General features: G+C 41.9%; 3 protein-coding genes and 1 long non-coding RNA gene across 9 annotated transcripts; 1 reads left to right on the top strand and 3 right to left on the bottom strand.

Annotated features, from left to right (window-relative positions):
- Positions 1-52,290: 52,290 nt before the first annotated feature.
- HNMT (histamine N-methyltransferase) lies at positions 52,291-68,321 on the bottom strand. 4 transcript variants are annotated; one of them, XM_056349902.1, is made up of 8 exons: positions 68,179-68,311; positions 66,536-66,618; positions 64,759-64,956; positions 63,792-63,844; positions 60,253-60,360; positions 56,754-56,884; positions 56,076-56,169; positions 52,291-53,046 (listed from the first exon to the last, which is right to left on the bottom strand). In XM_056349902.1, the coding sequence occupies exons 2-8, from the start codon at positions 66,595-66,597 to the stop codon at positions 52,691-52,693; spliced, it is 1,002 nt and encodes a 333-aa protein (XP_056205877.1). In that variant the 5' UTR covers positions 66,598-66,618; positions 68,179-68,311; the 3' UTR covers positions 52,291-52,690. The 4 variants fall into 4 exon arrangements, with proteins under 4 accessions (XP_056205877.1, XP_056205881.1, XP_056205879.1 ...); XM_056349906.1 differs by lacking the exon at positions 66,536-66,618 and having other exon boundaries at positions 64,759-64,954; positions 68,179-68,321; XM_056349904.1 differs by lacking the exon at positions 68,179-68,311 and having other exon boundaries at positions 64,759-64,954; positions 66,416-66,552.
- LOC130154125 (uncharacterized) lies at positions 66,224-71,629 on the top strand. Its single transcript, XR_008823609.1, has 4 exons — positions 66,224-66,341; positions 68,754-68,859; positions 69,231-69,599; positions 70,725-71,629. It is a non-coding gene; the product is annotated as an uncharacterized LOC130154125 (long non-coding RNA).
- Positions 71,630-97,155: 25,526 nt separating this feature from the next.
- Positions 97,156-111,568, bottom strand: LOC130153346 (carnosine N-methyltransferase 2). Of its 3 annotated transcripts, XM_056347929.1 has the most exons (9): positions 111,471-111,568; positions 109,735-110,054; positions 107,307-107,368; positions 105,736-105,874; positions 104,025-104,077; positions 100,753-100,860; positions 100,515-100,645; positions 99,411-99,504; positions 97,158-98,356 (listed from the first exon to the last, which is right to left on the bottom strand). In XM_056347929.1, exons 2-9 carry the CDS (start codon positions 109,758-109,760, stop codon positions 97,971-97,973), a joined length of 999 nt encoding a protein of 332 aa, XP_056203904.1. In that variant the 5' UTR covers positions 109,761-110,054; positions 111,471-111,568; the 3' UTR covers positions 97,158-97,970. The 3 variants fall into 3 exon arrangements, with proteins under 3 accessions (XP_056203906.1, XP_056203904.1, XP_056203905.1); XM_056347931.1 differs by lacking the exon at positions 100,753-100,860 and having other exon boundaries at positions 97,156-98,356; XM_056347930.1 differs by lacking the exons at positions 107,307-107,368; positions 111,471-111,568 and having other exon boundaries at positions 109,735-109,843.
- A 22,691-nt stretch (positions 111,569-134,259) lies between these two features.
- Positions 134,260-403,636, bottom strand: THSD7B (thrombospondin type 1 domain containing 7B). Its single transcript, XM_056350383.1, has 28 exons — positions 403,536-403,636; positions 401,360-401,533; positions 347,122-347,914; positions 336,652-336,903; positions 329,123-329,292; positions 317,295-317,450; positions 315,356-315,556; positions 282,953-283,144; positions 279,222-279,456; positions 276,500-276,615; positions 269,289-269,421; positions 268,147-268,250; positions 236,892-237,086; positions 232,421-232,684; positions 214,688-214,866; positions 168,918-169,051; positions 168,034-168,187; positions 157,424-157,565; positions 155,894-156,009; positions 155,258-155,375; positions 148,700-148,845; positions 143,703-143,862; positions 143,192-143,365; positions 143,007-143,102; positions 141,830-141,912; positions 140,070-140,262; positions 136,415-136,502; positions 134,260-134,671 (listed from the first exon to the last, which is right to left on the bottom strand). Exons 2-28 carry the CDS (start codon positions 401,496-401,498, stop codon positions 134,590-134,592), a joined length of 4,815 nt encoding a protein of 1,604 aa, XP_056206358.1. The 5' UTR covers positions 401,499-401,533; positions 403,536-403,636; the 3' UTR covers positions 134,260-134,589.
- Between the last annotated feature and the right edge of the window lie 173,080 nt (positions 403,637-576,716).

Genomic DNA, 576,716 nt, shown 5'->3' with positions numbered 1-576,716 from the left:
TGAAACCTGGCTAGATTAACAAGTAATTGGATTGATTCCTAGTGTTCTGCAAAGGTCAAAATTGCCCACGTTTTATTACAGAGTAACGTACTGATTGATTAGTGGCTAATTTGGTGGATAAAGTGATTTGATTTTCTCTCTACAAATATCTGTGGCTATCATACAGTTTCTTTACCCTGTCCTTTAGACCTGGCTTACCTAGGGATGAAACTAAATTGTGTTTCTTATTATATTTTTTGGTGAGCAGTAGCATGCAGAGGTTCTGCAGAACAAAGTTTGAGACCCTCAGCTGTATGCTCTGGTTTATTGGACCAGCTTTAGGACCCTAACTCCAGTTTTTATCAAAACAAGCATTTCCCCTGATGTACAGGCTCACTCTTTCCTGGGCTAGGTGCTGAGCTCTTTGCACATCTGGACATCATCTGGGAAAGTCTGCTTCCCTCTGAGCAACTCGTACCTAGATAATCCTGTACCTGGATGCTGGAGATTACCCCTTTCTCAGTTTGAAGCAGAGAGAAGAGGTTGTTTCCTGTCTTTTTACGTTTTTATGTTAGCACAAGATATAATTGTAAACAGAAACAAGAATACATTAGCACAAGAAGGAGATCCATATGAAAGTGCAAGGCACGTCCTTGAAATGGTATGTATTAAGCGTTGCAGAGTTTTAAAAAATATGACAGAGCAAAGATCTTGAAGTATTTTACTTTCAAGAGTTTTAGTCAGTTTTAAAATAGTCTCTTAAAATACATGTAAGTCACAGGTGATATTTTATATTTGTCCCTTGTAATGTAGTGAAGGGGCAAGGAGAGGATGAACACAAAGGTAAGGAAGGCTGCTTTTTCTTAAGATCACTAAGGAGAGCAATGCGTGTCTGCACAGATTTGCAGGAATCGCTCCAGCAGACAGCATGCAGATAAATCATTTTTAATACCACAAGACACAACAAAAAATAGTTCTGGTATTTTTGTTCCTGCTTTATCTTCCTCAGTTTATATAGGAAAAATGAACATATAAGAAAAAATATGGTTTATTTTTTATTTTTTTAAACATCGATACTGTGCCAGAATAATTTTTAAACCAACTTTAGAATCCATCACTGTCAATAGATATAAGAATGGCTTCAAATATTTTTTTTCTTTCCAACAACTTACATTTTGACATGTAAAGAAGAATCATTTTGTAAAATTCTGAACTTTTACAAAGGTAAGAAATGGCAAAATAATAACAACATTTGTCTTCTGTCAAGAAATATTGACATGGTATTACCACAGCAAAATTGGTTTGTGTTGTGAAGTGTGTCTCACAGATAAATCAGATTTGAGACTTCTTAAAGCTAACTAAATTGTACTTTAGTACTGATATATAAGAATATCAAGACACATGATACTGAATTTCTGTTTTGTTTTGTTTTTTTCAGAAGTGGGATAAGGGCACTTCAGTTTGAAAAAAAAATGCTATTTATCTGCCTTCACTTTTTTTTAACACTTCACTCTACTGTGTGATTAGAGATGTCAATAGGCAGTGTGTGTCTCAGCCTCATATATAAATAAGTAGAGGTGAGGTAATTTATATACAGATTTATGGAAAGATGCCTTTTCCTTGTCAGACTAAATAGATATCATTCCTACATTCTAGGATAAGTACGTTTCTATTTCCACATAATTCAAACATGTGTGAGACGCAGGTAGCCAAAATGGCTTTGTAAAATCTTTATAGGTCTACGGTGTTTATCAGACTGTGCTGAATACTTCTGCATTAGTTGTACAGCTCGCTGGAGGACTTGCAGAAGATTTAGAAAGTGCTGCTCCTCCTGGTCATGCATTACTGAGCACTGTTAAGCTGACATCTGGCTGAGCATCTTCCTGCTTCAGGGCATCCTCCATGCCATCATAGGAGGTGCTGGGCCACTTTGCCAAATGCGTGGCTTGAACTGGTTTCTTCATGCCTTGCTCCGCAGAACACCAATGGCTTTCCCCCATGAACTTGAGAGGAACAGCAGCAAACAATTAGCAGTTCTTCAATACTAGAAAATATCCATCTGCTCTTGGCACAACTGTTTGTCAACATATAAATAGCAACACTGCCAGCAAATGGAGCAATTTTCTGCATCTGGCTCATGCTTCCTTTCTTCCCTATGCAAGTGGCATTTGACGTTTAGTAAAAGGAATTATTATACTCACAAAAATGTCAGTTCTTGCCGCCTTATTTTAAAAAGAATGATTTCAGCAAATAAATGGAAACGTGGAGATTCCTCAAAATCCTTATGCCTTGGTTTTTGGCACTGGTGTACACTTTCATACTGAAAGAGGGGTAAAGAACATATCTGATACGCTGTGTTTAATTTTGCATTGTGTAATTAGTTACCTGCTGGAGTTTCTCACAGCTTTTCCATTTGCTCGTATAAGGGCTAATCCTAACTAGGAAAGAAACGAGTCATTCTGTGACCAGTGGAACTTACGAAGCTTCATTTCCTGCAGCTCCCTCCCATGTGGTTTCTCTAGTGTCTAATAGCTTGGCTGAGTTCACCCTGCAGGTTCTCCCACAGTAAGATACCCAGATTAGTTTCCCTTTCATTTGACTTTCAATTTTCACAGAACAAGTAGACATTTACTTTAGATTTAACATCATGTGAAAATACGTTCTATTTCTTTTTTAAAAAATCAAATAAAAACATGGATGCCTTAGAGCAGCCACAAAACTGCATTTTAATTTTTCCTGATTAGCTGATGATCGTAAATGCTATCAGCTGTGTAATGGACACAGTGGTAGTGCTTACGTATCTGTAGTTGCCCTTGATCCCACTATTGGGCTTTCTGAAATACTGCAGTAATTTTTAGCATTTAGAAGAGGCAAATAATTCATAGCTTCCTCGGATCTCAGCAGATGTTAAGTGGGAAAACTACTGCTTTTTCTAGAACAGCTTTTGCTGTTCAGAAGGCAGAAGATTTTGTATTTTCAATGTTTGTTATAAAGGATGCTTGGAATTCCAAGTCTTGAGATTTGGAAGCCATCACATCTGTGACAGGTAAGGCGCAGGCATCAAACCTAGATCTTCTGTGGTGGAAAGTTTGGGTTGGCCCAAGGTCTGCCAGTGAAGGTGTGGGCCGACTGATGTGTTTTCATCTGGCATCTCCCCTTCCTTCCATAATTCTGTTTAATTGCATGAACGCGCAAGTGACAACTACTCTGGGTGTCCGTTGAATGCTGAATTGATGAACCCTGAGGCTTATAATCTAGTCAACAGACAACATAATAAATGAATGGTAAGTCTGGTTTAATAAGCCTAGCGTTTGTTTTGGAGCCCTGGAAAGTTTAATTTGTGGGGTTTGATCCTCTGCAGCAGTTGTGAGTCTGGCCTCAGTTAGCTTTGTTTAAATCCAAAGAAACTTCATGGCTTCCAGTTTTCCTGTGATCAAGATGCATTTGTGGGAATAGGCAAAACATGTAGCTTTGTTTAGATTTATCTTTTAATGTACTTATTAAATATATCCATACTAGTGATTTATTAACAGAAAACTTTTACAGAAATAAGTGACAAGCATCCAAGGGGTTCTTAGACTCCAGTCCAGGTTGAACTGGAATTATTTCTTCAACAGTCAGGTGTTATTGCACAAATGTTGACAGATCCCAGCTGGACAAGCTCTGACCTCATACCATTGTCATTCACTGTCAAACCCACCAGCTTCTGTGGTTTCTCAATTTTTAATTGTCATTGCTTAGAAATTCTCATTCTAAGAATTAAATGTTCACATAAAGAGGTTTGGGTACTGAATGTTTTGCAAGTTGCTTCCACAGGTGATGGTGGCAGAGATGTTTAGGATTCTGAGGAAAATGCTGATATTGGACAGGAAAGACACAGGCATAGTCTCTTACAGATGGACTGCCTTGTCATTACGAGATCTTTGCAGATGTTTAGGTTTATTATTAAACTCTTTCCTAATATGGGAAAGTAAATGTGATCTCTATGTGCTGGATGCTTTCTCCTATAAATTGCAATCAGGATAGCTTCCTATCATTTGCAGCACAGTGTGTTGCCAACCTAGTCTCTTTTAAAATCAGTATTCCCTTTTGAGGACATAAGAAGCAGAGAGAGGAAAAATAACCTGTTGCATGCTCATGCTGAGCTTGTCCTTCCAGACTGACTGGCCAAACACCAGCTGTGGGTGTCAGTCACCCAAAATCCACAGGCTAGGACATAGAAGGATTGAGGATCATTTAAATAAAATTATTCTACTACTACCATTAAGAAGTGAAAACTATGACGTGATCTTTGCAGCAGCCTGTCTGCACAAAAGTCTTGCTGCAAATCCACTCCCAGGCCTGCTTGTTAATCTTTAAATTTGTTGTTGTAGGGATGTGGTGCCTTTTATTTTTTTCTCTCCAAGCTGAAGCTGATCAGCCACTGTGCCATCAACCATGGTGCTGGTGAGCGGGATTTCAGCTGCTTGCAGATGTCCTGCTGTGGTGGTGTTTCTGCACCTCTGGTGGAGAGGCTACTGCCTTCATAAATTGTGAGCTAACGTTAAATTTGGGTATGCATCCACAAGTGGCAAGACTGAGACTTCCAAATAAACTTTTATATAGGTTGAGACCGAAAATCTCCATAGATAAAAGCCCAGGACTGCTAAGCTTCAGCTCTCAAGGTGGTAGTAACCTGTTGCCTGCAGGAATTTGTCTGAATTTGGGACCCCTTAGACTAGGGGGAGCACTTTGATCCAGTTTGGCTTATTATTGTCAAGAGGCATTAAACATTTTGGATCCAGTTTGCATAACAGAGTTTGAATATATTGTTTTTCTTCTAATCACAAATTTGTCACATGCCACACAGGTTATTTCTGAGATTTATGCAAACCTCCCTGAAAGGATAGCTGGTGCTTGTCACATCATTGGGATAACTGTGGTTTGGGAGCTTTTTAGCTGCTTAAATAGTATATTGAAGAAATACTTGTCTGTATTTCCCTGCTAGACTAGATATTAATTGAGAAGATTTTGCTAGAAAATCTTGATTCTGGTCTAATAACATTGATGATAATCAATGGCATTAGTGTTAACATCTAACTTATATGTATTTACATAAACTGTCATATAGTAGTTAATTGCCAGACGTTGTTTCCTTCCTTTTAGCAGTTGCTGCTGTGTCTTGGGCAAGACCAGCTGAAGCCAAATCACCTTATTTCCACTTCTAGGAAAGCAAGTGATCGTATTCATGTTGCTGGGTGTGTGCTCCTCCTCCCTACAGTGCCATTTCATGGTGTTTGGGGAACTGGGAGCTGTTTCACCTGCCCAGAGTTTGAACCTAGTGACCATTTCTCTGAGACTGATTCAAAAGGAAAAATTTGTCTTATGTGCAGTGGAGGAAAGATTTGATTGAGTAAATGTGATGTTAGAGTGTAATACCAGGATGACAGTCTGCCTGGGTTCCTTGGGAAAAGCAAGGTGATTTTCAGTATATTTCCCTGAAAGAAGTGTAGTTCTTCCATTAAGGCTTTTCCTTAATAAAAGTCAAGCACAGCCTCCCAGGACATGTGAGGACAGTGTCTGGGTTAAGAAACATACATTTGAGATATCCACATGTAAAAACAAAAAAGGAGAACGCAGAGAGGAATTTCAAGCTACATACTCAGAGAGTTTCTTCCCATCCTTGCAGCCCTTCCTATTACTTTGTGAATGCTTCAGCGGCTGTAGGAGACAGACACAGTTCCAGCTTCATCTTGGTCCCCTCAGATTCAAGACTTATGCTGAGGCTTCAGATTTAAGTAAGATTACTAGATCCTGGTCTATGGAGCCCAGGACCAATGCATTGCCACTACCATAGTAAAGGAAGCAATACAAAAAAATTATAATAAAAACAAACAGAAAAAGAAATAGTTAGTGAGTGATAATGAGATTTTGCATTAGTTGCCAAGGCTTAGTGCCTTGAAATATTGTGCTCAGGCTTTGCTTCTAGAAGAAACACATGTAAATAGCACAGCAAATCATGGTAGCACTAATGTGTGTTCAGAGTTGTCATAAGATTTCTCAGGCATTTTTATTAGTTTCTTTTCAGAGGGGTTATAAGTAGCATGGATGAAATGTTTTTTTTTAACAGTTGCTACTTTTTAATTTTCCATACAACAAGTCCCTTTTAATTTCTCATTGGAGCCAGCAGAGCCCAGTGCAAGGTTACTGTGCATATGCCGTGAACAAGCTCTACATGCAATTCTGTCTGTACAAACCAGAGTGGAAAGAGAACGCTGCTTCGCAGCCAAAGTCATTGGCAAACAATGGCATACAAAAAATTATGTTATTTTAAAAGCTAGATAGTGTGGGTTTTTAAGGGATTTTAGTTTACTGAACTTTTACTTTTGGTGAACTTCCCTTAGGGATATTTAGGATTTCCAGGAAACAAATTATAATACTATGTGGATTTTAAAACAAAAATCTCTTGCGCTCTGCTAAGAGAATAGACCTAGTTTGGTATGTGTACGCTTCCAGAATAAATGAAACCCCCATGGAGTTTCGTTGCAGACTAGGTATAAATTTGGGCTTAATGGAAAGTTCAGGAGTTATGAAATGCTCAGAACCAGGCAGATTCAAACCAGCCGCAGCCCTGACAGCTGGTGATCAAAGCAAGATGCTCCCAGCCCATCCGAGGGGCTGGGAAGCCCCTGCTCGTCCAGCCCCAGCACAGCCCCTCTCTGTTGGGGGCTGATGTGACAATGTTGTGGCACTCGTGCCAGGAGCTTGCAGTTCCAGCATCTGGACAGAGCAACAGCGTGGATCGTTTTTTACTAAAATCCTGCACTAGAATAAACCTAGAGTAATTCAGCCATTGTTAACCTAAATATGCCATCTCATGTTTCATTCAGTCTTACTTCAGCGTGGTTGTTTCTCACTGATTGCAGCTGAAACGAAGACAAATCAGGCTTATTATGTTTAAGGGTTGTGAATATTTTTATTTTTGGTTTTTCAGTGGGCCTGATTCTAAAGTGGTAGCCATTTCCACCAGAGTAAATTGGGAGCAATCACCTTGCTCTTCGTCGTCATTCACCCTGCAGTTAAACTAGACTCCCATTCATCGGAGTGAAAGGTGCCTGAGCCTTGAATAATCAGTCTATCACGGTGGAGTATTTAGCGGAGCAGAGACTGAAACACAAGTCCATCATTCCTGTAAGTGCTCTAACAGGAACCTGCAGAAAGCGGCTGCTGTCACTTCTTGTTTCTTTTTTCTCCTGTTTATATAAAAACTGAAGCAGGGGGAGAGTTTCACTTTACCCAGGAGAGAATCTCGGCATCAGGTCAACATGCTGGGAGATTTGGGGTTTAATCCCACTGGAGAGATCAGGCATTGAATCAGATATGTGGGGATGAATGCGTTAAGCTGCTGGAAAGGCTTTCCTTTACAAAGGAGGCAAGCTGGGACTCTAGCTTGGAAAAAGCATGATGGGGGATATGACAAAAATGTATAAAATCACCGATGGCAGTGAGAGGGTGAGCAGGGACTTTCCAGTCCCTCTTCCAAAATGAAAGCAGATTTAAAACAAAAAAGGAGATCACTTTTTTTTTTCCCCCACCCAACCTGTGATTTAACTTTGGAGCTCCTTGCCCGAAAAGGCTGTGGATGTTGAAGGTTAAGGGAGTTTGGGGAAGACCAGGCAAAACCACAGAAGAGATATCTTCTAAAGATTAGGAAATATGGAGAAATTGCTCTTTGCAAAGGAAGTGCAGGAACTGCAGGTTGTTGGAGGCTGCAGTCATGTTCAAGGGGAGGGTATGGACTCCTGCCAGTGTAGCGGGCTGCACAGAGAGCTCTGCTCCTGCCGTTCCTGGGCTGCTGCCAGAGACAGAGCAGTGAGCTACATCACCCTTGGCCTGAGCACTATGGCTGGTTTTGCATGGGTAAGGAACTGGGGAGGGTGTTATCTCCTGCTTTCCCCCACCTGTGAATCCTGAGCTTGGGCTAAGTCCTCCTGCGAGACTGGGTCCCGGTGGGAAATGTTGAGCCAGAGAATCCTCTGGGATACACTCAGGAGAGATCTGCGGTGTGCCAGGGGACGGGTGAAGTCTCATGTGCTTCTCTGCTGTTCACAAGGAGAACTTCACACATTTGCACATCCCACGTCACCTGCAGAAGTGCTTGCAGGCCTAGGATACCTTCACCGATAGGCAAGAAGTTTAGACTTGACTATCTAAATCCTTTCATAGATTCATCCCTAGAAAACACTTCAAGGTCACCCAAAGACACCATAGTAAAAGGTGATGGCTGAAATCTGTCTTATCCACCGGGACCATTCTCGTCTTACGATTATTTGTAAAAATGTTCTAATTTTTACACTGATTCAGCAGCATTTAGAAGAAGTAGGTTTATCTTTGGTAATGCTTGCTTTTTATTTATGAAATTCCTAGCATAAATGAAGTCTGGTTACTGTAAACCTGCAGAACACAAGGCTTTAAAGACATTGTTGTCAGATCATGGTAAGAACAACCTTGATGTGGTTTGCCAAGCTTTGAATTATAATGTATGTCATCAGTAATGTAGGTTGTTATAATTTACTTCTGACATTAAGATCTTGCTTTTGGGCATATAGTTGCAAATGTATCCTATTCACTTTCTTACTTTCTAAATGCCCTTCATGTTTCAGTAAGACAATCCAATCAAAACTAAAGACCAAATGCACTGTAAAACAAATCAAGCATACAAACAATTCTTAAGCGTTCCTCTTATATGTTAGCTTGCTTGCCCAAGGCTTCTAAACTTCTTAAGCTATGTAATCGTGAAGCGTACAAAAGTTTTCAAAGGAAACATTTATACTATATATTTTATATGTTGCTCAGGCTGGAATCTGTAAAAAGAGAATCACACAGATAAGAAATTATCATAAATCTAACCATACTGGTCTGAGACTTACTGCTACTGAACATCCTCATTCAAAATGGTGTGTGTGTGTGTCTGATTTTCTTAAGTTACAATTTAGAAGAATACGGTTTATGATGACAGCACTTTGGAAGTGACTAATTGTGCTAAGAGATATGCGACCCCTGATGAAACAAAAGTTCCCCGCAAGGAAAGATGCTTTAATTTAATGATAGTCATAAAGCCAATTTTTAAAGCTATAAAAGTCACTTATTCCCTGTCTTTAGCCTTAGGCTGAATACCGTATCCTGCACATGCTTTCCATCAAAACCATTTCGTGTTCTGCTCATAAAGGCAGAATATGTGTGTTTCTACCTTTTCCCACCCTTTAGTACAAAGCATACAATTTTTTTTCCAGCAAGGATCCATGCAAAACACTTAGAAATCTGTGGCTGGAGCTTGGTCTGTAATAGAACTTGGTATTAACTGGGGCCACAGCCCCTTTGCACTGGCATGGCAGTGTGAATGCATGGTCCCTGGCTTGGCAGCGGCTGCCTGAGTTTGCAGAGGATCCAAATTGCTCCATTCGTTTCCTCTGGCAACTGGAACAACCACTGGGGACGTTTGCAATCCCAACATTAATGACATTGTTGCCAACTGAAGCATGGTAAGGAGCAGCAGCTTAGAGATTTCCAGGGCAGGGTCTGCATTCAGGGAGACTGTGGACACGTGCTTGCAAAAGCCCTTTAAATCTCTGGAAGAAATCACACACCCCCTAAAAAGCCACCAAAAGGAATAGGTGATGTACTGACAGATGAGTTACCAGGGGGTGGGATTGAGGAATCCTAACTGACTCCCCCGTTTGGGTTTTAAGCTGATAAAGAGGAAGATTAGATTTTCCCTGTGTGATAACCATCTCCCTGCCCTCCTCAGCTGCAAATAATTAAATGAGTTTCAGTAAGTGTGACATAAGATCAGATCCCAAGAGCTTCTGCCAAAGAGCACTTATAAGGCATGAATTAAACACAGGCTGAAGCACTTTTAACCAACCAGCTTGTTTCTCACAGAGAGCCAGGAACTTCTTCATTTAGGAGCCTGACATTTTGCTTGAGTTCTGCTGAGCAGAACAGATCACACTAGTTAACACAGTAATGAAGAAGTGATGGTGGTATTTGCACTTGACTCGAACATCAGCGTAAATTCTGTTCCTCGTCCAGATCGGTATGACTTCCCTGAAATAAAGCATATTTCAGCCTCATTAACCAATTCGAGATCTAAAATGAAATGAGATAAATTTAACTTAAATTCACCATAACCTGGCTGGCTTTAAGAACTAATATCTCTGGGTCTGTAAGGATGCTTCCAGTAACTGTTCCTGCAAGGTAATCTATTCTGAGCTTTTTAATGGGCCCAGCAACCCACAAAATTTTAATTGTAAATACTCAGATCAGATATATGGACTTCTGCTTTCTTAATGTTACTGTCACTCATGAAAACTTGTAGTATTCCTGCATTAGTGTTTCAGGCAATAGAAGAATTTTAATGTCTTAAAATGGTACATTTATCATTTAGCTGCCAACACAGCATTAGAACAACGAACAATTTAAAAAATAATTACTGCACTTTAGAATAGCCTTTATTTCAAACTCTAGATTTCAGTTGTGTTCATACTGCACACTTAAAAGCGATGTTTAAATATTTTCACTTTTCAACAAGATGGCTACCCAAAGTGGACATCTGAGAAATAAAAATTGCAATTAAACCCTTGAAAGGAGGTTACGTTTGCGAAGTTACCTGTTGTGAGAACTGCGTCGTGGTTCTCGAGGCTCAGCCTGTTGGGATTAGCCAAGTAGGTGTAGTTTCTTCATAAATTAATTAATTTTTTCAGCAGTAGTATAGCCAAATGTAATACTCAAAATAACCTGTTTCTAAGGGGTCACCTTGATGTGACACCCCTGTATTGGTGTCATCAAAATTAATAGGAAAACTTGCCTTAAGCTTAATTGGTATTTCAATGCCTACGTTTTCAAATTACTTGAACAGTTTCTTAATTAAACTGGAACATTAAAAAAGAAACTGCTCTTTATTTTTTGCTGTTTTCTTAATATTAAAATATTTCAAAGATAATTGCAATCCATATGGAAGAGTGCTTTTTGTAAAAAAAAATATTTAAATCCTGTACTTGATACTACATGTTAATTATAAGAAAGAAACAACTGGGGGAAAAAAGGTAATGGGTAGTCCAAAGGCCAGCAATGATTTCACCTGAATGATTGAACATAGCAATTGTTTCCCAGCTGTTTAGATTGCAATCTCATTGTGGATTTGTATTGCTTTCACTGACTATATCTTTAATATCTACATGGACAGATGCTGTTGCAGTTGTTAAGATATTTTAGGAAACTCGCATCTTCCATCACCATTGTCACAAGTTAAAGGTCCAGAGACCTTAAGCTAATGGTTCAAACTCATCTTGCCAAAGCATCAGAGTGAAAACAATTATAACTGTTTTTCTTACTGATCATTTAAAAGAAAATTAAGTGAATGAGAAGATTTTTTCAATGTCAGTAAAGTCATTCTTTCCCTCAGCTTGTGATGTTTCTGGAGCTTTATTTAATGGATAACTTCTGACATTTTTCTTATCTGTGGATCATTTATTGTGTAGATGTGTTTTAACATCTACCCTGTTCTTGCATCCTCACTCACCATCCTGAAATTAACCATATTCAGCAAATAAACCATATACTTGTGTTCATCAAGCGGTGTTACAGTTAGGGATGGAAATGCATTACTAAGCTTAAATTAATGTACCAATTCATTAAACATTTTCAAGCTGTGTGCCATTATTAGAGACAAAATGCTAGCTGATTGCACTAAAAAGCCTTTTACGCTCCAATATATACAACCTAAGTTACCTCAGCTTCCAGCTCACGCAAACCCGACCCACACTGAGCTCTGGTTGCTGGAAATTAGATAACTTTCTACCAATTGTTTTAATCTGCTTGTGTTTTCTTTCAGGTTCACCAGTGGCAGTTCAGCACTCTGAACCTTGGCCTGTGTTTTTTCCTGGTTTATATCAGCATAAGCCAGACCAGAATCAGACCCTGGCTTCTCTCCGATATGTTGAACCAGTTTTGGCATCGTGCAGCTCTTCATACAAAGAGCTAGCGGCTTACAGCAGAGTACCAGGCTGCAGGAGGTTTGCCCATCTTTTCTTCTGAATCTATTTAAGTTTGATGTTTGTTTAAAGAAAAATACATTGCTAGTGTCAATTAGATAACTGGATCGTTCTTCTTCTTCCATCAGAAATTTCTTTTTCTTTTATTTTTGCTTCTAAGGGCCTGGCTTCTAAAGCATAATAGTGCATATCTAATTAAATGGGCTGTTTGTGAGATTGAGCTCTGAAATTATAAATACTCTCCGAGTTTGTAACAAGTAATATTCTTCAGAGAAATTTGTACTCATCCATTATTAAAATGGGGACAAAATGGAATTTCCATCATCTGTCAAGCTCAGAGCTATTGCTGTCTTTTCTAAACCTGCTTGCTAGTCCAGCCTCCCTCATGAGCCTCGTACCAGGAGAAGCAGCGAAAAAGGCAGAATTGAAGGAGAGATGGAGCAAAGGTGATTGTTTGACACTTGCCTGTGTCTTGTCTTCTAAGTAGAGCTGTTGTTTTCCCCCACAAGAAACTAAAGCTGTTAATTGCACACTCTGCAGCCCATGTCACCCACTGTAGCTGCAGCCGTGTGCCATCACCCTGCCCACTGCAGCCCCATGCCTGTTTGTGCATCCCAGCCAGCGATGCAACATGTGCCACACCGGTCAACACAGGGGAAAACCTCTGGGACAGCCTGGCTCACCCCACACACCCCGGAGCAGGGCTGCGGGCCTCTCCCCAAGTAGGGAACATAAGCCAGAACCTCTTGCTCCTCTTACATCCACAGAAATGGGAGATATTCTGCTGCCTTCATTTCTTCGGCAGAGGCAGCAACGTTTGGCTTGCTGGTTCTTGCTGCTGTTTTTTTCCCCCCTGTTCTTTACCCAGAAAATAACTTGGACAGCTGGAGTGCTCAGAAAAGGCCTCTTTTTTCCTCCCGATTAATTACGCAGCTGAGTCCATGGTCTTTGATGTTGTTGCTGTGAACACTGATAAAACTTGAGGAGCTTTAGAGCATGAAAGTTGCTGCAACCAGTCTTTCTGGCTGTTGGTGTGTCAATACCCTATCGAGTCAGCAATTATCTTAAACCTTTATTGCAAGTCTATGCAAAATAGAGGAAAAATTTCTCTGTAATCATTTTTTATAAGACCCTTCTGCAAGATCCTTCTCCACATGCAAATTCACATGTGCTTACTGGTTTTAATACCATTCCTGAAATCACTGCTTAAAATGTTTTAATGTTATTTCAGGTGCTGGTGAGATGATCTGATAAAGTTTGTGTTTAGCAGGGAAGGGCACGTCCACTCAGAGTCACTTCTGACCAGGCAGTGCCTAGCATCGCTGGCGGAATTTACCCATCTGCACAATATTGCCTCTTTTTGCATTTGTAATAATATGGCTCTTTAACACACTGGAAAAAAGGTTCTGCATTTAAAAATGCCACAGAAGTGAAGATTAAGAAAGCAAGCGCAGACACCCAGCTGTTGAAAGGAAAAGCGGTATGAAATAGGGGGTGGGGAACAGAATTAGCATTCTCCTCACACGCTCACCGCCTGCTCTAATCACAATGCAGGCATTATCAGCAAGCGTTGAATCTTTGTATTATTTCCAAGTTTCCCCTATTGTCAGTCATTGTGACAAAGTGCAGGACAAACTGACACAATGATGAATCACTCCAGACATTGAGTTTTCACATGGCTGTCAGATGATCTCAGTAGGCTGTGTCACCTGAAAATGCCACAAGACTAAAACCCTGTTGTACTTCAGAACAAAAACAGAGTTTGGTATAAACTCCACTGATTCAGGACATAAACATGGGAGTCTGGAGGGCTGCCTCAGATTTCTCTTCCCCAGGAAATCTCTGCATTTTCATCCAGTGTGAATGAAATCAGAATCAGTTCTCAGGATTTATTAACATGTCTTGCTTGCAAACCAGGAAGATATGTTGTTTGGGTTTTTAAATTAAATTCCTGCATGGAAGGACTCGTACTATGCTCATTTGTAAAAAATACTTCAGTCAAGATGTAATGCCTATCAAAGTACGGGGTATTTTATCCTAATAGTTTCGGTTGCACATATAAAAATGAATTTCTTGCAGTTTCTTTTTCCTGCATGGCCAAGTTAGGTTATCTAGCAGGCTTTTTACTTTCTCTGTGGGTCAGGTAAGATGTAGCTGTACTGATAACTGATTGATATATAGTCGCATGCAAATATGCTTATTTAAGTACATGCCTTGACTTCATGTGTATCTTCTTGTCGGTGCTATTGTGAGTCCAGCCCAGAAGAACATTGCTCTTTCCCACATTATTATTCACAAAGGCAGCTTTCTGAGTTATTTCTGTTCCTGCACAATATTCATGATAGCGATTTGATACCTTAGCAGTTTCAAGGTTATCAAGTGATTGAAAATCCTACTGCTTACTTCAAGGTGTAACATATAAACTGTACTGCCATCCATTCAAGTAATATAATAGTTTTTCTTAATGCATTTCATGAACTCCTGATTTAAAGTGTAAGCTAACTTCAGAAAGGGCTTATCAGCCCCAGACTTTGTCAGTGCTGCTTGGCTGTTGAATATAGTCCCCTGAGTCTGTATCACTGCATGTAGCACTTAAGCAGGCAATATTTAATCTCTTTCAGAGATATTGATACATCAGCTCCCGAATGAGGACATTGAACCACAGTCATAATGAGAAACAAAGAAGTGGTTATTTATCTCACGTGTCGAAGTGCTAGCGCTCCTTTGATATGAATCTCACGAGCAAGAATTGCAGATTGTAGATCATGGGGATTAACTCCATACCAATGAGCAGCTACAGAGCCATATGATACAGTAGCGTTCGTTAACAATGAACAAATAAATGCCACTGAATGCTTAATGAGGACATTGAAGAAAAGCCCATCATTTCTCAACCTGTTTTGGAGGCTCCCAGCCACCCACTGAAATTTGGCTGCAGATGCAGTTTGGGTGGTTTCTGATTGGTGGAGAGTGTTGCTTGATGGAGTTTACATGGTGGCATCTGCTTAAGTAACAGATGTCTGTGCCACTAAGGTGCTATGTTCTCACTTTTTATATAGAGAGAAATTGCTTCTCAAAGAGTTTTTATTGTCTTTATGCAAATTAAAATACAAAATTCCTCTCCTTAAAGGATCCTCATTATAACAAGAACCTTAAATAATCATAAATACATATGCAGCCTCATAAAATCTTTTGCTCTTTGGATATCAAGGAAGTTCCTTCTGTGTTGCCAATTGTGCATGAAATTAGTTCTTATTTCAGCTACCAGTATGAAGATACCAGCTTTTATTCAGTGAAGCCCCACTGGATTTCTAAACAAATAGTGCAGAGTAGTTGTTTGTGCCAAAGTATTTCAAGGCGGAAATTTTGCATTCTGTTTCTTGTGCAGTGTTGAAGAGTAAGATAGAGCTCTGTGCGTATTCCCTAGAAGCCTGGTGACAGAAATATATATTTTTTTATCTTTCCTTTGCCAATTTTCTTTAGTAGGCAAATGCATGACGTCTTTACGGATTTTTTTTTTTTTCCACCAAGGATTGAAATCTGTGAAGGAATCACGCCTAGAAAAATGCCCACAGATGCCATCTTACTTTGGGCTGAGTGTTGATAGCCAAGTCGTTATGTTTCTGATTTATCTCACATCATAACTTTGTGTCAGGTATGACTTAGTGCCTTGCATGACACTAAATTCCCCATCTGTTTTGTTTATTTCCAGCGACAGGGATGAAGGACCTTTACCCTTTGCATTACCTATGTATGGACCAAGCAAGATGGCAGGTGCTCCATTGCACAGCACCTTCAGGGAAGATGAAAAGCAGGACTGCTAAGGGAGGCCACAGCCCCAACCCAATTTGCTCAGGAGTAAAAGCAGATGCTGAGGTAGGCAAGACTGTACCGTAACAGGGAGTGTTGGGAGTTTCTCCTATGGGCTACACAGTTCAGGGCAACAGCTCCTGGGCTGGGCAAAGTGACTAGGGGTAATGGTTTTAAACTAAAAGAAGGGTGAATTTAGATTAGATATGAAGAAGAAGTTCTTTACTGTGAGGGCGGCGAGGCGGTGGGCCAGGCTGCCCAGAGCAGCTGTGGGTGCCCCACCCCTGGCACTGCTCCAGGCCAGGCTGGATGGGGCTGGGAGCAGCCTGGGCTGGGGGGGGGCGTCCCTGCCCGGGGCAGGGGGGTGGAACTGGATGGATCTTTAAGGTCCCTTCCAACCCAGACCATTCTATGATTCTATGATCCTTGATGAGGAAAGCAGGATGAATGTGCCAATACCAGATGAGAGTATCTACCAGCTGCTTCCAGCCCCTTTGCAAAAAAAATGTATGGAGTTCAGTCGGCATGTGAAAGCACCTGCCTGTCACTTCATCACCCTTAGGCAGAACAAATTGCCCCATGAGGACTTCTAAGATCGGCCTTGGCTGCCAACCCCAGAGATTATCTGGCTGCCCCCACCCCTCCCTGTCACCCACACAACGGAGGCAAGCTGGGCACAAGGTTGCTGTCCAGGCAAATGTGTATCTATGCACCTTCTATTCCTTCATGTGGGCTCAACAATCGCCAAACCTATAGTAAACTTGAGAGAAATGGCTAAATTCTTGCAAAGAGGGGAGCCTGGATCATATCTGGTCTCATCATGCAGTTTGTGCTTGGTTTTTGTCTTTTTAGAATATGTTGCATTGAGGCAAAATAGATTGAAAAAGAAAGTAAAGGGAACAGAAATGTGATTCTTGTTTTTTTCCAACCTGTGGGATGTGATGCTGTAGGAGTCAGACGCCAAAGTCTGTTCACTGTTTCAATGGGTAAACTGTCTTTTAGATAAATATTTCTGATATGACCTTTTCCCGACCATATTTTTTTCACATATCTATCTAGGAGGTGGTGGATGTGCGGTGTATTATTAACCTGGTGGCAACAACATTAGTAACGTAGAAGGGTGCTTTATTCTTCTGCTAGCGCTCGCATCTGTTTCACAAACATTACCAAGATAATCACATTCTTTCTGCATCTGCTTTGCTTTAGCTCACACAGATAATTCAAGGGTAATGCACCTTGTCTAAGCTAATTCTAAATACATGCCTCAAACATAACAAAAAGTGCTTGGTGGGTATTTTGACCCAGTGCACTACATCAAAGTAACCAAGTAAGCTGTAAATGCTTTGAATAAAATTGGACAAAAATTGGCATTTTTCCAGCCATGTTTCTGACTGGCAGTTGTTTGAGTTTTAAATTTTCACTTTATGTGAATATATATCAAATTACAGTGCAAACTGTAAGTTATTCAGGTGCTCCAGTGAGACCTGTGCTGGGAGATAAAATATACAACGAACAGTGTGCTCTCAGGTCTAAGATGAGACCTGACCTTTTCAGATAACCTGCAAATTATCAAAATTGGCTATGTGGGATGACACCTTTGAGACATTGCACCTAATGTGGAGGAACTCAGAGCCCTCTGGGTCCAAATCTCTGGGACTTTGCCCAGTGGATTCAGCCATTAACTCATGAAAAATGGAATCATGCAGGTGATCCTTGAAAGTGTGGTTAAATGAAATTAAACAAAACGGATAAACATAGTAAATGTGGTACTTAATAAAAACAGAATGTTGTTCATTGAAAAATGACAAGAGGTCACACCTCTGGAGGAAGCCTTACATCCTCACTGAAGCTGCACTTCTTGCACACTACACATATCAAATCCTGGTTTGTACGGTTAAGAAATATCAGTGACCATTAGTATCAGCAGCTTCTGTTAGGTCCTGTGATCAAGTAATAATCTAAGGTGTCAGAAGCTTGAAATGACTCCATTAGAGCCAGGAAAGAAGAGAATTTATGAAGGCATCATTAGTATTTACTTTTCAAACTTCATGCAAATTTCTTGGAGGAACATATGCTTAGAGTCTTCTGTTAGCACTTGGAGCCAAGAGGACTCTCCTTCTCAGCTCTGGCTACCACCTGTCATCTTCTGAAAAGTATGCCATATGGTTTCAGATAGCTAATACTACACTGGACATCATTCTATGCATAAGCTTGATTTCTTCTTCATAACCTATTTTTACATATTATATTTCCAATAATCAGTATGATAAATCAATTTAAAAATAAATTATTAGCACTATTCATATTTGCAAATACATTCACCTGACAGACTTTATTGATAAAGTTCAACTTGTTTTTGGCTGATGTTACATTAAAGTACCCATCAACATAAAAGAGCAAACAAAATGAGGATTTTTCAACCAACTCCTGAGGTTGTACAGACAGCAGAGACAACTCTGAATCCCTTCTAAAACAAAACCATCTTCTGTGCAGCAGATCAACGTTTGGAGATACAAGATGGCAAAGAGGGGTCTGAAACAGGTCTTTATTCTTCATCTTTCAATGCTAAAATGCAGAATTGGAGATCTGAGAGCAAAGGCAACAGAAAACAAACTGAGAAAACAAGTTAGTTTGTCTCCAACAGAAAAATTATTTAGTGCTATGTAAAGTGATCTATCAGTTATCTTCTTATTGCAGTAATAAGTAGCCACAAAACTGTAGGATGTATTTGACTTGAAGAGAAGCCTTGCTTTATCTTGAAGAACTGCATCAAATGGCAGGGTGTTTGTCCCAAGGTTAAGAACTGCTTCAACAGTAAAAAGACATCCTGGATTTGATCATTCATCTCACCAACATTTTAAATTTGAGTTTTGGGGACTATTTTCCAATTTAGCCCAGTATAAGTGGGAGTTCATTTATGCCTATTTTATTTTTCTCTGCTCTCACTTGTTCACACCACTGAAATTTTGCTTTCCTTCCTTCTGCTTCTGTTGTCCTTACTGTTTTGCTGTGTATTTTTTAACTCAAGATTTTTATAACATTATAATTACTGTAATTCTTCACAATAATATTGGCTTTTTACATAATTAATCAGTAATTAGTGATTTAAATTAAAAGCAATATGTGATAGATAAACATAGGAGAACCTTGAGCATGCTTAGTGGCATTCAGATGTTGGGCAAATGTAATCTTGCCTGCAACTGGTGGTGCTGTACCTGAGAATTCCTCACGGCCAACACAAACAAGGAGCAAAACAGGACGAAAGGCTAGATCCTTCTGCAGGTTGTAGGAAACAGATTTTAAAATGTCCTGTTGAAACATAGGCACAAAACACTGCCCTGTCATTGGGAATAATAGGCAACAAATTGATACAGTCATTAGGGAACTGAAAATGAGAAGTATAGGAAACAGCAATTAAGCAATTTCAAGCCTAAATCATAACAGCACAAGAGAAACTCCCCAGATGCCTTCGCAGCCTTTCAAATAATTGCTGGATAAGTCTTGCCAGGAAAAAGAAAAAAAAAAAAAAAAAGGAGAAAAAAAAAGAAAAAAAGAAATCAAAATCAATGCATATACTCAGGAAAACACAGAACTACAAAATGAAATTAATGAGAGGAAATTCCCGATGGACGAAAGAGGAAAGGACATGAGAGGACTGCACCATCCCCTGGGGCAACAGCACAGGACATGGCTTTGCAGGGAGGAGCCATGCAGGAGCCATGTGGCCACCAGCCCCATCCCCAAGCCCAGCTGCTGCCCCACATGCCATGCCCTCCCAGGACCCTCCTTATTTTTGACATGGGATTTCTGTAACTGTGTCCACGATGGAGGAGATTCACCTTCAATGGGTGATTTGGGGGACTGGAGGGATCCCTTCTGGGAAGCTCCCCACAGAGCCTACTGTCCTCCTGGTTCCTGCAGCTTCTCCCCAGGCTTATGCCCCATCAGTCTGATCCCCTTACCTCAGAACACCTCCGGGTAGACAGAGCATCCTGAAATACTCACACCTGTACAGTCTGAACTGGCTGATCTGGGCAGCCTGGCAGTCGAGGAAATGTCCTAAGCAGAAATTCAACAGCTCTGCTGTCCCTTGTTTGACTCTGCTTGTGAGTTCATGTTTCAGTCATCATAAGCAATATTCTCCAGTCCTCTAAATCTATGCAATTACTCAGATTTATCCTTCTAAGCAATTGTGCAAGGGGAATCATTTGTTTGTCCTTGAGAATTCTTTAGGATAGTTAAATATGGAAGCCCTGCATCTCTTTGCCTGATGATGAAAAAAAATACTGGTGTTTAACAGGGTTGATATTGCTTATGGTTTTTCTGATGGTGACCTGAGTTGAAGTCCTAACACTGCCATGTGTGTAAGCTTTCCTGAGCCCAGCCTCATTTTATGCCAAGCAACACTGATGACATGTATATCGAGGATCTGGGAGTTTTGTCCCCAAATCTTAAACGTGTTTTCAAACTAACTCCATGACTAAGAAGTAGTGACGGGGGGTGGGGGTTAGGCACTGCAACTGCCTCCTATCTGTTGGTGCAGTGTCCTGCATAGCCAGAAAATGATGTTCACCCCTTCTGAACCACAAAGTTCCTTTGTATATTCCCAGAAAACACCGTATTTCAGGTAAAAGCTGGGTTTGCAGACATGTGGTGACCACCTGGACAGCATGCGTGCAAGAGGGTGCACGCCTTCTGAAGGAACAGGACCCATCACACACAGACATGGTTCTTTGTAGCTGATTTGAAGTTTGTCTTGCCAGGAATGTCCCTTTCCAGGACCAGTAAGAAGATGATGCAGTGGAGGTCCTGACCATCTGGTTATGTGTAAAGGCACAAGCAGAAAGTTATGGAAATGATTAAGAAAAAAATAAAAGAACCAAATAAGAGATAGCTAACTATATGAAGTCCCAAATCTTAGCTCCAGGTAGTGCAATCATCTATTTCTTCCATTTGCATGATTAATTGACATCTTGTTAACTGCTCATTAGGGACACTGCAGATCAGTGTGGAACAACATAAACACTTTGCAACAGAGAAGAGGGTCTCTAATTGTGAATTACACTGGAAACAAAATTGGGTTTTAAAAATTCATTTAAGGAGTCAGCCTGTGTTACTTGCAAGGTAAAATCTGGAGACTGAAAACTTTCCGATCTGCTGCTGGAGAGTGTATGTGGCAGGCTGCGCTGAACTCTCGGTGCTGCTCTGATTTTGATGAGTTCCAGATTGTGTATTGTCTCTGGCCAGTGATCTGAATAGCCAGAAGTAGTCACAAAACATGTTTTTTTTTTTAAAAGCTTTCAATCTCATTGACATATCAGTGCAGTGGAGTGTATTTCTTGGTTAATTTATACATATCTCTGAATGCTCAGTTTTACACGTGAATAAGATTTCAAGTCAAGAAATACCTTGTTCTAATGATGAAGGCTCTGCTGCAGAGTTGTTGTCTGTAAATATAGATGCTGCATATAGAGCAGGAATATCTAATTACAAATGACCTGCTCTACGGTGCACTTCAGAGGTAGTGGTGCTGAGGGCAGAGCAGCAGTGGTCTGGCATGCAGAAACCCAGTGCTTAAACCCCTTCTGCAAAGTGCCAGGTCCCTTCTCTCCATGTCTGCAGGCAGATGTCCGTCACTTCAATAGAACCACGTGCATGTGAGTGACAGTGCCTGAACAAGTGCTTTCGCTGACCATGGTTACCCCACAAGCCATTACACTGATATTGGAGATCTGGAAACCAATTAGTACATGCAAACCAGCTTGAGATACTCAGATGGAAGGAACTGGCAACGGACCAAGATTACTTCTTTCTGCTACTGTGGCTCCTGTGTGCTTCGGTAGTAAATAATAAATAACAAGTCAGAAAAGGTTGTAGCTACCAACTTTTGTTTGTACAATAGGGCTAAAATTGTATCCCCTATATGGTCAGAGTAAGAACATTGGAAGTGTTAGTATAAGCCCCACACAATGCTTTGAACCTGTAGTGGTGGCATTGTGAGGATGACTCCTTAATCAGGAGTCAGTGACTGAGGTTCTTCTTAACTGGGGGAACCTCCTAGCTCCCCGGGGGTGGAGGTTCCACCATGGTACTGTGGCTCCCTGTACCCCTTGCAAACTGGGAGGCTGTTGTGCCTTCCCGTGCACAGTGCTTGGCCAGGAGAGGTAGCAACCACTTCATACTCTTGCACATCACAGCAGTGGTATTATGAGATTTTTCTCCCCGTTGCAGCCTGGAAGTTCCAGCGGGAATTCTGGGCTAAATGACATTTTTTCTTTTTTTATCCATGCACCAGAGAGTAATTTAATTTGTTTTCTTTCTTGCTTGTTTTGTATTGCTGCAGCAGAAAGGACAAGGACTGATAAAGGGAGAAAGCAACAGAGCTGTGGCAGTGATTTCCCATTTTATTTATGGTGACACTGTGTAGCAAAATGTAAAAACAGACCTCAGTGCTGACAGTTTTGTTGCTGCTTGATCTCAGGCTGGCATTTCGGAGCCCCCCCTCCACCACCTAGGAGGAGCTGTGCCCGAGCAGAGGGCTCAGGCAAAGACCTGCATCCGATGCATGGGGCAGCTCTCAAGAAAGCAAAACAGAGAGCAATTTAGAGTTAATTTTTCATGGAGGAGCCACCTCGGGCTAAATCTTGCTCTCCTGAAACTGGAGTCAAAGAGATGTGTCCTGTGAATGATGAGAGAAAAGACTGGGGACCAGAAACATAGCAAAATCCTCCCAAAGGAGAATGTGAGAAATATCATTGCAGCTGAAAACAGAAATATCTGGCTTCTGTTACAGCCTTTTCCAAACAGTACCCTATTTGCATGACAAGTGAGCAGTGAATCACGCTGTGTGAGGCTTTTTGATATAAAAAAACCCCACTTTGCTGAAGGAGACAATGAACATTTTAAAATCAATGGGCTGAACGACCAGCAAGGTACCAGTGGTGATGACTGCCCACTTGAAAAAAGCAAAAAAGCCTGATGGGCTGCAGCCCAAGCAAGTACAGAATCAATGATATCGTTAGCTTTTCATTTGAAAGCCACTTTTACAGGAATGCGCCTCTCATTCACTGTACTGCCTGGCCACGCATCTTACTTGATTAAAAGAAAAAAAAAAAATATCTGAAAAGCATGTAAGCAAATACTGAACGAGAACAGTCAAATGACAAAAGAGACAGAGAATGGCCATGACTTCTTTTTAACTCAAGGAAGGTATTCACAAACCACAGAAAGAAAAAAACTTATCTTTTCAAATAGGGACAATAGTATTTAACAGCATGAATATGTCAGTTTTGATTTTTTTATTTTTTAAAAAAATTATATTGCACACCGCTGGCAGAAGCAGCTGCAACACCTGTTTTCATTAATGCTGCAGGTGCGGTGTGAGTATTGCCACACTCGGCTAAACTTTTGATGTCCTCAAGGGACTGCACAGGGGGATGACTTTGATGGATCGCAGTTGCACTTGAAACCGAGCTAGGAAAGATTAGCGTGTCTCAGGCAGAGAGATTCCACTCGCTTGATTTTTTTTTTTTGTTCTGATGAGATAATTTTTCTAATTAACCTTGATAACATTTCCAGACACGCAGGCCTACCCAAACATAGATGGAAATACATTTTCAAATGGACATTTTGCTTCTACCCATGTTTTCTAGTGGTGAATGCAGAATTTTAACACCTTGGTTGCCAACAGATTTTTTGGGGAAACTAAAGCTGAGCCTCTTCAACAGAAGCAGAAGTTGCCCACAAGAGCCTTTGGCAGAAATCCATGCTTCCCTAGGCACCGATGTGTTTTAGATACACTGATTGAATAAGGAAAGCAGGATGAACCTAAAAGCAACCTTAGAGTGTCAGGTGCCAGTTTGTCTTTATTCCTCTTTTGATGCTCATCAAGGAAGCCAGCGATGCTGTCCTATTCTGAGCAGGGTCTGAACAGCTGTAAAAAATGTTTCAAAAGCCAAGGCGTGCTGGGACCTGGTCCAATGGAAACCTTTAGTGTCTGACCTTTGCCTCCCACACCATTCCACTTAGGAACAGGAAAGACCATTTCGTAATCCCACTGAATCCACATGAAAATCATCCTGGAAGCAAAACTAACCATTTGCCCTGCTCTCCACCTACTTTGTGCACTTTTCAAGTTACTCAAGTGCCCAGCCAACATTGCTTCCAGAAGTTTTACAAAGCTCTCCTGGGTCCCCTCGTTCTCGTCTGGCTTTACACCAGCACTGATTTTCTACTACATGGAGCTGGAAAAGCAGTTCTCTGCTTCCCAAAAGGATGCATGACACCTGTGAGATAGAACCAGTGACTCCCTGGGCATCCTTTCACTATGGCTCCGAAAGGCTTTCCCAGGGCACTTGCTGGAGGCAGTGGTTTTCTCTGATACCTGAAAGGCACTAAAGCTTGCTGGGAACGCAATATAAGAAATAATCTCACACATTATCTAGGCTCAAATATGATAAATGTGAATTTATTCCTAACCATTGATCATATTTCTGAGTGTCTGCCTATGTTGTAACAAATAAAGCAGTGTTTAACAGGAGCTGCAACATCATTTCATAAACTTTCATACAGGCAGAGGAACTGAGAAACCGTAATATAGGTAAAAACCTGTATTTTCCCCAGAAGCTGGGAATTTGGATTTAGGGACAAGTTTGAGCAGGATATTTGGCACCAGCTAAACAGAATTTAAGAGACGGCTAACGCATATGTGAGTTTTAAGAAGACAGCAATTTTAGAGACATCACAGTTCTTTCTTATCTCTTCAGAGGTTAGGCTGGTACTTCATCGCCAATCTGCTTTTCACCTTCTCGAAGAGACCCTACTCCAGTTTTTGCTGCAGCTGGGTTTATACAAAGCCAATAGTTAGCTGTCCACTTTGAAGTGACTTTATAGGTCTTTTAACACCTCTGGTAAAAGATGGTGATTGCTCTGGGTGAGCATTACTTTGTTGGGCAGAAGTGATTGCTCTGTGGGATTGGTTTTCTTTACCCATAGCAAGTTTTTTGTGTTATTCTTCTCAAAGGAGTCAACAACACTGTCCATTTCTAAGACAGTTTTACAGAGACTGTAAAATAGAAGTGTTTTGAAAACTAAAGCATGCCAATACTCAGGAATTACTTATTTTAAAATCCAGTTGTGCTGTTAGCCTGAACGTGCTGGTGATTAGGTGCCGTTCACCCAAGCTCCAAAGGCATTCTTCATGATGGTTCACAAAATAATTTGCAAAAATTTCAGACTTGATACTATGTATGTATTATTTTACTCAAAGGGTAACACAGTTTTGAGAATGTGTTATGTTCTTCCAGACATACTTTTGTGAGTGGTTTTGTTTCACATTGCTCGTTTCTGAGTCACACAGTCTTTCTACTTCACCAACCTTTGCCATAACTTCTAAAGGACACAGGCAGAGAAGAACAGATGGAAATAATGATAATTACTTGCTTTGAACATTGCAAGAAATACACAATGCCTATAAGGTCTCATCCAAAGTTAATGGAAAGACTGTCAATCTACTGTACTTATATTGCCTCCATTACTGTAGGATCTGAGCACCTCAGCAGCTTTCAGGAGTTTATCCTCAGGACCATGTGAGATGGGGAAGCATATTTTTCCCCATTTCATAGAGGAAGAGAAAGACTTTTTGTGCTTGCCAAGTTCATACACACTGATGGAGCAGGAGTTTGAAGCTGGCTGTTTCAAGTCCTTCAGCTGCCTTGATGGTAACCAGATCCCATGTGACCTGCTGAATGGGTGGGTGCTGGATCCATCTCACCCTGACAGGCATCCTTCATCTTTAATGCCACACACTTTAAGCCACGTGTGGAGTACAGTACCAAGTGTGATGACCAAACGGACCATAACAGCTATTTAACCATCTCGCAAGCCTCAGGATGTCAAAAGTTGGTTCTAGTGATGTGAATCTCAAGAAATTACAAAGCCAGGACGAGTCATACCCAAATCCATGTGATTTTTCAATAGCTCCCTAAAAAAAGTCTTGTCCCGCTCAGATGAAATGCATATTAATTAGTGAACAGGGCATGAACAGAAAATCACTGACAAAGGACATTTACTACCCATAAATAACATGGCCTCTGCAATAATCCAGAGCAAAAACCTGTGAGGACATCTCACTGATGTTTCTTGCCCACGTTTCACTGCCCCAAGCACCCTCTCCTACCACATCTGTCACATCCTTTGATCCACCTGCCACACTGCTGTTCTGGCTCACTCTTGCTTTCTCACAGGACATTCCCAGGGACAGGGTTTCCCATTCAGTATCTTTTGGCACGTGTAAACTCTTCTGCCCTGACCTCCTGGTACTTTTGTCCCACCAGTCCCATCCACGATGCTTTGCCACAGGGGGTCACCATGCTTGCAGCCTGCCCTCCCAGGTGCATGCACCACAGCATCCCTGCAGCACCCAGCAGCCACAAAATGCCTCCACTGTCCCCCAGCCCACACAGTGCTCTCCAACAGCATGGTATTATTTATAAAGTTCCCTAGTAAAGGGGATTGTGCACAACCAGTTAGGATATGGAAGCCTGGGTTGTGATGAAGACCCTCCTTATTTAAACAATGTGTTTGGGCTAATCACAGCTGAAGATTTTACTTTACTAGAGGAATCAATACATCATTCATGCACTAAGTGCTAGACCTCACCTCTTAAGTTTTACTTCTGGATGAAAACAGTGTATACTTCCAGTGGCAAGCAAGCCTGCAGCAAACAGTGTCACCAGCATCCACAAAAGGGATTGTTTCTGAAACAGCAGGCAAGAACATTTGGTCTGCAAAAGAAATGCAATATTTTAAACAGCATAGAGGGCATAAAATGAGATTTTGGGGTTAAAGGTTTGGGTGATTGTTTTGTTTTTGAAGAAATAAACCAGGAATAATATACAAACATTCATCAAACATCTGTCTACACATCCACTACATGTGCAGTACATGAAAAGTGCAATTCTGGGGCACTGTGTGTGATACATGTGCAACAATAACATAGATATTAATTTGAAGTAAATGTGTACTACATACAGTGCTCATGTAATTTTCAGGAACTACGTAAAGGTAGCATGAAGGGCTTAGCTATGAGGATTTAAATAGTAGGGAGAATTCAGAAACCATAGTTAAAGAACTTAAAAAGAACATCTGAAAAGATGAACCTTTTGATAGGATTTATACTGCCTATGGGATTGCAGAGCTTTAATCAACAAAAGCAGCTTATTCCATCAATGTCGTGAGCAACAGCAGAAAAGGCATCATCAGTGAAGAACACTGTAGAAAATTTCTTTGGTTTAAAAAACTATTTAGAGAAATCTGAGACTCCTCCCTTTGTCTGGTGACCATCTGGATGGATTTTGCCTTGGAAAACCTGTCTTGGACTTAAAGCAAACAAACATTTGTTCACATGGTGTGAAAGAAAAGATTGAAGCAATGTGCCAGAACTGGAAAAGCTGTCCATGCATATCAGTATATTTACCTAAAGCAAGAAAAATGTGCTCTTTGTTTCTGGTACATTATCTTTGGTCCCCTTGTGAAGGTCTCTTTGACCATCGCGCATAATGTCAAGTCAGGGAAAGGATACTTACTTTTTCCCATATATGACATCTAGCTCTGTAACATACATTTGCATTGAAGATCCGTTGCCAGAAGACTCTTGCACCATGTTAGAGGCTGCAAGGTTAATTTTTGTGTTCTTTAATGAGGTTTTAGTCCTCCCAAAAGCAATTCCCTGGGGGAGGAGGTGCCCCCTGGCCTGGCAGCACTGCTGGCAGCCCAGACCTGGAGCACGCTGCAGGGTTTCTGGCGAGTTTTTCAGGACCAGTACCCAGCAAGGCGGCGGTGCCAGATGGTCCCCCCTCTGCTGGGTTGGGCTGCCAGAGCCAGACCCCAGCCATTCTGGGCAGCTGGCTGTCGTGCTGATGGACCCAAAGCCATCAGCTGGCACTGGGGCCACTGTCCAAGGCCTGTAAAGTGGGATAGGTGGTAAACTCCATAATGGGGAGGAATAATGCAAAGAGGCAGAAATGTTTATTTTCCTTTTCCTTTATGGTTAGCCATTATGAATTTGGGTGGCACTGTTTTGGATGGACCCTGGACAACTCTGTCTCTGTTCTGCAATATATTCACTCAAACGCTCATTTAAATGAGCTGGCAGTTCAGGTGGTGGTTGTTTCCCATTTCAAGCTATTTAGCATCCCTGGCTGTTTCTTTGCTAACTGAAATATCTGATATCCTTCAACAAAATACCAGTGACTGCTAACAATATACATATCAAACCCAGACACCAACTAAACTTTTATACTTTTTAACATTCCTGATTGTCAATATTTACTGGACCACTGAACCTGCCTCGCCCAATGCACAGAGGAAGGAGGAACACTGTGGTTTGTATTTCTTCTTTTCACAGCTTTGAGTACAGTGTAAGTAACCTTTCCTATAAAGTCAGCAAATACGATCCTTCATCTCAGACGATGTATGATTTACAAATGTAATAATGATGGGTCGTCACATTTATATGAATCCACATATAGGGTGAAAAGTTAGAATACTTTGGAAGGAGCTGATACATAATCCACAAAGGACACGGATAAATCATGCATTGGCTCTTGCTTATTTGTGTACCATCATTGCTCTGGCAGAAAGACGCTCATGTTGCCTGACTAACATCAAGTATTTCAAGACTACTTTGCTAGTGTACATTTTGACAGTCTAATGTGCATTTTTGCAGGTGTAAATATAGATATACCTAAAAGATATACCTGGAAGATTTTAAGTTCAAGATGAAACACCTTTTGCTTAAAGACCTTTTCCTTTTAATTGTAAAACTACCTTGAAGTGAGCTACAAATTACTTGGCGTTAAAATGAACAGCAAAGATTTAGAAGAAAGTATGGGTGTTAAAATGCTTTAAATTTCAGTAAAATCTTTATGAAATTTTTAGAGCAAATTGAGGGCACCTATGCAGGCACAATTACCTTCCCGCCAACACTGCAGAGTCTGAAAGCTAAATTATTAGGAAAGCTCTTTTGCTGGATTTCAGACAAATCATTTTAATGTGCCAAAATTGATTTGGCATGAAATCATCAATAGACCCTCCAGAATACTAAAAGCATTAAAGGCAGAGGCCAGGACTGTCAAACTTGTTTGGCTAAAGTTAGGCTCGTAAATTAATAGTTAGGCATCCAGATTAAAGTTTTCTGCTTCCAGATGTGCTGTGGGTCTGTTGGTCCAGGTGAAGAGATTTCAGCAAGTGACACACGGGTGTACTGGGAATACTGGAGGCAAGGGGAAGAGTTTATTTAATGGCTTTGCTTCTCAGCTCAAATCTTCATCTACAAGCCTCAGGTGCTGTAGGTAACCACCCCAGGTAGTTGCTAAACCACTGTAGTTTTGTGCATTCCCCCCCACCCCCAGCCACAAATCCACAGATTTTGACTCTGAACCACACATCTTTCTTTTCATCCATCAAAAACACCTGTGTAGCTCAGTACTCTGAGCAGAGAGCTGAAAGGTAGAGATCACTAACCTCTTCTCCCAGCTCCACTTTCGACTCCCCTCACAGCCCTGGGTGAAACTTCCCCCAGCCTCGGCTTCCTTGTCTGTAAGACAGTGATGGCAGTGCTTATTTTCTATGTGTCCTGTGAGCTTCTCTCATTATATTCAGCTGCTTTCCCTGAAGCACAAACTTACTGTAGGATCTTTGGTATGAAAACATAGAGCCATCTTCTTCCCCCAGCTAGTTGTATTCATGGAGTTTAAGAGTGTGCAACAGCGTTTGGACCAGGTCTTTAGGCTTTAAGATACATACATGCTATCTCTGTAACATTTAGGGACAGCAGGAGCCTTGGGTGACATAAATCTGCTTTCTTTAGCTTTAGTGGATTTGAAAGAATTTCTTTTGGTGGAGGTATTGATTCCCTTCAGCTGAGATCCAGGCCTCTGCCTTTTCAGTAGCAACGTTTCCTACAATGATGGAGAAAAGTACAGTAGAGGAGGAGAGCTGCAGCCAAGCAACAACTCAAGGGAACTAAAACTGTTGTAGCTGATTAACAGAAATGAAAGCTGCTCAGAAACAAATCTGAGTATGAATTTGGCACACAAGAATTAATTGAGAAGGGGATTCTCTTTGTACTTCTTTTAGTAGGTCAGACAGTTTATCCACTAAGTTGCCTTTGAAGCTGCCTACAAAAAAGCCATCGCTGGAAAGATGAAACAAGCCAGTGAGTGAAGTCATCTGTTTGTCCTAAACCCTGCTATTCTGAGCGAATTAGTTGCACGGTGAATAACAGAAGCTTAAGCCAAAGTTGCTCCATTAGCCTTTCCAAAGGGAGGGTAAGAAAGGAACAGCAGTGGCAAGGTGGCATGCAGCCTTAGTGCAACAACAGGGGCATAATGCTGGGAGGTTGGATTTCACGCAGCTGTGCAATACTTCTGCTTTCGCTGCAGAAAATGGCAAAGGACCGAACACAAATTCTTAGCAATGTGCTCTCTTCCTGATGGCATTCGTGTAATGGTGGTGCGGGGCAGGTGAAAGTTATGGTGACACCATGGAGACTTCACGTAGCTATGAATTCAGTGTGAGTTTTTACATTGATTTTAATGGAATGTGCCTCACAGGAGAGAAAAGCAGATACAGGTGCATAAACTGATCAGTAGCACACAGGACAAAGGCTGCGGCTCCTGCTGAAGTCAATGGGAGGAAGGGTTCTCACTAATAACATACAGAAAGGTATTTGAGAAAAAGAAATGTACATTTAGAACAAAGCAAATGTTTGTTTTTTCTAGCCCTTGGCTGCTTCAAGATACTGACAGTAGAAAATTTCACTTTTTAAAGCTGCCTCCTTTTTAAATACAGAAAGACAATGTGGGATGTTTGTCCTAAAGAGAGCAGGAATAACAGAGATATTAAGATCTTGCAGTCCTGCTCTTCCTCACCGGAGAGGAGTCGTGGCAGACCATGCCATTCTCTGCTGCCAGCATCCAAACTTGTAGCTAAGGAATCACTCATCCTTCGCTGATGATCGGTTAGGTATAAGAAATGGAGGAAAAGAGGATGCAGTCACAGAATATGGCACATTTTAGAAAGTAAATTGTGAAAACAATACTTGCTCTGCCCATATTTTTCCGTACCTATAGCTCCAAAACCAATAAAAGAGGCTTTTTGTCATGATGCTGTATTATGTTGTATTTGTTGTTTTTTTCCAGCCTAAAGTGCTTTGTGTGTGAGATTAAAAAGCTGCAAGTCTCAGGCCATCTGGCCAACCAAATGGGTTTAGTGTACAGGATCACTGCCAGATGTATGCCAGTTGTAAGTTTAATTTTTGAACATATAAAGTGCCTAGGGCTTTGTGTCTGTTATTCAGAGGAAACCATGTTCCCGTTTTCCAAAAGAATCTAGATACAGTTTGAACCTAGGTGTATAGTCTTTTCTTCTTCACATGGTTTAAGGGCGTGTTCTTTGCTTCTCATAAAGAAAAAGATGGCAAGAGAATGTTACGTGTACCTTACGCGTTACGTATGTTTGATCACAACTGTCTGACCTTGTGGAACAGTAGGAAACACAGCAGTAAGTTTTCTCAAGGAGCTTCATTGAAACTGTTTAATTGAAAGATACAATTTCACAGAGTACTTTAATTTGCAGTTATATTTATTTATGATCAACTTGGAGAATAAATATGTTTTCAAGTACATAATAGTTTATAATAGCTTAGAAGTGATATTTAATTGATTTGATTTATTTTGAATGAGGAACTAGGGGAAGATGAGATCTATTTTTAGCTTTACAGACTGTAAGAAGGATAAAGTGCGTTTAATTTTTTTATTTTGCAAGTATTCTCACATAACAAGGTCTACAGCGCATCTGAGATGGATATTGTGAACATGAGGAAAGGTGTGAGCTTAGTAACTCTGAGCTTTGCAAAGAGGTCTTAGAGGATTTTGTTCAAAAGACACCAGTCGAAATCCAGACTGGAGCGGGTTTTGGTGATGGGAAACAGTGATTTGCAGGTCTGGCTCTCCTGCCTAATGTGCTGCTGCCCACATCAGTGTATTTCTTTGCAGCTGAAATACTGAGGTTGAATTATGTTCTCCTAAACAGACCTGAAGGCCCAATGAATCAGAGATAAATGTTTGGAAAGGAAAGAAAGACTCGTTTGTCAGGGCAGAGTTATTCTCCCCTGTCTGACGGAGTGGTGAGGGAGGAGCTGGTGGAAGCCAGACACCCACAGCAGTCAGTGGTGTCCACAGTGGACCCCAGTGCCTTCAAAACCCACTGCACTGGCTGGATTCATCAGTTTCCATCACAGTCAAGTTAAATTACATGTAGGCAAAAGTAAGTTTAAAAGTTTGGAAAAGGAGAGTGGTAGCAATGTTGTTAGACACTGCCAAGAAGCAGAGCCTCTGGTAGGATTTTCTTTGCAAATGTCTCTAACACTAAAAACAAATCTCAGTCTTCCAAAAAAAAGGGCTGCGTTAGCCTTGAAATCAGCAGGACTAATAGCATTCTTGTTCCTGGACATAGAAAAGTTTTGGTTAGCAGCTCAGGTGATTGGTACGTTAGCAGCTCAGGTGATTACCGAGCGAAAAGGGCTCCATGTGGGTTTTGGTGCAACTTTCTGATGAAAAGCCATAAAAGAAAAGCTGGCACTGTGATTTACAGTTTATTTTATTCTTGAAAGTAATTTTCCCTATGATATTAGCCTTCCTTTTTTTTTCCTCCTGCAAACTCATTCAGGGGCTGGGAATCAGGAAAACCAAACAAATAGTAGGTTTCACATAGTAAGGAACAGCAAATTGAGCAAAAGGAGGATTATGAAGACTAAATCTTTTGTTCAAAGAGTGATTAAAAAGCATTAAGTTGGATGAAGTCAATCTAGAGCTTAACTGCATGAACCTTCTGCTCTGTTTTTCTTCTGTTTGGTTTTACATGTATTAAGAAATTAAAGGAGTGGGAGAGACCTCTCGAGGACTGCTGAGGCTGGGGCTGCTTAAAATAACAGTTGAGCAAAATCAGTTGGACACAAGCTCTGTTTCCTGGTTTCCAGACAATGTAAATTGTCCTGGCCAGCTGTGTCCAAGAGCAGCAAGAATAAGTTGAGTGCTTTTTTCCAGAGGAGGACTCAAGCAATTCACACCCAAATGTATGTGCCATGGGAATTCCTCCAGGCAATGAAATTCTGGGATTTGTAGCCTCCTCTCCCCACAGCTTAAGTGAAAAGTTCCCCTGCCCAACAGCAAATACAGCTGCAATTCATTGCTGAAATAAAGAATTGTCAGGGTAATTGCTATTTGCTTTGCATTCAAAATACTCTTTCTTTTGCTGTGGTTTTAGATTAAATCTGCACAAGAACATCCCAGCTCTCACAGTGATGTTTGCTTTAAAGAAAACTGTATGTTTAGAGGAGCACAGCTCCTTTGCGGGAAAGAGCAGTAGCATGAAGTAGGAGTTATCGGTGGATGCTATACTGTAGCCATGGACATATAGCAAAAGAGAATAAAACCAACAAATAATCAGGTTTCTGCACTCTGCTTGTGTATGGCACTTGGAAAGCTCTGAGCCTTTTTTCCGCACTGTTTTTATACAGAAAGATCAAGGGGGGGTGGGGGGGGGTGGTGACACACAGAGTGCAGTGTAAACATAAATGAAGTTGGTATTTTTTTTTCCACAGCTTTTCTGTATTTACTGACTTAATTGTCTTCTGTTTAGACTATGATTTTAAATGGCTTGCTAGTTTGATTTAAAACTATTTGTTAGTTTCAAAATCATCTGTCTCCAGCCATTTCCCATCATGGGCTCTTTGTACTGTACATGTTTATATCCTCCCAGTTTGGCCTGATGGCATATCCTTTATCTGAAATATTTTTATTTCTAGTCTTTGATGTCCTTATGAATGGGTAATTTCAATCTTTACTTCTGGAGAATATGGCCTTTGGACAGCAGCTGTGCCCCATAGCTCTGCCACGTGGAGCAAGGGCTCATAACGGAGCAATGCAAAGCTCTCCCAGTGCCAGCAACGTTAAACTGAGTTGTACCAAGCAAAAAAAAATTCCCCTGAAGCCTTTTGCTCTCCTTAGATCTTATTTTCCCCCTTGATTCACACCTTTCTTTTTAATGAAGACCAGAAAGAGGAGCTTGCCACCCCACTCTCCCAGAGGCACTTGAGCAGAGCTTGGAGGAAAGCAGTTTTCCTTCCAACGGTTGTTTTTGATATTTCATCATCTTTCTCATTCTGTGATTGGGTGAAAACAGGGATTTGAGTAAACAACAAGTTCTTTCTCCCTCAGAGAGAGCTAACAAGCAGCCTAGTGGCTAGGGCACTTGTCCAGGGCAGAAGACACCGGGTACCTCCTCAGTCTGGTCCTTGCCAGAGAATGAGCTTAGTCCTTGCACAATGCAGGGCCCAGGGTGCCTCTTTATCTTCATTTTCCCTCTTCTTTCCCTCTGACTATTCTCACTTCTCTCCCAAGATCAATTTTATTCCTGTGAAAATTTGCTTAATCAGCCATCTAGCAAACCCCTCTATATTTCTAGCCAAGAAAGTTGAAAAATTGAAACAGGACTTGAGTTGGAGAAGTTTGGTTAGCTCCAACCAGAAGGGATGTGCATATTTATATTGGCTTTTTTTCTCCTCTTTCAAGTACAGTGGATTACTGTAGAATCATAATGTCCTCTCAGAATTGCTTTTCCAAGGGGTTATGCTGTATAAATCATGAAAACTAGACATGGAAAATGTCGAGCAGGTCTTCTGGCCCAACCATCTGCCAGGAGAAGATTGTTCCCTGCAGAATTTTCCCCATTGCTCTGCTGTAGCAAAGGAGCAAAGTGATGCTTTATCTGCAAAACAGCTCCGTACCTATTTATAGTCCTGCAGAACTCATTATCTGTAGTTACGGAGAAATGACCTTACATCCCTGTTACAGAATAAAGTTCCTCTGTCCACAGTGTCACAGCTGAGTTTGCCCACGTGCATGTCCGCAAAGCCACAAGTGTGAAAGCTGATATGCATTTGCAGCTCAATAATTACATCAGCAACATATCCAGTGCAATCCCGTACCCTGCCCTTCCGTAAGACACTGATGACCAACTGGCCATCACTTGATTACTCCCCTGTGAATAAGAGGCAGCACAACAAAATGCTCCAGTGTGTTTAAAGCAGCGAAGGAGCATTTCATTACCAGATCCTCTCCCTCTTTGCCAGAAGCTACCAAACAATAAAATGGAAAGAAGAGATATAGATTGTGGCATCTGTCAGTGCAAGTAGCCTTTGGTTCAACCTGGGCTGTTATAAATATTATATTCAAAGTATTAGCAAGAGCAGATTGGATTGCAGCAGGTCCAGAATGAGGCAGCCCGAAGGCTGGCGATAAAGCTGGAAGAAATTAAATGGTTTGGCATAGGTTATCTTCTGTTTTGCATTGAGCAAGGAATGAGGAGGAAAGAGGGAAGTCTTTCTGCCTCAGTCCAGCTCATCCAGAGCACCTATTTAGAAGAGCCGCTTTAGCCACCTTGGCAAAGATGGATTGCACCTGCATGGGCACACACACCATGACACATGACGCCGTCCTTGCCAAGTCTATTTAATCACCCTCATCGCTCTTTTGTGCTTTTCTGGATGTGTTTCCCTGTGTTTAACCAAGTTTGCATCACAGTCGGATGTGGGCTCAGCCCGCACTTCGGGCCAGAGCTGGGAGCGCAGGCTGAACTTGCACAGGCTTCATGGGTGGACTTGGGCTCATTGGCAAGGGACAGAGTTTGAAGAAATTCAGGTGCTGAAAGATGAAAAAATAGTTACTAACTCCTCTTGGTTTCACACAATGAGAGCCCCTGAAACTGTCATTTAGTTTTTACTCTCAGCTTTAGACACCACAGCGATTTTTGAAATCTGGTTCAAGTCTCTGCATCTTGGTCACCCACCTGTATTATGGAGAGACAATTATTTCTCTAGCATGAAATTTTGTGAGAAGCTAAGAAACTTCTGGCAGAGGCCATATGAGTGCCTCAGCTAAACAGGAAAATTCATTACATACATTGCGATTCTGACAACTTCAAGGGAACAAAGAAAATTAAGGGATTGTGAATATATCTCATATTCCTTCCTGCTAGTGCAATTTTAGGTGGTACTTGTAAATAAAAATTGTTCAGCAGACAGTTTAAATTTTTAGGTTCATAGTGTTACTTAAAAAAGAAAAAGGAAAAAACAGAAACCCAAAAAGTCTTTAACATTTTTTCTCCAGCAATGAGCGAACAAAGCAGGCAAAAAATCATTGAAGAGGTGGACATTTCCACATCACTAAACAAACCTTCTGCCTTGGTGTACACAGGGGATTAGGAAAGTGAGATGCCAGAAATTGCCCTATACTGTATTTCCCTGGAGGCACAGAGAGATATTGAGGGAAATCACAATCATTTTGTAACATGTGATTAAGAAATCAGGGTTATGGTTTTTTTGGTCATTTTAAGAATGCAGCAGACTGGACAGGAAGCACCTGAGAAAGATGACAGCAAGAAGAGTGGGGAGAAGTCATTCCCAGAAGCATGGGCTGGCATCGTTTGCTCTACAGCATTTGTATCATAGCAGAGATACTCCTATAAAGGAGAACAGCCTTGATCATCTCAGGTGGGAGGCTATTATATAAACAAGGGTATGTCTAATTGCCCTCTTTTTTTTCTCTGGAAGGATTTTCCTCTGGTTTCAAGTTGGAGATAGGTGTAAACTTAAGAGCACTTGGCACAAAAAGGCACTTGAAGTTTCTGTTTAGGGATGTGCTGTTGCACGGCCTCTTTGAGCAACTTTAGATAGGCGCCGTGAACAGCAAGTCAAGAAGCTGCATTATCACTGGCTTCCACCTGAGGGTAAAAAAGAAATACACTGTCTGGCCTTAGATGGATCAGAAACACTGGCTGTCAAGCAAACAGCAGTAAAATATCCCCAGCTTTCCTGCTGCTGTTAACCACTTCTGGTATCCGTCTGCCTTCACAAAATGCACCAGGGTCAAGCTCCCCTTACAGGACTGCAGCCTCCGCAGGATGGGACGAGGCAGCTGCAGTGATTGATGCCCATCCAAGGACTGGAATTGGTAATTCATCGCCACCCCTGACCCTCCCGGACTGCCATTTTGCTAGCTGGAAACATCCAGATACAGCTGTCTTCATCCATGAACCATCTTGCGGCCAGAAAATGACCCCTCGCAGATGTGTCTTGCACATCTGTAAGAGGGGGGTGGTGCTCCCATCTTAAGAGGTAACACAAATTTATGGTGTGAGGTGCTCCCGCCCTGCCTGCCGCTGTACCTCACCGAGCTGGTGCCGACCAGGCAGGGCCATGAACAACCTGCCAGGCACTCAAGCTCCATGCTGCTGGGATGATGTCCAGTTCAAGCCAACAGGTCTGACCACCCAGCCTCTTGCTGTGCCTGTGCTGCAGGCAGCTGCCATTTGGGGCTGTATTTGTGTCTCCCATGCAGCATAGGATACATACAGTCATTTCCCTTCTCTGACTTCTCCTTTCACACTCGACACTGCAATTTGTGCTTTGGCTTTCTTCCTAATGACTGTATTATTAGCTCTATTTTCATCTGCTCTCAGCTGTTGATTTTGCATAGAGTTATTTTGGCTGCTCTACATATCACAAATTGAGTAGCTGAACCAAGTCCACAAACGCTAGCAGAGGAAGCACGTCGAGTGAGGCTCTGTCTTATCAGCATCGTTTTCACCCTCACATGTGTTGCTGCTCCCTGCCCACGCTGGCATCCCGACTGCCATCCTGCTGCATTTCCGAATGTACAGTGGCACAGCAAGGAACAAAGTGACCATATGGCCTGAGGCAGCTGGGCCATGTGAGTCTCCATTTGCAACACCTAGTTTGCGCTTCCTAAGATGCAGAAGGTGTTTAATATGTTATGTGTCACTTTATGGGCTATTCTGGCCTTAATTACGGAGTCTGAAATGGTGCACAAAAACTGTCCTCTTGAATGTGCTCCCTGCAGGAACAGGAGGCTTTGTCTCTCAGTCAGAATGTTTTTCCATTTGTATCCAGGACATCTGAGCAAAGCAGCTGACACCCTTCAGCATTCAGGGTGGCTGGGCTTGCCATTTGTCACTGAGCCGTTATCCCCTCAGCAGCCCATCAGTGCTCTAGCCTTTCGGGACAGCTAACGGAATGGGACTCATGAAGGGGTGGGAGAAGGCTACAGGACCCTTGATGGGTTTATGGAGGGGAAATGGTCTGTGTGACTCTGGTTTTCTCCTGGTGTCCTGACAGCTTCAGACTACAGAGATCTGTTAATTAGGTATGACAGGGATGAAGTCATCCTGGATTCACTTCTCACAGTGAGAACCCTACCTGGGTTTTCAGAAAGGCCTCATTTACATATCCATATTCCCAAAATCTGTCTCTGGAGAGCCCTCACTGAGATCAGCATCAGGTATGAGCCCTGCAGCCTGCAGCTGCATAGGAGCTCACTGCTTCCCCACTGCCCATCAACAGCTAAAATGGGAATTTCCATCTGCACTGTGCAAATTGGCTCCAGATTGTTCGCATGGAGGGAATGGACTGAGAAACAGGGAGGGAGCCCTCACGTTCTGCTTTCCTGGGAGTAAAGACTTCTCAAAGGTGCTATTTTCTTCTGGCTCACTGGAAATCTTTGAGGGAATGAGGGGAGGAAAGTTATTAGGGTATTCCCTAAGAATAAACAAATTGGAAGCACCTCATTGCCTAGGGAAAAGCGGAGGGAGATCGAGTGGATAGAAGCAGAAATGAATGATCTCCATCCAGTTCTTCTCTTCCCACTAAATAAAGCTGAAAGCTGAAAAATTAAATAAAGCTGCCTATTTGCCAGGTTTTGGAAGAGGAAGGAGCACGGGATATGCGTGTGTCTTGTTACAAGAAAGTCTCAGCTAGAAAAGAGTTTTCTAACAATTTTATCCGCCTCCCAGCCAAGCCGTGGTTTTTGCAGCAACCCAGGATCTCTGGTGGGTGATAGCCCACTTCCCAGAAGAGAAAACTCTATGGAAGCTGCGCACAGTTTTTAATGTTTAATGACACAAAATCAATTTGAAGTGGTTGCTGGCTTCCACGATCAATTTTAGGAGATCTCTCAGAGAACAGGAGAAAGTGGGAGAGTTTCCATTAGCCCTGGTAATCTCATCAACGACAGGAAAATGGTTATAAACAACCCTGCACTCCAATAAGCATATTAATAACCTTCTCCTCGCTCATTTCTCGTGTCTCTGTAAGAGGATACTGTTTTGTCACCAGTAAGGTCATATCTTGGTCTCAATTCCACCCTTTCTTTGCAAATATCCGTATGGTTGGGCGCCTTAACTGAGCGAGCTCTGACCCATGGCTCAGGGTAGCTGCCCCATGAGCTGTCCCTGGCCTGGGAATATCCGAGGGGCAGGAATCACCGAGGGGTAATACCCTTGCCTGCGGGATCTGCCCCATAGCCAAAGGCACTTTAGCCAAAATACAGGGTAAGAAGCCATCCTGCCCTAGAGCTGTGTGGGAAGGGACTCCCTGGTGGAACATGGGGCTCCTCGTCCGGAGCGCACACAGGGGCTAGTGTAGCCAAATTCAGCCGGACACTCGTGGCTGGCCACGCTGCGGGGCTGTTCGGTCAGTCGGAAGGTGCCTGCTGATTTTGATGGGCTTTATGCCATTTGCCAAGCAGAGTGCTGTATGGCATGAAGTGCCCTTTTTCTGCCCTTGTTTTTCTCAGACTAGGGGAGTGTGATGCTTTCTGCTAGCTGGAAACTGGGGAAAAAAAAAAAAAGATTATTTTTTGTGTGTATTAAAATCCCAGGACTAAGCAAAGTTAGGAGCAGCCCTGACTGCAGCTCAATACAAATCAAGAGGCTGTTTTCAAATTTTGCAGGTTCGCTCCAGGATTCCAGCTGAGTGGAGTCAAGGCAGGGTTTGTAATGCACAATTTAATCAGTGAATTTGTAGATCTCAAAAGGCGTACTTAATTTAATATTGTTTCTAATGGCTATTGTCTTCATGCTTGCCTGTTTCCCTGGTGTTTTTCCCTTTTGTAATTACTTGAATGGGCATTTCCAGGTGCACTGCATATATTAGCAAGCACTTTCATTTTAGTAATGAGTGAGACGCTTTCAGTGTTTATTTCTTTATTGCCCTAATACTTACTTTATTAAAGGTCCTGATTCTTCTAAAGGAGAAAAAGGAATATTTACCACTTGTTTCTACCTCATTTTCTTCTTCTACCTTATGATGCCCTTGAAAGCAGAAGTGTTAAATTACTTACTGGCCAGAGTTAGACCAGATTTAAGTGATCAGAGAAAAGTAAAACTAAACAGGGATGCCTGGTCAATCCCTGGCGGGGTGCAGGAGACCGACCTTGCCTGGCCACCCTGGGCTGCCTGTTAACACTGTGGTGGGATTTCAGCATCAGCTGACAGCCTTCATCCTGCTGCTGAGTGGCATTTATTATACATGCACAACATCCCTTTGCCACATGCTAATTTTCAGATTAGCTGTTTATTAGCATTATTACAAACATGGCTCTTCATCTTCTATTAAATGGTACTGCAGCCGCTGTGCTCCTGCATGAAGCCTGCAAGGAAGCACTTGGTTCACTAAATTACCCTGCAAATGTCAGACTTGCTCTGTATTATTAGCTGTACATCTTACATCCTCTTTTATTAGGATTCTGTGTCTTGAGGGTGTCCTGTGGCGTATAGATTTTTTAAAATACAAACCGGTGTCATTTCGCTGTTTAAAAGAACATTTAATTAAACTGGATTCATTGCTTGTATGGGGCAAGTTAAATGAAAATCAAATACAAGGCATATGATTACATGTTATTAAGAAGAGCGACTGCTCCAGAGACCGAACTCTTTTAACACAACATTAAACTGAACTCATTTCATATGCACAGGTTAGCTCTGGCCTGTGAGGAGAACATATTTTGAGAAGATCAGCAGAATGGTTATGGGCGCTAAACAGCTTTTAACAAAATGCGCATTTCTTTTCCCTGTGAAAGGGAAGAAACCTTTCCTGAGCTAGATTTAAATATGTTAATGACAGAAATCAAAGCTTCCCACTGATCCTAGTAACCTTTTAAAAATTACTGCTTTTATCGTGTTAAATGTTATGATAAGATTGGCTTTGTTTATTATTTCACTAGCTATAAATTAACAAAGCGCCGCAATGAGTATAAAAGTAAAATTACAAGTGTTTTGCAGGCTTGAGTCATTGGTCGCATCATGACTTTTTAAACGTTTTTTAGGAAAGTAAAAGGAATCGTAATCAAAAACTCCATTACACAATCTCCTATTCCCTGCTTCGTCAGCCCGGTTGGTACAGTCAGATTTTTTTTAAGAAGAACCCTCACCCCTTTCATTTCAAGGCATCCTAAGCTGCTTTTTGCAGGTCTGCGCACCCATGTCCTTCTTGAACCCCGTCCCTAAAACGCACCGTGGCTGTGAGCCTACACAGCCTCCAGCAGTGGTGTGGCACCGGGGGGCTGGCACCGGGGGGCTGGGGCTGGCACCAGCGGGGCAGAAGCTGCTGTGTTTGACATGGGTTGCAGCCATCCCGTTGCACTCTCACAGCTCCCGGCTGCACTGGGGTAGTGTTGTTTTCGGTGCTGGTGCTGCCCACAGAGGAGGGCAAGGCTTTGGGTGGGCAGCGGTCCATGGCACTGGCTGGGTGCCAGAACCATCTGCCCCCTTCCTCCCCACGCACCCTCCTTGCCTGTTGGGTTACCTGTTATTAAGGTTAAAACCATGACAGCAACAAGCTCCAGCTCAAGCCTCTTCAAATCCTCACAGGACACCACTTCTATTTTCTCTGCTTGCAAGTCACAGCTAGAGCTCCAGAGAGGCAGTTCTCAGCATGAGATTCATGACTGAAAAGCATTAGATGATTGAAATCTTGCATCTAAAACTGGAATTACCTGTTCCTTCCAATAAATTAACTTAAAATCAAGCTGTGTGGCGTAATAGCTACTGGTGGGACCAGCGCTGTGTTTCCCCGGTATGTGCCCCCGAGTACCCCTGCGTTTCGTACAAATAATCCATGTCAGCAGTGAGGACATCACTGTGGGAGGATTTGGCTCACAAACCTCCTCCAAATCAACCAGAGCACAAGGAAGCGGTTTCTCACGTGTGAAGGGGATGCACACAGAGGTGAGGATGGACCACGTCCCTCCAGCTCGGCTCCCCTGCCCTCTCTGGAAGGGAAGCTGGATCGCCCTGCTCTGCCTGGCTCTCTCAGTTCCAGCAGAAGCTTTATAAATCCCCTGGGCATGAAGACGCCTAATGACCAGAATAAATACCTATGTCCTAAAAATGGTGGGGCTTAACTCCTCTGCTCAGCATCCCACTGAGCAGGTGTGAGCGGCTCTGCTGGCTGCCCTCGGCACTCCTGGCACGGCCCCAGGGCACTGCGCTGGTTTCCTCCAAGGGTCTGGGCTACTGAGTGCTGCCACAATACCTGTCCCCAGCTAATAAACAGAATAACTTTTGCCTGTGCATTAGGCCACTATCTAGGTCAACGAGAGCCTTGAAAGTGCAGAAGTGTGCTCTGAAAAAAAAAGAGGAGGAGATGAAGAGACCTTCCTATTTTAAAGTTGTTTTAATTGCTTTTTGTGCTTTTCATAACATGAGACAGAACTTTTCCTTGGGAGTGCCACTTCCCCCTCTCACCCCTTTTCTGGGAAGACCTGGAGATTTTAGCCTCTCCTGCACTGCAGCCCAGCACAGCACCGGCTCTGCTCCTCTTGGGGTCTCCCTTCAGCTGAACTCTCTTGCCTTCTCAGCACACCTACTTTTTATCTTTCATTTTTTGACTGCAAAAGAAATGGAGCCCTTCTGTGCATCGCTAATGCAAGCATGCAGCCACATGTATGTGAGAAACTGAATTATAGCAAACAAACTGAAACAAATAAGGCAGTCTTGGAGCAATTCTGTCCTCCAAATGGAAGTGTGGTTGTCCAGAGGTCAAGCTTAGAACTTCTGGGATTTGAAACAGGCTCTTGAATGGAGACCCTGCACCTTTTTTTGTTCGTTAACACAATCCACCCCTGGGGCACATCGGTACAGCTGTGGCTTTGAGGTGAGTTGTAGCCAACATAGTAATGTGCAGGAGCATAATTAGCAACATTGGAAGGGCTGCTGTGGGAGTGTGGGAGCCGAAAAGGCTGCGCTTGTTGTGAGACAGGACTTTTATATATATTGGCCTGGGAGTCTAAGGCAATGTGTGATGAGCGACCTTACACATCGATAAGCCATTTGAAGAGTAAACCATGGCATCTGTGTCCCTTGCATGGTTACAGGGCAGTTGTACCCTCTCTATAAATCATGCCAGCATGAGGTTTCTCTTCGTAACCTGGGTTAACCTTTCCTGCCGTGTGGGTTAGCTACCCAAGGGCTTAACACAACTGTTCAGCCAGGAGGCTTGAGTTTCACCTGCAATGGAAGGACCCCCAGGTTTCTCTGGCCACGGTCCTTTGCCTTCCACCAAACCCCTGCTTCTGCCTTAGAGCAAGTGCTGTCTTCAGGCACAGCCTCAAAGCAAGGTGAGAGGAAGAGTAGCCAGGACCAGACCTTTAGGAACCAGAAATTCTACAAACTTTGTGCTGCAAATCCACTGCCTTTAACAGAGCACAAGCTTTGTTTCATTTTTTTTTTAATTACATCTTTTATCCCCCCATACTATTACCTGCTGCTAGGCATGCAGCATTAGATCAGAACTCAGGTACTTGTGTCTGCTTCATATTTTGCTTTCTGCCCTGACAGTATATCCATCTGAGCAGCAGTTCACCTGACTTATTTCAGGAAAGATCCCCATCCCAGTAATAGCTTCTGATGGAAATATTCTATGACTGCTGAGTCGCAAGCTTTCTTGGGTTTTATTTTCCAGAAAGCTGTAACTTGAGGCAGTCATAGCATCCGCTCTCGCATTTCAAAACCCGAGAGAACCTGTTTTATATACAAGTACAGCAAAAAGCCTTTTACTCAGAATTTGCTTAGAAGTATTACACTAACGCACCACTGCCTGTGTCTTCCCCGGGATTAAATGCAGGATGTCAGGGTTCATGCTCTCGTGGACTGTGCAAGCACTGCTTTCAACAGCCTAATGCTTGCCCTGGGCTTAGGTGTCAGTCATTGTTAGGAAAAAAGAATGAAATTCAGGGAGAAGAGATTTAGTGTGTAAAATGGGTAACAGTACTTCTGTGCCACGACATCTTGTAAAGCATCTCCATTGATGGCCCTCTCAGCCTGGGCTACAACAAGCTCTAAATGATTGGACTACCATGATCGTTTATTTAGTGTTTCTCCAGCTGTGGTTACAGGTGGGCATCTAGGGAAGAGCATCTTATATGTCTTATATATACAAGGCAAGCATGTATGGTAGTTTTCCTGAATATTTTTTCACCTATTTCAGCCCAGGGACCTTGTGCACTAGACACTGCATGTTTCTCCTCAAAACACTTCTTGTTCACTACGTCATTGTCTTCTCTTGAACCCATGTAAATGTTTAACATCTGCTCCTCTTTCAGGAGGAGTCCCAGAGGTCACCCAGCTGCCATGGGAAGAGCCAATTCCTTCTTTGGGGTTTATAGATTTAAGCAACAGCAACCATGGGGGAGGCAGTTACTGTCAACAAACATCCACAATCACCTATCCAAATTTGGACCAAATTTTTACAGTCCTCTTCCATAAATGACAATTTGTCCTTCATAAAAAAAATAATAAAAAATATATCATTTGTTGGAGCAAGTCCAGAGGAGGCCACGAAGATGATCAGGGGGCTGGAGCAGCTCTCCTGGGAAGACAGGCTGAGAGAGTTGGGGCTGTTCAGCCTGGAGAAGAGCAGGCTCCGGGGAGACCTTACAGCGGCTTCCAGTGCCTACAGGGGCCGCCGAGAAAGCTGGAGAGGGGCTTCTTACAAGGGCGTGTAGTGATGGGACGAGGGGGAATGGCTTTAAGCTGGAAGAGGGTAGATTTAGATTAGATATAAGGAAGAAATTATTTACTGTGAGGATGGTGAGATGCTGGACCAGTTTGCCCAGAGTAGCTGTGGATGCCCCATCCCTGGAAATGCTCAAGGCCAGTTTGGATGGAGCTTGGAGGAACCTGGTCTGGTGAAAGGTGTTCCTGCCCATGGCAGGGGGGTGGAACTAGATGGTCTTTAAGGTCCCTCCCAACCCAGACCATTCTGTGATTCTATGATTTATGCAGTAGAAGCACATAAAACACACCAACCAAAATGAAGACTCAATTGTATCAGACACTATAAAACCAAGCAGTAATCTCCCAAAGAGCTTTTAAAGTAAGGGATTGATAGTTTAGTTCTCCTAGGAAGACTAGTCACAGTGAATCTGTAAAATATATTTCTATGCAGAGCAGAGAAAGTTGTTAGGCTTTCATTCCTTTTGGTTCTTGATAGCTCACATAAAGCACCAAACACAAAAGCTAAGTGTGACTTTGCAACTCAGACCGCAGACAGAGTATGTGTGCAAACCCTGCCAGACACTTCCATTGACTGCTAAGCAGAAATTCCTTCCTGAATCAGGAAAATGATGAGCCGATCATTGCTCCTCCCTTGAAATATCAGCCCCACAGCAGCGTATGTGCCTGTGACAGGCTTTGCAGAGAGAGGCAATCCCAAACCCTTACCGTAAAAGCGTATTACTGACCTCCTGCTGTCGCACTGTCTTCATGGATGTGCCCAAAACAATCATTTTTAGAGTGGTTCGACTCCTGAGCTTGCCTCAGTGCTCTTTGAAGCAGTTTGTTCTAAGCAAGTCATGTTCACTATCCTAATCTGACATGAAGCCTGATGGAAAAATCCATGATCGATTATAGCAGCAGGACAAAGAGATATGAGAGGAGAGCAATGCAAAAGAACAGATATCAATCACTGGTTCATAACGAGCCTAAAGAAGGTAGCTGGTGATATTACTGAATTTGAAGGCAGTGTAGCACATCTTTTTGCTGTTGTAGGTAAACACTCCAAGCTGCAGACTGTTTGTCTTACAGACAGACCAGTTTGGTATGAAAAGTGGGGTTTGAAGTATAGATTTTCTTGGAAGGGGACAAAATAAACTATTGGGTTCTTACCTTGAAAACAATGTAGCATGTACCCGTTTGCAGTGATTTCACAGCTGCTTATTACCGCTATTTTTAAGCTTCTAAGTGCTTTTTATATTTACAGTTTTTCATGGATTGAATATGAAATATATGATGGAACACATTTGTATTGAATAAGAAATAGCAGACACCATCAACAAACTTTAATGTTGAGTTAGCATTTTTCTCATCACTGGAGATCATACTTCAAAGCAAATTAAAAATGTGAAGCCAAATTCTGATTGCAATGCAGGCAACAGAAATCTTCTTGTCAGCTTCAATAAAAGAAGGTGTATGTTTTCCGTATTAGTCCAGTCCATCCAATTCACATGTCTTTCTGTCTTTATCTAATCTAATACATGGTCGTGAAATAAATTACAGAAGTGTATGATAAATTGCATTGCTATTCATTTTTGGCAAGATCACCTATACCCTGGCCACTAATTCATCTCCGCCAGGATCCACTGTAACATACCAGATCCTTGAAACAGCCTCCAAATACTGTCATTTCATTTTCTTTAAGAAAACAAAGAGATTGTATTTGCTGGCAAGTGTCCTGCTTACCCTTGCCAAAAAAAATAATACCTCATTGCCACCTCCACAAAATCATGGTTATAAAAATACCAAAATGTATTTATAGCATTAAGAGTCTCAAAGCTATTAGGTCCTTATATTCTATTTAAGTAGGAAAGTATGACGTTATTTAGGCTGAAGGATTTCAGAGTCACTAATTTGGTTGTTTCCATGTTCATTGGTCTTTGGTCTTTTGGCTGGAGACTTGATAATACAGTTAGAATATACAAAACTGAGTGAGAAATCTGCAATATGCTGTAGTGATTTTTTTTTCCAATGCTTATTTCACCACTCAGTCAAAAGGACCATGCTCAATCACACCAGTACCACCCTGGACCCACACATTCATGCATCTCTGTTAGGTACTATTCACATCCACTTGGGAGTGGAACAAGGAATATTACATTAAAGCAAAAAGGCTAGATAACTTTTTTCCCCTTACACTCACCAGATCCATCCCTGCCTTCTACATGAACTCTGCTGGGGAGCGAAGGCTGGCAGTGAAGTGCCTCTTGATGTGCAAGGAAATTGTGAAGATCTGAACGTGAGGTACAAGCTAATGAAGGCTGACTTTGTGAGCTGTAGGAGAGCTCGCCATTGCCACTGGTGTGAAGGAGCACCAGGACACCACACGCAGGTAAGACTGCAACACAAAAGCTTGTGTCAAACCCATTGATGGTAGGCACCATTGGTCCCACCACCAGCATGAGCTGTTGGATGTGCCAGGTTGGTGGTGGGCACTAGGCTTCATCCTGAGGCAGCCCCATGTCCCAGCCCAATGTCCCACCACTCTGCTGCCAAGCAAGAGGGAAAGCAGTAAGCTGATGGCAATTTTGGCTGGAGGAGACACGTTAGTACCTGTGTCCCTGCTCTGTGCCAGCACAAGTAATTGCTTTCTGCTCCATGGCATTGCCACTTCGGCTGCTGACAGCCACCTCCACCTCCTCCTTGTTCTGCCATAAATCGTTGTGAAACGGTGCCGTGAACCATCCAACAACTGCTGAATGTCACCGGGAGATTGCTACACCTCAGCGGTAAGTGAAGTGGTTTTGCATATCAAGATTTTAAAGTAATTTGGGGCATTTTGAGATGGAAGACATTGATGTGAAAAGACAAATATTATTATATTTACTGCAAAATCCATTATACACCCCATAAAAGCAGGAGCACTTCTTCAAGACAGAGCATGTATTGCAGGATGATGTGAAAACCTGGCCTTGCTGGTGGGAGGGAAAGTTTTCCCAGAGGTGAAGTGAAGGTGAAGGGAGGTGAAGGCTTCATCCTACATTATTTAGGAGTTGGTGACGCGTAATGGTTACGTCCAGCTAATTGGATGCATTGCTATAGGTGCTTGAGAAATATGATGGACAGATGCATTCAGCTAGATAGATATCCCCTGGTGTAGTGAGCTGAAGTCAATTACAGAGTTAAATTGTGAAAGGTTTGGCCTGATGTCATTTATATCTCGAGTCATAATTAACACTTAAAGTTCAACTCTATGGCAATTTTCTTTTAATAACACTTAAAACCTATATAGAGCTCAAAGAATTACACAGACATGATGAAGGATGACTTGAATGGATGCCAGAATTTCAGTGTTAGTAATTAATCCTCAAAGCACCTTTGCAAGGCATATGGGTAGCATCATTTCTTTTCAATTTTTCCTTTGAAGAGAAGTGGGGTTTGCCCAATGCTTCCCCAAAGTCTGTGGAACTTGGAGATAAGGACTGAGGCTTTTTCAGTTTCTAGACCAGCAAACACTCAGCTCAGCCCAGCTCCCATCCTTTTGTTTTGATATATTCTTTAATTTTACCACAGTCTCTAGAAATATTATGGACAAATTGCTTGTCAAATGGCCTGGTTTTTCCAATTAGAAGCTATGCAAATGCAGAAGGCAAGATCTGCCATAAACACAGCTTCTGCTTCTAGGATTTTTGTGTGGATGAAATATGAATCTCACTGGGGAAGAAATGCGCTCTCGGACTGAGACCTTGTAAGCTGAGATTCAGCTCACTGCAGATTTTTATGGTCAAGTTATAACTGCCTGTAAAGCAGAGGTTTAAAATGGAAATGCTGACAAAACTTTTAAACTACAACAGTGGAAATGGCGCTGCAATAATTTATAATCTACAGGCAGCTTTGGATTTATTATCACAATGACAAATGCACTGTCATTGTTAATAGGATATTTCCCAGCAAGGACTTCTTGTTATGCAAGCCAGGTTCACTATGTCATGCAGCATGATAGCAATAAAGTCTACAAGAATTTGTAATGAACTTCAATTACTAATAGATTATGGTTAATGGGAAATATGTGCAGTAAAGATATGGGTTTTTATATGCGCCTTCTGGTACTCTACAAGGCAATGATTTATGCTACAATTTATGTTAACATTCTCCAGTATGAAAAAAAGCGCCTAAATTGGTGGAAAGCCACTCCATCTATAACAAATATTTAAGATAATTTTGCACATCATGTAAATGAAGATGTAAAATTAGATATTAATCCATTTAATTTTAGCATTTGTATTTTTATTAAAAATGAAGACTTTGCCCTTATGCGTAACGGCATTAAAAAATCCTGTCATTGGCTGCAAGCATGAATTACACCGATGGTGAAATGGCCACAGCAACCGAGCTCTAAGTGCATTTGTTCAATTTGCTGTTGTGATTAACAAAGCAGTGAGGATATTTTTCTGTGTATGACTATGTAAGTAACAGCCCTGAAGCTGCTCAGGCAGATGGGTTTGATGCAGAGGCGATACAGACGTGGAGACTGGGCTCCTTTGGAGGACGTCCGCTTTTTTCTCCCCCTGCTTTTGCTTTCCACAAGCCTTCCCGTGTGGCATCGCTCCAACCATGCCTCATCCACGGACATGGGGCTATTCCCTTCCCTGCACAGCAAACCCCAGTGGGAATTACTTTGGGACAGAATCACCTGACGCAGTGTCAAAGCCACGAGCTCCCGCTTACTTATCAGGGGGACACAGACCCGGGTGTCTGCCTGCTGCCTCCTCCCTCCCTCCCTCCAGCTTTTTTCTCCTGTCCCTGTAATATAATCAGTATATTCCAGGTTTATGTGGCCGTGAAATGAAAAGAGAAAAAAAGATGTCTCCCAATTTAAAAATGAACACTGTTCTGAGACATCTCTGATGGACGTATAGATGCAACGTCAAGGACTGCATTCACCCAGAGTCACATTTCTGCAAAATGTTTACACATCATCTCTGATACATATATTTGGCCAGAAAGGGGCATGCATGCATGAAGAACTTGCAGGACCCTTTCTAGTATATTTTTAAGACAGGTAGCCTGATGCCTGGCTTGTTTCAGTCAGTGTTGTGCTGGTATAAGACCGTTGCTCTTGGCACAAAGCCTATACATTCACTTTCTAGGGGTGCAAGCGAGGAAGGGCCACCCCGCTGGCTCACACATCCACCTGGGGGTTTGCAAAGACCAGGGCTGGTCTGAAGGTGTGCTCTCAGAAGAAATTTCTGCTGGTTGAGATAAGGCAGGCTCTCTGAGAGGAAAACAATTCATTTGGTGCAGAAAGCACACAGGTAAGCTCAAAATTGCTGCATAAATGCCAGCCCATGGAAAGGCTGGACTGCCCAAACATGCTCTGGAATAGCAGTATCGTGCTGTACAATTAAGGGCAATTCTTGCATGAAAATGTGGTTCTGCAGTCTATTAGGAGGCTGTTTGAGAGATTTACAAAAATTCCTTCAGTTTTTATGGTCAAATGAGCATAAAATTGTGCTTCCCCACACTCATTTCCTACTAAATAATAGTTACAGTACTTCTTGGAAATGTGTGTGTTACAAATTTAAAATTAAAAATAATTTATCCCTTAAGGGTGCTCTTCTGATTCAGTTTTCCCCCAGTCCCTTAACAGAAGCAGCTGCATATACAGAATGGAGCTTGCTGTATCTTTTTTTCCCCCCAGTTTTTTAATGAAATTCTCCTCAGAAGCAAAACTAGTGGCAGAGGACTGCTCTGGCGTGTCTGCTTTTAGATAAGGAGTTTTCTTCTCCAGCCTGGGGTAAAAGTGCCTTTTCCCTCAGTGAATTTAGCTTTTAAATGAGACCCCGTGCAATGCCACGCACCCAGCAGGCACTCCCTCTCCCCAGCCTCTCCCTTTCCAATTAAAGAGGGGAAGGGGCTCATACATGCATCCACCGTGAATGTCCTGTTTGTGTGTGTATGGTCATTTCTTCCTATTCTTCTCTCCAGACCATCTCTGCTGTTCCTTGTCTTTCCTGCTGTCTTGCACAGTTTCAGAACAAACCTTGCCTAAAAACTCTAAAAAGCTTTTTTCTTTTTCTTTTTTCTTTTTTTTTTTTTTTTTTTTACCTTTGCTAAACCCAAAAGGAACAGGACCTGCACGTGCATCTTGTTGCTGGGTTTTGTTGTTGGGTTTTGGGGTATTTTTTGTTCTAGCATTTCTGTGGCTCCCAAAGGTACGTCATCCCTGACAGGGTTGATGTGGCAATATTCAGCGGTCAACCCCTTCGCAAGCACCATTTATAAGAGGCCACTGACAGCACAAAAGAGCTGCAAAAATAATTGTAACTTTAATTTGTTTCCCATTAGAAATGCATGGAGCAATCTGTCCTAATGAGAGTTTTTCTTTCTTTCCTGCTTGTCACTGTAGCTGCTTACAGATACACTGGGGTCTTCTAATGCAGGAATCTGTACATAGCACTGTGTAAAAGCAGCAATAGATTTTGTCCCATTCAACACTGAGAAATACCATAGAAACATTCTAAAATACACTGGAATCAATATTTGATCACCAAGACAAGTCTGTGTTTCAAATAATTCACCCTAAAATGAACATAAACCAGCTATTAACACCCCATATAGTTTCTTGTAAATCACTTAAAATTATTAATAATATATATTGTATCAGAAATATATATGCAAAAATAAAATACAATTGCTCACAGCTGAAGTATTACCTAAAGTAAGCCCTTTCAACACTGAGTCAGATTATTTCAATGGCATAAACCTCACCTGTCTCATGGGATAAACTGAGCATTCAGACTATTAAATTCATTCAAGCAACCCTATTGTATCCCACTATGCATTGTGCCTTGCAGAGAGCGCAACACTTCTTAAAGCTGTAAAATCATTTCGCAAAACAAATGCATCAACTACAAGAGCAGAGACAACTCCGCATGGAGAAGGGACCGAGGAGGTAAAGAATCTTCCTGCTGAACATCGTATACTATATATTGAACAGTTTTACCTGACATGACTCTATTGAAAATGAAACAAATCCCACTGAAACCTGTGAGTTTGGCATCAGAATTTCTTTTCGCTTCTTCATTGTTACACAGCTCACAAGCTATGCATGGCCCTTGCTGCCAGGCTAGAGAAAGGCTGTGGCCAGCAGGTTTGTGTGGCTAAATGAAAATAGCAAAAAGGCCAAAGCGACAGCAGTAGCTGGTTCCGAGCAAAGGCTTTGGGTCAGGGCTCGCTGGTGAAATCTACCTCTCCGGGATGGTCATTACCACTGCTGCACCTCAACCATTCTCAGCTGCTTCCCTCTTGCAGTGCCAGCGTGGACCTGGTACAGAAATCACTCTGCAGATGCAACCTCATAAAAACAAAGTAAAAATACAGGAAAAGGGAATCAGTTCCATTAGATGGAGCTGGCTGCAGAGGCAGGAGCAAGCAACCATCGCACGTGCTGAAGGTGTGAGGCCACTTTCACAGTAACTGGAGGTGTGAGATCTTGAAGTCACAAGCTCAAGAAATCCCACCCAGTCAGTCATTCTGAGCCTCTACTCTTGCCAGCTGCACTGAGAAGTTGTAATTTTTTTTATTTGGTCCATAGAAAGTTTTTAAATGAAGACACTGAAACCATGTACAGTTCATGATTATTTCTTAGGAAACGGTCAGGTTTCTGCAGGGCCTGAGCGGCTGGTGCAAGTTACATCTGTTATACAACATCCATATGATAAAGCAAAATTAACTGCTTAGTGAGTTACACATTCATAATTAGTGCAGAATTAATTGGATATTAAAGTTTACTTGTAACAAAAGACATTAACATTGATTTCTTAACAGGTTCCAAAAATTATATGTCAGTACTGAAGTTAACTGAGCCACGTACAAAATATTGGAAAATGTATTTCAGCTTTTAACAGTTCGTATCTGGCTATTTGCTTTGGATCAAGAGGCAAGGAGAGGTTAACTCATGGCTCAATCACTATGACACTCAGGTTGTTATTAAAAAGCACCTTCCCATCTCTTTCTTCGCTGCATTCAGGCTTTCTTAACTCCTCCATTACTTGACGCTTTAGTTCAGGAGGAGCAGTTTTTGAAAACTCACAAGTTTCCGTCAGGAAATCCAGCAACAGCTCCCCATCCTTGTTCCCTTCAACAAAGCAGCTCGTTATGTCCATGGAGGATGGGAGCTCATGGACCTGGTACTTCAGCCCAGCTGAATCCAGTATCCTTTTGATGTCAGCAGAAGAAACGTAAGAGCAGAGATCATCTAAAGGCAAGGAAGACCCATACTTCTTCCACAGATTTTCCCAGCCACTGGTTTCTGAGAGATAAACCACAAGAAAAATGCTCAGGAATAAGGAAAAACACTCTTTGAAGAAATTTTTGATCATCCGTTTTTTCAGTAGTTGTCCTCATTGTGAGTGGGATCTCTCCAGAGCTGGGACATGTGGTGGAGACATCTGCCTCCCTGCTTCTGTGCCTTGGGATTGGGGCTGCAGGAGGAGATGGACATACCTACCCTGGAGCTCCAGCACCTCCCACCAAGCCCCCAGCTGAGGCCAGAGCAGCTCAGTGCACCCAATCCTCCCTTCTTCCACTCCCAACACGCTGCACCCCTCTGCCTCGTGCACATAGGCAGTATCTCACAGGGACATCTTTCCTGTGTCCACATGCTGAGCACTAGCTATTCGGTGCCATCTTCTTGATTTAAACTATTCCCTAGATTTCAGCTGCCTGTTGGGAAGACCAAGTCCTCTACTATTCCTTCACGTAGTTACCCTGTGGTTGAGCTACACACGAGCTTCATTGAATTACTTAGTACCAGTAAACAATCTCTCTGCTACGTGAAATACGTAGGGTACAAAACTCTCATCACATTGTCTATGCAGCTGGATGTGTGATGGAGAAAAGGGCGAGATGGACAGAGCTCAGGATGAAGCTGCACCATCCTCCCAGCCTTTAGCCTTGGCTCCCATCACATGCTGTTGGGCATGGACACCGAGAGGGCTGCCCCTCACCCCAAGCAGACTGCCGCAGCCGTGCCAGAAGGACGTTTTGGCTGCATACTGTGTGGGTGTGCAAAGGTGAAGCATGAGGAAGGAAAAGGCTCCTGTAGCACCGCAATCACCGCCAGAACTGAGCCCGTGCCAAGCCCACACTTGCTCATGCACCTCTTCTCAAGGGACCCTTTACAAAGAAAACCAGCTGGGTAAGGTGAACCCTCCCCCCAGTATGTCTTCACATCTTTATTTTCTCTCAGCCTGGATCTCTGATTCAGCATTTCTGCTATAAATCACTTTAAAAGGGTCACCCAGAATGACTGGATGGGATGAAAATAACTCTGAGCCTAATGAGCAGCTCTTGAGAGTTATGACTATAAATCTCCATAACTACTAAAACCAGTTGCTCGTCGGTTTTGCAAATGCTTTATCTGCAAACAGTTATTTATAGTCAAATAAACAGTTTGGAGTTTAGAAGAGGGGCTACAATATTTTCTTTCACCTGGTGGAAATTGAATGCAGAGCACTAATTGCAGAAAATTTGCTGGTGTCAGTGTTGTGTGACTCAGTGCCATCTCTGAGCCGAGCAATTATACACTACCTGAACGCAGCATTATTATAATAGCTCTCAATAGGCTCAGCATATGGCACTACTTTTGTTTTCAAGGCGATGTAAACAGATTTTTTAAATATGTTAAAAATAACACCGCATAGCTCTTGCAACTTGCCTGCTCTCCCGGCGGGGCCGGGGCAGGAGGGACTGCAGCCTTCGCCAGCTGACCAAGCCCTCTCCCACCAATCCTACTCCCAGACTGGTTTTTAATTAACACATCCTAATGTGTTTGTGTTGGAGATGACATTACCTTTGTTTTTTGAAATTACCTTTGTTCTGCTTATATTTCAGTACCTCTTTTTGCTTCAGTGCTCATTTTCAGAGCAATTCCCCTTCCCCTCTCTTGATACTCTTCTTTCCCCCAAGGTTTTCCTCATCTTTTCCTCTCTGCTGTTCTGAGCCCTGCTCCTCTCTCCTATTTTCTTGCTGGCCCCAACAATTTCTGCTCCTTTTTGCTCCCTCAGAAAACACAGCCTCACCTGGCCCAGAGAGGATTTCAAATACTTTTGATGAATTCAAGTTTTTAATCACATTTATTTTGAATAGACACATGTTCCTCCCTGTATTCATATTTCACGAATATCCAAAGGGACAGGCTGAGCAACTGGAAAAGTGTTTCAATTAACTATACGCAGGTAATCAGCAATAGTCTGGTATTATGATCTATTCTGGTTCAGCCAAAGAACAGGAACAGTTCTTCTAAATCATCTACAATCAGATCATTTAAAATACAGATTTCTTGCAGTGAACTGCTTGAAAACACTTTAAACCAAAAACTCTTTGGAGAAAAATAGTTTGAATAAATTCAGGTCAGAGAAGTGTCACTTCACGGTGGACGCTTCATGAACACAAAAAAGGAACTTCATCAAACACATTACAGTTCGCAGACATATCCAAATCCAATAAAAAATTAAGCTTAAACCTCTGAACAAGTAACAACATCCTTGACAAAACTATGAGATGCAACTGTTTGCACAACTAAAATTTCCGTGGCTTATGTGGCAAGGTAAAGGCTTTCTAGAGTCAAACTAGACCTCACCATGGCACTACCTCTAGCATATCTTGCCCACAGTGTTAAAAGGCTGTTGTTTACTCCGCTCCCACATTTTCCCACTGGTTTGGCCACAGAGCCTAAGAACAGACTAAGAACGCTCTTTTCCACCCAAAACGATGATATTAAGGAAATGGGCAGTTTGAGAAGAAAATGAACCATATGTGCTCTAACACCTGCTGTATGGCACAGCCGAGTCCTGTTGTAGCTGTTTGCTTAATGCCATTAGTCTCTGGGAGTGAGATAATGAGGTGCCCAGCCTGAAAAGCCTTTCACAGAAAATAGCAGAGGCTGAAGGAGCTCTTGCAAGCGAGAGCTGTGGGATGGAGCCTCTCGCCTGCTGGAGGGCTCTCTGCTGCCATCCATCACTGGCCAGGCTATAGGATGGGGAAGGGCAAAAGGTGAGAAAAGACATTTTGTGCCCATGGCACGGGTTTGCTGGCCCACAGAGCCTTCGGCTTTACAGTCTGAAGCACAGAGCTGCACAGATATAGGTGGTGTGCAGAGTTCAGTGGGCGTAGATCAGCGGGCACCATTTGTTACTCAGTGCACCTCTGTCGGTGATAAAGGGTGTTGTAAATTAAAACGTGCATTGGTTTCTAGCTGGCCTGTGTTGAACTCACAGGAATCCCAAAGGTCCTCATGGCTCTTGCCATGTGGTGTAATGGTGGTGGGGCAGCTCTCACCTGACACCAGGATAATGAGGAGCTTCGCCTGTGCTTCCAGGAGGCTGTGGAAGTACCGGATAGTCGCTGGGACATCTTTCACGTAATACAGCATCTGGAAAGAGCGGAGATGCTTACGGAGACACAATACTGTCCAAGTGGATATTATAACTGGTACCACTAGGTAAAAGAAATGCAATGGGGGCAACTTTGGACAGAAAAGCAGCAGGACCACGAGACACGTTAGCGCAGCAGCGGGCAGCAGGCTCACACTGCACGCTGGGGGCTGTCACTGCCTTGCCTGCTCCTGGCTGTCCTGGGACCAAGCTCATGTTCATTCACTCATCTGGGATGAAGAGATTTGCCTTTCTTAGCAGTGAAGGTGGCTTGTAATGGCTTTCATAAACTTGGAAATAAAAAGGCAATTTCATGGAGAGGACAAGGAGCTTTGAAAACACTAGTTGAAATGTATTTTTAGTTGACTGCCACCCACAGCCTGGTTAATAGGACTACTGTGCTCAAAGTTGCTTTGCTGTAACCCATCTTTCATTTTTGCAGTTCATTTACCCTTAAGTACTTTAAATTACAGGGAAATAAACTCACCTTTCTTCCCCCTAGAGTGGATAATGAGGTCACATACTTCATGCATACTTTTAACAGCCAAGTCTTTGACAACATTTACTTTGCAGAGACTTTTACCTGGACCATGTGAATGAAGTCCCATTTTTTAGACTTCTTCTCTGCATTCATTCGACTTTCATATTCATAAGCTGTCTCCACATGCCAAGTAAACTTTACGTTCTCAAGGTTTGATGTCTCAGCCACACGCTCTGAAACACAGAAGGCAGGACAGTGATATCTCAATTGGAAATACAGGACCAATTTCCATTCTGAGCTTTGATACATCCAAAACTCATATTTAGGTAGAGAGTTTTGGTGCCAGTAGAACACAGCAGTGGAATATTTAAAACCTTGAGCCCGTATGTGAGAAAGGTCTTTGTAGGATGAAGTCTTAAGAGGGTCTGATGCTTTTGCCTTTGCACCCTCATTTGGGCTCTTCTAGTCTTTACCTCATTAAAAAAAAAAGAAAGAAACTCTTCCTCATGACTGGCTCAAGCTGAATTAAAAGGTGTTGGCTGGGATAACCAGTTAGGAGACCACAAGGGGCACATTTGATGGCAAATGCAAGAAGAGCTGATGGACCCTTCATTTAGGTACCGTGCAAGACCCACGTAGCTGAGCAGAAGCCAGGCCATGGCAAAGGATACCCCAGAGACTGAATAAGTAAATACAGGGCTCGAGGATGGATCAAAGGGGGTTTTATTTTAGAGAGAAGCACAATTAAAAGCTCGAGAAAGAGAAAGCAAATGGCTCACTCTGGAAATGTGTCACAGGGATGGTGGGAAAGGGAAGGAGCTTTGCTCCCTGGGCAAGGAGCCATTTCTGGACATTTGGCTTCTGAAGTGTTCAAATAATTTTTCAAAATCCCACCCTTTCAGCCAACTGCTTCAGGTGAAAGGGATAATGGTGTTTTAAAGCAAAGACTAGTATAAAGAGTGACACATGGTGTGCTTTCAGACCTTGATACAATGCACACCCAGCAACTGAGCAAAGCAGAAAGCTGGAGAAGTGGATTCAAGGAATAAGTTATACCAAGGGCCTGGCTCATCACTGCATTTCTTTGCCTTTTATAGCAGCAAAACCGAGAGATAATTTCATAATTTAGGGGATGCTGGAATACTAATGTCCATCTGCTGGCATATGGAGCTCATATCACTGCACTCCTGCCTGGCGCTCGGGATTGCCCCAGGACAAAGCTAACCCTGATGCGATTCCTGTGCTTCGCTGGAGTTAACATAAATTTAAAACTTCAATGGCCCAAAGGCAGACTGAGCCTTAGCTACAGAACACATGTTCAAAACAACATGATTTGCTAAGACCAGCGCCTTTACACCACTAATCAAAATGTTTCTCCTTTTGGGCTCTGATTAGGACATATCCCCATCAGACAGATGAGAAATGCTCCATCAGCGCTTATCTCCTCTCTGTTATGGCTGCAAATGGGCCACCCCTTTCGGATGCTGTTGCTGTTATTCTGTTCGCTTCCAGTTATCAGTCACTGGCCCCAGCGCTTGTGGTTCAGATTTAATTTGCCGTTTTAAACTCAGGCTTCATCCAGCAGCAGTTCATATCACCATCACAAATAATCTGGTGCAATCTGGTTCAATTCAATTGCTAGAGAGTCGGTGAGGAGGCATTAGAAAGAAAAGTGAATTGCTTCCCAGGGTGAGCTTTTAAAGTCAAAATTTCAGAAAGGGCAAACTCATCCTGATTGTGGGAAGTTTCTGCCCAAAGGTTCATCTGAAGCCAAAATGTACCACACTAACCATTTTGAAAAGTTTTCCTGAACTTTCTCCTGGGTTCAACCCAGCTTGTGGGGTCACCAGCACCCCAGCCACGGTCACCAAGGAACTTCACCTGGACACGGACCAGAAAAGAGGGAAAGGCACAGCCTGGCCACAGGGCTTTGAGGAGTTCCTCTGTTGTGTGATGCAACCTAAGAGAAACCTCAGCTTGTCATCACTGCACATCCCAGTATGAAGTTTCTCTTGTGAGCTTGGCTTCTCCTTCCCAAGGAGAAAGTATCTGGTTAGGCAGAAAGCATAACTACTGAATCCTTGGAGGCGCAGATAATGTTTCCAATTCTCCCTGGAAATTCTTAGGGCTGAGAAACCTAATTAATGATACCTACTGGGGACATGATTAATTACCAAATAAGAAAGTTTAAAGAAAGAAATTCAGATTAATATTTCATTTCTGGTTTAGCATAAAACTTAAAATAAGGACAACGTCTCGTATTTTCTTTGACTTTCTTCTGGAAAGAAACTCACGGAAGTAGGCTAGGACTGCCAGTGGTGGTAGGTGGTAGGACCACTAGGAAAATTCAGCGCAAATCCAGCCCCACACACCTGTGGTCCACTGCCCAGACAGCACAGAAATGCTATGGGCAAGTGCCAGAACTGTCTTATCAACAGAGCAGATGCTCTGTTGCCCATCCTTTAGTATCTCAGTCTGGAGCGATGTAAAAGTTCCTGGGATTTTGCACAAGCCATCTTTTCAAAGATCAGTTCCATGTGATACAGAGGCAGATAGAAAAAAAATGATGCGTTTCGTGGAAGCCTTTGGTACCTCCAGAGACATCAAACTCCCCCACTACAGGGAGAAAGGGATTGTTACCATATTGGGTTTTTTCCCCTTTGACTTCCACCAGTTGTTCCATACTGGGAATGCTTCTTTAAGGACTTAAGCAAGAGCGAGAGTTGGAAATTTACAGTGTAGTTTTACAGCCTGGTATTTACTAGTTGGGAGCATTTCCAGCAGCACAGGCTGCTGAGGAGGTTCATTCATTACTGCCACGTCCATCCATCCAGCAGCTGCTTTCTGGCAAGGTACTGCTCACCGCCTGCGGCGCTGTAGCTGGTGTCATCTCCCTACAAGACCATAATGACCTGCTAAGGTAAAGCCTGGTAGGTGTTAATCCAGTGATAATCAAACTGTGGATTGATATTTAATGCTCGATTTGTAGGGCAATTTGCCTGAAGCACTCCTGCCTAACATTCAATCCTCCCTGGAAAATGCTTGGCTTTCCTTCATCGGTGGTGCTCAGACCTTTGGGCTGGTGGAAGGAAACAAGCTCTAACGACATCTTTTCTATCCATCTTGTTTTCCTTTCCATGTTTTCTAATTCAAAGGATGGTAACTAATTTAGTGCAACACCATGAGGTTTAGCAATTTGTTATTTGGAAACGATTTTTAAGATATGCGAGAATTACCACGAGGGAGAATTTTCCCTTTGATGTTGAGGAAGATCCTGATTCAGTGCAAGTTGAAGGAGGAAGAACTTTCTGAAATGTGGGGATTTTACTCTATTCCCATAAAATCATTCATCAGTTCCCACCTTGCTTAGCTTTTAAAGTCTGTCCAGCCCAAGTGTTTGCCACACAGAGTTCTTTGCAATGAGACTGAAGATTGTTGAAGAGCAGTGATGGCAAAAAAAGCATAAAACAGTGAGTTTTTTTAACTTTTAAGAGCCAGTTCTGACAAAAAAGCATTTGAATGTGGGGTCATGCAGTGTTCAACTCTTTTTAATGCATTTAGCATACTGAATGTAAATTCAATTTATTTAAAGTAAAAATACCTTTGTACTTGCAGATTTGGTCAGCACTCGGCTCTATCACGTCATTGTTGATGGGGACCCCTGGATATCTGGCTTGTACTTTTGAGAGGACCAGCAGGTCGATCTCACCTAGGGAAGCGGGAGACAGGAAACACAAGGTGAAAGCAAAGCTCAGGCAAGTGTTACCTCCACCACCATCACATCCCCAGTCTTGAAGACCTATGCCTGCCATTCAGGTATGGAAAACAAACCACACAGGCACATGTAGCTGCTTTGTATTCTTAGCAGATTGTCCCTGAAGATTTAGCTCTAGGGTTTCAGAAAAATATAAATACCAGTCCCAGCTATCCTCATTCCTCCTCTCTGACTACCACCATCAGTGCCAAGGGAAAACCAGACACAGTCATGCATGGCCTGAGCTCATGTTTTGTGGACATGGGCTAACCTGCTGGGGAGGATCCTCAGTGGCTCTGACAGCACCAGTTCTGACGGTCCCGTCACCAGTGGACCTGACAGGATTTCTTAGGATCAGTAATAGCATTGTTAGCCAAGCACCTCACTGGTTACCAGGGCATGTGGGTGAGGGAGAAAAGAGTATGTGTTTACACTGGAATCAGAAACAACCTTTATATCTGTTTGTCTTTAAGTGTCCTGTGACTTGTTCCATAAGTATGACGAATACTACACATACCATTTGTATTTATCTAACCCCTGTTTACAGAACACCCCAGAGCTGACTGTACTTTTTTTGGGGAGGAGTAGTTCTCTCTGGACATTGTTCAGGCCAGATACAATTATTTTACTGTGGGAAGTACCAATAGATCCAACATTTCAAAATTTAAAATGAGCTGCCATTGCTCTTGGTCACCTTTCCCCATCCACAATAGAGGAAGCTCAAGGAGCTGATGCTCCTGCTGAGACACGTGTCCAGGGACAGCATCACGCTGGCTTGCTTAGCTTTCTTAAGGCTCATGTCTGCCTGTTGTGCTTGAATAAATTTTAGGTGGAAAAAAAATAACAGAAGAATAAATTATGGTAGAAAGAGTGAGACAGAGGGTATTGGTGGCAAATAATATAGAGCCAGGGGTCATGTTACCAACAAATATTGAACTTTTATAATACCATATCATAAAAATCCCTGCAAATTAACAAAAAAATCTGTACTGAATGGAAGATCATCCAGCAAACCCTGACAGCCAGACAGGCCCTTGCTGAGGGACCGTGCAGGGATGGCCCCCATGGTATTTGCACAGCCTCTGCCCACCCTCATGATTTTCAGTGCCCCTGGGCTCCTGCCACTTTAGTGTTAGCTCACTTACACAGAAGATGTGAGGTACAAAAGGAAAATATTGGGGATTAAATAGCCATAATGTGTTCCCCAGAGCTCAACCCAGCACACCAGGTCCTCCCCCAGGAAGGTCCCTTTGACTACAAGGAGATCTCTGCCTGCTCCTGGCTCCACCACACATCACCTCGGGTCAAAATCAGGCACCCCAGCCCAGGTCTCACTGGCTCATTTAAGCCCTGAGAATTTAACATAAAAAGTGAGGAAGAGTTCAATTTTTTCAGACTTACGTGTCTTTCTTAAATCAACTGATAACACCAAAATTTACATGGCATCTGTGCAAGCATGTTCCTTGAGGGAGGGAAATTGAATTTCTGAAGTAAGATAAATAGATGCAGCTTTGCTGTCACTGCAAACCCTGTATTCTGCTGAAAAATCAGAGCAAAGCCAGTCATCCACAGGCTGCCGTGGTAAAATTTGGGAACACAGGTTTTGTAATGAGCTACTGCAATATTTTGATTTTTGGTTGCTTTACCAACTTCCTGTAAAATGGATTAGCCCTTGGAAAAGGTGTGCAGGTCCTAATAAAAAAATAATTTTAATTTTGCATTTCCATATGCAGATAGGTTAATATATTCCTTTCCACTCTTCTGTGGCCAAACCACCCTTGTATTGCTTTTAACCAGAAAAAACACCCCTTTTGATTCATAATTTAATCCACAGCCTTAATTGACTTCAGTTAGCTCTTTTATATGCAAACAAGTGTCCTGAGGCATTTTACAGTCAAATCTGTGGCAGCTTGCATTATCAACAATTTGGCAATTAGGCTATCCGAATTATTTAAACTCTCCAACACAATTACCTTTTAAAGGCTACCACTATGTTCACCATTAAGTTTCTAATTAAACGTTTTACGTAACGGGATAGTTTATAGCACAGTTGCTACTTTATAGCAGTGTTGATGACTTTTATGGTTTTTAAAGGTACAGAGTGCTGCGCGCTGGAGTGTGAACTTAATAAGGCAGAGGCTGTAGGCGAAGAAAGGCACTGTATATGGGCGTGTGTAATGGGATATGATGCTACATTAAATGGTTTGCTTGTCTCTCGAGGTGGGAAAGTGGAAAAGAAACACCTCCCTTCCGTGCTCTCTCCCTGCGAAGCGCAGGGGCAGGTGAGGCCAGGGCAGCAGCTCCATCACTGCCCTCCGACACCAGCCAGGGTTAGCTGGGGATTTGGGAAGCTGCTCCCTCCTGACCACCCGAGGACCCACGACCTGAACAAGGCAGAAAGCAGCAAGGGTCTGGTAATTTGGGGGGTTTTGCATCACAAAATGAGCTTTGCCTGCATGCTATTGAATGTCCATCATGCTAAGCTGGAGCATCCCTGGTTAGGGAGTTGTACCTCACCTGCCTAAAGCGTTCCTGTCAAAACCAACATTTTTGGGAGCAGAAGAATGGTTTTCTTTGTTTGGAAAGCGATGTTCCTGCTCTGTCACACTGCCTGTTTTATAAATAATACCCACCATTTACATACAATTATTTTTACTTATTAGGAGAGATTGACAAGGCTGAGATTAGTCTTTGGAGATAGTATGACTAAAGCATTCAAACTGAATTAACTGTTCATAGAGAATTTAAGTTTGATGACTTAATGGGCAGAGCAGAATTAGAAAATTCATAGACTTTAATTATGGGGGAACTTAAGGAAGAACTTAATGAAAAGCATCCACTCGATGTTATTGGTATTGTTTTTCCACCCAGTGAACTTCAGATAAGACACTCTTTCTGATCTCTTTGGATTTCTTCTGGAGCTTACATTCAGCTCCAGTGCTGTGGGGGAGGGTAGATCCCGGAGGGTACAGGCAAAACAGAAGTCAGCCAAGGCAGGAGGCAGCGATGGTGAGGAGTTATCACCTCAGTAAATAGTTACAGGGGAAAATAATTTCAATGCCAGTAAAAATTTAATAATCTGAGGAATCTAAGAGATTATGGCACTTTTTTTTGGCATAGAAACACTATGGGGCAGGTCAAGCCTTTCCCTATCCTTGAGGAGCAATGGTGCAGAAGAAGGTTTCTCGTGGAGGACATGCAAGTATCAGGGTGAGGAGGCACAAGCTGTTTTTAGGCAATGTGGCCACACACCAGCTAACACCATCTGTCCCCCGGAGCTTTTCAAGAGAAGACTTGTTTCCCACTTGGCTCCTTTCTGCAAATTTTAATCCTCTATTCTTGAAAAAAAAGGTAAAAGCACATTGATATTGAAGTCCATAGCATACCTGCTCCACCACCAACGCTCAGAATATTGATTGTAGACTTCCCGTTTCCAATACTGAAAAACATTATTTCTGTGTTTTAGGAGAGCTTCCCGGTAGAGAGGGTTACATGCATTGCGCGAAGCACTGGAGATCCCATGAAGACTACAATCTGCAGAACAAAATCAAATGCAACCTGCACATGTACAGGTGTGCCGGTGAGCTGGCAGGAGGGACCAGGTTCAGAACTCTGCTCTTTGGAGATTCCCAATTTCCCGTTAATATGGCAATTTGCAGGGGAGTTCTGCTTTCATTACATGTGCATACAAGCAGAAGCAGGTACATGTCTTCTCTGTGTCTGTGCTTCGAGGACCACAGCAGCTGAGCAATTATTTGTAGAAGTTTTACATTTTGCAAAACGGGAAGGAAGAGGGAAGAGTGTAACATGCTTAAAATCCCTTAGCAAGGTCTTGGCAGAGCCATAAACCTCCAAGCCCAGAGAAGGGCCTCCCCGCAGGCAGGATTTGATGCCAGCTGCCTGCTGCCCGAGCCAGCCCGCAAAGCGAGGGCTCCATCAAAACCCACGCACCAGCAAAGCAGGAGCATTATTTAGACATAGCAGAGAGGGCCTAAATATTACCTGAAAAAAACTACTTTTGAAAAGATGTTTTCAGCCAAATCTAATGTTAGAATATAATATCTGTTGCTCTATTTTAGGGTTGATTCAGGGTAAGCTGTATTTGCATGCAAGGAAAGAATCCAGCCTTATCTCCCCGCTGCTAGGCAGGCTCCAGCCCAAAGAGCAGCCGCTCAGCTGCGTGTACAAACAAAACTCCAGCCAAGCCCTATCAGAGCCCCACAGATGGGACGGCCGGCGGGGAGCAGCAATCTGTCTTTTGCAGGCAGCCCCCCCAGCTCAGCCGAGCCCGTCACCGCCGTGGGCCCATGCCCAGGGTTGTCCTTCAGCCCCATGTGGCCACCTCCATGTTACCTTGCTATCACGGCGGGCAGCTGCCTCTGTATGAAGCCATGCATGCACTGGTGCTCGGTTGAATTCGTGAGGAAGAGACGGAAAGACTGGAGGTATCTGGCAGGGTCGGTGCACAGGCTCCTCATGGGTGATGCCATGCTGGGGGGCAGAAGGGTGCTGGAGGGGAAGGTGGCTCCCTGCAGCTTTTCTTTCAGACCTAGAGAAGGAATAGCAAATGCTGCAGAGGTACAAACCAGCATGCGCCCAGACTTTGCTCTGTGTCCTCGCCCCTGCCACTGCGCCTTAGAGCACTTAAAAAAGTATTATGCAATTTTGCAATAGAAGCTGTAAATCAGGTTTGAGCAGCAAAGGGTGATATGTCATCTTTAATCTGCGCAGAGGAAATGCCAACACTTTTTAACTGTGCTGACACAGGGCTTTGTTAAAACCCAGTAAAAGGGTCTTTAGACAGTTCTTAAATAAAAGAAAAATTCCCCTATTTCTTGAAGGCATGGAGAGGCTCCAAAGACTTGGTCTGGATTAGAAGAAAGTGCAGCACACATCTCCAGAGATGCTGGCAGATGTCTCTATCTGCTTTTTTAATCTTTTGATGTTCTTAAAGGGAATGTTGACGGTAGGGTGAAAACAATAAAAACCTTATAATGCACTCTTTATTTTTCTAGTTTCTCTGAAGATAATGGTGTGATTCCCACGGGCTAAGTACTTAATTCAGGAAAGTCATGTGAGCTACAGGAATGGATGTTGTGCTAAACCCAGCTTATACAGTCGGGAGCCGGGGGAGGCAGGGTGTGCTATCGGGAAATGTTGGGCTGTACCCTGGAAAGTGCACAAAGATGTGCTCATCCCCTCTTAAACCACAGCTTAAGTCCACCATGTCTTGTCATAACTGGCAAGGAGAAAGAGGAACCCTTCTCCTCCTCACAAGTCCTGTGCTTAAGTACTGCACCATATCTCCCCAGCGTCTCTTAACCCATCTCCTCTGGCTTTCCAGCAGAGGTTATAGCCCAGCCACCTCTTGTTATTTTTATCGCTGCCTTTGGACTGTCTCCAGCCAAGCCCTGTTGTTGTTGAAGCACAGCAGCCAAGGGTGAAAGCCTCCCACGCACAGACATCCCCTGGCTCCCAGCGCAGCCTGGACAGCTTTCCTCACCCCACCGGGACCCCCCTGCCCCTTGCCTTCACTTACCAGCCTGACCACTGAAATAGAAACCATGGACTTTTTCCAGACTAGTGTTGTCCCTTTGGACTGTAATTCTGCCCTCTGTTGTGCTCAAGTCCCTCTGAGCTGCAGATCAAATAGCAACTGTCCTGTCTCTCCTCCAAATCACGAACAGAGACACAGAAGAGCAGTGGGCTCCGGTTCCTACTCGCCATTACCTCCCTTTCTGGCACTGAACTGCTGATCATTTTCCTGACTAACTGTGCAACCATTTTCCCACCCACCCAATAGCTGTCTCATCAAGGCCACGTCTTCCTCCCTTGTTTATGAGAATGTCACAGAAGATGGTGCAGCCCTAAAGCCCCTGTACAGGAACACCTCCTTCTCCCCTGTACAGCTGGGCTGCTACACCGCCGGCAGAAAGGTGGGTTTGGCACAGTTTCTCCCTGACATCTCCACATTGCCTGGCCATTGTCTTATTCTCTTCCTGGCTCTCACTCCTTCTTGAAGGATGATTTCTAGGGACAGCCTTCATGCTGAGCAGCTGCAGTTCCTCAGCTCCTCCTCCTGCCCCCTCTTCGACCGTAGCATAAAATGCTTAGCTTTGCCAGCTTTCCTTTGCTGCTCATGCCAACGTCCAGGTTGTGACATGCTTCGGGTTTGCAGCCCATGAGCCACATCTCCACATGTCCCAAAGGCTCCTGCAGGAAGATGAACAGTGAAGGTTGGAAGCAGTGCACCTTCTCCAGTGCATGCTGCTACAAGAGCCATTAGATCAATTAGCAATGCCTGCTCATTGCTGTACTTGGGGAAGTCCTGAAGAGCAGTGGTGACCTCTGAAGCAGGAGCCACGGTATGATATTCCACCCATACCACCACCGAGGCATACCTGGCTTTTGGCATGCTCCCCGTTCCCCACCCTCTCAGACAGCAAAGTGCTTTCAAGGGAAAAAACAGCAAAAATGAGTATGTTAAAAAGCAATGATGAAAAAGGCCTGGTAACAAACAGATGGCAGAGCTTTAAAAACTTTGCTGGATCTCAGATGCCCACGAGACCGGTCAGAGTGGCACAGGAAGGTGACAACCTCCCCAGCCGCAAAGCTTTCCCCCCCACCGCCTGCTTCAGCAAGCCTGGTGCGTTAGATAAGACAGGTGACCTGGCCCGTGCATCAGACAGACCAACAAACCACAGCTGGATTGACTCTGTCAGGTGGGGGGCGATGGCCCAGGCATCACCCACCACTCGCCCACAGGCAGCACGCTGCCCACGCCACCCACCGGCTCCGCTGCTGCGCCTCAGCCTCCGACCCATGGCCCCCTCTTTGCCCATACGGCAAAATCCCAATTAACCTCGGGAAAGCAAGGATGTATTTTGCCAGAGAGCATAAGGAAGCAAACACCTGGATGTATGTCAGGTGAGAATTCCTCGCTGCTAACCCACCCTGAAGATAAAGCGGTCGGTATATGCCCTGTTTACCCATTCCTCTGCTCTGCCCAGCTCCTCGCTTTTTACTTTAAGTGCATAGAGGCTTTGCTACTTGCCACTAACAAATTTTACCGTCTTCAATCTTGAAAAAATATTTTGCAGTTAATAAGAGGAGATTTAGATAATCAACCTTTTTTCTATGCCTCCCTCTGCTTCCCATGATTTAATTTGCCCACGTCCCCTGCTCAGCAGTCTCTAATGAGCAGCTGAGATTCATTTTCATGTTAGGTGCAGTTCACGGAATTTGTCTCATTTATTTCATTACGATTTTGCCTGTTTGAATGTGCTCTATTTATTTCCTGATGGTTTTTGCTGTTTGAACGGCAGCCAGTTAACTTTAAAAATGAGTAAAGAAAAGGAAGAAAAGGATTTTTTTCTGGATCAGGCTGATAGAAACTTTTGGATAATAATGTTCTCTTGCACATCTTCCCTTCAGCCATAATCCAGATTTATATGTAGCTCCCTAAAAAGATTGAGGAGTTGCAAAACCAGACTCAGTGTTTACACTGCGGTTACTTGTTCCAACCCTGGTTTACACCAGCGCCAGCAGAATTAAACCTGCTTTATGCTCCCTGCAAAACCCTTTAAACCTTCCCCAGGAAGCCAGAGAACAAAGTGACCCTGCCCTCAGCCGTCAAGTATTTGCAGCCGGAGCTTGGGCTGATTAGCAGAGGATTACGCCTTGTTGCTGAACACCAGCAAAACACGGATCCCTCTCGCAGGAGTTGAATGCGATCTGTGAAGCTTGTGCTCGCCTCGCCGCAGCCATACTTACACGCGCGCAGGCTGTGTCTCTCGGGGTCGTGGGCTCCCACGGCGCGATGCCACTGCGGTGCTTGGGACACGCTCCCGGCCGGCCACCTTCCCGGCAGCTGCTGCTGTCCCACCCCCGGGGCTGCGACGTGGCAGCATGGAGGAGGTTTTGCTGCCTGAAAAAGGAGCGAGCACCATCCTAGCCTCGTGCGGTGGCGGCTGCCTGCAGAGGCAGAGCGGGCAGTTCAAACCCTGCCTGCCACATCCACCCGGTGCCTTCCGCATGGTGCCCACCAGCCATCCCCCAGCCATCCCCCGGGACACACCTGGCACGGCCACCAGTGCCCCGGGAGCGTTTAAACACAGAGCTCTATCGATGTGTTAATTAAGACTCCGGATGAAAAATAAAGCCCTGCCACTGGTATAGAAGAAATGCAGCTCTTGACAAATTGGAAATAGTTGTCTCAGTGTGTGGCACGTGGTGACGTGCGGGATCATTTACAGTTTGCCCATAGAAGCCTACCATTACAGATTACCTTGCTTTTTAGCTGGTTTTCTTGCCAGCAGCTGAGATTTTGCTTATCCCTTACTTTCCAGGGCTGAAGCAGTGGGAAGCATTTTCTGAGCTGCGTGCACCCTCCACAGCCCTGTTTGGAGAAGTTTTATCCCAGGGAACACAAGAGCGAAAAAAACATTGACCCAGGTCTGCTATCACACTGTGTTTTGGTGTTCGGAGCGTTAATAAAATATTTGCTCTGTGTGTGCCTCAAATTATTCATTGTTCCTTCATGTTTAGTGAGAAGGAATTTTTTTGAGTTAAATGAAGACGTTTTCCTTCTGGACATAGATGGAGAAATTAACTGTTCACATTACAAAAGTCATGTAAAAGAATACCAGTAATGTTAATAATAAAGCTTTCAAAGCACAGTTACAGGAAGAATGGCTGTAGTTGGAAGTTTAGTTGAAAGTTTATGGAAAGAAAGATTTCATATCAACATTTAAACTTGTTCAGCTAGAACAATGAGGGTGTGGGAAGGCAATAACCGCTGCATTTTCTTCTCTCTCCATACACAGCACCATTTCCAAACGACTTTGAAGGAAGGATATCCAAAGACAAAGACCCTTGGCAAACAGCAATGCCAAAGCCATGCAGGAGGGATGAGCAGACCCACAACTGTTTTTCCATTTGAAATTGACAATCACGACTTCAAGAGGCATTTTAAGGAAAATGAAACCCCAGCTACTCTGTCAGACAGCTATGAATTGAGCCAGCTCCTCTTGGCTTGCAGTGTCCCAGCAAATGCTGGTTCTGCAGCAATGGCTCTCACATGGGCTGTGGGTGCAAGCCCTGCTGCAGCGGTGGCCGTGCAATGCTGTGCAAAGCCCTGTCCTGGCTCCATACCAGCGATAAGCACTCCTGTTCAAACATAGCTGAATAGCAAGGTCAGTGGTGGTTTCTGTTTTCCTGGTTTTCTCTGCAGTTCTGGAAATCCAGATTAATTGGCATCACCAGAGCTGTGCAAGTTGGTCAAAAGAAAATAAACTCAGTGCATCTGGTCCATGCTTTTCTCCCTGTGCCACCCACTAAATATGAATTTTCCAAGCGCCAGTTGCCATTTAAAATGAAAGCCTAAGTTTAGAGAGCCAAAAATACAGATTATATGCATCTGGTGCTTTTAAGTGCTTTATGAAAATAAAAGATGCTGCTGTTAATTTGCTTCTTTAATTTCCCCTGGAGACATATTCTGTGAGCTTTAAGCCAAATCCCAGTCGTTTCACTCTGACGTGGGCTCAGTGCTACCATGGTGCAGGGTAAATTGGGAGAGGGGATGCTGCACCACCACCTGGACCTCACTTCCCTTGCCCCCAGCCCCGTCCCTTCCCAACGGTGTCTGTATGATGCCCTGCAGATGCACCTGTGCCCAGGGCAGGGCTGCACTGAGCCAGAGGCTACGAGCCAGCAGGGAAGAGCAGGAGCCAGGCCAAGGGCTGGCATCATTCTGCAAAATGAAATCCTGCAGAGAAGCTTGTACATTGCCCCCAGGCAGATCTATGGTCTTTCTTCATTAATGTGGTTTTACACTGTTTAATATCAATGCTTAGAAAAGAAAAATCACCTCCTGTGCCATTTTACCATACGTCCTCTTATATACAGCACTGTCCTAGATGGCAGGAGGCTGAGTTATTGAAAGGAGATCCCACAAGCCTTGAGGGCATCAATATTTGGGAAATAATAGCTATTGTGCATTAAACATCTCTCTGTCATGACAGCTCAGGGGACAATTCACAGCTCTGTAGATACTTGGCCAACAGTGTTGTGGGATAATATTAAAACACAAAGCTGTGAGTAAGACGAGTCCACCCAGAAACCTGGCAAGGACCCAAGTAGTTGTCACTGGCCCCTTAGGTGAGGCAAGAGCTGGGAAAAGTCAGCATCTGCAGATTATTTCCTTCTCTGGAGTAAATCTGCAAGGGTTTTGGCTGGAGATTTATACTCTGGGAAGGAGGAGAAAGGAATTAAATGTTACAGTCTTGGGCCAAATGAATCACTACCATTTTTTCTCTCAGGGATGCTGCAAGCGCTGCAGGGAGACAGCCCTTGCTGAAGGAGGAAAGGCGCAGGGGAACATGCCCTGGCACATGCTCCCCGGGGTGGCCACCAGCCATGTCCAGCAGTAACGTGGGGTTTCCTGTACGTTGTGCTGATCCATAAGCTCCAACAGCCTCGTCAGTCCCATGGTAGAAGTGGGAATAGCAGCATAAATTTCTCCACTGAAGATATAGAAGAGCTGTGATAACTGCTTAATCAATTGATGCCTTCAGGGATGAAAGTGCAATCTAAGTTGACAAAAAAGCTGGGTGCAAGCAGGATATTGGGACTGGCTGCTGGTTACACATGATGACAGCTGTGTGATGCTGATTTTATCTTGGAAGGGATGGGAGTGCCGGAATAGACCATCCATCACGTGCACAGCTGTAGCAGCCCCCACTGGGGTGAAGATCCATCCCTTTGGAGCAGGGATTCAAGCGTGGAGTCACAGCTGAGCAACATGAGCTTGGGAACAGGCAGGGGATGGATCCCCCTGCCTTAATAAAACCTGAGAGCCCAAAGTACAATGGGTCAGATGTAGGAAACTGGATTTTCAAGAGGCAGCAAGAGTGGGAAAGGCTGGGCAGGGAAGACCTAATTTCTATCCTGTCACCAGACTTCAGAGCATCTGTGGGTGGACCAAATATCTGAGCCCAGAGATCCAGGAGTTTATTGGGCTTACCTCTGGATTTGATTTAATCACACTCAGCCAGCCTGATAAAAGCAGAAGCTAGATGTTGCTTAATGTCTAAAGAATTAGTTCTGCTGTCTTCTAATAAAGCACGCTGATGTAAGCTGGAGTTGATAACAAGATTGCTGTGCTGGGGTAACAAAATCTCATTTTGCAGGACAACCTAACTGTCAGTGCCAAAGAGCAGACAGGTTATTGCTCACGCTCCTCCAAGGTTGCCTTTATTAAAATGGAAATTTCCAAAGCTTTGCATGCACACACACGTGGCCACAGGTGCTGACATCCTCCTGGGGGGGAAAGGGGCTAGCTGCAAGGCCACAGCCACCTCCTTGCTCCTGCTGCTCATGAGCTGAAGCCCTTGCAAAGCGGGGTGCCCTGGGGGACCTCTCTGCCGCAGGTGAAGGGGTCCATGTCTTCGCAGCCCCCACCCTCACCATGCCTTTGAGGTAGCCTTGGCAGGTACAGCAGCCTCGGGTGGGTGGGATGCGCTCCCCCACGGCTGCACCCTGTGAATTGCCCATGTGATGTGGGTGAGGGTTTGCTCTCCCTCCTCAAGCCATCACCTTAAAATTGGGCCTTTCACATTTTGGGCTGCCACAGCTCTTCATGCAAGAGGGGTGCAGCACCCCAACCCCTCTCCGGCATGGCCAGACTCAAACCACTGCAGCTGGTTCATCCCTGCAGGCTTTGTCCAAATGCCTCTTAAACATTGATGATAGCAAAACCAATACAGAAATATATATATATATATATATATATATGTCAAAAAAAAAAAAAAAAAAAGAGCAAAAATTAATGCCTGGCTGCATTTTCACTTTTTGTTGTCATAATACACTGAGCAACAGGCCAAACCTGAACTTGGCTACTGAGAACAATTTATTCAACAAATGTATCCTTCTATCTTCCCAAGTACATCTGAGGAACACATTTAATTTTTACAGACGTGTGCCTTAGTTACAACAATTTTGTATTTTCCCCCCTCCCTGAAGTTAATTGAAACAAAGATTGTTTGTGAAATATCTCATTACGGAGCATTCCAAACTTGTGGCTTGCAATTAGTGAAACAAATCAGCGCTCTATTCCCAGACTGAAAAAAATAATTTTTAGAGTATTTCAATTAGTAATTTGAAACTGAAATTCTTAATGAAATCAATCTCAGAAAGAAATTCAAATTTACAAAAATATTACTAAAGGATTTCATTATTCTATCCAGGTTTGGAGGTGATAAATGATGGTACGCACCTTCACTGACTGGTACTCTGTACCAGAAAGAGCTGGTAGAAAGTGATGCTGCTAGAAATCACCCAGAGTCTACAGCTTTCATCCCGCAAAGCCACGCGGCAGTGATGGACCAGACACGAGACCCCCAGGATCTCATTGCCCCTGGGTGGTATGCAGCTCATTTTTCCCTTGGGACTTCAATCTCTGCCAAGAAACTAGTTTCTGCGCTGGAGTAGCATGAAGGACTTGGCAAAGACCTCGCTCAGGTTATTGATGTTATGGGAAAGTAGAATTATGCCAGGGAAGAGGAGCTGGGTTTTCTTTGACATTTTTGATGGTGATTTAGGTTTGCTATGCATTTTAGCAGGCAGCAATCATTCATTATAAAAAAACAATTTTAGGGCATTTTACCCATATATGGGAATAATTATTTTCTCTTTTCAAGATGCAGTGAAATGAGGAGAGAACTGACAGAAATACCCAACTACCTATAAATGAAAAATACCATCTCAGACTATTTTTTTTCAGAGACTGTTGCATGGGGTGGCCCCTGGTACCACGCTAACTTAGTGGAGCTTCAGACCCACTGATGATAAAAGCGATACAGAAGTAATGCAGCTCTTAATACCTCCTCATGTTTTAAATAATGTTCACTCGTAACAGCAATAGTCTGTTATTTGTACTGAAACAAGTATTCCTGGCTCAGAAGGTCACTGTCTTCCCAATACCGACTCAATACCTGCTTGTGATGGGCACCTTCCACATTACTGATTTCCCCTTGCCCCCTCCTCTAGCTGCTCCCTAATGAGCTCAGGCGATGAAGAGGATCTGAAAGAGCGACATTTGAAAAGCAATCAGCTGAAATTAGAAGGGCTTTCTTCTAACCCGTCTTTGGGAAGCCATCACCCCCCCAAGCACATGGCGCCGACGTCGGCTGTCACTCCGGTCCTGACATGTCAATGCAGCGAGTGCAGTGCCTGCTGTTGCAGCATTATTTTGACAACTGAATATTCCACTTGCAGCTCCTCAGTGTGGTTCACATGCCTCCTAAATCTCTCTGCTTGAAGTGTAATATTTTCATGCCATTCATATCTCTTCCTATGGGAACTTATGATAAGCTTTGGAAATGGCTTAGACACACTCACTCCCCTCTGATGGCAGTAGCTGCGTACGACTCATACTCAAAATCTTTGCATTAAGATGACTGTAAAACCATCTATTAGGAATACTTCAGATGTTTGTAAGCCATCCTTCGTGCCAAACCCCAGCATTTAAATTACCCTGACCTAGTAAAGAGTATCCTTCTGATGAAATCTGTTGGTTTGGGGGGTGGTGACAGGTTTGCACCCAGCCCCACCATACCATCACTTGCCTTTCCCTTTCAGACTTTGCCTTTTTCCTTCCAACTCCCAAGTATTCGTCCCATCTGCCAACTTCATTACAATAATGTAATGTTCTCACAGGTTACTGGTGGAAAACTGTTTGATAACAGAGGGCCGGCGAGCATCTGGACTGCCTGCGTGGGAAGGCAGCTCAGCATCGCCAGAATTTCCCAGGGGAACTGCGTGGCCCCAGACCTCCCTTCAGCTTTGGGCACAGATGGGAGGAGAAGCTCAGCCCTGCTGTTGCTGTTTCTCCCAGGCCTAACAATGGGTCAAAGGTGGAGGAATAAGGAAAATAAAGATCAAATACTCCTGCAAGCAGCTTGGATGGACACGGAGAGCTGCTTGCTGCGTGACCTCTGCCTCTCCAGCCCTCGAGTTTCAGCAAACACACCCAGCAGAGTAAGTTTTAATGGCACCATGTAATTTATAACCACAAAACAAACTGCATCTAGGACCACAGAAACATACTGAAATTTTTGCAAAACTGACATTAGCAACGTTCTCACTTCTTTTGGAAATGCCAGATGTTATGACCAACTACTGCCACATGCAATTAGACCCATGGACACTGCTATTCAGGGTGGAAAGTGCAATGGTTTGTGACCTGCCAGGGCCTCATATTGCCATGCTGCAGCTTGGCTTTAAGTGTAGCCATGCTTTAATTGATACTACGTTTTTTACTACAGTTCAAATTATTGTATTAGTTTCAGAGCTGAGCATACCACCTACTGCCAAAAAGAGCTGCAGATGTGGAATTTCACAATGAAATATCAGTAGGAAACCACCGCTTCCTTGCTAGCACTTACCAGTGCTAGGCACGCGGATCATGCAAAAGCCTTTGACGTAGGGTTATAACATCACTCAAGTGAAAATGTACAAGAGCTTTTCATGGATAGTGCTGTCATTTTACTGTTTTTAATTACAACTTAATCTGGAGCCAACAGGAGTTGACTGGAAAGCTCTTGCCTGCAGAGTACATTCATGAGTTAACAAGGGATGCTGAAAAGGTCGCCTTAAAACTTCCCTAGAAGTAAAAGTACTGAGGATTTTCCCCCCTCTGTGAAAAGTCATTCCCAAAGAAATGACTGTTGTTTCCTCAAGCCTTAAACTGAAGATGTACTTATCGGCACTGAAGCCAGACATGAAGAATTTTGTCTGAAAAGGAACTTTTCAGTGGGTTATGTGTGGGAACAGGGGGTGTGAGGGATCCTGCAGCTAGCCTGACTGTCAGCTCGCAGTGGGGTGGACCTGGGAGGAGGCAGCCTGGTGCTGCCCGCAGCCACTCGTGGTCCCCGTACACATCCTTGGAGGTCCTTCCCCCATCACAGCCCAAGTAATTGCCATTCCCGGCATGGTGTCCCTTGCCTTTTCACTCACCCTCCTTATCTATTGCAATGCTTCCTGCTCTCCCTTCCCTTTCTGCCCTGCAGGCCTACAACTGTTGCTTGTAATAATTTTTTTTTTAATACTGTTTCTATCTCTCACCTCAATCCAGCTGGTGCCACTGTAGGCAGTTTCCATGTGTCACTGCTTCTTTCAAGCATCATATTCTCCCGCAAGATACCGACACATTCGACTCAGCCTGCCCACTCTCTCCTTTGTGCAGGCTTTATATTGCAAGTTATTTAAACTGCCAGCTATTTTCCTGATTAAATAAACCCAGGACCAGTTACTTTAAAGGTATCAGGGTTTTATTAGAAAGCTGTATTGCCATCTTGTTATTTTGATCCCTATTCACTTCTCATCTTCCCACAGACAAAAGCCTCTGAGTTTCTTTATACATACAGGTATCCATGCTTTTATTGAGCAGGAATCCTCTGCAATCTCTGCTCTGAGATGAACCTGCTCTGCAGATCATAGTCAGTGTTTTACTTGGGTTTGATTTCGTCTCTGCTCTGACAAACCCCTAGTGAAGTTAATGGCGACAAAAGAAAAACTTCAGGATCTGCTGCTGATTTTGGTGATAGTAGTCCACCTCCTTGTCACGTTACAGATGCTTGTCTCCCTGTTGCAGCCACATCCAGATTCTAGGGGGACCAGGAAGAGCGAGGGAGGGCGGTGGGGGATATCTTTCAGGTTAGGATACACAAGGATGGGTTACAGTACATGAAAATGCAAAGCAAACTGGAATTCATTAAAGTGTAGCAGTTATGTCCAAGATAGGTAGTTGGAGAAACACGCCATCTTGCTTTAGTTACTGGATTTTACTCACCGTGCAGTTCAGAGCCTGGAGGAGGGAGAGCTGGGCCGTGGCTGTACCCCTCGGCTGTGGGCTGCTGCCTGGTGAGGGGGGGATAAAGCTTCAGCCTCCAGCCTCCAGGCAGGAAAATGTAAATACAATCTGGCTTTGGATTTCCAGAGGCAAACATCTGCACAGCCACAGGTGAATAAAAACGTGGAAACAGGCAAAAACCATCAGGGTGTCTGGGGATTATTTTTTAATTTATTTCCCCCCAATATTTTAGCTTGTGAACGCCACACCCTGATCTGACATCCTCTTCCATCCCCTTTCTGTTGCACATGCTGTCTCACAGAGCTCCATCAGCACCTCAGTAAGAGCTCCACAAAAGACAGACTGTTTTGGGGGTGCCCACAAGTCCAACCCCGTCTGTCAAGTAACAAATTTAAGCAGAGCATGAACCCAAAGACTCATCCCAGCACGCTCAGAAAACCTGGCATTTTTACCACCGCAGTGCAGCTTTGTCCCCAAGGCCTGTCCCACCCTTGGGAACATGACATAGGGGCAGCTCTCATGGGTCCCTTCACTCCTGACTGGATGTGGGGGCAGCAGCTTTCACAAGAACCCCCTTGTCCAGCTGGGGCCAGACTTTGTCCCTCCACTACCTACACTTCCCTGGGCTGAGCTGGGGAAGAGCCAGAACTAGCCATGCCTGGGGCAAGAAGAGGGCACTGCAGCTGCCGTGACCAGGCGAGGACGGGGTCTTGCTGTCACGGCTGTTTAATTCGTTGCTGCACCGCAGGCCCCAGCGCACCCCATGCATCTGGGTTTCCCACTGGGAATCGTGACCAAGACATTTGTAGCATCTTTCTTCGCTGCAGCCAAACCCCACAGCACCTCCCAGCTGGCACCCCAAGGACTGTTCTCCTAGGAAGGTGTCCTGGTTTCAGCTGGGATGGAGTTAATTTTCTTCTTAGTAGTTAGTACAATGCTGTGTTTTGACGCTGATGTGAGAGCAATGTTGATAGCACACTGACGTTTTCAGTTGTTGCTGATGTTTATAACTAAATCAAGGACTTTTCAGTTCCTTGGGCCCTGCCAGCCAGAGGGCTGGGGGGGCACGGGAAATTGGAAGGGGACACAGCCAGGACAGGTGACCCAAGCTAGCCAAAGGGATATTCCATACCATGGGACGTCATGCTGAGTATATAAACTGGGGGAAGAAGGAGGAAGGGTGGGGACAACTGGCATTATGGTGTTTGTCTTCCTGAGTAACTGTTACATGTGACAGAGCCCTGCATCCCTAGGGATGGCCGAACACCTGCCTGCCCATGGAAAGTGGTGGATGAATTCCTCACTTTGCTTTGCTTGCGCACGTGGCTTTTGCTTTACCTATTAAATTGTTCTTATCTCAATCCTTGAGTTTTACATTGCTTTCCGATTCTCTTCCCCAACCCTTTTGGAGAGGGGGAGTGAGCACGCAGCTGCATGGTGCTGGGTTGCCGGCCGGGGTTAAACCTCTTGCCCAGGCTGGAGGCAGTTCCCCATCCCAGTTCAGGGCTGGCAGAGGAGTCTGAGGGCTGCTGGGGTCACTGACACTGGGGATGGCAGGGGAGGAATGAGTGGGGCAGGCACCCTGCTGCCAGCCAAGCATCCCAGGGAAGAGCCGGGGTAAAGGGGCAGAAAGGGCAGCTGCGGCTGCTGGGGGCCAAGCAAAGGCTCTCCCACCCCTGCTCTGAGCTTGGCCTCCTTTGTGCACCAGCACCCAGTGCTCCCACAGCCCCCCAGCTGCTGCTGCTTCTGAGGTCACGCTCAGGATTTTGGGAGGACTCGGCAGGCCGTGGAGAGCCAACCTGGAGTAAGCTTGGATGCTCAGACCCACACCCGTCAAGAACTTCCCCAGCGCTCTTAAAAGCTGCATCTACCATACACAGTGGCTTCAAAATGAGCTTAATATAAAACTTTGGAGCCACCTTTTTTCAGACAGAGTTTTACAGCATGGGAACAAGGCAGAACAGTTGATAATAATAATAATAATAACAACAACAACAACAACAACAATAATATCATCATGATCATAATTGTCATCATCATCACTGTTCCAATTATGATTATGATTATGATTACGATTACTATTACTATAAAATTAATTCTTAATTATTTGTTTGTGTGTTTTTCCTCAGTGTTTATTGCCATTTGCCTCAAGGATTTTCTCAGTCTGGAGCAAGGGAGTGGGATCTTTGGCTATCACTCAAAGCTGGGAGCACACCTCTCTCTCAGCCCCTCTCAGCTCGGGTCAGTTCCACAAAGACGAGGAGCCCCTTCCGCAGCCGGGGAGACGCAACTGTGCCATACAGAACACATACTGAGATGCTGGGTGTTGTAGCAACATGCTAACGCCATAAAAAGCCTTGATAAAAATATGCCTTATTCTTCTATTGATCCTCTCTGTTTAAGCTGGATGTGCCAAGTTTACTGAGTAACCTGTCAGACGCCCCAATAGTGGCTGTTTAATTTTTCTAAAGTTAATGGAGATAGCGCCCATAATTACATGTGGCCTTCTCTAACTTTTCAGCTTTGGTGATGAAGTAGGAGACAGCACTATGGCGCTTACAGCTATTGATTATTTAAAACTAATGGACTGAGACTGATTGAATCTATTGCCACAGCCCAGGGATTCTGCGTGGCATTTCTTTTATGAACTCAGTGGAAACTGCAGGGTGGAGAGGTGGGGGGACCAGTGAGGACCCAGGTCGAGCTGTCCCAACCACAGCATTGGGGTGCAAGAAGTGGGTTCTTCACCTCAATGTGGCACTGCAACCCAATGTCTGGAGACCAAAGTTGCTGTGTTTATCCCTGTCCCACTGGTATACTTCTCATTTGTGGTCTAATGTAGGTTGTTCAGGGGTCTGTCTGGCTAAATTGCATTGAAGTGCAAGAGATGGAAAATTTCAGAGAACTCAGAAATGTATGAGATAGAGTAAATGTCTGAGGGGTGCTGAGGGAATGGCAATAAGAGTTTGTTCATTTAGCAGCCTTCCGTGCTAGGCTCCCTAGATAGCTTGCCCAGACCAGTCCAACGAAGTCTGTCATATCACACGCGTTTCTGAGGTAATTTCATGTTGAGCTTCAGCTGGGTAGCTAGTGCTGGAGGCCAAGTTCACCAGGCTTACCACTACGCCTAAATTTCCTTGTCGTTACTAAGGTACACCAAACCCAACCTTCAAATTATTTCTTTCTGTCAGGTATTCAGCCCAAATTTAGTTCCTTTTGTACCTCCTGGAGGGCAAGGGGAAAGATACAGAGCTGTTGAGTTCTGCCATTTCCCTCAAACTGGGCCAAAGGCTGGCCAGCACCTTGGCCATCCATGCACTGCCCAGACACCTGGAGCCAGGAAAGCCACTTTGCTTTGCACAGGTGACAATACAGTCCCTACGGGCCATTCAGGCTCCTGGGAAGAGCTTTGTGCTGTGCCACTTCCCTGCTTCAAAAGGAGATGCACAACGAGCACGAGTGCATGTCTGATGGAAACTACTTCTGTCAAGAACCTGTGGGGCTAATTATGAGATTAGGATTTTGGCTGATGAATGTAACAACACTGAGGTGACTGATTTGACTTCTACAGCCACTGGCTTGGTGATGTGTAATATTTTGACTATGCACCAAGAGCGATATACCATAAGCATGGTGCAGAACATATGGATTGAAAACTTCCTGGCTGAATCACTCAAAATGTAGCTGAAGAAACAAAGACTTCAAAATAAAAACTTCTAATTAGAAAGATGAATTTCCTAGCTCAGGAAAAAAATAAATTAGGGACATAGGACAGCAATTGGATGGACATCTACCTGATGGATGGGCTGCCTGGTGCCAGGCTGATGGCTCTGAAAATTGGTGTTACATGTTTAATAATAACTTCTGTAGTGCTACATTTATAAGGGAGAAATCTGCCACGGGCAAAAGCAGGCAGCAGGAAAGGGATAGCTGAACAACCTGGTGTTCATGTACACAGAGCACTGTCCCTGTGCTAAAGGCACAGGCCGCTGAGGAAAATGGTTCAGAACTTTTGAAGATATAATTTAGTCGGGATAAAAAAGGAAAATCGGCTAAAGTTTCAGTAAGCAGTCACCAGCTGTGGTCTATATTGGTACCTTGCAAATGTTACGGGTCTTTGTGTATTCTTGACCAGATACAACTTTAATGACCGCCAAGCTTAAACACGGTATTTCTGTGTTACAAGCCCCAAGTGGCTCGTGTGTTTCAAAGCTCTTAGAAATCAGACATTCAAACAGCACAGGTTCCCACCACTTACTGCCCAGTGTTGGCTCGACACACAGAGATTTTTTAGCATTGGAAGCGTGAATTAATCATGTGGCACGAGTGACATGCGTGCACCACACGACGTGTTTAGGCCCATGAAGATTTGCTGCCCCCTCTGCCCCCTGCTTCAGACCAAGGCTCGTCTACCAGCCAGCTCAGCCCCAAACCGGGAGGCTCGTGCCCTTCTCCCCAGGCCAGGCCAGCACCCTCCATGGCTGACTCCCCCTGTGGGCACCGCTTTGGAGGGTTTCAAGGCCTTGAATTGCTCCCCTGAATATCTGCTCACATCTCTATTTCCTTTCCTGGTCCACTTTATGTCAACAGTACATTTATAAAGAACGAGCAATTATTTAATGGACTAACTAGACTCCAAGAAGTTGTTTGAAATGTTATAATTATCTATATACAGTGGCAGTTGGGTAAGTCACATGCTTGTAGTATCACTTTGCCATTTAACAAGGTGTAAATCAGGCAAAATACAGTCCTGGTACGAATAGGACTGGGGAAACATCCCCGGCATGGCCAAGACCCCCAGGCTCCATTGCCTGCCCACGACTGGGGATGTTTGCCATGCTGGGGGTACCAGCCTCTCTGCTGCTCCTACTTTAGATGGACATAGGTGTCCCGCAGGTCTCATGGCAGCAGCCTGAGGACATCTCAGCTGTTTCTCAGCATCTTGAATATCCCCAACACATGCGAGGCCAGCTCACAGCCCACCTTGCCACCTCCTTTGCATGCACAGCAGGCAGCTTGGTCACTTGGCCCTTAAGGAGCTGCTGTAGCTCAAAGACACAATTCTGCCCATTTCATCACCATAAAAGAACAAGGAATAATAAAAAAATCATCTTTGTGATGTTTTGCTGTTCTCTGCAGGTAGAAGTTTGGTTGCCCATCAGCAGGGCAATGCTGACCTCTGCTGCCAGAAACCAAAATTATGAAAAACTACCTGCAGCAGCAGCATCTTGGCCAGATGGCTTTGATGGAGTGACCACAACACCACCCAGGTGTAATGACTTCCACATCACCTAAGCTGAGTGAGCACAGGTTTGTAACTTCAGACCCAAGGCCAGCCCTGGAGGCAGAGGATATAAAAGCCAACTAGGTTACAAGTGGGGGGTCAGACCTTTTCCTGATGGTGATGCTGAGGGCTTGGTTGTGTCCCATGGCAGGGAGAGCTGGGGTCGATGTGCCCACCCCATCTAGCACGGTGAGTTTACAGAAGCCACAGTGAGTAGGCACACAGCCAGCTTCTGGCTTGGCCACCTCCACCAATTTCTTCAGTGGCTTGCTCTGTTGGCTGGGAAACTGAGGGAGAGGGTACCATGGGGTCAGAAGTGGTATTTTGGCTGCTCAGTCAGGAATGTGCATTTTCATATTTATTCATGTTTAGAAAATATTAGCTTGTCAAAAAATAATTATAACAATACAGGCTATCCCTCTTAAGTATGCTTGGGCTCCAGCAATGAATGATGCTGACAGGGGCACCAGACCCAGAGGCATTTTCTGGGTTCTTTCTCAAGGGTCAGTCATGCTGCTTAATATTGCCATTAATGATCTTGGCAGAAAATGAAGTGTGTGATGATAAAAGTGTGCTGATGCCACAAACCCGGGGGACACTGTCAGTATAGAGGAGGATTTGGAAATCATGCTGAGAGGAACAGATACCTTAGAAAGCTGGAAATACAATCTGGGGTGGCACAAGATGGCAAACAAGGGACTGCTCTGCTGCAGAGTGAGATGGATCTGTGGTGCCTCAGGAATACAGCCAGGTGAAAAAGAAAAGTGAAATTCTAACGTATTGGTAGATGTACTTTCCATGGAGACACAGAAGCAAAGTAGTAATTCTGGAGTTATTTGAAGGCTGCTGTTTAATCAGCCTGGGTTACAGAGGCACTTTGCTGCAGATGCTGAGGCACCAGCATGACCCCCCAGACTGGCCGTGTTTGCTGCCCCAGGCACTGTGTGATGTGTAGGGCCACGTGTCACCCCCAGAAACCATTCCCAAAGCAGATTCAGGTCTCCTCATTCTAGTTGTCCCTCCTGCACTCCTGCAGGTCTCCCCTGAGCTTATTATGATGAATGCAGTGTAGAGGCTTGAGTCCATAATGTCTGTGCTGCAAGCTCTTTTGTAAGGGCTCAGAGGCAGAAAGGCAATGGAAGCAGTTCACTCCTGCTGCCTTTCCAGGGAAAATCAAGAGCAGCTCTGCAGCCTCCCAGGCACTTGCCTTCCCTGGGGACCTGGAGATCCATCCTGCATCCCTCAGCTATAGGCACTCTTTCTGGTTAAAGAATAAGGGAGTAACATGGAGTAGATGTTTCTGGCTTCAGATCCACCAAATCTGGCAACTCTTGGAGAAGGAAGAGAGAAGCAAAAGGTTTGGGGGAAGTAAAGCTTGAACAATTGCATTACAGACTGATGGCAAACCTGCTGAGCTCTCTTTGGCATCCGCCACACACTGATTACAGCTGCAATGAGAACCACTGAAGGCTTTTTGCTGGAAAAGCTCTTTGTATTCATGTACACCACAGAAACCTTTCAGCTTGTTTTTTTCACCTGGTGTACAGGTGATACAGAAGAGGAGCAAGGCATGTGTTGTTCCTGGGCAGGCAGCAAGTAAAGGGAAAGCTGATGTGTTAATGCAACACTCTTGGGGAAGTTTTGCCAGCAGTTTTGTCTTCTGATATCTGCATAAGGTGCTTTAGTACTGCTGCTAACCTGCAGCTGGGCAAACAGACACAGAGGAGTTGAGTGACAGTCATGCAGGGAAAAGGAAGAGTCAGGGGCTCGGCAAATGCTTGCCAAGTCCTTGGCACAGGGACAAACCCAACAGCACTCCACCCTGAGAGCTCTGGCTGAAGGATGTGCCACGGAACTATCTGCCCCTCCTAATCAGAGGGAGAATTATGTGTGTTTGTGGTCAAGGTGGTCTATCCTAAGATGTGTACTTCTTAGTCATTGTCACAAGGGCTAATTTATCTTTGGTAATTAGTTTCTGTGCCTTGAGGCAGTCAAGTGCAAATAAGCATTTAACATTGATCTATTGCAGCACTTCCCTGGGTAAATAGATGGCTCTGGTGTTGGCTGATGCATCAGTGTCTTTTATGATCAGAGGAATCACTCAAGCATCAGCTCAGCCACAAGCCAAAAAACATGTCTAAGCTTTTAAAACCAAACCCAAGGAACAAATCTTCTCTGACCTGCTTCTTCTCTGGAAGACAACAGCCTTTCCCTCCTCCTGCCCCAAGGCACAAGCCCGAAGTGTTCCTAGAGGGAGGATCATATCAAAGAGAAACACAGACGCTTGAAGATGAGGGCCAGCAGCAATGTCCTTTGCTTTTTTGAACCTCATCATTGCTTAGGTTCAGGTTTTACAGCTACTACACTACTTGCATGGCCAGCTCAGGGCCATAGTCTGCCCTAATTAGCCTGTTGCCAGCTTTCAAGCAATTACGTGTGGTTATATGTGTTTTCTTTTTAGATGCAAGAATGTAATGTCACAAGTCTAGGGGAAAGGGTCTGTAACAAATCTGTCAAGTCAGGAGTACGGTGATGGGGCTGCAGCCTGAAAAATCTGATGCAGGAGCCCAGACAGCCTGGCCTCAGTGGTGGGGCTGGCTTTGGTACAAAGGCTGGAAGAAACTAAATGAAGAGGTTAAAATAGGGTGTAATGCACACACAGCTCCTCAGACATGGCACAGGTAATGCTGGGTGAGCTCTTCTTTGGGAAGATTATTTACTGATTTGCTTAGACTGAAAAAGTGCCATGGTTCTGATCTTTCCTGTCTTTAGATAAGATTGGATAAAGTGACACGTGGGGTGTAATTAGTTCAACAGGAGAGCCATCTGGAAGTGATGAAGTGGGTGAGGAAATGGCTAAAAGGGAGGCACTAGATGGTGTTTTGAAAATGCAACTGTCAGACCAAAGAAAATTTACTGTGGAATGTCTATGGACTAATCACAGATAGTAATTTCATTAAAAATCTTTGCAGAAATGACAGAAATGTGAAATTTTTTTGATGAAAAGCTGGAGGCTATCACCAGTACCAACAGGAATAGGGATGCTGGGGGGGGGGGGGGGGAGGGATGACACACCAACCCAAACAGCTGACTTTGAAGACTTTGGTAACAGAATCCACCTGCCATTCATTGCAGCAGTGGTGATGGCCCCCAAGAGGAGCACCCACTCTAACTTGAGCATGTCATGGGACCACCAGAGAAAGAAAGGAGCCTATATGCTGGTTTGGACCCAGCATATAAAACAGATGCAGATGTACAATGTCTGGCAAAAATGAGCAAAGGAAACAGATTTTCATTAGAAGGAAACTTTACTAAGACATTCATTGGAAAGAATGGATGTAATAGTTTCTAAACTATATGGAACAGAAGCAGAAATAATAATCAAAAAAGCATTATATACTAAGTAGGGTGTACTATAAAATACCCATTAATCTAGAAATTATAGACACTAAAATCTTACAGCTAGTATAGTTTTTCACTTAATTAAATGTGGTGTTATTGTGATTTTGTAGGGAAGCGTTTTATTCTGTGATACCTAATTATTTCTTTGAAAAGGTTGCATGTTTATCTTTATAGCTGTGAAATTAAAAACCAGCCATAAAGTCTCACTTTGATTGAAAGACTCTTCCAGAATATGGAAAGAAAAATTAATTCGGTGCCCATCACCTGGATATACTAGCCTGGATACACTGGCTCTTCCACAACCATATTTAACAAAGTGCAATTTAAAAACTGTTCCTTCTTGCCACAGGGGCTGAGATGTATAAGCCACTTGCAGTGCCCAAAAATGGTCCCAGTTCTTCATCTGAGGTGTGAAACTGGGCTGCACAAATTCAAAGTGGCTAATTTAATCACAGCCCCCCCCCCCCCCCCCCCCCCAAAATGTGTAGCAGTTGGAAAATAATTTCTTCCCAGCTATTAGCTTCATTGTCTCCATTAAATATCTTTCATTTTGCTGGTTGGACTGGAGATGGAGCAAACTTACAGTTCCTGTCCATGATCACACTACTGAATCGTTCTACAGCAGAGGACAAGTTGCAGTGGCCAACATTTAAAATTGTGCCCTAATCTTCAGGCACATTTTCTTTTTTCAAGGCTGCAAAAATATTCACTGGTATCTGTGACTATCAGCTCACTGGTATGAGTTCCTAAAATAGAAGTAGGAACTAGGTAGCTAATTTCAGGTGCCCTCATTTGGAGGTAACCTCATGCTTTTGACTACCTAAAACCAGTTCTAATTGTAGTTTGATAGGAGCTCCTGTTTTTTGTAAAAAAAGACATCATAAATATATGATTAAAAAATAATCTTACCAATTTTTCTGACTTTTTTCTTCCCCCTGCATTTGTTTTAGTCTGACACCCTCTGCTTTGTTTGAACTTTCACACTTCCCCCGCCCCAATTCTCTAGCACTTTCTCGAGATCTCCAAAGCACAGGGAAAAGCAGCAAAAAACCATCACAGTTGGACTTCCAAGCCTATGTGCTATAAAGAGAGTCACAATTAGACAAAACCAATTGAGGGTCTGGTGAACTGATGAATAAAACATGCTTTGATAAAAGAATCTGCCTAAGTGCAAAGTATCATTATAAAGTACCTTGGGTGGAAAAAAAGCTTCTTTCCCCAGTTGAAATTTCTCAGAGCCAGAAGAGCATTGTCAGACTACTATTACTGAAATAACCATCAAGGTGTTCAACAAAGTAGTTATCCACCTCAAAAATACAGGTTATCAAATAAAACTCTATTTCCAAGTATTTTAAACATGGGATTTTCTCAGCTGCAAATTCAAAGGGAAGTGGCTGCCTAGGAGCCTTATTATCATTTGAGGAGTTATTAAAGAATAGAAATCATCAAGAGAGCACGACAGCAGATCAGGTTGAAAAGTACAAACCACTTTTCTTCCTGACAAGTCAAATATCAAAATAAATTCACTTCAGGCACATTCACATCAGTTTTCATCAGCTTTCTCACAAGACTTTTATTGGCACAAATGATCACAGGAAGCAAACTTCACGCTGAAAGTGCTCTACCCACCTCCGAAGGGTAAGTTCATTAGGAAGGATTAATTGGGTGAAGGCATTATCTCCTTTGAGAGGTCTTTTTCATGTCAGCACTTAATAATGTTCGCTCCATTCAAGCTAACTCGGGAGTGCAACTTTCCACTGTCGTTCTGAATAGGCAAAACACCACTCTCTTGTGTCAACTATTTTTATTTCCATTGTAATGAAACAATCGCCCTTCACTCAATGATCAAAGGAAGACAGATGCCACAGTAGAGGACAGAAAATGAGGTACCGGAGGTTCAAAGGACACATTCTATCTGCCGATGCGACCTGCTTTTGCTTAGTGAACTTATCTACGAGCATCTTGGCTCAGCTGCACAGGGTAGGCTACAGCCCTGTGTGATGCTTTGTGCCAGAGCCCTGCAGCAGCTGAGACCAACTTCTGCCTTTAACAAAGAGCTTTAGTCGCTTTTTGGGCGTTGTGAAGGCCCTCTGCACATCCATCACTGAATAACAGCCTGCAGGAGAGATGCACGGAAGCACATTTTTTTATAAGCATCTAAAAGCATTGCCTCCTCTTGAAGTCATCTGACACCATCTCTACTTAGAACTGAGAAGATTTAGAGCATTTGCATTTGTTGTGAAAGGAAAAAGAAAATAAAGTTTCTAACTCCTTAGAAAAGGAAGGGTCTGATGCCATTTCTCTGCTTGTCGTACAACTGGTCCTATGAAATTCAGAATTTGCTGAGGATTGGGTCTTACCACTTTTAATATGAATGACATTGGGAAGTGATTGGTTTGTATTTGTCTAAGCATTCAAGCAGGATGGTTCTCCTGTAGCATGATGGCAGCATGAGCTAAGGTTTTCTAGGTGTTGTAATTTCCTTCTTTTTTGAATAAGATTTAACTGATGTGAGAAATATTTTAGGAAGAAAATATAATAGTTTTAAAGAACTCAGGATTTTCTATTGCTATTTAGCAGGATGTATGTTGTACATCTTATACAATTATAACAAGAGAAGCTTGCCACCTTTAAAGTTTTCTTGTTGTTCCTATTCTAAATCTCAGTTTTCTGTGTTTAAGAACTTCCCCCAGATTCTCATTCCTCAAGGCAAAATTTTTCAAGCTCGGTTTCATCCTGACAGTACATGTCCCTGGAATGCAGGAAAACAAAGAGCATAATGAGAATGGCTTTACACTTAATCTTTTACCAGCAAAAATACCCTGCACAAATACTTCCAGAACTTTCAATTACCTGGCAAAAATAACGAGAAGTGATGGTTGTCACTGAGGGAATGGGTTTTTCCTTGTTCTGTGAGAGGATGATGTTGAGTGATGGAGTTATAGAAACCTTTGCAGATAAAGCAAAGCCAAATTTGTGTTTTTCATCCCAGTTGAGGAAGACAGTCCCTTTGCAAGGTGTCACCAGAAGAGTACCCTTTGCTTGAAGAGCTGAAAGAAGCCTGAGGTCTGGCAAGTGGCTCTGCTGCTCTGCCTGGTGGGGAAGGATGGTGCAGGAGCCCTTGGGAGAAGTAATGGTAAGCTGGCACATGGGACATTTGGGGAAAAGTTGTGTTCTTTGCACCAAAAGGAGGATGTGTGTCTTGCTCCTGCAGGGTTTGCTTTTGTAGATCTTTCTATGCAGCATTTAAATATGATTTGTTTATCCTTGGGTACCTGTTAGCTAAAGGGCAGGTTTCCACCTTTAGGGGCTGCAAGAGGCCGAGGAGCCATGTGCTTACAGGGGTGACACTTGCAGCGCATAGAGGTGGCGGCTGAGGGCAGATTAAAGGTGCTTTGAGGTGGCACCAGGGCTGTGATGCTGAAGTCCTGGGCTGCTGTTATGGGCAGGTATTTCAGAAGGACCCCCGGGGGAATTGATGTGGAAAGCCTCCTTTGCCTGCGTACCCTGGCAGGATGCTCTCGGGAAGCCTTTCACTTCACTGAGCCATACCCACTAGTGAAACGGGGCTGAAACAAATGTTGCTGGGAAATAGGAAGTGACTCTGAAAACACACAGATGGAAAAACTTACAGGATCAAGCAAGACCTCCCCTGCCTCTCGGAGGGGTTTCCCTCCACCTTTGCACCTCGGCAGGGTCATCTGTACACAATGAGAGTGATGGGGACTTGCACAGGTAGGGGGGTTCTTGGCGGTTTCATTTTCCTGAAATGTCTCACCGAGGACATTTCAGCTGGAAAAAAAAAAAAAAAAAGGCATTTCTTTCCAATATGAGCAAGAGAAAAACCTTCAGTCTGTTCTGCATTCAGTCCCAGTCCACACACACTGCAAGCGCTCGAAATGTAATTAATAATGTCAGACCTTTTTACACTTTTAGAGAAGTTATTTATTATTACTATTGTATTGGCATGACACCTATCACCTCAGTAATAAAGCCTCTCACTTACAGTAATGGATACAGCCTCATGACCTGCCTGCAAGGGAAGGAAGATTTTAAAGGTGGGAAAGTGGGGCCTGGGAAGATGAAGTGATTCTGGCCAGACTGGGGAAGCCCACGGCAGTGCCCTGTGCAGAAGGCAGCTCTCCTGGGAACAGGGACGGCCCTTAATTACAAAAATGATCTTCCACTTGCATGCTTGGGTTTAAATGTGTCTGTTAAATAGACAAATGAGATGTTTTTAACAGCAGGGTACTCCCTGATGCGATTTCTAGCCTGATTTTGGAAGCAGAAGAAGGACCATGTTGCAGTTGGGGTGTACATGGCAGATCGAGGAGTGGAGAAGCACGACAGGAGTCACAACCAGCCTGGACAAACCTGGCATACGGGCTTTCGAAGGAGGCTGGGATCCCCTAGGACAGAGGCAGCATCCTGCCCACACCCAGCCCACCAAAACACAGCATCCTGCACCACAGGGCTGGTGCTCTGCCTTCAGATCACTGCCGCCTGGCAAGAAATGATGATACCTGCTGGGAAAGATGTTGTGAGCAGCCACTGACACCCAGAGACAATCCAACAGTTCTGCTTTGCCAGCTGTTAACTGGCAGCTGGGAACATGCTCAGCATTACCAGGATGAGCTCGTGTTTCTCCCCAGAGAACTGAAATGTGTGATGGAAAAACTTTTCCTCCATTTCTTCCCCTTGTTGGGGAGCATCTCCTGGCTGGCCCCAGGTGCCCACCTCACCGCCAGACTGTCAGCACTGGGGTAGGTAAGGGTTGTTTCTCCTCTTTGCTGGTTTCCTTCTTCACCCTGCTCTTCCTCCCTCGTGACACTATGGGGGTGGTGACTCCATGGTGAAGCAGGTGCCACCCAGCCCATAGCAGCCCTGAAACAAAGACCAGAGCTGAGCTCTCCTGTTTGTGGAGGTTGGGTGGTCCTCACGTTAGAGGAGATTTTTTTAGTAAGAGATGTCTTTCACAGAGATAAAAAGTGACTGTGGAGAGGCACTTAAAATGGGTTTGTTGCCCATCTTTGCAAAACATGTGGAAAGAGATTAGGTAAATTAATGAGGAAAGGCAAGGAGGAGGTATGATCACCTGGGTGCAGCCTTCAGTGCAGGAGGTCCCTGACTGACAGGTTGCAAAGGCAGGGGAGGATGGGGGAAGAAAAAGAAAGATGTCATAGAAGAATGATTATTTTCTATATTCCCTACTTGCCATCCCTCCCTAGGCAGGGCAGAATTCTGGTCCAGGTGGAGTTTTTATCTGAGCCTGAGTGAAATTTTATATATTTTTATATTTTCCAGGGACTGTTTGGGTGCATAAATAAACAAGACTCCAGTACCAGTATAAATGCTAATTATGTTCAGAAGCAATTTGTTGCTGAATGATGAAATTGGAAGATTTATTTAAATTCCCACCAGAATAAGAATTATTTTGGGGTCTGTATTTGCTGGGGTGGGGGTCCCCTACATGTACGGGGACCCGAAACACAGCTCGCCAACACAGAAGAGAAAGCAAGAAGTTTACTCTCCCGTTAATACCTTTACCTGGCTTTGTACATATGGTTTATAGATAAAAAATAATAATATGGGTTATATTAATGTCCTTAGTTTAAAATTTCTGAAGCATCTGAAATATTAATAAACATTAAGCAGCGGCTCAGGAATAATTTATGCAAAGGGCAATGAAGGTAGGCTCTGGCAGCGCATGTTGTTTTAAGGCATTTGTAATCGGGTGACACACTCCTAGTAAAACACCCACATGAGCGTGTGTCATTTGTTTTGTGTCACCTTAGGCTCTGAAGCAAAAAAACTGCATTAATTTTTGGCAGGAATTGCAAGTGAGTGGCGGTGGAGGTTGGCTGTGACCCTGGGTCACCTGCGCACAGGAGGAAAGTTTTCCTTTGGCTGCCTTGAGGTAAGGCCATGGAGAGGGGGGTGCAGCCAGAAGAACTGAATAAGCTCAGGAAGGACGTCTAGGCTGAAATTTGTATTTTTGTCGTGGTTATTTTTAAGCATGGATAAAAAAAAGTCCCAGCATGAGGGGGTATGTTCGGGTGAATAATTTTTAGACTGAAGGTTATTCACAGTTGAGTTGTTTGATTCTCCAGCATTAATTAGTTCTACTTTGCGGTGGATCGTATGAGTCACAGGGATTTCTCTGCAACCCAAAGTGGATAAGCAATATGTAATATTATATTATATCATATAATATGTATATAATATTATATGAATAATCTGTAGATGATAGTAAATAATGGAGAAGGTCTGTGAGTTAAATGTATTAAATCTGGAAAACTTCTATCTGAATTTCCTCCAATATCATCCCCTATTCCCAAATAACAAACGAGATGATCTGCACCAGCACAACAGACCAAAGTCAACATTTATCTGTGTGAAAACATCTGCAAATCAAGATCTTGTGGAGTGTTTGTTCAGCACTAGAAGTATTTTAGCCCTTCTTCCAGGAATAATAGAACCAAAATGTTTACCTTCTGGACGATCATTTAGGTACCTTATAAACTAAAACCACTCTGGGTCTGGAAAGCATTACAGAGTGTCCATAAAAGCAAAGGGCTCAGTCTTGTCATCGTGAAGTCAATGGCAAAGTGCCCGTAGAGTTAAATCCTAAAGAAAACAGCCACTGGAGCAATGAGCTGTAATCTTCCTTAATCCATAATATCAGCTGTTGACAGATACATACAGAGTGATTAATAGGATGCTAAAAAATGTTAACAAAGCAGTAGGGACTTAGAGACTGCTCTGAAAATTTCTTTATCGCATTTCTAAATTCACCAGAGGTACCGTCATTACAATGCACAACAAAACATGTTTTTCTGTGAACTTACTGGCAGGTCTAACCAAAGTGTCATCAGACTATCAGGAAGTGACGAGTGGGAATGAAATTCTTGTTCTGCTTTTCCCTTTTCCTTCTCAGAGATGAGAAGAAAAGCCCCGCTGAGATCTGACCATCTCACGTGTTCTGCAAACCCTCTTCAGATCCGAGATCTTTCCAGCTGTAGCTTGTGTGCCAAACATTTACCTTGGAAGGATTTTTTTATTATTTTTTATTTTTAACAAGAAATTAATAGGGGAATGGGGGACAAACAACAGGTTACCTGCATTTTGTAGCAGCTGCTGGTTTAGCTAAAACCAGTGGCCTTAAATAACATGGTGCAGGAAGGCTGGTCCACAAACTCCTCCAGGTGTGCAGGCTGCAGCCCCAGCTCCCATACCAGGCTATTCACATGAACCTATTTGTGTTGGAGGGAGAAGCTGCCAGTTTATTCCTTTTTGTGTTTTAGGACTGATTGTGAGGAACATTTGCATTGATAAGGGTGTTCTTAGAGGCAAAGGGACTTAATACCGGTGGCAGAAGGAGATCTTGGTTTGCTTTGTGATTTTTAAGGGGGGGTGCATCTGGATGTCGGCACTTCCCAGTGGAACTGGGCTGGTTGACAAATGGAGCAGAAGCGAGGGACACCGGTGTTACCAGGGGTGTCTGTCCAGAGCCTGAGCACTCACCCCCAGCCAGGAGTTGGGGTGAAGCCCCTGGGTGAGAAGGAGCCAGGAGTCTCCTCGAGGTGGCTGTCTCTCCCCAGCCAGCCTGCTTGGACAGGACAAGTGCACCCATGCTGCTGCCAGCATGTTTGGTAGTGCCATCACCCCACTGTGTCCGTACCAAAACAAGGGGATTCCATCCCAGGCTTTTGCTGTCTGGTGTCCTGGCAGCTTGGTATGCAGCAGGGTGACCGTGCACTGGTCCATAGGTGTCTTGAGAGACCTAACCAGGACTCTCGCCATCGAGCAAGATTTAAGTTTCCATTGATATTTAAGTACTGGAGTTCAGTGACTCCAAAGAGCAATGGTTAAAAACAAAGATATATTAGAGTTCGTTTCGGTATCTGTTCTCAGTCTGGAGGATATGACCTTCAAAAAACATTGTACTTTAAAAAGGAGGGCGATAAACACCTGCTTAGAGTTATGGCCTGAGCCCGAGGGTTATTATTCCTATGAAGGCCTTTGTAAGCTCCAGGAAGGTTAGTACGATCCTGCCACCAGTACTTGGAGGTGCAAAGGGCAGCTTCAGGGAGATTTATCTGGCCTTTTCTGCCTTCTCTGCCAGACATGGAGCATGTGGAGATGGTTCATGTTTTGGGTCATCAGGATGACGTCCCATCAAAAGACGAAAGAGCATGCTGAGCTTGCCGTTACTCCTGTGCTTCTCATCATAAAGCTCTTTGAAAACAGCCTGTCCCTCAGGAAACCTGGATTCTGTGCCTGATAAGGACTACCCCACAGCATTTCCAAGGAAGCATTTCTGAACCATGTGTGTTTTTGGAGCAGCTGGAAGACCATTTTCTGGGCATAAGCATGCCCTGAGTTTTCCTGGGATTTCCTAAGTACAGCCTTGTGGTGATCTCTCTGCCACGTCTACATCCTGCCTCAGATTTCTTCACCCAAGGGACCGCGAACTAGCATCCCAAATCTGAAGACTGCAGGACAAACCCTGGTGGATCAATGAAATCCATTAACACATATATTGTACAGCTCGTGACTATTGGAGATCTCACCTGACAGCCATGCGTTTATTTGATGTATTTATTTGTGAAGAATGCATGGGGGTACCCAAAGATTTTCTACATCCTCAGTATAAGCCTCAGCAGATATCTGTGGGCATATATTGAAAGGTGGGAAAGAAAAAGTTTAGCAACTGTATATTTATGTTTTACTCACTGATTGAGATTAGTTTTAATCTTTTCCATATATGTTCCAGTATTTTACTGAGCTTGTCTTTTAATGGGATTATTCAGAAAACAAGCTGTTAGATTTTCCAGTTCCTATGCTACCTTCCTATGCTACCTATTACCCTGGTAATGTTCATGGGTAGAGAAGCCTTAACATCCATTACAAAAGCAAATTATTCAGCCCTTAAGACTGAATACAGGGCCAGTAAAAAGCAAATTATCCTTCCTTGATATTATAAAGAGCTGCTTTCTGAAGCTCCTTTTCAGGAGGCTGTAACTCGGCAGTCAGAACATTGCCATGCCATTGAAGTGGGCATCTTATTGACTTGAAATAAGGGTAGAAGCTTTTTTTTAAATTGCTCAGTTTAAAAAAACATAATTAATTGCAGTTTGGGTTTTGTCGGCATTACTTCTACTCCAGAGTGAGTACACAGGGCAGCTTAGTACACAGTTACCCATAAAGGCATCTGCTCTGGGCTGGAACAAGCTGTGGCACTGCCCGAGCAGCACAGCTCCCTCGGGGGGCACGGACCTGCTCCTCTCTAACTGGGAGCTGCCGTGAACCCCTTGTGGAGTGGGGCTCCTCCTGGGCTGAGGGCAGCAACGTTAATTCAGCTCAAAGCTAAACCAGAAGCAAGCTTCTAGTCCTGACATCCCCTTCCTTGTGTTTTCCTCCTGCTGTTTAGCCGCAGCGCTGCAGTTCGCTGTCTGCAGACCTGTGCTTGAGAGGCAGCCAAGCTGCAGCACTTCAGCCATTGGTGGGAAAAAAAATCCCCAGTCCTAGAGCAAATTTTGTGCAGCCCTCGTTGGCACCCGTGCTGTGCCATCATGACTTTTCTATAAGTCGGAGCCTGGCATCAAGAACATGACTGCAGTAGAAAAAAGCACGGTGCCCAACAGCTGGACTCAGGATGCAATGACCCAGCAAAGAAAGCTGAGCTGCAGCAGCACTCCATTCCCCTACCTGATTCCTTGGCTCTGCTCCTTCAGCTCAGCATCCCAAGCATTTTGGGAGGCAGATTGAATCCGCTGGCTGCTGCAGCCCTCTCGCGGTCACACGGGCCCAACCGTGCCCCAGCTGCTGGGGCAGCACAGACCGAAACCCCATCGGGAGGAGAACATCATTTAAAAAGCACAACAAATAGTTATTAAATAGCATATTCACCCAAGAATAAATATTTAAATAAAAGGAACAGACACTTAAGGTAGTATTTTTTCCAGGTGTACAAGCAGAGTCGTCGTTAAATTACTTGCTTGTCAAGAACCAAAAGAAAAATTACAGATAAAGCATTAAGCACTCAAGTTTTTGATGGGGTGCCCCCTGTTTCATCTCCCCAGGCTGTCACTAAGCAGTTTGCTTTGAAGTGCTCCTTTTCTTTTGAGCCTTAGCACATTGATTTACAATGGTGTGGGTACACTTTGTGCTCGCAGGTCTTGCTGAGTATCTGCTTATTGGAAACGTCTATCGTGCTAAGGAAACTTCAAGGAGGGGTGAAAACTTCTTGGGTTGGGGAAGATCTGGGAGAACTTGGACTGTTCCAAGTTTCTGCAAAGACTAACAGGTAGGTGGCTCTTTGGAGCTTGAAAAGCAAACCTGAGTTTTGGTATATTTTGTTTTCCCTTTTAGTCTACTGGAGAGACAGAGACATCACTAACACTTGGAAATAAACCATGGGAATTAATAGTGGGAGCAGTGCTGAGAGCCTGTCTGACAGCCCAGCCCTACACTCCCTGTTCAGAGCTGTGAACGAGTGCAAGCAAAAGAGGTACCTATAGAATAAAACCCAAAATGGATCAAAATTAAAATCTTGTGCACATGTATGGGGTACTCTGGGGGAGGCTGTCCAGTTTTGATTGATGTTTCTAGACTGGCAGCAACAGTACTTACAGATCAGAGCGCCACAGTCCTGCCAGAGAGATGATGTTAAGCTATTTTCCCATTGCTTTCCTCTTTTCTTTCCTTACAGTAGTTTCAGGAGAAAAGGCTGCATCTCAAAAAAAATCCCCCCAAAAGCAAAAACCAAACCAAAAAAACCAAACAAAAATGGACACACACACCACCCCCCCCCCCCCCAACAGACCAAAACCCCCAAAACAACCCCAAAGGACAAAGCTGAGCCACGCTGACCCTATGGCTGACATTACGTTTCCAAACGGGAGCTCTGCTGCCTCTGGGCAGAGAGATGGGTGTGGGCTGGGGGAAGTTTAGCAGGATCAGCAGGACTCTGGGTGACAATGACAGCTAATATTTTGCAAGCCAATGTGCCAACACATCTGTTTGTGATGCTAGAAAAAGCCTTTTGATAATACCAGTATGCTGGTTTTGGCCGGGATAGAGTTAATTTTCTTCCCAGTGGCTGGCACAGGCTGTGTTTGGGTTTGGGATGGGGATAACACCACGCTGGGTTGTAGCTGTTGCTGAGCGGTGCTCACCCTGAGTCAAGGACTTTCAGTGTCCCACCTCTGCCAGCCAGGAGGGGCACGAGAAGCCGGGAGGGAGCGTGGCCAGGACAGCTGCCCCGACCCAGCCAGAGGGATGTTCCATCCCACAGACCGTCATGGCCAGGGTATGAACTGGGGGGGTTGGCTGGGGGCTGCCAGCTCGGGGACTGGCTGGGCATCGGTCAGCGGGCGGTGAGCAACTGCACTGTGCATCACTCCTCTTCCTTAGGTTTTATTTCTCTCTTTTCGTTATTTCCTATTTATTATTATTATTACCTTTATCTCAGTTATTAAACAGTTCTTACCTCACCCCACAGGTTTCACTGTTTCCTGATTCTCCTCCCCACCCCACCAGGGAGCGGGGGGAGCAAGCAAGCAGCCGAGTGGTACTTACCTGCTGGCTGGGGTTAAACCGTAAACCGTGACAACCAGGCATCAGTAAGGCAGCGGTCCGGAGCCCCTTCAGGTGCACACAGGCATATGTTTTCTGGCTTAAGCACAGCAAAATCGGTCATAGAGGTGGACTCTGTGCCTGCAGGTATTTTCCATCTGAGCTGGTGCTTCCTGCCCTGAGAGCTGTTTGCGATGAGGCCGGAGGGACTGCAGGCATCTTTTCCCCCACATACCCAGTCCAAGGTGTGAGCAGCACCATGGTTGTAAATGCAGTGCCAAACCCCACTAGCACCCTGTGCGGCGTCTCAGAGCCAGTTGCCCTGGCAGCACCTCCTTCAGCCCTTTGACCAACTCAGGACCCTGTGGAAGTAGTCTTAACTTACCTATATTAACACCTTAATCACATACATTATATTTAAGTAACAGAGGTGCTGATTCTCTGCTTCTGCGATGCTTTGAGCGAGCCAGGCTGCCTCCCGTGGCTGAAGCGCAAGGACAAGCTGCAGCTCGCTCCCAGCTCTCCCATATCCTCAGGTTCATCTTTCTCACTTACCAGAAATCCTTAACGCTTCCATAAAATGGTGGTTTGCTTTTTTTGTTGTTGTTTTTAACTAAATAATCTTTTCGCTCATTTTCTGTAAGCCCACATGTGCAGAACAAGATGTCACTTTTTCTGTTTAAGATTGCTTTTATTTTATATGGAGAAAAACAGCGGTAAGAAAGTAACAAAATTAGTATCTTCCTGATAGAGCATAGGGCAAGTCAGATTCAGAGCAAGTATCATCCTGGGATCCAAAAATTTCTCCAAACAAAAAGGCTGATAGGTTTTTAAGGCATGTCTATATTGCGAGATGCTGAGCCTTTTTGGGCAGTAAATACTTCTGCTGATAAAACCATGTGAAATCGCCTAGTGCAGAGCAACTTACAGCTGCGGTCGGTGCAGCGAGGCTCATGACTTGAGTGCAGAGCAGAAGGGACTCCCTGCTGGTCTTGTCCTGGCACAGCTGGAAGCCAGGGGTCTGTATGTAGCCAGCACAGGGGCTGCAGCCTTCTCTCGCATGCAAAGCAGCACCTGGTCATATAGACAGGTCTTTAGGTATGTAAACATGCTAGCTGTATAGAAAAGTGGAAATGCCAGTGTCAAAAGCGCAGACAGGATGCATACTGTTAAAAAACAAGTCTATGTAGTTTTTTAGTGGGATGGAGCTCTTTACTTTCTGGAAAATGTTCTCCTAGGGCTGGACTAAATAGCCAGGGTGAAATCTTGGCCCTGTTGATCTCAGCGGGACAAACAGCTCATCCTGGTGGTGCAGGCAGCTCCCCAGACCCTGCCTGAAGCTAAGCCCCACTGTCTTGCCCTCTTGCCTGCAAGTTGCCTTCATTCTGTACTACGCTTTCCTGCGACTGCATCGCTCCCATAACCTCCCTAACTGGGCTTCTGCAGCTGGTCCCGACTCCAGGATTCAACCACAATCATACTCAAGTTGTTGCTAAAGATGATCCTCCCGTCCTTTTTGCTGCTGCACTCAGGCTGGCAGAGAGCCTCCTGCAGCTGCCGCCGCAGACCCAGTGGAGCTGTGCCCAAGAAATTTTTTGTCCCCGTCAGGAAATCCATCATGCAGCCTCCAGCAGGGTCCCCCTCGATAAAGCACTCTGTGATATCCCAGCCCGATGGGAATTCATAAACGTGGTATTCAACACCAAGTCTCTCCAAAACGTCCGTGATGCCGCTGGAGGTGATGTAGTGGCCGCTGTCCGTGGAAGGCAAGCAGTGTCTGTACTTCTTCCACAAGCTGGCCCATCCGCTACTGTCTGCCAGAGCAGGAGGGAAGGTTACTTTTGCAAATCCAAGGCAGTCAAACACCAGCTAATGCAACTGCTAAATGAGTTTGAAATGCTCCCTCGCTGCTGGCCCAGACCTTGCCAGGAGAAGAAGAGCTTTCCCCTTACTTGAGTCCACTTATCCATGCCTGGAGAGGAGTAAAACTGTGATCTTCCTCCTAAAACCCTCCTGTGTAAAGGAAACTCCTACGAGATGGTCTCCGACACTGGATTTGCCCAGAGGGAGGCATGCACACAGTGGTACCAATGCACTGAGCCTGCACATCCATGCTACCTGTTAAGTGCCCCTTTGCTAGAATAGTGCAGATGTTTTTATACATTGAACCTCAATTTTAAGTGCATGTCACAGAATACATACCTGGAAAAGCCAGTCCCAGCTCTAGCAAGGAAAACAGCCTACAGCAATGCGAGAGGGAGTTCTAATGGCAAACGTGGGGAAGTGTGCTTTATCCACAGCACCATGAGCCAGGGATTCATGAATGGCACACTGAGAAACAAACCGCTTCCTTTTTTTTTTTTTTTAGCCATGATGTTGTGATGCCTCTTTTTCCTATCCTGCCATAAAGCCTACAGCTCTTGGCAAAGCCTGTTGTCCTGCTGAGGTCTGGGCCATCGCTGTGTGCAGGGAAAAGCCCCAAAGATGGGTCCTCCCAGAGATTAGGTTGTGGTTTTGCAGTGCTGATTTCACCCTGAAGAAGGATTGACCCTTATTCACGAATAGCCACACTCCTCTCCAGCCAGTAATTTCACAGCAGGAGGTCTCTCTGAGGTACAGAGCAATTCATCTACTTCATAAGCAGGGAAGCAAGAGCACAAGGGCTATGCCTAAGTGGTTCCTTCAGGCACTGGGGTCCAAGAGGCTAAGCCTAAGGCTGCACGTGCCCTATGAAATACAGTGCTTGTTTTATTTAATTACTATAAAATAAGTGCTACTGAAATCCCAAGACAATTTTTTTGTGACTCTCAGGCTTCAGAGCTCTTCAAAACACCAGCAAGGAAGCAAAAAATAAAAGGTCCCTCTTACCTGATAAAATTATGATCAAGAGTTTACCATGATGGTCGAGGCAGCTGTGGTAAAACTTTATAGTATTGGGAATATCCTCCACACGGTACAGCATCTAGAAGTGACAGGGTTACAGGCAGCCGTTATTCCTCCTCCACAGTGCAACGGCCCTTCAAAGGCTCAAATCCTTTCTCTGTACAGTTGTTTTAAATTATTTCCCAGTTGCTTCCCAGCCTGTCCTGACGCAGCACTCACGTTTAGGGATGCCACACAGAACTGAGCATCACCAGCTCTCCCCTGGCACCAAGAGCCTGGGGTCAGACCCAGGGACCCTCTGCTCAGCCTCAGCCACCAGCCAGATGCTGACCTGCCCATCGCTGCCCTTCAAGCCCAGGGCAGTTTTGTGGTTGGAAAATATGTGCAAAGGGGGTCCCCTGGTTTCTGTGGATGGTTCTTATCACCAGGGGCATTTCTCAGCCATGCCTGGGCTGTGAGCAGGCTGGATCTCTTCCAGACACTGGGGAACTTGCATGAGGACAAGGCAGGGCTCATCTCAAACGCTGCCCTTGGGGCTAGTAGCTTAGTCCTTGACCCAGCCATCAAACCCCTGAAACACTTTCTGGTTGTGAAATCAGCCCTTACGAAACGAAAGCAAGATGAAATAAAAGGCACAAAAGCAAGAGAATGACAGATCTTTTTACAAAATACAATTGGCACATACAACATCAGTGTCATCAGTATCAGAGACACAGCAGCATAATTTCTGACCCAAAACCTGGCGCAGGTGTTCGTTCACTAACCTTTCCCTTCAGTGCCATCCAAACTATGCTGATAAGGCAAAAAATTCAAAGTTTTTGCAGCAGCAAAGCATAATTTTTGGTCTCTGTGTGACGGCCTGAGACTTGTCCTGTTTTATTACCTAACATACACAGCTGAACCAGTACAAACCAGAGATCAAACCCAGGGTGGATAGGGAATGAGGTTTGGTGCTGGTAGAGCTGCTGCAGAAGTAATTTCTCATGGGAGAACCATGCTCGGCTCTGGTTCCCCTAACTTCAGGCATACAGCAGAAATTAAGGGGGTAGTTAAAGCCAATACTGCTACACTACTGCAACACTCCATTACCTGGATCATATGGATGAAGTCAAATTTCTTCTGAATGCCTTCCTCTTTCACCTTTTGTTCGTACTCTGAGGAAGTGAGCTGGTGCCAAATAAAAGAGACGTTCTGCAGGTCTGGAGCTTGATTCACCAGTTCTGTTTTAAAAAGTAGAAGAAAATCAGGAATTTCACAAAACAGCAGAAAAACTCATAATTCAAATCAACAATCCTCAATATACCCCAGGCAGCAGGTATAGCCCTACCTTTGTAAGCTGCCACATGCTGTGGGTTGGGCTCTATGATCTCGTTATCAATAAGGACCCCTGGGTGCGCAGCCTGCAGTATCCTGATCATTTTCAAATCCTGCTCACCTATTCAATAAACACAACTTCATTACTTTAAATAGTATGTTAATGTGCTGAAAGGATGCTTGTGCACGTGCCACCTCTGTGGCCAGGAAATTCCCCAAGCAGAAAAGAGGCACTTTCTACTTTGGAGTTTGCTTGCATGGTGGCATCTAACCCAGTGACAGTTTTACCATGGTATCTTACTGTTGGAGGTGGCACGTAGTCATAGATAAAACTAAGAACAAGAAGGAGATAAGCAACAGCCCAGAAACCTGCTACTGGCAAAACTCTGGGTCACGGGACAAACAGGTCAAAATAATCAAAGATCAATGGTTAAAAAAAACCGCCAGGAAGCATCAGTGTTCAACAAAACCACAAAGTCTGAGTGGGTGTGAGGCAGCCAGCACACCTCTGTAACTTCAGCGTGGCACAGGGTGGTCCGTGCCCTTGGCCTTGCCACAGGGAGGTGGTGGCTGCTCTGCCACTGGTGTGACACATCGCTGAGACCTGGGTAACTGCACGGCAAGAGGAAAGGCCCATTGGCATGCGGTACCCTGGATCTTCCCTCTCTGGGGACCAGCCACATGGTCTCAGCTGTGGCCATTGACCAACTAGTTGTTCCCTTCAAGTTACAAGTAGAGACTCACATATCTGTGTGTAGGTGCCCTGCAAATTTCGCTATTGGTGCTCCTCTGTTGCTGCCTAAGCTCTGCAGGAGCAAGCAGCAGTCTGTTCTTCTGTCCTAGGAAATTTCCAGCCTCTTTTGAGGTGATGCAGGTCATTCTTATTTCCTCCCAGAAAGGCCACGATACACCAAGTGTGCAAAGTCCATCTGGTTCATCTGGGATGATGGAAATAAACAGCAGAGGTGACCACCTTGAGTGGACCTCTGCAAGAATCTTGCCTGTAGCTGATGGTAGAGCCTAAAAATAACCCTGTCCTTGCAAATGTCACACACAAAGGTCTTGATACGAGATATGGCACCTTCCCTAGCCTTTCAGCTGATGTACCTACCAGCTGTGAGAAAAGTTGTCATCTTTGGCAGGTGATGCAGTAAATGGAATTCAAGGAGGGCAATATCAGCCACGCCAGCACTACAGCGACATCCAAGGAAGGGCGAGACTTTTGAAATTGGAGAAAAAATGCCAAAGACCCCTGAGGAATGCAGTGGCAGTGGTGCAGGGCTGGCTGGAGGCACAAGGAAAGAGGTTGTGGCTGCATCTATTGAAAGTGGGTGCATGGACCAATATTGCTGACAGGAAGGGAGATGCCTATAGCAAGCAGCTGAATCATTTTAGACAGCCCAAAATGCCAGTTAGCATGTGCCTGGGGTGGGGAGCACCCGCATCACAGCTGCTGACGTGGACTCCCTGCAGGATCAGGGCAGGGGGCAGGCAGAGCATCACTGCCCCCTGCCCTGCAGCTATTGATGATGACAAATAGGTATATCAACTGCAAATAGGTATCTTAAAACCTATTTGGGTTTTGTTGGTTTTGGGTTTTGTTTGTTGCTTTTTTTTTTTTTTACTCCATCTCTGCAAAATGCCCTAATGCAGTCTTTGCAAGAGCAGGTAGTAACATCCTCAGCTAGGGCATCTTCAGAAACAAGCAGTAAAATACAAGTGCTTCAGAGCAGAAATTTCTCTGCTCCAGCTTGCCCTTCCAGCAACAATCCTTCAGCACTAGACACAGCAGGGCTGGTAGGGGGGTGAGCCCCCGGTGGCAGCAGCAGCCCCCGCTGGCACCGGCTGGGGGGTTCCAGCCAGGAGAGTTAACCCAGCCGTGGGAACACGTGGGGCAAATGACAAAATGTGATCTGGTCCGGACAACGGTCTTTTAGGATGAGGAATTGGTCACTAATCCCCATTGATATTTTCATCAACCAAACTAATTCTGGGGGCTCTGTGAAATCAGAGTCCAAGCCTGGAAAGGTCAGGGATCAGATGTAACCTTTCGCTCCGTGCCATCCTGGCTCGCTCCCTGGCCAGCCACAGAAGCTCAGCTCTTGCAGCCGTGGGCAAGCTGAGGGGGTGCCAGTCTGCACCCCTGCCCTGTCATCTGGGAGGGGCACTTACCCACGATACCCTGGAAATTTTAGGGTTTGTTACTTTTCCATTAAAACATCTCTTGCAGAGGAATTAAGGAAAAATGAGGATGGTGCAAAAAAAGTTATCTTTTTTTTTTTTTTTTTTCCCCTTGTGTTTTCTTGGAGTTAGAATTTTGGTTTTATATTACTTAATGAAAACAGAGTGTAACTGAGAACGGAATGATTTCTTCCTGCTTACTTTCTCATATGCTCCAACATATTCCCAACTGGGGAAAACAATTCAATGCTGGTTTTCTCTTATTTAGGAAAACAAGAAAAAAAAAAAAAAAGTGCTAACACCTAAAATTCAGCTGAAAATACTTTTAAAGCAAAAGCAAACTCTGACAAATCAAACTGCCAGTTATTTTCTCTACTTTGTATTTTCTGCCAGTTTCCCTAGAAGCAAAGTTGGATGTTTCACCAGTTGGTTTGGGTTTTTTTTTAAACACAAATGCATTTAGAATAGCTTTAAAGCTATTTCTCAAAAAAGTGGGTTTCTCTCTCAGGAGAGAGATCATTTGCAGTTAAACCCCACTTATCACTGGATAAAAGCACAGCAGTAACAAAGCAATGTGTCTTGAAAGAGCGGATGCAGCCCCGTGCTAGTGGCTGTGGCCGGCTGGTTTTGCAGCACCTGGAGCAGAGCGTTGCCCAGCCGTGGCCTCCACGATCCCTAAAAGCAAAGCAAAAAAAGCTATCCTTCCAGGTGCCGTGCTCTTAGACAAGACTTTGTGTGGAAGGAACCTCTTGGATGTCTCTCTCTCTGAGGAGGTCTGAAGATGCTCTCATACCTAATGTGGAGCAGGAGTCCTTGCTTTGAGACATATGAAGTCTGGTGAGAGTCATCAAGAGGCAGAGACTAAAATCATGACACTGCCCTCACTTCTCAGAAGGCTTTGAGCAGCAGCATTTCAGGAGGGAGATGGGAAAGGAAGGGAGGACGCATCGCTCTCCTCCAGGCTCCACACCCCATTGTGCCGTTCTGTGCTTCAATGAGAAGCACAGTTATTGGTACTCCATTGCTAAAATGTCAGTATCACTTTCTGCCCCCCCAGAGGGACCCCCTGTCCCCCAGCATCAGTGGTGCTGCTACGCTCCTTACCTGTGCCGCTGCCGACTCCCAGAACATTTACCGTTGATTTTCCATTGCCGAGACTGAAATTATAAGTACACGTTACTCAACTGTGCTGTGTCACACGACTTCAGGTTTTAATTCTAATATCTTGGGTGCCACACTGGCCCAGAAATGTTCATGTTTTGCCACATGACGTGGGATAGAAATCTGAGTATCCTTTTGGAGCCCAGCTATAATGAGCTGTGTGGCGGGAGCCAGCCCAATATTAGCAAGCTCCAATTTCAAAGTACAGTAGGTATTAGGAGATAGTGTTTCTCTTCCTTTGCCAGAGAGTTCTCTTCAAGCTGTGGCTGGCACCACACAGAAAGGCCTTGGGGAACCCCAGAGAGACTGGATCCCTTTGCGGGTAGCGGGGCTGTGCCTGGCTGGGATGGGCACCGCTGCGGATGCAGGGACAGGGTGATCCGGGGTGAAACCCCTGCACCCTCAGCAGACAAGTTGGGTTTTCCAATATGGGCTATAAATACCCAGAAAAAGTATAAAGTTAGGCTAGCTAGGTGGCTGGAAATCCTCTCTTTTCAACATTAAACTTGGTTTGGAATTGGGAGGGAAGGTCAGAATCTTCAATGATTTTTATCTTAGAAAAATTACTTTTCAAAAGACCTTCCAAAAAAACCAATCATGTGGTTCCTGGCAGAATAATTAATAACAGCCTGGCTCAAGGGTGAGGAGCCTGGGCTTCAAGTGTCTCACTGCTCTGACTGGCTTTATGGCCGCCTTTTGCTCTTGGGCATGGACTGTGCAGGGGGTTGCTCCCATACACAGTTTCAGGACACATCACAGCAATGATGCAACAAGAGGGGAATGAGCAGTAAAACCTGGAGGGTGTGAGCTAGTCAAGAAGCCTTAGCCCTAATGAGGGTCAAGACCCTCATAGGAAGCCGCAATATTTAGCATCATTTAAAATTCACGCCAGTAAATTTTACAATTAAAATTTCCCAATACAAATTAATTTTTACTTACTATTTTATTGCTTTTTATATAGCTATAGATCTGTTCTGGAGAATAAAAGTTTGCCTGCTTAAGTTTTTTTCTTACTGCAGAAGACAGTTTCTATAACCTCCAAAAACTACCCAAACTTGAAAGGGCTTTCTTGTGGTTTGGATCTAAGCTGTTCCAAAACTATCTGCAGTCATCCAGTCTTAATATATTATATCAATACTTCGCAAAACTGATTATCATTTGGTACTTAAGCAATGCAAATCGACTTAGGATAGAAATAAGGAGGTCTTAGGGGATTGAGAAAATGAAGAATTAGTCACTAGAAGAGAATTAGAGATGTGTTTCTGTTTGGACTGATGTGTGATGAAGTCCCCAAAGCAGGGAGAGAGTACAAGAGAGTTTTCTTTTGAAAAAAGCAAACAACAACAACAAAAAAACCCCTTTAATCCTTGGGAAATCAGCTAATGAAAAGAGATGGACATGAAAATGAGGTCTAGATTCTTTCCTTAACATAAGCTGAGAGGCAGCACAGTGTATTAATTGAAATAGCCTGTATTCTGGAGTCATTAAACAGAATAATCTAAAGACTGCTATTAAGGAACTTAAAACTGAAATGCATTAAAAGTTCACAACTGACCCAGAAAATTCTTAACACGTTTGCTGACCCTTGTGTGCAGGTTGCCCTCCCAGGATAACAGCGAGCTTTCCCACCTCAGTGGTAGCGAACGCTCCTTACCCAGCCATGATGTTGGGCATTTCTTCCATGTTGAACTTGTCCATGCACTGGTGCTCTGTTGAATGTGCCAAAAATGAATTAAAGGCCTCTACATACTCCTCAGCCGTGAGACTTCTCATGGAAGGGATCATATATAGCTCTTGAGAAACAAAAACAAGTTGTGTGTTAGTGGTTTCAAGGCAAGTGAAGGATCAAAGCACTTACCTCATCAAAGGAACCCAACACAACCCAACAGAAGCCAGAGATTTGGGAAGACGGTATGGAGGATGCATGGCCCAGGAGCCATCCGTGCCAGTGGGCTCATGCAAATGCTTTCCAACCTGTTGACACTCAGGGTCTGAAAATTAATCTTAGGAGCCCTTTGACATCAGCATATCATTAAGTGCCTCATTACTACCTGTCAGCCGGAGGAAAATGTCTCTAAAATGCTCAGCCATATATGGGGCACTCGGTTTGCAGAAAGGGAGGTAACTGGAGTGGGTTTCTGGAGGACTCGAGGCAAGAAGGTGAAAGGCATTGCACAGCAGCTCCAAACCTGGAGGGGCTGCTGCTCGTACAGGTGCTGGACAGTGTAACTGAAATCACCAGCTGTTGGCACACTTGGGGTGGTGCAGCACAAAACCCACCACCAGCAGCTGAAGCAAAAATAGTGAACCCTGTGCACCTTATTTCCAACTCATGACAGCACGGGACTATAATGCGCTGCCAGAGGTGAATTCTCTACTGGGAACTGCAGCTCATGGCCAGGAGGGCAACTGGCAGCAAAACCATTTCACATGAGCAGGCTCATGCTCAGATGTGGGTGGCTGAGACCAAGATTTCCCGCTCTGTATCAACACCCAGGGGTACTCAAGGGGTTGCAAGCAATTATTGCAAAAATTCACTTTCCTGCTATCTCACCCTAATGCCAGCACTGCTGCCAGGACACAAGACCAAGGTTTGAGGCTCAGGAGAAGATGCCACACAGCTCAGTACTGCCTCTGCGGTCTGTCATCTCAGAGGGGGCTGCAGTAGAAGGCAGCCAGTGCCAGCCTCAGCGTGCGAGATCAGCGTTGGAAAGGTGGCGTTCACCAGGAAAAATACCAGCTTTTCCTCCTGAATGAAATGAGGGTGAAGGACAGGACTCAGCGGAACACCTTCATCCTCATTTTTGCCTTTTGAGAAGCTGCTTATTTATCATCTGATTTTAGTTGCCACTAGTAAGAAAACTACGTCTAATACAGGACTGTGCAATCTTAAATTGAATGCCTGTGCTGCCTCCAAAGCCACATGTCATTGGCAGCTGTGTGTCTGGTAGGTATGCATGGGGACCCTGTGTCCAGCCCTATTGGAGGTAAAGATATCAACATCTATCCTCAACACTTTGAACTATACCCCAACACAAACCTGAAACCCCCTGAACTGCAGCCAGTTTAGAATCCTGCGCTTTTTTTTCTTTTTTTTTTTTTTTGAAACAATCTCTAACTCCAAAAGAATTAAAACATGTTTGTAGTGACAGCAAGCTGAGTGGGCATTTTACTTTAATCTCCGTTTTTTTTTTTTCCTTTTTTTTTTTTTTCTCTCCCAAATACCTGAATTATCGTGTGGAGCTGTCAGAATCTCTGCTTCAAAGTTCATGCTGGGGAACCTAGTCCTGTAAGGAAAGTATAGCACTTCAGTTATATGAAGAACCTGTATGCTTTTTTTGAAGCTGCATTGAAAATGCAGAACAGAAGGAAGATGCTCCAGGACAAATTTTCCTTGCCTGATAATCAATGCTTTTTTGTTCTCTTTTACTAGACTAAAGAAAGTCAAACCCTCTCGGTTAGCTGATCACCCGTGAGTATCAGTGACAGACTGGCCACCTGCACCAGTGCTGGTCTGGAAGTGTGCTGGGGAAGCTTTTCCTGCCTCTGGAGAATCGATATCCAGTCAATATGGTGGAAGGCATCAGACGAACTGATACTGCACACTCCGTAACACCTCTAGTCATGAATGGGGTAGAAGAGATAGCAATGAACCTATAGGAAAAGGCTACAGTGAGCTTCAGCATCTGAAGTGCTAAAAGATCTGCTTGGCCCAAAGTTTAAGGGGACCTTTTTGGTTTGCTTTTTTTCCCCTTAACTTTAGATTTTCCTGGCTGCAAAAATTACGTTGGGGAACTTGTAAAAGGTACAGGACTCAAAGGGCAAAAGTCAAAGAGGTCATTTGGCCATAAATGTTTTAATTCAGTCCCATTTTCATTCCCGGTTGATGTTTTTTTGGTGAAGATTTCCAGCAATGCAGTCACATCTTCATTTTCCTTTGACAAAGCGCCTCACCTATAAAACAGGGGAGGGGTGCCACTAGCAAAAGAAAGGGATGAAATTCAACTGGATTGAGGACCTCACTTCTGCAAAGACAGTGTTGGGGTGAGGCTGTTTATACAAGGGGAATCGTCATCTAGGTAACTGCATTTCAGTACCGAGATGCGCAGCCAGTCTTCGGGGTGATCTTGCTGTACCTGGGTTTAGACACGTAAACCTGGGTTTAGACATGTTGCTGCTCCCAAAGTTTTGTTATTAGAGAACGCTTCACCACAAGCATTATCAGTAATATCTGTAACATCAGTAAGCAGCCCCAAGCCCCCTCTGCCGGGGAAAAAACTCCCACACAAATAAGAAACAAGCCAGGAGGTGGAAAAAGAAAGAAGTCAGCCTTGCAGTGGGGCTTTGAGATAAAGATATGTAGTGACCGTGCTAGCAGGTGGCAAGAAAGAGGCCACATGTGCAAATAACGCACTGCTTTGGTTGATGAAGGCAAGAAAAGACGAAGGTGTCCCAGAAGTCTCGGAGCCTCTGGGGTGCTGCCTAAGCAAGACCAGTTGACTTCATATGAGTTCACCACCAAAGTCACACACCCGGCTCCCACAGGTTATGTCAAAGGTCTCCGCTCCACCACCCTGACCTCACCTCTCCCCAGAAAAGAGCTCACGGAAGTTCAGTGGTCACAAGCCTGAGCTCAGTCCACCCTCCATAAGCTCCAGTTTGGCTACAGGCCAGTTCCCTCCAGTTCTTACCCTACCCTCTGACCTCTTCCACCTCTGCCTGTCGCAGCAGAGCACTATTTTGTCCTCTCAACTGGCTGAACCAAGCAAGATGGTTTTCAGAATAAGCCTCCCACTAAAATGCCGAGGGGTATCATGGCTTCCCCTGCGCAGAGAGGAACAACTCGTGGGGTCCCGGGACACGTACTCCATTTCTGACCGGTCAAACGTTTCCAGCCACCCCAGGAGACCTGCCAGGTGACCCGGACAGACTGCAACACAAGCATTCACCGTGACAGATGATGCCAAGATAGCTCTTCCACTCAGACTTTTGCCATTTCTCTCCAGGCAGGGTTCCTAAGATTGGTAAAGGCTTGTTGCTGGGAAGGTGAAACAGGCTTAATTATTGCTGGGAACAACGGAATCCCTCTAAAATCTGGTTGAAAATCTAGCCCAGATCTGAAACCAGAGTGCAATGCTTTGGGCTGGTGCTGCCCATCCCAGGAGCCCAATACCCAGCACAGGACCGGAGCGGTGGCTGCCAGGGAGCGGGATGCTCGTGGGCAGCTGCTCCTGCCCCAGCTCCTGGCTAAGCCAGGGCTCGCCGCTAGCCAGGGTAAACCCCCTCCCCTCCCTGAGCTGAGCAGGTGGCATCACCGGCTGCAGGTGCAGTGATGTTCACAGTGTCACTTTAAGTGATGCAGCACCTTTAATCTAAAAAAGTCAGGAAATTCAGGATGTTTCTTGCAACACAAATTGCAGGAACATCTTGCTAACTCATAATCTCATTACACCTAAACTTAGGCTGGTAAGGGGCTAAGGGTCTCCTCACAGAGGGTGGCTTAGCCCCCATCCCTCCCAGGACAGAGGCACTTCTGCTGTTACTCCCAGCTCACACACATCTGTCGGTGACACGGGGACAGTGGGGGTGGCTCTGCCACCCAGCTGGACGGTGGGGAAAGGCGCACCCTCACTCCCTTCCAAAATCCACGTACCTCTTCATCTCCGGGGCTGGGTCCATGGTGGGGGCAGGTGCCCTGCTGGGACACGGCGGCTGGGCACAGGGCTGGGGGTTAGCCAGGCACCTGGCCCCTACGTGAGCATGTCCACCTGCCGCCCCGCTGCGCACCGGCCACTCAGCCCACTGCTGCCAGCCGTGACCCGGCGAGTGGCCGCGCTCCGCCAGCGCCCGCCAGGACTGGAGTCACTGGAGCCAGACGGGGAAACCCGAGCCCCACTGGGCAGGAGCCAGGGGCCGGGGCGCGCGAGGCGCAAGGCCTGACGTCTGCGCCACCGACATGGCGTGGGAGCCACGCTGCTTGCAAGGCGAGAAACAAACACAAAACAGAACAAAAGAGACAGGTTGAGACTTTCAGATCTTGAAAACCTGAGTGGGATTGGCTGAGGGGTGGCAGCCGGCTCTGGGCAGAGCCAGAGCCATTTCCATCCACTTTTTACATCGCTTTGGACCCTGCCTCTCCTTCATGCTCGCTGCCCTGGGCAGGAAGAGATGATTTCCTGCATCCTTGCTGCACTGCTGCCTGATGGACAGACATATTGAGGATATACTGAGAGACTCCGGCTTTCTCCAGAGAGAAGAGGGGCTTGCTGGCTGCCCAGAGACCTCAGCAGGTCATTTTCCCATCTCTGATTCAGGGAAAATTGAGGCATAATAGCAGGACCTGCCAGCAGGTTCTGCAGCCCCTGGGCAGCCTGGCACCCCTGTCCCTGCCCCATGAAGGGGACGGCAGGGATGGGCAGGAGGGGTAAGCCCAGCCTGCTCCCACCCTGCTTGCTAAATCATAGGGATTAGAAAGCAAGGAAAGACTCTGTGGGGAGAGCTGTCCTAGCCAGAGCTGGCTGGAGGTCACCCAGGATGGGGTGGCACAGCGGGAGCTGCAGTGCTCACTATTACAAATACAGAAAATCCTGGGTACTCCCTGCACAGGGATTCAGCCTTTTCTCCTGCCAGCATCCACCAGACTGATGCTCCTCTTGACTAAAATCTAATAACACAAATGAAAAAAAAAAAAAAAGAGGAAGGATTTAGAGACTTTATGCTTCCAAGTGAGGTCCAGTAGTGGAAAGCACAGCATTAGGATCATCTCCGCTCCCTTTCCCCAAAGGCAACGGGCATAACACATTTAGCAGGTGACAAATAAAACCTCCTCCCTCACTGAGATCCCTCTCCCAAAACACCTCCTGCCCCACATAGCTCACTGAGGCCAGGAATCACGTTCTCAGTTGGAGATCCTTCACCATCAGGAGATTTGTTTTGGTTTACACTAGATTTAGCTTCCAAATGGATTTGAATTATCTCCACCCCAAGGCAGGTCCACAGCAGCATGTTAAGCTAGAAACAGCCACATCGCTGCTCTTAACCAAAATCGCCAAATCAAAGCTGAGGAAAGACCCAAACCTCTTTGCTAGCTCTAAAATGCAGATTTGGCTCCTGGTGCTGTTTGACCACCCAGGCAGTGATTGCACCTCAGCCATTTCAATCCCTAATTATTTCCACCAGAGACACCAGGCTCCGGACAGCACCCGTGCAGCAGTGGATAGCACCTGGCGTTTCTCAGCCGAGCCCCACACACTGCAGCCACAGCCACTTCGTGTCCCGCTGCCGCCTCCACCTTGTCCCAGCTAAGCCCCACCACCCACTCAGGCCCTGGCACCCCTCCATGCCACCGCCAGGGATGGACAACCCGCCGCTCCCAGCAGAAAGCCATACCTCCCTGGAGTAACAGGAGCTGGAGAGAAACCTCCAGCATCCAGGAGCTGCACGGCCCTTGGAAGCCTCTACATCCACCGGGGGCTGATACCCCTCCCTGCCCCCCCCGTGCGTCCCCCCCTAGCTCCAAAAGCCCACGTAGGCGCATGCCACAACTGAGCCGGCATTAGCCTACAACAACAGCCTTTGTTCCCCTGGTGCTGGAAACAACAGCACTTTGTGGGCAGCTGCCCGCGCCGGCAGGGTGGCTTTGGAGGATGTACCCTAAGCACGCTGTGCTTTCGGCTGTTCTGGCAAGCTCGTGACTAAATCTGTTCCAAAGTGTGTTTTTCATGTGAATTGAAAAGGCTAGGGGTTTTTTTGGTTGGGTTTTTTTTGGGTTTTTTTTGTTTTTCTCATTGAGATGATGGCTAAAGTCAGAGCCGGGCTGCAGTTTGAGAAAAACAAAGCGACAGTGTTTTTCCCCACAGGCTGCGGCTGGGGAGGTCAGTTTTGGGCTGATCCTGCAGAAATAGGTCATCCCCTTTCCCCAGGGGTGAGCCTGCCAAGGGTGCCAAGCCCCCTCGGTGCTCCATCTCCATCAGCCCACCACGGCAAGCCTTGGACCTGCGCCTCCAGGCAGGAAACTCTGGGTATTGGGAAATCAAATTTCAATGAATTTATCTTCTAAGTCGTGATCCACTCTTAGGCGGATGAATGTCAGGAAGGTCCTTGGCATTTTTACAGAGTTCCTCAGGGCATTCATAGTTTATTTTTTGACATCCTCCAAGCTCCACCTAGAACAACTGATGAAGGCCCATGTAATGTAACTTTGATTTTTCTTGTGAGCAGATCTCCCTTCTTCTGCAGCAGTGTTCCCTTTTCTAATGAAATTGTTTTCATCAGTTAGATCTTTTCAGTTTCCTAGACAGATCTTCTAAGGTATAGCCAGCAGATTCTGTACACTCCTAAGTGAAATATTTGGTGCAAAGATGTTATTCTGCATTTAGGCAAGTTCTGGTAGGGAGGAAGATAGCCAACAATTTTGTAGCACCTAGTTTCCTGATAGTTAAAGACAAGATTTCTCCTTAAAGAAAGAAATTTTGTTTTGCATTAATCCTCTAAGTATTTGACTACTCCTGGGCAGCATTAGATCTTGGAATTTGAGCAACATATTTGGTTTTGTATGTGTATACAGGTGGGTTTTTTTTTCCTATAGGAAAAATAATATGACTTCTGATAAATAGTGAAAAAGATGACTTTGGAGAAGGAGAACCCATCCCTTCCCAGGGGCAGCGACACTTACTGCTGGGGTCCCAGCCACTCTGGCCACATTTCAATTCAACCTCCCCAAAACCACCAAAGCATCTAGGTCTGAAAATCAATTATTTTTTTAACACAGCCCTTCCTGCCTTTTTATTAAAGCCTGGCTGTTGGTGCAGTTCTCCTAGATGTTTTAAAACCATCCTTTTCAAACTATTTGACTAGAGGTCATATCTCATGTAGCTGTAATCACAGAACTAAGGTGAGGGCAGAGGGAGAGTCCAACACGACCACCTTCAGAAAAGGCTTTTTGATTCGAGGTGAAGACCAGCTTTTGCTCTACAGACCATACGGTGTTAAAAAAAAATAATCTCTGAGAGCAGATGGGTATGGTAAAGTGTGCCTTTTACCACTCAAGAGCTCACAAGTCTTCAGCTGGGAAAATACGCTCACAATTTACATTTCCCTGGCTGTACCCATGCTGCTGGCGCGAGCTGGGAGCACAGCATCAGCAGGATTAAACACATCCAACAAGTAAGACAAACACATCCAAACCCAGGGCATCGGCATACCCCGCTGCACGGAAATGTGGAGAACTGCCGAGGAAAGACGTTTTGCCCCTGGTTCAAAGTCAGCGGTGCAAATACTAAGGCTGCGGAGACTGGTCCCTGGGAAGTTTTTCCTGGTTCAAGAGACCGGACTATGGGGGACGGGAGTTTTTGGTAGGAAACAAAGCTGCGCTAAGGGACCCTCACAGGGCTGGGGGTGCCGAGGAGGGGGTACATCCAGGGGAGCCCAACGCCATGGAGGCTTTGCTTATGTTAAGGTTTCTTAGGGGTGCTGGGGTGCTAAATTGATGTTCCTGTGCTTCAGTGGGGCTCAGCAACCAGCCTGTAACTGGGGGCACATAAGCCTGCAGGTGCAGGAGTTACCGCTGAGCAATTTGCATTAACCACAACGTGTCGCAAGGTGATGCAGCTGCCAGCAGACCTGGGCACCCATGGGTGCTGAGCGCCCATAAAGGAGATAACACAAGAGTAGCATTGAATTATTAATGTTACCGATTACATTTCAATCGCACCTGAAATGAAGGGTCACAACTGAAATCCCATTCACTTACCTCCTTTTAAAGCCAGGCTGAGCCCAGCCATCACAGCACGTGTGACACTGCACCACCTCCGAAGGGAAGAGGCCTGAACACACCAAAGAGGCAAAGTACCCCAGGAGAAGCCACTCTGTGGGGCAAAAAAATCAGTTATGAAACTGGAGTATTTCCTTTTATGTTGTCCATAGAAATAAGATGGCAGTCGCCCTTTTCTGGGTAGAGAGAGAGCAAATGGTGGGAGCGCGGGTATGAGTCCGATGGGGGATGCTCACCTCTCACAGAACCCTTGGCTGGCCTTCCTTGAATCTTTCTGGTTAGTCCTGCTCTTTAAAAGACTATCCTTAGCTAAACTAACATTTGTTTGAAGGTTGGGTTAATGTTTCCTTTCCGTGCGCGGTAAGCTCTGCCCTCTCTCAAACCCTGGGATTTATCCCAGGCATCACCGTTGGTCCCCCAGGACATGGCTCCGGGCCCTTTGGAGCCCAGCAGCAATCCATGGCCACAGCGGCTCTGGCCACAAAGTCAGCAGAGATGAACAGAACCGCTTTGAAAGCCTGAAAACTTACTGAAGAATATTTATAAAAAAAATTGAACCCAAAGGCAATACGTCAAATCGAGCAGCTTTGCCCCAGCCCAGCACTTCTGATGCAAGTTCAGCAATGGGCTTGCCTGTCCTTCAGCAGATTCCATTAACTAGGAGAGGAGAAAGTCTCCAAAGGTGCTACAGATCGATTTTACCAAAAGCCACTAGATGGGGATGCAAGGACACTTTTCTGCTTTTTCTCTCGCTCTTGCATCCCCATTTAGTTGTGCCCGAGCTGGCCATTCCTGCTAACAGGGGCTGTTGTTTGCTTTTTCTTTTTAGGAGCTGACAGAGGTCATTTGGAAACTTGTCACTCGCTGACTTTCCACCCTGAGCCAGCCCGGCCTTAGGCAGCGGTTACGATGTGATTACCGCTTGCCGAATGTTATTCTCCGCATCAAGACTCGGCAGAGGGAAGAGTGAAGGATTTGGCTTTCAGTTTGCAGATTAGCCTTCTTTTATAGGCTGTAGAAAGGAAAAGTACTTTATATTGAACACAGTGGGGGAAAAAAGGGTATTCAGCAAACTGGTAATCTCTGAAAATGGCCATACTTTGGAACGGTTACTGTGGAAAAAAAACAGGAGCTTTTCCTCAGGCTCAACAGTCAAATCTCCAGGCAATTTTTTTCCCTCCTCCTTTGAAATCCATATTTCTCCTATGAATAAGAGAGATAAAGCCAGAAAGATTGATTTGGCAGAGGTGTAGGCAGGATCAGCCCTGCTCTTTGGAGCAGAAGCGCTCCACAGATGTATACCATGGACATACAGGGGCTGCGGGAATCCTGCAATGCATAAGCACTGCTGCGGGGGGTGGGGAGTGAGGAGGGCTCCAGCTACACACTGCTCCTCAGCTCTGACCTCCATTCACCTGGGGCTTCTGCAGTGAGCACCCACTCTTACTATTTTAGCTGAAGTGTCAGGGTATTTGGTGCTTATCAATCCCTGGCTCCTGGAGTAAGGTGAATGTGAGAAAACTCTCCTAGCAAATCTTTAACAGTCAAGTTCCAGCTTCTGGGGTATGGTGGGGTACCCTAAATGCACTCCAGGGTTCAAAACACAGAAGATGCTTTGAAAGAAGTCCAAACATGGATTAATTTAAAGGTAATCTCATGAAAGCTTTCAGGGGTTGGCGGGGAGAGGGTTGAGGGTGTCAGGGTGTCTTTGGAAGTCTGAGAGCAAAGGCTTTGGTAAATACCCTGGAAGCAAAATAATCTTATAATGATAAATCCATAAAACTAGGAGGATCATTCAAATATTTAAGCGATGAAGTGTCTTTCCTACTCTGTATGCTTAAAGTATGGAGCTAATGCTCCAGTTCATAGCATTCCCTGCTTTAAGGATTGGGGGGCAGAGGCAGGGGGGGACTCTTTTGTGTTTTAAATTTGCATCACCATTAATTGCTAAACCCCGATTGTTATGTGTCGTTAAAAATGCACTGAAGTGCAATTGCTTTTCCTGGGCAAGAGGGTGGAAGGGTTGCAGGGGGAGGGCTGAAGGGGCACTGGGCTGGCAGTTGTGGCCATTCCGCTGTGCTCCCTGGCTGCTGGACACCACAGGCAGCTGCCTTGAGCCCATCCTCCAGGTGCTGCCCGTGGTTCCTGCCAAGGTGTTCCCAGCAGCTGGAACAGCTACTGCAGACCCTGTCTGGTTTTCTTCTCTGTTTTTTTTTCCCCTACTGCTTTGTAGTCTCCTCATGGTGACAACAAAATGTCTGTTTTCCAGGAAACCATTTGAGCTTTATGGATTAGCCATGGTAGGCACTTGCAGACCTCCATAAAGCACGTTGACACGCTCTCTGGTGTATTACTAACTCGACTGAAAAATTGATCAAAACTGATAGAGTTACAGGGCCCTGAGTCCCTTTACAATCTGCCGTTGTGCTGCTCAGCTCTTACAGCGGCAGCAGAGCCAAACCCAGTGAAAACTCTTGCCTGGAAAACACACCTTCATCCTGCCCTTGGCTTCTCACGGCGGCAAGAGCCGCACACCCAACACGGGTGATGTACAGGGCGCACCCCCTCAGCTGCTGCTGGTCCTCCTGGGGCCAAGCTCCCCCGGCATCTGCAGGTGTCCCCAGACCGCAGCAGGGAGTGCCTGCAGCGTCCTGCCCTGCCATGGGGCCGTGACACCCGCCATGACATGCTCAGGGCTGGCACGTCCTCGCCCCGCTGCAGACATGCCCTTGGGTGCCTCCTGCACCCTTGTTGCAGCTGGGCATCCCCTGTCCCATCTGCTCCAGCAGCAGCTTTTAGGAAAGCCTGCTTGAACTACAGAAATATTTAACAAGCTCATGAAATGTGGGCATAGTTTTACTGGAGAAGGTGGGATGCCATGCAGTAGGAGAGCCGCTGGTCTACTGCAAGACCTCAGCAAAGTCTTTTTCCTTTTCCTCCCTGCCTCCCAACAGCTCCTTTTGCTCACTGACATCGTCAGTCCCTTGGAGCTGAGTCTGTGCTTTGTGAGGTAGTTGTGCTTTATTTCATCCCAGTCTTTGGAAAGGCAGCTGGGTGTGGGGTGTCTAGACTCTCCCCAGGCATCCTCTAGTGTCCCAGTCCTACAGAAACACCTCCTGCTTCTGTTTATTACTTACAGTTTGATTTTTGCTGGAATCCCAGTTGAAGACTGAATAGCAAAGCAAATACCTGGTTCAAAGAGTTTCCAAATGAGCGTTCAGGTGAGATACAAAGGATATTAAGATAACAAGACATGGGATTAGAAGCAGATGAGGTAACAGAGGAGATAAGGCACTTGCTTCCCGTCCTACAAGTGGAACCAGAGCCAAAATGCTCTCCACCACACATTAAGCTGTGCCCATTCCTGTATGAGACAGCAACACTGTGCACACTGTCAAATTCAGTTCGATACAGCTGATCAATGAACACACACGGATGAACGCAACGACATGATGTGTGGGCAAGGGGAAGAAGCGCCGCGACGGAAAGGCATCACTCTCACCCCTCTCTCTGTGCTGCCTTCAAACCATACACCACTAACAGGAAAGGGACAGCGAGGGAGATGCATGGCTTTTCAGCCCTTTGGAGTCATGATACAGCTCATAGCCTCCAACAACGTTATTTAAACATGGCTTTGAAATTACATCAAAATATTAATCTTCTATGGGTTTATTAGACAAAAAAATGTAATTACTAGTTTCAGCATAGGGAGCAAAGAGAGTTAATTTTCAAATTTTATAGGTGCATGTGCATAGATATCCAGGATATTAAAGAAAAAATGGGATTATTTTACTGCAAACATCAAGTACAGACAACCTTCTATCACCTTGCAAAATGCTGGAAGTCTTCCAGTCCGTAAGCTGTGTGCTGTTGTAACACCTCAACGGTTTCATTTTTATATGAATATACACAGAAATAAAAGGATCTTCTGGGAGCTCTTTGCACCCCTGCCAATCGCTCCAGCTATGAGTGACTCCTGCTGGGGTCGTTGCTGAGTCCCGCACCCTGGCCACATCCAGCTGGGGTCGACACCCCATAGCCCAGCACAGAGTAGAGCCACCGCTGCCACCCCTGCACCACCCTCGTGGGGTGACCCTGGCCAATGCAGGGGTGCAGGATCAGCCCCAGCAGCCCTTGGAGGCAGCTCCAGCTACCTCCCTGGGTGAAAACGTGGAGCATGAATCCTGGGCAACATTAAGGTACTTCATATCTTTCCAGATGATGCCATTTCAGTCATCATTATGGTAACTGTAATTCTTACTGTACATAAGCCCTTCACGGCCACCGAGGTGATGACAGGCCTAGATGGACCTGGCTACCTCCTCCGGTCCTTGCTCTCCCATGTGGCCACAAAACCTCATTTCCTTCCCCCCCACCAGATTTTAACTACTTACCCCAGAAAGGGTCCGACTGCTGAGCAGGCAAGAAAAGCCAACGCAGCAGCTCCCGTGCAACCTGACCAGCTCCTCCCTGAACATCAGGGCGCTCCATGGCTCGTGCCATCGGGCTCGTCCTTCCACAGCCCCCGTCCACGCTGCGGGCCTTGTGTTCGCCCCCGTGTAGTGGCATCTGTTTTAACATGACATCCCCCATCACTGCCACTCACCTGCTGCCTAAGGAGGGCAGCTGAAACAGACGGCATTGCCACGGCTGCTGAGGGCACCTCCAGCAGCCTCATGCTCTTCGAAGAGCGTCGGAACAAAGTGGCTCGGTCAGCTCTGGCACCTTCCCATCTGCAGGATTTAACGTGATTCCTGAGCTGTTAGCAGACCTAAACCAGAGCTATGGTTTTAATCTGTTTTCCTTTCCCTCCTTAAATAATATATACATGACTGAGCTTTCCTAAAGCAGTAGAGATGCTTTAGATCTTGATTACTAGTATCAGCTATAGCGAGAAAATTAAAATTCAGGATTTGTTACCAACACTTTAATTATTCAGTGTTATCAAGTTGTCACCAGGCCTTTAATTATTTTTCATTTTATACCTAATTTCCCACACTACGATTGCTTTAGTAATATTAAGGTAGATCTGCAACTGTAATAGAAAATGTTCAACTCCTTTATGATGCCAGGGATTGGAAATGACAACGTTAATAAAATTCACACACCTCCCATGCCACAAGCCATCATCAATATAGTGTTCATCTCCAGTTGGCGTGCTATTTAATTATGCTATTTTGGTACCAATAAACACTTAATAATATATTCAAAATGAGCAAACAGGATATGACACTGGCTGTGACTGTGCACGTATTGAAAGGTTGGGCACAAGACCATAAAACCTCAGTGCCACAGCCCCCCGGCGGTGGACTTTGCATTTTAGGTGACATTGTGGCACTGGGAAAGCTGTTTGCGTTCAGGTGCAAGGCACGTGTAGCATTCCGGAGATACACAGAGGTTTCACAGGTGATTAACACCAGCCCTGCAGATCGTTACAGTTGTTTACAGAGATGGTTTGCTGTAACACACCAGGCCATTTTGACTCAGCAAAACATTATGCAAAGAAGGAAACCATGGTTACAACAACAGAGCTGGTGCAGAAACCCTCATGAACCTCCCCAGACCCAGCAAAACGGCAATTTGCCACATTTCTCATGCAGTCCAGGGCAGGAGATGGGCAGGATGATTACACCTGCTGTGGAGCCCTGCCACTGGAGAAGCCCCTGCGGAGCTCTTCCCATCACCACACACTCACTAGCCCTGGATCTCAGAGGGAAGGCACGAAACCACTGTTTTCTCCTCTTTTCCCCTACAAGGCCGTTACCACTCAGGGCACACTGTGGTGTGCCAGTGATGTCTGATGGGCCCTGGAGGCAGCCCACCTCCGACTGACGGCCAGACACCACTGGGCACCCACCCCTGGCTGCCCTTCACCCTGGCCAGCCCCAGGGCTCTCGGCCGATGCACGTCGGGGGGACCACGGGCATCCCTGGGCTGTGCGCACAGTCCCACTGATGGCATGCGAGTCAAACGCTCTGGAGACAAGCCAGGGGGAAAAAACTAGGGCAAAACTAGGGGGGGGGGAAAACTTTAGCGGAAGGCCTGCTCAAACTGCCCGCAGTGTCACCAGCTGGGAGGGAGCAGGGAGAGTCAGGATGGGATGGAGGCATCAAGGGTGAGAGGTGCTGGGAATGAAGACAGGCTGGAAAGGCAGAGAAAGGTTTTGGGGGGAGCTGCTGGTGCTGTGTGTAAGGAGGGCTCCCTGCAATCTGCCTCGGGAGAGGAGGGGGCTGCCCCTGCTCGCAGGGAGGGGGAACGGCCAGATGCAGCTGATCAAGGTGATGGGGTGGGAGAGCAAACAGGAACAGAAGAGGCACACAAAGCACACCCTGCTCTTATTCCAGGTATTGCCCAGCAGCAAAAGCAACCAGCAGCAGCTCGTCAGGACACTGGCATGGGGTCACCATCTTCTTTACATACAACCTTAAAGTTCTTCGGCATAGCTCATTACTTTCTGTCTTGGAACATCGCTTGGAATTACTTGGAAGACCCTTCAAATTCTGAAGCCCTTCCCAGGCTCTGCAGACCTCCAGGGCTCTCCCTTGCTGCTTCTGACTATTAGAACTTGGAAATGTCATCCCAGTCATTTATTTGCAACAGGAAAATGGGCAAAGCCTACTCACTAATGTTCATAAACCTGGTCCATAAACCTGATGAACAGCAAAGTAAGGAAAGAGTGTCTGACCCTGCTCCGTTTTACTCTGTGTTTGAGCACCCTGAAGCCAAAACACAGGGAGAAAAGCCTTGAGCAGGTTAGCATCTCCAGGCTGGGGTCTCCCAGTCACCACCATAATTTGCTTTTCCAGCTGGTGGATAGGTGCACGTAAGGCTTACAGGTGCCTGCCTGCTGCTCGAGTATGTTGTTTGGCATGAATTTCTTCCTTTAGTACCTAAGGACACTTCTTGCCCAGAATTAGTTAGCAGATGCACAAAACAACCTTTGTAACCAGCACCTCCATTTCTAGCCTGCAGCGCCTTCTGCAAACAAATTTTATGTTTGAGAATTAATTTCACATTAAACCATTAGTGCTGATCTTCCAGAGACGGGGAAGCAAGGATTGCTAACACACTACCCAAGTGCTCAAGATCATTGCATATTTTATACTGTTCCTCTCCCCTCTAATTGACTTAATGCAATGCCCAGCTGTGAGTGTATTTGCATCCCCGAAAGAACCGTGGCCCTCCAAAGATGTGCTTTTTCACATGCCAGTTGGACACCTTGGCTCACAACCGGCTCCCCCACAAAAAATACCTACGGATGTACAGATGCAGATGATTAGTGCCTGAACCAGAACTAAATTCTCAGAAAATTGTACTTATTGCAGGACAAATTGAGTCTGCTATGGCAGAAGCCAGAATAATTGCTTAGGGGAGCACAGGGCTTATCCAGCAGTTAATTCGTTATTTGTACCTGCTCAGAGCCAGGATAGAAACAGCAGGCAAGGTTGCAGCAAACAAGGTACAAACGCCAGTATCTCAGCATCAATTTGTTCGGATAAAGGCTTATTGCCATTATGGCAAGGTTGCAAAAGACCTCCACAAGCACTTACAGGTGAGAAAATAAGAGGAGGGAGCTGTTTTACTGCTTTCCTGTAGTCCCATGATAAGCTATACAGATCTGAATGCAATTAATGCTGTGGTTTGGGCTTTGCCATGCCTTCAGATGCACCCCGAAGTCAGAGTCTAGAGGGGAAATGCATCTCAGGCTGGGAGGGCAGATCCCATCTTCTCAACAGAGCCAGGATGCAGCAACAGGCACCTGCCAGCGGCAGCGGTACCTGGTCTTGCCATGTGTCAAGCCTGACACTTTAGAAAGAAATAGCAGCTTGAAAAAAGTGTTAACAACCAACAGCGCCAAAAAGTGATGCAGACGCTGAGCTCTGCCATCTTTCTCGTGACACTTACCATACCTGGGCTGCCTTCGCTGCACGCTCCTAAGGGTGGGTACCCCTTTTTGCTGCTCTAAAAACACCTCCTGAATGGACAGGGGCTTCTCCACAGCTGGCCAGGGTGACCCCACATCGGTGCCTGTCTCCACTGCCCACTCTGCGATCACAGCTCTGTGTGTGAGCCCTGGGAGCAGCTCTCGCCCACCCTCCCTGCAGCGATTGTCACTCTGAGAAGTGGTGTCCCATGGCCACACGATAAGACACATCATGGTGCCAGGACTCAACTTCTTCAAGGGCCTCCAGAAGATCTGGGAAGCCAACTTTTTTTTTTTTTTAAAAAATTAAGCCACTCACCAGGGCACACAAACAAGATCAAGCATTCAGGCACTGTCTGAAGTCCAGCCTAGCCTTGAGGCAAAGCAAAGCAGCTCCTGCCTGCAACATCGCCTTCTAATGGGGTGGACAAACTGGAACAGGACATATCTCTCTTGTTTTCCTGTAGGATGTCTCTCCCTGCTGGGGAAAGTCTGAGGGAGCTGGGTCCTTTGGCCTGGAGCAGAGGAGGCTGAGAGGGGATCTCATCGATGGCTGCAAACCCCTTAAGGGCGGCCGTCCAGGGGACGGGGCCAGGCTCTTTCCAGGGGTGCCCAGCGACAGGACAAGGGGCGACGGGCACAAACTGCAACACAGCAACTTCCCCCTGAACAGGAGGAAAAACGTCCTTACCTGGAGTGTGCCGGAGCCCTGGCACAGGCTGCCCAGGGAGCCTGCGGGGTCTCCTTCTCCGGAGACATTGCAGACCCGCCTGGACGTGACCCTGTGCAGCCTGCTCCAGGGAACCTGCTCCGGCCAGGGGAAGGGCTGGCTGACCTCCAGAGGCCCTGCCAACCCCACCTTCTCTGACTCTGTGCGTCTGTTGAATGTGAGTATTTCCCCACCGTTTTTTTGTTGTTTTTTGTTTGGTGGGGGTTTTGGGTTCTTTTTGGTAGTCCTGATCAACGTAGGGGATCACCATCGATCTTCATTTGCTTTGCTGCATTCACAGTGGGTTTATTGTAGTGCATTCCTTTAATACTAGATATACCCTATTTTGGCTAACATTCATCTAGATCTTAATACATTAGCTCTATCAGATCTATTATTGCTTATTATAGAGTTGGATTATTTATCAACACAGAACAGTAAGACTGCTGCCAATTCCTTCATTCCCATGAAAGGAAAAGCAGAACTGCTGGGCGAGCGAGGCGGTGGACAGTGAGGAGCCCAAGGTGGGCTCAGAGCAGCCCAAGACCATGCGGTTGGGGCGGTCACATTTGCTGCTGTGGGTGGCCAGGGAGCTTCCCTATACGACACAGGCACAGGACAGCTTTTGATCCCAATTGAGAAAATGTGTTAGCTAAAATAATCTCAGGCAGATTTATGCTATTTGTTCTGCATCGTTACACAGCCATGTTTGCTAAAGCAAGCGATAATTAATCTAGTTGGCCCCCCTTGTGTTTGTAGGCAGTAGAGATACAGTCGTTTTTTTATTCCTTAAAAATAAATACTTCCCACATGGAAGAGCAGTTATCCTAACGTGAGCAGGTTTGACTCGGTAAGGGCACTCACATCGCACCCGATTAGCACACCAATCTTTCCATCAGTTTCCAAACAGAACAGAACCAAGCGCAATAGGAATTTACGCAATACACTGACCAGGGCGATACCTAGCGAGAAAAGAGTAATAAATCCAGTCCGCACCACACTACACCAGCCACCCCACCGCCTTCATTACCAGCTGCAGCACAGAAAGGCCACTATCGACATCTGCTGCTCCCTCCAAACGACGCCAGCGTCTATAGTAATTCCATGACTCGTATCATCACTTGGACTAGACCCGCAGCTGGCTTTGGAAAAAGCACGACCTAGGGAAGGGAGCATAACTGGAGCAAGTTAGTATGTCTGGGAGGCGAGCGGCAAAATCCCTGAGGGAGCAAGCAGCTAAAAACCAAGTCGTGTTTCCCTTCTGACCCTTCAAACGCTTCAAAATATGCTCACAGTTACACATGTAAAAAATAGCCACACTGGAACCGTGGACTAGCAAAGAGGTGGAGGAAAAAAAGGAATTAAAGAAACCTGCCCGTGACGACCCGTACATGGTCTCAGGCTGTGCACAGCTGTGCAGGGCCGTGCTGGTGCAGCGGGTCACACACTGCCCGGGGCTGGTGGTGTGCCACTGGTGCTCCTACAAAAAGCATCAGGGCTTTAGCGCACAGGTCCTGGCTCGGGCCCTAGAGACCAGAGAGACACGGGCAGCTGCCAAATGGGTGGGAATAAGTAACGCCGATAGCTGCGCTGCACCGGCACCAGCAATTCTGCAGCACCGCTATGGCTTAGCGCCTTGCTTTCAGCCTGTGCCATGCTGCTGAGCATCCAGACAAATGCATTTTGCTCCACTTTAACCCTGAAGGCAAAACTGTTCTTTAAATGTTAAAAATGCCACATATTCAGGAGGGGAAAAAATGTAAGTTGTTGGGAGACCTTATGAATGCTGGCACTCCGCTCAGCACCGCTATGAAGTGCTGCTTTGTGTGCAAGGGGGGCTCCTCTGCTTCACCCCCAGCATGGAGAGCTGCTGAACTTATCCACTAGGAACAGTCCACCTTCCAGTGGCAGCTCTGGGCCAGACCAATGATTAAACACGTTACAGGTTAGGGAAGGTAATGCTTCCAGGACTGTCCTCTGAGTACAGGAATGAGGAAGGAGTTGATTCCACCTCCCTCTAATTCTTCTTCATAGTGAGAGAGTGCCAGCTTGCTGTCTCGGTAGTAGAGGAACAAACCCCAGCCAGCACCTTTGCTTTCTGGAAGGGGTGATTCATGGCAGGGGCCACGTGCAACGCCAAGCTGAGCTCTCCTGCAAAAGGCAGAGCCTGCGGGTGGATGGTTTCCAGTTCCACCTGCAGCCATCCCACCCCACTCGCCACCCACGGGCGTTCGCAGCCCACCCTTGCTCGGATGGCCACAGAAAGGGGCACGGCATGGCGAAGAACCTACCCGCTCCTCCTCTGCTCATCGGCACGTTCCCGGTAAGGGCCGGTGGGTGCCGGCATCACCGTGCCGTGGCCTCTGGATCTCCCCAGGGTATTTTGTCCTCCCAAGCTGTTCTCTCCACCGATGCTCAGACCTTGCCTCCCTCACGTGGAGAAGATGAGTGATGTGGGGAGCTGCTGGCACAGCAAGGGGCTGATCCCAGCTCCCTGGTCATATCAAAGCAGCAAACTATCAGTCTCACTAAGAGCAACCCGTCACCCTCACAATTAACCCAGGTTTTTCACCTTACACCTGCTGGGGGAGCCCCCCTGGGCCAGCACCCCCCCGCCCAGGTGGCGGCAGAGGAGCAGGACCCAGCTCTGTATTTTTGCAGCCAAGGTCTTCTTTCAGCTGGGCAGCAAATGAACTCCTTAGGAAAGCAGAACACACTCTCCGCAGCAGAGATTTCGCACCAGCATCTAGGTCCATTCGTGAAATTGGTCATTTGGTGAAGTAATTTGGGAGCGGGGCCCTGCATCCATGGCCGGACAACACTGACATTTCAGTTCTCTCCCGGCTGTGCTGCAATAAATGGAGCTGTCAGGTCAGAGCACGCCATTTCATTTTCATTCAAGCACCTATTTAATATTCATCATGTTATAGGGGGACATTTTTATGTTGGGAAAAACACAAGTGCTCTCCCGAAATGACTCAAGGGCAATAAAGAATAAATTGTCTTTAAAACTGTATAAGGGATGCTGAAGTCACAAACAAGGCATAAAATAATAAGGAGGTGGAAAGTGCTTTTTCCTTATTAGGTTTATCAAAGCAAAACTAGGCTGGCAAGCTTGTTCTATCAAGCAAATGGATGTGGTAAAAGAAGGAAATGAAAATTCTGATCCATATTCATTGCTTTAGTGTCAGCAAGGGAAAAAAAAGATCCACTTTTTTTTTTTTTTTTTTTTTTCCCTTTAGAAAGCTGATCTGAAGTTTTACGGAAAAGTAAGTGGAGCTGATAAGGAAGCAAAAGAAAATCAAAGATAATTAATAGAAACAAAGTAAGAAGCAGACAAGGCCAGACAAAATGTCTAATATTAAACAAAATGTGAAACGCAGAACGTGCTTGACTGCACCAGGCAGCAGCTCCAGGCACTGACAGCATCTTAATAGGGAGGTTCTTTCCCAAAGCTCCCAGCCCCTGGCTGGCACCCACCGGCCCCTGCATCGGCAGCAGGCTTTACCCCCAAACACACCCCAGATTCTTCTTCTCTGTTTAAATACAGACAAACCATTTCCCAGGTTAAAAAGAGGCTCATGCTTTGCACAGCAGAAGTTTAAGGGAGTGCTTGTGACTAAATAGGGGGGTCTTAATGCTGGCGTGGGTGCGTGTGTGTACTTTGTATTTCCACAGCCATGATGAACGAACATATTTTCTCTGTAGGACAATGGCAGGGCAAAGAAGTTTCAAATAAGTCCCGTGTCCTGTGGCTGAGACCAGGGAGGGAGCTGGCCCGCAGCCAGCACCGCACCCCCTGTGCTCTGGGCTGCAACACTCCCCATTTAATTCCAAATTTCACAGCATTTGGCTTTTCCCCCCCTAACATCCACTTCCCAGGTTTGCATGATTAGGTGAGACAGGCAGCTCTCTGGTTTTTAGCATTGTACTTTCATGGCTGTCATGGTGATGGAAATAAGGTGATGAAGAGTAAAAGCACTAGCATCTATGGAAAAATACTCAAAATTTTCATTATCTGGGAGAGCCATCCCTCATGATTTGTGAGCCAGGTTGCCAATTCAGGCAGTCGTGTGATTCCTGTAAAAGGGAAATCATAACTGTGTGCAGGGGGGATCCAGCAGACTCATCTCAGACTCATCTTCATTTCTAATTCATGTTCTGCCAGTACATCAAAAATACTGCACAATTTTGCAAATTGAAGAAGGGTTTTTGTTTGTTTGTTTGTTTTAGTGCTGGTTTGGGGGTTTTTTGGTCAAAGGTTATCCATGTTGCATGTATGGGAGTGACAAAGAAATGGGAGTTTGATCCCTTTGGCCCTTCTACAGCCCGCTGAATGCAACAAACAGATCTGTACTCCTTCCCCTTACATCTGCCTTCGGTCCCGTGGGCTCATCAGCGCAGATTTTCATGAACAAAGCTTGATGAGATTGGGAAATCAAACCAGCCCCTACTCCTGTAGACAACACAGAATTATTATAGAGCGGTTCATGTAAATATGCTCTCTTTTTCCTCAGAAGAGGACAGTGCTTTTAATGACAAATAGAGTGAAATCTCACTCGCCGTGAAGCAAATAAAATAGTAAATATTTGAATTACTGCTTTTCAGTAATAGAGACTGCATTTTAAAATAATCGCTGTGGGTCTGCCATATCGTACAAAGAAATAGAGTGACAACGCAACTGTGATGTGACACATCTGCATAACAGCTTTTCATCACAACTCAAGTCTTTAACAGGTTCCATCAGCTGATTGCATTCAGAACATGAAGCGATATTTTCTGCCAGCCTCCACTGGAGAAGGAGCAGCAATATTCTGATGCTTCCCAGCACTGAGAAACCTGCCTGAACGTCATCGCTGCCACCACAGCGTGCAGCTGTCAGTCACCAGGTAGAGCTTACACAGCTCTATGTCACTGATGCTCCTCTGCTGAGCCCATCATGCACAGCCCCTTGCAACAGAAACCTGAGCTAGGGCTGGCACTGAGATATAACCCCCCGTTTTCTCTGCTCCAGGACTGTCACACACTGCAAGATGAAGCATTTTTCCCAGTCAAAATAGTGGTATGGGGCCATTAGAGGAAACACCAGGTCATCGTAAGTTGCTCTGGTGCACCAAAAGGGTTGTCAGCACTGGAACAAGCTGCCCAGAGCCCAGGGAAGCCGTGGAGTCACCATCCCGGGAGGGATTTAAAAGACATGTAGATGTGGTGCTAAGGGAAATGGGTTAGTGGTGAGCTTGGCAGTGCTAGGTTAATGGTTGGACTCGCTGATCTTAAAGGTCTTTTCCAACCTAAATGATTCTACGATGCCATGACCTGCCTGCGCTGTGACTTTCCTTGGCCATCCCTCAGCATGTCTGTCACCGGGAGAGATGGCTCAGAGACAGTCTGGGTTTCAGCAGATGCCCTTCTTACACCTCTCAAAACAGTTGACTGGTGTTTCAGCTGGGCTACAACCTCTACGAGTTCTACAAAGCATAGGTTAAAAGTACAAAACCCTCTGTCATAGTGAAATCTCTCTTCCAATGTCCTGCTTTGGATTGCTTACCTGAGGACAAGACATTTGTTTCATCTGAGGAAAGGCTTAAAATATCCACCTCAAATAAGAAAACCACTGATGTCAGCTGTCCCTGTGAACCTCCCATGTTGTTCTTTCTCAAAGCATGGAAGATGATAGATTAAATCGCCATTTCATCCCATCATCGAAACAATCCTGGATTTCCATCCTTGGGTAAACCCCAACTACTCCACTTAAACAAATTTGGATACACTTGGTCTACCCAATGCACACCTGCCAAGAAGCTTAACACTCTGCCCTAGAAGAGCAGCCACAGACCACATTTCTCATGGTACACTTGCACCTTTTGCGGGTCTGACCCACCAATTGATGGGATGTTCCAATTGATGGGATGTTCTTCTCTATTCCAGTCACTGAACTAAATTGACTAGCAATGTAGAAGACAAAATGAAATTGTGTAATTAAATAACTTAATTTGCTACATGAGGTATTTCAGGACCGATGAACTAATATTTGCAAAGGGCACCAAAGGTGGAAAACTAAGGAAGCAACAGCTAACAGCCTACAAATGATCTGCTCGTCTCTGAGTGAAGTCCATAGGCATAATTTACTGATTTTGGAACAGATACATCCCTCCTTTTCCATCTCCAGATATGGTTTTGCCTGATGCTACAAGTGTCAGAGGGGTGACGCTAACTCTGCATCAATCCCTGCTAAACCCGAGGCTCAGTTACCAAAGGCCAGTTGCAATGGAGAGAGGAAATGTCACATCGTTCCTTGGCCTAATCCTGCTGCTCTGCAGTGCTGTGATTACTGGGCAATGGCAGCAGCCTGGAAATGACACTTCTGGACAGAATTCATCTGCTCAGACACTTCGGCAAGAAAAGCTACTGGAAGCCTGCTCACATGGGGTAGAAGCCAGATCACACCCCCCCAAAAAAAAAAAATTACAACTGCCACCTTCCTCATCTACGAAATTAATGCTTGGTGCTGCACTTCATCCACATACTGTGGAAAGATTCTTCACTGTTACTATGTTTGAAGAGGTTTTTTTTCCAAATGTCATATCGGCATGTAACAACCACAATATTCATAACATGCAGGTGAACTTTCATGAAGCAGAAGAGAAAATGAACATTCTTCTTTATCAGAGGAAACTGAATCTGATTTTTCATCCCATCAAAACATCTCCTCACAAACAGGATAAATCCTATCAATTGCTTTAACCCACGTCTCTGCCTAGAGTGCATTCTATATGCTATTGTAACAAAGCATGTAATCAAAGTAAACGAGCATGATTACCCACGAGTGCAAATACAGGGTTTCTGGATTCTTTTCTCAGGCATTTCATATGGGATCATTTTACCATATGTTTACATTGAAAAATAAGAATAAACTATATTAGATTGGAAGATAAAAGGGTACACATTAAAAATTCATGCAGAAAGCATCCCATAGCCATGATTACCATTATAACCATTAATTCAAATCTAGCCTTCTCTCCCCAAATGTAAATGTCACCAAATCATAAAGCATGGCCAAATAATAATCCATTTCCAGGGACACAGGGGTCCTGTGCCATCAGACTTTACAGCAAAATTTTCATTTCTCTCCACCAGGTAGGAACAAGAAATGACTGAACATGATTCCATTTATTTAATGGTAATTCAGGTGAATTCCTTGGGGTTTTTTACACTTGTGTTTCTAGTTCTAGTTACCCTGAGGGGCCAGACAAACTTCTTTAAGCCACCCTCACAGCTGCACACGTTTCCCGACCGGTTACCAAGCCCCTAACAGATCACATCCCCATCCACACAGCTGCACCAGGCAGGGACGACCGCCGTGATTGGGGGGGATGCCCCTTCCCCACAGATGCAGCAAGACCAGGGGGAATTACAGGAGACTCACTTTATCTTCCCCATCTGACAGAAGCAGGAGGCCTGACCCATTGTAACCATTACAAGTCAGGTCGTGTCACATCACAACAGCCTAACGGCATGGCTGGTGGCACGAGTCATGTCAGCAGTTAAATGACAGTAACTGAGTCACCCATCAGGTCGCAGCTCTGGGAATCAAGTAACATATGCATATTGATGGTGTGTAACGGTATGCGCACAGATACATCTTCATAAAGCTAATATAAATCAAGCTCCTGTCCAGGACAGGCGCATGTCACAGCTGTAAGATGTGGAAGTTAATTCATATAAATTACATTTTAAACCAGACAGAATGGTAATCTGGCCTGAGGCACGTTAATACATCAGGTATCCCGATCCATCTTTCAAAAGGTCCTGAGTTAGTTCGGGGTTTTTTCCACACTACTACCTCCCATTTGAAAACAAGCCCTGAAATTATATTTAAACTGCATTTCTCCTTCCATTCATAGGTATTTCTCCTTCCATTCACAGGTGTACATTAAGTTACATATTTAGAAAAAATAGGTCTCTCAAGAAACCAGCTATGCCATGCTAGCAGGAAATAATAACTTCACATTTACCAAGACTCATCCAAAACAGAAGTGCTCAACAGATTATTCTGCTCCACTCTCCCTCCCGCCCCCCCCCCCCCCCCCCCCAATAATATTCTTCATTTCCTGATGAAACTGGTCATGGATATATGTGCACTTCAGCAGAGAAAACTATGTAATTAGGCTCCTCTTCAACACATAGGAATACAAGCACAAGCTAATTTACAAGTCATTAGCTATGTTGTCTTGTAGGAATTTTTACACTACTCTGCTTCCAGAGAATAAAAAAAAAAAAACCAAACCAGTCTTTGCTAAGTTCAAGTGTCCAGTGACACTTCTGTCGCTGGAGGGGAGAGGGGTCCAGCTGGGATCCAGCCTCACTAACGTGGAAGCGCCCCAAGACTTCAGGATATTTCTGCACAAAAAATGTAGTTTGAATTTACATACCTCATACAAAAGCCCAGCTGTTCGCAGCGTTTACACACAGTGCTACACAGAGCCACAGTACCTGTGCATGCAAATATCCCATTTCTAAGCACAACTGAGGTGACTGCAGGAACAATGTAGGCATGCAACACTTCAATACTTCTTGGCAATTGGTCTTCTGTGGTGTCTTCTACTTCAGGCTGCTGCTCTTTTGTTTTACTGTTGTGTGTTAAAGAGTCTTTGAATGGAGGAGAAAAAATGCCACAGATGACAGATCTCACCAAAAAAAAAAAAAAATATTTTACAGCTGTAATACTCAAGTAGGAAACACCTAGTAGCGGACACTGAAATCAATAGTATTGAAACAAAAGATGACAAATTGCAGACTCTTTCATTATCTGGTTATTAACTACCAAGACAGATTGCCAGGGCATTTGGGGAATGCTTCACCCACAGGTGCTTTTACTCACAATCACATACATGTCTTCACGCGCTGCCCTAGCTGGGGGTACGGGAATTACCTTCCCAAACGGGACCAAAGCCTCTCCCCTCTCTTCAGCAGGAGTCAGCACCAGCTACTTCAGCGCATAGTTTTGAAACCCCAAATAGGCAAGAACAGGGATCAATCCCTCTTCCACATCATGACTGACTTTGGACTCCAAAAGGTTGGAATTGAATCCAGTGCTCCTACGGGAGGCTGGGCAGCCCTCCCAGCAGGATACCCAGGGCTCTTACCAACAGCGATCATGCCTAAACAGATTCTTCTCCCAGATAACAAGCGACAGAACAAGGGGCAACAGCCTCAAGTTGAGCCAAGGGAGGTTTAGATGGGATATTGGGAAAAAGCTCTTCACTGAAAGGGTGGCAAAACATTGGAACAGGCTGCCCAGGGACAGGGTGGAATCACCACCCCTGGAGGTGTTTAAAAAATGCATAGATGTGGTGCTAGGGACATGGTTTAGTGGTGGGCTTGGCAGTCCTGGGGTAACAGTTGGGTTTGACAATCTGAAAGGTCTTTTCCAACATAAATGATTCTACGATTCTATAAAGAACCAATTCTTTTTTTTTTGCATTATGCTGCACTCTCAGCCTCATGGACCCTGCAGGGCCACCAGCTCTTTGGTTCATTTCCATAGCTTAATTTAATCCTGAATTAGCAAATACATGCAATCCTGCCATGACATCTGAATATCTGCGCTGTCCAAGCCAGACACGAGCGGGCTCAGGACCCACGTGCACACCAGCAGACCCAGCACACGGCCAGCAGCGGCTCTGTCTAACAGCAGCCTCGTGAGCCTTCCCCTCTCTTGTATTTTATTTTATTTTATGAAGTCAGACAGGCGCACTCATCCCCTAAAGGGCACTACGGGACTGCTCGAGCTCTGCAGCAGATGCTGTCCCTTGGCCCCACCGGCAGCGCCCAGCCCGGGCGTGAGCCATGGCCAGTCCCTCCAGGGCTTTGGCCAGAAGGCGCTATGGCACCAGGGGGCACATGGGCTGCGTGTCTGTGTCCCCACTCCTAACCAGACCCACCTGCTCCATATGAAAACACTTTGCAGCACTGTGCCCGGAGCTCCTCACCTCCCTCAGGCAGTTCTCCATCCAGCCCACGTCTCCTGCACTGGACATCACGGTTTGGACTGTAATTTACCCTGATGTTGAGGGCAACGACCACATCTCACAGCTGTCATTTTCTGTTATTATTACACCAGCTTTCCCACTCCAACGTCTTTTTGAGCAGCATGCTTAACTGTATTTATTCCTTCATTATTCAGAGAGCACCATTCTCCCCACATGGTATCCCACAGACAAAATATATTAAGATCTGGCAGTATTTTTCCTAATAGCACTAGATCATTATTCCCCTCAGAACTCTTACTCTATACAAGTTACTCAAAGGTTCAGTAAAGGGCACTTAAAAAAAACACTTAGGCCCCCAAAGTTACAGGAGAACACCAGATCCTGCTTTTTATACCATAAACAGTTAAAGCCTGAAAGGAGAAAGTAGGGCCAGCACATCTTCAGGGCTAGAAACAAGTGCGACAATTTCCCCTCACAATTCCATCAGCCTTTTCTTTCAGTGCAGGGAGAGGAAAGCTCATTCCTGACCTTGCTATGATGACACAGTATCACCTCAATTCGACGCTGCAGGAGACCGGCTGGCTGGGTGGGATCCTGACCTACGGAAGGAAACCGATCTACAACTCCATCATTTTTTCAATGAAACCGTAACATCCAAATCACTTTACAAAGCTGTGAATAGCAACGTAACAAGACCAGCATTGCCTTCTGCCCTAGTTATACCTTTCTTTCTCTTCCAATGATCTGCTCTGACGTAACCGTGGATTGAGAAGGACCGTATAGGTGCCAGGCTGGTAACAATCCTTCTCTTCCCTCTCGTTATTGGAATAAGCAGCAGCATTGTGCTAAAAATAAAACCAAACATTCTCCAGATCTGCAATTATTCTCTCGCCCAGTACTTGTCTACAATATTTCTTCCACTAATCGCTACAGCACAAAATATGCCAGAATTGTTTGAAATCCAAGTCCAACCTCAGACACAGTAGAAGGCTAATAACGAATGCTGTTTACACACATTTAATTCAACATACCAGAAGCAATTTTCTCACTCTCTTTAGCATTTTATTTGCTTATAAATACAAGTCAATACCACAAGATGGCACTTTCTTACTTGTTACACACACTATTATAAACACTTACCCTCTTCAAATGTTCCCAGATGTTTACGACATGTAACTTCTCAGTGGTTTCCAAACATTTATAAAAGCAAGACCTTCTACAAACTGCCTTTGTGTTTGATGTATATTAAATGAGGTCAGGTAATTAAATTCAAAAAAAGAATTTATAAATATTTCAGATAAGAAAATTTAAATACAAAAGTGGAGTTTGTATTAATTAAACTGAATAACAATTTAAACTGGCCATAATGTATCTACATGGTTTAATTTAATTTAAAATACTTTTTAAACAATCAAATCCTATAGCCATTCACCAAAACATCTATCTACTCAACTCTTTAAAAAATATTCTTGGTTAAGAAACCACCTATGCTTTTTCATAACAATCCTTATTCTGTCCTGTAGGTGGAAATGAAGCAAAATCATATTCCAGACTAGAAAACAGGATAAGAAGGAAGAAACTTTAAAAAACCTAGTAACTTCAGACACTTCAGCTCATTCTTCCTTGCGTTTCTCAAAATACATGATCCGGTTTTAAAGTCTTTGAACGAAATGTAAACGCTAGAAAACTCATTGTTGAAATATGTGAAGAATAAAGAACGCTGCACTAATATAGTGCATAATGATGCTGTGTCAAACTTGTCATTTACAGTAAATGTCACATTTTCCTCAGGATTGTCATGCCTTTTTTTTTTTTTTTTACTAATTCCTTTTGATGTTTGTAGATTCTCTTAGGTGTTTTTTTGATTCCCATTGCTCAACAGGAAGAGATGCATTTTGTGGTCTCTTCAGAAAAGTTTCACAAGATACAAGTCTTTGACTCCATTTTTTTTAATAGAGAGGTGGCAAAATTTTAAGCTTGCAATACTTCTGTTCTGTTCTGCCCGGTATATTACACATCAGGAGATTCCTCAAAAAACTGAGAAGTCTGAGAGTTCCAAAAAAGAAAGCAGTTAAGGCAGTCGATGTCTACATTTGGATTCCTTTTTTATGTTACATATCAATGTCTCCGTCATAGGCTAAGGTTAGAGGCTTCTGCTGCGGAGGAGTGCTTTGATGCTGCTTTGTTTTTTTGCTGCAAGAAAAATATTTCAAGAGACAAAATTATAAGCTGTTATAAGCTCAGAAACCTCACCAAAACTCAAATATCAACGAAAAATCAACTTCCCACCCCAGCTCTTTCATTTTGCAACTAGGTGACACTGCAGTACAAGTGACTGCGTCCCAGAAAAACCACACCGACCTGCTTGTGTATGGTGATGTGGTGCAGACATACAGCCTGCCGAAAACTGGCAGCCAGCTGTGCTCTTCTTCTGGAGAGGAAATAAAGTGTATTTGTCTCCCCTGTCTTCTCACAGCTGACAAAACAAGGAACACCTCGCAGAAAAATTGAAATGTGAACTGTCTATGAGTGGGATATTCTCATTTTTTTCTTTGGCATGGTATTGAAGTAACAATAATTATTATTGAGAAATACATTTCCTCACCAGCCTTCGAGTGATGGAAAACTATGTAATGTTATTCAAAAAGTCCTCTGTATGCTCCACGGTGAAGCCACAGAGAAACGGTAGCTGCATGGCTGGGAAAATAACTGCATTGCCTAAGCAGCGTCCAAATGGTGTTTTTTAAGCTTCTAACTGAAGTGAGAGACTGAGGGGAAGACTAAGAGAGTGAGAGAGAATAAACTGATTTGAGATGAAAAGGGCATCGATGCTGTCAGGCCACAGTTGTGATGCTCTGGTTGCCTGCCCTGATCTGACAGGGGCTGGGGCAACTTGCACGGTTAACGTTTGTAAAGCCCAAGCCAGCTCCATGGTCCTCAGGGATAGCTCTGGGCCTTGCAGGACACATGGACATTGGCCACTGCTCCCTTTGCATCCACCGAGATGCATCGATGGCAGAACCTTTCCAAATTTTCAAAGCAGAGAGCACATCACTAGCCTGGGGCAGCGGTTGCTTTGGAGGGCAGACGTCTCCCTGACCAGTAAAGCCCACACTGGTGTAGACCAGGGCTTCGGTACACCCAGTACTCTACCAGCGGCTGGTAACAGCAGCCTTACCCACGGGACATATCTCCACCTGACACGTTCATCGCAAAAACCTATTTAGGGAATTCCTGAGCTGGAGCGTACATCCAGAACACCACAACTAACACCAGGAGACCCAATCTCCCGTGAACTGTTATGCCATCTTCAAATCCATTTATCTTCCTGGCACACACAGTCCCTGGCACCGTGTGAAAAATAAAATCTTTTGTTTATTTTAAACGATCATTTCATCAGATGCCTTCCACTTCTTATACTATGGGAAACAAAAATTCCCTAGCACCCTTTTCTACTCCATTCATGATTTCATAGATCGCTTTTGTATTCCCATGTCAAAAATCATTTTCCAAATGAATGCCCCTATTCTATTTAGTCCTTCCTTGAGCAGAAGCCAGCTCCTCGATCCAATCAGCCTCCTCACCTTTTTTTTTCAGTTTTGCTTTATTTTTTTTTTTAAGAATACAATAAAAAGCCCTTTCTAATCCCAGCAGAAGTCTGCATAAATATAAGGGCCTATTGCTAACCAAAAAGAATCCTTTCCCTGCATGGTCACCATACCTCTTCACAACTACATCCGTTAGTATTTACAATTTGGAGCTTAAAACTACTCTGAGGCCAAATGAAGGCAGTTAGGTAATCCAAGCTCCATCCTTTCCTAAAGCCTTGAGGATTAAATCTCTGTAACACAGAACACTGTGATACATTTCGGATTGTTTAAATAAAAGCAAACTAGCTTTTATTTTATTGAAGGACAAAATACAGGTCATACTCACCACATCAGGTAGGATGTAAAAATCAGGAAAACTATGATGAGGAACCCGCCAGCTGATACTCCGTATACCCACATCTTCAGTTTACCATCTGTTGGAAGATGTGGAAAAAGGACAGGGGGAGAAAAGGGGAGAATAAAAAACCTTTATTCTAAAATACACAAATTCTTCAAAGATTAAGTAAAGAGAAAGCACACGAGCAAAATTAGTGGCGTCATTGCTGGGAAACACAGCAAGGTCAGGCTGGGAATAACCCATAAACCCCACATTTTTGACAGAAAAAAAAATTCCTGCAAAAATCAATCATTTTAAAGACAAAAATCATAACTTTGATAAGGAGTGTAGATTTTTCTCAACGATAACTGAAAATGAACTCCTCGTCTCAGCTTTCCAAAGCAGCATTATTTCATAACCTCTCCTCTGGCTGAGCTCCTGCAGTTCGTTACAGGCAGCCCGGGCTTACGGTGCAGCACAAGAAATACAACCTGGCCAGGCTCCTGCCTGTGGAAAGGAGCAGGGCACAAGATAATTGCAGTGCATTTGCCCCGGAGCGCCCGTGGCTGCTCTGGCAAAGGCAGCTCAATGTTGAGCTGACCCAGATAGAAGCGCAGGTAACACCCGATACGTTCAGCCTTATGAAAAGCGGACTGAGAAGGGATGGGATTGTTCTCTGTAAATACCTGGGGTCAACTGGGGTAAACACCAGTGAGCAAGCTACTTAGGGCTGAAAAACACTTGGGCAACAAACAGACATAAGTTCGGCTTAGAATAAAAACAAGAATACGCTTTGTAATAGTAAGAGGGATAAAGTTGTGCAAGAGCTTTCTAGTTGGGCCACAGGAGCCCAAAACACAGCGGGCTTTAAGACAAAGTAAGGCTCTTGACAGGACCGTTGGGGTTTCAAGGACAGAGGACCCCTGCAGGAACCCCTCCACGTACATGTGAGCTTGAGTGTGTTGAAACATATCCTTCTGACACAACATCCCAAAACACGTTATTTCGACAGGTCCTTAATTACAAGCTTTGCAATAGTAACAATAATAATTCTAAAAAGAGCAGCATTTCCATTTCTCACTCCGTTCTGGCTGTACAGCTTGCTCGGTGGGGAGAAGCAATAGCATTTTTCCCCATGCAGCAGTCGCCTGAGCTGATTCACATCAATAGAGCTGTTAATACATAGCGGAGGCAGGAATAGGAACCTGCCCGTGCTCACAGCCATGGTTTGACATAGGCCATTTCAAACTCAGTCATGCGAGCGGGGAGTTACTTCACGGACAATCACCGAGCCTGTTTTACATTTTACGTTTGAATGATGAATTTTTTCAAAGGGAAACATACTTAATCAGATCCCATTCTTTCTCTGTTTTTCTTCCAGGCTTTGTGGAAAGGCTGAGTACCTCTCAGATTTTCTCTTCTCCTTGAAACACTTACAGCCTATCTCTCATGTGAGACAAACTTCATTTGTCAGGTCTGGGTTGGTTTGTTTTGGTTTTGGTTTTTTTTGTTTTTTGCTGAAGTCAGGGTATGAAATTTGTCACCCTCTCAACTGGAGATGCCCATGAAACATTCAGCAGTCCTGCAAAGGGACTGTCGCAGCCACAAAAAGGCATCCCACAGTGTCTTCTGTGAAGGCAGCCGGGCTCTCCACCCCCAACACAAAGGCATTGGACCATGTCATCCTACAATTTAAACACTGCTATTTAAATTGCTCTCAACTTGAAAAAAGTTCCTGTACCTGAACTCTGACCTCCCAGAGTGTTGTAAAGAAAGGAAAAACACAGCCTGATTCAAAATCAGCTCTGTGCACTCCTGCAGAGCATTTAGAAGAACAAAAACATCAGCCTCATTAAATCCTAATAAAATTTGTGTTCCAAACTGTAAACAGGAAGGGAAATAACAAATTAATTGGAGAAAGGCACGTATACTTTTACTGACAGATGTAAGTCCTTAGACGTACACAAATGTCAAGGACTATGGTACTGAAGGGCAGTAAATGCCATCCATACAGGGAGCATTCACCACAGACCTGCTATCAAGAGCCTAACTGGTAGGTAACAGCAGTTTACTGGCTCAGCTAGCAGTAATTACTGCAAACCCCCAGACTAATAAGCCTGACAGCCTGTTTAAGGGGAGTAATTACATATTTTGTCAAGAAGTTAGACAAAGGGCAGTGATTTCAAGAGCACCAGCCTTGAGCTGGGGTCTGAGGGGCACATACAGACCTAAGAGTTACCTGCAGGATGCCACGGGGTCGGTGATACACTTAGCACTCGTAGAACACATTTATACCTTTCCCATCTATTGTTTCTATAACACGTCTGCCCTAAAATTAAATAACACCATGTTCAGTAAAAGCTCCTTAGTCCCTATTTCTGTCTTGCAGTCCCTGGGGGAGAACTGGCTCACAGATGCTGCGCTGAGGTCAAGCCCACCAAAAGCTTTCAGGGCTGCAGCCTTGAATGCTGATTTAAAAAGAGGATTGCAGCATCCACCTGCACCTCTCTCCCTTTTTCTAACCCCGTAAAGGTACCAGCTGAAAAGATGACACCTAAGTAAGACAGCCTACAGAGGGGCATGGATGCTGACAAAAAGGCAATTAACCCCAAACCTGTGACTCAAACTGCTGCTGAACTGTGTGGGCTTCTGGATGACGGGTTTGATCAAAAAACAGCCAACTTTAAAAGGCTTTGGACCAAACCCTATGAGCTCAGAGACTATGAATGCAAAGGTTAACTACTGTATGCAAATCAAATATGTAAATGTAACATTCAAAGTGTGATCACATATATCAGACAGAATTATGGCTCCCTGAATCCCGTAACAGAACCTTTTGTTACATGTTTTCTGAAGTCTTGTGTTCATTACAAACTCATAGGAAACAAATGCAATGTCAGGTAATAGAAGAGGGGCAAGACTGCATTGCCAGTATTTTAGAACACGCCTTCACCTCACATTCTGAAGTCCTATTTGCATTTTAGAAATTTACTTTGAATAAATTAATCCTGCAAATAACAGCCAAAACGGTAATCAGCTATTACAGCTACAGCACCAGTCCTGTGAACCGGTCCGGCCATATCCAGTACATGGTTCCAACTGGGAAGCATTTTATAAGTGTGGAAGTCAAAGGTCCGCTTGGGATGCACTGATTTGGCACAGCAGCTTGCCTGCTTTTTGCCAGGTATTTTTTAATGTCTTAACTTCAACACTTTAAACGCTACATTTTCTACCCCCCCCTTTTTTTTTTAATATACTTTTGAAATATGGCAAGAAACAACCAATGTTTTCTTTAATGGAATCTTAAGTACTTTCTGCTCTGAATCTTCTGAAGCACTAGTGATCAATATCTTTCCTGGTCCAAACATATTAGTTCTAGAAACATTATCAGATAACAGTTCTAAGCATCCCCCCAATTCACACATGAGTATACTTTTGCAAAATATTATTGCTTCACTCTGTCTTTGCTATCTCTCAACATAAGAGATTGTGATTACTCTGTATAGGCACAAAGGAATGAAAGATGGCATGTGAGTTAGAAACTGGGAGGCTGCTCTGCAGCTCCCAGACACAATCTCTGATGTTACAATCTACAAAGCTTGTACCTTTCTTCTACAGAAATGCTGTAAAGACAATTTATTCCATTCATATTTAAGTTTTTCACCTGGATTAAAAGGTTGAATAGACCATCCTTTGAAAATGTCATGCATTTTTGAGTTGACAGGTTTATTTTTTCCAGCAATGGTCTTAACATCAGCTTTCTTATCTTCTACACCTGGTACCTTCATGCAGTAATCCAGGAAACCATTTGATCTCATTATTTCTGTATATCCTCGCTCGCAACCGCAGACTCCGCTCTAGGCGATAAAAGGGAATTCAGTATTAAACCAAACAGCATCTTCTCGCAGACCAGTGCAAATCATAGGCAAATTATGAACAAACTGCAAGGTACACCCTGCACGTTCGACTTCACCACCACCAAACCAACTAAACCAGAAACCAGTGCCTGCAAACCCATTTCAGTACAAAAAGCCAAAATATATTTGGGGAATTGGCTGAATAAAAAGTCAGTAATTACAGAAAAGCCCAACATATAAACATTTTCATTTCACAGGCATATGTGGCTTGATCCAAATTCCTCTTGTCAGTAACAATTTTCTCATTGACCTGCTGGGCATTAGAAGAAATGACAAGAAAGAATCCCACTTCAGACCCAAACTTTCCCCCACATACTTCCACTCTGGTATTTCAAAGGGCGACCTCAAAGCAAGCTTGCTTTCTTACAGCCAAATAGCCACTGGATCAGTCTAAGCATTTTCTTCAAGAGGTTTCTTAGAAGTCTGTGGTTTGCTAAAAAATATACTCCATTTTCTGAATTTCTACTTTAAAAGCATCTTTTTTAGATTGTTTTTCTTTGCTAATTATCTTATAATTACAATGACTGAGGGTCTGATACCCTGGGTTACCCTACAAACAGGCAACTGATTTACAATCTCTGTGATAAGAACTCCTGACATCAGTTTTGTTGCCACAACATCCCCCACTCATTGACAGACAGGATCTTGAGCTTTTTTGGACAAAAGGTGAAGTCTCAAGAGTTTTTATAGCTAATAAATTCATGCTTACCCATCATTTTTATATTCCTGTAGGCTCTGAGCACTCTCTTGACCACCCCCTCAGCAGCCCTGAATTGCACAAGAGCTAGTTTCCAATGGTAATTCCGCAGCTGAAGCTGAAAGCCCTGGAGGCTGTTTTCAAAATATAAATAGCTAAACCCCAGCTGCCCCTGGCTACTTTAAGGGTTCTGGGTTTTATGCTTCGTCACAGTACGGTAAGGCATTTTGGGAAGCTGTCAGTCTGGAGCTCGGAATGGCAGGAAGGGACATCTGTAACCTCTGGGTTCATGTTTGCTCAGAGGCAAGGAACTGGAAGGGGCTCCCCGATTCAGCAAGTGTTGCAGATGCTCAACATACAAGCAAAAAAGGTCACTTCCAGGTTTTTCTTTAGAAAGGAGTATGGAGACAGTGGGATCACACTGCTACAGTTTCCCTACCTCACAGGGGCTTTCTGTGTCCGTGGAAGAGCGGGAGACAGCATACTCTTTTATCTCCTCTCTTACCCAAGTTTTAAACAGCTCATTTTCTACAGGACAGTAAAATAGCATTCAATGAAAATTAAACCAAGAAGTTCAAAACCCCCTCTACAGAACACAAGCAAACTCGTAACACCACATAAACACAGCATCACTCATCTGTGCGGGTTTACGGTTTCCTTTCAGACTGAGATTCCCACATCTTCCTCGAGGTGGTACCAGGGACTCACTAAACTATTTTCTAGCTCCTGGAATGCGTTTAAGATACAGAAGCTAATTGAATAGATTTTGCAGCGTTAATTTCTCAAACATATTCTGCAGCAAGCCATTACCTGTGTGCAGTAGGAGAAGGGTTTTCTGCACGCTGGGCTGCAGTGCCGAACTTCTGCAGGTTTCGTCTGAAGAGCACACCCTCCTGTAAAAGAAAATAAATCCTGAGTGCCTTCAAGGGCATGTTTTAAAATGTTTTTGACTTGGATCACCACGGTGTACGAAGTGCTTGCTTGCTTATTCTTATATAGTTAAATACTAGTGTATTGAGTGCATTAGCATCCTATCTGTAGGCACTGCATTAATTAATTTGCCTTAACAAGGCAGGGAATTATTATCATACCCATCTTGTTAATGGAGAACACAGAGATACAGATTTAAGCAATTTGCCACAGGCCACATAGGAAGTTGGGGACAGAATCAGGAATTATGCAGATGATCTGTGTCCTCATTAATGTCCTATCTACACAAGACTATGTAATCCACGTAACACCTTTGCCCATCCTCACTTGGGGAAGTCTGTGTTTCTATAGGAATAAAAACATGTTAATGAGTTCTTACCTATTCAGCAACTTTTGCCACATTAAAATTTTGTTATTATCTTAACTACTCATTATAAATAGAACTAGATGAGAAGATCTGCATTTTCATTTCCACTCTTTCCTCATTCACCCTGAGCATATTGAGAGCGACCCGACTGATATGCAAGCCCTACCGCCTTTGCCAATCTCTTGCGGAGCTTCAAAGCGCTGACCATGAATTTCCCTTTTCATCCCACGCAGGCAGAATTTGTAGGTCACGGCAACAGCAGGAATCTCACAGTTTGAGTGATTTGAGATTCCTGCGTGTTGAATAGAAGAAGAGGAGGTACAGAAGCTGGGCTCTCTACCACGCATGTGATGTTCTCTTCTGTTCTCCACAGTTACAGGAAGGTTGCACTAACAGCTGTGCAAGCCAGCCCAGGCAGCCCTTTTAGTATACGTACACTCATTTCTTCCCGTGACCAGCCCAACAGTAGGGGTAACTCGCCCAAATGCTCTTATGTCATACATGTATGATGTTGACCCAACAGCAAGGCTGGTGAGCTCCCGTCTGTCTTTCCTACACACTGATCTGAACTGAAATTCTGGCGGTGTTAGGAAGGATGCCCGACTTCTCTCTGAGCAAGTGATGCAGAAGAAGAAAAACCTGGATGGAAACTTTTCATTCGTAATCATGCATGGCAATTTGTGGACATACCTGTGACATTTATTCCATCTGAGCGCTGACACCACACCGTGCGTCTGTTGTCCTGCCAAAGGCTGGTTTTCCACAGGTAATCGTAACACTTCCCTCCTGCAATATCAGTACCAGTTAGCCTTCATCGTGCAACAAAACCAGAATAAACTCTTGAATGGGAAGAAGCAGCACTGCAGCCATGCTACCTGAGCAAGGCCGTGTTTCCATCGCTTGTCCAGAGCAGCTCTCCTGGTTCTCCGGGGACTGGACAATAAACGCCCTGGATCGAGACTGGCGCCCTGTTGTCTCGAAGCTCCTACCATTGATGCAGGTGAGCTCACAGGAGCTCCACTCTGACCACTCTGTCAGGTGGCAGTCACCTGTGTATTGAAAGAATAAATTACGGGTTTTGCAAAGGAATCAGCCTTAAAGGGATAAGGACAACCTAAGCACACAACAGCTTTAATAGTGAAGTACCCCAGTGTATCGCCCAGTGGTATGCAATACTCTGATTTTCTGCTTTGTGGGGATCTCATTTTTTTCAAAAAACAAAAGAAGCCTTTTTCAGGGTATCCAGAAACAGCAGGCTGAGCATTTACCTGATCTGCTGAGGTACAAATTTTTACGATGGCTGACAGGACCCAGAGCTATGGAAGCATGTCCATCTCAGAGAGTTATCACAGGCAGAAATGCACTATGGCTTTCCAAAGACTTTACCTGGGCAAGGCACAGAGCACGGTAACTGCAGCACACTCTCTTTCAAAGGCAGCTCACCACATAACGCATTTTCTACGGGTTTGGATGCAGCAGAAACAGATGCATCGTGCACTACACATGTGAGGTTGCGGACTTGCAGTCCATCTCCACACTGTCCACCCTACAAAATGACAGAAGGGAGCAGAGACACACATCACTGACGTTAGCAGATGACAGAAGAAACGCAGTTGATTCCACGTAAAAAGACTCCAAGGATACAAATTTGGTCTTTGGACTGCAATAGTATTGCCAGTTATAGGAAGACAGATGGAGTCCTCCTCTGCACATCTCTACAGATGACCAGAGGCAGGGGCAGAGCCACACAGAATATGTCATAACCAAAGCAAGAGAAGAGGTGGGTACCATAAAAAATGAATACCATCTTCAAGCCTTTCACTAGAGCTAGTGAATTTACTGATGCTTAATTAGTGCCCAGTTACATCAGCACAGACATTTTTGGCTTCTCTAAAGAGGCTAAGAGCAGAGCCTCCTGTCCATAATGATGGAATGGCCATTTCCACTCACCTTTGACAGTACAGCCCAATAGGAGCACTTAGGTGGAGGAGGCTCCAACTGACTCGTCAGCCCAGTTCTGAAACACTTAGTCATACACCAAGCTACCTGCTGAAGAAGACTTCTTTTATCAGAAAAAGCAATATTGTTTGGCTAAAGCGACGATCAAGGGCTCAGGGTGCTGTAAGAGCTGAAGCACTGAGAGTATTTCTAGAGGCTGAAATTGTTTCATTCACATCTGAAAAACAGAGCTGCAATGATGCTTGAGGTGTACATCTTAACCCTGCGTGATGCTTTATGAACATGCACCCGAAGCCTTGCCGAAACGGCACTTTACATAATTCAGCAAATGAATCTCAAGAAGGAGGATGAAACATTGTTTTTATATAACCAAGGGAAGTGCTCCTTTGGATCACTTGGCAGTGGATTCTTTTAAAATAATGGACTTCATCTGCAGAACAGAATGGCTCCTACTGAGTCCATCCATTCAGCAGTGGGCTTCCTAGCAGGAATCTCAGGATTGGCTCTCCTGCACACATCTGGTAGCTTTTTCATACGCTCCATCCCTTCTATTGCAGACCCACAATGAAATGGAAATAAGAGCATAAGTAGCTGGATTTAGAGCAGTTGCTAATCAAAAGCATCTTAGAGAAGTATTAGTGTAGATTTACTATATGCAGCCAGATTCCAAGTTTTTAACACCATGTTTCACATTAGTCAGTGTGTTACTTACTGTTCCAAATTACTCCTTCACCGCTGAAACCTCTATTGCGGTCTGAGATTAATGGTGTGTGAATAACTCATGCAGCTGTCAATTGTGTTAGAGCTCTTAGAAATGGCTGGTGGAAACAGAAGACAATGTGGAGAAAATTCTCAGGGGAAATGGGCACTAACCAAAGTGCAGTATATTCCCAGCAAAAAGTGGCTCAAGGAATGACTAAATGACTGGACAGGACAAAATAAGTTTTTCAAAAGCTGCTTATTCTTCTACAAAAAATTTGTTAGTAATTCTTTAGGTATCAACATATAAATAATTATATGAATATCATGATTTCAATAGGTGAAAACAATACATATTTCATTCTACTATCATGCAATATCAGAAAAACATTTATATGTTTCAGTGTTTAGAATAAAAAATAAATAGGAAAAAATTTAGAAAATAAACAACTCTCAAACAAACCCAAAGATAAAGGTTCGCTTTTCAACAGTGGCTTCCATCTGCTTGCTTTCTTTCAAGACCAGTGATGTGTTTTTACAATCAACTGAACACAAAAGATAAAATGTCATCCTGTCATTTACAGGAGGAGATGTTTTTTCGTATATCTGGTAAGGTCATAAGCAATGCAGGAGCACCGCAATAACTTCCTTATCACCTTCAAAATTATTCATGTCCCCAAAATTATACATTTGAAGATCTAATTAAAAGGTGTGGGAATCAGTGGAAGTTTGCTGCAGTGATGGCACACTGAGAATGCAGGGAATAGCTGCTAATCAGAGGAGAACTGCCAAGGAAACGATCACATATTCAAGACTCAGAGGATCAAATCCATATTATAAATGCCTCTTCCTTGGAAGATATGATCGTCCGAGGCTTGCCTAGAACCAGGATTTGCCTCTTCAGTTATGAGCTCCTCGTAGGAAATATGTAGGTATTTGGCTTCCAGAGGGGATTCCCTCCATTTGGCTGCAAACATTTCTGCGCTGACCCTCCGGAGGATGCAGAACACACCCTGGGTTCCCTAAACACAGCCTGGAGGTATGGGCCCCTCCACAAGCACCCACATGGAGCCTCCACCTCTCAATCCCCTTGCCCTGACCAACCACTGGTAAAGTAAGGAGCAGGTTTACACCAAGACTGCATTTTGACAGCCAGGTATTTTTTGAATTTAGCAACAGGCTAACCTAAGGCAACACCTGCACAAACCTCTCACATACAACACAGATAAAACAGGAGATACCAATCCTAATGAGATACTTTGCCCAGACATGTCTTTTAGAAAAGTTTTTTCTTTTCAGCTTTTGCTGGGGTTCATGCGTGTTCACAATTATTTTAGGTAAAGTGTTGACTGGGCAATGCTTTCACAGGTTGATGAGCATTTAATCAGGTAAAAGTCTTCTCTAATGAGGAAGCGCTGAGTGACCACATTTAAGGGAGTGCTTTTAAAACACATTAGAAAGGAAAGGTTCTTAGCCTTTGAGGCAGCTAGTTCCTGATAACATCTGGCTACTGATATTCACTTTGTGGAAAAATTCTGAACAGTGTCAGCCACTGCTATTTTTTTTTTTTTTTACACTAGTCAGAGTATATCAACTCCAGTAGGAAAATTATTAATGTAATGTAACCCTTTAAGGTTAGGTGTATTGACCATTTCCCAAATTCTGCACCCCACCGAACGCCCCAGAAATGCCCCATGCCCACCAGAGGTGTGCCTGTGACGTGTGTGGTTACCTGGATGGCAATGCACTGATTTCTGTACTGTGAAATTCAGCCACACAGAACACCTAGCAGGCTGTTCCTAAACATGCAGAAATCTCTCATTATTCACGTGAAGTTTATTTAGCATAAAATAGCCCTTCTGCAATTAAGAAATGCAGTCTCAGTTATCTCATAATACAAGGTAAAATGATTTAGCCTTATAATTAATTGTCCTGTTTATATTATTACAGGAAGACACTTTAATAGTATGCATTTTGGTCTTACCATAGGATGCATTTACCTTATCTCACAAAGCATCCTTGAAAACAGGACTTCTGAAAGCTTTCTTTAGAAGGTAAGCTTAAGCTTCTTTTCCAGTAAAGCACAGGAATAAATCACCCTGTATTTATGAACTACATTTAATTCCTAAGCACCTCATTAAAGAGAAGTGAACACGAATAAAAATGGCTCCTCTCCAAAACAAAGCAAAGGGTAGAGAAACTACATCATGGTAATTTAAGGAGAGAAGCAGGCTCTATCTCACTGAAAGTGTGGGATGATATCTGGGTTAGGGAAGGTGTGATTGCTTGCTTGGAGCTGGAATTTAGCTGGGTTCTGGATGCACACACTTTTAATCTGCATGATGTGCTATTTATCTGGAGTATACAAAAGCTTTAATTCAGCTTCCCTAATAATTATCAGCTATGTTAGCTCCTACGGTTGAAGGTCTCTTCCCTATTGTTTAACAGAATTTGCTTGCATTAGCTGGAGAAAGCATAAGCTGATGGTACCATTTTGTTGTATTTATGTTATACGTAAATAAATATGAGTGCAGTACATACAAGGACCATATTCACATCCCTAGCTGCAATGAGCTGTTGTTCAATATATAAAAGCATTTCTCTTTCTCTGAACTTGGACTACCCAAAACCGATCATGCTCCAGATTTCATTTGTGAAAACCTGGGAAAATTCTGGGTGTCTATTCTGCCGCCCACAGTGTTCACTACACAGTCACCTACCGCGTCTAGAAACCATGCAGGTACTCAAGGCATTCGCAGGGTGGTGGAGGGCAGAGCAGAAAACACAAGTCTTTATGTGCATTACTGGCTTCAGTCCCCTACAGGGTATAATGTGGGGAAGCAGCCACAGATCTGTGCACAGGTCCTGTCCCCTGGAACCAGACATCCCACCACCATCTCAGCAAAGCCAGCTTTAAGCAGCTCAAGTGGACTTCGCTCTGCCCCAGAAACATCACTGCGAAAGACTCAGCTCTGCTTAAAACTGTGTTACCCACTAATACGTTTTAATGCTGGAAATGCGATTTAACAGATAAGGAGAGAGGGAAAAGAACAGAGGGGGAAAAAAAGGCACTTCAAGCCTGATGCAAGTCACTGGCAATGAAAAAATGACGGCTCCAGTGTCGAGCAGAGGTACTGAGCGTAGGTACAGCACATCACAACTGCACCCAGCCATTTCCAGAACACTGAAAAGATAGCCAGGCTAAGGAGAAAGAGAAACCATCACTTCACACAACAATTCACACCGCCGTACCAGAGACCTTGCGGGGAAAGACCTGCTACACAGTACTTGAAAAAAAAAAAAACAACGGGGGGAAAAAAGGAAAGAAAAAAGCTAAAAAGGACTAAGCTCTCTTGAAATCTAGTGTATCTATTTTCTTGTAAAGAGTTATTTTATATAATTTAATTATAGGTCACCACGACTATGCCCACTCAAGCACGTTTACTCCATAAATCTCCTTTAATATATCTATAAGCTTGCAGTACTTGAACCCGTACTGCCATAAATCGCTGCTGATGGCTGGAAGACGAGGTACAGAGGTTTACCGCTGCTGAACTTCCCCTGCTTTCCTACGGATCTTACCAGCACCTTCAATAGCCACAAAGACAACTCCCACCCACCAACGGTGGCCTCCATCAATTCTGCCACGTAATGACGATTTTTGTTGTCGACCCTGGCCGCTCGGAAGGTGAGAAGCCCTCGGGGAGCGCTGGAGAAAGCCGTACCTGGACTCTGCAGGGAGACCACGGGCCCAGCAGCCAGCTGTAGCAGGGCTTCACTGGGCAGCTCCTGTGCTGGGTGAGCTGCTCTGGGCAGGGTCTGCCCTCGCCCGCTGCCCGCAGGACCACCGAGCGCCCACGCACCATCTGGCCTAGGCGAGGGGAGAAGACAGGACATGGTGAAGGAGACCAGAAGGAAGAAAGAAAGGCAGATTTTGTCATTTATCAGTATTCCTAGTTCATTTTCCAGCACTAAAATCTGTTTAAAAAGCAATTAATTGGGAAGACTATTTGGATAATATGGATGCAATTGCTAAGTCTAAGTGATGCAAGTCCCTGGTATTTTCAAACATTTTTTGAACACAGTTTTGTGTGTTTTCCAAATATCTTATTTGTTTATGCAACATATTTAAATACTTGACTAAATCCTGATTATTAAATATGACACAAAAATAATTCCTATGGCAGCATAATTTCGAACATTACACGTTCAATATGTTTCCAGAGATTTTTAACAAATGAAATTTTCTTTTTATGAGCAATTATGTGCATCTAATTTGAAAACTGCAAACACTGTAGTGGCTATTACCGTCCATAACCACTTCTGCCATTTCCATTAAAATCCTATTTATTATTGGTGCAAACTTCTTCAGCAACTGAATGGAAAAAGCAATTATGTTACTACTTTTGAAATAGTAAAAGTGAATATATTCATTAGTTACTGCAATTCCATTTCCGTCTCCTTTGCTGTCCATTTATGTCCAGGAATGTTTTCACTCAAAATGTTTCAATTAGAATCCCAGCTCCAATTAAAAAGAAAAGGGGGGGGGGGGGGGGAAGCCTTTATGCAACGGGACGCAGAAGATTGTGCCAGGGATACAGTTTCTGCCTTGACTTTCAATAGGCGTGGATTTGAGAGGCAAGTAAAAAAAAATAAAAGTTCTGGGTAATAAGGGCACAGACATGCAAAAAGACAAGGCAAGCAGTAATTGCCAACTCACTGAAAAGGAAAGAGATAACACGTTGTGGCGGAGCTCTCCCATTTGGATCGCAGTCAGCTAGCTGCAGTCGTGAGCAGAGGGTAGCCCAGGGGGGAGCGAACACCCCCACAAAGTGGGGAGGCTGCGATATCCAGCCAGATCCTTCTCCCAGCTATTTATACACATGCTTTTTAATTAACGATACTGCAGCTGGGTTTGAGGTACATCTCTAATAACAGTCATCGCAACTGTCTACGGAGCAGCGTTTCCAAAAACATTTTAGCAAATAAAAATTAAAAGCAGACACACCTGAAAAAGCTACTGACAGATACCTTAGCAAGCTCTCTTCCCTTTACAATGCTGTTCCCTTGCTCTGACCCATTGAATTCCATTTTTAAGCCCATTTAAACCAATTTTAAGACTTCTTTCTTTACCAATTCTAATAACCTGGACCCAGGGAGTTTGTAACAGAAATGATGATAAAAGCTCTTATCCACAGGGCTGTGCATTCAGCCATCATGGGATCAGATACATTAGGAGGTGGAAAAAAATCCTACCAGCTGAGAGGAAAGGTAAAAAACTCCTGCGGTTCACTGGGGGTCAGAGCAAGGGAAGCAAACCCCCGCAGCCTGCCGCTGGCAAACCTCACGCAGCACCCCCCTTCCCAATAGACCAAAATTCGCTGTTCCTGTCTCTCCAGCACTGGACCAGATTTGCCGGTTTCTTCTTAATTCTGAATGCTGAGGACTGGCAAGCAATGGAAAAGGCTCTTTGGGAAACCGCGGGAAGCCCGCGGCCGTGGGGTTTTCGGGATGCCCTGGGGCAGGCGGCTCACCCGCACCAGGGAGCTCTGCAGCCCCGCCAGACACGGGCTCCCAGCCCGGAAAAGGAGGTCTCCTAAGGTTAAAAAATCTGATTTCATTAGGAAGGACTTGCAAGCCTGAAGCATTCATCAAGCTATATTAATTAATGAAATAATTTCCTTTCATACACACAGTTTAACATCTTTCTAGCAAAATATAAATGGGAAGATCATTGAATAGAAAACACGATTATCCTTTTAAGAGGAATTAAAAACCGCTCTGTAATTATTTACATTTTATTTTCCTACAGCTGGCTATCCAATCCATTTAAACTCACTACGTTCACAATGGTCAGCTGGTGCTTGACTCATTTAGCCTTTCGCTTTCTTTGTATATTGTGAATAAGTCAAGAAAGAAAGAAATTCCACTGATATCTTTCTTTGCCCAAGCACTGTGGTGAGTTTTGGCAAGATCTGATTTCTTTTTCTCACTCCACAACATTATCTAGGTGCTCAGTTACCATCCAAGTAGCAGAAAAACTCCCTGTTTTTACTTTTTAAATACCTTATCCTTTGCTGCCTATAGAGAACAGAATCTCACCATGTCTGAAATTAATTTGCTTTCAATACAAACTCTGGAAGGGTCAAAGCAATCCTAGCTATTTCTTTAATTTCCCAGTGAATTTCCCAATGATTTGGCCACATCTCTGATTCCTTTGCTCTGCAGTGTTAAATGATACAAAGGTTAAGAGAGAACGTGTGATGAAAATTGAAAATAAGTATTTCTCCATAACCTCAAATTTGTCTTTAGTTTAGAAACGGGGGAAAAAAGAGGCTAGTCTTGTTAATGCTGGTCACTTAAAATTCTGTTTTGCATCACCAGCTAAAATTTCTTCTCATAAACATAGGAACATATTTTCAAATCAGAAGAATAAGATTTTTTACCCCAAAAAATCCATTGCCATTCCTTGCATTTTATCCCCACAAAGTGATGTGTTGCGGCTGAAACCAAGATGATTAAAATTCCTGCTAGAGTTCATCCCAGTCAAAATCACTGACACGTCGTTATCTGTTTGATGAGCATGAGCAGAGCGTAGAAAACAGCCCTATCAGGCAACCACAAGACGAGAGCATGGCTCAAGTTACTTAAATAAAGCTCTGAAGGTCAGCTTAGGTCAAGTCACAAGCAAACGGGACTGGTGATAAATGAGGCTTTTCCCCTCCTTCCCAGTGCCAGTCCCTTCAGCAGGCACTGGGGCATCCACAGCTCAGGGAGAGGTTCTGGTGGCCTCTCTTCCAGCAACGTCTCCAGCACCACGAGACTGGACCTTGCCAAGTTTGAGTAGCAAGCGAGAAAAAGTCACGAAAGTTTCTTCTTCAGAAGGCAAAACCAAAAATATTTTCCCAAATTGGCACTGAAGCAATGGAAAATGTAACCACCACATTTTTCAGTCGTGCACATCCCTGTCCCCATCCTTTCCATCCCACAGGTCAGTCTGGTGTTGGGGTGCACATCTCTGCAACCTGCTACAGTCACTCCCGGGCTCTGAGGACTGTGCAAGGCATGGCAGTGCATTCAGCCCTAGGTAATTCCGGTAAATCCCATAATTTATCAGATGAAGTCAGCTTTACAAGTGGAAAAGCATGGGTTTAGGTGGGTTTATACTATTTAGCATTCCTGTTAAGACAACCTGGGAGAAATCATATGGGATTGGAAAACGTTTACGCAGAAAAATTCAGCATCCTCATGTATTTATTTGCCTTAACAAAGGAAATACAATTTGCTGGGGATTATCCTTACCAAACACCTTCCCAGTAACTCTGATTCAGGCCGTGGGAGCACCATCCATTAACGCAGTACTATACATCTTTTCATAGCAGTACAGCAACTGATATGAGGAACCCTAATATATAACCCACCGTCAGCCTAAAGCCCTAACCAGCATCCTGAACAGATGCTGCCCAGAACTACAGCTGCAACAGGCAAATATCAGTTACACATCTCCGTAGGCTCAGTGCAGGCAGGAAAGAGAGATCTACTTTACTCATCATCATTTATAAAAATCAATATATCCGCCTTTGGCTGCTCTGTACCAGTACCGTATTAGCTGTCAGTGCCACATATACAGCAGTGCCGCTTCATGTTTAAATGCATTGTTCCATAAAATAAAAGCTGAGCAAGAGAAAGGTACCATCCATTAAAATATATCACAGCAAACCACTATTGGAAGAGTTGGACAGAATAAAAATGTTAGCAACAATGCTCAAGTTAAGAAACACATGAAAACATAAATCCGGCAATATTAAAATTTGATCGGAATGATATTTAAATAATGTTTGGAATCATTTATGGTACTTCAGCAGGCCCTTCTCACGCTCTCCTAGAAAAGTCAGAAAAGCAGAATATTATTGTGAGGGGAGCCAGTAACGGCGCGTACAACTGGTCTGCTGTGAATTATTTCTGAGAACTGTGCATTTAAGGCCCACGTTTTAGCTTTATCAAGCAGTGCACAATTACTTATTTGGCAAAGGGAAGCTGAATCAGTGTTTACTACAGCCAATTCCCACAGCTCGTTTATTGTCATCCTTTGGTTTTCCCTCTCTAATTGGACACTTCATCCTAGTCTCACAAACGCCTCTGAGAAACTCATGATGATTTCAAAGGTACTGCAGCCTATGAACCTTCAGGTAGGAAACCCTCACTCGATTCATCTGTGAAGTACCACCTGTAGATGAGTACATAATTAACGTCTTCTCTGTTAATACCATCATCAAGTAGTATTTATAATCAACTGGCACTGGGTGAAGATCCTGAAATGATGGTATTTCTGTTGTTGGAACCACACAAAGGCCACAGCCACAGGACAGGTGCCAAGGTCCCTCCATCACAGACGTTTGATATCAGAGTAGCTCCACACTTGACGGCTTCTGCAGCAAAACCCAGATCAGGACTGGTGCTGCAGCAAAATAAACCACGCACTTGGAATAACCTGGATGCAAAGTACTTCTGTTTCATTGATGTTCATGCTTTGGGATGAGATTCAGAAGAGTCTTGGGTTCCTGCAAAACTATTCAAACGATAGAGAAGGGCTGAGCAAAACTTGACTTCTTGATGATATAATTGTTAAGTCAGATTTCCCAGCTGCTTAGCTGCTGTAGGTTCACAAAACGGTATCTCCAACTTTTAGATTGTACACGACAACAGCCTGAACAGTATGAGCCAGCTCTCCAGCCAGCAGTATATCACAGTTATGGTCTCTAAGGACCAGAAGATGACCCATAGACTGAGCTGAGCTTCAGCTGGACCGTGTGGTTCAAGCAGCCTTAATGAGGTTTGGCACCTACAGCCAGGACACTCACGCGAAGGTCTGCTTCAGCAGTGCACAGATGTTTCCAGTTTTCCTCTGCAGAAGCCCGGCTTCGATTTAGGGCACTGAAGTAACTGTTTGCTCCTTACATGCACTGGCAACCATCAGCTCTTCAACCAGTCTTTAGGATTTGCACAAGCATGTCAGGATCAGGGGCAGAATACAAGGCATACCTTTATCCAGCACACCCCTTCGCAAACTAAGCAATGTAAGAGCTCAGGGTGGAAAAACCTTCAGGCATTATCTAAGGTGAGCTGCATCTTAAGCATGCTAAAAGGCATAAAGAAGTTACCACCTGTTTTTGCACCATAACTCTGTTTATTTTAGTAAGTAATTGAACTCCCCCCAAAATAATGTAAGTCTATTCAGCAACATGAGCATTAATGCTTCAAACTGGGTTTTGAAGAGAAAATAAAATTTGGAATTAATAGTATTCCTAGTGTGTTGTTAAAACACTGGCCATGAATTATTCATTTCTGTTAAGAAAGCACTACTTTACAAAAGGGCTAAAAGCTCGGCAAAGAAAGAACATCACTAATCCAAATATTAAGCTTTTTCTGTAACATTCTTTGATCTCTAAAATCCATCTGAAGAAATCACTTTATGGAAGTTAAGAGCTTTTTTCTTTTTGACCTTAAGTGAATTTGATTCAAATATACATTATGGCTCTTGAATCTTAAAGACCATTAGCTGTACATCTAATGCACGTCAGAAGCCTGGGAAGCTTATTTTGAATACAACCTTCAACACATTTCCTCATGTCAATACTCAAAGGGGGTTTTAATCATATAAAGTTAAAAAAAGGTCCTAATCCTTTCACTTTCTGCATGCTGGTGAGCACTACTGGCTATGGAAAAACTTGCTGGAGTTACTGGAGTGATACATTCAGAGACCTGCGGATACAAGATGGAGACAGAGGCACTTACTAAACGATGAAAAATAGTTTAGTGGTTTTTCTTCAACGGGATGTAATTATGTTACTAAAAGTAACTTCAGCAGAAGATTTGTATTTATGTACCTGTTCCTTAAGAATCCCGTCGCTCTCCCCCGCTCTTTGCTAGCTCTATGTACTCCCCCTGTCCCAGGGGTTAATGTTTCCTATGACTGAATTCTGAGAGTTTGAATTAATAAAATGATCCCCCAGGCATCTGTCTACTTGTTTCCTAAGTTGCATTTTCACTTCAGAATACTTTGAAAATAGCCTGCTTTGTTCAAAAAACCCAACAAAACAAAACAAAAAACCTCAGGACCTTGAGGGCATCCCAAATCACATCTGAAGGGTTCGGTGAGGCTGGGGAAGGTCCCCGCGCGCCGTACCCCTGCTCGAGGGTTGTGTGAGCCTGCCAGGGGCTGGGGGTCCTGCCTGTGCCACCTTGCTGAGGGGTGGGGGGGAAGGAGGCAAGGGGGCACTCACCACCAGCGCCGCACGTGTGGGAGCACTGCGACCAGGCTGACCACGCTGAGAGCTGGCAGTCCACCGCACACCCCACCACACACCGGCTGCTCATCTGCACGGGCTTCTCCAGGTGAAGCTGTGAGATGACAAGGAAACGGAGGTGTCAGTCTCCCCAGGCCCCCGGCCGCCTCCTGCCAAGCCAGGCAAACGATAAGTGGCAGCGGCTGCGGTGTGACACCGGCATCACTGCTCACGGGGAGTTCTGCCAAGGGTGCAATTGGTGAAAGCGGTTTCAGTGTTGAAGCATTTCACGTCAAGTCCCTCAGCGTTTGCGTCTTGCTCTGAAAGGACAATCCCAGTCTTCTAGCAGGGCAATCTCCCTGGGCACCAGCTTTGTTGGAGCCACCGGGATGGTGCGGGGCTGGCAGCTGTGCTCCACACATTTGAGTCGAGGAGTGACACCACCCACTAACCCCCCCGGGGATGCTTCATTCCCCAAAGCACTCAACTGCTGCACTCCCAGTGCCAAACACAACTTCTCCCCTATTTATGGACCATGTCCTGCTGTGGACCAGAAGGCACCAGCTTTCTGGAAACAAAACAAAGCACTCCGGGTGTTCCCCTGCCCCATGCACACGTGTGTACCGTTCTCACCCTCCGGCAGAGCTGCATGCTGACGGTGGCCCCGTCGCTGCGCTGGCAGCTCAGGAGGCGGCGACGCTCCCCATGCCCGCAGGTGGCATTGGCACCCAGCTGGCACCCGCTCCAGCCTGCGGACACAAAGCAAAAGATGCTGTGCTGCAGGTCAGCACCGTCATTCGGTTTTCACAGCTTTTTACTCAACGTGCAGGCTACCTTCGCCTAAGGCAGAGCTGCCCCGTGTCAGGGCATCCCACACACAAGAACACATACAAAATAAAGTTCTTAAACCTCAGTGAGCCTCTCAGAGGAGGAAGCACTCACTCTGCTCTCAGATATCCCCTCAACGCAACTGGTACATCAGAGTGCACAGAAAACTGTTAGACGCTGATAAAGTGTATCAGTTCAACCCAGTCGGCACAGTTACAAGACTGTATTGTCTGAAGTAAAATTTCACTTTGATAAAGTCGCTGGGGAAGTTTCTGAAGCGTAACTCTGGTTTCACCTATTCCTTGTCTCAAGGCAAAGCTTTCCATTATTTAAAACTAAGCCCTTATACTCATGAAATAAAAACAGTGCTTCTAGTAGAAGAAAATTCATATTACTTGTCTGAAATTATGATGGCCAGAATACAACTAAACCGAAATAAGCCTTAAAACACCATTTAAAACAAACAAAAAGCATAACACAACTACAATTTCCATATACCACCAACAAATAGGAAGCATACAAGAGGAAAACCTATTAACTTTGTGTCTTCCACCTCTGATAAACATCAACATGTAAATGTTCTGTATTTCTGAAATGTGATGATAAAAAAGGCATCATCTCGCTGCCTGTGTGTTTCTGTGGCTTTTATTTCAAACAGGCTGAGTTTATATTCAGATATTTTATCCTGCTGTGTTCTCCCTTTCCACCAACCCCCAAACTCCTCTTAGATCTCTCTCAGTTTTTCTCGTTTATGTGAGCTGGTCAAAACGAAAGGAATTTTCCCTCCCCCCCCCCCCCCCTTTTTTTTTTTTGTTAGTTTGTTTGCAGCAGATCTAATTGCTTCTAAGGTCCTAAATAATGCATTTTGCTCTGAATATCCTACACCCACCCACACAACCCATATTGCTTCAAACCCAACTTTTCTTCATATTATTTGCTTCACCAGAATCACGCGGATGACATTCTTTTAACTGGATTTTTGTAATTAATTCTCTTGATAACCCACCAAAAGGAGGAGATCCCACTTAACCTGTTTTGTTTCCAGTGTACCTGCAATGACAACTTAAATACAAAAATTGTGCATTTGTCCACTAACCTGTAAAAACTCAAGAATGTAATTAACTCTTGAAATCAGTGATGACTACATGTAACATCTTTTAATGTCAAGGCTTTAACCATCACCACAAGCAAACATAACTTAAAATACAACTGCAGAAAGCCTTTAAGGAGCTGAATCTTTTATACAGAGATACTTGGAAAAGCAGAACGTCAATTTAATGTGTATTGTAATTGCTGTCACTTGATTCTAAGAGTATACTGGAAAGTTATACTTACCTGTGAGATTGTACTGATAGTGGAAGCAATTTTGGTTAAGAATACATGGCTTCACTTGTGAATCTTCAGGGCAGGGCTTTGCATTGACAGAAGACCTTAGCACTTGTCGAGTTCGGGTTTGCATAACATTCGGATCACACACCTGTATAGAAGAGTGATGGACAGTACAAGAGACGCTTGTAAATCATACAGATACCAACCGCCTGCGGCTGTTACATGCACATCCATGGCCATAACAAGACACTATATAATCACACTGCCATTCTAAAGATACTTAAAAGCATGTGAAAGAAATACGGTTCAAAGGTAAGGATCAATGTTACTAAAAGTCATCTTTTGTCCACCCTGATTTGGCTATTTTAGGCACTCCTATACTATTTATTTCTGTATTTTTTTTTTTTAAGGATCCTCGGGGACAACAGCACAAAGACAGTGCCATTTTGCCATGTTCTACTTTCCACCTCTTTCCAAGCCTTCTAGTAAAATGCCATAACACTGAATAACAGGACAGGATTTCTGGCACAATTAATGCTTTTTTTTAAGCAATAACTGATGTTCCAGCAAAGCTTTCAGTTTAGGAGGGATATTTGTAATTGCTTATCAGTTTATGAAGCTGACAACAAGACAGGATGACTTTTCAAAGAATGTGATACAAATACTGATGTCCGAGTGGCCATAAACCAGGATTTGCTTGTTTACATTTGTATGTAAATATGAACCGAGGCAGTTTTTCATTTGTGTTTGTATATCACAGGCACAAAAATTGTTTTCAGCAGCCCCCCATCCTCGCTCTCTTAGCATTGTGGCATGGGGCTGTTTTGTTTTCCATTTTGCTGCAGACTTAGTGACCAAACGCTTTCAGCCTTCCAAGAGACATCCCCTTTGTGCAGAGGAAAGCATCTGCTCATCCCCACAAATCCCCCCCAGCTGCCCCCTGCTCACCCCTCCTCTGCAGCGCAAGAGAGCTCTTCTCTTTGGCTGTCACACAGAGGTGTCACCCAGCTCTGCCTACACACTTCTTAAGTTTTTCCCTTGGTTTATTTAACTCGAGGCTATAGCATAAGCACTAGCTGGGCCATGGGGAATGTGGTGCCACTGCCCCAACCCCAGCTGTTGCGCTTGTTTCTCGTGCCAAGGAGAATTTTTCCTGTTTCAGGAGGAAGGAGTTCCAGCACCAAAGATTAAACGTCTGTGACACCAGGCAAGGCTAAGGTGAAGAGCACTAAGGATTGCTGCTTTGTTTTGTTAAATGAAATCACAAAGTGTCAATAAGCTTATCCCGAAGCCAGGGTGATTTCTGTACCTGCAAGGCTGGAACAGAAAAGCAGCCCCAAGAGCAGGGGCTCTGACCCACCGAAACTCCGCAGAGCTTTCCCATAATCTGGTACAGTGGGAATGGCTGCATGGAAGTGGTCACAGCAAACCTAATGGAAAAAAATCCCTACTAAAGGTATTCACAGCCATTTCCCAAACAAGATGACCTATTTAACTCCTAACAGTCCCTCATTAGGACTAAAGATTGCTCAGGAACAGCAAAGAAAACAAAAAAACCCAATGCATGCACGAATACATTTTCATAAAAGCTTGGGAATTTAAACCATGATTTTTCTACAGAGTACTTTAATTACAAAAAATAACTAACAGTTTAAAACCACAGGCTTATTATCATGCAACAAACTGCCTGCACAGGTGAAAGTATGGATAATTCCTGTATTGTGAATATTAAAGAGAAACGTAATGGCATTGCAGCACAAACCCAGATCTCAGACTTCTGTAAACTGGATTAGTTGCACAGACAATAGCATAACTAAACAGAATACATATCAGGACAAACAGGAAAAAAACTCTGGTCTAGTCTTAAAATACATAGCCAGGGCCTATTTTCCCTTCAATTACACTATGTGAAAGAAATTCTATTATGTGCCTATTACTGACACACACCTTGTCAAATAATTTAAAATGGTAATCTTATTCGAATATCCATAGTCATCTAAAATACCCAATTTCTCTTAATTATCTGAAAATTAAACCTATGTTATACCAACAGTTTGCTGGCTTTTCCACAACTAATCTGATTGCTCAACCTCACAACTAACACTAATAACTTAAATGATTTGCCAATAAAACAAAACAAACAAAATAAAAAAAAAAAATCAAATAAGGTATCCCAGTAGTTACTCCTAATTAATGTTTCTCTGCATTATGTTACCAAAGGCAGAAAAAAAAAAATCAGTGAATGCTGGGACAGAAGTTAAGTCTGTGCCATCTCGGAAATACCTACTTTTGCTCCCTTCAAAATAAGAACCTGCAGACAGAAAATATGCATCATTTTCAGATAAGTAAATTCTTTTAATAAAAGTCTTCCCCCCCTGCCCCGGCCTAGCCTGCATCCCATTGTGCTCAAGTAGAGGGCACTGATGCAGCTCAGTGCTGCACACACTGTCGTACAGCCCCCCAGATTCCCGAGCTAGCAGGACCATTTTCCTTCTCAGATGTCCTCCCAGTGGGTAGCAGACCAGTCCAACAGGTCAAAATCTGGTGTCTGCCAGGATCCAAATAAACAACTGGTTTACTGCGGCTCCGAGACCAGCGTTCTCACAGCGCTGATGAGCCACGTTGTTCACAAGTCAGAGTCAATGCGATAAGCTCCCCACTTTCACCAGTTTTGAATAATAAAGAACCTCTGTAGGAAAAGTGTTCATTTAATCAAGCTGAGTACATGGGAAACGTAAAAATTCAAAGTCGGCAAACTGTAACTAATATCCTGTAATATTATTTGTCGAATTTCTCTTTACGTCAATTGAGAAGTCAATTTAGTTTTATAATTGATTTTCTGGCCTTACTCTTTCAAGTTAACTATGTAAAAAATTGAGCCAAATATGTATGGAACTGAATAAGCGGCAGGAGGGAATGACTTGCAAAGAAAAAGATGAAAGCTGGGAATTTCAAAGGAGCAAAAGGGAGCTGAGTATCCAGCTACCCTGGAATCTCAGTGGGCTCGGGTCCACAACTCCCACAGGACCCCTGCAAAATCCCAGGCTTGAAAAATTAAATATTTACAATGTGGCAAAGGCTGAGGAATGGCTTGGCAGACTCAAAGTCATTTAGAGGATGGGAATGGTCACAGTTACAGAGGAGAGATTGTTCCCAATGGCAACATGCTAAGGTTATTAACAAGCAATAATGAAGAGACGTGTGTAAGCTGCATAGCAGGAGGAAGATACTATGTCACCATTGTCACTACTGCCATCACTGCTAATGACATCTATCTAGTCCTGAATTTGGATCTTAAAAAATACTGAGAGAAAAACCAATCACCACCAACGGCAAATTATATTTTTAGGAGGTAGACCGGAAACAGCAGTTATTAATATTATAGATAAGGCAGCAAAACCAAGATATATTACTTGATTAATTAAAGTAAAAAATATCACATAATTAATTAAGATTTGGGCAAGATTATGGAACGGGTTGATTCCAAATATTCTCACAAATTAAGAAAATGACAAAAACCACGTGACTGTTCAAATACTCTTCCACACGAACTAGTGAAGGCACATTGATCAAGACTGGATCTGCTCTACCCAACTAGGCATCCAAGTGCCTTACCACAAGCCTACACGAATCTAGAATTTTGGGAGTTTTAAATAAGTAAAACTCTCTGTGATTCAGCAATCCTTTATGGATTATTTTCATTTACAGCTTCGCCCTTCCGATGAGTAGATGCTATACTTCCAAAGACATTGTTTTACTTCCTACCATTCTATTAATAACTACTAATTTCACTGACCATAGATTGAGCTTTTTTAAAAAATATTTTTACATTAAGACAGCCGTTACCTCCTGTGAAGTTGTCACAATGGGTTTGTGCCCAACATTTCTTCTACAGTGGAAGCACAAGGAAGGAGGAAAAGGGGCACCCAACAACACTGTTAACAGAAAGGCAGGTGCAACAGGAGCATTCTGTAGTGGGAGTTTAACTTCTGACTTGTATTTCTGAGATCATCTCTTTATGGTCACGCTGCTTATTTTTATGCCTGTGGTTACAAATCTTGTAACTAGCTTCCATAGTTGGAGAATCTGGTACATTACAAGGGGGCAGAATTGAGCGTAACAGCAAATCTTAGGCTGAAATTGAAAGCCAAGGCGATAGACTTAGATTGCAATGATTTATTAAGATATATTTAGGCAGTGTCAAAGCCAGGGCATGGCTGAACTGAGCACAATGCAGAACCCCATGCAGGTGCTGAAGCTCTCCACATGCACAGAGCTTGCTGATCCATGCTGGGGTCCACATCGAGCAACTCTTGCACAGACCTCATGTAGAAGAAAGAAAAAAAGAAGGTGGGGTGAAATTCAGCTTCTTGCTTGGGTCTCGGCTCCAGGGACATCTCCAGCAAACTACAGTAAGAGCAACTGTGGAGACTCGGCACCTTCCCCTGTTCCTTCCAGGAAAGTGAGGCTCTGCTCTGCCAGAGGGCTGGTGCTACCAGGATGGACAAGTAATTCATGCTGAAGCCTGGGGACCATCAGAGTTTAGTGCCCACTTTGCAAGTGGAAAACCTTTTTTTCAAATTCTGCCTCTGTTCTGGACGACTGAAACCCACTTCCAACACCATCCAGACTAGAAACAGATTAAAGATTTATGGATCGAAGAAGGACAATGAATATGGGTCCCAGTTGGCCATAAATACAAGAGAGGAAACAAGTCCTTATGAAATGGAGGTAGCTGTGATGACGGAGGTAGAACACCAGAGGCCTGGAGAACTCGATGTATCTTCGAGGTTAGGTGCCAACTCAGTTTGGCCATTAAGTTTTACAGACTATGTTGTTTCTTGGATTTAAGCCAGATTCCTACTTGATGACTGTGAGCAATGGGGTGTGTAATTCACGCATGTGCTTCCTTTGGAATCACTGATAGGAATGGAATTAATTTCTGGATAGAAGTAATAGCGGGGACCTAGCTCAGGTTGCACATCAATAGCTTATAGCAGTAGGAGGTCATACACAGACACAGTAAGTTTCTTTATGTGTATAACTATTCCGCCTCAGTCTACTGTATTAAATCTCATCCATTATCCTCTTCTATGAAGTGTGAAAAAATGGAGCTAAAGCCAGGGATCTATAGGCCAGATTATATAAACCACTTCAGAAACACAATATTTTAAAGCAAGAGAGGTACATAAAATGTTAAGGTAGACATGAATCAGAGTTTTTCCCAAAGGACCATTTAGAAATTATAAAAGCCATCATCTTGATTCTATGGAGGAATTCTTGGCACTAGTAACTACTACATTTTATAATAATTCTTTTAGCCAATCACATCTTCCCACCATGACCACTTGTCATCAGTTTAAGCTAACATAAAAAGCGAGGGACACAAACATACACAAAGGATGTACCCAGCCTTTCCTCCAGACAATAACCAAACAGACAAAGCACAGAAATTTTGTTCTGGAAGAGAAGGATATCAAATAAAATAAAACTGCGAGGTTATGTATGCTAAGGTCCAGAGTAAGAGCTGTTAACATATCACATGTTAATATACACTATTAGACATTCTTTGGGACGGATTTCAAAAGCTGTCCACTGATCTAAGCTTTCGTATGTGTTATAATCGTACAGCACAAAGGTTGTAACACATTAGAGAGCCCTTTAAGTTGTTTAATTTATCAAACAGCTTGTATCATGCACACTGGTCTATAAATAGCTGACCACATTATATTTAACTGGCTATTCATACGGAAACATACAGCCACAAACTAAGGCAAATGCATTGGTAGCAACAGGATTTGACTATTTTTAAGAATGCAATGAACCATTATATTGTTCATGCCAATGTGGACGTTTTGTAACAATTTAACAAGCCATTTACAATAACATGAGCAGTCGTTTAAAATGAAAATGCATTTGCATAGATTTTCTTTTTGAGATGTGCCTAGGTTCTGAAACCTTATCTGCCTCCATATAGAACCATTACTTTTTAAAAAAATCATTATGAATGAAGATGAATAAAAATAAAATTAATCTAAAAATGCAGCAGTTACCAACTTTTTGATAAAGCTATTAAAAACCAATATCAAATCATAGCTATGCATAAGGAGCTGTGCATGTTCTTCCAGAAAGCCTTAGACCAGCACAATTATTATGCTTGACCTACATAAATTATCTCTTGGGCTAGAAATACAACTCCGTGCAAACTCTATTCTTCAATCCAGCCTCCATACTGCAGGTCCTCTGGCAAACCTACTTATAAAGGTGCTAGTCATGATGAAGACTTTGGTAACACACGGAGGCTCAGAGTCTAAAGGACTCCACAGTTTCTCTTCCAGCTGGCATTTCCAAACTCTAATGACTCCCACTTGCATCTGCCATGAAAGTCAATGCAAAACCTGAGAGCTGGCTGTAGTGCCCGGTGCCACTTTTAATACGATCAGTTATTGCAATCCCCCGGCATTCAAGAGAATAACTCCTCAATTGTCACAAGTCCTGAGCATTGTACATCGCTATTGATCCATGAGGAAAATGTTCACTGAAACAGAGACAGCTGTTCTCGCTCACTAGACATGTAACCTCCTCTAATTAACTAATTTTGAACCTCTTGGAATTAGTTGCTAGAAATGCCAACAACTGAGGCAAACAAGGAGGCCACTCGGATCGGCTACGGGTGCTGTGACAGCTATCCACACGACACAGAGAGCTAACAAAATAAATTTGAGGTAATTATTTCAGGGACTTGTAGCACAACTCGCATATTAACTCTTTTTAAGAATGCTTTGATGAATTCAATTGCAGTCAATTAATTACATTTCCAAGTCAGATGAATACATAGTTGAGACACTGCAGGACGTACATGCTAGTGGATCACTGAATATGTAACAGAGATGACAGGATTTTGGTTTCCAGATTGTTTAGCTGGGTCTTTGAGCAATCAAGTGATGATGTCTGACTGAACACACTATTGTAGCTGAAATGAATGTGAAATCTCTGAAGCAAAATGCAAGTCAGCCTAATTTGCTTTTGATTTTTTTCCTCTAGCTTTTTCTAACAAGCTTCAAACTGTTATTTTGAATGGCTTTAAAGCCTTGATATTTAAGTTACATGGATGTTACTTAGCGATAAAGAACAAAACTTTATGAGCCAAAACTCAGTCCTCAATCTGAGGGAAAACCATTCCGAATTTACTTCTCACGATAGAGAATGTGAGAATAATAGGGAAGCTTGAAATCAGTAATTCTGAGATCTTTGAATCCAGTAAAGAGACAAAATGTCCAAAGTAACCTTGAGGTATTACATTTCAGACACCTGCACTTCTGGGTCATAGCTGTGCCATTAGAGGAAATCCTAAAATTTAGCTATGTGTAGCAGTGTTAAATAGCACTATAATCACGATGCAAAAAAATGCAGTTCAGTTGGAAAATATACGTAAAAGCATCGTGGGAGAGTCTGAAATTAGAAAAGTCCACCTTAGAAACACATATATTTAAAAGGGAAATGCAGCTAAAAAAGGTAGAACAAGTACAACATTTTAGTAGAAAGAAATATCGAAGAAAATATTTCCTATTGACAAAGCAGTCACCACCTTTATGACTCATTGATTTCAACATGATTCAGGCTCATTTACCATCCTGAAAGTGGAAAATTCACATGGGAAGAGTATTGCTACAAGATAAAACCGAGTAATACCCTAGAAAGTATCCGGAGTACAATGACATATTGACAAAAGGTACACTGGATAATCTAAAAGGCCTTTTTATATGCAGCTGATAAGAGTTAGTTACTCTGATAGCAGGATGAATTTATTATCAACACTATAAAATATGAGCTGAACACCAAAGCGACTGGAAAAGAATTCTCACCTGACCAAAACCTTAGGTAAATATCCCAAATCAAAGAGCTACTGCGGCAAAGATGAAACTGAAATTGTGATTGTTCATTTCTTACAAACTAGAATTTGTCAAGTTTCATAAATCCTCCTTATCTCCAGCAAGCCAAACATGACCAGAGATACAGGAAGATTTCCTGGAATGATCTTTGGCAGCTGCCTCACAAGAGTGCTACAACTAAGACTGCCAACTATTTTGATATGAAATGTAAATATACTTGAAAAAGAGCAGCCAGAATGTATGGTTTTGCTTTTTCATTGCAATATGATGTGATCCTTCAAATTTTTCGGATTACAATGGGGAAGAGAAAGGAGCCATACTTAAAAAAACAATTTTCAGTGAATATTCAGAAAGCATTTCATACATTCTTGGAAGACAGGCACTTACTTCCAGTTTGGCATGAATCAGAAACCACACATGAGCATGCCAGCTATTGAGCAAAATTCCCTCAAATACAATTAAACAGACAGCCCTAATGAGCAAGAGGTTCTACACACGCAAACTTACTGATGTGGGATGTGATTTTTCTGGGGCTCCATGGGAAAACATTTGACAGAAGGCTGGGGGCACAACAGGTCTGACCGCAAGATTTAACGTGAGATTTGGCTCTAGATGCAGACTCCTATATTTGGGTGTTTGTATATAGGGTCTCCACGCAAGGTCCAGACCCAAGCTCTCACCTGCAGCCAGTGGAGCTGTTCAACTGACCACACATAGCTCTTCCCTTACAGATAAAACAGGATCCTCCGTAGGCTCCGTTGCCTTTGTAACAACACTGACCATGTCCACCAGCTCGTGGCCGTTCTCAGTGACCCCCTTGCCTAGTGGCAACTCAGGAGACGGAGGGCCGCATTACTTACCCTGCTGCTGGCAACGCCTCACTCCTGGCCACCACGTTTCCCCCAGTCCCTGCCCCATCACACCAGTACCCCCACGTGCTGCAGATACACCCCTGGCATGGCACAGTCATTCTGCACTCACAGCAAGCCCAGCACTGGCCTTGAAGACGTTAAGCATGTGCAGCCTGGGAGGAAGTGTGCTGTGTGGTGGGTCCCCTTCTGAAACCAAACACAAATAGCCAAAGCAGCTATAAAAGGGAGACAGGGCTGCTGTAAACTCGTCAAAGGGAAGGTTTTATCCATCCATAAAACTTGAGGCTGTTTATTGCTCCGTATCTGGACAGAACTATTTAAACACATGCTCCATCAGCACACAGTCATCTCAGTTTCGCAACAAAGCATTGCAGAACAGCTTGTGAAAACATATTGTTCAGTTAATTGCATTGGCATACAGATGCCCTCACATTTATAAATTAACATCTACCATGGCACAAGGATGTACAAGGAGACACAGGGTCTGTGGCTCTCGGCCCTGCGACTGCCAAGAGCTGCGTTGCCTGAATGAGTGTAGCCCACGGGCTCGGGCATCCCTTTCCTGCTTCTGTGGGCTACAGCAGCTTCACGGTTGCCAAAAAGGAGCCTTCACGCAAGAACTCAGGGTATCTTAAGAATACCAGGGTGCTCAAAGCTTCACACAGTGCTTCGTAACCAAGTGACTGCCACCTGAAAAATACCCAATGGCCTTGACAATCTCTGCATTAGTTTACGGCACACTAAAATGAAGAAAATCTGTCTCTGGGGAAAAAAAAAAAGTCAATGGCAAAGAAACAGCCTAACCACAGTGGGACTTCGAAAGGTATCTAAGCATCTGTATCAGTTGCAAGAGTGTTATACTTCATCAAAGCTATGCTGCTCAGGAGGCGGTGAATGCAGGAAATGAAACACAAGATTTTATTTGACATGTTCTTACTGAGTATATTGATACGCTACACAAAATATTATGGAAGGAAATTACCTGTGTCAGCAGTAGTATAAATACCTGTCCAATAACCACTCAGACTTTTGATAATGGCCCTGTTAACACAGTGGCAATGAATATATGTTTGTCACTTAAATACATCAAGCAAGTCTATTAAAAAAACTCCTGAGATTAAACCTGGCACCTATTTCAACACCGATCAGAAAGAAACAATAAGTTTGAAATTCTGTGCTTTGAGGTCAGAGAGTTTTCACAAGACAGCATTTGCAGCTTCTTTCCACCTTGCACGCTTAGGAAAACACAGCACTTGGCAGTGGCTTGAATCCCTGCATAATTCACAAAGTTTCGAGTATTTTGTGACATGACAAATTGTTCGGGCATCTTGCTGCCATGCCCTTCTGTTGCTGTTGCCTCAAATCTTCCCTCAAGGTTTTGAGGAGGAGGAGATGCCAGACAGAAATAGTGTCTGTTGGGAAGGGAGAGCTGTCATTCCCTCAGGCCTAAGACCTGTTCAGAGGAGTGTGACCACCATGGTTTACCAACAGGTTGTTACGGCAGTTGTGCATCGCTCACAGAGCTCTGCACTGCAAGTGCTTCATAACACAGACAGCTCTTACTGCAGCTGGAACGCTCGTCCCTTCACCTGCTCTGCCTGGGGGGCCCCTCTCCCATAGACCAAGCAGAAAGATGTGTTGAATCAACTGTCACAGCAATAACTGTGTTTTACTAACTATAGCTGAGTCTCCGCAGAAATATAAGTATCTCCAGATTCAACCAAGCTGGCAGGATCCATCCCTCAGAAAATAATGAGCTTTCTTAGAAAATCGCTGTCATGAAACAGCTGAAGGACAGAGAAGACTGATGCGCGAGGAACACTGCCACAGAGACAGAAGCAGGAGAGCCTACCTGTGGGCACTCGCTCCACTGTCCCCAGTCAGACACTGCACACTCACTGGGACAGTACAGGCTACACTTCTGCATTACATCTGGGATTTCAGCCTGGTTACACAGTGCATTGGGCACTGTCTCCCCTCTGTGGTCCTCAGCAGTACTCACACACCTACACAGAAAACAGACATTTTCATTAGAGGATCATCAGCATACTACCAAAGTGCTGGATAACAACATGCTTGACTCCATGTAGTACCCCATACGTAAACCAATATAGCTATATGCAGCACGACTGGTCAAAAAGTATAATTAATCATATTAATGCCAATCAAAACCAGCTACACACACGACATGCTTTTGTTAGTCACAGATTTCAATAACCACTTTAAATAAACATTTCAAACTTCATACAGAGGGATTTTAACTTTGATCGGCTGACAGATGAACAAACAGAAAATGACAACCAGCAAGAACAAACCTTTGTGCTCCTGCTAGTAACATCCGAACATTTGGAAATAACTCAGCATTTTCCCCATGCCTGGGGACAAGTATTCCCTAATAACGAATGCCACTCCGGTGCCTGCAGTTCCATTACTTGGGGAAAATGTTAGCAAATCAAAATATGAAGGCTTTGCACCTCAGGGGGCTTTATGTATATATGGCATTTAGGTTGAAGAATCCTAATTTAAACATCATGCCTTCCTGAAAGATGTCTTGATGGTAACACAAGGCTGCATCTCTGAGATGCTTTTCCTGTAAACCATTGCACATAAACACGTTTCTTTTCATTTGAAAGACACTGGACTCAGCAATGTACTCGCTGTCAGATACTGCAGCTTTATGCAAGTATGTATCAGCTCTTTTTAATCTGGAGTACCTGTGCTTTTGTCTTCACGCACCTGACTTTCCTTGTTTGTATTCCTTCTCCACAGTGGAGGGAGTTTTGTTCACTGTTGATTTTGCACGGAGACCACGGTTCTACTACCCAAGCATACTGATTGCACTCGCTGTAGCATGGGACTGCGTCGTACACCTGCCAGGACAAAGAATCAAAACTGTTCATTTGAACTATCCAGGTTAGCATTTCTGCAGAAACGCCTCAGCCAAACCCAGGAAGGAGCACGCTGAAAAATATCCTGCCTTACGGTCCTTATGCTGAGGGTGTTGTAACAGCTTTAAGTTCATTTATTCATTGTTGACTTGCCACGGGATTTTTAAGTATATAATAAACAGTAGTATGCATGCAGCATCTTAGGAAACAGGATAAATAACAGCTATTTCCTGCAGCCAGAAGAGGAACTCCATTACAATTTCATTTGCTCTGACTGCTCTCGCTATAATCTATCACGCGTCATTCACCAGGACCATATACACCGAATCCTTTTGTATTTCAGGAGGTACAAACAAAATCAGCACTCATTTACCTTTGCTTCCAACATATTCTTGTAAGTCATTTAACCACAAAAGAATGAAATTCCATGCATCCTACAAATTTCATTTTTATACACAAAAAACGTAAACCCTTTTTTTCCCTGCAAGTGACTTATCTCTAACACATCTCCTAATCAAACACGACCGTGTATTCACCTGAACTATGGTATCTATGTAGAGAGAAAAATACAGCCAAAAGCTTGATAAACATTTTTAAAAGGTGCTGGATATTCAGGTTGTTAGAAGCAGCATACAGACACAGTACTTCAGCAGATTTTTAGGTTTAAACAAATGAATGCCTCAAGAGTTCTATTACAGTAATGAATAAAAGCTAATTATTTTGAATCCAGTTTGTCTGCAGAAGCTGATTTGAAGATACAGTGTTCTCTGTCGCTTGGTATGAAGCACAATGCACTGCCCTAGAAAAATATGGTGCACCGAAAATTTCTTCTTCCACACACCATAATCTCCTTGGCTTTGCTGCTGGGGAACCATTCAGTTCTCACCACTAAAATAACTGTAAATCAATATCCTTCCTCCCAACTATCCCCCCCAAAAATATTCAGCCACAGGTTTAATAATTTACAGTTGCATTTTAAAATAGCAATTATGACTATGCATGTTGTGGCCACAGCAATAAAGAAAACTTATTTGCAACATTTTGCAGGTGGGAGGATGAGATCGAGATACCAATCTGAACACAAAACTGGGGTCCCATCAGAAAATTACCTTCCTATCATATGAAAGGAAGATAACTTGCTGAAGAAAACTCATCAGAAACAGGAAATGTCAGAAACTAATTTTAGCTGTGGGTTTGCCTGTAGTTTTAGCAGGGAAGAAAGAGTAAGAGAAGCTGAAAAGTGCAAAATATGTGAAGGAGAAAGGACAGGGAAGAGGGAAATAGCAGTCGGGACTGGTGGGGGCAAGGACAGTATGAACTAGTAAGAGCACCACTTCCATGCAGAGGGAGGGGAAGGCAAGGGGAGCGAAGGGGGCAAAGGCACTAGTATGATTAGTACCAATTTTCCTACGTATTATTAAGCACAAATCCTTTTTCACAGTCTGTGCACAAGTAACGTGAGAACATGTGAAATGTTCTCACTGCTGTGTCAGGGGTGAAATCCGCAGAGGACATTTGGCACAACAGCCTTCTTGCACAAGTGAGCAGGGTCAGCCCGCAGCCTTTCGGGGGAGCGCGGGAGGTCTGTGACGTCTCCAGCTTCCCCTGAGCCTTCACAAAGGTCTCTGAAAGGTGACAATGCACCTCAAAAAGAAAAAACAAAACAACCCCAAAAAACCCAATACGGGCTGATGATTTCTGTACGCCGAGGTGGCAGTATTTGGCCTGACCATATGATATATAGGTATCTATGTATTGTACAAAGTGCGCAGAGAGGGTAAGTTTCCTGGACTGAGGAAGCGGCACCACAAGTGCCACTAATGACCTGCGCAGCCCAGGCTCTTTAACGTAACTGGTGTGCGCAGGGGCACAGAAAGTACCCACCGAGCAGGGCCCATGCTCAGCACCAGCACGCGTCGCGGGGAGCCCACAGGCACGGGGGCAGTGGCAGCACACCGAGCCCCGCGCAAAGCCACCGTCCTGCCCAGCCAGCCTGTCACCTCGGGAGAGTTACAGACTCCTGCAGCCATTTCCCTGCACACACTGGGGAGAATAACAATCCCTCTTTAGGCACTGCAAAGCCTTCACGTTCCCCAAAGACAGCCAGGAGATGGATGCTGAGACAAGGAGTATTTATTAGCTTCCCTACTCCATGGGGGGCCGGGAGGGAAGGAAAAACTACACTCTGCCTATGTTGTCTGACCAAATGTACTGCTGTCTGCAGGAGACGATTAAGAGGGAAATGTGTGCTTCAGGCGTGACCAGAGTTTCCCTCGTCGCAGAGGGGAGGCAAATCCAAGAGAGCAAAGCATCAGACTTTGCAAGAACCAGCTGCCGACAGGCAGGGAACCTGCAGCCCAGGAGGAGAGGTCTCACTGGGCAATGTTAAGGGAGGTAAAACTTACTTATTAATAAGTTTATTAACAGTTGGGTGGTGCCTGTTCTTGCTCTTTAGGCTTTTGGATAGACGAGGCTGGGAGAGGCCAGGAGGTGACGGTGACGGTGCTGCCCGTGCCCCTCCACAAGCACAGAGGGGCAGCTGGGGCAGGCACAGCAGGCAGCAGCTTTAGGGATTTAAGATTCTCTTCCTTGCTCTAATTAACACTTCCTCAGGGTTAGAGGATAACCCTGTGAATCCCGCAGGTCACAACACGAGCAGTGCCAGCCTTTCAGCACTGCAGCCTTTTCTCCTCACTTGGACGGGACCAAGAACTTGGCAATCCCAGCTTGTTGTCTCAGTGACCTCTCACCACTCTGCACCAAAATCTGCTAAACCCTCAGGCCTCTCCAAACCAGCAAAGCCCACCTGTGGATGGCAGTGGAGGTCTAACACCAGGAATTTTGCATTATGGTGACCAACCGCATTTTGGTGGTCAAAACTCCCTGCAGCATTTAGCTGGCGTGATTTCTGTGTAAGAAAACCAGCAGGGCTGGGGCAGGGATGGGATGCCACGTGAACTAAAATCTACCTGAGGAATCATGCGAGGACCAAACAGAGATCCCATACACAGCGACACAAATACATGAAATGTGAAGTGATACTTCAAATGCGCTGTATCAAGAGCAGGCAGGATCGCCATAATAATAAAGCCATTAATAGAGCACTTGTATTCTGCTAATCACATCAAGCCTGTACAATTACACGTGAAGCCCCATCAGCTCTCCTCCTCTGACAGACATCCCACCCTGTGCCAGAGGAGGGAGGGCACACAGCAACAGCTGTGTGGTCCCTGCGGTACATCAGTACCCCAGCAGCGTGTTGGTGACCCACTCAGTACTTCCAATTCAGTCAGGATTGCCAGGTTACACTTGCCACCAAAAATCTGAAATACAATTGTTACAAATAACCTGTTCTCCTAAGTTATTGCGCTGACACAACTGCATATCCCGGCTGTGAACAATCTCTCTGCCCTGTGCCAGCACTGAGCAATGCCATCTCCACTAGTACCCTGAGACACTGGGAAGGTGTAAATAACTACCACGCATCACTGGGAGGGATAGATTTCTTCCAAGCAAGTTACAACATGCATCAGTAGAGTCTGTTACACTTTTAAATGGGAGTCTCAGAGATGCACGATTTCCATGGGTGAAACTCTGTGGGTATGCTTTCAGAAGCTGTGAATATCATTTGTGACTCTTATCTTTGCATTTAAAAACCATGGTGATGTGGCATATGGTCGTTTCCTCCACAGGACAACATTTTCCTCCTGTTTCTCTTTCCTGGCTTGCCATCATTTGTTTTCAATCATTCCCAATTCCTCCTTTTTTTTTTTTTTTTTTTTTTTTTTTAGTATTTGAAAAAAATCAACCCCACAACACAACAAACCTTAAAGCCTTTCATTCCTATCTTTTTCTAATTGCTGTGGCACTTAAGGAGGTCAAACAGGTGATGTTCTTGATCTTGGTTTTTCAAAGGATTTTGGCTAAGCCTTGCTGTTCTTTGGGTCCCACCAACCAGGGGAACCTGGGATCACTTCTCACCTCCTGAGTCCATGGGAGCACCCTGTCCAAACCCTAAATGAAGCTGGGATGGGATGTGGTGCCCTTACTCCTCACCCAGCCCAGGGACCCAAAATGCCTAAGCCTGGAGGGGTTAGGGATATGCTCCCATAGATCCATGACTGCAAAACAGACTGCAGCCAAGCTTCAAATTAGACACAGCCCCAGCATTCTGGCTCTCATGACATTTGCCATCTGCTACCTCTGCTGCAGATACAGAATCCTCTTGTCCAGCTACGCCACTTCTCTTCCCAAGCACAAAGACAACAGTTCCTTTGAAAATGATCTGCTTAATGCTCGCCCTTGCCCAAACTTACCCAAACCCACTATGACAATGCATTTACAGAAGCCTTCAGACTGAGTCACCCAACACACCTACTGTACTACCACAATCCATCTCCAGAAGGACAGAAACTACATGAAGGCCATGTGGTGGGCACAGGGGCCCATTGCTCTGCACTTCTCAGGGTGGGAGACAGATGCAGGCACCTGACCTGTGTGGAGCTGCAGAGCTCAGCACGCAGGGGACCACGCCTGGCTCCATCCCTTAGCGCCTCGCCTCTAAACCTTTCAAGAAACAAACACAATCAAAACACTTCTAGCATTTTTGGAAATTAAATGTTTTCCTCGATTTTTATTCACAGTCATATGCTGGGGTTTGGGCTCAACGAACCAAGAGGTGAAATGATGCCTGACCGAAGTCAATGGGAGTTTTTCTGCCGACTTTCATAGGACACCTGTATCACTCTTTGTAGCCACAACTAACCTAGAGTACATTAACATCTTAATCCTAAAATCAAGTTGATGGGCACAGTTTTAAATAAATTAAAGAGAAGAAAGACAAAAGCTACTTTTTAAGAGACAATCTGCTCTAGGCTTGCCTAATAAAAGAAGCCAGCTCCCATTCACTCCAATGCAAACCCTGGGTCCTTGCTAAAGTATCTTGATATCAACAGTTACTTCAACAAGACATACAAACATTTATCTACTTTAATAGATGATACTTGCATTTTAATGAAAAGTCCAAATATCTAACCACCAGAGAACTCTAGTGTGACTTATAATGTTCTGCAACTTATGTAAATGTAGGTCAGGAATAATACTGACCTTGCAAAGGACGTATAGAAACGAAGGCACGTGCTCAACTGATGTGATTCATTAAGAGAAATTCATACCTACTTCAGGTGGCTTTTCTGATGAGCACCTGCAAAGTAAACTAGAACAAGGTTCAATGCTTCTGAAAATCATAGTGACTCCATATTTCAGTGAACATCAAGATTTATTGTCCCTCAGGGTAAATATTGACTCCAGTTTTCCCTCAGTCGATATTTTAGCTTTCAAGACAGTAAATCTTGGTGTTCACCTCAACTAAAGTCAATATCTGCTTATTATATTAGAACAACCAAACTGATCACTGTAGCAGTTGCCTGAGACCCTGAGGACAACCTCTGTGCTATTCATTTCTAATAAAAATGGACTAAATTCATTGCTAACATAAGTTCATTTCACATCGCTGCCCTTATACCAAGGTTACATTAGACCTAATACATTGAAACAGCCAGAACCGAAGAAATAAAAACCTATTTTTAAACTATGGAGACCACCATGAATAACACTAAAGCTAGAAAAGATCTCATATAGGAAAGAGAGTTGATTTTCTCTGGTTTGCTGAGACTGGCCAGCGATTTCCTCACTTTTAACACTTTCTGCATACCCACTTCGATGTTCCCTGTATATCCAGGCTGCAAGAACAGGCAGTAGCGGGATGTCACCCTGCAGAAGTGGCCCTCTCCTCCTACGATGGCTTATGGCCACCACTTCTTGCAGTCTGGACCACAGCCAGCACTTCTCTTGCAACCAGCATGATGCAAATGGATCTGGAGCACGACAGGAAATACAGCTCCAAAAACGTCCATCCATTGCAATCACCTGCAAATCTGACTTGTATGTTGACTCCATCCAGTTTATCCAAATCTCTTTTTCAGTTGAATGGTGCCCATACATTAACCAAATAATTTCTATAATGCTCTAATACTGCCCTTGCATCCCATTTAATCCAAAACAGATAATTCCTAATAATGAGTTGCTTTCATTTAATTCTTTAAAACTGAATTCAAAATGGAGTGCTTACTTTGTTAATTACTTAAGTGCATGTTTGATTTGGCAGATCTAAACGTGCATTTAAAAGCTTTACCGAATTAACTGTATATTCGAAGGAAAAGTACTTGCACATTAACAAACACTACATCACAGAAAAGACCTCATTAAATTGTCAACATTAAATAGTTCTCTTTAAAATAAAATTGATTTTATTTCATGCTAGTTTATGTATTGATCACAACTGTCAGAAATACGCTAACCGCTCACCAGTATTAAAACTGGTTGAGCAATTAATTTTCAAGCAATTTGGATTTTGCAAAGTGGCTGTTTCACTGATGAAAACTTGTCTTTAGGTATTTGGATGCTGCAAATAGCCACCAAAATTAAAAAAATATCGCTCAAGAATGACTTATAGCACAAAAGTTTTAATAGATTGGTTTGCGGTAAGTCTTCTGAAATTATTGGAATTCCTTGATTTCTTGTGCCTCTAGCAGATACCAGCACAAATATTCGTGAAGCAAATTCAGCACTTTTAGTTTTCATTTACACCCAAATCAAGGGAGTTAGTGTTTTTTACCTCCTTTTGTGGTACAGAGAAAAGAAAATCAATTAGAGCTCCGCTAAGGTTATGAAAAGCCTTCATTGGCGTTGAACCAAGTTTATAGAAAACTTAGACCTGCCTAAAACTTTATAGCTGGCAAAAGGATGGGATCGATTTTATTCCAAGTACAAAATATGAATTAAGAGTCAGGGCAATAATTACTATGGCATAGACAGAAAGATGTACCAATTCCCAGTCTCTGCCCTGCAGGCAGGATGGAAGCCCCTACAGAAACAGACCTTTCACCATTACTCTGAGGGACTAGCCATGGTGACAGCCCTCAAAGATATTGCCAAAAAATGATTCTCACTGAGTAGGAAGGGTAAAAACATTTAATCGGTCCTCTGAAGTTCCCCAGCTCTTGATTATCTATTTATAGCCTGACCCTCAAAACTGTTCAACTTTAATCCTAATTTACACATGAGAAAACGGAGGATGAAGAATTGACTGATTTATTAGAGGGCTGGTGAGGAAGCCCCCAGGGACTGGGGGACTGAGTTTGGAAATGCCCTATTTCTTGCACTAACTGGATGACATCTCAGCTTAAAATCAGATACTGGAAAGTTCAGATAAAGACATTTCAGGATGAAGCCATCAGAAAAAGCAGCACTGTAAAATTCTGGCTGTAAAATCAGGAAAAGAGGGGAAATTGGGAAAGCAGCAGAATATCCTTGCTATAAAGACATCCGGATGCTCCACTTTCCCACACCACAGCCTTCAGATGCTTTTACTGTACCCAGTCTTTTGCTCGACTTTACAAAATGCTCCTAGTAAATCCCTTCTTTTCTTCTAATGGATGATTAAATATGCAAAGACAGACATCACTGTATTTCAAATTCTAAAGTGCAATAAGTGGAAAATGCCTTGTTTAAAAAGTTAATTGAAGTGAGCTCTGTAGAACCCCAGTCATTACAGCTCACACTGACAGAACTAATGTGTTGCTCAGCAAGGTTTATTAATTTATATTTAGTAGTGGTAAGTGGTGCAGGCATTACAAACACCAAGTCGTAATGTGGTAAAGCACGAGCACTCCTTCCTGGAGATTCAAATAAGAAGTTGGCATCATTCAACGTGAGAAAACGAGGGAGAACGTGCAGCTCCTGGCCCCAAACCTGCCTCCCTGGTTTTACTCAAGGTTTTACTGTCACTACAGCCTTTGAGGAGCAGGACGCAGCACAGAGTATAACCTTGCAGATACAACACACATACTGGGAATTTATTTCTACCTGAAACACTCAGGCAAGACAATTTAGTCTCAGAGTTACACAAAATGTGGAGATGTTAAAGAGTGAACGGGGGACATGCAAATACAATCACAAATGGCCAGTTCCTGTGGCTCTGCTGTTTTATTTTTCACTTATGTTTCTTCACTATCAAGAAAATATCGAATCTAGATGAGATATTAACAAATGCCATTTTAGTATGTTGTCAAATATGGGGGTCTAAAACAAGGCAGAAACTTGTTAGTGAGAGTTTTGGTGCATTTTTGCTAATTCCAGAAGCTGTAGGTGCTGTAGCTTGTGCTGCCTCCCTGCCACAAAGCCAGGCAAGCATAGCAAATTTAAGGAGATAGAAATAAATCAATGTCCCTTCTTTTTGAAAGAGCACTCTGCTGCAGCTGAAGGATAGTTTCAGGGGTAACAAACAAATGCAGCACCTCTCTGGATGAATCTGTTACACAACAATAATGTTGGATCCAGTTTTAAAGAGAGGAAGGGAAAAAAAGTTCATTGATGAAGAACAACATTGAAGCCCCTTTTTACTAAATGAGAACAATAAGGTAAGATGAAGACAGATTGCAACACCAACCTGAGCCTTTGTAGATGTCCGTGTTAGCAGGGCATGACAAGCAGAAAGGAAAGAAAATTATATATTCATTAGTTCAGCTGCTGTATGATAATAATGCGAAGAAAAAAAAGAGCAGAAAATCTGCTTAAAATAAAATTGCCTTAATGTAAGATTGTATTCAATTCTTCAATTTTCCCATCTTTCAAAAAAAATAAAAACAAAAAAATCCCTCAAGCAGAAATTAGGCATTTATTTGTGAGTGAATGAAAAGCATGACTATGCTGAAGAATAAAGCAGAGTTCACTCAGCGTCATCCAGCAATCCTCTGAATTCCGTAAGTGTGCCTCACGATCAAAGCCTTAGGATAATAAAAATATTGTCCAAATCTATGAAGCTTAAACTGAAACCTGGTAAGAAACCCCACAAACAAGGAATATCGATCACGACAGATACGAAAGGCTTTCAGACATTTAAATCTTAATTGGGTGGCACTGCCTTCAGCGAAGCCTGCGGATGACACGCAGAAGGCATGCCAGACGGCACACAGCCAGCTGGCCTTTGTCAGGTGGGACTCCAGCTCTGTGAACACCATCAATAACGCAAAGTAGATTTCATCACGGAAAATATAATTAAATTATAAAAATTCAATACCATGGGCATACAGCGCATGCACATCCTACGGAGACGGAGGGCTCTGCAGGGAGGGCTCACGCTGAGATCGCCAGGGCTCCACCGGCAGCGTCGGAGCTGCACTATTTAAGCCCGTATCAAATCACCCTGCAGCCCCCAGGCAGCCTCACTATACAGGACGGACAACATAAACATCAGCTTTCGCTAACCCAGCCTGGGCAGCCTGGTGCCCCCACTCCTCTCACCCGACTGGCAGGCCAACCAAAGCCCACACGGCTGCGCCCCACGAGCCACCCCAGCCTGGGGGACACGGGGTGCCTGGGTGAGCCTGCGACCACCACGGCCCCCCCGCGCTCCCAACCCATCACTGCCTTGCAGTAGGTCAGAAGCTTGCCCCGGCGGGATATGAGCAAGCGATTACTAGATCCAGAAGCCAAGTTGTCTGTCACATGAAATGAAATAAATGCCAGCACTAAACACAAACAGTCCCAAAGAAGCACTTTCTTTGTAGGCATCTGTACAAAAGGCAATTTAAAGAGAAGACCATCAGAGCTTACTACTAAGTTTAAAATGATGCCTGGGAGACAAAGTTTCAGCCCAAGTCTTTCTTTAAGAGATTTTAAATCATTTCTGGGTCTAAAAACTTCAAATTGATATTCTATCAGTTTATTTTTGTGTCTTAAGCAAGAGTGAATTAGCATGGCAAAGTAGTCACACGTTTGTCCTTACATACTATGATCTTGGACTGACAGTTTTTCCACATGAAATTTAAAACTGGTTAGCTGACAAGAACAATTTGATTGATAGCAGTATCAACGAGAAATAGAAGAGACTGGGAAGTGTCAGGCAGTTGAAAGGTGTATTTTCTGGAACACATTTCCATGAGACTACACCAAAGGCTGGAAGCAGAGCAAACTGCAAGCTGCTCCTGGGGCTTCCCATAGTCCCAGCAAGACCAGTCCAGTTTCAGGTTCCTGCAAAAGCAGGAATAAAAATGCAAACAAGCTCACAACCTGATTGTTTTGTTAGGGTGTGACTGTCACTCTCCCCCAGGTCTGCTCAGCAGTGGGTCTGATTCCTCCTCAGCGGCATCCAGAGAGAAACGGATGCTTGTGGGGAGAGCAGGACAGACGCAGATGGATGAGTGATAGATCCCATAGCTTCACAGCTCAGAAAGATCACCCACAGCCTGATTAGGAGCTGGTGCTGGAAATTTTTTCTTAGAAGAGCAAGTTACTGAGAAGCCAGGATATTTGACAGCCTGTTGCATCGCATATTTGTGGTAGCTGTCTTACTGCCAAGACAAGCAGATGTTAGTACCGCGCTTAGACGCGGCATTAACTTGAGCAATTTTCTCTGTATAATTACAGGTAACGCAGACCTCCTAGCAGTGCTGCTGAGAGGCCAGCCTTGTGACAAGGCATCTGAATTCACAGATTTGAAGGCAGCTACAATCACACTGCTGCACCCTTAGAAATCCTGCAATTGTTATAATTTGACAGTTTTTATTGATATTTCTTATAGGCAGATCCAGACAGAAAAGATTTAGGCACAGAAGAGCTGAGTTTTCTTTCCCAAATGCATACGTTCAAGAAAAGTGATGTGCTGCAGAGAGAAACCATGCTTCCACCTGTGAGTGCTCCCCATCAACAACATCCATATTTAATAAACTAAAGGCTCCCTTGAGCCAAAAGTTAAATTCTACCCAATCTATTTCAAACATCAGACTGCACATACACTATCCCCTGAGCCAAAAGGTAAGAGGGAAGTGCTTGCGAGCCACTACCTCGAGGGGTAGCTGGTGTACCTGTAGTTCGGGGTATCTTTCTTCCGCATTTCCTACTTTTCTTTCGGAGAAGGGAACACATATTTTCAAAACCTACACTTCTATCATTGGCCTGTATTTTGAGGTTAAATGCTTTACATGGACGTACATGAATCAATGGAAAAAGGCTTTTACTGACTTCTACTGTTTGGGTCATGCTGTAGCAAGCAAGGAACATCTGAACATTTATAGATACATCACTAAAATATATTTTTTGAAAAAAAGTATGGAACATGGTGAATTTTTGCTGCACTACCCATTTATTTAAAATGTACAACAATAAACTATATATATTGCTGGTTAATGAGAAGCTATATAAAAAACAAATCAATTTTTTTGGAATAAATCTGACCAGGAACAACTGCATAACTCCACATACACACATACCCATGCTCTGCAACCATCAGCGTCTAGCACAGAGTTATGTTTTCTTTGTAGTTTGTTTTTAAGGAGTTTATGAGCGTCTGACTATTGGAACCCTACCAGAAAACAGAACTCCTTATTTGCTCTTGTACCAGTTGTCATGTACCCCGAAACATGACCAGTGCTCCAAGTCCTGCTCTGTACCACTACAGCATTCAGGAAGGGTATGTCAGGGCACGAGTGATTCAGCAGTTCTCACACCTCTGCCTTTCCCTAGAGCATCATCTTCACACATCCATGATTCTGGAAATAATGGAGTGAAAAAGGCTGTATCCCAAAACAGCAAGTAAAAGGAGAAAGTCAAAAGTAAATGCATAGAGACTGCGCAATACAGCTGTGCTTTGCAGTGTGTCGTACACACAAACCACTCTAGCCAAAACTTTTTAGAGAATTAAATAATGCAACAGAGCAAATAGCATGTGGTATAAATTAGAGGACATGGTAATTTAAAGATCATGCAAACACTCTAAAAGCAAGTAATCACTCAGACCACAGCAGATTAGAAAGACAGGAAAATTAAAAGGCAGAGACAAGAATCTGAAGTTGAATGGCAGATCTCAAGGGACTGAAAAGTCAAAGAACCAGAAAAGGAAAATACTGTTACCCATTGCAGGAAGCCCACAGAGAAAGCCCAACACTAAAAATAGTCAATTTACAGTAGAGAGAACAGTAGAAAATGAAAGATCACCAATGAGGTGAAAGGAAAAAAAGGTGAGAGAAACTTTTTGTGATGGGCACTGGCTCAAAGTTTGGCCAACAAGGAGGGCAAACTTGAAGACACTTGAAATAACTTCTGGGTCAATGGGGATATTTAGGAATGATGGAAACAAGACTGCCTGGCATCCTTCAGAAGATGCAACGTGAGAGAGCTGGAGGAGGAAAGAGGGGAAAACACTGTGAACTGCATAGCAGTCAGATAATCTTCTGTTCTTGGAAAAATATTTTCCTACAGACATTATCTATAAGCAGCAGAAAATAACAAGGAGATGAGTAGCAGGCAGCATGGGTTTGTCAAGAACACACTGTGTGAAATCATTCTGATGTTCTTCGGTAACAGGATAACAGATGCTGTGGATAGGGATGAAATGGCAGGTATTATGTTGACTTTATTAAGCCTTTCACACTACCTCTCAGGCTAAGGAAATATGGTCTGGATGAATCTAATACTTAGCAAGTACAATGTTGGAAAATGATACTCTTGAATAGTTAATAAGGTAAAACGGGCAAGAAACCTTATGCATGGCTCTGCAGAGCTTTATGTTCTGTATCCAGTCATATTCCTTGTTTTTATTAATTTGGGGGTGATGGATTAAAGATGATTCTTACCGACTCTGAATGCTGCCAAGGTGAGAGGGACAGTGAGGCAACTGAAGGACAGGAAGGGAATTCGAAACGGGCTTTATGAATTGGAGAAATGGACTGAGAAAATAGGTTGAAAGAGAAGTTGAGGACTACAGCGATGACAGATCAACCAGACAACATTGTGAACACAGCACGACAGACAGCTGGCCTCTTAGGGGTAACACGGCCCTGGCTCCACAAATGGTACAGAAACAAAGAGAATCTAGGTCAGTAATATTATAAAAAGACAAGACAAATGTAGCTTGTAAAAAAAATTAAAAAATACCACTTCAGCTATGGCATGGCTTCAGCTCAGGAAGCATGTCCAGATCTGTGCACCCAACTTTGAGAAATCTGAAGGATTTGAACCAGCTGAGAGCCTACGGATGACAGTAAGATTAGTAAGGCCAGAATCAAATTGGCAAGGCGAGCGGTGGCATTTCCACAGCTGCTTTACACGTAAATATTTAAAACAGCAGTATAATTAGTGACAATCTATACAATGGCAGGTCTGTCAATGAAGCATGGTATCACTGTCAGATAAAATAGCAATACTGCATCATAAAAAGAAATAACTCTGCTGTATCATACCAGATGCGGAGCAGCAGAAAGACACCTGAGAGAGCTCTAAAGAGATCTTCCAGCAGCTTGAAACCATCTATCTGCAGCATCACTGAGCTCCATGCTGCCTAATTCAGTGCTGCCTTGAATAAATCACAGACTGCCAGACTGTATTTTGGAAACCAGGGACTCTCTTAAACCTCATACAGGAACAGGGCAGTGGAACTACCATTATATAAAATATTAACAGCACTGTTATAACACCGCCTACATTTCTAGCTCCTCGTTGTAAAAGTAACATTGATAATAACAGAGTGGTTAAAGGAAAAAATATTTAGGGTCTGAAAAACTTGCCTAAAAGTAACAAAATAAAGAAACCTACCTCCTTGGTTCAGCTGAGAGGCAGAGAGGAGGAGACTTGATCTTTTCTGGCAATATATAGACAGGATTTCTCTTAGAAGAGCTCTTTTTAAGCTAGCAGGTATGTTCCCAAGGCTGAGCGCTGTGGTTAGACGAATTCATATTCAAGTTATGAAGAAGAGGGAACTTTTTGAGAATGAAGGAAATTAATTACTGGATCAGCTTATTCAGGGTAAATCCTCCTTCAGCTGAAGTGTGTGCCAAGGTGGGGTGCCTTTCTACAAACCTGCTCCATCTCCACAGGTAGGCAGGGATTTCACTGCAGTCATGTAGCTTATGCTGTACAAGAGGTCAAAGCAGACGACCATCATCACCATGGTCTACAATCTGGTCTTAGGATCTCTGAACGAGGAACTCCACAGAAGACTTCTAAATCACGTACTAATAATTTATTAACTCATACTACATACTTAAAATACAAATAGTATGTTAAAGTTGAAAGGATGACTGGGTGGGTTTTACATATATTTTGAGAAGTTGTAAAAAACATATCTACATTATAGATCAGAAGCGCACCGGAGTTCAGCCAGTCCATGTGTCATCTCATAAATGTTGATCCCACAACAACAACAATATTTTATTTACTGCAACAGCTTTAGCTACTGAATTGTAACCAACAGAGCAGCTGGAAGTGAGCACAGAGAATACACTTTTCAGCCAGGTCATGATGTTGCCAGTAGCATGCAGGACGGAAGAGGAAAACAAAAAAAAGTAATTATTTAAATAAAGCAAACACTCTCTTGGCTGCATCTGTTCATCAGCAACTTCTACCATTTCTCAACTGTAACTCTGGTGTGGTAAAATAGATGGCATACTTAGAAATGCGAGCTGGACAGAGGCTTCCAGGTCTTTGGGTTGCTTCTTAGCCAACTGCTCTTGCTGGGTCTTCTTACAAAGACCCCTTGCTTAGCAATGCATCCCTGTCCCTCCTGCAGGTCAGTGTGTGGTACCTGGCACACGGACAAGTATATGCATATATGCATGGACATCACTAAGAATAAATACAAGTTGATTGACAGGAAAGTGAAAAGAAAGAAAACAGAAAGAACAACCATAATTGCATGTGAGAAAAGAAGGGCAAATACTCACTGTACGGAAATGCATTTAAGTGAAAATAAGAAAAAGAGAGAAATGAGGTGACAAAGAATACTGGCAATGACACTGAAGGGGGTAAAGGCAAGGAAAAGACAAAGGAAAATACTAGAGGAAAGGGCTCTATACAAGCACTTGACGAAGTACAACACAAAGCAAAATATTTCTGAGGCAGGACAGAGGTGCGTGGAGAGGCAATGCCAAAGTTACTTTGCAACAGGGAATACACGGAGCCCTGCTGGGTTCTACTTCGGTTGTTTCTTTGTGGTTTGTTGAGTCCTGTAACAGCCTCTGATTACATGAGACACATGTAACACACCGGAATACTCGGAAAAGAAGCAATGTTTAAAAGGCTAATGCTTTTATAGCTATCAACTGACAGCTTAATACTGACATTAGTGCCATTGTTTGCTCTACATACGAACAACAGACAACACTCCTGCAGTTATTTTCAGTTTACTTTACAAAGACACTTCTGGAAATCTTTGCTTTCAGAGAGTAATGCAGGCGTTAGATTCAAGCTCCATCCCCTTTGTATCAAAGCTTCTCCCACAGTGCAGCTGCACACTAGCACGTAGGGTCCAGACATATACTTTTCTATGGTTGATTTTGACCTGCTGAGCCAACAGACTGTACACACACAAATCGTCCTTGCCCCTGTACGCTGAATTGGGAAACAATCCACATTTGATTACCTTTTCACTTAGACTGGTAAATAACTTAGAGATGAACACTAGACAGCAAGGAAAGTAATTGCTCACTCAAAGTTGCATTTAAAAATACTTAAGCACGACATTAAATTTCTCTCTGTGTTTATCATACAGACATCAGACAGTTTGCAAATAACATTTTTAATCACCAAACGTTGACAGCACTAGACTGTGCAGGACCGATATAGAGCACATTGTTTCAGATGGATATAGAGAAATACACCCTGGGTAGAGATCACTGAAAAATCCAATGCATTTGGTATAAATAACAGTTTGGGTTGCGGTTTGTTTTGTTTGGGTTTTTTTCAGAATGTATAATGGAATAATTCAGCTGTGTTCCATTACTTTCTATTATATCAACAAAAATTATCAGAGAGGAAAAGTGCCAAACAAATTCCCTCTTGTGCACCATGAAGATGAAAAAAACCCAATCGAGTAACACTGATATTTGTGCTTGTGTGTATTCAGATATGGAAACATTTTTCTTAGTAAAACAAAAACACATTACAATCTGGAGAAAAACAGAAGCTGAAGGTAATGTGTTACCCTTTTAGATACTGTGAACGATGCTTGTGAAGGACAATGCCTGACTTTCTAACTAGGCAAATGCTGGACACCAACAAAGCCAAACCAGGTTAATCACCATGATGGTCAGAAAAACTCAGAGTATTCAAAATAAACAATGCAAACCACAAAATTTATGCGCCTCTGTTGGACAGTGGACTCTGGAGCAGTCCTGGTAAACATGAGGAAAATGAGTGGGCAGCCGCAGTGCACTGCCAGCCAGCTGGCTCTCTGTGAGTATCTCCAAGTTGAGGTTTCCCACACAAAAGGAAAGGGGATTTCTCTTCCTCACCCAGAGAAAATTATTACGGTCGCACTTGAACACTGCAGAGCGAAAACAAAGCAACTAAGGAAAAAGCCTTACCGCACACTGAGCAGGAGCTGCATGGTTTTACACAACATGCAGAAGCCATCAAACATGTCCCTGCTGCTGACACTTGAGATTTCCACCCAAAAACAGGAACGTGTACTCAGAAACACCATCCTTCCACTGCAGAAAGCCATCAGAGCTGCCCAGCACTGTCACTGCAGCCCCCTAGATCGGCCACAAAAGCAGCAGCAACTCAAAGCAGTTGGCATGTGTAAAAGAGCATGAGGAACCACAGCATTCACACAGCCAACCCGAGAGAAAGGGGCCTCAATTCTCCACCTTCCTACTGGAACAGACGCTTCGATGCTTTCCAAAAATTACAGCCTTCAAGTTTTTTGCACTCCCAGCTTCAACAAGAAACATTATCAGTGGGGAGGAGCAGGGCAGAGAAAACACCGATAACTGACAGTATTTTAATGGCTGTGCTTTTAAGACCACCTGAGGATGAGCTTAGATGCCACAGTAGGTAAAATACTCCTTTCTTTAGGGATGAATTATGGGAGGCTTAAAGAAAATTCGGTTAAGTACTGAAGGAAGGAAGACCCTGGTGGCCACCAGCACAGGTGTCTGTAGAGGCAGCTCTGAAAGAACAAACCAGGATACAGTAAGATAAGATTATCTTTGCTGGGCACAGTAATACATGCAGTCAGACTTCCTTATAGCACAAAAATCTTAGATTTTTACCAGTTCTAATGATAAGAATGCATGCTTTTGTTGGGAATTAGCCCACTTGGACTGAATGCTTACAAAAGTCTATCCTTCTTGGTTTTCCCAAAGCAATGTAATACTAAGCATTCAGACTCTGCCATGTTGCCTCTTCTGGATTGTTTCCTTCATAAAATTCGCTTTAAACCTGCTCTGGGTGCAGCAGAACAAATGTGCCTCAGGATAAGTTACATGCAGTTAGACTGTACTTAGCACAGCTCAGCAAGTTAATGCGGCATAGCCTTAGCCACATGGCGCGGCACGGCACCTAACCACTGCCACCAAGCAGCAGAGGACTTCACCAATGTGACACATTTCATCTCTACTGATGACATCGCACTGCACTGCAAACGTGCCGACCTGTGCGGGCGTCTCTGCAGGACACCACACTGCAAAGCACAGGCATGGCAATTGCCGACAGGGAGGGTGAGCACGTCCCCGGTGAGGTCGTGCTCTCCATCAGGCTGGCACAGCAGCAGAGAGGCGAGCGCTCATTCAACACGATGGCAGCAATAACAGGGCCATTCCCACACACACTTTACAGCACACGCACGGTGATTCTTCTCCATAGCTCCACTCCATCAGCAGAATTACATGCAGCAGTAATCCACACCTGGGCCTCTGGTAGCACCTAACGAACTTGAAAAACTCTTGAAGGAAGAATTAGTTTGCTCTCGTTTCAATAGCTCTTTCCATCTGAAAAGGGCATTATTGTATAGGTTGATTGGCTAGGAAGGTTTTTCCTTATAGTCAGCCTCTATCTCCACTCTTTTAATTCCACCTCATTACCCTTGTTACACCCCTGAGCCCCACGCTGCATAACCACCATCTTTCTTTGATATTTATGCTCTTTATATGTTCAGGAACTGCTATAAACCACTGCAGACACTGCTCAATCCCAGATGCCTTTTCATGCCAGTATTTGGCTCTTTCCACTCCCCTAGCAGCTGGATGACACGGCTGCTGTTAAATACAGCACAAATTGCCACTCAGAAACAGCCTGGGCAGCACGGAGGGCTGTATGGCCCCACCCCACACACAAGCCTTTGAAGTTTTTAATGTAAGCACACACAGGTTTATTCAGACTTTGATGGAAAACAGGAACACACTGCTTAAAGATTGCTTGCCCTCCCCTGGCTCCTTGGCCCATTTACTGTGCTCTTCCCATGCATTAAAGTGGAAGGCAAGCTCTCCATCTATGTTTATTACACAATTCAGTTCTACATTAGCATATTTCACCTGTTTACGCTGAATTCTACTGCCTTAGCAAAGAACCTCTGAGCTGAGTCTTACGGGATTAAGTTCAGTATTTCCTCTTAATTGGGCCGCACCGGCTCCTAGGATGCTCTGTGTTGCTTTTATCTGCATTCTCCCACAAACTGGAATTGTGTATCTCAATATCACATAACTGTTTTTACTCTTCTCTGAGATAAACCTAAGAAGATTAGAGTGGTCAGCTTCCCTCAGGTTCCTGCAGATTATTACCCGCAACATAACTGCCCCTATGTACGTCTCGCTTATCTCCCTCCAACACTTCCCAGTTTTGAATGTTTCTGATTATATGATAGAGCCTGAAAAATAGCCAGGGTCTTCCTCTGTGTTCTGGTCTTTCTAAAAACGCACTCATTTTCTCATTTTTTCCTTCAACCCTTCCTTCTTCAATACACCATTTAGGACAATAATCTGAAAGCATTTCTTGCAATCAATGTTTGATATATTATGTGCTGGGGTTTCCAGAATCACTTGATCTGTCAGCCATGGAGATTCATCACAGCATTGAATTCCAGAAACCTGGAGGCAAGAAAATGCCCAAGGTTTCTTGGAAGTCAGAAGAAATCCAAAGACTAGCCCTCATTGCCTGACCTAGCTTTCCTTAGGCTGCAGTACGTTTTTCTGCAGGGATTATGATTATTTAATATGTACATTAAAAACACCGTGAGGCTAAAATGCAAGTGCCGCAAGGCACCTCGAAACTTTAATCATACTGTCAGATATGACCAAGCAGTGGGAATCGTGTCAACAGGACTTCATCCTGCAGACACCTTTCTGCCCAAAACACCATCGCTCTGCCTGGGCTCCCACATTCCCATCCACATCAGGAAGGTCAGCTGGCTGATGGGTATTTTATTCGTGTTAAATCTTTATTCAAAACATACAGCCTTGTATATGCAGGACATGGAAGTTCCTGCAGGAGAAGTAGGTCAATGAGTTGGCCTTCAGTTCAGCGGGAGGTAATTTCTGAGAGCAGACACCATAATGCGAGGCAGGGAAATTGTCTGTCTCAGGACAATGCAAGCCAATAAAGGAGACTGCCAGGATCAGCCAGGGGAGATTCCAGCCTCTGGCACAGCAGCAGCAGAGCTGTCAGGTAACAATTCACATCAGCAGGCAAGGACTGGGAGAGCTCAATCACCAATTCAGCCCAGGATCCCTGGGGATCAAGGGTCTTCCTGAATTATTTATTTGGTTCAACAGGTGATCTTGGGTCTTTATATTATCTGATCCCACTCAGACACCTCCATAATATATATTTTTTTTTCCTTTTTCATCTTTTGCCCCACTTTCCCAGTGAAACTTAATTTTCTCTCTTCTTTTTTTGTTCAGCCATGTGCTGAATCCCAGATGACTACCCCTTCTGAAAGGAATATATAAGTGTCCATTTTCCCACTAACAACATCTAATAAATGCACAGGTTAGAACCACAAATACTAGAGATAAAACATTCTTGAGTAATGTCAATACAACTTCCCAACTAGTTCAAAAGAGTCTTAGTTTCAGTATAACCAAGTCTTCTTTTCAAACAGTTATTTCTAGGGTTTTCATCAGGTTACCTGGGATATTATTTCACTGTTCACAGCTCTTTTTTCCTTAATATTCAGCCTAAACCACCTCTGAAATCAGATCAGAAAAACCTCTTGGTTAATCTGATGTTTTAAGTGTCAGTACAATTTCCAGAAAGTACAAGAACTACAGAGGTTGAAAGAAACACTCCAACTTACACCTCAGTGTTCATTCATAATGAGTTTTAAGATGTCCTTCAAGGACAAAATGTTTTAGCCCCAAGTTCAATAAATGTAGCTTTGAACTTGGACGGCCACTCGTGGTTACTTGAGCTCCTGTTTGAAAAGGATCTTAAGTGACCACCACCATGCTACTGGATGCTGCTTTCTCGGTGGCAGTGGTCTGCTCCTGGTCGTGGTGCTGCAGGTGGTTTACAAACCCACTCTCTTACTCCATGCTGTGCACAGTGTCAGCCACGCATCCTCCGGGAGAAGAGAGCTGACAGCTGAAGGATGGTGGGTCTCTTAACCCTCTCCAGATAGTCACATACAGCACGTCATTAATATGCTCCAAGTACTGTAACTTCAGTGGCAGAAGTAAAGGGAGCGATTCCAAACCCAGGGTGGGAGCTAAAAAGCACTTTCATCTCGATTTTCACTGTGGGAACACGGAGTTATGGACGAGCCAGTAATTACCAACTCACATGAGACATCATTTGTTTTGTAACTGCTAACTTATCATCTTGAGTGGACTTCTGCCTGTGCAGCCCTCCATGAGACACGTACCATAAGCTCTGCTAATTGGTCAGGCGCGAGAATTGCTGTCAAAAATGTGCTCGGTCGGCATTTTCTGATAAAATCTATCAGAATGTCAGCTAGAAGTTTAGCCCTCAGACTAAAAAAGAATGGGAAAGGCATTTATGAGTTTGACAGGATTTTACTGCAGAAGTTAAGGGAAGTGATGATGGTTTGAGAGAGACACACAAGAGGACAACTGATTGCTGCAGATCCAGTACAATTATATTGGGGTCAGCCACCGGTGAGGCACCTGGCCGAGGTTTAGCATTGCACTAGTGAAAGACACTGATTTCCCAGACATCACTCTGACATATTTTAACACAGAAGAAAATGGTCAAACTATATCTGGATGCCTCCGTGAGGATTTCCTATTTCCTACAGACTTTCTGTGAAAAATGAATTCAGACATAATCACTTACTACATTTGCAAAGTTTTGTAAGTTGCCAATAACTGAGCTGTGCTCCAGTGTGCTATTTTTTTCTGCCATGTGTATCTCCCTGTCAAAAACACAAGAGGTTCAATAATACAAAAATACAAGAAAATACAGCTGCTCTTATTAAAGTTAAGGCAGTTGGCCAGTAAAGACAGCACTGTACTTGTTCAAAAAAACCCATAGTTAAATAGCTCCAAGAACTTGTTTTAGACCACAGATGTGGCTGAACCTTTTAATCTAGTAATTCACTCTTGAAGACACATCTTTACAGAAGAGCTCACTGCATTGCAAACAAGTAATAAACATACATAAAAAGGTTCATGCATTAATGCAAGAAATTGCATTACAGAGATCAAGCCACCTCTGCAAGATAAGGAGCAAGTAGTCAAATTTATTTTCAAAATCAGTTTAATGCTGAGCTGCAATCTCATTTACCTAAAAATAACGGAACAGGAAGGGAAAAAACACCCAAAATTATGATTAAAATGAACAGAAAAGAACTTTTACCACGTGTTCAGCCTCTTCACCTACCCTTTATCATTCCTGACATCTGACACTTTCTTTCATTTTAAAAATGCATGAATTAAGATCATGAATCACAACAATAAAACAGGTAGTATTTAAACCCTCTAATTTAGGCTTCTAGTTAAGGTGTGTTATAGGTATTCACCTCCTTCCATTGACTATAGAAGGATGTCAGTCTCCCAACTTTAAAGGTTAATGGGAATATCTCCACAGTGCCTTTTTTTCCCCCAATTTTCTTTTAACCTCCAACTTATTCTATCCTAGAAGCTAAGCCATTCCCATTTCTTGTTCCCTTCCGTGCTAAGTGCTCTAGTCCCATACTTAGCTAGTCCTGTACATTACTGCTGTCAATATTGAGTTCAGTGAGGTTACTTCTATCAGCACTGGAAGATGCACATAGGAAATCACACGGGAAGCAAAATACTCAGGTTCATCCTGAAAAAAACACTGGGAAATGCCAGGCCAGGAAGCTGATGAGGGTCACCAATTATCCATATTTAGCTTTATGGTAAATGAAGGAGGAAGGGGAGCAAAAAGAGGAACTGGTAGCTGAAGTAAGTAGAACCTATGAACTGGAGGAAAGGACCCGCATTACCTGTGCTACATCAACACACAGGCAAGATAAGCTAAACCATCAGTAAAAACTACTATATAAGTAAGTAATTATGAATACTTTTGCAGAACTGGAAGAATGGCAAGATCACAACAGGCTTGCCAAGCAGGACACAGGCAGAGGCAAGGAGAGAACATACAGAAGAGAATGTAATGAAAAGAGCTTAGCAAAACCAGGAGCCTCATGAATTGTCAGACTAACATCTGCAGGGATATCATCTTAAAATGGTATTTGAGAGAAGGTAAGGTAATGCTTTAAAGAACTAGAGGGGGAAGTTTTGTCTACGCATGGGGACAATGGACAAGGTGTGTGTGGAAGAGGGAAGCAAGTGGGTGGCTGAGGCTATCATGGGAGGTGGCACAACCCCACAGCACATCCAGAGCCACAACTGGGGTTCACACTGGGAGGAGGTAGAGGCAAGGACACGTTCAATGGACTGATGCAGCCGAGGCGGGGCAGAGCTTGTGGGGCTGTGTGGGAGAGCTGAAATTCTTGCAAGAGGTGATCGTACATAAAAAATTCTCTTAGAAAACTCGCCAACCCCCTCACAGCACATTCTGTGATTCCAAACATAGAGATGCTTTTCTGCACTTTACGGCGGTCCAGCACAGGCGCTGGTGGGATTCTTCTTTTCAAGGGAAGGTTTGAGTCATGCTCCTTTGACTCTTAACACAATTTACAAAACCACAATGGAATACTTTTTTACCTGATAAGGAGAACAGAAAGCAACAGAACTACAAGCTGGGCGAGATAAAAAACACTGCATGCAAGATACCACCTCCGAGGCAGGAAAGGGGAAATATATGCAAACATTTCCCGATTCTGCCAAGGATCAGCCAAATTTGCAGAGCTGGAACCTGCTCTCATTTTTATTTGGTTTCTTTGTAATTCTATTAGAAAAACCACTCCTGACTTCCAATAGTGTGAGAGATTGCAGAATCAGAACTAAAATATGTTAATGTCATGAGAATAACGATTGCAAATCTTGAAAATACTTTGTATGCTGCACAGGTACATCTTGGATTACAAGCTTCCTGAATCTGAATTTTTTTTCTGATTTTGATGCTTTTACTTGTGCTTTCTGGTACACATTCCACTATACTTTTTACTGCAATTACTGCAGTAACTCCTTTAAGAATTTTTATTCTTTCAGCTTTGATTTATTTATGGAAGACTTCTTTTTAATTAAAGTTCTTAAAACTTGCTGCCAAGGACTTTGAAATTTAAGGATTTGATTTAAGCTACCAAAAAAAGACATTCAAAGACATTCATGATCACATTGGGATCCCGTTTTCTTTCTTTCAACACCAAAGCACAATTATATCTCTGTAATAGTTATGCTGAATATTAAAGGGAGCGATTATTACAGGGCATTTTAACTATATCAACATTAAAAACCTAAAAGCACTAATCATAATTCCTCTGCCATATTAAAACATCATGAGTAGAGCAAGAGCCGCACTAAAGCAATAGTCATTAATCAGTATTTAAAATAAGACTATTGCCAAATTATCTCTTAGGCTTAATTTCCTTGAGCAGTATCATCCCACAGAGAGAAGTCTGGAGCATAACCAGACATATTACTGTTCTTCAAGAGATTAGTCCACCACTGGCAATTGCTCACCTGTATTAGCTGGCCCCCGCAACACTGCTAGAACCTCTCCTCCGGCTTACAGAGGCGCAAATGTCAAATTGAATACCCATCTGCCTGTCGAGCCGGCCCAAGGCTGCTCAATAACGTAGGCAAAATTGAATGAGTTATTTTGCCCTAAATCTACAGGCTGCAAAATCGAATTTGGTGGCAGCAGCAGAGCTGGATCCAAGAGAGGGCACAAAGGACCGACAGCAGCCAGCAAGAGTTTCAGGAGGCAAGGGTGAAAGGAGGGGAACAACTGTATTTTAGAGGCCACTGATTTTGGGCAGCCGGACAAAGGGAGCATCTGGTCTTCCATGAACCAGGCAATGCCAATTCTGGCTCTTTGCGCAGCCTCTTCTGCCTGACCCTCATGCAACACTTGCAACACTGTCTCAGTCATTTGCACCCAAGCGGCTGGTCCCCACTCCCTCGGGCTCAGGGAAAGCCCCTGCGGACTGCCACCATCAGGAATGGCCCCCTCACCTGTCTGCAGCTTGCCCATCAGTCTCGTGCTTTCACTTCTCTCCACACTCCATACCAGTGAATAACCTGGCAAGAAAACACTTAAAAAATAAGTAATCTAACCATTCTAATAAGAAAAACTTCACTGAGACTGAGAGGGTGCAACGCTATAAGGGAGAGCATATGGTCACGACACAGGTCTGTGCCAGGTCAGGCCAAATTTTCTAAAGTTATGAGCTAAGTGCCAGTAGCAAAATTTCCCACCTGCTGGCAATGATGAACTTCTCCCCTCCTCCCTCCTTCTAGATGAAAACATTCCCTGCAGAGGTACTTCCATCTGCAAAGGCAGAAGCCATGCATCCCTGCCTGCCGGAGTGCGCTGCAGTGTGGGAACATCAGAAGCAGACACAAACTGCCATCCCAAACTGCTGTCCCAGGCCGGCCAGACAGGCAAGAGCACGTGTACTACTCACCCCCTAGATGTAGTGCTCCTGCCAGAGCGTGTCACTGGTGATTTGTGTTTGTATGGTGTTAAAAGCCTGAGGTTCAAACAAGGAACAAAAAAGCTGATTTCTAATCCAAAGATGCTACATACTATTTCATATACATTTTGCAACGAGGAATAGCTATATAGAACAGGAGTTAGCTGTCTCTTTGCTATGCCTTTCATAAGTTTGCTCCCTCCACTTATCCTCCTTTTTATAGGGCACAGGAGAGCTATCCCTCAGCTCGCCTGCTTTACTTTCTTCCTCTCTTGTCCACAGCTAATTTTATCTCCCCCATGGCTTCAACTTCGATTTTCAACTAGCACTTACACTGTCATATCTGAAGTGTTCCTCTCTGGCCAACACATTATTTTATCCCATCTTACTCCCACTTTAGCTGTCCCCAGTTCGCTCTGTCAATGACACCGGTGAGGAGCACTCAGGTTTGAACTTCTGTTATACCTTTCTTTATGCTGCCCCCCTGGAATACTTAACTGATATTAATATGAAATAGCATTCCATTTCCCACCTTTCATTACTTTCTCAAGATCCACTTCTGCTGTAAGCCTCACCTCTCCCTCCTAAAACCAGTCAGACACGACACCTCAGTTGCATGACTCTCGGTAATACTGGCTGCTATTTATTGTACCTGTTCTTTCAAAAAATAACACTGCAAAATATAGCAACACCATCCCATTATGTCTACTGTTAACCTGCATGACCAAACAGTCCCAGCACTACCACCCTTTTCATTGCTCTCTGATGTTTTCCCATTGTTTTGCGATGATTTTTTTGTGGTTCGGTACTGATAGGCAATCACTTCTGGGAAAGAAATCTGTCTTCTGTGTACATACCACAACTACATCTGTGAGGTCATTACCATAAAAGTGATAAGAAATAGCACTAAGAGCTAGTTCTCTTGCTTTAATCCATTTATCCTACTGTGCCTTCCAGTAGTCAAAATGAAGATATGTCCATGGGACACAGCAAAGAATCAAATTTACATACCACAATAAAACATGAAATAGTTACAACTGCAATTGCTTAAGGATAATTTAGCCTATTATCCCCTTCTGTGTTACACTGAAGTGTCTGGGCTATTGGTAAGAGTTGATGCATAGGAAAAAAAAGTGTGTTTTATGCAACAAACAGAATGCTTCACTAATTTAGAAGAGTCAAGAAGAATAAAAGGAATTGCATATTAAAAAGAGAATGCAGTTGTTCAGGGGATTCGGATACTTGTGATATTTGTACTGGGACCAAAACAATGCTTCTTTTAATAAAGCTGTCATCATCGCATATTGTATAAATGGCCACTTTTCAGCCCAAAGCACCATACAAACAATGAACCCGATCTGGTAGTCATTACTTAGTCCTCATGCTCATTAGCTTTTTATCTAAACCAGTCTGATCTCATCGGATTTTCTCATCTGTTGTTTAGGTAAGGATCTGAATGCATTTTAACAGGGTGTATGTATTAGCTTTGCAAAATAATGTAGTGTCTCTCTAATACTCAGTATAAGCAGCATTACAATACGTAAGTTGTCACTTGTAAATGGTGCACATATTCCTCAGAAAGTGGCTCTTACCTGCTGCTTAAAGAAGAAGTCAGTCCTATGAAAAGCCTTTAAGGGGAAGACTAAAACAGTGTAACTCTTAGGTAGCACCATCAATAGTTTAGAAAGCACCTTCATAATCATGGTCTCTCCCATTTCAAACTTGTCATCTGATCTGGAGCACTCACTTCAGGAATGTCACTGCCGTCTAGCAGTGAAGTCCTGTCTGGGTGCAGACAAGATTTATTGTACAAGTGTCCTTACTGAAACCCATCACCATACTGAATGACTGCGCTGTCTGTCTAATGAGAACCTGAGGTTGAAGACCAGAGGTGAAATGAATATGCTGACAGGGCCACCGTTCGTTCCAGCTGCAGAGGATCTGCTATTTAAGTGTATTTGGGACAGACAGATAGTGAGACAGAACAGAGAAAATTCCACTGATGTCACCCATTTTGTACTACTCTGTGGCCACATATTCCCAAACGAGTCCATCAAGCCTGACCTTTCAATGTTCAGCAGCCTGGGGGCTAAGTGGGGAAAAAAATAGGGTTTTTCTTCCTAGATTTGCACTATTTATAAATGAAGACCTTTTTAAAAACTGTTTGTGTGGGTCTTTGTCTTTATTATCATTCAAGTCACAGCTAGAATCCCCAAAGGTGAACATTTTCAGAGAACAAACAGGACAAACTAATGGCTGAAAGTCCTTCTTAAACTTATCTATGCTATCTGTTATAAATCTGTATACATTTATATTTGCTTGCTATAAACCGTATTCAGCAATAGCATTCAGGCCATTGTAAAGTTCATTTTGTCACAGTACCTCTAAGAAAATTCTTTTCTTAATTTTCTCAACAATCTCCTGGCCAGCACCATGCATTCTTACTTATTTTTCCTGTGAACAAACATTCATGGATTTTATTTATTTACAAGGTGAAAACCAACACTCATTAAACACCAATTGCTAACATCTCTTCATTTCCCAAGATTATACTTACAATTGAATTTTCAAACATGTTTAGTTTAAGGCTAAAGGGTGACAAGGTTAATAATTCAAATCCTTGGCCAAAGGGCAATACCAAACAGCCAGAGGAGGAAGGCATCTTCAGCTTCTATCAAACTGCCCATCCAGTGAAACCAAACTGAACTGCTCTATTGGTCTCTGTACATTTCAACAGGATTAACATTATCTCAGTATCTTCTATATGTGTTGCCTTCCAACTGACCACTGGAAGTTCTCACTGAATGTATGAAATTTTTAAATGAATACATTTAGGGCAATCAAAATAAGTACATAGCGTACTTTCAACCTAGCTCATCCTTTCATTTTTTCTCTGATACATTGTTTGTGTATATCCACTTACATCCTAATACACACACACATCTTAATTCAAAATTTATATCAAAATATTTCTTTAGTTGTTATACTGAAAACTCTAAACTCTTCCAAACAAATTACAGTTCATGCATCAGGAAATAAATACAAACATTTGCACTGCCTGCTGAAAAGCAGCACAGCACAGCTCTGCAAGGCTTTAAATAAAGATGACACTTTGCTAGCTTAAGTTTCTTCTTACAGACATATAAATCAGGAGGGACCTACTTCACATCATGGAGATTCACCAGAGAGAGAGGTAAACGAGACTTGGTGAATTAAATTATTGAAGAAGACAAAAAGTCAAGACCAGGCTGAAATTATCTGGGGACTAGAAAGTAACACTGTGATGGTTCCATTGTGATGATGCTGGCAGGCGACACGCCACAGACCTCCAAAGCTGGAATTTAATATAAGAGCACTGTTATTAGAGAGCTATTTTTTAACAAGACTTTTCATTTATTGGAGAACAAATGCTGCTAATAGTAATATTAGAACCAGATATTCCCAAAAGCAGTTACTGACAGGTCAATTCAGCCACTGAAACAAGATGTGATGCTATTCTACATTTCTTTTTAATATGTAAGAGGAATAAAACCGCTGGTTATAAAAAGAAATTTGGAGTACATGATTATATGCCAATTCTATATTAAAGTATTCACCGACGTTTGCAGAACCCTTAGAAAAGGCATTTTCAGTCACAGCTTTTGGCTTCAAAAGGGCAACTTCTGCACAGCGAGGGAACCAGCCGGGAAGTCACTAATCACAAGGCTGAAAGATCTGCCTGGGGAAGGAGACTGGAGCGTTTCAGTCAGAGATGCCAATACTTACAGATCCAGACCTCAGGTAAGAAGAAAAAACTCGAAGGCAGCGTGGCTGGTCCTCACTTGTCAAGGAGACCAACAGACAGAAAGAGTCCTGCAGGAATAACAGAGCTCACGTGGAGATGAAGAAAGCACCAAAGAGGGGCCCTACCTTACAGCTCAGGAGCGGCCCAGGGGCAGGGCAGAGGTGGCAGCAAGGGGCAGCTACCAAAGCCCAGCCAAGGGAGCTGCTTCAGAAGATACTAACACAAGCGATGAAAAGATTCATTGCCTACATGAAGGGAGAACTTGCAAAGAAGTGGAGCTGCTACACAGTGAGGCTGGAGTACAGATTAAAGACCGGAAGTAACTCCAGATTACATAAATACATGCTCTAATTCTCATTGAAGTCAATGATGCTAACCACACGGTTGAGATAAACACATATCTCAAGAAACAAAATGTCTGAAAATGAGGAAATAAGTAATTTCCATCCAGACTATTGAAAGAACCGACATATGAAATTTCATGCGGGGTAGCAAGTTTAAATAAATGAAGCAAGACACGAACAATATCACGCAATCAGAAATAATAAATGTCAAATCTATACTTAAAGAGGAAAAAAATTATCAGAGCAACTGAAAGCCCTTTCTTCTACACTCAGCGGCAGCAAAGCTTTAGAACAATTTTTAAGGAAAGAATAATCAAAGCTAGCAAAGCTAAGATAATTTTGGGGAAAATACCACACGGGTTTAATACAGGTAAGGCACACTAATCTGACATCTTTCTTAGAGAAGAAAACTCACTTTCCAGAGAAAGGAAATTAAATCGATCTCAGCTGTCTGATTTTGGTAAAGCTTTAATGTCATGTCACCTGGGAAGTTATTAGTTAAATTGAAGAAGATGGGGGATTAACACAGAAATTGTAAACTGGCCTGAAACTGCTAGAGGTAGGACAGTAACAGCAACATTACACGGAGAACAGCAGGACGGAAGGAAGTTATTAGTATCACTGCTAAGGGACTGGTCTTAGAGAGCCAGTTAATATTTCACCAAGCATACTGGCACACAAATAATGATGGTCCTGTTAAAATTGTACTGATGACAAGAAGCTAAATGACATCTTTATACAGAGAGAAGTAGGACAGTGCAAAAAAAACTAGGCAAAAAACAGATGGCACCTGTACTGGAGCACCAGAGACAGGTTGCAGTTCAGTAGTACAGAGTGCGTATCACGTATTTGGAGACAAACAAAAAATAGCCTTGGGAAACTACAGGGGTGCATCACAAAATGAAACACTGTGATGTGGCTGTAAAAAGAAAAAAAAAAAAAAAAAAGGAAGAAAATGCAGTCCAGGAAGGTAATATGTTAGAATTTCCCTACAAGATAGGATGCAATTACAAGAGTTTTGCAAAGCCCTGCCACGACCCTCTCTGATGTAGCGTGTATAAACCTGGACACTTAAGTTTCCCAAATTGAAACAGAAACAAATACAGAAAAGAAACATCAGGGTGATTGTGACAATGATGCTCCTGTCTTGCAAGAAGAAGCTAAAAGGGTTTGATATGTCTGGAAACAGAAAACTACAAAGTATGGCTCTCTTATCATTAGAGAATAGACATGTTTTCTCCCTATAAAGTCTGCAGGGCAAGAAAATACCAGGGTGCAGAGCTTTTAGTACTAATGGAAACTTCAGCAAAGACAAGACAGAAAAAAATACCCATCCACTCAGTCTGGGAATGACAAGGTTTTTAAAGAGGAGAAGATAGCCAGCCTTTTCACTGGAGCAATGCAGATCATCTGGCTAATGCCAATGCAGTTTAATAATGTTTTCAACAGGCCAATACAGTTGCCTGCAATTTATGTGACTACAACAGAGAAATAAGTCCTGTGTCCTGTGAAAAAAACTTATGCATTTCACGTGTGAACCTGGAATAAAGCAGTATGATACCTCCTGCACCTCCCCTCTCCCACGGGTGATCACACATTAATTTTCTTGCAAACCTTCAATTAGAGGAGTGAACCAACAGGCAATTATCTTAATGAAACCTCAAATTAAATGCAAATTAAATTCAAGACCACTGAAAAAGTGATCTTTGACTAGGAGTAGATAATGAATTGGGTTTTGTAATGTGCAGTTGTTAACCAGGTTTAGGTAGTTCTGGGATATCAAAGAAAAGATAAATTGGCTTCAGCAATGACTAATGTAAAGCTATTAAGGTAAACTCCAGGCTTTTAAAGCTTATTACAAAATATAATTAGCAAAAAAAGAAAAGAAAAAAACCACAACAAACCAAACAACAAACCTATTATTAGTAATTGCCTCCAGTTGAAAAATGCTTCTTTTTTTCCAGTTAGCGCTGTTTGCAACACTGGGTGCGAACACTTTCAGTTAGGAGCCAAGCGAGGCTGGCGTGGGAAGCCTGGTGGAAGCATCACAAAAGTGGACCATTTTGGTTTCCACACAAGCCATTAAGTATTTTAATCAGCTGAATTTAATGGAAAGAGGAAAAAGCCTGTTATTTAACAGAAGAATTTATCTCCTACCAAATTAGGAAAGATAGGTTACTTTTCATGATTTAAGTTACCCTTATACATACCCAATATAACAGTAAAAGACAGCAACTGTTTTACATGGTAAAATCGAAAAGCAGAGGTCTTCCCTAAGCAAAGTCTAACTATTTACACACTGCAAGTTATACAATGTATTTTTTTTTTTTTTTTTTTCCCAAAACCAAAAATGATGGAGGGACAGTTCTGTACCTGAAGCTGCAATTTAAACTGAGGAAATACAAAGCATGGAGCTCTGACAATACTTCCCACTTTAAAGAGAATTATGTCACCTCAGGTTATTCTGGCCTCTCCTGGTTCTGCTGTAATTCATTCCTGGGAAGCATACTCCTTTTCCTTAGATGCTTGCAGTACAATTCAGAGAGCATTATACATTCATGTGACTTAGAGAAATGCTCCAAACTTTTGTATTTTTCCCATTTGCAACACACAAAATCTTTTTTAAAAAAACAAATGTTCCTTATTTCACCATTTAAAAGATGCTCCAATACTGTTGCAAATGTTATTGGACACATTTCAGGGAAACATGTGGAGATTGATTGTTCCCTTAATTATTAACTCCGTTGATAAACACCGGTTCGAGCCAAAAAATTATCTTTTTGTTTATAGAGTCAAACTTCATCTGTTACCCAGCCTGCAAATTAGATCACAATCCAGCAAAAATATGCAGACTTCTGGTATATGAAAGGATTGACTGTTCTATAGGGAGGCCACTTTGCAGGGCTTCACATATGACTGGGATCAAAGGTCTCACGTTCACTGAATAGACAGAAAAAAGGGAAATATTGCGTAAATTAATACTGCTTTCTAAAAAAAGCAGAGCCAATTCCAGGCATCTTAAAAGTTAATTGGAATTTGCCTTTATTTAATTAAATCATGAGAGTTAGGCCAGAGACATTTGGTTAGAGTAACACAGCAGTCAGAAAAACACGAGGTGGAAGACAGGACATAAAACTGGTGTTTGCATCTGCTGTCACACAACACGCCACAGATTTCTGGGCACGTTCCAGAAGTGAAGAGCTGCCATAAACTCCACGTGGCGGGGCAGCACAGCCACCAGGCAGTGGCAAGCAGCTGGGCCGCATGGCCTGCCACTCACCCATCCCGATTACTGGTTGAGGCCGAGACGATTTACTGTGGATTAAGGTGGGGGAAAGAAGAAATAAGCCATGTAGAGCCTGAATCTGTATCCCAACTTCCCACAATTGAATTTCAAGTGCAGCCTTTTGACGTGGGGTGCTGCGAGATTTACTGACTGACGCCGTTCTGCACAGCTGGACGTGAAGATGAAGTAACTCCCTTAACATCATAAGGAACCAAAAGAAAGAGAGTCCCAACCTCAGTTTTAAATATAGTGCAATCTCAAAAATCAATACATGTCAGGCACTGATTATTCTTTTCATTTGATTACAAATTAATTTTCATTCAGGTGCACAGTAATCAGGTGTACATGATCAGCAGTGTGAGGACTCTGCAGTCTAACAGGTGGCATGACCTGTTAGAATTTTTTTTTTTTAAAAAAAAAAAGCTATAGCATACAAACTAAATGAAATCTAAAATTAACATTTTACTTCAAAACAAGTAAACATTTTAGTGTTATCTGAAGGACTTAAGAAATCACCTGTGTGCCTTCCCTTGCTAAACTCTCAGGTCCCATGGTATGCTATATTATTATGACAGGGTAAGAACAAGGAAATGAAGTTAAAAAATATTTATTCTTCCTCTAGCTGGGATTAATTTCTGAGATTAGCATGCAGATATGACCCAAAAACAACTTGCACTTAGAATTTCCTATGTGATAAATAACTACACTGAAAATGTTGCTGTTTGCATACAACTCCTGAGAGGATACTTCTTATGCAAAAATGGAGACATGAGAACGTTGATGAAAATCTGTAAGTCATTTACCAAACACTACCTGAAATTAATATTAAGAAAAACCTCCTTTATATGCAATTGTTTAATCCGATTGAGTTTAATCATTACTTTTCTTCCTCAGGACTGATGAGTTGTGTACGTACTGTGCACTGTAAGATGTAATCTTCCATATCTCATTCTCAAAAAAACCCAGTTTTGTCAATGGCTGCTCTGGGAACACGCAGAATTGAAAATTAATCTTATTATTTTACTCACCTGTGAGACTATCCATAAAGCCTATTTTGTCTGCCCACCTGCTGATCACTCAAGTAATATCTGGTTAACACGGACCAAGTAATTCCATTCTCTCAACAAGACAAACTCAAAGTATAATTGATTTCTCCGATGGATTTTCTAATGAATATCTATTGCTACTCCAGTTGCTAAAGTACTCACTGATGTTTGTGTTCCAACAAATATAAATCTGTTTATTTACTATCCAACATTACAACCAGCTACTACTGGGGAAAAGCAACATGAAAAAAAAACCATCAATGCCCATGCATTTAGAAATGTTATGCTACAAACTGGCAGCCCAGTGGGAGTGTTGACTCACAGATCCTCTCTGTGACTAGCCAGAGGAGCAAAATTCTCTGACCTGTAGCAAACGTTAACAAGATCTGAGCCCTATTAAAAAACCAGCATGATTACATTCTGTAAATCAGACTAATTAAACTACACGCTGAACCAAAAGCGTGAATTTTAAGCGCTGGTTTGTTGTACGGTGGTTTTATCAAAAATATGCATTTCATTAACAAAAATTAATATCCCTGGACCTGACACAGGATACAGCTTTACATCAAAACTTAGCTTTAAATTCAAGTTTTAAATCCAAGATTTAAATTCTCAAAGAGGACATCATGTACAAGATGGATAAAAATTTGGCATGCATGTTTTGATCCAGGTCTAGATCCCTAGTTACAAAGGAGTAATTCCTTAGTAACTGGATTAATAGCAGCAAAGTTAGTACCACCTAGCTGTCAGAACTTGGACTTAGTGACCAGTAACCATTCCCCACCAAAACCAACTGAGGTGCCTCAGGGAAATCTGGCCACTGCAGCTGCATTACCTGAAAGCATGGACTGAGGAGCACAGGCCTTCTTACACCCTGAAGACCGAGTGAAAAACTCCATGTATTAAATAGAACAGTGTAACGAGCATTAACTAATGTGTATTAATTTTTTTCACCAGTTAAATAAATAATAAGATATTATAACAGTAGCATATGAATAGGTCTTCAATACTTTTCAAAGGCTTGCTTAGAAGAGACTGCTAAACCTTACTGGTTTTCAGCATTCATCTTTTTACTCTAACTCTCAGAACAAGAATTAAAGTATCTTTATGGCTGGTAGTTAATTAGAAAGTTCACAAACCTTATAATGTCACTCAAAAAAAAAAGAAAAATTCTCATCTTTACTTGTTGCAGCACTCTCCAAACTATCAAGCTGCAACAAGGTCTTTTACCATCTCATACTAACACTCTTCGTGCCAGTCCCTCTGCTGCCTTCTCCTCATCTCCCCTCATCCAGGGTCCACTCTCTTCTCTTGCTGCTTCTTCCTCGGCTGCTCTCTCTTCCTTGGCTGCCCAACCCCTTACCAGAACCAGCCCCAGCTGCACCTGATCTACATCAGCCAACCCGCCGCCCCTGCAGCCAGCCCACAGCAGTGTATTATCAATGCGAATTAACCCAGCTTCATCCCTCTACATTTACTTAGTAAAGTAATAATTTAAAACTCAAAGTCATAATTGAAAACTAACTTATTAGAGCAGAAAGGACACCTAAACTTAACAGGTGTTGAAATAAATTGTTGAATGTAGACTGACCAGCAGAGCTGACAGATACTATTTGGTTTAGCATTTCTAATTGACAAAATTCATACTAATTAATAATAATTGTCCAGTTCTCAAACTCCTGCAGAACGGTCTGGATAAAATCTTTCTGACTATCTGAAAGACATCTACATTTTTATCTAGTGTGGCACAAGACATTTTCTATTTTATAGTAAACCATTTTCAACAAGTAAAAATTAATTTTATGATTTTTATTAATGAAACTAAAATATTATTATAAAGAAAAGGGTTTTTTAAAAATTCAGAAACAAATTTTTGTTTTAGAAACAAGACTGTTCACTGACAAAACTGTAACTACTTACAAAGTCATATAACAAATCCAAAATTTTAAGGTAAGGTTAAGAGAAGTTGAGCATTTCACAGTGGTTACAGCTTGTATCGAGCAGAGGTGGATTACTGGAAGGAACCCACTGATTTCAAACACAGGACCAGCAGGTAGCAATCCAGGGAACGCCCTTCCCATCCATCCCACCAGAAGTCACAAGAAACACAACTGAATCACAGCAAAGCTGACCTAACCAACAGAGGGCAGCGGACTCACAAAAAAATCTTTCCTGATGAAACCCATGGCGAAAATCCCTTGTCATCAATGAAATCCAAACAGATATCAAATCTTTTTACCTGAAACCTATAACGCCAGGATTGGACGAAGCTTTGCTAGTGGAACTAGCACATGTTTTCAAATAACAAAGATAATGCTAGAGAAAAAAGGAGATACAACTATCGAAGTTCAAATCAGATGAGTGGTCTGAAACATGCAACTCAAAACTGTTCAGTTAAAATTTTTCAAATTGTGCAGAAATTCTCAAGCCAGCCATCTCTGCTATCACTACAAAATTGAAGTTTGCATACTACATTTATTCTTCAGTCGTAACTCATGTGGAGAAAAACTTGTTTTTATAATGCACACTGGTTATAACCTTAAGGAAAAAACACAATGGTAACCTACCAACTAAAAAAAAATAAATAAATCACTCAACTACCAAATTAAAACAAAACAATAAAACTGGTTGTTCTATTGCTTGACATGTAGCATGTGGTTCAATAATACAGCCAAATTAATTCTTCGTTAAAACACAAATAACTATTTTAAGCCTGCTTTTTAAATTATTGAAGTGTAGCTAACATCTGTTTATTGTGAAACCACAAATGAGCCTCATGCCTTTTAAAATTAATCTGTGACTTTTACAAACGTATACACTATATTTGCCATTAAACTATAATCGATGCTGTGTAAACTTTATTAAGTGCACTAATATTTAATTATCTTTGGTTCTGAGTTGGAACTCCAGAGTCAATTTGGAACATCTGAGACCCCGCCATGCACCACATCTGGCAGTGAATCCGAGAGCTCACAAAATGTTCCCTTTGCAAAATGATACAAGTTTCCTGGTTCAGTTACAAAATGAGAAACAGCTGACTCAAAAATAATATAAATTATAGACGGATTAAAAGCCCTCATAACTTTTAATTAAGCAATAAATCACAACAGACTACACAGGGGCTGCTGATTTATGCACTTCTCAAGTGAGAAGCAGTAAATAAAATTAGACAGAACAGAATATACATCTTATTGGAGAAGAATAATCTATCCTTCAGCGTTTCATTCATACATAAAAATGCACTCATCTTTAGTTTTTCTACTGGTGGCTAATAGCCTAAAATACACTTATTTATAATACAAAGACATGTCACGATCTATAGGTAATGAGGAAGGAGATTAGCTGAATTTATGCAAACTCCTATTTACAACTCTGTTTTTAGTGTCCTTGCTAAAACAGGGACTTCAGGAGGCAGGGAAAGCCCCAGACAGCTGTACAGTGGAGATAGCTTTAATTTCTCCTTTCTTTCCCCAAACCCACCTGCACGTGACTGGAATGAATTTCAACTTTTGGAAAACTGCCCTTGCAAACAGCAGACCTCCCTGACACAGGGGTTGTATTTGACAACCACTCAGAAAGCTGTAATTGGGCCTTGAAAACTGAAATCTCAAAGTGTTTTATATTCCAGCTAGCAATCTGGTAATGCTGATGATACTGATGCTGTCACCTAAAAAAGATGCAAAATTCATGTATTCAACTTGCGGTTCAAGTGGATACATTTAGCTGATGCCAAGCCCGGCACAATCCTTCCAGTCACGTGAGGAAAGATCAAGAGGAATACAGAAGGTCATTTGCGCTTTTATTCTGATGACTTGGAGGAGGAAACCAATTAAACAACATAAAAAGAAAATAAAATCCATTCCTGAATCTATCAATCAGCTACAGTGCATAAAACAAAGCCAACCGAACAAATGATATGGGTATAATTTCTGGGAAACAGCCACAAGAAATGTCCGCACCAGAAAAAATATTAACACTTGTTAAGTATTCATCAATGATAACTGCAGCAGACGGAACAACACAGTGTTATTAAATACTTAAAAAAGGCAAGACCAGGGTTATTCTAAGGACCATAATGCAAGAGGTGCCTGAGTGTTCCTGGGCTTCTCTGTAGCTCTGACAGATTAATTCACATAGTTTACATCTTCATGTCCATTCTCCCTGTTCCAGCAGCAACTTCATTTCCAGTTATTCTCTCTTAGTCATAAAGGAGTGTCAGAAAGTAGGAATTTTCTGCTCTGAATGCTCAGGATATGTTCACAGCATGCAGGGGAGTCAGACCATGTTTAACAAACTCTTCCTCTTAGGATAAAGCCATCCACCCGAATGCGTTCAACTTTAAACTGAGGACACACAGAATCTGCTATATATTTGTAAGAAAATTCAGTCCTGTTGAAAGACATTGCTGTCCACTGGAAAAATGAAAAAAAGTGACCAAAATCTTAATTACTAACCAAGCTAGAGCTGCATACCTAGCAGAGCGAATGCAGAAGACCTCCACATAGAGGCCCGCATGAGACACATCCAGATTCGATATTTTGCTGACCAAAGGATGTGTGGGAGAGCCTGCCCTGTGGCGAGAAAACCCATTTCTTTACTGCAGTCTTCCCAACATCAGAGCTGGGGGCACACTGCCATGATATTCTTTCTTAAAGCTTCTTCCTAGGACAGTCTCCTGCTGGTTTCTGGCAGTAGTAGATGCTAAATCAGGCCAATGCCAGTTAGCTAATTTACCAACTCAACCTAACCCGCCCCAATCCAACTTTATTTCAGGTTGGATGTTCTGCACTGTGATTCAGATCGCACACATGAGCTCCCCAGATGGGACAGATCTGGGCTGCCTTCTGCTTAACACACTCATGTTCAACACCTTGCCAGTATCTTGTTGCATTCACACTTTTAAAAAAGTTTTGAAGTCATCATGTGGCAGGTTCTATAGAACTGTAAATTACCATCATTAATTTTATTACTTGACGTAGAATCTATTTCAAAAGAAATTTCCACATTTGCGTCTTGTATTATAGCAAACATTGTTTTGTAATCACCAAGATAATATTTTGGAAACTATTTTTGTACAGAAAGGAATTATACAAGAGAGTACAGAGAAAGAAAATGTGTCAAACATTTAACTTGCCAAAAGCAAGAAAAGGGATACTTCTGCGTAATTCACTCTTTCTGAAGACTAAGTCACATGTGATCAAGTGCATGACTTCAAATAGCTCTATTTCACATCTTCGACCATATGAAAAGGTGAAGATGTTCCAACATTTTTATTCTGAATATTCTCGGGTTTGTTCAGAAGCGAGGTCCTTACTTTAACTATTATGTAGCATTTCCCCTTCCTTAAGGATTGTGAACCTATAACTGAGAACAAATTACACTGCAAGACTGCAGAAAAGAAACAGAAAACTTTCTAAAAGGAGGAAGGAGGGGGAAAAAACCTCAAGATTAAATCTGCTGCTAAGGAATAACCAAGGCATCAATCCTTTGTGTTCTCCTGCTCCTAAGACAAAAGACAAGCAAGAGTAAGTTCAGTCTCAGTGTTAGACGCTGTCACACTGATTTATGACACACGGTGTATGCTGGTCCTCCAACATGACATATTGTCCATGAGAGATTCAGCACAAACAAAACTTCTTTCCTTAAAAAATATTGCCCAAACCAATTTAATTTCAGTTCCTTAGGTGAAATGCTAATACTTTCTCCACTGGGCCAACTGACCGTCTACGGCTGATTTTCTGTTTACTTCCATCTCCTCTGCAGAGAAATAAACAGGGAAAAGCACTTTTGGTGTGACTCCTGTCTTTCACTATATGCAGTATGCTATCGTATTAAACAATAAATATTTTTTTCAACAACAAACACAGGAACTGTGTTTGAAACAGAAATAATTACGGGTAAATTTTCAGTTCCAGAGATGCAAACATATCGCTTTCTTTTACAGCAATAAGTCCTGCTTTGATAGATAGTTGATGAAGAACTTGGTAGGGGCTGTAGCAGGCAGAACAATGTGGTTTAATCGGTCAGCACAAGGTTGCTCATTTTTGTGGATTCAGAGCAATTCTGGGGAGGAGACCAGCAGTGTAAGACACTTAATTTCACAAAGTGCATATGTACTCTTGCAATTACAGAAAACAGCATTACACCACATGTCAAGATTAACTATTATTAAAGAGAAGTTTAGAGGAGCTATGTAGAAAAAAAAAAGCCATATATATAAAAAATACTCTTGAGGAAGTTGTTAAACTGCTCCATTTTTGCAAGGCTAAAGCTTTTCATGAGTGGCAACTGTGAAAATATGTTTATACAACTCTTTATTCAACAGAAAACCTGCAGGAGAAATGAAAATCAAGTGTGGCTAGCTATTGAAGCTGAATACAAAATTAATGTATGCTGGAAGTTAGACATAGATGCTACAGGGTTATTATCCTGAAGGACAATGTGGAAAATGGCTGTATTTTCCTTAGGAAGTGAAGCAGTACCCACCCACATGACGGACACTCACCTCAGGAAGACGAGATAGTGCTCAGGCTACATGGATTTGGCTTGCTACTTTTGTTCATTTAATGAACTAAATTTTTGTTTAGTATCAAAACTTTCAGTCACAGCAAGAAAAACGTAAGGAACCAGGAGTTTCTCACTTTTTTTGACACTGAAAATTCTCCCACATTAGTGTAGCAGGCAAAAAAACTTGTCATTTTTATGATACTGTAAAACCACACTAGAACAAGAAAACAAATGTTTTCTATGCTGTAATTCTTTCTTTTTAAGGCAGGGTGGGAGGAAATCAGACCTTCTGAAGGTAAAACTGAGATTAAGGATAGGATTTTTGTTTCGAGAAGTTAAGTTGCACACGAGGCAAATGAGTGTTGATAGACAGAGCCAGAGGGAAATATAGGTCAGCCATGTCCTTGCAAGCCACGGCAAGGGATCTTACAGAGCCGATGTTATAGATACAGCAGCACAGGACTGGGCTCAGAAATAAACTACTGAAATCCATGAGAGGAAGACATTTTGAGTGCCTTAGAAAAGTTCGGACAATTAGAAATCTATATTATAAGAGAAGTGGTTTAAGCAGGGGCTTTTTAGAATGAATACATTATTAATTATATTCTTGAAGACCAATTTCTGAAGCTGAAAGTTAAAGGTTACACATGCAACTCGCCACCCAGGGACTAGATGCGAGCTAATTCAGTGATAGCAATGAAAGACGCTGTGTTCAAACTTAACGTCTAATGCAAGAGCCTAACACTTTTTAAAACACTTCATACAACACACATATACACACATATGTATGTACAAAAGATACATTTATGCAAAGGAAGTGTACAGTCAAGTGCTACACCAAAACAAAGCATGAAAATAAACTCTTTTACAGTCAGTCAAAATTAAAAGAACAAATACTATTTCGATAATTCACAGTCAGGGGACAAAGATAAATGAAAGAGGTTGCAAATGTTTTGTGTCAGCAAGGACTAGTACATAATTTGAAGGAAGGAAAACAGATGAAATTCAGCAGTAGTTTTATGCTGCTTATTCAGAAACATTATTGTATTAAAAATATTGCTCTGAGAACAGTTACCTACCTAAAAAAAGTGGATCTTGTTTCATTACAGTGCCCCATGATAAGCCACGTTGCTCTTCCTTAGGCAGAGCTCTCTGACACAGTCTAAAGGGATTTTTGGATCACGCAAACTTAGCTTGCCAAATCTGAGCCAAAAAATGCCTAGAGAAACAGCTACTGAATGCAAGTCAAACTTTTGTCTGCATAGTATTGTGTTGGTTTTCTTTGCAGTTTTTTGAGGAACTGAAGTGTGAAAAGCCCTGGAAACATCTTAACAAAAGCCTGTTCCCGGGGCAGACCTTTCCTAACATTATGGATTAGGAAAAGGGGAAAGATCTTTCATACGCACGCACACATGCACACACACCACCTCCACCTCTAGACTAAGCCCAGCTTTGCCTCACAAGAGATAGTGACTTCTATAGTTACGAGCAGTCTCCAAGCCCAGTCTTGTACATTCTAATGGTGAGGTTTTAAAGCTTATAATTTTTTGTAAGCTTTTCACTTTTGAAAAGAAATTTGACACATTTTTGCTGATCAAAAAGATGTGTTTTCTCTTCAGTGCAAGGACTAAACCAGTCATTTTCTATGAAAAGGTTACCAGAAGTTCATATATCTTCACACCTGCTTCTGAGAGATCTGATCTGTAAATGTACCACTGCCCTCCTTTTCCCTTCCGTTCAAGTTCTGCATGCAATTTCAGGAAAAGTACTTGCAATTGTAATGTGCAAGGTGTCTCTATTTCTCATATTCTAGACTGAACACCGGAAAATGTCATTAAGAATAAAATATTCATTTTACAGAAAGCAGTAAGTTTAAATTTCAAATACATTTTTTTTCCCTGCTGTGCCTGCAGTTACAAGTGCTCCCAATCCTTTAAAGATGTTTGCTTAAATATATACAGTATATATAAAGGGAATAAAATACTTGCTATGATATTTGTCCTTTAGCAGGACCGGGTAAGAGAAAGAGGGGGAGGAAGGAGAAGGAGGGAAAATCTTGACAAGAATATATATTAGAGCAATCGATGAAAAAATAATCCTTGGAATTCATGAGTCTTTAAAATAAGATGCATTTTCCTGTAGTAATCCTAAAAACCTATAAAAGAATATTCAAGCAATAAACCCCCCATAACTCATATTTAACCTTTCATCATGTAGAACTACATATTAAATAGCTTAGCAACTGCATGCTGTGTAAATGCATTCAAATAAGAGCAGAAATAGAAAAATGTAAATGCTACACCTCTTTTAACATGCATTGCACAGCCAAGAACATCTGCCAGCTGACCCCATAATCCAATCGGCTGTTCAGAAGCAATCATATCCTTAGATAAGAGCTGCACAGCTTCTACATGATTTGCCCATTTTCTTTAAGAGATGGAGGAAAATGTAGTTAGCCAACTCTTCAACAATTTTCAAACACTTAGAGGTAGAAGACGAAAGTAATTCAACATATTACATGGCTCTGCATTAAAGTACTGTCATCTCTTCTCCCAAAAACTGTAATTCATCCTTTTAATTTCACAGGGCAACAACACAGAGGAAGTTTAAGGCTTAAGTGACTATATCAGATCGAGTGATCATATCAGAATACCAAGTGTAAACAGTCCAGCAAACTGATTATCGCTTCTATTAGAAAATAACAAAACCTGGAATAAAATCTGGAAACGTTCAACCTAGTCCACCGACTGTAATGAGAAGAATAAATACATAAAAGCTGAAATAATTCTTCTGCAAAAGAAGTGGACTGCTTGAGAGGCTCTACAGGTGGGGGCAATTAAGACATCCAAAAGAATGGCTTCCAGATACTCCAGTAGAGCCAAAACCTCTGTGGAATTAGGAGCATAAACCCCATGGAATATCATGCAGTAATAAGGTGTGTCATTATCTCTGTACAAAACTAAACTTCTGCTAAAAAGTTCTGTCCTAAATACACAAGTGCATTACAGTGATGCAACTGACTCTAGGAGGGCAGTCTTTTATGAAATGGTTTATGGGACTCAATTACTTATATTCATTAGATAAATTGTTTTGATCATGCAAATTTCCCCTCTCTCCAAAGCAGTAGTTTTGCTGAAGTGTTGGCATGGCCCCAAACACGGTGGGAAGTGCTAAGAGAGAATTGTGGGAATAGTGTTTCAAGTAACTCTCTCTGTAGTTAAATTTATGTCAAATATCTGAAAGGCATTAAAAAAAAAAAAAAAAAAAAGAGAGAGAGACATACAGGGGTCTTCCAAGAAGCCTAGAAAACACCCTTCACAAGAAGAGGGTGAAAACATTATTTGGCTTAATGAGAAAAAGACACAAACTGACCGAGACTGGAAAATGGAGGGTTCTCCAAAGTAATTCATTAAGCAATAACAGGACCCAAGCTCAGAAGCAATAGTAAGGGAAATCTACTGGCATCTGGAGGAGTTTATTATTGCTTCTAAGTTTTCTAACATCTTTATCAACTGCATAAAACACAATATAACACAGTAGCCAGTGAAAGTCAGCACCAAGGTGATTTAGCCTTCTCATGTCTGATATCAAACGAAAGCAAGTATTCTACTGCAGGTATTTAACCCAGATTATATAATAATGATTAGGATGTCACATATTTATACATAAAGAAACTATAGAGTTTTGCTTTAGGATTTAAACACTGCCTAGACCATAGGAAACAGAAGACAAACCACCTTGCAGTGGATTAATGGTATGTGTCCACCTTAGCCAAACAGCAGCGCAATCAGCTAATTTAGTTTACCATCTGGGTGGGCTACTTGTGCATGCTGCAATACGCCTAAGGACCTTGGTGTAGCTAAATCGATGCTGGAAGTCAAACTCCAGTGGGTGCAGAGCAAAACTCCTTCCAAACTGCGCAAAGGACTGAGAAGCATTCGGGGAGGCAATGAACAGAATCATGCACATGATGTGTATACACGTGCATATCTAAGTGTACATATATATACATATGTATATACACACACTTTCCATATTTGCACCACAATTTATTCTTACCCTGAAAGCTCTGAAATATATAGAATCTGGTCCAATCCTATAAATCTAAATTGGAAAAAGTTAATCTATTTGTGCACTAAAGCAGCTAGAAATAGCTTCTTTTTCTACCCTAAAAATAGCCACAAACCCACAGGCTAAGAAACAAAAAACTTCAAAAACCCAACCAAACAGAAAACCATTCCGAAAACCAAAAAGTCACAAACCAAAAGAAACAGACCTTAACGCAATTCTAAGGTGTCACTAGTACAGCCCACAATAGAAAGCTCTCTAATGAATTCAAGAGGTTTTTGATCAAAATGTGTGCTCCCAGTAAAGAGGCAAAAAGCAGCAGCCACATTTATATTAATACCAGCCATGGCACTTCACAAGCACCGGGCACCGATAAACCATACAAAGACATAATTTCCAAGTTTAAATAATTTCTTTCCTTTAATATCTTCTGAAAGGCTTTTGAAATTAGCAAATCTAATGTGTGTGGGAATAGGCAACACTTTATAGCAGTAAGTTTACTTTTAATGGAAGTAGTCTGCTGTATCTATGGGTAACAAACCTCACTATCTTTTCATTACAAAGGAGCTTATTGTTACCTTACAATTTACTGTGGGATTTCATTTTTCCTTGCCTCTTTGGTGATCTGTCTGATCTATTAAGAAAAGCACTGAGGTATGGACAACATACACTTGATTGCAGTTTTATATTTTTGTAGTCCCCGCTGCTTCTGTTAGACTACTGCCTATGAATTTCAAATAGTAATAAGGAAAAGCAACAACAACAAAAAAAGTATTTACCATGCTTCTCACAGGAAAAAAAAAAACCTGTGAAGAAAATGAGGCAAGTTCAGAATCAGGTGTTAGAAGTGGTGCTGTATCCTGGGACATGACTGCTGCAGCAACGGTTGCACAGAAAAACAATGGGATCCACCAGCTCCAGCACCTACAAGCCACTACACAAACCAATGTTCATATGAATACTATTAAAATACTTCTACACACACCACGCATATATTTTATCTATCTATCTATATATTCATAACGTTTACACAAAGCCCCTTAGCATGACTGTTTCTGTCCTATTAACTAATTTTCATGGTTGAGTCTGAAATAAAGGACAGGCAAAACTAAACTACTTCATCAGTGTTAATTAGTGTTGAGAACTAATCAGCAAACGTAGGCAATCACTATTAGTTTTGCAGAAATGCATACAGCATTAAGTAGCATTTAAAGAAAAGCTGATCTTTTTTTAAGAGTAGCAATTTAGAGATTACTTTCCTCTGATGGGATGCTTCAATACTGAATATACGGAGATTAATGTTCAAGTGAACTTGTGTCAAAGGGAAATGTTGCTAAAAATAGCAATATATATTTAACAATTGTTTCTGCAGCAACCATAGTCTTGTAGAGAATTCAAAAGTTTTAAAATAACCATGACATCTGAGCTCTCTGATGCCTACACACTGTCCAGGTAGGATTATTTGTCCATGGCTTCCTGCACTCTGGGAGATAAAAATTTCTTTATATAAGGAATACGGTGTTTCAGGTCAAAACCTGCTGTTACATGAGCAGCTCCTCCTCAATTCTCAAGAAATCTGAGGATTGCCTACAAAATCTGACACAATGTGTGGTCCCAGAGAGAACTCATATTTTTGATTTCTTCACCAGCACAGTACCTTTTGATCACAATTAAAAGTACAGTAAGCACAGAGAGATTTCTGTTGGCTCGTTAACGCCGCTCACCTGATTCTTGAGATCCAGCTTTGGGCAGGGACGACCTCCATTGTAAGGCTTCTCCTTAAGCCACTTGGATCGGACTTTCACCCCCGGTCCACAAGAAGAGCTGCAAGGGGACCAACTGGACCAATCGCTTAATTTGCAATCAAACGGGCAAGGGACCGTGCAAGTTTCTTCAATGTAACCTAAACCAAAAATTTAAGAAAGGTTTTAACCACCACAACTAATAAACCCTGATCCTCTGATGTCTCACTGCAATGTGTAACCAACAGAAAATAAGAATTTCTTAAAGAGAAGACATTTGGCAGCCTTCCCAACATGAGATTATGGTCTTATTTGTAAAGAACAGCAGTGATGAAAACTAATTTCTACTTGGTTTAGTCCAATGAAGGCTGCAATAAAACTGACTGACGGGATGGACACACACTGGCAAAAGTAGCAGCGCTTAGTGACATGGTTTAGTGACAGACTTCACAGTTCTGGGTTAATGGTTGGACTTTATGATTGCAAAGGTCTTTTCCAACCTAAATGATTCTATAATTCTATATGATTCTATGATGCTGGTGGCCACCAACAGGTGGTGATTACCTTCCCTATGAGGTTGTGGCCATAATAAATTCTGGAGAACTGAGTGTACGGACCAATGTTGAACTCCTTCAGTATTATGCTAGCTAGCTCCAGTGCTGGCACAGGCTCTCGACCCAGCAGACAGAACCAGATGACAGTGGAGGCACCAGAGCTGTGCTCCTGGAAGCTCCCACAATATGTGAGGGACATGCCTGCAGCCTGCTAGCTGGAGCAGTGTCGGATTCATTCCTGAGGGAAGCAGACAAAACGTGCTTCCCACTTCTTTCTGGTAGCTCTCTTTATCCATCTCTCCAACTGTTTTGCTTGTTCTGGGTTTCATAAATGGCATTTTAAAGCTTTGCTTTCACCTTAACCTGGCTTGACATAAAAATCCTCCCAAGATCATCACCTCTGGAAATCAGAATACCAGACATCTACAGCACCAACACCTTGCTGAATTAAAATCTAACAGGGTTTCTCAGGCAAAAAACAAGGTTCCTCCATAGAGGCACAACCTCACAGCTGGTTTAGGAGCTGGCATATGGGAAGAAAGATTTTGCAGAGTTCAGCACTGGCTGTGGAGCTCCTGGTCTGAAGAGAGGCAGTGGAGGGTGGCCAAACCCTCGAGGTGGCCAAACCCTCGAGGTCTCCAGGGGATTACTGGCACCAATCTCAGGTCAGCAGTGTGGAATAGCTCCTGCACTTTCCTGCTTACCGTGGTGCATTCATTCTCCTCGAATTTCTATTATCTGCTTGTCATGTCTGTATGTACTATGTCAATTTAAACAAAAAAAGAGATTTCATGTTAGACCCTGGAAGTTAATGGCTGCTAAGACCAGACTTTATTACAGGTGGCTTCGACCTTCTGACAGCTCTGGCAATGACAGTCATGGAAATAACCGAATTTCACCCCTACCTTATTTCTGATGTTTCTCATTTTTATGCCCCTTCTGTTTGGTTTTCATCACACTAACACTCCCTTTATATTCCTTACCTACAGAATACCAAATTAGCTCATTCAATTACTCTTTTATGAAGGGTTTCCCCACTCTATCAAAGTGACAGTCACTGCAGCAAGCAGAAAATAAAAACAAACAACAAAATCCAGAAAAACCCAACCCAGAAGCAGCTGCCCTCTAATACCCCCGATAACAGCCCCAAACAACCAGGAAACACCGAGGATGAGGCACAGAGATTATTCTGGCCGGGAGCTGGATTTACCAGCTCTGCCAGGGCCAAACCCACTGCTGACTCCAAAGCAGGATTGCACTACATCCTGAGCACCGACCCTCAGCAGCAATGAACTGCCTCCCTCCTGCCTTCATGCCGAAGTCACTGTCAAGAAAGGTTTCAGACTTATTTAGGCATCCCCCACCAGAAAATATCCTCCTTCTAGACGCACAAGAAATATTGATGTTGTTTTTGTACACAGGACCTTAAAATATGCTAGAAACAACAGCAGTTCCCTCCTTCAGTTCAATGATTCTCTATTTTTTCTCTCTCCTTCGTGATGGCACTGTTCCCTCTTCCTTTATGGCGGCCACCCCGTAGTCTGACAGCTGCAATCATTTCCCCAGTAACTCATGCTGTAACTCTTCCCTAAAGCTGCAGACCTGTCCTCATACGGTACGCTCTGGTTTTCTTTGCCACCTCTTATCTCCGTGCAGTGCCATTTCACTTGCAGCTCCAAAGCCACTGGAATTTGGTATCTTAATTATTTCCAACCCAATCCATTACAGTGGTGTTCACATGTTTGAGGTATTTCAACTTTGCATATTTTGTATTCTCATCTAGCTGAGATTACACCCATGCACATACATATACAAATATTTCCAAAATAGACTAGCTTTTTTTCCCTAAATGAAGCTCCCAAATATATATCCCACTAATATTCTATTCCACCTGCTTAGGTTGCCACTCAAAGTAACTCATAATACATTATGATAAGTAAAAGAGATTTCCACATGATAGATTTATGAGAAGCATTTCTTAGGCAGTTCTCCAAAGAGTTCTGTTCCACCACCGTATGAAATATCATTTTTCCTTGGGCTGTGTGACAGCCTAGGTAATTAACTCTCAACAGAAACAAAGAAAGTTCCTTGTTTCAAAGTAGGATTAGACAGAGGGGTTATCAACTTATCAGTGAAGGCAAAATGGGCTAAGCCTTTTGGCAGTTCAAGACCTACCTCTATAATAAAAAGAAATAGAAGATAAAGAAAGAAATATAATAAATATAAAAAAAGAAATATAAGGAAGAGGAAGGAAAAGTTATAATAAACAAAACTAAAGAAACCTATTGTATTCAATCCCGAGGAAGTGCTGTGGGAATCCCTAGCGAATCACAGAATTCCTAAAGACATCCTGTTGCTAAGAGGGCAGCTCATTACTTTCTGGGTTTCCTCACCCATATTTCCGAATTACATTAAGCATAAACAAATAATGGCCAGCTAATAGAGCATTAAATTACCATACTCCCCAGAGGAAGCCAGTTCTCCATACTGAACAATGCTACAGAATCATAAGTTTCAAGCTCTTCTCACAGTCTGTCATTATTTCTTCTATCAATCACTTGAGGTTAATCTTATGCCAAGATACCCACAGATCAAAGACTTTATGCAACAAAAATTTTACTCCCAAAGTCTTTATGTGATGTGTCCTCTCAGCTCAGATGACAATGCCTTTATGGCTATCTTTTTATGAGAAACGAGTAAAAAATATTGTACTCAGCCCATCCACTGCCTATGAGAACAGGATATTTTTTTTTTCTCTGTAGAAGCCAAGCAATGGTTTGTCATTGTCAGGGAGCTGCAAAGACTTCAGTTTGGATACCCACAATAATCCTAATGTTGGCATTCCTAGAAAATTCCTAGAAAACAAAAACAAAAAGGGGAGATATGCTATTAAAACAACCTATTAATAAATAATTATATGTTCAGGCTCTTATCCAGAGAAACACTTCCATAAGGGAATACGAATAAAGGAAATGGCATAAACACATTCGTGAGTTATTGTTGCTCAGTTTGAGGAGACTAACTCAAGGCTGAGTTTATGAAGCTGGTTTTGTCAGTATCATCCTTAAACATCTTACTCATCCACTGCATTCCCCATTTTTCTCTCCTCTGCAGAACCTGATACCAAAAATTAGTTAAGTTTCCAAGACCTTCTATAGAAAAACATGTCCTTTTCTCCCCAGTCCTGCTCAACCTGCTTTCCATATGTTCTTATATTATTTCTTGAAGCTTCCTTCAACTTCTTTGTTTATTCCCCAGAATCTCAAAAACCATTAAAATAAAGATCATTTAATTTAGAAACAACAGATGACAACCTCTATTCTATCTGAGCCAACAGCAGGCTCCTGAACTCTGCTGAGCTGGAGCTGCACACACAGATGTCGCAGGAGGTAGTGACAGAAACACCAATGTACAGGATATTTAAGTAAGCACTTTGAAACACACTGCTGGGAATAGCCTGAACTGGCAGGAAAAATTGAACTGATGGATCAAATAAACCTTTTCTTTGTTTAAGTGCTATTGTTTTACTACTGAGACACTGTCAACATAATGAGGTGAACAAATGCATTTACGTAGGCTGCACAGCTCATTTTACTATTATTTATTCATTAAGAACAATGTGCTTGTTGCTCTACAAGCCACAAATGGAGGCTCTTCCCTAAAAAAAGCTCCCACAGATTACACAGGATGTAGCGGGAAGGCTTAAACACATGATCTCGCAACCATTACTTGTCTCATCTCTTCTATGCAGCCTAAGAGACAAAGCAATCGCAGGTGGATGAATAAAGCGAGGACGATGGTCTGGTGGGTGTCAGAGGTCAAGACTCAAATACATGGTGTAAAAACTGTTATTGTCTCATTTTTGCTGTACAACCCAAAAGAACCAAGGCAATAGGAGGCAGCTGGATGATGGGCTGGTGGGTGTCAGCAGTGCAGAAGCACAAAGAGGCTGCGGATTGCACTGCAGTGCCAGAGGGAGGTTTGCAGCAGCACAGTTTCTTTCCCACCTACAAGATGCCACAGATACCACACCAGCACAGCCAAGCAAGGGGTGGCAGTGTCCTTCCATGTCCCCCTCTATCTGCACAAATGGGTCGTGGTAGGAGAAGCAGATGATTAGTAGGTTTACAAGCTAACGTAAGACACTGGCATCCACCTGATTGTTGCACCTCCAAATGATAAATTTGCTGTGGGTGTAAGGTCTGCACACAGCGTTAAACAACACTGCCAACAGGATTCCAAGAGGCTGACTTAAAAGTGATTTGAAAATAAACATTTCTCCAGCAGCTTTGGAAACAGATGCACTTCTAATTGAATTGTCTTTAAACTCATTTGTATCCTCTCTAACATATTTCATCATTTCAATTAACAAACTTCTAGCAGTTCTACCCTTGTTAGTAAACCTTGAGGTGCTTCATAAAACTCAAGGTCATTACTATGAGAGGGACAATTCTGTGCATCAGTGCCACTGCCACTGGTAGTAACAGCACTAATTTCCCTCGGATTCTGTAGGATAAAAGTGATCACCCTTTAACAAACAAGGGAGCAGCAGACTGGACAGTAATACACAAGAAATATTTCTAATTACACAGACCAAAGGTAGAGGGAAAAAATTGATTCATTTTGCAATTAGTATTTACATTCATTTGGTTACTGAGTGTGAAATATGTAGAATAACACCAGTAAATCCATGTGGTGCTAAAAGTCTAACAGCTAAAGACTTCATGAAGGAGACCTGGTGGACCATGGCACTCAGTGGGCCACATTCTGCTCCCTGAAGCTTCATTATTCTCCTACAAAGCACACCTCATGTTTTAACTCGGGTCAAAACTCAGCATCGAACACAGACTGCAGCTAAGAGACTAACTCTAGCAACTGGTCATAGCTCTATGACTGCAGCTTTCCCAGAGAGCCACGGATAAGGCAGCCACCAGCCACGGGCCACACGGCATGACCAAAGGCTCCAGAAGATTGTGAGCTACAAGGGAGCACCTCATCCTAAGCAATCCAGGTCCAAACAATTAAATCCTCCTTCAAGGGAGAACATTAACTGAAAGAAACTAAGCAGAATAAGTCTGGGAGTCTTAAAGTTAATAACAACTTCAGCTGCATCTGAAAAGGATGCAATATTGCCATGGAACAAATGTTTAATATTTTTTATACATATATTTATATATACACAAGGATTTGAGAGATTTTATGCATTATTAGTTTGCTAGCTGGGAAATTTAAGAGATAATCTAATGAATACATTCACTAAATGCACAACCAAAAAACACAGCAAAAATAACACTCGTATCAAATGTTTTGCAAAGCTCAAATAACGGAACCTTAGCTAATTCATTCCCACTTGCTCTCCTCAACAAAGAGGCACATGCTCTCATTATCTCTTGGCAGACTGATTATAGATTCTAAACAGACCAGAGAGGACTTGTAAAAAATGTTGCTAAGTTTAACTCAACATTATTGTTATTGAAATTCATCCAAAGGTTGGTTTTATTGCTCAATTTCACAGTCTCTATAAATCCCGATGAAGCAGTTGGGTCAATGCTGACTTCGCATTATGATTCCTAATTTCTTTTGATTTTGCATTACAGTTTTCTTCCTTAAGAACCTGCAAGCTCACCTTATGAGTTACATATGAATCATAACTCTTGATACATTTAATCTTTTAACTAAATAAAGAAATCTCCATTAATTAGCACATTCCTTGTAACAGATTGCAGAACAAGCTCAGAACTCTTCTGTGGCCTTCTGAGGGCAAATACATAGGACTTCACAGGGCACATTCATCACACAGGAAACTTTCGATGAAGACGGGCAAAAATTCACTGCACAAATCTGTCTGGGCTCCAAAACCAGCTGTGGAAATAACTCCCTCTCCTCCTAGGGCTGCTCCCCCACAGTGAAGGGCTGGGCCGGCTGCTTGGGAGCCCTGACGTCTTATGGAAGTCCTTACTCAAATAAAAAATGATGCACTGAGATCAACAGCAAGTTAGGGTAGGGTAGCTCAGCTGTGGTTTTATATATACTTTGCTCATCACCCTGCCACTGGCAAAATCATCTGCTTTGTCCATACAAAATTGAGTAGCTTCTTTTTTTTTATCAGTGCTGTCATCCTCTCTATATCAGGAAAGAAAATTTTCCCACTGCACTTCGTTACGAATTCTTTAGCATATGTATTTTTAGGCTACTTGATAAAAAAAGCACATTTTAAAAATAAATCTGAGCTTGTGATTATTTTTTATTATTATTATGAGATCTATATAATAAAACAAGGCTTTTTTTTTTAAAGGCTGAACACACTTCCACAGTACATCACAAAGACAAAATTAAATTGTCCACAGATTGTCATATTCCCCTCTTTCTCCTACATCTGACTTCTCTCAGAGGCCCAATTGCACAGGAGCTCCAAAAATAGATGTGCATCACACGGTGCTCTGAAAATCAATATAGACTTGGGCAATTTGGACTAGGCGGGAAGCATCTTCCAGAGCCAAGGGTCCATCACTGGGAGAAAGCTGCCACCACATGTCACCAAAAATATCTGCCCCCATCAGTAGATCATATATGGCCTGAAGGTCAATGGTTTCAGGCTCTGCTGGAGCACAGTAAGAAACTCAATTTCTGAGTCTGGGGCCCTCCACAGAGAACATCTTTCTGCCAGTTTCTAAACATATGACGTTAGGCAATGTCAACACAATATGCCACCTCATTTCAGCTGCCAAGCTGTGACCCCAAGACACAAACCAGCCTCATTTACACAACTTCCCTCGGACAACAACAACAAAACTTCCATTTTACAGAATGGGAAACACTGATGTATTTCCTTGCATCCTAATAATTAGCATGTATCATGTATTATAATACTGCTCTTATTTCAGACAAAATAAACCACCAGATGACTCTGCAGAAGAAAGGAACACAAAACAATTAGATTCATGTATAATTAATATTACCAAGAAGACTCATAAGAACAGGAAAAAAATTTTTTCTTTTGTTTCTTTTCTTTAAATCTCCATTCCTGGTACTTTAATTTACCAAGTCGAGCAGCATTACCACGTGTAAGGGCCTCTGTTCAAGAGCAGGTCACACAGGCACTGAAAAGGCAGGGAGAAGCTTCAGAGCCCACAGTGACCTCAGCAGCCTCCCTCCCCACCATCACGGGAGAGCGAGTGACACAGTGACCTCTCAGATCAATACCCTTAAATCAATACACTGCCTCAATTCCTTCTCGTCTCATCGACACTAAATGAGATGCCTAACTACAGGCTTTAATTATACCGGCGCTGTTTCAAAGATGCCACTAACCATTATCAGCATTAGGAAGATCTGTGAGCACTTTCCCAAATGGCAGGTAGCTGCCACGAGGTCCAGCCTGCTCAGGTAAGGAGTTCTCTCCTGCTATTAGAGGTCACCTTGCTGCAGAAGCAGGGATGCAAAGGCATCTGACCTTCTTAAATAAAGCTGTACTATAAAAAAACATCTGATGGAAACAGGATGTTAAGGCAGGGAATAGTCCTGGTTTTCCACAGCTTAGGCACAGGGAGAGCAGCACAACTCATTTAGATGATAGAAAACTTTGAGATGGAAATAGGACATTTTTGTGACGTTAGCAGGCCCCAGAACAGTGTACCAATGTACTGAATTCCTGATAGACGTTTGTATCAATGTGGCAGCGTGACTTTGAGCACTCTGGTTGTGTAGTTCAATCTCCTCTGCTGAAGGACTCCAATGAACTCAGACAGAAGCAAAAATCAATGCAATCTTGTTAAATAACATGATTTTTAATGGTCAATCTTATCAAATACAAATGAGATCCAAGATTTCACAGAGGGAATCTCTGTCTATATTGTGGGATATTAGAAGTTTTGCAAATCAGGCTCTCAGTAATTTAATTTACACCATCCTTGTTTGGAAACCTTGGAGGACAGAGAGAATTCAAAGTATATCTCAGACCCAGGAACAGACCAAGCTGAGATGAATTCTCAGTTACTCACCATTATGATAATCCTCAGAGCAGACAGAGCTGGTTTAATTTTATCCGCGTTTCCTAATTCAGACTCATTTCCTCAAATTTTCTAAATTCTGCTGTTGCTATGTCTCTGAGTTGGTCTCCCGAACTCTTTGATCAAGCAGACTGCATCAAGCACGTAAACTATATTCACTACACGCCCATCTCCCCCTGTCACGCTAACTCTATCACTGTATGCAGTGCTCCAGCAAACCTACTGCTGCTCAGGCAAGTACAGCTCATTTTATTCAGACACTGGCCTATGTGCAAAACCTGGATTTTTTCTTTTTGTAGGACTCTTGTTCCATATAAGAAGAAACACATGATGTTGCTTCTGAAGATATTCAGAATATGTCAGATGTGAAACCCTTCAACTCTCACTAAAATCCACTAAAACAGCTACTATGTCCAGCTGCCACAGGGCTCCTCACCAGTGGTAAAGACATGAAACTATGACCTTCCACTTAAAAATTATTTGTCATCCATTTATTTGCCTGAAAGTCCTGCTAACCAGAGCCATATAAAAGGCAATCAGGTTAAAAAACAACGCAAAAAAACCCACATAAGACATGAGAGGAATCCTATGAACTACTGCCAGTACCTAGTGTGCCACTTCCCAGTACACCTGCACATCTCAAAGGGATCATGAAGTTCTCCATGAGCAGGAAAAGAGGTCTTAACACTGGAGTACATAATTCATGAAAAGGCTTAGGGTAAAACGGTATTTCTTCATACTTCCAACATAACATATTAAAAAGAATGACATAGGGAGAGAAAAATGTTAATTCTAAATCTATCTTTGTATGGTAACATTTTATTAGAGCCTTGCTTCGTAACAGGCTTTATCTGTGAAAAATGTGTTATTAAGGCCGAAGAGATGGGCTACATTTTAGAGATGCTCTCATTGTAGCCTACTGCAGGAATCGGGGCAGTAGATGGCCCAGTGCATTAACTTGCTATCAAAGCTCTCCTAAACCTCTGATAGACTACTTCTACACCGAGTTACTATTTCTACACTAAAAACATTCCCAGCTCCCATGGAAAAGCTTTAATCAACCTGTCAAAACCAGAGAAAAACTGACTGAGGCTAATAATAGAAACAAAAGGCATGGATGAGAGCAAGGGTGGGGAGAGGTGGTCCGGCAAGTGGAGGCTGACGGTAATCGTTAAACACAAAAAAAACTGTTTGAGGTTAGTAAAAAATCACTCCTTCGCATAGTCTGGTACTGCCACCTCTTCAAAAGGGTCATTTTATGTAATGCAGCAAAAAACATAAAAAAAATTTGGGCAAAAAGACATGCTATAAAAGATCGGTATTTAGAGCCAAGGAGTAAGAACAGACTACGACTAAATGCATCACCTACAGAGCATGCTGCTCAAATAGCTAATCCTCTAAATATTTCCTCATAAGATGCATGTTTGCTTTCTGTAAGAATATAAAGATCTAGAAGAATGTGCATTTCTACGTACTAATGTCTCAAAGGAAGCCTTACCTTGCTTTAAACAAACTTATAGACATTCAAAAGTAACTTTTTTGATGGCTGTTTACCTTTGATTATGTTGCCAGAAAACACAGAGAACAGCAATATCCGAACGGTTGTCTTGCGATCCAATTTAATTTGAGAGGACTTTTAAAATCCAGGAAGGGAACTGTGGCCAAATTGTCTTATGGCAAACAGATTTGGGAAAAAAAAGGAAAGGACAAGATAGGGAATAAATCAATGTTCTTTGAGCATTGTTATGAGACCAATATGTAAAAATCCTGTAGTCAAACAAGAAATGGAGGGCAGGTCATTTACAGGCTCTGTTTCTCGGCTTACAGCTCCCCTGGCACCTACAGCTGTAATTAAGAGCATCACCACACAGCCAAGGAGATGTATAGAAAAGTGGGAGAGAGGTCCAGAGGAGAACCCAGCCAGGATTTCAGGGCTAAATTTAGAAGCTATTTAGCTCTGAGACAGCAGAAAACTAGTCAAAGGTGACAGCGATGAGGCTTTGACGAGTTCTGAAGGGGGGACATGAGGGTAGGACAGCCGCGCCTGCAGCTGGCAACCAGCCACCCACAATCCAAACCCAACCTTAATTCCCTTGCCAAGGGATGGGAGAGGCAGAAAATAAGGTGAATTTTTAGTTGAACTTTTTTCGTCAAGCACTCCTTGAAAAGCTTTGCTCTGGTAAGTAATTCTAGGACATAATTTTTCTGTAATAAAAAGGCTACAGAGGGATATTATGCTGGTTTTAGCTGGAATAGAGTTAATTTTCTTCATAGCAGCTCGTACGGGGCTCTGTTTTGGATTTCTGCTGTTAAGTGCTGGTAATCCAGGGCTATTCCGTTGCTGCTGAGCAGCGCTCACCCAGAGCCCAGGGCTTTTCTGCCCCTCACCCACCCCACCAGCGAGGGGGCTGGGGCTGCACAGGGAGCGGGGAGGGGACACAGCCGGGACAGCTGACCCCAGCTGACCCAAGGGACATCCCATCCCAGACGGCATCGGGGTCAGCATATACAGCTGGGGGAAGGAGGAGGGGGATGTTCAGAGTGGTGGTGTTTGTCTTCCCCAGTAACGGAGCCCGGCTTTCCCAGGGATGGCTGGGAAGCGGTGAATGAATTCCTTGGTTTACTTTGCTTGCACATGCAGCTTTTGCTTTACTTATTAAACTGTTTTTATCTCAACACACAAGTTTTTTTCACTTTTACTCTTCTGATTCTCTCCCTCATCCCACTGAGGGGGAGTGAACAAGCAGCTGCCTGGGCTGAGTTGCTGGCTGGAGTTAAACCACAACAGATACACCAGAGATATGCAGGGGAAACCAAAGAAAAAAACAAGAGTATCACAATATTTAATTAAACCAAAATGCTAAAAGAAGGGTGGAAGAATCTGAACATAGGGTCTACATGTTATCATTAACTGCTGGTGCTAAGACCACCTACTACTCCCACACTTTTAGGGAGGAGGACGCATCCCGAGGCTGTCACGTGTGGGGTCTGGAGCTAGGAAGAGGACAGTCTAGGCAGGGTTGCCCATTTTTCTTGTAAAAGAAAAGAGCCTATCAAGAATGAGGCCTCCAAAAATGTGGCCTCATCCATATGAAGTTTGTAAGATGCTGTTTATGGAAGAAACCACTTAAAACTAAAACTAGTTGGATTCTGGAATTAATGGTTTGTGCTAAAAACTGAAATTTCAACACAAGATTTCACTTAGGCTAAGAATGAAATCAAATACTTGGGAATATTTTCAAAAACACAGGTGAAGCTTCTGTTCAGAAAAGTTTCTATTTCTGAAGATTTTTCAAGACAAAATCAGAGATTTCTGCAACAATTTTATTCTTCAAATAAAATCTGCCAGATATGGAAAAATGTATGCTAAAGTAGTTGCTAGAATATAAATACTTTCAAAAGTAAACAGGCATTTATTCAACGTAGCTTTTTGAACTTTTTAACCAAAATTGTTACCTTGTAGGAAAGGTAAGTTTGCTATAAATCCAGAATAGACTTGGCTCACATTTCTTTAGCCTACTAAGCTCTCCTTGTAATTTTTTTTGAGCTACACAAATATCATCTTGCAGAACAATTATTAAAATCTAGTGATTAAAAGCTACCTGAAAATAGCTCATTTTCTCCTAAAATGGCAGTACAGGGATTCACATGCCACAGGGTTTCAGCTCGTCATGGTGTTAACTCACAGGTAGGTCATGCAATGCCTATCAAGCTAGTGGCCAGGATTTTCGCAGAAGAGAGCACAAACCCCAGAGGAACAGCCCGGAAGAAATACTGCACTACTCTGGGCTGACCTTTCAGAAAAACTTCATGGGACTTGACACTACCTTATTTTCAGCTGTAAGAGTTGAAATTCCTGATCCATGACCTTTGCATACTGTCCTAAATTTCTCAACACTGGGGACAGGGCTGAGCAGGACAGAAGCAGCACTGTCACTGCTGGCACAGGCTGCTCTGATGTGCCTGGGAGCAGGGAAAATAGCCCCACCAACCACAAAACCAATGAGTTTTCACATCACCAAAATTTTTAACTCCTCCTGGTGCATCTGTTTGCTAATCCCACCTGTTCAGGATAAAAGCTGACATTTTCAAGGAGTGACCTTGCCGGCAGCATTCCCAGGAGCACTGTTATGTCAGCCTGATTGGGAGGAACAAAGTGACACCCTTACATCACCAGGTGCCAGGGAACCCTGTGAGCAAACCCAGTCTTCTTTGATTTGTCCACCCACAACTAAACCACGTACAACAGAACAGCCCACTGTTGAGAATAAGGATGTATATGAGCATCCCTGCTGTGCTCTTCATAAATTTAGAGATAATTAAAGCTTTTTAAGGTGACTGTAGGTCGAAGCTAACCACTCTGTGATTTAAAGCCAAGATCTATTTGTCTGTTGTGTCTTTCTTCCAGGTTCCTGTTGTTGTAAGCACAGTAGAATTTGAATAGTATAAGTTCTCTTCAAAAACTCCTGCTTTCCATAAATTGCCCATTGAATCAAAAGCAGAACCTCTGTGCAAGAAATCTCCAGCCTTTGATTTGGAACAGATGAGGCACCCTATGTTCCTCTAAGATTAAAAAAAAAACACCTCTTGGCATACCACACAAGAAAGAGGCACAAAAGAACTACATGAAATAATTGAAAACAAAGGAGGTGGAAATTAAAAATTAGTACAAGAAACTCAGCTGACAGATTGAGAAGTGGATGAACTGAAATTAAGAGGACAATTTGATGTCCAAAGAGGATGTTCCAAACACCAGCCAGAGAATGGAGACCCTCTGGACGAGCGGTGAGCTGAAAGCAATATAAGCCAGTCTTCTAATGGGAAGGCAAATTGAGGAAAACTATCAATTACATTTTTCTAACGTAATTAGTTACATCTATCCATAATTTCATACATGCATTTCCAAATTAAAGGAAGAAAAAGGAGAGTAAACCAAATCCAGGGAAATGGAATTAGCTCAATTGGGAAAATGCAGGTCACTCATTTCTTGAGCTAATTGAATGGGTCATCCAAGGAAAATGATACCACCACTACAATAAAGCAGTAGACTAATCACAAAAGTCAGTCATGGAAAGCACTGTCCTACAAAAGAAAAGTTGAGGAAACAATGGGAAGTCAGAAGAGCTGAAAGAAATAACAAGAAATCAGTTACCCTCATACCTCTAAAAGCAAGAGCAACGCCTAGATACCACAGTGGTTGGCATTCAGTATAGAATCATATCACCAATGAATCATTTAGGTTGGAAAAGATCTTTCAGTTCAAGTCCAACCATTAACCTAACACTGCTAAGGCCACCGCTAATCCGTGCCCCTGAACACCACATCTACGTGGTTTCTGAACACCTCCAGGGATGGGATTCCACCGCCTCCCCGGGCAGCCTGTCCCCGGGCTTGACCACCCTTTCGGGGAAGAAACTTTCCCCAGTCTCCAACCTCAGCCTCCCCTGGGGCAACCCGAGGCCGGTCCCCCCTGCCCTGTGGCTCGTTCCCTGGGAGAAGAGCCCGACCCCCCCTGCCCACAGCCCCTGCCGGGCAGTCGAGGGGGCGATAAGGTCTCCCCTCAGCCTCCCCCTCTCCGGGCCAACCCCCCCGGCTCCCCCAGCCGCTCCTCACAGCCTCGTGCCCCAGCCCCTTCCCCAGCCCCCTGCCCGGCTCTGGGCACGCTCCAGCCCCCCACGTCCCCCCCGCGCTGAGGGGCCCGCACCTGGCACAGGGGCCGAGGGGCGGCCGCGCCGGGGCCCAGCGCCGGGGCCATACTCCGCTGCACTCGGCGCCGCTCCTTGGGCTCAGCCGTCCGGCCGGTCTCGTACCCGACACAGAATGCACCCGCCCCAGCCACGGCAGCCGGTTCCTCCGGGAGATGCTGCGGGAGACCCTGGCAAAGGCTTTACGAAGGCCCAGGCACAGCCCCCAGCCCCTCCCGCGCCCGCTGAGGGACTCTCCCTGTCACAGGAGGAGATCGGGGTCCCCGGCAGGACCTGCCTTCCATAACCCCGCGCCGGCTGGGCCGGATCCCCCGGCTGTCCCGCACGTGCCGCGGGATGGCACTCGGGGGGCTCTGCCCCGGCACCTGCCCCGGCACCGAGGTCAGGCTGACAGGCCTGCAGCTCCCCGGATCCCCCCTCCCGCCGGTGGGGTCACCCTGGCTGACCCCCAGCCTGCCGGGACCCCCCGGTGAGCCAGGGCTGCTGGTAAGTGGCTGGCAGCGGCGGGGTGAGCGCTCACCCAGCTCCCTCAGCACCCTCGGGTGGGTCCCATCCGGCCCCACAGACCTGTGTGTGTCTGAGGGGTGCAGCCGGTCGCTGGCCATTTCCCCTGGGGTTACGGGGGCTTCATCCTGCTCCCCATCCCTGCCTTCCAGCGCAGGGGGCTGAGTGCCCTGAGGGTAACTGGTCTCGCTATAAAAAGACTGAGGAAAGAAAACACCGAGTGCCTCAGCCTTTTCCTCATCCTTTGTGGCAATATTCCCCACCACTTCCAACAGAGGATGCAGATTATCCTTGGTCCTTCTTGTTTCTAATTTATTTGTAAAACCACTTTTTGTTACTTTTTATGGCAGTGGCCAGCCTGAGCTCTAGCTGGGTTTTCATCTCTCTAATCTTAGCCCTGCATAACCTTGTAGTATCCTTATAGCCCTCCAGCGTTGCCTGCCCCTTCTTCCAAAGGACATAAACTCTCCTTTTGCCCCCAGTTCCAGCCAAAGCTCTGTTCAGCCAGGCCGGTCTTCTTCCCTGCTGGCTCATCTTCTGGCACATGGGGACACCCTGCTCTGATGCCTTCAAGATTTCCTTCCTGAAGAATATCCAGCCTTCCTGGACCCCTTGGCCCTTCAGAACTATCTCCCAAGGGACCCTGTCAAGCAAATATACAAGGCAATGGCTTAATTAGCCATAAATATGGTCAGCTAGCAAATGTCAAAAGGTCGCCTGATACCAATTGTGAACAAGACAAACTGAGCTGCTTAAAAAAACCTGTCATGAATAATTTCTCAGGGCTTAGCAATTCTGCATGCCTCTGTAATTTGCTCTTCTCTATTATGGTTGAATAACATTCTGCTAATTATTAATTGGATAATGATTTGTTTCTACCACTAATTCAATAATGTGTTCAGAAGTGCATTTTGAAAGCTCCCGGCTCTAGAGACCGTAAATAAAGGTTGCTCTAGTTGGAAGGCAGGTCCCAAGTGATGGAAGTGCAGCCTACGGAGCTTTCTTCCCACTTTTGAGCACTCTACAGCTGAAGTCCCCAAAATAGCCGTGTCCTCTGGAGACCAAGGCAATGCTGCTTTCCCACTTGCCTTACAGGAAACAGATGATGTTCAACACTGGGTAGTAATTAGGAGCTTATACACCCTGGGTATTAAACAGGGGTCTGGCTGGAGATTAATAGTTCACCCTTAGGGAAACTCTTATGGGGCATCCAGAAGGTAGAAACATCTTACCCCTCCTTTATATCCCACTTCCAAACCTGAAGGTCTTCAGAGGACTCTGTAAACACAGTGCAGGAGGAAGAGCATATGATAGTGCTCTCCTGTACAGTACTGACCACCCCTCTGGCCTCTGACAATGGGTCCTGTACCAACGCTGTGTTGCAATCATTTCTGCTCAGATAAAAAGCTGAAGACCAGAAAGCCAACAATAATCCCCCTTGAGCTACCACTCCCTACCACCTCCCTAAGATAAGCTGGACCATTAAAAATGCCACATAAATATCACATACAGAAGACAAGCTTCAAGGTTATTCAGAAAAGCCCCACGCATAGACAGCCTCCTCTTTTAATAGTGATAAAAACACTGAGTTTTTCAAAAGAGAAAGTCACAGTACAGGCAAACCCACCTTTCAAAACCCAATGGCTCCCTTTTTGTAGAAGAAAAGGTAATGTTGTGGGAGAAAGGTATAGCATTCCTCCTTCATGGGCCACAGAGGCATAATCAATTGCTACAAAAGCATATTGTTGAAACACAAACCACGAAAAGCTGCTTTATGAATCCATGCAGCCAGCTGGAACAGCCATCAACAGCTGCGAGAGGAATTCACTCCACGACTGAATCACTTCATTAGAGTGGTTTTCTTTCCTTTTATTACACACGACTCGGGCTGCTGATCCTCATCCTGAAGACCCTCCACAGAGCACCCCCAATTCTTTCTCTGTTCCCTTATATACCCAGGAACATTGATGGTTCCCTCTGTATTGCTTAATCTCCTCCTGAGACATCATTTCTCCCTCTCTCATCACATAGCTCACCAGCAGTCTTCCAACGTACTGCATCACATTGTGCACTGTCCTGTTTTTGAGTGCAAGTCGGAGGCAGTATAGAGGTATAGGATTTGCCCCTAAGATTAGGACTTCTGTGAACTGATTTAGCATAATGATTGTGATGAACTACAAATCACGAAACAGTGAGAAAATATCCAGATGGAATGACATTTCCTGCTTGCTCTACTTATTCTGCTTTTTTTTCTGTGTGATATAGGCTACTTGATTATATGTGAAATGTAAGTGGACAGAAGCACAGCCCAGAACCCCAGCAAGCAGTGACACTGGAATACACACTGTTTATCAATTTGAGCTTGAGACTGGCACAAAACGGCAAGGAGGCAGCCACTGGTTGCTTAAGTCATGTGTACTTGTTCTGAGTGACTGCAGGTGACATCACAGGGGGGTTGCAATTAATACAATTATCTCAAGAAGATTCCTTATCTCTTCATTGAAAACAACTGTACGAACCTCCAAATGTACTGAAAAGGAATAAAAAACTCAAAACAAGTAAAAGCTGAAGTAGGAGATATCATCAAACAAAATGGCAATTGGAAGATAACTTCTATGCTTATGTTTTTATGGGATTTTCAGACAAATAAAAAAAACCCCAACCTCTGGTATTTGACAGTGTAGGCAACTTTAGCCCTCTTCTGCTTCATTTCCATTGTAGAAATGCCAGCAGACCCTTATACCGAGGAAAACCTCAGTATTAAGAGCAATAAGAAGATATCTGAAGAACCGTGTTCAGCACTCACAGCAACCTTGTGAAAGCTATTCCAGCATTTAAACAGGTACAGACCTGTTATAGGCTCCAAACAGACCATTGAATGGGTAACTGTGCTCAGCATCAGGGTAATTGATACGTGTTGTGCACTTTTAAAAATATCCTTACCTGAACTGCTACAGCGAGATGGTTCCACAAGTCTGCCGGTCTTATCATAACAGGCAATAGCTTGCAGTCGTACACCCTCACCACACTCCTTGGTGTCTCCATGGGATCGTGTTCCCAATTGTGGCGCGGATGTACCTCCTCCAATAATACAGTCGGACCAATTTCCATGGGGCTGGGAGGTAAATACCTCACACGGGCACTGCTCTGTTTCAACTTGAGGATAAACTTCTGTATTCTGGCATTTGTCTCGCTTTCTGCTTCGCCCTGTTCCAACCACAGAAATCTGTTCGTTAGCTTAACATCTGCTACTTTTGATAACAACATGCCATATTATTTATACTTGCATGAATTCAACACATTAGAACCAAGACAATCTGAATGTTAATATCCAGGAACATTTCCGAAGCGTCTATTAGCTGCTGCCAGTGCTTTGGTGTGCAAGGACAACGTATTTATCTCCAGGGGCAACCAGAGAACTTGGAAATACTGTTTTGATGGGTACAGCAAGGAGCAAAATGCAAAGTCTTACACTAGGAACAGTCTGCCCAGAAAATGCTTTGTAATTTTATATAATATCATATTTCTCTAATTATCTGATGAACATAAATTGATTGTTTTGTCTCTATTTGCTCGTAATCAATGGTTGCCAGGACAACTTCCAGAAGACTCTACATTAGCCACAACTTCTTCTTTGAGGCTACTTTTCAAATTAGTTAAAGATGCACTCTGCACACAAACCGTGCTTTGAAGAAAACAGAAAAGATAATCCTCAGTAAATTAGTAGGGCTGGAAGGCATTTCAATGGTTATATTTGGTTTTATGTTTTTGTTTGCTCTGTTCCTTCAACAGGTTTTAAAAGGCTCTTTCAGTAGGCGAGTGAAGCAGCAGCATTCAAACAAACCTGTGGTACAGCTCTCCATGCCCTCTTCCTGGAGGACTTCAGACACGAGAAAAGGTCCCGGGTACAAGAAGAAATAATGTAAAGAAGAGAATTCATGCTCCCGGCATCGCCTACAACTGCTCAAGGGAACAAATGTCTGTATACAACTTCTAAAGATAAAATCAATGCTTTTCTTGGCATGGGTTAGCCAACATGACGTGGAACTACCTTTATATGTTGCCTGAGCTCAGGAATGTCTTTGCATTTCACATCTGCATATCCTCACTAACAAACTGCATCTGTATCCCATCCTCAAAATGCTCCTTGGGGATCTTGGCTGCACTAAAAATACTTCTGCAAAAAGCTTTGATCCCAAAAGAAATGTTTTCTTTTTGGTATTGCACACAAATAAGATACTAAAAGCAAAGAACAAGTTATATAACCTAACAACCCTCTTTCTACTCTGAAACCAAGAGTTATTTCGCCACACGTCAGTAAGAGCACAAGTTGGCTGTCATCAATACCTGTCTGCATATAAACATGTACCTCCCAGGGAAAGGGCACTGATTGCAGACCCTTAATATCACTGTCCTTCAAGCCCCAGCTCCTTCAAAATTGTATTTTCAGAGTTCTGGGTAATGGAAATTTTGCCAGCACAAAGGGATAATAAACACAAAGAAATCAAATAGTGCCAACATCTTTGTATTTGTGTGTGTGTGTGTGTGTATATATATATTTACATTTCTATATATGTGTTTATGAGCAAGTTCAGGTAAAGTATAAGAGGTACAACTCCACATACTTCAAGGAAGGTCTTTTAAAAGGCTTTAAATAGATTGGGAGCTCTCTAGTGGCATTTCCAGCATTTTATGTTTGACGAGCTGACAGAAGCCACAAGTACAGCTGCATGTTCTGCATGGTATTAGTAAGCATGGGAATTTGGGACTTGTCCATGTTTTGCCATAATTACATGAAGCACATCAAACACAGGTAAGGATGCTAATAATCTCACACTTATAAGACACTTATTTCCAACATGTTCTGCCATCTGTTTTGCAGGAATCCTCCCTCTAATGAAATTGCTAAGTAAGCCCTACTCTGAGGGCAAAAGTGACATTCATCCCATACTCTTCACAAAGAAGTAGTTTTAGAATTAATGATGGTGATATGTTTATCATCTTCAGAGACAGCTTTAAAAATTACTATTAAAAGCACCATCTCCAAAATTTTCAAGGACATAAATCCTTCAATTAAACAGAAATTTCTTTTTAAAATTATATTTCTAACCAATATTTTATACTAACAAACAAATATTATATGCATTAAGTATTATCAGGTAGTACATATTGTACATACAAATTATATGAAACATTAAAAATACACTTTTCTACAGAAAATGCATTGTATCCATAGCACAGTGAATTAACTCACTGCATTAATTAACTGGACTTACCTAAAAACCGTGTTTTCATTATAATGACTTTGAATTTTGATATGTTCTGTAATAAGCTTTTCGCTTCTTAAGTAATGACCAATTTCATATGTAGAGTCTATGGTTACTTACCAAGTAAAACTAATAATACTATTAAAAACTGAGTGGGAGCAAGCAAATACTTAGCAAACAGCTCGCGGATTCCCACTAAATGACATTGTTAATGAACTCCTATAATGAAGCTGAAGCATTCACTTGAGCATAGACAAACACAGTGACAAACAAGGAGGTTCAATTAATTCATGCATGCTTACAGAAAGGTGAAATACAAATGGTTAAAGGACTCTTTCAACATCATGAAGTACTTCCCAAAATAGCACTTTCCTTAAATCTTTGGACTGAGTTCCTGCGGGTTGAGAGTTCTTCCACACTTGTGCCTAGCTCCAATTTTCAGGAAGTTTTATGCAAATACAGGTCAGTACTAATCTCACTGACTTCCCCTTTTGAAAAGTGGACAAACCAAAGCCAAATGTCTGATTTGGTCCCTCCTCGCTGCTCTCTGTGGCGTTGTGCTGTCCCCACCCAAGCACGCCTCGGACACCGGCTGCACATTCACCACTTGCCTTTCAGGACACCTTTGCTGGGTGCAAGCTGAGACCACAAGCTCCTTCCTGGCAGGAGGAAGGGAACCCAGCAAGGTCATATGGGAGAGACCGGTGGTGTTTGGTCACAAATGCAGTGTGGCTGAGGAGATAAGCCATCAAAACCTGAACATCAGAAACCATTTCTGCTCCACTTAATTGAATGGATCTATGTCTGATGTAGAATGCAGTAAGAAAGAGGATAGTAGGTAGGACCATACTGTTTTGTAACTTGCACAGATACCTGCAAAGAAAATTGAGGTTTAAAACTACCTGGAAGTAAGTATTCACTTAATTCTTCCATATTTTCTTTAAGATCGGGCACCTATTATTCTGATAGGGATAGAGGATTTCTACTACTACAAGCACACAGGCATTGATACAGAGAACATTTTAGCATATACTTTTTGGCAGAAACAATAGAGCATTGTATAATAATGATTTTCATGTAAAAAAGAAATCTTTATTCTTTAATGAGTCATACTGATTAACAGCAGCTTGAAGCCATTATGTCTGTATACTGTAATTGTTAGTTACTAAAAACGTGGCTCATTCCAGCAGTAACAAACTGAATATAACAAGATAGCCATGCAGCCAGGTACCAGTGAGTCTAGAAGAAAGGAGCAGTGGTAGCCACCATACTTTACTGCCATTCAGTTCCCAGGCATTATCGCAGCAGATATTTCTACAGCAACATTAGTATTCTACTCCATAGTAGAAGTCTTTGAAGCTTCACCTCTATTAATGGAGCAACTCAAGCCAGCTACACCATAGCTCTCAAAAACAACACAGAAATATTAAAAGATGTGAGTGTTCAGGATAACAAGAACAGTAAGTTTCTTGTAAACCTTCTGAAAACAGTATGATTCATTTTTATTTGACTTAGCAATGCATGGGGGTGTGGGGAAAACAACTCTTAACAAAACAAGCAGTTCCATACTCTTAGTATTACAGAGTTTTAAAGCTTTTCGGTTTGGTCAGCATTCAAATAACATAATAACAAACCACAACGGCAAGTATGGGAGACTGCTCCATAAAATAGTTTGAACTAGAGTGTTCAATGAATATATACAAAAGATCAAATAAAAGTGTTTTAATGATACTGTTTTTTCTTTATTCATGGTATTAATTTGCCCTGTTGAACTATTGGATGCTGCTGAGCGCAAAATTCCCCATTTCAAACTTCATCCAGATTTCAACAGCATTAAACAAAAAATCACACTTTTTTATTCTTGTGTACATATTTGCTGCATGCTTCCCACATTAACAGGTCAGATAAACTTGTACAATGCATAGTCACTGTTCTATTTGGTTTATGTCTAAAAACAGCTTTCTGTCACCAAGTTTTTCTGCACTATTCTCGTATTAAAATGTGTGTACATAAAGCAGGCAATGATCAGTATCAGCTCAAAAATCAATTAAGGATGATCGCTGTTCTGTCTGGATTTTCCCAAAACACCAACATCAGTCCACAAGCCACAAGTATCACCATCAAACAAATATTATAAAGGATTATACCTGTGAGTGACCGTCTCCTACTTCTAGTTGATTCACAGTCAAACGAGCATGCTGTAAATTTAGACCAGTGGGTAAACGTGCAGTCATCTTTGCAGGGAATGAGACACTCCTGTACAAGAGATGGCATAGCTCCTGCCCACCGCATGCAGTCACCAACATCGGCAGAGTCATCGTGCTCTGACAGGCATGTAACGGCTGGAAAGTAAAGTTACAGAAATCTTTATATTCTTATATATATTGTATTATATTGTATTATACTCTATGCAGTCAGTACTTGTGTTCTATGCAAGATTCACTCTCCTGGGTTAACAGGATAAAGCTGATTTATTTTTAGGTCATTATTAATGCATCACTCAAAGATGTGCTAGAAGCTTCACAAAACAATAAAGACACATTCTTATTTGAGCAGTGTGCTGTCTAAATGATGATATAAATTCAATATTCTCAGAGGCAGTCATTTTACGGGTTGGGGCAACAGTTTAACCCAGGATACACTGTACAACCAAACAAGAAAAGATATAATACTGTGGTTACATGCCATAAAATGTATTTGGTCAAGGCCAGGATTCCCAAGCTGTAATGCAGATGCTACCCATGGAACTGAAACTGTTTCAAAGTGGAAAAAAAATAATATAAGCGACAGCCTCCTTCTCCAAAACTGCCATCTTTTCCATATTTCAGATGAAGGAAACAAATATCTGAACAGCTTTCCCATACAGAGCGGTGACCTCTGCTCTGTCTGAGCAGCAGATGCTACAGCTAGGTGCTTCTTGCAGCAAGGTATAAACACCAGGTCTGCCCCTCCATATCCCTAAATACTGGGCTACCCCTTGTGCTCTCCTGCTCTTTGGTTTCTGCACTTCACTAGAAGCCTGCTTTTACGGTGCATGATAGCTTGCTATAAGAGGACTGGTGAACAGATCCATTAACAGAAAAAACAAAAAAACAAGTGCTCTGCAACCTGAAGCACCTTCACACATGGGCAGAGGCAGAGCCACTGAGCACATACCGAGCTTTGCCTTCACACACAGCACTATGAAGGCTGCAGCCCATATTCAGATGCAATGCGTTTCTCTGGTCCCTTGGCCAAGAGCTTTACCAGGTCTCTAGGACTGGGCCATGGCAATACAGAACTGCAGGCACGGGGCTGGGGCTGAGGTCTGTGAATTTGGACATAGATGCCTTTGGGGCCAGGCAAGAGTCAAATGGCATTTGCAAGAGCACAGCCCTGGACTTAGATGCACTGATTTCCCCTCAGTTTTATTTTTGGTCAGTGCCCTTTTCCTTCAACAGTCCTGTCCTTTTTTGGAGACTAGTGGTTAATTTTTCAGGGTGGATAATGGCACTGTATAGCCATGATGGAGGACAAAAGTATTAATGTATAAGTCTGAGTCACAGGAGGCCTATAAAAAACTTGCTAAAGTTTCAGTGAATTAATAATAAGTAATTATAATAAATAAAAATAGCCTGCACATCATGGAGTCTTTCATTTCATTAATAATAATTATTTCTCAAAAAAATCTCCAAGACTATAGGCTATTTATATCTTATATTGTAGGTTAACCAAACCAAAGATAGGTCATGACTTCATTAAAGTAATAAAGTCAGAGACAGAGTTAGGAACTGAATTTGGCACCAAGAGTTTAGTCATGTCAGGCTCTGTGATTTCAGACAAGTCCACACATTGTATCATAAAGCTACAGAAAATGAAATTATTTAATGCAGATTTTATCTAACAACCTGTGATACTATTTTATGGAAATTCCTAAATAATTCAGGTTTCAGAGGCTGCATACATTTTTCCTTGTTGCTAGCGCTTAATGTAACTAGGAGTGCATGAAGAAAAAGGGAAAAATAACTCTGTTTTCTTACAGTTAAAGGATTTACTGGGGTGTAACTTTGTGATGAATACACATGATTCTTGGTTTTTAACTACAGTACTGTATGGGAGCAAGGGATGGGTTGGCAACCACCTGGAAATAAAAAGATACCTTATTAAAATGTAATTAGATTTCTAAGGAAAAAAATCAGCATTTTGAAGAGCATGCAAAAGGCAAGCAATTGTTAAAAGTCTCTTTAGACTCAAGTGACAGTAAATCAGCATATTAATAACTACCTCTACATTGCTGAAAGTTGCCTTTCACTTTCAATCCTCATGACGCTTCCTGGCAGACAGAAACTCGGAGACATTCCCCTTCTCAATTACGAGAGCATGAGGACAGAGGTCACCCCTCTGTACAGGACAGCGGGGTAATTGCCCTCTTCAGGAAGGTTAAATAAGGAACAGACTCTGATGCCCAAGGTCTGTGTAGCCTTGTTACCTTCAGCAAGGACACCAAAGATTTGGCAACACAAATGTGTCCACATGAAGTATGGCCAAGTGTACGCAAACCATCTTCTCGGCATCGCTACAACCACTAGCGCCCGCAGGGATGCGAACAATATCCTATGCCGCCAGCCCCATGAAGCAGTATTTGCAATTGCATAATAAACCATCACGTTGCAATGTTTACTACGATCTGACACAAGACCACAATTCATTCCTGACATTTACTAATGGCAACACAATTGATGGAACTTCTAAATATCGATGTTAAACCAGACACTCATGCTGCAATGAGTTATCATCTACTCGCTCCAACTTCTGCACGGAAGTCCTTAATTTTAAGCATACAAATAATTCACTGAGTTCGTTGAGCCTATTTAGATCCTAAAAGTGATGGACATGTAAGGACATATGAGGTCAGGGCAAATATTTGACAGAGATCATGGAGCTTAAAGAAATTAGTGGAAATAGTAAACATGGGTAGAGGAAAGTTAAATTAAAACAAGTAATACAGTGGTTTATACATGTACAAACAGGGGACAAGAAGGAATTGAAAAGAAGAAAATATAATGGATAGTCTAGTAAGAGACCTAAGCAGAGGAAAGGAGGAGGAGGCTCTCCTGTGAGGTGACTGAACTGTGCTCCCCAGTCCAAGAGAGACAGGGAACTGCTGGAGAGGGGCCAGCGCGGGCTACGAAGGTGAAGAGGGGACTGGAGCATCCCCCGGCTGGGGAAAGGCTGAGGGAGCTGGGTCCTTCGGCCCGGAGCAGAGGAGGCTGAGAGGGGATCTCATCGATGGCTGCAAACCCCTTAAGGGCGGCCGTCCAGGGGACGGGGCCAGGCTCTTTCCAGGGGTGCCCAGCGACAGGACAAGGGGCGACGGGCACAAACTGCAACACAGCAACTTCCCCCTGAACAGGAGGAAAAACGTCCTTACCTGGAGTGTGCCGGAGCCCTGGCACAGGCTGCCCAGGGAGCCTGCGGGGTCTCCTTCTCCGGAGACGTTGCAGACCCGCCTGGACGTGACCCTGTGCAGCCTGCTCCAGGGAACCTGCTCCGGCCGGGGGAAGGGCTGGCTGACCTCCAGAGGCCCTGCCAACCCCCACCTTCTGTGATTCTGTGATTAGGGACAGGGAGGTGACTGAAAACCCAGAATTGCTTCTCTGCTTTACTTCAGGAATTCTTTTAAGTGCAGATCCTGCTAACTCAATCTGTTCTTCCTGACAGAGCAACCAAGCCTCGGTGTCAGCAAGGAGACAAGGCAGCAGCCAAAGAGCAAGGAATCCAAAAAGCTTTTTTTGATGCCTAACATACTGCCTAAAGAACAAACATACTATTTGCTTCCCATTCTCCTGAACTTTTGTGTTTATCAATGCCAGCGATGCTATTACTAAGCTGGTGAGCCCAGGTGAGCACTTCCTTGGTGACCCAACTGGCAGCTGCGTCACTTTGCTGGGACAACAGGCAATTCTTGTTTTACATGCACAAAATAAAATGTCAGCCATGAACATCTGGCACCATTACACACCAAAACCCCACACCTCCTCAGACAGGCCTAAGCAGTTCACTGCATTTCAGTCATATTAGGAGGCAATTCACTTCCATTCAAGAGTCTGCAAACATCTTCAAAGATGATGCCCGTGCATGACTTCTTCAGTCTTAACTGAACTATCTTAAAAAGCCTGAGCTTAATGCGGCTGTTCTTTACAGCACCCCAGTCATAAGAAATGGCAGGATTTCTGCTACATGCTTACAACTATGCTTGAGGTGAGCAGCATGAACTGCTAAAATAAATTACATAATAAACCAAAAGCCCATTAGGGCATTTTAATGGATTGGGAAGGGCCAGACAGGAAGCAGCAGAGCTGGCAGATGCACTCCAGCGGTACATTCAGGAGCTTGTCACCTCATTTCTGCCTGCTGCAAACTTACTTCCCAGTTAAGTCAGCTTTAACTTTTAAGAGAAAAATACTTTTAAATACAGGCACTTCTGGAAACAGAACAAGACAAGTTTGTTTTCAGTGGGCCTTCAGGAAGTTAGTAAAATTACTTAGCCTCCATGGTTTCAAACTACTGACTGGTTTGGCTTTTGTGTGGTTTATGTTGCACAAAAAAATATTTCCCCATAATCCTCAGTTCTGTCACAACGGTTGTAAATAAACTCAGACCACAAAGCCATTTCTGCTATGTAAATATCTTTTTTTTTTTTTTTGAAGTGGGATACCACGAGAGGGCAAATGCAGTCCATTTGCAACCCTATGCACTGAGAAAAAAAAATCACATAGTAATGCTAAATTCCTCCTAGACATAAACTCTGATTTCTACCGTCTCTGCAACATTTAAAATGGACACAAACATATGAATACAAACAGCTAATAACAGAACACTGCCAGATAAAGGGATTAAATTATAATATTGATTCACACGAAGAGGGGAAATGCAGGATTTCCTTTTGAACTCCCACTATTCTTTCTTATTACCACCAGTCAATGCCACCAAACTGGAATTAAACACTTGGGGCCAAGCTGCGGGATGGCAATTTAATGCAGCTCTGTTGATATAAAACAACGGCTGGCACAAAAAAAAAAATAATCTTGTAACAATAAAAACAAGATCACGAACTAAACTGAAATCTAACCGGGTTTAAAATGCTAAAAGAAAATACCTTTTTTTTTCAGGGAAGGGCTGGAATTGCTTAACAGTGTGGATACACCTGTTAAAGTGCCAACAAAAGTTAGCAATTAATATGAGCAATGAAAATAGCTCCAGATGTAACTGCTTTGCTTCGAGGCATAAGTCAAGTGTTAAATGTACAGCTTGGGGAGGAAATTCTCCCTTCTGCTGGCACAGGGTCCTGTCAGGATACTGAACAAGGACTTCTAACAGGATATTCAGTACAACAGTCTCTGTCTTCTGGCTCTATATATTTACACTCACAAGTGTATGTTTGTATGCCATCAGCTTAGCATATGGCATGCAGAAGCATATGGAAGCTATATTCTTTAACTACATTTGTCTTAAATTAAAATAGCAGACACTTATTCTATAAACTTTTACATGGCGAAATCAAATGTTTGTATGCTGTCAAATCGCAGAAGTGCTGAACGCATCCTTCGATGATGTTACACCATCACCAAAGCAGCATGTCAGCATCAAACTGGAGTAACTCAAGTGCTCTCAGTAGGCACACGCCTGACGTAAGAGCAACACAGATGGTCCTAACAAAAGGAGTGTTTTGAGAAAGAATTATTATAGGCATAGCATTGCATCCAATAAGGAAAGATAACATAAATATAGTTCCTCTTAAGTAAAAATCCAATTACAGACAGTCTTGGTAATCATATTCATTTGCCAAAGTTATAATCAATTCTCCTTGAAAAATGCATTTCAACAGTTTCCAAAGGGTAAAAAGCTGAAGAGTGAGAATATCAACTACAAACCAGTAAAATTATATTGTACCATGGCACTTCAATTTGGGAAACCTAAATTAGTGGTTTCAAAACTCTGGAATTAAATGTCATTAGAACATATGAAAACAATGACTGATAATTCCAGGAAGGTACACTCAGGCCAAACACTGAAACTGAAGCTATGCAGTAGTGTAAATCAAATGGCTGGACTTAGTGCAGGAACAACAGTGTGACCTATAAGGCTAGACAAGAGGTCTCATGCCCAAGAGACGTATACACAATGATGTAATGATCTCTGGCTTCAAATTCTAAGCATGTATGAAACACCAAAGCCAGCATGTAAAGTCAAAGGAATTATTTTAATGTACCTGTTTACCTTCTTATTGTTCAGAAGAATTCTCATTTTGTGTTGCATAATTACTCTCCTTACCCCTCAATGTAACAAGACAACCTATTATTTCTCAGACATATCACTAACAATAAGTGAAAAAGAAGTTCAGGGCTCATACATTAGAGAAAAAAGAAAAAAATAACTTTAAGGATCCAGGCATGCTGACTATAAGTACAGTCTCATAAGTCAGGATGACTTCATTTATTTTCTATATTTATGCTCCTTTACACTTAAAAGTTTCTCCCAAATCCCAGGTGGAACATTTAAGTTGTGCTTGGTATCCTAACACAACCCCTAATTATAGAAGGCCAGAAGCAGACATAAGAACATAAGTGAGTCCAGAGGAGGCCACGAAGATGATCAGGGGGCTGGAGCAGCTCTCCTGGGAAGACAGGCTGAGAGAGTTGGGGCTGTTCAGCCTGGAGAAGAGCAGGCTCCGGGGAGACCTTACAGCGGCTTCCAGTGCCTACAGGGGCCGCCGAGAAAGCTGGAGAGGGGCTTCTTACAAGGGCGTGTAGTGATGGGACGAGGGGGAATGGCTTTAAGCTGGAAGAGGGTAGATTCAGATTAGATATCAGCAAGAAATTCTTTACTGTGAGGGCGGCGTGGCGGTGGGCCAGTTTGCCCAGAGCAGCTGTGGGTGCCCCATCCCTGGCAGTGCTCCAGGCCAGGCTGGATGGGGCTGGGAGCAGCCTGGGCTGAGCGGGTGGGGGGGTGTCCCTGCCCGGGACAGAGGGCTGGAACTAGATGATCTTTAAGGTCCCTTCTGACCCAAACCATTCCATGATTCTATGATTCTATAATAGAAGACATGACATAAGGCTCTCCTGACACTCATATTTAAGTCTAAGGTCCAGATTCTGTAAGAACATAAACATACACTTCATCACTGTTACAGCCCCCTTGGATGCAGCAGCTCTCCCTGCAATGAAGTGTGTCTGAAGTCTGAACTTACAGAACCAAACATGAAGATAACCATTAAAAATAAGTCTGATGAAAAGGATAAATGATGCCAGGAAGGACATCGCAGACACAAATCTTGTAAAAATAACTGAGGAAGAGCTGGAACAACTAGTTATGCAGCAAAGAAACCAGCTCTGAGATCACCAGATTCACATTTTGTAATTATTAATGATATTGACAGTAGTGCTAAAGGGCTAACAAATGCCACTGAGCAAACAGAGCACTGAATAAACACAGACCCCAACCAACAGTGCCCTACGAACAAACAAAAGGAGCCTGAGATGAGGTTGGGAAGCAATAAAGATGGTAAATATCAACTGAAAAGATAAAGGAAAGCAACTGAAATGATTTGCACGAAAAGGGTTCAGGGAAGAAAAAGTTGGATACAGAGCATTAGCATGGAGAAGTGACGAACAAGGGAAAGTGGAGAAGTTTGGGATAGAATTAGAAGAGAAGAAAGAAAAGCAAGCAAAACTGTAAAGACCCGTCTCAAGTTAAAGGTCCATGTTTTAGCTGCTCTTTGGGTTGGTTTCTTTCTGCAGCCTTCCCACAATAAGGCATGCACGTGGGGAAAAAAGACAGGTTAATCTAGGCACAGGAGCCTCAGAAGAAACGAAGTCCCAGCTGCAGCTTTCTGGGGGCCAGCATGGTGTGAGGCCACCTCCAGTGCAGTCAGCCGTTCCCATGTGCTGCAGAGCTCCCCTGTGGCTACACGTCCTGGGCATTCACCAGGCAGAAGGGGTAACAAGGTCTGCGCACAGGTCTGCACGCCAGAAGCACATGTCCCTCCCACACTGCTCGCTCTTCACGGCTCACAGCCTCTCAGCCAGCACCACCGAGCGAGCACCAGATGAGAGCAGGTTGTCTGAAAGGGATTACGTATGTCCAGGGCTGCATATTAAAACCCGTAAAATCAGTGCAGACTGACCTCTGTCACTTAATGCCTTAAACTGGCCTCACCGCCGTTCCATTTTAAAATAGCTCAGAGTACAATTATCCTGATATTTATAGATGAGGTTATCAGTTATTTGGTTTGGAATATGTGATTAGAAACACTGTAGGAATTGAGCTGTACATGTCAATTTTTCCAAGCTATGTGACTTGATGTTTTAATCCTTCCTCATCTGTGAATCAAGACTGCCCGCTGTTCAGGGAGAAGTAGCAGAGAAATTCATTGCTATGAAGCCCACTCCTCCCACCCACACACTGAATGCAGAAAACAGGATTGACACATTAATGTCTAGCACTATTTTAATTTTAATACAAGTATTTTCTTATTGCAAGTGGTTCACACTCTGCCTGGCTAGAAAGACAAAATAATATGATTTTTTAATGTTTCAAATTTACTTTGGCCAAAGAATAACTGCAACCTGAATGCTCCTACATTATGCAATCAGTCTAAGGAATCTTTCACAATTTCCCCCTTTTTTTCTAACATTATTATAGGTTTTGAATTGCTTTTAATTTCATTTTCTATTAAAAAGAAAATCAATGGAAGTACATTAGATGATTAATGATAGAAATTATGCTTCTGCTCCTTTCAGAGAACATAACAAAATACAAAAATATGCCTCCTTTTCTTCATCTTTCTCTGCTCCACAATTACTAAAATTACTCGAGTTCAATTTCTTTGTAGTACCTCTCATAAAGTTATATTTAAGATTAATTATTTATTGCTCAACTTGAAAATAAAACTAAGACATCCTGTTATATATACACACGTTGAGACCACAGTAAATAAAGAGAATCAAACATGCCAAATAACACGAGAGAGAAAATGGAAAACAAACACATTTACAGTATTTATAGTACCTCAAGTTGGAAGATCACTTAGCTGATTAAGAAAGCACTGACTTTCTTCTGAAAGCTCTGCCTCAGTTATACATTCACCTGCCAGTGTTTTTAGTGATAGCTGGATGAACTTCAAAACTCCTGCAGCCTGTTTTATTCCAGCCAGGTCCATTTTTTTGCTAGCACCCCATGGTAATCTTCCACAACAGCAGTGGAGAGCTCAACACTACGACCAACACACACAGGGAAGCCAACCTTAGGAAGGTCTCAGAAGACAGTCCTCTAAATTTGTCCAGCCAAATGTCCATTTCAGTCTGCATTTTTTTGGTATTGGATTTGATAAAATTATCCACTTGCATCATCTTTCAGACAACTGGGGATTTGAAAATATTGCATCATGTTGGTTTAGGAAAATACATTTGAAAATCTTGCTCTGGAAGGCAGGCACTCTGCCATTTCTCTCTATCTATCCCTTAACAGTGAAGCGCCAATGCTGAATCCAGAACTCGCACTACCACACCGACATATTTACAGCTCCCCAACTTTATATTTAAAACACTATGATCCAAGGTAACACCTAAAGATTTTAATTGACCCTTCCTCCTCACCTCCCCACTCCCCAGCTCTGGCTCTTCTCATTTTGGCATTCAAAACTCCTCACTGCTCTTGGCTGCTCAGGGAACAGCAGTTAAGCCAATGTGGACATATATGGGCCCTTAACTGCTTTTCAACTCATCTTGATGTCTCCTGCTCTCACCCGTCCATTCTTCTGCTGCCTGAGTTAATTCTGCCATTAATGCCCAAACCGTCCTGCCAGGCATGCTCCAAAGGCTCAGGTAAGAGCACAAATTAATCAGCCCTTGCATAGGTCTCCTCACTACAAAAAGGGGTTGTGTGGCAGCCTGTTGTCCATTGGGGTGGATTCATCGCATTTTCTCCAAAATTTGTATATGCTCACTGCTTGGCCACATATAAACAAGTTTGTCTGAAATTATCAACTCCTCCCTGAGAGTACTACCCACACAACGCTGTTTATACCACTGCACCTCAGTAAAGATATGCAGATTCAGACTGATGGAAAATAAGACCAGAATGTGGTCTCCTCTATTTACTTTTATTTCTAATTAACCATGCTTTTCCAGAATTCAGACCACCATGGCATTTGGACTAGTCACCTTTATCAAAGTAAAAAACTGCAATTCAAAAAGCAGGAACATGGAAATTTGGGAACCTCATCACTTTCTACATTTCACTCATAGAAACCACTGTTAAATTTTTCTAAAGTACCAACAGAATGTGTAGATACAGTCCTGCATAAAACTTTCCACTTCAGCTATCACTTTTCTACAGTAAAGAACAGATAAAGATACTAAATGCTTTGAGGTTGAAAGTCTGGCTACTCATCTCCAGCCTAAAACTGATAAAACAACTAAATCTACTTTGACTGAAGTTAACAAAAATGCATACTAAAATAATTCATGTTATCTAAATTAAGTATCTTTCAGCCATCATACAATATTGTCTACCTCATGATCCAAAATAAAGATACTGTACTTGAGACTGAAGGGTCAGCATAGTCGAAGTACAGTAAAGACACTGCAGTTACATTAAAGGTGAGAGAAGCAGAAAGAGCTTGTGAAAAATTTCCCACCCACAACCATGAGAAATGAAATGCTTGGGGCCTTCCAAGAGATTTGCCCAGTGGAAAACCTAAGTATGCAGATTTGAATCCCAGTAAGAGCAAAGTCATACTCTGATGTGTGGGAGTTCCATACGTGTATACATAATGTATAAATTACACACACAGAAAGGCTTTTTATACTTCTTACTAAACGTTTCTAGCGTGTGGGGGAAAAGTGTTTTACAGAAACCCTACCTCAGGGCATCCTTTCTGTAGCAGGAAAAAAAAACCCACAAAAAAACCCCCAAACAAAACAAAACCAACCAAAAACCCAAACCAAACCACAAATTCCCCAGAAGAGACTAACACAGTCTGAGATACTAAAGAGTATACTTCTATATAGTTCATATAAAATACCCTGATTCCCGTAAGTACAAGAATTGGTATTTCCCCTAGGTCATGTTAAATGAACTTTTTTATGTGAGCAAAGGAGTTCCAATAGGTTTGCCTCTTAAGAATAATAAAAATAATTACACTCATCTTTCCTGATGTTTGTTGTTCAGACAGACCATTCTCACTGCTTTTTACCCTTTGTTTGAAGCTAACAGATCTAAAAGGACTATTTCCTTTCCTCTTCTAGTCCCTTAAATACAAGGTAGAAGATCAGAGAAGATGCAAAGGGAGGTATCTTACAGTACGTTATGTTTGTCTTATGATGATCCTCTCTTCCTTTCTTACAGGCCGAAACCAAAGAAAAGAAACATTTCTTATTCAGCTGCTGCTACTCTTCTTAAATTTGCACTGAATTTTTATAATTGAGCGGGGATTATAGAGCAGATTGTATTCCTGCTGAAACAATGGGAAAACTCACATTTGTTTCAATAGGAAAAGAACTGTTCCTATTACACTTTCTTTTTAACATCTGTAAATGAAGCATTTGTTCGCCAGCGTTTGTTTCCAAAATAACTACACAATCCAAACACTGACTGATTACTATAGGATTGTTAATGTATAACTGATACAATTATTTGGACAAAAAATGTTCTCTTATTGTGATTTCTTTACGATTGGTTCAGATTGTATAATTTATGGTTTGTTTAACCAAAAAAACCCACCAATCAAATTAATGTAACAGAAAGCAAACTGTATCAGACCTAGAAATACTTTTCACCTTGCTGGAAGATTATTAGTATTTTTAGCTATTCTTCATATGCTTAATTCTAGCTAGCCCCAGGGTAGAGCTGGCTGGGACACTAGGCTACATTTTCTTGTATTACAGTCTTCCCAGTACAAACCTTTTAAATCTTGACTACAATAAATCAGCAGTTTGATTCTCATCATATACCCTTTTTTGACCTCTGAAGTTTGTTCATCTTTTCTGGAGCTCAGAGCAGTTTCTCCCACAAAATTTCTCTGTGTGTGAAGAGCAGACAAAATCATGCTTAAAGTGAGGAGCACTTATAGCAGGGGAAGGTCATCTTTGGAAAGGAACTTGAAATACAATTTTACAGAAGTGGCTTATGTTTATTCTTTTGGACTTCTTAAAAATTATTCTAAAAATGAAAAAGAAAAATTTAAAAAGGAAAAAATCAGGAAAACAAGAGCCCATGAAAACTTAGAGGACAGTAACCTGATGGCACCGCTGGGGTAGGTGGCTGTTCATGTTCTACTAGTGCCACAACAGTGGACCCACCACAGACTCATTTGAAAGTGGTTGAGCCACAAGTATGTGGCTCCTCCTTCTGTAAAAGCATAAATATCCCCCACACCTCTGAGAAGTCCTCAGTGTCCATGCAAAGCATCAGGACCTATGCTCATCTCTGGAGAGGCAGGTCCCTGGCAGCCATGGGGGGGGGCATCATTAAGGAGCACGTCAGTGACCTGAGGCTGCCCCGGTGACACACAGCCCAGAGGAACATCTGACCCTTTCTTCCCTGAAGAGGGAACAAAGAATGTGGCCAGTTAAGCCCAGCACTGCCGTTTCCCTTAAAACCAAGTAAACATAACCAGAGGGACTTCCAAAATTTCCCAAAGTGGCAACTACTACTTCCATATTAGAGTAAGTTATTTAGGAAATAAAATTCAATGCAAAACCAACTCAATGCTTTGAAAATCCATCAAGATTCACATCACATTTCCATTTCAGAAGAGAGAACTGATACTTGGAATGTCAAGTGTGTATTTCAAAGTAACAGTAAATAGCAATTTTTTAATTCATCAGAAAACCAAAGGAAAGGGAACATTCCATATAAATGTGCTGTACTTGGGTAATTCTTGCTGTTGCTATAACGAAAGTATAAATACAGCACACCATGAATTCATAGTAATTGGTTTCTATAAGCCAGTTTGACATGGCACAGCCAAATAGATTAAGATTGTATGGCCACACAGAACTGATTCTCTAAAATTTTCTATTTTGCCTTTTCTAGATCATTCATCGTGTCAGACCTTTGTCTCAATTTCTGTTTAAACCTTTGTCTTGTCCTATTTGAATACCCACGCTTCAGGGTTATATCTTATCAGTTAATTAACTTTTAGAATGGAAACATAGCAAAAATGACTATATAAAATTTTGCTCATATATCTCAAAGCCAATGTCAACTAATGTGGTTCCTGTGTACCTAATCCAGGAGACAAAATAAAATTTCAGCTTCCACTTACAGCCTGAGGCAAAAGTAGGTCTTGCAGAGAGATGTGTGAAGTGACAAGGTTTAGTAGGGCAATAACGTTGGTCAAGAGCTTAAATATTGGTCTAGCTACTAAACATTAGGCCATGAGGTTCTGACATTACATTATTAAATACCAAGATTTCATCCAAAGTTTTCACTTACTCAGAATAATGCAAAATTTATTTAAGCAAAAAAAAAAAATTGCTATTTAGGTTTGGGGTTTCCTTCCTCCCCCAACAAAGCATTGAAGGTGATGCTACTCTTCACTAGATAAAGGCAACACTAACAGGGAAGTAAGGGGGGGGGTGTGTGTGTGTGTAATGTATCAGTTCTTCACCATAAATTAATGAATGATTTAGCAATAAAATACTAGTAGCAATGAAAACCATCGCTTTCATTCTGGCTTTATCAGGTCACTGTCAACAAGGAATAAAGGAGAAATCAATTAAGCTGGAAAGCTTGAATCAACAAATAAGGAAGAGGAGGATCCTCGCAGGCAACTTTGATTTCTGTTTTACTGGCTCTTCAATCCAACATCAGCAGACCTCATTGATGTGTTCTTAAAAAAAAAAAAAATCAGGTAAGAGAGAATTGAACTAGAGTCAATGCTTGAAAATAATTTTGCCCACGGTTCAAAATCACAATGAAAGACCCAGCAGTGAAAAGGATGAAACACAGAAAAAGAACAAATAATTTGAACGAGAATTGGAGCCTGAGAGGATGTTGCGAGAGCTGGGAGAGCCCAGTAGCCCCTCGCTCAACTCCCAGCACACCTCTTCCCCCAGGTGAGGATCAGGCCCACGGGCTTCTAACTGGTTATTTCAGAAAACTTGTGTGATCCAGTGTAGAGATATACATATATATCTATCGTAATATACCACCATTCCTGATTTTATTTTATTTTATTTAAGTGCAGGGTTAAATCTATAAACGTTTATTAAGAATCTTTCTGAAGGAAGTTTCACTAAGAAAAGTTTTTAAAAGTCAGTAAAACTTTTTATCACTTAGTTTCAATAAAATGCAAGCAAACATACTGCAGATTTAGATTACCGTATCAGTACTTTTGATTTACTCATATTTTCAATGCGAAGACAGGCAATTCCCATACATAGCTTTATTCCAAAGCTGTGACCTTGACTTTTACCAAAAAGTTCATTTGCAAGGATATTGTTTTTGAGGCAAGATGAAGGAAGAAAGGAGTTCTCTCTGATAAGATAATGAACTGTCAAATGCAGCTTATGAAATACTACTATTTCAAATAGATGCTCTGATTTAATATGTGTTGACAGTCAATTCAAAAATTATGACTAGGTTGTTATGTAGTACACAGACTACAAAGCCTGTGTTACTTATTTGTTTATCTCATAAAGCATTAGGTGTGTGAAGCAAAGACATCCCCACAGCCTTCCACGTAGGGATCTGAAGTAATGTTTAGAATAATACTAAATTAAATACCACGTATTGAAGGTGTGTGATCGACAATGTACACAAAACTGGAATTTGTCAAAAGATAAAGAAAAAAGTATTGAAAAATACTATTGGTAAAGTTACCGATTACGTTAAAAAAAAAAAAAAAAGTTGTTCTCTAGTTGTTGAAAATAATAAAGGAATGCACAAAATGGCTACTTTAACTATTTACCCACTTGTTCTAAGTACAAAAAACCCACTCCAAACCACAATATTATCTCCTGGGTGTGATGAGAATTGTGTACCCATAAAAACTATAAACACAAAATAATCTTCTTTTTTCTACTCAATAAATGCAGCAAGGTGTGTTTTTTTTAAATAAAAACAAAAAAGATGACTTACCAATATTAATGTGTCTACTATCAGTAAGCAAGAAGTCTTGATGAGACTACAAGGTTTTCCAGTACAGTAAACACGCAAAAAAATCTGAGTCAAAGAGGCTTTGCACAGATTCTTGTTTTCTACATTGCCCAGTATAACAGAAGCCTATTTCACACTGCTATATAAAATTATTCTAGAAAAATTAAGTGTATGCTGGAGGTAGGGACGCAGGTTACATTTAAGTTAAAAGCCACAAGATTGACAGTCCCCTCCCAGCAAAAGAATGAGCAAAGATTGTGAAGAAAGAAATGCTTAACTCTTTAAAATGTTTCACATGCTTATCTACCTTTCTATCATAGATGTTTAAAATGAAGTTTTAATATGCTTTCCATTACGATTATAGTGGGACTTTTTGGTAACAACCCCAAACACATAATACATAATTACCTTCCAAAATCAAACTATCCTTTATCAACATGCGATCTTCCACAACTATAAAAACACTGAATAAACAGCAACCAACCTTCACCTGCTACCAATAAAAACTATTCTTTTCAGAGTAACTTACATAAGGAAATAAAGAAATGGGACCCGATTTTTCTCCCCCACAAGAAGACAGCCTAATGTACCTTGTCCCAGCACTGCCAGAGGCAGTGACCAATGATGCACCCACATCCCTCTCCCAAGCTGTGACAGCTGCTCCATCATCTTTACATTACACTTCAGCTAAGATAACTGAGGTTTCACAGTAAGGCTATTTTTATTCAACAAAGCTGTAAAAAACAGACTGAAAATGTTTACACAGTTATCACTTTAACAGGTATTTTTGAGTGAAAACCCTGTTGCAGTTATCACTTTAACAGGTATTTTTGAGTGAAAACCCTGTTGCAGCCAATATTTAACAGGTGAATTCACATGACTGGAACAGTAACATAAAGGGGTACAGCTCTTCTGGAAGGAAATGCAGATGATGATAGGTTTTATTTTCCCTACAAATTATACAACTTCTCGGTCTCTGGGCTAATCTATAAAGAACGACTGACCTACTGAAGGCCTGGTTGATGATTAAAAGGGAAAGGAACATCTGTGCTATGCTGGAAAAAGGACCTTGAAAGAGGTGAGCTCATGAGCCAGCAGGAGGACACCATCCACACCACTCTATTTGATGCTACAGGAACAAAGAACAGAGTATAGTCAATTCATAAACTGTTGTAGTGGTGCATTCGGTGGAACCTGTTCTGTTGGGATGGGGACAAAGTAAACTCTAACCAGCTAGACTGTAAGCCATGAGGAAGATCCAATGGAGAACCTCAGGGTGGAGGGCAGGCCGGAAGAGAATGACCGTTAATTACACAACAGCTGGGATGGGCACATAGACTAATACATTGATATAAATATATTTGCATTAAAGCTAAGTGAGGTGTCCTGGAAGGTTGGGCTGGTAGAGAAAAGAAAATTGAAGAAAGGTGCAGTTCAGAAAACAGGCAAACCCCAAAGTGAAAGCTCTGCTGTTAGGGAACGGGCCCAATCATGGCAGGGATAAACCCGCATATGGGAGATCAGCTAAGCTCAGTCAAAAGATACTCACTGCCCTCAAACAAAAAAAAAAAAAGGTGGAAACTAGGTCAAGTTGCTGCAGAATAGCATAAGATGAGCACGAGCATGCAAAAATCAGAATTAACAACAGGCATTAAAGGTAACAAAGGATCCTTCTGCAAACGTGGTAAAAAATGGACACTCTCCCCTCTCGCACCCCACCTCCCCCAAAACCGGCCCAAGCTTGCACCACCCTTCACTGAGTGGATCAGCTGCAGTCCTGGGAGCGCTACAATTAGCGGTTACAAAAAGGCAAAACCTCCGGCCCCTCGGTCCCCTTTCAGGGTAAGGGCTGTCAAGGATAAACCAGCTTCGTTGAAACTGGCTGTCCTAATGAATCCTGGCTCTCACAAACTTGTAGAAACCACTCTTGATGTGTCAGAAATGAGCATCTGTGAGACCTCACGGATGAAGTGCAACTTACCAGCAAACACTCTGCCTATCCTTCTAACGGCTCTATTTATTTTTATTTTTTATTTAAGATGAGGGATATGGAAATATAGGCCCATCAGCTTATTCGTGATTTGCACAAAAATATTGGAACAAGTAATTAGCCAGCAGACAACAACTACCACACACAACCAATCAAAACCAAAAAGTTAAATGCATCAACTTTCTTTCTGTAATAGATTGACAGGCTCTGGGGAAGGAAACCAAGAACAGTAGCCTCATTTTAGAATAGCTTGTTTGCTTGAGGACAAAAATCCTAAAAACGCTCAGCACTGTGAATCCTAAATGACATCCAAATGACTTTCTTAATAATTAAATTGCACTGCATCAAAAAGAACATGCCTTTAGCAGTTTGATTCGTATGTGCACACTGTAAGCATGAGTAACTGGGTAAGCAAAGATTGGGTGGAGTTGCCGTAAAAACATATAGCATGCTTAGCACTAAAGAAAACCTCTGAAACCAAATACAGCCTTTTTCTTTATGATTATCTCTGGACCTGATTCACCACTGTTTTATTACCGACTTTTGTTATTGTATCTGAATACAATTTGATTTTATGAGATCTTAAATATTACCTTTATAAACATTTCATGGGATGTTGACTCTCTATCTGCAAATTGCTTATTTGCTTATTTTATCTGTTCATTGATGCCATTGCAATAGCTTATTTTTGCATTAACTTCTTTGTTGAGTCTACTTTATCTTCTGAGAAAATCCTGGGATGGAATTTTTAATAAGAAAACCTTAAAAAAAAATATTAACTGTAACTGGTAAAGACATTTTCCCTTATAGTGTTCTGTTTGCAGTATAATTCAATCAGGGAGTTTATGCCAGTCACCATGAGATTTCAAGAAAGTACTTTGTTTATCATTTAATCAATATGATTTCAGCAACCCAGAAAGATTTTTAAGCAGTAGGCTAAATTCTGTACACACCTCCTGAAGCTTTACCCAAGTTTCAGATTTTTGCTCAGTAACTGCTCTCCACACATCATTTCCTTTGGTTCCACCACTATTACCATGCAAACTCAAGACCAATAAAAACCTGTGGCTGACCTCCATCTATGCAACACACAGTAACCTGTTTTCAAGTAACGGAAGATGACGACAACTGCACTGGGAGAAAATACAACAGGATCAGTGTGTTCCCCGATGAACCTACAAGACAGGTTAGCACTAACTGATAGCTGTACTCATATACCCATCACTATTTCTGCGAACCAGGAAGTTTGCATTGCACAAAGCATATACTCAAATTTTAATGAACTAAAGCCCAAGAATTAAGTGTATTTAACTTCTGGAAACACATCACATGATTATTTCACTCATAGTAAATACTTACAACCTGCAAAACCACAGGACCAACTACAAATTGCTAATGTTTCATTATTATTAAGTTTGCCCCTTGGAAACACCAGCTCTTAAGGTCAAATGAAATTCCATAATCTTTCTAAATTTCTTTCATGATTACTTTCAATATTTACATTTACCTGTGAAATTCATCTCACTAGGAAAGACAGGCATCTTTCAAAGTCTTCAGATAAGACAATTTAAGCAGAGACATATTTTGGCCTGTTATTCATCAAAGCACTTAAAATTGGAAAGTTTATGCTTTCATACCAGATTTGCAGAGTATTTACATTTAAATAAGCTTAAGAAAGCAGGATACATGATCTAAACCCAAAAATGAATAAAAAGCAGCCATCTTCCTATAAACGCTACAATTAATCATTATGCTGAACAGATAGAAAGCAATCCATCTCGTCATACCATCGAGCTGATGTAGCTTTTCCTTTCATATACCACAGAAGTTAATTATTATGAGCAGATGTGCTTAGATTACATGAAAATTTATACTCCATGAAACTAGGCACTGAAGATACCTATTTATTTTAAAGCACAAATGCATTCCCTGTTTGTTTGGAGGTTTGCTCACATGCAACTTCACCAGCAACATCACCCGCACAAAACTCACGCACAAAATCTTGCAGGCAGGGATTTTTAAATGTTCCACTAACCAATCATTTCAAAGCGGTACTGAAAAACCACCTGCTGGTCAAAGCAACTTCTCACAAGCATGGTGCATCTGACTTGCCCCACAAATTCCCCAATGTGCCCAAAGAACATCTGCCATGATGACATCACATGCTCTCGGAGTTAAAATGCAACAAGAAGAGCTACATCCCTCAACCTCTCACAAGAGCTCATGTCTGCATGTGAGTCAGCTCTGCAGACCAACTTCCACTTGATTTGTTCAAATATCATTAATAAGTGCCTATTATTAAGATGCTCTCCCAGAGCACAAGGAATAAAGCCAGCCAGCAGTGAAGGCTCACGCTCAGCAAGAACAAAGGCTGTGGAAGCCCATATATTCCCATCATACAGCAGTGGTTGGGAGCGCTGCTCTCTCATGTCATACATCCCCCTGAGGACATCCTGATCTCCTTCACTCCAAATTCAACAAATGCTGAAGAAGATGTCCTTCTACAAGCCTATTATATTTTAATAAGTCAGTTAGACTCCCTCATACTGTGTACCTCTAGTTCAGGCATTTCCTTCATCTACACAAAGACCAGAATAAAAACAAAGATAAAGTTATATATAATATATAAATATATATATGAAAAAGATAATATCCAAAAGACAGTAGAAAAGAGATAACTCGAAGAAATGTCAATCACCTCAGGGCACATATCAAAGAAGAAAATATATGATTGCAGGACTGAAACTTCAGTGAACTGTAATTAAGGAACAACAGTACTGACCAGAATTAACCAGAAAATCTGTAAAAAGTAACATTGCTACAAGCCTTCAGATCCAAGATTCAAATTTGACATTACAAAATATCCTACTTCTGGAAAACTCTGTCAAATATCTCAATATATTATTCCAAACTTTCCTTATTTCACAAAGCCAATATAAGCAATCCTTTAATAAATGATGCATGCACCAGGCAAAACTCGCAGCTGCCAGGAAAAAAATTGACTTTAGAAAAATCTTTGTTAGAACACGACATTTTTTTCATTACTATCTATTGCCATCAAAGTATAGAGCTGGCATTTTCTTGTGTAGCAATTTTAATCCTGTGGAATTCCAATTTTTTGGATGAAGTTTCTCTTGATTTATTATAAGATAAAGAAGATGGAGTCTTCTCCTGAGTCTTTTGAGAAGCAAGTCAATGACAATACTGTTAACAATAGGGGAGAAGGGGTGTTTCCAACAGGAAAAATGTTTGGAAGTATTACTGCTGCAATCATCAGGCTAGTTTAGAAAGTGCTAAACACATTGCTCAGTATTCTTAATATTTCTGGACATATTTAGAAACAGTGGCAACAGAAAAGAGCACCACTGAACACATAAAGCAAACGTAATATTGACTGTTTCACAGTTACCTGACATATTCTCACAAGTGCAAGCACTTCATAAGTATCCCTGTCACTTCCAGTTACTCTCCTGTCACTTTAGTGCATGCATTTGAAAGGAAGATGCTGTGAATTTTGAAAGATAGTTTGAGCCAAGGTTATTCATTTATTCTACTGAAATCTCATGTCTAAAAGCTCTACTGCAGACATAAAGCTATTGAGGTAACATAAATATACAAATTCAGAGTCAAGGAACATGATATCAAGATTCCTTTTGCACTGTTCTGGTATGTCACATTTAACAAATCTCATGCCTGAGATTTATAGCAAGCCACACTGATGAGCTCTGCCATTTAGGACGCTAATTTTCATGTTGAATATTAGTGCTTAATTATTCAAAGAAACCTGAATCAACAATTTTCAGTAAGAAATGCTTTCTAACTAATGCAGAATATAGGAAAACACAAACCTCAACTTTTACCAAGTTCCTCTGAAGGAAAGTCCCCAGGCAGTCCAAACCTTAGCAGCCTGACAATGAACAATATCTGCTATAAATCAAACTGCATTCCTTTCAACATCTCCCTTTTTTCTTTCACCAACAGTTGGGTTAGTTTATTTGTTGAGTTTTTTGGGTTTCTGTTTTTCTGGGGGGAGGGGGGTGTCCAAACAACTGACACAGTGCTTTAATATTACACAGATCCAAACAGGATCAGCATTTCAACCCAGACCCGTCCCTTTCTTCAGCTAGGTAAAATGAATATCAAAGTGAGCCCCTTTGGTACTATTGTACTGTGAGAATAACAGCCAGTATTTATCCTTCCAGTTAAGGACTCCAGAATTTCTCACAATTTGGTATTACACTTGACTGAGATCATTATGGACAAGGAAGCGATTATTCTGGTAACGACTGGGAGAGTAACACCCCTAGTGCTTTCCCAAAAACAATAGTATAAAACCTTTTTAATATTTTAGGTCACACTTCAAGGTTTTCCATTTGAAGTGTCTACCTGAGAAAAAGTTCTCCTTAAGGCCATTTGCCAGAGAACGTGGATCTTACCCTGCTTGGCTCAGATGAATCCTTAACAATTTCCCTATGAACCACAGCAGCTTTGACATGAATTATCCTTGGATTTGTAAACAGCACAACTGTGACAAGGAGGAAATTAAAATTTTATAAAAGCAGAAGTAGATCTAAATCAGTACTGAATGAGACTGCCTGCAACATGGAGAGGTGAACAAGAGGGACATGAAGGTTTTAAATAAAATAGCAAACAAAAAAGGAGACCAAATGGGACTCAAATGTCTCAAGAACAAAGAATAATTCAATTAAATTGAAAATCATCAAGAAAGTAAAACAATTTACTCACTGCAGTGTCAACCCATTGAACTGAAATATGCCAGACACAGAGGCCAAAAGATTAGGAAGAACATGAAAAAAAATCAAGTATGTTTATAGGCAGTTACAGTGACAGTTACATGAACTCATATAAAATATTAAGGATCATAAACCCTCATGTTTTAGGTTCTAAGTCAACAAAACACAGAGTTTTAGGATTAAACATCTCCTATATTTCTGATAAGGAGCACACTGGGCTGTGTGATCAGGTCTACTTACAACCCACCCGTGGCCACAGAAAAGGCTTCTGTTATAGTTCATAACATGCTCTGCACAAACCATGCACATAACATGACCACCCAGGCCCATTGTTCCCATAATAAAAATTCTCAAGAATTGTACAAAAGTCTGAACCAACTGTTCATAACTAAGATTTTAATTCCCTGGAAGCTGGTACTAAAAACAAGTCATAATTGGAAGGGCCTGTCTCCAGTTTGAGGGGGAGATTGCTCTTCATTATATCTCTCATTATGTCTTTCATCCTCCCGAGTAAGTCTCAGCACAGTTTGGTTCTCCTTGGACCTCTTTCATCTACTATACTCTGTTTAATGACAATTCATCATTTAAAAAAGGACCCCAAAAACGACTTTCACCAATGATAGTTGCTTAGATCATACAGACTACACACTAGATGAAAGAAATCTTAGGAGGACCAAAGAGAGCTGAACTTAATCAGAGGGATGAAAGACAAAATGAAAATCTATCTACCCTTACATTTTAAAAGGAGTTTCCTTCAGATAAGATGATCTCAGCTCACTCTCTGTACCTGATAAATATGGTGTGAGTACTGTCAGATCATTTGGGACTTTTATGGTTGAGATGCTCTAGCAGTTCCTGTAAATTGTACACATTTGGATGGCGCTGTCTTTGACTTTGAGGTGATCGGGCCATTTCCTATTGATCTAAAACCTTCTTTCCCCCCTTCTTCCCTCCTTCCTCCTAATCAAGGCAGAAATGCATAGCCTGGCAAGCTTTGATGTTCCTCTGCTTTACTTCTCATTATTTTGTTCTTTAACAATCCCTCTATTGGTACACGCTTGTAGTATACATTTTCAGTGTTCAAGCCTTCTAGCTTCAAAAGACTTTTCTACTTGATCAAGACTTTTTTCCCCCAGAAAACAAATGCTGTGTGTGGTACCAAGGTGCTGATATTTGTTTTGTTTATCAGATAGGAACAGTGTATAGTTAAACTAGAAAGCCTGCTTATTTCCTTCCACAGAGTGGAATATAACAGTTCTGTTTTTGAAGGAAATCAAATATACATAATTTATCTGACACAGTCTTCATCATCTTTATTTTACAGGAAGTCTGCAGATTACTGAGTTGCCTTTGGATAAAATGTTGCACTGTAGATTGCTGTCAGGACAAATGCTCTAAGAGTCTCCTCAGTTTTTATGTTGCTGGCATAAGGCTACAGTGACAGAAATGAGTTGGAGTCTTTCTTGCTATTAGTTAGCATCCATGAAGTAATGTCATGCCAATTCTCCTACCACTTATGAAATAACCTTGCAGCAGCTACACCTGAGGTGGAAGCTGGGCCAGACCCAGACTGAAATATAGTAGCACTGTTTTAAGCGTCGTGTGATGCCTGCTGACATCTCCCATGAAAAAAGGAGGGTAGCCCACCATCACTCTTTTGTGAACAACCTGTCACTGGAAAATCAGTATCAATCTTTCTTCCCCTTGTCCTATCAACTAAGACCCAAGGAAAGAAAAATTGGTCTACAGTAACACATTACCTGGAGATCAGCGGCATGTAATACAATACGAGGATGAATTTCCATTTCCCAAACCAGTGCCCAGCTGCAGACTCCAGTATAGGCATGCACATATTTACACAGACAACTCTGCTATGCCACCAGGTTTGAAGAAATTAGCCCAGGACGATTTCTATACAAGCAGGCAATTTTATTTCTCATAAATTAAACTGCAGGAATCTCCAAGGCAGCCACAAAATGCCCTACAGAGATTGATCCATCACATCTCACATAGCCTCATCTGTCCCTTCCCCTATGCTTCTCAATTCTAATGTTCCAAAACTGAAATAAATCCCACTGAAAATCTGTTTGAGAGAGGATAACTTCCTCATTTCTCTAGTGCAGGAAAGACAAAGAATGCATACATGCATACATAACACCAGTATTGTATTTTTGTCTCCTCCTCCTTAATTTTTCCTTGTTTTCCCCTTTGTGAAGCAGTCACACATTTTTGCTTTAATCTAATCTACTATCAAATCCACAATTAAACCCAGGCTTTGGGAAATAATTTAAAGATCGAAGCCTACAGGTAAACTGACAGACATTAGATACAAACAATCCAGACTCATGTAATACAATATGCATACTGCAGTGATAAATCTCTCCAATTTCTGTGTACAGATATGCATCGCTCACTAAGAATGAAGATTTTTTTTTTTAAAAAAAATGCAAAATCAAGGGTAAAGTTTCATTAAGTTCAAGAGATTTTAATTCATTCACTGGTATTCGCTAGAGCTTAAGACTCCTAAATGCCTCATTTCTTTCTGTTAATGAAATTTAGGTATTTTGAAAAAAGGTTCCTAATCTATTCTGAATCTATGGGCAAACCAGGAATAGGAATTATTCAAGAGAAAGTTTTGATGTTTTTATTTGACCTTGATTGTTTGTCATTATTTACAGTGGCAGAAAGTGTAATGAAACAACAATAAAAGGGTGGATTACCTGTTAAAAATATTCTATTTTAGGAATCAGAAGAATAAATTTCAGGAACTTGGGTATCAGAAGGAAAACGTAAGAAATACATGATTTTAAGATGGGTGGTTTTTTACAAAGTATAATGCTACTCATGTAGTCCATAACTCTCAATTCCAGATTTTCCTCTACAGTACCGCTGCCCATCTTGCTACGTAGCGTGAGTGCTGCACATTTTTTTTCTTTAATGAAAAGTTCACTTTTCTGATTTCAGAGCATGCTCAAAATTATCTAACGTGTATTTTTTGGCCTGCCCTTCAAAGTATTCACTAACTACAATTACCCAGATGTGTTATAGTAGTACCCTCTATTTCATTATACACTCTGTTAGTGAAAATACTGAGGACAGTCACAAGTATGTGTGCCCCGCAGGACGCCATTTCTAATGGCCTTCCTGGTTGACAGTAACTAACTGGTAACAGAGCTCTGAATGTGTTTTTCAACAAGCTGCACAACCACCTCCCCCTGCATTTCTCTAGGTCATACTTCCTTATTGGACATAGGAGATTGTCTGGTGGGACTGGATTCTATGTCCTCCTGAAGTCAAGAGAGTATTATCTGTGCTGCTTCCCACTTACCTTATTGCCTAACCTCCGGCCCACTGCCTTGTCATTGGAAGAAATTATTATCAAGAACAAAAAATAGTAAATCAGTTCTGGTTTGGTTGTTTTCTTCCTTATTACTCTCCATCTGTTTATAAGCTCAAAAATGCATTATCAATGTCAAGAAAATAACAATACAGAAAACACATACTTTATGAATTTGCAATGTGATGTGGAGAGGCTAGATCAGTAAAGTGTTGGCAAAGCCCCAGGCAGACATGGCTGATAACAGACTGATGCACTCCATCCTAGAAAGGCAAATGCCCAAACCTCAATCTGCATCCTAGACAGATTTCGCTTCAGAATCGTTCCTTTCAAATGTATCACAAACAGGACTCGGCTCTTGTCCTCACCCTGTTCATTATTTTTTTCCCTCAACTATTTGCTATCAATGCCATCAGCTGCCAAGCAGGTGTCTTCCAGACCATGACACCAGCTGGGACCACTCAAGAGCAGCTCTGTGCTTCCATTCGTGTCCCTTCAACCATCCATTACCCTAGACTAGTATAATCAGAAAAAACACTGAAAAACCTAATGAATGCCCAGCATCCCTCAGAAAAAGGCTCAAGGTGCCATTGTCCTACCAGGCAAAGTTAATATGGGAGGGAGCTACTGATTACAGGTAAGCCACTATCAGCTGGACAGATTTATACATAGGACTGCACCACAAAGCACTGCCCATAAAATATCACTAGCTAACCGAAGCAGTCCGTGTCTTTGCCATGTTTATTATCATAAATATATTCATTGTAAACTTTAGGTTATCGCATAGCCTCTAGCCTGTAAATTGTAACAAGATTCTAATATGTACCTCCTGAAACTGTTAATTCTGTGCAAAAGCATTCTGCAGGCCAAATTACAATGAATGTATCTGTTAATTTAGCTAATCAGCAGTAATATTAACTACCTACAAAACGGGGAATAAGAACTGTTGGGTGACTATCTTATGAGAAAAAAAGAAAAGGTAACACTGATGCTTTTTTGATGGCACATCTCATTATAAACAGGTTACCTAAAAATAATTTCAGCAGAAACAACAGTAATGTATATGGCTATTACTGTGTTACCGATTGGAAATACACAAGATAATACAGCTAAAGGATGCCCATTTGAATATTTTTGTAGATGTAATGTTAACAGGCAATACCAAAATTCACCTTTTCCCTTGTGTAGTACAGAACTCATGTTGACTTAGTCATTAATTTATGACAAATTATGTTTCTAATCATAGTTCTGCCTATAGAAGATTTTACTGGAACTATCGCTGCATTTAGACACACTCCAAAAACTTAGCAGTTTGTTACAATTTTTGTTCTCATAATGATAAAAGGTTTAATCTGCATCACAGTCTAAAACCAGTCTTGTCTGCAGCATCCTTCCAGCTATCAGGAAGCTCCAGCGCAAGAGCCAGAAACCTGCAATGAAGGAGACAGGAATCTTAAATTGCTTGAGTCTGGTGCAACCTGCATTCTACTTTCTCACTGTCAATTCACAGATCGACTTTTCAAGTGAAAGAGATTACATTTAACATCAACCATCTTAGCAAAGTCCACATGGTGTGAATTTACAACCTGGTTAAAGAAGGAAAGAAATACATCATACGTGGTCTGATAGTTAGAGCATACCAAAAGAGATATTCTATTCAGATGCCCAGTGAGGCCATCCAGTATTGATCCACCCCATGACCTTAGGTGAGCTAGGGAGAGCGCGCTTATCTAAAGCAGAGGAGTAGTTTCTCATTACTGCATTGGTGGGTTTGTTGTTTTCCTGTACATAAATCGATAAATTATTCTCCGAAAATATTTGCTGTTCTGTTCTGTATTCTCGTGACAGGAAGCTACAGCTCTGAGATGGACTTACTGTCTCATTAATGGGGAGAGATGTGGTCAAATCCCCCAAATGAATCACAGTGAAGAAGTGGCAGGATCAGGAGAAATAAGACATGACATGTTCCACTGCTGCAACTTTTCCTTTCTTTTTGAAAGTAACTACTTTTTTCATAACTGTGTTGTCAGTGTATTTCCAAGACCAGTTTTTAAAGTGGAGTCTCATTACATCAGCCTGGCCTGTAACACATACCTATTTACTTTATCAATGGCTTTTGAAGTAGCCTTCAAAGGCACATGCTTAAAACTGGCTTCCTCCCCTAATTAAACCTTAACAATCCCTTGTAATGAGCAACACATTTTTTCCCCAAAAATGTAAATGACTAAGGTGGCTGCTTATGGCAGCACTGAAGGAAGAGGTCCTTTTTGAAGGATCCTCCATCACTAACATGAGAGAGCAGTAAAGTCACTGAAGGGCATCCGAAGCAGAAGCAATTTTCACAGAATTATCGAATGGTCTGGGTTGGAAAGGACCTTAAAGACCATATAGTTCCAACCCCCTGCCATTGGCAGGGACATCTTTCACCTGACCACATTGCCCCAAGCCCCATCCAGCCTGGCCTGGAGCACTGCCAGGGATGGGGCACCCACAGCTGCTCTGGGCAGCCTGGTCCAGTGTCTCATCCTCACAGTAAAGAATTTCTTCCCTATCCTCTTCCAGCTTAAAGCCATTCCCCCTCGTCCCATCACTACACGCCCTTGTAAGAAGCCCCTCTCCAGCTTTCTGGGCGGCCCTTGTAGGCACTGGAAGCCGCTGTAAGGTCTCCCCGGAGCCTGCTCTTCTCCAGGCTGAACAGCCCCAACTCTCTCAGCCTGTCTTCCCAGGAGAGCTGCTCCAGCCCCCTGATCATCTTCATGGTCTCCTCTGGACTCACCCCAACAGGTCCACGTCCTGCTTATGTTGGGGGCCCCAGAGCAGAACACAGTACTCCAGGTGGGGTCTCCTGAGCACCGAGCAGAGGGGCAGAATCCCCCCTCGCCCTGCTGGCCTCACTGCTCGTGACGCAGCCCAGGGTGCAGTTGGCTTTCAGGGCTGCAAGTGCACATTGCCAGGTCACGTTGAGCTTCTTATCAACTAACATCCCCAAGTCCTTCTCTTCAGGACTGCTCTCAATCCATTCTCTGCCCAGCCTGTGTTTGTGCTTGGGATTGCCCCGACCCATGTGCAGCTACTTTTCTCACAGTCTTGACATCTTCTAGTAAATTAGTCACTTGTCGAGGAAAATGACAGCTATATACCAATATAAAATTTTGTAAAGCTTTCCCTTTACTGTTAGAAATGTTGTCTATGTCACTGTCAAGCAACAGTAACATCCCCACCCTGTTTTACTCTTGAGTGCCCTATCTCAGGGGCATTTTGCAAATCATGCCTTAATGAAGTTTATGCAACAACTATATTTCTTAGTTCTAAACGCTGCTTTTCGCTTACCTGCATGATTGTTTTCTGAATACGTTAGTCCACAGAAGCTGATACACAAAATGAAAGGTTGTTGTAATTAGTGTAATATCATTCCAAGATAAAGCCATGAAAACTGCAGCTTCAGACAGCTGTCATCTCTTTGGCTGTTCTGCATATTATTCACAGACAAATCCTGATCTCTTCTGCATGTTATATAGTACGTTGTGCAATTTCAGTGAAAACACTCATGGAACAAGATTTGTAAGTATCTATCTCAGAATCTAGCCTAGAGAAAGAATGGAGCTTGAAGTAATTTCAGACTTAATTTTCCCTCAGTACAGTCATCGTTCTAAACAGGTACACATAAACATGCTTTCTTTCTTTAGAAATAATTTATATTAATTAAATGTCCTTATATAATTGGCTAAATTTGACAGTTATTGAAAACTGAAATCTTATTTACATGACAGGATATGGACAGCAAAAGGAAAAAAAAATATCTAAAAATAGGTGCTCTAGGGAACAGCAAGACTAATTATCCCAGAATCACAGAATGATTGGTGACGGGGGGGGGGGGGGGACGGGGGGGGACGGGGGGGGGCCACCTCTGGACATCGTTATCTTCAGTGGTAAAAGGGTAATTGCCGTTATATGGTAAAAAAGAAAATAGGCGAATTCATATAAATACTCTTTGGAGAATAAGCACTTACTGGCTTAAGACACTGACACATTATACAAGCCAACTACTGCATGCTGGTGATACCTCAAATGCAAACCCATTTGTAGGGTGCCTGCCTATTGCAGGAAAGCATCTATCTGTAACACCTGGCATTCTTCCACTGATGGCACAAACTTCCCTGAAAAGACCCAAAGACTCACAGAATCATACAATATAATTTAGAACAGAAGGGACCTCTGAAGATCCAATGCCTGCTCTAAGCAGGACTGACCTCAAAGTTAGAAAAAGCTGCTCAAGACCTTATTCAGTTGAGTTTTCAGTATGTCCAAGGAATCTGCAGTCTCTCCAGGCAATCTGAGAATTTCCCTCACTACAGCCTGACTATTACCTTCTGTCATTTCACCGTGCACCTCTGGGAAGAGTGTGGCTCCATCTTCTCTGTGAACCTCACTCCCATTAGATGCTTCTCCAGGCTGAAGAAGCCCAAGTCTCTAGCCTCCCCTCACATGTTACTTGAAAAATACCTCCAAAGACCCCCTTCACAGTGAAGAATGAGAGGATCAGAAGTCCTCCAGTGTCGAGGTCTACAAGCTGACCAGACCCTGCAAGGCATGTAAGCAAACGCCGCCCTTGGGTAAATGGCTCCTCCCTGACCATGTGGTCACACAGCACCTCTTCACACATGCTAGCTGCTATTGAGGAGATCAAGCAGAAGCAAGGTAAGGTATGAACAGCAGCTTTATGAAAGTTTCCTTTACTAAACACTGCTATAGATAAGATACAGAATCGCAGAAAATCCAGCAACTTTTTCTTTCAGCAGCAATATGGTCAGTTAGCAGCTTGGTTTCAACTGCCTTCTCCATGGAGATCACTTATTTTGTTCATAGGAAATATCTTTAAAATCTTCTTCCATGGATTTCATCTGAGAACTCATTTCTCTGAAACCCCACTCATCCTCAATAATACCTAGCAGATTGGTTCTACCACTACATGTAATTACAAAAAGCAAAGCTTCTAAAATACCACAGTTAATTACAAAAAGTTAATTACAAGAAGTGAATGTGGCACTGAAACAAATTTTGCTTAAATCCACCAGGCTGAGATTCCTTTTCTGTGATTACTCCAAAACAGCACATAGCCTAAGTAATTTTTGGCGGACTCTCCACAGAGTAAAAATAAGTGTGATACTCTTGTTTTATACTGCAAATTCTGTCAGAATAAGATTAATACAAAGTTTGTGCACCTACTGGAGCATGAAGATTACCATCCCTTCACACAGAGATTGAGGAATGCATTTTAGGACACCTCGATTTACAGGCCTCTCTTTGAAAAACTTGTGGAAAGGCCTGTGGTCAAAATGTAGTTAAAGATATTTACTCCTTTGAGCTTTAGTTTAAAACACATTTCTTCTTTCAGATACAGCCCACATACTGTCAGGGCTTTTCTTTCTTTTCCTTTGTTTCTAGATTATATAAGAAATTCATTTCATCTTTAAAGAATAGTTTCTACCCTTGTGAAGGAGTAAATTATTATGTCAAGTTTCTTCAGTTAGCATACCTGTATAGTAATTTTTTTTTCAATAAAAATAACCTTTTGTTAAAGGTTTCGTTAGATTTCCCAGGAGACTGATAACAGCCAAATCTTCAGCCATCTGCAGGAACCACTACAGAGTCTGATCACATACTCTGAACAGTGAAATTCTTCTCAACACTTGTTCAGACAATGAGATCACTGTATTTTCCAAGTGCTTAATTATGCCAAGGGCAGGAGCCCAAAGCCTTTACCCAATAATCTTAATGAAAACCAGGCCTCAGGCAAATTATTAGTAAAATTTAAAATCATGAGGAAATTATCCTTTCCACTTTTAGCACCAAGAACAGATTACTTCATAGATGCCTATAGATAGATAGATAGATAGAAGCCCATGTGCTTCACCTTTAGGCAGAAGAGAAGGTTACTGCAAAAGATATTTGAATACCAGGCATGAATCCACTCCTGTGCTCCAAACATACTATCGTGTTATTGGTACTTTAATGTCCAGCACAACAGCAAAACTATACAATGGGTCCACTTCCCAAACACTTGACGTGCTTCAGTCACTCAGTTTCCAAATGAGACGCTGTAAAAGCGTAAAGACCTACTTAAATGCCACGCTCCAACACCTTAAACATTTGGAGGCTGCATGGAGAAAGCTTACCCCTTGACTGCAAACCATGTCCACACGCCTCATTATATCCAGGCACACCCTGTCTCACTGAATCTGGTACCAGCACACAGTGACTCCAGTGGTGTGCCTTCCACCTGCAAGAGGAAAAGGTTAACAATTAAGTGGTTAAAACTGGAAAATGGTTAACACGTCCAGGCAAAAACTTCAGTTACAAATTATTGTATACTGTGGAGACTTAAGGAAAAATAGTCAAAAAGTTGTATACTCCTGAAATAAGCATTGTGAACTGAAATTCAGATGCAAAGTTCACCTTCTAGAAAGCCACATCATCCTCCATTTCCCTTTCTCATTTTTGTAGGGCATGGTTCAAAGTTACATAAAATACACAGCAAACATCTTCAGTGGGCTTTGCAATCAGGCTGTCATCCTGCAAGCCTGTTCTCATACAACTGATGCTGTTCCAAATCTGCTTTCAATGTAAGGATGTGCCAGTCAAGAACACGAGAAAGCAGCTTTCCATAGCACAATGTGGTACGGAGCCAGGCAGAGCTGAGTGGTGCAGTTCCTGCTTTGGCACCACCTTCAGCTCCCTGCTCTGCTCTGAGACTGTGTCCTACAGGATGTGTGGGCTGGAGATTTATAGGCAACGATATAATGCTTTTCTATTTACTAATATTGTATAACAGATGGATCACAGAATTTTAATGGAGTGGTGAGTAATTGCCCTATTGTACTATTTGTCTAATCAGAATTTTTTAAAGTGCATATTATTCACTGGAGTGAGTGCATCTGGGGAAAAGAAAAGAGTTTCTGCAATAAGCATACAATTATGATTAAGGTAGTTGAGTGCTTGTGGTCCCAAAATAGCTTGCATTGATTTTTAGATACACTGAGGGGGGAGTTCCCAGTAATAGATTCCTTAAACACATCATACCCTGAGGTTACCATTTATAGGAGCTGTGTTTATTGGTGCTTGTTCTGATGATGCCAGATATACTGAAATCTCGAATTTGAACTCTACTTTTACAAATTCTGCAAGGTACATTATTTGTCTGTAACTGCATTTTTCAGTATTGTGTTGTTTTCTGGTGGGAATTGTGCAGGACAATCACACGAGTCATTTCTGGAGAAGCAGACACCCACTAGCAAAAGATTGATTCCAGTCTTTTTACCTATACACTGGACAGATGGGAATATCTTCACATTCTCTTTCTTCATACAAGGTGTCTGGGCATGCCTGTCCCCCATTGGCAGCATCCTGAATGATAATCCTATACCGGGACTGCTTAACTGCAGTGGCATTGCCTATAAAATAAAGAAAAATATTGCCTTTCAGACACAGTTGGCACCCCGAGTTAGTGATCTAGCTATCTTGGTCAAAAACATGCTCTGTGTTTTGTTTATATTTTGAAATTAAGAGCACTCTGGTACTACCCAATGAAGGGAAGGAATGGTACGTTGGATCAAAAGCTACCATAACTTGCTTTGAAATTACCAGTAGTTCAGCAAAACAGCACCTGGAATGTTGATAGATCAACAGCCTAAGAGATGCATCAAAAAAATGTCTATTTCACAGAACATCAAATCAGACAAAAAAATAAGTATGAGCAAATACTTAAACACCTGAACAGGAGACAAGAATAAAAACCAAAAAACCAAATTGTCATCACAGAAGGTTTTATTTCTGAAAAACACATTCTGGTGGTCTCAGGCTGCTACCAGTAACCCATTTTTATGGGTCTAGAAATTATAGAGGATAACTTCCTCACAGGAAAACCCCTGTGACCAACAGAGGCTAACTCTCTACTTAATCTGAGTCAATGCAAGATCAATCCATCTAGAAACACAGTCCACAAAATCTACAGTACAGAATGCAGGATGAAAGACAAGGTTAAGATTTATCTATATATCTGTATATCTAAAACAAATGCAATCCTTGGCTGTGTAAGTGGCAAGTACAAACAGAGAGCTGGTCTAACCTGTGTGTACAGCATTAGTATTTACTTGTACTCATGCTTCAAAAACAGACGCTAGAAAACTGAAAAGGGAACTCAGCAGAACTCTAGAAAGGATTCCAGACCAGGTAAACATCTTTTAATACTGGACTTCATCAAATTTGTCTGAGAGAGGAAAGCCGTGTGTACATTAGCTCACTTACAAGTATAATTTTTCCAGTTCAAGATAAGGCCAAAGCTGCAGTAGCAAGATTACAGTGCGTTAGAGCAGAAGGAAAACGTAGGAAAAGTCACACCATGAACACAAAGTACAAGTACAGATCCAGTAAAAATGACTGGCTCTAAAAATAGCAAGTTACAGAAGTCCTCACTCAGGCACGTGCTACCCCTGTGGTAAGATCACCGTAAAGGGACTTTGGACCTGGCAGGAGGTTGCTAACCCCAGCTGCTAAAAAAGTTTATCCCTATCATCTGATGCATAACCTTTATGAAATTCCAACAGCTTGTATCCACTCTAAGTCTTCCTCTCTCTAAACTAAGGAACCCCAGTTCTTCATAGGTCCTAGTCATGACCTCTCATTGCTTGCTTTCTTACAACACTGTGCCCAAGGAATGACACCTGCAGCCTCACCTGCACCCAGTACAGGAACGCCTTTGTTGTTTCACATACTACATGAATTTGACAAGCCCATTATGAGTTTTAACATTTCAAATTGTTGTCTTGCATTCATTTTGTAGTTCATCGTATCTCCAAAGGAGCCTGAGACAGTACTTATGTCTTTACCGCCCATTCTGTCTTTGTGCAATCAACTCTTCCTTCCCAAGTCATGTTTTGAGAAGTTTCTCAATTATTTAAATCTCATTTAATATATTGTCTATTGTCTTTGCTTCCTCTTTCAGCTCCGCACCATCCACTAATGTTATTATTCAAGCACATAAGCTGTTCAGACAAATATCACATAGGGCTGGGGCTAGAAGAGTTTTCTGTGGGACTCCCATTGGGTTACGTTTCAGTTTGATCATGAACAGTGGACATCTATCAGCCAACCAACTGGAAGCAGCTTTGAAGAGACAGACAGGGGGGTCCTGACGGACAAGGTGACCAGAGGGAGCAATGTGTCCTTACAGCAAAGAAGGGCCACAGCATTCCGGGCTGCATTAAGGAAACCATCATCAGCAGGTTGAGGAAGGTGATCCTTTCCCTCTACTCAGCACTGGTGAGACAATTGGATGGCGGCATGTTGAGTTCTGGGCTTCCCAGGAGGAGGACTTGGGCATACTGGAGTTAGTCGAGTGAATGGCCACAAAGACTAGGGACTGGAGCATCTGATACTCAAAAAGAGACCAGGAAAGCTGGGATCTTCAGCCTGGAAAGGAGAAGGCTCGTGGGATCTTACCAATGCGTACCAATACCTGATGGCAGGCAGTAAAGGAGACAGACTCTTATTTTTCAAGCAGCTGAGTACCCATTTAACAGTGATGTAATTCCAGTCACTGTTCCTCAGCTTCCTGATAAAAGTTTAATGTGTCAAAAATCTACTACTTCCCTTAATTAGAGCAGCTACGCTGTCAAAAACAAAGATTAAATTTCTTGGGCATGATTTGTTCTCAATAAATCCATACTGGCCAGTTTATTAGAATCTGATCCTTGAAATGTTTATATCTTAAGTAATAACTTGTTCTGGTGGTTTTCTACAACTTCCTTGACCTTTTTTTCTTTGGAGGGGATGGTGGGGCCAGTGAGGGAAAGGGTGTTGGTTGGTTGGTTTGTCTTGGTATTACTAAGTTTTAGTTAGTTTCTTAGTGACTTTGCAATTTCTCACCCAGAAGACAGTTGCTAGATGCTCTGGAGTTACTTCATTACTTCCTTCTCTATTCATACAGCCCTACAGACATGGGAACATCTAATTTATGGAAATACTTATTCTTTAGTCCATTCCTCTCCTGGATGCAGACAGGAAACAACAGCAGCAACTGCACATTCCCTATGCTGTGTTTCCCTTGTTTCTCAGAAAGTAATGGGCATATATGTCATTCAGTTTTCCATTACTTTTAACCCATTCATGTAACTGCTGTTCACTAATATCCTCTTACAGTGCAACTTGCATTCTCCATTTCTTGTTTCTAATTTTTGTGAAACAATTTGACAAGCAAAAAGGAAAAACAATTCTGAGCACTGATGATGTTATAAAGGGCTTCTCTAGCTGTGTTTGATGTTTTCTCTTCATGGTTTGAAGCTTGAACATGCATATCATATACAGACTTACACATACCTTGTTCCCCTGCGCTACTCATTTGTTACTATGGTAGTTTCAGGACAGAACACAGAATCCAGTAGGGATTCCACCCTTTGTTACAGATTTTTTTGGTAGCTTCCAGGACATCTAGACTCCCGTTTGCATAGAACATGTTTCCAAGAGGTATAGCTACCAATTCTCTCAGTTTGTTGAAGTCCATCTTTTTTTTTTAAGTGTCTTACTGATACTGCCATCCTTCCCTTCTCCTAAGAATCATGAACTCTATCACTTTGTGATGATTTTCATTCAAATTATCTACCACCATTAGAATCTTAGCCATTTCCTCCCTATTACTCAGTACCAAATCTAAATGAGCTTCCCACAGTAATTTTCTCCACCTCAAGAAACTAAATTATCCTCAACATTTATTGCACATTACTCAAACCCCATTTTCAAAATTGAATTTCCTCATTGGCTTTTCTACAGCATTCCTTACAAATGCTAATGAACATAATTTTTATATCTCATTTAAAATTGATATAGCCTGATTTTCCAGAGTATTAGCATTATGTAGGACTGTCCTTTTAAAGCCAAATTTCAGCTGATTTCAAGCATGGGTATGATGGCTTGGCCATTGAAAAAATCAAGCCTCAGGATCTCAAGACCATCTTAACTTCTTGCGCTGGTTTTGGCTGGCTCTGTTTCTGTGCTTACAGCTCCCCTGGCACCTACAGCTGTAATTAAGAGCATCACCACACAGCCAAGGAGATGTATAGAAAAGTGGGAGAGAGGTCCAGAGGAGAACCCAGCCAGGATTTCAGGGCCAAATTTAGAAGCTATTTAGCTCTGAGACAGCAGAAAACTAGTCAAAGGTGACAGCGATGAGGCTTTGACGAGTTCTGAAGGGGGGACATGAGGGTAGGACAGCCTCGCCTGCAGCTGGCAACACCTTCTGGCCACCCACGATCCAAACCCAACCTTAATTCCCGTGCCAGGGGACACACAGAAAATAAAGTGAATTTTTATCTGAAACATTTTCGTCAAGCACTCCTTGAAAAGCTTTGCTCTGGTAAGTAATTCTAGGACATATTTTTTCTGTAATAAAAAGGCCACAGAGAAATATTGTGCTGGTTTTGGCTGGGGTAGAGTTAATTTTCTTCCTAGGAGCTCCTATGGGGCTCTGTTTTGGATTTCTGCTGGAAACAGTGTTGCTAATCCAGATGTTTCATTACTGCTGAGCCCAGGGCTTTTCTGCCCCTCACCCACCCCACCAGCGAGGGGGATGGGGCTGCACAGGGAGCTGGGGGGGGACACAGCCGGGACAGCTGACCCCAGTAATATCCCATACCACTGAATGACATGCTGAGTATATAAGCTCAGCAAGGAAGAAGGAAGGGGGGACACTCACGGTGATGGCATTTGTCTGCCCAAGTAATGGTTATGTGTGATGGAGCCCGGCTTTCCCGAGGATGGCTGAATACCAACCTGCCCGCCCATAAGAAATGGTGAATGAATTCCTTCGTTTGCTTTGCTTGCAGGTGCAGCTTTTGCTTTACTTATTAAACTTTTTTCTCAACATGGTTTTTTCACTTACACTCTTCTTATTATCTTTCCCATCCCACCAGGAGGGAGTGAGCAAGCAGCTGTGGTGGGAAGTTAGTTGCCCAATGGGATTAAACCATGACACTTCTATGTCCTTGACTTTGCAACTTGGATAATGCTGTTTGAGAATTTTGGGGTTGCCTCACTTCTGCTTCCACTCCCACATCCTGTCCCACCAGCCTCCAGTCTCCTCTCCGTACAGCTCAGAGCCATATGACTCCTTCTATCAATCCACTCTTCTCATGCCTCCCCTGCTCTTGTACCTTTCCTTCTTCTGCATTTGATCCCCAGGTCTTCCCCAGTACTCTGCCCAGGGCGTGGAAAGGTGCATCACTATTCTCAGGTGAGGGACAAAATCCCTGTTGACTACTCTCAAGTGTGCTATGCCTGGTCCAGCTTTTACACTAAACACTCAGCTCCATGCCCTTTGCCCCTGACCAGACGGAAAGACAGAGTCTGGTCAACACAAGGCTCTGAGCAGTCAAATAAGGACAGATTCTCCAAGATTTTAGTCACCAAAATCAGCGCTGCGTCCTGTATTTTTGTACAGTTAAAAGCTTTTGAAGGGGTAAGTCTTCAATTTTGACCAGCTCTGGTTGAGTGTTTGTTTAGGAGAACTGGAAGTGGCAGGTCCTTGACAGAAGCTCTCTAACACGAAGTAGAGGTCACTGGCATTTCTTTTTGTGGCATGCCATGCATTTTAATCCACTTGCACCTCATCTTGCTTCAAATCTGATTTAAGGCACGGGGAAATAAACAGGACAGTTACTACCTAATATTTCATGTAAACTTGTTAAAAGAATTACCTAACAGTGAAATTTCTAACCTTCCCCCTGGACAACCAATGGCCAGAAAAGGAGAAGTACTTATAGATACCATCCACTTTCAGTAGGAAGATGAAAAATGTATTTATTGTCAGGTACTTGCTTTTTTTAATCTCCCCATTTTAAATCTATGTTGACAGATCAGAGAGCACATCACCCATGTTGAAATCAGTTACCTCCCCAGGACACCTTCCCCACCAGGAAAGCGGGTGACAAAGGGAAATCTACATGCTGCTCATTCAAACCATTTCATATTCTGAAACCTCTGTATCGATTCTTTGATTCTTGTTTCGATTTATCCTCAAAGACCCATTAAAACAGATATATTATAGAAGACTGAGGTAGACAGTTGTCACCTGTAAGTATCTGAAATGGCAGAGAATCAATAACTTGCAGCAACCTCTCTGTTCCTGCCTCACCAACAGGTGTTTGGATTCAATTGCACTTCTTTTGTGAATTATGTTGTCCATCCATCTGTTATAGCCCTAAGTTCACCGCTGCCTACACTTCTGAAGTATGAGATAATCCTTCGCCAAAAGACAGCCAGTTGTCTGATGACATTTAAATGTAGGGAAAATGTCAGCTTTTTTATTGTTAGATAGTAAAGTTGGACGCATTTTCTCAGATAAACTACAAACAGCCTAACTGGTAAAGTTCTGTGTAAAGCTGATTTAGTGATTGCATGTTTGTCTAAGTTCTGATCTTATGCTGGTACACATTTAATTTTAAATCTGCCAGGCAATACCTGTGCCTGCTTGATCTGCTTAGTAATTCACCATCTGTATATTGTTTTCATTAAATACAACTTTTCTATAAAAAAAACCCAAAACTCCTAACAACTCACATATGTATAGTGGTTTTGAAATTTCATTATCATGCTGAGGTTTTAATTGCACAATGCAAATTAAAAAAAACCCCAAACTTGCAATGCAGCCATATCAATAACAGATTTAGCAAAAAGCAAACTCCCCCATCTAAGAAGTTTTAATTTAGAATTATATTAAAATGATAACACTGCCAAGGAGGTTAAATAATTAATTTCTTCTCATTTTAATTGTAGACTATTATTTAATAAACAAAGTAATTTACCAGGTAATTTATTCTACTTCTTCATAATCAGCCCATTTAAAGTCTAAAAATAAATTGCTAATTAAAACAGGATTCACTGTTTTAGAAAGCAACTCATTTTCCTGTGAAATCTAACAAGGAGTATGCCAGAGCATCCACTGAGAATCTTTGAAGGGCAAGGAAGCCACCAACAACAATGAAACACTCCGATAACTGAGAAGGCTTTCATCAGAACAATTAATGAAACACACAAATTTGTCACAAAAACCACTAGATCATTATAAGGAAACTTTCCTAAACGCTTGGCGTACAAAAGCTAACCAACTAGATCAAAGACACGTATGGTCCTTGAAAAGCCATGAAGCACAGGAGATAACTGCACAGCCCTGTATGTATTGGTTGGTCAGGAGAAATAAACTTCATACAATAAAGCAACTCCATTTATAGCCATACAGCGCTGGGACCTTGGACTTCTGACTCTGAAGGCAGAAGCCCAAAAGGAATTTATTCCAGGTAAAAAGAACTTACACCTCCAAATCTGCTCACAAGTATCCCAACAACATTAGTGTCAACAACACTGCAAGTCGTTCAGACAAATGCCCATAAAATTATTAGACTGACATGAGCTACAACTACTGCATGTTTCTAGGGCAATTCTCTATTTTTTTTCCCAAATCTTGACTTCTTAAAGGCTTACCAGGCTGACATGCTGTTGGGCAGCGAGTCCACTCACTGAAAGGCGTAACAATGCAGTCTTTCTTGCAGAGGAGAAGACACGGCCGCACAGTCTCAGGTCTGATGGACTCTGGACATCTATTGAACCAAAAGCAAAGATAAGATAAAATATAATAAAAAATGAAAACTACTGAGAAATGGTTTACTCCTAAGACTCTCACAGGGCTGTGAACATACTGCCATACCAAAGACATCACTCCTGGTCATGGCAAGCCTCATTTTTCTTCTCCTTTGCACTCATGTAATCCAACTGAATTTAGTACACTTCAAAGATTAAAAATAATAATAATACTACTGAAAAAAGTGGAGCTTGGCTTGATGACTACAGGCTACAAAAGTGGAGCTTGGCTTGATGACTACAGGCTAAATGTAACTGTCTATGATGCCTAAAATACAAAGCTCACTGAAGCAAAACAGATCTATTTATTACCGAAGAAAGCGAGTAGTTATGTTTATAAGGTAGTCCTGGTTTAACACAACATACAAGAGCCTTCAAAGCACTTGCAACTGTGTGTAAGGCCCAACATTGTATTCCTCCATTTTCAACCCCTAGGAAACGCAAATATAGCTTAAAGTGATCTTTGATTGAGGCCTCAACTGTTATTTACAAAATTGTACAACACAGTATAGTATGAAGAGCTCTATATTTTCTTTTTTAATTAATTTTTAACTCCTAAATGAAAAATATGTCATGCGTATTCTAATAAAAGTTTCAGGCAGAGTTGATACATAGAAATTAAAAGGGTGGAAAACGGACAATTTTCTGGGATCAGGCAGACCTTGCATTTCAAGTCAGGGAACAGAAAGGGAATTACTGTTTTTAAATTTTTATTAATTTCTAGTAGAATGATCACTCAAAAATACTTAGTAATGTATGCAATGCAAAATGAACCCATTTGAAAGATGAATTTGCCACTGAACACTACTAGGAAAGAAAATAAAACTTACAGTCAAACTTCTGTTACTAAGATAGTAATAAGGTACTTGGAGGTGTAATTTAAAATAAAATAAATACAAAGAGACATGCCTTCTCATTTAGCTGATTATCCTAGAGGGCAGATTTCTGCCATCTAGAAGAAGACACTGAAATATTTTTCTGCAAACATTTAAGTTTTCTTTGGCTTTCTGTGCCTTGCACCTTCTCTGGGTATGGTGTAATTTTTCTTCAGGAAATCAGGAAAAATGCAGAAAACAAAAAAACCACACTATGCCAACACACAAACGTTGTTTACGTAACACAACCCATTTCTGAAGCCAAGTGAACGGTAGACTTCCACCACAGCAGTTCTAACTCCAGCATTACTTTGGGTCAGTTTTCAACAACTCAAACATAAAATACACTATTGCCATCACTGGTGCCCCCAGGGAGGAGGGCTGCCCTCCACCCAGTCACCAGACTGGTCAGGCCCTCCTGGGTATTTACAAGGTAATACTTAATTTTGAAACATGGAGTTTTTATTCCTTCACTTGGAACCTTCTTCCTGAAGACTTCTAGAGGTTTAAGCTTTTTCTTTTTAAGACAATTATGACCATAAGAAGAATACGCAGCACAGCAACAAAAGAAAAAAAAAATCACTAAAAAGCTCTTTTAAGAACTCAGCAGTCCTTTTTGATCCAGCCGCTTCCATTACATGAGGAACAGCACGGCACTGTAGCCACCACACCAAAGCCAAGGACAGGCACTTTCTGAAGTCCCCAGTATACAAATATCTTCTTTTGGAAGGATTTTTTTCAGCACTGAAACTCTGGTTTCCCTTCACGTACTTCACTCAAGTATTTACTTACCCCCTCTTGTTCCATTTCCCCTTACACCATCTCAAAAGTGGAGGGGGGAAAACAATTAGTTTAGACCTCATATAGCTCTATAAACAATATGTTTAATTAGGTAAAGTTACAGCATATCAATGGATTCTAGATACAAATGAATACTACATTTCCCTCCTTTTATTTAGTTAATCTCATTAACCTCAAGAATTTTAATTAACTTTACTGAAATCAACACAGTCTGCTTACATGAACAGGATTGTTTTGAGAGCTACAATAAGAAATGAAACTCGATTGTAAGCCTCTAGACTCATTAAAAGTGCAAAAAATAATTAGCAATGTCTTGTTTTTTGATATTAGGGAAAACATCTGTGCTACTTATTTTCGCCATTTAGTAAAGCAAAGCAAAATTTGGAATATTTGTATTGCAGAATACATAATTTTGTTGTGTTGGTATCACATTATAGAAGCTATATAAATCAACTGAAAGATATAGATTACATGTATGGTTCTGCCTTGTTGTGGTGTAAATATAATGCAATGTATTTGTTTCTATTTTATTACAGCATTGTTAATAATGTATAGATGAATGTTATATTCAGATTTACTTTGTATTTTCCTCACACTTGTCCTTCAGGAAAAATATTTCCAGAAAATTGAGAGCAGCTACAGCAAAAAAATCTACACCACTAAAAGCATGCATTTTGCTTGGATCTACAGAGAAAATTAAAAATGGGCTAGTTATTTATTTTCATTACATATTAGTATCCCTTTCATAGTAGTGATGGAATAGTAGCTCAAGAATTAAACCTGAAATGAAATTATTTTCAGCACTGCAGATTCCATACACTAGCTGAAAATGCCTTTGTATGTCACGTATTGCAATTACAAATAATCACTAATAACTTTTCTTTAAATACCTTTTTGGTGTGACCTGGCCAGAACTGCTCTTCATGCAGAAGACTTTCCTTGTCTGTATGCCCACCCCACAAGTCGCTTCTTTGCTCCAGTTAATGGTTGTGTTGAGTGCAGTTACCAGCACGTCTTCAGAGCAAGAGCTCCAGGGAGAAGTTTCCCAGAAGAAATGCACGCACGGGTGATCATTACAGGCACGGTGCTCCTGCAGGGCTCTGTCAGGGGGACAGGCTTTTCCACCTGAAAAAGAGTCAAGAAAACATCATATTTTATTTTATGACATGTGGTAAAAGGAAGACATGGAAAAATGAATAAAAATGTTAGGTTTGCTTAATATCTTCTTTCCCCCACACCCCCCATTTAAAAAAAAAAATAAATAAAGCTTAAATAAAGCTGTTGACCTTTATGGCTGCAATAACAACCTTCTAAAATATTGTTTCCCCATTAAACTAGCCTTGCATAAAATTGTATTCCAACGCATAATGGAAACAGAAATAGGCAAATATATTTCTGAGTTACCTTATTGATACTCCTACACACAGCCAAGTTAATTCCATTTAAATGCCAGTATCACTCAGCAAACATGCAATTAGGTTTAAAGACAAATTAAGCATTATTTTTATGTTCACTCTCCTTGCTAATTTCCCAAGGAGGAACATTTCTTTCTAATATTCGGACTGTATTCATGCGTTGCCTAAAAAAGTTGAGCTGCAGAGGTTACTGAACCATCCTGAAGGGGGAATGTATCAAACGATACCCACATCTGCAAATCAAAGCGAGGCGGGGGGGGGGGGGGGGGGGGGGAACTTGAAAGATCGGTTTTGAGTATGAAGCCTTTACTTTCCTGAAGCAGCTTCCTTCAAATTGGTGTCCAAAGATTTTCCTAAGCTACTGCAATCTGTCAACAACTGGTGATAAATCCACAAAGTACAGGAGTTTGAACAGCCTCCCTGGAAGCTTTAACACTCTAGCTAGCAGCCTGAATTTATCCCATAAAAGCAGCAGATGTTTGCAGCCCAAAAGCTAAGGAGTAATGCAGTGACATTTAACAGTAAGCACTGTTATTTTAGGAAGAAAGAAGTAAAAATTACTAAAATCAAACCCATTCTCTTTCAGGTAAGAGAATCCGGCAACTTGTGACATAGCCAAAGTGCTGCAGGTTTTGAAAGAACCGAAGTGTTGGGGCCAGATACCACAAGGTTCAGAGCACCTTTACACCCTACTACAATCAACAGGAGATGAAAGTATATTGCTTCTCGAAGGGATGTCTACTGCCTTGCAGGACCGACCCTCCTCAGATAAGTTATGATCCCAAATGGCCACAATGAATAGCAGTGAAAAAAGAGAGAGAGAAAAATTTCGTAGCACACTGATTTGGATAACCATGTCACATTATTCTTCATCTTTTCATGAAAACGGGACTGTTCCACACAGTCTCAGAAATGTTTAGTATGATGATGGAGTAGAAAATCCCCCAAGTAACTTATTTCCTGAAGATTTTGACTTGGCAGGAAAAATGCAGACCAGTTATTGTTCCTGTGTGTTTAAGCACATGTAAAAAAAAAAAATAAAAAATTTAGCAAGCAAATGGCAAAATGCCTGGTCCACTAGGAAAAAATAAAAAGAATGGATCAAACTAAAATTTTGAGCTTCCCAGGGAAAAATTAGGGTGTTGTATTCAAGAATACCCAAAGTAAGGAAGCTTTCCTAAACAAGGGAGAGTAATAATAAGGCAGTTTTAACTTAAGATAATAACACCTGTTCCATGCAACCTAGCAGTCTGCCTGCAAAACTGCAAGCAGGAGATGCAGTTTATAAAAAGCACCAGAGCCTGACCATTTCTGCAGTTTGTTGACAACTTTTGTACAAGGAAAGCAGGACAGCACATCACTGCCTAAGCCATTCTAGTTGCCATTTACAGACTTTTTTATGGACCAGATGTTTATCAGTTCCTCTAATCCATTTTAAAGCAGCTGAGACTGACCGCCTCCACAATCTCCTCTTGCACCAAGTTTCAGAAGTTTGCTGCATAAAGAAATACCTTCTAAAACCTGATTTAAACCAAACCCCTCTAGCTTCATCAACAGCCTCCTGGTTATCATGTTCTGGGAGCTGGTGAACAGCTTGGACAAAACAACCCAAAAAGGTCTGAACTGAAGTCAGGCTGTGAGATGGCACCCAGAAGTCCTCAGTCAGCAGAGCCACAGCTAACGCTGCCTCAGTTGATAGAGGACAAATGAAATGGCACTTTCAAAGGTACCAGAGCTCTGCAGAAGTTGGTGGCTGAGCTGTGAGCTGGGTATGAAAGAGTCAGAAAAAACAGGTAACATAACATTGCCTTAGTATTGCAGTGATAATGGTATTAAAACCACTTCCACGCTCCACAAATTCAAATCAATCCCTATTTATCTGTACGCAGGTGTGTGACTCGGCATAGTAAGCCATTATACTCATTGCTAAAGACGTACAGAAAAAGTTGAGGCATTTGATTTTACTCATTAATTACTCTTTCCTGAGAAACTTAAAAGTATTCAGTTCAAAGTCATTTTTAGTTTAGTATGTTTCAGGTTGAGATGACTGAGCTTATGTACTTCCAGAATTCACTACTTCAACCACTTTCATAATTCCATGTTTGCATTTCATTATCTCCATGGAAAACATGAAGCCAACCGTATTTTTGATTTTAATTATCCTCTAGCTCATAGACTTTTTTAGTAATACTTATTGACAAGCATATAGCAGTCTTCATCCTCAGGGGCCCCAGTTTTCTTTGCAAGTGCTTATAAGGATGTTTATGTGACTACAGATCATTAACGTTAGTAAGGCTTTGCAAGATCAGGTCCTTACATTGCCCCAGAAACAGTGGGTGGCTATTTTACAATAATAGTGGTGGTGTAATATTTTACAAAGTAGCACTTAAGAGAGCTTGTCCTCACTAGATTTGCATCTAGAAGTTCTTTGCTGCTGCAGTAGCTCCACACAGTTCTGACAATAGCAGGTATTTCGTTCTGTCAACAAGGCTTTACTCTGTTAGACGTGTTCACACGTTGTATGAATTTTTATGCACCTGATGTGGTACCTTTCAAATCCTGCGTTATAAACCAACACATAAATGAATTACCACACGTGTAACTGTAGTTAGAAGACTACATTTCTAATATGAAATCGTTTGTGTAAATAATTTTATCACTGATGTTGATATGTAAACATCCAGATACACGATGTGTCCGTGATGATCTAGAGGAAATTACATATATTCATCAAGAGATACTTACCTGCTACAATAGAAAAACAAGAAGGTTGATACATTCTAGGTCTGCATTAATAAATTTCCTCGTTTTTCACAGCTCACTGTTCTTTTCTAAATCAGTACTAATACGTTCCTACATAAAGACACTCGCATGATGAGTCTGTCATGCAGCAGTTTCATTAATATAGGATATAGCTCTCCTGAAATAAATTCACACCCAGACTGGCCCTAAATAGACAATAATTCATAGGCTGAAGTAAATAATTTTGAAGTGTGACAGAATTTCTCCAAGTGACACATGCATTAACTCAAGCCCATAAAGATCTTTTACTGGCTAGGCATGAAGTACAGACAAGTATTAAGTGTTATTCCTCATTGCTGCAGTATTGGGATTAGCTCTGACCTGAACACAGTGTAGCTGAGGAATGTAAGTCAATTCATTGAATAAACAAACAGTGATTGATCCAAAAATGTTTTAACACTCACCCTCAGCTGGAAGGGCCAAGATGGACCTACTTCTGCTTTGACTGCCCTCAGCATTTTTACTGGAGCATGAGTGGGAACACGGGGACCATGGGGACCACTCGCTGATGACGCAGTCCATTGCACAAGGGATTTCACAAGCCGCAACTTCAGGATGGGAAAGCTGTGAGCAGAGGTGATGTGGTACTTCTTCACCTGGAGCACAGACAACAGACATGGAGGAACGCTCAGCTTCATTCAATATCCACAGTCTGCATTAAACAGATTAACTTTATGTCAAATGTCCATCTGCCCATGAAGGAATATACTACAAAAGAGCACGTGGTTGGCTTCAGGCTTGGAAGTGTAATATATTAATAACTGAAGTATTTCTTCAGAAAAGGAAAAAAGAAAAAAATGTGTTTCAAGTTTCGTGTGTGACATCTTGGCTGCACTCCATTTTACAAAGCAGGCAAGCACGAGAAATGAGATAATTCAATCAACAGAAAGATGTAATATCAATTAACAACAGAATTGACAATAACTGCCCCATACTTACCAGCAATCTCCGCCTACAGAACCCATTTTCCACAATACAAATTGCACAGGTCCCCAAGGAAAGGAGGGGTTTTTTGCCTGTAGGCCCCAGAAGTGTCTGACAGGTGTTTTGGTCCTTCTCCTGCAACCCCACCAGAATGAACCACTATTATTTCTGACTCCGCTTCTCACCCAAAAACTTAAGAAATGCAAAATTATGGATCTGTTGGACCACTCACATCCAAGGGAGAAACACTTTCTGCTGGACACGAACCAAAGGACCTGAAGCAAAGCATATCTGATGATGAGAAGCATCTTTCCAAAACCCCCTTCAACAAGAAGGTAGGACATTGGGGAATGTTGGGGAAAAACCTACCAACCAAAACAACCGCTGGCAGAATAAGCAGCAAAACAAAGCACATGAAGGATACCATGTGGAGTCCAACACACAAAACTATTGGTTTTAAAAAGCAAAATAAAATATAATTTTATTTTTAAAATAACAAAGGAAATGTCCAGTAATTTTACTGATTATATAGACATTACAAGGACATCATAAATCATAAATATTCATAAACTTTTAACTCTTGTAGTACTGAACTACACCTAATGTCTTATAAAAATAATTTAAGTGATTAACAGACATTACGGACTTTGTTACACTATTCTATTCTTTAATGTTTCTGGATCATCATGAATTTTCAGCTACATACCTGAAAATTCTGGAAGCTCAAATCTACCTGTTTATAAACAAGCTCACACTGAACGTTACCACCTCTTTTGCCCTTATAATAGTTATAAAGCTCTCCTTCGAGGTTTCTTTAATTATGAACCTAGGAAGAAACATAATAACTATCCAGGCTCAATTATACATAGGGGAAAAAAAATAAAATTTATAACAGCAACAATTGGCTCTTTCACCTCAAGCTACAGGAACAGGCTCTGTAACAAGGTGGCCCAGGATGCAATTATAACTAGCAGGGTAGAAAAGTGTACTGCTTTTGCAAGGCAACACATATACAAGTGAGTAAATAAGAAAGGCAGGCTGCTAGTGAGAGTGCATAAAGCTGTCAATAGCACAGTGGTATTATCTGCAGTTGCATCCCTAAATGAAGACAGGCTCATCACCCTCGAGGCGCAAATAAAACTTTTCAAGCATATTATGAGAGGTAACGGAGAATCTAGCAGGCAATCAGACTGCAAGATATGTTTAAAAATACCTTCTTTTTATGCCTTTCCCTTGCACATGCCTATGCTTATCAGAAAAGGCTCGATATGCCCAGTCTTTGCACTACTATTTTAAGTCTACTCAATGAGAAAACAGAAACCAACACCCTCCCTACAGACATCCCCCCAGCCAAGGTACTGTGCTTGGCACCCCTGCAAACCAAGCTTAATCCATCATTTGCTTTGACTAGCCCATTATCACCACTGCTGTTTTAGATGCTCACATAATGCTGAGAACTATCTTTAGAGAAAAACAATGTAAAACCACCAAATAAACCTGTAAGTCTTATTCCAGCTGTCTTCCTGAGTCATTTTACTGTCAAAATCCCTGCTAACATTTTGACAGCTTGTCGGTACGGTGGCAGATAACGTGAGGGCATCCTGGGCAGGCGTGATTTTAGGAGTCAATGGTAAAGAATCAAGAGATTATATGCTTTGGTGAAGTAGGGTAAAACAACTGTCCTCCTCTCCCATCACTGACGCTTACAGGGAAGTATGCGAACAGTCAGTGACAGGCTGCCGAACGAGAAGGGATGAGATGGGACACTGGTCCCCACCCCTCCATCCATGCAATGGGTTATCTTCATTATATACGGACTTTACGGCAAGAGAGCACCATGAAGTTCACCAAATTCTGGATGTAGCCCAATTTTTCAACCAGACTGTGCTAGATATGTAAGCAGCTGAGAAAAACCTACTTGCTGAAAACCAGGAGAGCCTTTCCAGTGATTTAATCTGACTTTACAAAGTCCAAGCGACTTCACTCAGAAGATGGTTTAGAACACTTGGGTCTCCTTTGGGTTGCTTCCTCCACCCATGAGCTCAGGTCCCACAGATTTTTGAGTGACTACTGGCTGGAGAAGGGAGGTAAAGGAGGAAAATGTGCTCCGTGATTTCGTTTCACACTGGGTTTACAACAGATGACAGCAACACTGCAAACAGGGGCTGCACTTCATGGTTCCTCAGCACAGAAATGAAGCTTTGAGTTTTGTTATAAAGAGTTTACCACCCGGTGCATGAAGGTACAATTCAACACTCACTTTGATTTTCTTTATAGCTCTGTTGGCTGTGTTCAGGTTTAATTACTGGCTTGTATTACTGCAGAAGGGGAATGTTCTTCTGTACAAGCTGCCTGGCAGAGAATTTGCAGAAAACTACTGTATACTACAAAGGGAGATAATAATCTTTCATTTTCCATGAAAAATACTAGTACAGGATACATCTGAAGTGCGCTTTATGCATTGTCACAGCTTTACAGGGAATATTACAATTCTCTAGAGCTTCCAAATTGTCCACCCAGAACCCTGAAGGTGTAAAACTTATTTCAGATATTCTAAATAATCTTTCTAGATCTTTCTATAACCTTTATATGCACAAGTCTGTGGGGCCGGATGGGACCCACCCGAGGGTGCTGAGGGAGCTGGGTGAGCGCTCACCCCGCCGCTGCCAGCCACTTACCAGCAGCCCTGGCTCACCGGGGGGTCCCGGCAGGCTGGGGGTCAGCCAGGGTGACCCCACCGGCGGGAGGGGGGATCCGGGGAGCTGCAGGCCTGTCAGCCTGACCTCGGTGCCGGGGCAGGTGCCGGGGCAGAGCCCCCCGAGTGCCATCCCGCGGCACGTGCGGGACAGCCGGGGGATCCGGCCCAGCCGGCGCGGGGTTATGGAAGGCAGGTCCTGCCGGGGACCCCGATCTCCTCCTGTGACAGGGAGAGTCCCGCAGCGGGCGCGGGAGGGGCTGGGGGCTGTGCCTGGGCCTTCGTAAAGCCTTTGCCAGGGTCTCCCGCAGCATCTCCCGGAGGAACCGGCTGCCGTGGCTGGGGCGGGTGCATTCTGTGTCGGGTACGAGACCGGCCGGACGGCTGAGCCCAAGGAGCGGCGCCGAGTGCAGCGGAGTATGGCCCCGGCGCTGGGCCCCGGCGCGGCCGCCCCTCGGCCCCTGTGCCAGGTGCGGGCCCCTCAGCGCGGGGGGGACGTGGGGGGCTGGAGCGTGCCCAGAGCCGGGCAGGGGGCTGGGGAAGGGGCTGGGGCACGAGGCTGTGAGGAGCGGCTGGGGGAGCCGGGGGGGTTGGCCCGGAGAGGGGGAGGCTGAGGGGAGACCTTATCGCCCCCTCGACTGCCCGGCAGGGGCTGTGGGCAGGGGGGGTCGGGCTCTTCTCCCAGGGAACGAGCCACAGGGCAGGGGGGACCGGCCTCGGGTTGCCCCAGGGGAGGCTGAGGTTGGAGACTGGGGAAAGTTTCTTCCCCGAAAGGGTGGTCAAGCCCGGGGACAGGCTGCCCGGGGAGGCGGTGGAATCCCATCCCTGGAGGTGTTCAGAAACCACGTAGATGTGGTGTTCAGGGGCACAGTTTAGTGGTGGCCTTGGCACTGCTGGGTTAATAGTTGGACTCGATGACCTTAACGATCTTTTCCAGCCTATGACTCTGTGATTCCACACTAAGAAATATAATGGGGCTGTGAGTGAAGGAGAAATTATTTTTCTGTATTATGAAATGTTTCAAGGTTTCAAAGCTTTCAAAATTTTATACTCTATATTGGGAAAAAAATTCCAGATTTAAAAAAAAAAAAAAAAAAGAAAGAGGCAGGGAGAGAGAGCAAGAGCATAACTATGTATCATCACCTGTGAGGCACATCACACAAAATTGAATCTGATCTACATCAGGTATAACAACTGAATCAGCATCTCCAGCATCCCAGGAGCCACAGTGTTCCCTCTTACATGGTCTTTGTTCATGTTTTAAGCACAGTTTTTGTTCTCAGCATTGGCGAATGCATGCTTTCCTAAAAAAAGTTTTAGTTAAGAAAAATGTTAGTTTTCTAGTCAAAATGTTTTATTGCAAGCATCCTGACCAACTGTAATGACATTTTTTAAACTGATTGCCTTGTATTTGAATAGTATAGTGATTAAAACTCAATACCCAAGATAATATTTTCAATATAGGAAAGATTTAATCCATTTCTTCCAAAGTCAGGCTGTAATAATTACAGAAGAGAAGACAAGCATGGCATTTCTGTAAATATATCTGCTAATAAAGTTGATCATTACCAGTCACTAATTTGAATTCTTTAACAAGGTAACAGAGAAGCTACATGGAGAAGTACAATTGTGAATGGAATTTTTGATGCACCTAAAAGCAAATTACATTATTCCCAACCAGGGAAACAAAATAAGGAATGACATAAAAAAACCCTTGAACTAAAGAGCTTGTTTTTTCCAACAACTGAATTTTTTTGTTACTGTCTTTTCCATTCTAGAAGGAGAAGCCACCCCCACAATGCTGAATAACGTACTCCACAGTGCAGCACTGAACCAACAGGAACATTTCGTTCTGAAACAGTTCAATATTAAACTGCACCTGTCTATTTTACATAATGCTGTGCAGTTCTGGCGCATTAGTCTCATTCTTCCCAGTCACCTGTGTACTCAACTCCTATAACACAATTTAATTACTCCTGCCACAGAAGTCCCTCTTGGCTCAGAAAAAAGGGAATGCCCACTGGACAGCATTCAACTAAAGCAGCAAAAATACAAATCTCATCAGGTAGCAGGAATCAAAAGACCAATTCAGTAACAGAGTACCCTCCTTTTGACATTCACCACTATACCATGCTCATTTTTTAGAAGGAAAGTTTGTAAAATTACTTTGAAAATTTCAGGTTTCCACAGGCCCGTGGAGCCTTGGGTGACCTCCACAGTGAGGAAAGACTCAAGACAAAGGAATTACATTTCAGACGTTCTACGTTGCTCCCTAGAAGTTCAGAAAATTTATTTTTTGCACAAATGACTGCTGCAAAAATGCTGCATACTTAATGACAATTACCAGTTTGACATCAATATTTCTCCTTGTAGCATTTCAAATTATTCAGTGGAAATAATGAAGCTGTCATCTAAAATACTATACGTATCGTAAAATTTTATGTCCCACTTAAATCTCAGAAAAGAATGACAATAAACTTTGATTAAATACTTGCCTGTAACAGAGTAAGATGTCAACAGACAGTCGTAAATTCAGAAGAATTCTTATTGACTGTATGCCAGTTTGCTAACAGCAATCGCATTCGGAGAAAGCTGTCTGCTGACAGTATCTTGGCCTTGGCATCTCATCAGCTAACGAAAACGTTACATTTAAAAGCAGTAACAGTCAAACAACAACAATAGGAGAAATTTCTTATAACCATTTTGAATCTGTTCATCTCATCACAACATTTCTTAATGCCAGTCCCCAGGTAAGCACACTGGAGAAGAATGGTGTCAGTTTGCCAGGAAAAGCAGTGGCATATGGAATAAATTTAATTGCAATGATCCATCACTATTATCAAAGCCCCATAGCAGAGAAGAGGAATGCAATAGCAATTAAGACAAATGGAGGTGAAGATCATGAAAAAAGATGAAGCACCGAAGAACAACAAGCCATTCACAATGGAAAAGAAGAAAGAAATACAAATACAACCAGGACATTCTCAGGGGGGAAAAAAAAAAAAGAATAGATGAGACAATCATTAAGAGTTTGAGTCAAGAGACAGTTAAAATGCAACTCTGAAAAACAATGCATTAGATTAAGAAAAAAAATATTTAACTACATAATGCATAATGAAGAAAAAGGGAATAACTCAGGAGAATAAGGAAAAAGGAAAGACTAATAATGATGAAAAACAGACAGAGGGAAAGAGAATAAATGTGGAAAAGAAAGAGTAAGTTTGGAAATATGTTGCAAAATTGCCATAAAATCAGAAGTTTTGCCCAAATCCCTGCATCACAGCCCATGATCCTTTCCCTTACCTAAGTCCAAGTTATCATTACAGAGGTTATGAGAAAAAGATGATGACCAGTATGGAAAAAAAAGTGGTATTTGCTTTTCTTTCCTATAAATCTTCTTCTGCAATTTGGACTGCTTACCCACAACTGTTTCCCCTATTTATGTAAACGCACATAAGAAAATTGATTTGTGACTCTAAGCAAGCAAGCACAGGGGAGGCATGTCAGCAAGCAGCTACTGAGCCTGCAGGGAACATCCCAGTAGCACCTCTACAGAGTATACAGCAGCTACCAGTTTCAAGGTTTAAAAAAAAATAATAGTACAGCTGCAGGAGGTTACCTGCATAAGAGATTGGCTCCAGTATTTCCTACCCCACACCAAAAGACAAGTAGTCATTTAAAGGAATTTGCTGCACATTCACCCGCTGGGCTTGGGCATAAAAGCAGAATTAATTTTACCTTGTGGCTGTTTGCACAACCCCTCCTGAATTAAGAGAAATTGCTCACGTGGCAGCTGAAAGTAAACATTGGTTCACTGTATTCTTGGAGAAGAGTACAGAAATGCAGACTACTGTTTCTAATAATTAACATAGCACAGAAACCTGAAAATATGAAGTATAAAACCAAAACATAATCCATATTAGTGTTCTGGGGTTTCTTTCTCCCTTTCTTTGCACTTTTTTCTTTTTTCTCCATTATTCCTCCTCATTGTAAGTGAGGGAATCTACACAGGTGGGTTGATCAAGACTGATTGCAATTGAGATTTATTGTACAAATTGGTGCTGTGGTATAATTGAAACAGGTGTCCCTCTATTTTGTTCTCTGTACTGCTTTGTTCCAAATGCTAACCAAGACAAAATATTGTAGAAAACATTTACATACGTATTAAAATATTATAAAATAAACATATATTTCCAAAGCTTTAATAAAAAACCAATTATGAGTAGACTTGTTTATTTCAGTATTATATAGGGTCCACTTCATCTTATATGTCTGTGCAGTAGGGCAGAACAATTTTAGTGGAGGACTTCAGGCATTTTAATTCAGAATAATGAAGGTGTAATTTTATTCCCAATGCATCAGAGACGTAAATTTCTAAACATTTCATTTTTGCACACTTAAGGTGTCATCTTCACTCTCAAAAAGACATACTACAAAGGGCAAACTACAGTAATAGTGCCCTCACACAGCAAGTGAAGCCAAAAAAAGTTGTGTGTGCATGTATGGAAAAGCGCAATGGTTTTATAAATCCTGTTTTCAGCATTATGCTATTTGTTCTGATTATTCTAGTCTTAAGAATTACGTACCTTGCTGGCTTGCTCATAGCCATCAAAAGGCTGTATCTGACTTATCCAAGCGATATTTCCAAAATAAGTCATCAATTTGCCATATATTGGGAATAACAGACTCCTTTTCTCTTCTAGCCCCAGATATTGCCCCAGACTGAGTTTGATTAACATAGGACACTGGAAAAATTTAAACAATAGTGCAGCAGACGAGGTTTATCTAAGTTGGCAAAAGTCTTGTTTTCAGATACAGTGAATGCTAATGATAATAAATAATTGCAAATACCATCTGGACTCTTTGAGAAACAACTTTCTCCAAGTCCGCCACTGAATCTCTACAAAAAAGACGATCAATGCAAAAGAAAATGAAAACAGTAAATTAAAATTAGATTTATGCCAACCACTTAAAGCTAAGTGCTCATTTAGAAGCATTTAACACAAAAATGTGTTCTAGGTTCAGATGCAGAGTCTGGCCTAATCCCATCAAGCAACTCTGAGAGCTTCTGCAGTCTATCAGGAAACATTCAGAATTTGCAGGACCAAATACTAAGCTATTTTTATTATCACTACTAACAGTAGTAGTTTCTTTTCCCATTTTCTCTCTGATTGATCCACAAAACTCAGAACAGAGTGGTATTAAGATGTCCTATTCAATAGTTTTTAAAAGATTTCAATAAGAAGAAAACATACCCAGCAACGTAGATGATCCTAAGTCAACGGTCTGAATGAATGACTGAAACCTGCCGTTGACAAAAGCAATACAAAGCACAAGCCACAGCCTTCAGTTACTGAGTAAAACTTCCCAGTTTTTGCTACTCACAGGTTTTGCCAAGTATCAACTATGCATCTCAACTGCATAAAACATTTTTTAGATGGGTTAAGTTACTTCTGGCTAATGTACCCTGACCTATGCTTGAACTATTTTTACATAATAAACTTGTGAATTTTAGAAAGAGTGTTTAATTTCCACTGTATTTTGCATAGATCATTTAGTACTTAAAATGGGGATAAATTAAATGGAGGAAACACAATAATATTTTCTGTGTGCTTCCACTTTGCCCATGAGGTGGAACTTTAATTACATCATTAATAACAATGCCTACATTTTCAGTTGGTAGTGCATCATTCCTCTAGTGCCATTTAAAGTGCATTTGGTCTCTAAACTGCTCCACCCTCTGGAACTGGTTCACTGATTATATTGTAACAGCCTCATCCTGCTTACAACTCAGTTACAATGGCATCAACAGAAGAATTTAAAGGCAGGAATTACTTACCATGAGCTCAAGCTGTTTGTTTCAAAACAGGTTTCTTTAGAAAAGTTTCCCGTTAGAAAAGTTAACTGTTAATTTCTGTCCTCAGAAAGTTTACATCGACTTACAGTTTTTGTGAAGGACCAAAAAAAAAACAGAACCCCAAACAAAAAACTGTCACTGTTTTGCCCTATTATTCAGAGTCCAAACAGTCTCAAAAACATTTTTAAAATAATCTAGAAGCTGGCATCTGTAACAATGCTTTTTGCTGGGAAAAAGAAACAAAAAAATATTGTTTCCAATGACAGCTTCCAAGAGGAAATCTCTCCCAGTAAGCAGTGCACGACCTTATATTAGGGTATTGTAATTAAAAGGCGACATAATAACAGATCTGCTTAGCGCATCAAAAAAATTACAGATACTACTCTTTAGAAGCCCTGAGACACAACTTTGCCTGAAGCTTGCTCTTGATGTAGTGATGGGACGAGGCGGAATGGCTTTAAGTTGAAAGTGGGTAGATTTAGATTACGTATCAGCAAGAAATTCTTTACTGTGAGGGCAGCGAGGCGGTGGGCCAGGCTGCCCAGAGCAGCTGTGGGTGCCCCATCCCTGGCAGTGCTCCAGGCCAGGCTGGATGGGGCTGGGAGCAGCCTGGGCTGGTGGAAGGTGTCCCTGCCTGGGGCAGGGGGGTGGAACTAGATGGTCCTTAAGGTCCCTTCTGACCCAAACCATTCTATGATGGTATTGGTCCAGATAATACAGCACATTCTGCTTTCTTTTCTTCTTGGCTGATGAAACTATTTCCCAAGAAAATGTTCACTCTTTGTCTAGACTTCTGATGGAGATCATCCCAACCTGGGAAATGGGGTGTTGCCAGCAGAGCAGCATCCACCAGAATACCAACACTGCATCCCCAAGAGGTCTCTGCTCGGTGGGGTACACTGACCCTCCACCACTCCATCCTTTCGAAGTTTGAACATACAGATAGGCTTGGTCATGGCAGCTGGGTTCAGGCTCTGGCACAACCTGAGCTGGACCACTGCCACTAAACAAGTCTGACACACCTACAACTTCTGATGTCTTCCGAAGTGAGTGGTGAAGCTAAAACCTGAAGACTGCATTAAAAAGACTTCTAAGAAAAGCCATTGCCCATTCTTTGGTGGTGTCCTCACGGTACACCCCGGGATCACAAAGACAAGAGAGGAAGATGACAGAGGACAAAGTAAAGGGATGGCAAATGGAAAAAACACAGGACAAGGAATTATCTTTGATGTCAGAATCTCATCAAGCTGGGGCTTTCTCAGAGATGCTGAAGCCAGGACCATGTGCTGAGCTGGCAGTTCAAACAAATGTTGTTTGCTGAGTTCAGAGGCACCCGCATCAGCAGCTGCCCTGACAGTGACCTATTCCTTATTTGCTTCCAAGAAAAAAGAGAAAAAAAAACCCAGTATGAACCCTAAAGGGCCCAGATACCAACCAGTCATTCCCTAACAGCTTCTCCAGCTCCTGTTGCAGACCTACTATTCTAACTTTGCTACTAGATTAAAGGAAAACATAGAACCAGTAAATTAAATAAAATGAATGCCCCCACACACCCCCTGCTTAAACACCCTGAAGTATCAAGGCTGTCAGGAGGCATTTGGACACACTTTTCAAATATAAGAACTGAAACAGAAAAACTGAAGAATATCTGGATAAAATTTGGTTTTCTACCACTAAATTTCTTTGTGTGAAAAAAGCAATAACCTCTCCACAACTTAGAAAATATTTCTGTTGTGATTATTGAGCTATTAAAATAGGAAAGTGTCATTTTATGACAATTGCTTTCGGCAGAAGATATTTTACACTTATATTCTGAAGGAATATGCACATAAGGAAGAACAATATTAAAACCTTCAGCGTTAATCTGTATTTTCAAAGCTAAGCACATTTTGACAAACTTTCTAATAGGCACTGTTCAAAATTCATAACATATATGAGCATGATTACATTACTCTAATTTATTTTTTCTCCTCTCATGCGCAGAAATAAAATTTTACCTTTGAACTTATATTTATTACCACTTTTACTCTACGGAGGGCATGCAGCTCAGAAATATAAAAAAGCCCTGCTAATTCCATACATTATTGAAATCCTAACACCGCAAATGTCTGTCTTCATGCATACTTAAAATACCAATTCAAAATCCATTTCATTAAATGGGCTGGTTAAGCAACAGCATATGCTTTTTTAAGTTTGTGGATTAATGTAGCAGAATTATATTTTATATATTCAGAAAAAAGTAGGTAATACTAGTGTTTGTTTAGGCGTTGTAAGCAAAAGCTTGATAGATGCTAAATAATTGAGTTCTCCATCCATCAGACTCCTAAGCACTATAAAACTGTAGAGAAGGGAAGTGCTAGAGAATAACCTCCGCTTGCTGTAAAGTGGATCTCATTCCAGTGGTAAAAATCCCATTGACTCCACCAAACTGGGAAGTGGACACCTGTGCAGAATAGCTTCAAACTAATTAAAGCACAAAGAGGTGAAAACACAGAAGGAATTTAGACCATGAAGATCAGGGGTCATCACGTAACGCTAATGATACCTGGCCAATGAAAACATCACAACTAACATACAAGACAAATCTTGGGCATCTTTTGAGTTGCTTGATACAAGTCAGTAAGGGAGCAGCTCATGCTATCAAATACATGACAAAGTGCAAAAGTTGACTCAAACTGCAAGTATAATATTGCACAACCTCCTTTCTCTTTACAAAGGTCACTTCGCACATTAGCTCCAGCTTCATTGATTAGCAGCTGAGATAACAGCTACTCACACACTACTCACACACACCTCAGAGTCATTGGGAAAAAAGACAAGGGGATGACTTTCTGCGCAGTGTCCTCATCACATTCCTGGTAATTGTTCAGTCACAGATAAGGCACAAATAGGGAAAAAGCAGCAGAACAGTCTACTCTGGAAACATAAAAGAAACAACTTAACAACCTTTACATTGGCACCAAGGCATCGAAAATGATAGCTATTATCACTGCTGTAATTACTTGGCCAGGACTCAGAAGAATTGCATTTTGCTTCCCTGGAAAGATGGCCATGTGATATTTGATGGCTCCTAAACCCGTAGCAGCAGATCTCCCCACTACGGCCAGTTTGCAGAATGCCCGCAGGACCAAATACCTCAATGCTTGAAGACACGCTGCCAGAAATGGTCCAAACAGGACTCCCAGCCCCATAGGGCCCGTCACCCCTATCCTCCTGGAGGCACACCATGCCAGCTCGACTTCCACAGGCGTCAATGCGATCGCGCCAGTGGAGTTTTGAAAACTCGGTGGCCAAGACTCTGCCAGCCCCTGACTTGGGCTTCTCTAACCACAGATCTCCGAGGTGTACCAACATCACAATCTTCCCAGAGCACTACTCTGTTCCCACCACATCTATGTCCCTACACAGGCTTACAGGTCACCCTGAGGACTAAGCCTGACATTTTTATATCTAAATCCTTGTCAAGTGAACCACAGTAAAAATCTGCTGCCTGTGAGTCAGCAGTGGTCAGATACACCCTCCTGAGCCAGCTCAAGAGAGAAATGCCAGGGCATAAACACATGGAGCCAATTAAGCCTTTTGACTACGAAATAGCAGACCAGGCTGGGGAAAGGTGTGAGGACCATATTTTTAACTCCAGCACACAGACGCAATGAAGTTGCTGCACTGGAGGATTTCATAGTCTCATAGAATCAGTTACGTTGGAAACGACCCTTCAGATCATCAAATCCAATCGTTAACCTAACACTGCCAAGGCCACCACCAAACCATGTCCCTAAGCACTGCACCTATGCACTTTTTGAACGCTTCCAGGGATGGTGAGTCCACCACTTCTCTGGGCAGCCTGTTCCAGTGATTGACCACCTTTTTAGGGAAGAATTTTTTCCCAATCTCCAACCTAAACTTCCCCCGCGGCAACTTGAGGCTGTTTCCCCTTGTCCTGTCACTTATTATCTGGGAGAAGAGACCGACACCCCCCCTGCCTACAGCCTCCTTTCAGGTAGTTTCAGGGTTTAGTAGGACTCAGTGCACGATACCAAGCTCTCACGGGCTCATTTGATCAAATTTAGGCTACTGATGTTCTGTGCCATGGCAAGCCCAGATAAGACAAAGCAAACCTCATCTTTGCATGACTTCTTAGCAACAAGCAGCAAAGCAGGCAGCAGGTGACCACAGCAAACTATGATGATGTCTCCTATATTAAGGTGAACTTTGAAGATCAGCTATCCCAGCTGCAGAGCCAGAATTTAACAAAATCCTTCCGAAATTTAACAAAATCCTCAACCATGTTTGGTTTGGAGAGGAATACTCACTCATTAAAAAGTAAGGGGAAAGGTTTTTCTTTGAAACTAGGTAAGCAGAGCAAGATTTTTACCTGCTCTCAAGTAGTTACTTGAAATGTATTCCACTACAGACTTTAGTCACCTCACTGGCAACATAACCTCCCAACATATTGAAAAACAGCAGGAAGTGTTGAATTAATACATATATGCTAACAAGCACTTCTACAACCATGAATGTTTAATTTAGTTTTTCACTAGCTGACACTGTACTCCACGGCTGCTACATGGTTTTGAAGCCTTGAGACAGGGGAAGAACTAGAGGGAAACTGCTGTAACCACAGACAAACAGTCAGAGGGAAAAGCCTCTGGAGAAAGCCCAGAGCAGAACACTATCACAGCAGAAGGGGCAAGGCAGATAATGTTAACTTCTGGAGCGGGATGGAGAAGGGAGAGAAGGGAGTTAACGTGAGCGCCGGGGAAGTCAGCCTCTACATTCAGTAACCGTGGGGCTCCATTTCGACGATGCGTAGAATACTTCCCAACAATATATAAGATGTTACCACTTATGTGCTGTGTATACAAAGAGATGCAAACAAAATGAGTTTCCAGAGAGCATGTAATACTGGCTGACTACACGGGATAAGTTATTACATACCAACCGACTGCTGGAAAGGAACTTTTACACACCTTTGGGGTCTTACTCATATATCTTAATGTTCTGGACCATGACAAATGATTGGATAACAACTCTTACTCCCCTTGTCACCATCCATCTTCTTAGGAGGCTTATTTCTTCAAATCCTGATGATGAACCTCTGTAGTCACTTATCTGAACAGCAAAAATTTATTGCCTTTAGTAGAAAATGAAATTCTCCTCCAAGAGAACTGCAATGGACACAAAAGGGCAAATTTCCACCCTGGAGTATGTGGATGCATTTTCCTTCTCTTTAGTGGGAGCTATATACATTTATCCCATGTCAGGATTTGGACCAAAGGGTATCTCCTGTGTTAATAAGAATAGCTGATTTCCAATTAAATAAGCTTACAGATCACAGAGATGCCCTAATGAGAAAAAAAGATGAGGCATCATACTAATCCTGCTTTCACTGCACATATTTAAAAGGGCTGCCAAAGCACAGTCTCCAAAATACTTACTAATTACATTGGACTGCCTCCAGCTGCTGTCACTGGCAGGGAACAGGCAAAATTTGCTACGAACCAACCCACCAAGAGTTCAAAGATAATATTATTATTTTGGGAAGGCCCTGAAGGAGTCAAGAGAGCCATGGAACGAAGTACTGCAGGGCTGATTTGGACAAAAATTACTGCCATAATCTGTGGACTTCATAAGCAGCTACATAAAAAAAATATTCTGGCACAGGTGGCAGCAGCCCCCAAACTGTTAAGATGTAGAAGTACAGACTAGCACTAACTCCACAGCATTCATGTCGAACTTAAATATATGTTATCTCCAGCAGTTACTGGAACCTGTAGTAGAGACTAGAATATAAGAAGGAAAGCTGCGAGGTAGAAGTCTACAAACTCAGTTGAAAAAACATATGTGTGGTCTTGTATGTTCAGTGGACACAGCTAGCACCCCAAGGGTAGTTGTTCCCCACACAGGGAGAGCTCAAACTAACTCCCAAAGGACGACTGAAGGACCCTAAAGTACATCACTAAAGAAAATCAGTTCCTACTTCTGTCTGATCAACGATGAGAACTAGCAAATCTGTGCCAGGCACATGTGACCCTCATAAGACACAGTACTAAGAACAGTCTTTCCAGACTTCACATCAAGTTGCACCGTTAGCCATTAATTAGCTTGGCATTAAAAACCTCCATTCCAGCTCCACAGTGCAAGAAGGGTTGAAAGAACTGCAGGTGCCCAGAGTGACACCATAAATATTGATCACAGTGCTCGTTCCACTTCATTAGCTGCGAAGCAAGCGATGGTCCTCAAGGGAGAGGAAAAGGCAGATCCAATTTCAATCAAAGTGCCACACTAAAATGCAAACATCATGAATATTATTTTAATTATTGCTCTTCACTCATGCCAATTACAGCTTATTGGGGGAAAAAAAAATGTTTCTGGACAAAGAACCAAAAGCTCCAGGTGCTACGAAGGTGTGGCTACCCTGCCCGAAGCAGCCCCGTGCACCTATACCCCAGCACAGCCGCCCTTCCAGCCCTGGGCTCATTAGGAACGCGGTTCATTAGCCAGCCAAAGCCTCACGCTGCGGCAGCTGCGGTGTGTTTGAGGCACACACCGGTGTCTGGCCATGGAGGGCCAGACAGGCGGACCCAGGCTGGCCGGCCCCGGTGGGCTCTGCTGTGCCGCGCGCCCCCGTCCCCCGCCGGGCCGGGCAGAGCGGGGCCACGGGGGGCTCCCGGGCCGCGGGCAGCGCTCGCCGGGTCCCGACACGGGGCCACCGCCCGCCACCCGCCCCGGGCCCGGCCCGGCGGGGCGGCCAGGAACACCCCCGGCCCCCCGGGGGGCTCGTCCCCCCCGGCCCCCGCCCCGGGAGGGCTCCTCACGGCCGCTCCCCCGCGGGGCTCCGCGGGCCCCGGGGCACGGCCCGCCCGGCCGGGGGCTGCCCGCGGGCCCGGGGGCGGCTCCGCTCCGGCGCCGGGAGCCCCCCCCGCCGCCGCCCGCCCCGGCCCGGGTGCCGCGGGGCCGCTCCGCTGCCGGGGCCTCGCTCCTCTCTCCCGTCCCGCCGGGGCGGTGCCGGCTTCTCCCGCTGTCCCCTGCCGTGCCGGGGGCTTCGGCCGCGGCCAGCGGCGGGCCCGGCTGGGAGCCGGCGGGCCCGGGCTCCCTCCCGCCCGGGGGCAGCGCCCGCAGCCCCTACATAACAAAGTACATAAATCCCAAACCATTTAGCCTTCAAAATATACGTCTGGGACTGCTGCCCGTGAATATTCGAAAGGGATTACAGGAAATGTCTCAGTTGTCGCTGAAAGTACAGATTTCTACTGGAACGCTCTACGAGGGGGAAAGGCCCGCGGGCCTGCCCGCCGTGCGGAGCCAGGGCAGAACGGTGCCGCCAGCTCTGGCTGCGCGGGGCAGGCCGATGTATTTTAAAACCTACGGTTTTATCTACTGAAATAAAAGATTTTACTTCATTCTTTTTCTACTTTAATCAGAATATAACCTCATTAAATGACGGTGTGTAAAAAAAAAAAACCAAACACATAAAAACTAGAAAGAAAATATAAAAACTTTCTGAATAAATTAATGTTTATTGCTTTTAGACTTTGATATTCTGGTCTTTACTACTTAAATGCAGTTTAAATGTATTACTTGCCACGGCCTTTACGTTAAACCCAGTAAGTCTGCAATTTGCGATAAAATTCCTTATCTCTCTCTTTCTGAACCTATGCAAAGATCCAAGGTTAATTTGCAGATAATATTACTTCATGAAATAATTATCTTAGTCTATAGTACTTAAAATAGCTAAATTCAAGATATTCTAAAAAATGAAGCTGTGGCAGCTGCAGGATGACGGCTGCTCCCACCAGCATCCCCCCCCCCCCCCCCCCCCTCGCCAGCAGCATCTCCAGCGGGGTGCAGAGCCTGGCACCCTGAGCACGGAGCAGCCGCCCCCATGTCCTGCTTACCTGAGGAGCCAGGACAGGGATGCTCCCAGCCAAGGGTACCACCTCCCTGTGGCCCAGAGAGAAGGGGCCCCAGCCCCACACAACATCCCTCTCCAAGCCCCCACGGGCTGACAGCAAGGCAGTCTGCCTTCCTCTTCACAACCCCAGCACCTGCTGGAAAAATTACTTTCTTGAGCCATTCTTTCTCATCCTGCTAATTTTTCCAAACATCCCCCTATTAAACTATACAAATATATTCATTTAGTAAACATCCCATTAACCAGGTCAGCATACAGTATTCACAACTTATTACAGAGCAGCACCAAATCAGTCACAGAAGCAATTATGCAATTGTAAAGCAGACAACTCACTTTAATCTTAATATGGGGCTGGGGATGTACATGCCAATGTTCATTCACATGACTTATTCATTTCCAAGCATTGTATACCATTTGTTTCACCCTCGCTTACGCAGCACACTCATGTATTTTGATTTGTAAGCTTTGTGGACTGTCAGAAATTACGAGCTCAGTGCTTTACCCTTCATGTAAAGGTTTTTTTTAATTGGATTTAAGTGTATTTCTAAGCTTCCATTGCCTGGGGGCAGGGGGAAAAGCTGGGCTAGACATTCAGAATCAAGACATAAAAATTTAAAAAAAAAGGAAAAAAAAAAGAAAAAATAAAGACCTTTCCAGAACTATTTGAAATATGTGGTTGTAGAGAAATCAGAGCTAAGGTTGTGGGATGCTGTTGTTACAACAGGAAAAAAAAAAAAGTGGCTTTTAAACTCAGAGCTTTATCTGAAGGTATTCATTCATTTAAGCATCTTGGGAAAACAGGTTGCCATATAATATTAACAAACAAGAATATGCTCTGTCGACCACATGCTGTACCACAGACATTTTGAAGACCTAAATAAATAATGTATTAGAAAAGCTAGCCTAGTCTGAATTAATGCAGACTCGTATGATATAAATGAACAGCGGTAGTGGAATTATTTTCCTGGGATTTAAGCCCTATATAGCATTAAAAGTAAAGGCCTTAAGATACTTATTGATAGGCAAGAAACTGCTATCTTTAGATCTATGCATGCCCAGGGAGTACTCTGCTAAATTTACAGTCTCAGAGACTTTCCAAGAGAGTTACCAAATCAGTCAGCTTTATTTGTAAACACCATGAAAAAGAACAAAATACCCTCTTGGCTCTAGTCTCCTTTGACACAGCACGAAGCATGCAACAAAACAGTGCTGACTTTGTATTAAACTTGAGAAATCTGTTGCCGGGGGGAGCGGGAGGGGAGGCAGGATTTTTGCTATGTTACATTTAATGGGAATTTTGCATCTGGTAACAAAAAATGGAATAGGAACTTGCAGGATCACCTTGATTTCTACGATTTACTATGGATAGCCAAGCCCCATCTCCCCCTACTTCAAGCATGGATGGAACCATTTCTACAGAACTGCCCAACAGTCTATCGTTAAGTTAACGAAGACTTACCTGTTCTGCTGGGTCATCGCTTTTTCACTACAAAAGAGACTTGGTATTTTACATCCCACCCACATTTGCCAGTAACAAATAGAAACAATCCCCAGATCAGGGACAGATGCAGGTGCAGTGCCACAGGAGATATAGAAAGGGAGCACAGGTGGATCTCACAGCACCTGGAAGTGACTTTGTCCATCCACCAAAGTCATAGAATCATAGAATGGTTCGCTTTGGAAGGGACCTTAAAGATCATCTGGTTTCAACCTGCCTGCCATGGGCAGGGACACCTTCCACTAGTCCCCAAACTCACTCAAACAAGTTCTACTGTACCCTTATTATCACTGTTTCGTTTCTTTAGTATCTATCAAACTGCAAATTCTAATCCTCCATCAATCCCCTCTGCCTCCAAACAGCACTACTGTTTTAATATTTGTGTGTTCCCATCTTAATTTTTATTCTGTCATACCTTCTGCTATCCCTAAAAGATCTAGTTTTGTTACCAGGGCTCCAATGATACCCGAACATCAAAGCTGTATCTTGCTAATGAGATATTTTCCCTGGAAGAGTTGATAGTCCTCCTCCCAACAGTCTCAGCAAACTCCCTGCTCACTTGCTGGGGCAGATAAATATTATCACTTCTTCCAGAAAAGTCCAGAAAAGTCACTTTTCAAACCACATCTGTCTCCCACTGGACGTAGTGCCTGAATCCCCACAGGCACCACTAGCTGCAGAACCAAGCCAGGAACTAATTTTGCATGATTGTTTTTCCCTCCTCAGTGACGTGAAAGGAAAAAGCACTCTCTCCTACGTGCATAGCTGCTGAGCCATGGATGACCATCACATGGGTGTTTTGGCTCATTCCTCTTTCTTTTCCTTTTTTGTCTTTCTGGACTTGGTAATTACTGGGTCAATGGGAGGGTCCATTGGTAGCAACACCATCAGGTAACGATGGCAAAATATAGACCACAGCTGCCAGAAAGGCACTGAACAGATTTATGCTTACAGTCTAATTCCCACATCTCCTTACGAATTTTTAAATAATGCATCTGCTTTAAGAACCATGGTAAATGGATATGCTAAAATCATGCAGTATGGGAAGACCAGGTTTCAAAATTGGAAAATACATCCCAACAATACAGGATGATTCAGTTGCTAAAGAAACTCCACCTCTTATATACATTCCCTTCAAAAAATTTGCTCTGACATTTGCAAACCACCCAAAGATAAAAACCAAACAGGCTGTTTATTTAAAAAGGAACTATGAGATATCTTATCCTGTTACTTGTTTAACTCTTCTAAACAAAGGCAGTACCTAATTTGAGAGAATTACAGACATGCTTCATACAGACAGGAAGGAAAACACCTAACAATGGAATTTTAAATTGTTCTCAATCTCCTCGAAGAGCTAATCTTTCTCGACTCACTAATTCACATTCACTCCAGCGCTTCACAAAAGCCACCATTTATTAAATATGAGATTCAATTCAGAGATAAACAAGTGCGATAATGTAATCTACTCTTAATAGCTCAGCTTCAAAGTTTTGGAGGAATTAGGAGTTTTCCCTTTTTATGGCTGTTCTTAGCATTATTTCTTGTCACAACGTCAGAGTTCATGTCCTATATTGAGGTCCACTGAACTTGTGTTTCCAACACCAGCCAGGATCTGTGCGAGGATCGAATCCCATCTCACAGAGCGCACTGAATTCAGTGGGAAACCTGCCAACAGGAGGACGTTAAAGAGCATTTAGGAGCTGCATCCCATGGCCATTTTCCCTCCTCTGTGACTTCTCTACCATCTCATCACACGTGCTACTCTTTCCATTACAAACACCTGACTAATCACAAACTGCTGCCTAATGGAGAGTACTGGCATTAAAATACTTAATTAGAACTAAGAGAAAGATTTACTTTAAAAACCTGACAGATCAATATGTCCCAGAGCCAATTTCAGTAGTGCAGAACTAGCGCAGAATTTCCACGTCCTGAATTCTTACTTAAAAGTTTGTCAAAACTTTTTATTTTAAGGCTGGAGCCTTCCCCCTCCAGCATCCATTAACCTCAAAACAAGTGACTAAATTGTTTTTCATCAGCTCCAGTTCATAAACATCTTGATAAAAAGAAACTCAAGGATAAGGGTAACACTTATCTTTAATTTCCACTCAACGGCCTTCGGAACTACCGTATAAAGGTGGCTCTCACAATCATTCCTGCCCAGCACACAACATGCAGCGCCAAAGGAATTTCAGCCACAGAAAAAGCCTTCTGTAGGGCCACCCAGCAGGAAAGGATTAAATTACATTTTAAAAAAAACAAACCTTCTTTCTTCCTCCGCTAAAAGGCTGTGGTCAGAGATCAATGTAAGAAGCTGTCTATTGAAGTTAAGATTCAAATTATTCCCTTACACAAACCTCAGGAGAAACTTGGTGCTGACCCCACAGCACAGCACACCACCAGCGCTCGAGGGCAGCTCCGTCACCTGCTCCGAGGACCAGCGAGCACGGAGACCTCAGGGCTGCAGGCTGCTCCCAGCCTTGTCTCCAGCCCTGACATATCCTCATCTCTCCTCTCCCCACACCCCAAATCCTCCTGCAGGCTGAGACAGCGGGAAGCCCTGTGCCCCACACACCGCTGGTGTTATGGACATCTCAGAGTCCTGTCTGCAGAGGCAGGTTTAGTTTATTTCTTTTCATATTCTCCCATGAAAATAAATTCCTAGATACTACCTCAGACAGAACTTAATTAGCTTATTTTGAAACTATTTGTTCTTTTGTATGTTAGATCGTATGAGTTGGATTCCAGCCCACTAAACCCCACATACACAGTAAAACAGTGTTTCTCTACCCTAATGTTTTTTATTCTCTCTTAATTAATCTCTGTTTAATTTAAAGCCTTTATACTGTTTTGACTATTTCTCATAGAAAAAAAAGTCTTGGCTAAAATAATTTTGAACGAAGAGAATTAGGCAATTTTCTTGCCATTAAGAATTTGAAAAATATCAAAGGCATTAAAAAATGTTTTCTGGCTTGTTTTAACCTGGCATCCTCAGGAAAACAGGATATACTGTTGTGCTGCTTACCCTTCTGCTGAACACCAGAAAATTTCAGAAAGGTTGTGTAAATGGTGTCCTATACATATGCTGTAATATCTGGTTAAAGATGAATGGCTTAAGGACAGTAATAATGCAAAAGGCTTTGAATTCATGTATCTCAAGGGGATATTATGGGTAGGCAACTAAAGCCTGAGGAAGTTTTGAGGTCGCAACACTGTAAAGAGGCTCTAAGGGCACCATGTCAAAACCAGGTGAAAATACCACTGATGTGAATGCTATGAATAGCCACTGGTTATTTTCAATATGTCCCTTTATATGTATCAGAACTGTCAAGGGTAGGACTAAAGCATAAAATGCCTTAGAGACTCTGCTTGGGGTGAGGAGGATAAAAAGGTCTAATAGAGCATCCTTACTTCCTATATCCCTCAAGATTGTGTGCCCAGTGCTGCGTGTTTGACAGATTTAATGCAAACATTACCAAGTCATATATAAGGAGTGAGGAAAATTTCTCAGTATGTTAAACACTTGGTTCACTAGTAGAAAAACAGTGAAATCCTTAACCGTTTTTGGAACCTGTTTAATTCCAAAAAACAGAATCCCTATGAATGGGATTAATCCTCACTGTCACATCTTCCATGTGCTCATCCTGGTAACTTCAGCATCTTCAGGTTGCAGATCCAGAATCCTGTCCTTAATAACACTTTGCAAATCAATCCTTGTAGCCTCCTTCCTCTTTTATCCACCTAAGTTAATTTTCAAACTTGTCATGTACCTACCTTTCAAACAGAGTTCAAGAAGGATCCTTGATTTTGCTCACTATCCCCCTTTGTTGAATCAGTGTTCCCTAAGAAATACAGTAACTCTCTAAAATGAAAACTAATTTGACATGTATGTGAAATTATGCTTAGTTTAAAGAAAACAGCCAAACAGGTATTTTATGCTGCATGCTCCATTTCACTGAGAAAACTGGAATTGCTATTGGCGCTTACAGGTATTTTTCTCATTTCTTACCGAAACAATGTGGGATTTTTGTCTACAAGGTAATGTGAGGGGGAAAACCAAATAAATCTATTCTAAGATTTCTTTTCCAGGCTTAAAAAATTAACTACAAATACTTTTGCAGTTATGAAATACCATATGGGAACCTTATTTCTGTCTCATAATTGAAAGACTAGAAAGCATCAGACTCAGTAAAGATTCCCTAGACATTAAAAAACAGGCTTTAAATAAATAGTTTAAATGTATATGTTTGCACTAGCCTAGTACAGAAATATTAAACCTTCTATACAGTTTCTTCCAACCTCTTGCACCAATGTAACAGACCCACAGGTCACACACACACACTATGCTCTTTAGGTAACCTTTACCACAAACTCAGATCAACTTACGTCAAACTTATTCCATAACATTTAAAACATAAAGGGCAATACACTTCTTGCCATAATAACCGACGTTTATATTTTTCTTAATGCTATAATCCCATTTCTGAAAGGGCTACCTTGAACCTTTGTTCCAAATCTACAGGTGTTTGAAGCTCAGGTTCATTTAAAAAAAAGTAAAATCAGCACCTGCTCCTCCCTTTCACTAGTGCAAGTGGGAGCTGCATCTTTGAAAATCCATCTCCTCTCTCCTGAAACAGGAGATATAGCCTTCAGATAGGGAAGATACAGCCTTTGTCCTCACCATTTTAACCACCTGAAGTCCTGAAAAACATCTTTTTGAGATGTTAGGTATCAAATAGATACAGATATGCACCAGATACTGAAATGAATCATAGTTTTGCATAAAAATTCATTTAAGGGCATTCTGCACCAACCACAGCTCACACTTAGCTCAGCTGGCACAGAAAAACATACTTTCACAGGTAGCTGTAATACCTTATATTGACAAGCCCAGGAAGGATGAGAGCTGGCTATATCCCTAATCAGCTCCGCTGGTATCTCTGTCTGCCAACTACACAGAGCTAACAGCAGCCCTGGATACCGATTACAGCTGCCTTCTGGCTGACTGACACAAATCACGCCACCAGCGTTTGAAAAGCACAGCCACAGTTCAGCTGGAAATCATGCAACATATTTGCATTCAAAGACAAAGAAAATTAATCAAAGTACGTTTGAGTTTATCCTCTAGATTCAAACTCCCAACTTTCCAGCTTTCCAGCGTTCGATATTTTAGCCTGTGCTGCAGCACAATATGCCTGCCTGTAAGACGCGGATATTTACACAAATGTAGCTACTACAAGAATTGCTTACAGACTTTTGAGTTTCCACCTTCCCTGGGTTGTGACCCATATGTTTGCTATGATCTTGAATGAGGGAAAACTATTTAAATGGCTAAGCCAAGAAAGCTCTTAGTTTTCAGCAGCTCCTAAAATTAACCTAAAGGTGATCCCTTTCTTTTGCAGACATAAGTTTCAGTAGAAGATGCAAAGACAGTCAATTCGCTCAAACTCGTAATGGTGTCTGTCCTCAAACCATCAGTGCACCAGTTCTAGAGCAGGTCACAAAGCACATTTTGTCTTGTTAAATGTTTCCAGCAGGAGACATCAAATATTTGGCATGGTACCAGCTGCTGTGTGGTAAGGCTTGATGGAGGTAACTATATCCACTCCACCTGGCTCGTAAACAGTCAGCCTGCTCAAAAAGCACATCAATCTTTATGACTACAAAAAAAAAAAAAAAAAAAAAAAAAAGGGTCTCAAATCTATTGAGCAAACCACACACCATTCTTCAGGATTCCTGAAACACTTGTAATACTCACCAGCCTTTCTGCTACGCTGCAATATGCTCCTTCCACCACGGCTGCAAAACAAGAAGTATGGATCCTATCTAACGGCTAGAAGGCTTTGCACGTTGCCTTTTAGGATTTGTGTTTCCAACAGTCAGGAAAAAATACTGGCTTGGGATCAACAGCTCCAATGACGGGGTATAGTGAGGTACGCTGACAAACTGAGAGGAGGAATGAGTAGCATGGTGAGCCAGGCTGAGCCCCGTGACAGTAACTGAACCTGCAGCCCTAGAAGAGCGGGCACCTGTTTGATTTTATTGATAGTATGTGCAAGTGCGTCGAGCAACTGGATAATTTTACCATCCCCCACAAAATAATTCCAAATTCTTACAGTTGCAAAGTTGTCTCACCTCCAGTTTCCATTTACATGAATAGTCCGTAATGTGTATGTATTAAACACACCCTCCTCAGGCAAAACTCCCATTGCAAGTTCTGTCCTGCTAATGCTGACAGCACACAAATTTGACCAAAGCACTAGAAGTCTGTCCTTTTGAACCTTAACAATTTAAGAAGCCACAAGTTCCTAACCCACTGACCAAGCTATTTAACTTCTAGCTTTACACCATTCTCTTACCCGCTGCATATCACTAGAAGCACACTCTCCACCTGCCCCAGATACAGGCAGATCCGGGAAAAAAGCATCGTTGCAGAAAAACTGATTTTTGTTACTCCATGTATTAAGGTCTGATTAAAGATAGGTGCATTTCCACGCTAACTTGAAAACAAGCATTTTAATTTTACAAACAAAACTGCTTCTTTTGCTTCCAAATGTTTCAGTTTCTAAACCAAAAAATGATCACAATCTAAGCCTATAGTACTCTCACAGGAGAAATGAAATCTAGATGTACCCTTAGACACGGCGTTTTGTCATGGGACACAATGCATCAATGGAGATTTAAGTTCTTATTCTGGTATGTCAGAAAGAACTTATCTACAACTTACTTTCAATAAATTGAACACAGCAAATCTTTTCTCTGAGAAATTAAACAGACTCTGCAAATTCATTCTGTATCATTAATCCATTCAAAAATGAAAAAAAATTTCAAGAATTCTCCCCCGGTAAGAACTTGGCTTTGCTGAGATTTACGTTAGCACAGAACCACTCAGAAAGCTGCTAGCTTCATGCCCTCAGCCAGGACCAACAGCAGACATCATCTCCACTTGCAGCCCCTTCCTTCTGAAGGGATCCCGTTGGGATGCTCCTGCCTCTCGTGATGCTGTGCACCCAGCGCAGTACACCTTGCAAGCTGTCTCCGCCGACACTGTTCTTAGGGACCACAGGACACACTGTGATTCAGCTGCAAGTACCGACAGGTAGCCAAGCACACCATTATTAATATTCTACCTCCAAAGAGTCTTCAGCTTCCGTAACAGCAGAGCTTCACTGTCAAGCTCTGACAGAACATAATATTGGATCTTAAAATAACACTGCTTTGATTACCTTACTTCCCTTTACTCTTCGCTTGAATTCCAACAGGATTTCAGTGTCTGCTCTGTCAATAGAGCCCTGTGAATAATGGATTTCTGTTTGGGCACTGAACCAAAAAAAAGGGGGGGGGGAAGAAGTAAAAGGAAGAAAAAACTCTATAACTCTGTTTTAAGTAGATTGCGGACAGACTGGGGGAGTATTTAGGAAAAAATAAATGTCAAGATAAGGTAAAATGTTTGTTTAATCTAAAAGGAATATTTTGGTTTTACATTAACAAGCTCTTCTAAAAATATTTTTATGTTTTAACTTTGTTTGACTTGGCCTAGTTCATCTACAGAAAAAGCAAACTAATCAAAAACTGCTAGAAGAAAACATTTTGACACTGAAATATTGTTCTCCAGTTTTACAGATGGAACAGAAAATTAGGCTTAGATATATTTCAACCCAAACATGTACTTGTTCAGTGAACTTAATAACACTTAAATACAAACCCCTCTTGTCTTCTTGGCAAGTTCTAGAATGTGGCAAGTGACACGTTGTAGATACCGACTGCCTAGAACCAAAGAGATCACACAGAAAAATGAATTCTGTTCTGCTGAAATGACTCTTGCCAGTACTGCCAGAACAGCAGCCATAGCAGCAGTATAAAGGTTTCCTGCTTGAATGCAAAAGCAGCAACAGGCCTAAAAGTTTCATGAACAGTTATTTCGTGGGCTTCTGTTTTTCACCATCACCTGAAAATATGCCCTGGGGTTTGGGGATTTTTTTTGGGGGGGGGGGGGGGGGGGGGGTGGGGGCGGGACACGGGGCGGGAGTTACTGTTAGTACTATGGAAATAAAGGAAAAAAGAAAAAGAAAAATGAAAGTTTAACCATCTGTCATAATGCTACTGAAATGAGGACAATTGATTTTTGACTCCACACCAATTTACACTCCTGACTGCTCTTTGCTGCTGCTCGCGCAGCCTCGTGTCCGGCAGTGCCAAGGCTCCGTGAGCAGGGGCTCAGGCCACAGGTGCTGCCCCCAGCTTGGGTAACTTGCAGCCTGGAGCCAGCAGCTTATTCCACTAAGAATGCTTAAAGAAAACATCTTGCCACTGTAACAGCTACGACAGTAGGATTGCAGCATGTTTTATTTCTAAGCTACCACCTTGCCAGGTTGTCTGTAGCAGGGTGGTTCGCCCCTTCCAGCTGGGAGTCCCAGGACCTACCAGACATTATTAATTTATCAGATATGTCTGGGAATATCATGCACAGAACCCTCCAAAGTGTCTGGGGCCACCTAGGTTGAGGCAGAAGCTACTGAATAAGGTGGCTTTGGGACAGGTCCCAGGAACAGCCGTTCCAGTGCTACAGGAGAAGAGAGACAGCGATGTTCTGGGCATCGCTGGACTCTGCTCCTCTGGGTCCGGCACCTCCATCTCCCTATCACTGCATGAACTGTGCATAAATAAAGAACCAATGGGTTATTCAGCACTGTTACAAATATTGTCCTCAAAACAGAAGACAACCCCAGAATTTTAACTCCCACAACAGAGAAACCCTGTACCCAAGCCGATTTCTCAGCAGCTTTTGAGCTGTGATTCGATTTGTTAAATCAGGAGTAAAACAACCTGAATCCAGCAAAAGCACACGACCTTTGCATTAAACCTTGTTGCCAATCTGGTACTTTCTGATTAAAACAATGAAGCCTTTGGGTATAAATTATTTCATATTTTTTATTACGTAGACACTATGCTGTTCACTATCACAGAGAAATTGTCTTTGTTACTAATAGTTCTTCTGGTAGAAATCACAACAAGCAGAAGCGTATTAATAAATGATGACATAGGAATTACAACAAAATAGACTGACGACTTGTGAGTATGATTCTGAATAACATTTCACAATCTATTCAAAAGCATTGCTAATAGGTGAGATTTAGTTTACAGTATTGTCAGAAACATTTATAAAATGCTTGAAGAAATGAATTGTTCCTTTTATGAGTCATACTTGTTATTTCATAAATTTATTGTTGTAGTCCCTTTTATGTATGTTTTCAGGTTGTACCACTCACCATAACAACTGCTCTGTTCACAAGCTACGTGACTATAACGTGCATTTCTAAAAACCACAGTTTAGTTCAGCATTTGTCTTGTTTCAATCTATTTTTCTGTTATTCATACAGCCTAAAATAGATGTGGGAAATAACAATAAAAAGGCTTTCCAAATTCCTCCATCAGACTGAACCCAACAACATTTATATGTTAAATCCAGTCGTATTTCTTAGCACTTAAAATCAAAAGACTGGGAAGCTACCCATGGAGGCACACCAGCTTCTGCCTGGACTGAACTTTTACCTCCTGACCCTGGGGCAAATCCTGCTCTCTCATGTTACCAGCAGTTTTCTGCACGCTACTACAACATCGAATTCCCTTTGTCTCCCCATACTGGAAGTGCTTGTACCTATTCACAAAGATGTAAGAAGCAGAGAACAAGACGACTGTTTTGGTCCTTGTCTTCAAAAAATGAAACACAATATGTTTTGGCTACTGTCCAGTTGCATTTTAAAATGAGAAAGTTTTGACTGTGTTCATGGGTTTGTATCTACTGAGCAGTTAACATTTAAGGAGAGCAAGTGAAGTGGAAAGTTTTCAGAGAGTTATTTTCATATGGTCAATGCACAATAATGTTTGTCGGTTCTAATTAAGAGCAGCCAAAATCAAATATCAAATACTTGCAACTATCTGATCGAGAATACATTACAAACAGGAGATATTCAATTCCTTGTTGAACAATCTATAACAACAACTCTGAGAAAAATCACAAATAATTCTTGGGTTGCCTGTGATTATAAAAAAAAAAAAAAAAGAGTTTTTAAATAAATCTTTTGATCTGAATTATAGATCCATGTACTCAATGATACACTTACACAATTCAAATTTTAGTATCGACATCCATTTTCCTGTACTATTCTTTTGGCTTCACAGACTTCCCCAAAAGTATCCGTTGTCCTTCACTAACTAAATAAAAAACACTTTGCTGAAAAATTTTGCTTGGAAGAAGCGTGCAATAGACATCTTTTCCCATTCTGTGCATTACTTCCTTTCATTTCTACACATTATTTAATTTCATTTGATTTATTACACTACTGTCCTCCAATGCTACAGAAGAGGTGCGCTCAGGGGATGTGGACCAGACACTAAGAGTTTCTCACAGGCATCATATACATGTTCAATAACTTATTAATGGCGATTAGAGACATTATGAGGTGGGAGCAGACACACATCTAACAATGAGAAAGTATTGAGGTGATTACAGTCTTTGCATTCATCCTCATCTATACTAACTACTGCAAATCACAAACTACAGACTCCAGCTACTCCATGAATAAACGCTGTATCTAGTACGTGCCCTGTGGAGGCCCCTCCATTACGGACCCCCTACATTAACCTATCCAAGAAACAAAAAAAGTAATTTCCGTACCTCTAGACTGAGCGGAAGAGTGCTACATCCCTGAAACCCATACAAGCCCTTACAGAGCGATACTGCTTTGGCAGGGAAATCTTCAGAGGAAGCCTGCAAACCAGGGTGGCTCCCGAGCTCGAGCTGCAGCTCAGGCCAGCAGCACCTCATCTAACTGGGTCATCCTGGGTCAGTACCACAGGATCTCACCAGGAAGGATGGCTTCTCTCCAACGGGAAGAGGGGATGCCGCGAGGGGCTCCGAAGGTGAGGTTTCAGTGGCAGAAGGAGGTTAGTTAGCCACTGCTGCCTGCTCACCTCCCAGACAGGTTCCTCCCAACCCTCTCTCACAGCATGGGCTGGCACCACGAGCGTGCAAGGGACGTGGCATGGGAGAAGGACATTGGGGTGACCAGAATGGGGACAGAGAAGGATTATGCCTCGTCAGCTTCACGCGCTGTCTATCAGCATGTACCAGAGCCAAAGATGTGCCTCCAAGCTCCACCTTGCTGGAGAGAAGTTTAGGCCAGCAGGGTCCCAACAGGCTCTGCCAGCAGCAGCAAAGTCCTCTGCTGTGGGAGAGGCGGCTGAAAAACACAGCCAGTTCCCTCCCACCACAGTCGATGTCATTAAAGCTCATTTTTGGCAAGTGAAAAACCAGTCTCCTCATGAAAAAGGCCTCAGGTCTCTGAGCCATGACAGCGGTATGCAACAGCCCCGCGTCACACAGCAGAGCACGGGCTAGAGACGGGCACGGCTTCGGCCACGCTGTTGGGGGGAGGGAGAGGAGACAGGCAAAGGCAAGAGGCAGTGAGCAGTGAGGCTCTCCTGCAGGATGCCTGACACAAACACGACTGAGACCAGCTCCTTCTAACTTCCAAAGAGAAGTGAACTGACACACTGCAAGAAGAGGAGAGCATCATGCCAGAGAGTCTAGCATTTATATGAAAATGAAGACGTTTGCAGGCAGGAGTACACAGAAGACCTGAAGTACCCTGATCAACATACTCCAGGACCAAATGAATTGTTCTTAAGATGGTGATACATTGGATTTTGTCATTTAATGGGGTCCAAAAAAATGTACTTTTTTATCCCTTTAGGCATTCGGTGGGAATACTGAGCAACAATGCCAGGCATGGATGACAGAATGACTGGATAAATGACTGGATTTTAGGATATAGAGCTGAGTTCTACAGAAGATGCTTAAGTAAATGAAAATACCAGCAGATAATGCAGCTACCCTAAATGCTTTCAGCAGGGCAGTTACTCGCACAGAATTCTGAACTTCTGTATAATGCTAAGCATTAGCATAGGCCTTATGCTATTTTACCTGTAATTGCTATGTCTCGCAGTTTCCCACAACTCCCTTCTGGCTTCCCACTACCAACTAACCAACTATTCCAGGTAAAACACTTTATGCAACTCTGCCACTTACTCCAGCTTTTATCCAAGAAAACAGACCACTTATTGCAATGAGAATCTAGTTAAAAGAACATTACAGAAGGAAAAAAAGGTTATAAACAAAGCAACTAGAATTACTAGATTGACAGAAGAAACAAATTGTTGTGGGGTTTTTTTTTCCAACTTCTACTTTAAGGACTCTGCCAGTCTTATCCTACTGGATCGAAAATTCAGAAAAGCTTAGAAGCATTATTAACCAGTGCTTCTAATTTGCCTAGTGATCCACGTATTTCCTTGGGAAACCCTCTCAATTAGAGCTGGACAACAATCACATCTAGTGACAATGTTTCCTCAGGGTGGCAGGGTGGGATGAATGTCCCAACATTATTATTTTTTTGTTACTAGAACATGTACAGAGTAGTTGACATTAAAAGGGTACTGTCAGCCTTCCAATAACTTGCTGAACAATAAGTGAAGAAGAGACACTTCAAAGGCATAAAGGCATGGTTTCTTAAGGATCATAGCCACAGAGAACAGTCTGATGAGAGATCAATGAGCATCTGCCACGTTACATGCTTTCCTTCCAAGTCACAAGCTGGTGCATAAAAATGGCTGTTGGCACAGTTTTAACAGTGTGAAGTACACGGTGCTCCTTAGCAATACGAGACACCATCTGCACACAGCACTGCAGGACCGGACCTACAGTTATGATCACATAACTGTATGTTATACATATGATCACATAAGAGACCACTTCGACAAAATTCAGAGATCATTCTTTGCTCCCTTCTGTATTCTGGCTATGCTGAAGATGATTTTTTTTGTCCCAATTTTCACAAACTTACAAGAAAACCACATAGATTTAAATGTGTTTCAGGAGAATCTGTGCTCTTCAGACAATGCAGCCATCAATTCATTCTGCCAGATTCTAATGGCTCATAAATGACACATTGGTTTTAACTACTTGCCAATTAACCCCTCTTGTTATCAACTTGAAATTGTTTCCTGCGATCAGCCTCGGCACCATGTAAAAGAATTCTTCGTTTCAGCTATAATACCAGGCTCTAAAGTTCCACAACTTCGCCACTTTTGAGATGCTAGCACAGTTTCACTGTGACTAAGGACCACAAGTGTGCTCTGTGTAGCTGAATCTAAAGATCTGACAACACTGACCTTATCAAGAAATGAAACTTTTGGCTGAGGTTCAAACCATGCACCAGAAACAAGCTCTTGCTGGTTGTTTGTAAACGTCATATAAAAATATACTTATTCATTATTAACAGCTTGTAAACTAGAACACACTGCAGGTCTCAAACTGCTGCCAAGTAAAGTAGTACTTAGTACGATCATTTCATTTACATCTAATTCTTGTATTAATTATGGCAGCACTACTGAGCATTCCTTTTCATGATTGCAAGAGATAAACACTCAGACCGCAAGCTAAAACCTGAGGACAGAAGAAATGCTAGGGGTCAGATTAATTTTGTGAATGCCCATAGTGCTGCTGGCCTTAGCAACAGCCCTACTTTAGTACAGGGTGTGCAAACAAAAAAGGATTCTAGGGAGCATGAGGCCACTGGTATCCCACTTTTGTCACGATAAGGCCAGCAGTGACAACACATGACCTGCACTAGTAAGCCATCTCCTTTAGGATAAAACAGAATAGAAGGGTCCAAGCAAAATCCCAGTAACAGAAGCACTAGGCTTTCATGAGCACCACAGTCAACTCAAAAAATCTGAAAGTTTCATAAAAATTATGTAAAGAGCTATTGTAAATAACTGCAATTGCTCCGCAGCAGAATGCCGTTTTAGAAGGAGGCACGAAAAACCATGGGGCTTTTCAGACTAAAGCATTACGCACCTTTCTTGTTCTTGCATACAGCCTTCAGGATGCGGTTTCCAGGTCCACATTTTCCATGGTCAGTCACACATATTCCTTCTGAAACAATCCACTCGTAACACATTGGGTCTTCATCACAAGGAATAGATTCAACTAAGTGCGGACAACCTGCCAGGGTGCCTACCGGATCCACGATCACTTGCCTATGTCTCATTCTAAACCCTGGAAAAAGAGAAACTGAATTAACCGAACAACAGCAAAAAAAATATTTATACCAATAATCTAGTAGCCAGAGGACTATATAGGGCATCTGGAACCAGGGGCTAAAAGATAAACAAGAGCACAACACTTACAAACTGAATTGTCTGGGACAGCACTTGGCTGGACTGGACAGACTTCTGCACGCAAAGACAGCCTGGGCATGCAAAATTGAATTGCATGTAAAGAATTCCAACAACCCATATTTTTCACATTTCTTTTTCCCTTTTCATCAACATTGAACAGAAATACACATGTCCAAATATAGGAATTTGCCACTGATGCATATATTAATGTAATGACAACATTAAGATAAAGAAAGAAACAGTTAAGGAATTGAAGATATAAAGGACATCTATATTCTGCCTGGGAATTCACTAATGAAAAGACTTGTTTTGCGACACAGCAGAGCAGTTTACTAAGAAATTAGTATTCTGCTTTATAAAGGTGTAAGGATTTCTGATACATAATGCATATCAGACCTCTGTGAAATGACACCCTATTAAATTGGAAGATTCAAATGTAAAGTAGAAGAAAAAGGTTACAGAAGTAATGAAAGAATTGATTACATAATCTACCTCCTTCTGAATAAAACCAAACGACATGTTGCTATATAAAATGCAGAACTATTACGCAAGTATCTTTCAGCATGATTTGTTATCTAAATGACACAGAATTCTAAGAAAGGCAGGGGAAAAATAATGGTGGCCTTTCCTACACCAGTCTCAGAGAAAGGACAAATATACAGCATTAGTGATAGCCACATGGAAATGCTTTGGCCATGAAACAGGAAAGACAATGAAAAATAAAACATCCCAGAGAATGTAACAGACCAAACTCCCACCATTCTCAAACAAGCAAAAAGAGAGAATTCAAAATAATTTAAAAATTAAGTGGATTTGCAAATCTTTATATTTAAGCATATATCTTTTATTATTTGTGTTTTAATTTGAAAAATTCTGACCAGCTCCATTCACTCTAAGAAATTACGCTGTCTTCAGAAAAGTGTAGTTTCCAAACAGTAATACTCATTCCCTGCAAGGACCTTTTCAACCTGGACCCTCAGGAAAGGCTCTGCAATGAATCCCAGCGTTGCAGCAACGAACATGTACACCGGTCAGTTAAGACCCAGGGAGGTTAAATTACATTTGCATACTCTTCTTCCAGGTATTTAAACCAAACCAATTTAAAGCAAACCCAGATCAATAAGAACAACCTCTTGGGTCAGTCTAACTCCAAGACAGCAGGGCTGTGGGATACACCTCTGTCCTGACGCCTGCTAACCTCATGCAGGCGTTGTCCCGGAATCCCAGCATTGTCCCTGAATCCTGGCATGCAGCAGGACTTCCAAGGGGGGATCAGATGGGACAGCTTGGCACTGTGGAGGTCTGCAGCTGCTATCCCAAGAAATCCTCCTTTTTTACAAGTTCAGTGCAGGATAAAAGATCTGAATCAGGCTGAAATTTTTTTATTTTTTTTTCCCCTCCCAAGAATAACTGCAAAAAGCTTTTAAAGGTCATATTCCACTCCTTGCACGCACATCTAAGAGCTTCATCCTAGGTTAGATTAATTTTAAAGAAAAATACATTAAGCTCCCAATGTAGAATTTGACACCACTGCTTTTGCAATCTTATCATAATATTCCATTACTTGCTTTAGATCCCCCCGTGCTACAAAAGCGGTATGTACGAGCAGCCATTACCTCTTCCTCCATGGTGGTCCTGGCAGTTCTCCTGAAGGCAGGGACCCCACGCCGACCAGGCTGACACCGCGCACTCAGAGGGACATGGCAGGTTGCACAGCTGGGAGGCGGCGGGAGGGGGATCCAAGCACAGCTTTCCATCAACTGGCCTAGTAACTAAGAGGGGAAAAACCAGAAAGACAAAAAAGAAAAGCAGGGCTGTGACTTGGCCCTGCCCAACACACAGAAATCCGGAGTTCACTGCTGGCCTTAGTGTTCCGGAGTGCACCAAAATCCAGTGCTTTCTTAGGGTCCTATCTCCCAGAGCAAAAAGTTAATCCTGCATTCAGCAAAGCACTAAAAGTTTTATCTAGACCATCCATACTGAGCAGGCCAATTAAGACTATGCTTAATCAAGAATGTGTGCTTTAAAACTAAATTCAAAGCTGATTTTCTACAATGCTGGAGCAACGAACTGGAATCTAATCCCTATGTCTACGGCTAAGCAGACCTCTTTACACTGTACTGAAGCGAAAGGCATGCAAGAAGGAAACCCAAAAAACTCACAGTGCAATTGGGAGCCAGGCAAAGGCAGGTGACAAAAGCCTGAGCAGGAGGGAATGTCCCCATACCCATCCACCTCGGGCGCTGCCACCTCTAGCCTACAGATGCAGGGTCCCGATCTCTGGATTTTCTTCATCTGCTTTCAATAAAAACTGAGCAGAGCTCAGAGCCCTCTGCTTCTTCTAGACAGGCATAAGCAGAAAGCATCCTTCTTCCTGTGAGAAGGCGAGGCATTTCCTTGAGATGCTTGCACCCAAGGCAGGCACCGATCTCCAGACCTCTTCAGGCAAGAGGTGTGTGGACCCCAAACTCCACCAGTATAGTTCCGTGGATACTGACAACAAATTTTGAAAACCGATTCCCTTTGTATTTTCATTTATCATAAGAGATTTCTAGTTTCAATTAACTTCTCTCGCCTTTTTATTCAGGGCACAAGGAGGAAGAAAAGAAGGGGAAAGACTATCTTCTGAGTCATTATATGGTATTGCATTTTAATTACATTATGGCCTGAGTTTGGCTGTCTCTTTAGATAAATGAATATCAAAGCAGTCTTTCAAAACGCAAAGGCTTGTTTGAGTTTACTCTGTCATGGTATTACCAAGAGTTCATTGATTTTTATATTACTGAGTTTGCTTTATCCTCATTTTTATTTTTAATGTCTTATTTTTCTTCGCTTCCATGCACAGAATTTACGTGACAAAAATTTATGTAAATACACCCAATATATGAGTAAACTTTTTCTGATATTTTACTGTTTTCTTTAAAATTAATCATTTGAAGAAGAACACAACTTTTTTTTCTGTTTTTTTTTTTTTTAAATAAAAGTCTTTGGTGCTCATAATCCCAATAAATTTTGATTTTCTCATCCTGAAGCTGAGACTTCAGACCAATATCAGTGCTTATGATTCCAGCTCATCAGAATAACAGGATTAAACAACAGATGTGATTTAATTCTAAGCTGGAAGATAATACGTTAGTAAAAAAAGACCATTTTCTGAACGATTTCTGAGACACTGCAAGGCCTTTGACATGTTCATTTTGAGATTACAAGGTGGCACAAATCCAATTCACCTGAATGCTAACATAAACAGACCTTTTCTAGAGACCTTGCGAGTGAAGTGACAGACAGAATGAGATAAATATTAAGAGTTTTAAGGATAAGAGTATTTATTTTACCAAGAAGCCTCATGCATGGCTTAACCTGCCTTTTGGCATCAAGCTTTGCAAAACTGTATCATTTTTTACGTGAAAGGAAATAAAATTGAGTGCGGGTGGTCAACCCAAAGAATAAAGACCAGTCCTGCTCTGCTGTAACTCAAGCTGCCATCGTTGGCAATAATCTAATAATCGTGAGGAGGAAAGAGCTGTTTCTATATTGCAATTTAACTATTTAAATGTAGAAGCCGCTAGATAAAGCAGGTTGGTTCTCCTGCCTTGAAAACTAACCAGCTACAATTTGTGTTTTGAATTCACTTTGGATAAAAGAGAAACAAGAAAAATGGATTACAGAAAGTTACAGACTCATGGAAGACTCCTTCCCATTCTGCAGGGAATCCCTGCCTTCCTCTCCCTGCCAGCCACCCTCCTGCTTCTCTTCTTTTCTTGGGCTGATGCCCTATTTAATTCTAGCACTGGGAGCTCTTTTCCCAGGACCAGCATCCTACTTGTCACTGGAATAAGACTGCTTGTTTACTTTCTTCCTTAGGCAATTCCATATATTCTATAAAATGTAAACCAGAAAATACAGACTACTCTAACCAAATATCCAAATATATTCTAGGTCTATGCCAGCTTATACTCACTCTACGTCACTACTATCTTCCAGTGCAAGTCTTCAGGAATAAGATAAGAACAAAAAGAAACAAACTGCATTAATAAATGCATATAAAATATCATCCTTTTCCAAAACCAGGCAGGTACAGAGCACCACAATTTCCAGCACGACAGCCAGACTGACTAGATGGACCACTGGGGTCCTCTGTAAGACAGTTTTATCCCTTCTTCAGCCATTTGATTGACACCTGTGATTTCCATCGGTTTTATTTAAAAGCCTGATGTGATTTTACATTGCTATTCTTTCATACTCCATTTTTCTGCTTTTTTTTTTTTTCTTTTAATGAACTACAAAGTGTTTTTTTTCTGTGAGCCTTTTATATGACAAATTTCTCACGCACTGCAGCCTCCAAAAAGGCACAGATAGCCTGGCTGGGGATGTCTTGTTCAGGAAAAACCATTACGTTATGCCTACATTAAATGAACACAACTGCTAGGACTGTCTTTATATACCAGACAGTCTTCTGATTTCGCCCAATAATTGACTCTGTAATGGCATTTTCCTACATTCATACAGAAAAAGTATTTTTTGTGTGATTATTTTCCTTGGAAGAATATTAGCCACTTTTTGGGGGGAAGGGAAGAGGCAGAAGCAGGGAAGAGTGGGAGGGGAAGGCAATATCTCTGATTCAAGTAGCAGCTTATTTATTATGCTTGTTCGTACCTTTTAAAATCTAGTGTTCTTCCCACTCTATAGAACAAACTTGCAAAAGCAATCAAGTACTAATCTGGGAGCCTCTGAAACATTGCACATTTCTATAGCTGTTATATTGAATCTATCCTTTATAAACGCAGCTACAGCTGTTCCCAGCATCAGTGGCTGCCTCAAGTTTGAATTTTACTATTTGCTGTTATTTTCGGGTTATTGCTACCAGCAGGAGATAATAAATTGGGTTCTAAAGTATCTTGTTTCCCTATATATTTTTACTGAGGTAGTGATTTGGAGGAAGAGTGGAAGAGGAAATCAGCTCTGATACGATTATTTCCATAATGTAATTTTAAGCCAACAGATAAATTATCTGTGAATATAGTCATGTGGACACATACTTGCAAGCATACATACCAACACTATGTTAAAAAGCAATGATAACCAGACAGAGGGAGGAATGTATAGGACAGCATTTTGACTGCAGTGATTCCTTTCAAATTTAGTTTTTCCAACTCCTCAGGAGGTAAATAACACTTTTTTTCCTGGACCTTAACTTCACTCCTTTTTACAATGAAAAAACAAGTATTTCTGATATTAACACCTAAATGAGACATTTCTAAATATCACTAACGTATCTGGAATATATGCAAAGAATATCAGGGCTGTCTCTTACATACTGGTGCAGCCATATTTTAGCTAGTATTCAGTTCTCAAGGCAATAAATCCAGATGTTTGCCATATCTTTCGGGACAACTAAGCCAAATTAACGATTGCCAGGGTACAAGAAAGGGACAGCACATTTTTGTGAAAATTCTTACTGCCTTTGCCAGGCTTGTAAACCAAAGACACTCGGATCAATAAAAAGGGAAATTACTTGAGAAAATCACAAAGGAATGAGCTGCGTTATAAAAACACCTACATGTGTAAAACATAACAGGAATAAACCCAGCACAACAATTGTAACTAATTTCCCTAACCTGAAAGACTTGTTTTTGTAGCAAAACCAAAGGATTAGACAAAGGAGAAGCAGTGAATGTAATTTAACTAGGCTGGAAACGGCGCCAATCCTAGTCTGGTGCATCCCTCCATTAAAAAGCCTAACGCACCCCGTGCCTGATGGAAAGGGCTCCTTTATGCTTTTGAGAAGAATCAATTAGTTTTGAAGCCACAAGGCACAAAGTTGAAGTCCTATTTTCAATTAAAATCTATTTAATAGACAAGAAACAAAGTATGAATAGAAGGCTAATCACAGCATGAAAGAGGGTTAATAGCGGATTGCCAAGAGCAACAACGGTTTAATGTATTTCAGAACAATAAAGATCCTTGCAATTTTATTAAAGTGACACAGACTATTAGCACTCCATGGAATAAAAAGTTTCCCTGTGTCCATGCCCTCTGCTGTACAATAGGATCCTGATCCCAGCTGGGATAGCGTGTTGTTTTGCTACAGCAGAATTTGTAGAGATTATCAACAGAAACTGCAGATCTGGCAAAAATTCAGAGTGGACATGGGGCTTCCCACCAGCAGCCATGTGACTGAGCAGACCAGAGGTGACAAGTCAATAAGAGTGTCCAGGAAAAACAGTGCAGGCAACAGGGACACTGGGATGCCAGGGAAGGCAGTGATGGGAAAAAGGGATTCTCCAGGATGTTTGAGCCTTGCTGGCTGTTATCTGGAAAAGGCCACCAGATGCTGGAAATCACGGGGACAGACTGCCAGAGAGGGTGAGAGAAGCCGCAAGGAAAACAGGGGAGAATACCCAACGGTGAGCATATACTTCATGAAAGCTTCATAAAAGCGTGAATGTTGCCCATCGCTAAGTGCAGCATCAATTCAACAAGGAGGAGCACCGAGGAGCAGAAATCTGTTCTGTGAATGGTGCATCACCTCAGGGGTCCCGGTACCGCAGGAAAAGCACCGCTATGGATGTATCTATGATACCAGGACACGGTACAGGTGGCCCACAGCTAAGCTAGTGACATGCCAAGCTAGTCTGCTCACCGCAGGGCCAGGCCAGCCCGGACCCCAAAATCAGTAGGGCTGCTCCGTGCAGACCTGGCACAAGCTCACAAGCTTGATTCATCTCCAATGTCTTGTGTTCCAGGACCAGCCCAGCCGCCACCGCCTTCGCCCTCCCTCCCCAGTGTCCCAGTTTGTGGTGTAGCCTCACATACAAATCCTTTTATTTTTTCATCTCACTCAACATCACTGTTTGAACGCAGTGCGGCTCCCCATCCTCATAACAACAACAGGACAAAATTACTCAGAACAAACCGTCACTGTTTTGAATAAAAATAATCCAGTTCCAGTGGCAAAAAATAATGACAAAAATACAAATGCAATTAAAATCTTAGCTTTCAAAGATAAAACCCTGAACTAAAACCTAGTGCCTCATATAAACTGACTGGGCAGCCTATTATTTGCTGCATACAAAAGCCAGCTATCTAAATAAAAGTATTTATAAAGGGATAAATATTTCATGGTCATATCAAATAGCTTGTTGACAAAAAAAAGGCATATTCTTTAGAAGGCACCTTTTAGAAGGCACATTTCTCTCACTGTCAAAGTCTTTTTATACATTATTCTCTTCATTTTACTTTAATTAGTTTCTAGACATGAAAGAACTGAAAATACTACACCTCTAAAAGACATTAGGGAAAATGTTTTTTTCCCTAATGGATTGAAAGTAAAATTTTTGAAATACACATTTAAACACTACTGTCAAGCACCACAACGATCTGAATAAAATCATTTCCTCTCTCGCTTCTAAAGGGTTTCCCCCGAAGAAGCCAGCTGTTACATATTTATTTTTCCATTATGTGAGTTGTATCTCCTAAATTCTGCTCAGCATTTGGTGAGCTTACAGATCAATAACTCGGCATCCCAGCAATATAAATCTGATGCAGATTTGCCTGAATATATTTTACACTTCAGAGGTATATTTCTCATCTTTTCAAGCCAGTTTGGTCAGCCCAAGGATAAATAACTACTTTGGGATGAGATGGATCCCGGGGGGTGGGGGTGGGGGGGGTTTCTTCCACCTGAGGATGTGGTTTCTGTGATTCCAGACAACTAAGCTCCAGGCTGGGTGCTCCTGTTGCTGTACCACGAGCCAGTCGAACAAAGTTGGGGTTTTTTTCACACCACTGCTGACCATCAGTTCTCTGGCCCCTATGGTTCTAGTCAAGTTTTCTCATTACTCATATATTCCCTTCCAATTTCATAAACCAGACAAGGACAACCTGATTTAACCATCAAAAATCCCTAGATTCTAATTTCTGTAGAGTAAATCAATCTCCTTCCTGCAGCTTTACCAGCATAAATCTGGGGGTGGGGGTGGGGTGGGGTGGAGGGGAATACCAAACAGCATGCATTTAATACAGGGCTGGTACTCCACACAGGGTCCATACTCATTCCTACAGTGCGTATCCCACACCAAGTCGTACAAGCAGCTTATCTCCATCAACACAAGGGTTTGGGGCAATAAATATGCAGGGTGGGAACAGCCATAAGTGATAACCACCTGCACAAGCAACTTACTGTTTCCAAGGAGTCTGACTCGGTGGCTCACAAGCCAGCCAGCATCCAAGGGGGGGTGGCACATTCCAACAGGACTCTTCGCTGCTATTTTTCTCTTCCCGAAACGACTTCCATCGTTTATTGAACAGATGCCGCATGTACCAATTTGAAACACTAATCCCCCAGAAGACACGCATTGTAAGATCATGATTCAGAGCAGAACAAAGAACTTGCAGGGGAAAAAACACGGCACCTTCCTTAGGAAACGGAGCGTACAGAGCGAAGAAGGCAAAAATGTGCATTTTAGAGCTAAAGAAGACAACGGGGCAGAAAGAAAGGGATGAGAATAAATACAGAATAATTCAAGATATGATTGAAAGGAGTCCTCAAATTCTTCTCTGTGCAATTCTAAACAGACACTAATTTCTGGAAAGTAAAACATGGTGCCAAAACACCTGCTCTCTGGGAATTAAGGATAATCTGAAAAGTTCACGCATCAGATAAGACAGGACTAAACATTTTTGTCTATCGGAACCAGGGAGAAAGCTCACTGTTTTGTGGAATGCAAGAAAGGATAAAGGCTATAAAACTATCATTTTGAGACTCACATAAAAAGGACTTAAATGAAAGTGCAAGGAAACAATTTGACTTTACTGACAGAATCCCCAAATGGTCTGAAAGTGGCTTGTAAGACAAAAAAATACATCAGGGAACACACACGGGTATGGAACAGAAAGTAACGATTAGACCTGAAAAGGTACTTGAGTATTTACTAAGTCTTGAACTGTAAACAGACTAAAGGACTTCTTGCTGCTACAGCTGGTGACGCACAAGTTTACAAAAAAAATCTTACGTAACATTAAGCAGATGGATCACATCCTATAAATAAAGCAAAAATAGGTATATGCTGGTGAACTGCAATGAAGTAAGTTGAGAAATTATGTCTACCAACAGGTGAGGGTTGAGTATCTCTCAGAGGAAAGAGGGGTAGAAAAGTAATAAAGACTTCTGTGAGAAATAGTTTTGCAGGTAAACACTAAAGATTATTTAAGAATAACAAAGGCCTTTGTTAGTCTTAGAATAAGGCTATCTAAGAGCAATAAATACCTCACACACCTGCTACTGAAATTCAAGATCAAATAAAAACAAATATATGAAGACAAATATAATGGAGACACTCATTAAGAAAAAAAAAAAAGTAAAGAAAACTTTAGAACCTTGCACAGGTATGAGAATTTAATGTGGATTTTCGGATGGGAAATAACAAAGATTAAAAAGATAGGAAACTTCAGTGATTTTCTGGTGAAACAGTAGTAACAGATACATTTTATTAGCCAAGTTTACTATGCTGGGTTAACAACAAAGAAGACTCAAGAAAGAACAGCATTTCACAAATGTCTTTTCAGTCCAGTAATTAAAACTTAAGCAGACAGGCTCAAAAAAAACATTATCAGAAAATTCTGAAGGTGAGGGCTAAATTGAATCTCATTCAAAGAAGTAAAAAAGAAAAAAAAGTCAATATATATAAGGCTCAATTTTACAAAATAATGACAGAGCAAGCAGATCCCTAGTTAGAAAGCCACAGAATATATGGAGAGAATAGCAATGCCAGTCACTAAAGACAGCAGATAACTAGTTCAGAGAAGAGAGGAGATGCTTCTGGAGAATCTTATAAAGGATGCCGTCCCCCAGACTACTGAGAAAGAGTCATAGTCTCTAGATAAATCCAAAAAGCAAAATTTAATTAGAAAACAGAAGGATACGCCCTGGCCTTCAGGAGAGAAGGTAAAAAATAAGATTAAATATAGGAATATTAAATGAGAAATAAGATTAAATATAGGAACCTCATAAGTTCATTAACTTTTTGAACATAAACACAGACACCTTTCCCAGACTCTAAGAGGAATTTTAATTCCCATATTATTGGACTGACTTACTGTGATTGAGAGGAGAGTTGTATTGCTAAATAAGGAATGAGATTTCATAAACTGATCACTGCATAATATTCTTCCATGCTTTTATCAAATGTCTTTTTTGTTGGTGAACTGGGGATTGTTAGTTAGTGTTGTTCACTCAGATTAATAAAAACTTATCATGGGAAAAATTTATTGTGGGAAAACACATCTAAGATAAGATTTTTGTGACTGTTGATTTTATAAAATGTTATATCAAATCACAGAACCCCACTTACAAAAGAGAAGAAAATGTGTCCCATGTTGGCAGTGTTTTGCTTTGAATATAAGTTGAGGATCTGCATTTCTGCTTTGTTTAAGAGTTTCCATATGAGTGAGCAGATTTACATCAAAAAAGAGGTATGAAGAAGGGTAACCACCACCATGTCTACAGTTTGTTCCACATCCAGGCACAGGCATCAGGAAGTATCCAGAGAGGAAGTGCAGATCGGAGCTGTACCATAGGTAGCTCACTTGCGTATTCTATGCTACTTTTCGTGCAAAATTTCTCTCCTTAAAAACAACATCATTTCAAACATGTAGATTTGCCGCTTGCATCTCTGGATATGAAAAGAATAATGATAAACTTGAAGTATCAGATGACCACCTCTCTGTGAAAATTAAGCATTGTAAATTCAAATGTGTAAAATTCAAGGAGACACTTAAAAAGAAAAAAACGCACGAGGATCTGTTTAAAGCTAATTACGTTAAAGTTCAGTCTAAATTAACTAAAGCCTTACCACTGTGTAGAGATGTAGATTCCTTGAACAGAACAGCTAATGGTTAAAAATAGCGCGGTCTCTTAACTTAGGTGCCTATACATTGGCTCACCTACATACACAGGAACAGACACCTGAATGACCCAACACCTTACCTATTTACTGTTTCCTGCCAGCCTTCCCCAGATGTAAGAGTCACAGAATGCAAGAATATTACAAAAAAATTCAAAGACTGGAAGACCTTCTGCTTCCAAATAACTCATCACTCATGTTGAAAGTATGGACTTCATCCTCAAGACCTAAAAAATATATAACCTCAGTTGGATCAAGACAGGGATTTCCTAGTTAGGTCACCTCTTGGGGGAGAAAGATATGAACTCTTATCTATGCATTTCTGAAAGTAATACCTGAGTGAAAATTTTCCATTTCCAGTATCTTAAAGTTGGAATTTTAGAATCAAAATCTAGAAAGACTTCAGCAGACTTAACCTTCTGAATAAGTGATATATAAGGACTCAAGAAAACGGGAGGTCTCTTTCTAAATATACACATTTTAATAAAAGAAGAAATAGATGGGAAGACTAAGCAAATTAAAAATGTGAGAGATATCCTTGGGGGATAAAAAAGCTTTGAGCAATATGTAGAAATACAACACAGATGGTACCTGTCTCCAGCTAGGATTCAACATATTTTATCCAAGGATGCTGCTGTAGAGACCACAGGACAAAATCTTCTTTCACATATGTCATTGGGACCAGGTCCAAATTCTCATTGGAAGTAACCAGAAGAATAACAACCGTGATGGACGGTAATATCCTATTAGACTCGCTTGTTTGATTCCTGAATGATCCCTTTAAGGACACTCAAGAGGTGAAGAAAGAAAAATTACCGTACTTTTGATGGTAGCAATTAGACTCTATATATTTGCCTATACGTGGAACGATTAACTTCCTCATCTTCTCCCCACCACTGAAAAAATGGTACAATAAAATATGAGATGACCTACTGATGAATACAACTATTCCATCCGTTCAGATTGACAGAAAAGAGGCCAAACAAGATGTCATTCCTTACTTACTCAAAGAACAAAGATTGATCAGTTAGCAAACGATACAGACCGAATATTACTGGATAGGGAAAGATAACAGGGAAGGCTTTCCCTCCTTCTATTTACATGTGACTATGTTGACTACAGATGGGGTTCTCACTTTCTAAGGACTACTGCATATCAGCAGTACTGCCTTGAAACAGCAGTAATAATTTATATCTTGTGTAATTGCTCTGCTCATTTGTTTTTTTCAGTTGCCTATATGAATTTATTGGGTTTTTTAGAGAAAGAGTTAGAACTGTAAAAACAAGGAAGAGATATCCCAGTTTTTGCGTTTCGTTGAGGGGATGGCTTCCAATTTTTAAGCTGAACTGAACTTTGAATAAAGGAAAAACCTGCAGGTGATCACACACTGGATAGATAGCACTAATTCTGTTGTGAATTACGTTGGTGCAAGGGTTTCAGATGCACTCCTCTAATCTTCTTGAGTAATTCACAATACTGAAAAAGAAGAATGAAGTGTGCATGAAGTCAGTTAAAGCTTGCAGCTCACCAACTTGCTGTACAGTGGCTGCATGGACCACAGAAGCAGTCAGAAGGACAAAGACAGTCAAGAAACGTTACACACCTCTCATCAGCAGCGCTTCTCTTACTTTGCAAGTCATGTGCATCACACACTTGTGTGAAAAACAGCGGCAGTTGTGCTGGGAGAGCAAGGTAGTGCCAGACGTTTGGGAGAAGGTGCAGCAGCAACTATGCATGAACTGAGCAAAGATTAAAATGGGTCTGGTTTTCTATAATCTCAGTCTCTGTGGGATGCCAGGACACACCAGGCATACAGGAAACATTTGCTTTGCCTTTGCAAGTAAATAAATCTAAAGATACGATATTGTGTTCTTATTATCTTACATCTCTGCTCAAAAACATATTCTGGAAGAGCACTACATAGAGTAAATAAAACAGCCTAAGATGAATTATTCATCATGCATCTGTAACTACTCATTATTCTTCTAAAAGGAATATAACTCACTTACAGAGTCCAAAAACTGTCTGTCTGCTCAGAAGTTGTGACAATATTATTTTTGCTTTCCCCTTCAAATCACAAGAAAGATTGTGTATCAGTCTGAAGCGGAGGCTAAAGCCATATCTGGAATGGAGTGTGACATCTTTTTTTATACTCTAAACCAGGACTAAAACCACAAATAACTGTATTCAGATACCAAGGGTCTGGACTGCCTGATATATGAAGAGGAACAAAACTCAACTGCAAGCAAAATTTACCTCGTTCATCCTTTAAAACCCTCCGACACAAGTAACCTACAGAACTGGCAGCAATTCACCCCAGAAGGCTGTGGCTCCTGGCAGTTCCTCAGGAACCTGAGGACCATGCCCTCCTGCTCCCTCTGATGCTGAGTAACACCTCCCTGTGTGAGCACAGACACAACGAGGGCATCAGCCAGCCAAAGCCCACTAACAATTGCATGTTATCTACTTTTTTCTTCCTCCCGTTTCTCTTACTCAGATCTACTTGGGCTAGACATTTCAGAATGACCCTACGTGCGTACCTTCCTTCAGCCGGTGCATCCCGAGTTCCACGGTGATTTGGCCGCAGTAGACCTCCCGGGTTTGTATGCCACCTCCACAGAGGCTTACGTGCTTGTGCTGGCGAGGGTCCTTCTGGTCAAGGAGGAGGGACACCTGGCAAGCTTTCCATTCAGAAGTCCTCCAGGCAAACCTTTGGAAATAAAAGAGAGCAGGTAAAACCAGAGGTTTTGAAAGCTTGTGGGTGAGGGAGCAGTACTTTATTGCATGACAAAATACAATTGGTTTAATCTTTATAGCAGCATTTCCCTGTCCAAAACAGGGAATGTTCTGAAACATTTTGAATGTTAGATTTGCAAAGGTTAAGTATTTGCTATTTGTCTGGAGTACTTGTGTAAAACTTTTCACATCACACTAATCTCCAAAGCATTCTGAAACACTAAATCATCCTGACAACACCTTTGAGCAGAGTGCAAGGAAGGAATGAAGATTAAGAGGTTCGATTAAGTGCGAAAACCAGTTTTCAAACATGTGGCTCAAACCACTAAACCACACCTCTCTGCCAAGAGCTGGACATCTCACTCTGAAATGCACTTAATAGCTAAAAGCCTACATACGTCAATGGAGCTCCAGGCACCGGGCAGCTTTTCTACAGGTGACAGCTTTATAAATGCCTAGGGTACTACCGATTTCTCCAAGGGATGGGCTAAAGTAACTCAGTTCTCTCATTTCAGTTTCCAGAAGCCGAGATACACAGCAAGCTCTCGATAAAAATACTTTCACTCTATATTCTGTCCACATCTAAACAGCACTAATGGTTTCAAGGAAGGATAACTCTCTTGGGCACAGATATGTGAATGCTGTACAGAATCATCATTGGTGTGCACCAGCTTAAATGGCAGAAAGGACTTCTTAAAACTGTGGGGAAAACCATATTGTGTATCAGTGGAAAGCAAAAGTTATTTCCCCATCATGTCTGAAAATGTAGAGCATATTTCTAATACAACAGTTTTCACAGGCATAATTCAGTTTGGTTCACAGGTCACAGTATCAGTGGAGTAAATAAGAGCCCAAAGTCTTTCTTAGCTTCCTGAACACAAATCTTAGGCAATATTGGTTTTATAACCAATCTGTTCACACTTCTGCTGCTTTATTCCTTTGCTCCTCTAAATTTCATGGTTTACTTTATCCATACAATCGTTGGGTTTAGTGTAATGTATACTATGTAAAATAATTTCCTTCTTTTATCCTCAAGATAAATGCTCTCTCCTCTTACAGCGGATCCACAGTTGTTAAAACTACATCTGTCTGTTAACCTGCTGACTGATCACTGTAAACTCAAGCGCAATGGGGTGTCGCTGCAGAAAAAGTCTTTCACGTTCTAATTGTGTATTCTCCTTAGTGAGTATCTGTTCCCAACTACAGCTATGGCAAGGAAACACATGTCTCAAAATTATATAAAAAATAAATACATTAGTCTGCCTGAGCAAACAGCAATCTCCTCTTAAATTCTTATGCTGTAAATACAGGCATAAGAATGATTTCTAGCCACAAAGCATTTATGAATTTTGTAACATACTCATGGCAAACGTTTGTGAATACTGCCAATTACTTTTATTTTACAGGTGCTTTTTGGATGAGCTGTCATGCTCTCTTAAATAATATACAGTATCGTGTCCAAATTTGGATACACTCACAGGGTTTATTACCAACAGAGAAAACAATAAAGAATGCACTTTTCACATGACAAGCATGAAATACTTGAACTCCCACAACATATAAAGCACAGCTATGAATTTTTTCTTCTAGGAGTCCTTTCTGGGGATTCCTCATCACATTTCTTGGGCCTGCAGTGTTAAATGCAACCTTCTCTTATCACAAAGGCAATGAAAAGTGCTCTTCATCAAACATGGGGTGAGGAGGATTCCTCCTCCACACCACTTCAGGACATCATGCTCTTCAAATTCTACACTTTCAAAACTAGAAGCTTAAATACAGAACACACACCTCTCTCTGCAGCCATGGAAACAGTTGTTTTAGGGAAGTAAAAATGATAATTGACTAAAGAAAAAACTGATTATCAATGTCTGGCTTAGTAGTCAGCTGTGAACTCTGGATCCTAAAGACTCATTTCCAGAGGTGTGAGCACCTGCTTCTCCTATTCAGCATGAGTTGTGGGAGTTAACACCTATGAAAATTAGGCCATCAGTGATTAAAATTATGCAAAATAACTAAATCTGAGCTCAGAGATAATTAAACTTCATCAGCCCCTGAATCTAAAAAAAAAAATCCCTTTAGTTCTTAACGAACAGCTATTGGGTGCTGCAGCCAGCACCTGCTCTGCTGGGAGCAGCTCAAAGCCTCAGCCCCATCAGCCCATCCTGCTTCTTCCCAGCTGGACATAGTCTCAGCTGTCCGGAATTTTCCGGTAACAAATCCCGACTCCCAAGCATCAGCTGTTTAAAAGGTACACATTTGCACAGCCATGAACAAGCCCACTACACCAGAAATGCATCCAAGGGATTGCTATCCCACCCAGCAGGAAACCTAAAGCAAGATCTTTCCAGATGGATGCAGTGACCTCAGAGAGCTTTGTGACAGACTCTTTGCAAGGTTTTAAGCAGCCTGGCTGATACTCATTATTAGCTTGCCCATCTACGGACTACACTAAAGACAATGAGAATTAACATTACTTAACAAAGAGAAACTGACTGCCCAATATCTCTATATTTAATCAGAAGCTCGTTAATAGCCATTAGCAAAAAAACCCAGAGATTACTGGCTGGCAAATACTTGGGGGGTTTTGTAACTTTGGCAACTTCAAGCCAGTAGTTGCAAATTCTTAGCAATGTCCACAGTGGGTTTGTGACATGACTGTAATTCCTGCAACTGAACAAAAATGACCAAAGCCACCAATGCCACTATGGATGTTCTGCTGTCAGAGCAGACCGTACAAGAAACGCGCTGTACCAGCGCTAAGCTAAGGGGCCAGTGCCATCCAGGCACGCCATTCACCATCCCCAGAGGGTGAAGAGTGGGGTAACTGGAAGTCCAAGGGACATTACACATTTGGGTCAGTTAGCTCCAGCGTACTCTTGTGATCCCTATGCCAAAACCTGTTGCTAGCAACAGTTTCAAATGCCATAGATTGAACATCTCATTTTAACTCCTACCAGTACCTAGACTGATGCAAACTCAGTGTTGTTGCAAGCCCAGCTGTGATCCATGTTCATCTACAGACCTCTTACTACAGCTAAAAAAAATAATCTCAACCTTTCCCTTTGGATTCCCAATAGGCTTGTTGCAGTTTTTGACAATACTGTTTGAGTTACAGGAGGTGTAGCAACCTCAAAGATTGACATACCCCATTGGTGATGGTTAAGAGGACTAGCTAATGTCCCAGATGGGGAGCTCCAGAAGCCACAGTTATATCAGTCTGCTTAAGACAACGGGCAAGCAAAACCTGCTAGTTTAGAAACAATAAACTGCGTGCTTGAGGTATCTAGGGGGGAACTTGGCTGATGAAGCTGAAAGGCCTTTCACATCATAAGCAGTGCTGTGAATTTCCCTGCTGAACAGCCAGCGAGGCGGCAGAAGAGCAGGTCCCACAGACCTGTTACAATCAAGGCACACAACGCTCTCGCACCGCGACGCCCAACCGCGGCCAGAGGGAAGTGCCCAGCACGAAGCTGGAGCACCAAAGCTTCCCCACCTGATCCAAGGGGAGGCCCCAAAGCTGCCCAGCTGAACGGAGGTCATTGCTGCACGCCCAGGATGGGTGAAGGTCAAAGGGCTGAAGAGCAGCGTTGCCACCACTCCCAAAGCGTAACTCCAGCAGCCCGCTAGCAGGGTTCCCTGCATTTTCTTTCAAGTCTTTCCTGCCTCACACTAATGCCTTCTCTTTAATTGGCACCCATAATAGGCCTCATTTACAAAGTGATACCATCACACCTGTATCTCAGCAATAACCCCAAGCTGTTTGGGGAAAAAAAAAAAAAACCAACCAAAACACAAAACCAAAAACAACACAAAAAAACCCACACAAAACCTAGGTCTAAAAACTTACCCATTTTCCATCATCTAACTTCTGAAAAGCTTTGAATTTCCAACAAAGCAAAGAGGGGTTTTTTTTCTAAATCCCTGTCTTGTAACATAGCAACCACAACCAAAATGAAAGATTTAAAGACATAATCATAATCCTGCAAAATCTATCTATTCCCAGTGAACATGAAAGCTACACATCAAGGATAAAAATGATATAATACATTGTTTTAAAAGTGATGACTCAGTGACAGTTATGCAACAAACAAGTGCTCAATATCTTTCCAATTTATAGTAACCTCTTGGTCTCTTTAGTTTATAGGACTTATGCTCTTAGCGTTACACAAGTTTTATACCTGTATATACCCATTCGCTTTAATTGAACTATCCCAAATTTATATCACAATAAAAGAAAGTAAAATCACCTCCTATGTATTTAAGCTTTTTCAGCGCTTAATCTAATCCCTTCAGAACAAGCAACCAAAAGTAAAACAAAGCACAATGCTCTGGAGTCCTACATGCAGTTAAAGTGTTTTATTTTCTTCATTTAAAATATTGATTAAAGAAGTTACTGTAAACTTCAGCCATAAAATTAAAAGGCCTTCCCATTTAACAGCAAATTTACACTAATTGCCATGTACCTGTGATGGGACCTTTAACTTGTACCCTTGCCATGGACATAGAGATAAGACTTAACGCAGCAGTTTTGTTTTTCTTCTCCCCCCTCTGGATCCTTTTAGGAGGTTGGACTATAATTTCATCCATGTCCCCTGCTGAGTGTAACTCTGCAAGTGCTTCCTCTTGAGCTGCTGCTTCTTCTGTGTTGGTGGAAGTACTCTTCGGTATGTACCTTCATTCAGGCATGAGGTGTTCTCCATCCCTACTTTAAAAAACAGCCTCTAGAGAATCCCCTGCCTTCACCTGCTCAGAGACTTGCTCTGTTTCTGGTCCATGTCCTCACCAGTTGTTTGTTTTGGGTTTTTTTGCTGTAGCCTGGAGTATGCTTTGAAAAAGTCTTGCCAAAAGAATAAAGCTAAAGGAAAGGCTACTTGTCTTAAAATCAACCAAAACATAGCCAAGAGCATATTTCAGGAACTGGGAAAGTGCACAGGACTCCCACCTTAAAAGATTTTAAGACTAATCTGATTAGGCAAACACAAACCAGAAAGAAAGAATGAATGGTTTAGTGTTGAGACCAGACAAATGAAGGAGAATGTCTTTTATTTCTGCTACTGAATCTCCTTAAATTCATCATCATCTTAAAAGGGGAAGAAAGAAAAGATAACTGTTTGGTAAGCTTCAGCAAAGCCACAGATGAAGTGGCATATATTTAAGGGGAAAAAAAGCTTAATCTTACTAGGTATTACACCGCAAAGAGAATATGCTCAAGCAAGGAGAACAGGAGCATCAAAGACTACTTATATTATTTCATAGGGATTAAAACTGCATCCCTCTATGGCTGAAAGCTACTGCTTTCCAGTGTGAAATACTCCCAGCATCTTGGCCACCAATTCCCAAAGACCAACACCAAATCACCAGGCTGTGAACTGTAACAAGGACCGATAACATCCTTTACCAGCTGCTGACACTTAAATAACATACCTAAAAGTGTTTGACTTGTGTTCATTAATACAAAATTCTGGCCCCCACAGCCTTGTGTCTGACAGACTCAGAGCACATACTACAACATTCTAGCTTTTCATTCCTGCTCGTTTCTGCAGTATTAAATGGCTAAATCAAAGTCTACTAATAAGGCACTACTGTAAAATTCTTCTCAGTACTGCATAGTGTGAGAAGGTCATAGCCTACCACTTGCATTTTGAGATATTACATCCCTATGGAAAAAAAAAAACCAAACCAACAACAAAACAAACACACACAATTAACCAAATACCAGAATATTTTTTTCCCCCCAATATTTGTAGTTAAGTGGCTCTATTAACCTATAAGTCTAATGGCATTTTTCTGGGCTAGGTCATTAGGCAGTTTACCCTAGCCCACGCAGATGGCATTGCCTGAAGGACTAAAGGTGTGCAGGTATGGTGGGATGCAGAAGGTTGAAGGGCTCCTAGCCTCATGAAAACCTGGGCATAGCAGCGATATACCAAAAGAACCACAGGTGTCCTTCTATAGCGAGAGTAGCACCTCCACAAAATTGTCAGTGTTCTGCAGGTTCTCAACTTCTGGGCCCTCCTGGCTCTTCACCAAGCTCCTGCAATCATTTGTACTTTAATACAGTGCAGTGCCAAAAAGCAGAAGCAAGAAACTAGGGACAGGCACGTGTCGGTTCACTCCCTGATAAACTACCAGCTGGTCTACCCTAATCAGGTGTCACCTGCACCCACACTCCTGCACAAAATCAGCAAGACAATGTGTTAATGTATTGTCTTTGAAATTGATGTGCATTGGGGCAGGAGCAAAAAAAATCACTCTGTAAGAGCCTTTCCATAGCACGTAATCAAGCAACATAAGGGGTTTTTTTATATACTTCCCCTCTTCTGCTAGCAGGGTGCATAAAAATGATCAGCATTTGATTTTGAATGAACCCAACGATACAGAGACACTTTTACAGGTCACACCTTCCTAAGAAATGTATCTTGCAAAGGCTTTATCAAAGGTTTTGGCAGTATCTGGCACAGCCCCAGAAACTCAGGTGTTGAGCACCGAATAGACCTCCCATTAAACACTCTCATTCACAGACAGGGAGATTTGTCTGCATGCACATAAAATTTTATCAATCTTGAAGCATTTTACAGTCAATCTCAGAACGTCACATGAAAAATTAAGCAATATTTTATATTCTTTGCAAAGCGAACTAGAAAACCCCTATGCTAGCCTGGCCAAGCATAACGGCATGGATTTGCAGTCCAGAAAGGCGAGATCCTCACCTTCTGCCAGAATTAAGATTGCCATAAACCAAGCAAGCACTCAAAAGTGCAAAGTTTCTCATTTCAAGAGGTGCCCAGAGGGAAGCTGAGTAAAGCCCAACCTATTACCTCTGACCAGCTCCCACTTTCCCCAAGGAGGACCGGGATTTTTTTATGGGGAGATGAAGAGGAATCATTAAATTTTATGTAAAAATTGCAATTTCAAAGCCAATAAAAGCACAGCCATGGAGACCTGCCCAGTCTGTGCAGCTGAGGAAATTCTCTGAAACAGCAATCAGTACGAAAGCCCTTCCAGAGAACAAGAGTATCAGCTCTCAGTCTTTAAAATATGAAAACATAAACTCTAGTGGGTGTTAATTTAAATTTATTTCTATATGTAAGTGTAATTATTGTAATAGCAATAACGATAATAGTAACATTTTTTGTAATTGTTGCTAACAGTAATAGCACTAATCACAGTTAAGGATGATCAAATCGATGATCTTTTAGACATGGAGAGGAAGCATGACACGTGACCCCCTCCAAGCACCAACACTGAATAAGGAAGATCTGCTCTGCACAAGGCAGTCACCAAACAGGGGCGTCTTTACTTCCAAAAACCGGGCTAAAAGCACTTGCTATACCTGGGGCAAGGCTGCAGCAGCTCCTTCCCTCCCACGCTGCACGCTTCCCTCTCCTCCAGCTCTGGGCATTGCCTCCCGGCACCCACAGCCACACTGCGCAGGCCACGGCGCCGGCTGCGAAAGCCAGGGGTGAGCTCTCCCCAGCCGCAGGTCTGCGAGCAGGTGCTCCATGCGGACCACTCTGACGTCTCGCAGTCTTTGGCAATGACACAGGACTTGAAGGTCAAAGGGACAGGATCTTGCAGGCAGAAGCTGCAACAAGAACACAGTAAAACAGCTGAAGAGGTCTTGCTTAATTATTTATTTTTATTTTTATTTTTTTCAAGCCAAACCTCCAAAGAAGAAATCCACGGTCATGCGGGTAAATCAGAAGACCTGCCTCAACACCAACACAATTAGAGTAAGAGCAGCTGTAATGTCGTGCACGTAACACACTTCCAGGGAGCTGTGGGTGCAATCTTGCAAGCCAGGTAGTTGCAAATAATGCACCTCATTTATTTCAAGTTAAAACAGATGCAAAAGGCACTATATTTGCTCCTGTGTAGTTAGAATTTCACAGTTTATTCAGGATGGAAAATAAAAGCCAAGCCCCAGAGAAATACTGCCACTGGTAACCATTCCCATCATCCCACGCACAGGACGAGCTGTCTGCCATCCATCCAAGTGTCAGCACGTCCTGCTGAGCACCTTTGCTCTTCTAAAAAATAATTAGTCATACACTAATAAGAAAGGTGTTGGTTTTGTGAGGCTGTTATCAAACAAAAGCTGTCAAACAACGTCAGAGGGTTTTCAAACCTGACAAACCACCAGAGATCCAGGAACGCTGCAAAGGTGGCTGTGTTTTGGGACTCAGTTACTCCTGCTGACATTAGGACACGATCTTCACTCATTCTGGAACACATGAAGGCACCGCACGAGGCCCAATAAAATGGAAGACCAAATTTTAAGAGCTGTCACCTGTTGATGTTTGGTATCAAGATACAAAGGCCCAGAATAAAATTTTCAGGTGTTTCAAAGTTACAATAGTTTGTCACAATAGAAAAGTAAGGCAAACGTAGGAAATGCTTCTGGGAGAAGACAAACCTCCAGACTAAGGCCACCATTCTTCCTTGCTCTTCCACTTCTGTCTCAGCCAGTGGATGGTTCTCCTGCCCTGCGCCCACTGGGAGGGACCCCACAGGGCACAGGTGCTGCTGCTCCATCTCACCCCAGCTGGAGAGCAACCAAAGAGTCACTACATCTCCCAAAATGGGAGAAAAAAACTTTTCTTGTCTCTCAAAAATCTTAGATGCCTGAGGTAACAGAGCACGAAAGGACACACCAAAAGAGGACTGAGGTACATCCGAGCAGAGACGTCAGTGGAGCACCACGAAGGATGGGATGGGGCAAAAAAAGATGAAAGCCAGACAAAAAGAGGAGTCGCCAGGAGCCAAGGAACCAAGATTTTCTGGGTTCTGCCTAGTGTTATACAGGTGATGCAGACTGGCCTCCAAAATTAAGACCATACATGAACTCAATGTGAACTCTCTCTAAATGTGTCTTCTCCAGCCTCCAGTTGCTCACGGTCAGGCTTTTGCCAACTGTAAGGAGCAAACAGAGGTACACTGCAAAGGTGTGAAATCCAGAGCTGCTGCCAGGGAACCAGCCATTACCTCACTTTACAGCACAGTTTCACTAACCTGACTTTCTCTAAAGAAAACAGACTGGGGCAATCACCTCAGGATTGCAGGGCGGTCTCATAGGGGGATAGGGGGAGCAGAGAAGATAAAGAACGTTCACTTGCTTCTCCTCCAGCCTAGAAATTGGCCCTGTTTTCACAAAGGTCAATAGGAATGATCCCACTGAACCACATCAAGTTTGACTAGACCCTCAACTACCAGCAAAATACAGCATTTAGTGGCTTAACGTCATGCTTCAAACTAACAAAAATTAAATACATTTTTTTTAAAAAAAAAACAGTGTTACACCTTTTTGTCTCTGTTCCCTCACTCAGAATAACACATTAATCTCACAGGTGCTGTGAGGGTGAATTTACTGAGGTTTATTTTAACAACTGCATACAGCAGAAAAAGCCTGTGATACAGCCCCCTCAAAATAAAATTATTCTGGCTTACAACTCAAAATGTCTTGTTCCTCCATTACATGTCAAATGCAACTGATTGCAAAGCTGTCTAGTACACAATGTCAATACTACTGAACCAAGGACTGAGAAGTAATAATCATTATATCTGTACTTATTAACCCAGGGATTTTGAGTCTTGTTTGGAATACTAGGTTAGGTGGAGCCACATGAATGGTAATTTTATTTCCTTTTTTTGCACTTTTTCAACAGTTACCAGATGAGCCACCTGTACCACAACATTAACAAGAAACAAGAATTCCTGATTTTGAGGAGATAAAACAGTAGTACTTACAAATCACTCTCAAAACTGACGGTACTAGAAAACTAGAGGTTATCTGAGAACACAGCATAGAGGGTAACTGATCTCACATTTTAAAGAGTGATCAAAATTTCATATTCAGATACCACTATGAAAACCCAAATCATGCTGGATCTTTACTGAAATACCAAACAAAACGAAGCCTTTAAAAATCTGCTTGGAGGTTGTCTTTAATACTATAATATCACTAGCCCCCATTCTTAGCGAGACAATGCCTACAATGCCTCTCTCTCCTAATGGCTTCAAACCTGGGCAGCCACTCTGCCCAGCAATCATCCTTGCTATTTGCAAAAGCCTTTGAAGTATGCATAGACTGAATAGCTGCTTCTTTCCCTGAAAATCCCTTCACTGCTCCTACTAGAAGAGGCTAAAGAGATAACTTTGTTGACCTTAAGGTGAACAAGACGTGGAGCTGGCAATTTCCATCCTTCTGCTTGAGTAGGTTTTTGAGAGAGAATTACATGCAACTGCCTAACAGAAAGCGAATCTAATTAACTTGTACCTACTCATTCAGAGCCTCAAAGTCAAATTAATTGTGACACCAAGCAACACAAAGACAAATGTAAAAACACGCTTTTGCATGAAATTCAGACAGAGTCTTTCATGTCACAGATGTATTTAGGACAATCTAATGCAGATAAAGCCCAGACGTGCGAGACACTTGCTGATCTGAGCCTGCACACCAGATGTGTATTTGCACTGCTGTGGTTGCATCCAAACTGGCAGGGAGGAGGAGGTCTTAGGGACAGGGATACTATGTAAGCCCTGTTTATAAATCAACTTTCCACATATTAATGTATCAGGTTAAATTTACTTCTTGGGAGTCAATCTGGTAAGTACTGATATGGAGAAATAATGTGAAATGGGGATAATGGACATGGATTGTGATTGTATGTGTCTGCTTAAGGAATGTGGGTATGGTGACTAGTCATGGGTGCGGTGACAACTACAGTTTTGGGGAGACGCCTGCCCCTCTTCCTCTAACAAAGGGGAGACGCCTGCCCCTCTTCCTCTAACAAAGGGGAGACGCCTGCCCTTCTTCCTCTAACAAAGGGGCTATTTAAAAGAGAATAAGAAAAGATGAGAGACATTCAAATGCTATCTAGAGGGAGGGAGTGCTAAGTCTCCTTGCTGGAAAAGATTGGGTGGTCACAATCACCTGAAGAAGATCGGGTGGTCACAAGGACATGAATCACCTGAAGAAGATCGGATGGTCACAAGAACATGAATCACCTACAAACCTGCAAGACCACCACATTCCAGGAAACGGACTGATAAGCTAATTAACATACGAAGCGGGGTTTAGGTAACGAATATGTATAGGCGTTAATTGAATATTCATTTGTTCATTGTATAAATGTGAGATGGTTCGTCACTTCGGGTATGCACGCTTGTGGAGGAGCGATCCCCCGTGCATCTGCGCGCAATAAACATACCTACTTTATAACTTTCGAGTTATAGAGTCTAATTCCGCACGTCAGTACACATAGTTATACATATAGCTACATAGATCTGTGATATAGCAGGGTACTTACATGATTTATGCTTTTTTCTATGCTACATGCTTGAATTGACACTAAAACTAGAGGAATTGTTTCACAACCTAAGTTAGCTTGCCTGCAGCGTAAGATAGATCTGTTAGTTGGCAGGCAGCAGCAGCACACCACCTAACACGCTCAAGTGTAAGAGCCCTCTTACCCTCTCGTGTACTGAAGGGCAATAAACCACATACCAACACAAAAAAAGACCCCACTAAACCAAAGAAAACATACTCATGCCTGTTTCACACTCATAGTCCTGGAGCTACAAGCAGAAAAGCAAGAGGGGGAGGAGGAGAAGTGGTCCCATGGTCCCATGTACCACTCCTACTGCGCAGCTCCGCATCCCCCGTGACTGTAACTGCAGGCTGCTGCCCACATTGCAACACAGCTCTGCTCCTCCAGCTCCAGCCACGCTGTCCTCATGAGATACAGTGATTGTGCAGCCCCAAGCTGAACCACATCATCTTTCCATTCTGGACAAAAAGTTAACTCACCAAAAAATTAGTAAATTTTCCAATGGTTCAGTGCATCTGTGTGATGTGCCTTACAGTCACACAGTTCCCACATCCACCACAAGGAAATGAGTGGGAACACATCTATCAGCAGGAAAAAGAAGCAGTGTCCTTTTAAAAACTGTCCAGGAGCAGTGCATGATTAAATCAGGTTGGGCACAGCACAGAAATTATCCCTGGTTTCCTTTCCCAACCATATCAATACATACAGAATTAAAGCTGAATGCGTTTCCTTACATTAGAGGATGAGACAGGTGGTTATTGTTGAACCTTTCATACTGGAAAGATAATCTCTGAAATAATTTGACACACTAAGAAGCTATCACCATGCCCACGCTGCTGGTACGGGAGGCAGCACCAGAAGGACAGGGTACCGCTCCAGCAGCCAGCCTCCCCCCCGGCAGCTCAGGGAAGGCTGCCAGCAAGGGTCAAGCCAGACACAGGAATGCATGCTCAAATCCACCTGCTGCAGAGCAAGAAAATCCTGAAGTGAGCTAAACTACACTGATAACAACACATTTCCATTTCTTCCCTTTTTCTAACATAATCTCCTGTTCCATAATCAATGACCCAACCTTACCGGCCGCTGGAATACACACTACCTGCCTCTTGCGCTTGGCTAATATTAGGGTCTAATAATGGACACAGTCTTGCCACATTCCTAACAGCACAATAACTTTTTTTCCCCTTAGGAAACCATCAATCAATGTTAGCAGGCATACTTTCAAAATGTATTTTAGGGTCCTCAAGAGCTGCCAGAGCTGTTTTGGATACTGACGATACCATATATTCAATCTGTACAGCAAAGGCTTCTTTGGCAGGAGAAACACCAGTCCCTCCTGCACCAGGGTGGTAAGGGAGACGAGGAATATTTGGCCATTATACAATGACCAAAAGGAAGGGAAAGGGAGCTGGGATTCCTGTAAGCCAAACACACACAGGGCTTTGGTGTCTAAGATGTCTAAGTTTTGGTGTCTCCAAAACTTAATGCACCAGATCCTGTTTCAATTAAAAAAAAAATGCCGACTTACATTTGCGCTACCCTAGGCTGCCACCAAAATCTTAGGGCTAAAGAAGCAGCTGGCTTTCAGCACAATTTGAAAACAGAAAGAAAAAAAAATATTATTGGGCACTACTTCTAAAATGTTACTTACTGAAATGAAAAAAATGGTTACTGTTCCTTTGTTTCATGTGCCTTCAATAAAAGCAAAGGAAATAAACAAAACTTTTTAAAAGCAGACTAGAAAATAAAATCTCTTTTTTATCTGATAGCTCAGGGATTTGTTTTCAATCCTGAGCACCAAGGCTTGATTCCTACATCTGCTGGGAGGAATGTGAACATACATCTCCTCACCCAGATCACAACCATAGCCACCAAAACACACGCTACAGCGCAGCATTCCCGCCTCTGGACTGCAACGTTCTGTATTCATCCAGAGAACAGAAGAACATCAACACTATAAACTGCAAATATTTTTTTCCTAAAAATGTACAATAGCACAGTGGTTAAGCACAATCCACTAGGAAATGGATAATGGAAATTCAAATCACAGAGGCAAACAAAAGGGCTGAATGCTGCTCTACCTCAGCCTTGACAGACTGTTTTCCCTTGACTGAGTTTGACCTGAATTTTCACTTACGAAGGCAAAGTAAACAGAAACCCAAATCTAACTCTATTCTATCATTGTTGTCATCTTACAAGTAGGATGAAGAGTTTAAGAAATATGTACCCAAGACTCCTAATCCAAATAGTAGTAATAAGAAAACCCTAAAAATGTTTGCTCCTGACTTTAACTTCTCAGTGTGTTTAGTGAGCACATTAGGTTAGAAAATAAGGTTTAAGTTATTCAGGATTTCAGTGGCTAGTTATGGGCACTCATTTAATTAAACTACAGTTCTATGTTTAACCTTATAAAAAAAAAAAAAGGCAAGTGCCTTTGTCTCACTATTCAGTAGATCTTTGCAACTGTGACAAGACAAAAAATGAAAAAGAGCAGAAGTTCTAGCACATTCATTTCTTGCAACTTTTTCAGAGAATTTTCTTCTAATGGATAGAAGTGCTTATGTTTAAGTTTGTAACTGGATATGAGATTTAACGCAAAACTAATACTTTTTTCTGAAATGGAATGAAATCTGAATTTTATCTGAACAGTATAAAAGAAAAAATCTAGCTTGTTAAAAGTCTTTAAAAGCTTCAAATCAGATCCATAAAATCATTCTATTTTGATGTTATTGCTTTTATTTTCACAAATATAAAGTTTCTGCACCAAAATTGTTTCTAAGCAGAAATGAACCGGCCTCAAGGTCTATTGATGTTCTGCTGTCCAATTATCTTCATTTCAAGTGCTTCCAAAAAGGTCTGTCCCTCCCTTTCCACTCCCTTTATCCCTTTTCCTTCCATTTGGACAGATGTAGAACCTCCAAACTGAAAAAATATTTCCTCAAAAACATTTTCCAGCTCTTTCCCTGATACGGCACACCCAACCTTCCACACACTTGCGCTCCTCCCCAAGTAATTCCCATTTACAGCTTTCACCTTTAAAATTGGTAAGGTTTTTTTCTTTACATCTTCAAGGATGGTACAGACACACAGATCTTCGTAGGCACAATTATTTAAATTAAAAATAATATTTTCTTTATAATGCAAAGGATTCTTCAGCTCCTACCTGAGGGCTTACTGTAAAGCCACAAGACCCTTTTTGCAGGGTTCAATGGCCTCGCTTCAGCATCAGTGAAAAACTGGAAGGATCAGGCACGTTCCCTGCCACTGTGACCAGTTTCAGAAAAGAAAGGACACCCCACCTGCCATTCCCATCAACCGCCAACTTGTTAGACAAGCAGCCAAAATGACGAGGGGACTGGAGCATCCCCCTGCTGGGGAAAGGCTGAGGGAGCTGGGTCCTTCGGCCCGGAGCAGAGGAGGCTGAGAGGGGATCTCATCGATGGCTGCAAACCCCTTAAGGGCGGCCGTCCAGGGGACGGGGCCAGGCTCTTTCCAGGGGTGCCCAGCGACAGGACAAGGGGCGACGGGCACAAACTGCAACACAGCAACTTCCCCCTGAACAGGAGGAAAAACGTCCTTACCTGGAGTGTGCCGGAGCCCTGGCACAGGCTGCCCAGGGAGCCTGCGGGGTCTCCTTCTCCGGAGACATTGCAGACCCGCCTGGACGTGACCCTGTGCAGCCTGCTCCAGGGAACCTGCTCCGGCCGGGGGAAGGGCTGGCTGACCTCCAGAGGCCCTGCCAACCCCACCTTCTGTGATTCTGTGAGCACCCTGACAGTAATCCAGCCTTTGTAAGAAGTGAACATGTTCCATCTTTTAGTCTTGAAAAACCAGCTCACACTCAACTCCACCGACATCCACTTTTTGTCCAGGGGCTGTTCTCTCACGCCGAGGAGCACAACCCAGGTGCCCTCTCCAGTGCGCTCGCTGCTGGGTGCCAGCCTCGCCGGCTGCTCCACAGCCCTGAGGTTAGACACCAGTAAATTAAATAACCCTGATAATAGATCAGGCATCTTTGCCATTGCATTATAAATTAGGGGGCAAGGTGTGCATATGGCTCCTCTCCTCACGCAGCCTTCAACCCATCAGGGTGGTTAGTTGCCTGCTCCCATTATCCACCTCTTTCCTGCAAGAGTCGGGCAGACGTGGTGGAGGCAAAGCCCTGGCAGACCAGCAGCTCATAGCCAGCAATTAAAGCACATCTCGGGATGTTCCCCTGTCTCCCCTCAGTTTTCCAGAAATTTAATTAGTATCTCTCATTGGTACTTACTCAACGGTGTTAGTCAAAATAGGAAACCTTGGCCAGGGAAAGGGAAAAGCAGAAATAAGGCACTTCTTTCCAGTTTTACAGCAGACGCTTGGCTGCCTGCCAATCCCCGCTACAGGGTTATGCAAATGCATTTACTCTTCCTTATCAGTAGCCAAAGTATCATCGCTCTTGTAAAGCGACTTCTGCAAGATAGGGTCCGTTCTTCAGAAGAATGGCAGCAAATACGCTGCACAGCAAAACTAGGAGGACATTACCAGGGGATGCCTGAAGGGAGTCATTGTCAGGGGTATTCAATATCAGTGACACTCCAGCCCTGCAATTAAATACAGATTGGGTTTGAGGCTTGGATTTCAGGTCCAAGAGGAGAAAGGAAAAGTGTGTGACACTCTGGACAACATAACATGACATGACCTTCTGTCCTCTATACAATCAATGGGGTTTCCTCTTGTATTTGGAGGAAGAGTAAGGGATGGGTCAGGCTCAGCTCTCTACAGTAAATCTGAGACAGAGCCTCAGCAGAAAAAGTCTGCCAGGAGGCACCCATTGGAGCTGTACACTCCCAAAAGGGGGGCTAGATTGGCAAAAAAACCAAACAAACCAGAAAGGAGCAAGGAAGAAGACAGCTTGATCAGGGGCAGAGTCACTAAAGCTAAAGCTACCGGGACGCTCTGCGCTGTCATCCAGAAATTCCATGTATAACTCAGACAGCAGCACAACAAAGAGCAAACATGTCTAGAAACTGTCTTCCATTCCCTGTTCTTACAGCAAATGCAGGAGTGAGTGAGAGGGCAAAGCGAGTGACATTTTAACAAAATCAGGATCCCCTTCGCAGAGCCTCTGATAAGGAATGAGATACAAGAGGCAGAAGAATAGCTAACAAGCGTTAGCAGACATAAACCTGCTGCTGGTTGCACGGCGGCATAAATCACAAGTGACTCCATTAACGTCAAGCAGCTACATGAGCATAAAATCTGTATATTTAGAATCAGCATATATTTTGAGAGAAGTAATAAAGTCAAGATGTTAGAAACTGTTGGAGCAATTCACAAAGTTTGACTTTTTTCCAACCCATAAAAGAATTCTGTACTTTGCTATAGGTGTAATAGGAGGGGGTAAGAAAAAGGCAAGAATGTATATTTTCACCTCGATATGTGTGCAAAACCACTGCAGACATTAACAGAGATAGAGAATTGGATGTAAAATAACCCTTTGTCTCCTCCATTTGAGTTTGTGCAGGTGCCAGGAGCTATAGATGACTGAGAAACAGATTGACTTCTGCAAAAATTCAGAAGCAGGATGAAAACCAGAACACGAGAAGTTCTCCAGAAAACTTGACTTTCTCAGAACTCAGTCAGTTTCTCAGTCATCTATAGCTGCTGGCACCTGCTCAAATGCAACCAGAAGTCAAATGGCAGAGCTTAGATAGCTTGAATTTACGTGTGAGAAACTGAAAGAATGAATCTTTCCATTATTTGCTGCACATTACTGTAACCTTCACGTTTGAATTACACCAAAGCAACCTACATAGACTAAGAAAACCTGTCAGATAAAACACGTGAGGACAGCAACCAACAACCACCACCAAGGACAGTCATGCAAGTCACCAATCTTGTATTGGCACCTAAGAGTTACACCCAGACTGGAAGGCTCCTCAATAAGCAGGATGATAATCACAGATTTTACTCACTGGTCCACCTTTCCGAGAAATACCTCCTAGTAAACTCACAAGGCCAAACTTTTCACACTTATTTTATCCATTGTTGATTTTTAAGAATGAAGGTGTTTAAGCTGGTGCAATTTTAGCCTTTTCTGCCAAATATATGCAGTACACGACTGAGAACGGAATCTCCCTCTCCCACAGCCAGGGCCCAGCAACAGTACAAAGTGATGGATATTTCCATTTCCTCGATGTTTCCTCAAAACAACAAAAAAAGCCAGAAGAGAATTATTAAAAAATATAAACCGAATTAAACAGCCACAAATCGTAGAAGAATGCAAAATATTCAGCATACGCTAGCTTTACAAGAAGGGAATTAAATCAAAAAAAAAAAAAAAAAAAAAAAAGAGACCATAAAGAAAACATACAGAAATTTGCATTTAAAACTCAAGAAGGGGAGCACATTTGCTGTGGTGCTGTCACACAGAGCAAGGACTCCATCAAACAAATCCACGGGGGATGAAATAAAAGACAAAGCATCCTTACCTCAGCGCTGCGGTTTTTCCATCGCTCCTTACACACCTGACCTGCCTGGTTTGGTACCCGATCTCCACCTGCCCGGCTCGCTGCTGGGGTTTATAGCCTTGAAGTCCAGACGTGCTTTGCTCTCCAGAGTCCGAACCCAAATCCGGCATAGTCTGCCCTGCCAGGTTGACTTCTTTGGGATAGGGCAGCCGGCATTCACCCCAAGACCCCACTCGGAGGCTGTAGGCGTGCTCCTCCTCCCCAGGACAGGTGGGAGTGCCACAGGCTCTGGCTTCGGTCAGGTTCGGGCACGGGGCACCCCCGTAGAGCGGAGGAGCGATGACCGCCCGAGTCCGGTGCTGCAAGCGCCTAGTGCAGCCCGTGCCGCACTCAGACCAGCCGGAGAACTCGGACACGACGCAGTCCCGCGGGCAGGGCACCAGGCAGGCTTGCTCAGCGGCTGGCTGCGGCGTGAAATGTTCACATATTTCGTTGGCGACAACAGTTCTGTTCAGCTTCTGGAGGCAGCGGACAGTGCGGCGCTGCAGCCCGTGCTGTGCAGTGACACAAGCCCCACTTCCCACCTCACCGCCAGCAAAGGAGGCCAGCCCACACCTGTCCCATCCTGAAACCTCCCACTCGAACAGCTCCAGGTGCCAGTCGCAGACTTTAAAGCACCTCTTCTGGCTTTCGGGTTTGCCCTTCTGGTCGCAGTTCGCGTGGTACGTCGTCCAGCCCTCCGCGTGGGTGCACCAGACGGCCCGACTCCGCACGCCCCCTGAGCCACAGTCACCTACACACCGGCCCCAGTGACCTGCAAAAGAGGGGGTGTTGAGAAATGCCACGGATCTGTCCCGCTGCTCAGTAGCATCCAAACCATACCCTGCCATGTATTCAGAAGGAAAGAACCACCAGCTGGTCCCTAAAATTGGTTAAATGCTCCCCAAAGGCTGCAAATCATTTCTCCTCCCAGTGTAGTCGCATTATTAGATCACCCAGAGAAACTGGTGGGGCAGGGGAAAAAAAATGCCCCGCGACTTCTCACATTAAAGGCAGGCCAGGCAGTAAAACGCATTTTCTGCAGCAGTAAAATGCATCCCAAAGCCTGAGGAAATATGAATATTTAATTTCACTTGTACAAATGAATACAAAAATGGTCATAAAGAAACAATAATCTAATAGGAAAAGAAAGACAAGTTAGATAAGAAGAATACAGTCTTAACAGAGCAATTAGTCAACGGAATAAATGCACTGGGAAGCAACTGAACCATCATCCAGTGATAAAACGGTGAGGGTAAATACTATGAAAATAAGAGCATACTCTTAATAGCAGTTTGAAATGGAGGAAGTGACTTGTAACGACAGTGTATGTAGTGCAGGATAGGTCCCACAGGTGCTGCTCAGTGAGCACAGCCCCGATAGCAGAAAAGGCACCTCACGTGTGTCGACTTCTGAATTACCCTGGGACATACATCGAGCAAGTCGTTTCCATTTGCAGCACATGGCACTGTAAGACGTGGTAAAGCTAGCCCATTTGGGAAGAGAAATTAAAGCCAAATTAAACCCAGCGACATAATTTTTCATTCTGGAGCACATGAACGTACATATGTAATCACATGAATCTTATTTGAGGATTTACAAGTGAACGCAATCAGACAAGGCTAAACAGAAAGATTTTTCTGTAACAATATTAATTGACAAATATCCACCAAGTCAAAAAAATAATCTGAGGGCGATAATGTACAAAATTGCTTGCGAACTGAAGAAAGGTAGAGAAAAGCACTCCACCAATTTTTAACATATTAAAGCAATTTTGCTGATCATGTCTCAAGAGGGTCTCATCCTGTTCCTCAGTTTAAAAACTTGCCACTACCTCGTAATAGAGCCATTTTGCTCAGTACAAACACAGCATATGTATTCCTTGCTTGAAAATACACAGCAGCTACCCTGTTTTTTGTATTTTTTCAAGGCAGAAAATGAACTTGCAATAGGTTGATTTATATTAAGAAATGCTACTCCAGTCAAGTTTTTTAAAATTGATTTTAAAACTACCAGAATCAGTTACATGCTTACACAACAAAACCAAACACACACATAAACCCCCAAAACAATTCATAATGGCTGCAATTATAATACCAGGTGTTTCATTCAGCTGGTGGCAAGTTTGCTGGTAATCCTATTGTTCTTTCTTCAGGAATAGAGAGGAATTAATCCTCCAGAGCCAGGGGCCTGACGGCATGGAATAGAAAAAATAAAAATAAATAAAGGAATAGAGATTCCTGTTTGTTTTTCATTGTTGATAAAGGAGGACAAGTAAATAGGAATTGGGTATAGCCCAGCTTCTCCTCCCACACATCCTGAACTCTTGCCACATCCCTTCCACGGACGCTTCTCCTCCCTGGCCCTCCAGGTCAGGGCTGCAACCCCACCAGCAGGCTGGCACCTTCTCCCGTGGCGGACAGGCGGGGGTCAAGAGGGGTTTCACAGTCATCAGGGTTCAGAGATGACTCCAGCTTCTGTTGAATCCTTCAGGCTATGCAAAAAATCTTGGTCCCTTTTATGCCTCTGCTTCACACCAAATGGTATCAGGGCAAGGTAAGAACTTGGTCATGACACGTTAACTTGAATGGGAAAAGGCAGCATCAAACTGTACCATGCTCTACAAGCTGTACTACATTCACAACAGGCTTTTGACAGAATCCGCCGTCCTTAAAACCCAATATTCCAAAACATGAACCTTAAAATATGGTTTTGAAATTCAGGTACGTGAAGTGGTCCGTTGACAATTTAAATATTCATCCTTGATACTGCACCTTTATATCTAAAAGAATATTTTTATACAAATGCCAACAAGCATCAAAATCAGACATTGGATTATGTAGATACTGTCACCTTCCTAAAAATCATAGTAAAAATTCAAACCTCAAGTGCTAGGTGGCTTTTTATTAACAGAGGAGAGTAACTACCACAAAGACTAAGCATCACAATGTAATTGTATCATAAGCTAATTTCAGCATTTATTGCTCTGATGCAGTTCAGCAAAGGCAGTTTAATTTTTTGAGATGTGGAATTTCAGTACAGGAAAAGTTTGGTTTTCACCAGTTTGTTCTTAAAGCAAAAATTCAAGAGTAATATTGTTTCACTCCAGCACTGAGCATAACAGTGTTTTACCCATCCATAGGACCATGAAACACATTACACCAATTAAGGACTTCCCAATATTCTTTTAGGATAGCAAATAGCACTAAAAATAGCATTAAAACTCACCATGGAGTAACACAAAGTAGTTGTAGCAGAGGACTGGCCAAATTACACTCACCAAATCTACCACTGCTTTTTTACTATTGCACAAAACTCATCTTGTTAGTACTTTTTATACATTTCTGGGTGTTGCTCATAAACTATGCCAAGTAATAGCTACAGATTTACTAATCCTTTACGTTACCAGGATAGAAAGAGACACAGCAGAAACCAGAAGTGGCCATTATTTAATGTCAGGTGTGAATTTAGAATGAAAAATTACCAAAAAAAAAAGTAAGCTAGGACTCGTACATAAGTAATTACACTATCGTTACACACATCATAATTTGCAATTATTCTCTGGCAAACATGCTAAAAACATAGCCTGCTGTTGGCATACCAAAAAAAAAAAAAAAAAAAAGCATGAAAAATAAGGTTAAAAATCAGATGTAAACCCCATTACACTATAGATTTTTTTCACTTCCTGATGATCTCTTCAGGACACAGCAGTAAACTTACCCACAATGTTTCATTGCTTAGCTAAATATCCTGTTCGGTGGCTTACACGAGGAGAAGGATGTAAATACTTCCTAGTCAATAGTCTGCTTTGTAATTAGAATTTAATTAATTATTTTTAGACGAGTCATGCTAAATTTACACTTTCCTTAAAATAAATCCGAGTCAGTTAAAAGAAACATTTCAGCACAAGGTGAATGCTTAACTACATTTTATTAAAAGCCCACTGGAATTTAAGCATCAAAAGCCTGAACTTCAGAAAGATGCTTTACAAGATGCTCCCAGTCTAGAATGAGAGGCCACTGGTAACTAATGCAGAAGACTGAATAAAATGTAATATATTTCACAGTGATCTCTCTACAGAAAGTAAAAAAGATGAAGATAAAGGATAGATATTGTCCATCTCCTAACCATCGTCACTTGATCAGGTACTGGGGAAATGTTTGATTTCAACACAGCAGGACACAGGTGGGAGAAGGAGACGACTGTGGACATACGTTGAAACGAGGAAGCTCCCAGACAGATGGAAGGGGAAACCTCATCAAGATGAGGGTATTGGAAGAGGCTGCCCCAAGGGACAGAAGAATCTCATCCTTGAAAGTTTTCAAGACCTCACTGAAAAAAGCCCTGTGCAACCTGGTGTGAACTCAGTGCTGAACCTGCTCCGAGCAGCAGGTTCAACCAGATGACCTTCCATGGTCCCTTCTCTGGGTTACTCTATGAAGGAACATCTAATAAAGCAAGGTTTTGTTCGCTAGGATATCAAAACCAGCTTTTTGCTTAAAGATACTGCTGAGATCTCCATGCAACATGCAACAGGACAAACGAATCCATTAGTCAACCAAACCAGAGAAAATCAATCAAATCACTATTTCCAAAAATGAGAAGTCAGGCAAAACTTGCTTGACTTGTACAAAAATCATAAGGGATAGTGGTACGTCTTTGTTTATGGAAAACTGTAAACAAAGACATCCTACTGTCTCTTTACAAGAGATCTATAACACTACAAGTAATAATGGCATGAAAGGGACTAATAAATCAAGACAATCTAATAAATAAAAACTACACATTGTTGAGTTTGCCATCTTTCATCGGCCAGAAAGAGTACCATGTTATCACCCCATACAGCTTCTCTCATCCCGTTAAAAGCACGCAATAACACAGCCATTGTAGTTTATTTGGTGTCATGTGCACCCGTTTGCTTTTCCTGCCTGCAAGACATACCTACAACTGTGCAATAATTATGTCTGACAGGATACAGTGACATCTGCTCTTGGACACACAGGTCACACAAGCATAAGGCAAGCAAGTTATTCAGACAATAATTACATATTACCGACAAAATGGAACACCACTAAACATCAAACCTAAAATAGGAATCCCAGTAAGAGCTGCTTAATAAGTGTGTTATTGCTTAATAAGGATTGCTGCAATAATTATGCTCTGTTTAATGTGACATTTACTTAATTGCAACCATTTCACCATCTGAGAATTCTTTCAACAATAAGCATCTTCCACAATTAGTCTGTCCCTGTAGCTATGTACTAATTTGCAAACTTAGGACAAGATCAGCAATCAGTTAAATAGAGTATTGTGTTAGTAATTTATTTCAAACAGGTAATAGATATGCTCCAAGCCATATCTGATACACAAAACAGTGCAGGAACACAAAAAAATAATGTACAATCACTGGAATAGTCCTCCTATTTTCTACACTTTTTTATTTTGTCTTTCAGTTTAAGTATCAAATTTAGGAGCAACTGTTCTAGACCTTAACAATTTGTTTTTAAACAGAATCTCCTAATTCTTAGAAAAAAGATCCCCAAATGTCATAAAACAGACATATAACTTCACTAATGCCTTGCTGTCTACCAGACGTCATTGTAACTCCAGAAGATCACCGCAATGTCCACTTTAATTGAATACTTCTGCTTGAAATGTCATATAACCACTCCGGGTGTCATTCCAGCACCCTTCCATCAGAGTGTGTTTATAGGAAATGGAAAGCTCCAACTCACTCTGCGATTTCTGAGGACAGAGAAAAACTGACTCAGACAACACGAGCTTTATTCCTAACAGTATTACAACCAATTAAACTTAAATATTAGTAACAGCAGCAAAAAATTAGTCCATTCAATTAGTTATTTTAGGAGAAGTTTTTAGGAGATTTACATAGTTTTTATGTAATTTTATGAGAATTATCTATTTTTTTAATGAGGCTTGGACATGTATTTCTTTATTATGAGAATACAAACAACCACACATTTTCTCAAGGTTATTTGTTTTTTCTTGCACAATGCAAAGACATTCAATATTATGCCAAGAAAAGTATTTCTAATGATTCGGACAACAATCTTACTATGGTGATGAAATTTGTACCATTTGCAAGCCATGCTCTCTCCATGTCAGTGTACTCAGTCCAGTCACATCTTTTCTTGCAAGACTAAGACTAAAATCTTAAGGACCTGCTCCATCCAGACTCTAGGATACCAGATCTGATAGATTTAGGTGTTTTACATTACAAGGTAATATTAGTATGTTATAGTTCATGTAATGCCCACTCCCCTGCTTTCAGGAAGAGCCCTCCTGTACGCTTGCCCTGCATCTACTGCCACGTCTCAGCCAAAACACAGCTTTTCTTCCCTGCCCATACTTCACTGTCTCAGTTATTTTGCCATTTATTATTAACAGCAATTCAGTAAAACACTTTCTACCATAATCCATTTGAAAGATGCTATACAAAATAAAAGACTACTGTACGATTTGCAATGTGTCATACAGGGCATAGAAAATTCCTCTGATTCCTGGGATTAATTTTAAATACCTGCAGCACTTTTTTAAGCTTTCACGATCTACACAAATGAGTAATTCAGCAGCTTAGTTATTCATCTTATTTTAGATCTGAATAAAGGTGAAGTTTAGTGACTTATAGCCATGCAGCAGTTTGTTCCAATTTTACATTTCAGGTTTTTCCCTTATTATCCACATGTGGTAACAGTCGAGACATACTCCAGCAAGAAAGGCATTTTGCAGCAAAATGTAATGAACACTGCTGTTTATGAAAAGTCAGTGATTTACTAACCCCTCGGCACCTGAAGGCAGGACTTCTCAATATTAAGCACTAATGTAAACTACATTAGCCGAGCTACTCAATCATGTGCCCACACCCCAGACATGGCCCAGGGAAGAAAATTCTTTTCTTTCAACTCTCAGTTAAAAATTAAAAATAAAAAGGGCGCCAACCAATACATTCCAAAACATTTCTGTAATACTCATCTGACACATTTTGAGGGTTCATGAGAACAGATTTCTTGCCTTGATAACAGCTGACATTAGGAGATGAGGCCATGATGCATATAAATTCATGTATACTATAAAAACAAGAAGTTTAAATAGATGTTAGCAGCAGATTACAACTATGAGTAGTTTACTGCATATGAGATTAAAAACATCTCGCTACTGGATTATAGATAGTTATAATCAAACCCTGACCTTTTTAAAATTCCAGACATCTATGTAACCAATTCCTTTTAAAATGTAACAGCCTTTATAAGGTGTTTGTAAATGCAGCCTTAATAGAAAAAACAGCTGATAAACATTTCTTCAGCCACTCCACCTAGACTTTGGGGCTTGTATTCCCCCATGGGAACTGCTATTTCCATGTCAAAAACACCCAGAATCGATACAAGCCCGGCTGCGCTGCATCTCCTGGAACACACACTGCCTGGTGCAGCAGGGGGGAACCAGGGGAATGAATACACGGGCGCTGCTGGACAACCCAACAACACCTTCTGATCCCCAGCCTCCTCTCTCATTACACTGAAATCATCTCTCCAGCCCACAGGAAGGCTCAGATCCCTTCAAGCACAATGAAGCATGAAGTCGAGGAGGTCTATCCTGATATTTGCAGGGAAGCAGAAGGGAGCTTGGTGTTTTTGTGATCGTGCTTGTATCTGCGTTGTGTACCTGCCTGTAGGAGCTGGGCGTTCAGAAGGCACTCCAGCTCTACAGAGGTCCTTACGTTACTGGTTCAACACCAGCAAGCATTGCACAAGGCTTTTCCTGCTCTTCCATACATTGGCGTCCCCTCACCGCCCTTCACCGAGGCACTTCTCCAGCAGGCAAAGCCCAGGTTCCACTGCAGGCCCACCTCCCTGTCGACAGCCTACCAACACGTGGGATCGCTCCAGAAGCAACCCAGCCAGCTCTGGAAGGGACCGCCTCATCCACATCTCTGCAACCAAAGCCTTGCCAAACGACAGACGGAGCAACACGAACAGTCTCCCAAAGAAACCCCACCAGGAAACGCACAGGGGCCTCGGTGGGACAGCTGGGGGAAGCACTGGCAGCACTTCCAACGTCTGCTTGGTATTCCAGCTCCAGGAGACAAGGAGAATTCTTACATTAGTTCTGCAATAATTTATTACCTGGCCAACACCAGGCACTGCCACCCCTTCTTGTGACAACTGCGGTTTCTAATTTTCTTACTCTTTCATGAAGCTTAAATTATGTTCACTGAAATAGCAGCAATGTTCTGTTTTTCAAAACTTTAAAAAAAAATCTGTTTTTTTCCACAAAAAAAAATTGTTTTCCTGAAAAGGCTGTGACACAACACAGCCATCTGCACACCTGCACAACTATATGAAGTATCAGAACTTACTTCACACACACATAAAATCACAAAAATGCACGCACCCCTCTCCAGACATCATTTGAAGGGAGAAGTACATTTTTTCTGCTCAGCTGCATGCTATTCCCAACTTACATATTTTAGAACCCCCTACAGCACAGAAGCCAGCATAGCTTTGCAGATGCTGCAACAATCAATACACCACGTTAAAGGCACTGAAATCCAGATTTGCACACCAAGGGACTACCAAGTCTGACTGGGGTTAAACGGCGGAATTGCACCCCTCAGCCTCCCACAGAGCTGATGTATGCAGACCTGCCCATGTACAATGATGTCTACTGAAAAGGCAGATAAGAGAATAAAATAAAACGAATATATATATAGAGAGAGAGAGACACCACGTACTTATACAGAAATACCTTCTCAACTGTGTGGGCCAGACAGTCATTATCCTTAATAAGCATTATAGAAGAACGATACAATGGGCAGGATTTCCCATGGTGCCCAAACGGCTACTAATGAGTATTTCTGCACAGATTGAGAAAACCAATGATAACAATTCCCTAGCAACAGACAGCATAATTAATTTATGTGAAAAGTACTATTTTAAAATATGTACACAATCGGTTTATAAAAAACTTGACAAAGGTTATTGTAGAACTCTACAAACTGCTTTTACTGGGCATTTTCTCTTTCCTTTTTTATTTATTTATTTATTATAACATCCATACATAGTAATCCACTTTTAATTATAATTCTATTTCCATTTACTCTAGACATTCTTGTTAAATGCTCCAAATTCTAGAGAAAAAGTATTTTGGAAAAGCACAATGCTCTGTAATACTTTGGAAATCGCTGTGCAGGAACAAACAATACGAGCAGCTATGCCAAAGTTTGGAATGATGAGTCTTCTCCAGCAGTAAATCAATCTGCTGTCTCGCAGACGCAGTGAGCACAGGCTGCTGACAGGAGGAACGGCTGAGCATTGAGCAGCTCTAATCAGTCTAAGAGGGCCAAAGAGCTTAAGTTCCCAGACAGTGTAAATCAGGATGAAGGGCTTGAAGATGCAAGTGGCTTTCACTTCAGGCAAGAATGACAGGCGTACAGCAAATTAAAAAAAAACAAAACAAAACAAAAACAAAAACAAAACAAAACAAACCCAAAAAACAACCACAAACCAAACAACACAACAAAAAAAAGAAAAAACCTGAACAAAAAAAAAAATTAAAAAAACATAAATAACTAAATCCAATTCACAAAAATTCAATTTGGGTGGGGAGGTGGCAGGGTGATTAATGTAAAAGGCAGGTAATGGCAAAGATATTAATTTTCAAGTTGAAGTAATATCACATCACATCATAAATTCAGCTTCTTGATTGCAAGGTCCAGAAGCACAGAATGACTAAAATACTTGAGTTTGCACTTAGAGAACATAACATTACCTTGTTCAGACTCACAGGTGTTAAGAATAGAAAAATCTTGAGAATCTTGTGACAAGCATTACAAAATATAAGTAAGCATAGCATACCCAGATAAGGTATATGAAAGAAGAAAAATCTCCATCCCATCTGGAGGCAGATTTTGCCAGGCATCATTCCAAATAACTACACATGCAGGTGAGTGAAAGCAAAATATTGTCGAATTAAGATCTGTGCATCAGGCCAGACAGAGATCCAGGGATCTTATGGGGAAGTTGTATTATCCCATGACACTGCTGAACAAAATTTCTTTTATTTAAAAATAGTGTGTTAGGCAGGACAAGGCACTCAGGGGCACCCTGTCCAGAGAAACAGCCCCTGTGCTGCAGTGCTTCTCTGGAAACCTACCTCCCAAATGAGAGCAACAAAACCTGGAACTGGGGCAATAAAGCATTACAACATGCAGAGTAACATTCTACTCATTTTATTTTTAATTTAAAGGTGGTTTTTTTCCTTTTGCAGCTGAGTTAGATTGCTTAGAGCAAAAGGCAGTAACACTCCAAGTATAAGCAGAGTACTGCAGCCCTGGCCAGAAATCTGTGTCGGTACGTTAACACGAGCCCTGCAGCGGGCAGAGCACTAACCCACCGTCCCAGGGGGGAAACAAGCATATTTAGGGGAAGGGGCAGGGGTTGGGGTTGGGTTTTGGATTTTTTCTTTTCTTATTTTCAGAACACTGACAATAGAACGTCAGTTACAAGAATTCAAAGATGGAAGTGTTCAACCATCCAATCGCACCCTACCTAAAATTACACCGAGGTCAGCCTTACAACACTGGCAGATGTTTCACTACCCTTTTAGCAGGCGTTTTGCTCACATTATAGTGGTTACGTATTTCTGAAGAGTCTTCAGCTATCACTGAAATCTCAACAGCTGTGCACCTTTACATACATTTTCACAAGCTTCAGCACAAGTGGTAAAACCACATCCTTCAAGATGCTTAAACAGCTGAGAGCACATATCCTGAGGACCACTTTGCTAGCATAGACCCATGTGTCTTGAAAACCACTGAGATGTGGCAGGGTACGGGGAGCATTCAGGTAGTCCGCTGGGGCTGTTTGCTGAGCAGAAATGAACAATTCTGAACTTGGAAATCAGGTCACTGTTGCCATAAAAGCTAGCGCACTATGATTTTTTTGAAGTAAAAGAAAGGTAACATGGAAAAGTATCAGTTACAGATGCACATATGCTGTACGCGTATTTCACATCCAAACAAGCATCTGCTTTTACAGTGTTAGCCCACACTTTGCAATGGAAGATTCTTAAAAGCAAACGTTCTTTATACATAAGCGATCATTTAACAAGGCCTTAGAAAATGCAGCCCTTAACAGATTTAATTAACAGGTTAATGATGTGCATAGCATGCATGCTCTCAAAAGCAAAGATTTTCACATTAAGCTTCTTTCTGTTTCACAGAAGCAGCTTTCTGTAGAGTATCTGTGCTAATGTAATTACACATCTGGTACTTCTGCTGCTTTCAATTGCAGAGATATTTATAAACAGTGCTACTAATTTACACAAGAGCACCTAGCTGTTCTAATGTTTTACACTACAAAAAGATATTTGCATGAAAATCCAACTGGCAAGAGTTGTCTTTTGTAGCCCTGAGTGGTTCTAGTGAATATATAAAATGATCATTTAGCCTGCAATAAATCTAACACGCTATTGTCATGACTGCTAAGCATGACTCAAATTCACCTTTATATAAAGAGGTCAAGTACAAATTTTTAGACAGTTCTAAGTTAAACATCAGCACTGGTAATCCTCTCTGTTCCACTGTGTCACCCACATGGCAAAATTCGTGTTTTAAAATATCATTTCCTGGTGAAGTTCATTCATCATCCTCACTGTAACTGGGAAATGATTGAAAACCAGGCCAGCATAATGGAAATCCCACATTATCTCTACCAGTATTGTAAAGAAAATGCAGTGGTTATTAATTTAAATATGCCTCAAAGAATGATCACAACTTCAAACACGAAGCCATTCCTGCCTCAAGCTGCTTTCAGTTCAGTTTAGGTCACATTTAGGTTCATCACGATAAGACCTGAAATCCCCCAACTTACTAAATATTGACAGAAGATGCTGCTGCCCTAAGTATTTAATCAAAGGATGGGATGAGTCCCAAGTCCTGATGGGGCATTACGGCAAGGAGACACTATCAAAGTAACCTTTCAGCACCTGCGTGCTCAAGCTCAGGGATGCCTGCATGGGAAAAGAGATAAGCCAAGACAAACAGCCCTTTTTGCTTCACATTTTAAGGCACAACTGATTAAGAAAAATCAGAAATTACTCCATAAAAGGAAAAAAAGAGTATATGCGTGAATGTGAAAAACCTTCCTGTCAAAAATATATATACGCTATGAGATATTTATATCCAAATTATCCCATTTTGCTCACATTTTTGAACCAATCAGTGTTTTCATGCTCAGTCTGCAACCAATGCAACTGAAGTGTATGTAAAATGTCATGATTGCCATATCATGGGTTCTGAAAGAGTAGAGCCAGCTCCTAATTCTCCCCAGAGGAGATGCTTCCAGTGTCTTGGAGGTTGTGATGCAGGCTGTGGATACTTTTGAAGATTAAATGATAACAGGCAATGGACAAAACACTGAAATCTGCTCATCTATTTACTCCAATACCCTGACAGTATTCTGGACAGTTAGAAGGAGGAGTGATTTTTGGGGGCAGGGCAATAAAAACACTTAGCTAATACTCCTGAAGTACAGATTTCAAAGGGCTTTTAGTTTTGCTGCTTTTATACGAGTCAGCCGTTTCCACATGAATCAGCTCATTAGCATGTCCCAGCTGGTTCATTAACCAGCACGCTGAGATTCAGTATCACCATAAGAAAACAATAAACTGCTACCGAAACAGATTCCTGGAGAAACGGAGTGGGCTACCTGGCCTCTTCCACAAGGAAATCCACCTCCCCCAGCAGGTTTAAGGAATTACAAAGGTCACAGCCAAACTGGCATATCCATCCATGAACTACAGCGTTAATAAATCTGTCTACGCCCTCAGCTGATGGGCAACACTCAGCTGTAGATAAATCAGGCTGGTAGCTCTGCGAATGAAGAAAATTGTTTCTTCCTCTAAGGATACTGAAGTAACTGCACTTAATTGAGTTTTAATTCCACTGGGCATTCTTTAATTCAGTCAAGCCAGTTGGAAATAGTCTTCTATTAGAAATGCCTATTCCTTTTTCATGACTCCCGTAATAAACATTATTCAGAATATTCTTTAATAAATAAAGCCAATTTGAGTTGAGATCCTTTCAACAGTAAGCCATGTATTTTACATATACAAATAGAAATGCTGGTTGAATGGCAAAAATCAATGAAGAAAAGGGCCTAAGAAAATGTAATCCATATTAATTACATATTAAAAACACCTACAGTCTGTCCTATCTGAAATTTAGAAATTCAAGATATCCTTCATCTTTGAAAACTGACCTTAAATGACTCAAATTCCCAGATGCTGAAGAAAGATTTTTAGTTTACATCAAATCTTGACGTTAGTGCGCATATAGAAATCAGGTTCCAAAAAGTAAACAGAATGCACATATGTGACTAATAATGTGCATAATATTCAGGTGTTTTTAAAACAAAAAAACCCGACATTTCTTCAAAGAACATTTACCATTCTCAGGATGTGTTTTTAAAAGAAGTCTGTCTTACGCTAAAACTGGTATGCTGAATTTTAATTGTTTCTATTTATTTATTTATTCCCTGACGAATAAAGGAGTGGAAAATACCTCCTGGACCTCTGAGTTTAGTCACTAAGAAGGTAATATAGGCAGGTTTGTCATAGATTCTTCTTCTTCCAGGCCTCAAACAGCTCAGACCAGTTAGGTTTACTGTCCCATCCCATCTTCCCATTCTCCCAGGTATTCTAACTTAAACCAATAAAACTATTTTGACAGGCAAACTAAGCAAATAAATACTTCCCTACATTAATTTTGACATATGCAAATGCACACTATTAATAACTACTCAGCCAACATTTCCATTTGTTGTTATTTATCTGGTTACAATAGTTGCTGCCCAGAGAATTTTCCCCTGATAGTGACAGCCTTACTTATATCTACGTGCAATTTGTTTCCACCAGACTCAGAAAGAAGCCTCCCACCATGCATCCAGACAGCCTCGCATCAAACTCTGCAATAACGCAAGAGAATAAAATAACATACGTACTCCTAAGCTAAGTTTCTGCAACAGCATCATTTTCAGGACTTTTGTTCTGGATCACCTTTCCCTGTATCTTCTTTGCCCTTCAGGACAGCTTCCCACAGGATCCTAGTTCCCTGAACAAGTTGAAGTCCATGCTCCCAAGATCACGGAAGGACCTTTAATCCGCTAATTTCCTTCTTCCCTTCCCTCAGGATCTTAAACTCCACAATTGTGTGGACTGACTCCACTCCCTGTGGCCAAGGTTACTGACTACCACATTCCTGATCGGTTCCTCTGTACCTCTGAATCATCCATCTAGTAGATCACCACCTTAGTCCAGCATTTGAATACAAAGGACGTAGGGTGGAGGAGGAGGCGAAGCAGGGTATGACACAGGATGGGGTGCAGGCTAGCACCAGACGGACACCCCGTCGCTACTACTCACTCATTAGTGGCCAGTTAGAGAAATGTACACCTGGAGCTGGACAAAACTGGCTAGGGGAGTACAAAAAACAAAAACAAAAAAACCAAAAAAAACCCCAAACAAAACCAAACAACAAAAACAACAACCAAAAATCAAAAAACCCACCCCAAAACAAAACAAAAAAAAAACCCCAAACCAAAAACACAGTAACATGAAGGAAGGAAAAGGTGCAAAACTGTTAGGAAATTAATGCGACCCCACGGGTATCCTACAGCAAAGAAGAAGAAGAAACAAACAATATGAACATACTCCTCCTGGGAAAAGACTCCCAGTGCTGACACACCACCACCGCCAGGATGAAACCACCAACCTCAGGACACAGAGGAGCAAGGTGAGAGTAACACCAGGAAAGGTGTACGAGCTGAGAACAGTGTGCATGAGAACTTTACCTGCATTACTCTCTTTTTCTGTAACAATTAGAACAGACTAAGAATGATTAGACTGTTAGGATTTTAGTTACCCTAACAATAATTAATTGTCTATACTTATCTAGAAGGCGTGCTTCCTCCTTCCCCAAGAACAAAGAGAGAAAAATTTACCTTAAGACACACTTCGATTTCTGTGAGAGATGGACCCTCTTTCTCAGTTCATACCAATCTGTGGATTTTCATTCCGGCAGCCCCAAGCCCTATCACTACTGCAATTAAACAAGACGGAGAATCACGTCCTCCCAAACCAGAGCCAGCAGAGCACTCTGCCACAATACTGGTAAAAACACGAGTGCCTGCTGTAACGCAACACGTTCAAATAGCTTGGGAATAATCAGCTCCAGACATTTGTGTAAGTACAAATGAAGACGTTTTGCATCAGCCCTCTCAGAAAGATTCCTCACATTTATTAGGTGCTGCAATGCCTTGGAAAAACAAGTTCACTACGGCTCTCCGCCTGCAATGTTCAAAATCTCAGGTACTGCAACAGACCTTATAATTCATTTCATTTCACATGCAGTTCCTGAAGAACACTGTGCATGACAAAGATACTTATAATAGAATCTGATTTATATTTTTTAAAAAATACCAACTAATCAGAGCATTTTATAAACTCTTCCTCAGATTAAGGCTCTACTAAAGCCCTTCTCAAGTTTCACACGTGAATAAACCCATCCATAACAACAAGGCTGGAGGGGTTTTCACATTCATAATTTATGGGCAAATATATTTTCCCCAGCGAAACTTCAGCGACGCTCAGAAATACCTTTTTATGGCCACCTTAAAAAAACTCCTAAAACATGCAATTATAATGATACTGCTTAGATAAGCTACATTCAAATATTAATTCAGCATCAAGAATATACATAAATGGCACACAGCAGTAACACCACCATATCTCATCTGACCCACGAGGATTACAGCATTCAACAGCTGGACCGTTAAGAGCAAGTCACTGGGTGCCAATCACATTGATAAAAGATGGGGGATTTTCCTGATCACAATGCACATCCTGTGCCCTGGAAGGAAGAAGAACAGCTGCTGCTTCCTATAAAACCCTTCGTATTTCCTCTCTTCAGGGAATTCAAGCTCTAGATAAATGAATTGGTTGGGCAGGCACAAGAATTCATTAATTTCTTCCTGTCTGCTTTTAAGTACGTGTTTGCTAGTTCAAGGAGAAAACCACGTCTACAAGAAGACCGAATACCTTCCCCTACTACATGCACGTTCTGCACTCAGGGGCTTATGAGTGTCAGGACCTGCAGTCACTTGACAGAAGTACCCACGGCTTCGTCTTCCCAAGGAGAAGACAGAGGGCCAAACTCTGGTCTCCGTTATGCCAGCATCAATTCAAGGGGAGCCAACCGAGTCCACATTCCTCCTCTGTTCCTCATTTATCTCTGGTTTGTTGGGGGTTTTTTTGCTAAGTTTCATTGATGAACGTCAGTTTGCCAACAAACATTTTAAGCGCTGTCTTCAAATTTCCAAATGGATATCAGGCTGTTAAATAATTTCTTTTCAGATGTCACAGGAAAGAACTCAGTATCGACTCCGACTTGCTTCCAACTGATACCTAATCCATATAACAATAACAATGTAAATTACCACTAAGGAGTGGTTAGCCGTTGTGGTCAGATCACATGGCAGGCAGGCAAGCTCCACCAAGTAGTAAACAGGAGGGAGAACAGTAAATGTGCTGATTATGTAAATGTAACTGTTTGAAGTCAGAGATGCAGGCCTGTATTTCACTGATAAAATGCGTAAAATAGAAAGAAACACTGCGTAAGCAATTAAATTTAACTTCTTAATCAATAAAATGGAAACTGGGACCTAAATCCACTTTATAGGATTTAGGAATCAAAGTCTTCCTGCAACTCAAAGACAGCTGTGATGCCCGCTTAACTAGAGGGGAATGACAAAAATGTCACATTCTATCTTGATGCCACACACAAGAGAGTCATCTATCATTAGATTAAGTTAATTTGGTGGTAATGATGCTCCTGATCTTTAGTTCTGGTTGGCATTCTTTGTAAATAAAGCTGTGCTTCCAACAGTTTTGATGGCAGCATCTCACAAGAATTTGACGGATGAGCCCACCTGTCCTTGTTAACGCTTTGGATTTGCTTTTTGTAGGTCCAGTATTTCTCCAATAGGAAGCATATCGTGCCTTTAATCTTGCACTTTATTTCAAATATTTCAGTGTTGGCAGAACTTGGGTTGGTACCAAGGTGTCCACAGCCACAAAGCATCAATTCTTCCACCTTGTCCTACCAGGGGGCAATCCAAGCTACCAAACACAGTGGCCCAACACCAAGTCAGAGTTGTTTTGATCCTATTGCTGTCTCCCAAACACAGAATCCACTTAATTTTTCTTTCTCCCCTCACTGATTCATTCCTTACATTGTCACTTAAACATGGCCCAGTCTGCCACCAAATACCAACTCCTCTTCTTCACAAAACTCAAAAAATTCAGCAGTTCCTACAGATGCTGCTTATGCCAAACTTCTTCCGTTGCCCTTACACACAGCTGCATGGGAACTGCTGTTCTGTATTTCACCTTTCAAGAACTGTGGCCACATCCATTTATTTGTTTTTTAAAGTACTGTGCAGTGTTACAGTCTTATCAAAACAAAACCCCTTACTGATGGTATTTCCACATATGAAAAACAACTGACAACATATATGTAGCTGATAGGACATGTATATAAACACGCATTCAGAGGTATTAACTGATGCAAGAATAACTGAAAAATAAATTTACTACGCATGGTTGAGGCTGTGATCGTCAGGCTTCATTCTAAAAACCACAAAACGACCAACCATCTGCAATGCCTTTGATAGTTCACTAATTAATGATCAAGAATGCATTTGCTTCAGCATAATTTTATGCTTTTATATGGATATCTTATTTGATTATAATTATCACAGACTGTAGAAGTTTATTAGGGCCAATCATTTCTTAATGCAATTAAAATCCCCAGGGAACAATATGAAGTAATTTTTATTGGTGAAAATGATGAGAGCTTATAACCAAAAGGGAGCCTACTTGTCTACTGCAATTATTCCAAAATATGAAATTAAAACAAACTGCATGAATTTTTCAATACGTTTTCGTGAATACCTGAGTCAAAACAATCAGTAAGTGTCAGAAGTTGCAGGATGAGCTGATCTTCAGGCTCCTTCAAGCTCCTCTCATATTCACCTCTTTGGGGAAGGGATTATGCAGCTTTTTTCTCCTGCTGGATGAAATCGCCCGCTCTCAAAATAGCTCTCTGGGCTATTGCCTCTGCTTCCCAACCCTGTTAACACAACACCTCTAATTCTTTCTCTTTCACAACGCTGTGACACTTCCTATTAAAATGAGTCTAAAAACCATTTCTCCACAACACAAATAATTATTTGTTCTTTCACCCAAAGGTACTAACACGAAGATTGGAGGGTAGAAACAATAAGAAGTCTCAATGAATGGATTCTACGTACATACACCTTATCCTGTTCTTTTATACATTTTTAGAATACCTCCACCTCAGAGCTGGTAAAACAAATTATTCTCTTCCCCTTTCTGTCATTCTCTCTCTATTGTCATCCTAAAAGTGTTCCTTTTCTTTCCCTGCCCAGACAAGAGCCTTTCAGGTTTTAGTATGCTCTTTACCCCAAGACCTGCTTAAGAAAAGTAATACATAGCTCACTGATGGGTGCCAGAATGTGATTTATTTCCATTTCAGTTTCCCCACAGTTTCCCCTGAGAACCCAAGTAATCACTGCAAGAACATCTCATCACTGCCACTGTTTTAGTCCCATTTATTCCCCCTTAAGAGTGACTATTGATTTAATAGCCTACATTTAACCAAGATAATATTATCGTGTTCTAAAAAAATGTTGAATTATGATAAATAAGTCTTTAGCGAGTCAATCTACATCGGATGTCTGTTTCCAAACAATATAGACAAAGTTCCACAATTCCTTACACCCTTTTCTCATCTATTTAAGCATTTAGTAATCCCATTAAATGAGACCCAGTATCTGATATGCCACACAAAACCTGGAGAGAAACTAACTATAAAAAAACATCGTTCTAAAGAAGATACCTTACATTTTTTTCAGCAAACACAGACCTAAGAAAATTGTCTGTAGAGGAAGGAAAGGCAGATCAGCAAAACAGCAGCTAGCATTATCTGAAGCGAATAGCCTCTTTCTCCAGGCATCTACACGAAGTGTAGAAAGGAGCACACTTCTGCCAGGATATTTACACCAGGGGAGGCTTTACACCAGCGGTTCAGGACAGCAGGTATGGGCAGTGGGTGCTCAGAGCCAGGACACCTTCACTGCCATCAACTGCCAAATGGGACCCAAGCTGGAGAATTCCCAGACAGGCAGAGTGGACAAAGCTTGACTTCAATATAAATTGGCTCCCTCTGATTGTTCCTATGAATTACAGAAGAGAAATATCATAACAGTAAACTGTGACTGGAAGTGAGCTATTTTCCTAAGTATGCTTAATAGCACGGAATAGATGCATTTCTTCTCGTGTCAATATTCCACTGCGATAGCTTTTCTCCCGAGGATTAGAGAAATCCTTCCTCCTCTAATCCTGTTTTCCAGTGACAACTTAAGAACTGAAATGGCAACAATTTACCACTTCCAGTGCTAATTCACAAATTGCCAAGATTTTTTTCCCCACTGTTCTACAGCACTCAGTTTTTTCCCAGAATATGAGTTTGTTCAGCCCAATATCCTCTCAAGGGGTAGACTGGATCAGCAGAGAAGGATGGGGAACCTCTTTTTGAATTATATGTTTGCTGATTTTTATTTCTTTTCCTTGAAAAGAATATTACAGTCATCCTAGATCAAGGCTACTTAGCTCAAGGCAGTGATGCTTAATCACTCCAGCGCCGCTGGACATCCAAGACTGAGCACCCTAGTTTTACAGAACAGTAGTTTACTGTAGTTTGCAATATACAGAATAGCTATTAATTTCAAGTACTTCTGCTTGTCCAACAAAAACAACCCACTAAGCAAATACTTCCACTAATAAATCAGCCTTGCCTGTGTTTGTCAATTTATTTTGCGACAGCCAGTAAGCCCAACAAGCCTGTGCATTGGCAATGGCATCTGGAACAATCACTGTTGTGTTAATTACAACACTTGCCAATTATGGACTGCAACAAATTATAATGCTATTTAATGATTAAACATTTTGGCACTAATAAATGAGCAAAATTATATATATATATACACACACACACACACGAAGAGATGTAGGAACAGGATAAACATCCACTTCAGACCATGCATCAGGTAATTCCATATGGCAGATATTTTAATACCAGGTAAGGTACTTTTCTTTTTTTTAATGACTGGTGCCAGTTCCAAAGCAGAATACTATTTCATTCCAAATGGAATACTATACAGCCTGAGTCAATGCCTGTGAAAGTCACTGGAACGCTCAGACATATTTGCGTATTTTTAGGATAAAAAAAGAAAAGAAAATTCTATGCCAGCAGTATGACTCAATGCCAATTAAACATTAACACCTCAGGCATTTTCCTTCTGGTTTGATACTCAATTCCACAAATCTAAGTTCAAAGGGAAGAGTGTTTTCAAGCCCACATTTGAGCAATAACATGCTCCGCTATGAAATGGAAATCATTTGGTCACCTTATATTAGTGTAGAAACCAACATGAACTAGTGTTTTCAAAAGGCAAAATATCATGTTTAAACGTTCCACACAGATATTCAGGAATTTGCATCCTACTACTGCCCTGGAATTTCACAGTACTTATTTTACATATTTTCTGTGAACTGGCTTATGTTAAAGTGCAGATACATACCGAGGAGGAATCACACATAACTAATTTTTATTGGCAAGGTGTCAGGACCTAAAGGCAAGCCTGTAACAGACACTTGTGGTATTTCTGTGAGAGCAAACCACCACAACTAACAAGCTGGTGAGGGTACTCACAGGCACCAACTAGTCATGAAGGGCCCTAAAGGGGAGAGCACTCCCCCATTACTGGAGAGCAATAGGTTTCACCAGCAGCAGACTGGGAGCACCCGAGGTCATGCCCACACGCAGACCTTCTCCCCAGAGAAGCTCCTCTTTCACAGATAAAAACACAGGGAAGGTTAAAACTAGTCCTTCCTCATACCCCTGAATTTTCCAGCTCTTTCAGTAGGAATCAGTACCTTTAATTTAAGGCAGAATGAAGTACTCCTAATTAAAAAAAAACATTTTGTAGGCATTAAGCATATAAATCCGTACCTTTAAGGAGGCATATCCCATTAATTACCTGAAATGTTTTTAAGCCTTTAGCTGTCCCTGAGAAGTAGATGCTGAAATGGTCTATTGAGCCACAAAACACTGAAAATTGGGAAGGTTCCTGGCGATAAATGGGAAAAGATTTAATTCAGTACAAGATGGTAAACGAAGTTAAAAAGGAAAAGGAAAAGCATGCATGTGCCTTCCATTGTGAATACTTTTCTCGGCAGAAACCAAACTATCGGATCACCTGGAATCTGGGTTTCAAATGCAATTTTCACCTCTGCAATCTCTCCACTATGCATCCACACCAAATATTAAGCTTCTAATTAAATAGCACAGATTTCATCCATTAGCACAGATTTCATCCATAGTCCTGCCCTAGCGATGCTATTCTCAGTCTCTCTTTGCCCCTCAAAAAAGTACACTAAAAAAAAAAAAGTAAAATTCAAGTGTTTCTGTTACCGCCCCAGTTTTGCAAGAAACACTCTACCAACAGAAATCAACTGGGTCCACCAGTATAGCAAAATCCTTGACTCACCAGCTTAAACTGATTTTTTTTTCCTTCATACGTATAATCTCTTAAGCTCTACATTCAATATATTTGCACACCCCATAATGTGTTCATAAGACATACACAGCAACTCCTAACTCATTCCCTGCTCTTCGCCATGAAGCACACTTCAGTACCAAGTAACAACTACCTCAGTGTAACTGAAGACCCAGGGAAGAAGGTCCAGCATGGCCATGGCTGCACCTGACCACCTGAAAATGAAGACCCCCCTGCCTGCCTCAACATACACTTCAGCAATCCACACCTTTCATTTTTCTATACCTGCTTCCCTTAGCTGAAAAAAAGCACATTAAAGGCTTTCCAGCCTGAATACGTTTCCCCTTTCCGATTACCAAGACACTGCATATTCCTGGTTTCCTCCAAGTAATGACTGCTGTAAACTCCGTAACACGGTGTAAAGTTTCTCCCTGGCTTTGGCAGAAGTCAGCACGAGCCAAGGTCCTCTCCTCTCCCACTCCTGTGAAGAACAGAGGCGTGAGGGGTTCTCCTCTCCCTACCAAGGCAAAAAATTCCCAAGGGACAAAAATTTGCTCTTAACTATGGGGATGGAGTTCCCACAAGAATAAACTGAGATTCAATTTGCAACATGTACCAGTCATCTAAACCCAGGCAGAAATGCCTTGAAAATATTTATGGCAAAGTTGTGTTGCTCAGCCAGACTTATAGTTTTAATAAATCAAGAGATCAGACAATATTTACTGACTCCCTTATTCTGATTGCTGTTTAACCTTCTCTGAACAGCACACAGCAGGAAATAACTCCATCCCCCAAAAGGGTCGGTAACAGTTTTTTAAAGTTCATTTTCCTCTGGTTTCACTCAATTCTAAACTCTCTTGCAATGACAGGTGTCGCAAGAGGCAATAGGAACTTTTTTTAATTGGTCCTCTCATTCCAGAAGCAATTTTCAAAGTGTGGAGAGTTTTGTCAGACAGCATTTTTATATATTAAACTTTCATCATTTAAGAAGGTCTTGAATGTTGTGAGGATCATTATTACACGACGAAGAGTGTTAGGCAAAGCTTTTTATCTTGGTTGCTATTAAATGCCCTTTTATTGCTGTATCAATCAACTAAATGATTTCCAAAGCCTGGTGTAAAATAGCACGTTGGTAGAGTGGGCAAAGCTGACAGTGGGTAAAACTGCAATCTGTTTACATCTTTGGGCTTGATGGCTTATGCTGCTGGTGAGGCACTTTCTAAATCTTTCATTATTGTAGTGTCTGGAAGACAAAATGAAAACGGGTAAGAGATTGTCTGGTGTGCATACAACTTCTTGAATATTTTGAAAACCAAACTGCTACAGTGCAAAAAGAGGGGCCATAAAAACAGCACTAAAAAAACTTCTGTATGTTTTAACTGCAGATATGGGGAAGCGAGAGAGACCAGAATAATTTAGGAACTAAATGGAGCAAAACTGTGACAATGCTGATGGGAGGGATCCAAAAAGAAGATTCTTCCTGTAGTTTTAGTAAATTAGGTGAAAAAAAATTGGATTTTGAGTTAACAACTTCAAAGTCAACAAACATAATTATGGCTTTTTCACGCTAACACCATGGCCCAGCGCCGCTTCCCTTTAAGCAGTTAGGCACCTCTATCATTGACTTCAAGCTGAAGTACAAGCAGTTTCTTTTATTAGACATGGTTGCTTTCGTCCCTAAAAACTGAATGTTCAGCAAAAAGTAACCAAATGCGACTTACTAACACACTCTAAGCAACATTAGAGTGAAGAGAGGGGAGGGGGGGAAAAGTCAGGTGCATTTCTTTAACAAACTGCATTATGCAAACCACTGAATTTATAAATGCACAAGCAAAGCAGCAATTTGAAACAGATGGGTCACTGTTTATAAAAGTTTGCTACAGATGGAAAATTAGTATAAATACTTTGCCACATGATACTGTGATCAAAATTCCGCATAAAATACACATAATTTTCTCTCACTATACTGTTTCATTCTTAAAAAGAGACATTTTTGCAATTATTTTGCAATGTCAGAGAACTTTAATTCTCTAAAGAAATGCCCTGCGTATACTAAAAATACACGCCTCCGTTCAAAGCTTCCCTTTCTATGACGGGAAGAACCTCCAGGACCTTCCATACTCTGCCCGTTGTGTCCAGATACGTAAGATCACACATCTGCCACCACACGCGCATGAGCGCAAGCCTTCCATACAAGAGTTTTCAGTAGCTTAAACCAGCTGCTACAACACAGTAATAATTTCCTGCTGTTGCAGGACTGCCCTGGACCTACAGTCAGTACTCCACAGGCAGCCACTAACTCCACAGCAGCAGCGTGTAGACCGGCTGATGTCCATGAATGGTGCACCCTTGGTCCCATGGCTGGAACACGGTCTTCGTTGTGGGATAAGGGCATCTCCCAGTGGGGGACTGGCATTAGGACATCTACATTTTATGGAGCTGGATCTCTCCAAAAACCACTCCCTTGATCTAAAGCTCTAAGGTGATTAGGAGCCCTGAAGGGTGCGAAGCCCAGCTGTTCCGCACAATGCAGAAAAAGCCCTCTTTAAACTATATTACAAGCTATTCTTTTTTTATCTCTTTCTCTCATATATATCACAGGCTACACGTTGCTTTACATCAAGTGCTATTTGTTAAGCCTACCATCACTTTTATCAGTAAATATTACTGTATATAAAAGTTTTCCATACTTCATTGTACAGTAATTTTTGTATTTGATCTGATCTTTGACTAGACAGGCTGTCAAGAAAATTTCAGATAGGGCACCTGCTTTATAAATGAATTAACAAATAGCAATAACTACACAGTAAAACATGAGACTCTGAGGTGTGCATTTATTCTACTGCTCCTAAAGGCAATTCATACTCTTCAGGCAGTGGTTCAACAGACTGTTCGTGCATCTCTGAAGTATGAAGGACTAAATGCCTGCCTTTATTTCCTGGGTTTAAATGTCACAGGAACAGAGATGGAAATGATAGTATGTGCTTTCATTACAAAATTACTGAACTACAGGTTATATTGAAAGAAACTGCACCCCAGCAGGCAGCATCCTGCTCTATCCATTTCCATCACTTACTCACACATGATAAAACGATTTTACAAGAGCTTGTAACATAATATTAATATTAATATTAAAACACCTTACTACTACACAGAAGTACACACTACTCTCCCAAAAGTCAAAAACTTGAGGCCAAATTTTACTATCCATAAATGCCCAATTACTCTGCCAGCTGAATGAGCACAGCATGAATCGATTCAGATTTACTGAGAGATTCAGTAGAAGTATTAAAGATGTGAAAAAAGTGAGCAGTATTTCCACATCACTATCACTTGGGAGGTATCAGTCAAGTTCCACAGACTGCTTCGTGGGGCAAGTGTGACGATACAGTGAGACAACGTGATTTTATGGAGTTCCTCCCCCCAGGAATGGAGGATCCTCTCCTACACCATGTGCAAAGGCACACAGCAGATGCACAGCTCCATCCAGCTGCCCTACCACAAGCCCCTTGAGAAGAGAGCGGTGTGCTGGTACGAGAGGTTGGTAGATACACGGAGGTCCTCTCTTCCTCATTCCTCCCAACCTGAGGGGGGGGGGGGGGGGGGGCTGTGGGCAGAAAACTGAAAACCACCAAAAGAACAACTCCCAGAGGCTGGGAATAACATTAATCTGCCAAAGCACGCAGCACTGCAGCAGGGACAAGCAGACCCAAAAACCATCCTGGCACCCACCCACAGCAAGGCAGGAGGGGTGATGTGCTCCCACGCTAAGAAGAAAGGCCCACACAATAAGCATGAGAAGATTACTCTTTTCACTGTAATATACGAACATATAACACTAACAGCAGTAAATCAGTAAACATTATTTAAAATGCCAAGCTCTAACAACCTTCATCCCCTAAAAATGTACTTTAAAAGCCATGTTTGCACAAATTAATAAGGGCAAGGGTACGATGATGCACCAGTGAACCTGCACTGGGATGAATAAACATGGTAAGAGAGTCTAAATTTGAAAATACTTTCCGTAACACTGTTTGAATTACAGGGTAATTAGGATTGTGGGTGGGTTTTTAATACATCTTGTCAAACTTTTGGCTCTGGTTAACATACAACTGTGGTCTTGGTAAAAATAATTAATTCAGCATAGACCTCAGTTTCAAATGAGGAGTCTGTAAAGTTTCAGTCTAATAATTCATTTGCAATTTTGTATACTGCATACATAGTATCAACATTTTAGCACTTTAACCTTTGGTAAACTGAAAACACAATTAATTTGAAGTTACAAAAGGAACGGCAAGAGGCAGACTAAAGCAGACACCTCAGATCTACCCTCATAAACAATTTCATTTGCTGATGGGGCTGTTGAGATCTGTTGCAGCGAAATATTTAGAAACTGAATTTTGCAGCCTGCCTTCCCCTCACATAGCTGCATGAAACAATTGGTGAGCCTCTTTTAAAAATACACTTGTGAGACTGAACCGTTACAAAACGAGGATTTTAATAAAATATTCTTAAAGACACTGTGCCTTAAGCATAAATTTTGTTGTTTTATGGAACAAAGGTAGCACAACTATTCTGAAATATGTGACTGCACAGCTTTTAGCTCCTAGGTACTGAAATGCTTTGGGTCATAAAAGGCACTTTTGGAAAATGCTAGTGAAGGCTTCCCCAAGGCAGCGGTTTTAGCACACACTGGGCATCTCGCCCTGCCTGACCAGGGAACCTTTCGGTATAAAACTAACAGGTGGCAACGTTTTGCCTTGTAAGATTGATTTCAGTAATAAAGAATGTAAATTTTGACTCTTCATTTCTACTGATGCAAATCCACTAGAAATCCTGATATAAAAAAAGAAGTTGTTACAAAAAGCGGGCTTAAGTGTGACTGCTGAGAATTTGACAAAAGAGCTAACAAGTGTTACCTGGGCTTTGTCTAACCTCAATCAGATTTGCTCAAAGTATTGACAATAATTAAACTCACCTTACTACTCTCCTTTAAATAAAAACAAATTAAATTCAGGAAAATAGAATGTTTATATCAAACCACTGTGTATTATTCTCCATGAAAAATAACTGCTCTAAGGATATAACATGTATAGTTAACCAGCACACACGTGAGCCCAGTATCATATTGTTGTTTTTTTTTAATATATGTGTTTTAAATGGAAAACTTTACATTTATGCGTGTATTCTATGATACACAATACATGGAAAAGACTTTCTTTATTACAGTAGTGCTACACATCAGTCAAAATTTATTAACTATTATTTTCTGACAAGTCAGTCAGTTTCAATTATTTATTATTCAGTGTAAACCGGATGTTTCCCACTTTATTCTGAGACTGTATTTTTCCTGTCTTGCCAATAGGAAGTCATATCTGCTACTCAATTTACATAATGCGTAGGGTCTCCTGAATCATCACAGTAAGCTGAAGTAGTAGGGAAGAGACTTACATGAATATCAATAACTCCTCATTTTCACTTTGGGTGACATCCACATGGAAGCCAAAGTATGCCCAAAGAGTTGAAAAAATGATACTAAAAAGAACAAAGGAAAGAAAGGGTAGAGGGCAGACCTCACTGGTACGGTGTCCAGCTGGAGGGTTTCCTAAAGACAATGTAATGCGGACCACGGCACACTCCTGCTGATCAGCAAAGGAACAATACCCCAGGTGTACACAGCTGTAAAGAAGGGAAGACGGCCACAGCCACAGTGCCAGAAGTTAAAACTGAATAGTTTAAAAACCAGCTTGCAAAAGCACTGGCTATGCAATAGCTGAAACAGGAGATTCAGCCCAAAGAGGTGGCCCCTTCAGTCACCACTAGCACCCTACAAAAATAATAGCAGTGATCATAGCAAAAGCCAAGAGAGTAAAAGTTAGTTTTTCAACCATTTCCCTGAATAACACGCTGTACCTCACCTTTCTTGCCCGGAATTGTTATAAGAAATATATTTGGGCACAGGAAAAGGAACTTAAATCCTTCTGGTAGGAAGGGGGGGGCGGGGGTGGGGGGGGGGGGTGGGAGAATAAATTACGTTTCTCCAAATTTACCAGGAAATAATTTTTTTACATAATGATAAAAAAAAAAAAAAGGCAGTTATCCATGCTTAAGTGTAAAACACTCCCAGAGAAACACATCTTCACTGGCAAGGACAGTGTGTTCCACTTTTCTGCACAACCCATTACTGACAATACCCAAAGAAAATCTTTATAATGTTCTGTTTCTCATTTCATGCATTTTTACAGCTAATGTGTTCTCAGTCAAGAATAATGTAGTGATTAGAACAGAGCTCAGTAAGAATATCTGGCAATGTAATACCTACAGAATTTAATGAATTTCTCTCCGACTAGAAGAAAATTATTGATCACCAATTTTTTTTCAAGCTTTAGATCAATTTTTACATCATTTAGCATAAAGCTTCTAGAATTAATTCATGAGACAGTACAGATAACAAGCTTTGAAAGTAACAAGATATTGATTTGTGCAACTTTCTATGCTAATTTTAGGATTTGATCACAGCTAATTTAATTTGACCAGTGCTTTTTTACTTCTAGATATCTACAAAATAACTTGAAGATATAGATTCCCTTTGACAATAACCTCAGAAGACTTCATCAGAAAATAAATTTGAGAAAACCTGTGGGGTTTTGTACTTGCTGGTGCACACATACTTGCACATGAATACACACACCAGCTTGTTTAGTGGCAAAAATATTACCTGGAAAAATCTGACAAGAAAGGAAGCAAGAATGGTCTCTGTGTGTAGTTACCTTTACCTTTCAATTAAGAGTCTCCACGTAAAGTATAATTTGAAAAAAATCAACAGTAAAAGATGCAATTTTACTTCAGTAGTGTTTAACGTTATGTCATGTCAAATTGGTTTGTATGTGAAGCATTTTGCGCCAAATTAATGAAATTTCCACACTGAAATAGGCTGAGCCGTGATTTTACACATCTGAGCTTTTCCATGCCTTGGCACTAGCTCTCTGTTTCCTGGGACACCACAGTGCTGGACGAGACTCTCGGACAGGGATTTGTTAAAAGCACAGCTCCTGATCTACGGTAATAAGTGTTTGGCAGCCAAATTAAATAAAATCTAGAAACCATCTGTTTTAGAAACTTTAATGATTAATTTTAGGAGGATGTTCTAAAAATGAGGTTATTTTTGGCATAGCATTTATTTATAAGACATATCACTAGCAATCCAGCATTTTTCATACCAGGCTTCTAACTACATTTTCCAGTTATCCATCTGGGCCCTTTTCAATTCAGTGGTTTAATTAAAACTCAATGGTATTATCAATCTGTTGCATTTTTCATTTTGATGGTTATTACATTTACAGTACAGCAGGAGTACAAATTAGAGTAAGAAGATAAATCTCATCTTAAAATTTCACTTCTGTATCTTTAGTAACTTTTGTTGTCATAATATTTTCTAGCTCATTCACATTTATAAAACAGTTTTAATGATCTACTTTTTATTATTACAATAAAGGGAAACAGGAAAAAATTATTTTTCAATAGCTTTACGCATCTCACAGGGTATCTCTCATCATTCATTCCATCAGTCTGGTCAACAGATGGGCATTACACAGCGAGGTTGGGAAAAGGTCCACGACAGAGCTGGTATTAAGAGTTTTCTTTTCACCTCTTAAACGTGTGATTTGGCAGTATGCAGCCAAGTACACATCTAAGAGACAGAACCAGAGAGGAAGATGTAGGGGAAAAAATAACAAATTCCCCAAAGAAACAAACAGTGAAATGAAAATTGCAATGTTGCAACTTAGAGGCAGTTTCAATTAATGTTAAGGAAGAGCATAGCTGTGCCTTCAAGCTACCTGCACAGTCCTGGAGGACTCCAGCTTTAGGCTGCAGTACTCAAACGAGTCTTCAATTTCTGGTCACCATTTTGGCTTAGGTCTTCACTAGTGGAGATTATGTCAGAAATTTATTTTTTTTCAGTGGCATGTAACAGAAGCCACAGTATGTGATTTGCTTACCATTGGAAAGTTAATTAGAGCGAGCTTTACGTGGTCAAAAAGAGGAGGGGAAATAAAAAATCCCATAGCTCTCAAGTAAACTTCCTAGAAAAGTGGAAACAACAGCCTCAGCTATTCTTTCAACTCTTACTATCACTACTGCAGCAACAAACAGGTACAACTGACCTGGACTACACGGTTACTCACGTATGCTACTATCAGGGTCTTCAAAGATTTGCTCGGCTTACAGCACTTCAAGAGAAACAAGAGCCAGTGTGACACCGGCGGTGTCTCTTTTCCTAGCAGTTTCTTTCATCTTTTTAGAGCAGTCAACTCCCTAAAATTCTAATTATAATCAAGAGAAGGCATGCCTGTAGAAGTCAGAAACTAGAGACACATTAGGTGCCCTGGTGTGACCATGACAGTGAGGAGTCTATTTATCGTCCTTTCCCTGGGCTTTGTGCAGCATTCTGTTTCCCCAGGGAGACAATTCCCCTTTTCGCTTCCCAGCTCCAAGTCTTGCAGCAGAGCTTCTACTATACCAGAGCTACTTGCCTGGCTCTGAAAATTGCAAAGCATTTGGAGCAACACCGGTAAAAGTTTATTAAACCAAGCGTTAGAGCTGGTTTTGCTGGTTTTATCACAAGCCAAGTAAACAAAAGGGGGAGGTGTTTGTGGATATTGTCTCTGGGTCACACATCCAGCACCACTGCATGGCTTCAGGTTTTTCAGGAAGAAATATTTCAAATATTCGCTATAGAAATAGTAAAAAAAGGTTAACTCCAGCAGGCATTAAGTACAAGAAAAACCTTAGTTATTTTTATTCAGCCGTAAGCTGTTTGCAATGTTATTTTCTTTCAAAATCAGAAAAAAAAGATATTTAATAGCAGCAGGCATAACAGAAGCAAATGGACATGCAATGCCAGCTCCCTATAGAAGTTTTTTTTAGGGTCACTGCATGGGAATAAAGGGGGTTACAGGCTTGTGCTGTCCCAAAGCAGACAGACACATTCTCACCCACCTGCTTCTCTCCCTTTTCATCCTCCCTCCTTGTCTCATGATTTGAGGAAAACCATTACCTGCATGTACAAACTCTCACTTTCATTCTCAGTTCATTGCAAAGCCAGGAGAACCATAATTTGACGAAATATTTAAACTGGTAGAAGATATATATATAGATATATAGATATATAGATATATAAATCAATGAAATAAATAGATACACAGAACTGTAATGGGGAAGAGCCAACACAGGTCTTATAAAAACAGTCACACTTCAAAAATAGTCTTTGGAGAAATCAGAAAGCCCATAGGTAAGAGCGTAGCTATTGACTACATGAAGCAGGATGTTACCAAATTTGCTGGCTCAGGGTCTAGCAGCAGCCTAATTCCTCCAACCAGAGAAGACACAACCTTAACTATATACCAGCAACATGCTCTGTAACTAGGGACTTTTCGGAAAGAGATGTAGGAGTCATTTGAAGAGTGCCATGAAAACACAAAAGATTCATTTCTGATGAAAGAGACACCAGAATATGGGGAAACACTGGTGCCCAAAGCATCCCCGGGCAGGTTATGGTACACGGGACAGTACGCTCCCATTTAGAAGACTTCACGTAGTCCTATTCCCATTGCAGAAAAGGACAGTAAAATTAGGGAAAGTCCAGAGAAAGGTAACAAGGATTATTAAGGCTTTCCTTCAAAAGGGTGATTACATAGACTGACTCATCAAACTGAAAATAAAGAAATAAACCATTAACGTGCATATGCAAAATGTATGCAATACAAAAATCAGCAAGAGGAAGGGAAGACTATCCATTACTCCTTATACCATAAGCTGATTGGCAGCAAACTTAAAACCTTAAAAAAACATAAGGAATAATTCAGTTAGAAAGCAGGAACTGTAAGGAAAAGGCATACGGTTTATTAGACCAAAGGATATAGTTAGGAAAAATGTAGGCATACACCACAGCAGGTTCATGAAAAATTAAATTTCAGACCTTGTTCTAGGATGCTTGGATGGCAGAAGTACAAATTGTTTCAAAAAGTAATTTAGACAGATGCATGGCGAAAAGTCCATCAAGGCTATCAAGATTATTATCCCTAAGGTGCAGGCACCATCTCCAGCTCAGGGCTTCCTAAAGCATACGCTGTCAGAAATGGAAGGGGATGCAAGAAAGTCTCTGTATTTGCCCTCTTCTTGCACCATTTCCCTGGGCAGCCAGCACGGCCAATACTGGGGACCAGGACAGCCTCAGTGGGACTTAGTGGAAGAAAGGGGAAATCAAGGTTTGCAGAAGGTCAGTAACAAACACACATTTATTCTCACATACATCATCGTCTGGACTTACACTAAGAAACTACTACGAAGCATTTATCTGATTAATGTTTTCCAGCAATCAACCTGCCCACTGGGACATCATGTTTTAGAAGTTGTGTCTGGATTTGTGGTGTTCATAATTTTTTTCCTGCAGACCTCAAAGACAGTGGAAATTCCTGCTGATTCAAACGTTGGATCAGAGCCAGCATTTCCACAAAAGCAAGTGGCTATACAGCTTAAGAGAGGAAAAAATATTTAACTGCTTGGTCAAATGAGATTCCAGCTTGGGTGTTGATCTTGATTACTGAAGGAGAATAAAGAACAACACAGTAAATCCTGATAGGCATCAGAAAGAAAATAATGAAGTACAAAATATAGTCTGTATCATAACAAGCAGCATCATCTATAATAACTTTCTGTCTAAGGCTTGATGTCTGGCTTTTCCTTTTACTGTCAGCAGAGGGTTCCTTTGGCTAAATGATTATAACTATTTAAAAAAAAAAATAAATTTAGATAACACTGCTCAAAAAAAAGCCATGCAAATACTAGTTTTTGCAGCTGATCAGTTTCGACACACCTGGCTATCAAAACTTTAAGCCTTCTGTGAAAAGACTGTAGTTAGCTGAGAGAAGCCTACCAAGAGTATCTCTTCAAGTTGACATTCCCAGTAACGATTTTAAAAGTACCCAGGCAATACGTATTGTACCCTTCACCTCTAGCCAACGCCAACAAGAGACACCTCTCACTCTGCACACACAGTGTCACTCACTGCAGCCAACTCACATATATTTAACTTTGAAAATATGCTAAAAAAAATAAAATAGAAATGAATATTAAATATACACATAACTTACTGGATCTTATAGTGGGAGCACTAACTAGTTATCTTTCTGAATGAGCTATCTGGAGGCACAGAAGGGCCTTGGCACTCAACTTGCATTAACTTTAGGTATGCGTCAGACATCTAATTATCCTTTGTGCTGTTGAAAAATCCACCCTTGTCTCTAATTCTTCTATTTCCATAAGAGCTGACATCTATTAAAACATTATTAGGTATTCAGTCAAAATAACATAACACTTCAAAAAAATACTGGCAGTCATAGTTAATTGTCTGTAATATATTTCTTCAAAAACTCAATAATTGAACCAATATTTTAGATATCTCTTCCATATATTCTGGGGTTGGATATTTACTGGGAGAGCATCAGCTACTGGTATTTGCATAAGAAAGAATAAAAGGAAACTACAACACAGTAGTAGCCTATGTTTTACAAGTAGTTCTGAGTTAATTGCAAAATTATAATTAAAAGGATCGAAGCACCTACCAATTCAAAATATATTTACTCTGTGCTTTAAAAGGGTGATGTCTATACTCTTGAAACAATTTTAAGCCCAAATAAAATAGAAAAAAAAAATACAGATGTAAATGGCTGCCACAAAGTACTTAAGGAAAAAGCCAGAAAGCACAAGCTTGTTAAAAAAGATCACAGAAATCCGAAAATGCAAAATATAAAATGATAAAAAAATAATAAAAATTAATATGGACTAGCCTCTAGAATTTATTACAAAAGGCAAAGAAAAGGATATGAAAGCTGGTTAGCAAGAATGCTAAGAATAATACCAGGTTTCAAGATTATCAGGAGCTGAAGAAGTCAAGCCCACAATGTGATTCACTGCCACGCAGGTCCTACCGACGTCTTCATGAGATAACCTTATCCCATCCCCCTCAGACACCCAGTGATACATTCCTTGACCTGAACTGAACCCTCTAGTTCACCGTGCATCTGAAGGACACCCATGTGGCTAAGCCCATACACAGAGCTACGTACTTCTCACATGTACCTGGTTTGCTGCCCATGCTCCAGAGGAGGCACACACATGCACTTCTGGCTGGGAAACCCCAGCCAGCCCTCCCCCACTGGATGCTTTTGTAAAGCATGTTTTCCTCTGCCCTCATTTTTGATGTGGTAATGTTTCACACAGTCTTGTGGATGCACAATGTGCAGCATTGGCAAAATGAGAATTTAGGTACCATGCTCCCTTCCCATCAGCAACACCTCCAAACACAGAAGCATCCTGCACCTTGAACACGGAAGATAAAAAGGGGAGGGAGGGGAAGGGAAAAAAAAAAAAAAAAAAAAAGTAAATTGGCAACAGATCCATAACCTTCGAAGAAAAGGTCTGTTTCTTTAATATGCCAGAAATACAAACTGATATCCAGAATATTTTGGCTTGAAACCAAATGAGAGATCAGAGATGTGGCCTGTCAGATTATGCCAACTGAACTGAACCAAAAATTTCTCTGTGTGATCCATCACTCTTAAATTACTGCAGACAAGCAGCCTATTTACCCAGAGGAAACCAGCCATGGACATGAATTAATATTTCTTCTTTGTTAAAATGAAAATAGTATATCTTCTCTTAAGGCAAGGTATAACAAAGCAAAAACTGCAAGCATTTCCTCATCTATTCTTGTATCCCTTTTTAAGTGGAAAGCCCACTTAGCAAATGAATGCAGCTGCAAAGTGAATGGAGGTAAGTAGGGAGCTGCGCAGCCACAGCTGCATCACGCTGCTGTGTACATTAAATTACAAGAAAGCCTGTTACCCGAAGGTAATCCCATGGCTGGGATTTAAATAACATCTGCAGATAAAGCAGTTCCAACCGCCACTCCTAGATGTAGTTTATCAGAGTTTTGTATGATAGTGGGAGCACCCAAAATGGTGCCGACCCAGAACTGGTCCGTGCTAAAGACTATGCACCATCAGCCAGATCAAACAGCAGCCAGGGAGCTACACAGAGACTTCTGAAACACAGAAAGAAATCCGTTTGAAAAGTATGATTATTTTTTTTCTTGGAGCAGAGGGAAGAGAGCCGCAGCCCAGATCTTGCCCCAGGGAGGCAGGTCTCACTGGTCAGATGGGCGCACACAGGCACAGCACCCACACCTCCTCTGGGAGGGGACCCCCCACGACTGGGGATGAGGGGTACGGATTTACGTGCAAGTGGTGGGGATGCTTTTCGGAGAGGAGGATGATGATTGGAAACTTTTGGAGATTAGTTTATAAACACCTGGAAAGATGTTTATAAATTTATACTAAGTGTCTTGTACTGTAGCTCATCTAGTGCACTGCTGATACTGGTCTTTAATGTACAGTTCACTGATTGCTGGTTAATTATGTCCCATTAAGAAATCAACAAAGCGCTTTGATACTGATTTGATTTATATTAGATTGTTTGAGCAGCTTCTTGCTGCAGCAAGCAGGTGTCATAGCTTTCCCTGCCTGTCTTTCTGAAAAATTGAGCTTAATAGGGTCCACAAAATCTTACTCTAACATTTTATCACTAATTCAGCCACTTGAAGGAAATTACTGATGGGTTCCAGAAATGATCAGGGAGAAAGGGACCTCCCATGATTTTAAAAACACCTTTGCTTGAGAAAAATAATGCCATGTTGACTTTACACAACACTGACACCACCACCACCCCACCACCCCACCGCTCTCTCAAAAAACATACAAGGTCACTATGGTTTGGGGTAGCTAATGATTTTTAAGAACAGTTTATTACTTTTCCAGTTTGAAAAACTTATGTTAGAATAAACAGAGGCCTGACAAAGCTATTAAACCACAGATATTCTCTACTGTCTCAGTCTGTTCATTAAATTGTCTTTCCCCCAAAGTAGACAGGCACAAGAGCACAAAGCACAAACCACAGGCCATGAAGCAGGAGGACACTTACTACAAAAGCAGCGGTTAGCATCCCACAATTTGTTGCATTGGATTTTATTCTTACCTTTCTGCTGCAAATTCTGGTTTTCTACAGTTCCACTAAACTTAAGTAAACTATACACCATGCACTAGAGTTTAACCCTCAGGTGACTGCTCCCCATAAAGCACATTTGCTGCCCAAGCTATGAATTTAGAGAAATGAGGGTGAGCGGGTGGAATCTAAGGGAAGCATTGTAAAAGAAGAGTGACAATTACACTCCTTTTTATTGATGACCCTGAGCATGCCAACATGCTGACAAACATCCTCCTTCCCACTCTTGCAGCCCTCAGCACACTATGTCGTACACAACCACTAACCTTCATTTCACCGTTTTTCCTCTTTTCCCAAGTGATGCAAAGCTTCACAGGGATGGGGGCAAATTCAGAGAAGAGCAGGTAGGAAACAGGGCTTGGGTTAGCAGTGCAGGGGCAAAAGAGAAAAGATCACCGATCTTTGAAACCCTCACTCTTTTACTGTCTTAAAAAGTACCAAAAACCTAAGCAGTTTCACTAAAATCAGGAAAAATTAGGATGGTGCCCTGCCCTCACTAGTTAGCAGTACCCTTCAAAGAGGCCACTATATCCATTTGGGAGCGATCTCTTTCTGGAAAGAAGATTCACAGAGTCTGTATACTTGAGACAGTGGAGCCCGACCTATATAGAGAAAAGTTGACTGGCAAAAGATATTCCCTGGAAGGTAAATGTATTTATTCATTCTATGGCCTTTCTGCCTTATGTTAAATTTATGAGCTTTTATAGTCTGTTATATTTCAGCGTTTAGCTCAGAAAACCAGAGTCGTGGCACAGAACGAAAAAATCCCATAAAGTCAAAACGCATAAAAAGAGATTTAACTGTCTCCTCTTAATTTCTTTCTTCTCTCTAGGATAAATCTTTGATTCAGGCTGAACAGCTCAGCTACTCATCGGTGGGGGCAGGGGAAACGCACACCTAGAGCTGCTGTGCAGCTCCTGGGCTGCCACCATCGCTCAATCCAACACATCCCAAGCCCAGGGCTCAGAGACAGGGATGGCACCTGCTCCCTGCCCACCCCACCAGTGACTGCAGCCAACAGTGGAACAGGGTTTCTCTGGAGCCTCTACGCTGCCTGCGCTGCTGCTGCTGCCCAGAAATGCCCACGTGAGTTCGGTACCAAAACCACATCAGCTCTGACCGATCCATCTTCAATAGCTGTAAAATGCTGAGCCCGAATATATGATGCCTGGTGGTCAAAATTACTCCACTTAGGAGCTATCACATGCACACACAAAAAAAAGTTCCTGATGAGGCCAGGCAGGTCTGCCCAAAAAATACCTGTCTAAAAATCTCAAATTACTAAAAAAAAAAAAAAAAAAAAACCAAACCCCTACTTGTTATCCTACTCTCTCCTCTCCAAAAGCTGTGAGCTATAAATCTCTCCAGAACAGAGCCCATTAACACAATCTCTAACAACCTGTAACACCGACAGTACCAGCCAGCTGTCACCACCACACCTATTCAGGCTTTATATATTGTTCTTGGATAAAAGCAGGAACACAGAACCGGGGTTTTTGGTTTTGTATCAGAAGAATGCAAGGCTAGAACATAATTATTATGTGTAGAAAAATGATACAGGAGCTTCACAGCAGATTATCTATCATCATGCCTGGTTTCTAACTGAAGGGAAACCAGGCAGCCTTAAAAAAAAAAAAAAAGAAAAAAAAAAAAGAAACCACACAACACTCCAAGATGGGTTACAATAAAGTGAACATGAGAAAATGAAGCTCTGAAAAATTAAGCTTTAGAAGTTTATAATCTTCATCTACAAGATTAAACTTCATTACTCTCACAAGTTTATTCTAAGCAGCTGAGATATTTGGACCGACTCCACAAGCCTACACCTGAAGCCATGCACATTTTAAGAAAATACATTTCTCTGTGTTTTTCTGTATATGTAGAATATAGTACATAGAGAATATGTATTTCACTTGGGTTTGAGAAGAAACCAGAAAACAGTGTCAATATTCAATTTTGACATCACAAAGCAAAATTCTCTTTCAGAGAGCTTTTCAAGAGGAGGAAGTTGGCAGCATTGAAACTTGGAAAAGGACTTTCAACTTCCAGGACTCCATTCTTATCCTCCTCATCGCCTGCATGTGGAATAATTTCATTTGATCCTGTTACACAAAAAATGCTACTGCCCTTATTTCTGAACAGATACAGACTGGCCATAAGAATTTAAATTGAAAACACGATTTAAACAAGACAGTGTGTACAACAGAAACCCAAAAGACTGGATTCCTGGTTTTTTTTAATGTAATTTCTTTGACTTCTCATATTTCACAAGAACCTCTCAGATCATATGTTTTCTCTCTGTGATGTACACAGTCCAGTCCAGCTTTTGTTGGAGGATGCTAAACCTGGTGCCGAAGGTGGGCTTGGCAGCACAGACTGACTGCGAACAAAGCTGGGCCAAGAGCATCTCAGGCATACGGTGCCAACGCCACCAGGTCTTCACTGCGAAGGAAATACGAAGCAACCGTTTGGGGCACATTTGAACATTCCTGACTCTTATGATGTCATCCAGCCACACAGACGATGCCATGAAATGCACAGTCCTCAAGGTTGGGAGAACAGATGGAGCCTTAACCTTTACTGGAGACTCCAGTTACACAGCTTCTGCTCTTAAATAATTTATACCATCTGATCATATGGGAGCTTCAGCTCTGGAAACAGATGATAGTGAAACAAGATCTGATCCAATCTGTTCATTTGCCACTGTTCAAAACCTGGGAAAGGTGAACAGGTCACCCGGCAGCCCACGGCACTTCGAGGCGCAGAACTTTCAGCCCCAACCACTTGTTTATTACTGTTCATTGCATTTAAAACGACTCAGCGTAGGTTTGTGGTGCACCACATTTGCTTCAGCTAATCAACTTTAACCCAGTTTTGCTCTAAAACCAAGCAGAAAATTTTCCCTCATTACAGTTTGGATGTGGTGCAGATGAAGATATAAATTAAGCAATCACTGTACATGCTGTCATACAAATATATAAGCATAAAATAGTAGCTTGCCTTAAGATAAAGTACTTATAAATGGGTAACAGTGCTTCTGCAGGACTGGAGCAGTAAGCAGGAGTGAAACTTACAAATACTGAGAAGAAAGTCTAGGCGGAGTGCAGCATTTGTGCAGACTCTCAGGACGGGCGATGCTGCGCAGGGAAGCACGGCACAGGGGCGGTCAGGGCTGCGGGCACCGTTAGCCTCAACACCAGCGCAGAGCAACCACTCAACAGTGCACATTTGCATTTACACAGGGCAGCGGAGTAAGAAGATGCGTGCAAGGAAGCAGCATGAGTACATTACCCAAGTCAGCCTCGGAAATACAAATAACATCTCATTTTTAGCATGCTTTTTTAGACAGCTGGGGCAGTCTGCAAGCTCCCCCAAAACCATTTAGGAGAAGCATATCAAAGTAAACCAGCCCCAGTTCAGCTTACTTTAATATTCCAGACTAAAAACTGTTTATAAAAGCTGATTCATGAACAGACCAAATATTGCTGTTCTGGGATGCACAACAAAGAGCAGGGCAGATGGTTGGGGTGGCAGCAGCTTCACTCATCTGATTTTAATCCATCACCACAGCCCTGTCAGAGCCCTCAGTCACGTGTGTTTCACTCTACTCACTTGTTCGGTTCATGCAAGGCATCCAAAAAAAGCCCGCTGAACAAGATGTACAGCTCATATTTACTATTCAACTCTGCCAGCATTCCTGGTTTTTTTAAACAAGCTTGGACAAATAAATTTGCTCTTGGCTGAGACAACCTCTTCCAGGTTTTCCATCCTAAGCAAATTTTATTCAGATCGCTGCTAAAACTTCAAAAAACAGTATTTAATGAAAACAGATGTACAACTCCCGAATGTCACTGTAAGATTGTTAACATGTGTCATCACCAAGTTTTAATAGCAAAACTAAAAAAAAAAATAAAATATGGGAGTTATGACAGGGAAATATGGTTGCTATAGAAGTCCAGCTTCCACAGACACAATCTTCCCAGCAAAGAGGAGCTCCCACGCAGACCGAGCGGGCACCCATGTCAGCATCCACATGCATGCTCCCCCACGCATGGGCTGGTCTCACCCCCCTTCCCCACCCACCCCACAGCACCCTCCTGCCCTCCCGCTGCCTACCCTCACCACATCTGCTGCAGGTCACTTCTCACGTATCTGATTCAACAGAAAAACCTTAAAAATATTGAGGAAAAAAATATATAGCTTCCATCACATCAAGCTATCTGAACCAACTTACCCAGCACGGCCATCCAACCTGGCCCACTGAGGAGTGGGGCCACAGTGGAAACCCCTACCCATGGAAGGACGCAGCTCCCTACGGCAGCAGTTCTGCAAGTCCACACTGTACCTCCTGCATAAATACCCCCGCTTGAACAAGTTCTGAGTTAGCAGCTGCGGAAGCTTCTCTGAAGAAGAATTCCACTTACAGCAGGTGCTGCTCACATAAATGAAAAGGAAGAGCTGAAGGAAACTTTGGAGAGATACACTGGTGATACAGGCAAAGATCCACCAGATCCTTTCACCCAGGTACATTCATCCTTCACAATACCCTCACCAACATTATGACATATTTCTAAGAGTAAATCACAGAATCACAGGATGGTCGAGGCTAGCAGGACCTCTGGAGGACAGCCAGCCCTTCCCCCGGCCGGAGCAGGTTCCCTGGAGCAGGCTGCACAGGGTCACGTCCAGGCGGGTCTGCAATGTCTCCGGAGAAGGAGACCCCGCAGGCTCCCTGGGCAGCCTGTGCCAGGGCTCCGGCACACTCCAGGTAAGGACGTTTTTCCTCCTGTTCAGGGGGAAGTTGCTGTGTTGCAGTTTGTGCCCGTCGCCCCTTGTCCTGTCGCTGGGCACCCCTGGAAAGAGCCTGGCCCCGTCCCCTGGACGGCCGCCCTTAAGGGGTTTGCAGCCATCGATGAGATCCCCTCTCAGCCTCCTCTGCTCCGGGCCGAAGGACCCAGCTCCCTCAGCCTTTCCCCAGCCGGGGGATGCTCCAGTCCCCTCTTCACCTTCGTAGCCCACGCTGGCCCCTCTCCAGCAGTTCCCTGTCTCTCTTGGACTGGGAGCCCAGCACTGGACACAGCTGAAAGCTGACCCAAATGGTTTCTCCCCTACTTTTCATAGGAAAGCAAAGCAAAGCGCCTGTCTAAACTTTCTTTCCTTTCTTAATGAAACTTATTGATTTTTCATCCTCGTGAATCACTGCCTCGGAGCAATTTCTTTTAGCTGTAGGTTCTCACATTTAATTTGTATGCATGCTTAAGGGAAAGTTTATCAATAGAATCTCCAGTGAGATACTAAAAGGGCTTTATGAGAAATTTATGAAATTTTACATATGGCATTTACCAACCTAGTTTAAAAAAAAAAAAGCAAGCCTAGAATAATGCATGACATTAACAATCAGCAGTTTCATGTAACATCCTATGCCACCTCCGTGCAGCTGTCAGTGCATAAAGACAACAGAAGTCAGACTGAATAAATTTATGTTGATAAAAGATAAAAGTAAAAAAAACCACCACAGAAATTCATTCAGATATATGAATCTTCCACATGTAATAGCTACCCAAAGACAAGCAGACCAGCACGTGTATGTGTCCATAGGATACCAGGACACTTACTGGCACTAAAACATATATTCAGGTCAGGCATGAAGAAACTGTTAGGATTTTTTTTAAAAAATAAAATTACCCCCCCCAAAAAAAAAAATCCATCAGCAATACGTTAACAGACAGCTTTGCCAATACCAAAGATATAAAAAGAAACAAATCTCTGATAATTTATTCTTAAGCTAAAATTTCCCAGCTGCTTCAATTGCTATTTACATGGGGGAAAACCTAAAATGCTACAGACCTTTCTATTCTCATTCATGCAAAATATGCTACTTCTACTAGTCAACGGAGAAAGCGAAATGATGGGCTAATGGGCATTGTCCAGGATACAGTAATCCAACTATTAGCCAGATTCACATCTAAGAAGAGGATACATCCTTTTGCTTAAAAGTCAGTATTTTGTGACTACTCCTGCCTAAATGGCACTCCCCACAAGTACAAAGGATTGGCTAGAATCGGTTCCAGAAGATCTGAAAACAAGGATCTTTCACAAAGTATCTAGGCTTTGGGGGGGGGGGGGGGGGGGGGGAGGATAATAATCAAGCCCTATAAAACATACTTTTAGGAAAAAAGTTGAATCTAGTAAGTCTGTCACTTTATCAGTCAAGCACCCAGTATACCTGTTGTCATTGAAAGGTGAATCAGGAAGGTGGCCTGATGGAAATCATCTTTCTCCCATTTTCTCCCACGTGTCTTTTCATTACAGTATCAATTGACTAGTACTATCCTAATGGTGGTAATACATTTTTCCTTAACCATTTCTGAAATTACCTGATTAAGGAAGGAATTAACTAGGGTTACCTAGCTAGTGTCAGTTAATACCCCCTAGCAGCACAGTGGTCTGTAACGGAGCCGGCAGCACGCTGCCCACACAGCCGAGAACAAAGCGGAGAGAGGAGAGAAACCACCGTTGGTCACAGGGATTGCTACAGGACAAACCGTGAGTCTGACCTTCTTGCAATCTCAAGCGTACCAAAAGGAGAAAAGTCCTAGAACTGCACAGGAACCAAGTGCTGGATGAAGCTGAATGAGACTACCTAGGATGCTTACTCCACCACCAAAAAAAAAAAAAAGCGGCAATACCAGCACAAGGAGCAAAAAGGAGATTTTTACAGAGATAAAGAGATTAAAAAAATTCATCTGCTGCTCATGACAATTAGGTCTTCTACTCCAAAAATGTTTAAGAACTGTAAAAAGTTATACTGGCATGAGAAAAGGTTAAGGAAATTTTTAAACTCTCACAAAACAGCCAATACTAAAATACTGAGATTAAAAAAAAGAACATTTATAAAATCCTACATGAAGCAAACATGAAAAGGTTGCTCTGCTGCAAGATAACTGAGTAATGTAACCTTTCAAAGCAGCAACAAAAAGCGATTAGACCATCCCTTGGATTGAAAATGATTGATTATTACTGCTAATATTGGAATTGAGGTTGACTGTAATGCTTTTTATGTAATTGCTTTATTGAATGCTGCATAGCTTTATTTGGTAATATATTCAGAACACTGCAAGGTTACCATTTCTTTAGCTCCTTATATGCTAAGACATATAGACATACAGTTACAATGGATTTATCCCAATGTTACTGTATTAAACAGCATATACTAAGGTTAGCTCCTGACCTTTCATTTAAGGTCTATAGGGAATCTTCTGCCTGCAGGATCATCTAATAGATTTGAACGCCAGCAACCTTCTATCCTCTGCATCTGTTCACCAGTTTATTCCATAAACTGTATCAAGATACCTTAAATCTGATTTGGGGCCCTGCGTGCTGTAATAATTAAATCATTTTGAGGACTTTGAAAGCTGGATCATCCATTAAAAAAAATAAATATATCAATCAAGGACAAGTAAATCACAGTGAAGAAGATTAATAAGTACAACTTTCTTTTTTATATTGGAGTACATTAAAATTTTAAAATATTTATAGGCAAAGCAGGGATGGTTTTGGTTTTTCACCCTTGTTTTTATTCAAAAAAGCAGCCTTTGGCATTCAAATGCACAGAATTGCATTTTCTCACTTGCTTTTCAATTTCTTTGATTTGTTATCTGCTGGTGTCACTCCCTGCTTTTTGGAGAGAGTCCTAGCAAAGGTCAGCAGTCAATTAGCCATCAATAAATACCCAACATGAGAGTGAAAATTTTAGGCTGCCTGAGCTCCCATTACTAAACCAAGCACCATGTTTGAAAGCCTGTAACAGAAAGCGTAAAGTACTTTAGAGTGTTCTGAACGTAAATATAATGTTACCTTTAAAACAATAAGTATGAAAAATATCAAAGAAGGTGTGTAATACCAACCTTTATCATCTTTTGCACACATATATTGACTTAACTGAGACATGCTCACTTATCTACAAAGCAAAAATTGGGTTTTAAGTACTGTACTTTGCAAGACCCTTAGGGCACAATAACATTACTGTCATCGTTTACTCTGGCTTCCCTGTGTCTCATTTGATCCTTCTCCAGTCTTCAAAATGTTGCAGCTCTGTTTCTATCTCTGCCTCTACACCAGTGTCCTTGGCTAGATGGCAACACATTATACATGGTTGACATAGAAATGCTCAGAAAAAATAAAGCACAAACACACACACAGATAGACACTAACATAAAAGCAACATATTTAACACTCAGACACATCGTAATCGTATAACTTTCACCTCAGTGCTAGGCATACAAGGATATACGTAGGTGGGGGTTTTGGGGGGCGGGAGGGGGTGTGTATGCACACTTTTTCACGTTCGGAGCCAATTCTAAAAGGCAGGTTTTCTTGGCACTTTGCAGAGAAATGCCAAAGAAAGAAGACCGGTATTTCCTTTAAGAGAAAGATGTGATCAATAACAGTTAAAGTTTGGACAAACCCTCATTATCGGATTTCTACAACTTCAAAATGAATACGTCGGCTGCCTGTTAAGCACGGACACAACTTCACGCATCACGGGCTCACTGCTGACAGAGTAAAGCTAAATGCAGGAATACACATCTGCAGAATCACAGATTTTCACACTAGCAATGGTTTACATCAAGATACAACTATACTTGGGTTATGAAATATCTAAGGTCAGTTGAAAAATAGATGTACTGAATTAGTTTAACTGAAAATATTGAAAGCTCAGATAAGTTACTTATCTAGTCATACAGTGCACACATTTAACACACAGAGCTGCAAACAATTACTGAAATTAATTTTCACTTCTGCCTGAATATAGCATTACTTTATTAATACAAGCAAGAATATTAAGGGAATGACAAGAAAACTTTGTGAGAGAGTGCTGCCTTGTGTGTGTGCCATATTTAATATGTGTGTGCCATATTTAATAAAAGAACTTCTGAGAAGTTCCTGGTGTTTTTTCATTACAGCCTCCTTTTAATCCTTGTCTGTAAAAACTTCAACTCTGTACTCCATCCAGGCAGTTGCTTCAAAACTATACAGCTAATACGCATCAGAACTTATTAAAAGTATGGATATAATTTTTCTGTATCCAGTGTCTCCACAGTGAAGATTTTCAACAGCTAGAAGAAAAGTGCTTATTTTGCTTAAAAGCAACTGGGTGATATAAATCAATTTAACTAATGGGTCAAAAGATCTTTAAGATGTCACAAGTACTGAATTTATTTTTGTCTTCAGCAGCTTCAAACTTGTGAAATTTATGTTACAAATGTCATATTGCAGAGAACTAAAACATGCCTCACACATAGGTGGGTATTTTTAAACTATTGATATTTGAAGGTCTTTGGATCTCAGGGATGATGGAATAAACCCCAGATGACACCAATCAGTGAAAAAGTTCAGGTGATAACAAAATAAACACCAGATATCCCCCTCTCTCTGTATTTAATCACATGGCTGGCACCACCAGCCACGTTTCAGACTTCTGTTGACCTATTCAATAGTCCTAATAAAGTCCTAATGAAGACTTACTGAAGTATGCACCTTACACATTTAATTTTTTAAGTATATTGAAAATGTAATAACTTAAATGTCAGGAATTTTCAGCAAGTCATACAGTGCGAACTATTATTGTGAATAAAGCATAGGAACACTTTCAAAGTCGCTGTTGACTATGCCAGGGAATATGAATCATCTCATTACCACCCTGTTCTGTACAGGGTACAGACATAACTAAACTGGTTCGCAGTTACTTGGGCTGCACTGGTGGCATCAGCCCCTTCTCAGTCTTCTGCTGAAAATTTGACAGCACTGCTTTTTGAAGAGACACAAAGAGCTTTTAAAACCAGATCTTGTGGAATACTGGGGCAGCGGGAAACGACAACATACATCAATGAGCGGGCAAAACCAAGCAGCAAATATATTGACTTAAGATAAGAAATGTAGGTTTACAGGTGCCTTCCCCAGGAACAGTTGGGTACCCAAGGCGTGCAATCTGCAGCATGGCAGCGATGTGGGCTCCACGTTTGAGGCGTTGGGCTGGCTCCTCTTTGAACATATGCCCTTTCAAGTGAAATTAATCACTCTATCACTGCTGCAGCATCTGGAGCCATAATCATTACCCAACTGCTGAGAAAGAAATGAAACCGCTAATCACACAGGGAGTAGGGCTTAGCGTTCAGAGTCGGAAAGTTTTTATTAAGTTCTCATTTGAAAAGTGATTTTTCATCACTAGCCTTCCCAGACATGCCACACAAAAGCTGGATATACTTCAGCAACTGTCTACAACTCATCCCCCAGCATATAGACCCAACATATTCAGAACCACTATAATGAGGTTTTAACATGCTTTTCCAAATTTAGCTCTATAATCCTAAATCACTGTTACAGGCAAGTATGACACAGAGATGCATTTAACCATAAACTTTAAAACATCTCTGGATGAAGGAACTGCAGAAGTCTACGTAGTGGTAGACACCAGGCAGTGTGATCAACAGTAAGGACCAGGTACTGCCTCTGAACTCACACACACCGCTCTCCTACTGATCTCAGCAGGAATTCCCTATGCAAACTGAAGCTCATATATTCAAAACTACTATATTAAATGGGCATTTCATCATACCTATCCACTAGCTAAGAGTGATTAAAATAAACCATACAAATACTGTGTCAGTAATCTGGATTACCATGAAATATTCCCCATTCCTTCTAACAACTTCTTTTTGAAAAGGGAAAAAAAAAAAAAAAAAAAAAGTTGATGCCAGCGAGACTATTCTCATACATACCAGAGAAAAAAGGATCTTGGGAAATGCAGATATCAGTGGGCAGACTACCCAAAACTCACGTCCCTGGAAAGAGTCAGCTGCGTTATCCACACACAGGGAACAACAATATGCATTTTAGGGACTTCTAATGCAATTTTGTGTATTTTCACCCATAATAATTGTGCTCTACACAAGAGCTGAACAAGAAAGTGATTACCCCCCATACTGAAACTGTTCAATTAAGTGATGAAGTGAAACTCTTATTCTAACTAACTTAAGATATAATTATTAAAAAAAAACCTGCAGGGTTCTGAACAATGGCAGCAGAATAATTAAATCTAGTACTCCACTGAAACAGGATGAAAATGTGATCATCTATTTTTAATGCTCTGCCTATACGTAACAACAGAAATCTTTCCAACAGCTGCATTCAATTAAAAAAATATTAACCCCAAGGAAAACGTACAAAAACATCCCCATCTGTTTTTCTTGCCACTCACTGTGCTTCTTTTGTGAGTGAAATATGTACAACAATACAACCCAACAAAGTTGAATGAAAAGTACCACAATTCCAATAATAAGCTATCTTTTTTTAAAAAAAATGAACAATTTAAAAGAAACTATTTTTGCAGATTTTCCCCTGTGACCCGCAGCACTGTTCCCATAGTAACTATTGAGGAAAGAAAAGGGTAAGACGTCTAACATACTTTTCCCAATACCAACAAAAAACAGAAAAAAGCACCTTATTCTCCAAAACTATTATTCTCAGGAAGGGAAGAGGGACATTAAAAGATTAGTGTGAATCTCCTGTGTAATCTAGTTTAAACTACCACCTACTGAACATCTGATGTTGGTTAGACAAAAATATTTGTTAAAGCGTGTAGTGTTTGGGTAAAAGAACTATTGAAATAGCTTTGCAAGCCCAACAATAACAAAATTACCAGGCACAGGCTGTAAAAGCTTACATGTGAATTCGGTAAGCACCGCCATCAGCCTACAGCCATGCTGCTCCACAGGACTTATCTCCGCTGAGGAACTAGTACTCTGCATATTCTCTCCAGCATATGAAGTGTTAATTTTAACACGTATTTCAGCGTTGTTTCTGTTCCTCCTTTGCTTGCCTTTTTAATGTGACTGACACTCTGCACTTCCCCATTGCTTGCTGTAGTGCATTCTTCTAGGAAAAAATACAGAAGCCAGCGATACTTTCTTTAAGCAGTGCCACCAAGAACGTTTTGCTGGTGTCTTCACATCCCTGCAGGAAACTACGACTGATAACAACATGCCAAGTTCTACAGACAAGGAAAAATGGCACCAGTTTCAGCATTTCTGCATCTCCAGTTACACTGCCCAAACTCCTCCAGGAACAATTCCAAGGTCTCTGACACTGGGTGGCATTCTCTGTGCCAACAGGACAGGCTCTCCAGCCACGTCCCATACGCTGAGATTTTAGCCCTGTGGGTTAAGGATAAACCCAGAAGCTACAGCAGACAGAACCCAGGTGGGTACACTATGAGTTGCCGTGGCACATTTATTCAACACAGCAGCAGACCTCAGGTACCTGGAGGAAAGACCAGGCTGGAAGATGAGCTTCCAGCATAGGAAACGTTCTTCAGAAAAGAGATGGAACTCCTCATGTATGCCTGTCTGGTTCTCTGACAAACTCACCAGCATTTGCTGCCTGAGGACACAAGGTCTCCACCAACTTTGAAACATCTCACCCACCTAAATATTACTTGCATGACCACTGCAAAGGGTTATAAAGTAAGGCCAGGGATGTATCTCCATAACTCCAAAACAAGTTGGATTCAACTGTTGAGAAAACAAAACCATATGAAGAGACTATATCAGGACTGGAATGATAAAGGTGAGGTGAAGTAGCGAAAGAATAGGTAGTAAAATCTAGACGAGTGTGGAACAGAAGGGTAAAAGTGTGGTTAGGAATGGGTAAGGAATAATGAAGAAATAAAACCAAATATTTAGCAGTCTGAACTTGTCTAAGGAAATACGAGATTTAGCTTTGAGGCCACCCTTACACCTTCTCAAGTATCAGCGACTGCTACTAGCCAGCATATTAAGCTTTGCTGCTAATAAAATTTTGCAAAACAACTTTCTTTGAAGCTTCAGGTATTATTGGTTTTTAAAAAAGTTTTGCAGAAATAAAAGTATAATCTATATTGTCTCAAAAAATATTCTTTGTAAAGAATTATTTTAAACAAATTTAGAACTAAAGTACTTTTTTTTAATTTAAATAACTTTTTTTAATGGGTACTTAATGAAACTATACCAACACATTAGAAACAACCAAACTACTTCAAATTAAACTGTTTATTACAAAACATTAAAAAAGAGCACCACCTACAAGATTTTGAGATATTTTAAGCCAGGCACTTCTAATTAAAACTGTAAAAAATCAGGAGGTGAAATCTCATCTGATATTTGATATAATCCTGAGGAGCAATGCTAAGAAAAAATTTAATTTGGCAAAGCAGTTCAAAGAGAGTATGTTTACTAACAGGGGTCCAGAATAGCTTGGTATCCTTAACTCACAAATACATTGCAAGGAACTACCAAAAGAAGAGTTTCTTCAATTAAGTAATAGACTGGCTCAAGTACAAAGTTATAAACTGGTCATGAATAAAGTTAAAGATAAAAATGAGAAGGCTTATCATTTTAGAACAACTTCTCAATCATCAGGTTTATGGCAACAATCTGACTAGTTTTAGAATGGAACTTAACAGGGTGTTTTCTTAATTATTTATTAATTTTTGCTGTCGATATGACAAGATTGCAGTCTATAACCCAAGAGAATCACTGCACTCCTATAAACACTTAGTGAAGAACCGTAGAATCATTCAAAGTTTGATTAAATCAAGATGAAATTTCCACTTTAGAGTTTAAATATTTAAAATTTGCTATCTTTGAATCGCTTTTCAGTAAGATTGAGCTCTACTGTCCTTTGAAGACCTGGACTCCTTTTAACATTTGGTGTACATAGGTAAAAGTTTGTCTTTTCAGACATAAGGTCAAAGGCACTCCAAACCAGCACTTGGCCTTCCTGATACTACGATCTTAAGAAAGGGCATTTTATGGCAGTATTATCTGAGAACAGGGAACAAAAGATCTTTTTCATCTTAGCCATAACTGGCTCACCCACATTCACAAGTAGTTCAAAGGTTCCTCCACGTTAGAAGTTGTTCTCTGAGAAGTTCATTTTGTACCCTTTCCATTATGGATTGTTTCTAAAGAAAGATCAAAACCCATTTGCTTTCAAATATGGATAATAACTCTGAACTTAAGTTTTTTGTGTTCACCTGGGGCAAGAGAACTTACGGCTCCCCACACCCAGCTCCCAGAAGCCCACAAACATTAGAAGATTAATGGTTTCTTCCTCGGGTCAAAATCTCTCTACTGTGATCAGCTGCATTACAAATCCATTTCCCAGTCTGATATCTCATTTTCAGGCCTCTTCCATTTCTAGCATGGAGCACGTCCCTGCTGTGCTAAATCACCATCCCCATTCATTTTTGGGGGAGAATTATACATGGAGAACTCACTGGGACGCCACATCTGGGCTTCTAATAGTCCCCTTCCTCCCTTCTGTAGTAGACAGAAGTATTATTTCCATATTAAATAGCATTTTACCACAATTAGAGAACTGTTTTCCTAAAAATCAGAAAATTTTCATCCTACAAAAACATTTTCGCAATATTCCCCTTATGGAAAAGAAAAAAAAGCCACACCACTGCTTAACCTCCGAGAGCATACAGGGTATGTCCCTTGCCCCTTTCATTCTATTAGTATTTTGGCAGAAATAGCACATGCACGGTGACTGAGGTGTAGTTCATGGAGGAACTGGAGACACCAGCAGCGATGGTAGGAGTGCAGCCTGCCCATGCAGAAACTGCAAGTGTCTCTGGGAAGGGCTAATTTCCAGCATTTTGTAATCCTAATTATCAGTCCCTCTCCTGTAAAGCACCAAAAATATTTCCAGTGTTGCACATATTTTTAACTTCATTTAGACTTCAAAACTAAATTTTAGAGTTTCACCAAAAAAATAAATCTACTAGAATCCTGCTGTGGATTCATATTCTATACACTTATAGATTGAATGGCCATCACTAAAACAGACAGATTTGCATTACAGAAGTTCCAGGCACTTTTAAGGACCATTCAAGAGCTGAAGAAAATCAACATGGTGAAATATGCAAATTGCTAATTGGCTATTGCATTAAACAATATTAATTTACAAGGATTTAGATCAAATTAAATTTTGTCAAGATTTTATCACCGAAACTGCTTTGTTAGTTAGCAAGTATTGGAAAATTATTCAGCTATTTGAGGCTGGTGAGTAATTTAATTGATATAATTATTGCTTTCATGTTTAGGTTCGTGGTCACAAAATAAGTATCTGACAAGAAATGTCTTGAAACCAAAAGATACAGTGTACTGATATTTAGACATTAGCATGTCATCTCTAGAAATCAAAAGCTAAAAATAAAGTTTTTAGGCCACAAATAAACCAAATCCAAGTGATAGCCCTTTGAACAGCTGAGGTAAGAGTATGTATAATCTACCTCACACTGCCAAGTTCTTACATTTTAGAAACGTAGAGCCTAGGTTTTTTGTAGATGCAGTCATTTCAATACAATTGCTTTCACCTGCACCAAGACCACCAAGCCCAGCATGAAAATGTATGGGTCTTCATTAGATAAAGCCAAGGGTTTAGCTGGAAAAAAGCCTGCTTTATAAACAGGGCTGGTATTATGCTGCTTTTTCTTCCCCCCCTCTCCCCAGCCACATTAAGGACACATCTCTGGATTTCTGCATGCTAGGAAAATTTACTTTAGTACCTGTAAATTCATTTTCTTAAAGTCAGAGCTTTTAGAAGCATAATCTTAATTATAAAGCATGACATTTCAATAAGAAGTTGAATTTCTCTGCAGCAGATAAGGAACTTGCCATGCTTGCAACAGACGGTTCAAGATTTAAAACCAAACCAGATAATCTCCTTTACCATTAGGAATTGCTCATTTCTCATTAGATTGTGTCATTAAAAAAACAAAACAAAACAAAACAGCTCTAGGTTTTCTTCCTATCAGAATGGATCTGCTCAGTTCTGACATTAAAAGCTACTTCATTTCAGGTTCACTGTGCTGTGCTTTTATTAATTATTTTTTTTTTGTATTGGCCACAGAAGTCCTCTAACTAGGGGATGATTTTTATTATTATTATTATAGAAAGTACAGATCACATTAGGTCAAGTTCTCCATGACCTACATCCCCAAGTTATTTTATTTATATCCTGCCACAACAGGTTACGATAACCCTTCTATCTCTCCAGATCCACCTGCTCCATTCAAGTTGCCATCGCTCTCCTCCCAAAACATTTCCCTGCAATCCTTTGAAAGATACACCTTTGCGATTAACCACACCTGAAAAATCATTTCAAGCAAAGTAAAAAAATGCACACAAAAGCCAGCCACACATGCCACCCTGACAGCTGGCTGCCATTTACACTCTTTTGTAACTCATTTTAAGGTCACTGCAACTTTACTTTGATATACGTGCTTCCAAACACCTCACAAATGAGATCTGCAACACACGCAGAACTATCAAAAGCAAACCATTTGTTTCTTACATATGCCCTGATGCTGCAAAGCACATCTAGCTCCTTTTAACCAAGATTCAGCCTATTGAGAGAAATCTCAGCCCATTGTTTTCCTCAGGATGACTGCAAAAGATCGGAAATCAGGACTTGGAAACACTGCCACTTCACTACTACTGCAGAGAAAGTAGAGGCTTCACAAACACGTTGTTTCTTAGCAAAACAGTGTTTTGGGTGAACATACTATTCACTTCAACCTAGACCTAAACACTCTGGCTTTAAATATAACTTTTCTCTAAGTTTCAACAAAATACTCCAACTGAAAAAAAAAAATTGTTTACAAATATAAAAATAATTAACTGAAGGAAGAAAAACCACCTCTTTGTTTTTGCCAAACAGGACAATTAATTTGGCTCAAGCTCCCAAGTTATTTTCATTTGGAAACCATTTCACTCAAAGTCATTTTCTACCTCACATCCCTACATAAACAGAGAAAGTGCATTAAAAAGAACTGTTAGGATTTAAGGTTTTTAAAATTACTCTTGAGAGCTCAGATATTTCTAATTCATTGTGGGATTCACAAGAACTGACAATTTTCTTCTGCATCTGGAAGACAAACCTTTACAACAAGCTCATCACAGGGCTTTCAGAGCACGGTACCCCACATTCACGCAAACCTGTGCACACCTCTTCTTACTTCTAAACACATCTGCCTTGGATGCCTTAGAAGCATCGATAACTCTTCATTGTCAGCTAGAATCATCAAGCCAAATTAAATTTTTATGACTTCCAATGCACACCCCTGAAGACGACAGTACAATGCACTTCACAACTGAAGACAGACAGCATTGAAGGGTCTAATTTGTCTTAAGAAAACAACTCTACCTTTCAAAGCTGGTTCAAATATTACATTAAAAACAGTGAACTGGAGAAAGACAGTTTATGTTGTTTATTTCCTCTTCAGTTTACATCATTTAAAAAAAGTTTTCAGAAATATAGTATCATATTGTACTTCCCCAGCACTTCACCAGCACTTAGCCTCCCATCCAGCAGCCAGGGTGATAAGCTTGTGTTGATGCTACCAGGACAGGAGCCCTCCCAGAATAATTGTTTCATTATTAAGCTAATTCTGTCTCTTACCTTCTATAGAACTATAATTAAAAAACAAATAACCAAAACAGCAAAGAACCTCTACAAAAAAAATGAAGGAAATTATTTTTCCATCAACTTCAATCACTTTCTTGCTCAGTCACAGAACGCCAAACCTCAATGGGATCCTCAGCAATGAAACCTCTGGTTCATATGCATAGTTTTGATTAAGTATTTTGAGTAAACATTTCCCAAATTTGCAATATATCCATTTCATTGAACATTCTTTGTTGTTGTGTTGTGCTACAAAATAAGCATCCAATGTGTCACACTTAGTTTTATGTACCTGTATCATACCATCTCCTATCAACACCCTGGTCACTAAGAATCGCAGTGCTATCGATGCATCTTCACAAAAGTTTCCAAATGCCATGTGTGCCCAATTTTGAACATTCAAACATTGTGTATCCTATCTGACTGATGGACAGAAATAATTCACTAAATGTACTAGTGAAATTAAAAATAGATCAACCAGGAGTATGGACTTCTGGCTCAGTCCATGCTGAAAGATGCTGGTGTGCCGTTTCATTCAAACATGAAAAGAAAATGATTAAATATTTCAAATAAGAAACGTTAGGATGATGATATCAGAATCCAGTAGAAATTCTGCTTTTGGATTAAACACATTAAGGAGTTCAGAATTATACCCTAGAGTCAGTCTGGTGCATAACTGCAACAGACATGAAGATCACTAATTTAGAACAGAGATTAAACCTTTCCTTTTCAGTTACAAAAACACTCAGAAGACATCATCAGGCTTTTTTAATTTATTATTGAGCTAAAGCAGAATGCAGAAAAGGCAATCACTCCATCCTCAAATACAGGAATCATCTAGTAGATAAGCCAACATATCTTTTTCCTACCTGTTTTCCAGACAAACTGATGACCTCTCCTGGCTTCCAGATCAGCTGTTTGCAACATTAAGAAAACAAACAAAAGGAAGGACTTCCCCAGGCTCTGCCATGCCCAATGAGGAGAAACCCAGTTCTGTTGTAGAAGCATAATTCAGATAATTCAGTCTCTTGTCTTCTTTGGTCCTAGAATTAACAAAAAAAGGAAAAGCCTGCTAAAAGACAACAGCAAGGCAACAGGTTCAACCTAAGGGTAACCTGGTGGCCACTGTGCATTTCATAGTCCCCATGTGCTGGATCTGAGGAAAAGTCTGTTATGGAGACTTCGCTTGGAGAGAGGGAGGGAAAAAAAGCAGGGGAGAGGGGGGAGACTGAGGATAGGGGCAGCTCCTGGAGGACCTGCAGTCCCATCCTACAAAGCCAGCCATTGTAAATGCTTTTAGCAGGTTCTTAAGAAATCTGCCAGTGCAAATAAATGGCAAGGGATCTAATAAGTGCGTGATGTGTCCCTTCTTTTCTCCATTTAATTTACAGGTGGACTAAACCAAAGTTGAGAATGGATTCCAGGAGCAAAATTCAGCTCTGAATACAGACCCATGTCCTACATTTAAGATCCCTGATAATGGAAGTATCAGATCTGGAATTGTTTTAGCTCCATATCATGTGTGAACATGGGATACACGAAAACGACATGAGAAATGCAGCAGGAAAAGCAGGGAAGCAGGGGTTGCTCACCAGTACATGATGAACCAGCCTGAAAGGGAAAACTAGACATTACTCAGTAAATTTCCTGGAACTGGGACTCGCATTCAAGTCCCTGATCTTTGAGCTCGAGATGGGCAACCAGTTACTCCAGAGAGGTCTCCAACTAAGGGTTTTTAACTAAGCCCTCCAACACTTCAGAGTAATACCAGAGTCACGTTATGATTGGGGCACAAATGGATCATGTCCTGTTGCTGGAGCAGTTTTACACCACACAACTTATTAAAATAATCACTGTGTGGTGTTGGAAGCAAGGAAGAACATCTCTCTGGGTCACCCATAAAAAACAGGAGCCCAACTTCTGAATGTCTGCTTCGGAAAACATCCACATTGTTTATATACCATGGAAAAGCTCCAAAGCAAGAGAGATTAAGGCAAGCACACAACACCACAAAAATCTTTAAAATGTTAATTTAGCACAGTAATTTAAATCCGTTTCATCCCAGAAGATAACCAACCAACCAACTACTCACTTAGGCAGATTCTACACGAGTCTCAAGATGTTTTAGATTCATCCACATTCAAGTAGGAAGTTTTGAAGTCTCTAAAAATGTTCATGGTACTACCACATCAAACAAGAGCTAGTTTCTGACGTAAATTTACATATTCATTTTTTCTTTCTTATGTAATAGCTTTTGTATTTATACAATGCTTAAAATCTCCACATAGTTCTATTTATTAGTGATTAATCCTACTTTTACAGGTTAAAACGTCACATCCATATTAGCGTAAAGGAGACAGATAACACCTCGCTTCAAGATTTGTCTTCATTGGCATAATCTTTGTGATTTTCATTAAAATTATCAGTTATTAGACATTTAGTCCAGAAAATTCTATTACATTCCTAACCTTATAAAAAGCAACATTGTCATAATACACAGCATCATTCTTTATAAGAAAATGAAGATAAAACTGAAGATAGTATACATCCTGAATATACAGAAGAACTTTTCATTTCAAGCTGTATTTAAATTATAACAGTTTCTATCATGATAAATTCATGCAATTATATTTAATCAGATATTGACTAGCTACAGTAGAAGATACAATGTAATATCTGTTACCTGGTTTAGTTCATTCCTGCATTTCAGGTGAATAGCATTTCATGTAAGACCTGAAAAATCATCAAGCTAACCAAATACAGTAACGGGGGCAAGGGGCCAGATTTACTGCTTTGCTTATGTCTTCTGGGTTAATTTTATTCAGCATTCACATTTACCTTAGAATACAACCTGCTGAGTCCCAACACCCGGCCCATGTAACGCAGACCACAAGAGGCCTCATATGAGGCACAAGTGAAGCTCTGAAGTCTTGAGCATCCTTCAGAAATGCAATGCAGCAGGGAAGTCCTTGGGCTGGGGTGGAAGGAAGGTCCTCAGACACCCTGCAATTAAGTTTATTTTGCCCATCATAGATGGTTGCTCACCTCACATAGAAGAGCTGAGGAGGAGCGACTCGCCCAGTGTCTTCAGCATTGCAGTTACCATCTATGACGGTCAGAAAACAGAGTCACTGACTTTCTGTCAAGGGAAAAAAGAAGGAATTAGTGACACTGGCTCCAACACTGGTCACACCCAACAATGCAAAACAAGGAAAGAAATTATTCAGATGCTCAGATTTAAGTACTGGAGAGGAGCCAGCATGTCCAGCCCTGCACAGACAACGCTCATCTGAATCGCAGGGCAGCTCTCCAGGTCCAGCAGAATGTCGTAAAAACAACACATCAGAAACAGGTGGGGGCATGAAACTGGCAAATCCAAGGAAACCTCAGATAACAGCTGATAAAGATGCTGAGATTTTTAATGACGCACCAGTAGCATTCATCAGCTGCTTTCCCGATACACTGCCTTCATCTCAGCATTCAAAGGGTCAGTAAACAGCAGTAAAACCCTGGGAGTAGCAGCCTCCTGCCCAAAACAAGGGGTTTCACATATGTTCATTATTTGGGCAGGACTACAAAGATAACTGGCTGCTGCTCCCCACGGAGCAAGAACAGAGATTACATTAAGTCAGAAAAAATAGAAATAAATTAGACACCACGACACTGATTCTAATCTCACCCACCCCAGCAGAGCTCAATAGAGTCCACCGATTTACACCACAGCAAAGCACAATAAAAATTTGTCTGTATATCTAGGTTTGTATAACACAATTTGGAACAGTAGCTGTTCTGTCCTGATACGATAAAAAATTATTGCACAGGCAACATATGCTATCTACAGAAACATGAATAAATTACATTATGAAGGCCACCAACACTTCACATCAAATTTTGTTACAGTATATCTCAGCTCCCAAATGTGTCAGCGTGGCTAGCTGTAAACTGCCAAATACAGAGAAAAATGCAGAAAAAAAATGAAATTTACATTTTAAAAATTGACTTCACCACGACTAGTCATGACTAAATTCATGTAATTACTGAAATATGTTCAAGGTATGTGTTTTAGTCTGAAAAATATCTCGCTTTTCCACAACTGGTTATCTAGATATATTCAATGTCCTTTATAATACAGGTCTACCCAATCAACAGTCTGCACTAACAAATTCTCATTAAATTAAATAATGAGGTGTTGTTTTCATATATTTGAAGGATTAGTCACAAGCATCCTTTTAATTTTTTTTGCTTTGTATGCAATCTTGTTCAGAAAAACAAAGATATCATACATTAGCTATAATGGCTTGGAATATATAGGCAGTCTTGAAAAAGCCACATGCAAGTTTTCTAACGATCATAACAATGCATTTACATTATCTAATCCACTGCTAATTCTCTTAATGATAGGACTGAATAAAACCAGTTTTGAATAACAGACTTAATTTAGAAACCTGCATTACTGCTGAAAACACGGCATTCAAGTGTAGTGTCAAAGTGTTATAAATAAAAAAACATGCATACAGCTGACAAATAAATATCTTATTTCTAAAGTGTTCAAAATTTAATTTCATTTTCAACATCAATGAAATATCCAGCAGCAAAATCCCAGCCTCATCTCTGCTTAGCTAGGGAAGGGGCAAAAGCCTCTGGGAAACTTTTCCTATTTTCCAGCCACTGCTGAGCACTTGGAGGCAGATGCTTCCAAACAACAGGCACTGTGCTACTCCAAGACACATTAGAGTCCTCAAACGCATTCAACACCAACAGACAAAAGAGTGAAAGTCCAGTTTTGACTCCCCACTCTACATGTATTGCACCGTTAGAGAAGGGAGCAATTGTTCTGGTTTCTGCATTTTCCACAGGACAAGAGGTTTCTTCAGTGGTTTAGGAAAGTTCAGTCTGGCTCTGCTCCAACGTGGATTTATGCAGTATTTATTACTGAACTTAGGAAAAGATCAACTTAAACTGATCCAAACCCATGACATGATTTCAGCCTTGTCGTACATCAATTAAATTCTCCCTGACTTCACTGGGAGTTGTGACCTTCCCCGTCACGGGTAAATCTGACCTATTTTTTTTTGTATGAGACAGGAATGCTGACAAGGACACCTGGGTAGCACTCTCCATTTAAAATACATGATGCAATTACAATAATCCCAAACACTTTAAATAGCAACAAAATAAAAAAAAAAGCTATTGCAGATCATACGCATGGCTATAAATCGTTTGGCAGGTGTCTAGCACAAAGATAAGCATCATTAATCATGAATAAATTTTCTCAACACAAATGTAGGCAGTAATTATGCAACTGTTTGTCTACTACACATAGCACAAACCCATTGCTTCTGATATTCAAAGATAATCTGTATGTTTATAGCATACTCTGCATCCTCAGATACCAGTAAAATCTGCCTTGCCTTCTCAGAAAGCTGTTATCTAAAATGCTAATTCTGTTATGTCCTAAAGCAGCACAATGCCTAGCCTGTAGCAGCAAAGGCTGATCCCTACAGGCATGTGCTGCTGACCACCCTTGAGGGAGGTATTTCCAAAAAAACATTAATGCTAGTGCCACAGGTATTTAGTTTAATAAAATGAAAATGTTTGCACAGTCACATACACCAAACCAGGAAGGAACATCCAGATGTAAGTGTATGTGCCCATGACACGGATGTATGTGCATACTTGCCCTATTTTTTATTTAGTAACACACACAGTTACACTACATTGTCTTTACTTCCATATGGAAAAACACTATACATTCTTCCACTTTTACATTTGGAGAGACAGTCTTCTCATTAAAGCAGGGGCACCATTCCACCTCCCACTGTGCCTGAAACCTCGTGTGCAAAAAGTCACTTAAAGTCATGCTCCAGCACTAACACTTGATTCTGCAAGTGCTCCCCTTGATTTCAGCAGCATGTAACAGATGTATATATGTATATATGAGAATGATAGCTTGATTTTCTATACCTCTAGGTCTTCACCTCCAAACCTTAATTGAGAATATTTACTCTTCTTCCAGGAGCATCTTAGAAAACCCTAGATAAAAACACAGCGTGAACAAGCTAAATTTATACATCAGGTTGACAACTGCCTGACAGTATTTTTGTCCTAAGTGGTCACTCATCAGGAATCAAAACATTAAGCTCCACAATTCTCTGGCAATTTGCTACAATAACTGTAATGGTAAATAATGCCTGAAAGAACACCTGGTGTTAACACATCTGCACACAGAAGGTAACTCTAAACAACCAGCAGACCGTCTCAACCAGCCTCCTTTGGGCTGGGAGCAAGCCTGCACAACCTCCAGATCGACAAAGCTGAATGTAAATTCACCCTGGTCCACCTTCATGTATAACCTTCAACAAACCTCCTCCGCACTCAGTTGATGGACAGCTCAGTAGGTAGTCACCATTTTTACAGGTTATATTCGAAAGCAGGTATTTTGGTGATGTCTCCAGTCAAATAGTAAGAACCTATTAATTATTTCCTCTTTTTCTCTTCTATTCAAGCATATCTACTTCTTCTCTCATAGTTATGGAAGATCCTGGGGATTAAAAGCAAGAATATGAAACTGCTGTACTGCCAAGGAATTACTTCTTAAGATACATCAATTTGTTTGGGGTAAAACCCATGAATCTTAAGTTTTTCTGCTTCAGTTTCCATACATCCTAAAAACATAACAAAAGCAGGTTTGTATTTAGAAGTTTAATTATAAACTTAGTTAAGTGGATTATAATGAAAGATGTTCTAGCAAGGGAGCTCAGACTGATGCATTACGACTACATTAAAGAAACACCAGAGAATAAACTTTCCATCAGTAGAATGACTTTAATTAAAACAGTGATAGAGCAGAACTGTTCTGTGAAACAATGCTGCTGTTACACCTCCTTCACTCTAAGTACTTCCAGTAGACTCTATGGGAACACTTTTGACTTTCAGTAATACAAAGTATATGTGATTTTAGACTCTTCTGAGGAACCCAGTTCAGAAGATCAGTTAAATGCAGCTGAAGCAAAACTTGCTTCATTTTTACACAAGCACATACAGTTTACACCCCGCCAGATGAGCAGGGAGATTTCAAGGATTCAAGAGTCTGTGAAAGCCACCGTCCTGATACTCCTCAGCCACACCATCACACAGCCACCTACGGCCCCCATGCCCACGGAGAGCAACATGAACAATGCTCAACAACCAAGGAGCACCCCAACATTTCCTTCTACAAAATTCCTTCAGTGGGACCCAGTATGCAAACACCCAGGTGTCATCCAAGCTTTGGACTTCTCAATGGTATTTAACAGCCATGGACCTTTTGGTGTTGCAACTTAGCACTCAAAGTAGGCTAATTTACCGTCAGAAATGTTCTTCAAGCTATTATCATACCCCTCACAGCAGGAACAAGTACAGAGCAATTAAGATCAAAATGCTCAAGTCTGTCAATAGGTTTCTCTTGTGAACTCAAGCATTGATTTTTTTTCTGAGCAGCACAACACAGGAAGTGTCCAATAACTTTTAAGTAACCTTTTCACACTGCTTGTGTACTTTCATATATTTAATTAAATACAAGAAAGGCTGTGGCAACTCAAACAAAACACTCGCAAAGTCCCAGATCCGGCCTCTGACAGAACGATGCCAAATGCCCAAATGTTTGTACAAGAACAAAGTGTGCATAAATAATCCCTCTTGCTATACTTTCCCAGCCTCCAACAAATGGTGGCTTCCACACCTCCTGAGTCAGAAGAGCTTTGTATCCGACAGCCTTCTTATAAATTTATGAAGTCACATCCTGAACCTATGTGAGTTGGGCTTGGGTTTTTTTATGGAAGTTATGCATATAGCCTATATACACCTACACCTGGATGCCTGCTCATGGCAGGCTTGTCAGCCAGTGCAGCAGAACATAGCCCAGGATAAGTCCAGTCATGTCTTCATGCTATAGCACATCCTTTCCGTAACAAGACTTTATAGCTTTGAGGGGAAAAAAAAGTTTATTTTTGTTTTTTTCAGTAGCTAGAGAAAAGTTTGACTATTATCAACACACTGCTCTGCTTTAGCTTTTATCATTGGTACTGGTTGAACTAACAGTCCTTTCGAACTCAGCTATATCTAAGAATTGCTGTCACAGTTGCATAGATCTTGGATTACTGTTAAATTGCAATTAGGCAGACAAAGGGAAAGGGAGCTGGCTCTGCTTCCAGTGCCATTTCAGTACAAGCTATTGCACGTTGTTGTTTAGAGAGGATTACTCTCACTTCACTGGCAAAACATTGCATATAATGCACATTCAGCAGTATAATACCACTTGAAAACTAGTATTTTAAATTATTTTCCTTTAAGAGGCAAGCCTGGAAGTCAGACTCAGTAGAGAGCGCAAACTCCCTACTTTAGCAGCATGACCGTTCACACTGAAAAAACCAGAAAGCTTTAAAGTCACCAATTACAAGGCAGCAGAGTTTCAAAAAAAGAAAAAACCCCTCTTAACTTCTGCTGCAGGAACAACAGCAGATTTTCCTAGCATTCCATTAGAGTGCTTTCAGTTTACAGAAATTAAATTGCTTTACTGCAGTGATTTTCCTCTGCATTCTGATATTACTTTATATTATTTGACATTAATACAGCATCATGGGCTGTAGGTCAGAGGTTTTTTCTCCTCACTGGAACATGGCCACCACACAGAGTTTATCAATCTTACACAAGGTCAAAATAATACGATCAAGTACCACCAAGCATATGAGCTGAGCAAAGACTTAGGTTCTGCTTAGCAGGGGAAGGACCATCTGCTTCCGTGCCACAGGTCTGGCATATCTGAAGCTTATCTTCAATTTAAATTATTATATTCTAAGCTTCTATGGAACTACCAGGGCAACCAAGTGCACGCACATACCCAAGCATCTGACAAAACAAATTAACTACAGATAGGCAGGCAAATATTAAAGTTTTAACTTGTTATTCAGCTCTGGGGAGATCACATGGGCCTCAGTTTTGAATCTCTAAATATTGGTGACTATAGCTAAAATAACCTCACTCTTCTACATACAAAAGACCAACTCCAATACTTATTGAATGTATAGTTTTCTTAATGTAAGTGTTACAGCAGAAAGAATAATTTCTTTTCCACAATATTCATACCTCTATTTCTGTGTAGTCATTATTATTTTGCCATTTGCATTACCTTGCTGTAGTCTATACCCAATTGAGCTAATATGAAAAGACACACACACATCCACATGATAAATTCCATTTCAAAAAACTCATTTCCAAAGTGCTGAAATAAACATTTATTCCAATGCATTCTCTGTCATCAGCCGTTTATTTCAGCGCACCACAGTATGAACTCGTAGAAAAGGAGAATATATGGAGCACAACACATTGCAAACACTATGCCGCTTCAAAAACATGTAGGCTTTACAGAGGAGCACAGTTAATCAAACTCTGACACCGTAGTTCCTCATTCCCTATCAAACATCACCATCGAAGTCTTGTGATGAAGTCTCCTACAACTAAGGCCTCATCATTTCTACAGAGTAAAGCCCTGTGTAAGTCAGGCCCTGTGTAAGAATAGATGCTTTAAATAATTACAGCTAGAGTTGTCAAAACAAAGGAATCAAATATATTTTGTGATGTCTTTCTATTGTTTCATTCATTTTCCTTCCATTCACTTTGCAACAGGTGTCCTGGTCATTGATACAGATGTCCTGGTCATTGATACCAATTGCTCCAGGCTAACAATGTAATAAAACGGTTAAGAAAAAATTATATTACTTGGGGGGGGGGGGGGGAAGACACAGTGAGGGCTGGACACACATGGAAAAAAGAGTGATGTGATAAAGAACTTCTAAAAGCTGCTTCTGAACACATGCACAGATGTCAATGTGCACACACTGCGCTCTGAATCCAGCTTTTACTAATTGCCATACACACTTACTCTGACACACCAAGAATAACGCAGTGTAATAATACAGTGTTTGTACTGAAAAGTAGCGTTTGGCTTTTAGGTGGAATTTATTTTCAGAAAAGCACAAGCTACTGCTTATTGTCATGCCACCATGCGAGGGTCTTCACTGAAGGCTTCACAGACCTCACTTCACCCCCCACGGCAGTAGAAACCCAGGAAAAACGTGCCTCCACAAAAGATGCCCACAGCAGCCGAGCACTCACATCACACATCACATCGCTTCCTCCGGAGTGGAAGAAGCACCAGGCATGCGCTCTGGCTCCGAACCTGGCATCAGGATGCATGCCTGAAACTCAAGCATTCCCAGGCACTTTGCAAAAGCCGCAGAACCAGATGTAGGAATATGTTTTTCATACCAGAAAACATTAATAACATTTGCACATTTTTTTAAAAGTGGACTTGCTTTCACCTCAAGATTAACTACGCAAGATGACAACAAAAATACCGAACTGCCATAAGGGCAGTTAGAAAGATTACTATCCTTTAAAGCAGCTGGAGCAACTGGCTGAGTAAAGCTATAGATCTATTTTAAAATTTTGTCACTGTTACCTTTTTCATTCCCATTTCTTTACCCCTGTAGCTGGTTGTAGTCACTCACTGTATTTTATCACATTGGAAAGTCTAATCCCTTTAGGGTGAGAAATACATTTGCCCTGAACACAATATAATATGATTCACACAGGGGTCCCTGACACTATTGCAGTATTGATACGAAAAAAATAATCATAATGATATCAACTGATAACAGCCCTCAGTATAATATTATTTAAGCAAGGTCAATTGCCTGTGCAGGTTGTTCTTACCAGAGTTCACGTTACATCACTGGTCCCATCATCCTGACCTTCCCTGCTGTCATCCCCATCACAGTTCAATTAACAGAGGAGTCCTGCAGTGGCTTGATGAGCATCTGCTGCCTCTACCCGGCAGTAATTCAATAAGGATACGCCATAGGAGGAGATAATGAGAAGTCAGCCCAGTTGTTCTGTCTTCCCCCAGGAGAGCAGATGAGTTTGGTTTATGGGAAAGAGCATGACCTATGAAAATTATCAGTTAATTTTATATTTCAAAGCTTCAACATGCTACTGGTAACTTAAAGTGTTCTCTGGCTTCTCTGATGGTGCAGCACACAAGGACCCAGAATGGGTTTTCCTGGTGGGTCCTTGATGAACCACTCTTCCCACATTGAAAGGATACATCTTCCCTAAAGCATTTTCTTTTTGCCAGCTCTACAAAGGAACAGTTTCTACTCACGCATTCAGCAGTGGTAGGTATGAATTAAAAAATTAAACACCTGACCATAGAAAATGAGCCAAAACTACTACCAAATTCAGACAGAATGAAATTCACACCCACGTCAAACAGGTGAAACACTTTCACAAAACCAAAATCTCCTGGGTTCTCCTATGCTACGATAGTAGCAGCCTGAGTTTTCTCTCCCTGCCCCACAGAACAGAGTTACCAATGTTATCAAAATTACCAACATAAGCTGAAGTGACCACCTCCTCCCCACTGGTGCCCAAATTCCAGTTCTTTCTCCACTTCTGCCTGCACCTTTCCTGCAGAGCCCTTCCCTTAACTCCCACCCACCTTCTCTAACTCTCCTGTTGCTTTAGGATACCTGTTCCATCACCAAAAACTCAGAGCCACCTACAGTCCTTTCATCTCCTACTCCCCCACTGGTTGTCACAGTGACTGTGTGAGGGATGTGGCTCTGTATGGTCACCTGTAGAGCTCGCTCACTGCTGTGGATGAAACAGTGCTGGAAACGTTGAACTTCTCTGCCTCTGCTCTTAGAGTTCCAATTTCTTCCACCATTTCCCATGTTTCTCCTCTTCTGAGTACTGAAGACAACTATATTCTTCTTTCTACACACTTCCATTGATGTCCAAACTTTGACCAACTCTTTCACCCAGTTTCCTTTGGCTCGCTCCTCCTAAACCCCGTATTTATTTTCACTGACCACAGCACTTAGGGTAGGACGTATTTTGTCTTGTGACTGTAGTGTCCTCATCAGTTTTGCAGCCTTACTTCAAAAATCTTATTTACTAAAACAGGCATTTTCAACTTGATTTCAGAAACAATTTTCTATTTTATTTCTCCTCATTAGGGTGCAGATCTACAGAAGAAGAGGATAGGCATTAGAGAAGAAAAACAGAAGATACATTCCCTCCTTAAGCTCTGCTTCTGTAACATGGTCAATGAACCACAGTGAATTTGCATGGCTACAAAGTTCTGTACCTCCACGTCATGGCTTAGTTTCTCTCAAGATCAGCTTCATTGGAGACACATCCTTCCCCACCACACAATTAATTGCATCGCACTGAGGACTCCTTACCTGCTCAGACTGCTCTTTTTTATGCATACAGTCACCAGCTCTGCTCATTCCTCATTCACGGTATAATCCAGGTTGGCAGGTCCCTACTTCAGGAGGTCTCTAGTCCAACCTTTTCCTCAAAGTAGGATCAGACTGCTATGAATCACAAGGATATTCTACATTGTCCCCAACTTTTTTATTTGGCTTCTACTTCCCACCAGAAAGCTTAGTTTACCAAGCTCATGCCAGCTGACATCAGATCTCAAGTTGTGGTTCACCTCTTGCAAGCCCTAGGGCCAGGCAGCTTTCCCCCCATTTCAGCACTATTCTCTTGTCTTTATTTTCTGCCATCTTTCTGCGCTGCAGTTTAATCACCTGCTACACATCCACTCCTGGCTACCTTTTCCTTAACCCACAAACCCTTTCCATCCTCTGCCTCTGATTCTTTCCCATACTAAACAAATTGATTTCTCCCAAAAGATAACAGATACGATTTTATTACATTTACCACCTTTTCCCAGCTTGGTTTCTCATCCCTTTTCTCACCCTACAACATTTTGTTCCTTCTTCTAACTAGCCCTTTCTTCACTTGCATCTCCCCTTTCCCATTTACTGATCCCCTGGTGTCATTTTCACGTCTCCCACATTTTCTCCTCTGTTGTTTTCTCCCTTTCTCCCACAGGCTCAGAGAGGAAACAATACAGACACACTATATTTATATCCAAAATAGGGCACTATAACAGTTTTAGAGTTGCAAAAAATCAGCATTTAAGAAAAGCTACAATTAAAGTTACCTTGCAGGAAGGTATTAAGATAGGTTTCATGATTACATCTATTTTTAACATATTACTAAAGTCTACATTAAAAAGCAATTTAAATCTATCTTTCACTTTTTGCTTTTATCTGTTCATCACACCTGCTTTTAACCTTCTCTTAAAGCCTTACTCATACTCCTTCCTGAAACAAGCAGAAAGTACCTGTAAATATCCAACAACTGCAATTACAGAAAGTGTTACTTCCTGCACTCGTTACAGTTACGTATACCTCTAAAAAAACCCAGATTTTTATTTAACTATATTAGGTTATATAAGTTAATATTTGCTGAACACACTATAAACTAGTTTCCATGCGGTTAAAGAAAGACTAGACAGAGTCTATACAACAAATCAGCTAGTGGTGTTCACTGGCTACTTTTGTTTTAAAGCTGCATCTCATTATTAATAGCAAAGTATGATGTACATAGTCACACCAGGCACAACCGTAAGCTGCAAGCAAGGAATATAAAACACTTTCAGGGGAAGGACCAAGAACAACTCACGGGGTGCCAAAACAGGGCTAATGGGAGTATTTTAAGAACACAACAGTCAACAGAAGGCTGCCCAAAGCTCTCAATTCCAGTAGCCCATACCAGACTTGCATTTTGTCCACTAGAGTTTGTGACTGTTAGAGTGTGTTAAAACTTTATTTTTTAAAAAAAGACATAGAAAACCACATTTTTCATATTAGTCAAGGTAAAATCATCAGACTTTTGCAGGTTAATATATTTTACTGTGCCTTTTTTTTCTCCCACATACTTCACTTTTCCAAATCAGGTGAATTAGTAAGTCAACTAATGCATAAAGACTTTTGTAAAAGCATACACAGATGGATGTTTACCAGATTTTGGTCTTCATCTTCTGTGTGTTTCAGAATTTAAATAAAAAGTGAGTCAACCAAGAGAAATCGGTGGTGGCAGTTCTCTTTGTGGATTTACACTTAGAGAGATTAACAGATTCTGCAGTGAAATGGCTGTACTTGAAATAAAATCTCTGTTGATAGCTTCCCAAGTCTGATACATTCTTATTTGCTGGAAGTATTTGGAACTGCTACTATAAACACTTTCAATATTAAAATCTGCATTTATTCCCAGGCTTGTACTGGACACTATTTGAATCGTTTTACCCTCCTCTACCATTTTCTTCCTTCAGAAAGATGGGAACCTGAACTAAATACAGAACTTTATAGCAGCAGTAATCCAATAGAACTGGTTACACAAACAAATCTAAAATAAAATTATAATTTAAATGGCAGAAGTAAATACACTGCAAGCTCTGGGCATTTCTTTAAAAATTGGTCTACCAGACAATACTTGGCAGAGGCAGCACAAGAGCTGGGTCATAATTTTGTGTACTTTTTTTTTTTTTTTTCTCTTATGTGGTAAAACTAGCAGGGAATTGGGTTACTACTAGAGCTAGAACTCCATTTACTATATAATTTTTCTTCAGTTTATCAGTCTTTTTTTAAAGGACTGCAATTGCTTTTCAGTTATACACAAAGATTGATCTGTAGAAAGTGGAAAATGTCTTCTGTCCTACTTTCAAGATTGGGATTTTGTTGTGCCAGCAACTGTTCCATAAGATCATTCCATCCCTAAGATAAAGGAAAAAACCAGATAATTTCTTGTCCTGTGAGAAGAACTCCCCCTGACTTACAGGAAAATGAACATTTGTAAATACAAATATGCTTAAAAACATGGGCTCTACTTTTCCTCTGTCTCTTATTTTCCCTGCTATATTACATAGCAGTGATTTGGACTCAGTGTTAATGAACGCCGAAAGCAACTTGGCATTCCCTTGCCAAGGACCTCTGTAAACTGCAGTTCAGCAAAAGAAGACAATCTTATTGTGTGTAAAAGTTCAATTAAATCATCATTGTGACGTAATCCAATTTAGTAGCTCTCATGTTTTCTGTTCTGACGCTAGTGATGTTAATGTCTTAAGGATGCAAAAACACAGAGGGAGGATGGAAGGATAGGGGGACAGGGAAATGCAGCTTCTGTTTCACTGAAGATCATTTGGTGGCAGGGTGGAGGAGACACCACCAAAACCAAAGAACCCAAAACCCAGAAGCATGGAAAGAACTTCCAGCAGAACATAAAATCCAAACAGTTTTTCTGGACCCCAATCCATCCTGAAAAACACAATATCAATTGTGAATTGAGAAAGACTGCTCTAACCAAAGACTTTCAAGCAATTTTCAAAAGTTTGCCTGCTCCCAACCACAATATTTACTTGGGGGTAAACACCTTTCTAAAGAAATCAATTACTATTATGACAAACATTAAAAAAAAAAAAAGGGAAAAAACCCACACACAAGGGAGCTACAGGAACACCCCACAAACACACACAGATCTTTATACATGAGCAACTAATCTCCCAAAGTATTATGTAAACTGTCTAAGCTTAAAAGTTGCATTTAAAATTATCATCAATATCCATTACAAAAGAATGGTGCCTACCCACTGATAGAACTACCCACTGATAAATTAGCAATTGTAATAAGGTACTGTGAAAACTAAAGGTAAATTTATTGTTGTTCCTAATTTTCTCTTTATTTTAATCCAAAACTCTCCAAACTGCAAGTTTGAACTTTGAAGAGATAGAAGTACAGGCAAGAGGGTGAGCAAAAAGCTTGACTACTATATAAAACATCTAAAAATAGTGTTTCAGTATATTTCCAGACGCTGGAAGTAGAAGTGAATATCATCTATATAAATCTATTCCTAGCAGAGGTTTTCAGCAGCATCCAAGACTTGAGAATCAATTGTAAATTTGTATTTTAGAATAATCAATAAGAAAAAGCACAAGTCACTTACACAATATGCAGCATTTAGCAGGAAGATACAGCCATGCATCATCTCATACAAAATATATAGGGACAGTATTATAAGCCATATATTTTTAATCTTACGGAATTTATTTGGGAAGAACTTAGAAAACTGCTTTTAAAATATCACTTATCACTAACAAAACTGTTAAAATTAACACAGTGCCACAGCTGCAGGTCCAGAACACATACAGCTGATGTGGCTGGCCCTGATGTCTCCATGGGCACAGACAGTACCCATAAACACACAAGGGAGGGCTGGCCATGCAGACCACCGTGATGTGCATCTTCATCTTCAAACACCTTCAGTAGATGAAAAGCTGTACTGAAATACCAACGCATAACCTATCTTCAGGTGAAGAAGCTGTCAGTACGAGCCAAAAAGGCAGGTTTGTAGCTACACTAGATCGTAACAGGAAAAGCTGTAGGTTCCTTTGCCCAGCCCACCTTGGGAGAAGGTCATCTCACCAAAGCCATGAGGACTCTCCAAACTCAGATCTATGTTGTCAGTACTCACTGAAGTGGCTGCCACTTTCAACACTTGATAGACCCTGGACCTCAGGGGAATGAGTGACAGATGTCACATCTCCCGAGAGTGATAACATATACCCAGGAAGGGAGGCACAGATGGCTGACTCAGAAGCGTTTCTCTCGCTTGCTAGCAAGATGGATAACTGGGCTAATAACTGGGAAGAAGCATTTAGACCGTGAGGGAGCATTATACAGGCAATGATTGACTATCTCATACAAAGTAAAGAAAGGAAAAAAAAAAAAAAAAAAAAAAGGAATTTTTTTCCTCTGTTCTGGGTTAGGCCAATTACTATCAGATATTTGAATGTTTGAATGATGAGCCTAAGAAATGATTGCATCTCCAACAAATCTTACACCCACATCAGAACTAGGTTGAGTGAAATCATCTTATTCTAATGCCAGTTTGTCTTCCAGGTAATCAAAGCAGCACTGCATTCAGCCAGGAAATTTTCTGAACAATTCCTGCTGCAAAACAGTACACTGAGAAAGGCAATGACACCCAAATTACTGCACAGCCACAAAGGTGACTGTGAGATGAAATATGACCAGGGACCAGCCACAAGAAGATACAGTCAATTATTTAAAGAAAGCACCTCTCCATGAAGCTCTCCACCGAGAGCCTATGTAATATGGAATCACATCCAATGAGGCAGAGAACAAAACCTGCTTAAACAAGAAGGGGAAAGAATAGTTAGAAATTGTTGAAGCAGTACCTTGGGCTACAAACAAACAAAAAAACCAAAAAAAAACCCACCACCAAACTTTTTCAGTAAGACAACAGAAAAGCCACCATGCCTTAAGCAAGCCCCTTACTGGCACGGGTGACACCTGACGGATGCAATAGCAAAGCCCACCCTTGCACATCAGGAAAAGGGAGAGCACGGAACCACACCAAGACCCCAAAACACAACAGCAGCAGCACTCCAGGCAAGGGAAGATCTTCAGATCAGAGGCATCAGGACTCTGACCCTCTAATAAGTATAAGGTGCATAACTTGAGAAGAAACCTCACAAGGCCTCTCAGGTATGAAAGTACCAGGTAACAGCCACGTACCAGCTCCACTGAATCTACTCAACATTTCCTGCATAGGTTTTTTTATCTTTCAGCACCCTAATGGATGCTAGGCATACCACACACACCTCGCTGGAAAACGCTGAACCTTAACATTATCTGTGATTTCGTACAGAACAAAGGCTTCAGGTTTAGTGCTATTTCAGTGTATACTTTACAGACTCAAAATGACACAGACAGTGAAACACAGGAATAGCACTGTTCATTTTCCTCACTTTGTACAGATTTGTTGTATTAATATCATTGTTTATTAATGCAAAACAACCTGTAGAGGGAAATAAAGGTCAAAACTACTGATTCTCCCTTTTTTCCTCCTCCTGCGAGCTGCCAGATTTTTCTCTCACACACCACTTCTCATCAGAGAAGAATCAGGAATTGCTCTCAGAGCTAAAAATAAACATACTATTCTACGAACACAGGTTCATTAGAAATGAAGATACAGTATAGCAGTACAATTCTTCCTGCTTTTGTGCATATACGCTTTTCTAAGGTTGCCCTCACCCAAGTCTATACCTTACCATCTCTTCAAACAAACCCACCAGCAGCTGCTTCAGGTATTTCCATTTCAATACAGAGAAGTTTCTGTAAATTCAAAATCCTTTCAAAAATTGTTTACTATCGGTTTATTAATTTCTGAACAAAGGAACAGATACCTGTTTTCCTGCAAACTTTTAAAATTTTATTTTCTCTAATACCGACACTGTTTAAGCAGGTCACTAAGTACATCCAGTCTAATTTCCTGCATTCCACAGGCCAAAGAACCTCCCTGAAAGTATCTGTGTCCAGGCTATAACTTTTACTTAAGCTCTAATATGTACTTTAAACATGGATATGACCTTCCTTTGAAAGTATCAAAAGCTGGGGAAAAAAGTTATATATTTACACAGGTTCTTCTTGTAGTCAATCATAATTTAAAGCTATAAATTTGAATCTTAAAGTACTAAACAAACAGGTATGCAAGCAGAGACCCTGTCCCTTCTCTACCTTTCCATTCCGATATAGCAGTACAAGCCTGACGGCTGAAAAAAGTAATTTAAAAAAAAATATAAAAAAATCATTGTAACCTCTTCAGCAATACTCTCAAATGTGAGCAGTGATTTCAGGTGCCCCTTACAGGACACAGTAAATGGTCTGGGATTGCAGAAAGCAGGTGATGAGAATCTCCAAAAGCCTGCTTCTTTTACAGGCACCTCAGAGAAATGAAAAAGAAATGTATCCAAAATTATTCACATTATATATAATACTGCAAGTTCTCTTCTGATTGCCTTAGGGGGGTTAAAACAGCAGCCTGTGAAAAATAAGTGTCCATCAGGCTCGTTGTGATTTCCAGACACACTAAAAAAAAAAAAAAAAAGGTTATGCTTATGTATAATCCTGACATGTCAAGTGTTAGTTGGGGATTTTAAAAGACATTGTAAGTATTTTAATAAAAGCTATTATGCATTGCTATAGGATATGAAAAATGTTAAGATAGCATAAAAATGTTTGAAAAAGCCCAGCTTGTGCAAGCTTCTGTAAAGAAGTGACTCCATTCTGAACTGATCCAGTTCAAAAAGACTGTACTAACTGTACTAGAGGATAAAAAGGCAGTGTTAATGGAGAAAAACTATGCAAAAAAAGTATGTCTAGATAAATCTGATGCATACGTTTCTTAATTAGTGTAGCACATATTAATTTTTCATGATGAAAATTTTAATTCCTTTCAAAAAAGAAAACCAGTATGAACTAAAAGCTCTCCCTAAATCTTTCTTTGGAAGACTGCAAGAAGCATTAGACAAAGCCTGTATTCAAAGGAATTTACCCCACTTGATATGAAGTACTACAATACTGGACCTGATTCTGCTGTCACTGAACTAAAACGAAATTTGTTAGCAATTTAATCCAATTCATAAACAAGCTCCTTGGTTAAAATTCTTCTTACTTAATTTCCAGAAGGAAAACTGCATTTCTGGATAAAGCCCTGCGACATGTAATGTATGCAGATGAGCAGTCCTATACATAAAATACTCATTATTGTACTTATTAAACACGTGTATTAATAACATTCTATCTCCTGCAGACTAATTATCATAGCAAGAAAACATGTGTGTCTTGAACCAAAGTGCAAAGGAGAGAAAAAAAAAATCCAAACCTGTAAGTGCAATTTTCTTCTGATTCTGAAATAATTTAAGAATCTCGGGGAAACTAAAGGTTTTTCCAAGAACCATAGCTGCAAAGAGCAACGAGCAGACACACTCAAACCAACAGAGATAATAAATTTGCATCTATCCTACAACTGCATGCAGTCACCTTGCAGGAAATGAACTACAACCCATACCATAAAGATGTGTTTACATTTTTAGACTCTACTCTGAATCATAGTAGATTCCCATGCCCACACACAAATCAAGCCTCATCTACAAGAGAAAACTTAACACATGAAGCACCTTGTCTACACATACCTTCTTAAATCAAGCTGCACAGTTGCTTAGCACGACTCCTCATTGTTTCAGTGTCTTGAAGAGAAGAGTGGCCTTTTATACTTCTGAAGGTGGGTTTCTAATGTAAAACATGGTATTATGAAAATTATCAGAATGAAATCTAAACAGTAGCTACCCATTCTCCTTGTTAAAAGTTATGGCTTCATTTTAAAAGCAATTAACTCACATAAAATCCCATCAGAAAACAAATCCAAATGTTTATTTCCTTTTTTTTTTTTCTTTTAACCTAACTAAGAAGGCTTCCCATGGATGTACTGAAACCTAGGTTTGTACGGATGTTCCCTAGATGTCCACTCTTCTTCCCTCCACCTTCCTATATAACCTCAGCCTTTGATACCTTCTCATAACCAGCCAAACAAGAGGTGGCATTTTCTACAGCTAGCTCCACACCGTACAGATGAGTAGCTGCTACAGCCAGGATGCCCACCACACACGCTGCAGCCTTCCCACCCAGAGCAGCACTCATGGTGTCTGTCTGCTCCAGGCAGGCACCAGCTTTCATTCCACATACAGAAATGTAATTGCTTTTGAGACACCTACCCCTCCTTGAAATTCAGTTTAGACTGTGCAGCAGACCGAACAGGGGCACTCACAATCCAGGCTAAAAATAAAATTTAATAATACATTATATACAAGTTCATAATAAATTAGCATGTATAATCCCACAACACATTCTATATTATTTAATATGAAACTGACTGTCTGCAACTGGCATGGTATGAGATCTCAAATGAAAAATAAGCACCCTTGCTATAAGAGGGGGGAAAAAATGCCTCCATAAATACTCCTCTTACAGTCCACCACTACTTTGTTTCTTTTCCTTAAGGGCCAGATCTATATATTATGGTATCATATGAGAGTCTCTTATCTCAGCAAAGGAAGTTTTCTTTCACAGTCACAACATAAAATCTGCAAACATCATGCTGAGTGTTTCCTAAGGGATGCTTAGAAACCCAACAGAAAATTAAAAGCACTTCAACACAATCTTGCTGCTTTAAATAGTACAAGGGGGGGGGAGGGTGGATCACCAGATGTTTTTGCATTAAAATAGCCAGTACCAAATTGGAACACGGGACTATTGCAATGGGAACACTTGAGCATCAAGGCCCCTTTGGCAAGGGCTAAGGAGCCCCACAGAGCGATACAAGCATAGACTGTTTGAAGTAACGTCCACATCTTTATCTGTTGGTCCAGGTGAAATACACCAGAGAAACCATCAAACAAACTGGGGCACTGCAGGGAGGCAGCAGCAAGCACCCCGTCCTCAGACGCCTGCTGGAACGCCTGCTGTGGAGCACCCCAGGCTGTCACCTGGCAGCTCTGGAGCCACCTCACTAACAGGACTGCACTGATCCTGCTGCCAGCCCAGATCAGGAGCTCCATGTCTGAGTGAACCCCAGGTTTTCTCACTGCCAACCCCAACTGGCACTCCTGGAGCACCCATGCGTACAACCTCCTCTGCAGCAGCTGTCCTGGGCGGCCTCACAAAATTGCTTTTCCTTTCTCCTCACAGCAGTTAAGCAGCACACAGAAAATTGAATCATAAGGGTAGACAAATAATACAACACAGATCATAGTGCTAGGAAATCTTCCTGTCTTTTGAAAGAAACTTCCTGCTGAAGCTTTAATTTGTGGGAATTGAAAGCCTCATAACAATTTATGTTGGATTAAGGTTCCTGGCCAGTTAAATGCCAGCACTGACAGTCCTAGATGAGTTCCTATCTTACCAACAACCATCAGCCACATGTTTACAGGCAACGTGCCACAGCACACCGCACTTGATCTGTCTTCCCTCGCTGCAGATTACACTCCTCCGGGGATGCAAAAATCTCACAATTCAACTACATCAGCTGAGAACTACACTAAACCTTCTAAGCACTTTGGACAGCTGATGGGCATCTCCACACCTCTCGAAGCCTGGGAGCACTCTGGTTTGTTCAACTTGCAAAGGGCACGCACAGAAAGAATGAGGAACGCTTTCTGTAGTTACTCCTGACATGGATGGCTAAGTCATCAGCCATCTTCCCACCAGCCTGCCCAACCAGCTGTTGGAAGTGCGCTGGCTCACATCAACTGAGGCAGGCACCCTTCAGTCTCACCCATGCCCCCAAGTTGGTAGAAAAGACGTTCCAGCTTAGGAGAGCCCATAACCATGGTGTGAGATGCAATCCTCTGTGAAGAAACAGCCCCTTGGCTCCCTGAGCGAGAAGACATCCCTCGCTGCACGATCAGCCCATCGCCACTCCATCTGCAGCCTCAGGCAGCAAAAAGAAGTGTCAGGTTGACACTAGCAAGTGTTACATGTTTAATGGTCTAACTGGAAACACATCACAATGGAAAAATACCAAAGGGTACATGAAATTTTAGCCTGTCTTTGGCTGCTGATCCTTTCAGAGCATCTCCGAGCTACCAGCTGCGAAGATGAATTCAACAGCACTTCTGCCCTATGGTGGTACGTTACCAAACCGACCCTGTCCCATCACCATCTTGTCATGCACCACATCTGAGCTGGAGACCAGGACCTCAGGTAGCGTCAGGTGCTGGGCAGCTAACGGTCCTTCCTGGGGACGGAGCTGCTCAGAATGGTTTTGGCTTTTATATCCACTGACTCTCTCCTCTCAAAGAAAGGCTCGCTTAGTCCTCATCGGAGCCTGCTGCCGAGACAGCTGCACCGATTAGTAATTCCTCCTCTCCCCTGTTCTCAGAGCTGGATTACACGAATGCAAATGTAATACAAGGAACATCCTCTTCTCATGTACTCTTGCAAACGTAGGTATCTCTCCTTTCCCTTATAGCCTTCTCAATTTCCATTTTATTTTTAATCTGCATACTCCTTCCAGCCTAGCTGGTTTTAGCCCATTTACCACACTATAGAAGATTTATAAAGTTTAACAGCAATCATGTATCATCTTTGACATACATATGTTTTACTAGACTCACAGCATATAGCTTGTTTTAGCTACTCAAAAACATTATTTGCTATATAACAACACAAATTATTCACTTGATATCAGCGTTTCTGGCAAGGTATTTTCTGCACTGAGAGCCAGTAACCACAAGACAAACCCGAAGCACAGTTCAGAAGCTTTTGGTGATTATTCACTGCTTCACATTCTTGCAGAAGACCTGATTTATTCCATGTCCAGTCTCTGTGATACTTCTCAGATATTTTCTGACAAAGCCCTGATGGGCAGAGTGTCCTTAACCTGTTCTCGAGAGTCCTCACCGCATCCTCCTTTCTGTAACTAAACAATACAGGCCATCCAAATGCACATGGCCAAACTATGACCTAAGTTTGTCAACAATAATCAGTAAGTCCTTGAGGTGACTCAGACTGCTCCTGGGATGGACTCAAGTCCACTGTGAATATCATCATCACTGGGAAACAAATCCATTTGTCTAGGTTGTGCTACATCCTGAAACCTTAACATCTTTCATTTCAAGCTATCGGAGTCATGGAGAGCTTACAAAACATCAAAAGCCATCACCTGCGCTACTGCAATCCACACATGTTATCACCTATTACTCCACAGCATGGAGCAACAATCTCCTGTGACCTTGAAGTTACCTCTTTCTCTTATGAGACATACAGCATCATTTTCATAAAGTGGCAGCAACTTCTGGATCTCCAAACCATACTCATTTTCTCATTGTTTTGCCCTGTCTGTCTCCTTATACATCTGCAATCCCCAATGACTCCAACATCGGCATCAGACAGCATAAGCATTTGTCTTTCAGTTTTCTGTTGAGCAAAACGCCAGCAGCTGACAACCCCTGCTTCAGTGGCATCTCTCTGCAATTGAGCATTACCAAACAGAACCGGATTCTGAAGCTTTCTCAGTTGGCATCTTTTTATTTTGACATCTTTTGCATCAGTTTATCAGATTAAAAGTAATGGTGACTACCAATGACATGTTTAAACTTACACTTTCCTGCAAAGTCATTAAGCTCATCTCTAAAACTGTGGCTTACTGCTAGATGGTACTGTGTTGGCTACAAAACCTAGAGAACAGATGTATTTCTGTCCACACAATCCCCTGTTTAGCTACAGTACAACGAAAACAAGACATCTCAGAGAAATGAGTGGAATAGTACAAAACAAGTACAAAGCTTTCCCAGCCTTTTCATGACTAATTTGCTTAAGGGTACCAATATCTTCAGCATCATTAACAGGGCTCTTGGCACCACCTGACCTGTGTTTCTCACATGTGCAAAAGCACTGACAGCCTCTGCAGTGTCACTAGCATCTGAGGCAGTATAAAACGTTTAAGCCTTTTCCTTCTGCAATTCTGGGCCCTTTAATGACAATCCTGCCACATACTATATATACACTGATAACAAGAAATTGGTACCTCTATTCTCTCTGGGTTTTTGTCAGTCTCTTTCTGAACTATGGCTCTACCAGTCACCTTTCCTTTCCCTGTCATGGCTCATATACACTTTCTCCAAACTTCCTGAACTAGGGGAAAAAAAGAAACAAACTATATTTAATACAGACTCAAGAACCAGCTCCTTGCAGAGTCATGGACAGGAGCAGTTTGCACACCACAGCCTGGGAAGCACCTTTCAAGGAGACTCCCATTGCAGTAACTAACTCATTTAGAGCTCTAAAAAAGCCTTTGCTTTCGCAGGAACGCAGGGAAGTATTTGTAACAGACAGTCTGACATTCAGCCCGACAAGCTTACTGCCAGTTTTTGCAAGACATGGGCATGCCACACCACGGGTGGGCATGGTGCAGTTTCAGGCATGTATCATCACTGACTTACTAGGTACCGTGTAGCTCTGTAACACAACTGCTCAGCCCAACCACACACAGCCTCTCTGCTCCGGGGTGGAGGAAGGACATACTTTTCTCCCGTTTTACTCAGCCCACAGCGCAAAACCTTCCCTTCAGCACAGTCAATTGTTTTCCCATGGGTTTGACAGCAGCAGCCTGCGGGCAAGGAATCCAGAACCCACCACACTCAGATACATGTTTCAGTGCACAGACAGCACACCAATCCCCCCATCGCCTGGCCTTCCCATACCTGCCACCAGTGCTGAGACCCTGCCCAATGATTTCAAAGAGCTCACATAAAAATTGATTAAGTAGAAGTGCAGATATCTGCATTTGTGCCATCTGTAAAGGATAAACTGAATGATTTTTTATGAGCATCTGTTTAGCAATGGCTATTTAACATTCACCTTTTGACTGTTATTTCCATACATTATTTACCATACCCTGAACAGTATTTGCCAATGGTTAGTAAAGAGAAGCCACATTATTTAAATTACAATACAGCATCGTAACAATCACACTACAAAGTTGTGATGTGGTTGTAATATGCAGATTTGGTAGAAGAAAACAAATTCGAGCTTACAACTCCTTTGTACTAAGACAGTATTAAGCATCTGACTCAAGGAGTACAGACTGCTAAGTACACAAGTGAACAATCATTTCCAACTGGAGAATAAACTGATCAGCATACAATCAGAAACACAGGGCAAAAGCAAATTTAAAAATACACATCCTTTTATTTTCTTGTTCTCATTTGATGGCTCTCATTTACTATTTCTCAAAATCCCATTCATAAAGGCTTAAATTCTGCTACACAGCTGCTTTTTTGTTTCAGTATATGCATTATAGCTTATTCAGGATCTCCCACTGTCTTTCTTCCTGATTTCTCCATAAAAATATTAGCAAATTTTCCAGGAAGAGGAATAACTGTCAGAACTGGAGTGTAAACCCACACATTCCCACCTATTAGAACTAAACTGTGTTTGACCCTCATGTGATGGGGTTGATCTGGTTAAGATTAATGAGTCAATTATTTCTAGACAAGGTACAAGGCACCCAATTGTTTCACTACTTCAGTACTAACCACCATACTCCTTCTGCAGTGTTTGGTATCCATAAAACAATTGTGAACAATTTTTCAGTAAGACATCACAAGTGTTAGGCTTACTCTAAAAAATACAAAAAAAATCACAGATTAAAAGGCAATGGAGTACACGTACCATTAGAGCAATCCTCCAAAGCCATTGGCCTTAAAGCTTTTCACTTGACAAATTTAAGTTCCCACAAGACAGTGCGCAAAACAGCACAATTAATTGCTTGCTGTTCAGCTGACCTCCCACAGGGACCTGGACTTACAGCTCCAACAACCACCACATTAAGGCACCAAAGTCCCCACAACCCCTGACAGGGAAGTGAAAACTCACACACAGACACACATTTCTACACAATGAACTCTTCCAAGTTTTGTAGGTCTCCATTTCAGCAGACTTCTCATAGCACAACACAGTATTTCTTAATATTTAATATAGACATCACTGTCTATACAGCAAGACAGGAGGTAAGGCAACAGAGATGTTCTGCTTCATCATGACAAATGCCTAACAACTTGTTAACAAGGTATGTATATTCTGTAACACCTATACTCAGCAGAACAAGGCATGCAAAATTAGTGACAAGAGTCCAGCTATAGGAATTCACCCATGCCCTTTAGATTAAACCACATTTTAAAAAAACATTTCAAAGCGGAGACAGTGCCAGGTTTCTTTGAGTAATGGGTGTCTAAGAAGCTTCAGGTGAAACTTCTCAGTGCCCTGGGATGGACAGAGGGTCTATACCTTGTAGTAACATTGTACCTATGGCCTCCCTGGGAGTTAAGGGACAGGACTTCTGGCTGACAGAGACACCTGCAAAAATGATGAGATACGGAGTGAGACATTCTTGGTATCTCCACCTCCTAAAGACCCACAGTATAATCTCACTTTTAGAGCTGGCCCAAATTTCTATTGAAAAAGAAACAATCTTTTAAGTTCTCAATATATAAGCCTATATAAGCTGGGCTTTAAATCAGCAGCTTTTAAAATGTGCACTTCAAAACAATAGAGGAAATCAGAAGACACTTTTTAACAAAGTTCATTATAAACCCTTTTAAATACGCCCTACATTTGAACTTCTATATTTTATATGCAAAGGATTCACTTTCAATAATTCTCTTAATCCAAACAAAGAAAATGGATCAGTCATTAAGACCTCCAAAACAGGTAATTGGAACAAGCACTTTACAACGAGGTAGACCTGCAGAAGTTAAACTTGAGGCTTTGGTCTGATTTGAGGAAGTTAGTTTTGCTGTTATTTTCAATTTTAACTGAAAATGTAAAAAGCAGAAATGTGGCTTGCTCTGGTTCTGGTCTCCAGCACTGGAGCTGGATGTCCCAGCTTCACCAGACCACCCATCGCTGATGGACATCAGCACCCTGGGAGCAGGACTCCCCCATCACGAGAGCACGTGCCTCCAGAGGAATGGATCATTCAACCTCCCCAACCATGCCTGCTCTCACTTTCTGCTCAGCTTGCTAATAAAAGCGCTGGTGGCAGATGCTACATGTGTATCACAAGATAGGTAGCAGAGGCAAGCGATCGGCTCCCCCAAGGCTGAGCCAGGCGACAAAGGTACGGCGTCACCAGCTGCTGCTCAGGGACTCCCCCAGCGCACTTTTATTTTTATGGTAAGTGAAAAGCAGCTCAGTGCCCTCTGAACCTCTGCCACGTTTGCCAGAGCAGAAGTGTAATAAAAATGACAGAGCTCCTATTGGGGAAAACTATTCAGAGAAGCTACACGCTGCTGTGGACTTTTGGGCATTACTGTGTGGGAGAGGGAATAAAACTCAAATTCAATAACCAAACCACCCCTCACCATTTTCTCCCCCCGCTTTTAGGAGGGGAGGCCTCAGTTCCCGACAAACCAGAAATCAAAGCAAATGTCACCTGCCCCAACTACAGAAACTGCTGCATTCCAGAAAGGGTGTGCTGCTGTCTTCAACAGTGGGATCAATCCCATCAGGTGTTAACTCCCCGGTGTACTGGTAACCACAAGGTGGCATCCCCTAATTGAAGCTGCACAAAGCACTTCCCAGTAATGAAGTTGCAGCAGTGAATAAAAATACTTTTTAAAGTTTGTGACTCTTTACATCAGTAGCCTTCAAAAACACTTTTTTTTTAACATTAAAAGCCAATCAGACAGATATTACAAGAAGAAAATATTTGGGGTTTAGTTATCGAATTTCCTTAATGGAAAGAGTTGGAGTTTTTAATATGAATTTATCTCTTGCTTTTAGCACTGAATCCAGGATTCAATCAAACAGAAAATAAAATGCTTATTTCCCCACTACTTCCAGGGAGCCTTTAGTTAAAATAAACAATCTTTAACTGAATATAAAACTTGCTAAGCTAGATACACACACATCTTGCCAGTGCCTTCGCAAGTGGTAGTTTCTTTTATTAAGCACAGTAATGACACATTTGCCAGGTATGTATTTTTATTATGTATGCCCAACACCAAGTATGTGGCAAGTTAATGACATGCTTTGCCAACGGTTCAGCCTGCGTCTGCAGCACTGCTTCTGCATATGAAATGCGGCTGATGCTGATCTCATCACCTTACCCATTTCTGCAGAAACATCTATCAGGGAACAGAAGGGACAATGTATTAAAACTTTCCACAGCTACCTTAGGCTATCAGGAACAGGATAGGACACAGCCCATTAGAGCTTGCAAATTTATCATAGAATCATGGAATGGTTTGGGTCAGAGGGGACCTTAAGGACCATCTAGTTCCAACCCCCTGCCTTGGGCAGGGTCACTCCCCCCCAGCCCCATCCAGCCTGGCCTGGAGCACTGCCAGGGATGGGGCACCCACAGCTGCTCTGGGCAGCCTGGCCCACCGCCTCGCCGCCCTCACAGTAAAGAATTTCTTGCTGATATCTAATCTGAATCTACCCTCTTCCAGCTTAAAGCCATTCCCCCTCGTCCCATCACTACACGCCCTTGTAAGAAGCCCCTCTCCAGCTTTCTCGGCGGCCCTTGTAGGCACTGGAAGCCGCTGTAAGGTCTCCCCGGAGCCTGCTCTTCTCCAGGCTGAACAGCCCCAACTCTCTCAGCCTGTCTTCCCAGGAGAGCTGCTCCAGCCCCCTGATCATCTTCATGGTCTCCTCTGGACTCACCCCAACAGGTCCACGTCCTGCTTATGTTGGGGGCCCCAGAGCAGAACACAGTACTCCAGGTGGGGTCTCCTGAGCACTGAGCAGAGGGGCAGAATCCCCCCTCGCCCTGCTGGCCTCGCTGCTCGTGACGCAGCCCAGGGTGCAGTTGGCTTTCAGGGCTGCGAGTGCACATTGCCAGGTCACGTTGAGCTTCTCGTCCACCAATAACCCCCAAGTCCTTCTCCTCAGGGCTTCTTTCAATCCATTCTCTGCCCAGCCTGTGTTTGTGCTTGGGATTGCCCCAACCCAGGTACAGGACCTTGCACTTGGCCTTGTTGAACTTCATAAGGTTTGCAAGGGCCCACCTCTCAAGCCTGTCGAGGTCCCTCTGGGTGGCATCCCTTCCCTCCAGCATGTTGACAACATCACACAGCGTGGTGTCATCAGCAAACTCGCTGAGGGCACACTCCATCCCAGTGTCCATGTCAATGACAAAGGTGTTAAACAGCGCCGGGCCCAATACCAGCCCCTGAGGTACACCATTCGTCACTGGTCTCCATTTGGAGATCAAGACATGGATATTTAATCACCCATTCTGCAGGTAAGTTAATTAACCAGTTAGAAAGTGACTGCATTTGGTGCAACTGGGAGACTGAAGCCTGTCTGTGCAATCTTCTGTCAACAACAAGGAAGACTCTATAGAAAAAATTTCCTTAAATCCTACCCCCTTACTTAGAACAACCAAAAATATGCATTTATATGTACTTTTGGATCAAAGGCAGAGGAATAAGTAGAAGCAACCAGTAAAACACAAAACACAGCAAGGGCAGGATGGCACCAAGCGTCCAGGGGCAGCAGCATCCAGGAGGTGTTGCACCATTCCAATGGGAACACAGACACCACACACCAAGCAGGTTCATGGTCCTGGGCTCTAGGCAGTCACCCAGACAGCAAGCAATAAGTGCAATTAAAATTTCCACATCAATGACAATTTAAGCATATATGCATCCATTCATACCTGTTACCTGCAAAATCTACTGCTAAACACTGCACTGTTTACATCACTGCTTAATTAGGCCCCAAGAGTGGCTTTTAATCTAATTTACACCTAATTCTAAATCACCACCACTTGCTCAGATTTACATCAGTGTAAACAAGGTGAGAAGCTGCACAAAATGCCTAACATTTTTGTTCCCTCTGTTTGTAGCTGCCAAAATCTTCCACCAATTTCTTTCAAAAAGTTTTAAATCGCTTTCTCTCTACAGACTCTTGATTCACCACTTTGCAGTGCAGTCTATAACCTGCTGGTTTAACCTAGAAAAACTGCAGGTACAGGGCACTGCTGCTCTACGCCACAGAACTACTGAAAAGAGGGGAAAATTAATCCCTGCTGAGTGCCACACTGCTGCTGCTGCACCGTTAATTGTTTAAAGCTGGCTTAAAGTTTCTGTGGTTGCTCCTGTGACTGAGTGCAGGCAAACCAGCGCTGTCCCCTGGGGCACCTCTGACATGGCCACCGCTCCTGGTGGGCAGGGCAGGAGCTTCCTCCTGGTAAAGGTTCATTCAAGAAATCAGTTCTTGCCTGATCTGAGCTCATTTTGGGAACAATTGCCAGCTGCAAGAGAAATCAGAGCCCTGGCTTCTCCCTATTTGCGTTTTGCTTGGGGCAGATAAATGCTGCCGCAGGGAACACACAGGGATCCCACCACCTCCCTTCATCCTTGACGCACTTCCCCATAATGTGCTAGCAACGCTACCAGTCTTCTCTGTCGTGCTGCCAGCAACGCTATCTATTGCCTGGAAAGACAAGAGGCGGCATTTGACATGTTCTTTTCCTGCACCCGAGAGAAATGTATTATCTGCCCAATAAACCTGGTTATCTATTGAACAGACAAGCCGGAGTCCTGCGAGCCTCCTCAAAATCTGGGTGGATACGTACCGGCAATCATATTACACAACACTTCCCAATTTATCTTTTTATTCAAAACCACTCTTTACAGGAGACAAATGAAAAGCTGCAACAACAGAATCCCTCATTGTTTCCAGCATCCTTCATCGCTAGCAAAATTTGTTTCAGTAACCGTGGAAGACAAATGAGATTATTTCAAGACTGCAGGCATAAATTATGAATATAAATGCTACAGAACACGTTACTTCACACTGCCCCTTCTCACACGTGGTCAGGGAAGTAAAATATGTGCATAGAGGGAGACAATCGGGATAAAGCCAAGCAGCATGTTAAGACTTGGCTTCAGCAACTAACACTTGGCTTTTTTTTTTTTTTTTTTTTTTTAAGATTATGCCCAGCAAAATCCCTGCTTCAAATTTGTTCTAATTTCTCAACACCTGGACAATTAAAATTAAAGCAGCAGTTCACAGCACTGTAGCCCTGGAGTCCCCCATTTTTTACAAAGTTTGCTCTGTAAAGTCTGAAACACACAGCTCTCTGAGGTTTTTTTCCATTATCATTTTTCAAGCTTGCCTCCGGGTTGGGTTTGGGGAGGGGTTTATTTGTCTGTAATTTCTATGCTAAAGTGCCAAGAGGTATAATAAGAATAGGTGCATCCTGTTAATATTGTGACTTCTCTGTGGATTTATTTGAAAAACAGTAGAAAGGCTAAAATGAGTAAAGACTGTTGTTTTCCTCTTCATTAAACTTCTCCTCAACCATGCATAAATGCCTAATTCTCCACTGAGCTTCCCAGAGTATTAAAGTCATTTGAGAAAGAAACCCAGACAGCATCTTCCTTTACATTTTGTTTCATAAAAACACAGCTATGTTTCTGCAAGCAGGACAGCAGCAACAATAGGAGCTGCTGTCACCCTGCCTGGAAAAGAAGGTTATTTGGCTGCAAACTAGGCAGGAGGCATCCCAGCAGAGAAGCAAGACAACAGACAACTTTCTCCCAAGCAATCCAACCATTGCCCTTGCGCCCATGCCAGGAAAAAACAGCAGGGCAAGGAAGTAAGGTAATGAACCCTCTCAGGATGGCTTGCATAACCTTTTCATAGGGCAGCTTTTGAACACTGACCACCACAGGAGAAGTTGGAACAGGCACAAAAACACTCCAGTGAGTACAAGGACATGCCACTGAGCCAAAGCACCAGGGCAGAAACGTACACAGCATCGAGGCTCCTCAGATTTAATTTGTGAACCCATCCTATGAGGCATCCTACTGCAGGAGGGGCTGGCTCCAAACTTGAGAGAAATTGGTTTATAAGTGCCAGTGCTTAAGTATAAGCTTCAAATCTCTTTTTTTTCTTTTTAACTTCCCAATTGGTAATTTTGTTCCCCACAGACCTGCTGTAAAGTTTTCCTACCATTTACAGATGAACAGCAAAATCACAGAAGTTACAACTGCTGTTTTGAAGTCGGAGCTCACTTTGGAACCCACACGCTATTTCAATTCTGAGAGCCATGGTATGGCCGACTTTCTATATTTAAGATGCATCCCTGGATTTAACATCATATTTAGCAAAATACAACAGTAGTTTAGTGTTAGATCTAATCCATTGGCTTTTTAACTCAATGCTGGCTGCTCAAAGTAATGAACACATGGCTATGGAAAAAACAACACTGAAGCATTATGCACTGAAACCTGAAAAAAGTAATACTTTCAATAAAATACTATTTCTTAAAATCTTTCTATCTCTTGCATTGATTATACAATCACATAGCATTTTAATGACATTTTTAATATTTAAATAGAGAAAAAAATTAAAGCATTAGGTATGGATTTTGATTGCTTTGTTCTAAAGTCAGCAACAATTGCCCTGTTAAGACTCTTCCGCCTCAGGAAACACTCACCCACTTGACTTTTACCACGCCATTTGCACAGAAAAAAAAAATAGCACAGAAACAACTCTACAAAAATATACTTTTAAAGTATTACATTTGAGAAATTTGTATTTTATGCGATAGCTGGAGCACAGCAATGTTATGAATGGAAGCAACAGTCAGTGCCTTGACCCAGATATTCTGCTCATGGCTCCCAGCCTTGTGGCTACTCAGATAAAGAGTCCTGTGATTATGTTAAGCACAGACCATCATTTAAGGTAAACCAATAAAAGCCAATTAAGGCCACAACATATCACACATGGTTTATATACAACATTTCTTTCATGACTACACACAAGTGTAAACTGTTAGTTTTAGCAATTAGCAGTTTTCATGCTTTGTTAAGATAATGGCACTAATCCAGAGAGAGAAAGGTAATTCATGGAGAAAGGTCCCGCCATGGCCATTAGCGATCCAGCTAACAAACTGCAGCTCTCCTACAAAACCCAACGCAGCAGTGCACAATCCAAGGACACTGTTTTACGTAAAAATTGAGTTTCAGCCAGCATATGTGAAACAATGAGGCCATGTCCACCATCTCCAGCTTCTGGAAAGTACGTCAACTACTCAGGCTTTGCTGTTACAGTTTATGGTGTTACCCCAGTAGCTTGCTAAAATCATACCTCCGTAACTCAGAGTTGCCCGTTTCTCTAAATTTAACAATTTCAGCGCAGGTTCTGTCACCTGAGTTTTGCTGTAGTTTTAGACCAAAGGTAAAAGCAATGAAATTCCAACAGTCTCAGACTTGCACTGGAATCTATATTTAAATCATGGGAGATCAACTTCTCCCCTCTCCTGAGGATCAGTCATTAACCTTCTCCCCAACAGTTCAGCATTTGCTCAGCACGGCTACTATATAAGATGTTAACAGTCATGGTAGCTTTGCATTAAAGGTTAATCACCTCACTCAATTCCTTTTTCAAGGAGAGATAAAGATCTATTGGACTGTTCGTTGCACCTCTCAAAACAGGCGAGACTGCTGAGAAAAATCTTCAGTTAATCACCTGGAGGAATGACAAAGCAGGGAATTTTGCATTATTAATGAAAATCCAGGCAATTAGATAAGCAATAGCCTCCTTCCATTGCATAATACAGTTAGGGTTGCTTATAAGGCTTTCTGGCAGACCACATTTCAAGCCAAATTAAAGCAGCTTTCCCAGTTATGAATAGTCTTGCCTTACACACTTGACAGTTGCAAGGTTCAGCCGTGACTGTCACGAAAACTGGAGTGGTTTATTTCATCCTGCAACTTTTTAATGTTCTGCCTGATTATGAAGGTTATCTTTCTCACATATATTTTACATCAAAAACATGAGACACACACACGTCACCACAGCTCCATATTCAAAATACTCAACTGAATGCCAGAATATTAATCCAAGTCCCAGATCTGAATGAAGCCAAGAAGAGTTGATCTGAATGCAGGTATCCCTCATCCTAAGTAAATCTCCACTCCCATCCTACCAGCTACAGACACTCTTGTGAATTGTCAGTAATTCCACTGTGAACATGAAAAAAAAATTTAAAGAGCTTCAGTCAAACCCAGAATATTTCATTAAGCCATCGCAGTTGCAATCTCAGTTTTCTGATAAAAAAATATTTTGCATAAGGATGTTGGAAAAAGTTGTAGACATTCAAATGATGTAATCTGTCCCTATGGCTGAATATGTGCAATTTAGAAAACTGTAGGAAGGATACACAGGCCATCTGTTTTAAAGAACTGCAACTCACTCTGCAATACAAATGATCTTCACAAAGCGACAGGTCTCTCAATGCAGTATTATGAAAATAAATAGGTGTCTCGGGTAACTTTTCCCACTTAATGGACTTCAGTTTCCCATATGAGGATTAAGCATAATAAGAATCAATTCGATGTCTTAACTGAAGCATCTTCCTTTCTGTCCTGCATACAACAGTCTCCACCATCTACTCTTGTCTCTGCTACGCGCCCCATATGGCCTTGGTCACTGTATGTGCTGTCACTTAGATACTTTCAAATATAAAAACAACTAAGACATACACACAGATAATATTCAGAGAAAGGAAATACCTGATACTTGGTGGGGAAAAAAAAAGAAAGAAAGAAAAAGAAAAAAGTGTGTGCAAATTCACTACGTGAAATGCACTCAAACTCACTGGTCTTTAAGAAACAGCACTTTACACAGGTCTCATTGACACTCTTTGCTTAGAAATGACCAACAAACAGAATAGTAAAACTACTAAATGTCAGGATGTGGTATACTGGCTGAATTTATAGTATGCTAGCACGCTTGCACAGCATAATGTCCATTTTTAGTAAGTCTTGCTGTTTTTTACACTAATTCACACCTATTAAAAGGTGCAGCTTTATGACACGAAATCAGGAATTCTTTTTACATTGAATTAATTCAACCACAAAATTTATTACAACAGTAATAAACAACAGCTTCACTTGGAAAAAAAACCATAGCCAATATATTTGAGGAACATAAAGAACAAACTACCTGCATCAGTGAGCTCAGTCCCACACAGCCCCAGAAAGGCATGGCAGAAGTTAATCTACAAGTCCATAAAACATCTGCTCTGCATGTCTCCTCCTACATGACCATCAGTTTCAAACATCCAGTAACAAATGAAGTCTAGAGTAAAAGACAGGAGTCAGGACTGTAGCATGGAACAGAAATACAGAACAGATCTTAGGCATCACCATCTGTTAGGTCAAACACCTGGATGGCCCAGGAACACGCATGATCCTGTGTCCTCTAAAAGAAAGCCAAAACCTTAGCTTTCTTTAATCAAGATAAACATGCTCTGCATTCTTCAAGCCTCGTAATTTGATTAACCCAATGACACAGACACCAGCACACACCTAGTGTGACCTAGCTTTAATACACCATTGACAGCAAAACAAAACCCAATAAAAATCCATAGATTCAAGTTAGCGTGAAAATGAAACTCGCTTGGATATAAGAGCGGAGACAGACTCCAGATACATAATCCCTCAGACTGAAATGCTGTTCAAGGACTTCTCTAACTTACAGTTTTAACCCTCCCTCAATTTTCAGGCTAAAATAATTTTGGACAAATGTGTGCCCAGGTCACCTCATGCCAAATTATCACTCGTCTTGAGATCTGAGGCTGACCTTCCCTTCTCCTTGTCATTTATTTATGGAGAAGTTGGAGAGCAAGGATGGAAAAGAGAGGATAAGCAAATGGAGTAAAGCCATCACGTCACCTCTCAGGATGCATGGAATAACACATTGCACATGGAGCTCCCAACACACACATTTCTCAACGCATCTTAGAAACAGCTGCTAAGCTTCATAACAAAATTTTCCTCCTCATGTTTGGGACAGGCAACCATTACCAAGACACAGAATTTAAGCATGAGAATACAACCCCAAACCCTGGGGTGCTGGACAAACTGGTAAGGCAACACTGTCTCATACCATACATATATTCTTCTTTTTCTCAGGCCTGATGGACCCCTGACAATTTCACAGGGTACTCCGATATTTCCACATCTAGCTCTGCCGTCACATCCTTTATACTGCAGTTACTTGCTTCTAAACTAAACATTAGTAGTGTTCAAAACTGAGAATTAAAAAGGTCAGATTAAGCTTTTTCCAAATCAACCATTCTGTGAACACAAGTTTACCTGTTGCCTGCTACTTCACTTTTGTTTTTACATTTTCTCCTCAACACACAAGGACTATTTCACACACTGTGAAAGACCATCTTTGCTTTTCTTGGTAACTATCTGCTTCAACATAGTCCATAAAATTAACAGAAATTGCATCAAGCTGAACCATTTTAATCTGTATTGTTTTAATGCTGATTTTGATACAGACTTCTTGTGCAACACAAAAAGCGGTTCCTGCTCTCCTCCACAAGCCTCGTGGCCTTTCTAAACTTCCTGGACCGCTCCTTCAGAAAGCTGAAAGTCAGAAATAGGTCCTCAGTACACTTACAGATAAAATGGCTCAGAGAAGCCCTGGTGTAGCCACATTAACAAAGGCCACTTCTCCAGACCAGCAGCGGTGGGAACACACTGAAGGTTTTTTTTATTTAAGCCGCTTCCTTCCTCCCAATTCATTTAGCAACAGGTCACTTAACTGCCCCAGAAATGGTCTTTAAGTGCAAATGCAGGGTTTTATCATTCTCCACTACTTGACTGCAGTACAGCTGGCCAATTAAATATTTAATGTGAAAGTCCTCAATATTTAATTAGGGACAAACAGCATTCTTTGGTACTTTCCTTGAATTTGAAAACAACCTTTCCCATTGTACCTATACATGAGCATTTAATATGACAAATATGTATTTAAAGGTATTAGAAGTCTGTTGGTTACAATATGAAAATAAATTAATATCTTGTCAGTGACTGCTGCACATCAGTCTTACTACTATATCCAAGAAATTGATTAAAATAATAATGTAGCCAGTCTTAAGTAATAAGGAAAAGACACTTGATGATTCAGAGAAATATGGAAGAGTTTTGAAACAAAACATCAAAGATACAACTTCATCTGCCATAGCATGTTTATAGTGAAAAGTATCATTTAAAATAATTAAATACTTATCTAACAACCAAACCTTCCTATAAACTTAGTCATGTCATGGCTAGTAATACCTATTTTGAGATTCCTACTGACTTTGATGACAACGTCCACCCATGACAGTATTCTAAAAAAATTGGACTCTACCATTCCGCAAGCTAAGGTGAGAACAGTCAAATCTTCAGGTTAAAGACAACCCCCAGAAGGTGCAGGGGGGGAATGACTGTAGAAACACAGAAGCATAATTTGTTCATCACACCCCTAACACATCACTGTGCCTACATCGACCAAGTGATTTCTAACCAAGTTGCACTTTTCTTTCAGATGGCACAAAAATAAAAGCAAGAGTCCAGAGCCTGAGACCCTGGACAAGAGTTCTCCATTGCATCTGGACTCTCAAGAGATACTCAGCTATAGTTTTGAGTCCCTTTCTACTGAATTTGCAATCAGCTGTAATAACCAACCTATCACAGAATTTCTTCACTGTCACTTTCTGCCTGCATTCCTACGTGGCCAGTACTGTAACAGGTGATGAATTCCACCACAACGATGGTAAGTCTGCACCATACAAAGCCTTCACATCACAGATCAAAGCTGTCAATGTCAGAATTCTTTGCTACTGGGCAAGCAGCTTGCAAAAATTTTGATTATTCAACTAACACAAGCAGTCAGGAATCCATGATATTTGCACCCAGAATCAGAGGATGCAGGAGACATTTCAGGACTGCTCCACTTCCTCAGAAATGTGTTTCAGGGAAGTACCTGAACCTTCACTACCTTTCAAAAAATTCAAATAAAAAAAAACTTTCTGGAGGTAACATTTTTTAATTGTAAAACAATAATCCTACACATTGGGAAAAAACAAATAACATTATCTAGTACTAACTGCAAATAAGTTATCTATTTTTCCCACATATATTTTAATAATTTATGTAGGCCTAAATGAAAAAAAGATGATACAGACACATTTGCAACTTCAAGAAACCCTGGCTCTTTTAGTTTAAAGGCAAAAACCTCCCAAACCATTCCGGTTTTGCCATTTCCACATGTTCATGTGACATTTCTAGTTTTGGTACTTTATCTACCATGCTGAGAGGCTAGGCTGCAACTAGAATGACAACCAGGACACAACTGCTGCCTGCACTACCAGTAACTGCCAAGAACTTTGAAGACATCTTTTCAGCTCAAGGATCAATTATCTTCTCTGAATTCAACCTTCACATCATCAAAGACGACATTAATTTTAACATGAAATATATGTCAAATAACATCAGTGAATCCATCATCATCATCACCATCATCGAGAAATGTATTACTTTCATTCAATGTCAGGTTGTTTTGAGGTAAGGATCCCCGTTGGAGGTTACTGGGATGGAGCTCTTACAGAGTAATAAAGGATTTAATTAAGAGACACTTGGAGGTAGCCCTAGGTCCCTGCCAGCAGCTCTTGCAGTTGCTCTTCCTCAGCATGAGCCCTTGAGGAGCCAAGAAAGAGCAGGTATGACAGCAGCACCCTGTGGCCAGAAGAAACCACGGCGGTAGTAGCTCCACTTACTCCACAGCAGTAGCAGCTGCAAAGCCACAAGAGAGGGATGTGCCCCACACGCATTTCCTGCAAGTGTCCAGCACTGCCTCCAGCATGGTGGTCACTCAAGAGACCACCACCAGTACTGATCCCCAACTCCCTTATGCTCAACTGCCCTTCTTGGCTATGCTATCTGCATTCTCCTTTTTTCCCCTACTACTCACTACATTATTTCAAACAAGAAAAATCTTGAAATAATTCTCTGTAAAAACAAACAGCTTAAATCTGATCAAAGTGACAATGATCCATGCTACAGTAAATGCAAATACATCAGCCGTACTGCCGATGCGATGTGACATGGGATACGACATCTTGAATCAAAGCAGTCAGTTCATCTGACCTCGGTTATTGTTTCATAAACAAAGCAGTGTATGGTTTGGTTGAGGTTAGGGTGTTTGGGGATTTTTTTTGTTTGCGGGCTTTGGGAGTTTTTTTGGTTGGTTGGGTTTCCTGGTTTGGTTCATTTTACATCTATGAACTGGAAAACTTCTAATTATAGCTTAATGGCTTTGAATAGAAATAAGAAATGACTGCCTTATAAGCCAACATTTTTTAGACTGGTATTTGATTAACCTTTTCTTCCCCTTTCTCCCCTTAAGATGCTGAAGTTACAGAAAAAAAACCATTTATTTTAATAAGTGTTAACATTTACACAGGGATTTCTGGCTTCCGTCTATGACCACCTCCCTTACTGAATTTGAAGACCAATCTCCTACACTGCTGGGTAGCTCTCATTTTCTTCTTTATAATCAAAGAACATTATTTGATCTCCAAAGTCCTATCATACAACCATTGCTTCTTCTATTAAAGAAGACAAGGCCAAACAAATACTTCCAACACTTGGTGGAAAGGTTTCCAATAATCCTGAGCTCCCCAAGGGAACTATTCTAGAGGTAACTCACTAAAATATTGCATCTCCCACACTGACAAATCTCTCACGGAAGACACGCCAGTTCTCAAGTTCAAAGTCATGTGGGCTTTTAAATTCTGTTTACTACCTCAAAAGGTTTCTCTAAACAATTTTATAACCTGGTTCAAGATCTGTTAAGAATCCAGATGGCATTTAGCCCATTCTGGACATTTATAGCAATTTTCCACTTGCTTTTACACAGACTAACAACAACTATACCTACAACACAGCATGTGATTCTTGTTGCCAAGTAATTGGATGTGCAATCGCTTCTGCAGGGCTGCAATTTCTTTCCTGTAAATACATTATACATTATTTAATAGTATATATTGATATCAAAGTACCTATATATAGTATCCTTATAAATACATTATTAACTCACTGCTTTACAAGTGCTGGGTTCAGTTCATTCTCATCTCTACAGCTGCTGCCAATCCAGCATTACAGTGGTCAAACTCTAAACTGTACCAAGAAGCAACCAGAAAGGAGAAGGCAGGGTGGAAACATCAGCGGACACATGCTTGAGTCAGTCAACCAACTCCTATATGGATGTCAGTGTCTGTAGCAAAGCAAGAATTTAGAAGACCAGACCTTTTTTGCATCCAAAACAATAGTAAAGCAGTGCAAATTATTACAATTTAAACACATTGACAACTTGTATCTATTAAAAAAGATATGCAAATCACAACTAATTTTTTTTAGTTACTTCAAATATTCACGTTTTAATGGAATAATTGCTTGGAAATGTTGGCATATATACAGACATCTATTTAGAGAAGCTAAAGATGCACAGAAACAACCATTTTGGACTAATCTTCAGCTTATCACAGTGATCACTTAGGCCCACCTATGAGAGCCGAGTATGTGGCTGCATGTGCCACAATCCCTTCAAACAAACGCTCCTTCAGGGAGTACCAATTCATCAAGTCAGTTGCTTGTGACATTGGCAGCAAACACAACACAGAACACCAACAATTACTTTTCAGCAAATACAGAATATTAAGACTTAAAAGAGCTAAGTAAGTTAGAGACACACTGCTGAACACTACGCACAGAGGGCAGTCTCCCTTGCAGGACACTGATCTGCTCGCCACCCAGAGCATCCCTTGCTGCACTGGAATTGCTCCAAGTACATTTCACAGATCAGATGGTCTATTTCAATTTTTTCTAATCAGAAAAACAGAAATGGCCCTTGTTGTTGTTTCAAGAGAACAGAATTTCAGTCATTCTGATAAACAAAAAAATACAGCATACTGTCAGGAAATTTATTTCTTTGATTTCCTAACTTGCCCAGACTATGATGCTGGCTGTATTTTTTAAAATGGAACTACTACTGAAAAAAAATAACCCAAAACCCTTTCAAGGCTAGTCAAATGAAACACCTTTCTAATGTAAAAACATTTCCCTCATAGCAACAATAAGTTCAGACCAAGCTAACTGGGTCAATTTCAAAGTAAGCAGGAGAATACCATAGCTGAAGACTCACAGACAGCAAGAGGGGGAAAAAAAAGAAGATAAAAGTCCATTCCTACTTTTCTTTGATTTGCTATCAGTAATCCTTGTAGTTACATCTGCCTTCGGAAAACAGATTTGTTACTACCCAAGAAGCATATTTAATTTTGGAACAATTATAAAAGTCTGAACTTTGTTCCATTTTAAGAAGTGGATGTTTTTAAAGGGATTTTTCTTTTTTTACTAATAAGTTAAAGTGCTTTTCATCTTCACGCTAGCAGTGCTTTCTCATTCACTGAACTTACTGAAAGGTTACAGAACGTATACATGAACTAACTTCGAAATCCAGAGAGGCACAAGTATATACACATAGGTCTTCTCTTCACAGGAATACCAATGCGTAAGAACAACTCTTCTAGCGTATGAGGCACAAAAATCAAAACTGCCCATCAGAGGATTTAGTCACTCCTGAGTGCTTTTTAAGCCTAACAAACAGAGTTCAGTCCCATCATGATGAACTTGTTATCCACTATTCAGTGCCACAAAGGATTTGAGCTTTTCCAATCTATGGGCTGCAGTGTAGACAGGACATGGCATGGAACGAAGACTTTCCATACCTTCAAAAGAAAATCAATATTCTATTAAACTTTTGAAGACATCTTAAAGGTCCATTTAGTCTTATTTTCAATTATTCTGCAGGTGTGTCAAAGGCCTTTGCAAACATACCATTTTATTACTTTGTTTAAACCCCCATTAGCACATATATCTGAGACAGACACCAGGGTGCATCACTTTCCAGCTCTAAGGACTTCCAGGCACTAGGGAAGCTAAACAGCTCTGAACACAGTGTCAGGTATCAGCTCCTTAAAGAACTCAAGTTTAACACATGAAAAAACAAGGGAAGAGAGACAAAGACTCAAGCACAGCAAGTATTTCTAAGTTGTAAATGTAAAATTATTTGCCTAGGCGCACACTGCAAACCAATAATATCAGTCTTGGCTCCAGAACTCACAAGCTCCCAGCTACGCGCTCAATTCTTTTAGGCCACATTAACTCAGTTTTAAACTAGAAAAGACTGCCTTCAAGTGCTGCAAAATTGAATCAATCGCTGATTGACTAGTAAGAAGGTACTGATTTATAGTGTGCCTGAACTGACCTGAAGTAAGTGACAGCTCTGACTAAAACAGAGGATCAGTGAAGCCAAAGATTAAGCTCTGTTTCAACAGAAACAGCCTACCAGATACCTTCCACAAGCAAGTACGTATTTTAAAAGCTCAGTCTGTTATTCTGTGAATTACTGAAGAAAAAAATAATATCAAACTAACAATGTTAAAAGCTGGAAATAGACTCTATTCAACTTTTTCATTTAAAGTCAAGAAGAAACTCACACCGACTCCGGTGGGTTTCAACATTTTCCCATTTTGCATCTCCTATTTTGGCTGCGTCCGTGAAAAAGAGGCGACGAGGGAAAAAAGGGCACCGAGACAGAGAATGTACCAGAGAAGCTGTTGGCTGTATTTCATGCATTTGTCTTACAGAAACTAAACTTTATTACCAAAAGTTTTCATTAGAATAAGGATATCTATGTATTACAATATTCTTAACGTTTATATGGACAGTGAGTCAAACCAAGTCAGGTAACTGTCATTATATCACAGTCCAATCACAGATCAGTAATGAGCAACACATTTTAAGTATTTTTATCTAGCATCCTAGTTACTAGACAGCACAATACAAGATTCAGTAGAGGAGGCACCTCACACTTAGTCAAGTCACCAAAGAGATGGAGGAGAAGGGTTTTACCTTTCATTGAGGCAAGGAGTAAGTAGTCAATTAAATATAAGAAAATAAATACGTTTGCATCTTCAAAGAAAAAAAGCATTGTCTATTTTAATTAAGATAACCGGTCACACTAACCCCTGGATAAGAAAAATAAAGTCAATTATGGTTAAAAGGTTAAATTTGCCTGCATCTTTTATCAGACTTCAGAAAAAAGACTGGCCATAAACACCAACATACTTAGGAAAACTCTCCAGTTATCACGATGGGAAGCATCAACAACACAAGAAGAGGGAACACTTCACCACCACCACATCAAGAAAGTCTACAGCACATCATGTAGACAAAGTTTTCCAGTTGAACCTTTGTAAATGTACAAGTTCAATGAAGGTTGTCTCTCTTTTCTATATCTGTGATTTTACTATTTTGAATTTTGTAGGTGACTGCATTTTGCCTTAACTGTTCTGAATTAAGCATGATCTTGAGTTAGCGGGAGAGAAACAAGCACGGCAAATCTGAGTGAGGGCAGCCATGACCAGGCAGTAAAGTGCCCTAGCTCAGCTCCAAGTTTCCCAGGACATGCAACAGCTAAACATACTCCCCAGCTAGAGCTACCAAGGTCATGAGATGCTCCCAGCCTATGGATCAGGATGAACAGAAAAATGTTGGAATCCAGGAAGGTTCCCTGCTATACAAAACAAAATACTGGAGAGCACATTCGACTCCTGAACATCCCCAGGGAATTTATTACACATACCCAGCATCTTGCTGAAATACAGTATCAACAGTGGTTTCCTGAAAAGCAAACATGACTTTTCTCCCCCCCTCAGCCTCTTCACACTTTTTCTGTACTTCTCTCATACTACTTTCCCCACCGCAAACCCCACTTCACTAAGCAAACCAAAGCCATCATTGTCCCTTATCCAAGTACCTTCTCAAATTGTGCTTGCTCTCACAGCATCTATCAAGCATAACATTGATTATGGGGAGACCAAGTTTATCTTTTGGACTTCAAGTGGGTAGTTCATCATTCAAATTTTGTACTATTGGACTATAGTTAAACGTTATCTGAACTCCATATCTGCCTAATTTACTTCCTTCCTTTTGATCTTTATATGGTTTTCTCTTAGAAAAATGCAAGCTCTTACACATGAGGTTTCCCTATTTAAAGCTGAATACAGTATCTTATACTCTGGGTTCTGCTCAAAGGTGTAGCAAATACTCAAAATTTTGTCCTGAGCAGGGGAGAACAAAAAGAGTGAGTTAAAAATTCTTTTTGATTTATATTTATGGCCCTGGATCTTTCTAGAGGTCAAAAATTTCACTTCTTCCACATAAGTGGATGCAGTAAGCTAGAGACCAGCAACGGTAAAATTTTCACATTTCCCTCCCCGCAGTCCAGCATTCTATCTTAAGTCAAGGTTTCCTAACAATTGATTTTTGTGAGATTTAAGACATTTTGAGATGTGTACTACTTCTGCTGGTTAGGACTGGTCTTCCATAGGAGAAAGAAATGGTAATTATTAAATTCCGTGTATGTTAAACTGCCTTATACAAGCTAATTATTCTCAGTCACAACTTTCAGCATTTTAAATCCCCCCCTTCCACTCCAAACCCTATGGAAAAGTGTAACACTTTTCATTCATATATGTCAGGAGATCACAATCTATACTTTTCATAAATACTCAAGGACTGTAACACACCACTCATGTCATACAAACACTTTCTACTCTTCTCTTATTTGGTCTTTTCTAAAGTTCCCAACACCATCACCACATCCACCCCAGACTTTCAGTCGCAGTAAGCCACAAAGCTCCCCAGGGCTAAACTCCTTCATGCCCACACAGACTCTGCGTAAGGAGTTCAAACTCAGCTCCCAACCTTTCAAGCACTCGACTCCAATCTGCTCTGTTGTTCAGCAACCTGTGCTTCCCTCAAGGCTGCATGTAGAAGAAAAGCTAAATTCATAATCCTTTCTTGCAAAGCAGATGCCATGCCACCTCAAAGCACAGAGGATTACATCAAGTGTACAACTCTCCACTGAAGAGCATACGTACAGATAACTCAAAATATTCTGATACAGGTTTTAGGGAGATCAAGAGCAGCTGTGAGGACAGGAAGGAACCAGAAATCCCTAATATCTTCTTTTCTGTTCTGTTAACAGGGTATTTTTTTTTCCTCCGTGCACTTACTTTCTTAGTACTGCTCTACAACTAACAAATGAGAATCTATCGAAATCTTCCATAAAACCATGCAAAGCATACAAAACACTGCATAAAAATGCAAAAACAGCTTAACAAATAAAAACAATAGCAACTTACTCACACTTACAGCATGGTCATTCTAAGTTGAACTATATGAACCTTTATTTCATGCAAGAAAATTCCACCTGCAGAAGCCCAAATACTCCTTTCTATTCTGATGGCACCTGGGCTACTGTGAGATATACACAAAACCACAGAACCACTAAGGTTGGGAAAGACCTTTAAGATCATCAAGTCCAACCATTAACCCAGGGCTGCCAAGCCCACCACTAAACCATGTCCCTAAGCACCGCATCTACGCCTCTTTTTAACACCTCCAGGGATGGGATTCCACCGCCTCCCCGGGCAGCCTGTCCCCGGGCTTGACCACCCTTTCGGGGAAGAAACTTTCCCCAGTCTCCAACCTCAGCCTCCCCTGGGGCAACCCGAGGCCGGTCCCCCCTGCCCTGTGGCTCGTTCCCTGGGAGAAGAGCCCGACCCCCCCTGCCCACAGCCCCTGCCGGGCAGTCGAGGGGGCGATAAGGTCTCCCCTCAGCCTCCCCCTCTCCGGGCCAAACCCCCCCGGCTCCCCCAGCCGCTCCTCACAGCCTCGTGCCCCAGCCCCTTCCCCAGCCCCCTGCCCGGCTCTGGGCACGCTCCAGCCCCCCACGTCCCCCCCGCGCTGAGGGGCCCGCACCTGGCACAGGGGCCGAGGGGCGGCCGCGCCGGGGCCCAGCGCCGGGGCCATACTCCGCTGCACTCGGCGCCGCTCCTTGGGCTCAGCCGTCCGGCCGGTCTCGTACCCGACACAGAATGCACCCGCCCCAGCCACGGCAGCCGGTTCCTCCGGGAGATGCTGCGGGAGACCCTGGCAAAGGCTTTACGAAGGCCCAGGCACAGCCCCCAGCCCCTCCCGCGCCCGCTGCGGGACTCTCCCTGTCACAGGAGGAGATCGGGGTCCCCGGCAGGACCTGCCTTCCATAACCCCGCGCCGGCTGGGCCGGATCCCCCGGCTGTCCCGCACGTGCCGCGGGATGGCACTCGGGGGGCTCTGCCCCGGCACCTGCCCCGGCACCGAGGTCAGGCTGACAGGCCTGCAGCTCCCCGGATCCCCCCTCCCGCCGGTGGGGTCACCCTGGCTGACCCCCAGCCTGCCGGGACCCCCCGGTGAGCCAGGGCTGCTGGTAAGTGGCTGGCAGCGGTGGGGTGAGCGCTCACCCAGCTCCCTCAGCACCCTCGGGTGGGTCCCATCCGGCCCCACAGACCTGTGTGTGTCTGAGGGGTGCAGCTGGTCGCTGGCCATTTCCCCTGGGGTTACGGGGGCTTCATCCTGCCTTCCAGCGCAGGGGCTGGTACCTGGAGAACAACTGGTCTCGCTATCAAAGACTGAGGCAAAGGCGGCATTAAGTACCTCCACCTTTTCCTCATCCTTTGTCACATCCAATAAAGGATGGAGATTCTATATGCATTGATATACTGCAGTACATAGAATCATTTAGCTTGGAAAGGAACTTTAAGATCGTCAATCCCATCCATTAACCTAGCACTGCCAAGTCCACAACTTGGTGCCACATCTACAACTCTTTAAAATATCTTTAGGGATGGCCACTCCACTGCTTCCCTGGGCAGCCTGTTCCAACACTTGACAACCGATACAATGCACTACAGCAATGCATGTCTCTGGGAACAGAGGTCAGCTTTAATAAGCTACTTGAAGTCTAACTGACCTTAAAACATGTGCTCAAGTTCTAGCGAGGGATTTGCTGAACTATGATACACAGCAAATCCAGATCCAAAAAAAGCAGCAATGAAAATCAAGTTCAGGAATTTACAAAGTAATCAAAATACAGAAGCCAGAAACAAGTATATTTCATCCAAGTAGGATAAACAGGTACAAGCCTACTGTCTGACTGGAGATTCTGTAGTTTCCACTCCCCCAGAAAGTTCCAATTATTTTAAGAATACAAGTAAGGTTCCACTCATTACTCTAAATTATGTTGGATAGTCAACTGACATTCTAAAGTTCTTTTTCTTGATCTCAGAATGGCTCATAAGCATGGCTTTACTAGAAGAATTTGGGAGTTAACCTCACATTAGGTAAAACTTTTCTCCATTTCTCTCTGTACAGAAATAGTTGTACAATTTTGACGAATAAAGACAAAAAGAGCATGGTCAAATAAAAAAAAAATGCTGTCACAGCAAAAATAAAAAATTCATCATGAACTGCAAAGACCTACTGTGGCACGTGGCGCTTAAACCCAGAAGGATTTTTTCATTTATTAACATCCTGTCCTTGTTCAAAGCATACTAATGAAGTTAATCTAAAGGCTAAATTTCAATTATGAATCACAGAACCGCATCTCTGCTCCCTGATTGCTCAGATAATCTGAATCCAGCATTCCCCTATACAAAGCACAATGGCTGACTGCAGATAAAGTTCCCAAACATCAAAAAATATTCAGTCCAGAAGGTAAAATCTGACAAACACCTGTTTTCACATCCATTCAACAACTCTGTGGCAAAGTAATGATTTCTAATAACTTGACAGACTGCTCGCTCACTTAAAATATGCTGCACAGGTCTGAACAACAAAAGGAACAGCAAATGTTTAAATCGCTCAGGCTTGCAGCCAAGACAAAGTCTTCAGCCAGAGTAAAAAAAGGGTTTCCATTTGCTAAAATAATTTAGGAGAAAATGTTTTCCTCTCGAGTAGCTATGATGCATTTGTCCTGGAACAAAACCTGAGAACCACCAAAGGAAAACGACGATCAGCGAGAGGCAGTGCATCACTTGGCAATTAATATGCACAACTACAGACTGAGATGTGGTGTTTCACAATGTGTCAACACTGCTCAAATAAAGAATTGAAGCTGCAGAACTGGAAAAAACACAAAATATGAGTAATAACGACGACCTGGGTCATTTGCTTCCAATTGCTTCTGCAAACAGAAGAGTGATGAATGCTCAAAAGAACACCAAACCATGCTGGTTTTTAACAAGTAAACTGTTGCATCTGCTTTTTAACAAGACAATAAAGAGAAATTGAACAGCCAGCCTTTAGTTTTTAGCTGAGAGGATGAGACACAGAAGGACTGCTTGCTTCTGATGGCAGCCAAAGGAGCAAACAGGAACAGAACACAAGAAAGGCATAAGTTTCAACTTACGGCAAACCTGGGTCAAAGACAGCAGAACGTTTCTAACAATCTCTTTGAAGTGTTTTCACCAGACATGCAATTTTCAGATAACATAACAGCTCTAGGGTCAATTCCTCCATTTCTCATGAGGAAGGAAACCCAGAAAGAGTAAACGCACTATAACCAACCATAATCTAACCATCTCTAGAAGTAAAAACTTCAGAGATCTTCTTCCAAACCTAGGGCAGGACAGTGATAAGTACACACACCATGAGCTCCCATTCACTCAGAGACAGTCGAGCTCACCGGTAAGAGAGAAGAATCCCAGGACTTGCTCCATTCTGTAGCAAACACAGGTCAGGTATATTTGATTACTTTTTCACAGACTTCACCCACCCCTTCAAGTGAGACAAGGGCAAACATACACACCCACACCTTCACAGCACCCGTTGTACAACTCGGGTGTCTACTTGTCCTAAATACAAATACTACTCCCTACAATTCTTCAGTTCTAGTTCTTCAGCATATAAGCACAAACAGTGCAAATTTTCTATTTCCAGCCTCAGACTACTGGCACCCCTTTTCACTGCCTTTATTCTTCAAGTTCATGTCACCCAGTGGGAAGTTATCAGTGCCCAGACAACCCTCAGACATTTTACTATTTAAAAAAAAAAAAAAAAAAAGTAATGAAAGTAAATGCTTATCAATAAAAAAACAATTTTTTTTTCCCAGATTGCCAATATACTCATAATATTATCTGATTTGTTGCCTACTACAACACTGATACATGTGTGCCAAACATTTGGCAATTACATCCTTCCAAAGCACAAAAATCCTCTCGCTGTCAAATACCAAAATAGGCACTTTGCTTTTGTGTGCGTTTGGATGCTGTGCAAGTTTTCCTCCATTCCTTAGTCCTTAAATAAACTGTTTCTCAGCAACACACTCATATTTGTCAGATTGAGCAACAGGCACATATGTATATGCTTAGCAATATGCTTGGTGGAAGCAGGGCAGTTGTCATTCATAGTTTTTACCAAAATACATCTTAATTGAGTAGCAGCATTACACCACAAATGAGCCAGAAAAGAAAAGGCCAACAGTAATGACAGACCACTAGAAATAATCTCTTGTCTTCTGGGTAAACTGTTCAATGCTAAAACTTATTATCTGTAAAAGCACCTTTTGAATCACTTTTGTTTTGCCCTGTGGAATACCTTAATGTTTCTGTTGGTAATAAAATTTCTGGCTTGCAATACTGCCCTCAACTATAAGACTGCAAGAGAAGGGAAGGGAAAAAGATGAAAACAGGGAAACACAGAACTGCCGTTATTATTAAACCTTTAAGTTACAGAGTTAATTCCAGCTAAACATTTTTATCTCTTGCACTGTTTATATGAAGTGAATTTTTTTTCTAGAAAGGAAATCTAATTTTTGCACCCGAGTGTCAAACAACTCCATGGCCATCTATATCTGCGCCAACTGTACTCCTGCTACAAGTAATCTGTTAAGCAGCACATCCCCAGCTGGGGACTGTAATTAGGGTGCAAACTGCCATACAATCCCCTTGCCAGATTGATGAAGGAGACCTCTTACAAGGTGATCCAGAAGGCAGTGTTGAGACCATTAATCATTTATCCGTCGAGGAGAATACAAAAAGCTCCACCATCAAGAGCATTACACTGCAGAAGTAACTTGACACTAACACCTAAAAAACAAGTGAAGTTATAATTATAACATCACACATTAGCTACTGTGTTATTTTTTACACTTTGAGATAAGTTCACATCAAAAAAGCTATATTCAGATTTCAGAATTTGACACTCAATACGCTGCTACTCCTTTTAAAAGCTTGGTAACTATTAGCTCAGAGGTTTTTTAGCTCTACTAGCAGCATCCCCAGACAGCAAACAAATGTAATAGTAATCTACAGAGTCAGCTTATATACACTGCCAGGCTGCCAGTATTTTAACCTGCAACTATTTCTTCTTGGGGATTTGAACCCATGGAAAACGGAAATATTTTCTCTAATGTATAATTGCAGATATTGTTAGCACAAAAATTCAGTCTACAGTGAGAACACTAAATCTTGAACGCGTGCCTAATGGAGTCTTCACTGTCCAACCCAAGCAACTAAGTCTTGACTGTACCAAACATCGGCTCAATTTTTGTAAATATGCTTACAATAATGAAACACCTCAAGTATTTAAATTGAGCCCAAACTTCAGTGTTTCCCTTCTTCATTCTTATTTGATCCAATAAACAAGATCACGCCATCCTTACAGAACTCATGAAAGTACTAAGATACAAAAATGCAAAAATTAAGATCACTGTCCTGATTTCATCTGGGATGGAGTTAACTTTCTTCTTTGCCGCTAGTACAGTGTTTTGGCTCTGATGTGAGAACAATGTTGATAACACACTGATGTTTTTAGTTGTTGTTAGGTAACATCAAGGTAATGTTAAATCAAGGTAAATGTTAGGTAAATCAAGGACTTCCTGGTTTCTCAGGCCCTGCCAGCCAGAGGGCTGGAGGGGCACAAGAAACTGAGAGGTGACACGGCCAGGACAGGTAACCCAAGCTACCAAAGGGATATTCCATACCATGGGACGTCATGCTGAGTATATAAACTGGGGGAAGAAGGAAGGAAGGGCGGGGACATCTGGCATTATGGCGTTTGTCTTCCCAAGTAACCGTTATGCATGATGGAGCCCTGCTTCCCTGGAGATGGCCGAACACCTGCCTGCCCATGGGAAGTGGGGAATGAATCCATTTTTTTGCTTTGCCAAACCTTTCTGATCCTGGAGATGAAGAGTGAGCAAGTGGCTGCATGGTGCTTGTTGCTGGACGGGGTTAAACCATGACAATCACTTACATAGTTTAAGAGTGTATTTCCAGAGTATGAAGTATTTTTCTTTGTAAACAAGGTCTTAACCTTCTTTTGTGTGCAACCTCACATTTTACTTACCACATACAATCCAAGATTATCAGCATCAAAAGTTTCTTAGCCATAACCATCAGCTTCACATACATTTCACCTGAGCCCAGCCAAAGGAGGAGCCAGCTGGGCAAGGAAAGGGTAGGAGGTGCAGTTCCCTCCCTTGAAGTATCTAGAATGTAACAGAATTGCCTAGGAGACTTCAGTTCCAAAAGCAAAGGAAACCTAGCCTATACAACCATCTATCAGACTAACATAAAATACATTTTCCTATAGAATGTGCGATAGGGAGAAAACTTAATCCAAACACATCATTACAGAGTCCAACACTATTTGCTTACAAACTCTAAAAACTATCCCTGTGAAGGCAAGCTCCTAGTAACTTAGCCTAAAAAGCAGTCAGCGAACAAATACTTCTTGTTTTTAACTGAAAAAGCTAAAACTAAATCATTTTCCACAGATCATCAACAAGCATATCTGAAACCAAGAGGAGGGAAAAAAAATCTGCCACCTGTGGCTACGAAATTAAACCAATTTAAATATTTAAAAAACATTCTTGTTTGTGAATTATGATACTTCTACCACCACTCTCCTCATTCCCTGGAGACACCAGGATTTTTTCTAAAGGAACACCAAGGGAGGCAAAGAGTAGCAAAAGCATCTCAGGAGCAAGGAAAGCCCCACAAAATTTTTAGCATCAAGTGCCTTTATAATGAAGATTCTTTTGCAAACATAACTGTGGACACAACAAAGTTTTTTATTTGTTTCTGCAACACGGGGAAACTTCTGGTTTCCAAAACCCTTCTTTGCATGAATAAGCATGCAAGTAATCTTCTGAATATGTTACTGAGAGAAGGAAAGCAGAAATAGCTTCATTATCAATATACGAAATCTTACAGGCAGCTGTGGAAATCTAAGTTTCTTAAAAATTATTGCCATGATGAAAAACCATAATCCATTTCCACGGCAAGTTCTATCATATATCACCGACTCCCTCAATATTTACATTTTTCCAATATAGCCTGAACAATGATAAGAGCTCAGCAACATAGTAAGAGCATGCATAAGATAATTCACATATTCTAAGCCACCATATCTTTTTTTATAGGAATCAGTAACATTAAAACACCACCTAAGAGAATTGAGCATAACTCGCAAACACAAAGATGCAAACCTGAAGATGGAAAAGATGGAAAATGAAGTGTGGCATCATTTACTGAAAGGCTGCAATAACGATCTAGCAGAGACTTAACTAAAGTTTTTAAAATTAAAGCAAAGCTCTCTACACCCAAGGCAACCCAGTATGCACCGCAACACCTAATCTTGCCATTAATATTTCTTGAAGCTTGATGCTGCACAATGGAATAGAAAGTATTGAACACAGCACACAACTGAAGTAACGCCACAATACTTCAGGCACTTGGTAACACCCAAGTTACTACTATGTTGATCTTATTCTGGAGTAACAAGGAAAAAACCTGCTCGTCGCCTTTTTGAATCTTGCTGCCTCATCACGTACCGGCACTAATATTGCTCTCAACCTCAGGCAAGCCCTTAAAGACTCTGACCCTTTATATCCTTTAAAGGGAGCAATTAATGCTGCTATTCAAAGTTTCTGACCTTTAGCTCTCAGTCCCAATAGTGTTATTCAGATTTTTCTTTTGGATTTAGCAGAAAATAGTAACTATTTTGTGTCTTCCTGAAGGCAGACATGCATTAATCCTAACCTCAAATTGGAGTCAGTTTTTGAAAGGTAATTCCCAAAGTTTTCACCTCCAAATGTGCTCCTCTGCAGCATCAGCTGCTTCCCAAATTCTTCCTGCCCTTCCAAATCACTCCAGTTTAGATGTTCTGCTTTCCAAAGTTATTCTGGCAAATCACTTTAAAACTGCTTTCGTAGCTGCATGAAGTTTTCCACCCCACACTGCATCCCCCCTCATCATCCTCTGCAGGATGATGACTATTGCTATGATTATTTTCAGTGAAGCCACAGCGTAAAATTCCATTTTCTTTATTCCTGCTACCACCACTCCCCACACAGCCTTCCTGCCCACCTTTCTTCTCTACAAAATTATTTACTCACCTTCCCTGCTGCCTCTTTCAGGAGTATTTGTAAGAAGCATCCCAGAATCAAAATAAGATACTTATTATTCGTTGTCTCCATCTAAATTGTATTTTTAAACTGCCAGACACAAAGGCTGATACCTTGAAAACCAAGAAAGTATGTCATTTTCAGTATGCCCCACAAAGGCATCTTGCATTTTCTTTTCAAAGTGTAATGAATGTATGCCGTCTTTTACGAGGTCCAAAACACCTTGCACACAAACCTCAAACATATTCTACCCCTCCCAATCTCTCTCAAAACAAAACCAAAAAAATCAAATCTGATAATTCCAGCCCACCACTACTCTTTCTGCATTAAACCTTTCCCGGTATGAAACTCATTACAGCTCATCCAGAAGACTGACAAACTACTATTTCTCTAGACCCAGAGGAAGGGTATTCCACAGGTGACACTCTTCCGAACAGCTAGGAAAAAAGTTACACCTATTTAAAAACAGAGCGAGCCAGGCTCAGCTAGCGCTGCACAGGGAAGAGGCAATCAACTTGACAGTAAATGCAATTAGTGTTATACTTCCTGCCAAAACTAGACATGATATAAGCAGATATATCAAATGAATTTGACATGATATATTACTACTGATGTGCCTAAATATGTAAGGGGGGAAGGGGGGAAATACTGGCTTTTGGAAGGGTGGGAGTAGGGTTTTTTTATATTTTAAGGGAAAAAAAGAAATCTTGACATGCCTCCACCACCTCTGTCTCCGCCTTGTTTGTTCATTAAAGTTTCTCCTCTGCTCTCTAGTTGCTATTTTCATCATGGTCAGAGCAACACAAAACATCCTCTTTTTGTTGCAGCTCACTAAAATCGAAGCTGCATCATGTCTCTTTTTCATGCCTTTTCTTCCCTCCTTGTCATTCACAGGTTTCAATCCATTTGCTTTCTGAACACATTTGCAGTCCGAATCCGTTTCTCAACACCAGCGTGCTTGTTTGCCTCTCCTCTTTCCCATTTGCACTCACCCAAACTCCCTCCCATCATATTGCATCTCTGTTCCAAATCACCATCACCTCCCGGTCATCAATCACACATCCTTTTTCCCTGGTCCCAATACCAGATTTCCATCATCTTTACAAACTTCCTAGTGTGAGCAATTTTCTATTAAACATATTCTGTTTTCCTTTCTGTAAACTGCACATTTATCTCGCCACTCCCTGCCAATTTGTAAAGCCTCTCTGTATTTGCTCCGTCTTCCACCAGATGAGCTTCAGCGCAACAGACTGTCCTGGTCACATTTTTCTTGATCGTTTCAGTATGCTGACCAAACATCTCCAGCTCATTTTACATGTCCCTGCGTTTAGCAAAACAAGACAAAACAATAAGGTACCACAGTGACCTCTGCAAAGAAATCCCCCCTTACCAAACTCCAGCCTCAAGCTCCAGAGATACAAAAAACCCAGAGCACCATCTAGAACTGCAAAGGGTTAAAAAAAGCCTCAGGAAATAACCTATTTGAGAGCTACTCTATCAAGTGTATGTCTTTAACACCTAATTTAGACCTGATACTGGAGGAAGAGAGAATCTTTCCCAGCTCAACACCCAGGCAGAGGTAACAGGAAGGCAGCAATCCTCAACCCTTTCAGAGATGGACCTAGAGATGAATGGACTTCTCTGTTAAACAGAAAGAATATTAAAAAAAAAAACAAACCCAAAAACATACCCCACACCTCCCTTCCCAAAAGAAAAAAAGAACTGTCAGAACCAAATGCTTATTTTCTTTTTGCTTCTGCTAGAAAGCAACACTGAAACTTGCATTTAGACAGCCAGCCAGGTTTTATTCCAGAAAAATGACACCTTCACTTTGGGAAAATTTAATGTTTTGCTTATTTTATTTCCATTTCTAATCAGTTTTACTTTAAAATACTATAATGAAAGCCAGCAACCTTTAGACAAATTCAGCAAGTTCCCAAATAATTTTACTTCTTCTGAAACTGTGACCTTCCACTAGCAATACGCTCTCCATGGGTCAAATTGTGTCCTCCCCAGCTGGAAGCTCTGGGCTACTCCGTTTTATGCAGCACCTGAAGTTGCCACTAAAGTAACTGAGATGGAAAAAATCTAGGCAAAGCAGAGGTATTTATGACTTTTTTTGATGGAAAGCTTAAAGATTACTTTATCCCAAAAAATAAGTCTTTACCTGAACTTGTCTTTGCTTTTCCAGCAAACACAGAGCATATCGCCGTTCATCTCCCGACAAATTACTCTCCAGGAGAACACAAATCACCTGTGCTGAGCTTCAGAACGGCTCTGGAAAAGAGCTCTGTTTCAACCCACTTGAGACAAAAAAGCCAGCCACAAAACAGACTCCATCCCAGCGGAAAGCCTCCCTTGCTCATAAACACAAGTTTTAATCCCATTCATTAACGGCTGAATTGCACTCACCTTTATTGCGCTGCATCTTCAGGTTGCTCTTCCATCCATTACAGTTTTTGCTGTGGGCGTATTCTCTGTTTTATTAACTGTAATTTAATTCAATACATATTCCTACACAGGACAGATTATTTTCCTGACTGTTTCAAAACATTTCACAAGATGGAGCACAGATGAATTTTTAAAGAGCAAAATAAGACACACACACACAAAAAAAAAAAAAAAAAAAAAGAGAAACACAAGAAGAAATCCCTCTGTGCATTTCTGTTGGGATGGTTTTGTAACATAAAGTTTGCCGTATTCGTCAAGCCTCCCACCACACAAGTTTGCTCTCATGAGTGAATAACACACACTAAAAACTGACGCTACATAAACTCCACACCATTGCTCGAGATAGTTGCAATCACAGAGCCTGCTGTTTTCACCTTTGCTAAAGCTGTATATCTTGTTTACTACAGGTACCTGAAATTAATTACAGAATCTTAAATATTTACAGCGTACAGTTTTCTAAGTATCTCAGAAGGCACATGTTAATGCCCAGGAATCATTGCCCCCATACTGCAGTACCCTCAGTGTGACTGCTCTGTTCTCTATCTGCTGACATCAATTTTGCAATGATAACCCAGCAATTCCGTAAGAATAGGTGCCTAAGCAAAGATAAAAACAGCCATCTGAAGACTGAATACCAGCGTCCTGTTTCTCAGGCACAAGAAGTTACATTTTTTTAATATGCACATTTATATATACTTAGACGGCCTACAACGTGCCATGGCCAGTTACACTCTCCACAATCTCCCATTCAAAACACAGCAGACAAACCCACGCTGCTCTCACCATGTGCTGAGACAATGCCAATGTGAATTACAAGCTACTGTGGGAGATGGATCAGAAATGGCCACAATTATACCTAACAACGGAAGGGATTCACTCGATCTTTCCTCCGGAAGGCTACGCCAGTCTGAAATAGCGAAACGGCACCTGGCGTCATTCTTGGCAACCTGAAGACAGACAAGGAGTCCCCCCTCACTGTGAGCAAGGCTGGGATCAGAAGCTGCCACATTAATTTAGACTTCCTCCAACCTTTCAAAAATAGCCACTATTCACTGCCAGAATATCCCTTTTCCGCAGAAGCACATTTTCTATTTCAGCAAAGGAGTCAGGAGGGTGACTATTCACTTTCTAATAGTTCTTAAGCAGTTTTAAATGTTCATTTAATTTACAAAACCATTTATTTCCCCCGCTCTCCTCGTTCATAGTACCGTTTCAGGTCACGTCACCTCAGCCAAGATACTTTTCATACTTTACTGCACTGCAACTGGGTTTACATGCTCTGCCTTTATCAACGGGCTGTCTGCATCCCCAAGGGACATCACAGCCGCTGCAGGTATCGGACAGCAGATTATCTTGCATGCTATTCCATCTCCGCTAGCGCCTGCCCAGCACATTCATGGATACCCTACATCGCGCACACCCCCTGGCTCCGCTCAGCAGCCCCCCACCCAAAGCCAAGGGGACATGCTGTAACAGGCAGGCACAATCCGCCAGATCAAATGAAGACAGCTTAGGCAGGTAGGATTTACTACATCAATAAGACAGTTTTTAGGTTGCTTTCTCAGTGGCCCTTGAATCCCTCTTTCCTCACACATTTCATACACTTTCTCAATATAGCTGCCTGCTATGTGAGTGCAGGCAGAGAAAAAAACCCCAACCAACCAACCAACCCCTTTTTAAAGTAGCTAGCTTATTTTCAGACACAAAACATGAGCATTAGCTAGAGGAGACTCAACAGAAGAGAGAAGCACTGAAAAAGCTTTTCCAAATAATTAGCAGAAGATTTTGTTTCAGTCAGAATAAAAGCTTAACAAATAAAAATCGTAACAGAAAGGAAGCACAACTAAAAGCATTCCCAACAAAAATGATGCAGCATGTCCTTAATACTCAAGTGTTTAAGCTAAATACAGCAGAAGTACAAAGGAATGCCCAAAGATGACTCAGTAAGGAGCTATTCACATCAGAAATAGCATTACCAGCATGTTTATGGTCAGCTTCCTAGTCCAAAGCACAGTATTTTTTGGTTCTTGTTTTCAAAACAAGACTGCAGACAACGAGCACTTGTGCCTAGATGCAGAAGTAAGGTCGGACAGTTTGTCAGTGACTCAGAGGCTGGACCTCTGCAGACTCACAGAGTGAGCACAAAAACCTGCCTTCTTTGCAGAGTTTCTGTTTTTAAATGACACACACAACTCTTACCCACTGGCACAAAAACCTGGGTGGGTTGGTGGTTTTTTTTTTTGTTTGGTGTTCAGTTTTAGTGGTTGGTTTTGGGTTTGGGTTTTTTTTTTCAAATAATCAGTCCTTTACCCTGTGGTGCTTTATCTGTTTCCCCTACCACAGTACTCACTTCATCACCATCCTGGAAGCAGCTTTTGATGTGGTGGGACATGTGGCTTCCAGAAGGAGAACCGTGGGGTTGTTCATCGTCAGTCAGCACTGTCCTGGTCTCACCTGGCAATCACACCTTTGTTTCACAGCACGCCCTCCCATTTACCTTACTTGACATGATCTTGGGGCAAATAACAGAAAAGGTAGCCTTACCAACATCTGGAATGCTATCTCAGTAATAAATCAAGATTTTCAAAGCTTAGGCAAAGAGCTGGAGTGACACATGGGCAAAACCTCATGGCACGGGAGGACCTAGAACACACCAAGCAACACACCACGACGGCACAGAGATTTTTGGCCAGGAAGTCTGATTCCATCATACCATGAAACTCAATTATAATGAGGCAAGAAAGCCCATCCATTGCTCCTTAAGTTCTCTGGTTTACAAGCAAACCACACAAGCTCTCGCTCCTAGGCAGTCCCAGCAGCACTCCCCTTCCTCAGCCGCACTGGTAATGCAGGAGCCTGGGAACTGCGACCAGAACAATACAAAGTTTCATTTTCTGTTGCATTAACAAATAACAAATCAGGTATGTTCTGTGAAAGCAATGCTGTTGTCTCGTCATACTGAAACATAAACCCCCAAGATTCAAGAAAGTTCCTATCGACTGACAACCTAGGCACATATGTTTTGCATACGCTTCGAGGCAGCCTAGCAGGACAGCTTCCTCACCTACAAAATGCCCTGAGAAATTCCTAGAACTGCTTTCGCATCAGGTGGCTCGAGGTGAGAGATTCCCGCTTTCCCCCTACCCAGCCCATTGACAGCATCGAGCCCTGGCACATCACACACCATTAAAGCACAGCATATACCTCTAAGGGAGAACGGAGAACTTACCTCCCTGAACAACAGCCTGGAGACATTTCCATCACCTCTTTAACCTGCAACAGCATCCCTGTTGCTCAGCTTTCACAATCCCTTTCGGCTAAGGTACAGGCGTGCAAGCAGCATTGCAGGGCAGGGAAGCAGAACAGACACAGGTATTCACATTGCCAGTGCAGCGCTGTCAACTCCGAGTATTTTTTATTTTTTTTTAAATTTCCTTATCCCACTCTTTGCTTCCAGCCTGTGCAGCTGGACGAGCTTAGTTGCCTTGGACACCTGAATAAGACAATTCACATTACAGCACATCTTCCTCCACGACCCCCCTGCCCACCTACCAACAGGAACGGGGAATCAAAAGCTTCCAAAGTGCAACAACCACCTGGGTTTTCCACTCCCCAAACCACTCTCGCATCACTACCTTTGTGCTGTTATTCGACGATGAGCTTGGCACAGGGTACCTGCAGCATCTGGCATGTTTCACCTGCTCAGGCTCCTCACGTGCTCTCCTCTGGTACTAGCCACTGGGATAGCTGCTGCCGTGCCCAAACACAAAAGGAGCAAGTGTCTAAAACAGGCACAAGAGTTCTGCTCGACTGTCTGAGGGCAAGATGAAAGAGACTGAAAACTGGTTAGAGAAAAAAACCTACCCAAATTATACCAAAGTGCAAGGAGACCCGTGGGAATCCCCACGTCTTACTTGCAAACCCCAGAACTTTTATGCCATCAAAGGCAGCTAAAAGCAGCCGCCTGAGTGCCTCCTACCAGAGCAGCGTGTCAGCAAACATGCATCAGTGGATCTATCAGTAAAGCTTTCCGGTGAAGAGACGTCCCTAGAAAGCAGTCACTACAAATACAGTTTTCCTGAATATCATTACTGATCCAGAAGTAATGAAACAGCAGATAATATGGCCCCAGGGTACAAATCAACCACCTACCCTAATGCATACAGATGGAGCTTAACAGCTCTTCTGGTCTTCCATTACCAGAGTGCAATAGGATGTCTGAAACACCATCATGGCAAAGCAGAAGAGAAGCTTACTAATGAGTGGTGTTTACTTCTGATTCTTTAGAAAATGCTTTTAACTGCTGCAACGTGAAAAAAATTCTCTGTTTTCATGTACGAAGTTGAGTAGACACAGCTTTCCCTCACAGACCCCAGACAAAAAAGCAGAAGGTACAACCTCCTGCTGTTCCCTCATTTTGCAGAAAAGGCTTTGCCGAGCACAATGTCTAAATACTTTTTGTAATAATCGACAACAGAACTTCATCTGGCCCCACCAAAGAAAGCAGCAAAACCATCGTGACTTACAGCAGGATCATGCTCCTCTTGTTGACGTTCACGTCAGTTAACGCAGTAACTTCCACCGTGCTCTAAACCTGACTCGGCAAATGTGCAAGGTACAGGCAGGCACTGAAACTCTCCGCTTCCATCCTTCGGAAAATTTAGCACTTCACACCAAGAGCCTACTCCCGCAAAGGCGCGATGTTACATGCATTCGGAGCTGGTCACATCGCCACGAACCAGCCAAGCCAACGCACAGCGCTGCACACACATCGTGCAGCCCGACGTACCTGTCGTCTTTGGGAAGAGTCCCTGTCCTCAGGCACGTGACTTCAATGCCACCTCTTTCATCTTTGCCACGACATTACTTCACCTCCACTGAAGTATTTTCAGAAACTAAAGAGCTCACCGCTTTTTTAACCACTTTCCTTAAAGTTTGAGGATTTTTATGATGCTTGCTGAACCCCCACACAAGGCACAAGCAACAGCGACCGTCGGGCACCGTGTCCCCTCTCACATCCCTGCAGCGGTACCTGGCTCTAACAGGTACGTCATCCCTCGTGCAATACAGACATCCCCTCCACAACTCCTTTCGGAAATTACATCCTCAGGAAATCAATTCTTCAGGCTGATTTTTTGTTTTCATTAGAGGAATTAAACCATAAATTTCAATTATACAAAAGAGCTGGAGGCAGCGGTCAGCAAGTACTTTTATGACCCTCATCTATTCTTTTAAAAGCCTTCTCCAGCAGCACTCGGGCAGGCACACGAGTGGGAGGGAGGGAGGAGGGAGGGAACACGACCACAGCACAGTCCTCACTCATACCTTCGCACAAATAAAAGTCCAAACTCCACACGGTTTGACCTTGAATGAACAGCAACACACAAAATAAATAAAAGGACAAGCATGACAAACGAAGAAGAAACGCTGCGAGTGCGGTGGGGCGGAGAGGGAGCGTGTCGGAGCGCCTGCCTGGGGATCACCGGATCGACGGAGGGAAGAGGGCAACTCAAAGGCGTCCCAACACCGTGGCTGGGGGCGGCGGGCGGGTGACACAGGGCGGTTTCACGGCCGTCCCGCACGGCGAGGAGCGCAGGGGAGAGCCCCGCCGGCAGGACCGGGGCCACTTGTACGGGCTGCTCAGGCGGCGGGACTTGCCGGCGGTGCCGCGCCCCCGGCAGCCCCCCGCTCCCCGCAGCTCCCCGCAGCTCCCCGCGCCCAGCCCCGCCGCGCCGCCCGCAGGAGCCGGAGCCGGGGCCGGCCGGAGCGCTCCCAGCCCCGCGGCGAGCCCGGCCATCCCGGCCGGAGCGCTCCCGGCCCTGCCATCCCGGCCGGAGCGCTCCCGGACACCGCGGCAACTTCGCCCGCCCGCCCGCCCGCCGCGCCGCGCCCCGCGGCCGCCCGCTCGCCCGCACCCACCCGCTGCCGCGGCACCGGGGCGGCCGCGCCTCCTCGCAGCCCGGGGCGCGACATGGAGCCCGGCGCGGTGCGCGGCGGCGGGCGGCTCTGCGGCGGCGGCACCGCGGGCGAGCCCGGGCGGGCGGCGGGGCGGCGCCGGCCGCTCCCGCGGGAGGGGCGCGCACTCACCCGCTCGGCCCCGCAGCGCGGAGGGGCGCGGCGGCCGCGGGCGGAGCGAAGATGGAGGCTCGGCCGCAGCCGCCCGCCCATCCCGGCACCGCCGCCAGGGCCCCGCTCCGGCGGAGCCGCCGCCGCCGCTTGGCGCCCTCTGCCGGGCGGCCACAGCGCTGCGCGGCGGGGGCGGGACGGGACGGGCCCCCGCGGGACGGGACGGGACGGGACCCCGCGGGACACCCCACCCCACCCCATCTCTGGCGGCCAGCCCCGCCAGCCGCACGCCCCTTGGCGGGCAAGCCAGCCGCCGCAGGCGTTCCCCAGATTTCCCGGAGGGCCGGCGGGCGAGTTCGCCGCATGGGCTAGGAACCGGGCAGCAGCCGTGCCCAATTAGCCCGCCCCGAGGGGCGGCTGCCGCTGCAGCCCAGCCCCCCGCTGCGAGGTCTCACCCGCCGGCCCCGCCGGTAAGCCCCGGAGCCCTTCGTCCCGCTGACTTCCAATGCCATCCAAGTCGTATATTCAGGAATTTAATTAGTGCAAGAAATCACCGAACTGGCTCAAGTCCTCACCACGGAGGGAATATTTATGGCTTGCGGGGAGAGGGGGCAGGGTGGGCACTGAACCCATCACTTTTTAAATACATGGAATGAATGCTCTCAGGTTAGTTTGCCTGCACGGCTTAAATATTCAAACAGGTATTATTCAGCACAACTGACTTTTTTGATTTTTAACACTCAATCCATAAGTTTTGGTGTTATTCAGAAAAAATTGTGTATAGCCCGCCCGGCAAGCCCCCGGTGGCTGTGCACGCGATGAAATTACTACAATATTTATTCCTCCTTTTCACACAGTTCCGATTCCTGCATTGTTAAAGATGGTCTGTTCTCACGCTGGGTGGAGTATGAAACTAATTATGACTGCCGAGAACAAGGACTAACTGCACCACCACGAATGACAGCCAGACCCTGCAAGATTGCTAGGTGGCCTTTGCACCCACACTGCACCCCGGGGTAACCTGTTCAGGCCCCAAAAATCAGCTCGCCAGGCATTCTTTTCCATTCAGCAAGAACAAGGTAGATAATGTTTTAATGGACGTAGCTGTATCACTCATGTTTCTCACTTTCTTTTTTCTTTATGAACATCAAATACTGGCAAATCCCAATGCAGGGGTTGTTCCCAGCATCTGCAGACTCCAAGTGAAACCAGAGCTTTGTTGTACTGGGTGCTGTGCACCCAACAAGTGTTCCTGCCTTGGAGAGATGCTGTCTTGCAAAGGCTAGAGCCAGCAGAGTAGAAACAAAGGCAGAGAGATGCGGTGACACTTACCATAAGACATGAAGTCTGGATCAGAGACTGAAACACCAGTTTCCTGCCTCCGGGTTCGGTCCTGCCCGTTGCTCTCATTAATTATTAGGCACCTTCCTGGAAGTTTACTGGGGAAGGCAAATCCGCCAGCCATTGCACTCCAGCTGGGCAGGAATGTGCCGAATTGTTTTGTGGGAAAAGTTGTATTTGTCAAAGTGGAAACACTTCCTCAAAAGGATTTGTTTCAAAAAGGTTTTTCTCTCAGATGTTTGCCAACCCCAAATGCCCAGCAGCGAGTGGCCAAGGGCACCCACGGGGCTGCACCAGCCCCAGCCTCGCTTCTTTGCTGCCTGCTGCTTTTTCCCATTGAAAAATTTTAAAAGGTCTCATTTTCATCTGATACAGAATGGAAAACACCTCTTGAAATGTCAGTTTTTCACAAGCAACACTGCTTTTTTTCCTGACTGGCCCTGGACTACTAGCCGTTACACTCCGTTTGCCTTCCTGCAGCCCTGCCTAGGACAGCTACATTTTGTACCTCACGGTTAACCTGGAGCCAAGGCACCTGGGAATCGGCACCGCTGCAATTCTTAGCTTAATTTGTCAGCGCAGGGTTTGCATCACTGCAGCTAATCTAGTGCCTGGGTACGGCAGCCTGACACCCCCCCCCCCCCAGCCCGGAGAGCAGTGCTGAGTAAAAGAAGAGGCAGCACAAGAGGGCGAGAAAAAGAGCCCTCGCTGTCCTACAGCCAGCCGAGTGCCAGCTCCCTTCATCGCACACATTTTGGCTTCGATTCCCTTCCTTGGCACTTTAGCTTTCCTTTATGGAGGGCTGTATATACCTACGAGATGTGTAGGAAGGGAATATGGAGTGAATATGTGGGACACATGAAATAAACCTGTGTTTCTCCATTTGAAGTAAGAGAGCAAGAAGCAGCAACAGGAAAATCAAGGCACAAACATAGAACGTGAAGGAGCCGGGAACTCGGAGTAACTTCTTAGGCTGGTTTTTATCCCAGATCACTTGTTTCTTCTTTTTTCTGCTACTTGCGAGCCTCTCGTTACATGGATCTCGCCTGCTTTGTGAGGCTCAAAGAAAGAAAACTGGTACCCAGGTATGGTGAGTACTGGAAGCGTTAAGTCAGTTCTTGCTTATGGATGACTGGCCTAGCCTAAGGAGGGAATAACAAAGCTGCCTGAATGACAGCTTGGATCAAGTTCATAATGACCTGGTTTGTACAGGCCAGGTGTTATGTAGATTGGAGCTTGTTATTGTGCAAAATTTTGGCAAGCTTTGTGATGCAACAGCCAGTTCCAGCAGAGCTGGGCAGAAAGCCACAGACTACAGGCAGGTCTATCTTCAGCAAGATGGGCAAAGAAGCTGTCTGTTTCTGTACTTGGTACCTTGGGGATGTGAACCACCCTGCCTGCACAGCATCTGGAATAAAGCTTATGAAGGAAGAGAAAACAGTTTCAAAAAATGGAATTCCAGACTTAAAAACTGAAGAGGAAAGCTAGTGTAAAAACATGTCGCCAAGTTTAGTGTCTGTTTCTTCGGGAGCAAAAATTCAGAGCAAAACGGTAGGAGACAGAAGCCTCCCACTACAGCGTTAATGGAAAGTGGGCACACTGTGTTACAAAATGTCCTTATCGATATATGCCGCATTTGTTAGGAAGTCTTTCATAATGCTGTATCAATTTTTATGTTGTCTAGAAGTGGTTACTAGAGTGATGAGGATGAAGAGCTAGTGAAATCAGGACTCCCCTATGATTTTTTTCAGTCCTTACCATTAATGCGCATGCACTATGATTTGCTACTTAAGCTAGTTGGTCTTAAATTTTATGCTTTCTTTAGATGGCCATTTTTTAATAAAAGGACGATACCAAGAAACCAAATCAAGGAAAGTGTCTTGGGTGCAATTTTTGTAATAATAATTAAAGTTGAACTTTCAGGAAATCTAAATGCTTCTCACCAATACTCAAGGATTTATTCCTGTGCCCAAAGTTAATGAAAGGGACTGTACAAATCAGATCAAAGCCAGATAGATGAATTGATCAGGTTTCTATTTTTTTTTTTGTTTAAGTGAACTTAAAAAAACTCTTAAGTGAAGACTTTGTAAGCATGGTGGTAGTGATGTTTTTACACCATACCACAAAAGCAAGTACAACTCAGGAGAATTAAAAAAAAAAGAAGGGGGAGGGGGCGGGGAGAAAAATTTGAACTATGTAACCTTTACCGGTATATTATAACTGCAAATAAATGACAGCTTTTTTCCATATATGAAGTATGGCATTTTTACTGTAGTAGTATCAGCTTTCATATTGAAGTCAATGGCAGCATAGAGCAGCAGCAGAAAGCCAAGCAGATAATGAATGCCTGCCACAATGGATTTGCAGCCCAAAGGCACAGCTTTAGAGAAGCGTTACACACAGGATAGGCACAAAGTAGGAGTGGTTACCTGGGCTTTAATGGTCCATGGAAAGGTGGGTTACGAGGAGTTTCTGGAATCTCTTATTGTTCCAGAACTTACACCAAGGTTTAGAAGTTATTTTTAATAGTCTATTATAAGCTGGGATCATGAAAACCTGAAAAAAGAAATTATCCTCTCATCCTTAGGGGCAGTGCCTCAAAAATCAATGCTAATGAACAGACTGCAGCATACGGAAGCTTGCATTTCCCCTGCTGCACCAATTTTGTGCATTCACAAGGGACACTGCAAGTGCCATCATGTGTAATTAGAAACAGGGAGGGGGGAAAAAGGGTATCATTCATTTACACTTCTCATGGTGTCATTTCTTTGTGGCAGATTTAACAGAGATTAAACAGGCATTCAGTTTAATACTAGTCCTATTAAGGACCAAACATAATTTATTTTTAATTATGAAGTTATCAAGACACCAGCATAATTGATGGCAGTCCTGTTGTGAACATATCCTTCTTAGGTGATGACTTCTTTAGTAACAGAAGTGCATACAGGAAGGGCATTTATCTTTACTAACATCCTAGTTAGAGTACACCTCTGTGAATAGTTACAGCCAGTCCAAACCCACCACCCACCAGTGAGTACAATACCCCAGATCCCACTGTGCATCCCTGCCCACACCTGGACCAATGGCTGAACCAGGATTTGAATCAATCCTCCCTGCAGCGCAGAGTTCGCTGGACATGGATCAGCACGCCAGCCCCCTCTTCTCCACGAGCTATTCGTGCCTTCCTGTTCTTCTCCACCCAATTTCTGCTCTCTGTGTCCCACAAATGGTGGCAACTGTTCCCTAAGGGACGCACGGCTCCTCTTTACATGACTTTATTACACGCCACGCTTCAAGGCACAGGTAGTGGGGGGTGTAAATTGCAAATCAGACCTAAATATCAGTGCAGATTTAAGCCTGTTGCATCACCCAGTGGCTCCCTGGTCACCTCCTGGGGACTGCCTCTCCCTCAGCCCTCCTGTTCCCATACCCCACTGCGTACCATACACCGGGGATTACAAATGTTCCATATTACACAAGGAGGGAGGGGAAAAAACCTAGAGCAATCGAAGAACTTTTCTGATAATGGAAGTGAAAGCAGAAAATTTCCTCCGTAGCTTACTGGTCTTGGCCAGCTTCATTTGCAGACATGTTGGCAACCCAAGGGTGCGACAAGGACTGGGTTCTGCTTTCTGTGGCTAGCAAGCATGGTGACAAACAGCAGCTGCGTGGCCAGAGCTGTCCCATAATATTTTACACATTGAAAATCTTCCCAAGTGCAAGTTTACTTCCACAAAAGGGAGAAAAACATTTTTTTATACATATATAAAATATATATATGAATATACATATATAAAAATACCCCAAACATTTACATTATTTGCACTCCAAATGCAGCCTGGAAGAGTGGATTTGCATAGATCACTGGTTGTTATAAAATAATTATAATACATTACCATTTAGACTTGAAAACCAATGTGCTACATTCCTTCCAGCAAAGGAGAGCATTAACTATTTGCACTCTAGATCCTTTTGGGACGTATCCTCTGTCTGCACACCTGCTAAGACAACTACAGCAGCACCGGTACGTGAAGATCAGAAAACACTGCCTCCCTCCCACAGACTTTAGCTTTCCAATGGCTTGTTGGTGGCATTGCCGCTGACCATGGAATCCTTTGTCCTGTTCAAGTTCCAAGACCACCTTGAGTGCTGTTTTTGAGAACACAGGCTCAGACCTTTCCATGCCAATGATGGGATGAAGAAGGAGGAGTATTTATCAAATAATCACTACAAATTACAACATGGACCAGAAGTAGTACAAAAGACCAATTATCTTCTTGGCTAGAACCTCTGGAGTTTAAAAATGTGATACTCTTGTTAACATCCAAGGAAATACAATGGTTGTACTGGTGTGTAAGAGAAAGTCCTTTTCAAGTACAATGGTGTGTCAGTTAAAGAAAAACACGAGTAGGGTGCAGCACGAAGCGCTGCATCTGCCACCTATTCACCAGCCATGGCAGGGCAAGCAAAGCTTCAAGGGAGGCACTTCAGAAGCTATTAACCTTTCCTGATTGGAGTCCTGCTTTACAGAAAGAGCGGCAAGTATCTGCGCAAAGACGGGCTTCCCTGCAAATAGTAACTGGCAATAATTTAGGAGCTGGGGAACCTGTCAACTGTTAAGGTTTTTGTGTCCCGAGACACTACTTATTTAGTAGCAAAAGTGCTAATATGAGATAAAGAAGGCTCATGCTCGTGACTAATTATTAGATTTGAAAATCTGTTGATGACTATGGAGCAGAAAACTAAAATTCAAGACATCTTCTTATCACTGTAGTTTTGCTTTGGGTTTTTCTTTGCTTTTTTTCTTTCTTTTTTTTTTTTTTCCTTTTTTTAGTCTTTCTGTTCCACTGGTTTAATTAAGTGTTGAATACAAGGTAAGGGATTTGCTCAACACAATCAATAGTGGCATTCTAATGCTGATGTTAAATTGACTTGCTATTTTTAACATACTGCTTAGTTATTGCCCATCATCCTTAGTCACGCCTTGGGGCTCTGCAGATACACACCATCAAAGGAGATTCCCAAGAAGGGCTTTGCCTCAGGGAGGCTGAATCCTGTCGCATACTTCTGGGCATCCCTGCAAGAGATGAGGGGTACCTCCAAACATGTCAGTGGTGGTGAGTTTTTGCATGTGGACAGCTGTCTGTCTGCAGAAATCTGGTTTGACTCAACCACACTCACAATGAACAGGTTTTGCTTACTACTGTGCTTTACCAGATTTGGCTGTCTTTGTCTTGCAAATATTTTACAAAGCCAGTACCTGTAAGTATTTCTAATGTTAGGAAAAAATCTGCCTTCATAATACCGCAGAACACCTTGTTACAACTTAATATTTAAATGAACTGTTATTAAATTCCCTGTCAACATGAAATAGGAAAGAGTTCACACTATAGATGGCTGCAATTTTTCAGACAAAAAAAAAAAAATTAAATTCCAGAACAGAAATAGGATGAAAGAATGAATAGAAATTCATTCGGCAGCTTAATATTCAGCCGCATTTTTCAGATTTCTCTGATTTCTCTTGCACTAAAAAAGCAGTCATCACTTTTTGCCTAAAGAATCAAAGATGAGAGGGGTGCTCAACCCTGTTAGGAGCCTTCCCTTCACACCACGTCTCTCTTCTCCTCCAGGGGCTCCCTGCTTAGTGCCTAAACATCACAGTGCTCTTCAGAATTTGCACACATTTTGTGCACCTTTGCAAGTCATTTAGGAATGCCTGAGTATATGTCCCATCTGTCTGTACACGCAAACACAGTAAACATCATACACAATTTCCCATCACCTTACCAAGCTTTTCATAACTTTCTAAGATTGCATTTTTGAGTATAAAATAAGATTTAACCAATAGTAAGAATTCAATTCAATCCAATTCAACCGTCATTCATATCTATGTAAGTGGGATATTTATAGAAATGTGCTAAACTAGAGTTCAAGAACAAAACAAGCCTGAAACTATTTTTGTTGCATTTTTTAAAAGATTTAAACTTTTAAAATCAGCTCCCATATTTTTTTCTTCTTCTGTATTTAAGGGCGATAGTGAATTTGTCTGACACTTCCAGTCAAACCAGGTGTCTAGGTCCCTTTCTCCTGAAGGCTTGTCTGCTCTGCATATCACCTTCCTACCCAGGCTGTCCTGCCAGAGGAACTTATTACAGCCCATGCACTTGTATTTGCAGCCTCCTAACAGCGTTTCGGTATCCGTTCAGTGTTACTGCTCCTCTCTTCTCCACCATGTTTCTCCTGTTAAGACTGGTGTCATTTCATAAATCAGGTAATCTGTAAAGCAAGTTGTTGACACGTTCTCCCACTTTAATAACTCACAAAGCCACCCTGTGCAGCACACCCAGGAGCTTCAGCAGGATGGAGAGTAACGGACCCAGACCTTTCTAAAGGCAATGATTGTGTGCTGTAGCATGCCTTAATATTACTAAGGCAACAGTTACTAACTTTTAAAATGTTTTCCTCCCTCTGAAATCTTCATCTAGTTATTCCTTTCTCTACTCTGTAGTGGTTTATTTTCCACTCTGGGTGCATATGAAAGAAGCTGAAACAGTTTGCTTGAACCATGGTCTTGCTAACTGCGAAGTTACATGTTTGAGTGATGTTTCTGTAATTTCTTTTTAACAAAAATATTTTTGAAAGCCCTTTGTAGTCGTAGGACCTACATACATATGCTGAAATAGCCCTTCTTTCGCTGTAGCCTTGATTTTCAGCACTGTATCAGGTGTATTTAGTGAGCAATCCAGTGTTTTTTTCAGATGCCAAGAAACAATAAAACTACTTTAGGCAGTCTCACTGCTTCCTAAGGACATCACTAACTGCTGGGGGAACTCTCTGAACTTTATATTAGTCTGTGTTGAAGCACTGCAGGATTAGTTATAATTAACTGTCATCATGTCATTTCTCTCCCAACCACTCAGGTTATTTAAAAAAAAAAACAACCAACCCACAACCTAGTAGCAACCATGATTAAAATGTCTGTTTCCTATCCCAAAACTCATTTTTACCTCACAGAGCTCACAAGCTCTTCTCCATAAACCCCTCAGCTTTCACACAGATACTTGTGCCTAGTCTACCACTAATAAAAATAAGGATTTTTAACAGCAGCTAAAGAGTTAGTTGTACAGGAGGTATAAGAAGCTTAAGACAAATATTTAATATTAAATAAGTGCTTCCTTACTAAACCATTTACACCCCCTGGTGTAATACTTTTGTGGATACCTATTGCTGATTTATTCATTTATGTTACTTCAAGCAGCCTGTCAAAACCTGTAGGCACACATTCAAAAATAATTTAAAAGGACATGAATTCATCAGTAACCCAGTGAAGACTAATGGTAATTCACTAGTTGAACCTGTGCCAGCTAAAAATAACAGGAAACTACCAACAATTCGGGTTTCTCCTAGTTTAGGATAGGTCTATAAGCTCTGCAGCTGCATCTTGAGAGTCAAGAGAACTCCTACCTCCCACCTGTACAATAGGTGATAGCTTTCACCTAACATATCCTCTGCGATATGGTAGCTTGCAGAATACAAAGCCCTTGTTGGCAACAGTTGATACAAAGATATACTTAAATCAAGTGACTATAAGTGACGACACACTGTGAATGTTAAGAGACAAAAAGTTGTCACTTTTGCATAGGTCATCCCAAAATCTTAATATTTACAATTCTCATGTGAACAGATTTTATTAGTCAGTCATATTTCATTTTAGAGCGATCTACAGTTAGAAATCATGCTTTAACATTCCTAATTCTATTATTCTGGGAGTTAGGAGAGGAATGGACACGGAGGAGGTCAGGGATCTCATGCTGTCCCTGAGTAGCATCTCCATTGCCATCAGCAAAGACAGAATACTAGACAGACCACTGGTCTGGTCCAGTAAGACATCTCTTATGTTGTGTTAAGAACCAGGAAATACAAGCAGATATTACCCCAAGTGATCAAGTTTTATACCTCTCAAAGATCCAAACTGACAGAGATCCTTCTCCCACTACTTCTTTGGCCCACTCTCCCACCTTAAAAATAAAAAAATAAAAAAATAAAAAAATAAAAAAATATCTTTCATATTCAGAGCCATTCATTTGCTTGAATAATGTCTAGAGTCTCCACTGTAGGAGGTCACCATGCCTCAAGATAACAACTGTGGCTGCTTTTTATAAAAATGCTGGACTGGGTAAGAGGGTGTAGCAGAAGAGTCCTAATGCGCCCACTTCATGCAATGCTTAGCTGTAGCCGGTAACTGGAACATGCTGTGTAAGGTGTAAAGATTTCACTGGCTTGTCTTGGAGAAAGGTTCTACCAAAGTTAAGGTTTTATTTTGCCAAACGGGTGGGTAAGCCACACCATATGCAAGCAACTTCATTTCTTTGTGATCAGCTCTGGGAAATGGCTTAACTGCCTCTCCCACTTAGGCAGCACAAGCCTTCTGTCGCCCATCCGAAGGGCAGAACCGTCACAACCTCCAAAAGCTCATTGCTAGGAAAATCTACACAATGAAAAGATGATTTAAACAACATTGAACACAAGACCCACTACAGAAATATTTTAACTGGATGTAAAGAACTGGGGAAATGACACGTTTACTCACCTTTCGTGCTGTACTTCTGCATTTGCCTCTCCCCAGTAGATGAAGTAACATACCTCACTGGCTGGTGATCTGCTGCCCTGTAGCTAAATGGCAGCTGCACACCTTAAGGTGTTTCTGAACACAGTCCCACCAGATCAAAATGTAGCTGCACACGTTGGGCAAAGCTGCTGACAAGGTTAGCTAGTGCTGCTGGTGCCACGCTGCTTCACACGAGACAGATAAACTCATCTAAACCCTCATGCACTTCCAGGACATGGAAAGACATAGCACAGCTCTAATACCATGTCCCTGCGTGGATTATCAGCCGTGGATCTCAGCCCAGCATTTTAAAGAAGGAACACCTGGAACCCACCTTTTATGCTCAAACCAAAGCTGCAAAAAGTTTTGTCTATCAATAGAAAGAGAAAAACAGGGTCAATACTCTCATCCAACTCACACATGAACAAGAGAAACTTTACTGTATAATTAAATCTCAGTAGTGAATTATGAGGAATTTCATGCCTGGAATAAAATAATTGCTATAAATGTCACCAAAGGAAAACTGACGTGGTGGCTTGTTCCCAGCTGCCGTGGGGAAGCAGTGGCTCTCTTTACCACATGGGACATTTTCTGTAGATGACTGCATGCCTCCATGGCTCCCCTAGACCTATACCCGATCTTCAGAAATCCTTCAAAACCAACATTGTGTGTTCCAAGGTATTGATTCAGTTAAAAAATATTTGTTCCTTCACAGCTGCTTTCCCCATCTAACACTTCAGGTTGCCAGCAGTTGCAGGAAGCTCTGAACTTTTCGTACCTTCAGACACTCCCAATGGCCAGACAAGTTTCAGAGCAGCCTCCCCCATTGCGTGTCTCCTGTGGGTCATCTTTGAAACCATAGCTTTGAAGCCATGGATTGCTGGGGGGGCTGACTTGCTTTACCATGGCAAGGGAGGGAGACAGCCATAGCAAATGAGACGCTATACTATTGCCCTTTGAAACAGGTGAATCACAACATGCCACAAACTTTTCTTTTCCACTTTACAGTATTTCTGGATATAATACAAGAGTGTCTAATGAATTCAAAACTTTCTTCATTTTAGTTTTGTATCTAGACTTCCATAAACCCAAATGAAAATAAATCAGAGGAAAATCAGTGCTTCCCTAACTCCTGGAAAGGGCACCCTGGCTTTAATGGATTGAAGTTTTAGAGAAAATCTGAGACTCACATGCAGATTTCATTCTGTCATTCTCAAGAGAAAACATGGCGAGGAGAAAGGGAAAGGGAAGAAGAACCCACGAGCTATTCAATTTAACCTAATCCCCAGGCACTAGTAAGGTTTCATTTGCAGAGGACCAAAACACTTTTTTTTTTTTCCTGGGTCATTAAATGTTACTCTAAATTCATTCATGCTCCTCTTAGCAAGCAGATCAAATCCATATGATTGCCAGCAAATGCCCCTAATTTGACTGATGCCTTCTCATCCATCTAGAAATCTGAAAAGAATTCTTGTAAATGATTAAATATTTGATTCCTAGCAGCAAAAAGAATTAAAAATAAAAAAACCCTTGATGGGTCTCTAAATGGCAAGCCCACTGGGCTGGGGCAAGGTCCTGAGACAGCTTGAAGTCCACTGCCTTTACTGAGCAAAGCACAACAAAAGTAGTTTTAAAATTTCATTCGTGCTCACAACCATGGTGGCAGTGAGAAGGCATTTTGACCCCAGGCACAGTAAATTATTTCCACATCTGACAAGCACTAGCGAACATTTCACAGCCTGGGATCACCATAGGACTGGCTGCAGCAGGTACTACACAGGCTAGGACCCCTGCACACCCAGTGATGGCCTCCCTGAGTACCTAGGGAAGAAGAAAGGGACCTTAATATGCAGCAAGAACCCACCTCTAGGCTTAGAAACAAGAATTTCAGTGCTATAGTCATAGAGAAGGCTAAATTCTTAACCACAGCAGTGACCAAAGTGTGGTCATTCACTCATTTTGAGGGGTTAGTTGCACCCATGAATTTGAATAGAGGATAGTGGTTATTTAACGCAGAGCTTTTTAAAAAGCATATCAAGAAAAGACAGAAAAAATGAAGACTAATGAGACAACTTCAGAAGAGCACTTCTTCTATAAATGATTTATTCGAAATGAAATAACCTGGAAACCAGGATTCACAATCTCCCAACCAATCATCCATTTCATGTAAAGTTGCTGTCTTAACCTGCCAAAAGAAATCAAGTGTAAAAATGTAATGAAAGAAATGGCACCTTCCTCTTGGACTTAAAGATAGTGTTTAGCTTTAAAAATGTAATCTAAAAATAAGCACTGCTGCTCACTAGTCTCACTGTATACTCAGATTCGTTCTTCATTTAATAGGAAATAGATCTAATAACAATTTGGCATCCAGTAAACCTGTTACCCAGCGGAAACGCACAATTTTAAATACTTGTAAAAAATATTTCTTTGCAATAAGGAAGCAAAAGACATCTGGCAATTAACTAACATGCACAATCCACATCATCTTATATTGGTCCTATTTCTACATCACCAGCATTGCTTATGTCAAACCACCTCACTCTGGGGCAAAACAATTGCTAAAATGAAACTGAAATAATATTTGCTTGTAAGAACAGGCAATTTCATCCTCTGTGCCAAGAAGATGACACAATTAATGGCCCAATCACAGCATGTTTATAAACCTTCCACTAAATCCCATTTCCTTATGCAAGTGATACCTTAGAAGTTAACGTGACTCGGTCGTCTGCTCTGTGAGCAGCGGCTGCACGAGGTTTTTAGCTGCAACATACCTGGAAGGTGGGGAGTGACCACCACCTCAAGTGGTAAATGCCAGACATTTATTGGTCTCGATACCAATAATTCTGAGAACTCTTCCTTGAACTGTATTCAACAGCATCCAAGGACTTCCCTGCAATGAGTAGCAACTGCTATAGATACAACACAGCTATAATACTTAGAAACCTTCCTTCCCTCTACGAGAATGTTTCAATGCATGCACTTTCTCCAGAGCTTAAAGTTGAACTGCCAAGCATTTAAGGACCTAATGCTGAAGAAGATTGCATACTGCGCTGGTTGAGTTATATGCGTACAAAAAAGTAAGTAATAGAAAAGATATGCTGTAAGAAATTTGTAGGTTGAAAGGGAAAAAAACCTCCACTTTTTGACAGTGATATTATTACTGTGCCAAGGGTAGTAGCTCAGACCTGAGCACTGGCCCTCAGAGAGTTAACTCTCCTGTTGGCATTCACTTCATAAATAATCCTGCCCAACAACCAGGCACATCTTGTCCCGTAAAAACAAAGATGATCCTTCACATCTAGGTCTTTCCAGGCAGGAAAGAAAGGAGAGAGGAAACTTCATTTATATCAGGTAGCTTCTCTGCTACCCCTAGCTTAGGCACGCATTGCTCACTGGAAACATGTAGGAGTGCAAAGAGACGGTAGGGCTGAAAACAGACGGTGTACCTTGCTGCTGGGAAAACTCTCCACAAAAAACCTAAATCTGTACTAGTCTGTCTGCATCCTGTCATCCACGTAAAAGGAGGGGGGTGGAAAATCACCTTCTGCCCTTCAGATAGCTCTGGAAATGGTCGTGGGTCATGAAAGAGCCCGACTTCTCAGCGCTCTGACAGCGTGCAAATTCAGCTGCTGTCTTCCACAGCGGAAGGGAGAGGAGGAGATAATGCCCCAGCAGGACAGTCTCAAAAAACTTCTTTTTGCTCCTATCCATGTCATGATTGCACACATTCTTCTGCTACAAAGCATTAGCTCACAGAGACAGGCTAGTCAGCCAAGGGGGTGGGGGTGGGGGAACGGAAGTATAACCCAGACTTCCTATAACTATAGTGATCAGTAAGAGCTAATAATTAATCAAAGTCTATCATTCCAAAAGTAGATTTGCGCTTAGTAAAAGGTTAACTGGAAAATATAGAGCATACTGTGGCCCCAGAATTCCTTAGAGTTAATCAGTTTGTTACATTTCAGACTGTACCATGACAGTCCACAAATCAAGTGAAGGCCAAGGAGACTGAAAATCACTCTGACCTAATTGCAGGCTTCGGCAGTGGCAAGAACTCGACAGTCGCATCCCAATAAAACAAAAGTAGGACTGGCCAGAAACAGGCTTTCCCAGCTTGAAGTTTTTTGGGGTTTTTTTTGTGATCACACCCAAGAGAAACCATTAGAAATAGTCAGAATTTATTTTTATTTGTTTTCTGATAGCGTTTCCACTTCACCACTTTTCTTGCATGTAAAGTCATGTTGCGGGTGGTAACATTTTTCTCTGATGCACCTCTCTTGTAAACTGAGCTTTACAAGTGAGTTCAGGTACTAAATATTTGTCTAGAGGGAAAAAAGTCTTTCCACCATAGTAGACAATCAAACATTACTTGATGTTCTGGCAGCAAACTGATTGTGGTATCATTGCTAGAAAAAAAAATGGAAGAAATTTTTGCATAGGACTAAATACACAAATAATGTCTGTATCTTCTTGAAAGATTAAGTTTAAATACTGTTTAAAGTTAAAAAAAAATGTTGAGACATGTTTAAGTGCTCTAGTCAGATGAATCATTGTATGCCCAGAACTCCCACTAAATCTATTTTATCCAAAGAGCTGCATGGATAAAACTGACAGAAAAATATGCTGCTAAAACTGATCACATCAGTTGTTTCCCAACACTGATGACTCCTCCTCACTGCATCCTAAAGATGTATCTTGGACCACTAAGTCCCTTTTCACTACTTACCTTCAAGAATCTGTCCTACTTCAAAACTGACTGCATGTTATTTTCAAATGAATCAAAAGGATAATTTAGGAGAGAATTTGTGGACTTCATCAGGAATGCTAAAAGCTTGAATTCCTGGACCCAAGGTGGGTTTTGTCATCCGAATTTGAAGCACCTGCCAAAGCAGTCGGCAGCTGGTGGCCATCACCCTCACCGGGGCGGTCACGGATCAGCTGCCCAGGAGCAAGGGCTTCACCCCAGCCAGCACCCTGGTCACTGCCCGGGGCAGGGGGCTGCCATGTCATGCCAGAAAGGGCAAACGCCAATCCCTTGAAGCCACAACATTTATTTTGCAAAGCAGAATTTTTAGCAGAATTATTTATTCTACCTTCCAGCAAAACAAAGGAAAGAGTGACTGGGACAGTAATAGATCTGGATGAAAATAAGGACTTTTGGTTATCGTCCAGCTCCTGTTGTCACATTGGGGTACGAACAGTATCTGTGTGCCCACACCAGAGTGCACAGTAGCCCCAGATGCAATTAATTACACAGGGTTTTGTTCCTTCAAGGGTAGGCATAATATAATGAGTACAGGGTTTGCCCACTGACTGCAGCAGAAAACTTTCAAGGTGCAAAGTGGGGGGGGGGGGGTGTCATTAATACTTGCAGTGCACGTACACAAAGGAAGAGAATTAACCTTGCCCACACAGCCTTACCTTTGACATCGCCGGGACTTTGAACAGCTCATTTGTCATTCATCTAAGTGTTCTTTCATCACAATTTTCTAGCACAGAATTTTATAATTATTTCCAATTACTGTCTATAATATATGCAACTTCTGCACTGCAGTTCTATTTTACCACCGAACTTTAAAACAAACACCTTAATTTAAAATACACTCTGGCAACTGTATGAGACAGCTACCCCGAGACAGTTGTCAAAGAAAAATCAAGCATAAATATTTACCTCATTAGTAACAATAAAAAGATTGTAGTTAGGTAGGCACAATAAAAATTATCTTGAATCCTGTCAAGGTCCATCTGCTTCAAAAGAACTCAGTCTTACAATAATTTTAGAGCTACATGCAAATATACATGCAGCTGAGCTTCATACAGAAGAACTCCCCTTCTCTGCATAATGCTGCAGTAGCTCTTCAGGGTTTGTAGCAACCAGTGAAAGGCATTAAGGAAGCACTACTTGCCAAAAGTATGTTTATTTGCCGTTGGACAGCTGAAAGTGCTAGGTCCGCAATGGACGTGTTTACTCAAGCTGTGCTGCATGTTATAATTATGATCATCAGCTCAAAGGACTACAAAATTAGCAAATCCAATAAAATCAATAAGATCAGGGGTGCAAAGAGGCTCAGGAAGGAAAGCATCTGCAACGAAAACTATTTAGTATGACACAGCCGCCCTCTGCATCTATACTTTGTTGACTCAGCAGCTGTAGTGGACGTTGCTGATTGAGTGTCTGGTGTACAACTTCAACATCAAGCCATGTACGGTGTTAAATGGAAAAGCTCTTGTCTTAGAACGAGCCACGGCAAACCTTATAATGTTTAAAGTATTTCCCACTCAGTTTTTCATGGCCTTGAATACCCAAGGAATCCATGCAGGAGGTCAGAGAGGGTAGAGGTGGCATCGTTTGTATGGTAGAGGGGCAGGAAAGCGTCCCAAGCCGTAACATTTAAATGTGGCAACTAAAACCAGGTGACCAAGGTCCGTGAGTTCCACCAGCTCCACATCCTAAAACTTATAAGCTTGCATATTTTGGTCTCAGGGAATGTGTTTTAATACTTCTCTTTGTGATTTAGAAGGGGGGGGAAAAACCAAGCAAAAACCCCACCTTAAAACTAGGATTAGTCTAAAATTTTCTTGCCCAGAAGGGAGCAAGGGGGAGAACAACTGTTTTGCTCTTCATTTCCGTAGCACTGGTGGGCTTCTCCTAACAGCCGCCCTGTAACGTTAAGGAGAAAGGGCAGCACAATTCCAAGAAAAGGGCCCAGGGCTTCTCACATCAATATACACTCATTAACTCTGATTTCCAGCTCTGCAGGAAGCAAAAGACCAGGCTGTAGTTAAAGGGACTTCTTCCACCCAAGGTCAGTGAAAACGTAGTTCCAATAAAACAGGGCAAAAAACCAGTGTCAGTCTCCAATCCTCTCACCTTTATGTGACAGACAGAAATGCTTGGGGTTGCAGGGACATGGTTTAGATACTTCTCACAGCACACCACTAAAACTAGGCCAACAGCTGCCATTAAACATACCAAAAGTATAACGCAGGGTGGAACTGTTCAGCTTTATCCATCTAGCAGAATCAGCGGTTCACACGCACCTACCCACACATGCTCCTAACAGTGTCAGCTTCGGTGTCTTCGTGCTATTTTGCTTTTTATCCTAAAAAACGCTACCTAAACACAGGGCCCAAGACAAATGGCCTGGTGTCACTCAGACCGAAATCAGCCCGCAGCTTTTAAACTTTGTAATTTGTCTGTATTTAAATGAATTGTTGCATTTTTAGATCATTTGGGAAATCATGCACGACTAACTGCAGTGATTGAAATCAGCGTTTAGAGAACGATATTAATAAATAAGTCCCTCATAAAAGTATGCTGAAATCACAGGCAATCTTTCTGGTACCATCGCAGGTCCCATCAGGAAGGGGCTGGAGGCTGGCATGTGGATAACGCTGACCTTCAGGTGTGACTTCATTTGTCTGGATTAGCACCGTTATTTGCTAGAACCTTGAAAAAACAAAGGGCTAATCGATACAAGGCCAAAACAAAAGTGTCACAGATGGCTTTGGCCATTCCAGAAAGGTGACATCTGTCACCAAGAGTTACTGCAGGAGCTGGCACGATGCTCCAGCAGCTAATGCTGCAGGCACTTCTGTGGGCATCTTCCACCAGCCATTTCTCAGGCACCTCTCATGCCCAGCACTGGGTTACATGAACTGGTGGGTCAGATTGATCACCAGAATGAAAAATATGTCAGCAAAAAAAAGAGGAAAAAAATCAGCAGAGCAAGGAACAGAGGTTGTATTACTGGAGAGTTTTGTGAAGGGGTTTAACGCTTTGATACTCTGTGCCCATTGCCTCCAGCAGCTCACCCTCACTCCAAACACCATAACTGAAGCCAGAGACGGTCAGGAGGTTTCAGCTATACGGTGACTCACATCTCAAGCAGTTTATTCATGTACTGATGCCCACTTGTAAACCAGGCACTCTGACACAAAGCCTCTTCTGCCGATGAAGTAGGCAAGAAGTACACAATACACCTCCCAGATAAAACTGCCAGGAAAAGGGAGATGAGTATAATGGTTCACAGTGGACTTCTTGGTTTCTCCAAGCCATTGGGATCATCACTCTTATATTTGTTCCACAAAGCCTTGTTGTGAGCATAAATGATCTTGGTCATGCAAGTCTTTTGCAGAGCTGGGGTGAGAGTCCACCACATGAGGTCAGGTTGCCCTGTGCCCGCAGCGCACAGCTCCAGGCGTCAGAAGGGGACACAACCCGCAGAGCTCAGTCTGGGAACGAGCACAAAGTTCAAAGCAGGCTGTGGACACTGAGGATCTTACATAAGCCCTAGAAGCCTGTTCCCAAAGAAAGCATTCAAACCTGAAATTCAGACTCACCCTGGGATGCTCTCGAGAGGACATCCTAGACGTTCAGAAAGCATTACACTTTATATTAAAAATACTGCTAAGCCACATCTGTTTATTGCAGAACCATTATGCAGATAAGGATTCAGGATGAACTTGACTGCCTTGGGGAAGGTCAGCCTCAGACTTAGTTCTTTGCATTCTGCATGAGGGGTTGTAGGCCAAATAAAAGTATCAGGTATTTGTTTAAGGTAGAAAGTAAACTGGAATGTTAGTCTACAGTCTGCTCCACCTTCTCACTCTGGGTATTTAGTAGCTAATGGAAGCTTTAGTTACCTACTTTGCACATTATATTTATTCGGAGATAAGTTTCTATGAGTTCCTGCTCTCAGAAAACATTTCATAAAGCCTTTGGGTTTCATTTTTGTTATGGGGCAGGTAGGGAAGAATATGCTAAGCAAAGACCCTAGAACTACAGCTTCTATTATTGGCAGCTCAGTATTCTCTCGTAGCCTTAATTTATGCATACTATTAAGAGGTTAAAGTTGGTCACAGGTCTCCTGTGACTGTCATCTGTGAAATAATGCTGTTGAAAATGCAGTTTTGGTTCTACCTCATTCCCGCCTGCAAATAAAACCACGCATATTCTGCACATCTTTCCCCCTGAACATTGACACCTCCAGCGACATAAAATCCAGCAAGCGATGTGACAGCTGCCAAGGTCAATAAGAGTTATACTGAACTGCTGAGTAAGTGCTGGTCACACAAATCAAAGCTGTATAAGGGCAGCTTAACATACACAAATCTGCAACTTATTCAAACTACTTTTTGGACTGAGACATTTTTATAATTTTTCTCTTCCACAAAACGCTATATAATTAAATGTGATGAAGCCAAAGGTATTTTGCGAAATCTTAGCATTGTGTCCTTTGTGTCAAATTACTGACAGCAATGCGTGTTTAAAAATACATTTAACATTTTTGAGAAACTTAACACCTAAAAGCAATTGTAGGAGGGCAATAATATGAATAAGAAAGTAAAAATAATGTAACGGGAAATTTTAAAGACACATTGGGCAACGCTATCTAATTGTGACCTAGATTCAGCTATTTAGATGAATTCCTAAATAAGGAAGGCTGAGTTAGATATTTTCAGGGGTACTGTAAGCCTCCTGCCCTTGCTATGATTATCAAAAAGTTTTTGGTATTCATTTGCAACTGCATGTTAATTTTCAATTACCAAAATGCTAGCATTTCCCAAGATGTTACCTGTTGGTGGGTAGGGATAATACGGAATTTATGGCAGACCCAAGGGTTAGATTGGATTTTATATCTGAACTCTTCATAGACGTAGAAACCGCTGTATTAGATCAGCAAAACCTGTGTTTATGTTGTGCAGTCATGAAATACAGAGGTTTAGAACAGTTGCATAGAAAAATCTTTCTGAACTTTGTGCCCTGAGTAAGGCCTGGTCTGCCAAACCGTACCTGTTTGCAACTATTTTCAGCTGAGTTGAAAAGCCCTGGAAATAGAAACTGTTAATAGAAGCACTGCTGCAACTCTGAAGTGGATTGCTGTGACCAGTAACGCTTCAGTAATTACAGTGAAGTAAGTGTTAAAAGGGGAGCGAGGACAGAAAGCCCTCCATCATCTGTCAGGCACTTGCTTACTCCTGGCTTTTTCTTGGAGAAGGAGAGCTACCAGCAGAAGGGCTCTGCAAGGGCTTCTGTCTTCCTTCATTCTATTTTAAGGTTGCTAATTGATCCTCTGAGGGAAGGTTTAGTCCTTTTAATGCAGTCTCTCCATTAACGGGGAGCCTGTGTAAGACAGGTGGGAGCCATGCAATCCTTCACGCCGATCTTCTCCGCGGTGACTCAGAAGGCAGGGAAGTCTGGGAGCCTTCTTCACGTGGAGCCCCGTTCCCCGCTGACAGCGTAGGGGTTGTTACCAAAGCACACTGCTCAGTTTGTTCTGCCTGAAAGGAGCATGGCTGACCTAAATTTTCCAGGTGTGGGTATGATAGCAGGTCAAGGAATGAGGGGACGGCGAGAGGAAGAGACCAGATTGTGTCGGAACAGTCGTTATCTTGACTGACACATTCATCCACGTTGCAGAAGCACAGCCAGTGGTTGCTCTGCTCCGCACTAGGACATTTTGCTTCAGATAAGCAAAATAAATATCAGGATGAAGCATCCCTTTTGAGATATTACCTTTGCACTAGCATAAAAATAGCTTTGCGGTTGCTAACTTTCTCTTGTAATACAAAATAGTGGAAGCAAGAGAAGTGATGGGGCTGATGGCAGTCAGCTGGTAACGCCAGACACATCGCCACGCAGGAGACTGACAGCCTCTTCTCATCTGACTAATGGGTTAATTTTATTGAAGCACTACCAGACTAAAGAATAGTTTTGTCAAGTGTTTCGCCATTTAAAAAGCAAGGCAGTTTGCCAAGGAAAATGGCCCATGGTTAAGAAAGAAGTGTTTCAGTTTACTCGTTCTGAGCAAAGTATAGTTTAATTTCAGTCTAAGGCACTATCTAGGAAACGTTTCCATTCTTCTTACTCAAGGATACTGTAGTTACACCTACAAATACTACTGTCTTGCGAAATGGAAAGCAGCTTTTTTCCCCTTTCAGCCATGACTTGTTTTTACTTATCTGTTCTCTCTCCTACCAGCCAGAAAGCAACACCTAATTAATTTTGGGTATGTCCAGAGCCCTTTTGGCCAAGTGTCAGTTCTAACAGAAACCCATGGAAAGATTGCTATTCTGTTTCCGTCTGAAGTCAGGCCTTCCATCTGAGCTGAATAAGGCCTTTAGGTTTTAAGCATGCAATCTCTGTTATAATAAGAATTTCAAGTTGGATTTTCTACCACGACATTACTACATCTGAGTGCCCTTTTGTGACTCAGTGCACATACCATTAGTGGCAGGAAGATGACTGAATACAAGCAGCTCTCACTGGGGTCCTAGGGCATCACCCTCAGTATTTGACAGGGAAAAAAAAGTGGTTTCAAGTAATAATCTCAGTCATCCAGAGTCACATCTTAAGTCTGCTCAAGAGTCTTTAGTTTTATTTGGATCATTTGCATATATTTGAGGACTACCATAGCAAGTTCTTAGTACACAGACCACTCAAAATTAAGAAAAAATTACCAATCTTTGGAATTCCTGTTAATTTATTTTTTACATAAGCTAAAATACCTATAAATACTTATTTTTGCAGTAATTACATGTAAATTTCTGATAAACCAAATCATTATTCTCTTCACTTAAAATACATTCAGTTTTCATTCAGCATGAGGCTAACTTTAAAGTGATGTTTTTCTGAGATGTATGAAGCTAATTTTAGAGTCTGAAGGGAAATACCAAGGTATTCAGAGTGTCTGCCATTCTCTTCAAATACCGTGCACAGTCCAACACCAACATAAGACTCATGTATAAGCACAAAGAATATGAACCCCAGAAATAAATCGAAAAGGCTACTAAAAGACTACAGCGTGTGACCAAATGCAGAAGTTTTCAGTTTATGACCTACAGAGCCCCAGTGGTCAACAGATAACTGCAGAGGGCTGGATTATATTGCATGTTCTTCGTCTTCAAAACACAGAAAGGTGTTTCTTTCACTTTGTCTCCAACATTTTGTAGGTATTCATGCAACTTCCACAGAGGACTACTGCTATGAGAATGATAGCCAGGAAACGGGAGCCACTCCTAGGACACTAGAACAATTAGTGGGATTAACTCCGAATCTCTCAATCAACAAGTAGCTACAGGCAAATTCTTTCCCCACCTTAACCCACCACGTCACCAGTTGCTCCAAACGAGCACAGATCTCCCGTAACTCCACCTTTCCCAATCAATAGCTGGCTACAGGCCAAACCCTGATGATGCTCACATCGGTTTTGATGATGCTCTCACGGGTTTGGAGTACCACAGCCACACTCAGGCAGCAAGTAACACCTCTGGGGTGCGGTGGAGGCAGCTCAGCAGTGCCGCTAGGCTCCGTGCCTGCAGCTGCCTCTCTCACCTCCCTAAAGAGGGCTCAAGTCGCTGATAGTTGCAGACTTCACCCATCTCACCTGCTGCAATTATATCAGCAACTTCCTCAACAAAAGCAAGTGCTGTTTGGCAGGATCAAGTACGCTGCATTTCTAGATGTGCTGCAAGCACTTTGGCATCAAAGAGAACGTGAGCTATTGAATCACAGCTCTCAGATTCATTACTGGAAGACTCATTCAGTGCAGAGCTGGACTAGCTGGTCAAAATGCTGAGCAGGCCTAAGGTGGTGTAACTGCACTGAAGGATACAATTACAACTGAAGGATACGTACAATTCGTAGATATAAAGAAATCACCATATTAAGGGATTCATTTTTTTTTCTAGACACCCCCAATGAGAGCCATCTATCTTTATCTTTCTCTCATGGTCTTTTATCCTTGGATTTTCTGTATCAGACAAACCTGAGCAGCAGAGTAGCTTAGCATTTAACTGCTGCAGAACGAAAATTTAAGCAGCAGCTTCTAGACACACGGAGTAATCATGTGTCTTTGGACTGGATCTTTTTAAACTTTCTCCCTGTTTTTTTGCAATTGTTGTGATTTTTAACAGAAGTTCAGTGATTTGCCTAGTATAGAGGCAAGAGAGCTTGTTCTTGACCCTTTTCATGCAGCCCTCTGGGATTTTGGTGATAAACGACCTTGCAAACAGGGCACACACACTCTCGCACATGCAATGTGAGTCAGATGAGTTATTGGCCAGGGGGCTGGGGGCTGCCTGAGGCTATATGAGCATTTGTGGGTTTAGGGTTTGGCTGGTATATTCAGGCACCCATAATAAAATAGAGCTTTTATTTTAAAAATCAATAAAATGACTGATCTTAAGTCAGAAAACGGTTTTGTTTTACCATCACTGGTTTGTTATTGCATCTCACATTTTGGTTTTTCGTTGTCTTTTTCCTGCCGGATAATCATCCTCAGCTCCTTTTGAGATTCAGCTTTTTACAGTACCTCATTTTTCTGAGGTAGTTCCTCCCCTTCTGTTGCTGGTTTTGAATCTTTCTCACCCAGGTTTTCCTACTGCTTTCTCCACCAGGCTGTTAGAGTTAACTCTAATACATAAGTAATGGTATGGTGAACAATTATGTCATTCAGAGACAAACTGCTAATTTCTTTTTCACTCTGAGTAACATGGACCAATAAAATAGGAAGCCAGATGAGGCAATGAAAGGCAAATTACACAGTTAATTCATGTGCTACTAATTATTTATGCCAGGTCTGGACATACCAAGACTATGCCAAAATGAATCTAAGAAGATTCTACTCTTCCACTGTGCCCTCAACTGTTCATTCCCAATTCTGTCTCAATCTGCCACCTCCTGGCGATGCCACCCCCCTATGGTGCCACAGTGCAGATCAATAAAATTATCTAGGCTAAAACCTACTTCGCCCAGATCATTTTACTGCTCTAACTGGCACTGCCACCTGAAACAATTGCGCCAACAGCCACAGCACAGGGGGGAATTCACCCACCGAGACAGGGGGAGGCAGCTGGGTGCTTCTTAAGCTGGTGTAGCTGTTATACATCTAACGTTGCAAATCCAGTTAAATAATTGTGGTGCTTTCATGTAACTCATTAGTAAAGCATGCTAAGTAGCTCAATAGAAAAGGCTTTCTAGCTTTCTTGATATTCTTCCCAAATATTATTTCATATATGACCTTGTGACTTCCAAGAAGAAAGAAAAAAAGAAAAAAAAATCATTCTTGACCTCTTTGATATCTTACAAAAATGGTGAGTCTGACTATTTGTTACACTCCTATGTTGTTAATACCAATAAATGTTAAAGATACAAAGATCAGTTCCTGTATAAATCTTGGTTCAAGGATGACGGGCAGGCAGCTAGAAAATGTTCTTCATGTCTTTTTCCCCTAATGTAAAACTCTTAGTAGAAAAATGATAAGAATAAATGGCACCTCCAACTGATTCCATTATAGAAGCCAGTTTGTCTGCGACAGATGATTCACTATTTATAGTGTCTTTAGTGCGTGCCTCACTATACTCTCACAGTCAATCTCAAAGACGTGTTATTTAGGCAGGGTAATGTACTCATCTTCTCCGAAAGAGAGAATCTTCTGCAGACAAAGAAAAGAACATCTTGGAGAATAAAATCTTCTATACCTACAGCCATTCAAAACCTGCGCAGAGCTCAAGTATAAAACAAGAACACCAGCATAAAGCCAGAACAACCCTTCTGACTTTGGGGAACTCCATGATGCTCCAAGGTGTAAGAGCAGCATCTACCAAAAATGCCATTTCCTTCTAGAAACATTTAGACACTCCCAGCTGGAGCCAAAAACCCAGCAAAACCAACACCGATTTCTCCCAGCGCAAAGGGCTTCAGCTGAACAGCCAGCTCTGACATACATCAAATAACGAGGTGAGAAAATACAACTCTTGTTTCATGACAGGCAGTTATACCAGAGACACTACCAGACTGCAGCATACAGCAGTCACCGTCAGGCTAGCTTCAGGCTCCTAGTCTGAAAGCAAGCTGTACGGTGCTCCATACTGCCCGAAAAAATACCTGTATTTAAGACACTAGTTAGCAGAGAGGACATACCTGCAGGGACCTTAAGCCCAGCAATACCAAGAAGTAGGTAGTGTAATTGTAGCTCAGTTGAGTTTACAGCATTGCAGGGTAAGCACCAGAAACCCACGGCATTAGCGCAGCCCGAGTATGCAACAGCTGAAAAGCAGCTATAGAACCTATTTCACTGATATGTGGGTGTACCACCCGTATTTTAGTGGCCCAACACAAAATTGCCCTTTTCACAGCAAAGCCCAAGAATGACTGTTTCTTCTTGCCCATTTCAAAGAAAAATACCTTGGTAATGTTGCAAATGTCCACTCTCAAACAAGTCTCTTGGCCCCTACAAACCTGTTTAGCTTTTTTCCTCCTAAACATTGTTATTATACTACATAAACAATAAAAATGGAAACAATGAAATACTTTTGAAGCAGTTTGGATAATAAAAAAATAAAGTGTTCCATTCTGAAAAAATATCACAATTGGAGTTTTCAACATCAAAGCATTTGTCAATAAAATACACAGAACTGTCACAGAACTGCAGCCCTTTTATTTTTCTTGTTTAACATTTCTAAGTCACTGTCACTAACCACTACAAATAGAGGTTACAATGCTTTGCTTTCCTTTTTTTCTATTTTTTTTAAAGCCTTCACACAGTGATACCCCTCTTCAAAACACTGACATAAACCATCATAAAGAAACATCTAAATTACCTTTGTGGCCTCATTTTCCAGAAAATACAAAAGCATTTAAAAATGTATTATTCAGAATGTTTCAGATCAGGAGTAAACCCATTTCATGTTTAATAGTCTGTATGAATGATACATCAAAAAACTACACAATTGATGTCTGCTGGTTAAAGCTGTCATTTCTAGCAGCACAGCTACAGAAACTTGAAGAAAAAATATAAACTAAAATCTACATTACAGGTGAGAAAAAACAGGAGTTAGATTGGCACGGCACCTGCAAATCCTGAAAATACTGGGGTTTAGCAGTTATTATCAAAGGGCAGTTAGAATCGCCCAGGGGACACTGACATTTTTTCCAGCAATAAGTGCAAAATCTTCTCTTGTTGATTCTTAACCGATACCTCGGTTCTCGGACAACCTCAGTTAATAGAGCTGGTGGTCTCACACGCCTGCTCTTCATCCTGGGTTCACTTTCATAGGTCTCTCTGCAATAAGCTATTTTCTGGGAGTGATTCATTGCAAATACAGCTTCCCACATCATTTCTTTCTACTCCTTCCTCAAGGTAAAGAGGGGTCTTGACAGTATTTTCACTTCAGTTCCTTTCAAATAATATTAGAGCTACAAGGATGGGGATGGTTATGCATATGAAAGCTAATGTAATGGGCTAACATCTGACTGAGCCGGAGGTCGGGCAGTAACAGATACCGGGACTTCACAGTCAGTCAGCGGTTCATTAAACATTCCTGCCCTATCAAGGGTCCCCAAATAGCAGCTTTCCTCTGACTCCAGACATCTGGACAATTGGCTTTTTTTTTTTTTAATCTTACCGTGACGTCTGCTTCCAAGTCCATAAAACACACCAGCAAACTTCTACCAAAAAGTAGAGCAAAACACTTCGCTATTTTCCTCTCATTCTAGCTGGGGTGGGATTTGATTTTTGCTCTTCTATAACGACTTCACGAGCCGGCTTTCTCCCAGAGCACTAGTACCGGCTCACTTCTATTGAAGCCCCGCTTAAGGAATGGGCATTAGCTCGTCCCTAACAAAACCAAATGTTTCCCACCAAGGGGTGGGAGGGACAGCAGGGCATTTAGACTTGGTGAAAAACATCTGGTGAAAAATCAAATACTCGGTGAAAAAAGCTGGGAGTGAAGAAGGCAAACAGCCACAGGGCAGAAATAAGGACCCTGTGGCAATCGGAACATGCCACATGTCTCAGCATTGCCTCAGCGGTGGCAATGCTCAAGGGACAGAGACATGAGCACCAGGCTAAGAAACCCTCCTCCTGCAGGCTCCCCACAGGCAGGGCGGGCTTGGGGATCCTCTCTCCATCCTCAGAAACATTTCTGACAAAACACTACACTGGGAGTGGTTTCAGGAGAGAGAAGATTTCTGAGAATCCAGGATGGAAGCAGGGATGGTCAGCTTTGGAGAGGATGTGAGAACAGGGTCCAGAACCTCAGGCTCCAGGGAGGAGTGGAGGAGAAGTAATGTGACCTGGTGGCACAGGTGAGAAAAGAAGGGAAGGGTAAAATGGCACAGGAGTCCAAGGAAAGGGTGAATTGGTGGCGGAACAGGACAGCAATAAGGGGAAGAAGAAGGATTCTGCTCTAACTCTTTACTGGATGAAGGCTTTCATCCCAGGAGGCACAGTGGTGAAGCGTCCATGGACAGCAATGCTGCCTCTTGGGGTGATGAGCAGGCCAAGCTACAGAAGAGGCCACAGCTGAAGCTGTGACCCTCACTTTTTGGCTTCTGCTCATGTGAGGGTAAGGTCTTACCACCCAGGTACCCATGAGCACGACGGACATGACAGCGGCAGCGGTGACAACCACTGTCACAATAGCGGCACTCTCCTAGCGGCAGGGGGGCTGCAGGATCCAGCAGCCAGGGCACATGGGCTCCTGGCCTGACCCAGCCAAACCACCGGCATTTTCATCAGAATGCAGCAAAGGATCCAGACACATGGTGTTGCCCTGGAGTAGAGATCATCTCTTTGTCCTGCCTGTAGCGAGGCAAGACTCCAAGGATTTTTAGCTAAGCCCAGTTGCTCGGAGTTTTATGGCACTTAAATCCTTCATAGTTTGCCCTACGTGCTACTTTTTCCTCTGCACCCTGGACGGTATTTTGCTCAGTGATGTGTGAAAATGCAGACCAGCGCCATTCGCTGCAACAATTTGTCAGGGTTTTCATTGGTGTCATCCACAGAAGAATTTGGCTATTATCTTCTCCGTCCACAAAGGCAAATCTGAATGAACCAGACGAATTGCCAGTCAATCATAAATCTATCATTTGTTTGATGTGAAAATATTTTATTGATTAAAATGTTTTAATATTCAAAAAAATCACAATTCAGAGCAAGAGTTTTATAGTTGGCAATGAATCCTCAAGTGAATTTTATAGATCAGTTAATGTCTGGACAAGTTAAGGGTGAAAGGTAAACTTGACATTAAATGCTTAGTTAAGAATGCCAGAGGATTCATCATTGCTACTACAGCAATACTGAAGTCCTTTGTTGGAAAAATCAAATGTTTATAAGAACATTTGCCATCTTTCAAGTCTGAGGAAAATAGTGCAACCTTTAAGCAGCTAACACTCAGACCATTAAAAAAGGGGGGGGGGGGGGGGGGGAGGGGGGGAGACGGGGACACCGGACCCCAACAACTAAAGATTTAGCTCCATATTTGAGATGATTTGCAATTTTACACCTTGTTGACCTGTTCCACACCACCTCCCTATGCAAGACCTGAGTTTCTTATATCCTTGATAAAAAACCACTATTAAAGTAAAATTATTTTAGCCTTTTTTTGCAGAATGTTTCAGCTTTCCAAAATACACAGCTGATATTTTGGCTTTAGCTACTTGGCACAATCCCTTAATCTTCCAGGAAGATGCCAAGTAAACGAACTACACAAAGCAGGAAATAACAAGTCTTCATGAACCATATCTTGTACAAAGCAAATTCCCTTGACCTCTGTGCACACCAGCAGCTAACAGAAGCCATATCCATTTGCACTCAGACATCTTTCCTGCTTTCAATTCCAGAAGAAAGTCACTCACGGTGTTATTTCCCGCAGTATTATTGCAATAACAGTAGGCAACGTACCCAAGTCACAAGTCAGGCTGTCCTTCACATCAGAAGAACTGAAATTTCAGGGCTTTTTATTTGCCTTCCAGACTTTGAGTGTTTAGGTTTCGCTTATTCAAGTCTGTCCATGTAACTTCCACTGCTAGAATTCATCTCCTAAGCGTTGCCTTTGCAGTAGCAGTGTCACATTGGAAAAGCTGATCCAGGAGACTACAATTAGTATGTCAGTCCTACCAACACAACTGAAAATCATTTGGTAATAAAGGATGAGTGACACAATCAATATTGTCATAGACTGGGGAAAAATTCTGAGGGAAGGAGGAAAAAAATAAAAAAGGGACGTTAACTGAAAGACTGATAGAAAATACAGAATTACACTTAAATGCCTTACAAATACTAGAGAACCTCACTGTCAGATCATTAAGTGGAATATGACACTCTTGCCTGTGAAGTATAGGATATGTAACAGCTAAGAGTTTATAAACATTATCAGTCATTTCAGGTATCAGGATGCAAGCCACACCTGTCCAGTGCATATTTAATCATACCTTAGACCTCCAAGATTGTGGTCATATGAATATGATACTTAGTATGGCACCAATATCAGAAATTAATAAGAATGTAACATTAATAAAATGAAATATAACCCAGTTATAATATAAAGCAACATCAATACCTGATTCAAAGGTATATGGGAGATGATCCGTACACTACAGAACTGAATAGTCCCTGTTTGGACTTCATATTGAAAACCTTACAGATACATGTTAATGAAAATTTTAATAAGGCAATTACAACATAGTAGGAGGATTGGGGGAACAGAAAGAAGATGATCAGCTTACAAAATCTAAACTCTGCTTGGAGTATAGGGAAAACTAAAAAGCTAATTTAAGGAATGTGTGATAAGAGAACATACACTGCAATATACTAATTGCACACTTGCCATTGAGCTCTTGCCATGAGAGCCGATGGCACTCATTTTCTTCCCTTAAAAGAACACCTCTGTATTCAGCTCAAAGATGGACCAAATGAGCAAAAACTGGAACTGATCTTCGGAGGGAGAAGCGCTGTATAGGTGTGGGATAAATATTAAGTAAGTCCAGACAGCTGGGCCTTGTATTTCCCTTGCTCTTCTGAACTGATGAGTCCTCTGCTCATTAATCATTTCTAAGTTGTGAGGAGTGACAAGTGATTTTTGGGTGCTTGACTTGAGACAGCAGTGCCACTGTTTTCAGTAACCCCCAGTCCAGCTCTCTTGTGATACACAAATGAGGATCTGGGTACAAAAGGAGGTGCTGGATGCCCAGAAATTCAGTTGCTCCTTTCTAAAACAGAAACTATTTTTGTTGTAAACAAGTAGCCAGCAAAGATGCTTATCAATGACCACAGATCAGCTCTCCCAGCAGTGCCATCACTTGATCCTCCTGCCTCCCAGTCTATACAAGGAATACATTTGTTCTCAGGCACGTGCCTGGTCCTGCGCAGGAGTTTGAGTGTTCCCCAAGCCATCAGTAGGTCCTTAGTCCTCTGCATCCTTACACTCAGAGCAACCCCATCCCCTCCTGTTCTCCAGCCCAAGAGTGCCCTTTATAAAGGTGCATTTGATTGAACATTTCTAACCCCCACTATCTGCCAGTTCTTGCTCATCAACACCACTTCATCATTCCTTCCAGACCACTTTTCCTCCTCTTTTGCAGGCTGAAGCTCCTTCAGAAGAGGTATTTCTAATTAGCCACTTACAGGAGGTAAAAGCCATCCTTAACTGGCCGTGCCCGTGGGTGCTTACAGCCTGCTCACAAGCCTATCCAGCCAACAGTCCCCATGTGAACGAATCAAACCCAACCCAAAGCTGTCCTTGCTCAGCTGTTCTCTTTGCTGCTGGGTTGCATTCACCCAAGATGCAGAGATCTTGAAGGCATGTTCTTCCCGCACTGGTAGTTAATAGTCTGTGCAGCAATCCCTGCTCCAGTGACCAACATAAACCATCATTTATGTGGCAGCTTCAGAACCCTCTAGAAGAGATGAAACAACTCTGCCTGACCTTTCCTTACAGACAGCAGCAGGAGCATGATCAGCGTTGTGCTGGCTCTTTTCTTATCAGCATGACAAACCCAAACTTCGTTGTAACTTACATCCAAAATACCTGCCTCTCTGCACTAGTCCCTTTTACTTCCCCTTAGTGAAAGCCAGAATTCTCCATGGGGTGTTAATCTTAATTTAGTTACATGAAGTTACGGCAAAATTAAGGATGCCTATTACAAAAAAAAAAAAAAATTAGAATTAATACATTCAGTTCCTGTGCCCTTAATTTACAGTGAGAAGCTTCATGACTTCCAAGACCTGGCAGCTTTTCAAAGCAGACCTGTGAGCCTTGATATGCAAACGGCTCCTGATCTGAGACTTTTTGCCAAAAGGCAAACTCAGAAGAGCAATAAATGGAACAAATCTAGACTGTCTTTGGAGATTAGCCAAGTCTTCATAAATGGCACCACTTGCAAAGACAGGCAAGTGAAGCATCAATAAACCAGTAAACCAATAAACACTGAAATCTCTCTGTTGTGTTCATTATATATTCACAGCTCTTTCTAAACTTAGATAAGAACCAATAATAATCCATTCGATACCCTCACTCTGACGCCTGGCAAAAAAAAGAAAAAAAAAGAAACCAAACATACAAACAGATTTATTTCTGTTCTTGTTGTATAAACTTTTCCCTCTAACATGATTTGAAAATCAAATCATTCCTGCTGTTTATTTCTTTTTGAAGAGTTTGACTTTTTCTTAAATGACAGAGCTCCCAATTTCAAATCTTATCTTTATCCCAGAGGTGTGCTAGAAGTCTCACTCTGCAAAGAAAAACACTGTTAAAACAACCATAGAAACTACGAGTTAGCACTGTCTGATACGCTAATGAAGAATCCAAATGTGAACCCAAAAGGAAATGCTCTATGGAAGGAAAACCCACAAATTTAAGGTATATATGCACTATAGTTAAATATGTGACAGCAGCCAGAGCGGGCATACTTGCCAAGACACTGAATCTGCAGCAGCACCTTGCAAAGACAAGGAAAAATACCCAGGCAGCTCACAGCATGGCTAAAATACTATGTGAAACACAAAAACTCACATCAGACACGTCAAGCCAAGTTAATCATACAGTCTGTGGCATAAAATGAGTCTTTAACATGTGTGATTATGTCTGTCCCTAGTGACTGGATTAGAGACTTGTGCCTTGCCCCAGAAGCATGCCATCAGCAGTACCTGGCACACCCCATTCGAAACTCCAGATGCTTTCAAAAGACTCTGAAAGCCCACTTGGAGCTCATCACTTGCAGTTGCGGAGAAACGCTTGGTTTGCAGTCTCCTTCCTCGAAGAACCAAGACTTTGGGACAATACAAGCCATAGGCTTGGCAGCCTAAACCACACCGTGACTTCAGTCCTGCTAACACCGAGCATGAACTCCGAGGGGGCTTAGCTCAGGCAGCAGCATAGGCCAAGTGCCACCAAGAGCTGCAGTCGCAGCTGTGCCCACCTGGCTAGCTCCGCACCGCTAGGGACAAGAAAGGAAGACCTTCCCCTGGCCACCTCCTCCTTCCCCACACCGTGTTTCCTCCCTCCCGCTACACCAGTGCAAGTGCTCAGCAGAGCTTTTGCTGAGCTAGTTTTATGCTCTGCTCTGGAAGCACGTTGACCCTTGTCATGGAGAATCCTGGCATGCACCAGGCACTGCGCAAGGTGCAGGACCAGGGATGGAAGGGGACACCAGGACCAGCCTTACACATGGGAGGGAGACCCCAGATTCAGACTGGCCGATCGCAGAGGTGTAGCAGCAGAGTGTCATTCCTGAAAGCAGTAGGAAGAACAGTTTGAAGAGCAGGAACATGATTATGTGGTACCACCAAAACAGACAGTGCCTAGTTTGCAGCACGAGCAGCACCCTGCAATACAATGTTTGTCACCATCAGTGAAGGAGGAAGCAAGCTTGGGTTTTCTTTTTTTTTTTTTAAATTAATAGCCAATTTCAGTTTGAGCAGACAAATATATAGGCATCCAGTAATATTTGCGATTAAAATCTTTATCCAAGCTATTTTCACTCAAGCACTTCACAATCAGAAGATGATCAAAAAGCTTGCTTTTCTTTACTATTTAAACACCAAAAGGAATGCCCAGTTTAAGCTCTGAGAACATCATTACACTTATTGTAAAAATACAGACATGAGAATGTATAGTGAGATTTTTCATTTTCTCTTTCACAACACCCAATAAAATCTTAAGCCCTGCAACAAAAATTTACTATTGTTGCTCCCACCACAGCAACTTCACAAATCACCCTTTAATTCTAGCAAAATGAAACAAGATCAGCTCAGAACTGAAGTCTCCCAACACTATTTCATCTAATAATGGCTATCAAAAACCCGATGCATTTCAACTTTGGAAAAACATCACTTCAGCTATGGAAACTCTTAACAAGAAATATACTTTTGTTTCCTTTTAGCAGCAGTTTCAGATGGATTGACCAGCTATACTCCAAAAAATTTCACCTTACTAGCTCTAACAACTTCTCTGGGTACGTTATCAGAACTTTTTCCAGTTTCTCACCCAGAGCCCTTCTGCGCAGGCACGGCTGTGGTGCAGGGCTGATGCCCATAACAGTTAACAGAATATTTCATTTGAGTTAGTGACTGGATTGCGCTTGATATGCTTGAGCAGCACTTTGCAATGCATGTTCTGTCATTTTGGTTTACTCAGAATCTTACTTTTTATTTCTACAGCGGTGTCTCTCTGAGCCATGCAAGTGACAGAAGTTAACATATTTTACATCTCGCCTCTCCTTTGGCTTTGAGGGTTTTATAACCTGTTTGAAAGCTGTGTTGGCTACTGTCAGTGGCAGATATCCCATGGGCAGCTCAGGGCCAGGCAACCCTGCCCATTTGAACCCGGTGCTCTGCTCCCCACCTTTGAATTCTCTTTCTTGGAAAATGCATAAACAAACTGACCTCTGCATGAACTTTCTCTTTATTTAAACCTGAAGGCTGCATTATTTTTTCTTTTAAAAACAACATTCTTATGAACATGTTCACATTAATAGAAAATACTTTAAAATACTAGCAAGATGTAATGTTTTAAATGGTAATTAATGCAGCTGTTATTGTCCAGAGATTCGCATGTTAGACTCCAACCCTGTGAACACCTGAGGCCATTCCAATCCATTTCATAAGAGCTCAAATTCTATTTGGTGGAAATGTGTTAAAAAAAAAAATATATATATATATGCATAGATTGTACATGAAGAATGGAGCTATATATGTAGTACAACCATGCAGGGGAAAAAATGCTGGGGGCATAAAATGCTTGAAGAATCAAGTTCAACATTACCTACAGCTTCTAAATCTATTCTGCTGTTTCATGTTTTAAATTTTAATTCAGAAAACACGGAGAAAGATTCAATTTTCTTTCCTGGTATAGTCATATTGATATAAAAGCTTTGCTTCTGCATTATGATAACTATTAAGAGTCTACAAATTGTACTGCAGATTTACAACATCACAGGCTATTTGAGAAACCCTCTAGCTTTAAGGTGAGAAGTGGAAGTTATTTTTCAGTACAAGTTCTCCTGAAAGCACACAGAAAAAAAACCCCAAACCTATTAATCCAGCAGCTCCAGTGATTCAGTCTGTAGCGCTTGGCAATCTGAATTCAACACAAAGCACCTGTTCAACTAGATTACACTATGTACCCACCCACTGCCCAAAAATGCCTAAACAAAATTATGTGACAAATCAGAGGATGCCAGAATGACAGTGAATAGGAAAGCTTAGAAATTTCCTTTAATTAAAAAAAAAAAAAAAAATCCTTCCCTCAATTTCAGTGCATTTTGAAGAAGACAAACAACTGCTCATGCAATAAGGAGAACCAGATAGACAAGTGTCTTAAGGTAAGACTGTTCAGTTCATGTTTTATTAGCACAATCATATTTATTTGCCCCTTCATTTTAATTAATAGAACTGCAATATGATGGAGCCATCCTGAAGGCCTCCTAGTTAAAAGCTGTAACTTCTATTATGAACTGTATTTTTAGTGGTATATAATTTTGGCTAGGGAATTAAAAAGCAGCTTACATTGGAAAACTGTCAGGTTTCTCTTGAAAACAAACGGAAAAAAGACTGAGGTCTACAATTTGAAGACAATCTGGCAGCAGTGACTTACAGGTCAGTAACGTTGCCTGAATTTGGAACGTTAACCCCCACCCACAAAACTCTTGCACTACTTCATTTCTTGGTACGCGCAGCTCGTACACAGATTTAAAGATACAAATTTTGCATCTAGCTGTATTTATAGTTCATATTTGTGTGCGCATGTCCCCATCAACAGCAGTTTCTGTAAGGGCAGGAGCACGGGAGAGCTTAGAATAACCTCACTGCCTGCCAGCCCAAGGAGAGAATCTCTCTAAAACCAAACCAAAGTCGTCATCCAGCCCGGTATATGAAAAAGAGAAACTGCTGTCCTTTGGGCAGTAGCAGCCCTCAGCTTGGGTCTAGGGCACGCAGCATTCCGATGAGTCCTCCCATAATCAGCTCCCAAGAGACAGCTCCTCCAAGGCAGCTCTCACTGCACCCAGGGATGCATCCCACTGTGCCTCGTCTCACTCCCAGCAGCTGCCCACCATGCCCAGGGCCTTAGCACCTGCCTGTTTTGATATACACCAGGACACAGCTCTATCTGCATTAAAGCACTAGAATTTTCATCCAAAAATCTTTGGGAGTAATGAGAAATTAAACCAAGAAACATTTCTTTAAAAGCAAATGCCTTAACTCCAGTCATATTACTCTTGCAAAAAAATAACCCATATGACATTACAGATATTTCCAAAATGTTATGAGCCTCGTCCACAGACTTCCTCGGAATGAAAGTGCGAGTCTGCATAAGAAGGGCAGACTTCAACGCTCAGCAAAGCAAAACTTATTTTGTATGAACCTGGTATTTACTTTTTATGAAGTCCACATTGAGCTAAGAGGGGCAATTAGCATGGATTAGATGGAGAAATGATCGTGGTGTTGCCTCAGGAAGGCATGGCAAGATTTTGAATTGGATACAAGGAGATTATTAGATGAGCAGCTCCTGCTCTCTGCCTCAGCACAGGCTGGTATATAGATGAAGTTGCATTTTTCTGGGATGTATAATGGAGAACAAAATTAAACACATCTTCCTCTTTTCTGCAGGGGTATATTTCATAAAGGTAAAGACAATCCTGGACTCCCTAGACAGCAGGGGAGAGGAGATGGTATCTCTAGCCCATTATGTGTTATGCTTCTTTTGGAGCCATGAAAGATGGGAAGAGAGATCTTGTTTCATTTTCCAAAACAACTAACAGACAAGATGATATTAACAGCTTTTTAAAGCCTTCAGCCTTCACTTGTGTCCCTGCCCACAGCAGGGGGGTTGGAACTAGATGATCTTTAAGGTCCCTTCCAACCATTCTATGATTATCAAAATAACATGGATTTTTTTTTTAATTGACTTCAACAGTAGAGGATTATGCCTTAAGAAATGTGCTAATTTGGCCCTGTAACTTCTGTGGGGGTGCAATGAGCTGAAGAGCAGTTTGCCCTCTGTTTGCCATTAATCTCACAATCTTAAATTCGTGCATTTCTTTTAACTGTAACATTCCCCTTATATGTTTATATCCACATCACACTTTTATTGAGCATTAAATTTTAACTTGATATTTAAAGGTTGCTTTTCTTATGACACAATGTATGTCTACTATACCATAAAACATCAACCCCTCCATACATTCTTATTGTCAACATAGGAAGATTTACTGGAGAAAATTACCCTGAGAAACACACAAAACCAGCAACCATAAGCAGCTGGCATGGTTCCTGTGTGATAATCAGCCCAAGGATCACTTTATCCAGCTGTGCACGCTCACAAATCAGTGCCTTTGCATAACGCGTGGGACACGAGGGCTAACAAGTAAAGATAAAGCAGTGCCTGGACTAGTGGAATCATCTGTAAAATCTAACTGGTTTGCTTTATAGCCTGCTGAGGACACTGAGCAAGGCAGGTAACCTCCAAGCAGTAACAGTAGGAACAGGCAGGGCAGCCACACGGTGAGACAACAGAAAAGTTACAACGCTGAGGCAGGTCCATCACACATCGCAACTCTTGCATGCAAGCCATTTGCCGTTTACAGGTGTTTGTTATCTCACCATCAATGAATCGATGGAATTACAAGCTTATTATGCACAGTCAGGCTTGGATTATAGCACATATTAAGATTACATATGAGTTTTTTCTAATACTGAAACAATGCTTTGCTTGTTTAATTTTCAAACACCTACTACTACCAGACCACAAATCCTATTATCAGCTTTTGAAGTTATTACCTCAAGGTCATCTTCAACAGTATTTACCATTATGTTACTAGTTTCAAGAAACTGCCTTTAGGAGGGTTTTATATATTTACCAATTGCAAGTGTGGACCTTAAATCAGTCAAGTTACTTGATTTTGATGCAAACTGGGGAAAAATGTATGAATTAATTTCAGCAGAGATGAAAATTACTCACCAGTATCTCTGTTCAGAGAAGCACTGTAATCTATTGTGGTGGTATTGGCAGCAGGACAAGACACATTACGCTTGCAATGCATCAGAGGAAGGAAGGGAAGTAGGCTTGCTCATGAGGGATAGCAAAGCCAAGTAAAGTTGTCAGGCTACTTCTCCATCCCGCAAGAGGCTGAGAACAACGACATTATTTTTGTTTATTATTCGGGCAGCACCCTTTGGTGCCTGGTCCTGTACAAGAGAAGAAGGAAAAAGAAAGCAACTAGTAAAAATAAAAATGAAAGTAGCCACGGCAGAGCTAATCCAGAGTATGATGAAATACGGAGGCAATGCTTCAAAAGCTGAGCATCTTCCATGGTGGCTTCAGACTGGTATGCTCTGTTGCCTCCTAATCAATATTCAGCAAACAAGAGGTGGTCTTTCTCTCTCTCAGGAACTAATGAGTGGTTAATGACCCTAATCTGGTGTATAACAGATTGTTAATACTGGTACAAGAAAAGCCCTAGTGAGAACAGGAGGGCAAAAGAGTAATTTGATTTAAACTGGTCACTAGCTGCACTTTTCTCAGAAAAGTTATGGTAGTTATTTGTTATGCAGCTCTGCCTTATACAAGCAGAACAAAAATTAAAGGATTGTGATTTTTTAATATTACATTTATGAAGATGATTACCCAGCTGCTGTTTAATTTCCATCTGTGTTCTGCTGCATTTATACCATTAGTGCCACACTGTGGTTAGACAGACACGCTTATATTTTGGAGAAAAAAGTGTGGCTGACAATTACCATTTAGCTTTGTGGAGTAGCAATAAATGGGCTTTTCTGTATACTGTTACCTATAAGTTATAATGATTGCTTTCTTTTTGCGGGTTTTTAAAATCAAGCAAGAAACAGAAAGACTCATGCAAACCGCAGCAGTTCTCTGCTGCACTGAAAGAAGTTGCCTCCATGGTAAATGTGCAAAGCTTCAGCTTAGATTAAGTCCCTCCCAGCAGGCAGTACACAGTAATTTTTATATTAGGAAGATACTGCAATACATCTAATACCCATTTACTTCCTTTTTTTAAAAAAAAATATCTTATTTTTATAGAATTTTACAGTCATGCACCATAGAACTGGTCTGTCACCCTGTCCTGATAATATGCTACTGCTTTCCACAGAGGAAATTAAATTCTGTTTTCCAGTCGGTCATAGAACAGGGGTTTACAGGATACTCTCAATGTGGAAAGGATGAAGAACCTTGTGGCCATCTTGAACAGCTGTCTAGCACCCTGGGTCCTGAACAAGGCAGCAATTCACTGCTATGAAGATTCCTAGGCCGTTGCCAGATGATCTCTATTTCCTCAGTCAAAAGCAAAATGAGGTCTACAACCTGACTACAAAGAAGCTCCTGCCTTTCCTCCCACATCGGTTGAGTGCTTTACCCAAGGCTCTTGAGTTAATTCTCTAGGCTCCATTAACGAAAGCCCCAAAGGACTTTAGGACCAGCAAACCTTTCTCAGAGGGATTAGAAGTGTCATTAGCTTCCCAAAGAGATGTAACCTGTGGAGCAGAGCTTACAGAGCCAGTACTTGCACCACCTTGAGCCTTCTCCAGTACCCATGGCAGCCCCCCCATCCCAGCTAACCACCCTTTCCTCATCAGACAAGCACAGCACCGCGAGTCACCTGCCTCTCACATCTACTCTGATAGCTCCTGCTATTTCCTTAGGCCAGCACACTTCAAGTTTTATATTCCTTACCATCCTGGATATCAATTTGGAGAAACTACAGGTGATCCAGGTTGTTTTGACCCAGACAGGTGTTCCCCTGTTGATGCACCTTTTTACCATTGCTGCTGGTCCTGTGAAAATCCCTCTATAGCCACCTTTGATCTCGCTCTCTTTCTGTCGAAGCAACCCCAAAGCAGAGAACGTTTTTTGGGTTATGTTTGGGCGGGGTTTTTTAATGCTACATATTATTACCTGTTTTTGACAACAGACCAGTCAAACTCCACCAAAGGCAGTATCACAGCATTTCTTGAACAGAAGCAGAAATCAGCACCTCTGCTGATACTCCTTTTCTTTACAAATAAGTGCAGCAGGCTGATTTTTCTAGAATGAGCTTCAGCTGTTTCTAAACTGTCACTTAACCTCTATCAATTCAGCCTGAAAACAAGCAGCTCCTTTTCTCCCCCATATGACACCTTTGATTGGGAATTTTCCTCTTCATAGCTGGTTCTTCGCACTTAGAAGAGCTATATATGGTAAAAAAGGGACATAAGCCTTGTTTTCTGAAAAGCAAAGGAGAACTGAGGGGGTTTTTTTCTTTTTCTGTATTTTATTTCTTGATCTCTCTTTCTTGATTTCTTCTTTCATAAAAGGAAAACCACTTGCTTCTCTTACTGGGCATTAGCTTTTAGAGATGCTGACCATTCAGAATTGCTATTGATTACAACATTAGTTTGTGGTATTGCCTAGATAAAAAAATCAGGCCTACAACCTGCACGCAGAGGCTCTAAAAGAACATTGTTCCAAACAGACTTTGTGCTGTCTCAGGCAACTATCATAGAATCATGGAGTGCTTTGGGTTGGAAGGGACCTTAAAGACCATCTAGTTCCACCCCCCTGCCCCAGGCAGGGACACACACACACCACCCCCCAGCCCAGGCTGCTCCCAGCCCCATCCAGCCTGGCCTGGAGCACTGCCAGGGATGGGGCACCCACAGCTGCTCTGGGCAGCCTGGCCCACCGCCTCGCCAACCTACTCATAAATCTCTTAGAGGACTCGAGCTCATCACGAAACACATTTCCTTTATCCGTATTATCAAGCCAATTTTCCAGATGTGACAAATATGCAATTATTTATACATCTAATAGAGACCTGTATTCTGTCCCAATTCATTGTGGTGAATTCATCGTGGTAAATTCAGAGTAACTACATTGTTTTAAAATACTTCAGCAAAGCGTGTGTGGTGCGACACCACTAATGAGAACAGGACTGCTGGCTTGCTCCCATTCTGTCTGGATGTCTGGAGTCCTCCTTCTATGGAAAATTAGAGAAATATAGGTTTAAGAGCATTTATTTATTGTATCACTGGTAAAGAAGTTGCAAAATCATACAACTAAGTAAAAAGAAACCACAGGGAATACCAGGAACCTAACTTGTAGTTTTACCTTTGAAAGTCTCCTCTTCAGTTAATTAAAGGCTGTATTACCCTGAGCAGAATATCAACTATTCTCATGGGTTTCAAATGCACAGTGCCTTCTTCCTTCCTAAGAAATATAATTTTTCCTGAGATAGCTTCCTTCTTCTCAAAGGCAGAGAAAAAATGTAGCAGTAAATCTGTCTTAGAAGTTATAACTTACCCATTATATTGAAATAGTATTTAAGTGACAACAAGGCAATCAACAAAAAAGCAACATTATTTGTCAGTCAATTTCTTTTAGAGTGATAAAACAATTCAAAGCCCAGGCCATCAAAATAGTGAGGAAAGGAGGGAGGTAGAAACCTGGGGGAAAAAACATGGCAATATAAAATATTCAGAGTACTTACACATGATAGTTTCAGAGACAGTGGCCACAAAACAGGAAAACAATTGCAGTGTTTGAAAACTAGAGCTGGGCACATCAATGATTGCTAGTCATCAACCATGCCTCACACACATCATTTATTCAATCAGAATCTTTCCTTCATCCTCCTCAACAGAAACAATAAAACACTACTCTATGCAGTTAAGGCTTGGTCTGTATAACTGAGAAAGACAGGAATCAGATAAATTAATTTTAAGAGGGAAATTCTTCTTCTAATTTTCCTCATAGGTAGCAGTTTTCCAGCTCTCTACAGTGTGCTACTGCGTGATGCTCAATCACAGTTATTACAGAAGCACTCACACGGAAATAGTGGTGGTAATAGCTGGGTTCAGGGGCCACTTCCGCCAAATGAAACCAAAAACCGTTCAGTGTCGATGACCCTGGAGGTCATCATCTAACTGGGAAGGACAAGTGGGAGTTATCAGTATCATACGTATCAAGAAATACCTGACTAAAATACAAGGAAAATCTGTTCTTCAACGTATTTATCTCATATTTTTTTATCATTCCTACTAGCATGGTATGTAAAAGCCCTTGTCCTGGGAGGTAACCACATTCTGCTAAACTCTTCATAAACAAAGAGCAAAAGATGGCTTCGGCCCCAGCATCAGAGAACCTAACATGGAAGAAGTCAGAAAAGGAATACGAGGAGACAGGCTCCATTGGGATGATAGGCCGTGGTCTCCACACATGAGTAGCCTACACTGTTTAGCTGTAGCCAGCATGAATCTTAAGCAGCAGTGTGAGGAACAGCAACTAACACATTTCTAAGACGTGTCTTCAGGCTGTGAAGGCAGCTTGAGGAGAGACATTATGTTCGTAAACGCAACAAAGCCAAGCTGCTGTTGCAGGATGACCTGTCACTTCTCGGCAAGAGATGATCCACTGGGAGAGGCTGTGACCAAGGGGATGGGGAAAAAGGTTAGCATTTGGCACAGCTACAGTTGTCAAGGTCAGAGGAAAGGATGCTGTGGTAACCAAGGAACAAGTAATTAAAGTCTAAACAAGATTATTAAGGGCTTCTTGTTAGGTTCCTAACCAAAGACAGCTCTTGAGATCTGGGGGGTGTCTCTGTCCCACAGTCACTAGTGGCAGTGCCCTTTCTCTCTTCCCTATCCAGCCCTCCCATCTGCCTCTCTTGTGCCAACTCTCCCGCTTCTTGCCCTCCCTTCCTTTGTTCTCCATTAAACCCAAGCTAAAAACAACAGACGAAGCAGCTTCTGTCATAACTGATCTCACACAGTAAGCATCATATTAGCTAATGCATTAAATAGACACTGAAAAACAGGGAAAGGGATAAATTATACCCTTGTCTGTTTGTTCAGCTGCTGTGCCCTGTCAGATGCGTGTTGTGGTGTTTGTTTGTTAAACCTTCCTTGCAAAGAGCAATATTCAGAGAAGCCCCAGTGCCGACAGCGCCAAGGCAAACATCTCCCTGCCCCATGCTACCAGCGGGTTTTCTCCTTCCTTTCAAAAGGGTCTGTAACCTCTACCTTGTAGGACCCTCTTCCGATTTTTGTATTTCAGGAGGAAATCTTTACACTTGTGGAACTGATGTATTGATCTGGAGCAAGCACGGAATGAAGATGGTTAAAAACTGGAGTCGTATGTTAGAATTGTGTGAAATTCCAAAAGACATGAAATCAGGCAGGTTCTATCCCAAAGCTGTAGGAAAAGGAAAGTGGTACTTTGGTTTTAGGTATCACTAACACAAAAAGCATCTTTTACCACCTTTTTCCATCCTAAGGATAAATTTGGGGAACAATATAGTCTTTGAACTAATATTGCAAAGGAAGATCAAGCGGTTTTGCACCTTCTTGTTCCAATTGATGCATTCATGGCAAGTATTCTCGTTCACAGATCACAAATGACAAGCGCCAGCCTACACTCTTAACACAAACCCACCAGTAAAGCATTCTAGCTAATCATCTACAAAGTCCTAAAGAGAATCTTGGATATTCTGCCCCACTTTCCCATTTGTACTGGTTCAATTCTGGTCCTGAGTTCTGACAAGTTCGTAAAGACAGCGTGCAAAAGGGTGCCAGAAAATGGAGGGAAAAGAGGAAAAACTTAAGGAGTGAATTTTCAGAAATGTCCTTAGAGATTCTTAGGGACTTAAAAGAGAAAATGTTTATTTTGTTAATGCTAGATGTAGAGGCAATCACAGTCATGCAAGCTAGAGCCACATCGGCAAGAATTAATTTCAAAATGGATATTGGCCATTCTGTTTAGTTCATGGAATTTATTCTTTTTGCTGGGTCTAGCTGCAAAGTACACTTATTCAAGGACACTTGCCAGGATACACTAAGTTTAAGGATTATACTAAGGATTAAGCTCATAAGCATTATACTGCACTCTTTATAATAGTACTTGGATATTCAAATTTTTCACAAATCGCTTCCACAAGACAACCTGGGATGGGGGATTCTCATACTAGGAGCATTGCAAATACAAATCCAGAAACTAATCCGAACTTGCTTTTGTTCCCAAAATAGCAGGAATTTCCTGGGGTATAAAACATCTGAAAACATTTGGCCTAAGATATTGGATGAATGCACAAATAATGGGACTCTGGGGAAAGGAATGACAACCGCTGACCCTGCCTTCTGAGAGCTCCTGTTGTTGCAATGTCGTTCCTCCATTTCTAAAGGTAAACAGCACAGCCTCTATAAATCAACGCTCTCCTAGACTTCAAAGCCATTAGGATATCCCCATCAGTACATCACTCAAGTCAGAAATTAGCTTTAACATGCTATACGATCAGTAAATAGAGTTAGCAGTGGGAGAGCAAAGGACTGTTGATAGGCCCAGTTGATTATTATTCTCCTGATAAAATAGTATCTCCAGGAGATCCCTTACTTGTGTTTCTGAAGCTAATATAGAGTCATGCTTCGAACCATGACCCTCAGATACCATAAATTTCAAGGATCTGCAGCAGAACACTCACTCACTTCAGACACAACTATAAAGCTTCAAAAGAGACAGAACAAACATTAGTTTAAGTTGTCCAAAAGAACATCTGCATCTGTAGCAGCGCCATGTGAAGGCAAAGAGCTTGAGCTGTTATCCCCAGCTGGGCTGGGTGACCTTAGCTTAAATCTTCCTGAATTGTGACTAATGACCCAGAACATCCATTGCAACAATTAAAGCAAATAAACAAATACCCTGGTCTTCTGACAGCATCTGAAAATTCTCTTCCTCTGTGCCTGGTTATCTTTACAGTTGCCAGGATCCATGAAAGCTCTTGAAATACCAGGCTATGGGCCATAGTTTGCCAGAGGGCCGCCTTCACTCCAGGGTAAGGGTGACAGCCGGCCAGGAGGCTGGTAGCACACAAACTGGGAAGAGTCACATCCATAAAGCCAGTGCAGTCAAACTGGGTATATTTTGCCCTTGGATGAAGGAAACGCAGCACATTTCAGAAGATTTAAGCCTACCCAGCGTGCAACAAAATGGACAACAAACTAGTGACTCTTCCCCTGTCAGCACAGACAAAGGAGGCTCCAAACTCACCCTAAATGCTGGCACCCAGAGGCTGGCGTGAGGGAGGGTAGCCAGCTACTGCTCAACACCAGTCCCACTTGGGAGAAACCGGGGCCAGTTCCTCCTGATATGCAGTACCATAACCATGCAGGCCAGCTTCTCGTAGGCAAGCTTAGAGAAGGAGGTGGCTGCTGCCAGCTTGTACCCTGTTTGGGTGATAACCCCGAGGAGCTGAGGGGATGGTCCCTGGTGTGGCACAGGCAGGCTGACAGCTCCCAGGTGGGGCCACGCTGCATCCCTGCTCCTGAAATTGGGTCGCTGTTCCACGAACACTCAGGGCTACACAGGGAACCTGCACAGTAGCCCAAAAGTAAGAGGCTTCAGGCAGGAGAGCGATGTCCTGGGGTCCGGTCCCTGCTTCCTGCATCCACTCTGCCTTTTGCAGTAGAGAATAAATCGATAAAGTGCCTAAACAACACTGTGTCGCTCCAAGCCTGCACAGCAAGGACATGACTTTGTATGTGTCCCCACCATTTGTTCCACCAATTCAAATTGTCCGCACCAGCTTTATGTTCAGTTTGAACATCTTTTTAGTGAAGCTTCATTTCTGTTAAGTTCCTGCAAAAACTGTATTTGGTTATGATATTATGATGGAATTATTATAATCAAATCTAACAACGACTAAGCTGTAAGTGGTCTAGTTTGTGTAAACACACATAGTCATTTTGCCAGAATGTGAAATGTTGATCTTTGCTTCTGTAGCTGCAAGTAATGACGCCATAATAGTACAAGAAAATTATAATACAGCATGTTTGAAGCAGGCTTCTCTTCTGAAAAAAAAACTCTTTGGAGCTATTAGACATGTTCTCAGTTACATAGCTACATTTCAGCTGCATTTCAATAGCTTCCTGATTAAACACACCTAGAGAATGGGAAAATGTTGTTCTTCCCAACAAATTCTTAGTCTTGCAAAGTCAGACCAGAAAAGAAAGCCTGCTTTGGGTTGATCGCCAGTCCCCCTCCTCGCAACCAGCCTTTTCTTTTCTATGGTGGCTATATATTTTGTCCCAAAAAACTCTGCTTTCATTTATAAAGAAGTCTCTAGTCCCTTTGATCACAAAGAAAACCTTTGAAATGTGAAATGAGTTTAAACCGACGCAGCAATGTGTGCACAAGTCTTTAGACACCTGTAATAACAGTAGTTGGATGTGTGAACTGTCCTATTCATATCAACAGAGTGCAAATTCTAAAGCCAAGTTAAATAGAGGACACATGGTCCAGTGATTAGATCATTATTTTGGCATTTGTGATGTTCAGGTTTAGTTTTCTGCTGATCCACAGAGTTATGGGAATTTGGACAAGTCATTTGGCAGAAGGTTTAAACCACGTCTGCTTCCCACTGAGGTCCTGGAGTCTGGCTCATGCCAGAACGGCAGGGCTCTGCCTCCTGCTCTCGCTTATCCCACTTGCCATCTATGGCTAGATTTGCACAGCATCACAGCACTTGGCCCCAAGTCTGGAAATCAGTAAAAAAATATTTGCAAATTACCAGATTGTACTCTTTGAACAGACCAGGGTCTCAGAGTTCATTAACTCCACGAATTATGACAGGATGCAGCATTGCATTTATAACGAAAATATACAACAAATTAAAAGCAGTGCAGCAGAGCTGAACAGTGGAAGGAGAAGAGACCCGTCCTGTAACCACAGCCCTGCGAGCTGGTTAGACAGAGCTTGGACTGATAGAATTTCTGTATGACATCTTAAAAGAGGAATTTAATGATGTCTAAACATTTCTTTTTCTGACAGCAGATGAAACAGTAAGTTAACAGAGTAACTACTGCCAAAGGTTAGTGGAGAAAGGTCTGGCTCTCCTAAAAAATACAGTGATGTGTGTATATGTGTGTATAAAATTAATATAGTTGTATGTATTGTTTCCCAGTTTGATGTGAGTGTACTTGGATCAGCAAGCCTACAGAAACAAACACAGAAGAATTCACTGTTTGCTCTCACCACAGTTATGACAAGTTCACAATACCAATGATATCTGTGAGATTGCTCACGGAAATAGCTCTGGTTGCAATTTATATTTTTTATTTCATCAAAACCCTTGCCATGTTAAAGCCCAGCAAATCCATAACTTCACGAATGCAGGCCATTCTGTTGACTTAAGAGGACTGTGAGGGGGAAGAAAACTCTGCATCTAGGTATACTGTTGAGAAATGTAGTCCTACACCATATTTACTCTGGCCGAATAGAATCATGTCTATCTATTTGGAGCAGCCACAATTTAAAAATATATAAAATGCTACCACTAAAAACCATTGCATGGATCAAATCTGGAGCAGAATAAAAATTGTGCACAAGAATCAAATCTTCCCTCCCATTCCTCAGGCCATTGATGCAAGAAGGGAACTTTTCCCTTCAAGCTGGCCTTTCATAGAAAGTGAGGCCATCCTATTTTCTGCCAAGCTTCAGGTAGCTTACAAGGATAAGGTCATATCTTTTAAGATGTAACATTAACTTCCTTACTGCTGGAGAAAATTAAAAAGGAAAATTGCCTGTCACACCCAGAGAGCTAAGCTGATGATGAAGGCTGAAGTCTGCTCAGATTTTCATTCCTGGGCATAGACTTTAAGGTTACCTTATTTATTTATTTTTGTGCACCTCGAGTGCTGTTTAAAATACGAAATTTACCAAGTATTTGCTTTCTTGCGAAGATGATAAATTGGGCTAGATTTTCAATGTGCTGCATATACACAAGCCCAACTTTTAGGTGATCTGGAAGGGCCTCAGGTAATTTTATCTTTTTGATGGCATGTAATCTTCAGTGCTAGAATGAGACACATTTTGTCTCTGTTTTCCCCTCACCATCTAACTCGTGGCAAAGCTGATGATGCCAGGATTGATGGGCCCAGGAAGAGATACTTGCTATTTTTATTGCTTATATGTTATCTTTTAGTTTTACTATTATTTTTCCTGCACACTGTTTGGAGAGCAGTAGACCTATCACACTGCATCTCTTTCCAAGTGTCAGATTAGTCATCCAAGCAATGACCTTACTTTACTTCTGGAAGCCTAAAGATGCGCTTGTTAAAATAGGCAATTGGACACGTTGAGATAGCCTGCCGGGCATGGTAACTCTGTCCACATGAAAGATGCTACAGAAACGGCTGTGTTCTAAAGGATCCTTTTGCTTGGATAGCTGATAGCCGACTTCCTTCAGCCCCCGTTTTACTGATACGTCTCAGGGAAATTTTTTAAGCCTTCAAGATATAGAGAAAAAGGATGCATTAAAGTAACAATGAAAGTCTGTCTTAAACTAACAGAAGCAAATGAGCTTGCTTGTTTGCAACATGGACTCATGCCTGGGTGCAACAGACCTTGAGGGTTTTTTCTGCTGGAGAGATGAGTAAGTTATAATAAGGATGATCATAAAAATAATGATGGTAATCATAATGATAAGAAGAAGGAGAAGGAAAAATGTAACAGCACGCTCACATTATCTTCTGACCTCATTCTGCGAGCCATGTAAGACCATTATGTCCACGCAGAGGTGCTCTGCCTGCCAGATGAGGCCAGGTTACCCGGTATGATAGCCCATGCAGCACAGTCCAGAGCCACCCTGGAGAGCAGGCAGGCGTGAGAGGAGCCTGTGAGGGCACGGGGCTGTCTCAGGGGGTGGTCAGGGATTGGTAGGTCCTGAATGCCGATGATGTAACTTGAATTCTCCTGCAAAAAAAAAAAACCAGTCGCAGTAAGTTACGTTCTCAACTTCAAAGGCAAGGCAAGATTTGCAAGTGGTTTTATTATACCAGTTAGTGGTCTTGGAAAAAATTAGACAAGTTGTGAAACAGATGAGCCACACCCAGGCAGTATCAAAGAATCACGTATGTTCAAGACTAAACATCCTACTCTTCTCCGTCCCCTGCCAGATTCTAACCCTGATATGTGAGGGCCAGCATGTAAGCAAAATGCCTTCCTCCTTCAACAGGTCGCATGAAGCCCTTCAACTGCAACAGGATTTTCTCTCTAGGCACGAGAAACTGGTTGACGCTTTCTTCCCTGTCTGTGGGAAGGAAGAACATCCAGCACACCACAACATTTAAAACAGCGATGACAATGCCCCACCTGACACCTGAGGGGGGTAGAAGCCATCAGGCTGTGTGTACAGTCCAAAAGAACTGCTTAAAGAAAAAAGAGAATTTTCTTGACCTTAGACTTATTGCTGCCTTCCCTATGGCACATTCTTTGAGCTCTGTGAACTCACCCAGCACTCCACACTCATCAGCTTTGCAATCCATCTTCAAGATACTGTTTCTCCACACCGGAGCACACCCAGCAGCCGAGCACGCTCCCTCCAAAACCCTGTTGGTCTTTGTCGTTATAGAAAGGCGCCACATTCAGAAATCTGGCCTGTCTTGCAACAGCAACAACCATCCACTAGCTTTTAAGACTGTATTTCAGTTAGCATCTCAGGAAAGGCAATCAGGGAGTGAGAATCTCAAGAGAACCAAGCAAGGACAGAAGAACCGTGGAATATGTTTCCCTGTTACCATGTGAAGTGTCATTACCTTACACCTACAAAGGGTCTCGGCGGCCAGATCATCTTCCAGGAAAGGATTTATGGCAAAAAGCCCCATCCTGAGGCCAGTCTGTCACGTATACAGATGCTCTGCAAGACTTTAATAAAGTGACAGCTTGATGCAAACCACAAGTTCCAGAAAGAAAAGTATACAAGTCCAGGTACATGCAGCAAACCGCGCACTTGAAACCGAGAAAATTGCACGAAGTGAATGCGTTACATTTTCAGGCCATTTCCTCTCCCCATTCTACCATTCAACGCGCTTCTTTTCGCAAAAACAAAGAGACATTATGGGTCAAAAAATGCATTTTCCCTGAGCTCATCATTGAATGTACAGTGTTTAATTCACAGACCAAAACAATCAACAATACGGTAATAGTATTTATCAACAAATTCAGGGTTATTCATATATGCAGAATGCCGCTATGCATAAAACATGATGTGAAACATCTTTATGTATTTTTACTAGGCAAACTTAAACTTTGATTTACGTCCATTTCACTAAAACTTTATTGCTTCCTCGTCAGACAGGACAGATTCCTTTCTGTATCTTAGATGGTAAATATAGTTAATGTGCTGAGGCTGCAATGGATCAGCAGTGAAGCTGTTTAATAGTGACATAAATTATTTCGGTGCCTTTTCCTGCAAGTGAGAGACAACTCCATGTGCTATAAACTAATACCAAAGGAATGATGCTCTTTCATGCTAGCAAAGTGCCTGAGCTATATTGTTTTTGTATCCTGTTGGGGATGCTACAAATGCAGCATGTATTACAACTATATGCACTTAGGCCATTTTTCTTTGCTGTTTTTAATGCTCTCCTGCACTGAAAATTGAGCTTCGGTGTCTGAATGAAGGCAAAGCCAATTACTTTCTTTGAAACCTCTCTTTAAAGTCTGCAAATCCCAACAGATTTTTAAAAACCTTTCCATTAGCCTAAAAATATATTTAAAAATAATTATGCCTGTTGAAAGTAAGAAGCGTGAGGCATGAATGGAGCTGGATGGCTGGGGAGAGCCACGTGCGTGCGCCTGCATGCCCTTTCCCGCACCGCAGAGGCTGCTCAGCAATGCTCCATCTCCATTAGCCTGCCCCTGTCCCCAGAGACCGTGTTATCGTTCCCAGAGCGTTTTGTTCAACTGGCAGTTCAAGTGCACTTCTACTAGGAAACCAGTTTCTATTTGTCCTCAGATTGGTCACTTATAAAAGACCTTTCTTGTGCATTGTGGTTCCTCAATAGGAATCACAGGAATACAGGGGAGCTGAACAGACATTTATTACAGCACCACAAAAAATGTGCCATCAGATAGTCAACCGATGCAGAAGTCCATCTTGTGAGTAGTTTTCACCTTTTCAGTGTAGCTGTATTTTCTGTTCACTTTTGTCCTTGTCCCCGTAGGAATTCATCCTCTTTCCTCCCTTGTACATGTTCTCACAAACCTAATTGCAGTTTCCCTCTTTGGGTACCTCCCACCAAGGCAACTTTGGCAGTCGTCTGCTGCTTGGTTTTATCCCTTCACTAGTGTGAAGGACTCATACAGGACATCGGTGCCTCGCTTCCTACTTTTTCTCTCTTCCCCAAGCACTCCTTCCAATTACGTTTCTCCCTCCTCTCCATCTCTTTGCATGAATTTAAACCAGCCTTCTTCTTTACACTGTCCTTTCTTTACAGTGTCCTTTATCTATTCTCTGCAGACCAACACTAACCTCTTTTCCCCTGTACCTCTGAATGCAACTAGATGGTCCACAACTGCTTCCTCAATTCCATTCTCCATCACCAACCTTTTCACCCAGCTCCATCACCCTCTGCCCCACAGAGCTCTCCTAAAGCCCTCCCCATACCTGTATACCACACTGCCTCTTGGACACTTGGCTCCACACATTTTCTCCTGTATTTCCCATTAAACCTATTCATTCTCTTTCTTTTATCCAGAACTGTAACCTGCACCTCTGCACCTGCAGATACTTGCTTCTCCCTGTGTGTCACTTCTGATTACCTGGCACCTCTGTCTATGCAGGCTCATATTAAGCCATCAGTTCCTCTTAGGACTGGTATTGCCATCTTTCACTGCTGCCCTCCCAAATCACTACATTGTCGTTCCCTGCACGTGCTCCCAAACATGGGCACGCTCCTTTTGCCAGCAGCAACACTCCTTCCCGCAGGAGCCGGCAAAGCCTCTGACTGGTCCCAGTGCAGCCACAGTTTGACCACCTCCTTGGTCTCTTTTACACTCAGAGCTCTGTGTTTTTCCACTCAGGCAAACTTTTTCATCATAAAAATACTTTAAAAATATATATTTAAGCATATGAGCCTTCTTAAATCTGTTTACTTGTTTTCACACAGACTGTAAAATAGGAACAAACCAAGTGTTTTCCTTGCGAGACACAAACATCAGGCAGAGCCCCTCTCCTGCGCTGCCTGCCTCCCCCTCCCTTCCCAGCCCTGCCACGTCCCAGTGCCACCCACCCTGACAGCAACAGGCACACCACTGTCCCACCCTGTCACCGTTACTCAGCATTGACGTGGAACACTCTGCGCTTCCCAGGTCTTGCTTCCCTTTTCATCACTCCAGCAGACAAAGCAAGAAATGTTTTAGCTTTGCTTTCAACATTTAGGCAAACAGTACAGATGGTCTGCATCTCTCCTCCGCCAGCCCCTGGGGAATGTTCTTTTTTGAGGGAGGAAGGGAGCAGGGGGCACCCCTTATGGCCAACTTCTCATTGAATGTAAAGCCAATAAAAGCACCAATGTAACAGTTAGTTCCCCATTGCTCATCCCACCTTTCAATCACAGAGCACACAAATCTGCAAGCGCTGAACAAAATGCACAAAACTGTGCTGGCAATATCATAACTGAAGTATAATCATAAAGAATCAAAATTACATAAAATTTAGATATAGTGATTCATGTACTGCACTTCGGAGTATTTCTTCCCAAGTTTGCCCAGAAAAGTCTTCAGTTATGTCTCAGAGTCTAAACTGGCTCTCTCGGGAGGAGACTGTGTGAGTTATCAGTCTTTTCTGTAGTGGCTAAAGACCACCTGAAGACACAAGAGAGTACTTACTCTGAGAGATCTCCACCACTTTTAACATTATTTTATTTCAGCCTATGATGAAAACTCAAGTCATCTGCACAGAAACCTCCAGGATGGGCTCAGAACAGTTCCTTCAATGCAAAAGTAAGATGCTCTTCATCACATGCTCCGAGTCCTCCCTAGATTCTGAACCAACCCCTGGAGCAAATCCTGCTTTCCAAAACTGAAAACGGCTGCTGTCTTTCTTCTCACTCTGCCCCAGTCACCTCCAGAAGAGCCTGCAGAGACCCCAGTCTCATGTAACCTGCACCCTATTGCCAGAGTCTGGAGTACTGTAAGAACTCTAAGGTTGTGCTTGCAACTTTTGACAATTAACTGTTTGAAGTGGATTGCCTACATGCTGCAGCATTCACCCATCTCCACTTGAATGTACCATCTGTTCAGTCTCCTGATTTTCCATGGCGCTTTAGCATTCTTCTCATCCTCCTTTCCACAGCACATGAATCATCAGCCTGATGATCCCAGTCCTCCAGGAACCCCAGCACATGAAACGTGCCCCAGAGAACACGTCGATTCACAAAGTGCTTTAACTGCAAAAATTATTGCTACGACTTCCTTTTCTCTTGAACCACTCAGAGATTTCCACAGAAATCAGTGGAATTGCATCTGACTGAAATTTTTATAGCTGAGGATGAAATTCTCCGTGGTTTCAGCATTTGCAGGAAGGTAACACTCAGCTGAGGTGGCTGATGTTGGTGGATGCAGCGCTTCACACCCCCAGGCTGGGAGTACAGCTCAGGGAAGTTTTCCTTCCTCCATCCTCTCCTCCCTTTAGCATTTGCTTATTACACACAGGTTTCTAGTCCTATTACTTCCCATAAAAAAGCAATGTCATGGTGGAGAAGGCAGCTGGAAACCTCACTTTAAGCACTAACATTATTTAATATTTTTTCTGGTGTTTACTTTACCTGGAATGGTTTGGAAATGCACAGTTATTTACAGTGACTTATTATTTCCATTATTACATATGATAACCACAGAGAATAGACTGACATAATTCAGAATCTATAGAAAATTACAATAAGCACCTCTGTGATGCCAGGCTAGCTTTTGCCTTACTGGAAAGGCCTTTTCCATCCTGGAAGCCTTTGCTTAGCTGTACTTACAATGGCAGAGCAGGATGCCTGGGACAGCTACACCATTTGTCCATGATTACAGTACCACACTAACCCAGAAGAACTGGTAAAAACAGAATAATTCATTCAGATGTTCCTTTCACATTTTCTGGATTTGGGAAAAAAATACCAAGGAATTTCTGAGCAATGAAGTTGCATGCTAAAAATGCCAACTAATGTAAGGGAGGCGGAAGCTGACTGCCTAAATTAGTGACAAAATCCAAATGATTTCTGAAGTCTAGACTCACACAAATGTTGGTTTTCAACTCTTGCTCCACATTATTACTTCTCTTTTTGCTTGAGGACACATTCAGAGAATCAACATTTGTAAAAGCACAGAAGGACAAGAACAGATACATGGGTTTTTTCATGTACAGACAAGTTGTAAGTATGAGTAAAACCGAGAGATCAGCCAGCCAGAGGTCTGTAGTTCATCTTGTCTCTCATTTTCCCCTGTGGTTTTTTTTCTTTTTTGATTATCAAGAAAATCAATAAGGTTATGTCCAGTGATGTCTGGGACTTGTCTATCAACTCCGTATGCATGAAAAGTGATCGATTTCGATGATACTACAGAAAAATAGACCACCATCACTTTTACAACCCAGGCTCTATATTTGACCTTGACTGAGGTAATTGGCCCGTAATCAAATGCTTACCGTCTCTTTCAGACTTTAGAACTAGTAGATGCCCATTTCAGTGATGCTGTGTGTTTACCCCTACAATGGAAGAACACGGTATTTCCCACTTTCTCATCTCCCAGTTGGTTTATCAGTTTTGAAACAGCCATTTGACTAAACCAGTTGATGAAGCTGAAAGTTAAATGAAAAAAATATCTTCTCTATACTGCTGCCAACAGCTCCAGTTCCCTATAGTTAACCGATAGCTTCCAGCTGCTCAGTGACCTGTCTCTCTTAAGAACTTCATTTATGTACTATTTCACCTCTTAAATTTGTTCAGCATTTATAAGTCATGCGTGTAGCAGAGCTGAGATCTCTACTGAGTGAACTAGCTCTCTGCTGAAGGGGCTACAAAACAGGTAGGGCTCATACATCTTGCTGCAGCCCTTCCTGACCCTAGCCCTACACCTTGCTCTGTCACATCCATAAGGTGCTAGACTGTAAATCCTGAGATCCGGTTCAGTCTCAGATGCACAATTTTGCTTATGATGAGTAAACCCCACTGATTAAGTGATGAAGAAACATCCTGGACATGCACTGCAAGTCTGATACTTTGAAACCACAGTCCACCCGCAGCTCAGCGGCACACACACTCATTTTTCTGTGCATCCAACAGCTTGTGCTGCTGCTTGTCTTGAGAAGCACCTGGGAAAGGCTGTGCTCTACGTCCTGGGGCTTTTGACCCTTATGCCCATGCAATATAATATGAACATATATTACACAAGATACCTGTCTCTCTGCATGGGCTCCTCAGTTTCTGGCTCTTTGGCCAAATTTCTGACTGAGCTCCGCTCTGAAGCAGTACTTCACTGCTTCCTCTGGTCCCCTGACTTATGGTGTCCTCGGATCACAACCAAACAGAAGAGAGGGGCTTCCCAGCTCTTCAGTCTTGGCTTGCCCCGGCTTCACTCAAGGTCTGCTAGAAAAGCCAATGCAGCTTTCTTGTCTGTTTTCAATGGGAGAAGGACAGAATTGTTTAAAAAAAAAAAAAAAAAAGACAACTTTCTTTTATCAAAACTAGAAAATCATCTGTATTTTTTTTCAGTATCCAAATTACAGCTACCAGTAGTGGTAGAAGAGTACAGAAAGATGAGTTAACTTGCAGCACAGTTTTCATTATCTTCCCAGTATCGAGTGTTTGGTAGGAAAAAGCTACAGTTCAACATTTATCATTAAAATACTTTTGTTTAGTCTTTACATTTCAGATTACAATTTGGTAAGAAATTTGGTCCTCATACAAAAGGGTATTTGTACGTGTCATGAGCTCTCCATGAATGAGTCCTATAGTGTATCACAGGACAGAATACTCTGATTCAAACAACAAAAAAATACATCTTTTTACTAAATTAATGTTACTCTTATATAAATTAATTCAGATTATTGTGGATGAAACACCATTAGAGAGTGAACTACTATAGTCTTGGAAGTGACAAAGCAGCCTGGGTTTTCTGGCTGGTATATTTTCAGACAAGTCATTTTTCCCCTTTGTTCACATTTGCACGACAATTTCAAAGAAAGCACTTCACCTACATCCAACTCAGAGTAGTCTTACATTGCTGTTCTATTATCCATCCACTCAGAAACCATCTGCCTCAGTAACACTTCATCAGCAAATCTCTCTAGGTTGCGCATGTTCAGCTTCAAGTGCATCACTGATTATTTTTTTAAAAAAACAAGGGGGGTTCTAGTCATTTCTGTACCTTTAGACTTGAATATGCATTTTTAAATTGCTTTTAAAAAATCCAGAAAAGTGTGCACATACTAGAAATAAGGGTCTCATTCCTTTCTGCATTGCAGTCCTGTCAGTCATCTATATTTGTGCAGAATAAGTGCAGCATAAACAAAGCACTGGGTCTGATTTGACATCAACTGTGCAATGCATAAATAAGGTGTACAGCAGGGAATGACTGACCACAGAAACTTTATAGTTGCTGGGTGTCACAGCACTCTCCAAACTATCAAGCTGCAACAAGGTCTTTTACCATCTCATACCAACACACTCTTCATGCCAGTCCCTCTGCTGCCTTCTCCTCATCTCCCCTCATCCAGGGTCCACTCTCTCTTCTCTTGCTGCTTCTTCCTCGGCTGCTCTCTCTTCCTTGGCTGCCCAACCCCTTACCAGAACCAGCCCCAGCTGCACCTGATCTACATCAGCCAACCCGCCGCCCCTGAAGCCAGCCCACAGCTGTGTATTATCAGTGTGAATTAACCCAGCTTCATCCCTCTACAGCTGAGTAGGTACAGAAGCGTGGAAATTCTGGGTACCAATAACTTCATGTAAGTAGTTTAGGTATATAAGGCTGTGTTTCCTACAGGTATACAGCATTTCTAATATCCACAGTTTCCTTAATATGTTATCTCTCTGAATATATGAAATTGATGGCTTTTGCACCACCTGTACTTAGAAGATGTACAGGGCAGCAGAAGCTATAATGACTAATATAAAAAATAAAAGTATTGAAAAAAGAAGCCATTTCCTAAAAGCCAATCAAAGCTCATTTTCTAGCAGAAACAGTAAAGGAACATCTCAATGTGTTTATTCTTGAAAATATTCTTACTGGAAAGGTTGACTGTGTTAACATCCAGGCACACTTCAGAGCAATCCCTGCAGAAGTGGCAACAACAACGCTCTAGCTTTGTCTGCATCTGCACTCCATCTACTCACGTGCTCTATGTTTAAAGAAATCTTTTCTTTTATACTTCATATTTTATTTTCATATACTTATTTCTGGAATAAAAGATGCACTTTCTAAGGAAGCAGCACGTTCCCGTGGGATCAGGACCAGTGCAGCAGCAAGGAGATGAAGATTCAGGTTTACTTAAAACTCACCTGCACGGACTTACTGTGCTTGACCTCCTGTATAGTCTTGTTATTTACCTTCTGTTTAACAACTTCATACTATGTTAAAAGGATGTATTAGTATTCTCTCTGATCTAAACAAGTACTGAGCATTACTATAAACCATGAAATACAGTCAGGTGGTCTTTTCCAGTTCCTTAACTAACCAGTATGCCTTGGCTGAAACCACCTCACTTGCAGAAGTCTGTGTCACCCACTGAATCACTAGAGAAGTTAAAATAGACACAAACTGGTCGATTAAGATGAAATGAAAAACATGGAAAAGCGTCAAAGACTTTAGGTTCCCCTCCCCAGCACTGAACAGCACTGACAACCTCCTACCACACCAAGGAAGCTGCAAGCAGCTCAGAGCCACCCCCCTGGCCAGCCATCGGTGGCTGCCATCTGCCAGAATGGACCTCTGCTTTGAGGGTGCTGCTTCTTCCCCTCTTCATGCTCTTTCGATGAGTATTTAAGTATAGCTGGGGTTGAGTACTGAAGGTCACAAGATGCTGCTCAAAGGACTTTAGAGAGAAGAAGGAAAAACGTCCTCAACAGCTGTGTAACTCAGGATTATAACGTGTACCTGACCAGCTGGAGGGGCACCGGTGGTATTTAACCTCCTCTCTACCAATAACAGAAATAACAGCTCACGGCGGTAGCCAGAAATTGCACCTTTTCACACAAGAAAGCAGCAGACGAGGTAACAGGCTGAGGAAAGGAAGTGCAGATGGAAACTTCGATATTAAAGGGTACATAAAACTGCCCTGAATGTAACTTTCATTAGAATATGAGTGCTGAACAAGTTAACAGCGCTCTGAGAAATAAAATGTTAGGTGAGTGGGAATTTTGCCTGGTCCAGAAGGAAAACTATGAGTGAACATTTGTCCCTCTTAGATAATCAATTCTCTACATACGCAGAGAACATAGTTTAAAATACTGAACATTGTTTTCATTAAGAAACATTGTAGGGTCTAGTAATCTATTTTGTTAGATTCACCTGTGTAATGGATTTACTCTATTTTGAAATTAGCATACTAAATTCCACCTGGATTTGCATCTTGATAGTTTATGGAGCAAATGCATAAGTTTTCATCCATCATCTCTGACATGCATGCTAAAGTCACTTTTAATCTCTGTATAATGAATGGAATTAAGCATTCCCTACATATGGTTTTATCATGTCAGTTTACAAAAGTCCAGTGGACAAATTCTCCTGAATATAAAAATATACCTTTTTCCACTCTTCCTGCTTGAGTACTATGTTTAATACCTTGCACGCAACTACCTTTCACTCTTCCAGTGAGTCACCTACTTGACAAACAGTCTACACTGCGGAGGTGCTGTCTGATGGGGTTCATAGGCTACCATTACTGGCAAAGCTTTTGGTTTCTGGAAAATAATAGAAAGGAAAATTATATAGAAAAGGAAAAGCAGGTTAAACACACAGTTAGAACTGAAAAGCACAAGTAAAAGGACAAAGGATGGTCATTTTGGGGAGCACTGAATAAAGGCTCTTTTTTTCTGAACCTTGTTGAACTCCTGGTTCAACTGTAGGATATCACTGATATCTACATTTTCTCTCAGCATCTCATCTGAATAAAATGGGAAATATTTCCTTACTTTGTGTGACGTACTGTGACCACGCGAGGTAACCACATGCAATGACTACCAGCACATATTGTGAACACTTAGTGCCAAAAATGGGTTTGGAGTCTCTCAGTGCTGTGATTTTTTTGTCTCCTGTCCTTCTGCTTCCCGTTGTTCTCCCAGTAACTCAGTACGATGAAAATGCCATTATGCAAACAGCACCAGAAATGAAGGAAGGGAAGAGTGCTCACCATATACAGCCAGTAAATAACCACTTGCGACAGGTCACGTTCAAGACCAAACTAAAGAAATCCAACATCATGCTTAATACCGACACCCCTGCATTTTCTCAGTCTTCACTCCCACCCCTAAAGCGGCTTTTCATCAGATGCATTAGCTGTTCACCGCTCGCTGATCAACAGGTATCTCATAAGCTTTTCACAAAGCTATAGGATCCCTGGCACAGCACCGAGGTCACAGGGTGAAAACACAGACGCTGGTATGAAGTAACCACCCTCAAAAACAAGGGTAGATACAACTGATGATTCCTAAGAGAACACAGGTAAAAACAGACCATTAAACCAGTTTAAAAACATCAGGCAGTGGCACTGGGAAGAAAGGAGGTCAAAGACTGTACAGCTGCTTCATTTTGGTAAAACTGAAAATTTGACACTAAGAACCACATCAAACATCAGAGGGACTGGCTGCAAAGGCTCCTCCAGCTGCAAGCATCTGAACTTCCTAAAGATTAGAGCATAACTGCAAGGAAGGTGTTTCCTCCCCAACTCTCCAAAGCAGTGCTGACATTGGCAGGGGACATAAAAGCAAGCCCTATTTCTCTCCCGAGAGGAACACCGAGTAAGGGTCCAAAGGATACTTGCATTTCTATTTATTCTTCTGTGTATGAGTGGGGTTTAATTTTGCCTTATTCTTAAAAGTCTGAATCATATACAATCAAATTTTCAGAATCCTCCAAATAATCCAGCCAAAAGAAATCCTTTTCAATAGGCTACAAGCTTTTGCTCATGTAAAATAGTCCCTATAATATCTCAGGTAAACCTAAGTTAAAAGTATGGGAGTATATATTCAATTATCCACAACAGCAGCATTTTATTAACAGGCTGGGAAAAAACCCAGAGTTAAACCTGTGTATTTGAATCTGTCAGCTCACTGCAGAAGAGGAAAGATTTGAACACATTTCTATGTTTCTTCTTCACTGGGTGCACTGGTTTTGGCTGGGGTAGAGTTCATTTTCTTCAGAGCAGCTCGTACGGGGCTCTGTTTTGGCTTGATGCTGGGAAGTGTTGCTAATCCAGGGCTGTTCCGTTCCTGCTGAGCAGCGCTCACCCAGAGCCCAGGGCTTTTCTGCCCCTCACCCACCCCACCAGCGAGGGGGCTGGGGCTGCACAGGGAGCTGGGAGGGGACACAGCCGGGACAGCTGACCCCAGCTGACCCAAGGGACATCCCATCCCAGACGGCATCGGGGTCAGCATATACAGCTGGGGGAAGGAGGAGGGGGATGTTCAGAGTGGTGGTGTTTGTCTTCCCCAGTAACGGAGCCCGGCTTTCCCAGGGATGGCTGGGAAGCGGTGAATGAATTCCTTGGTTTACTTTGCTTGCACATGCAGCTTTTGCTTTACTTAATACACTGTTTTTATCTCAGCCCACAAGTTTTTTCACTTTCACTCTTCCAATTTTCTCCCCCTTCCCCCCAGGGGAGAGTGAGCAAGCAGCTGGCTGGGGTTAAACCACGACATTATGAAAAGTAATTTAAGTCATGTGCATGATACCACTGACATTTCAATATTTTAAAACTGTTCTCCACCAGTTCAGTAATTTTGTTTGATAACTGTAATAAGTCCAAATTCAGTATCATTATATAATTTACTTTTTCTTTTTTCACCTGTAGTTTACTGCTTAAGCTCCCAAGCAAACAAAAAAAAAAATCTGAAAACAGGGAGAAAGAAATACATCTGGCATGACGTCTTCGTCTGTGCAACCACCTACAAAACTGTCAGGACAGAATTGGTATTTTCAAAGTGCTGAAAGTCTCACTGTAAGTAGACGTGAGCCTCAGAGCTCACACCCTGAAACAGCCTCCTAATGTGCAGCAGTGCCAGACACAGCTCCTGCTGTACGTATGTATGATCAGAAGAAATCATCTGATTTTATAGTCTGATTTTATAATGGGCCTGGGTAAGTGTCTTCATTTCTCTCTCTCTCTTTTCCTTTTTTTCTTTTCCTTTTTTTTTTTTTTAATAGGAAAGATGATGGTTCTTACTTAACTCAGTAAAACATTTTGAGATCAATAGATGAAAAGGTTGATACATGCATTTAGAAATATTACTGAGTACTTTGCAGCAGAGAGCAATGCCTGAAAGCATGCCAAATGCCCCATTTCTTATTCTACGACTTGGAATGAGCCAGTGAATGCAGCAGGATCATGATTAAACTTTTAAATGTCACATGTACTAAACAGCGGTATCAGTCAGTCATTGAGACAGTGTTATATGAACTTAGCTCACATCAGTGAATGAACTATACAACTCGTTCCCGTAATTTGTTTCAATAGGGTGCGTGCACCTCACAGCTACAGTCAATCACCGCGCTCCTCATTTAGGGAGTGTGAAAAATAAACACTCTTTAGTCATTTCCACTTCAGGGGAAAAAATTATATTTTATAGACTGAACAGCACAAGGTGTTACCTCTACACACGTCAGCTCCTCGGATTTCAGGCCTAAAAGTCAGTAACAACGATGCCAGAGGGAGCCGTGACCTATTTGCACCCGCCCCGGGCCGGTGCTGCGGGGCTGCGGGCGCTGCCCCCGGGCGGGAGGGAGCCCGGGCCCGCCGGCTCCCAGCCGGGCCCGCCGCTGGCCGCGGCCGAAGCCCCCGGCACGGCAGGGGACAGCGGGAGAAGCCGGCACCGCCCCGGCGGGACGGGAGAGAGGAGCGAGGCCCCGCCAGCGGAGCGGCCCCGCGGCACCCGGGCCGGGGCGGGCGGCGGCGGGGGGGGCTCCCGGCGCCGGAGCGGAGCCGCCCCCGGGCCCGCGGGCAGCCCCCGGCCGGGCGGGCCGTGCCCCGGGGCCCGCGGAGCCCCGCGGGGGAGCGGCCGTGAGGAGCCCTCCCGGGGCGGGGGCCGGGGGGGACGAGCCCCCCGGGGGGCCGGGGGTGTTCCTGGCCGCCCCGCCGGGCCGGGCCCGGGGCGGGTGGCGGGCGGTGGCCCCGTGTCGGGACCCGGCGAGCGCTGCCCGCGGCCCGGGAGCCCCCCGTGCCCCCGCTCTGCCCGGCCCGGCGGGGGGCAGCGGCAGCGCGGCGGGGGGCACGGCCCGGCACCACAAGAACCGTCTCCTGCAAACTGTATGCAAGGAGAAGAAATGAGGAGCTGCTAATCATGAGACGACGACAAGTGATCCAACACTGTTTTGTTATATCCCAACTTGGTATTAAGACATTTTGGGTTTCCTTCATTATAAATCTGTTTATCTAAATTAACGCCTGCTTTATTATGCAGTACTTGCATGCAGATTTGTACGGACAAAACTGTGGGATATAGCCCAGAACGTCCATCTGCAGTATCGCAGCATCTGTAAATTCAAAAAAAAAAATCAATCAAAAGGGAAGTCAGCTGGCTTCATGTGCTCAGTCACAGCTCAGAGCCTTGGTCTGGTCTCTGCCAACAACCACCTCTGCCTCAGAACACAGGAAAAAGCCATCCTTTAACTTCCTACGCTTCTCCATGGCACTCAGTAACCGCTCCCTTCCATGGCAGGGCCAGGCGTCTTTCTACAATTAAGTTCACAGCTGATCATCCTTAGCTGAAGCCGAATAATCAGAGTTCAGATGCAAACACCCTAAAATGACACAGCTGTGTTGTAACCCAGCTCCCCTTTTCCCCAGACACCACTGCTTGTGCTTAGGCAATACCTGCTGACACCTTAAAGAAATTAATTTCCTTTTCAATTGGGGAAAAAAAAACCAGAGGTACCCTTGATGCTTTAAGCAACTTTTCCAAAGACTTAAATGTTGAATGAGAAAGTGGTAAAACACATCAGGAAACTTCTAGTTGGTAAAACCAGTACGCATCCCCTTCTGACCAACCTTCAAAGAGCAAAAATAAAATCCATTAGTTTCATCTGAAAACACAGAAAATTGTTTTCTTTCTTTCAAGTCCATTTGATGACAATAACAAGCCTCCACAGGATTCTTCTCAGGTCTTCCTTGATCAAAAAAAAAAAAAATCCACAAGCCAATGTATTCAGAGCTCCTGCACAACAGAACAGGAACAGAAAAGATCTCTTCTCGTGTCTTCTCTATGCAAGGTCTTAGAAAACACAGAGTTTGATGTGGGGCAGATGCATTTACATGTCAAGAACAATTTCTACCTCTGTACATAAGTTTATCAGCAAGGAAAGCCTCAGGAGTTCAGACAAAGAACTTGCCCAACCTTGAGCTGTAAAGGCCACTCAAACTCTACTGGACTGTAGAGCTTTAATCTTACGATAGCAAGGGCCCACAAATGGAAGGGAGTGCCAAAATTTGCTCTCGGCCACTGTAAGCCTCAAACAATTCCTTTTACATTTCGGTATAAAAGCTAGATTTGGAGCAGTGACCTTCAGCCTTCTTCACCAGCCACACATGGTACCCCCTAGGTGAAGGTGCCCCATGGGGTGCTATCAGCACTGCAGGAAGCAGGGCTCCCCTGAGCTTCACCATCTTCCCTTCCCTGCTGCTGCCCTCTAATTGTGCTTTTAAAGCAAAGCCATTAACAGCTGGGATGTTTCTGATTAAAGGCGTAATTGCCTTCAAACTGCTGTTAGCTTCGGCTCTTCCTGCATTTTGAAAGCCTTGCATGAAGGGTTAAAATGCACAGACCTAACTAATAATTAGCAATATGACCAAATTTCTGTGCTTGCTCCTAAGCAGTAGCTTTTGTCTGACTGACAAGGTCCTTCTCTGGGGGGTAGGCTGGGTCACAGAAGCCATCAGTCAATTACCCTTTCCCAGTCCAATGATTGCCTTTTCACCCCTCTGACTGAAAGGACTTAACAGTGTTATTCACACTTGCACAAGTGTAAAGCTCTTCATGGTCTTTATGGATAAGAGAGAGCTGCTAGGCTGATACAGAAAGTGATTTTTCAGAGTAAAATATTTAAAGGCATGACAAACCTCTCAGATTCTGTTCTCTAACTAAATGAAGAGAACATATTCCCTGAGGCCTGACCGTAGAGCAGATGCAAAGTTAAAGATTCAGGCTTATCTGAACAATTAAAAAGTAGGTAGGAAAAGACTATGAACCATAGATCGGTATCGTGAAGAGGTTGAGAACTGCAACCATGACTAACTCATGCTGAAGCCAGCAGAGGCTGTAGAGAAAGTGAGCAGAATGTAGAAGTTTGCACTGGATATTTTTAACAACCTTGAGGCTACCCCGAAACCAAAGAAGTGTGCCACGTGTCTTCAGAGAGAGGCGCCTTGCCACTTCATGGGCATACAGCATCTTTATCATGAAGGCAGTAACGATTCTGGTAACATTTACTACCTTGAAGGCTATGAATCTGCACTGCAAGTAATCCCCTAACCATGTTTCACTGACCTCATTTCCGAAGCTTTTATTTTTACAGGTCATCATAATCCAGTTCCTTTTCTTCTCTCTGTAAAGGAGCGTGGGTGTGTGTATAAAGATGCTACTAGGTCTTGGGTCACTCCCAAATTGTGCTAGACACTCTGCCACCAGCATGTCACACTGCCCCTTGAAAAAGAGACACAAAGGTGGAGTAAGATAGGGGATGGACTAAACCAGATGTGCTAAGTGCTAGGTGTATAAAGCGATAAGAACTCTGGCACTGGCCCAGCCAAGTACTTGTGTCCAGGTGAGCTCTAGCTGGCGAGCAGTGCTGTCAGTGTCAACAGGTGATCAAACCTCAGGGTGTGGAAGAGTTGTGTAGCCCATGGCCATGCTGCTGAATGCCTTATTGGTCACATTACTATAAATATATCGCATTTCCACCCTTTACTACCAGTTTTCTCCCCAGTGTCACCACAAGAGCAGAATGAAAGAGGACTGAGAGTTCTTGCTCCAGCAGACCATAGTGAGATCGCTAATCAAAGCCTCAACAATGCTTTTAATTCCTGCCCAGTATTAGTCAACCTACAGATAATCATATCAGTGAGGTGTGACTTCCTCCACATCAGCAAGAAGCTCATCCTTAAGCAGAAGTAGATTAGCGGGGAACTTTGCTACTCCTCTACTTGTAAGCCTTGAGAGTTTATGCACATAGCAGGTGACCTATTCCTCATCACAGGCATGCAAATGCCAGACATCAAAGAACACTTCTAACTGAATTCTCAGGATAATTAATTTTCACCAGAAAGTGTTTTAACCTTTTAATCCATCTAAGCTAATAGATAGTAATGGCCTTCATTATTGCAACATCAGAACAGCTCCCCATCTTTTAGCACATGAAGGCCTGTCACCGCTTTTTTGTGCGGTAAGGAAGTACTAACCACCCTCTTGCACAGAGGTGAAGCACCGGCAAATGCCAACTAAATAAACTTTTCAATTTTACGTACGGAACTCTGCCTGATAAGGCCACCATTTCTGGTGGACACCTTTCTTTCCTTGGAGAATGGCTTCACACGGCCGAGGGGTAAAGTCCCACCACTTATACGAGCTGTCGTGCCAGCACGTGCCCCCGCCAGCAGCAGCGGCGGTGGAAAGGCAGTTTTTCTCCCAGCTCTGCCAGCAGCATTACAGCTTGGTTCTGCTCTGCTCCGCCAGCTGAGGTGCTCGTTTGGTCGCTGCACTGGGAGCGTAATGCGCTGTTCCTTTTCAAAACAGACACTTCCTTCCACACAAATTAATTTCGGAAGTTTCAAACTGCCATTTCCCACAAAACATTGCCTATCTTTTCAGCATCTACGCAGGAAAGACACTCACTCTGGCTCCAGGGCGCTGAGAAAAGCCAGAAATGACCATTAACCCTCAGAGAGATCTCCCAATTCGTACAGTGCTAAGCGTCAATAGCAGTCTGGCAGCGTCCTCACAGCTCAAAATGGGCTTGAACCAAAATTCCAGATCTAAGAAACCTAAATTCCCTTTGGCCTGATGAGTCAGCGTCTGGAATTCAAACCAGGATTCAAATCCAAGTTTACAAGTTTGATAGTTGATGTAATGAAGCAAACCGGTGCCTTGGACCTGAATTTCCTGAGAGCCACAGTCCAAACCTCTCTGCTGAGCCGGGCAGCCCAGGCACAGCACAGATGTTGCAGGCAGTCATTGATCCCCTTTGTCAGAAGAAAGCAAAAAAAGTTGCCATAATGCGAGGCAGCACTCAGCAGTAATCTGTTCTCTACATCTTTTACTTTCAAGAGCAGAAAAATTCACTAGAGTAATGCAAAATTAGAAGTTGTAAAGGGTCAAATGAAAAAAGCCCACCCAGTATCACACCTCTAATTTCTTTAGTGAATCACAATGCATAAGGGGATTTCTGTTGTCTTCCAAGTCTGACAGCAGAGATTGGATTTATGCAAATTATAAGGTTAAAATAATTAGAGATAGGTCAAAGGTATAAATCAAACAACCAAAGCTGACATGTCTAAAATTCTGCATGCTAAACAATCAAAGTGTTTAAAGTCAAAACATTTATTGGTGCTTATTTACACAGAGGAAAATTTAAGGAGGGGTTTGCTAAACTACCTGGTTGTTGAAATCATTTTTTGTCTGTCTATTTACAGGTCTCACAAGGGAAGACAAAGCCCTGCTCTCATCTGTGTTTCTGCAGCACAATTAATGTTTATGAAGTTGCAAGTGAAAACTTCAGTCCCCTTCCACATCTCTAATTTAAACACAGCAAGCAGAAATTATTTAGGAACAAAAGGCTGCAGCAAGACTAAAGTTGAAAAAAAAAATCTGCAAAAACCTAAAAGTATATGGAATCCACTTACGCATATGCCATGTTGCTTGCATTTTGTCACACCGCTGTGACTGAAATGCTATGTCTGTAGCCTGCAACATGTAAAACAACAGTAGGAGGCAAGTTGTGCTCTTTCACACTGATACAAGTCTACAAAGGCTGTGCCGAAAACCACCCAGGAAATGGATCACCACAGCTCTGCAAAACAGTACGTCTTCAGCCCCAAAGTGGTGAAGAGGGTGGTGAAAACAAAGTCCCAGTTTAAGGAGGGGAATAAAAAATTACAACCCTATTTTTTAAAGATTAAAAAGTAGTGCTTCCTTTCTGTGGAAAAGCCACTGTTTCCTGGTAGAAAAAAAAAAATTGTCTTGAAAACTAAACTACTTTTGTTCGAAGTGCCCTTTCATCAGAGTGATCACCCAAGAGCTCTTCAGAAGGGCTGGATCAGTCCTGCCTCAAATCAGGGATTTCAATACAAAAGGAGAACATCCAAACAGCTACTTTACGGGGAAAGTAAGCCACTGAATAGCTAACCTAACATAAACGTAACATAGCAGGAAACTTCACAGCACAAGATGAAATTTTTCAGGTTCGGGCTCAGATGTTCCATGAAAGGAAAAAGCTATTTTGTGGGTAGCTGTAGAGAAAAATAATTTGCCATGGAGTGAACTTGCTGATGACTTGCCTACATCTAGGTCCCTTTTTTCATAATTGTTTGATCAATGTCCTATGAATAGATGGAAATAGAGTGCCTGTGAGAAGAGACACACATTTCACCTATGCATTTGTGTTATCTGAAATGATACGCACCGTAGTCAATATGAAATTAATATCCCTCTTGGTTAGTTTATGAGTAGAGTAGGATTCATATAACATTAAATATTACATGGCAGAAAACAGATCCCTGCACCTTTCATGGTGAAATAAATTACCAAATATAACTGTACATTGACTTTTGCTAGCTAACATAGTAAATAAGTAAATAGATAAATGCATCTTTTAGTAGTCTGAAGTTTTTGTCCCTGCACTTATCAGGTGAAGAGGGGAGGGAAAATAGAGCCTGAGTTTACTTTATGACTTTTTTTTTTTCTCATATTATGCTTGAAATATCCGTGACTGATAATGGCCTGCATTTCCTAGCAAAGAAATAGTGCCTTTTTCAAAACACTGAAAGAAGTGGCACTCATGAGGTTTGCTCCCTTCCTTCTCATTGTATGGCAGGATAATTTTACTCATACCTGATCCATTTTGTTTCTTCAGTTCCACTTGGGTCTTTTCCCTCGTCCATCTTTGCCTTCTCCTTGTACTTTGTGATTTATTTGGCTTCACAGTTCCTTAAAATGTTCCCTGTTTCAAAACCCCTTTAAAATAACATATTACACATATTTACTACTCCTTATATTAATTTATTTTAAGGCACTTTTTGTCTTACAGTTTTCAAGTGACTTCCAATTTCCACTCTCAGATGACTTCCCCTATGACTTAAGTCCATTTAACACAATATGCACACATAGCAGTTTAGGGAAATTACAGAAAAATTCTTGCAAATACTCCACATCGGTGAGGCAACGCTCATGCTGGAGCAATGTGAAGGAGATCTGTGTTTATTACAACCATCCTTTTCTTTCATTTGGTTAGAGTTGAGCTGGGCAAATGTTTCACAATGAATTATTTACTTGTTAAAGTAATCTTTTTTTTGTTTGGATTATTTGTGAACAGTTTACAATTCTCTCATTAATTATTTGAAATAATTTGCTTAATAATTTCATGATCCACCCACGTGCATAAGCCAAGCTTATATATAAACTTTCTGTTTGGAATAAACAACTCAAAGCACATTTGAGTCTTCTGGGGGCATTATTTTATAATTATGGCCATTATCCTGAGGCAGTAAAGGGCCACTTAAAAGAAAATATTTCAAAAATATACAAATTAACTCAGTTCAGAGATTCTTAATTTATATTTAGTAGAAAAATCAAGTATTTCATTTAGAGATATGAAATTCATATAATTAAATTTAATTATATCCTGAAAAAGTTATATACATAATTGATGAGGTAGAGGCATATGTGTTTATAAGGACTATTTTTCCTTTTTCCAGCTAAATAAAGTTGAGAAGAAATATCATATAAGATACTTCAGGGATGCCATTCTTAAAATATTAAAGGTACTTTATTTACTACAGCAACATCCTTACCAGCGCTATAATAAAAGCTCTGTCTGTGTTTTCATTCTTTACCCTAACTTCAAAAATTTTATGTATAGCCCTCATAAAAACGTACTGTGGTTTAAAATTTAGCTTGGAAATGAAACATAAAAGAAAGAAAAGTTGTTTAAATTTTACCTTTTTTTTACTATTTAGGTACTAAAAAACAGTTACAGAAAATATTTACAGACGTATAGAGGCAGCTTGTACCTCCCTCCTAGAGAGAAAGGACATTTTTGGTTTATTGTTTCCTTCAATTAACAGCTGCTCACTGATCTCTAAAGCCTAAGCTTTTAAACATATGACTCAAAAGGCACAAGTCAGATCCCTCCAAAGTATGTTTGCTTTTTTTAAAAAAAAGGAGAGATTTGAGTCCTTGAAGATTTTCAGAACTCGACAGGACAAAATCCTGAGCAATTCTTGATCTCCTGTTAGTCCTGCTTGGGGGAGGAGGTTGGACCAGATGACCCTCAAAGGTACTTTCCAAACTACATTTTTCAAAGATGCTGCGAGTTCACAAACACTGGGAAGGAGTTGCATTTGGAAAGGGCTGAAGCTTTGATTCCAAACTTAAGGTATAATTTTTTTCATTTTTATTTGGATTTTTTTTTTATCTGTATCTTTTTAATCAAAGAAGTTAGCTGCCATTTTTCTTCTGCAAAAGTGCAATTTTCGTGGCAAGATTTCTGGTGATCCCATAATAAACTCCTAATAAAGACTTGGTTTGTGGGTTTGTTTTCTTGGTGTTTTTTTAACTTAAATAGTCTGTAGACTACCAGTTTACAAAAGAACTAAAAGCTTTGAGTAGTTTGACTGAAAGAATTAATAACTGTTATTTTCTGAATGGAAACATTTGATTTTGAATGCTTGTAAAATACTTTGCTTTTCTGAAGCACCTAAAATCTAAGATTCTAAAAGCCTTTGCTGACATGTATTTTGCTCTTCAAATACTTCTGTAAGAAGGGTGAGAATTGAGGTTAAGAGAGACTCAAAATACACTAGTGAGAGACTCCATGACATTTCCAACCTCCTGTTCTTCTGCTCTAGCCGCTAGAATTATTCCCACGCTCAAGTTCAACATCTGCACTGGTATGATAAACCTTTGGAGCTATTGTTGTCCCTCAAGTTAAGGACATGCATTTTAGACCACCTTTTTAACTAAGCCACCAACACTATCAAGGAGAAGTTAGTCTACAGACGCAACAATCCAGGCAGCTTTATAAGGTCCCTAAATGTATATTTACGTGATAAATGGTAATAGGCTCGTCACGCGCCCATCACGTGCACAAAGCAACAGCACACCAGCCATTCCCAAGGCTTCCTGCAACTCCACCCCATGTTCAGCAATACTAGCTGCAGGTGGGCCAGTTTTGTCATTAAGCCAACCTTGATGCTAGGTCTGTGCCAATAAATTGGATCACTCTTAATGTTGTTCTACATTACCATTGCATCTGAGCCAAGTCTGTTTCCCAGGCAGATTAGATCAGATCAGATCACTCTTAATGTCACTCTACACTACTGCCGCTTGCCCACAGCTTTGTTGGAGAACTGTCAAGACATAGATAACACCCAAGCACACATGTTAATAAATAAGATAAGGTGAAACACAGCACAGGAATTCCTGCAGTGTTACTGTACCAAGAAGCAGCTCTTCTGCAAGGCGGTTATGCTTTGCTGGATTGTTTATTTAATCTCTTGGCAGTTTCTCAGTGAGATGTAAGTCTGAGTTCCTCAACTACACGGCACACTCACAGCTGCCGGTAAAGGCTAGATCCTTTCCTAGGCTGTTTCCTAAGAAGTTTCATGTCACTGTAGAAGTCTTTCAGGGAGAATTAACCAAGTCTAGAGCCAACATGATAGATGACAGCATGTTTTTTTCACCTCGGTTTCAGTAACTTCTTTAATTCAAAGAGCTGCTAGAACAGACTTGAGCCGCAGAGTGTTTTTGTGCTACAAGGCAATTCACTGTAAACCGCCAAAACCAACCTGGAACGACCAACTTAAAAGAATTTCAGCTCAAGCTTCCCTATTTTATTCCTTCCTTCCTTGACTTACTACACTGTATTTGCCTTCCTAATGGCTTCAGAAATTTCACACAGTGAGGATCTTGGACATCCGAATTCCATTTGAAATTCTCTCTTGCACAGGGGTTCAGTTTTGGATACATTCATTGCTTCTTTCTTGTCTATTTGAAAGCAACCGGCACACTGTCTGCTCTCACACCATCTTGGAGATCTCTGGGGTACTCAAAGCACGATGCTACCTCTAGGGAACAGCAGTGTGACTTGTAGAGATTCTAGAAGCAACAACACATCATCATGTCAGCATGCCTGGATTGTTGTCAGTACCAGCACTTACTTATTCAAGGCCCACACAGAAGTCTCTCCAGACACCAAGACATGCCCATGAAGTGTATTTAAAGATATTACTAGAGGGCAAAAATAATATTTTTCATCTGTCTAAATGATCATCTGAAGCAGAATGCATATACTGCACCTGAAATCCTCAAGGCAAAGATTAAAGCTAAATGTGCTTTCTGGAATGCCAGTATTCTCCTGTCTTCTCAAGTAAAAAATAGCAAGTATGGAAATAATAATAGAAAAGCATTCTCCCCTTGATATCAGGCAGTAAAACAGTGACTATGGAGTCACAACAGACTTAAAAGCAACAACAAACTGTGAAAACGTGCAGAAGGGCTCTGTTCTCTTTGCACCATGGTGCCCAATCCAACAAAGGGATCTCTGCACACCAGCTTACCATTCCCTCTGACTAGCTACACCCAGCCTAATGATTCAAAGACTAATTAGAGCATTTACTTTACATCCCATTTGCTGCAGTAACAGTGAAACATTATCTAGATAAAGCTCTTCCTGCAGGGGCCAGGAAGGGTATACCATTGAGAGAATTTTAAATGAAAGGAAAACTGAAATTTCCCTTAAACCTTCTCATAAGCGCATCAGCTTGCATCCATGCCTGTAAAGGCTCAGTACTCTAGCCCTGACCCAGCAAAATACTAAGTGTATCCTAAAGATTAAGCACAACTGGTCTCAGCATTTGCAGCTTCTGCAGTGTTCATGTCTTTAAAGTTAAGCACGCAGTTAAATGATTTCAGAACAGAGCCTTGTACCGCTGCCTGTGACTCAAGCAGTTTGAATGGTATCCATTAGCATGTGTATTCAGAAAAGTAAGGAAAAAGAAGCTAATTGCACAGCAATTTACGTTCCTTCTTTCCTGTTGTTGTTGACATAATTCCTTATCGTTTCTAATTACCTGGAGAAAGGGGAAAACTTGAAACTTTTAGCTGTCTGACATAAACCTGTCAGTTCCTGTCATAGCTAAATTTTGTAAATGCCACAGTTGAGCAAACAGACTCACTGTAAAATTCAGAAGATGCTGGAATATGTACATTTTAATACTGCTTTTTAAACTAGATAATCACCTTTAATAGTAATTTCTTTTTGACTACTGTATCACTAAGAGATTTACTGTACTAGATGAGAGATCTGGCACTCAAAACCAGACCCTGCTTCGGTATTTGTCATTCCCTAATGACTGCTTTTATTTACCATTGGATGAAGTACACTCATTAAACTACCCAGAGCTTCCTTTTCTTCTGCGTTGCCATTGTGGAATAAGCAGAGTACTGGCTGTATTATTTTTTTTCTTCCAATTTGGTTAGCCAAATGGCCCCACTAACGCTTGTGTTGGCACAGCTGAAGAGGTACTATGGGAGGGGAATGAGGAGCTGGAGGGCAGAAGCCAGCATCTCCTTAAATCAGAGCTGCGGCTGCAGAAGACAGTCGATGAAATCTAAGTGTTAACCTTTAGAAAATAGGCAGACTGCAAACAAGAATAATTTTTATGGGCCAGACCCTACCGGTTTTACTTATGTTGGAAGTACTATTGCCATTAAGTGTAACTGTATGTGTGAATTAAGAAAGCAGTATTTGGATTTTTATTTATGTAGTCTCCTGTGCAATAACCCCAAATGGAAATGCATTTGTTTAGTTTTTAAATGCACTCCAAGTTTTACCATTACAAGAGTGGCACTGCCTTTACACTGCTTTTCTGCAAAATAAATATACTGTCTTCCCTAAATACACTGTCTTTCATTTCAGCTCCTCATTACTACTTCTTCAGATTTTTTAATCTACAATGCAAATAGGCGGGTTAATGGTCATTACACACTGTTTCTCTATCTTCCTGATCTTAATTTAAAACAGATACAATGCTGTCTTGTGAGTACATTGGTTTTCGATGTTCTAAATAGATTTTTAGTGTAGATACTTGTTCCGACTCCATTATTTCCCCTTTCACCCTAAATAAAATTTTCCCAGATCACTGTTCCTACTGCAGAGAAATACATTTTCTATTTTGCCTTGAAAGAAATGTGAAAAAGGAAAATGCTGATGGCACAAGAAGCAATTTGAATCCCATGATAGAAAACATAGCCTTAGCAGACAATGCACAGTAATAAATAATAGTATAGGAACACTTTTTTTTTTTACCAGAAGAGAAATGCAAGGCACACATTTTTAAACAAATAAATGTTTCCTTTTGCCCTTTTTTGGCAGTAAAAAAAAGGTGGTAGGAGGCAAGAGAATAGATCTGAAAAATACATACCCTGTCTATCATTCAGTAGCTACAGAACTGGTTTTGTTTTTTAATAATGTGTATTGGTTCCACTATTGTACAGACTACATATAAAGGATGGACAGCAGATAGAGGTTAGGTGCTATTACAACAAGTCATTTTCCTCTAGGTGCTTTGGTACCCTTTGCTCTTATTTTCATTGTCTTTATCCTGTGTGTAGAATAGCAAAGGAAGGTGTATATCTTACTCCTGTGAATGTGTTGGGCTGTTTGTTTTAGGCTTTGCTGCAAGTAAATCAGATTTAGTAGGAGTGATTCACCAGGTACATATTCTTCCTTAAGTGTAATAGCACTGTACAAGACTGGAGTTTCAGGGATGACAAAGCATACATTAAGTGTTATCCAAGAGGATAGTTCGTGTCCTGTGTGACTACCAGAGCTTATTACATTGCTCTTGATGTAACAGGATGAATTTAAAACTTTGTGAAGTGCTGCCTTGTGACTGGCAAACTACTTCTGACACGAAGCTGAAAGTTGCTGCTATTTAACGGCTCTTTGGTGACCTTTCAGAAGAGAAAGGATGGCCTTGGTCCAAGTTGTAGCACACAGACGTCCATATCGCTACCACAAGCAGCTTCCACTCTGGAGGAGAATGAGTTCAATCGTTCTTGTGGGTAGGGATTTCCCGATCAGACCCCATCTTTCAGATGCACTAATCACAGCTCAGCTATGTTTTCTCATTCCTTTTCTTGGTATTACAACTCAGAACATAAGCTTCATGGCTAATGATGATTAGATGCACAGATGATGATGATGCACAGATCACTGGGCAATACTATTTTTCTCATCTAACTTCTTATGCAAATGATCTTAGAGAACAATCAGCTATTATTGCTTATGAGTATTATTGCCACCAAAGTACAACACAAAGTGAACACAAACAAATAAATGGACTCATCTGAAACAGATTCACAATTTGGCTTAATCAGGCCTTTTGAAAGGGACCACATCACTGAAGCAACTTCATTAAGAGTTGATTTTTAAGTCACACCATTTCTGTGCTGCAGACAGGCCAGTTAAATGTCAAGAGAGGAATATTTTAAAAAGTTTACACTTGTATTACAGAGAGTATATATCTTCTTTGGCTGTTGGCTGCCGTATGTGAAATTACCACTGTGGGCCGGAATGCAGCCACTGAACCTTCACCCACGTAACCCACAGACAAGAAAGAATGCTCCCACATCCCTGGCTAGTCTATTAACAGAAATGTTTGGTGTATCTTTGGCTATAAGAAAAATTCCCATTTCTTTTTAGTTCCTCTGTGAGCTTTTGCAGACATTTTCCCAGATTTAGCTGGTGCACTCTATGCTATCTGACTGTTACCTTCCCCAGGTGGGGGCCACCTATCCATAGTACATTAGTATGTTCTGTATAATAGAAGCTATTATTCCTATTAATATTTTTAATGCATAGTTACGTGTAAAATACCAGAATATGCTGACAGCTCATGTCTAATCACTGCTGTTGCAACAAAATATGCTTTATTTTACGAGTATACACACTGGCTCTTTTCTTTCTAGTTATTGTCAACTATTTGCCGCATCAGAAAGAGAAAGAAATAGGCAATCTGAAACAAGAAAAAATTATAACCAACAGAAATTAGCTCTCTTACAGATGAGTTTATTTCTTTGAGCATGAATGGGAAGGAATGTGTAGGAGTGACACAATAGGAGAAGAGCTTATACGGTCTCTTTTTAATGGAATCAGTATCTAGTGTATATAGACTGGAAAATATGCAAAGGCATACAAAGCAGAAAACTGTGAACAGGCTGCTTAGAAATCACTGGGTAGCAGTGACCATTAGGTCATCTTATTAAAGATGAAAAATGGCTTGGCTTTGAAATAAAAGCCCGTTGCATCCTATTTAATATCTTGATGCGGTTGCAGGAACATAGAAGCAAAATACAAAAGCCAAAGTACAACCATAAATACATGAGGAAGCAGCAACATGGAAATACTTCCTACGTATGTTAGTATTAAGTAGAAAGAGTTAGTCCAGGGAAACAAATCAAGTAGCAGAAATGTTTTGTGCTGGTTTTGTTCAAACCCAGATCCATTAGTGATTTACCTTTGAAATCAGAGTGGCTGGCAAGTGTCTAACAACTGAAAATGGCAAACAAAAATAATCTCTAAAGGGCAGTACAAGGAAATCCCAGGCTATTTGAAGTTGGGCTGACTCCTCCATAATTAGGAGAACAACTGAAAACAATAAACACCTATAAGACAACAAGCTTCCTAAAAGTCAATTTCTTCTAGGACAGGTTAATAGGCTTCTGAGCTCAGGACTAGTTTTAGATTAACCTCAGAAAACCTTTTTACACAATCTCTTCTGATACTGTCAAAAATGAGCTAAGGTGGTACAATCTCAATGAAATTATTGTACAACTACTAAAAAAAAAAAAATCCACAAAACTGTTGGTTTACTGCCAAAAGGAAATGATGCACTGAGTAAAGTTCCTGCAAGAGCCTAAGCTGAGCTCAGTGCTATTCAGCATTTTTATGAATGACTTGCATGATGGAAAAAAACACACAGTAATTAAATTTGCAGATAATATCAGGCTGGAAGGATGCATTAGGACTGTGAAGGACAGCATTAAAATTCAAACCTTATCTAAACAAATTGAAGATACGAATAAGATACAATGCAGTGAAGACAAGCGTAATATACTGTATTTATGTAGAAATCATCAGCTGCGCAAACACAACATGGGGAACACCTAATTACACTACGATTAATTAGAATAAAAATGTGGAGGCTAAAGGATTTCAAACAGAACACAAGTCAGTATTTTTTTTTCTAATAAAACTACCCTCCTACTAGGGTGTGCAATGAAGATGTCACACACAGGACATATGAAGTAGCCCTCAGCAGAATACAGCCTGAGGCTGGAGCACTGTATGGAGTTTAATACAGCAAACATCAAGAAAGATATGAGGCAGCTGGACAGCTGAGAGCAGCGAGAAGGATCAAAGGTTTGAAAACACGTTCTGTGAGGAAAGGTTGAAAGAACTGGGTCTGTTTAACTCAGCCAAGACTCAAGGAGACATAACAACAATCTTCAAATAACAGACAAGTTTTGGAAGAAGTTACTCTTACTACACACTCTGCTAATAGACAGGATTATTTAAGGACAAATTAGACAAACATTAGCCAGGAACGAGTTAGAATAATTAGTCCCATCTTGAGTGGGCAGAGGGATCTCTCAGAGTACCTTCCAATCCTGCCTGCTGTCCTTGTCTTCTCAACATTATTTTGAAACCTCTATTAAAAGCACACTCCTTCTGCCCATGAAAATCTAAGAAAAATAACAAAAAGATCACTATGATAATTTATTTTTAAATTTCTATTAAAGAGTAAAAATTCCAGAGTTATTTTAGAAGGGCTTCAGAAAACACCAAGTTACCCTTAAGTTACTCAAAATCAATTGTAACTTTTTAGGCTAAACAACAGTACACAGACCTAAAAAGGGAAAATATTGCAATTACTGCAGATGTGCAATTGAAGCAATGACACATTTGAGGGAATGAATGACTGATTCTAGACATTCTGATCATATTATTGTCATCTGTCTGCCCATTTTAAAAGTCTACACAAAATAGCAAAGGTACGTTACGGAGGAAACTTAGACCAGAGTTTGTCCAGATGAAGTATTAATTAAACAGATGGCACTGATAATGAAGCTAAATAACAAGAGCGCTTTGCACAATGAAAGGGAATTAACGTGCTAAAGTGTCCATGACAGGATCCATGAGACAACATACAAGGACCTGAAGGTAGAAAGGTAGAAATGAGCAGTAGTTTGAATTCTTTGATGTAGGATGCCAGAAAGCTGGACAGTATCACATGCTGCTTCATCACCTGTACAAAGAGCGTTGTGTTCGGAAGAATATTCTAGGGTCAGTCAGTCAGCAGCTGGACAAGGTACTATTTTAAGTCTGATCCTGAAAAACAGGACCAGAAACCGATCCCGGAGTAGCCAGCAGTGGCTCTTTGGTGACCAACTGCACTTTGGGCTGCCAAGAGCCCTGGAAAACCCAGAGTGGCCATGTACCAGTAAGAGCAGCAGCCACCGGGAAGCAGCTGACTCTGAAAATCGCATCTAAGAATCTTTCTCTCAGCAAAGTGTTAAGAATGAAAGCACTCCGTTAGTTCAGCAGAGTGTTGTTTGCTCTAGTCATTATTTTGAGTCTGCTGGCTTTTAGCTGCACTTAAGCAAAATTAAGTGAAGCATCCCTTTCACTTCGTTTTACGGCAGACAAAATGGGAAGACTCACCTCACTATCATTCATCTATTATGTTGTCCCATATTAATTTCCCCTTAGCACCGTCTTAAATATCCTCATACTTACTTCTCCAGGAATTGTTTTTGTATTTCTTCATCAGTTTAGTTCCTCTCTTTAGGACCTTTTCTATTATTTCATATGCCTTTTGAGATGGAATGACTGAGATTGAACACTTTAATACAGGCAAAGGTGTACTATAAATTCCTGTAATGATACCTGTTTTGTCTTAATACAATCTAACATCTCAATTTCTTTCTAGACTGCACCAAACTGCAGCCTTTTCTATGCTGTTCCCTGCAATAACCAAGTATTTTTCTTGGAGTTGTTACAGCTAATTTAGAATCTATCAGGTAGTATGATTAGTTCCAATTGTCCCTTCAGAATCAGTTACCATCAGCTGTCTACCCTGAAGCTCACCTGTCATTTATTACTGAATGTTCAATCACCATTTGATCCTTCTGCATTCTTTCTATCTCCTCCTAGTTAACAAGCCCCATGTAATTTCACCTTGCCAAAAAAAAAAAAAAAAGTACTATTTATTCCCAATCCAAATAATTTTCACAAGTTCCAATATGGGTCCTTACATGACACAACTATTAATCTTTTTTCTCAAGTCCTTATTTCTTACCTTCTTAGAGCTTCCTAATCCACAAGATAACTTTCTTCTTATGCTGAGATGATTTTTTTGGAGTGGCTTTATCCACATAAACTGTATTTATTCCTCTCTTCAAGTAATGAAAGAATTCTAATAGGCTGCAAAGATAATGTTTTCCTTAACAAGAACTATTTTGATTCATTCCTTGATAACAGTTTTATCAAAATGTCTCATAGAACTTCATACCAGCACGATCTCTGCATTTCTTGAAGGTACTAGTCACAAGGCTGAGATTCACTCACTCAGACCATTTGTACTGCCTTCATCTTCCCCTCTTCTCTTTATCTATTTGCTTTACCTTTATGTTTGTCTTTCACTTAGATTTTCAACTATTTGAGGATGGCTTTTACTCCTTTTTATATTTGGACAGTGTATAGAACAGTAGGACTGGAGCCCACACGTACAAGAAGGACCTTAAAAAGACAATAGTGACTTACTGAATGGAAAATGTTTCAAATAAAGTGATTTACTCCTTATCAAGTGCAAACAGACATTTCTATCTCTTCTGCTCAGGTACTTCTCTGCTCAGTCCTGCTACTAATAAAAATAATTCTTTTCTTTCCCAGTGATTTTCCAGCATCAACACTGCACTGATCCAAAAGAATGCTTTTCTTAGATTAACTCGACTGGATATACAAGAAATGAATCTGGAGACCTCTGCCTATGCAGCTACCGTCCTTGGACTTAAGATGGTATCAATTCAGACAATGATTTTTCTTATCTCCACTTCGGAGTAAGTTTTCTCCTCTTCCCAAGAAGCAATTCAGTATAAAAACTTCCACCATCTTGGTACATTCTTCTCTGCTATCAATAAAGTGAACTGCTTGTTTGCAGAAATAAATGACGCTTTAAATATTTTTACCAAATAAAATACTATTTATACACAGTAGCAAACAACCTTAGTTGGTTAATTACTGACACTAAACAGTCATAGGGATTGCACCCGGCCACAAAGCTGCCTCAGGCCACTCTGTTGTACACAAGGAACAACTAGGACAGTTAGTTCACAAAATCACTGTTTAGTGGTAAATGACCAACCATGGTAGATCATTACAGTCCCCTGCAGGACTATGCTGTAGTAGTAAGAAGAGTAAAGAAGACCGCAACAGAGCAGATGCCCAGGGCATACTTGGAAGATGGCAGGCAAATGAGTCACAATCAAGGATCCCATTTCCACTTCCACCACTTGATTTGTCCAAGGCAGGAATGTGAAGTCAAGGACCAGCAGATTAGGAGGGACATCTCATAGGACAAGAGGATGGAGGTCAGCTTGTTGACAGAGGAGAGATTCCGGGAGAATTTCCAAAGAAGCTGTATCTTCCTCAGGTTCAGGGAATGGTTTGACTAAAGGAAAAAACTAACATAAACTACATATGTAATCTCTTGTAAAGATGCTTTTGTTCAAGCGAACACTCTGCTTTAAAGAAACAGTACAGTCATTGTTCTCAGAGAAAGCAGAAATGCAAGAGATTGTTATAAAGATGCTTTCATTTAAGTGAACACTCTGCTTTAAAGAAACCGTACAGTCATTGTTCTCAGAGAAAGCAGAACCATCTGAGATTAAGACAGATATCTGTCTACACTCCAGAAGGGAGTGAAAACTCTTAAAATGTGTTTTCCTCAAGAGAAATGGTAGATAGAGGCTACCTCAGAGAATGGTAGATTAGAGATAAGATTCAACAACCTGGTAACTATCATAAGAAAGCATAGTCATTTTGCCAGTATCTGCCTTGTCGTGTAAGTGCAGATCTGAGCCCTCTTACCAAGTCACATTTGCCCATCATCAACACAGCCTGTTGCTTACTTCACTGTCAATCCCAGGCACACTTTAGCAGAAGGCAGCCTACGCACCCTCTCTGCCTTAACAAGAGGTCTGAGCTCACGCTTGTGTGAGCCACCGGATCAGGCGTGGAAAGGGCTAAGCACATGCAGGGCAAGCTAGCAGCCATCCCAGCTTTCCTTTTCCTAAACACTCTCAGGATCAATTAAGAATGTCCGGATACAATATCTCTGTATAAAGGCTACACTGGAAATAGAAACAGCAAATATGAGTCATAAAACTCAAAGTAGTTTAAAATTCTTTGTTTCCTAGTGTAGACATAGCTTCAGATGCTCTTCTACGGTGCTATCAACGAAATATCCCCAGTCGGAGCTAGCAGGCAGCTTCCCACATGGGGGACTGAGGCTTGCAGTGCAGTTGACTGTTACCATGTCAGGAGCAGACAAGGAACTCCCCTCAGCAGTGACAGTTACGAAATCTCTTGTTCAGTCCACGGGCTGGATCAATGCCAAGATGAATCACTCCACTATTCCTCTCTTAGTGCCTGCAGTCCTGTTAAGTTTTATACATCAGGCTATTGTGGAATTAAAAAAAAAAAAAAAAAAAAAAAAAAGTAGCACCGAAGAAGAAATGAAATAATGCCTAATGAAATGAGACCATCTCAGGATAGTGAGAGGTTCCAGTAAGTACATCATTCAGTGTAACATTAAGCTCTGGACCACTCTTACCAGCAGGCTTGTTACAATATGTGGGAATAAGCGGTTTTGCCAAATCAGTAAGTGGGAGACAGCGGGATTGTAGTCGGTCAGTTCTACCAAAGATCCCTAAAAGCTTTGAACACAATGGTTGCTTGTAAGAATGTCAGTATTAAAATAATACAAGAAAATTAACCCAAACAAGCAAAAACCAGCCATAAAAATATACATCACTGTATCAATTGACATATGACTGATAGACAGATTGTTTATGATTATACCGTAATCATACCATCTCATCTGGTTCTGGAAATGACCTTGAGAGATTGTTTAGGCACACCTATTTCTATACAATACTAATGTGTAACACTTAGCACTAACAGGTTCAGAAAAACACTGTCTGTGAAAACACAGGTTTTCACACGTGTATTTCATATACTTTTCAGAATATCTTACACTTCAGTGTCTGATGAGACATCATATTATTCTCCTACACATAAAACTACCGGGAAATTGGCAATAACAGGTAAATGTTTATGAAGTCTCCACTAAGTAAAGCTTACAACTCGTAATTCATGTGAAATCAAAAAGCTCTCTCAAATAATTTCAATACAATCTTCATTTGAAATGAAGGATAAGTGTATGCCAGCTCTGTTCTTACATGTATTTTTTTGTTTCACAAAAGGGTAGGTTAAAAGAGATCTGGAAACGCTCATGAGACACCAGAGTCAAAACTGATGTGGCATTTTCTTTCTAAGCCCCTGTTTTCAGATATAGCAGCTTTGAACTTCACCTTCTGGGGAAAATTGCTCATGCTTATTCTCAGCATAGAGATAAATGATTCTTGAGGGAAAATTTCAAGAAAAGCCATGACCATAAGTTTTAGTTAGCAAGTGTAGAAAGGGTATCAGGCACTTATCAATGTACTTGTATGTATTCATCAGACCAGTGATGGAAGTGCGTGCCGCAGCCCTTCCTTTCTCTCAATTATACCTATGCCCAAGGCAGGAAGGGCGCCACAAATGCAGTTTACAATTCCTCCTCAAGACACAATACTAGATCTCCAAGCCAATAGTACAGCCTTGAAATTATGTACACACTGTGTATTATCAATAAATTTGAGCTAGAGCTTAGGCTGCAGTCTGCACTTGGTATATAGCATGCACGTACTTTGTCTCAGCCGGACAGAGGAAGATGAAACAGGATCTTACATGAAAGCTCTGAAAGAGATATCCATAGCTCACCTTATTCTGGGTACTTATTCATTTAAATAGCAATAATATTCACCTTTTATGTAGAGCTTTCACCAGTAGATTTCAAAACATTTTTCAAAGGAAGTCAATGATATTATCACCATTTTGCAGTTGTGAAATCTGAAGTAAAGGGAGGTAAAGTGCTTTGTCAAGTCACCCAAAAAACAATGGACTGAAGGAAAGGTGCATTAAGTCTGGCACACAGACAGTGTGAAGAGGACAGAAGACTACAAATGCAGTTTGTGGAAAAGAGTTGCTAAAGGAACACAAGACCCAGAAAGAGCAAAGGAAAAAGTAAATGTAGAAACAAGGTTCACACGTAAGTAGAAACTTAACAGGGAGATCAGGAGCAGTGCGGTAGATACGAGTAGATGCAAAAGGAATTATCAGAGCCAGCAAACAGGGGTGATAAGAGGAGTGTGAGAAAGGAAAATATAAAAAGGAGCTCTTCGGTATGGACCATAAAAGGTCTTGAAAGGCTAGAAAAGAAGAGGCTGTAGCAGTCCAGATAAAACCAATGACATGTGTCAGCAAAAGGGGGCTGAAGTTGTGCTCAGGTGGTTTCTGACCTGTGTCACTTGAGGCTGTGGGTTTTTTTAACTTCAAGCAGACACCGATGCTGCAATCCACACTGAGGCTTTGCTAAGTGTGAAACAAAGCAGTCGATTTGCTTTTCATGTTTCTCTTCTGCTCTACTTAGATTTTTCTCCAGGGCAGTTTTCTCTTTTGCTGTGATTTATTCTCTCTCCCATCACGTTTTTTCCCCTATGCTGCTCTTTGGTATCAAGTTCAATGTTCCTTCTCAGATTTTGTGAGAGTCCCTCCCTCCCTGGACAGTACAAGGTTTTTTCATTTAAATTGATTGAAGCTTTAGTTTTGCAGTAAGAGATTTTTCTTCTCTTCTGCATCCCTATGACCAACACTTCTGCCCTTTACCTCAATCAACATGATAATGGCATTTGTGCTGCTATGCGCAAACCATCTAGCCTTTAAGTCAGAATATTTTGTGGATAAAATAGAGCGACAGAAAATTCATCCATTTCAGATGCAAAAATATTGGGAAATTTTCTTTTACTCTCTATCACTGAACATGCCTGTGCATTTCATATACTGATCTATATCAGTTTAGAAATGAACACAATATGAGAGTAATGCCCTTGCACAGAAGCAGTTTTATTCATATTTAGGCATTTCTTCACTGCTGGAAGGCAGTGCGTAGGTGTAAGATCCTGTAATTGCAATTGCAGTGGTGGAGTGCAGTAATTTACCTATATAAATAAGCTTGTGTGCTTGAATGCATGGTGGTACACACCTTTAATCACTACAAAAACACATGAATTTTAGACTTTAATACTATGTATCAATACAAGTCCAAAACCCTGTATCATCTATGATTCCGAATTACCAAAAGCCTGTCCCCCTCGCTCAAAACTACAAACACACATTTACTTTATCATAGTGACCTGTACAGGATACGAAATATGAGCTTCACCACGTTGTCCTCCTCCTCTCTCGCCTGTCCATGTGCAGATAGCCAAAAGATTGTTTATCGATGGTGCTAAGTACATTAAATGCACATGGCACATTTAATGTGTTGACTTGTACGAGGGCTCTGCTGACTGCCAAGTCTGAGTGCCTCAGTATGTGAGAGTGTCTCTTCTTACCTGTTACAAGTTTATGGTGCTTTTGAAAACAGCTTTTCTAAGCCACAGATCTCTGGGTTTTCTTCCATGCACCCTTTAGGAATCAGAAGCCAGAATTAGTAAGATGCTATATTCCTTTTCAGAGTGTTTAATCTTTCCAACCTATCCCATTTTTTTGAAGCTCAGCCTGACTGCAATTTAGGAATACAATCATAAAAGTTAGGTATTGCTAGCATGTGTAAAACATAGCGTGTTCTTGGTAACATGTCATTTCTTCTGACGTTTGTTAAGCATTATTGATATCTTTCTGATTGGTCTCTCCTGAGAGCTTCTCAGTTTCTCTAAAACTGTCTTCCACCTTGCACATGTATGAGCATCAGGCAATTCATCTCATGACTTCCTTTTTGGTGTCACAGAGTATTTTTTCTAATGACCATCCACATCGTCTACATTTTTTGATTTGTTGTGGTCACACATGAATTAAAGCTATTGTAAATTGATACTGAGAGCCCTCAGAAATGCAATTTTACAAACAGCCTTTCTTCAGGAAAAAAAAATCATTAAAGGAAAAATCTTTACACCCTTCTACAATAGTTTCATGGACTACAAGTCACTGAGAACTTTGTTAAATATGTCTGTCACCAGACATAGGGATAGTTGAGAAACACACTAACACTAAAACATTTCTGCACATAATTCCTTGAGTAAGTGCTTGAAGAACTGTGGCTCCCCATCAAGATCCTATTCCAAAAGGCTGGGCTTGGCTTTGTAAGTAAGCTTCACGACTGAAAAGATCACCAAGCAGGGTTCTGTTCCTAGCTGCGTAGTAGAGTCCTTAGGTGACTTTGGGCAATCTACATACAACCACATTTTCAGCCAATCGAGCAAATATTCATTTCAATTTTTACATTTAATTTGAAATGTCCTGTATCGATTTTTCACACTAGTGATGAACTGGCATTCCTGCTAAGCTCCCATACGAGCTCCAGGCTGGCTATGCTGCATCTTAGGTTAGCTGCCTCACTAGTGAAATCTCCAAAAATCTTTCTGCATTACCTTTTGCATCACCTGCCTCACATCTTTCTCCAAGTGGTGAGTTGAGGAGTTGGTATTTAATGTTGGTGAAGCACAAAGGTCTTTGGGTGGAGCTTAGTGTGTAAAGGGAAAATTTATTCTAGCCCTGTGAAAAATTATTCCTTCAACTATATGATAAAAGGTAAGTTAATAAAGCACAGGGGAAGGGGGGCAGGGCAAAAAAACCTCCGAAACAGAACCAATGTAACAATATTATTCAGGAGCCAACTGCAGATAATGCCCAGGACAGTTTCACTTAGATACTGTCCACATCTCCAGGGTCTGATTCACGTTATTCCAGGCATTCTGAGGAGTCATCTCGGAGTAAAGTTGCTACCGTCCTTACTTCAGAGAATCTATATCCAGGAGGTATAAATTTTGACGAGAGGAAATAATCTTTTCTCACACAGCCTGTGCTATCAAACACTTTTCTGGATGAGAAAGCAAACAGCAGTCTTTGTAAAATGTAAAAGTAAAGTAGAAAACCAAATCAGAGGAAGTTAATTCTCAAATATGTAATACTGCAAAAAAATGTATCAATATGGCTGAATGATTAGACAGGAATATAAAACAGTAAATTCCTACATATAAGTATTTTAATTTGCAAAGAATCACAACATCAAAATCAAATCTTGTTTAACTGACTGTTCAAATGGTCCATTGTGGTTTTTTGTTGCTCTCAAAAGCCCTTGGGTTTCTTTCATATGAAGCATTTTGGATCAAATAAAAAGATTAAGACTTAGACAAATGTTTTCACAATACCTGGATCTTCTGAGCTCCCTAGACATAAAAAGAACTCAAACAAAGTACAGCACAATTTGAACTGAAATAATTAAATCAAATCTTTGACTTATGTTGTGAGGAAATACCGATAATTCTGGCAAACACATGACAAATTCAAGAACCTTTTTTAAATTCGTATGAAGAAAATAATATCAAGACATTCCCAAAAAATGTCACTTGCAATTTTCTTTTATCAAGTCCTCAAGAACAGGATTCCAAACAATAAATATGCCTAAAGGTAATGAGCAGGAACGAATAACACAATTTCTAAAATACTGCTTTGCCTTTACAGATGTTCATGTATTCTCTCTTCACCAGCACCAACATTTCTGACATACACATAAATAACCATTAAAGAAGCTTAATAAATGGTGCAGCATGGACTCCTTTCTTTTGTGCATATTTCACTACCAACTCACCAAAGGCAGATGAGAAATTAAGGTTTACTTATATAATGATTTATTTTAAGAGCAAATTATGGAAGATTGCCAGCTACATCTGCTCATTAGCAGGCTGAAACACCCTCTGTTGGCTAGCATTGTCTTTTCTTTCAAGAAATCCCAGGAGGTAATTCTTACCGTGTTTGTTTTCTACTTCATTTGTGTGTCTCCCTCCATTATAAAATCATTGTGCAATATGCATGGATGTTTGCCATATATTATTACCAGCATTTTCAGGCCTTGTTTTCCAACTTACTGAAGTAATTAGTGAATCTCCAAATAATGCACAAAAGAACACATCTCTTCAGCTGTACAGTTTTAAAAAATGGCAAGACTCTGGATTTAATAAAAATTGTCAATGAAGGCTTGTCTGCATAGGGCTGTGAGGATCAAAAAACAAGCACTGTTTTAATATTGAAAATTATTTTTTATAAAAGAGCTTCTATGCAGGTCTAAATGAATCTACACAGAGGACTTATACGAAGGATGTCTCACGGTGTCTGCAGTGCATAACAAAGCGTGAGGAGAATTCTGTATGTTGTAATACTGTGCAAACCCAAGATATCCACATTCACTCCATTACTGAATCAGTTCAACTGATAATCATATTTGAAACAACTCACATTCTAAAATAACTCACATTTTTTAAAAAAGATTTTTTTTCCAGTCAACCTCTATCTTTAGGTACCCACTTTGGACATTAAGAGCCCATATTTACAGTCATTTAATTACACATAAAGCATCTTAAAAGAAAGATAAAAGGTCTTCGGAATTACGCTTATGTTTCTTTTTAGGAAATTATAGATACAGGCTGAAGACACAAAACGGTTGCAAAATTTCTCTTTTATATATAAATTACAGAAAAGTAAAAGGAAGACATTAATTCAGCTGTATTATTAATACTTCCTGCTAAGCCTAAAAGACCTTACATTATGTCTGTCAAAATCCTGAAAATTGTTTTTTCAAGTCTTCAAATACTATGCAATGGATTTAAATCCATTAAAGGAAGATTTCACTTCAGATCCATAGCATTATATTCAAGCCAACCAGGGATATTTGAACACTGAAGTCTGTAGTACTTTCAAAACAGATTAATGGCATTTTAGTTAATACACATCAACTGTTTGGAATTACACGTCTGCATCAGTGTCACATCAAACTAGTCTTTCTTTCTACCAGGTTTTGTGGCTCTATGTGGGAATCACTAGGCTATTTCTGTCATGCACACTTTTAGTGCTGTGCTGTTACTCACAATTTTAGCTAATGAATAAATAATAGGTATTTTCCCTATTTTTGTCAGATTAAACTTTACTCCAGTTGGTCCTTGGCTGTTCTTTCAGTTCCACTAAGAGGAAAAGGGATTCACAAGTGGTTATGTTTTCTGAATTTAAACTTGGCAATAAGTCTATGAGTCTTCCTAAGCAAATGAGTGCATTATGCCAACTCTAGCACTACATGCAAGCAAAACCAGAGGCTGCTTGATTTCTCTCTACAAAGGAAATATTCAGGTTCAAAGGATCAAAGAGACACTAAGAAACCAGAATCCCACAAGTGCCAACTATACAGTAGATCTCCACATATTATTTATTCTTTCAGCTATAAGTTCTCTTGCCTCAGGATGTATGCCAGCTACTCAGCCAAAGAGATTGCGAAGGAACGTAGCCTGTGTATACCTCCCTGCTTCCCAAACCCCAGTGTATGTATGAAAATTGATTCTCTCCAGTGCACCAACAGGGAGCCTGATGCAGCGTACCTGTATATTTGCTTCCTTGGTCTGTTGGAGAGACCAACAGTAATAAAATGGAAATATAAGAGATAGGAGGGAAAAGTGTCATGTAGGGGCAGCACTGCGAGTGCTTCATCCCATCAGCTTACAAGCTTCACAGTACCAGTCAGCCAGGGTGATCATGCAGAGGGGCATTGCTAACCTGCCACCATCACAGAACTTGTCCCAGAAATGCAACTTGCTCGTTACTAAGCACTTACAGGAGGTGTAATGGAGTTACAGTAGGTGACCTACGTAAGGATTCTCTAAGTGACAGGTAAGGTTTGCTATTGTTGAGGAGGCGAGAAAGTTTTCTGGGCCCTTGTGACTCAAGTCACATGCCTACAAAAGCATGTGGACTAGGTACTGTGTTACCCAAGGCATGCTTTGTTCGCCTCTCAGAAAACTCACTTTTCAGAATACTCCTCCCATTTGCACAAAGTTCTGAAACAAAATAAATTTATCAAAACCCATACAATTTCTTTTTCCCGTGCAAAAATGCTGAGGGACAAAGAGAAATAAGCCAATTTTTCCCATCTTGCACACATGGGAAATCCCTGTCCGCAGCATATTCTTTTCAACGGCTTCTCAGGAAGACTCCTTCACCCATCTAAGCTGTAACTGTCTGTAACTGTCTGTTGTTTCCTTCTAAACTCAGCAATAAAGTATCTGGTAAACCTCTATTCCCTTTTACAGAAAACAGAATAATCTCTGTGAGAATTGGAAAGAAGTCTTGAAATTGGATAGGCAAAACCAATCAGAATTAGTCAAAACCACCATCAGAGAGGGAACAGATCACTAGAAGAAACTCTTGCCCTACAGTCTGTGAGAGGACACATCTTCCTTGTTTTGTTAATAAAAAGACCTGCTAGTGCTACAATTTATATAGCTATGCCTTTATCCATGATTAATCATGCAATTTTGTGTTACATCTAGGTTCTGTGACTGGAGTGAGTGTTTTCAGATACTGCCTAGATCTTCCCTCCATGAATTCAGCTCTAAGCAGCGCATCAACTTCTGTGGGTGCAGCTAGTAGCTGCTGTGGCTGAAACGCTACCGGAGAGCACTTAGGAGAATTCCAGCTTGAGATTATATAGCTTTTGATGCTATTTAGCCACATCTAGTCTTTCATTTTTAGAAAACATTGTGAGGATGGTTGTGACAAGACAGCTTTGTCATCTAGGAGTTTACAGACCTCCTCCCTGCCTTTCCATCTGGCATTTGGGTCAGCTTGTAGAACATCAGAAGTGTAGTCTTTTTGCCAAGTCCCTATGGTCATGAACATGGGAAATTGCTGTTCATCTTATCAGCACCCTGTCACCCTATACTGGTAGTGATACTGAAATATTTTGATACTGACATTTTTTTAATTCATCTTCTTGTTTACTCAACATCTTGTGGCTAAGTCTTAATATTTAAACTCCGTACAACACTTCCAGGTCACAAAAGAACTTGCAACGTAAGTACCAACTGCAAACTTTACTTACACACTCCTAGTTAACATAGCTATGTATAAATGCTAATGACAGGCAACAGGAAAAAAAAATCTTTTACCTGTGCTTGGAACAGAAAATAAGTTAAATGATTGGTAAATTTAGCTGTTTAGATGTCATGGAAAATGTATGAGGTGTTATAATCTTAATGGCTACTAACAAATTATACAGACACTTAGGAAACCTTAAAAGCAGATGTTAAGGGATTTTCCATCCAAATTCATTCTTAGGATTTAAGTTCTAGGTTGATTCCCAAATACGAAAGGATATTTTTCAGTATAAATAGAATGTTCTTTTCCTGGACCCCCTAGCCTCCCAAGACTTACTACATTTAGGACCAAAATCTTGTGAGACCACCACATTAGAATTGCACTTCATTCATGTTAAGCCACAGCCTTTACATTCATCCTCAAATCTTACTGCTCTGCTCCTAACTCTAATCTGGATCTAAGTTTCCACAAAAGATATTAAGGGATAGGCTGCTCTATCCCTGTTGAATATTGTATCTTCAAATACTTTATAGGATTTTATTTCAGTCTTCCAGAAACAATTACAGAAACCATGAAAGCATGCACATTTGATAGCTACTTTTAAAGCTGTATCCCCTACAAAGTGTTACTCAATACAGTGAAGATCAGACAAAACAGACCTAAGGGGTATCATAAAGCATCTTCATAGAAGGTCATCCTTTGACACCTCCCTGAATCGTAATGAAACCAACTTCCCTTTACTGTTTTCATTAAATTTGTCACATGATGAGTTTTCTCCTACAGCAATTCACAGATGGATGATCAGCTGCTGTTTTCATGCAGTACAGAATGATTTACCACCTCTCCCCATTCTGTGCTACAGCATGAGCTGCAGAAGTGGCTCTCGCACTGTCTCTGACCTGCACCAGCATCCTCCAAGCCAGAGGACTCCTGCAAACCACAGGTGTTGCTGGCATTGCTGGCTGGCTGCAAAGCCTGGGAGAACATTGTTCTGAAAACAAACCTTTTTTCCCTGATGCTCGTCAGAGCAAGGAATGCTTCAAACACCAAAATCTAAGTAAGTGCTCTCCCTACTACAAGGTGGTAATTTTCTTTTTAGAACAGATTTTTGCTCCTCTGAAAGGATTTTATCTACCTTCCTCTGCTTATTTAGTGAAATTCTCTCTTGCCTATATAAATTATAGTCACACAGACACAGGATAACAGTTCAAAGGCCAGAGTGTCAGCAAATAAATAGTAGTCCTCTCGAAGGCTTTCAAGACGTTTTTGCTTTGACATTTCTACGTAATCTAGGGTTAATGTATCTGGCATTACACCCAAATGTGTAATGCCAAACACTAGGGTACAGCTAGTTCTTCTTATGCCCTTTTCCTTTCAGCTTTAGCGTTACAGCTAATTTTCTATTGCAGCCCTTAAGTAACGGCGTGCATCTCTTCACCTGTGCACACCAGAGGGACGCAGCAGTTCGTTCGCAGGGGTGCTGTAACTGCAGGCAGCAGCAAGAGAGCCGGACCCACAATTCTCCGTTGTTCCCAGAAAAACGGTAGGATCAAAGATTTGCATTTTCCTAAAGCAAGACCCTCGAGCAGCTTGCTGGCTGTTAATTACACTTGTTCCTGCACCACAATGTGTGCTGATTGCAGTGTTGCCTGCAAAGCCACAGGCAGATTTAAAGGTTTGAAGCAATTGTTTTCATGGAAGCATTTTTCATGGCCTTGTGTCGCTGGGGTGGCTGGAGATTGGCCTCTCTTCTAGAACAAAAAGGAGTCTGAGGGTTTTCGGTACAGTGACCGGTCGGTCTCTCTGGCCAGAGAAGACCCACCTCAGTCAGCCCCGGGCAGCCTCAGGCAGAGCCCCCCGTTACCCACACCAAAGACGACCCATCTTGTCATCAGCACCACCTTGTTCCTTGTCTTCCCTCCCCAGCTTGCTGCCACCTCAGAGTCACTACATCAGGGGCACCAGCTCACAGCTGCTGCTCACGCACTGGCCCAGCCTGGAAACGCGGGGACGGTACAGGCTGTGACCGGGGAACAACCTACAGCAATTGCTTTAAAGCGCAGGCGGGGGGTCGCACCGTCCCACCGCGGCAGTGCCGTGCCACCGCTTTCCCTCAGGGCCGGCTCGGGAAACGGCCGACAGCGGGAGAAACGACGAACCGCGCCGAGCCCCGCCGAACCGGGCCGAGCCCGGCCCAGCAGCGCCGAGCCCGGCCGAACCGGGCCCAGCCCAGCCGAACTGGGCCCAGCCCAGCCGAGCAGCGCCGAGCCCGGCCGAGCAGCGCCGAGCCCGGCCGAACCGGGCCCAGCCCAGCCGAGCAGCGCCGAGCCCAGCCGAACCGGGCCGAGCCCAGCCGAACCGGTCCCGCGGCTCAGTGCGGGGTGCAGGCTGCCCCCTGGCGGCGGGCCGGGGCGTCGCGCCCGCCGGCCCGCGCCGCGCGGCCCCGTTTCTCCGCGCTCCTCCGCCACACAAACCCGTCTCGGAACTGCCGGAGCTGCCTGGGAGCAGGGGCAGCCAGGGGAGCCCGAGAACCGCCAGGAGAGCTGCCTGCGAGCGGGCTCCCAATGCTTCGTGTCGCAGCTCCCTCCCGGTACTCAGTCTTTTAACACTCCTCCCTCTCTAGCGGGCGAGAAATCAAGGGCCAATGTATTCTTTGTCATCTCTTACAATCAGTTGCCACCGGTTTTGAAATACAAGCCTATGGCGTGTGTGCCATGGCCGTGGCGGCTGGTGCTCACGGCCCTGTAAGGGTGCGTCTGTGGGGCCGGCACCTGTGGCCAGCGCCTGGCACCTGTGTGGCTTCTTGGGGCAACGTTTCTGGGCCGCTTGGCCAGCACTAGGAGCAAGGTAATAACCGCATTCGGTTTCCACACACTATGAAAAATTTGCTTGAGTTATTTCAGCCAGGTAGAACGGAAAATATACTTTTGCTGTCAGAGAAGATGGCTACCATCAGCCTCAAGTCCTCTGCAGCCACCAGTGTTTGGAGAAGAAATCCAAATGCCGTCAGCAGGAGTTACTGGAGCAGTCTCATCTGCTCCCGTCGGGTTTCAAATGCCCCTCAAAACCAGTGGGGACCATCAGCAGTTTGTCACTGGGTATTCAACGAGCAAAGCCAGCTGCAGTGCAGAAAGGCCATGCCTGGGACAGCGACTGGAGCCAGTGGGACGGCGGCTTGTCCCCATCCATGCACCAACCCGCCCGGCTCGCAGGGATGGGAGCCGAGTCACCTGGAACGGAGGATTGCTGTCTCGTAGCCATGATCCGAGTTGCTGTGTGAGCTGGTGCCTGTGCATGTGCAAACACTGGGGGCGATGGGAAAAGCAGCGCAGTCATGGCTCGGGCTGCTGGCAGTACCCTGGCTGACAGTGCAGATGTAGCCAAAGCCAGCAGGGAAAGTCGGCAGCCTGTGAATAGGCACGAGGCCAACGTATCTTGCTTTCTGAGTCTGGTAAAGCTCTTATTTTCCTTCAAACTGAGGATTCTAGGGTTGCTCTCCAACACGGTTACATGGAAGATGACCTGAGCATCTTTAAGAGGACAGTGGCTAGAGGAGCCCCGAAGTCTTACATTATTATCTTGCAACCTCTGCAAAAGGCTGGTGTTTCGCAGGAGGTGACCTAATGCCACATGTACTCTACAGATCTCGGTGCAGAGATATTTCATAAGAATACCCTGGAGATTATTTCAACACCTGTGAACCCAAAACATCACTGACAGTTCCACCTTGGCTGTCTCATAACACATTTTGGTACAGAAAACAATCCAATGCCATGCCAGGTCTTCCTAACATCAGCATTAAAAAGGCAGAGTACGCTTGCTATCCAAAGTGGATCCAAAGTGCTATCCAAAGAAGGTGATCCTTCTTTGCAAAGGAAACTAATGGTAAGAGATAGCATTTTACTCAATTATACTATGCCTATGCAAAGCAGATTAGGTGTGCCCTGCACAGTGCTGCTATGGTTAAAAAGCATCTCACAAAAACGATGTGAATACAAATATGGCTAATCACATAGAGGAGACTCGTGTACAGGTCACTCATACACAGTACCACGAACCTGGACGCAAATGTTCCAAGCGCTACCATAAGCAACTACCATAAAGAGTTTGACACAAATCATCAGCTGTTTAACAATTAGGTTATTAGATCATATTTAATCTAGACAGGAATCTGGTTAGGGGTTTAGAACTGGAAGATTAAAACCGTCTCCTGTTGGAGATTTTTTTTTTTTTTAATAAAGAGCTTGTAGCTGAATGGTAAATAAGATTTAGACCTGTTAGAAGATTAAGTGTTCTGCTCAGTTCCTAAGCTTATACTTAAGGCAATTAATAGTTCTCAAGGTCTGAACGGTAGGGATATGCATGAATTTTCTTAATTCCGATAGCTGAAAGAGATCCGAATGACTTTCACCTTACATTGTCACACAAACACTGGTACAGATTGCAGTGAGGTAAATCAGCAGTAGTATGAGATTATCCATCATTGTTCCATTAGGAAAAGAATACATCATAATATATTACAGCAGATTAAAAATGTGTAGGAAAAAATTCCATTTAAAAAAGCGTAAGAATGGTGGCTGTTTGGATATTATTTTTTTTTACTTTGATTTGCTCTCTTATTTAACTTTGCATTGAAATGCATGACGCTTATGAAGAATTAAGTTTATGAATAAGTTACAAACCAGCGGATTTACTGCACATATGCATTATATTTGTTGCTTCTCAGAAACATGAGGCTTATTGTGCATGGGGTATATGGCGTGGCATATGTAACGAAACATATATTTCTTTCCATCCTGGAAACACAGGCATGAGCATGGACAATGAGTTTTCCCAGCTCAGGATCCTGAGACCACTTTACTGTCCTCCTCCTCCCACTCTCTCCAAACCAAGACTGCAATACCATGTTTTCCCTTTTACACTGTATACACTCATTTTGTCAGCCTTTGCACCCACATCTTGAAGAGGGAGTACAAATGGGGCAGCGTTTCTAAGTGATCAGCAAGGACAGACACTGTTATCATGCTCGGAGCAAGATGGAAGTTATGGATTGATGTCGTGGCAAGCTGTCATCAGCTGGATGACTTTGTGTAGTACGTTTTTTGGATGTCAGCTTTAACAGAGTCCAGCATTAATTTGGTGCTCCCAGTGGATGACACTGATATTCTTCATGGACCAGCAATGAATGGGTCACATAGCAGAGCAGAGCATAGGTTAGGAGGGTCTGGGTCACATGGTGGTACCAGCCTTTTTTGTCTCCCAAACAGTGAACCATAAAGCAATAGCAAGTACAGAAAGTTATCATTACAAAGTGGCCTAATTAGGTGTGCCGTCTACTTCCTTACAGTGCTATGAATCAGTTTGCCAATAAGCATTATATCTTTATAGAAAGTTCCTACTTTGTGTAGTAATTATAGTCTAAGACCCCTGCACAGTCTATTCACATCAAGAAAGGTGAATTACATTGTTAGCTTTGCATTTGAATTGAAATCCTTAAGTTCTACCACAGAGAACACACATCCTCTAGTGAGACAGCATCCTCGATCTAGACCCTTAAAGACCCATAGGCAACAAACTACCTGCAGCCAAATGAACGATTTTTCTTAATAATGTTTCACCTTTTTAGTTTTTATAATAAACCATTATTGAACTTCTTAATCATTTGAAATAGTCAAATGAATATCACTAGTGTCTGCAAATACAGAAATCCCTCCTGACTGGTTGCTATTCGCTCTTCACTTGAAAGGTCTCCTAGTCATTCTGGTGGTGTCTCTGAGTGACCTAAGCAAGAGGAATTGGTTTTTTAGTTAAATTACACTCAAATGTAAAACACTTATAATTTCTTGGTAACTCTGTTCTGCAAGATCCTCAAAAAAGCGTGCGAGGCACTTCACTGTGAAGACATATTTTCATTGCTCTCCAAAACACTTCTGCCTTCAGGAGCACAGATTTACCTGGTGAACTGCTCACAACTAAAGAAAAAAAATGAATACCTGCAAAGTATCCAGTAGATTTTCTTCTCAAGAATGTGTTAGTGAATACCTCATTTGTAGGTTTACAGTTGTGCCCCATATTATCAGGAGATTCTGATTAAATTCTCATTAATTTTGGCATTATAGAAAAGGAGCTTTAACATTTCAAGTGGGTGCTAAGTTGCATTAGGACTTGTGCACTCATTCTGCCTGAACTATTATTCATGCACAAAGAGTTGCTAGAGCTTTTTTAAAAAGTAGGATGTTGCAGCCCTTGCTGTAGAACCTCTTAGTGTGTATTTTGTTCTCTCCATGCTGTAAGTTACATAAGAAAAACCTTAGAGTATCGTGCCAAGGCAGGTCTCTCAGATCATCAAAAAGATTGTTCCACAAATCCAGTCAGTCTGTCATAAATAGCTTGCCTGCTTTAAGACTCACTCTAAACATATTCTCTGACATTTTCTTCTGGGCAAGATTCTGTACTATGCCTGGAAATAAGTTTTGCTATAGAAGAAGTTTTCACTGGACCAGAAATACAGACAACTATGTGTTTAAATTCCTAGAAAGTTTTTTTTTTTAAATTGTGTTATTAATAAACCTTATTGACTTTGTGTTCTGTTTTACTATTTAGCTTAGGTTTTTATTTTCTTCTGTCTTGTGGAAACTATACTTATATTCCATAGGAAATTAGACTGAGGACTTCGCAATTTGGTTCCTGATTATTGTTGTTTCCTGTAACCTTTGTTGAATAGGGTAGGAGATAGCAGCCTTCCTTTCCAAATGCCTACCGACAATGCTGTCATCCTGTCATCTCATGGTTTAGGCTACATGGCCCACAACCAAAGAATCAAGATCACAGATGTGTAATAATACGAAATCTTTACTCACCTGCATACAAAAAATGAACCATTTAAACAGTTTCACTGCCAATTTCAGAGTAAGATTGCAATTGAAAGTACTCTTTCTCCTCTATGTCCTGATGGTTCACAACAACAAATTGGCAAAGAACAGTGATAGTATAAATACAGCATACTACTATGCAAATAATACCGTTCTTTTCTTAACTGTAGGGTAAAAAGTGTAAACTCCAGTTTACTTCCTGAATCTAAAAACGTAGCACCTATATGGCAGAAATGTAACTTTCTCTACTGTACTTTAATTTTGCTAGATAATTTTGCTAAATAATGCTAGTTTTTTTCTCTAGAACAGCTTGATAAGATGATTGATAGTGTCATAAAAATACTCAGAAATTGTAACCCAACAACATCTCTGCAACACGAAAATATGTAACCAAAATATGTTGAGTTGTAAATGTTTCTACATGCCAGGAAAATCTTGCTAACTAGTATTAGTCATATTATTACACATTTTCTTAACACTGACCCGTACACACAATTTTTTCTTTTATTGAATATGCTAAAAAAAAAGGCTGTGTATGAATCTTTCCAGTCAATATTAACCTTTTTTTCTTAAGCTATGAAAAATGTAATCTATTTCTGTTTGGGATTTATTACCAGGCAAGCTGATGTTCTGCTGGATGCTGTTAAAGCTTTTTAGTGCGGTAAATATTGTTGATATAATTCACTGACATATGGATCAGAATAATATAGATAGTGCATAGCCAATTGTTTGAAATACATTTGTATATGAGCATCTAGCAGGAGTGGGAAATAAAACAAAAGCTTGTAAAACTTGCTGCCAGCGTCTGGATCAGTAAAGAAAGAGGTGATTGAAAACATACCAGTTTTACAGCAGAGAAAGGATTGCTATCTTATACAAGGTCAAATACGGAGAAGAAAAATTAGCAACGCTTATTTGAATAAAGTATAAATATTGATTAGATTTAACATAAAAGCTGGAAATAAAATAATTTCTAAAACTATGTGATTATCTCTTAAATATTCACCCAAGAATCAGAATAATAAGGTGTCCAAGAAACAGTCTAGTATATAAACTGGAACAAACAAAGAATTACAAGCAGCCTCCTTGCAGTGTAATCGATCAAAGACAGTTGCACTTAAAGTTCTGTGTGTGAATGCATACTGACAGGGTCCTTTACTAGCAGAAATACAAAAAATGAAAGAGCCATTTCCCAGTAAACTGCAACCTTTGCAGCTGATGACTACCTTCTGGAAGGTGAGCTGGCTCATTCACTCTCTCATTGTAGCCCTCCAAAACTTCAGGTCTCAGAGAGGGAAGCATATCCCTATTCACCAAAACCGCTCTGAATGCGTGCGTTGTTGCTGTCACATCCAAGGAGTTATTTTTGTTCTCCTAATCGTAATAGCAGTTAACTACTCATGCGTGGTGTTCTCTAAATGCCTGTGACTGACAAAGATGATTCATGACCAGCAAAAAGAAGAATCAAAAGCTAAGCATTTTATTTTGAGAAGTGAAAACAAGAATAACTTATTGCCACCCCTGATTAAACTAGTCAATATATTTTGAAAAGAAGGCATTTTCCAGACTGCATGATGTGTCCCTGTGTGGGTCAACACACAGGGATACAGGAACTTCCTGTGTCCTCATATGGAGGTGGAAAGCATGAGAAGAAATAAAACTAAGTTATTCACAAAAGCATTAATTGCCATTAAGACAGCAGACTAGGCATGAAAACTACAGCTCACTTGGCAGGGTGTAACTGGGTAAACACAATTCCCTGAGAGGTCCCAGCGTGGCAGGCAGTTGTATTGTTATCCTACAGGCATTTGAAGATATCCATCAAAACTGACATACAACGCACCAACTTCAACGGATAATAAATAAGGCCATGAAACAAAATTTTGCTCTCTGATTTCCAGAAACCTTTCTAGTTCAGCCATGCTAACTTACCTAGCTTTACTTGCAGAAGCGAATCTCATTTCTGTTCCAGTGTTGTAGTTTGCATCTCAAAATAATAACAGCAGATAAATGTAGCAACAGATGTACAAATGTAAAAATGTAAAAACAGAAAAAAATAATAATGCAGACATCTCTCTCCTATCTCCACAATGCTCCTCTGACCTGAACAGTGCTCTAAAAGAAACATCCAAGATTCTCATGTATAGTGAAGAGTGACCTTGTCCATAGCTGCTGGCAACACGGGAGGAGAGTCTCATTTTGGGATGAAAACTGGAATGTAGGAGTTCCAAAGTTAAACAGCAGTTTCAGGCTGGCTGTTATGGTCAGGGATGGAGGTAACGCATCGGTTTTCTAACACCGCGGTTTGAAATGTGGCATACTGATGTGGGTTAACCCCAGCCAGAAGCTAAGCACCACGCAGCTGCTCGCTCGCTGCCCACCCCTCCAGAGGGATGGGGAGGAAAATCAGAAAGGAATGTAAAACTCAAGGGTTGAGGTAAGAACAATTTAGTAATGAAAATAAAATAAAATGGATCATCATAATGGGAAGGCAGAAAAGAATACAAGTAATGCACAACACAATTTCTCACCACCTGCTGACCGATGCCCAGCCAGTCCTCGAGCAGCAATCGGCAGCCCCCGGCCAACCCCCCCAGTTCATACCCTGGCCATGACGGTCTGTGGGATGGAACATCCCTCTGGCTGGGTCGGGGCAGCTGTCCTGGCTGTGTCCCCTCCCAACTTCTTGTGCCCCTCCTCGCTGGCAGGGCCTGAGAAACTGAAATGTCCTTGACTTAGTATGAACATCACCTATCAACAACTAAAACATCAGCGCGTTATCAACATTGTCCTCACAGCAAATCCAAAGCACAGCACTGCACCAGTGAGTAAGAAGAAAATATCCCAGGTGAAACCAGGACGTATACACACTGGCCAGCTAAATACGACTAAAGACGACTAACAAAGGAGAAATGGTATCCTGACCTTTCTAATAACAGCTGTGAATTTGGAAGTCACTTCTACCCCTTCACATTCTTTAAATTGCTGGACTGTTGCTGAAGTGGGCATGGAGGGAAGAGGATTTTCAGTGTAGATCTACTACACCTCTCACATACAGATTACAGCTGTTAAGAACAGACAGACCATTTTTTCCAAGTTTTACAAAACATGTCCTTAGGCAGTAGTTTCAAAACCACTTAGTCATTTTGAATTTTACATTTCCTGAAAATGTTTGATTTCCTCCATGAGTATTTGATCCTTACCCACAGAAAACAAGAAAATGGGAAGAGTCTTGCAGTCTTTAATTCTTTCTCACCCACTTAACAAGGGATTTGGTAAGGACCATGTTACCAGAAACTGAATCAACCAATTAGTGAGACTATTTATCTCATGCTTCTACTGAAGAAGTAACATGGGACATTTGAGACTATTGAAAGAGCAGTAGAGTATGCAAACCAACAGGGTGTTTTGTAGACTGCAGCAGCTTTTGGGATAGAGCACAAAGATTTAAAAAAAGTCTCATTTAATTATTTCATCTCCCACCGTTGCGGTCACCTTCTATAAAGAACTGAGTAAAGGAAGATGAACTAGGAAAAGTAAAATAAAGCTTAATTAAGAAGGTATTTTTCTTTCTTTCCTACTCAGGTCCATGCATGTATCTTGTCCCTAGGATACAGCAGACATGCCATTTCCTTACTCTGCTGATTAGAGACACCATATTCCCTGAACAGATGTTGGAGGTATATTCTCAACCATTCATTTTTAAAACAGAATGACAGTCAGGTTTATAACGTTGAAGTAACAAGTATTCATGTAAACACAGCCTGTGTGCACATAGCCACTTTAATCAAAATGGCACTTCACACTTTTTCAAAACTAAAACTGTTCCAAAAGAGATCAACATGAAAAGCTTTGGATATGACACCAAAAAGGTAGTGGTAGGTAGAGCTGCAACAGGAACACTTTTTAGGCTACCACTGAAAACCTATGGAGGCCTGAAAGATGTGAGATCTAATTATATCTGAATACAGCTGAAAGAGTGGAGTGACTGATGAGCAGGCAGAAAATAGATTACCAAGCAGAATATCTGTAAATTATCAAAGGACTAACAAAAATCTACCCAACATATCTATGGCATGATATGAGGATGTACAGACCAGGAAATACCTAACCTGAGTATTTAAAGATGCCTATTGCAAATTGAATAAATAGTGCTTCTAATAAGCGGAATTTTCTGCGTGTTTACGCATGGACAGGCAACCAATTTAAAATTGCATTCTAGCAGATAATAACCAGGAGGAGAATTCATAATACAATGTATAAGGAACTGGCATATAAAGGGGACACATAGCTTTCCTCCTTTGGCTGTTAAAGCTCAGTGTGTATCATTTAATCAGCACGTAGTGTTATGTTTATCTATCCTACTGCTCTCACAAGGAAACTTGCATAACAAATGTATTATGAAGAGTGTCATAGCTTTATAATGTTGTGTCAGATTTGGAGTAGGCAGTAGGTGCCAGTAGGTGAGCAGCTGCACGTTGAAATACCATGAGTGGGTTGAGTCTCTAGTATTTGAAGTACCAGCAGCTCCACAGGGACAAATGTGCCTGCGATTCTGATTAAATTCTCATTATTTTCAGCATTATAGAAAAGGTTCTTCAACATTTCAAGTGGGTGTTAAATGCTTTCATGTGATGACCAGTCGCTGACCATAGCCCTGGGGCCTCTGGTATCATCTTGTGCCCATGCTTCCAGGGCGTCTGCTACTGTCACCTGCCTGTACTTTTCTACATTTTGTTTTATTGTAGGATTATAGGTAATTCATTGTACACTAAGGACATCTTGTCATTACTACCTATTAGTTCCAGAAATACATGTAACAGTAAGTGTTAGCACACAATCATACAACCCAAGCAAAAGCTAGCTGCTTGTTAGATAATGCCATTACAACCTAGCAAACTAAAACAAAACTCCAGTCCAGGCACAGCCTGATAAGTCCCGAGCTTAACACAAAGCCTGGGCTACAAGGCTCCATGTGCACAGTGTGTCCTCAACACTGAACAACTCAACTGCAGAACAGGGCTACATGCCTAGATGGCCAAACAGCATTTTAATGCTTTTGCCACTTTAAACCACCTTCCCAAAAGCCCCCAAACTCTCCATCTTTAATAGTAAGGACATGCTCAGTGTCTCTCAAACATTGCTAATAACCTTGCTGGGCACATTAAATGGAAAATGTCTGTAAATATGTTAAATATTAGAGCTGAGTATCACCCTTCACATAAGAAATAGAATAAAGCTATTTAGGGAGGGTATTTCCCTCTGACTCTTGCAGCATATAATTTGCATAACCAAGAGATGGCAGCAGTCCATCAACCATGTGCCTGAAGCGTTTATTTGAATATGATTGTGCATCTGTAAGCATGAAACCTCAATGTATGAACAACACTAAAAGACTAAAAACAATGGAATAACAATGGAGCAAGACCAATGATTATTATTCTATTGCTTTACAAAGGTCTGTGGAGATGAAATTCATTCACCAATAATTTGAATTATTTTTTACCCAGCTTATACAAAGAATAGAACATAGCAAGGTTTTTTTATTATTATTGTCTCATAGATGTATCTTCTCAAAACATGTTTCATAAGATAAAAAAATAGCCTAACTCCCCTTTCACCAAAACTTAAGAAACATCTCTCTCTAATATACAGTTCTGCGTAAAGCACTCTCTCAGCCTCTTCTCAGCAGCTGGAAAACTTCCATGGTAATAATCTTAAGGATGAAGGCATCTCTAAAAATTTAATTATGTTTTATATATACACACACACACACACACACACACAAAGACTGCTGATTGTCCCCTGCAGCCTGATGCTGATGGAAATTGGAGAAGTTCAGTACTCTCCAAAAGCCTTCAGTGTCCCTCATCATCAGGCTCACATGCATACAAGAGGTTTGTTAGGAGTGATAATTAACCTCTTTTACCACATTCAGTCCAATCCAATTTACTTTTAGATTCTATGAACACTGTACGGACTTCAGCACCCATCTTCAAACAATGCTACATGGGAGATTAGTAGCACAAATATATGGACACTATGAGGCCATTAGAAACCTGGGTAAAGGGCAGATGACAATGAACTGGACTGAAAAGGAAATTGCTGAACTGAGATGTTGCTGTTGGATGAGTTTTGAGAACAGCATTATTTAAATTAATGAGGAGGTTCCCAGCTGACTAAAGTTACCACTTCTGGTCCTTATTGCTAGAATTCATTTTTCTAAGAAAAAGGCCAGGTTCAAACAACATACATATTTCAGAAAAATACGTCATAAATAAGTTGCATAGTATCACTAAGGATGTTGCTATTTTTTTGCATCTAAATATTATTCTTGCTTTAAAATATCTGGGTTGGTTTTTTTCCTATCGCAACCCATTTTACTTTAGTCTCTCTCTAAATTCATTGATGTTACACTTAATCTAATACACAAGAGAATTGGTTTGTTCTCATAGAAAATACTGGACATAAGGGTTTTTTTAGTTTTGTTTGGTTTGGGGTTTTTTTAAATGTGACCTTGTTCTTCCATGATATCTCTGTCTCTACTGAAAATGTCTACCACTATTCCTTTCATTCCTAGTACTTCTAATTATAATAAAGATGACCTTTCGTAGAAGACCAGCAGGTGGATTCAGTTTTATTTAACAGCTTCAGAAATACTACGCAGCAGGAGTATCACCCAAAAAACAATTCAGTATTTTGTCAAAAGATACTAAGTGTAGGCGGTGACTAGAAACCAGAATACCAAGTATGTTTTTATTCTACCTTTTGTTCTAATATAACGTGTACATCTTAAAGTACAACAACCAGACTACATGAGACTACAGCTATCATGACAACGAGTCTCTAACTGATCATCTGTTTTTGTTTTTTCCTAAAGCATAAGGTTGCAGCATCAGCTTTCCCCTCTTTCTCACACAAATTAATCACGCTGCCTACAGCGAGCTGCAGTGTCACTGGAAGAATATCCATGACATTTCACATACTCGCTAGATCAAACCACTCCAAGGAACTGAACAAGTTCTCCAAAATACTGATTGGAAGCTAAGTTTTTCTGACTTGTTTCTATTTATGACCTTGGAGTCCCTATTCATTATTAGTTCAATACATTTTCAGAGGGTGACAAATGAAATCTCAAGAACTTATATTGCAAAGAATTTATAACAACATGTTTCTTGAATTGTTATTAACTCAACAGAAATCCTTATATAAATATGCTTTAAAAGACCGGACAAAATTAAGTATCATTCCTGGGGGTAAAATTAATTTCCTTTTTTTTCCTCTCTGAGATGATCAGTTCTTCCGGAGCTCCTCTTCCACCCACACTGTATGTGGTTGTATCAAAATCAATAATCTATTTATAGATAAAAGGAGATTTTTTTTCTCAGCAGTTGTTATATTTCTACCACTCTCTGTTGTATTTAGTATTCCTTTTAAGTTTGGGGTTTTTTTCCTCCAGATAGAAAACTTTAGATAACTACTTTGAAGATAATTCCCCTATCAAGCTGAAAACACAAGCGATAACTAAAGTTCAAAACTTTTTAATTTCTGACTTAGGGAAGATAGGATAGCTCACTTCTTCCGTTTGTTCCCAACACAGGGACCTCAGGGCTGTTCTGCAGCACTGCTGAGTAGCTCATTTTCTTTCTCTAGTTTCATATTTTCCGCCTGTAACTTTGCTTTGGATTCCTTTACCTGGTTCACATCCACAAGTTGCCCCACCAGTCTGCTGGCCAACAACAGGTTTCAATTTTTTCCGTTTCTGTGACGAAGACTTAATTAAGTTACCCGTTCCCAACACACCCATTTGTAACATGTGCCTGTGTGTTTTAACTGCTATATTGCCTACATGACTTAGGAATTGCTTTCCTAAATTTTTATAAAGAAAATATATAAAAACATGCCATAGTGGAATTTACACAACCCTTTAACAAATAAATTAATGACACCTTGTAAGCTGCATTTCAAAAGTTTTATTCAAAAGAGCAAAATCTCTCTATTCAAAAATGCTTAAGGGCAAAGGGCAGGACCACAGCAGAGTTTAGATACAAACTTTCCGGTTCAGATTTAAATTTCGGACTGAACCCTCCAAGGTACTTGTGTCACATCTTTTGTCACAAGGTGCTGGTGTCATTATCTGGGCTGTTTAAGGTATGTGGTGCTTTGATTTCTCTGAAGTTACTTCTGATTTACAACAATTTAAGGACCATCATGCATTTCAGGGCATGACTTGATAAAACTTAAGACCAATGGGGACTCAAATCCGTAGCAATACACACGTGCTTAATGCAGAGCACATACACAAACTTTGGCCTGCTGAAGAACTAAGCAGATGGAAAAGAAAGATGTTTTGATTGTGTTTCACATAGAAAAGCATCTTTTCATGATTCTTATCCATTTTAAGGTAAACATTTTGCTGAAAGAGCTTTAAGTACAGATCAGATTCCAAATTTTGAACTCATTTACCAAAAAGCAAAAGTACAGATTATGCCTCGAGTAAAACTGGATATTATCTTGAGTGAACACAAGCCAGTAAAAAGCATCATGTTGGAATTCTATGATACAATAGTTTTGGTGACAGAACTCAGAGGGGTAGAACCATCTGTGCTAGCCTGCACCACATCAAAATTAAGCTGAAGGAAATTTAAGCAAGGTCGAGTCATATTTGTCAAATTATGTTGACAAAAATTTTGCTTTGGCCCTGCTTTTATAACAACTATGATGCTATGCTATAGGAGACAGACACAGTCCATTCAGTTGCTAAACTAAGGTAGATTAAAAAGGCAACTAATACGATCTTGAGAAGTTTCTCTGATCACCTGTAAAGTGATTTCTCAGTTCCGTGAAGACAGAATGAAATGTTTCGGCATTAACACCTAGATCTCAGCTCCTCTGTCTTGCTTCGATGACAATGGACTAGGAATTATAAATTTGCACTACTATCTAATATTTAAATACTGCATTTGTTAACCAATAGTGCAGTGTTGACTTTAGCTTTCAAAGGCAGAAGCTACCTGCTGGCAGACACCTCCACAAGGCAAGTCCTATCAATGAAAAATGCAACTTGTAAAAGAGGTATACACTTTTTTTTTCTGGTGTGTGTTTTTGTGTAGGTGGTTTTGGTTTTTTTTTTACTTTTTTTCAGCCAAAATTAAATGCACCAGTTTCAGTATCTCTATACAGGAAGCTACTGCCTGGAAGCCACTTACAGTAAATCCCTGCACTTGTCTGATGTCTGCGCCTGTTACACCCCAGTGAAACCCACCATGTTCAATGAAAAAGAGCACGGTAGGATATATCTCTGTGAACAGACCCATACATCAGCTATTGTTGATCATGATAAACAATCATCTGCTGGTTAACAAAGCACACACTGAGCCCTATGGCTCAGTCTCTGCATGATTTAACATTTCACAGATAAACCCAACAGCCCACTCTACCCTGAGTAATGAGTCAGATCTTCCTAAACACTTCGTTGAAGTTTGTGTACAGTGATGTCTAGCTACATCAGAGGGAGGAGGTGTCTGCATTTCCTTTTTTTTTTTTTTTAAGCAAACACAACTGACAAAACTGTCAACTCTTTTTATTGTTTTCAAGTTATATAAACAGAATTAAGCTGCAGGGAGTTTATTAATAAAGGTCTACACAACAAAACCATTCACAATCTTCAAGGCAGGTTTTAATCTCCCAGAAAAAATCAATTTTATTTAGAATAAACTAGTAGAGAATGGAGATTACTCCAGGGAATTAGTCTTTAAAGTATGATGGAGAAATATAGATTTTCTTCTCTACAGGAGCATGATGTTGCAGTGCATATAAAATGCGCCATAACAATTACACAAAGTCTCCTTTCAAAATTCTGGGATTATTAACCCTATCTCTTTCTAGAAATAAGTACTTCTGATAAAAACAAGAAAAAGCATAATCAAAGAGACAAATACCTGGAAGAAAAAGCTTTAAGCCTGAATAAGTTCTACTGCACTTATGAACCACGCCACTAAATCCCAGGGGGTCAAAATATATTCTGTGTGCTGACTCCAGTGCCGAAGAGCTACCCTTGTGCCCTTGCTTTCCATATCTATAGCATCTCCAAACCATCACAAAGGGATGAACAGAGAGGGGGAAGTTATATTAATACAAGTTAAATGACCACCTGGAATACAGCTGCCGAGACCTTCACTCACAGAGGTGACACTTTGTCTTGAAGGCTGAACCTTTTTAAACAACCCAAAGAACACAAAATCTGCCAAGGGTTATACCTGTACCAGTCTGCAGCTGAGTGTGTCTTCATCAGCTACAGCAGAGAGAATAAAGCTGTTTTTACTGAACAAAGAATTTGCTGCATTTTCACTCCGATGTAGAAACTATGGGGTTTTTCACATTTATAGCTTGGAGAAATCAGAATGACTTGAAGTTCTGACACTCTGCATTTACTTTTTAACAGGGTCAGCATTTCACTTTTTACCTCTGGTTTGTATTTCCCTTAGCCAGATAAATGCAGACCTGAACTCTGCGCCTATTATTCCCACTGCAAAAATTTAAAGAACCTTTAGATTCACTGAGAAACAAACAGCACAAAGGCTGTGCTACTTACAAAACCACTTCTCCGCTCTTTACACTCTTACTGTCTGTGCTCCAAGATCTTCACAGAGTATCAGTTAAAGCCTTTTCCTAACACTTAATTAGGGAAAATTACAATTTGTGTTTTGCAAAAGCTACAGAGCCACAAGTGTAGAAACAGCTTACTGTCATGTCTGGTTAGAAGGAGTGTTTAGTGGCTATTGGAGTTCACTTACACTTTCAGAAAACATTTAGCTTGCTTTTATTAGACAAAGATGCAAACTAAAAACACAAGCCTGAATACTTCATGACTCTCAGAAATTGCTTTTTAGCAGTCACAGCCACTTTCAGCAAAAGGAGATCTCATATCTGAGCAAGGAGAAAAGTTCAGATCCAGAGCTGAGCTGAATCTTGTAACTTTCTTGTCTTTATTAAATTCAGATATATCCATGAATATTTAACAGTTAAACTTTTGCTATTACTGCACAAACATTCTTCCTGCCGAGAAGTTTTTATATTCTGGCTTTGTTTATACTTTAATTTGATTTTGCTCCAAAGCAGGCATTTTCTATTTTTGCAGATAAATTCAGTTTTCTAGTGGAGCTAACCTCTCCTCCATCTGTAGAAAGTACTTGTTGGTCATACTGACACAGGAGCTTTTGCATCAAGGTTACATCACTAATAATTAAGTTTATCATGGTGTAAATGACCTGCACTAGCATAAAATGAAGCTAATTAAGCTGACGTAGATGTGGCTTACATGGTTTGAAACCCAGTTCACGCAGGTGTTGCAAATTTGCATGGGAGGTTTGATCTGGTGTAACTATCACCGCGGGGGTTAGGGGGGAGTGGGAAGCTTGCATGGTTTTCACCAAAAGATACTGCAACATTGTGCTTCTGGATATGGATGCATGCATAGAGATCTGGGTAGCAGTTAACACTTCTTCCATGCACCTACACTTCTGAATGAAGTTGGTAGCTATGCAACAGCTCTGCTCTTAACCACACATCAGGGTCTCTGCTTACATTGTCGCCTTAGAGTTTCAACACCGGCTGCCTTCCGTCCTCTTCCTTCATCCCAACTCTCCTATTCTTTATTGTAGGAAATAACAACCCAGACAACGGCAATGTCTCTTTTCCTTATTGGTAAACATTCTCTGGGCACATCTGCTGTGATGATGATAAGGCAGAGGTCTGCTCTCAAATGGGAAAAACAGAATGTCAGTTTACATAATGGCCAGAAAACAAGAAAAAGAACCTATGTGCTCAAGTAGCAAGCCTGTTTCTATCTTGCTTCATTGTCTTAACAGGATTCTTATTGTGTTTATATTTAGAGACATGGGAAACTGTGCTAGCCGTGCTACCCATTGTTACTTAACCTCAAACAACCTATATAATATGCTGTCCATTAAGGAACCTGAATATAGACTCTAATCAAGGTGGCTAAACAAGATATAGGAAAATAAAGCTCAGCGCTTCCTCCTTGTTTGGGAAAAAACAAACAGGAAGGCTCCCTCTTAGACTCACCTCAGCAAGTAAAGGCGGGGGGAGTTTGTTTTTACAGGCTCACGGAAGATTTTAGCTCTGCCGTGCACCTGTTTGGCTTTTTCATCATTCACGCTGCCAACAAATGGATAGAAGCACTTCAGCAACTTATTTCCCAACTGGATAACTTTTTTCTTTTCTTTTTATGAACAGCGTTTATTAGAAAACTGTGTGGAAACCCGACATAACTAAGACAGCACTGACTGTGACTGACTCACCATCAGTAAGTTGCTTTTGATAACATGTTAGTGAGTTGTGCTTAGGTAGGCTTGCCTGAATGCACTATAACCAACAAAACATTATTATATAACTTGAATCCACATAACTGATGCTAAATTGAATATAACGTTCCTAATGAAAACAGAGCCTTGAGTGTCAAGAGTCAGTGATCCCAACTTATATACATCAGCATTGCAGAGGACTAACAGTGGCAACTGAGCCTGAAACTCTGAATGCAAAACCATTACACATGCAGAAAATATTTACAATGACTCCTAGTTAAAAAATTAACTTATTTAAACATCACGTTTCAGTCTTATTTTGTGTTCAGGAGCCACAATTTATGAGCCTTTCAAATGAGCCAAGGATGACAATCTTAAATCTTTCAAAGCTTTAAATTGACAAATTTATATAGACAGCTTTCACCTCTTTCTGGGGGGTTCTATCTTGTCATAATCATAACATTTGAGATTACTCAATAAGTATTGGGGTTTCCTATAGAAATGTTTAAACTTTGGATATTTAATTTAACTTAAAGTTGTAACAGTCCCTGGTGTACAGCAGAGAGAGAGGCTGCCATCAGAAAGCAGTACAATTTCTTTGGTTTATCGAAGGGATGTATGTAAGGCTGTGAAGATGACCTATCAGGTGTGCCACAGGCTACAGGACCTCACACCAGGAAAGCGTTTCTTTTAACAGGTAAAAGATTGAAGGCAAGGTTGCTCGGTCCTGTAGTAAACAGATTTCATTGGTAAGCATACTTCTTACTCTCCTGTCTTGTCACCCAGTCATCAAACATGAGATTGATGTAAAGATATGGAGAGTGAAAAGGCTGTAGTTCTTTCTTACCTCTCCTTTCATTTTCAAATACCCCTGGAATCCTCCTGTGCTCAGATTAACGGGAAAGCGGGAGGCATGCAAAAGGAACATCGGTCTCCAGGAGGAGCTCTGGGAAAAAGTGGTCCTGCACCTTCCTACTCCACATGCAAGGAGAGAACCTTTTCCTGTTACAGTTTCCTTTCTCTACTGCTCAGGTTTCATATGCATATCATACCCAGTACGCCTTGGATTCGGTGGTAGAGATGAAAACAAACTGATTTCTGGGGGAAAGCCAAAAAGGCTAGCCTCATTAGGAATGGCTGCAGTAGGATTTCAGTTTTAAAATTTTAATTTTAAAATCAGCCCTTCACTGTGGTTTCATTTATTTTAATTATTCTCACTGCTTTCTCCCCCACCCTTAGAGTCTCCCTTTATTTCAGGTGGTGGCACTGCTGCACCATTTGTGGTACTCAGTACAGATTCCTTTGCCAGATTTTAGAGTGTATCTTAACAGGTAATTAGAACAGTTTTCACCAGCTCATGCTGTCGGCTTTCCAGCTCCTGCATGATCCAAATGGCTCTCAGGGGATGTTACATTATGGTTGGTTTGTTATTGTTTGTTCCAGGCCAGTGCCACTAGACAAAAGCGTTATAAAACTGGTGAGAGGTATTAATCACAATTTCTTAGGTGTCTATGCCTGCAATGTCCCTATTCCCACCTTCCCATTTTTTTGCTTAGCTTTCATTTTATTCTGGGCCAATAAGGACGTGATGTACAGAGTACTTCACCATACAAAATCTCGGCAATTGGTAAGGTTAAATAAAAAAAGTCTGAGAGAAAAATAAGCGTTGCATTTCAGCGACTCCTCCTCTTTGTTAGGAACGATTAGCATCTGAGAGCTTCCTTGCAAACAGCCAAACTCCCACCAGCTTTGAGCATTTGAAGCCCCTAAACTCAACTGAAGCTTAACTACTTACCCATTGTGTGTCTCTGTATCTAACTTGACTTCAGCATACAATGCAGAATGCCCCCTGCTGTGCATCTCCAAAACAAGCCCCTTTGAAAATAGTGTTTATTTCAATTCAGTTAATCTTTATAATTTCGAAAATCAAATAGTTTTGCAATTCACTGAGATGTACCCCTAACCCTGTGTTAAGAGATAGATATTCAGTCATATAGGGGAAAGAAAATGAACAGAGTAAATATAACTGATCTGTTACATTTCTGATCATACTGATTCCAGATCCAGTGGGCTTTTAAACCCACTAATCGAGGGAATAATAAGTAATAATAACTTTAGTTTCTCTCCCTCCTGGGTCTTCAGTACAGTTCAGTGGCTATTAGGTATTATAAGAAAGAAGGCCTCCAATTGAAAATCTACCAACACAACTGAAAGTCCTCTAAAAATATGAAAAAAAAAGAGGAAACAACTCCTTTCGTGTGGTGGCTGAAGGCAACTGGACAGTCGTTAAATATGTTTTATAAAGAGGACTATGAGCCTGGTAGATTATTGACTGATTTAGCAATAATAACAACAAGCCTGAATTTACATAGTGCTTTACATCTTCAAAGTGCTGTGTAAACATTAACTAATTGATCTAGTAGGAAAAACAACTGCTTCTAGTGTAATATCAAGTATGTAGTCACAAGAGAACAAGTTATTAACTAAAGGAAGCAATTTATTTTAAAATCTATTATCATAAATTATACTGATCCTTTTTTTTCTCCATCTTTAAGTTATTCCCTCTGCAGTCTGATTATGCCTGGATTAATTTGCTCATGATTTCTGGAAATCTAGTAAGTGCAAACTTAATAGGAGGCTGATAGAAATGTCAGAGGTAATTGATGCTTTAATGGGCATGAAATCTGGAAAAGTACCAGTCGGAATAGATTCACAATGGCCTTTGTTAAAGCACTAGGGTGAAGGCTCACCATATTAGGCTCACTTCTTTAGCAAGTTTAGTAAATTGTGTACCATGAATATTCTCTGCTTCCTAAACTTAGAGGGACAAAAGATTTACCGAACCAATACAGCACTTCTCTCATTAACTCCACACATTGTACTATTACCTACCTCTTTTTTTTATCAGCATTTTTAGATGACAACACTTTCAACTGAATGGTTGCCTAGATAATTTTTTTTAAATGATAATAACTCGTTTGTATCATGCCGCATGAGGACAAAAGTATTATAGGAGTTGGGGCCATTCTTTTTTTTTTCTTCCCTACTTGGATTGATACAAAAGTTTCTGTTCCCATTCTTGGTTTGTCTATTCTTTTAAACATGGCCTGATCTGATCTCTGAATCAGGTAAATCCTATTAGTCCGTTTCAGTCATGAATACAAAGGAAGCATTCCATAATCAGTGTGCAAGAATCTAATCCAGGTCTGTTTCTTAATGGAATACACACACAATGATAACACAAATATTGTGTATTATCAGGAGGCAAAAATATCTCCATCTGTGAATGCTGCTAGGTGTAGATCCTGTGTTTATCACTTCAGTGTCTGAAAGCCTTTTTTTTAGGAGAAATAAAGTTGGAAGAACACTGGTGTGTCTGTTTACCACAACAGACGGTAACACTCCTGTCTGCAAAGTCCCTGCCATGTATTTAAAGTCAGCTCTCAAGTTCTTTTCCCTCTCTGTTAATACCATGAAGTTCTGGCTGCTGCACTCCACTACCCATACTCACATCAGCTCTTGTACTAGCCAATAAGTAAAAACCATTGTAATGCTGTCTGGCTTGTAAATGAGAAGAACAATAAGGAAAGTCTGAGCCTGACAGCCAGCAGTCCATGGTGATTACAGAGAAAAGGGACTGCATTTTTTACTCTCTTTTTGTTATTGTTATTAAGGTCAGTGTCATCCATCAAGATGCAGAGTTATTTCTGACACAGTTTCAAAGGTCAATTGGTCATGTGCAACGACAAAAGAGATTCATGGAATAATGTCCCCAAAAACTGGGGAATGTGCCTTTTCACTTTCTATTGTCATGCCCCTACTCATATTTCAATGCCAGAAATCAACAAAGAGAGACATTTGAAAATACCAGCTAAGTAAACAACGAGAAGAAACTGCAAGTAACTCATTGATGTGTAGTTTGAAAGCCATGGAAATTCTTCTAAGTTACCGTTCCCTTTATTCCAAATATTCAGTCAGGTTTTAGCCAGGAGAAATATTTCATTGGCCTCCCTGTGCTACAGAGTGGCAGACTTCTTAAAAAGGCTCCTGGTCCTGCTCCAGTGAAAGATTAATAGCAAAACTCCAAGTATAACCTCTCATGCTACGATTCATTTGGCTGGCACGCTACCATCTTTGTCCTTCCTTCTAGGAGTTTGCAGATGAATCTTCTCCTGAGTTTTAATTCAGGGGCAATCTTGGGCAAAGTCCGCAGAGGTTTCATCACCGTACCTGCCACATTTCCACAGTAAGAACTGCTGGAATCGGTAATAAATGGGTGAAGACTGAATCCAACAACCAGCAGGACACTGAATGAGAAATTCCACTTTTACCCTCTACTGTGCAATGGCTGCACAAATACAAAGCTGCAATACCTTCTGCTACCCTCATCCATCTCTCCTTGATGGGAGAGCAGGAATATCTGTGCTTCCCATGTACTAGAGCCAGGCAGAGGAGAATTCTCTACCAGCCATATGAAGCCTGTGCAAAAGGCTCCTAAACTCCTATACTCCACTCCTTTGCAACAAAGAAACCTGCTGGTTGGTTGTTTCTCAGTGAATAACTTTGGAAACAAGGACTCCTTCTCCTAATGAGTTACAAAGCCCAATTCCCTGGGAACACACGCAGCATGATTCAGAGCTACGATCTGTTTCCCTTTTGAACTGATCTATGTCATATATTATATGGGCTTCTCAGCATACAGGCCCGCACATCACTTTCCATAAATGAAATTATCTTTCTGAATTTATAGACAAAAATAAGCATGCAGCCAGGCGGTATGACTGTATTATCCACCTGTGGTGTGGATCAGTACCTTCAGTATTTCTTGTGCAGTTTAGCTCATTTCATTTGATAACAGCTTATTTGCAGGCCACGGATACCATGTGAGTGCTCCTGGCACTTATAGTAGCTACTGATCACTTAACTGCAATGTAGTACCACAGAGCGGTATGGAAATTATATGGTAAATAATTACCAAGGAAACAGTTGCATTTGTTTCATTTAATTTCACAGCTTTACAAAATTTGTCACATAGTACTTCATAGATTAGGCTTAAACAGGTCGCATGAGTAGCAAGAAAATTTTTAATATAAAAAGTTGCAGTGAATTTTTTTCTCACTTCTAATGTTTGCAATATAAAAACCAGAAAGCATATCTTGAAGGATGTGTTAGACCATTAACTTTGGAGTACAACAACTAAGAACAGAAATAAGTTTATACAGAAGGATTTGCTTGGATCTAGGAGGCACAAGACAGTTGCAATTTTTCCATTTGTGCTATAGCTTCATTCATAACCACAACGTGTCTTTACCCAGCCCTGTTCTACTGAACTAGAATAAATACTAAACTGATATCTTGAATCGATAATATTATTCAGTTTGACACATTCAGCTTAACAGGAATCAGTGACATATCCATTAGGTCAGTTGTTAACAGCCTGTTTAGTCCTGTTTTAGAGTCAATGACATACCGACAGACATATATATTGACAAAAGATCTCCCAAAAGTAAAAACATTCATTATTTAACTGTAGAATCAAAGCAGTCATTAAAAAACCGAGATTCTGAAAAGCTAGAGACATTTCTGTTTTATCTTTGTCAAAGGCTCACTCTATTACCCATTAGGGTGGGCAGGCCTTACTTTGTCAAACATTGCACGTCAGCCTGTCTTCCCCAACAAAACACTAACCTCTCTTTTGAGGAAAAATCCCATTTAAACACCCAGAGTCACAAGGGGGTTATTCTTCTGCATTCTCAGGGTTTGCCCTTCCTAGATAAAACCAGTACTGTAAACTCAGCAGGAGATTAAGACAAAGTTCCCAAAACCAAGGGCTCAGCTATTGTCCCTTCATAGCTCTCAAGTGTGGGCTTCAGATAAGGAACCTCGCAGCAATAATTTCTTTTTTCCTGCTTAGACAAACACACTGGGTTAATGTATTCAATGCACCAATAACATATAAGTTAATATATAAAACTCAAAAATTACTATAGAGCACCTTCAAATTCTCTCATCTATTTTCAGAGGTTTGGTAGTGATCACATATCAGAGTACAACATTTTAAAACACTGCTATAGTCTTTACAGTTATTCTTTCAACTCCCCTGTTACATTGAGATTCTTTCTATGAAAAACATTTAAAATATTACTTAAACAATTAGTTTTGCCTCTGCAAAGACAGAGATAACCTGCGCTACTAAGACACACTGAGCAACTGAGGTGCACAATTTCTTTTGTTTAACTCCTTGTCTTTTTATCTCTTGTAGACAA

This window comes from Falco biarmicus, chromosome 8 (assembly GCF_023638135.1).
Source record: "Falco biarmicus isolate bFalBia1 chromosome 8, bFalBia1.pri, whole genome shotgun sequence".
Taxonomy (NCBI): domain Eukaryota; kingdom Metazoa; phylum Chordata; class Aves; order Falconiformes; family Falconidae; genus Falco; species Falco biarmicus.
Note: the sequence above shows the minus strand (reverse complement) of the source record. Positions and strands in the feature narration are given on the sequence as shown.

What these genes read in the sequence shown, in the direction of transcription:
- HNMT (XM_056349902.1), bottom strand. Translation starts at nt 66,597, where the DNA reads ATGTGGCTCATGGGCTGCAAACCCGAAGCATGTCACAACCTGGACGTT. An exon ending in GAGCGTTGGTGGTGGAGCAG is followed by an intron (nt 60,361 to 63,791) that starts GTATGCTATGGA and finishes CCGCTTCCCTAG; the next exon opens with GTGAGATCGACCTGCTGGTC. An exon ending in ACTTCATTCACATGGTCCAG is followed by an intron (nt 56,170 to 56,753) that starts GTAAAAGTCTCT and finishes CGCTCTTTCCAG; the next exon opens with ATGCTGTATTACGTGAAAGA.
- LOC130153346 (XM_056347929.1), bottom strand. Translation starts at nt 109,760, where the DNA reads ATGGACCCAGCCCCGGAGATGAAGAG. An exon ending in CCAGCCCCGGAGATGAAGAG is followed by an intron (nt 107,369 to 109,734) that starts GTACGTGGATTT and finishes CTTTCCTTACAG; the next exon opens with GACTAGGTTCCCCAGCATGA. An exon ending in AGCTCCACACGATAATTCAG is followed by an intron (nt 105,875 to 107,306) that starts GTATTTGGGAGA and finishes TTGTTTCTCAAG; the next exon opens with AGCTATATATGATCCCTTCC.
- THSD7B (XM_056350383.1), bottom strand. Translation starts at nt 401,498, where the DNA reads ATGCTTCTACAACAGAACTGGGTTTCTCCTCATTGGGCATGGCAGAGC. An exon ending in CCCATCTGTCCAGTGTATAG is followed by an intron (nt 268,251 to 269,288) that starts GTAAAAAGACTG and finishes TTCCTCTTGCAG; the next exon opens with GTGGAAGGCACACCACTGGA. An exon ending in TAGGAGACGGTCACTCACAG is followed by an intron (nt 232,685 to 236,891) that starts GTATAATCCTTT and finishes TGGTTGGAACAG; the next exon opens with GGCGAAGCAGAAAGCGAGAC.